The following is a 576716-nucleotide window of genomic DNA, read 5'->3' as shown; positions in this document are numbered from 1 at the left end:
CATGTTTGGCAACTCAGAACGTACACTGACTCAAAACAGGAAAATGAAAGGTACTTCACATTGTTCTGTTTGGGAGGATGGCAAAAACTAGAACATTTTCTGACTCTTTCAGTAGAGATTCCTCTCAAATGAAATAAGTCTGCTGCCTTTCACCTGGTTTTCAAACCCCATAGTACTTCTATGCACAAAATTGAGTGCAGATTTCTTAAACTTCTCAACATATAGAAGCATAGAATATTTTGGGTTGGAGGGGACCTTAAAGATCATCCAGTTCCAACCCGCCCGCCATGGGCAGGGACACCTCCCATCAGACCCAGCTGCTCAAGGACCCATCCAACCTGGCCTTCAGCACCTCCAGGGAGGGGGCAGCCACAACTTCCCTGGACAACCTGATCCAGTGCCTCAATGCTCTCATAGTTTCCAACTCATACTTCTCCACTCTCAGTCACTCTCATAGCTCTCTTCAAAGCTCTTTAAAGGGATCTGAGTAGACTGGACCAGTGGGCTTGGATCAGTGGGCTTAGACTAATGGGATGAGGTTTAGCAAGACCAAATCCTGGGTCCTGCTCTTGGGGCACAACCCTGTGCAGTGCTACAGACTAGGAGGAGATTGGCTAGAAAGCTGCCTGGAGGAGAGGGACCTGGGGGTGTTGGTTGACAGCGACTGAACATGAGCCAGCAGTGGCCCAGGTGGCCAAGAAGGCCAATGGCATCTTGGCTTGGATCAGACACGGTGTGACCAGCAGGTCCAGGGAGGTTCTTCTCCCTCTGTACTCGGCACTGGTGAGACCGCTCCTCGAATCCTGTGTTCAGTTCTGGGCCCCTCACCACAAGAAGGATGTTGAGGCTCTGGAGCGAATCCAGAGAAGAGCAACGAAGCTGGTGAAGGGGCTGGGGAACAATTCTTATGAGGAGTGGTTGAGGCAACAGGGGTTGTTTAGCCTGGAGAAGAGGAGGCTGAGGGGAGACCTTACTGCTTTCTACAACTACCTGAAAGGAGGTTGTGGAAAGGAGGGTGCTGGCCTCTTCTCCCAGGTGACAGGGGACAGGACAAGAGGGAATGGCCTTAAGCTCTACCAGAGGAGGTTCAGGCTGGACATCAGAAAAAAATTTTCACAGAAAGGGTCATTGGGCACTGGCAGAGGCTGCCCAGGGAGGTGGTTGAGTCACCTTCCCTGGAGGTATTTAAAAGGAGCATGGTTGAGGTGCTAAGAGGCTGGTTTGGTGGTTAGTAGGAATGTTTGGACTTGATGGTCCTGGCGGTCTTTTCCAAACTAATGGTTCTGTGATTCTGTAATTCTGTGATTCTCCAACGTTTTATGTCGTTGAGTAAGAAAGGATTGAAGCTTAAGTCGAACTGTTTTGAAAGAGGGAAACAAAAAAGCGGGACATAAAAACACAGAGGAAGCAAGTGAAATGAACACATTGTAGAAACTGATTTTTTTCAGGAGAGAAAAGAACTTTTCCTTAGGCTGGAGTTTTATTCAGGCATTTTCTCAAGGCTTTCAGAGAAGGAGAGCTGGGAAGGAGAAAGACACGCTACAGAATAGCTTGAGAACACAGCAGAATGGATAGTATACGTGGCATGAAGAGTTACGGAAAACTGGCAAACAGTAACAGGAGAGTCAATTTTCAGGAGCAAAGGTCAGTATAAAAGAAATCAGTATTAAGGCCCTGAAGCATGGAGAAAAAGGTCTATGTGCTAAACAAAATTGTTTACTTAGTTTTGATTTATAGCTGCTGTATCGTGAATTTCAGTTACAGTTAGCTGCATAAAACAACATTTCTCTTCAATCCAGACCTTACCAGTAAATGGAAATATCTAATTTTCAAAACAACCTTTCAGAGAGTATTAAGTAACATAGGACTGATGAGTAACTATAGGGTTATTAAAATTAATTTAATCTAATGTACTCTCTAATAGTTCGTCAGTCAGTTTGTTGTTCCACTCGCAAAATTTGAAATGAAAAATGAACTGACAAAAGACATGTTTAAAAAAGGCAAGTTCAAAAATACCAAAAAACATTATATAGCTCCAAGCTTTGCTTTATGTTTGCAAGTAGCAATCAAGTTACTTGCTCATTGATGGGAAGAGAGACGATTGACCATTAACTTTCCTGGACGCTATCAAACATGGAAAATGCCATGAATCCTAGCTAGCATCATTGGGTACCAACATCTGAGAGCTCTTTAGTTTCTTGCAACCACATTAAACTGCTCTGCAGCCACAGAGTGTTGTTCAAGCAGCTGTTCTGGCCAAAGGTAGTCCTTCCTCAGGTCATTAATTCTGCCTTTTACCCATGAAGTATCATAGAAGTAGCTCCCCAGGGGGTTGCACTATCCAGACTGACTTTAAGAGAAGTTAAAGAGCACTCAAACAAGTCCTTACATTGTTTTATAGTCATAAATCACAGCCCTGCTGGCCCTAGCATGGTAAAACTCAGAAGAAGTTGTCTGTAGGTAGTTGTTTGCGTTGTGCAGATAGGACCAACTTCATAATTTAATAAATTAGCAAAGTAATGTAAATACAGGTAGATGCTGGCTCAGGGAAAGGTTGTACAGAAGCTTTGGTCTTTGATTTTGCAAACCTGTGGATAGATGGAAATATAGAGGGTGTCATCACATGTTTTGGACATTGCACACATGGGACATCACATCACAGGCCTTCAGAAAGATATAAAAGAAATTCCAGGATTTAGAAAGTGTTTCTTCTTCTAGTGTAGGAAAAAATTCTTCACAGAAAGGGTCATTGGGCACTGGCAGAGGCTGCCCAGGGAGGTGGTTGAGTCACCTTCCCTGGAGGTGTTTAAGGCACGGGTGGACGAGGTGCTAAGGGGCATGGTTTAGTGTTTGATAGGAACGGTTGGACTTGATGATCCGGTGGGTCTCTTCCAACCTGGTTATTCTATGATTCTATGATTCTTCAGCCCACCATCTGATGGGATTGGGCCCAGTGGAGCACAGAGAGGTCTTCACTGCAGGACACATGGAGTCAAGAATTTTTTTTAACTTTTTAGCCCAGCCTCACCTTTCTATGTGATATCACTTCCACAGCAGAACAAACCACATGACAGCTCTTCATCCACTGCTATTCAAAGTTATTTAAACTAATTTAAGCTATTTTTATTGCTGAAGCAAACGAGTGTATTCATGTAGTCACTGCTGACATCTTTGAACACTTACCTCCAGTAAAGATTTTTGACAACTAAAAGTAGCGAATTCTTAAACTTAGTTCATTGAAATTCAGTAGTGGTTATCTGGTCTACAAATGATCACTTTCTGCAGGTCACCACAGAAGTGTAAAACCCAGTAGTGTCTTAGCAATAGCTAAAAGTAGAGAATTTACATCTTTGGCAGTTCCCGTTCTACTCTTAGAAATATCAGCAATGATGGTTGAAAGCCACCTTGCCTTTTACACAGGTGGTTTCTAAAGCCGTAGTGAATGTTGACAATCAAGGATTTATCTTTGATAATGTCTCTTTTGGCCAGCTCTTTTATTGATTGATTTGTTGACAATCAAGGATTTATCTTTGATAATGTCTCTTTTGGCCAGCTCTTTTATTGATTGATTTGTTTCCATCACTGATTATAGGATTCAGTAGACCCACTTAGTGTAAGCAGGTGGCAAAGTATTTGCCTGATCAGGGGTACAAGACACTTAAATGTTCAGTGAATGAAGAGAAAAATTGAAGTACCACCATAAAACTGATCTCTTGAGTTGCTGTTTGAAAATGAAAATGCACTTCTTCACCTACCATGAAAATTTTATAGAATGAATATTAATGTTATGAAGAGAAGTAGGGTGGATTTGCATTATGTATTTGACTTGTCCCTGGAGCAGACACTGTCACAGGCTTGTGACTGCATTAACTATAGCTAAATTTTAACTGAAGGTGATTGATTGTTGAGCATTCTGTTAATTAACCTCTTTATGCTGTATTTTCTTACCAAATCTGAAATGTCCTTTCAGAACGAGCTTTCCAACTTAACCATCAAAGAATATGGATGTGGGTTTCACTTGCAAAAGATGCCCTGTAATAGCAATCCAGGAGGAAAAAAAGAACAAATGGCAAATATGATACATCAGGGTTTGAGCTCAGAAATGATTTAATGAAAACGAGCAGGGCGAGGGAGGGGATTCTCCCCCTCTGCTCCACTCTTGTGAGACTTCTAGTGGGAGGTGTCCCTATCCATGCCAGTGGACTGGAACTGGATGACCTTTAAGGTCCCTTCTAGCCCAAATCATTCCATGATTCTGTGTTTCTATGATTCTACTTAAATCCAGGCTGTTACTTGTCATTTCAAAGCTAGAAGCTGAGTCCTCAGGAACTCATAAGGCTTTGCTCTTCATGATACTGATAAGCTCTCACATCTCTACTTTAATAACCAAAGGACAATACATTTTTAAAAAACTGATGCCTGGAGTAGTCCTCCCAACCCACCCCATCTAAACACGAACAATTTGGTTTTCTTTAAGCTTGTATTTCTATTCTTAAACTTGGGGTTAGAATTAAATGCAAGTTCAACTAAAAGATATAATTTCTTCACTGGACCCATGTTATTTGCTAACAGGTTTGTACAATAAATATGATTTCTCATCCTAGCATAATACGAAGATCACATTTGTGATATGAATGATGAAAATAATTTGCCCAGGATAACAAAATATACTTGTTTCCTAATGCAAAACAGCCTTTTTCTAAATCACGTACTTTCTCAGTCACATGCCCTGTGAAGGAATCTTTTACATCACAGAATCATAGAATCACCAGGTTGGAAGAGACCCACCAGATCATCGAGTCCAACCTTCCCATCAATCACTAAACCATGTCCCTCAGCACTTCATCCACTTGTCCCTTAAACCCCTCCAGGGAAGGTGACTCAACCCCCTCCCTGGGCAGCCTCTGCAAGTGCCCAATGACCCTTTCTGTGAAAATTTTTTTCCTAATGTTCAGCCTCAACCTCCCCTGGTGGAGCTTGAGGCCATTGACATGCAGTGACATAGACAATGAAATGGATCCTTCTCCAGTAAATATCAGTCACCACAAGCAGCCGTTGCACATCTAAACAGGCATCTCTCTAGCACCCTCTAGCTCACCCACAAATGGCATCTTTGGCATTTCATAGAATCATAGAGAGGTTTGGGTTGGAAGAGGTTGTATGAGTTTTGTCCAACAAAGCAAAAAATAGGTAAGAATTAATTGGATGTGAGGAAATGGTGAAGAGATTTGTTCCTTGATGGATAGGTGGGAAAGCAGAAAGACTAGCATGGACAATTATGGTCAAAGCAATGTCTCTAGCCTGGACAGACGCACACTCTCCTGGGTGGAAAACTGGTTGGCTGGAGGGCCCAGAGAGTGGTGGGAGAGGGTGTGAAATCCAGCTGGAGGCCAGTGACAAGTGGGGTTCCCCAGGGCTCAGTGCTGGGTCCAGCCCTGTTCAATGTCTTCATCAACAACCTGGATGAAGGCATCGAGTGCACCCTTAGCAAGTTTGCGGACGACACTAAGCTGGGTGGAAGTGTCGATCTACTGGAGGGTAGGGAGGCTCTGCAAAGGGATCTGAACAGGCTAGATCCATGGGCTGAGTCCTATGGCATGAGGTTTAACAAGGCCAAATGCCGGGTCCTGCACTTGGGGCACAACAACCCTGTGCAGCTACAGACTAGGAGAAGTCTGTCTAGAAAGCTGCCTGGAGGAAAAAGACCTGGGGGTGTTGGTTGACAACCGACTGAACATGAGCCAGCAGTGGCCCAGGTGGCCAAGAAGGCCAATGGCATATTGGCTTGGATCAGAAACGGCGTGACCAGCAGGTCCAGGGAGGTTATTCTCCCTCTGTACTTGGCACTGGTGAGACCGCTCCTCGAATCCTGTGTTCAGTTCTGGGCCCCTCACCACAAGAAGGATGTTGAGGCTCTGGAGCGAGTCCAGAGAAGAGCAACAAAGCTGGTGAGGGGGCTGGAGAGCAGGCCTTATGAGGAACGGCTGAGAGAGCTGGGGGTGTTTAGCCTGGAGAAGAGGAGGCTGAGGGGAGACCTCATTGCTTTCTACAACTACCTGAAAGGAGGTTGTAGAGAGGAGGGAGCTGGGCTCTACTCCCAAGTGACGGGGGACAGGACAAGAGGGAATGGCCTCAAGCTCCACCAGGGGAGATTTAGGCTGGACATTAGGAAAAAATTCTTCACAGAAAAGGTCATTGGGCACTGGACCAGGCTGCCCAGGGAGGTGGTTGATTCACCTTCCCTGGAGGTGTTTAAGGCACGGGTGGACGAGGTGCTAAGGGGCATGGTTTAGTGTTTGATAGGAACGGTTGGACTCGATGATCCGGTGGGTCTCTTCCAACCTGGTTATTCTATGATTCTATGATTCTCTGATTCTATGATTAAGAGGAGTAAAGAAAATGTGTTCAACCGAATAGCCCAGCCTCTGCCCCTCCTTATGACAGAGTCATAGAATGGTTTGGGCTGGAAAGGACCTTAAAGATCATCTATTTCTAACCCCCCTGCCATGGGCAGGGACACCTCCCAGTAGACCAGGCTGCTCAAGGTCCCATCCAACCTGGCCTTGAACACCTCCAGGGACTGGACAACCACAATTTTCCTGGGCAACCTGTGCCAGTGCCTCACTACCCTCAGCGTGAAGAATTTCTTCCTAATACCTAGTCTAAATCTCCTATTCAAAGGCATTCCCCCCTCATCCTATCAATCCATGCCCTTGTAAAAAGTCCCTCCCCCAGCTAATTTCGGCACCTTTACTTCACAGTGCAAAACAGATCATGATTTATAGAAAACTAGAAGGGAAACAAGTCAGTTAAAATGATTTACTGGTTTTGGGATGGCAAACTGTACTGTTCAGATTGAAATTTAGGGCAGGACTAATCTAAACACTGCAGTCATCTCAATGCTGGAGGACTAAGCCAAATTGCTTCGCTGCATTCCCTCAGTGTGTGTCCAGGAAAAGTGACGGACACCACCAGACAGCGATCACCCTTTCCTAACAGGGATGTCAGAGGTAGTGTGAATTGCTTTGTGAAGTATGTATCGCTTTTCACTGACAACAAGGGAAGCACAGAAATGATATCTTATTTTATAGGCTAAAATTAGGTGAGATTAAGGCTACACAACTGTTCCAATGTCAGACAGCATTTATTGTCCTTTTACAACAGAGGGCTGGAGCCCCTCCCATACAAGGACAGGCTGAGAGAGTTGGGATTGTTCACTCTGGAGAAGAGAAGGCTTGAAGGAGACCTTATAGCGACCTTCTGGTACCTGAAAGGAGCCTACAAGAAAGCTGGAGAGGGACTATTCATAATCTTGTAGCGACCTTCCAGTATCTGAAGGGCCTCCAAGAAAGCTGGGGAGGGACAGTTTATAAAGGCTTGTAGTGATAGGACTAGGGGCAATGGGGATAAACTGGAGAGGGGCAGATTTAGACTAGACAGAAAGAGGAATTTCTTCGCAATTAGAATGGTGGGACATTGGAACAGATTGCCCAGGAAGGTTGTGGCTGCCCCATCCTTGGAGGTGTTCAAGGCTGGGTTGGATGGGGCATTGGGAAGCCTAATCTAGTGGGAGGTGCCCCTGCCCATGTCAGGGGAGTTGGAACTGGATGATCTTTAACATCCAGGGATGCTCCATTCCTATGAGCATCTTCATAGCCCTCACCTGGGCCTGTTCCAACAGTTCCACATTCTTCTTCTCTTGGGGATTTCAGAATTGGACACAATACTCCAGATAGAGTCTCACAAGACTTGGAGTAGAGAGGGAGAATCACCTTTTTCGACCTGCTGGCCACACTTATTTTAACGCAGGATTTGGTTGGCCTTCTGGGCTGCAAGCGCGCATTGCCAGCTCATGCTGAGCTTCTTATCAACGAGCACGCCAAGTCCTTCTCCTCAGGGCTGCTCTCAACCACATCATCCCCCATCCTGTATTGGAACTGCGGATTGCCCCGACCCAGGTGTAGGACCTTGGACTTGGCCTTGTTGAACCTCATAAAGCTCACACAGCTCCACTTCTCCAGCTTGTCCAGGTCCTTCTGGATGACATCCCAGTGGGAATTGGTCCTTGGTCCTCTTCTTCTAGCAGAAATACTGCAGGGCTGTGCAGGGAGAGAGGGCCCCGCTGTAAGACAGAGCGACATGCCAATATTTGGCTGAAGGGTGTGACTCTCCTTTTTCCACAGCTCTGCCTGCAGAGCATCAGGCTTGAAAGAAATGTATTGAACAGGACACTCTTTCTACTGCTTTGTTACAAAAACAGTAGTAGTATTGTAGCTGGGATGGTCAACACAAGAGCAGCACAGTTTGCAGGAAGAAATTCTGATTTTTGTTAATTATGAAATAATTAGAAATAATTTTATTCATCCCCTCACTCTGTAAGCCGTGCTTGTATTTTAATCCAATAATTTTTAATGTTTTAAACAGCCTCAGTTGCGAAAAAAAATAACAAAAGAAAGCCTTTTCTTTTTTTCTGAAAGGACTGCTGCCAGAAAAATGTTTTTGCCAATGCTGCGATCTGTCCAGGCTGTGTGGCAGGGGTACACCAACTGGATATGTTAGCTGAATAAGCTTTATTATTGCAGTGAATTTCAATTACCCTATTAAAATAAAACAGAACGTTGCACTTAAGAACAAAAGAAAAAAGTTATAGGAAAAAATGTAGAATAAAAGTCGTCAATAGCGTGGTCTGATTTTCATTTAAACAAAGCGTAAATCAAGATAAGCACAAGTGGCAAATTAAGATAAGCACAGAAAGTGTTTATAAAATCATCGTAAGTCTTGGCTTGTGAAATTGTATAAAAATAAGAAGTGAATAGGATATTCTGTATTGCCAAGCTGGTAGATTTGCAGAGTTAAAGATGGGATTAATCAGAGTTCATTAATCTTAATTTTCCATCTGACCAAATCTAGAGAAATTTTATTTTATCAGCCTCATTGATCATTTTACCATTTACATTTTTTTAGCTTGCACAAACCACTCATTTATTGCTACATTCCTGCTTTTAATAGGAATATTTTCTGTAGAAAATTGTGCAAAAAATAGATTTGACATTGCACTGCTTCTCTCTTCACAAGTCCTTCTTTATCTCCATATCCATTAGCTGACTGTTTGCAATATGGATTTATTTCAGTCTGCTTCTTGCACCATCAAGGTCTTTAAATGAAGTTCTGCCCCTGAACATGAAAAGACTTCTTAATTCACAGTTTCACATTATGCAGAGATTAACAGGAGAAGGTTATTAACAGTGCAAGGTTATTAAGAGCATGTTTAATATTATTTGAACGATAGCAGAATCCCATTTTGGTATAACTTTATTAGTGACAGACGTATTCAGCTAATTCCATGCTTTTTCCTAGAATGGCCAATAATAAATTACTGCAAATCGCTATGCATTTTAAGCGCCTTTTCAGCCAGCAGCTGACAATTTTGTGGTCTATTAGAGGCCATGGGTGCTCAGTGTAAGCGCTGAGAAATGAATGCACTTTACAAATGGCAAACCCAATAACAGTATTGCTATTATTTCACAGAAATTTATTTCTGGTTTACATATAATCATCACAGATACTTTTGGAAGGTTTTGAGTTCAAGTCCAGCACTCAGTAGGCTCATTTCCTAAATTCTGATGAGAGCTGGATCCCATCACGTTTCCCTTTGGTGTAATCCAGCGAGGAGGAGAATGGGGGCGGGGGGAAGCAAAGAGGTTCCATCAGCTAATTTCGTTTGTTAGGTGCTAGAAGTGTTCACCTCTGGATCTAACTGGGGCTTACAATTAGCCACTCTGAGCTTTGCTACTAATCCTCGGCAGAAGGTCTTTGCCCCCAGAGCTCAGCTGACATCAGGGATAGTCCAAACGTGTGTTTCCCCCTGCCTTGCTACAGGCACCCATATGGACATTGACCCAACTAGACTCATGACTAGGAAGCCCTCCCAAGATCCCTCACCCTACCTGTGCTGGAGCCTGGCTCCACCGTCAAACCACACCAGGTGTAAACATCTTAAACTGCCGTGACTGTTTATAAAGTAATCACACATCTAAGCTCTTAATCAGCACCTACGCTGAAAACACCGTGGAATTAAAGGAGTCAGCTAATACCTTAAGAGCATACACCTACACATGCCAATCTACGCTCTTCTTCTAGTCACAGAATCACTTGGTTGGAAAAGACCTTTGAGATCATTGAGTCCAACCATACCTGTCCATCACTAAACCAGATCCCCAAGTACTCCATCTACCCTTCTTTGAAATACCTCCAGAGATGGGGACTCTACCACCTTCCTGGGCAGCCTCTGCCAGTGCCCAATAACCCAATAACCCCATAAAGGTTTCCGCTTGCCCTTCTGCACATAAGTAACTGGGGTTTGCAGCCTTCTGCACGTAAGTATATGGGGAAACTAGTTCAGAAAGCCACTGGGTCAAAACTGTGTGTATCTCTGTGCAACACGAGAACACTTTGGAAACTGAAGCAAGCTATTCCCTAAGCTACTTGTTCATACTTTTTTTCCACTCTAAAGCTCAGCTGAGACTGTCTTATCTAATATAGCTGATCAGAAGTATAACTGATAAACTTGGGTAAAACTCTCATTTCTCTCATTTCTGTACTTTCCCCATAAAGTTCCAAAATCTCACAACTGGTCTCACTTCCTTGCAGTTTTCTCACAAGTCTCTTGCAAAACCAGCTTAGATGGACTTCTTCAAGAACACTTCTAATAATTTTCCACTAGAAAAACAGAACAACGATTTGCTGTTGAAGGCTCAACATATTTGAATTTTGTAACCAAACTGTGCTTAACCCTAAGTGCCTCCTTTTAACAGAACTTTTTTTGGTGTAATTAAATTCCCTGCTATTGCACTGCATCTGCAGTGTATCCTATGTGATACTCATAGATGAGCCCCTGGCAGCTATCAGTGCTTTTTAATCTTTGTATTGTCCAACCATACTCAGAAAGGAGTTATAGTATAGTTCAAGACTTCATTTTCTGTGGCAGCAAAGCCAATTTAATATATTTCCATTCTTTCTCATCCCAGTTACTCATTCCTTCCCTTGTACAACAATTTATCACCTCCTTAGCCTTGCCCCTGTTGCAGCACAAAGAGCGTTCAGTGCAATGCTCTAAATTAAATGAGTGAAATAATCTGGGTTGAAAAGACATGTTTGTTTTGGGGTTTTTTTTCTGGAGTATTTCTTAGCTTAGAACATTTTGCTGATGTTATTGAGTAATATCTTATCAATGACTCTGCTGACAGAGCTGAGGAGATAAATATCAGTACAGGAACAGAAGCAAGCAGCTACAGAGGGAAATGTCAGAGGGAAAATTGTTCATTGACCTCTATCCTTAGATGCTGTATGTTTTACTGGCTCCTCTGGAGAGCCAGAACTCCTGTTTTCTATGACACCAAAACCCTGGAGTGCTAAGAAATCTTGAGAACAAATTTGGTAATAACTACAGAATCCACAGATATCACAAAGGTCTAAAAATCCAGAGAAATTTTATTCAGAAAATGAAACTGTTATTTGGTTCCTAGTTTTATTGTCTATTCACATAGACTGGCTTCTGAATTTGCAGCTCTATAAGAGCTGACTTTGCACATTTCATTTGAAAAAAACCTCTTTTTTCTGATTCTGGATTTTGCTCCACCATCATGCACAACTTTTTGTTTCTTGGCTAGGTTTTACCTCCAGAGTATGAGATAATTGCCACAGAGCAGACAAAAGCTTGAATACATTTGGGAAATGGATTTTCATAGACAGTGCACAGGAAGAGCCAAAAATAAATGATTCAATCCATGGCTGAGATCCCAACAAGCAATGAAAATCCTAGAGACACCTCATCTATGGACAATATGTGTGTCGGACATATCTACCTAGTTGGAATGGTAACTTTTTTAGACTCATGTTGGAGCATAGATAGCTTTGGTAGTGGTTGCTTTGCAAAGAAATATCTAGGTAGCTCAAGGCAAGCTGGTGCACTGCATGCTCACAGTCTCTGAGGAAGAGCAGAAGTTGAGCAAAATCATTGAAGGAAATGGTGAAAAACAGAGACTGGGGCGGGGGCTGAGATAGGGTGAACACAATTGCCCTGTCTGTGAGAGGAGGTGAGTCTGCTCTATTGTTAAAAAACATCACAGAGAAGATTTTAGAGACAAAAAGTTCTTGCAAATGTGTTTTCCTTCAAGCCTGCCTGATCCTGCCTCCTTCCTGCTCCCACCACATTCCTGATTAAAAAAGGAACAGTGCTTGATATGAGGCTCTCTTGCTACTTGCATTTCCCTCTTATCTCGTGGGCCTCTGTGGGTTATTAGCACCCAAAGGAAAGATAAATCTTTTGCCCTCTTCTGCCTTATTTTATGAAGAAATAAAGCTGGTTAAAAAAAAACCAAACGAACCAAGACAAACAAACAAGTAGAGAGTAAATCAGGTTTTGGGGTTTTTTTCTACCTTGGAAAAATAGGATCTCATTGATCTGAGAGATCAGACCTGCAGAGAAGGACTCGGGCGGCTGATGGATGAAAAGCTCAACATCAGCCGGCAGTGTACAGTCACAGCCTAGAAGGCCAACCGTGTCCTGGGCTGCATCAAAAGAAGCATGGCCAGCAGGGTGAGGGAGGGGATTCTGCCCCTCGATTCCTCTCTTGTGCGACCCCACCAGGAATATTGTGTCCAGTTCTGGAATAGTCAACATAAGAAGGAGATGGAGATGTTGGAATGGGCCCAGAGGAGGCTACAGAGATGATCAGAGGAATGGAGCACCTCCTATACAAGGACATGCTGAGAGAGTTGGGGTTGTTCAGCTTAGAGAAGAGATGGCTCTGAGGAGAACTTATAGTGACTTATATAGAACTTATATATTAGCTGGGGGTGTTTAGCCTGGAGAAGAGGAGGCTGAGGGGAGACCTCATTGCTCTCTACAACTACCTGAAAGGAGGTTGTGGAGAGGAGGGTGCTGGGCTCTTCTCCCAAGTGACAGGGGACAGGACAAGAGGGAATGGCCTCAAGCTCCTCCAGGGGAGGTTTAGGCTGGACATTAGGAAAAAATTCTTCACAGAAAGAGTGATTGGGCCCTGGAACAGGCTGCCCAGGGAGGTGGTTGAGTCACCTTCCCTGGAGGTGTTTAAGGGATGGGTGGACGAGGTGCTAAGGGATATGGTTTAGTGTCTGATAGGAATGGTTGGACTCGATGATCCAGTGGGTCTCTTCCAACCTGGTTATTCTATGATTCTATGATTCTATGACCTTCCAGTATGTGAAGGAGCTATAAGAAAGCTAGGGAGGGACTGTTTACAAAGGCTTGTGGTGATAGGGCTAGTGGCAATGGGTACAAACTGGAGAGGGGCAGGTTTAAGCTAGACATAAGGAGGAATTTCTTCACCATGAGAGTGATGAGGCACTGGCACAGGTTGCCCAGAGAAGCTGTGGCTGCCCCATCCCTGGAGGCGTTCAAGGCCAGGTTGGATGGGGCCTTGGGCAGCCTGGTCTGGTGGGAGGCGTCCCTGCCCATGGCAGCGGGGCTGGAACTGGATGCTCTTTGAGGTCCCTTCCAACCCAAGCTATTCTATGATTCTATCATTCTATGATTTGCTGAAGGACTGAAAACTTCTCTGCAGAGGGACTGGCAGGGCATTTCGGAAGGGCAGCAGTTGGGCATTCAGGTAGGCTTATCTGCCCCAGTCCCCTGGCTGCCCATTCCATGTTCGTCCCACCTGCCTCTCAGTGACTGTGTGGCAAAGGAGGCTTAGGAACTCAAGATACTTATTTGCACCATTAAATCACTTTGCCCTCAACAAATATGTCCACCTACAAATTTCCAAAGGGGAGGGCTTGTTCCGTAGGAGCACTGAGATGTGGGAAGGATGTGTCGTATCCATTACACAGATGCCCACTTTATTGTGCTTTCTTCTGAGCTCCCTTCTTTCAAATTCTTGAAGAAAAGAAAACATAATCTTGCTTTTCTCCATTACAAACCTTACTGTACTTTGTTTAGAGATGGTTATGAGAAGAAGCTACCCTGCTTTATTTCGAATTTGAGGTAAGAATGGGTCCCCTGCAAATCTCTCAGTGCTACTTTTGAGAGTTTGTATTTTGCATGAGGCTGGATCACATCAAGTAATTAAAACATGATTTTTCCACAGTGATAATTTCTATTTACTGCTTAAATTAGAAAACTGAATGAGGGATTAGATGGGCAGTCAAATGACAGTAAGTTTGACATAAGCGTTCAAAATGAAAAATAAACTCACCCAGGAGCGAAGGGGAGGAAAACAACAACATATGCAACCCATTTTATAATTCAGGACAGTCTTGAACATTTCAGCTATTGCTTCAACTTGGCAGAACTAAAGCCAGAAAAAGGCAGATTACTGGAACACCCCACCTTTAGGGTTTGTGTGAAGACAAGATGTTTTATTTCGTTGACTTTCTCACCTGAGTTTTAAGTTCTCATCTGTTGATGTATAATTATGAGAATAGTTCCATAGGTATAATGTCAAAGTATTTAATTTCCAGCTTTCTTTCAAGCTGTGATTTCACAATATGCCATCCCTAACCACTTATTCCTGCCTCCCCATATTGTACCACCTCCACAGTTGTGTCAACACGACTGTTTGTGGAACTGCAATCTAAACTGGATCACTGAACTGATTTGGATTAAAAATAACATTTGTTTTGGAGGGGACAGGGCGTGGGAATGAGCAACTGGGGGCAGAAAAGGACCTACTGAGGTGGAGGGAGGAGGAAGAATGGGAACTCATTCAACTAGTCTTACCACGGAAGTTGAGCTATTATGAAACTCTGAATTCATGATATTCACCTTTCAGCTAGCACAGCCATGCTTCTCACCTAGTATTAATCAAATTAGACAGACTGAACTCTCATTCCCACTACATTTAATGCAAACAAGGGGACAAATTCCATTAAGAGCTTACGAGCTGTCAGTCATAACTACATCCATTCCATGTCCTGTTCATACTATACTAGATGAGTCAGTAGCAAACACCACTCTGCAAATGTCTAACCAAGACCTCGGGGAGGTCAGTGAACATACACCTTGCTAAATAAGCAAGAGCCAGGAAGTGAGCTCTAGACCCAGTCTTAATCATTGCTACGGATGATTTGTTAGCTCACTTCCCAGTCCTGCACTGGCCTGTCACATCTTGCTTGATGAAGGCAACTCTTATATAAAAAGGTCTTACCTGAAGCGCTGTAGGTACAGGTCAGTGGAGACATAGAGTTTCAAGTCAGTTACTCATTCTTATCCCCATTTTTTTATTCAATATCGAGAGACCTGACTGCTTTCAGCAGGCTTTAGGTCACAATCCAGAAACTTGAATGCCAAATCAAGTTATTCGTACTTAAATTTCACACAAATTGATGCAAGGATCACCAGTACAGTTGTAGTCCCTCTGTATGTTTTGCTTAAAATAAATCTGGAACTAAGGGAATTTCAGGACTGAATTAGAAACTGACTCAATGAAAAGACGATTCCTTGTTGTAAAAAGTCACCATGATTATCCAGTGATCTGGAATAATAATTTAATGACATCAGTATGTCATGTAAACAATTCCTCAAACAAACACAGGAGTGACCCACACGTAATTTCCTTATTTATAGCACAAGTATCAACAGCACATAAAATTGTAATTAAATATACTGGCTCATTTGCCATAGATTAATCAAATAGCTGCTAAAATCATTGCTAATGTGTCATCACTTGCATAATGCTTTTGTCATATCTTAAAATATCTTTTTGTGTATTTATGTCAGCTTTCTTGTGAAGAACAATCATTTCCCAGATGCCCTATCAATCCACATAAATAAAAAGCCTAAATAATTTGCTAACTTGTAACAGTGAGGATGTAGCTAGACTTTTGTTACCTAAACACCCTTGGGAATATGACTAGAAGCGAAGTGACTTGTTTTAACAGAAAAAGATACGATCTTTTGTCCTCTTGTGAAGAAAATTCACACCAACAAATTAATGTTTCCTAATTTTCTAGTAATTTATCTTTTACTAACTGTAAACCCACAAATAGATATGATTCTATGATTCTAGGATTCTCTTCTATGATTTGCAGTCTTTCCTGTTCTGTGCTAGGATACAACTGAGTACAATATTTAACATACTTAAGTCATGTTTGTTGGAGAAAAAGAAGTCGAGAATTAACGATTTCTCTGAATGTCATGTCTGTGATGAGTATAGAACAGTGGGTAAAGATACTCAATGCTTGGACTTAATTCTGCTTATGCAAAGGCCAATTTGTGACAAGGTCATGATTGTCCCGTAGGGAACATTTGACAGTGAATGATGTCCCCCAAAACAATTAATCAGACTTGAATTTACCAGGGGAGCTATAGGGCAAATAAGTTTTCTTCCAGCATAGGATGTCGTGGTGTCTAAGCTTGCGCCTTCTGTACCAGAGGCAGAGCAGCTCCTCCTTCTGATCATAGATGCCTTTATCTTGTTAAGAAAAACCATTACTTTTCTTGTATTATTCCATTTTTCACCCATGACGCTGGACAGGTAATTAACAAACCCAGAATTTAGAATGCAAAACTAACACTGCACTGTTTCTTCGCAGAGGTAATTGTCAGACTCTTACGAGATGCAACCTGTACTGTTTTGGAGGAATGAATTTACATCCTCTGCCTCAAAGAAGAGTTGCAGAAGGGAATGACAGCATTTGTCTAGCTGCAAATGCTTCCACATGTTTGTAACATCCAAACAAGTGCAATCATAATGGAAAAGAAGATCTACTGAACTAAAGCTCTGTAAGTGTGTTGTGTGAGGAGACGCAGAGTTCAAAGATCGTGATTGAAATGACACTTAGAAAAGGAATCATCTAGAATCATAGAATCACCAGGTAGGAAGAGACCCACCAGATCATCGAGTCCAACCATTCCTATCAAACACTAAACCATGCCCCTCAGCACCTCATCCACCCGTGCCTTAAACACCTCCAGGGAAGGTGACTCAACCACCTCCCTGGGCAGCCTGTTCCAGTGCCCAATGAGCCTTTCCATGAAGAATTTTTTCCTAATATCCAGCCTAAACCTCCCCTGGCGGAGCTTGAGGCCATTCCCTCTTGTCCTGTCCCCCGTCACTTGGGAGATGAGGCCAGCACCCTCCTCTCTACAACCTCCTTTCAGGTAGTTGTAGAGAGCAATGAGGTCTCCCCTCAGCCTCCTCTTCTCCAGGCTAAACAACCCCAGCTCTCTCAGCCGCTCCTTATAAGACCTGTTCTCCAGCCCCTTCACCAGCTTTGTTGCTCTTCTCTGGACTCGCTCCAGAGAAGGATGTTTTCCAAATTCTGGAAGTGGAGGACCTACGATGTCTACGGTGACAATCAATTTCATAGAACTGCAGAACCAAAGAAGGGTTTGGGTTGGAGGGGACCTTAAAGCGCATCCAGTTCCAACCCTCCTGCCATGGACAGGGACACCTCCCACTTGACCAGATTACACAAAGCCCCATCCAACCTGGCCTTCAAAACTTCCAGGGAGTGGGTGTCTATAGATTCCCTGGGCAACCTGCGCCAGTGTCTCACCAGCCTCATTGTCAAGAATTTCTTCCTTATATCTAATCTAAATCTTGCCCTCTCCAATTTAAAGCAATTCTCCCTTGTCCTGTCACTACATGCCCTTGTAAAAATATCCCTCCCCTGCTTTCTTGTTGCCTCCTTCAGGTACTGGAGGACTGTTACAAGGTCTCCCTGTAGCTGTATCTTCTCCAGGCTGAACAAACCCAACTCTCTCAGCCTGTCCTTATTGCAAATGTTCTCCAGCCCTCTGATCTTCTTTGTGGCCTCCTCTGGACTTGTTCCAACAGTTCCATATCCTCCTTATGTCAGAGATTTCAGAACTGGACACGGGACTCCAGGTGGAGTCTCACAAGAGCGGAAGAATCACCTCCCTTGTCCGGCTGGTAATTGCCTGATGGAAATTTTTCAGCCATGGTTTTACACTACGATAAGTTCATCTGCAAGGTTTTCAGTTCCATGTTCAACCTCACAGAATGGTGCCACAATTTTTCAGCAGAAGGTCTACTCTCAGCCACATGCTGTGGTGAAGGGCAGCGGGAGGAGAAAGGGAAAACAGAATCTAAAGCCTGTGTTCTCACTGAGCTCTTTATGCTAGGAAATCACATCCTGAATGTATTAATTTTCAGGTACTCACATTAAGCAAATCAAAAGACCAGAAAACACAGTCTCTTCTAAAAAATAAGGACCTGACACACAAAGATTCATTAGTCACTCAAAACCACAAAGGAAATGTTTAGCACTAGGAGTTGTTTATCTAATTCCTAAAGGTAAGATATGCCAACCAAAGAGTACAAAGATTATTCTTTATGGATTTTGGTCTGGTTCAGACAAGAAATTTTGTTTTAATTAACTTTACTGATGTACAGATACCAGTTTCTTCTTGTAGGGATTGAAAGAGTCTTTGGAAAGTGGTGGGTTCTATAAATTAAACAAAGGAATTAAAGCCTGCAATACGTTATTGGTGAGCCTAACTAAATACATTTTGAAGCTATAGCTGAAGTCATTGCAGACAGCAGCTGAAGTTACTGTGAAATAAATTAATTGTTTGTGGAGATAGCTGGCAGAGATTATATTCCCTTATTCACGGAAAAACAGAGTGAGAATTATTTCTAGAAGCTTTAGATTTAAGCCAATTTTCCAGCAACTTCATAACTAAGAAGATTTACAGAAACCATAGGATGCCCCAAGTTTCTAAAATTATATCTAGAAAAAAAACCCAGCAAGACTGTCCAAATATATATAGAATCATAGAATTGTAGAATAGTTTGGGTTAGAAGGGACCCTAAAGATCATCTAGTTCCAACCCCCCAGCCATGGACAGAGACACCTCCCACTAGATCAGGTGCCCAAGGTGCTGTCCAACCTTGTCTTAAAAACCTCCAGGGATGGGGCAGCCACAGCTTCCCTGGGCAACCTGGGCCAGTGCCTCACCACCCGCCTTGTGGAGAAATTCCTCCTTATGTCTAGTCTAAATCTGCCCCTCTCCAGTTTATACCCATTGCCCTTTGTCCTGTCACTGCAAAGCTTTGTAAAATGTCCTTCCCCAGCTTTCTTGGAGGTCCCCTTCAGGTACTGGAATGTCACTATAAGATCTCCTCGGAGCTTTCTTTTCTCCTGCCTGAACAAGCCCAACTCTCTCAGCCTGTCCTCATCTGGGAGGTGCTCAAGTCCCCTGATCGTCTTTGTAGCCCTCCTCTGGACCATTCCAAGAGCTCATATCCTTCTTACGTTTAGGATTCCAGAACTGGGTCCACAACTGGACCCAGGTGGGGTCTTACAAAAGAGGAATAGAGGAACAGAACCCCCTAGCTCGACCTGCTGCTCACACTTCTTTTGATGCTGCTCAGGACACAGTTATCCTTCTGGGCTGTGAGTGCACATTGCCAGCTCATATCAAGCTTCTTATCAACCAGCCCTACCAAGTCCTTCTCTGCAGGGCTGCTCTCAATCACATCATCCCTCATCTTGTACTGAAACCACGGATTGCCCCAACCCAGGTGTAAGACTTTGCAGTTGGCCTTGTTGAACCTAGTGAGGTTCACACAGTCCCACTTCTCCAGCTTGCCCAGGTCCCTTTGAATGACATCATGTCTGTCGGTGTGGCAACTGCACAACCCAGCCTCGAAATTTAGCTGCAAACTTAAAGTACTTGTTTAGATTCAGATTAAAAGTTACATTTGAAAACTCCATCATACATGAACAGGGACAGCTGTAGCCCCTGTTCAGGTATCAGTGAAAAGCTTATTGCAGTTTTGTTGATGGGTAAGGATTGTGTTCTCAGTTTCCCCAGCATGAGTCATGAAGCTGAGTAGGCTATTATATAAGAGAGCTTTCAGTATGGAATGAAATAAAATGGGTCATTTTAGTTACAAAACCAGGACCGTTTTATGAAATGCTATGTTGTTTGCTCCAAAGAGCTTCAGTGAGTATTAAGAGTTGTCTGTATCTCAAAAATTAGGGCTTGTTTTGGTAAAAGTTATGCTGATAGATTTTGTAGGTAAATTTTATTAAAAGTGAAGAGCCAGATACTAACGAAGATCCAGGAGAAAAAAGAAAACAAAATGCTCATGGACAAGATTCCTGGCTGGTATAAATCCAAGTAGTTGACAGCCTGAGAGAGTTGGGGTTGTTCAGCCTGGAGAAGAGAAGTCTCCGAGGAGACCAGGTACCTTCCAGTACCTGAAGGGGCTACAAGAAAGCTGAGGAGGGACTGTTCACAAAGGCTTGTGGTGATAGGAATAGGGGCAATGGGGATAAACTGGAGAGGGGCAGATTTAGACTAGACTAGAATAAGGAGGAATTTCTTCACAACAAGGGTGGTGAGGCAGGGGGGGTTGGAACTAGATGATCTTTGAGGTCCCTTCCAGCCCGAACTATTTTATGATTCTGTGATTCTATGTCGCCAAAGACATTTTACTACAGTAAATCCTGTAGCAGTAGTAGTATGGTGGCTGGTAGACAGAAGACCAGCTTCATATCTGAAGTAACTTATAACACAGACTCATGAGAAAGATAGGCTGAACTGTTAAGAAATTAATGTGTTTCAAAGTTCATATATTCCTCTATTCTGATATGAGGTCAGATTGAAAAAGTCATCAACTTCAGTGGAGGAAGAGATAGAAAGATTAATTGATCTGAAATGTGGGGGTAAGTGGTCAGATTTTGTGCTCTCAAACTAGCATCTGGGGAAATAAAAATATAGCAAGAAGAGTCTGAAATAGTGGTCCGAAACTTTTAGGATCAGGTAAGTCTGTTTAATGCTCTGATTTTATTTGCAGACTACCCCATGCCCTTTTTTTTATTAAGGTTCATGGCAAGCAGTTTAAATGGTTCCAAGGATGAGACGTGGGCAACTTACCCCAGCCTTTCATTATGCAGTCTGGGAATGGTTTAATTTTCATTTCCTTCTGATTACAATCTAAAAATGTTTTATGGAGAGCTCATTGGAATGCTTTCAGTTGTCCTGAGACAAAATTGCATTGATGGCTTAAGGTCAAAGCCTTGAATAATGGTTGACATGATAAAGAATATCTCTACAAGGAAGCCTAGAAATGTCTTTCTAACCATCTTCCTACTAACAACCACCAAGTTTGTAGCTCACATACTTGGAATTTTATTTGCTGTCTTTGGAGTTGAGCAGCTATTTTAACAATATTACTTATATTCTTAATAATTTCAAGTAGCCGTTCACTCAATTATTCTTTAAAAAGTGTCTTAGCTATCTGCCAGATGAGTCCATCAGAGAAAGCTTTATCTCTCTTCTTGCTTCTTTGCTAAAAACTGACAAAAATTATTAAAGATGAAGAGAATTCTGATGAGCACTTCTATTTTGTGATATCAATATTTCATTTCACATTTGGGAGAAAAACTAATTATGTATACTTAATTTAGCCATTCTGAGGTGGATTTTAGAAGAAAAAAAATGGATGAATTTGAGAAATGACAGAACAAAATGTATCACTGAGATTCTGTTAAAGGCTACCAACATCACACCATGCAGAGGAGTTGGTAGGGCACACTTTACATTCCGCGTCTACCGCCTGGCATGTGTCAGCATCTCCAAGGTTAGCCCTCATCACATGAAAGGCATCGGTTTCCACTGAGCACGGGGGCTACTGTTACAGCAAGCTTAAATAAGGAATGTTTGTCCTCCCCCGTTTGTAACAGTGTTTAAAGCATTTGTACCTGTCTCATAAACTCTTTCTGCCCTAAGGATTTTTACAGTCCGGGGTGGTGTGTGCTGTGCTCTGGATTATCTACTGTCTGTACTCCATGGGCAGTTGAGACATGAAATCATAGGATCATAGAATCATAGAATCACAGAACCATAGAATAGTTTGGGTTGGAAGGAACCTTAAAGATCATCTGATTCCAACCCCACTGCCATGGGCAGGGACACGTCCCACTAGATCAGGTGCCCAAGGTCCCATCCAACCTGGCCTTCAACACCTCCACGGATGGGGCAGCCACAACTACCCTTGGAAACCTGTTCCAGTGTCTCACCACTCTCAGAGTGAAGAAATTCCTGCTTATGGCTAGTCTAAATCTGCCCCTCTCCAGTTTATACCCATTGCCCCTAGCCCTATCACCACAACCCTTTGTAAACAGTCCTTTCCTAGCTTTCTATTAGGCCCCCATCATGTCCTGGAAGTTTGCTATAAGTTCTCCTTGGGGCCTTCTCTTCTCCAGGCTGAACAACCCCAACTCTCTCAGCCTGTCCTCATAGCAGAGGTACTCCAGCCCTTGGATCATCTTTTTAGCCCTCCTCTGGACCTGTTCCAACAGCTCCATCTCCTTCTAATGTTGAGGATTCCAGAACTGGACACAATACTCCAGGTGAGGTCTCACAAGAGAGGAATAGAGAGTCAGAATCACCTCCGTTAACCTGCTGGCCATGCTTCTTTTGATGAAGCCCAGGGTATGGTTGGCCTTTTGAGCTGCCAAAACATGAGACATGAGTCATTCCATCATAAGTCAATTGAATCATAGAATCATAGAATCATAGAATCATAGAATAACCAGGTTGGAAGAGACCCACCGGATCATTGACTCCAACCCTTCCTATCAAACACTAAACCATGCCCCTTAGCACCTCGTCCACCCGGGCCTTAAACACCTCCAGGGAAGGTGACTCAACCACCTCCCTGGGCAGCCTGTTCCAGTGCCCAATGACCCTTTCTGTAAAGAATTTTTTCCTAATGTCCAGCCTAAATCTCCCCTGGCGGAGCTTGAGGCCATCCCCTCTCGTCCTGTCCCCTGTCCCTTGGGAGAAGAGGCCATCACCCTCCTCTCTACAACCTCCTTTCAGGTAGTTGTAGAGAGCAATGAGGTCTCCCCTCAGCCTCCTCTTCTCCAGGCTAAACAACCCCAGCTCTCTCAGCCGCTCCTTGTTAAGACCTGCTCTCCAGCCCCCTCACCAGCTTTGTTGCTCTTCTCTGGACTTGCTCCAGAGCCTCAGCATCCTTCTTGTGGTGAGGGGCCCAGAACTGAACACAGGATTTGAGGAGCGGTCTCACAAGATTGCCCTTTTCCTATAGATTTCTTTCTACCCATGTCAGAATAGCCTATTTCTTTTGTATACTGCTTTTATTAAATCTAAACCCTGCAGATATATTGCTTATCCCAAGGATCCAGAGGGACCTTGATAGGCTTGAGAGCTGGGCCCATGTGAACCTCAGGAAGTTCAACAAGGCCGGGTGCAAGGTCCTACACCTGGGCCAAGGCAATCCCAAGCCCAAATACAGGCTGTGTGAAGAATGAATTGAGAGCAGCCCTGAGGAGAAGGACTTGGAGGTGTTGGTTGAAGCTCAACATGACTTAGCCATGTCCTCTTGCAGCCTAGAAGGTCAACCATAGCGTGGGCTACATCAAAAGAAGGGTGGCCAGCAGGTTGAGGGAGGGGATTCTGATCCTCTACTCCATTCTCATCCTGGGATATTCAATGCTGGGATATTTCTTCACCAAGAGGGTGGTCAAACACTGGAACAGTCTTTCTAGATAGATGGTCAGTGCTGCAAGTCTGTCAGCATTTAAGAGGCATTTGGACAATGCTTTTAACAACATGCTTTAACTTTTGGTCAGCCCTGAATTGGTCAGGTAGTTGGACTAGATATTTAGTGTAGGTCCCTTCCAAATGACAACTAATCTAATCTAATCTAATCTAATCTAATCTAATCTAATATTTTGTGGATGCATGGTGCATATATGGTTCTGGAACCATAAGAGATCTCAGCAAGACAAAATCTGGTGCTTCTCCTTTGCATTGCACCAGCTGCTGAAAGAGTCGTACCACGACTATTAAAAAGATCTCTATAAATATTAAACCAAATGCATTTCTTCTAAAATATGTGTCTTTCTCCAAGTTTATTCCAACAAAACTTTTATTCTACAACCTAATACATACGTGTACGCAGAAATCAGGCAGAGTTTGGGTCTCACACTACTTGAACAAATCTTGTTAATATCTGATCTCACAGTGATTTAAGTGGAATCTGAATCGTAAGTAATCAGTGACAACCAAAGAGTAACCTTATACACATAGGTTATATATTAATTTACATAGCATTTATCACTAATCTGGAATATAATTTCTTACATTTCTTGCTATTTTAGCCAAGGATTTTGCATTTTAGTTAAAGATTTACAGTTCACACTTAAATATGGAGGTGCTTTGCAAGCCAGCTGGTGATAAAACTAAACAGAAGTTAGTTTTATTTATTTATTTCCTTTAAACAACACAGGAAAATGCAAAGAAAAGTTTCTACAATGCATTTTTGCACCATTTTTCTACCATGCATTGGCTCACAAAATCCACCACTTACATTTTTGTTGGTAAACTAATCGAAGGTCAATGATAGCCATGATAGTTTCCACTTCAAACAAACTAAATGCATTTTTTTATAAGACTTGTCCGTGGCTTTCATGCAGTGCTTTATGTTCATCAGAGAGATGTGGTTTCCCTGTGGAGGGCCAACATTCCACTCATACCAGCAGAGAGTAGTGCTCCTGAGGTTGCGGACATCCCTTCCGATGTTTCAAAGCTTCGTATTGAGATATGGTTGGCAAGCAGCAAAAGCCCAAGCAGTATGAAAGGCACAGAACACTGATATAGAAGCTTAAATTAATAAAGGGATTCATTCCATTTTATTAACCCCCTCCTTTCACAGTGAATTCATGGAGCTCCTTGTTACCGCAGCAAAACTGAACAGACACGAAATTTGTGCACTATGTGGATCTTCTGGTTTAAAATAAGTGACATCATAGCATGAAAAATCAGGAACAGCTGCGAGGTACAGGTGTGGATTTATGTTGGAGCAGTAGAGGGAATATTTTTGCAGTAAGTTTTATCTATATCTCAACCATCAGGTGATAAACATTAAATACATTTGTCAAAAGTTATTAATGCAAGCAAAGTTTTGTATTGCTTGGACAAAATATACATTTGGACTGCTGACAACAGAATCCATCTTTAAGGAAGCCTGCATTTAGGGAGCAAACAGCTGTATTCCATAACTCTAAGTCACTTCACAATTTTTAGTCCCTTTTCCTCTCCATGTTTGGATGGACTTGGAATCAAATATTTCCCCTGCAGAGAGATTTGTGTACATGTTTTGTGCATTGTTTTAATTTTAAGTTCTTGGCTTGCAGTTAAGTTCACAGCAGTAGTAGCATTGTAAAAAAAAAAACCTGAGAAGGACACTTTCCATGTCAGCAAGAAAAAAAAGAAAAAAGTGAAGCAATAAATATGAGCTGAAATAAATTCTGGAGACACTAAGATACTATTGAGAGCAGCCCTGCAGAGGAGGACTTGAAGGCGCTGATTGATGAGAAGCTCGACGTGAGCTGGCAATGTGCACTCACAGCCCAGAAGGCCAACCTTATCCTGGGCTGCATCAAAAGAAGCGTGGCCAGCAGGTCGACAGAGGTGATTCTGCCTCTCTATTCCTCTCTTGTGAGACCTTATCTGGAGTCTTGTGTCCAGTTCTGGAATCCTCAATGTTAGAAGGAGATGGAGCTGTTGGAACGGGTCCAGAGGAGGGCTAAAAAGATGATCCAAAGGCTGGAGCACCTTCCACATGAGGACAGTCTGAGAGAATTGGGGTTGTTCAGCCTGGAGAAGTCTGAGGAGACCTTAGAGCAGCCTTCCAGTACTGGAAGGGGGCCCCAAGAAAGCTGAGGAGGGACTGTTTACAAAGGCTTGTAGTGATAGGACTAGGGGCAATGGCTATAAACTGGAGAGGGGCAGATTTAGACTAGACATAAGGAAGAATTTCTTCACTATGGGAGTTGTGAGGCACTGGCCCAGGTTGCCCAGGGAAGCTGTGGCTGCCCCATCCGTGGAGGTGTTGAAGGCCAGGTTGGATGGGGCCTTGGGAAGCTTCATCTAGTGGGAGGTGTCCCTCCCCATGGTAGGGGGGTTGGAACTGGATGATCTTTAAAGTCCTTTCCAATCCAAACTATTCTATGATTCTACGATTTGTATGAATTTACAAGTTACCTGGGGATTCAACTACCTATTCCCCTTAACTACAGAGACTGGTATTAATATGTCGAAATACAAAGCAAATATATTTTCTAAAGACGCTGTCCTCATTCTGGTATGTTGATAGCAAAATCAGGGAAGAAAATAAAAATTAAGAGTCTTATGTAATTGTCCTAGTATGAGAATGCAGAGAAGAACAGGAACAACTTCAAGTCAATTAATTTCTGAAGTTTCTAGAGGCTTGGTCAAAACATTGTAACTTAGCTTTGCAAGAGAAAGGGAAAGGTCCTTAGAGTACAGCCTAAGAGATTCTTTTAACGAGAGAAAGAAGACAGTAGTCACATTGCCTGCAATAATAGTAAATGTCTCATTAAATTAAGGGTTTCTTCCCTGTTTTCTGTAAGAGGTGAAAACAGAGAGTCAAATTTTACAAGCAGCAAAATATTAAAATATGAAATTCATGGCTTTAAATTGGAAGGGGGAAGAATTAGAGTAGACATTAGGAAGAAATTCTTTACAAAAGGTGGTGAGGCACAGACTGCCCAGGGAAGTTGTGGCTGCCCCATCCCTGGAGTTGTTGAAGGCCACGTTTGATGGGGCCTGATCCAATGGGAGGTGACCCTGCCCTTGGCAGGGGGCTGGAACTGGATGGGCTTTAAGGTCCCTTCCAGCCCAAACTATTCTATGATTAAACAAAATTTTAGCTTTCATAAAACTCTTAATGCCCTTAGGCCTCAAAAGAGATCCCAAAAAAGGATAATATTACTCTCTGCATTTTTTTGGACAATCATTGGCCTATTCCTACAGTCCTTGACCTGGGCAAGACTTCTGGAAGAGCCCAAATGATGGCCACTCTCATTCTGAGGCCCAGGCAACCCTAGGTTTAAGTATCTCCACTCTTAGGGGGATCAGGTCCTGTTCTCATATACAGGACAACGTATGTGTGAGAGGTGAAATGCTTGCCTGAGAAAACAAAAATGTTCTTCTTGTCTTACAAACGAAGTACCTGTGGCTAGATATCACCCTTAATAAAAATAATAAAATGCAGAGCCAAAACAACATCAGTGCTGTATTTGGGGAGGGAAGGGGGAAAAAAGCTAGGAAAGGACTGCAGAAGGCTTTTAAGCCTTGACTTCTAGCGAATAATTGGCACCAAGTGTTTAGCAATTTACATGAGCAAATAAAACTATTCATTGTGTGTGTATGTGTGTTGGCTTTGAATACCATGGTCACCCTCCAGCTAAGGAGCCGTGTACATCTGCCAGCCAGCAGCCAGACACCAGCAGGGAGTTGGCAAAGCCCTTATGGGTTCATTGTGTGTGAGTCCAGCCAGGGAGCAGAGCCAAGCCTCCAGCTCAGGCTCTCCACAGCAGCCAGAAGCAGCAGCTCCCCTCAGCCAGCTAAAAATGACCTCCCTACACGCTGGGCAAGCCCAGAAGGGTGCCGAGCTTGGGTTAGTTCAGATGCACGCTGCTTCTCGCACAACCCACCAAGTGGCTCCTTGTGAGTGTTGACATATGGTCTGTTAGGGACTTTTTGACAAAGTCTAATACATTTCACTCAAAACTTTCCACTGCCTCAACGTTTCATCCCATGATTTACAAGCTTTCGGTGTATTACTGTGGTCCTGATACGTAAAGAAAAATAAAGTTATCAGAAGAGTGTCTCCTCCTGCTATTGTTCCAGCAGGAAAAAACGATCACCAACCAAAATGCTGAAAATCTGCTGGACATTTTTTCATAGAATCATAGAACAGAATCACAGAATAGTTTAGGTTGGAAGGGACCTTAAAGATCATTCAGTTCCAACCCGCCTGCCATGGGCAGGGACACCTCCCACTAGACCAGGCTGCCCAAGGCCCCATCCAACCTGGCCTTCAACATCTCCAGGGATGGGGCAGCCACAACTTCCCTAGGCATCCTATTCCAGTGCCTCATCACCCTCGTAGTAAAGAAATTAATTGACAAGAACAGCTTTTTTACTAGGTTAAAGTCAAAAGTCCTGTCTTGCAAAGCTGTAGCCGAGGTAGAGAGGTGGTTGCACCTGAACTAAAAGATGCTCTGCTCAGCCCACATGATGCAGTGTCTCTGCAGGGCAGCTTGCTTGGATTTAATTCCTTCTGCTGAGGAAGAGGGAGCTACTGGGTATGAGTTTTGTTCTACTCTCCCACCTGTGGGCTGCACGTTGTGGAGAGGGAGCATGTAGTGAGGTACCACGATTGCCATGGGGCCAGCAGGGAATGGGCAAAAATAAATGGAAAAGAGCCCTTTCTTTGAGCATGGGAGGTTTAGCTGGAAAAGATGAGCTGCTTCTCTGTCCTTAGTCCACTCAAGGCAGCTACACTATGTCTGTGAGGTAGTACCACTGAGGAAATTTGCACAGCAAGCGAGAGTGTGGTGTCCAGAGCCCAACTCCAGTGACACAGCCCAGTCACTGTACTAAGGAGAAAGGATGAATGAATCTACTTCTTCCTTTCCCAGAGCATCATAGAAAAATCTTCCTTTTATCTAACTGTAAGTAATATTCAGTTGTTACTCATGGTCACAGAATGGGATTCCTTAGCTTATTTATGAACCGAAGCGATTGTAAACCATGATATACATTATACTTGGAAATATAAAGGTCCCAAGGTCCAGTTCTGTAAACACGAGTGCATTTTGTCAGTAGATGTGTAACGTATCATCACATTCACAGTAAGGACATCTCTCCTTCAGTCATTCAATACATTGATCCTAAGCAAACACGATTATTCAGAATCTGGCTATGGCACAGGCCGTTTTGTAATTCAGACGCGTGATCTTTCAAAAAACTCAATGGGAATTACATTTGCGTTTTGCAAGTGGAGGATGAAATGGTGGCAGCAAGATCATAATTAGCTCTCTTTTCTTTCATTCAAGTTTGAGTTTTGCTCTTATTTTCTTCAGTCTCCAGGAAAATTTCTCTCAAGCTCAGCTATGCTGCCAGACAATATTTTTACTGTCCTGTTCGTTTTATTCAGGTAAGTCATTTGGAAGCAGGAAATGAAAAATCATTTTTAAACTAGCTGGGAAATGAGATGGAGAGGGATGGGCCCTAGCTAGGATTTTCACAACTTTGAAAGGATTTTTGCATTTAGAAATGAAAATAAAGTTAGATTTCAAGGTCATTAGTAGAAAAATGTGAAGTTTTAATGAATTTTTATTTAGTGTTCCCAATCATAGCATTCAAGAGTCATGAGTCAAGCAAATTTAATGAGACTGGCCTAAACATAAAGTTCTATAAGTGATAAATTTGGAGTTCTTTGTATTTACATCTGCTTTTAAGCCTTGGGCATTCTTTATAACAATGACAGCTGAAAAACTTCTATAAAAAAAAGCAGAATATCTTCTCTATCTAAGGGAAACAGTGTTAAAGAAAAGCATAATGCTGTGAAACACTAAACTGAAGTATTATCCAAAGTTTCGGAATTGTAAAGTAAGTTCAGTACTAGGAAATGCTCTGTGATGAGATAACTTGGAACTTTCATCACAAAAAATGCTGCTGTTTGGTAGTAAAATCCAATAAGTTTCATTTTGAAGTTTCTGGGTTTTGTCTATAAAGTAAATTTGAGGGGGGGTGCACTGCAGAATGTGTTCAAGAGCAAACATTGTGATTAACGTTTGGAACTAGATGATCTTTAGGGTCCCTTCCAACCAAAACTATTCTATGATTCTATTCCAAGATTCTATGATTAACCAAAAGTGTTGTGATTCACTTTTGTGACTAACTTTAGTTGGAAATTGGAAATTTAATCCAGAGCACTTCAGAGCCCAGCACTTGCTTTGTGAGAGTGGTGAGTGAAAAAAATCATGGGAGCAGAGTTTATCCTGCTCCTATGGAGTTTCTGATGCTCAGGGGCAACAGGGAGGAGAATGGAGAGGCTCAAAAGGCTTGTACCCAGAGTCATTCCTGGAGAGAAAGGACTGTGCCAGTGGCAGCTTCTTCCCAAGTTCAACAGGTTTCTGCATCTCTAAAAGCAAGCCCTCCAAAGTATAGGAAAAATAAGTTTAAAACAGAAAAGAAACCTCTTCAAGCTATCTGAATCCCTCATTCCGTAAGCGGATGGGGAGATAATTTTGAAGTAGGCAGTGAATTATGTTAGCAATTGGATAGATGGGAGTGGAGGAGTGATGAGACAATGAATAAGTAAGGAAGGAATGAATGGTAGGTATGGCTTGAAAGGGCATAGCCCAGAGCTGCTATCTTACAGCCTTAACAGGACTGCTGAGGAACAGAGAAAAAGAAGCAGGAGAAACATCAGAAACGCCCGCAAGATCAGCTGTTGTGAAAGATTTCATTGCCTTTTCTCTTTTTTTTTTATCATCTACATCTTTAATGAAAGGGTTGTAACAATTAGGCCTCTGAAATATACTGTCAGACCTAACTCCAGTCTAATTAGGACTTATTTACTTGATTGTCTGGGAACTTAGGGAATGAAGCTTCTAGATAGACACATGAACACCTCCAGCAGAATAAACTTACGACACAGTCCCTGAAAAGGCTCACTGACTAAGGGGGCCTCCCAGAAAGCTGGGGAGGGACTGTTTACAAGGGCTTGTAGTGTTAGGACAGGGGGAAATGGCTATAAACTGGAGGGGAGCAGATTTAGACTAGACATAAGGAAGAATTTCTTCTCTATGACTATGAGAGTGGTGAGGCGCTGGTCCCGTTTGCCCAGGGAAATTGTGGCTTCTCCATCCCTGGAAGTGTTGAAGACCATGTTGGATGGGGCCTTGGGTAGCCTGGTCCGGTGGGAGGTGTCCCTGTCCATGGCAGGGGGTTGGAACTAGATGATCTTTAAGGTCCTTCCAACCCAAACTATTCTCTGATTCTCTGATTCTAATTCAGCTGGGGCAGCTTTCACCCACAACTAGCCCATCCCTCTCCCAGCAGTGACTGAGCAGGACAGATCTGAATCACCTCTGTTTACAGTTTGTCCTATAGTCATAAACAGAAACTGGTGGTGATTTTATATTAATGCTAATCATATGTTAATGTATCATGCCGGAAATGACAGCAGTAGGGGATTGGATGTCAATCCCATTTAAACATCTTTTTATTGTGGCTGAAACTTCAGGCAGGATGGTCAGCTGGGACAACAGCCACTTCCCAGCTATTATCTTCTTTTAAACATGAGTCAAAGCCCAGATTTAAACAGTCAATAATACTCAGATCTTAATAAGTTCCAGGCTCTTTTGTGACTGAGACACTCTGTTATGTATTATTAGCAATGACAGCAACCGCTTATGAATGAATTGAAGCCAGTTTTTAAAGCGTTCTCTGAAATACAACTCCTCAAGACTGGTGGTGTAAAGCATCCAGCATTCCCATGTGAAATCTGACTTTTATTTCTAGCATCATTTACCTGTAGCCCCATTTACTGCCAAGGAGTGCTTTAGACGTGTATTTGAATATAGTTTGTGCACTACAACTTCCCAATTCTTTCACTGATTTCCAGTTTATTATCTTAGACCTGTATTTCTTCTGTATTGCTGACAACCTGAAGTAGAGTGTAGCCTCTTTTATAGCTTAAAGTTACACAAAAATATCCAAAGTACTTAAATGATGCAGAAATTCCACTGTCAAAGATAACATCTGCCCCTTTAGTGTCTAGGTCTAGTTTAATGAAGTGCAAGATTTCAGGCTTTCAAGACACTTCAGAAAATGAGATTTCTGTCTGAATATAGGCAATTATGTCTGGCTAATGAGTTTAAAAACAAAAGGAGACAAACATTTTGTTGAAAGCACTTTTGGATGAGACTTCTTGTTTCTTAATGCCCTTGACAAGCTCTGTGGTTTGGTTTATCTCCTATTGCTACTTGTAAGATTTCCATAGCTAAAGTGGAACCTGGTGAACGACTGTACAGGGTGACAGAGAAAATCACTGCCCACAGAATATTTCTTCAAGGACTTGAGCAAGGGAGAAATTACAAATTTTTGCTTTCCCTCCTATCTTTAGGTGGCAGAACAAGGAGCTGCATTATAGCAATTATACAGAGAGGAAGACAGAGAAAGAGCTTTTGTCAGAACAAAGGGAAAAGAAAGGAAGACACTTACTCAGCTACTTTTAGGGAAAAAGAGGTTAACTCTGTATTGAACCAAACACCAGATTAAGCAGCCAGTTATGACATGCATGAGTGACATAGAAGAGGAAAAGTGATTTTGAGACAGTGACAAGAAGTGAATGAATGAAAAAGATCTGTTGTTCAGAGCGAAGGTAAAATGGATAACACAAGAAACTACGTACTCCTGAAAATAAAAATTAAAACAGAATCTGACAAAAAAAACCAACCCCACAACAACGCAGCAGAGAAAAGTGCAAGTGTTAAGTGTTTTGGATTACCACAAGGCTTTATGAAGAATAGAGGAATATTACTGCAGAAAGGAAGAGTGAGGGTGAAATCACAGCTGCTCCATCTCCTTCACTTGCTCGGTGGTCTTTGGTAGCAGTGACTGTAACCTCTCTGCAGAAAAGCAGAGAGAAAACCAGAGGGAGTTCTTTTCCTCATATTTGTCAACAGTGACATTAAAACCCTTAAATCTTTATCTTTTACTGGTTTGACCTCGTTACCTCACCAGTGCTTACAGGAGAGAGTACTGTGTAGAGCCTAGTCCCTCTCTACAAACAACACTCTTACTCAGGTAAGTTGTGTAACAAAGCCAGTCTTGCAGTCCTATCACATTACAAAGCATCAAAGCATCCCAGTTAAACTGAATGGAAACCCACAGCCAACCAAAAAAAAAAAAATCCATTCTACTACTTGCTCTTCCTCCCTAAGAAAGAAAATAGAGTACGAAATAACTCTTCTAGTGACGCACACTTCAGTATGGTTGAAGTGTTATAATGTGTTACTCGAGTCATATCTGACAGGGTGCCAGCCTTACATTTGTTAGAGCAAACAGAGATCAGCTTTAAATTTCCATGCTGTTATGCAACTGTGCTATTACTTAAAGGACCACTTGTACTCTAGCAGGAAAGACTATCTACTTTCCTGTGACAGGGCTGATATAACAGTCTCTACTACAGACACATTTTCATACACACGCGTATAAATTTAAATGCACACAGAGACTGCGGCATTTTAACTGCTCTCTAAGGAAATGCTCACTACATGGACTTCAAGGATCCTCCCTTGTTTTTAAAGAAGTTTGAGACTGTGGGTTACAGACGTTAGTGAGGAAAGAAGTGACCTCATAGTCCAGCTGACCAGGCAATTCAGTTCTCTAAAAGTCATAGAATCATAGAATCATGGAATGGTTTGGGTTGTGAGGGACATTAAAGATCCTCTAGGTCCAAGCCACAGTGCCATGGGCAGGGACATCTCCCACCAAACCAGGCTGCTCAAGGCCCCATCCAACCTCTCCTTCAACACCTCCAGGGATGGGGCAACCACAACTTCCCTGGACAACTGGTGCCAGTGTCTCACCACCCTCAGTGTCAAGAATTTCTTCTTAATGTCTAACGTAAATCTTCCCCCTTCCAATTCAAAGCCATTCCCTCTCATCCTATTACTCCATGCCTTTGTAAAAAAGCCCCTCCGTGTCTTTCTTGGAGGCCCCTTCAGGTACTGGAAGTCTGCTCTAAATTCTCCTCAGAGCCCTCTCTTCTCAAGGCTGAACATTCCCAACTCTCTCATCCTGTCCTCATAGCAGAGGTGCTCCAGCCCTCACATCATCTTTGTGGCCCTCCTCTGGAGCCGTTCCAACAGTTCCATATCCTTCTTATGGTGAGGATTCCGTAACTGGACTGTTATTTCCCTTAACAATACTCCAGGTGAGGTCTTCTGTGGAGTACAGGAGCAGAATCACCTCCCTCAACCTGCTGGCCATGCTTCTTTTCGATGCAGCCCAGCATATGGTTGGCCATTCCCAGAATGTTAGAAAGCAAAAACTATTGCTGCTCCTAGTTTCTTAAAAGCTGATACCATTATAACTTGGCTCTCACTTTCATTAACCAGTCATTTCATATACCTGGTCTCTATTGGCTCTGTGCAAGGCACCTGCTAATAGCAGTGTACAGAAAAAAATAATTTCAATGATCATAGAATCATAGAATCATAGAATAACCAGGTTGGAAGAGACCCACCGGATCATCGAGCCCAACCATTCCAATCAAACACTAAACCATGCCCCTTAGCATGTCGTCCACCCGTGCCTTAAACACCTCCAGGGAAGGTGACTCAACCACCCCCCTGGGCAGCCTGTTCCAGTGCCCAATGACCCTTTCTGTGAAGAATTTTTTCCTAATGTCCAGATATATTGTTTCAGATCCAGGTGATTCATATCCAGATGATATTGTTTCAAAAACCATTAGAGAACAAAACTATCTCCTAACTAATGAGAGTATGTTGGGATCCAGGTTTTGTTAGGAAACAGATTTCCTTGCAATCTAGAAATGATGGATTGTAGCCTCTACCTCAACGATAGCCCAGGAAATGGTTGTGTCCAGGTGTCACCAAGGCAGTTAGAGGGCAGGCCAAAATTACAGAGCCTCCTGAAACCCAGGGAGGGCTGGCCATGGGGCAGCTGCTTGCCTTTAGGTGCTGCAGCAGCCAGCTTACTTCCTTTCAGAGCCTGAATCAAGATAGCAGTGCTATTCTAGCTTAGCTTATAAGAGCAAATCGTATGACTCATGATTAATCATTCAAGTATTTATCACTTCAGTATCATTTCTGCGTACTATTATTGGGGTGGCACCTTCACTGGTGTGGCTCAGGCATGATTGGTGCTGACACTTGGGGAGCATCTTTCAGCAAGGAGCTTAAAGAGCTTGGGAGTCTGAATACTGACAACAGGTGAGGCTGCTGTTGGCTTGGAAGCAAACAGAGGAACAAGCCGTGACAGCTGGTGAGAGAAAGCAGAAGCAACACAATTTGATATCGTCTCCAAGCTGCCCCTTCAAGTCATCTCTGGAGACCCAAAGCTCTTCATCCCCCACAGTTTGAGAAAGGAAGAAGGTCGGTGGCAGGGAATGTGGGCAGAGGGCCTGAACTGGATTGCCCTGAGGCACGTGCTGCTCTGGCAGTGATGTGATATTGCTTGTACAGCCCCTGGAAACGTACTGCTTGAATGACTGTGCTCCATCTTTCCATCTCACCATGTGTTCCTCCATGCAAACAGTGCAAATACTTGTGATGTCTTCTTTACTCAATGAATCCAAGGAAGTTTGTGCCCTACCTTCTCCAACAGGATAGCAGTGAAGGCATAAAGAAAGCTGGCAAATGGTCAAATGATTGTTCTTTAGGTCACATAATCTATAGCTCACTTCTGTCCTTTATTTTTTTCAATCCAAACGCTAGAATAAAGAATTTCTTCTGAGGTGATTGTGTCATGGGACTTTTCCCCTTCTTCTGCTTTTGATGAGTGTAACTTTCATCTGATTTCTCTTCTGGAAAAACTGCTCGGGAACAGTTAACTCTGGGAAAATTCTGCTACCATACTGGTATTTCTGGATTTCTTTACAGCTTCTCCATCAGCACAGGTTGTCTCTCCCATTTCATTTTTCTGTGTTTGTCTAAGCAAATCAACTGCAATTGAATCATTTCTCCAGTCAACTCCTTCCCTAGTTGCTTATGGTTCATGCTAGAAGACTTTTGTCCTACAAAATCTGTATGATGGTTGGGGGCAAGAACTGCTCTAACCTTTCTCAGCTCCAGAAGCCAAGCTGCGAAGCTGCCAGATTAGTTTGGGATTCTTGTTTCAGAGATTTTTGCTATTGGTCTCCGTAAAGGCCATCATCTACCTTTCTTTCACCCTGTGGTGGAGGGGCTATTGCAGCAATGGGAGGCCAGAGATCAAGCATGTAATATCGACAAAAGCATTACTCTTTGGCTCATCATTGAAGGCACAACAGTGTCTGGATTCCTGTCTCTTCTCTCAGGTTTCGTTTTGTGTTTTGAATAAAATAGCATTGGATGACATTGTCCTAGAAAGGGTAACAAAGGGCTGGCATGACCAGCAGGTCCAGGGAGGTTCTTCTCCCTCTGTACTCGGCACTGGTGAGACCGCTCCTCGAATCCTGTGTTCAGTTCTGGGCCCCTCACCACAAGAAGGATGTTGAGGCTCTGGAGCGAGTCCAGAGAAGAGCAACAAAGCTGGTGAAGGGGCTGGAGAACAGGCCTTATAAGGAATGGCTGAGAGAGCTGGGGTTGTTTAGCCTGGAGAAGAGGAGGCTGAGGGGTGACCTCATTGCTCTCTACAACTACTTGAAAGGAGGTTGTGGAGAGGAGGGTGCTGGCCTCTTCTCCCAAGTGCCAGGGGACAGGACAAGAGGGAATGGCCTCAATCTCCACCAGGGGAGGTTTAGGCTGGACATTAGGAAAAAATTTTTCACAGAAAGGGTCATTGGGCACTCGAACAGGTTGCCCAGGGAGGTGGTTGAGTCACCTTCCCTGGAGGTGTTTAAGGCACGGGTGGACGAGGTGCTGAGGGATATGGTTTAGTGTTTGATAGGAATGGTTGGACTCGATGATCTGGTGGGTCTCTTCCAACCTGGTGATTCTATGATTCTATGATTCTATGAAAGGACTCCATGATCCCAGCTCATTGCTAGCCCATGAAGATGTAGTATGTCTCTCCATCTCATTCCCCAGTAAGGCTGAAATCTCTTCTGCATGTTGACATAGCTTTAACAGGAGCAAGAGAGAAGCTGCTAGAGAATGATATGGCCGGGTAGATGTTGATCTGAGGGCACTGAGGTTCTTTGTTCCTCACTGAGGGATCTGAGGTTCTTTGTTTCCTGAGTAGATGGTCTGGCCACTAAATTATGAAAGAAAAACACTACTTTGTCAGTTTTTCAAGAAGTGGGAAAAATAAAACATTGCCTGAGAAGCCCTGTCCTGTGGGTATGTTGTAGGTGTGCTCTGATAATGCTAAACGGATTAGGACCCCAGCACAATCACGTGCAGTGAAGCGGAGCAGCTAGTTTTCAATCACATTTGAGAGAACTGAAGTGCTCTCAGAAAATTAGCAGGAACTGCACAGAGTTCCCATCAGGGAGATTGCAAGTCAAGGCAGTAGCTAAATGGAAATCTAAAATTGCAGGTTTGGTCTTACACATTTGACTGGGTTTGGGGTTTGATCCCTAAATCCTGTCTTACATCTCAACCCAAAATGTAATAGTGCCTTCTTGTGACTCCAATCATAAGAACACCAAGCTTCTATCACATTTAGTGTTGGCCAGAGTTTCATGGAAGTACGGCAGTGAATGACATTGCAAATGCAAAACAGGAGTAAGACTCAGTTCTTACTTTAAGAAACATTTCAGGTGGCCATCAGTTAAACAAAACCAATAAAATACACCTGTCATCCACCCCTAGCATTTGTCCAGTAAATCTTTGGTTCCTAGATAAAAACTCAGCTTTTTTTTGGGTCTAGTATCACTTACTGACATTTCATCCTCATAGGAAGAAGACAATTTGAAATTCTACTTCTTACTCTCTGAGAAACTGAGTCCTCTGTATTAGGTAATCAAATACTACAAAAGGACACAGCAGGAATAGAGTTTTCTGGTGTGATTTAAATGTCAGAAACTATCAACCCTGTGTTTGTACATGGATGCTCTCTTGCCTGGACAAGCCAACGTGATGCACATACAGAGCAGTGCCATGGTTACTCTTCTACTTCAGGCTACAGCTGGTGTTCAGCATCCATCAGCTGGAAATGAGTCAGCTGTTCAGTTACTCAGTTATCATCATGTCTCCCCAGGAGACCTCACAGACCAGCAGGACACACTTCCCTCCTCTGTCACCCTCCCAGCGTGTGATCTGCAGTGCACTGAGATGCCCCCATCACATAGCCACACGCACGCACATCAGACACATGACTCCCGTGCCCTAGACCCCTGCCATCCATCATTTGACCCATTCATGGCATCTCATGCTCAGTCATGGAAGTAACGGCACAGCCTGTACTCACATTCCTCTGAAGACCTGCTTAAGTTTGTGGACAGAATACATTTCGCAAGATATGGCATGTACAGTTTCTTCTGTTCAGGGTATGTGTATATATTAAAATAAAATAATCTGTAGGTGTTTGTGTCTGCTTGTCTGGGGATAACTGCTTGCAGAACCAGGATTTGGTCTTAGGGCAAAACCAAGAGAAGCACAGCCCTGCAGGCATTTTAAAAATATGACTCTTAATAAAGTGATGATAGTCCTATTTTTAATTTGGCTTCTGTGTCTGCTCAGTAACGATTTTTCATAACAATTTATTGGCCCCAGCTTTTTACTGTACTCTCCCTGCTAACACTTTAGGAACAGTAAAAGCCCTCGTCCTAAAATTTAGATGTGTTCTTGAGAGAAATATCAAAAAGTGGCTTGGGTTAGCCAGATTTTTTTTGGCTGTCTCATTTCTGCTTGGCTCAAGGCTTACTTATAAGACATTTTCATTTTCATATCCCTGGCAATGGAAAAGCTATACATTCAAAAATCTGGCACATACACAAAGATGTGCACCAACACTCACAAAACATTTCCTAAGGTTGCAGTTGCTTGAATTTCAGCTCCTTAATTAGCAGGATGTCTTCAAGAAGACATTTTCAGGGTTCTTTTCACACTTGACTGTTCTGTCTGAAAGACTGCTCCTAAGATTAGATTTACTGCGGGGCCTGACCTGATATATCCATGGATTTCTAGACCAGTCATCTTTTACTACTCAGAACTTGTGTGTTGGTAGAAGAAAACTCTATTAAAAAGCTGTCATTTTTCATGCAAAAGTCAGGTATGAAGTAAACCCAGCACAGTCAGGACCTCCTTCCCTGGAGGTGTTTAAGGCACGGGTGGACAAGGTGCTGAGGGACATGGTTTAGTGTTTGATAGGAATGGTTGGACTCGATGATCCAGTGGGTCTCTTCCAACCTGGTTATTCTATGATTCTATGTTGGCCTTACTGCATGTAGTAGGCAATCAGTGGCTTAAAAGTAGTCAGCCTAATGCTATCAAAACATCATTGTCTTGTGCGTATGTATTGATAATCATAGAATCATAGAATAGTTTGGGTTGGAAGGGACCTTAAAGATCATACTGTCCCAATCCCCTTGCCATTGACAGGGACACCTCTCACTGTATGGTCTCCCTGGAGCCTTCTCTTCTCCAGGTTGAACAACCCCAACTCTCTCAGCCTGTCCTCATATGGAAGGTGCTCGAGCCTTCGCATCATCCTTGTATTCCCCCTCTGGACCCGTTCCGACAACTCCATCTCCTTCTTAGGTTGAGGATTCCAGAACCGGACACAAGACTCCAGATGAGGTCTCTCAAGAGAGGAACACAGGGGCAGAATCCCCTCTCTTGCCCTGCTGGCCACGCTTCTTTTGATGCAGCCCAGGACACAGTTGGCCTTCTGAGCTGTGAGTGCACATTGCTGGCTCATATCAAGCTTCTCATCAATCAGCACCCCAAGTCCTTCTCCTCAGGCCTGCTCTCAATCACTTCATCCCTACATCCTGCATTGAAACAGGTCTGACTTGTCCCAGATGCCTTGTCCTTGGGGTTCTTGCTCTGCACAGTAGGTGTGCAGAATTGCTTGGAGAGAAGTACAGAAGCCTTCCCCCATCCTGCCGTCCTTAAAAGGTTTTGTCTAGACAAGAGAACATTTTTGGCATAATTATTCTCTTGCATTTTAATTTAGCATGCAAATAATTAGAACTGTATAACGTAATTTCCAGCAGTCCATGCTACTTGTAAAGACCTGAACCACACTCTCAGAGGCCATTGGAAAAAGAAAAGAAGCTAAAACATTGGCAAGTCAGGGTAGTAGCTTATAAGGAAGAAAAAGAGCTAATGTTGTTTTAAAAACAACACTAACTTATTTAGATACTGAGAGCTGATGAAGAACTACAATCCTCTTTCACAACATTGTGTCATTGGACAGAATAGCAGCAACTAGATATGCACATACTCACTTTTGCTTTGGAAATTATTTGTTACCACTTTTAAAAGCAGGAAGTTTTCTACATTTTGATAGAGCAATGAAAGTCTCCAAGAAAATAAAAGGAAAAGGGGTTGGCATTGTCAGCCTGCCATTCCTTCCCCTTTATAAGCCACATGTGGTACAACTGTGTGTGATTCCAAATGAGGGCCCCAAAGTGGAGTGAGGAATTAATACAGATTAAAAAGATACAATTTTTTGGGAATGTTTTCTGGATTCTCAGTTTCTCAGCCTGGTTCACTGTGCAGCTGTACAATGGGAGAACATACGGATGGGGAGATATGACATGTGAACTTGCTCTGCCACAAAAATAAACCCTCATCTAAATGAGGCCTTAGTCAATTTATCATTCAAGCAAATAAACTAGTCCATTACATTGGATCTGCTGTACTCAAGCTATCAAAAAATCCTTATCTCCTTATAGTAAATATGCAAACCTGGGAACTCAAGCTTGATTTATGTTTTGCTTGGTACAAATATATCTGACATAGTCATCGGGCTTTGTAGATGTGCTTGAAACAACAACACACGCTCTAAATGGCTTTAGGAATGTAGCAATATAGAAATTTTTAGGAAAAATTACTGACATCAGGATTATATGAGTAATCAAAATCTTAACGCAGTCTACGTCTTTTCTTTCTATTCCTATATTCTAGGATGACTCCTCTATACAGAAAGTCTAATTTGGAATAGAAATTATTTCATTTTGGGATATTTACTCTGCTTTGTAAGTGGAGTAATTATTCTGGAACGTGCTCATTTACATGTTGGATTAGTTCCTGCAAAATGGCTCAGAGGAATAATTATTTTGCGAGAGCTATTCTGATCGATTTCTGCATCTGAGGCCCTGCAGACCATATGTGTCACCAAAGGCAGTCCAGAACTCCACAAAATACTATTTGAGGCCTTTCACTTAAAGGACTTTGACACCATTTGATCTAATATTTAGAATTAACTGTTCAGAGTCAGAAAATACAAGTTATCGCACTTGTAGGACACTATTTATAAGCCAGCTAAACATAGTATGCTCTCATTAAATGCCTAGCACAGGAATTTCAGCACAATACAGAGGAAATGTGGTTGCCTGCAATATCTGGGGTTGTTTAGCCTGGAGAAGAGGAGGCTGAGGGGTGACCTCATTGCTCTCTACAACTCCCTGAAAGGAGGTTGTGGAGAGGAGGGAGCTGGGCTCTTCTCCCAAGGGACAGGGGACAGGACGAGAGGGAATGACCTCAAGCTCCACCTGGGGAGGTTTAGGCTGGACATTAGGAAAAAATTCTTCACAGAAAGGGTCATTGGGCACTGGCAGAGGCTGCCCAGGGAGGTGGTTGAGTCCCCTTCCCTGGAGGTGTTTAAGGCACGGGTGGACGAGGTGCTGAGGGGCATGGTTTAGTGTTTGATAGGAATGGTTGGACTTGATGATCCAGTGGGTCTCTTCCAACCTGGTTATTCTATGATTCTATGTCATTAGGGCCTTGATGGTTCGCTATGAAAAGTGCTTTGTGCCATGACACACTGGGGCTTTGCTGCTAAACTGTAAAACCCAAAGAAAGATTCAGCTGGCCCTGGTGTGTAGAAACCAGATTCTTGCTGAGGCGGTCAACAAGCTAACTGAAATGTCCAGAGCAAGTTATTTTTCTTCAACACAGGATGCCAGGCCAAAACCCTGTGGTGAAAATCTCCACCAGTACAGCACCAGTGCTGGGAGACTTTCTGTAGAGACTTTCTAGTAAATTAGAATCATAGAATCATAGAATCACCGGGTTGGAAAAGACCCACTGGATCATCGAGTCCAACCATTCCCATCAATCACTAAACCATGTCCCTCAGCACCTCTTCCACCCATCCCTTAAACCCCTCCAGGGAAGGTGACTCAACCCCCTCCCTGGGAAGCCTGTTCCAGTGCCCCATGACCCTTTCCATGAAAAATTTTTTCCTAATGTGCAGCCTAAACCTCCCCTGGCGGAGCTTGAGGCCTTTTAGCTGTGTGAAGGATCAAGAACAGTAGGATGATTTCTAGCTTATTTGTACTCCTGGAAAATGATAAGGCTTTGTATACAGTATCTCTCTGCATTGCTATCATGGCTCACATCATTTCTTCCCACGGAAGAAAAGCCAACATAGCATATGCCAGGAGCAAAATTCTCCCAAGAGATCTTGTTCTGGAGAACTCCTTGTTCCATTGGGATGGAAGAAATGCTCGTCCTACAGGAACGGTTGCAGGGGCTGTCCTGAACAGTCTATTTACCAGATATGTAAGATTTACACCAGTAGGAAGGAGAAATCAGAACCTATTCATTAGTTGTTCCATAATAGATTTAAAAATACAAACTTGCAAGGTCACTTACATAAAGCCTGCAGTACCATATGCTCACACATTCCAGAACACCAAACACATGAATCACTGCAGTTATATTCATAAAAATACTCTTCTACTCCCCCAGCACATCACACAAAGATGTAGTTACAGGAACTTTTTTTCCGGTGGCAGCTGATTTAAGAGGTTTGTGCATTTGTGGCTTATTCCTGACCCGTAACTATAACTGATCACTTCATCAGGTGGGCTAGTTTAATTTTGTGGAATTGTGCCAGCCACAAGATTGGGTTGAAAAAAACAAACCAAAACAAAGCAAGCAACAAAGAAAAAAAACACTGATGCTTTTTGCAAGTTGTTTTGAAAAAATCCTTTGAGTTATTTCAGTGATATGACTTCAGAGAGGTGATTCTGCCCCTCTATTCCTCTCTTGTGAGACCTAATCTGGAGTATTGTCTTCAGTTCTGGAATCCTAAACAGAAAAAGGATATGGAGCTGTTGGAACAGGTCCAGAGGAGGACTCCAAAATGATCAGCGGTCTGGAGCAGCTCCCATATGAGGACAAGCTGAGAGAGTTGGGCTTGTTCAGCCATTCAGCGTGGAGAAGAGAAGTCTCAAAACAGACCTTATAGCAACCATCCAATACCTGAAAAGGACCTCCAAGAAAGCTGGAGAGGGACTATTCACAAAAGCTTGTAGTGATAGGACTAGGGGAAATGAGTATAAACTGGAGAGGGGCAGATTTAGACTAGACATAAGGAGGAATTTCTTCACTCTGAGAGTGGTGAGACACTGGCACAGGTTGCCCAGGGAAGTTGTGGCTGCCCCATCCCTGGAGGTGTTGAAGGCCAGGTTGGATGGGGCTTTGGGCAGCCTGATCCAGTGGGAGGTGTCTCCGTCCATGGCGGCGGCAGTTGGAACTGGATGATTTTTGAGGTCCCTTCCAACCCAAACTGTTCCATGATTCTATGTCTCTTGCTTCAGCACTGCTGAGGGGTCAGTAACTTGCTGCTCTGTGATAGGAATGAGCAGACAAATCTAGGGAAGGTTATTCTTAATCCAGTTTTGCAATCAGAAACAAATGATTGATCAAGCCAGATTCTGAGAAAATGCAGAAACCATGGATAGAAATGTGCATGCCACTAGAAAGTGTCCTTCTTAGAAGTCTTTGTTTTTTAAACAGTAAAGAAAATGAGTAGCTGCACTGTAACATGTGCAGTACTCTGACGAACCTCTGATTGTCTCTAGTCATAAGTGGATGGGGTGCGTGCGTTGGATTGGGACCAGCACACAGAGGCTCCATAGCTTTTTTCATAATTAGACTTTCTTAAAAGTTTTTTATAAAATGTATAACGATAAAAATAGTAAAGCTGAATATTATCAAAAAATACATTATGAAACTAATTGGTTTTCGATTTGACTCTACTGAAATGTAATTTTACCCTAACCCTTTCTAAATTCTTTCTGTGCATATTCTGTGTTTGTTTATGTGTATATATATAAAAATTAAATTATATGACTCCTCATCTCTGTTTACATTTTTTGCATGAGCATGGAGACTCAATAAACCAGTGGTTTTTTTTCTCACTTTCTCTGGGGTAAGACAAGCCTCTGTGGAATCAACAAAACTAAACCATTCTTAAATGAGCACTGGTAAAATATTAAGCAAAACCTCTATGCCTTGGTATTTAAAATTAGGTCAGCTGACAGACAAATTTCCAATGTAACTGACTTTCTAATCAATACAGAAGAACTCTCATTTGTTCCTTAGAATGAATTCAATTTGCTTAAGGAAGTTATGATGTTCTGAATATTCAGTACTAGAATAGATGCGTGTGTAGGGAAGGTGGAATGCAACCACGACCAGTGTGTTTGACAGAAGTCTTTTCAAGAAGATGTTGCTTCTTCAAGAACAGTTTATTTATATGGAAGAAAAGCAGGAAAGAAAACTCAGTATGTTTTTATGTGTTTTAGGGCTCTTGATGTGTGGCCACATATTGTTTTACAAAAGCAGGAATGCAAAAAAACCTACCCTCTGAAAACTGAAAAGATCTGAGGTGACAAAACCAAGATATTAACAAATTAAGTTCAGATTTAACTTACTTTTTACTGAAAGATGGTTTTTCCATTTGACTGCTTTTAAAAATGAAACAGCAGGAGTTATGGGAATTACTATTTTCTTTTTGTGGTGTTTGATGGAAAGACTCACAGTTTTTCTGTAATATATATCTCAAGAACCAGTTTCTACAGAATAAGAACTTGATCATAGATACAAGCACCTTTTTCTTCTGTTAGAAGAAACTATTAGTTTACAAAGAGGGCTCACAAGAAATCCTGTTTCAGTGAACGAAGTAGAAGCAACAAGATGCTATTTCCTCCCTTGCAGCATTATTAACTCTGACTTAAGAGTGGAGATGTGTTTGATAGGAATGGTTGGACTCGATGATCCGGTGGGTCTCTTCCAACCTGGTTATTCTATGATTCTATGATTCTAACTGGGGGTGGCTTTTGTGATTAGGCTCAGCCCTCTGCCCTGCTGCTTCCAAGAAGTGGGTTTCCTCATCCATATGAGAAGATGAAGAGGGTACCATATGGCTGTTTCTTCATCTTCTTCATGGAGGGGTGTCAAGAATGGGAATGGTTGGACTCAATGATCCAGTGGGTCCTTTCTAACCTAGTGATTCTATGATTCTAAGAAGATAGAGCCAGATTCTTCCCAGAGAGGCAAAGTGGAAGGAGGAGAGGTGATGGCCCAAGATGTAACACTGGCAATTCCCAGTTTGATACAAGAAAAATATTTTCACCATGAGGGTGGTTAGATACTGGAACAGGAGGTCAGGGGTATCACAAACAATCCATCCATGGAGATACCCAAACTTGACTAAGCAAAGCCCTGATCATGCTTGGAGCAGGTGCGTTGGGAGAGACTACCTCCTACAAACCAAAGAATATGATCTATCTAGACTTCTGGAAAGACTTTGACATGGTCCCCCACAGCATCCTCCTCTCTAAATTGGAGAGATGTGGATTTGATGGGTGGACGGTACAGTGGAGAAGAAATAGGTTGGAGGGTCATATTCAGAGACTTGTAGTCAATGAGTCGAAGTCCAGATGGAGATCTGTGACAAGTGGTGTCCCTCAGAGGCCCGTACTGGGATTGATGATGTATAATATCTTCATCAATGATATTGACAGTGAGACTGAGTGCACCGTCAGCAAGTTTGCAGATGACACCAAGCTTAGTGGTGTAGCTGCCACGTCGGAAGGACAGGATGTCATCCAGAGGGACCTGGACAAACAGGAGAAGTGAGCCTCTGAGAACCTCATGAGCTTCTGGCCAGGAGGTCAAGGGAAGTGATTCTGCCTCTCTATTCCTCACTCATGGACCTCATCTGGAGTACTGTGTCTAGTCCTGGAATCCTCAACGTATGAAGGATACGGGTCCAGAGGAGGGCTACAAAGATGATCCTAGGGCTGGAGCACCTTCCTATGAGGACAGGCTGAGAGAGTTGGGCTTGTTCAGCCTGGAGAAGAGAAAGAGGAGATCTGAGGAGATCTTATAGCGACCTTCCAGTACCTGAGAGGAGCCTACAAGAAAGCTGGAGAGGGACTATTCATAAAAGCTTGTGGTGACAGGACAAGGAGGAACAGATATAAACTGGAAAGTGGCAGATTTAGACTAAACATTAGGAAGAATTTCTTCACCCTGAGAGTGGTGAGGCACTGGCACATGTTGCCAAGAGAAGTTGTGGATGCCCCATCCCTGCAGGTGTTCAAGGCCAGGTTGGATGGGGCCTTGGGCAGCCTGATCTAGTGGGATGTGTCCCTGCCCATGGCAGGGGGTCAGAACTGGATGATCTTTAAGGTCCCTTCCAACCCTATCTATTCTATGATTCTATGATTCTATGATTACTGATGTAGAAAGAACAATATATTTGCAGTGATCTTAAATATAGATCCCATATGTGTTCACATGTTCAGATAACGTGTCAAGTAAGGGAAGCTTTTTTATCTGTAGGTACTCTACTACCATCACTCTGTTTAGCCTCAGAGCTCATTCCTGTTTGGTCTTAGGTCTTCTGTTGTTCTCCATTCATACGGATAAAGCAGTAGTCTGGGTTCTTATTGCCCTTACTACATCTTCTCTGGCTTGGATAAGAGCCACCAACATCTGTTCACAATGTTGCTGCAGAGATGACTTTGATTTGTCCCTGTGACAATGTCATCCTCCATGCTGCATCCCAACACAACTTCTTCTTTTCCCGTTGCATGAGACACGAAGCACTTGTCTTCAAATCCCACCTCTAGAGAAATCACTCGCTCCACTGCTGAACCGCACTTTCCTCCGTGCAGAACACTAAACATCAGGCTTAGGAGACAAAATGAACAGTTCCAACGTACAGAGGATTAGATAAGGATGGATCTACATGGGCTGAGTATAGCATCCAAATAGGAGCTTATATTTTGAAAGAGATTAATTGTATTATTACTTTCTGACATGCTAAAATTCCTCACTGGCTTTTTAGATTTACCCAAAATGAGTGGGTTTTTTAAAAAGCTTTTATCAAAACTTCCATGCTTCTTAAACTCAGAAGTACCTGATTCGGAGAGGAAGCCACTGACTGGAGGGATCCAGCACTACACAGTGGCAGGAAGTTTATCGGAACATGGCCTTAGATATAAAACTCTGATTGAAATACTCTTCATTTAGAATCATAGAATCATAGAATCATAGAATAACCAGGTTGGAAGAGACCCACCGGCCCATCGAGTCCACTTCCTTCCTGCTCTGACTTTAAAAGCTAAATGTTATACTCATTTTAGCAAAACAGCAGATAACTGAGGAAAAAAGGACAATGGCAGCTTCCAGTCCCATACAACGACTTGTATGGATGTGCAGATTATCTGTTTGGTTTGTACCTATACAGAGACTTGACAAAGTATTGATTTTCTATATAGCACTTCTGAGCTATGCTTGATATAGTGTTGCATTTGGCTACAATTCAAGATGTAGCTTGATATTTATATGCTATTTTACAATGAAATACGATTGCATGCTTTTAGATTTACAAAACTCTAGTCTTGCCAGGAAATTCTTGACTGTAAAGCTATTTTAGGACTTTATCAGTTAAAAGGCTTAAGAGCTAAATTTTGTCCTCACATTAACTTAAGAGGGCACCGCATATGCATATTCAGAAGCAAGCTTTGGCCCTAACTGATTTAATTGTCTAGCGTGGTTAGCATTACATACTTAAAAAACTAGTGTGATAAATGAGGCTGGTGACAGCTTGTGAACTCCTAAAGTTTCTCTAGTACTTCGAAAAAGGTCTGAATTTCTTTCTCTGACATATTATACAAACAATAACTTAAATTCCCATGTGGTTTCTATTTGTCACAAATATGGATGATTTAAAAGTTTTAATGAAAAACTGACTTTGAAAAGAAAATTTTCACATAGCGTAGTTCCTTCGTTCACTTTTTCTTCCCAAACAGTTAAGCAACTGAAGTGTTTCCAGCATTCAGAATCAATTAATTTTAGAATTTAACAGAATCTTTGAAATATATCTAGTTTTTTACCCCCTTCAAAGAAGTTTTTGTACCTCTTTTGTAAAATTCTTTGGAAACTATTTACTGTTTTCTAACTGATCTGGAGACTAGAGCCAGAAAAACAAAAGCACTTGGTCAGTAGCTGCTCCTGGCAGCCATGAAGAAGTTAGCAGCCCATTGGAATCCCCCAGGAATCCAAGCTTTAACTTAGGAAAATAAATATGTTTCCAACTTAACCACTCCAGAAAACACTGAAAGTATGAGCTGGGAGTAAATCAGTGCCTTGTTCCTTTACTGACTATGCAGACAGACTGAGCCGGCAATGTGCGCTCGCAGCCCAGGAGGCCAACTGTGTCCTGGGCTGCATCAACAGAAGAGTGGCCAGCAGGTCAAGGGAGGTGATTCTGCCCCTCTATTCCTCTCTTGTGAGACTTTACCTGGAGTGTTGTGTCCAGTTCTGGAATCCTCAGCATACGAAGGATGTGGAGCTGTTGGAAAGGGCCCAGAGAAGGCTACAAAGATGATGCAAGGGTTGGAGCAGCTCCTGTACGACGACAGGCTGAGAGAGTTGCTGTTCTTCAGTCTGGAGAAGAGAAGAACTTAGAGTGACTTTCCAGTACCTGAAGGGAGCCTCCAAGAAAGCTGAGGAAGGACTTTTTACAAAGTTTTGTAGTGACAGGACTAGGGGCACTGGGTATAAACTGGAGAGGGACAGATTTAGACTAGACATAAGGAAGAATTTCTTCACAATGAGAGTGGTGAAGCACTGGAGCAGGTTGCCCAGGGAAGTTGTGGCTGCCCCATCCCTGAAGATGTTGAAGACCAGGTTGGATGGGGCCTTGGACATCCTGGTCTAGTGGGAGGTGTCCCTTCCCATGTCAAGGGGGTTGGAACTGGATGATCTTTGAAGTCCCTTCCAGCCAAAACCATTTTATGAGTCTATGATTCTGTGAAATAAAGCCTGAAGAGATGGGATTGACCACAGCAGACTACTAACTCAAAATATTTAATTTGATCATTCAGGTCTTAGCATCAACTGAATTATAACTGTTTATCATTTTAGAAGCAGCATTCGACTAATGTACATGCAATGTGATTCTAAACCAACTATCAATCTTCTGTGTGTGAAGACTGCCAGACCCTCCCCCAAAGCTGAAAAATATCACACATTGATTTTTGTATCACTCAGAAGTCAAGTCACAGAAGCCTTGTTGCATAAACTGCTAATTAACACAGAACAAAAGGTTAGTGTCTGCCCTAAGGATCTTGCAGTTTAATTATTACTGCAGTCAGCATGTAAATACCAACAGAAAATAAATGAGCACAAGGGTTCACTTAAGATTTCTCCTGGGAAGCAGGTTTAAGAGGTTTCCAACTTCTTTCATCTCCAGCTGCTTCTTTCTAGGATTGAAGAATGGTCAGACTTGATGATCCAAAAGGTCTTTTCCAACCTGGTGATTCTATGATTCTATGAAAAAGTGATCTTATTTAAATAACAGCACCACTATTTAGAGGTCAGGGTTGGGCTGGGAGGATGGCATTAGCTTGGATCATTTCAATTTTGGGGGGCTGGAGTGTAATTGGGAGATGGATGAGAAAACCGGACAGGATGGCAAGCAGCATCCCACGAACAGTTGGTGCTTTATCAGGAGACCTGCTGGTGCAATGGGGTCACTACCTTTGGGATTGCAAGAGGGACCTACTGCCAAAGAGCAGAGCCACACAGCAAGGTCACAGGGGTCAGCTCAATAAGCGGTGTCAGTGTGCAGACTCCAGGGAAGAGTCACAGCACCAGTAACGGTGTGTTGACAAAGAGGAGGTGGCAATCAGTGTCACCTTTACTGTATGAGGAGGTAGAAGCCAAATAGGAAGGAAAACGGAACAGCCTGGAAGAGAAAGCCTGGTCAGTTAGTTATTGGCTGCTTCTTAGCCACTGTCAGTGCAATGTCTTGTGATTGTGAAATTAAGTGGACAAGAGCTGAAATTCTTTGTTATTTACCTACATTGCTCTTTTATTATCATATGGATAAAGGAGCAGCACTGTCTTTTCATTATAACACAGCTGACTTAAGGGATAGTTGTTATCACAGTGACATTTTTCTGTAGAGTTTATACACACAGTAGCTATTATAAAAGGTAGAAAGGACTCTTCTCTAAGTGTATTATCTGTACACTCCAACTGGGCTTTGCTGAATCCCCCATGTAATTGTTATTCTTTGTCCAGCTTATAAAAAAGCCTCTGTAGGCCACCATGAATTTATGGCACGTGGCAGCTTTAAACTTGTTTGCAACGGTTTGAAGACAGGAGTTGAATTTCCTGGATTAAAATTAATTTTAAATGCTTTAATGGGGTGAGCTCTCTTATTGAAGACCCATGTACCTGCAGGCTTTATAAAATGCTGGCATTCTAGGATGCAGAGATATTCTCTGAGTCAGGTTGCTAAAGGATATCACACACCAATGGCAATTACCACTATCCTTTTTGTGGTCACATACGATGCCATAAAACAGACCCCAGACTTCCATATTTAATTGCCTGGTTTCTTTTCATCTCAAGCACAGGACAAAAGAGGCGCATTTAGCTCACCCTTGTAAAATAGCACACGTTTTCTTACTGTTAGGTCTTTGAAATATTGCATATGACAGCAAATATTTAGAGAATTTCATGAATGTCAAAGACTTGTAAGCAGCCTTATCCTGGGGAAATTTATTGGCACAAGGTTTTGGTGGCATCATGCTTCAACGGTACTGAAGAAGTAAAACAAGTTTGTGCTGGTGGATATGAGCGTGAGCAGACCCTTCCAACTTCAGAGGGCTGAATTGTATCCTTAGGGAGCCTGGCTACCTGAGGACCATGTAATTAATGTGCAAGTCACACATTTATATGCTTTTCATCAGACTGTTTTGAATGAAGAAAGATGATAATGCCATTTTGCAGCATTATTATCACATTATGACTTCAATTTGACAGGAGATTTAAGTCCTGGACACCAGTGTGACCTTGGCCAAATTGCTTCATGGAATGGACAAATTGCACGTTTATGCCTCAGTTTACCCAGCTCAGTATTAGGAGGAGTAGAAACAATAGAAAATCTGCCATCCTCTCTGAAAATGGTTGCAGACCTCCTGATGAAGATTCTAAACTAGTACAAAGTATTAATATTCAGTGTTGTTACATAATTCCAAATTAATATAAGACATTGAAGCTTTTCACTAGATACCGACATATGCAGAGATTCCTAGACAAGCTCAGTGGCAGAGACACTCCCAAGACCAAAGACACTACCAGTGTTACCAAGATTTGCCCCCTCCATGGAAGTGTTGAAGGCCACGTTGGATGGGACCTTGGGCAGCCAGGTCTAGTGGGAGGTGTCCCTGCCCATGGCAGGGGAGTTGGAACTGGAAAATCTTTTAGGTCTTTTCTAACACAGACCATTCCATGATTCTATGAGTCTAAGATCACCTATGTGAAGTCTCAACAGCCACCCAGCATAAGGAAAAAACAGGAATGATGTAAGAGGGGTGGGAAGCAGAGAAGGAAAAGAGGAATGGCCAGAGAAGGGAATCAGAATGGAAAATAGGTGAAGTGAGGCTCTGTTCTGCTGCGTTTTCCCTTCATTATGACCCACAGTTGAAATAATAGGGAGATGCAGCTCTAACTCAACTGCCTGTCATCCAATTGCTGCAAAGCGGTCAGCATTGCACCTCCCTTTCATCCAACTGAAGATGCAGAAAACCTGCAGAGTGAATGTATTTGGCATCTGATAATCTGTGCTGCCAGCAAGCTGCCTCCCCTGACATCTTGCAGTATCCTATCAGTCAATCCCCAGTACAGAAGGTCAAAAGTACCATCACATGCTGCCACCTTCCCACTCACCTCCTCTTCACAGCCCTGCAGCCGTCTGGGAAATACTGCTTTGAGGAATCACTTATTTTCCCTGTTTTTTCCCCTACTGATGGAGCACAGGGATGGTAGGCAGGCATTTTCCTCTTCCCACTATGCCTAAGCTGCCAACTTCTCCCAAGGAAACGTCTGCTGGTCTCTGTGCAGATCTGCCTTTGTCCTAGTCAAGCACGAAGAAATCTGAACCCCTCTGATCTCCCAGCAGCAGGATGACAGCACCTACAGAAAAAAGATGAACGGCACTGTTCTTAAGACATTTTCACACCTCAGAAGATAAAGCTTCATCTGTTAAAAGTTATGATATAGTGGTTAATATTTACCCATAATGAGCTCTGGACTAACAGATAAATGAAGAAAACATTCTTTTTACCCATTTGGCTTAGCAACGAAAAAGAAGGGGAAGAATACACCCACAGTAATAAAGATACAGGCTTTTAAAGTCTGTAATCACTCTGTTTTGCACCAAATTAATTAATCAGAAATTCAATGATCTACAGAAAAGAATTTCTGGGGAAGCATGAAAACAGTCCTCATCCATACTTGTGTAACCTCACTAATGCCAGGGAAAATAAAACCTCTATATTCTAAGACTGAATATTTCATTTCATATAACCAGCTAAATTCATGTCTCTTGCATAGCACATGTTGCCCCTATACTTCTAAATATTGTTCTTGCACTAAGGAGGATTCAGAAGCAAAAGCGATAAAAAAAGGAAGACAACTAAAAACCTTCAATAATTAGTGAAGAGAACATTTCTCTTACCGCTAGGTTTTTCTTTTACCACTAGGTTGGAAAAGACCTCCAGGATCATGGACTCCAACTATTCCTATCAACCACTAAACCATGTCCCTGAGCACCTCATCCACCCATCTTTTAAACACCTCCAGGGATGGTGAATCAAGCACCTCCCTGGGCAGCCTGTGCCAGTGCCCAGTGTGAAAATTTCTGTAAACACTTTTTTTCTGATGTCCAGCCTGAACCTCCCCTGGCGGAGCTTGAGGCCATTCCCTCTTGTCCTGTCCCCTGTTACTTGGGAGAAGAGGCCAGCTCCCTCCTCTCTACAACCTCCTTTCAGGTAGTTGTAGAGAGCAGTAAGGTCTCCCCTCAGCCTCCTCTTCTCAAGGCTAAACAACCCCAGTTCCCACAGTTCCTTCTCATTAGACTTGTTCTCCAACCCCTTTACCAGCTTTGTTTTCGTAAGAGAATAGTTGCAAAGAACATAAATGTGTAATTTTGGGAAAGTTCAGCCATGAAAATATGACTGCTGGTAGTTAACCTACTTGATGAAAACAGAGAGGTTACTTCCCAGTCTAATTGTAGTGTGGGAAACTAGGAGTAGAGTTCCAGCTAAAATAATACAGAATCATAGAATGGTTTGAGTTGGAGGGGAACTTAAAGATCACCCAGTTCCAACCCCCTTGCTGTGGGCAGGGACACGTCCCACTAGATCAGGCTGCTCAAGGCTCCGTCCAACTTGGCCTTGAATGCATATAAATACACTGAGAACATAAGTCTGTATTTCATAGTACATACTTAAAACAAGAACTGATATCTAGTACAATCTTTCGAGGAACAGTTGAAACAGCTGAGGAGCTTCTCTATGATTTTTTTGTTTGTTTATTTATACACCAATTGCCTTGCACTTAATAATGCATTCAGACCCAGTTGTGTGTAGGGACATACAAATGCTCAAGTCCAAGAGGAGCACTTGTAAGGGGACATAGGTCTTTCATCCTGTCTCTCTACAAGCCAAGCACAGCTTTAATAGTATTGTTTTAGAAGGAAGAGCCAAAAGATACATTAGGCAAACCTTGTAGGAATATGTAATACCTTTTATTAAACCAGCAGTAAAAAAACGGACAGCCTTTTGGATGAGCATGACTTCTTCAAGCCTCAAATCAAAACATGTTACTAACCCTATGGCATAAAGCAATTGTTAACTTAGACACTGTTTATCTTCTTTATATGAATATAAACTGGAGAGGGGAAGATTTAGACTAGATGTGAGGGGGAATTTCTTCACGATGAGAGTGGTGAGACACTGGCACAAGTTGCCCAGGGAGATTGTGTCTGCCCCATCCCTGGAGGTGTTCAAGGCCAGGTTGGATGGGACCTTGGGCAGCCTGATCTAGTGGGAGGTGTCGCTGCCCATGGCAGGAGGGTTGGAACTGGATGATCTTTGAGGTCCCTTCCAACCCAAACTATTCTGTGATTCTATGATTCTATGATTCTATGATTCTATGATTCTATGATTCTATGATTCTATCCAAATGAGCTGGTCAGCTTCTTCCATGATCAGCTGGACAATCCTACTAGACAAAGAAAGATCTCAAACTTATGCTGAAAAGCCAAATTCTCCCAGCTACAACCTTATATCAAAGTCTCTCCCTTCCCTTGGCAGGTGCATATGAGGCATCTTCAGACCTGTTGGTCCCATCTGCAGGGAGCTGCTGTCATATAAACCATACAGCACCTTGTGCACTGTAGAGAGCAGACTTAAGCCCAGCTGGAAGAGGGTAAAAGCTACCATCACAAATAGGTGTGCTTAAAGGTAATGCATACAGTAAACATCCTTCACTCAATGTGTACTGAAGCAGTAATTAAACATTCCTTCAGTCAGTGGCAGCTGTAGTACTAAGATAACACCCCATAAAGCAAGAGCAAAACCAAAGCTATGTGAACTGATAGGTTTCCCAGGGGCTTGCTTGCAGAAACAGGATCTAGTTGTACTGATTTATTTTGCAGCTGGGTGTGAGACAGTCAGAGAGAAAGTACAATGACAGGAGGAAAAGAAATCCAGCCGTGTGTGTTGCCTTCAGGCAGTGCTTTTTTGGATAAGTAATGTTTTCTGGGGGGAAGTACTAACCAAAACATTATGTCTGAATTCCTGACAATGGAAGCTGCCTCCTCCTTAGTATTAAAGTGTTCAGAAGATCAGAACTTTGAATTTATTTGTTATTATTTTTTTAGTGTTCAATATTTAAATAATGTACCAACAAAATTCTTGATCCACTATTAACTACTTCTTCTAGGAAAAAACTGTCCTGTGAGTTCCAAGTATCAGCTCTGGATGCTTGACCCAACAAGCAAAACAGAGTTTCAATGGCAAATGGAAAAATTTCACAGGCAAATGAGGATGTTTTGTTTTTTTTTCAACCTGTTTCGCTTTAGCAAGTCTGCAGGGAGCGCGCAACAGAGCCACCTCAGTTATTCAAGTCCTTGTACACCACACAGCTGGCGTGGGAGCATTTTCTTTCATCAGCTTAATTTTGAGACAGGACCAAGGAGGTGAAACTGTAGAGATTTTGCAATTTTTAATTAAGAAATCGTGTAAGTATACGAACAGCCACATGATGAACAAAGTAACCAAACATGAAAGAGTTTATGTTCACACAACATGTGCAGTAATAAAAAAATCATAAGGAGAGAGCCACCTCCTTTCATACTACTAGAAAATAGTGTATTCTGAGTTACCTCTCACTATACTTTCAAGAACACCCTCATGTCTATCATCATCTTTATCAGACCCATAGAATGACTCATGAAAGCCTTATAGTTTTCCTATATATTTATTGTAATCTGCTTGACAATGCTGGGTGTAAACAGGCTTAGCAAGGACAGCCATTTTATTTTATTCCTTATTTTATTTTTTTCATGCACTCTCCAATGTAATCTTCCAGCCTTTTTTTAAAACACTTACATTCTTCTGTCACTCTTAACAGATCAGCATCCCACCATTACTGAGTATAGATCAGTTGGGATAATAGCAACATCTTTGGGGTGGTAAAATCACTGTAAGTGCTGTTCAAATGAGGTCAGTGAATAAATAGTCTTCTCTACAGGTGCATTTCCCTGAAAAGCTGAAAGAAACTAGTACCACGGAAGCAGAGAAATTCATATCTCCGTGTGGATCAGGCTGTGAGCTGTAACATTCTCATCCTTTTTAAATTATTCATTTCATCTCTGAAAGTATCTGTTATTAGATGAATTATTTCTTCCCAACCACCAGTTCCAGGGAAGTGCTACAGCCAGACCCCAGCGCTGCTGTGAGATGAGGTGCAGGAAAACATTGTTTTTCCTCTTCCTTGCTTTTACAGATGAGACTTTTCGGGACTGGAAGGGAGCCTAAAGAACCATGACCTTGAGATCCCATGAGACACTTGGTGAACTGAAAGTGTCTTCTGAGCTGTCATCACCTCTACTGCCAGAAAGCACATCCATCAGCCCTAGGCGTGCCCTGTCCTAGAGCTTATCTTGCTCAGTCTAAGATACTTGGATAGCCCTTCTTAGACAAAGCAGCCCATGCTGACTTTTCTGGGAAGGCATCAGCCAGGAGTTCAAGCTCAGTAAAACACTTCCAAGCTCATGATGGTCTCAACAACTCTGTGCTTTGTCTGAAGAAATGTACCTGGGCAGAGCAAAATATTGGTTTTGTACCAGTTTTCATCTCTCCCAGATCTAGCTCCAGGTCTTAGAATCAAGCAGATACATTTCTCTAACCTTTGTGTTTATGAGACGGGAATTATGATTTGACAATGCAACATCGATCCCAGTTTATTATCCTGAGTCTGACAGTAAATGTTTAGGAAAAAAGTGAAAGAAAATGCAGAATGAACAGGTGCAGAATAATCTAGCCATGGGGAAACACCTACCTAGCCTCCACTAACAAGTAGTTCTCTTACACCATGGGTATATCCTGTATATTTCTTATCCTGTCTAATTAAGTATGAATATTCTTTTTATCTCTATAAAAGTCTAATCATTTTTTAAACTTCTGCTAAGCCTGTAGCTTCAGCTATCTTCTAGCAATCAGTTCTAACAGATAATTATATGTGCATAAACAGTATTTCCTTTAAACCATGTTTAAATGGATTGTTTCCCAATTTTACAGGCCATTGCCTTTCTCTTGTATTATGAGACCCAAAAAAAGGAATCGCCCCATTTACATTCTCTCTCTATTTAAATTTCCAATATTTGTCTTGTAGTCCTTATTATTTGACTCCTTCCTCAAATGAACTCTCTCACGCTCTCATGATGCAGAGGTTTCTGCGTAAACCTCGTGATTTTAGCCCATTGCCATGAAACTTCAGTTCAGGCTTTGGTTTGTGTTGCTTTGTTGTTCTTAGATGTGACCGACATCATTCGGCATGCTCTCAGTTTACATAACCATATTCTTCTCCGTCTTCTTGTCTGTCTTAGTGTTGTTTGATTTCTGTTACTGATGCTGCATTACAAGCTGAAATTTTCATTACAGTTCACATGGTTAAAAAATGTTTTTCCTGCACGCTAACAGTCATTTTTTATTCCAGCAATCCCTAGAAGCTCTGTTTAATCCCAAATAGATAACATTATTTGTTATACATAGCTACAATTACAAAGATTTTGTGACAGGCTTTAATAAAAACACTTTGGATCTCTGCACTGCATGCTTTTCTGTTAAGGATGGTTTCGAATCTTTCAGCAAAACATTTTTAATTTGGAATTTAACTCTCATTTAAAATGTCCTGCCTTTCTAAAGAAATATTCAGTCACAATTTTTCTAGGTAGGTAAAATAAAAATAAAATTGAGTTCAAAAATATGTGTGTGTGTGTGTGTGTGTGTGAGGGGGAGAGAGAGAAAATGAGGGAGGGAGGAAGAATATCAGTGTTGTATAGTTGGGCTTCTTCTTTGGGATGAAGATTGCTGAGGTTTAAGACTCCTAGTGGGAGGTGTCCCTGCCCATGACAGGGGGATTGGAACTGGATGAACTTTAAGGTCCCTTCCAATCCAAACTATTCTATGATTCTACGATATTTTCTTTGTAACAGCACAGCTTATTTGCCCCGTTATGTTACATTTATCACACCATTTTATAGTTCTACCTTTGGTTACTGCTACAATTGATTTACTAGTTACTGAAGAACCGGTTTCTCTGGTCTTGATGTCACGAACATCTCTTAGAATATTTTTTTGAAAGAGAAATGCAGCATTTACTGCCATCACATTATTTGGTACAGAAACTGATTTTAGTACATTGCTTCATGTTTCTACCCTTCTATTCTCATTTACCTCAGAACCGCTACCCCAAAACTAGTCACAGAATTGTTTAAACCTTCTTTATGGATGTCAACTATTATTTCATAGAATTATAGAATCACTACGCTGGAAAAGACCTTGGAGATCATCAACTCCAACCATACCTGTCTGCTTCTAAACCATACGCCTGAGCACTTCACCTACCCACCTCCAGGGATAAGGACTAAACCACCTCCCTGGGCACTCTCTGCCAGTGCTTGAGAACCCTTTTGGAGAAGAAATTTTTCCTGATGTCTAACCTGAGCCTCTCCTGGTGCAACTTGAGGCCATTTCCTCTCATCCTATCACTTGTCACTTGGGAGAAGAGACAGAATCCACCTCTCTACAAGCTCATTTCAGGCAGTTGTAGACAGTGATAAGATCTCTCCTCAGTTTACTTTTCTCCAGGCTGAACAACCCCAGTTCTTTTGGCCACTACTCACAAGATTTGTTCTCCAGCCCCTTCACCAGCTTTGTTGCTCTTCTCTGGTCGCGCTCCAGAACCTCAATGTCGTTCTTGTAATGAGGAGCCCAAAACTGAACACAGCTTAAAGAAAACTGGCAAGGTGTGTGAATTCTTTGCCATAAAGTTAAGAGGGGTCTACATGGAGAAATAATCTCCTGTACAGCTGACAGCAGGGTTGACATGGTTCAATGATTCTCTGATGCCGAGACAGGGCTGGGCAGCAGGGATGGCAAAAGTCTGCCCCGGACATATGATGTTTTCAAGTAGAAAGTGCCCTGAGAGGAAAGGGTGGGAGAAAGGCAAGCAGCTGCTGGGAGTCAAGGAATTACAGATCAACAAGCATGTATGGTGTTGTCTGGAGGTGGTCAGATGTTGATGAAGGTGGATCTACTATAATTTTAATTTGCTTTTGCTAACAGCTATGTAAACAGTATGTGTAATCGTAGCACAAATCAACTTGAAGAGGGAGTGGCACTGCTGTGAAAACCTGCGGTTCTCCACGCCTTTTCAGATAGCCAGGCAGTATTTTACAGATATATCTAGTGTATGGACTGGGTAGGCTCCCCAGGCCCTTGGATGCCCTCAATCTACACACTTAGGAATACTGAAGAAATTTTCCCAACAGTTTTATAAGTTCTACTTGTTAAAACATGAGGGCCGAACTTATTTGTAGAATCATAGAATTATAGAATCATAGAATTATAGAATCATAGAATCACCAGGTTGGAAGAGACCCACCGGATCATCGAGTCCAACCATTCCTATCAAACACTAAACCATGCCCCCCAGCGCCTCGTCCACCCATGCCTTAAACACCTCCAGGGAAGGTGACTCAACCACCCCCCTGGGCAGCCTGTTCCAGTGCCCAATGACCCTTTCCATGAAAAATTTTTTCCTAATGTTCAGCCTAAACCTCCCCTGGTGGAGCTTGAGGCCATTCCCTCTTGTCCTGTCCCCTGTCACTTGGGAGAAGAGGCCAGCTCCCTCCTCTCCACAACCTCCTTTTAGGTGGTTGTAGAGAGCAATGAGGTCTCCCCTCAGCCTCCTCTTCTCCAGGCTAAACAACCCCAGCTCTCCTCCCTCCTTCCAAGGGAACTGTAACTTACTGTAAGACCTCCAGGACTGGAGGTTTTACCTGCACACGGTGCAGGTTTGGCATTACATCATTCAGGTTTTTAACACTTGTGGAAAGACACCAGGTACATTGCTACTCTTCAGCCCTTATAAGCCATAGAATCATAGAATAGTTTGTGTTGGAAGAAACCTCAAAGACCATCCAGTTCCAACCCCCCTGCCATTGACAGGGACACCCCCCACTAGACCAGGCTGCTCAATACCCCACCCAACCTTGTCTTGAAGACCTCCAGGGATGGGGCAGCCACAATTTCCCAGGGCAACTTGTGCCAGTGTCTCACCACTCTCATTGTGAATACATTCCTCCTTCTGTCTGGTCTCAATCTGCCCCTCCCCAGTTTATCCCCATTGCCCCTCATCCTATCACTACAGGCACACAAAAAATAAAGCTGAATTTTGTCTTTCTAGAAGGAAACTGATGAAAACTTCATCCTCACTGATGCTTGGCTTGCTGATCTCACCCTTGAATGAGGGAGCACTAAAATGAAGACAGTAGAAAATGAGCTTCTGGATGTTTTTGGCATGATTGAAAAGAGCCCTGCAGAGAAGGACTTTGGGGTTCTGGTTGATGAGAAGCTCCATATGAGCCAGCAGTGTGTGCCCACAGCACAGAATGCCAACCGTATCCTGGGCTGCATCAAAAGAAGCGTGGCCAGCAGGTCGATGGCAGGGATTCTCCCTCTCTTCTATGCTCTTACGAGACCTCATCTGGCGTATAATGTTCAGTTCTGGAATCCTCAACATAAGAAGAATATGGAACTGTTGGAATGGGTCCAGAGGAGTCTGTGAAGATGATCAGAGGGCTGCAGCATGTCCTGTATGAGGACAGGCTGACAGAGTTTGGATTGTTCAGCCTGGAGAAGAGAAGGCTCGGAGGAGACCCTAGAACAGCCTTCCAGTACATGAAGGGGGCCTCCAAGAAATCTGGGGACAGAGTTTTTACAAGGGCATTTAGTGATAGGATGGTGGAGAATGGGTTTAAATTGGAAGGGGGAAGATTTAGATGAGACATTATGAAGAAATTCTTTATGCTGGTTGTGGTGAGGCTCTGGGAGAGGTTGCCGAGGGAAGTTGTGGCTGCCCCCTCTCTGGATGTGTTGAAGGGCAGGTTGGATGTGGCGTTGAGCAGCCTGGTTTAGTGGGAGGTGGATGATCTTTAAGGTCCTTTCCAACCCAAACCATTCCACGATTCTGTGTTATGCATATTGTATGTACAAGCAGCACAAAACTTGCCTACCTACACTTCATTAGTCCCATCAGCCAAGTTTTGGACCTACAACCCACAATGTAATTAGAGAGGAACATACTGTCCTCTAACTTCTAACATTTTCAGGTGCAACTATACCTAAATCCTCATGCTGCAAGTGGACTTGAATTCTAACCACTTCCACAAAGCTGGGTACTCGATTTCTACGTCTGCGGTGCTAGTGGGTCTTCTCCAACACAGGTCCTCTGTCTGTGCTTTCCTTGGTGTCCCAGGCTCAGGAGTGCACGTGGCAGAGTGGAATCTGCGGTTGTCCTTGCCCAGTTCCTTATGCATGAACTTTTCGTGCCAGGGGTGTACAAGTCTCAGCTTCTATCCCTTATTAAACCTGGCAAAGTGACAGAGAAGAAAGAAAATTAAACTCAACTGGAATTTGCTGACTACTAAAAATCTTTATATATATGTATGTGTATATATATATACACTTACATATACTCACACACACACATAATCTTAAAATTCTAAAATTCTTTTGCTATAAAGCACCAAAGAATTTTTGAAATTCTCTTCATCTGGCTTTCGTTCTTTCTGCAAGTCAGGAAATCACAACGTTGAGGATGAGTCCTTTCTGTCCACTCCCTGCAACCACTTCTGGAAAGTATGTTGTTACTCTACTTGCTCAAGTATTTTCTGTGTACAGGCAGGGACCAGCAATGAGTACTGGCTTGTAGCACTTCTAAGCAAGAAAAATATAACAGGTGCAACCAAGTTTTTGAAATCAAAAGCTGGGGAATGCTGTGACATGAACACATAAAAAAATTTGGTTTGTTGAAATGAACAAGTGGGGGGAAAAAAGCCAAAACCTTAGAACAAACGAAACCTCTTGCTTATTTCCAAGTAAAGTAATTAAAGACAACAATGAGGTAATGGAAAGAAAAGATAGATGTAGGCATTAATTACAAAATAGCGTGGATAAAAGTACCTATCATTACTTTTTCAGACATCCAAGATGTGGGAATCTGAGCTTTGATTTCCTCCTTCATCTGAAGATATTTGGACACTTTCCTGTAAATAGGGAGAAAATGCTTAAATACTCATTGCTACAAAGAGAATAATCTCCTGGGTGTTTTAAAAGGAGTTTATTCATGATTTTGCATGCCAGGTTCAGTGTGTTCTTCAGGATTCCATATAGGCAGGAACGTTTTAGCTAGGGAGGCTGAGAACACAACTTATCTCAGAGCATTCAAACACACTGCTTGTGGGGCTGGAGGTCCAGGTACAAATCCAGAGGAAAGAGCCAGACCTAGGCCTTCTGGCTTGTTAGCAAAAGCTCTTACTCCTGGAATAGGGGTAAAAATCAAACAAATATAATTTCTTTTATTTTTTGCAAAGAAAAAATTCATTACAAAACTCAGAACTCTCTTTTTGTGCTCACCTCTAGTGTCTTAATCCTTTTTTTAAACTAACAATTAACTGTTTGTCTCTCTCTACTTGTTTGGGCTAGGGAGGCTTTTTCCATATGAAATTTTTCCATAAATTATTCAGAAATGGAGACAAAATGAGCTCTCATGCCAAGCTGGATGTTGGCTCGTTGTGCAACTCTTTCCTTAAACACAGGTCATTTCTGGACTCACCAGACTTCATAGAATCATAGAATAGTCTGGGTTAGAAAGGACCTGAAAAATCATCTAGTTCCAACCACCCTGCCATGGGCAGGGACACCTCCCACTGGAACAGGCTGCTCAAGGCCCCATCCAATGTGGCCTCGAATACCTCCAGGGTTGGGGCAGCCTCAGCTTCCCTGGACAACCTGTGCCAGTGCCTCACCTCTCTCATCATGAAGGAATTCCTCCTTCTGTCTAGTCTAAATCTGCCCCTTTCCAGCTTAGAGCCATTGCCTGTAGTCCTATCACTACAAGCTTTTGTAAACAGTCCCTCCCCAGCTTTCTTGGAGGCCCCTTCAGGTACTGGAAGGTCACTATAAGGTCTCCTTGGAGCCTTCTATTCTCTGGGCTGAACAACTTCAACCCTCTCAGCCTGTCCTCATATGGAAGGTGCTGCAGCCCTCGCATCATCCTTGTAGCCTCCTCTGGATGCATTCCAACAGCTCCATCTCCTTTTTATGTTGGGGATTCCAGAACTGGACACAAGACTCCAGATGAGGTCTCACAAGAGAGGAATAAAGGGACAGAATCCCTTCCCTCAACCTTCTTTTGATGCAACCCAGGACATGGTTGGCCTTCTGGTCTGTGTGTGCCCATTGCTGGCTCATGTCGAGCTTCTCATCAACCATCATCCCCAAGTCCTTCTCTGCAGGGCTGCTCTCAATCACATCATCTCCCATCCTGTATTGAAACCGCAGATTGACCTGCCCCAGGTGTAGGACCTTGCACTTGGCCTTGTTGAACCGCATGAGGTTCACACAGACCCCCTTCTCCAGCTTGTCCAGGTCCCTCTGGATGATGTCCTGTCCTTCCATTGTGGCAATTGCACCGCTCCGCTTGGTGTCATCTTCTACCATTTCAAAACAGCTACATGGCTTCTCCCAGCAGAAAAGACTCCACTGTCTTAAGTGTTATCATTCACCTATAAATATACATGATACTTTTGTAAAAATATCCAAGATATTTCTTTGTCATGTAAATAACCCTATAAACTTTAATAATAATATCGGGGCTGTGCGAAACTCCCAAGTAAGTGAAATTTTACAGTTTATGGGTTCTGGGTGATGGTTGCCCGGGTGGATATTCTCAGGCATGTCTGCTAGTTGTTGCTTTAAGCCTGTACACTTTTACTCATTCATTGACTAAACAAAGCGTGAGTCATTGACCTTTATATTTACACACATACACACACGTATGTACACACACACGTACGTACACGCACACGTACATGTACGCGCACCTACCCTGAACAGCTGGGCTTCTAAAAACTTCTAAGCTATAAACATTAATAATTAATACGCTCCGGCAGCTACCTGCGCTATTTCCTTCTAAGTCTTTCTTAACGTCTCCTAAATACCTCCTCCTCGCCTTTCTCATCAATGGGAATTGTTCAGCAGGCAACCCACCTGCCGGCACACACGCACGCTCACACGCACATACGCAAACACACGTAGAGTAAACTGAAAATGGCAAATATGCCATTCAAGAATGCTGTCATGGAAATAAATTCCCAGGGCACCGACCAAGTAATTATATACTAAAAAAACAAAGCGCTGCTCTTTTACATTGGCTGACATGCCCCAGCTCCCTTTCTTCGCTGGCTAAGACAAATAAACACAAAAAATGAATAATTCAGAGAAGAAAGTGAAGTAACTTGTGAAATACTGGTCAGTTCAACTCTTTCATTAGAGAAACTAATTAAAATAATTATTTTTAAATGCGGAAATAGTTTTGTTGTGGGGGAGAAAAGCAAACCCATAGGCACCTGACCAGCTCTGATAAATGTCAGCTGAGGACTTAAATCAAACATTAAACTTTCAGGTGTCTTGTTTCAGCTAAGGTGGTGATGCATATTCAGCACAGAATAGGAACCATAGATCCGAAGGCATTTGTGTGCTTAACTCTTATGCCTTCAGGAACCTGTAAACTGCTTTTGATTTAAAGTCTAAAAGTATTTTAAAACACCATATAGAATCATAGAATCGCCAGGTTGGAAAAGACCCACCGGATCATCGAGTCCAACCATTCCTATCAAACACTAAACCATGCCCCTGAGCACCTCATCCACCCGTGCCTTAAACACCTCCAGGGAAGGTGAATCAACCACCTCCCTGGGCAGCCTCTGACACTGCCCAATGACCCTTTCTGTAAAGAATTTTTTCCTAATGTCCAGCCTGAACCTCCCCTGGCGGAGCTTGAGGCCATTCCCTCTTGTCCTGTCCCCTGTCACCTGGGAGAAGAGGCCAGCTCCCTCCTCTCCACAACCTCCTTTCAGGGAGTTGTAGAGAGCAATGAGGTCTCCCCTCAGCCTCCTCTTCTCCAGGCTAAACACCACCAGCTCTCTCAGCCGCTCCTCGTAAGACCTGCTCTCCATCCCCTCACCAGCTTTGTTGCTCTTCTCTGGACTCACTCCAGAGCCTCAACATCCTTCTTGTGGTGAGGGGCCCAGAACTGAACACAGGATTCGAGGAGCGGTCTCACCAGTGCCGAGTACAGAGGGAGAAGAACCTCCCTGGACCTGCTGGTCACGCCGTTTCTGATCCAAGCCAAGATGCCATTGGCCTTCTTGGCCACCTGGGCCACTGCTGGCTCATGTTCAGTCGCTGTCAACCAACACCCCCAGGTCCCTCTCCTCCAGGCAGCTTTCTAGACAGACTTCTCCTAGTCTGTAGCACTGCACAGGGTTGTTGTGCCCCAAGTGCAGGACCCGGCATTTGGCCTTGTTAAACCTCATGCCATTGGACTCTGCCCAGTGGTCCAGCCTGTTCAGATCCCTTTGCAGAGCCTCCCGACCCTCCAGCAGATCGACACTTCCACCCAGCTTAGTGTCGTCCGCAAACTTGCTAAGGGTGCACTCGATGCCTTCATCCAGATCATTGATGAAGACATTGAACAGGGCTGGACCCAGCACTGAGCCCTGGGGACCCCACTTTTAACTGGCCTCCAGCTGGAGTTAACGCCATTTAGCACCACTCTCTGGGCCCTCCAGCCAACCAGTTTTCCACCCAGGAGAGTGTGCGCCTGTCCAGGCAAAAGGCAGCCAGTTTTCTAAGCAGAATGCTTAGGAAACTCACCCTGAAAAGCATCTCTCTGCTAATTTTAGCATAATGTCTTAAATAAATGCAGGGTAAAGAGTCTCCCTGCCAGTAGGAGCCAAATATTTGCATGATTGAGAGTCATAAAACACACATCATATAGATAGGAGATCTTACTCTGCTCTTGCAAGATCCCACATGGAATATTCTGTCTGGTTGTGGAATCCTCAACATAAAACCATTCTTTATCATCCTATCACTCCATGCCTTGGCAAAAAGTTCCTCTCCATCTTTCTTGTAGCCCCCTTCAGGTACTGGAAGGTCACTATAAGGTTTTCTCAGAGCCTTCTCTTCTCCAGGCTGAACAACCCCAACTCTCTCAGCCTGTCCTCATAGCAGAGGTCCTCCAGCCCTCTGAACATCTTTGTGGCCTCCTCTGGACCCATTCTAACAGCTCCATATCCTTCTTACGTTTAGGATTTCAGAACTGGACACAAGGCTCCTGGTGGGGTCTCACAAGAATGGAGTAGAGGGGGAGAATCCTATCCATTGACCTGCTGGCCATGCTTCTTTTTATGTAGCCCAGGACACAGTTGGCCTTCTGGGCTGTGAGTGACCACTGCCAGCTCATATCGAGCTTCTCATCAACCAGCACCCCCGAGTCCTTCTCTGCAGGGCTGCTCTCAATCACGTCATTCCCCATCTTGTATTGAAAACATGGATTGCACAGACTCCGGTGAAGGACCTTGCACTTGGTCTTGTTGAACCTCATGTTAATGTTCTTATGGATCATTGTTCAAAAGGCATTCCAGGGGTATGATGGCGAATAAGTAGACACAGAAGCTGTAGATATGGATGGAAGAAAACTGTCAGCTTTTCTTCTGCCAAAAGCCATGCTTCTTTTCTTCTTCCCTTTTACATATCCAACATTTTTCATAAGATGGACTGTAGGTTGTTGTAGATTCCAGCTTCACCTACCACACTGTTTTTTCTCTGGTTACAGTTTGCACAGTTAGGTGATAGATGGAAGGAAATGTAATTTCTTCTTACCGTGTCTATCATCTAGTCTGTACATCTCCGTGGATTCACACCATACACCTACTCTCCATTTCACTTTTTATATTAGGTAACTTGTTAAATCTACTCTAAGCATTAGCTCGAGGGATAAGAGAGAACAGTGCTTATTTCTAAATAGGATTGAGGAATTTGACAGCCATTAAGAACATCTGTAGCTATGCTTCTGTCCCCTTCCTGACACACAAATTAGTGCTGCCTGTGATTGCCCGGAGGGACAGGAAAGCCTTCATGGCACACACCCAGTTCACATCTGGTCAGATAAGTTTCAGTGCTTTCACTATGCCGGCCGCAGCAAGAGACGTGAAGACTTGATAGGCAATTTCTGTAATTGCATGTTTCTCTGGAACTATTAACCAGCAAGCAGGATTCCTGCTGTTACAAACCTAACAGGGGGAAGAAGTGTGCTGTCAAAATGAATTAAATACAACTCTGGCTTAATTAACAAAGTGGTTCTGCACTGCAACTATCCAAGTCATTTTACTGAATATGTTCTTGAAGTTGCACCACCTAAAACAGGAAAAAGCCCCTTCACATGTGCAAATGAATGTATAGGTCCCAGCTGGAAAGAGCAGAAGCACACTGCCTCTGCCAGACTGTTCAGAGTCTGTATTTTACTCATAGAATCATAGATTCACAGGATGAGTTGGTTGGAAATGACCTTTGAGATCATCAAGACCAACTGTACCTGTCCACCACTAAATCATATCCCTAAGCAATTCATCTACCTGTCTTTTAAATCCTTCCAGGGATGGGCACTCAACCACCTCCCTGGGCAGCTTGTTCCAGGCTTGATAACCCTTTTGATGAAGAAATTTTTCCTAATGTCCAGTGTGAACCTCCCCTGGTGCAGCTTCATCCTCACCTCCAACCCACAACAAGGGCAACAAAGATGCCTTGAGCAGGAAGCTTACATCCATTGGACATGCTTAGTCCTAAAGCCTTGACTTCAGAGGCACAGAGCCTCTGTAGTGAGTCCTTTTGGTAGGGAGTCCCTCAAGGGAGGCACAAGCATTAATGACTGTTCAGAAAAAGTCTGGTGCTTGCATGGAAAAACTGTTTTATATAGGTACCTGTGCAACTCTATATTTGCCTACAGCCCATGACAGCTGTTCCCTGGAAGAAAGACTCTGCCCATTGCTGTCTTCTGTTTCTTACTTGACCTTGTGCCTAACTGAATCTTTGAATTCTGTTCTTCATGAGGAATAAAATAGTTTCAGAGTGTACACATTGAATGCTCATATGGGAACTTCCCTAAGACTTGAATTGAGTGTATGGGAGTTGGTGAGGATAAGTTCTCCTCTAATAATTTACTCAGTATGCTCTGATTTTATAATATGGACAGTGTTCTGTACTGCACTCTAGCAGGTAGTACATAGTTCAAGGAGAGTAAGCATGTGTTTTTATCTGCTTTTGCAACCATCAGCCTGCATTGCTGTCATAATTCAAAAAGTTGAATAAGAAAGGTGTGTAAAAAGCAGAAAAAATGAGAATATTCATTGGTAGAATGATAAGGAGCTCAAGCCACCAAGGAAAAGGGGGTGACGAAATGAAAATTTAGTTGTGTGAGCAATTCAGATTAAAATAAAATCAGCCCTTCCTTCTTTAGTTCACTACTTCATGTAGAGCAATTAAGGAGGCACATTGTGCAAACATTCCTGAGCATCATCCATCACTTCGCTAATCTGCCTGCCAACCTGCCCAGCCATACCTTTCCACTAGCTGATTCTTCTTTCTTTTCCAACCTGCCCTCTCTACCCCAACTAGATCCCTTGTTTAAGGGAGTGGAGAAGGAGGAAGGAAGGAAGGAAGGAAGGAAGGAAGGAAGGAAGGAAGGAAGGAAGGAAGGAAGGAAGGAAGGAAGGAAGGCAAAAAAAATCTAAGATAAGAAAACAGAGAATAGTTTCCCCATTAAAGTGCAGTGTGTTAATTTATAGGTAAGTTTGATGATGATGTTTCACAGCTGTTGCTGTTTGCAGAGGTCTGTAGTGATAGGACTTGGGGCAATGGCTATAAACTGGAGAGGGGCAGATTTAGACTAGACATAAGGATAAATTTCTTCACTGTGAGGGTGGTGAGGCACCGGAACAGGTTGCGCAGGGAAGCTGTGGCTGCCCCATCCCTGGAGGTGTTGAAGGCCAGGTTGGATGGGACCTTGGGCAGCCGGATCTAGTGGGAGGTGTCCCTGCTCATCACAGGGTAGTTGGGACAAGATGATCTTTACCATCCCTTCCAACCCACACTATTGTATTCTATGTTCATCGCAAAGGTTAATCCTAGTGTTTCCGGTTGAAACAGTGTCTTCCTGATTTTCTATTTTAGAACACCCTAATCCATTCGACGACTCATTTTTCAAACGTACAAAAAGACAGGAAATTTTTTAGAACGTTAATGGATCAGGAGAGGATACAAGCAGCAGCAATAGAATCCAACACTGTGGATATTAGATGGGGCTTTTCCTGAAGTATCTGATATTGGCTGCTGCCTGGAAAAGAATGATCCATTTTAGTCTAAAAACTCTTTCAATCTTTCTGTTTTCTGGTATAGTTTCCCTCACCTTCTCCTCAATGAGGTTCCCCAACCAGGTTACCTGAGACAATAAATAGGAAGTGGTTAATATTCAACTACAAATTCAAAAATACTTTCACGCTTGAAGCATGGTAGGTATGATATGGGGTCTGAAAGGCATCAGAGGAGGCTCGGATGCACAAATGGTTGTCAGTACACTCCCACACCTCAGAGAAGCATCTAGTTATGTAGAATATCCCTTTATAGAGATGCTTGCTTCCATTTCACAGACATTTGATAACATCCTACATTTTAGCATCGGAAATAACACAAGAGAGTGCTATAAACAATAGGAGAAAGAGAAGAATGACAGGCATGATATTTCTAAGTGCAAGACTTAAAATAGATCAACTATAGGAATCCACATCAAGTGAAGTTTAAGTTCTTATTGACTAATTAATAACAGGAATCCCCACTGCCATTATAAGTTAGTGGCTTCCTTCAGGGTCATTGAAGGAAGGGGCTATATTGGGAATGTTTTCCTTATGGTGTTCAAAATGAGAGAAGAAAATCCAAGGACATCAAAGATGAGTCTTACCAGCACAGCAGGATGTTGATAACACGGGGGTTTTAAGATGGAATTTGCTTTGATTCACCTCTGCTATGGCTCTGCCAATCAACCAAGGCTGCCTGCATGCCAGAAATTACTTCCTCAGGTTCCAGGTGGAGTCTTTGAGTCTTGATGCTGCAGAAGACATGTACTTGGACTGCTTGACACCCCATGGCTGTCAAGGGACCCTTCACTCTAGGTCCTGCTATTTATGAGGTAAATTGGCATTTACTTTTCCTTGTTTTTGCAGAACATCACTCAGGTCTGTTTATTCCCTTCTTACTTTATCCAAATATCTGGCTATCTGGCTTTTTGACACTTTTTTGTTAACTCAAAGGTTCTTCCAGCCTATATGGAAATGGGACTTGATGACTGATTTAGGATTCAACGGGTCTGATAGTAAATGCTTGTTGTCAGGTATTTCAGGAGATTTTTGGCTCCTGATAGTCTGCAAAAACTCAGCAATCGTTCATCCTGAAATATTGGAATATCTTATTTCTAAAGAAACGCAATGAAAGAGCAAAACAAATCAAAAATCTCATGTTATCATCTAACAGTAACTGTAAAAAGATACATAAAACTTGAATATTTGTGCTTAATGGCTGAAATAGATAAAAATCTTAATTTATGCTCCTGATAACCCCTCAGGTTGTGAGAAACAAAGTTAGATGTGATCACACAGCTGAACCTTAGGCAAAAACCTTGTGATGATTCATTGATGCTTATCCAGCTGGAAGATATAAAGCAGTGAAGGGGAAATGCCATACACCAAGTTGGGAAGCTTTAATTTCATTTCTAGTAATTATAATTCTATGTCAAAGGTTTACCTTTAAAATATGGGTTATTACATGCAAAGGTTTTGCACATTGTCTTCTAAAGAGAGGAAACAGAACTGATTTCAATCACAGATGTTTTTTACACTTTGATGGAATAAAAAAAAATCCAGTCTATTTTTTTTTCCACTTCACTCAGTTCCAAAAGCATCATTTAAGGAGAGAATTTTAAAAAAAAAACAAACCACACGTAGACAGAATAGGAGAGAATCTGTCCTCTTATGGGAGGTGCTCTGATCATCCTTGTAGCCCTCCTCTGGACCTGTTCCAACAGATCCATATCCTTCTTATGTTGAGGATTCCAGAACTGGACACAATACTACAGATGAGGTCTCACAAGAGAGGATTAGAAAGGCAGAATCCCCTCCCTCAAGCTGCTGACCATGCTTCTTTTGATGCAGCCCAGGATATGGTTGGTCTTCTGGGCTGTGAGTGCCCATTGCCAGCTTATTTCGAGCTTCTCATCGACCAGCAACCCCAAGTCCTTCAGTATCACTGACCCAGCCTCTGGATAACAAAAGTCTCAATGATTTTGCCGATGTCACTCATTTGCACCGTATTTAGGAAACAGGGGTGGAGAACTTTCTTGGAGAGTTTCACTGCCCATAGTGGACTTGTCCATCCTACACTGGTTAGCCACAGACCAGGCTTTGAAGCTTGTAAGGCTCCATAGGGCTACAGCTGCTCGTCCAAATACAGATATCAGCTTGCAAAATTTCATTTCAGGACGGTAAGGTCCTGGCACCAGCTCACAAGGGAGATTCTCGGTGGTGCTTCACTGCAACTGGAAATTTCATACCGACTGCTGATCGTCCCAATGGTGATGTGGTCCCAGCAGTCTCAACACCATGCGGGCTATGAGGAGGCAGGTGGATGGAGCTGCAGGCAGTGTCATGCAGAGACAGCATGAAGCAGGAACAGAACTGATACTGTCATATATTTGACCTTATACAGACAACAGCAGTGGGGAAAATGCTGTGAGCAGTGGCATGAATCTGCATGAGATAGATATTGTGGCACTTCCTAGAGGAACCTGAGATTCAGGACAAAAGGATCTGAAGTACAGCTTTGCACATGTACAGAGGAAGCATTCAACGAGAATCAATCGTATCCCTAGTAAACTGCCTGTAAAGGATGGAATGCAAGAGTGTTAGCACTGCTTCTGTTCACCAATGCAGTTGTATTATGGAAATTAATTTGCTAATGTAGCCACAGCTTGACTCTATTCCATTAGCACCATGGAGGAAAAAAAGGTCTGTTTAAGCTTTAAGATATACTTGTACAAGAACAGGTAGGTATAAACTACTTTTAATAAGTTATATCCGGAAATTAGAAGGTTTCTGATCTTCAGTGCACTGACATCCCAGAACAGCTTTTCAGTAGGAGCTGTGGCAACGAGTAATTATGGTTAGCTGGAGCTAAACAAGCAAAGAGGGATAGAAGTTGTGACTGACTGTAGAATCATGGAATCATAGAATCATAGAATAACCAGGTTGGAAGAGACCCACCGGATCGGATCATCGAGTCCAACCATTCCTATCAAACACTAACCCATGTCCCTTAGCACCTCGTCCACCCGTGCCTTAAACACCTCCAGGGAAGGTGACTCAACCACCTCCCTGGGCAGCCTGTTCCAGTGCCCAATGACCCTTTCTGTGAAGAATTTTTTCCTAGTGTCCAGCCTAAACCTCCCCTGGCGGAGCTTGAGGCCATTCCCTCTTGTCCTGTCCCCTGTCACTTGGGAGAAGAGGCCAGCACCCTCCTCTCTACAAGACTGAACTATGCAGCTCTGGTAGACTCCTTCAGGTCCATACTGCCATGCACAGCTGAGAAAATCTCAAGGTCCACTTTGGAGTCCTCCATCCTGAGCCAGGGCAACGGAGGTATTTAAGGGAGGCAAGTATACCCACCACCTTTCAACTGCCAAGGAAGACAGGCTCCAGGCCTCAGACAGCAGAACCAACAGGGGGTTGTGGTAACCTCTGGAAAATGATTGTGCGTTCTGAAGTTGAGGTGATGTGTGGGTGAGTGGTATTGATAGACTATGAAGGGGAGAACAAAGCAGAAGCAGACAGCTCAGTCATGTCTCTGTCTATAACCAGAGTCTCTTAGTAGCTGACAGAAGCAATTACAAGACTGGAGTTTGATGAGTAGTTTGTGAAAGCAGTTATGCGATATAGTTTATTTTTAGTTCTCCCAAATCAGTGGGAAAAATCTTCCATTGATTCTAAGAGGTTTAGTTCAGTCCCAGCATAAGTGTATGCAATAGAGAGGCAAACAAAGAGTAAATATCCTCAGATCTTTGTTTATTAGTTACCTTTACTTTGCCAAAAGGTACTATATAATTACAGAATCACAGAATCATTAAGTTGGAAAAGATCTTTGAGATCATCAACCTGTCCACTACTAAACCATATCCCTAAGGACTTCTTCTAGCTGTCTTCTAAATCCCTCCAGGGATGGGGACTCAACTACCTCCCTGGGAAGCCACTGCCAGGGCTGGTTAACTGTTTCTGTGAAGAAATTTTTCCTAATGTCTGATCTGAAATTCCCCTGATGCAGCTTAAGGCCGTTCTCTCTTGTTCTATCACCTGTCACTTGGGAGAAGAGACCAACACCCACCTCTCTACAACCTCCTGTCAGGCAGTTGTAGAGAGCAATAACGTCTCCCCTCAGCCTCCTCTTCTCCAGGCTAAACAACCCCAGTTCCCTCAACTGCTCCTTGTAAGACTTGTTCTCCAGCCCCTTCATCAGCTTCATCGCTCTTCTCTGGACACGCTCCAGGACCTCAATGTCTTTCTTGTAATGAAGGTCCCAAAACTGAATGCAGTATTTGAGGTTAATTTGTATAAGTTATGCCTATCTTTACAGTACAAATTTTCAAGGCAAATAGTTCTCCATTTATTTTATCTTCATTTCCTAGAATGTTAGAATCATCATAGGATCATAGAATGTTTTGGGTTAGAAGAGACCTTAAAGATCATCCAGTTCCAATCCCCCTGCGATGGGCAGAGACACCTCTCACTAGACCAGGCTGCTCAAGATCCCATCCAACCTGGTCTTCAACACTTGGCAGGGAAGGGGCAGCCACAACTTCCTTGGGCAACTGGTGCCAGTATCTCATCACCCTCATCGTGAAGAATTTTTCTTAATGCCTAATCTGAATCTTCCCCCTTGCAATACAAAGCCATCCCCCCTCGTCCTATCACTATGTGCTCTTGTAAAAAGTTCCTCCCCAGCTTTCTTGGAGGCCTCATTCAGATACTGGAAGACTGCTCTAAGGTCTCCTCACAGCTTTATCATCTCCATATCCTGAGGGTTGTCAGAAAAATGTCTATCCATTGTAGGGCTGATTTTCCTAACTTAGCAAGAGGAATCAGCATGAATGTCTAAGACTGCTGCCCTGTTTTGTACATCTCATGGACATGCTACTTAAGATCACAGGATCTTTACCTGGCTTTTTTCAACACAGCATCTTACAACCAGCATCTTGGGTATCTTCACTAACAAATGCACTTGACACCTGTCTGGATTCACTGCGTCAGAGACAAAGAAAGACCATTATATCATCTAATCCAATATTTCCTATACAAGTGTATGTAAATTACAGAGATACTGCTTGACAGGAAACCTTCAAGTAATATTTTATTCTCTTTCATTTTATCTTTTTTTCTGTCAATAGCCCGTGCTATACAGAACTAGCTCTCTTCACGTGCATGTTATTAACATCTTTCCAGTTTAAGCCTTTGGATCTAATCTCTCAAAATCTTCCTAGAGAGCTCTTACTCAGAGCTCTCTTATTTAAAAAATTAGAATATTTTCATTAGCAAGATCAGTCCAAAGCTTTGAAATTAGTTCTTCAAGACAGTTTCCTGTTAATTAGAGAGGAAAGAGCTCCATCTAGCTGTTTTGGGGTCCAAAGGTGGAGACTGACATGAATTTATGCCAAAAGAATATAGAAATATCAACAGAAGGACAGAGCATACCCAGTTCTGACTCCTCATAACTCTATTTTGGAAAAAAAAAAAAAAGCACCTCTCTCCAGACACTTTATCAGTGCTGCATTAATAGTAAAGCAATACCAGGACTTATAAACAAAGCCATTTTAAGAAGATATTTGGAGGCAAGGGTAATCTTTCCAGCCACAAACGCACATAATTTGCCTTCATTTTAAGACTAATTATCCCCAGGAGAAAATGTACAATGAATTGGAGCGAAACAGTCCACGGCTCAATTTGTTTGCTGTCTTTTGTTGCATCAACTATTCTGCACTAATAAATAAACATCAGCTGCACAGTGAATAGTTTTGAAATGATTCAGCCAAAGTTATTAATGATTCATTATTATTTCTATTGCAGCAGTGCCTGAAGGCCCCAGGGGAGAACTGAAACCCCACTGTACAAACAAATAAGGGCAGAGCTGGTGTGTTTGTGCGGAGCCGTGACTGGAGCACATGCACACAAGCCCAGTCTAACTTTAAACTAGCAGGAGTGCTGTTACTACGTAGCTATGGCAGCACAACTCTCAGCTTGGGTTATACAAACCACCTGAAAAGCTGAATAAATAACTGGAAACACAGCCTGCCGTGGGCTCTGTGCTGTCTCAGCTATTTGTCAGGCAGTATCCGAGGTAGCTACTTCAAAGCATGTTCAGACACATCTGTACAACTTGCAGTGTTTATCTCTGACTGCTCTTAGCCTGAAAGATGATCTCATTCATTGGTCAACAGATGGAGCAACTGAAGATGTTATGGGTCTCCCCTAATCTGTAGTTCCTTTTAGTTCTGCAGGTGATCACCACCACTTTCACAGGAGGAACTAGGCAGAAAGCCATGTGCTTTATCATTTTAATGTGAATATGCTGCCATCAGCAGCTTAAGCGTGAAGTGAAACAGCCAAGGGCTGGGTGCACATTCTGCTCTGCTCACCCTCTTCGGGGTAATAACTTCATGCAAGTGGTTAGTTGGTGGTGTCATCCAAAGCTAGCTTTGTAGCATTCTCCTCCACCCTGTCAGAGATCTTCAATAATGGGAATGAAGCAGTAAAGCAGGAAGGAAAAATGGCTTTTACCAAAACAGCCTTTGGAGGCAAAGCATATATTGTGGGCGACACAGAGTGTTGGTCTCAGTACTCATAAGAAAACAATTGTTTACATATTTTAACAACATTGAATAAACTCAACTTTCAATTTAATTATTAATAAATTCTAAAGAAGAATATAGCATTGAATGAGCTGAAAGCAGCAGTCCATCCCTGCACCTTGCCCATAGCTATTAACCAGCCTCAAAGAAAATACATATGGTTGTTATCATCAAAGGGTTCCAGAGAATTAAGCCTGGTGCTCACTTTTTTTTCCTAGATATTTATACACATACACGTTGCTTTCATCAATGCAGCTGTTGCAGATAGTGAGAAAAACAGAATAACCATGAATGCATGTGTTGCAGCACTTAGAAATAAGAATCATGTAAGAATCACAGAATGTTTTGTTTTGGAAGTGACCAGTTCCAATCCCCCATCTCCTGCCACTGGCAGGGACATCTCTCACTATACAGTCTCCCTGGAACCTTCTCTTCTCTGTGGTGAACAACCCCAACTCTCTCAGCCTGTCCTCGTATGGAAGGTCCTCGAGCCTTCGCATCATCCTTGTAGCCCCCCTCTGGACCCGTTCCAACAGCTCCATCTCCTTCTTAGGTTGAGGATTCTGGACCCGTTCCAACAGCTCCATCTCCTTCTTAGGTTGAGGACTCCAGAACTGGACACAAGGCTCCAGATGAGGTCTCTCAAGAGAGGAACACAGGGGCAGAATCCCCTCCCTTGCCCTGCTGGTCACATTTCTTTTGATGCAGCCCAGGACACGGTTGGCCTTCTGGGCTGTGAGCACACATTGCTGGCTCGTGTTGAGCTTCTCATGGACCAGCACCCCCAAGTCCTTCTCTGCAAGGCTGCTCTCAATCACATCATCCCCCAGCCTGTACTGAAACTGTGGATTGCCCCAACCCAGGTGTAGGACTTTGCACTTGGTCTTATTGAACCTCTTGATATTCACAGAGGGCCACTTCTCCTGCTTGTCCAGGTCCCTCTGGATGGCATCCTGTCCTTCTGATGTGGCACCTGCACCGCTCAACTTGATGTCATAGAATCACAGAATCACAGAATAACCAGGTTGGAAGAGACCCACCAGATCATCGAGTCCAACCGTTCCTATCATCTGCAAACTTGCTGAGGATGCACACAATCTCTCTGTCTGTATCATTAATGAAAATATTGAAGAGCACCGGTACTATCACAGACCCTTGTTGGACACCACTTGTCACAGAAACAAGAAAAAACAGGCACTGCAAGGGGAAGATCTTAATAGCACAAGAAGGCAAAGATGGCAAAGGTTATGCATCTGCTATCAAGAAACACTTTTAAAGTTTTCTGAGCTTCAACACAGCAAGATTCATTTCATATTTGTGAGGGAGCTGAAGGGTGCAGCTGGAAGCTAGTGAGGGATTGAGAGAAAACATCTGTCTTCTGCAACAGGATGTCAACCTACAGGACTCAAGCCACAGAAGCTTCATGGGAGGACTCCAGCAGCTCTAGTGACTTTGCTTATTTGACTCTTCAGTCAGCATTAAGGGTACTACAGAGAATTCAGTATTTGCCATGCAGTCTCTCCCTTTCCTAAAAAATAACGAGATTAATCTTTACTCCTAAAGTAGATCTTGAATAACACAACTATCTTACACTCCTCTTTAATGTACGAATTATCTATTTTCCCTTCTCACAATGAATGGGAACTTTCTGAGATTGAGAGCCATGCTACAGAAAGAGATAGTAAAAGGTTGTATAAAACATTAAGGAAGTTTTTAAGAACTTTCAGGGCTTTCTATTTAGTTATTCTGTCAGGAAATAATATCTTCATTAGACTGCCTATCCTGGCTGTTTCTCCATCCAGTGGAAGAACAGTGCTCACTGGTATTGTGTAAATGTTCACACTGTTATGTCATGGACAGAGTTTTACATAAAGTTTTGCTTTAAAGAGTTTTCTGCTTCTTCTTGAAGCAAATGAAGGATTTAAAATATACACAGGGATCATACAAATGATCTTACTATCACTTTGGAAAAGGTTTGAAATTGCTAAGGAGTGTAGGGGAGTTTATATGTGAATTCTCCCTTGGTGGTATTCATATGCTTCATGTGGGCCAGGAGAAATGGAATTTAAATCATAAAAGAAACATCTTGGCTTATATAGGGTGGGTTTCCATGGCATCTGGATGCCATAGGGATAAATTATATCCACTTTGGTGCTTTCTGATACACATTCAGAATAGCACCAGTGCTGTTTTAGTTCCCATATAGATGTTCTGTTTGAAGTATGAATGGCAACCCTATGAAGAATGCTGCTGCTGCTCCCTCCCCCTTAACCCTGAAAACTGCAGCTGGGAGCAGGCTGCTCATCACACAAAATGTGCCTTTACAACTCTTACAAGTCTCTTGCTACTTACAATTCTTATGCGAGTGAAGGGTTATGAAATTGTTTCGAGAAAAGCTTGCTTTAGGTCTCTTTCCTGAGCTAAACCAGAGTTACATCTCATTTCCTGAAGTCACTTACTCCTTGGCTGGGTTGCTGAAATGTTTCAGGCAATGTTGCATTTCTAGATAGTGGAGGTTGCTCTGGTAAATGTCTCTCTATTCTGACCAGTATAAATGCAAAATAATTACAGAATCATAGAATAATAGAATGTTTTGGGTTGGAAGGGACCTTAAAGATCATCCAGTTCCAACCCCCCTGCCATGGACAGGGGCACCTCCCACCAGACCAGGCTGCCCAAGGCCCCATCCAACTTGGCTTTCAACACCTCCAGGGATGGGGCAGCCACAATTTTCCTGGGCAACCTGGGTCAGCATCTCACTACCCTCATTGAGAAGAATTTCTTCTTAAAGTCTGGTCTACATCTTCCCCCCTTCCAATTTAAAGTCATGAATGTCCTTCTTAATTACAGTGTTACTAATTTCCCCTGCCACACACCTTTTGAAATTGGTTGTCTGAGGAGACCGTATAGCCACATTCCAGTACCTGAAAGGGGCCTCCAAGAAAGCTGGGGAGGGACTGTTTACAAAGGCTTGTAGTGACAGGACTAGAGACAATGGCTATAAACTGGAAAGAGGCAGATTTAGACTAGACATAAGGAAGGATTTCTTCACAATGAGGGTGGTGAGACACTGGCACAGGTTGCCAAGGGAAGTTGTGGCTGCCCCATCCCTGGAGATGTTGAAGACCAGGTTGGATGGGACCTTGGGGAGCCTGATCCAGTGGAACGTGTCCCTGTCCATGGCAAGAGGGTTGCAACTGGGTGATCTTTAAGGCACCTTCCAACCCAAACCATTCTATGATTCTATTTCTAAGTTCTATCATGTCACGCAGTGTTTCCAAAGGTACTTTACAGATAGAAGGAAATACTTAAAAGAAACTGTGGACAGACTTTTAACTATCTTGTTAAATTTCATTAGATTAGTGCAAGTAAATCTGCAAGCTGTAAGTAAACCTGTAAACTGAGGGCTGATTTGCAGAATGGAACTAACTTACATTTTTATAGCTATTTTTTACGCTCCAAACAAATCATATTGATCTTCATTAGTGTTATGCTGCATTTGGCAAGGATTTCAACTTTTAGTCTGCATGAAATAGATCTTTGAGTGGGCATGCCTTTGAAAGCAGATAGCCAGGATAGAAAGATGAATGCTAGCTGCAGGGTCTCCTGCAAAATTAGCAACGTATCTTTGTAAAATGAGCAATTGCTAATGTCATGAAGGGCAAAAGCAAATGTAAATCTTTAATTCACCGATGATCACGATCATGCTAAATTCTATGGCAGTTCTAAATCTTGAAGAAGTCTTGTAAAAAGTTCAGTTCTTTGGAATCCATTTTCATTTTCCATTGCATTACTGATTTTTTATAAGGATGCAGATCTTTATAGCCCTCTACATCTTCCAAACAGCTACATGTAAGTGCATAAAAGCTTCAGATGGGAGTATCCCTTTAAGATGGCATTGTACCCACCCAAAAAGTGTGTTTAGTTTGAAGGGAGCCCTTTGGCTTCATGGCAGCAATATAAGGTTCTTATGCCTAATGTGCATCACAGAGCAGATGGAGGATGTGTGAATCATTCTTAAACACATCGGATGAATATAGAGGGTCTAGAAATACAAGGTAGGATTAGAGGTGTGCCAGATAGATGCAAGGTCTCAAAAAACTAGAAGTTTGGAGTTTATTTTAGCCTTTCAGCCTTCCTCTGTTCTTCTCTTGTGAGACCTCATCTGGAGTATTGTGTCCAGTTCTGGAATCCTCAACATAACAAGGAGATGAAGCTGTTGGAATGGGTCCAGAGGAGGCTAAAAGGATGGTGTAAGGCCTGGAGCACCTCCCATATGAGGACAGGCTGAGAGACTTGGGGTTGTTCAGCCTGGAGAAGAGAAGGCTTATAGGAGACCTTCTAGTGACCTTTCAGTACCTGACGGGCCTCCAAGAAAGCTGGGGAGGGCTTGTTTACAAAGGTTTGTGGTGATAGAACCAGGGACAGTGGCTACAAACTGAAGGACAGATTTAGACTAGACATAAGGAGCAATTTCTTCACTATGAGAGTGATGAGGCACTGGAACAGATTGCCCCAGGGAAGTTGTGGCTGCCCCATCCCTGGAGGTGTTGAAGGTCAAGTTGGAGGGGGCCTTGGGGAGCCTGATCTAGTGGGAGGTGTCCCTGCCCATGGCAGGGGCTTTGGAACTGGATGATCTTTAATGTCCTTTCCAACCCAAACAATTCTATGATGCTACGATTTTAGCCATTAGGGACTCAGGCTTATCAGTCTGCTTTGTATTGCTAAACATGTCCACTTTCATGTCATCCTTAAATAAATATCTGTATATTACAAAGATTATCCCTGTCAAGAACACGTCGCGTGCCCCCAGCTCTTCAAAATAGTCTCAAAAAAAGAAAGACACATCAGTTAACTAAGATACGACATCTTCAAAGTCTTTCATCGGTATTTTCTCTCCAGTCTGGCAAAATATTGCTTCCTCCAAAGAGGTCAGCATGGTAGATGCTGCTAATAAACACATCACAATGATGTACAACAGCTGCATAGTGAGTACGGACACAGCTAAAACAACCGAGAGATATTTGGGGAAGGTTTTTGTTTTATATTCTGGGGTGCAAGCATCTTGTTCAGCTGTCTTCCTCAAGATTCACTGTCCCTAAGGTTTTCCTTGCTTTTATTTCAAACTGTAGCAGGTGAAGACTCTTCCCTTGTCAGATGTTTGATAGGAATGGTTGGACTCGATGATCCAGTGGGTCTCTTCCAACCTGGTTATTCTATGATTCTATGATTCTATGATTCTGTGTAGGGAGGGCAAGAGAGGGTGATGGTAGAAGTTTACTCTCACTGTCCAGAGACTCCACAGGTGGCCAATAGCTCTGGGGTGTGGGAGCTCCAAGGCTGGGCACTCTCTAGCTTTGACCAAAATCAGTCCACGTAGAAATGGTAAATTTAGATTCACTCCGAGGCACTGGGTGGGAAGGAGAATAATTCATATTTTTGCATGTAATAGGGGCACTTGGCTGCCTGTTGGTGCATGTCCCAGCTATAAAGCTCAGGTTAGCTCCCAGGTGGACTCACTTGCTGAAGTGAGCATCATTCCCGAGTCCGCGCTCTCACGTTTATCTTCTCTGGCCCCGTCATTCACAGAGCACTTTCAAGGAGGAGAAAATCCACATGAGCCTCAAAGCATCCCAAATGTAGCCCAGTGGTTAGGACAGGCCCCAGGAGAAAACAGGGCTGTTCAAGGCACCTCAGCTCATTGTGTTACCCAGCATCCAGCTGGGATTTCTTCCTGCCCAGCTCATAGATGTTCGCAGCCCACTTTTGCTCTGAATTGCCTTCCTGCACTGAAGAGAGGGGCCAGGCACCTAAATTGGGGCTGACACTCCAAATCAAATCAAGGCATCAAAAGGTAAAATGCACATCCTCTGAGTCCTTTTTGGTCTTAGCACAGGAGACAGAGAAGTACTGTTACTTCAGTCTCTTAATAGTTTTGTTTTCTTCCTCAAAATATGAATTTATATCCTGGGTTTCAGCTAGCAAAAGATGAAAATGTCCGAGTTACCCTCTAAATATTAACAAGCCGTTGAGGAGAGGAGACCTTGCCAGTTACTACTATAACTTCTTGGACTGATTTTGCAGTGTGTAATGCATTATCAGCTTCATGCTGGCAGTTCATGAAGAACGGACTCAGTTTTCCAGAAAGGCAATATATCAAAATGAACATGATATTTAAAACAACAGTAAAACATTATCTACCTTGCCTGTTTCTTTCTGAAGGCAACAACAACCTCTAACCTCAGTCATCTTGCAGTGAATGTAACTAATTCTAGCAGATATTAGCTTTATGACCAGTAAAAAATGTCAGAGGAGACACAAGTTTTGTCCAACAAAGCAAAAGATATCTAAAAATTAATTGGATGTAAGGAACTGGTAAAGAGATTTTTTTCCTTGAAGGAAGGATGACACTTTCAGGTATTTGAAGGTCTCTTTAAGGTCTCCTATAAGCATCTCTTCTCCAGGCTGAACAGCCCCAGCTCTCTCAGTCTGTCCTCATAGCAGAGGTGCTCCAGCCCTTGGATCATCTTTGTGACCTCCTCTGGATCCTTTCCAACAATTCCATGTCCTTCTTACATTGAGGATTCCAGAACTGGATGCAATATTCCAGGTGGGGTCTCACAAGAGCGGTGCAGAGGGGGAAAATCACCTCCTTTGACCTGTTGGCCACATCACTGATTTTGCTGGAGACCTACAGGCAGAAGCTGCCTGGTCAAGTGAAGTAGCCAGATTAGCATTCACACTTCAACTTGATCTTTACTAATTCAGTTATTGTGACTGAAGTGGTTTTGGATCATCCATATAAGCCACTCTGGTAGTTGAATGGCCTCAAGCTCCGCCAGGGGAGGTTCAGGCTAGACATCAGGAAAAAATATTTCACAGAAAGGGTCATTGGGCACTGGAACAGGCTGCCCAGGGAGGTGGTTGAGTCACCTTCCCTGGAAGTGTTTAAAAAATGGGTGGATGAGGTGCTGGGGGACATGGTTTAGTGATTGATGGGAATGGTTGGACTCAATGATCCAATGGGTCCTTTCTAATCTAGTGATTCTATGACTGAAAAGACAGAACAAAGAAATAGTATGCTCCCACTGCATACAACCATCTGAGGTGGTAACCTTTTCCACTGATGCATCGTGATCTGCAAGATGAGTTCTGTCCCCAGGCTGTCATGAATGCCTGGAAGGTTACTGAAGAGAGTGTGATATCCTATTGTAACAGCCAAGATATGGAATCATGCAATCAAGAAACAAGGAGTTTTCAAAAGATTGCCTAGTTCAACCCTTTTGTTCCTCCTACTGCTCCCCCACCTCTTTGCCAAAGGCTGCTCTTAGTGGATGATTTTCTAATCTATTCTCTAAAACCTCTGGATGATCGAGATTCCAGCACTCTCCCACTGCTGCTCTGGCCATACCATTACAGTGTATTTCCTGGTGGCTCATCTGGCTCTCCCTTACCACAGTTTAAGATCATTCCTTCTTGCTTTATCACCCATCAGCTTGGAAAATAAGTATAACTCCTTTAAATATCTGAAAACTCTTTTTTTCCCCCCCTCTGTCTGCTCCTGTCTAGACTAAATAACCTTGACACCTTCAATCTTTTCTCACGGTTTATGTTTTCTGGACCTCTACTCATTCCTTTTGGTTCCTTCATAGAATCATAGAATCATAGAATAACCAGGTTGGAAGAGACCCACCGGATCATCAAGTCCAACCGTTCCTATCAAACACTAAACCATGTCCCTTAGCACCTCGTCCACCCGTGCCTTAAACACCTCCAGGGAAGGTGACTCAACCACCTCCCTGGGCAGCCTGTTCCAGTGCCCAATGACCCTTTCTGTGAAAAATTGTTTCCTAATGTCCAGCCTGAACCTCCCCTGGCGGACCTTGAGGCCATTCCCTCTTGTCCTGTCCCCTGTCCCTTGGGAGAAGAGGCCAGCACCCTCCTCTCTACAACGTCCTTTCAGGTAGTTGTAGAGAGCAATGAGGTCTCCCCTCAGCCTCCTCTTCTCCAGGCTAAACACCCCCAGCTCTCTCAGCCGTTCCTCATAAGGCCTGTTCTCCAGCCCCCTCACCAGCTTTGTTGCTCTTCTCTGGACTCGCTCCAGAGTCTCAACATCCTTCTTGTGGTGAGGGGCCCAGAACTGAACACAGGATTCGAGGAGCGGTCTCACCAGTGCCGAGTACAGAGGGAGGATAACCTCCCTGGACCTGCTGGTCACGCCGTTTCTGATCCAAGCCAAGATGCCATTGGCCTTCTTGGCCACCTAGGCCACTGCTGGCTCATCTTCAGTCGCTGTCAACCAACACCCCCAGGTCCCTCTCCTCCAGGCAGCTTTCTAGACAGACTTCTCCCAGTCTGTAGCACTGCACAGGGTTGTTGTGCCCCAAGTGCAGGACCCGGCATTTGGCCTTGTTAAACCTCATGCCATTGGACTCAGCCCAGCGGTCCAGCCTGTTCAGATCCCTTTGCAGAAGATTCTTTCCAACTGGCTCACATCTTTCTTGAAGTGCAGTGCCGAAAACTGGCCTTACAATATTTGATGATCAGTCTTGGTTTGTAGGAATAACATAAATTTGAATGATAAGCAGTCCCTCAACCTAGTAAATCAGTACAATTAGCAGAGTAACACAAAATTAATTTCAAAAATGGAAATGTGAAGTATGAGTTTGCTTTTACTTTTAGCAGCCCAGAATTTTCTGGTGAAATATTGGTAAGTGTGTTTACATATATGGACACATGTACATTTTTCTAGCAGTTAGTACAAACAGTTATAATTGAGGCCATAGCTGCTGTTCTTCCTGTAACTGAGTTGATCCATAAATAAATGTTTGAAAAGATGAAAGGTTGACTTCACAGCCATGAGAACTTTGGCAGATCCCACTGATTGTTCACATATGTAATTATATTCAAAAGGGCAGTTTCCATTACTGCTGCCTGAAAGGAGTCAACTGTAAGCTATCATATGGTTTTCCTCCCAATAAGCTTATTTTGCCTTGCCGAGGAAAAAAGCACCAATAAAATAGCTGGTTTTATTTAGTGGTTTTTTTTCCTTTCAATTAGGATTGATACTAATTATCAAAATACAAATTTAACCTTAGGAAGCAATAACATCTCTGGGAGTGGTCAAGGACAATGGAAAGGACCCAAAGCCATCATTTCGACAGCTGACCTGCTTGCCACTACCGAAGAAGCGAATACATAATGGGTGTGCAGGACTATGTGTGCTTTTCCTTTCACGCGTAGTGGGTGGAAATTCTCAATCACAAAATGACTGGAATTACATCAGACTGTAACAGTTTGTTCCTTTCTCGATTTGTTTTATAAAGTTCACATTCTCTCATATGCGCTGCTTATAGAATGTCAATCTTGTTTGTTGAAGTGTGCTGTTTATATAATGAATACAGTTTCTCCTTGTGTCATTTGGTGTTTTTTGTGGAATAAATTGCTACACAATAATGTTTTACAGATCAGTAATAGCCACTCATCCTTTAAAGACTCTTAAGGTTCTGGCTGCACTCCACAATCCAGTGCCAGCTTCAGATATATGAGCCATCACTAACTGCTTCTCAAGAGCAAGTTTGTTACTGAACCAGCTAGTAAGCAAATCATTACAAAAAGCAAGTTTGCTTTCTGAGCAATGGGCCACTGTGCAGCGTAGACAGTCTCGTGAAGGTATACCCTGAGAACTGGTGCTGGTGGTCTACAATAATCCTTGAAACACTATGTTTGGAATCATAGAATAGTTTGGATTGGAAGGGACCTTAAAGATCATCTAGTTCCAAGCTCCCCACAAACATGATCAGGGACACATCCCACTAAATCATGTGCCCAAGACCCCATCCAACGTGGCCTTCAACACCTCCAGGGATGGGGCAGCCGCAACTTCCCTGGGCAACCTGGGCCAGTGCCTCACCAATCTCGTGGTGAAGAAATTATTCCTCATGTCTAGTCTAAATCTGCTCCTCTCCAGTTTATAGCCATTGCCTCTAGTCCTGTCTCTACAAGCCTTTGTGAACAGTCCCTCCCCAGCTTTCTTGGAAGCCCCTTCAGGTACTGGAAGGTCACTATAAGGTCTCCATGGAGCCTTCTCTTCTCCAGGCTGAACAACCCCAACTGTCTCAGCCTGTCCTTGTACCAGAGGTGCTCCAGCTCTCTAATCATCCTTGAAGACCTCCTCTGGACCTGTTCCAACAGCTCCATATTCTTCTGATGTTGCAGATTCCAGAACTGGACACAAGACTCCAGGGGGGGTCTGGTAAAAGGGGAATAGAGGGACAGATCCCCTCCCTTGACCTGCTGGCCACACTTCTTCTGATGCAGCCCAGGGTTTGGTTGGACTTCTGAGCTGGAAGTGCACATTGCCGGCTCATGTCAAGCTTCTTATCAGTCAACAACCCCAAGTCCTTCTCCTCAGGGCTTCTTTCAGTCACGTTATCCCCCATCCATGCACTGAAACTGCATATTGCCCTGACCAAGGTGTACTTGTCTGGTGTTGTAAGGGGACTCCAGTTCCAAATGCCATCCAACCCAAACTATTCGATGATTCTATGATTCTATGATCTTATCACCTGTCACTTGAGAGAAGAGACCAACGCCCACCTCGCTACAACCTCCTTTCGGGCAGTTGTAGACAGTTAAAAGGGCTTCCCGCAACCTATTTTTCTCCACGCTAAACAAGCCCAGTTCCCTCAGCCACGCCTCGTAAGTCTTGTTCTCCAGCCCCTTCACCAGCTTCATTGCTCTTCTCTGGACAAGCTCCAGGACCTCAATGTCTTTCTTGCAATGCGGGGCCTGTTAGGATTAGGGTTAGGAGCCCGTTTTATTTGTCATCTCCAGGTTCCCAGCCAGGGGTTGGAGCATTATGCCGTTATCAACCACGTCACAATGGCAGATGAACAGGATTTCTACAACCACCAGGACATTACAGTGATCGTAGCACTATGAGTCCAACCACGCTGCACACAAGACAATTCCATGTGTGCAGTTTCAACGGTTTCATGCAGAGACGAGAAGCCTAATGTACATACAAACATACAGCCTTTGCACAAAGCTTCATGAGAGGAAATACACCTTAGAAAATATGAGTCCATGATTATGCAGAGGGTCTCTAAATGAGTTCTTGCAATGTACGCTGGAAAAATTTAAGGGGTTATTACTCTTAGCTGCCTGCCCACACAGGCAGGAGTTACTGCCCAAAAGACAAGACTTATTGCAGTTTCAGTGAAAGCACCAAGCTATGACCTCTGTAGCTGAGAGAAGGGTATATCACCCTTTCTGCTGCCTCTGCTGCTGGGGTTATAATGTCTGGCAGAAAAATGGAGCAGGTATTTTAAATCACTCCCACATGACTAACCAAAGTTCATCTCGAGGTACTCTCAGGAACACCAAACTAGAAGACCAACGTCCGTACACTTATTTGCTGTCCTACACCTCACGCGTGGAGTCTTTGCAAAGGTTAGAACCTCTCAGTTCATCCAATAAAGTATTTAACACTGCTAGATATATTAAAATACATCTTCTGTAATTAGCCAGGAGAGAAAAAGCAGGTACCAATAGATGGAGTAGCAAGCATCAAAGGAAAATCTCATTTTCAGGAGAGTCTTCCAGCTTTCCCATTCCTCTGGAACATCCAAGACATCTCTCTTATTGACAGTGGGGTTTTAAATAAAGAAATGCTCTAAACTAGAGCCAGATCCTCAGGAGATCCAGCAGACATAACATAGGTCCCATTTACATGCTGCTGACTGTACTCAATTCTATAGTTCAGTCTTCTTATCTCTGTTAGTATAACTGCAAATTAGCACAATATGTTCTTTAAGCAACCATGTCAGCAGACCCCTCATTGCTTGCCAAATAATTATCTTTAAACTTCAATGTCACCCCTGCAGGCTTTTATGTATAGCGATGTATCTTTTAAAAATAATTTTTTTATACATTCTGAATCTAAGCAATGTTTATTCACCAGCTGATAGGGTTGATAGGGTTAAGGAATGTCCTCATGTGAACGTACGCATCAAAAATAACTTACTTCGCAGAAGCAGGGTGATACTTAGATGAAATTTAGAGTTTAGAGCATTATTTTTCATTCAAGATACTGTCAGAGAAAAGGAATAGTTTTTTTTCTGAATGAGATATTTGATAAGGAGAAACTACCCCTCAAAACACAAGCAACACACAAAGCTGGTCAGAAATGAGACAGTTCTACTATCTGATGATAGGATCATAGAATGGTTCAGGTTGGAAAGAACCTTAAAGATTATCCAGTTCCTACCCTCCTGCCATGGCCAGGGACATTTTTCACTATATCAGGTTGCTCAGAGACACATCCAGCCTAGTCTAGACCACCTCCAGGGATGGGACTTCCATGACTGCTCTGGGCAACCTGTTCCCGTCCCTCACCATCCTCACGGTAAAAAAAATTTCTTCCTAATATTTAATCAAAATATTCATTTTGGGACAAACCAAGAATTATTCTGATATTTCCTGTTGAAGCAAACGGAAGCCTTGAGAAAATTCTTCGCATTTTTCACATGAATCATTTCATTTGACTCAATTCTCTCATAGTTGCTAGTAATAAATGCAAAGAAAATGATGAATCGGAGTCACAACACTGGTAGGAGGCTGCAGGAAAGGAAAATCAACAATTATTAGGGCATCTACCATGTGGGAGACAGGTACTCCAGCTATACTACTGCCCAATGCATGCCAATATATGTAGGTTAGAAAGTCAAAACTGCACTTTTTTTTCAGAGGTTAAATCAAGAGGTCTTCTACCGTGTGCAAAGTAGTTAAGATGTTTCTGTCACACATGGGTGATGTAGTTCCAGATGTTGTAAGTCTGAGAAGAAAAGTTAATCTGAATCTGCAGCAAGCCCCCTAGGGCCGCTGCTTCCACAAGATTTGCATGACCCAAATGTAAACACACTAGATATTAGGAAGAAATTCTTCATGATGAAGGTGGTGAAGCACTGGCACAGGTTGCCCAGGGAAGCTGTGGCTGCACCATCCCTGGAGGTGTTGCAGGCGAGGTTGGATGGGGCCCTGGGCAGCCTGGTCTGATGGGAGGTGTGCCTGCCCATGGCAAGGGAGTTGGAACCAGATGATCTTTAAGGTTCCTTCCAAACCAAACTGTTTTATGATTCTATGAAAATAAACCAAGATTCTCCTAATTATCCTTTTTTACCCCCCTGCTGAATTTTGACCTGACTTGAGCAGTATTCCCAAGACAACTGCATCAACAGATAGTGAGTCAGATGTCTGTCAAACAAGTAAAATGAGCCTTTGCTTCTCCCTGGAGCCTTTAGATAAGCGCTACCAGGATGGGGATGGGAATGCAGTGGGGTAGGCATCATCTGATGGAGGAACGAGTGTGTGATTTATTGCACGAGCCCTCATGTGAGCAGGAGCACAAGGAGATCTGATGGACAGCAGCCAGTAAGCAACAAACGTGACACTTGATGCTGTGGATGTGGCCCTGGCATGAAGCCCTGCTAGGAAAGCTCTTTGCATGGCATGCTGGTATGCTGCTGGAGGGTACTCACAGCAGCAAGGAAACAAACTGGTTCCTCCACCCTATTCTTTTCAAATTCATAAAATCATAGAATAGTTCGGATTGGAAGGGACCTTAAAGATCATCCAGTTCCAACCCCTCTGACATGGGTAGGGACACCTCCCACTGGATCAGGCTGCCCAAGGCCCCCTCCAACTTGGCCTTCAACACCTCCAGGGATGGGGCAGCCACAACTTCCCTGGGCAACCTGTCCCAGAGCCTCACCACTCTCATAGTGAAGAAATTCCTCCTTACGTCTACTCTCAATCTGTCCCTCTCTGGTTTATACCCATTACCCCTCATCCCATCACTACAAGCCTTTTAAACAGTCTCTCCCCAACTTTCTTGGAGTTCCTCTTCAGGTACTGGAAGGTCACTATAAGGTCTCCTTGGAGCCTTCTCTTCTCCAGGCTGAGCAACCCCAACTCTCTCAGTCTGCCCTTTTATGGGAGGTGCTCCAGCTCTCTGATCATCCTTGTAGCCTGCTCTGCACCCATTCCAACAACTCCATCTCCTTCTTATGTTGAGGATTCCAGAAGTGGACACAACACTTCAGATGAGATGCAACATCAATAAGGGTCTTGTAGCAGTTTGTTCTGTTACCAGAAACATCCTGCATTGCCCTGAATAGTGACTAACCCTTGGTGACAAGCAGGACAACAGAGCAAAGCCTGGAGTATGAGTAAGATCTGTGCTCCCTAGGACTGTTCCACATAACCAGCTCTCCAGTTGCCTGTGCTTAGGTAAATGTCACATGCGCTAAATAAAGACTGTGACTAATTGATTTCTACTGGGAAGGAATGAGGAAAAACAATTGTTTTGTTGTTGTTTTTATTTTTAAAACATCCAATTACTGTAGACTGGCAACAGTTGCCAGGACAAGCTGTTCCAGTTTCATTCCCGGTGCCAGGGAAACGGGCCATTTTAAGGAGTGGTTCATACAGGCAAAGAAATAGAAATACCCAAAAAGCTGAAGTGTCAACATACAGTAAAATATGTTAAAGAACAATTGCAAACGACTTGGGATTACAGCCCCTGAGAGGGGCTGCTGAGGTGAATTAGTAATCTTATTGTAGCTCTGAAATTGAGAGCAGCATTTGAAAGCGCAGAAGAACATCAGTAGGACTTACCCAAGGGGAAGTCCAGAGAGGTCAGTCTTGCTCTGATCACAGTTAACTTTTCAGGTCTACCCTGAATTTTTTCTCAGAATGGCCTAATAATTACTTTTTAAATAAAACACTAGCAATAGGAAATTATTTCATGTATTTGATTCAGCTAAGAAGACACAGGGCCCTGCCAGGCCAACTGCTTAACTCCACAAATGAACAAGAAAATTCCTGCTAAAGGAGTCCTGCTGCTGTATCCAACCTTCCCTGCTCCCTTTAAGGCTTTGTTTGGAATTTTGTTTTCAACAGACCCTCTGTGCATGAAAGAAGAATCTCTCAGTACTGCCTGGATAGAGAAAGATGGTTTGTATCCCAGACCACTTGCAGCAGAAGCATTTTAGCTATAGCTAGATCTGAGTTTAGTCATAATAAACATGAAGTTGTATTAATTATGAATCATAATATTGGACAATATATCTAAATGGGATTTCATTTCTTCTTGAGTTCAGAATAGCTGTCTCAGGCCAAATTTCTCTAGGGTTTGAAAAAGTATTTAGGCAAACTTATACTGCTAAAGTAAGAACCATATGTTTATCTTAAAAACCTTTTAGAATCAGCAGAAGTTGAATGAGTCTGCCAGGCTATAATTCTTTAAAAAGCAGCCTCAGATTATTAGCAGTATGGTCAGCTCCAAGCATTTAGTATTTACGAAGGCTTGTAGTGATAAGACTAGGGGCAATGAGTATAAACTGGAGAGGGGCAGATTTAAACTAGACATAAGGAAGAATTTCTTTACTATGAGAGTGAATTTCTTCACTGGCCCAGGTTGCCCAGGGAAGTTGTGGCTGCCCCATCTCTGGAGGTTTTGAAGGCCAGGTTGGATGGGGCCTTGGGTAACCTGATCTAGTGGGAGGTGTCCCTGTCCATGGCAAAGGGGTTGGAACTGGATGATCTTCAAAGGCCCTTCCAACCCAAACTATTTATGATTCTGATTTCAGAAACCAGTCACCGCTCTTCAACTTTTCAACTACAAAACTCCTACCCTTCTGGCTCCTTGATGTCTGTTTTGCATGGAGACAACGCCCTTACACAAGGGGAAGACAGACAAAGTGAGTGAAATGAAGTCGCCTTGTGAAAATTTGTTGTGAATCTCCTTTTGGTGAAATGTTTCTGTTCTCCTGGGGGTTACAGACTCTTTGCCGTACATTCTTCTTTGTCAATAAGGTTCATTGTTTGGCCTACATCTTCTGTGAGCACCACATGGTTTCCTAGTATCAAGAGATGAGATTCCATCTGTGGATCTACAGTTCGGTTCACGAAGGGGAATTTCACACAGAGAATAACAACACCCAAACAGCCTAACTATAACTTTTGCAAGACTGCAACAGCTATTTGAACTGACACTTATGGTTGGTTCCTACCTAAAAACAAGTCAGTTCAAAGCAAGAATTTCTTGTGTTTACTTTCATCTTGAAAACCCAGTTTTCCGTCTGAAACAGTTTTGAAAATGTGTGATTAGCCACCTACCTGCCTCTTTAAGCTTTTTGTTTGAATTAAAGTTGTTACAATCAAGATGATGTGTCCTGCTTGTTCTGTATGGTGCTCAGAACATTTATGGCTCCCCACAACAAACACTTTGTATTTCAGATGAACAAGCGTAGATATCTTAATTTCTGAACAAAAAAAACCTCGCCAACAAGACAGAACAATTCCTTCTTTCACACGATGGCATATGCCGGCTAATTAGCCACATGAGACACCGAACACTGCAGGAGAGACAGATGGCAATTTGGGGCTGATAGTCCTACAGCAATGGAACAGCACATTGTTTGTTGGCAGAATATATTGCCACTTTTGTGTTGATGTCTGTGGAGTAATCATAGCAGCTCTTGGTCTTGATAGTTACAGCTTCTCTCAGAATAGATTCTTATGAACTTATTATTATTTTCTTTAAAAGTTCAGCTTCTTGATAACAAGGACAAGAGGGCAGGACAAGAGGAAATGGCTTCAAGCTCCGCCAGGGGAGGTTTAGGCTGAACATTAGGAAAATATTTTTCACAGAAAGGGTCATTGGGCACTGGAACAGGCTGCCCAGGGAGGTGGTTGAGTCACCTTCCCTGGAGGTGTTAAACGCACAGGTGGACAAGGTGCTGAGGGACATGGTTTAGTGTTTGATAGGAATGGTTGGACTCCTGTGGATCCTGTGGGTCTCTTCCAACCTGGTGATTCTGTGATTCTATGAACAAAAAAATAAATACACAACTGCATAGGATGTGATGGGAAGAGTTGATTACTCTTCAAATTATGGATCTGTATAGGTATTTTGGTTGCATCCCAGATCTATTTTGTAAAGAGATGCACAATTTACTTTCCTTGCCCTTCTATATTAATGGCCTCAAGCTCCACCAGGAAAGGTTCAAATTAGACATTAGGAAAAAGATTTTCACAGCAAGGATCTTCAGGCACTGGCAGAGGCTACCCAGGGAAGTGGTTATGTCACCATTCACGAAGGTGTTTAAAAGACGGTTAGATAAGGTACTTAAGCCTTACTACTACTACTACTACTTTTAGCCTGGAGAAGAGGAGGCTGAGGGGAGACCTCATTGCTCTCTACAACTACCTGAAAGGACGTTGTAGAGAGGAGGGTGCTGGCCTCTTCTCCCAAGTGACAGGGGACAGGACAAGAGGGAATGGCCTCAAGCTCCGCCAGGGGAGGTTTAGGCTAGACATTAGGAAAAAATTCTTTACAGAAAGGGTCATTGGGCACTGGAACAGGCTGCCCAGGGAGGTGGTTGAGTCACCTTCCCTGGAGGTGTTTAAGGCACGGGTGGATGAGGTGCTGAGGGATATGGTTTAGTGTTTGATGGGAACGGTTGGACTCGATGATCCGGTGGGTCTCTTCCAACCTGGTTATTCTGTGATTCTGTGATTCTGTTAAGGATATGGTTTAGTGGCACATTGGTATGGTTGGACTCGATGATCTCAAGGTCTTTTCCAACCTGGTGATTTCATGATTCTATGATCCCCAGACCATGTAAAGGGCATGTGTGATAGATACACTCTCCAACTATGACACCAGATCAGATCATCAGGAAACGATATTGCAGGTTATACTATGACACACCAATGCAGATAACCTACTAAACTCTTGGTAGTATGGCAAAATAACCATAAATGTCCACTTTAGCACTTGAAGACCAAGCTCTCTCATCCCTCTTCTTTATCATCTAACTCAATTCTAAATACTCAGATCCCCACAGAAAGGGATTATAGAATCATAGAATCACTAGGTTGGAAAAGACCTTTGAGATCATTGAGTCCAACCATACCTGTCCACCACCAAACCTGTACTGAACTTGTCATCCGTATATTGACCTTTTCTGGATATATTTCCAACTTATTTAAAGATGAAGATCTCAAGGTTCTGTTGGTAGGTTTGCACCTCTGGTCATCATGACTCTGACAGGGGAAACTGGGATAGACGATCTCTATGGTCCTTGTGCAGCTTTTAGATGCTGATGTTGTTCAGGCCATGCATAGTGGAAATCAAGAAAACTCACAGTGACTGGAAACATCCCTTGAAGACTTCACATTCAATTTTAGAGCTGACAGCTTTTTAGACTCAAGAATTTCACTGCACCAAGATGTTGTTCTTCCACTAGTTTCTAATTGCAGTGCATTTTCTGGGGTTTAGGAAACTAAACAGAGCCGTGGACTAGCCATACTGTTTGTAGGTTCCCTTGCATAGTTTAGTTTCTCCCAGCCAATATTCAAGCATGATACAGGGGACAACATAGACAAAAGCCTGCTTCTGGTAGAGATAATGGTGAAGGACAGCATAATTGGTTGAGAGAAGAATGATTTTAGCTCTGTCATCTCATTGCCACAGGCTCAGCGGGTCAGAGAACACACTCTACTCTATTTTTTTTTAGCAGGACATGTGTATTCTCCAGGACCCATAACACTTGAAATCTAACTGAATAAACCTGATGAGAAGTAACATCCTTACCAGCTTGTTGTAAGTGCACCAACAAAAGGCACTTCTAGGAATATGGGCTTATAGTTTGCCTGTTAGCCTGCTCCCAAACATAAAGATCCTTTTACTTGCTGGTCTAGAGTCCTAAAAGGAGATTGCTCACATTGCAAGCCTCAGCCTGCTCCTGCCCCCAAGCCAGAGCATACATCACTCCCTTTAATATCACTTCATGCTTCTCTGCCAGGCTTCTCCCTTCTGGAAACATTTCTCACAATCTCTTTCCATCGCACTCCTGATATTCTTCCAGACCTTCTCTCGTTTCCTGGCTATATTCCCCAAGTCTCCATTCCTCCATCCCTCCATCCCTCCTCTCACATCCTTTCATACTTTTATCTGGCTTTCCTTTTATTATTCTGGTAGATAGATTATTCCTGAGCCCAATGATGCCAACAATTTCCCTTTGAGATGGCCTTCCCCTAAAATTTCTTGTTAGTAAACCCTCAGCCAAGAGCGTTCTTAACACCAGTTCTTAAGGGCTAGCACATTTAGAATCACAGAATCTTAGAATCATAGAATCATAGAATAGTTTGGGTTGGAAGGGACCTCGAAGATCATCCAGTTCCAACCCACCTGACCTGGGCAGGGACACATCCCATTAGATCTGGCTGCCCAAGACGCCATCCAACCTGGCCTTGAACATCTCCAGGGGTGGGGCAGCCACAGCTTCCCTGGGAAACCTGTTCCAGTGCCTCACTGCTCTCATTGTTAAGAAATTTCTCCTTATGCCTAGTCTAGATCTGCCCCTCTCCAGTTTATACCCATTGCCCCTCGTCCTATCACTACAAGCCTTTCTAAACATTCCCTCTCCAGCTTTCCTGTAGCACCCCTTCAGGTATTGGAAGGTCATGTGTGATGCGTATGATGACAATCTTAGATTGCATTGGCACTGTGCAAACGAAGATATGCCCTAGGAAAGAAGTAACATCTCACTTTCTGCAGGAGATTGTGTGCTCACACAAGAAAAAAAAGAGAAAAAAACTAGACACCACCAAAATGAGAGCTAGCACAAATCTGCTGTTCTCATAACAAGAGGAAATGTTAAATTGGTTTTAATGAGGTGCTTTTATGGCATGCTTGTTCCTGCAGCATAGAAAGCAAGCTAGTTTTCCTGCAGATTTTAAGCCATAAAATGTTACCTTCCTCCTCCCACCAGAACCCAAAGAGCCACATAAATGGCTGGTGAATACATTCCAAATGCTATGAAAGTGGTTTGGTTAAATATATCAGATTTGATGAAGAGAATGGATTTTAAATGTGAGCTAAACAGGTGCAAACACCACAGAATTTTCAGCTGCTCACACAGGTTTTGAATTAAGTACTCTTTAAGGAACACTTCATAGGACAGCAGATAAGTCACTCAAGCAGTAGATTAGGTGGAAACCCATATTTGAAGACAGGAAGACAAGCAAAAAGACATTTGCAGATCACTACTATGAGAGAGAGGCCAATCCTGAAATGTTATTAATGAGGCTTGATACATTGTGGGCATAAATTTGGGGCTTCATAAGCGTATGGAGGGAAAAAATAATATCTCTGGATTTGGAAAATCCAGTGTCTTCAGAGGAAACTCCATTAATATTGAATTTCGTATTCTTACTATTACAGGGTAGAAAGATAAACTCCGGACCTAACAGCCACTTAAAATTTCCAAGGAAAACACAGGCATTCTCGCTAGCACATCTCAATCCCTTTAAACACGTAAACGATGTAATTCCAGAGGCCAAGTATATTAGTGAAATGTCATATGCTTATAGATCCTGTTACCCTTATTCAGCACCCTGCTTTTTCCACCTCCCTTTCCTCCGTCATTCCTACTTCATTTGTACAGTACATCCAGGACACAGACCACATTTCCCACTGGTGCTGAAAACAACTTGGAACACAATTAGCCTTGTCAAGTCACTGGTATGCCATATAGGGCTGCCAGCTTTCCCAGCAACTCAGTAATCCCTAGAGCACTGCCGCAGGGTCTGTGATTAACAGAGGTGTTTACATGTCTGAAAATGTACCAGCCTAAAAATAGAAATCATTTTCTTAGCATCCAGTGATGCTGGATTTGTTCTTTTCTCTTTCTTTCCATTTGCCAGGTTGACAACCAAGGCGCGTTTGCTTCATTCTTTCAACTGATATAGGGATCAACAACAACAAAAGAACATCGCGGTTCTGTGATTGTGGATAAAAAAAAATATCCCAAACAAAATACTTTCTGTTGCAGTCCAAAAATAGAGAAACACACAAGAATGTTATCAAACTGGCCTTTTCTGTAGCACAGAGCACAATTCCAAACTGAGGCATCAAAAAGAAGGAGCCAAAGATGATGCTCAGCATCTCCACATTGATATTTTCGGTGTGAAGGTAAGGCTCTTCTGCACAGGGAGAAGTGTTGTAAGACAAGTAGGTAGATTCCTATTTATTTCTCTTTAGATGGATCATGTGGGATAAAGACTACACTGGAAAAGAGCAGTGTAAAGAAACACTATTCCAGCAGTTCCTAGAAGGCTGGCAGCTCCAAAAGCAACGCTTGCATTTTTGTACCCTTTTCTGAAGGTTGGTTTACAGAAGGCTAGGAACAGAGCCATTATTCCTCTCTCACCTTCTAAGGCAACTCATCTCTCGAGAGCCACAAACACAGTCCTTGCTGCCCAGCAAGAGGACAGTGGGTGAGTTCGGCTCCTGCAGATGTGATTGTTCCCATTGTTTGGCTGTTTGAAGATTCAAACAATTCCCATTCACCCTCACTAGGGCAAATAACATCTAGCAGTGCTAGCCCGAGATTGGGTGGTCTTAATCCAGTTTGTGGAACTTAGCTTTGGGCTGAATACTGGTCAATGAATCTCTTTTCTTTTGTGACAGAGACTCAGCCAGACCTTCTTCCCTGTGGCTACCTGTTTAATGGTCATTGCTGGGCTGAAAGCTGCTCCTATAGTGATCAGGTCAGTTATTTTCCTTGAAGCCAGAGCTCGGAAACACTTAGAAACCTTGTGCCCATTTCGTGACATAGAATAGATAGGAACAGGCCTGTGCTCATCTTAAGCTTCACATGAATGGAAAGAACAAATTTCCTTGAATTAAAAGAGCCTGCAGCTCTTTCTTCTCTTGTGAGACCTCATCTGGAGTATTGTGACCAGTTCTGGAGTCCTCAACATAAGAAGGATGTGGAACTGTTAGAATGGGTCCAGAGAAGGGCTACAAAGATCATCAGAGGGCTGAAGCACCTCCCATACAAGGACAGGCTGAGAGAGTTGGGGTTCTATGATTTTGTATGTTGAAATCAGTGCTTTTACAACATCTACAGATCCCTAAGATGAGCAAAATGCCATAGATAATATTAGCATGAGACACTAACAGTCACATCAGGATGACAGTTGAACAAATTCTGCATTCAGCTCCATCCCAACATAGTGTCTACTGTGATGGAGTCTGGGTCAGCTCTGAACCAAGATTCATTCAAAGCCTGGTGCTGGGTAACTTGAATTTATCTGTCCTGGGTTATCGTAGCCAGATGTGGTTTTATTATAGGAACTGTTTGTTTGAGGGCAGAACCCAATTGGGTATTTAAGAACTCTTGTCAACTTTGCAACTTTGAGCATGTTTATACCAAGTACTCTAACTTCATAGACCTTAAATGAGTTAATTCTTTTACTGCTGTGCTTGTGAAATCTGCAAAAGGTTCCTAAAAGCCTAGAGACCTAGATTCTTCCAGAAAATGTTACAGATTCACTTAGTGTCTTTATATGGTGCATTTAGCATTTGACACCCAAAGCTGACTGAGAAGTGACACATTCACGTGTCAGTGCGTTACTATAGGTCATTTCACAATTAGAGATATCAAAGATCACAAGTTGCTCCTGTCAGCATAAAAATAACATTTGCATTTCAGGTGGTAGGTAACCCCTGCACATATTAAAGACATAATCATCTTGGAAAATTTAAAACTTTAAATAGGGGCAGAGGTGAGAGATACTCCTTTAATCACAGGAATACAGCAAAATTCAGGAAAGCCAAGTGAACAGTCAAATTTTTACCTATGAACTCATTGCTTCCAAATGCCTTGGACTCAAAACTTGGAGTGTTTTAAAGGTGCTACATGGAGCAAATTCCTAGCAAAGTCAGTGTGAATTTTATCCCTGTAAATTATTAATGGAATAGGAGTTATTTTACCTCCAAATCGCAATCTACTCTCTACCTATTAAAGTCATCCCTTCACCTTTCCCTGACTCTCAGCACAACCGCTCACAGCGTAAGGTGATGTAAAAAAAAGACTCTCTGAGGACACTGTTACCATGGGATATCCTTAATAAAATGTCTGTCTGACTTTTGGTTCCACATTTAAGCATGGACTGTCATTCTTTCGGGTCCCAGGTTTTTCTCAAACTTAACAGCCTAGTATCAGAAGGCTATTCTGTCTTTCCAAGCCAAGGAAAACAAGCATCTGGAGTTTCTCTACTGGTAGTCTACAGGATGGCCAAGCTTTGAAGCAAAGGTTCAGTTTGATACTTTAAAGGCCACTATTTCTTCTGCTGTTTTTATTCTCCTGGAGCCTGCCTTCTGCATGGTAACAGCAAAGCAGCAAACCTCGACAGGTTTGTTCCTGATTGAACTCTCCCTCAAAGTATTTATCTTTCTAGCTATTACCTGTGGACAGCAGACATGAATTTACCAGCAAGATTGGAACAAATTGAGACTGTGAAAAGTTTTAAATATGTTACAGGGCAATCTCGCATTTTAACTGGCCAAGTTTGTAAAATGACTCCTTCACTCTGGCATCTTAACCCATGATTTCTGTCACTCAGCAGCTACTCCTTAATCAGGTGAATATTTCAGCCATCGAATGAAGGAGTCACGTCTAGATGAACACGCAGTGATTATTCACTACGGTGCCTGATGTGACCTGTTTTCTATCTCCAACATGAGCGCAAAATCCTCCTCTTTAGATGAGAGTGTTATTTTTATTTTCTCTATGGGACTACATACAGATCATGCCTGCTGACAGCATGGTTAAAATATAGCGTGAGAGTCACATCCACATCGTTTGTGTGGCTGATCAACAGCTGAGCTTCATACTGTTCATGAGAAAAGCTGAGGACATTGCAAAATGATTGAGGACCATCCTGTGAAGAATGTAGCTTTCTGTTCCTTTTCTTTCATTTCTGTATTTTCTTCTCCTTTCAGACAGTTTAATAGGTCTTTTTCATGGGTGTAACATTTCTCTCTATCTAAATGTATTATCTACACTTTGCATAGGTTGCTAAGAGGATCATTGAATCTTTCATCTCTCTGTCTCCAATATCTGAAACATATCTTTCATTTACTGAGTGCCAATCATAAGAACAACATTCCACCACCAAAAAGTTTCCATCTCCAAATATGATCATGATATAAAAACCTCACTAAAGTGATCACTTTAATGAGTGACCCATAAATGGTATACAGGCATCTCTGGAGTGAAAATGTGGCTATTTAGCCATTATGGCAAAGATCAATCCTGCAGAACTGTGGAAATACAGAGGTAATTCAACTTTCCAAGACAGAAGTGTAGCATAAAGGAATGGCAACTTAATCCTGTATTTATAACCCCTGGCTGAAGTTGTAGGCATATGTCCTCTTCTAAATCTATTTAGGTCAGCTGAAGATAACATCAGTTACCCTTCCTTCCCAGCTGTTTTGTTACCACAGCACAGAGAGTATTTGAGGGGTGTTCTCATACCTTCCTATCCAGGGCTGCCCTAGGAATTTGAAGGTCTCCATATATTACAGGCTTTTGAATGTCTTTGCCCTGATTTTATAGTTCTGTAGGAATGGGTCCAGAGGAGGCTACAAAGATGATCAGAGGGCTGGAGCACCTTCCATATGAGGACAGGCTGAGAGAGTTGGGGTTCAGCCTGGAGAAAAAAAGGCTCCGAGGAGACCTCATAGCAACCTTCCAGTACCTGAAAAGGACCTCCAAGCAAGCTGGGGAGGAACTGTTTAGAAAGGCTTGTAGTGACTAGGGGCATTGGCCATAAACTGGAGAGGGGCAGATTTAGACTAGACATGAGGAATAATTTCTTCACAATGAGAGTGGTGAGGCTCTGGCCCGGGTTGCCCAGGGAATTTGTGGCTGCCCCATCCCTGGAGGTGTTGAAGGCCACGTTGGATGGGGCTTTGAGCAGTCTGGTCTGGTGGGAGGTGTCTCTGCCCAGGGCAGGGAGGCTGGAACTGGGTGATCTTTAAACTTCCTTCTAACCTGAACTATTCTATGATTCTGTATAGATAAAATCACCTCTGCACTTTGTTTCTCTACATCACTTCTGCAGGCCAGTCAAATTCAATGTTTATCTGTTTTAAGTCCACAGAAATCAGGTATAGAAGGTCTGACACTTCTCAAAATTCAACTGGAAAATTCTGTATTAAAGAATCTTTACAAGTAAATATGAACAACCAAAATCACAACTGTGCTTATTTCAGTCTTGGTAGAATTAAATTTAAACTGTAAAACCATCTAGATACAGGCTGCCCAGGGAGGTGGTTGATTCACCTTCCCTGGAGGTGTTTAAGGCACGGGTGGATGAGGTGCTGAGGGACATGGTTTAGAGTTTGATAGGAACGTTTGGACTCGATGATCCGGTGGGTCTCTTCCAACCTAGTTATTCTGTGATTCTGTGATTTTCTGTCCCTGTGTTGTCACTTGGCCTGAGGGACTGGACCACACCCCAGAATTATACCTTTCAAGCTGGTTTTGAGCTTACCTTGAAAAATATATAAATGTGATGTCCTAATTCCTTTCTTCATTATTTGTTTTTCTCTAAAGCCACTCGTGCTTAGGGAAGTCATACACTTAAGGCTATGATAAATGAAGCTGGATGTTTTGACCTATGAACCATATTCACTGGAGAAGTTCCTAGGAGAACGTGCTTTAAATATGATATTGTGTGAGAAGTGGTATAACGAGTGTGTGAGTTTCAGTTCCCTTTAGATTTTATTTCTGCTAAGGTCAGATTCCAGTGTATGATGTGTACTTGTTCGAAGTTCAGGGATTTATAAATAGCAAATGCTTTCAAGGTTTACCGTACTGGTTTTGACCTTATTGAAATCTCTGTTGTACACACTGAACATAAAGATCAAGTCACTTTACTCACAATCCATCACCATGCTCCAAAAGGGTGCTTTATAAACAAATTGATGTGGACATACTTTGTTCTTGTCTAGTTTTAGTTTTTATCTTTGAACAATAAACGAAACTGTAGGGGTGTGCATTTTGAAAGCATTTTGTGATATAGATAGGTCAAAAATTTTGAAATTGAAGTTAAGTTAACCATAATGTAGTGTATTGTCTCCTCCTATTACTGTATGAATAGAAACTGCTGAATATTTACAATATCACAGCTCTTTGGAGATACATGTGACATTATTAATAGCAGATACTATAATTCATTTGGTCTTCTTTTTAGGAAGATAAGAAGAGCTAATTCTGTGTGAGAGCAGGTGCTGGAATACTTTTCTTGAGTGCTAGCAGTATGGTACTCAAGATCATCCTGGTACAAAATTAGCTCTTCAAAATCCATAAAACCTGCTTGAGGGAAAAAGATGAAAATCTCTTTTTATAGGTACTCCATTACAAACCATTACTTCCTTACCTGAAAAGCCAGCTACTGATATGTGCAAAGATAATCTGTGCTCACCGTGCTCTCCAGACTGTGCATACTGCCATGTTTTATATAGAAAAAAAAGTGTGCACCCTATTTTGTAAACATTATCATGTGCTTTTATCACATGAATAATAGATCACCTAAGCAGCAGGTTTCCTGGACTCACTAAGCCTCAGAGCATCATGTGCACAACTCTTTTTCTATAAATATCTTAAACATCAGTGTCTCAGAATATATTGGCAGGCTGAGAGAGTTGAGGTTGTTCAGCCTGGAGAAGAGAGGGCTCCACGGAGACCTCATAGCAACTTTCCACTCCCTGAAGGGAGCCTCCAAGAAAGCTGGAGAGGGACTTCACAAACATTTGTAGTGATAGAACTAGGGACAACGGTTATAAACTGGAGAGGGGCAGATTTAGATTAGACATAAAGAGGAGTTTCTTCATGATGAGAGTGGTGAGACGTTGGACCAGGTTGCCCAGGGAAGTTGTGGCTGCCCCATCCCTGGAGGTGTTGAAGGCCAGGTTGGATGGGGCCTTGGGCAGCCTGATCTAGTGGGAGATGTCCCTGTCCATTGCAGATGATCTTTAAGGTCCCTTCCAACCCAAATCAGTCTATGATTCTTTGCTTCTATGAATATATACTGTGTTAAAATGGCCCTTCAATGTATGGCTTAATTTTCATAGAAAGCTGCTTTCTTCCTCAGAGGTTGCTTGTATTTCCATTCTCCCTCATCCAGCTCTTTTTGCTATACTGATCCTTTTTCAAATATACCTTGAATTCTTGCATCACTTCTGGTTAAATATTTCATCCTGTGTACTTGCTCAGCAGTGAACTTCTCTAAAACTGAAATGTAAATGTACTGGGGAGATTTAAGCTTCACTTTCTCATCTGCTGAAGCACCAAATAGTAACAGAAAAAAATGCATTATTTCATCCCTAGAAATGTGTTTGATAAATAAAGGCTAGGGGAGACCTTACCACTGTCTAAAAATACCTGAAAGGAGGGTTCTTGGTCTCTTCTCCCAAGTGACAGGCAACAGGATGAGAGGAAATGGCCTCAAGTTGCCCCAGGGGAGGTTCAGATTAGTCATCAGGAATAATTTCTTCATGGAAAGGGTTCTCGGGCACGGGCAGAGGCTGCCCAGGGAGGTGGTTGAGTCCCCATCCCTGGAGGTATTTAAAAGACGTGTAGATGAAGTGCTTAGGGATAAGATTTAGTAGTGGACAGGTGCGGTTGGACTTGATGATCTCAAAGGTCCTTTCCAACCAAACTGTTCTATGATTTTATAAATTCTGGCTAACTCTGCAGGGCCTGGGATTCCTGTAAGGGAGTTTCCTAACCTTTCAACACTTGGAATATCATGTAAGCCTGAGACTAAGACTTTCCATTTGTTGTGGAGCCAGGTCCTTTCTCTCCACTGTCACCAGTTTAGCCTAATGTAAATTCCTTTACTAACAGGTGCTGGCACTGAGAAGCATAATCTCTTCTCTCAGAGATAAAGTTAATGGGGAACAAACTCAGAAGAGATACAGACAGCATTATAAATTATCCTTAAGAGTTGTGAGAAATATTTATTTTGGGCTCAGCCATTGTTAGATTCTCTGCCATCATCTGAGTGGTAGTAATCCTATGCATATATAATCTTGTAGTAAATGTGAGGTAATTGGATTTAATTGAGTGTGAGGTAATTAAGAGTTAAAGTAAGCTGAGTTATCTTGCATTTGCTGCACACTAAGTACATATAAAGGCAGCTACCACAGAAGCTGGGAGCTACCACAGTTTACTGGGAGAAGTCTGTCACTGGGAGAAGTCTGTCTAGAAAGCTGCCTGGAGGAGAGGGACCTGGGGGTGTTGGTTGACAGCCGACTGAATATGAGCCAGCAGTGTGCCCAGGTGGCCAAGAAGGCCAATGGCATCTTGGCTTGTATCAGAAACGGCGTGACCAGCAGGTCCAGGGAGGTTATCCTCCCTCTGTACTCGGCACTGGTGAGACCGCTCCTCGAATACTGTGTTCAGTTCTGGGCCCCTCACCACAAGAAGGATGTTGAGGCTCTGGAGAGAGTACAGAGAAGAGCAACAAAGCTGGTGAAAGGGCTGGAGAACAGGCCTTATGAGGAGCGGCTGAGAGAGCTGGGGTTGTTTAGCCTGGAGAAGAGGAGGCTGAGGGGTGACCTCATTGCTCTCTACAACTACCTGAAAGGACGTTGTAGAGAGGAGGGTGCTGGCCTCTTCTCCCAAGTGACAGGGGACAGGACAAGAGGGAATGGCCTCAAGCTCCGACAGGGGAGGTTTAGGCTAGACGTTAGGAAAAAATTCTTTACGGAGAGGGTCATTGGGCACTGGAACAGGCTGCCCAGGGAGGTGGTTGAGTCACCTTCCCTGGAGGTGTTTAAGGCACGGGTGGATGAGGTGCTGAGGGATATGGTTTAGTGTTTGGTAGGAACGGTTGGACTCGGTGATCCGGTGGGTCTCTTCCAACCTGGTTATTCTGTGATTCTGTGATTCTGTGATTCTGTGAAGCTGATGTGTGATAACTTGTCAGGCTCTGGAAACTAACTTCATCCTGGAGAAGAGAAGGCTCCGGGGAGTTCTTAGAGAAGCCCTTCAGTACCTGAAGGGGGCCTCCAATTAAGCTGGGGAGGGGCTTTTTATGAGGATATGGAGTGATAGGATGAGAGGGAATGGCTTTAAATTGGAAGGGGGAAGATTTAGATTAGACATTAGGAAGAAATCCTTGATGATGAGGGTGGTGAGACACTGGTTACCCAGGGAAATAGCCATTAATGCTAGAAGTGTTCGAGGCCAGGTTGGATGGGGCCTCGGACAGCTTGCTCTGGTGGGAGGCATCCCTGCCCTTGGCAGAGGGGTTGGAACTGGAAGATCTTTAAGGTCCCTTGCAACCCAACCCATTCTATGATTCTATGATTCTATGGTCATAGTCACTGAGGTGGGACAGTGCTATAGGGACGTGAAAGTGCCAAGGGGGTTCTCAACTAAGCCAGGTGGATCCAGATCAGAACAGATGCTTCAGTGGGCACAACGGGCCAGGAACTGAGCAGAAGAGTGGTCCTTGAGGGAGGGAAGGCTCCCAAGGAGGCTTCTCACAGCCCTCTAACCTCTATTAGTCATTAAATTAATTTGTGGCTATTTACTAAATTAACCATCCTTGGAAAGGTAGCAAACCCTCAGGGTACTCAGTCTATGTGGCTTGCAGAGTAAATGGAAACTGTGAAACAAAACTGATGTGGACAGCAGAGAAGCAGCAGGAGAAGAAACCACATGGATGTTCTTTCCCTGCCTAACTGCAGGCTCAGAGATTCAGGGAAAAAAGTAATAAACAGGTACACAAGCTGTATAGGGACATAGAAGGAGCTGCAAAGAATTCAGAAGGATATGGAAAACAAAAAGGTATGGAGACTATCGAATCTCATGTTTCTGAGATCCTGAGAATATGTCAGAGAGGCAGAGAAAGAGACTGGTTGTCTTTAAAGATTGCACTGGATCCACAAGGTGTTTTTCTTGCTCTTAGCATCTTGTCTGGGAAACACAAACCTTTAGACCTTTCATTACACTTATTCTCTCAATAACTCCCACACACATTATTTTAAATGTTCTTCCCTCCAGTGGTAAGCAATATTTTCATCAGGAATGTGTAAATAAACACTTAGGTCCCTATTCCTATCTATATGCAAAATAAGAAATGTATATGCAGTATGAGTGACACGTGGTTCTGGGCTTTGTACTCTTACCCTGCTAGGAGACTGAATCCAACTACAGGACAAACTGGGACAGCTTAAAGGTCACAGTAACCTGCATCTAATTCTTCAGGACTGAGATGTCTCCTAAAATCAGGATAATATGTGCTAGAGCACACTGGACTAATTATCTCCTTATGCCAGGAATTATCTTACATGTGCTGTCTTCAAGTTCATGGTTACTTTGCTGCTATTTTCTATTTGACCAGAAAAGGATAAAATTCTGCTCTTCTCTCATGAGACCCCACCTGGAGCATTGTGTCAAGTTCTTCAGTCCCCGACAGAAGGATATGGAACTTTTGGAATGGGTCCAGAGGAGGGCTACAAAGATGATCCGAGGGCTGGAGCACCTTTGCTATGAGGACAGGCTGAGAAGAGAAGGCTCCAGGGAGACCTTAGAGCAGATTCCAGTACCTGAAGAGGGTCTCCAAGAAAGCTGGAGAGGGTCTTTTTACAAGGGCATGGATAGGACAAAGGGGAATGACTTTAAATTGGAAGGGGGAAGGTTTAGACAAGACTTTAAGAAGAAATTCTTTGTGATGAGTGGTGAGACACTGGCACAGGTTGACCTGGGAAGTTGTGGCTGCCCCATCCCTGGAAGGGATGAAGGCCAGGTTGGATGGGGCCTTGAGCAGCCTGGGCTGGTGGGAGGTGCCCCTGCCCATGGCAGGAGGATTGGAGCTGGATGAGCTTTATGGTCCCTTCCAACCCAAACCATTCTATGATTTTATATGCAAAGTAAATGGAGTGAGATCAGATCCCTCCTTCATCCCTTTTCTTGTAAAGACCTGCAACACCCAGAAGTGCCAGGAATTTACTTTTCTGTTAGATAACCTTGTGTTAGCCTTGTCAGACAATCCATACACTGCCATGTCTGCAAGTAGATGAGGAAGAAGAGGTGCTTCTGAGGGGGTAACACCGAAAGACACACTCTATCTGTGGCACTCTAAGATTTCATCAGCACATCAGAGCTCACACAAAGGCTCCGAGTAGCTCTTCACTTCTCCAACTAGACCTCACCGCCTAACATGGGATGGTGAAAATGTAAAGCAGTCCCACCTCTCCTGCCTGCCGAGTTGTGTTTGGGGCTTTTGGTTTTGGCACCTGGCACAGCTGGTAGCCTAACCACAGCAGCCCGGCAGGCCCTGTGATCACTCTAGATCTTTGCACAGAAAAGATCTCTCAGAGCAACTCGGATTAACCGTGTAGCATCCAAGAGATAGACTCTGCCACGTAGCTCTGCATTCTTTACAACCCACTGGGATGCAGCAGGATAGCTGAAATCCCAAATGGCATCTTCCTTTAAAGCTCTATATTCTATTAGCAAATGGTCTATTAATTATACTCCAGTGACTAGTTGTAGCAGCAGTATCCAATCTCTCTAGCTGAAGTAATAAAAATAACCTAATCACTTCTCTGTTTTTCCCACTCAGAAAGCTGCTGTGCATTAACTCAATCCATCATACAAAAGATTTCATTTTGTTCCTGCAATTCAGCCCTAAAAGGAGGCTGTCAAGCTTTTATGATAAAAAAATAATTATCTCCTTCGACACTGGTCCCATTTAAATGGGTCTTTTAAAGAGACATCTTAGGTGTATTTTTCCTTTCTTTCACCCTGACAAAAAGAAATGAAATATTTCTCAGCCCATTATTCCCTCTTCTTCCAACTTCATGCTAAAGAAAAAAAAATAAAAGCTGGCCACGTTTATTATCTCTCTTATCTCTTATGAGTAGCTGGTTGTTCAGTAAGGACTTGATACAATGCTAATTGAAGTCAGTATGCTTTTTTGAGCCGTCTTCATTAAGTCTTGGATGAGGTGACATCAAAACACAATGTCAGCGTAACATATTCTACTAGAATATTCAGCAGCTGGTGTTTTGAGTCAATACATGGATAATACGAAAGGAAATGGCTTTAAAATGGAAGAAGAAAGATTTAGATTAGACTTTAGGAAGAAATTCTTCACTCTGAGGGTGGTGAGACACTGGCACTGGTTGCCCAGGGAAACTGGGGCTGTCCCCTTCCTAGAATTGTTGAAGGGCAGGTTGGATGGGGCCTTGGGCAGCTTGCTCTGGTGGGAGGTGTCCCTTCCCGTAGCAGGGGATTTGGAACTGCATGGTCTTTGAGGTCCCTTCCAACCCAACGCATTCTTTGATTCCATTCTATATTTCTTTCTATGCCAGATGGGATTGGTAGCAACTCCTGCTAGGAAACTAGCCTGGTGGTGCATTCTATGATAATACTCTTTACAAGTCTCTCTTTGTAGGATTTGTGAACCTCTAACTATATGTATGAAGGCCTTCAGACTGAGGTGAGCACTGAATACTGAACTTTTGTGGAAAAATTTGACAAGACAAGGTCCTACCACCCACAAGAGTAAGTGTGGGGAAAGGATGGTGTTTTACACAATTTTTTAAACTTTAAATAAGTGTTCTTAAATCTAGAGGTTCAGAGAAGGCACTTGAAATCTATAGGGGCATGCCTGGCTTCCATTTAAAAAAATCTGCTTTTTTCCATCCAATACGGTCCAATTATAAGCCTCTGAAAAACAGTTACTTCATTTATTGTTTAGAATTCTATAGCTGTTGCCTAGAAATCACACCTTTTGTGCATATATTCCACATGGGAACAGCAAAGGGCAGAGAAAGACTTCAGTTTTGGCTGGGCAAAGCAGACTTGAAAACCAAGAGATGGAGGGGAAGGTCTCCAAGCTGAGGGTGGGAAGGGGTCTGCAGGCAGAGAGAGAAGGAAGCAAAAGTAAGGACCTCAGGAGGCAGCACAGGAATAAACAAGCCAGCAAAGGGAAATTTGGACCAAGAAAAAGACTGAGCAAGAAGAAGGGAGAGCATTTCCTGAGAAGGAGCACGAAACAAGGATGCTTAGGTAAACAAATAAAAGATGGTCAGCCTGGAGGCTAAGAATGGCCAAGTGAAGAAGCAAGGGACTATCCTTTCCCATCAGATTATCAGTGTATTTTCTAGTGAGCCACAAAATTTGGATATCAAAATGCTGTAAGTGCCTATTGACATCGATAAATTTGATAGAATCATAGAATCCCTATATTGGAAAAGACCTTTGAGATCATCGAGCACAACCTGTCCACTACTAAATCATATCCCTAATCACAACATCCACCCATCTCTTAAATACCTCCAGGGATGAGGACTCAACCACCTCCCTGGGCAGCCTTGGCCAGTGCTTGATAACCTTTTTGGTGAAGAAATTTTTCCTAATGTCCAGTCTGAACCTTCTCCAGTGCAGCTTGAGGCCATTTCTTGTCATCTTATCATCTATCACTTGTGCAAAGAGACCAACACCCACCTCACTCCAACCTGCTTTCAGGTGGTTGTAGACATTGATAAGGTCTCTGTCCAGACTCCTCTTCACTAGACTAAACAACATAAGTTCCTTCAGCCACCTGTCATAATATTCATTCTCCAGCCCCTTCAGCAGCTTCGTTACTCTTCTCTGGACACACTTCAGCCCCTTAATGTCCTTCTTGTACTGAGGGACCCAAAACTGAATGCAGAATTCAAGGTGCAGCCTCACCAATGTGGAGTCCAGGGGCATAATCGCTTCCTTGGTCCTGCTGGCTGTGCTGTTTCTCATACAGGCCAAGATACTATTGACTTTCTTGACCACCCAGGCACACTGGTGGCTCATGTTCTGTCAGCTTTTTAAGAGGAACACCCCGTATCAGTAGGGTAGAAAACCATTCTCCAGTACGGCATCAAAAAACATGCTTCAAATCCTATGCAGATTTCAAATCTCTTCTTCCTCTTTACCTTGCCTCAAAGATTTTGTTCCTGTCACTTGTGCTTCCTGCAGAGCTCTAAAACTATCTTTACCAAGTGGCTCTGAGGTGTGAAGACTCATTTTCTCCCTTACCTAGCAATGTCTTTGCCAGCGTTGGCAAGATAGCAGAGTGAAGCAGCAAACCCAGTGCTAGTGTGCGTGCTCACATGGATTTTGGGTGTTTCAGCCCTCAGCACTCTTTATACTACATTTCTTTACAGACTCCCAACTGCACTGTTTTAAATAAGTGGTAGATCCAGTTGTAAGAGAATCTTGTGGATGCTGAGTCATAGAATCATAGAATCATAGAATCATAGAATAACCAGGTTGGAAGAGACCCTCCAGATCATCAAGTCCAACCATTCCTATCAAACACTAAACCATGTCCCTCAGTGCCTCATCCACCCGTGCCTTAAACACCTCCAGGGAAGGTGACTCAACCACCTCCCTGGGAAGCCTCTGCCAGTGCCCAATGACCCTTTCTGTGAAAAAAATTTTCCTAATGTCCAGTCTAAACCTCCCCTGGCGGAGCTTGAGGCCATTCCCTCTTGTCTTGTCCCCTGTCTCTTGGGAGAAGAGGCCAGCTCCCTCCTCTCCACAACCTCCTTTCAGGGAGTTGTAGAGAGCAATGAGATCTCCCCTCAGCCTCCTCTTCTCCAGGCTAAACACCCCCAGCTCTCTCAGCCGCTCCTCGTAAGACCTGCTCTCCAGCCACCTCACCAGCTTGGTTGCTCTTCTCTGGACTTGCTCCAGAGCCTCAACATCCTTCTTGTGGTGAGTCAACTAAGGTGCTGATAAATGTTACAGGTCTAGAAGTGAGAATTGGGGCTGTCACTGCTGGAATCACAGTGCTGTGCACTGTCTCTTCTGTGCAGCTCAACCCTGGTGCTTGCAGTAAGTGTCCAAAGAAGCAGCTGCAGATTCTAGGTGCAGCATCTGGGACTTGAGCTTTGGGGCTGTGCCATGGGAACAGATCAGGGGTGGGCCAGGGAGTATGCAAGATAAGTGAGGGAATTAGCCAGCAGTGTGGAAAGAGAGGGGGAACTGGTGGGGAATGATATCCAAAGACTGGACCATGCCTAGGAAGGGAGCCAGGGTAGCATCTTGGCCTTTATCAGAAACAACATGGTCAGCAGGACCAAGGAAGTGATTCTGCCCCTGTTCTCAGCATTGGTGAGGCCACACCTCAAATCCGGTGTTCAGTTTTGAACCCCTCATTGCAAGAAGCATGTTGAGGTCCTGGAGCATGTCCAGAGAAGAACAACAAAGATGCTGAAGGAATGGAGAACAAGTCTTATGAGGAGCAGCTGAAGGAGCTGGAGTTGTTCACGCTAGAGAAAAGGAGGCTGAGGGGTGACTTTATCACTGTCCATGGCTACCTGAAAGGAGGTTGTAGCAAGGTGGGTGTTGGTCTCTTCTCCCAAGTGGTAGGTAACAGGATAAGAGGTAGTGTCCTCGAGTTGTGCCAGGGGAAGTTCAGATTAGACATCTTCACTGAAAGGCTTACCAAGCACTGGAAGAGGATTCTCAGGTTGATGATTGAGTCCGCATCCCTGGAGGGATTTAAAGGATGGGTAGATGAGGTGCTTAGGGATATGATTTAGTAGTGGGCAGGTACGGTTGGACTTGGTGATCTCACAGGGCTTTTCCAACCAAGTGATTCTACGGTTCTATGATGGGAAAAGCTTGTTCTGGGGAAGAGAGGGACGGCATGAGAACACTGAATGAGTGAGGGGCCTGAAACAAGGGTAGGGAGGTCTGGTTTGGATACTCAGTGAGCACACACCCGTAGAATGTGTTCCATTTCTTTCTGGGATTTCCCAAGCACAAAAGTATGCAAATATATCACACAGTCCCATATTTCTGGGAAGTGGCCAACTGAATAAAGCTAGCATAAAGAATCTGATTATTTCCAGAAATACAGACATCTTTGAGTTTTCCAGTTACATGACAGTAGTTGCCACTGCTTTGCAGTGACTATGAGATAACAGACAAATCTGCATTAAGAAAGAACAAAGGACAAACGGTGTCTTCTTCAGTATGACTGAGAGGAAAGAGTTTATGTGGCAACAGCAAACTAATTGTCCTCACAGGAAGTGATCATAGAATCACAGAATTGCAAGGTTGGAAAGACCTCTGAGATCATTGAGTCCAACCATACCTATCTGCCGCTGAACCATATCCTTAAGTTCCTCATCTACCTGTCTTTTAAATGCCTGTAGGAATGGGGACTCAACCACCTCCCTGGGCAGCCTCTGCCAGTGCCTGATGACCCTTTTTTTCCTAATGTCCAATCTGAACCTCCCCTGGAGCAGCTTAAGGTCGTTCCACCTTGTCCTATCACCTGTCACTTGGGAGAAGAGACCAACACCCAGCTCTCTACAACCTCCTTTCAGGTAGCTGTAGATAGTGGCAATTTCTCCCCTCAGCCTCCTCTTCTCCAGGCTAAACAACCCCAGTTTTCTCAGCTGTTCCTCATAAGACTTGTTCTCCAGCCCCTTCACCAGCTTTGCTGCTCTTTTCTGGACATGCCTCAGAACCTCAACATCCTTCTTGTAGTGAGGAGCCCAGAACTGAACACAGTATTCGAGGAGCGGTCTCACCAGTGCCGAGTACAGAGGGAGAAGAACCTCCCTGGACCTGCGGGTCACGCCATTTCTGATCCAAGCCAAGATGCCATTGGCCTTCTTGGCCACCTGGGCCACTGCTGGCTCATGTTCAGCCACTGTCAACCAACACCCCCAGGTCCTTCTCCTCCAGGCAGCTTTCCAGTCACTCTTCCCCACACCTTTAGCACTGCACAGGGTTATTGTGTACTTATTATAATATTAATTACAGTACATTGCCAAGCAGCCAGGATAATGTTCATAAGCAGCTAAATGAGCAACAAAGTACAATTATAAAAGGAAAATACTCTCTAGATTGACATTATCAAGTCATCCTATGATGAAATTCCCAGTATAGCTACATACTAGGAAGAAAGGCAGAAATCCTGTGTGATAGCTGTATTCCTCTCTTCTTTCAACCTAGTCGTAGCCTGGTTTTTATAACCTGCCTCCAGAGATATTATTTGAGATTATTTCATATAGCTAACTGTATAACTACAACTTTATTTTATTCTCAAGTGCCATTTGCATCGTATTGTAGAGCTACAGAACCGGAATAGGAGGAACCTGGGGAGTAGTCACTATGAGGGAGTCAATTCACCCTTGGAGGCTTAAGAAGTTCCTGTAGGTTTTGAAGCAATTAGTAGTAAAATAGCTTTTGCTTTGAATGATGATTCTTAATGTGTAGCTGCTCTGATCCTGGATAATTCCATGGAGGTATTTTTATATCTGATGGAAAACACAACTAAACATGGGAGGATCTCTACTGTGGAATATAACAGAAGCACAAAAGTTGGAAGAAGAGGAAGGACCATCTCAGTTGACCTGCTAGCAATGCTTTTCCTAGCATTGTCCTGTAGGCCTTCATCCCAGCAGCACATTCCTGGCTCATGTTCAGCTGCTTGACTTGCGCATACTTTTCTGCAAAGCTTTTTTCCAGCTGGCTGACCCTAGCATATACTGGTGCACAGGGTTATTCCTCTGCACATGCAGGACTTGGCATTTCTGCGGTTTAACTTCACAAGGTTCCTCTTTGTTCAATTCTCCAGCCTATCCAGGCCCCTCTGAATGGCAGCACACCTTCTGGTGTATCCACTACTCTTCAAGTGTTATGTTGCTTCCAAACTCACTGTGAGTGCACCCTGCGCTGGTTTTTAGGTCATTCATGAAGATGTTGAACGTTATTGGCCCCAGTACTGAACGCTGTGGTGGGACATAGTGTCAAAAGCCTTACTCAAGTCAAGTTAAACAACATTCACCACTGTCCCCTCATCCACTTATCCAGTTCTCTCATTGGAGTAGACTAGCAGGTTGGTTAAGCATGATTCCCCACTTGTAAATCCTTGCTGACCAACCCTGATCTTCTTTGTCCTTGACATGTCTGGAAATGGCTTTCAGGATTAGTTGTTCCATCACCTTCCCAGGAACTAAGGTGAAGTTGACTAACCTGTAGATCTATACATCCTTCTTCATGCCCTTCTGGAACATAGGAGTAACATTGCTTTCATCCAGTCCTCAGAAACATCCTTCAGGCACCATGACCTTGCAAAGATAATTAAGCGTGGCCAGACAATCAGTGACATCAACCAGCTCCCTCAGCAGTTGTGGATGCAGACTATCAGATTCTGTGGACTTCAGGATGTCTGGTTTGTGAGATGGGTTCTTCTTCATTGAAGGTAAGTCTTTCATGTTCTAGACTTTCCCACTGGCCTCAAGAGACAGAGATATTCTAACATTGTTTATTATTTTATATATAAACAAATACACAAATATGTAACGTACACTTATAAATATTGGCGAGAACTTCAAAGCTACTTAGGTGTTTATCTTTTATTAAAATTATCTACTTTAGCCAATATACATAAAAAAAATTAAAAAAATTAGACTGTCTTGGATGTAAGAGGTGGAAGGGCTGCGATTAGCCTTCTTGTCTCTAAATATGTAATGTCATATTCTATTGAGTTAGGAGTCACCAAGAGATGGGCTGCCACAAACTTTAAAGAAGCATCAGGGAAGAATTCTGAGAAGATGAGCAAGCAGGAGATGTAAGACCTGATTTTCCCTGCACTGGGAAAACAGTGAGACCTTTTTCCAATCATTTGATGTGAAAACTAAAAACATTTTTATTGTTGTCATTGCTGTTGTTACAATCCTCTTTCCTCTCCTTCTTTTATTTTCATGGGTTAAATTCAGATCTCTTTATTCACTCAGTAATCTCAATGCCCTGCGAGTCAGCGCAGTGCTGGTTAGGAAGTGCTTAGCAATCCAACCCAGCATTCCAGAAATTCACATTCTCCAGTCATGTACCAACATGCCTCCTTTATGAAAATGAAAATTTTGAGTACATTAGCCTGGCATTTCATGGTAGAAAATCCAAGGAGCAACATTCAATCTTATATAATTATTTTCCTATCCTGCAGCCTAAGCTGCAGGGCAAAAAGATACACCCTTGCACAACTCCACTGATTTCAACTGAGGTTTTCCAAGGCACTAGAGTCATCTCACATAAATCAAACAGCAAGATCAAAGCCACTGTTGGGAAGACTCAGGCTATCAATTATGATAGAGTATAATGAATGGAACACACAGTGACATTTCGTTTTATATCACACATGTAATTGTCAGGGCTCAGTGACACGACACTACCAAAAAGTGATGTGGCTGTTCTGAAAAACACAGCTGCTTGATTATTTTCCCCTTCCCATTCCTCCCCCGTGGTGTGTTGTTGCATCTTTCTGAAACCCTGAGCTTCTTTCTGAGATGTTGTTTCTTCTCCCAGGATAAAGAGCAGTTTGTTTGTGGACTGCCCTTCTAATTAGAAAAGCAAGCCACAGATGTTCTTCAAAGAGAACTAAATTCCGTAACTAAGCCTCTACTCACTGAAAACATACCTCGCTTGGAAAGGCTGCAGGAGAACTGTGCCACAGCTCAGCTGTTTATAATATAATCAGCTCTCCATTCACTCTGGAGTCTGGAACCATATGTGACAACAATACCATGGACTGCTCGCTGTTCTTCGGTCGTGTCTGGTGCTTGTTCTTTGAAGGTGTTCTCTCTCTCACCACTTTTGAAGCTGTGCATGACCAGCTCTACTTAGAGAGCTAAGTTCTCCTCACAGCACTGGGAAGCACCTCATCTCACAACTAATCCAATTCTTTTTTTTTTTTTTTTTTGTTGATTACAGAGCAAATTACTATCACTATGTGTCAAATTTTTACAAGACGGCTGTCAATTAATCATGAATTCTGAGATGCCCAGTCAGTTTGAAGTACTCTGTAGTCATTTCAGAGAAAAAATGGCAGCAACAAATTTTGTCCTAAAAAGAACATATGTTTAACACAGATGGTATGTATTCAAACACTTGTACAGTTGAATCCACTTTTACAGTCTACAAATATAGCCACCTTGTACGTAAACTGTAAGAAAGTTTGATTGCCAGATTTCCATTTGCACATCAAAATGCTTATATTATAGCCAGGCGTCATGCATACGATGAAATTATTCTATTTAAAAACAAAACCAGATTGCTATAATAGGATCCCATTGTATCTGTGAAATTAATCTGCCTTAATACTAAGGAATAGCATCTGTTTTTAATGGAACAAAAAATACCCCAGTCAGTACAGCAAATAACACTGTAAAGTTTCTAGACTTCCCACAGAAGGGACTCCTTGGTGAAGGTGACATAGACTTCCTGTGTTACCACACTGAAGACTGTGATTCAGACATTTTCTAGGAGGGAATAATTGGATTTCCTTTGCATTTACAACATCGAGTGTTAAAAATAAAAAAGAAATCATATCAAAAAAAACCCCATGCAATGGCATCTTTAAGTAATTTAAAACTGCAAGATTGAAGCGCTCATGAAACTAGGCACAAAACATTAAATATTCAAAGAATGTCTTCTCTACTTCCCTTGTAATAACTTTTTTTTGAAAATGGGCCCTTAATAACATAAAACATTGCTTCTTTTTGCAGCATCATTACAGATACACACCATGAAATATATTTGTAACCCTAAGATGACATCAGTTCTCATCTGATGACAAATCATGCCATCATCAGAAAAAAAGAAAGGAAGGGAAGGGAAGGGAAGGGAAGGGAAGGGAAGGGAAGGGAAGGGAAGGGAATGGAATAGAATAGAATAGAATAGAATAGAATAGAATAGAATAGAATAGAATAGAATAGAATAGAATAGAATAGAATAGAATAGAATAGAATAGAATAGAATAGAATAGAATAGAATAGAATAGAATAGAATAGTTTGGGTTGGAAGGGATCTTAAAGCCCATCCAATTCCAACCCTTGCCATGGGCAGGGACACCTCCCACGAGACCAGGCTGCTCAAAGCCCCATACAACCTGGCCTTGAACACCTCCAGGGAAGGGGCATCCACAACTTCCCTGCGCAATGTGTGCTCACTATCCTCGTAGTTCAGAATTTCTTTATATCTAATGTAAATCTACACTCTTTCAGTTCCAATCCATTACCTCTTGTACTATCACTCCATGCCTTTGTTAAAAGTCCCTCCAATGGACTCTTGTAGACCCCCTTTGGATACTTAAAGGCTGCTCCAATGTCTCCCTAGTGTGTTTTCTTTTCAAGGCTGAAAAACCCCAATTCTTTCAGCCTGTTTTCATAGGAGAGGAGCTGCAGCCTTTTGATCATCTTCATGGCTCTCCTCTAGATCTGCTCCAAGAGGTCCTCATCCTTCTTGTGTTGGGGCCCCAGAGCTAGACAAAGCACTTCAGATGGGGTTTCACAAGAGTGGAGTAGAGGGGAAGAATCATCTCCCTGGACCTGCTGGTCACATTTCTTTGGATGCAGCCCAGGATACGTCTGGCATCACCATGAGTAGTAACTGGTTACTAAGTTTGACAGATACAGTTCCTATATTCACCGTGGAAGCAACTCAAGTCAGGTGGCTCAGTTGGGTAGCTGGAATACTTTACAGTGACCTTACTTCTGCAAAAACTGTCAGGTGTAACATTCTTCTTGAGTGTGGTCCCACTGAAGTCAATTAGATTACAATAACAGTTTCATCATGCACAAGGGCTTGCAGGATTGGAGCCTGCTAGTGATGTCATCAAACAACAGAAGCTTTGAGGATGGAAGTTATTTTAAGGGAGAGCCTAAGCTAAAAAATCTTTAAACCAACTAAATATGTTTACACGCTTTCATTTTAAATGAAATACGTGATTTGTTTTTAAATAGACGGCACGTCTTACAAACCAGCAGTATTTCCTTCTCCAGACACTTGCAAAGATTTTGATGTTTCGTGAATGTGGGGTTATTTCTAAGCACTTTTGAGGGCTTGAGATGTTTTGTTCTTGAAAATGGAAGTGAATTAAGCTGTGTGTTCAAACAGGCAGTTCAAAGACATGCTGAAACAATTTGTATCTAACAAAAGGACCACAACGAAAAGAACAGCCAGTACGTGTAAAAACACAGACCATTTAAAAACAAGGCAAACGGAGCCAATGTTTTACCATCTCTACTAGAAAAGCAGAAAGAACTTCACAGAATCACAGAATACTAGGGGTGGGAAGGGACCTCTGGAGATCATCTATTCCAACACCCCTGCTAAAGCAGGTTCACTTAGAGCAGGTTGCACAAGAATGCTTCCTTTTATTACCATTGTCTATGGTTTGACTACTTCCCTTGTCACATTGGTTTAACCAGCCCTTCTCTCCTTTCTCTTGTTCTGTCTCCAAGCCTTCATCTCTACAGTGAAATGTTATAAGTTATACCACACAGGCAGTCTTAGCCTGGAACTGGTTTACCCCATCTTCCTCACAAGAAATGTAAGTGAAATTTGAAAATGGTCTCAGAATAGAAGTGTTCATAGCAGTATAAAATCATTCAAATAAAGCTGCACTACTAATTACACAGAAAATACTTTTTCCTTGTGTACACCAGACCTTAATCTTGTCAATTCTTCTGGAACAGTTTCCTTGGACTGGGTTTCACTCCACATTGTTTTCATTGTTTAGAAGTCAGATATCAAAGGGCAAGTTAGTTAGTATTGCCTCCCTTCATAGTTATAAACAAAAAAGGTATGTCTGAAAGTACTAATAAGTGTCATAGAACAGAATCGTAGAATCGAAGAATGGTTGGGATTGAAAGGGACCTTAAAGATCATCCAATTCCAGCTCCCTCTGCCATGGGCAGGGACCCCTCCAACTAGATCAGGCTGCTCAAGGCCCCATCCAACCTGGCCTTGAACACCTCCAGGGATGGGGTAGCCACAAATTCCCTGGGCAACCTGTGCTGGTGCCTCACCACTCTCATTGAGAAGAAATTCCTCCTCATGTCTAGTCTAAATCTGCCCCTCTCTAGTTTATCGCCATTGCTCCTAGTCCTATCACTACAAACCTTTGCAAACAATCCCTCCCCAGCTTTCTTGGAGCCCCTTTAGGTACTGGAATATGGCTAGAAGGTCTCTCTGGAGCCTTCTCCAGGATGAACAACTCCAACTCTCTCAGCCTGTCCTCGTATGGGAGATGCTCCAGCCCTCTGATCATCCTTGTAGCCCTCCTCCAGACCCGTTCCAACAGCATCCTCTAGTATCATCTTGATTAACATTTTCAGATCATATGGCTCACCTTCAGGAGAAGCCTGTTTATATGTAGATGTTGATAATGACTAACTTGGAATTAGTGTCTCTACTGGAATCATATCATGTTTAAAACACTGAAGAGTGCCTGGAAAGCAGCATAAGGACTCATTTGACTCAGCTGGTTCAGACATATCCCTAGACATAAGTGTCCAGCATGGAATTCAGGTGCGTGAAGGTATCTGAGACATCTGTGTGGGCTGCCAGATACAATACAGACCTGTTTGTCCTATTTATATCAGGAGAGGCAGCTGTAGGCCAGATGGCACAGCCTTGGGCATCTCAATTGGCATTAGATGTCTGTGTTTAGACAGCTGAATCATGCCCCGAGCAACTTGTCTGCTGTACTTCTCCTGGATCCTATCGACTAAGCCTCTGTTGACAATAGGGGGAACTTATCTAAGTGGCCCATATGTGAGAACTACATACTGTAATCACAATTTAGGCATCTTAGACTCAAACTGAATCCATTTTATCACGTTTTAAACACAGTTTATGGTGCGATCTATTCCATCCCTCAATTTGATTTTGAGTGATAAGCTCATATTGACTATCTCCCTGTGGATCTAATTGCTTTCCCTGTAGTCTCTGCATTTTTAATACCTTGATCATGACATGCTGCTGTTAAAATGAGTTTGCCTCATCCTTCCCTTTACTCAAATCTCAGAAAATTTTTGTCTGCCCAGTTCCTGCCCTGTGCTCTGCTCAAATTCCATCTCCAAATAAGAAGAAAGAAGAATAAATATTATTTTAAGAAATAAACTCAAGAATAAACACCATCTGCCTAGGCATGAAATGGCATCAGGACATGATCACAGCTTCTTTAACTAGGCTGGAGTCAATGCCCACAGATGCACAAAATGAGGTGAAGTCTGGCCTCTGGACAGACATTCTGCTGCTGATAAGATTGTGTGGCTTTTACTACAAAATCATGCCATTCAAAATAATACAAAAGAAAAACATTAATTTTTACTGAGCAAGCTCAGTCTTAAGTAAATCACAGTATGGGGAGGATGAATATGTCACTGACCACTGCTTTATGTGTGGTTTTGCTTACAATTTTTCATAGAATCATAGAATAACCAGGTTGGAAGTGACCCACCGGATCATCGAGTCCAACCATTCCTATCAAACACTAAACCATGTCCCTTAGCACCTTGTCCACCCGTGCCTTAAACACCTCCAGGGAAGGTGAATCAACCACCTCCCTGGGCAGCCTGTTCCAGTGCCCAATGACCCTTTCTGTGAAAATTTTTTTCCTAATGTTCAGCCTGAACCTCCCCTGGCGGAGCTTGAGGCCATTTCCTCTTGTCCTGTCCCCTGTCACTTGGGAGAAGAGGCCAGCCCCCTCCTCTCTAATGGAAAAGACCTTTGAGATCACCGAGTCCAACTGCACCTGTCCACTACTAAACTAGATTCCTCAGCACTTCATCTATCTGCTTTTTAAATACCGCCAGGGATGGGGCTCAACCACCTCTCTGGGCAGCCTCTGCCAGGGCCTGGAACCCTTTCTGTGAAGAAATTTTTCCCGATGTTTAATCTGACCCTCCTCTGGTGCAACTTGAGGCCATTTGTTGTCATCCTATCATCTATCACTTTGGAGAAGAGACCAACACCCACCTCACTCCAACCTCCTTTCAGGTAATTGTAGACAGTGGTAAGGTCTCCCCTCAGCCTCCTTTTCTCCAGGCTATAAAACCCCAGTTCCCTCAGACACCTAGACGTGCTTTAGCACCTCAATTTCCTTCTTACAGTGAGCGCCCCAAAACTGAACCCAGTATTTGAGATGCAGCCTCACCAATGCCAAATACAGGGGCACAATCACTTCCCTGGACCTTCTGGCTATCCTATTTCTGATAGAGGCCTTTTTACCCATGCATTCTTACCCATTTTGCTTTCAAAACCTGTCCCTTCACCTTCCAACCGTAAAATCAACAGAGACAGAGATCTGATGTCTTTCTTTCTGACTGCCTCTCAACACCAGACTCTGCACCTCTATCACGATGCTCTCTCACCTGATAAAAAACACTCTTTCTTATTTTTATTCCTTCCTTAGTATTGTAACTTTGACCCCTGTTCCACCATACACTTAAATGAAAAAAACATAGTTAAGGTAGAAAGATACATTAAGTCAGTAAAGCCTAAAAAGGCTTTATTTCCTCTGTTCTCTCACCAAAAAGTGTTTCTTTCCTTTTTCTTTTTTAAACCGTGCACTAAGTTTCAGGCCTAATCTTGCAAGTGCATATGCACATGAGAAAATTTAATCACATCACAGCTCTCATTTGAAATCGAAGAGATCATTCACATGTGTTTGCAAGATTACATTTTTCAATGCTTTTGACAGGTCCACCCTCTTATTAGTTTGCAGGGTGCTCTGTGCATTTTGAATGCAGTTCAGTACCTGCAAGATTTATCTAACAAAACTGTCACTGGTGGAAAGGACCTTTAGCTGAGCAACAGTAGGTTTAAAAGAACACAAATTGAGATGCAATAGCTGACGTGAAGGAATGAATTTTATTCTCTTTCCTAGCAGTTGGCAGTTTCACCTCGTGACTTTGTGTCTTACAGATTTAACAGAACAGAATGGCAGCTGCACTTATGATGTTATTGTAAATGTTATTCGTAACAAGCTAATTTGTTGTTGTTCTGCGAAACCGTAACTCTTGTTTCTCAAAGGCATTTACTCATTGTGATTGTGAACTGTTGCATTCACGTTTTATGTTTGGTTAATCTCGTGAGCACTATAACCTGACGTGTCCTCTTTGAGAGAGTGGTTTGATCATAACTCAGCCCTGAAAGGTAGGGTTACAATTTAAAATCTCTCAAAAATGAAAAAATAAGTGGCTTTTACTCCAGGTAAAATCACTGTTATACCACTGAAGTTTGGCACAGTACCAAACAAGTAATGAAAAAAGACTCCTGGCATAAAGACAAGAAAAAAGGAACCAAACGTCCTCTTGCTGATAATTCTATGTATGTGAACATACCGATGCAAACTGAAAGGCAAAGAGGGCTTGTGTGGTTGTTACAAACATCCTCAGAGTTTTTCTGTGATTTCAAACTGACTGCAACACCTCTCCTGCTAAGCAAAGCTCTTTCCTTAGCAGAGTCTCAAGCCTCATCGGAAGAAAAGGCATAATCTTTATGTAAAAACAGGCTTCTGCTTAGCGATTTTGTCGGTCGTACAACTACATTAAACTAACCGGTGTGGTGTTGATTTTGTGTGCTGTGTGACTGTATCTTGTAAAAGCAAGACGTGAAACAGAGGCACGAAGCCAGAACAAATGAGCAAGCAAGAAAGACATGGCTGGGGAGCAGGCAGCTACACTCCAAGCTTAAGAATCAGATCCTAACAGCAGAAAATATGCTGGATGAGAGTCTTCTCTGTCCCTCCTCTGCTTCAGTGGGTTTTCATAGAATCATAGAATCATAGAATAACCAGGTTGGAAGAGACCCACCGGATCATCGAGTCCAACCATTCCTATCAAACACTAAACCATGCCCCTTAGCACCTCATCCAGCTGTGCCTTAAACACCTCCAGGGAAGGTGACTCAACCACCTCCCTGGGCAGCCTGTTCCAGTGCCCAATGACCCTTTCCGTGAAAATTTTTTTCCTAATGTGCAGCCTAAACCTCCCCATGCGGAGCTTGAGGCCAGTTTTGTTGCTTTGTGAAGGGGTTTTTTGTCTCCTTCGGTAGAAGTCACACATCTTGATGATCTTTAAGGTCCCCTCCAACCCAAACTATTCTATGATTCTATGTTTCTATGATCAGCCAGTGTGGGTGGCCCTGGGCTCACTTTCACATTGAGAAACTATCTGCAGGGTGTTGTGGACCAGCAAGACAGGCATGACTGTCCTCGCACTCACTAAAAAACACAACTGCTAGATAACTAAGCATCCCGAGTTTACTTTAAGCTGAAATAGCTAAGAATAATAGCAGGTATTCATTTAACCTTAGCTGGTTCTGAGCCCAAGAGTTTGGCATCAAAGAAATCGTAAATATTTATGTCCTGTGACAGACATTTCAGGAGTGTCCAAGCTGCACGAAGTGAGCTCACTAATGCAGGCTAGCTGCTGAAGTTTAGAAATAACCTGCTTGTTCCTCACTCCCACATGAGAGCCAAGGGTTTGGCAAAGTCTTTTTGACTGTGTCTCTGGGCTCCAGCCCGTAGCAGAGCATTACATGAACCTGCATGTAACATAACTGGTTTCAGCTGGCTCGTGGAAAATTCTCTAGAAAATATGACTCCCCGTATTTTCTTCTCCCAGCTAGGGATAACAGAAATGACAATGATTACATGATGCTAATGTGGTATTTATAACCAGTCTTTTATCTAAATAGCAGCCTCACGGATGTGATTCTTGCAGTATTCCAGCCTGCTTCACAGGCTGGGGCTAAAGAGATTAATTTAAGTAGGATGGGTTTGTTTTAGAGTAAATTCATTCCCAAACTCAGAGTTACTTCAAGACCAAGCACCCTCCTTCCCCTCAACCTCTTCATTTTCTCGGGCTCACTAAATGGTTAGAGCTATGTTCAAAAAATAACGTAGGAGTACCCATTAGTGTTTGATCTTAGATCAGCTCTTTCTTCACATAATCCAAGTTCTCTGTGACTTGAAGATCACAGAATGGTTTAGGTTGGAAGAGACCTTAAAGATCATCTAGTTCCAACCTCTGCGCCATGGGCAGGGACACCTCTAACTAGTCCAGGCTGCTCAAGGACCCATTTGAATTGTCCTTCAGCACATCCAGGGAGGGGGTAACCACAGTATCCCTTGGCAACCTGTGTCTCACTAGCCTCATCGTGGAGAATTTCTTCCTAATGGCTAGTCTAAATCTTTCTCCTTCCAGTTTAAAGCCATTCCGCTTCATCCTATCACTCCATGCCCTAGTAAAAAATCCCTCCCCAGCTTTCTTGTAGACCCCCCTCAGGTACTGGAAGCTGCTCTAAGGTCTTCCTGGAGCCTTCTCTTCTCCAGGCTGAGCAAGCCCAACTCTCTCAGCCTGTCCTCATAGCAGAGGGGCTCTAGGTCTGTTTTTCTCTTGCTGCAACCATTCCTGTATCTGTTAAGTCAGCAGGAGGGAACAGTCTGGTCTTCACTAGTATAATTTCAGAGTGGTTTTGTATGAAGCCTTCCTTTTCTAATCAGTATTTTATTTTCTAGGAGCATTTTCTACCAAGCTGGATTTATCTGGTCAAATGAATGATTCTATCCATCTGAGAGAGTTCACATCTACTAGACCGTGGCCCACTGTCCAGCTGCATAGACCCCCCAGCTCTTCAGTACTCGGAGAAATATTCAAAGTCCAGGGCAAAGTTGCACTTAAGGAAATAACATGTTAAGCAAAAGCAGATTTCATTCGTACAATTGCTTGTTTTAGCTGTAGTGTCTTTTAATAAGATCCTATCCTTGCAGAGAGAACAAGATTTTACAACAAGGACACGTGTTTTTTCCATCCAGCATAATGAAGATCCAGATATTTTTTTTTTCCAGTACTATGCTCCTTAACAAACAAATCCGTCTCCTATGCTGCGGGATACTGACTTTTTCTGTGACATCACCATGGGCTCCTTCACTTCACTTGGTGGGTTTTTTTTGGCATATGTGACAAAACTGAGCAGATTTGTCAGTGCAAAACACAGGTACAGAATGAAGCAGTGTTCAAGACATTTGCCTTCCAGATTTCCAGGAAATTTCAACTCTGTTAGTTTTAGCTACTTCATTCTGCCCCTCTGAGTATTTCATGCAGGAAATATTTTATTCCCAGATAGTGTCTGGGTTTTTTGGGTTTTTTTTGATAAATAATTCTGAGTCACGGTATCTGACAAGAGTCTGTGTTGGCTAGTGTTATGTAATGATCAGCACTGTTAGCTTCTGGATAATGCAGGATGACTTGTTTCAGCAGTGGATTAAAGGATTCCTAAAGATACAGCTGAATTCAATTGATAATTAGGAAGAAGTGGGAAGACTGGCTGGAAAGCTGCCCAGCAGAGAAGGACCTGGGGCTGTTGGTTGGCAGTCGACTGAATGTGAGCCGGCAGTGTTCCCAGGTGGCCAAGAAGGTCAATAGCATCTTGGTTCGTATCAGAAATAACATGGCCAGCAGGACCAGGGAAATGATTCTCCCCCTGTACTCAGCACTGGTGAGGCTGCACATCGAATACCACGTTCAGTTTGGGGCCCCTCATTATGAGAAAGACATTGAGGAGCGTGTCCAGAGAAGGGCAGTGGAGCTGGTGATGGGGCTGGAGAACAAGTCTTACAAGGAGCTGCTGAGGGGACTGGGGTTGTTTATCCTGGAGAAAAGGAGCCTGAAGGGAGACCTTATCATTGTCTACAACTACCTAAAAGTAGGTTTTAGCACAGTGGGTGTTGGTGTCTTCACCCAAGTGATAGGTGGTAGGATGAGAAGGAATGGCCTCAAACTGTGCCAGGGGAGGTTCAGTTAGGACATTAGGAAATATTTCTTCACTGAAAGGGTTCTTGGGCACTGGCAGAGGCTGCTCAGGGAGGTGGTTGAATCACCATCCGTGAAGAGATTCAAAAGATAGGTAGATGAAGTGCTCACGGGTGCTTTTGAGATATAAACCTTAATGGCCTGTATGCCTCCTGGGCCAGAGAAGCTAATGTAAAGATAGCTTGGGTCCTTCTGTCAGTCCTTCCATCCCTGGAAGTATTGAATATTATGGGTAGATTAAGTGCTTAGGGATATGATTTAGTAGTGGACAGGTGCAATTTGGCTTGATGTTCTGAAAGGTTTTTTCCAGCCTAGTGATTCTATGTTTCCATTCTATGATTCTATGGTAAGACTTCTGATTTAATAAGTCTGACCCAAACAATATGGACCTTGCAATTTTAGAAGTGAAGGAACCATGTTGCTGCATTTAGTAGTCATTGGGTTTCCACAGCTAATACAAAAGTAACTTTATATAGTAGGTTTTGTGTTAGACGGCACTTCTAGGGAATATGTTGGGATAATTTCATGTTTTTCATATCACTGTAAATGTGTCTCTTGGAGAAACACCTTTCTTTATTACATTCCTGGACTGCCCTAGGTGTCTGAATTCATTACTGTGAGGCAGCTCAGCTTTGTAACTTATCTCTTTGTCAGGGTGAAGATGGACACTACCAGGGGCTTAATCGGCAGATTTTAGTATCATAGAATCATAGAATAACCAGGTTGGAAGAGACCCACCGGATCATCGAGTCCAACCATTCCTATCAAACACTAAACCATGCCCCTCAGCACCTCGTCCACCCGTGCCTTAAACACCTCCAGGGAAGGTGACTCAACCACCTCCCTGGGCAGCCTGTTCCAGTGCCCAATGACCCTTTCTGTGAAGAATTTTTTCCTAATGTCCAGTCTAAATCTCCCCTGGTGGAGCTTGAGGCCATAGTTCATTTATTGTCTGTCTGTTCATTTAGTTCATTTATTGTCTGTCTCTTCCTTAATTAACTGCTCTAAGTCACTTAAAATGTTGCCAACATTCCTTTTTCTAAGAATCTCAAACATCTGGGATATGAAAGTAAATCAGCTCAAAGTGATGGTGGGAGCTTTCCTCCAGATCGCATCAATACCTGGGAAGTCTTTAAGAAAAGTTGTAAACACAGAGGTGCTTCATTTAAATGCCAACAAAGCGCTTTGTTTTATGGTAGCCAACTGTATTCAGGGGTTAGAGCCATTCCTCAGCTCTGCTGCAAATCACAGCACTGATGCGCAGTAAAATTCCACCGCCAGGCATCTCCTCTGTGCTGCGGTTTCATCTCTTTTTAATGACAACGAGACACAGTACAAGCGTACAGGACTGCATAACAGGGGATACGGGGCTCAGCTGGGAATGAGAGTCTGGATGGGGAACTACCTCTTGTCAGAGACTGCAGGAAAAAAAAAGAAATACGCTTTCTGAATGTGAGGAGGTGCAAATGCAGTAAAAATGCAACAACACGGTACAAATCTACCCTTCAGGTAAGATTCAGCCTGTGTTACTTAGTGAAATGAAGCAGGCAGTATGTGTTTTTACCTCATGCATTTTGCTTGATGGGTGGTTTGTTTTCAGTTTGTGCATGTTCCCTTTGCGTTGAATGCCACATTCACACACAAGCATTTCTCTTTTATGCATCTTTGCATTAAAGGGGCAACCTTCTCTTTCCCACAAGGCTTGACTTCAAAACCCAATTCAAAGCATGAAACTGTGCGGTTGAATGCTAACTGCATCTCAGTTATTGTCTCAAAGGTATGGGCTTCACCACAAATAACAATACTTGAACTGGCACTGAGATCAGAAATTTTTTACTGCTTCATCTTTTTCTCATCTAGCATATCCTTGCTCAAGAGGCTTTGCCCAGTTCCTCAAAATCACGGGCACCTGCACAACCTCGATTACAAGCTCAGCAAAATTTGCAGTCTCTGATGCACACATTGGAATGGTTCACACATAGAGAGCCTAGTCCACTGGTTTCATTTCCCTCAAGAAGTTAGAGCTCTGCTTCATAAAGGGGAGCAGTTGCCACACCAGAAGGATGAGATGTCATACAGAGGAACCTGGGCAAGCTGGAGAATTGGGCCTGTGTGAACATCAGGAGGTTGAACAAGGCTAAGTACAAGGTCCTACACCTGGGTCGGGACAATCTGCAGTTCCAATACAAGATGGGGGATGATGAGATTGAGAGCAGCCCTGAGGAGAAGGACTTTGGGTTGCTGGTTCATGAGAAGCTCGACATCAGCTGGCAACGTACGCTTGCAGCCTAGAAGGCCAAACGTATCCCGGGCTGCATCAAAAGAAGCGTGGCCAGCAGGTCGAGGGAGGGGATTCTTCCCCTCTATTCCTCTCTCGTGAGACTTCATCTGGAGTCTTGTGTCCAGCCCTGGAATCCTCAACATAAGAAGGATATGGAGCTGTTGGAATGGGTCCAGAGCAGGCTACAAAGATGATCAGAGAGCTGGAGCACCTCACACATGAGGACAGGTTGAGAGAGTTGGGGTTGTTCAGCCTGGAGAAGAAAAGGCTCCAAGGAGACCTTAAAGCAACCTTCAAGTACTGAAAAGGATCTCCAAGAAAGCTGGAGAGGGACTGTTTACAAAGGCTTGTAGTGATAGGATGGGGGGCAATGGCTATAAACTGGAGAGGGGCAGATTTAGACTAAACTTAAAGAGGAGTTTCTTCATGATGAGAGTGATGAGGCACTGGAACAGGTTGCCCAGGGAAGCTGTGGCTGTCCCATCCCTGGAGGTGTTCAAAGCCAGGTTGGATGAGGCCTTAGGCACCTGATCTAGTGGGAGGTGTCCCTGCCTATGGCAGGAGGGTTGGAACTAGATGATCTCTAATGTCACTTCCAACCCAAACTATTCTACGATTCTATGATTCTATCTCACTGAGGTGCTGATGCATCCTGCATCTGAGAGCAGCTGAAGCTACGCACACATATTTATGTACACCACGTGCATATGTAAGTAAGAAACCGGGAGGGGCCAATTCAACATCCCTCCCACATATCCCCAAACAGTTAATCATCTCTTAGGGAACTTGTTATAAGCCACAGAGGCCTGGAGGTTTTTTTTTTGTTTTTTGTTTTTTTACCAGGTTGGAAGAGACCCACTGGATCATCAAGTCCAACCATTCCTATCAAACACTAAACCATGCCCGTTAGCACTTCGTTCTACCCCAGAAAGGTAGATCAGGGCCAAAATTGGTGACTGTATTCACGAGCTTGGTACAGAAATTTCCAAAGTAGAGTGGGGAACAACTGTAGAGCTCATAATTCTGGAGGATCTGCAGCCAGTGGAAAATCCCCGAGAAATGGCTTTAAATTACAACAGTTTCTATACTGCTGTGGGTTACGCCCAGCAATCTGTCAGTAACGTGGTCAGTAATGGAGTGAGCACACCTTTCCCTGCCTCCCTCATTTCTTTATTTCCCAGAAGACTCAAAAGTCTCTTAGTCTGAACCTTTCATATTAAGTTAATAAAATTAAAGATCAACAATTAACTACATATGCTAGGTTTTACTTACTGGAGCATTTAAAAATGTGGAGAATGCAATTCCTCAACCTGTGGGTTGAAGCAGTTCATGGGGAGGGGACAGAGAAGCATCAAAGAAAGCACAGAGCACCAAAGGCATCATATCCAGGTAGGAAAGGTACAACCCAGGTGTGTGGCTACCAAAGCACAACATTTCTCCATACAGGAACAATGATTGCTATATTTCAATGGGTTTCTTTCCTAGAAAGCTCATGAGACAAGAGGCCCTGGGTTTTGCAACCTGGACCCCTGTTCCATAAAAAAAAGGAACCCAGGCAGAGGAAGGAATGAGAACATTGTGCAACATCACTGATCAAACTGAGAATATGCCAGAAGGGTGAGATCAAATTTGGAGGGTCTTCACAGAGTATTTTTCTTTCTCAGAGTGCAATATTCTCCATTGCTGGGTCTGCTCTGGGTCCAGCCCTGTCCAATGTCTTTATCAATGACCTGGATGAAGGCATCAAGTGCACCCTTAGCAAGTTCGCAGATGACACCAAGCTGGGTGGAAGTGTCAATCTGCTGGAGGGTAGGGAGGCTCTGCAAAGGGATCTGAACAGGCTGGACCGCTGGGTGATCAATGGCAAGAGGTTTAACAAGGCCAAATGCCAGGTCCTGCACTTGGGGCACAACAACCCTATGCAGTGCTACAGACTAGGAGAAGTCAGACCAGAGAGCTGCCTGGAGGAGAAGGACCTGGGGGTGTTGGTTGACAGCGACTGAACATGAGCCAGCAGTGGCCCAGGTGGCCAAGAAGGCCAATGGCATCTTGGCTTGTATCAGAAACGGCGTGACCAGCAGGTCCAGGGAGGTTCTTCTCCCTCTGTACTCGGCACTGGTGAGACTGCATCTTGAGTTCTGTGTTCTAAAAGAGTGAGTCTGTGCATTCCCCTCTAAGACATCAGATATTTCTTCTGAACCTGAAACCCATTTCTATGAACCACGATGCTGTCCAGGTTCAAGGGTCTTTGAAGTACACTGGCTTTTATATTCCATTTATTATGTACTCAGGGAGAAGCAGTTAAAAATGATAGGGTAGGTGTTGCACAAAATTGGAAGCAGTAAACACAAGGAATACTGAAGTAGATATTGAAGGTACTGCAGGAGAAATCATGGATATAATTAGTTTGTTGAGGTTGGAAGAGACCTGTGGAGGTCACCTTGTCCATGAGTTAGTTTGTTGTATTGTAGGCAGTACCTTAGGAATATTTAGAAAAAGGGTCTGGCTTTTTTAGAATCAACGAATCACTGGGTCGGAAAAGACCTTTGAGATCATCAAGCCCAACCATTTTAGGTGGTAGCAACAAGTGCATGACATTAGACATTTTTCATGGTAGTTTGAAGAGGCGTGAGTAGTTACACCTGGGTGAAGAGTTAGGTAAGGTAACTACAGAGACCTTAGTGTACTCATAGAATGTGATAATAAGAGTTGCACATTAGACTTTATTTTGGTGAACAAGCAAATGTCCACTGCCGATTTAGAATATTTTTGCTTGCCTGTTAATTAATGATCATGATTGGGTTGAATTTATTTGTTCACAATACTGCTACTAACCAGCATTACTATCAAGCTTTAAATAGTAATCTATGTTTTAAGCTAGTTGGCAACATTATAGGCTGGAATGTATGTATACAGAGCAAGAAATGCTTTAAAAAGCAGATGAGGAAATGTTTAAGTAGTTCTTAGGTGCCGAATAAAAAACTGTGATCAAGCAACTGTGAAAAATGCAATGGATTAAAAAGAAAAAGGTGCAGCGTGATGAAGAAAACCTCAAAATAAATATTTAAAATGAGGAAAGGAAAGACAAATGTCAATGATGATAGGTTTTAAGTTTAAAAAGGAAGGAGACAGCGGAAACTGAAGGGATCAGTGAAATGTCACCAGTCATGGTGAATGACCAATAAAGTATAAAATGATAACAGAGTTTTTAAAAAAGAACAAATTAGAATCAAAATGTACTCTTTAAGTTACACTCAGGTGCATTACAGGATACTGGCGGTGAACTGTAAATTGTGATGGGAAAAAAGGCAGAACTCTTAATTTGTTTCTTTGTTCCCTATTTGAGAAGAAGCATTGAAATATTCTGTTGACAAATTTACCATTCACAGTGAATAATGCACAACAGCATCTGCTATATTTAAGCACTTCTGAGTCAATAAAGCACACGCTAATTTATACCAGTGGTCAAGATGCATGGGTCTGGGTTACTGTAGCCAACCAGGATTTATCACCAGTTCATAATTGGATGGGAGTAGCATCACAACAGGAGAAATATTCTTCATACTCCTACATATAACGCTGCTGGTTAGAATAATGGAATCATAAAATAGTTTCATAGAATTATAGGATGATAGAATGGTTTGTGTTGGAAGGGAACTTAAAGGTCATCTAATTCCAACTCTCTTCCCATGGCCCTGGGACACCAGATCAGGCAGCTCAAGGTCCCATCCAGCCTGGCCTTCAACCCCTCTAGGGAGAAGGAATCCACAGCTTCACTGGGCAACCTGTGTCAGTGCCTCACTACCCTCACTGTGAAGAATTTCCTCTTTATGTCTAGTCTAAATCTGCCCCTCTCCAATTTATAGCCATTCCCTCTAGTCCTGCCACTACAAGCCTTTATAAAAGGTCCCTCTCCATCTTTCTTGGAGGCCCCTTTGAGGTACTGGAAGGTTGCTATAAGGTCTCCTCAGAGCTTTCTTTTACCAAGGCTGAACAACCCCAACTCTTTCAGCCGGTCAGGGGCTCCAGCCCTCTGATCATCTTTGTGGCCTCCTCTGGACCCATTCCAACAGCTCCGTCTCCTTCTTATGCTGAGGATTCCAGAACTGGACACAATACTCCAGATGAGGTCTCACAAGAAAGGAAACGAGGGGCTGAATCCCCTCCCTTGACTTGCTGACCACGATTCTTTTGATGCAGCCCAGGACATGGTTTTGAATAGATGATGTCTGATTCATAGTTTTGATCTTAAAATACTTCTTCTGCAGCAGAACCTCAGATTTTCATGTGCTGTGGCCTCAGGTATCTGTGAGTTACTGTCGCTGATGGAGTTAGAAGGATGCACTTTACTTTTAAGAGAGAAACAACAATAAAACTTCACTAAGAGAAAGTCATTGAGGTCCTGGAGTGTGTCCAGAGTAGAGCAACAAAGCTGGTGAAGGGGCTGGAGAACAAGGCTTACAAGGAGTGGCTGAGGGAACTGGGGTTGTTTATCCTAGAGAAAAGAAGGCAATGGGGAGACCTTATCACTGTCTACAAGTGCCTGAAAGGAGGTCGTAGCAATGTAGGTTTTGGCCTTTTCTCCCAAGAAACAGGTGACAGGACAAGAAAGAATGGCCTCAAGTTGCGCCAGAGGAGGTTCAGATTGGATATTCAGAAAAATTTCTTCACTGAAAGGGTTATCAAGCACTAGCAGAGGCTGCCCAGGGAGGTGGTTGAATCACCATCCCTGAGGGATTTAAAAGATGGGTAGATGAAGTGCTTAGGGGTATGGTTTGGTTGTGGATGGGTACAGTTGGACTTGATGATCTCAAAGGTCTTTTCCAACCTAATGATTCTTTGATTCTATGAATAAACTTTATTGATATAAAACAGTGAGTTAGCAACTTTCAGTGATAAATGTGACAGTGGTTTAACAAGAACCGATGGCAAGGTACATTGGATTATTTACTGAATAGAGGATAGAGTCACATAGAACCTGAGGGAAAGCCTCCCATTGGTCACAAAGTTCAGAACGGACTCCCTTGCTTTCAAAACTCCTTCTCAAAGGGAAGTCTGGTTGCAGCTGGATACAGATTTAGTCCCAGACTTGGAACATGCAAAGGCATACTCTGACCAGAGGATTTTTTGTTTCCTATTTTCTCAAGGACGTCTCCCCTCACACACCTATTTCTTTATAAGGTCACGAAGATGGAACCATTTTGTCCAGAATTCAGGTACCTGAGCAGAAGTCCAAGTCTCTTCTCCTACTATAGAATCATAGAATGGTTTGCGTTGGAAGGGACCTTAAAGATCATCTAGTTCCAACCCCCCTGCCATAAGCAGGGACACCTCCCACTAGATCAAGCTGCTCAAGGCCCCAACCAACCTGGTCTTCAACACTTCCAGGCTTGGGGCAGCCACAACTTCCCTAGGCAACCTGTGCCAGTATCTCACCACCCTCATTGTGTAGAATTTCTTTCCAATCTCTAATCTAAATCTTCCCCTCTCTGATTTAAAGACATTCCCCCTTATCCTATCATTCAAAGAACATTTGTGATTAAAGAAAAGAACTCTAGGAGCTATGTGGCAGTAAGACTTGGCATTATTAAGATGGAATGGAACAGAAAATGGAAAAGATGATGAATTTTTACCACCTTAAAGGCGTTTTCTGTGTGAAGCATGTGAATAGTTGAGTGCACTGCCATCTACAGGTTGTCAATACAGCATCTTCTGGGTGTATTATTTAATTTTTTTCCACCACTGACCCTGGCTTCTGTTCTGTTTTTTTGCAGTTCATGGGCATTCCTTTCGGGAATGGATTTTGTTGGACTAGATTTATACTGACAGTGACCTGCAAGTCATGCTGATGGAAAATTCATTATGGTTTGGGATTAGCTGCTAATCTTTGGGATTATTAAAACTATACTGCTTGGACATTCTTCTTTTCGTTTTAATTGCCTACATTATGAACAAAGGGCACAGACAGTCTAGCATCTGGTGTATGTGTGTAATTTCTTATGAGCATTGACAGACAAATAAATATGAGCTATTTTCAAAGTGACCTTCTCCTTCCATCCATATTAGAATGTTCTGACAAAATTCATAATTGACAGAAGTCTTTTTATAGCAGCAATGAAGATAATGACCAGCGACAGAGTTTCCAGGCTGCCCTGTCTCTTCTCAGTGTCCTGTCCCAGCCATGGCTCCAGTTGGGCTACATACGATCAGGGTAGCGCCTTTATTCTGGCAGAGTGCAAAGTCTCATCAGCCTCCACACCAGATATCGTTTCTATCTGGGAATAACAATGCTTTGGAAGTATCTAGTAAACCCCAGCTAGCCACATGTTCTGTTACTCACAGAATGAAATGGAGATTAAGCCATCAGCTGCAGTCTACAGACAATTTGCTCCTCAACTCTAGAAAAAAATCCCATTTGTTCTTGCTGTGATACGTTACTAAATTATATTGGTTTTTAGTACAGTTTATGGTTCTCACTTCAGCCTATGGCAAGGGAAAAAAACTCATTGATCCATGACAAAGACTTAAATTACACTGAGCTTTCTGGCAATGGCATCAAGTGAAATGGCTTCTTGCTACTTGATTATAACACAAACCCCCTTCGCGCCTGTGGGCAATGAAATACCATCTTGCCTTTCAGCTCCAAGACTGAAAAGTGTAGCAGGAATCTCAGCAGTCTGCTGCAAAAATAGAGAACGCAGAACAGCTAGCACTTTGAAATTTTATTTTCTTTTTCTTTGTTACCCAATGTGTCTTCCCATTACTCAAAAGCATCCAAGGACCACAATCACACCTAACAGGGTGCTAGTGGGGAAAGGAAATTTTCCCTCATTAGAAAAACAATCACCCTTCTTTGGCAATAGAGCAGCTTGAGACGCATAACTGAGTGCAGTCACTTGTGAAATAATTAATGCTTGCAGTGTCTTGGTTGATGCGTTAGTTTGAATGACAAATGTCACTGCATTCCTAATGTACTCTTAGTGACCTACACATAGACACATATTGAATGACGTGTAAAATCAGGCACTCCACCAGCATTCAGCTACCTAGGCACAGAGGAAGAAAGCGGAGCAGAAAGAGTGCCTTTAATGTTAGCTATGATTTTAATCGGGTTAGTACTGCAGTGTGAATCGTTCTATAAGTACAATATTTAAATAGAGATTTAAATGTATAAATAAATAATGACGAATATTTAAATGTTATTAATAATATAATATCAGAGCACTGAAGAACCTCCCATATGATGACAGACTGAGAGAGTTAGGGTTGTTCAGCCTGGAGAAGGTTCCAAGGAGACCTTACAGCTGCATTCCAGTACCTGAAGGGGCCTCCAGAAAAGCCGGGGAGGGATGGTTTACAAAGGCTTCTAGGGATAAGACTAGGGGCAATGGCTATAAACTGGAGAGGGGCAGATTTAGACTAGACATAAGGAGGAATTTCTTCATGATGAAAGTGATGAGGCACTGGAACAGGTTACCCAGGGAAGTTATGGCTGCCCCATCCCTGGAGGTGTTGCAGGCCAGGTTGGATGGAGCCTTGGGCAGCCTGATCTAGTTGGAGGTGTCCCTGCCCAGGGCAGGGGATTGGAACTGGATGATCTTTGAGGTCCCTTCCAACCTAAACTATTCTATAGTTCTATGGTTCTATGGTTCTATGGTTCTATGATTAACATACAGTCTCTTAAGACGCTTTAACATTTCAAAAGGAATATTTTTATACAGGTGGTAATTGGCAGTAATTGTTGACACAATGGCAACAGTAAGTGTGGACATGACCTCAGAGCAAGCATTGAGTGTGCGAAGATGTTAGGCTCTAGCTCTACTCCCAGCCCATGGCTTGCAGGTGCTTTTGCATCAGCTCCTCCACCTGCAAAACAGGGATGATCAATCACATTGCAAAAGCCCAGAGCAAGTGGCATTATGTAAGGTTGAAAGCTTGGCATTTGATGACATTTTTGTGTTTATAGTGCTCTTTGATGTGGCCACTGAGAAAGGACAAGAGCAGCAGGTCAGGAAGCAAGCCAGGTGCTTTCTCAGGACACCCAGATGGCAGTATGTACTGTGTCAACGATGGCAAGAGAACATAGATTTCCTGCTTCACAGGAAAATCTTTCATCCAAGTAATTTTTGCTCCCTGATATTGTGTCCGTTTTGCTTACAATATAAGAAAATTACTTCTGTTACTGGGTATGATTTGTTATTTAGAGAAAATAGCCCCCAAAATTACCTCAAATGTATGCATATCTTATACTTCAAAATAGTTCTGGCATTTCATGTCCATAAAGTAGTAGGTAACGAGCCAGAAGATGACCTGCAAAACTGAAAGATTAAAAGCAGTTCTTAGAAAGCCAATCAATGTTCCCACATACAAAAATATTTCTGATGAGTTTTTCACAGAGAAACCCTTGATGATAAGCAAAAGGTAAGAAGCTGTTTAATTGTGCCAGGGAAGTAAATATTCAAAGAGACACTTCAATCTAGGCTGTGTTTTTTTAAAGTAAAGGGGTCTGTTGCTTGTCCTCTCTCTTTCAAATTTTTCTGAGTAGACTAAGAGGACATAAAATGAATTAATTCAGAAATTTATAGTTTGCCCTTAGAAAAGGGGAAGACTTTTCGCAAAGGCTTGCAGTGATAGGAATAGGTACAATGGCCACAAACTGGGGAGGGGCAGATATAGACTAGACATAAGGAGGAATTTCTTCACGATGAGAGTAGTGAGACACTGGAACAGGTTTCCCAGGGAAGCTGTGGCTGCCCCGTCCCTGGAGGTGTTGAAGGCCAGGTTGGATGGGGCCTTGGGAAGCCTGGTCTAGTGGGAGGTGTCCCTGCCCATGGCAGGGGGGTTGGAACTGGATGGTCTTTAAAGTCTCTCCCACCCCAGACTATTCTATGATTTTATGATTCTATGATTCTATATGCAGTAGAGGAACATGAGAGTAGAAAGCCTTACTCAGCATCGCAGTTCCTGCCTTACTGTAAGAAAGCAAGATAGCTTTGCATCGTTTTGTGGAGCAATTTACTTGCTGTCATTCTTCCACCCGGCTGCTATTGTTACCTTGCCAAAAGAGGATTTATTCTATTGCAGGAAGCATTCCTGGGCCTATTGTTCCTGGAATTATCTCCTCATAGATTCATAGAATTATTTGGGTTGGAAGCGACAATAAAGATCATCTAATTCCAAGCCCCCTGCCACAGGCAGGGACACCTCCCACTAGACCAGGCTGCTCAAGGCCCCATCCAACCTGGCCTTCAACACCATCAGGGATGGGGCAGCCACAGCTTCCCTGGGCAACCTGTGCCAGTGCCTCACCACCCTTGGCATCAAGAATTTCTTTCTTATCTCTATCTTCCCCCTTCCAATTTAAGCCATTCCCCCTCATCCTAGCACTACATGCACTTGTAAAAAATCCCTCCCCAGGTTTCTTGTAGCCCCCTTCAGGAACTGGAGGTCTCCTCTAAGGTCATCTTGGAGCTTTCTCTTCTTGAGACTGAACAAGCCCAACTCTCTCAGCTCATCGTCATAGCAGAGGTGCTCCAGCCCTCTGATCATCTTTGTGGCCACCTCTGGACCTGTTCCAGGAGTTCCATACCATTCTTACGTTGGGGATTCCTGAACTGGACACAAGACTCCAGGAGGAGTCTTACAAGGGTGTAGCAGAGGGGCAGAATCACCTCCCTTGACCTTCTGGCCACAACTTCGAAGCAGGACCACACAAGGATGTGCCTCTAACGTTGACTCACAGATTTTACATCACTGTGAAAGAAAGCAGCGGATTAGACACTACATGGTGTTTCGGTGTTTGCCTCTGAATGGTCCATAGAAGTGAAGGACAAGGAGAGATGGATGTGTCGGCTAACGTATGAGATATGGTGAAGAGAACTAGACTTTTTTAGGATGTTTAACTGTTCCATTGGCAACAGAGAGCAAAGGTCAGAATAGATAGTGGCTGAACAAGGCTCTTCAGTTTGCTTCCCTTTCATCAGGAAAGCATGCTGCTTGTACAATCAGCCACAGCTTTCAACAATGAACTGGCTGGAGATGAGTCACTAAAATGAATAATCCTTTTTAATCTCTATGAAAAACATCCTGTTAGTGTCGCCATATTCTAGGAATTGTTATAACAGGAGCAGCAAAAGGATTAAGTGCTTAAACCTTAAAGTACAAGTTTACTGCGGCAGAATTTCTCTGCTCTTAGTGAGTCTCCTCTTCTTACAAAACCAAGAGATTATTCCTAGTCTGTATTTCTTTTTCTGTAACAAGCCCTCCAGGACGCACTAATAATATAGCTATTTTAAAAAATTAAAATCTAGATCAACTCACAGCACACCCTGAGGATGAAATAAAAGTGAGGATCACGAGTTCACCAAGATCAGACTGGAGCTTGTTCTCAATGCCTTTCACTGAGAGCATTTTACTTCTTCCAATAAATCCTCTGGAGAGCAAGAATCCTGTAGACTCAGTGCTGTCCTTCCTGTGCTTTGCAGCGCAGTGCCTGTTTCAAAAGGTGAGTGATTCTAGGAAGTGATTAAAATATGTAGGATATTCTTTGCAGCGTGAGGCTGAAGTCTCTGCTTTCAATACCAAATGCAAAAAGGCTGTCAGCTATAAAGAATGAAAAAGCTATCCAGCTACCTGACAGGAACGATTAGTCTCATGAGCTATGAAAATTGCTAGAGGAGGCAGATGACTGCTTTGTTTTCCCCACAATACTTAAAATGGCAAGAGCTTGCTAAAATATTTAGTGTTAATAAAAACTGATGACAAGCTCTTACTGGTTTCCTTTCCAGAAGTGAGAGTTCAAGAAGACTGCCTCCTTTCACTGGCTGTGTCACACTAAGATCTCCAAAAGATGTTGAAGGTGATGCAATGCAGAACTCAAAGAGACATCCTCAATTAATCTCAAATAAATGGCAAAGTTTTATTGTCCACAGGTGACCTAGTGCTGCTTGGTTTGAATCCTTCTTTTTAAACACACCACAGGGTTTTTTTCATGGTGCTCAAGTCCCACCAGCTCCTCTCTCATGGACTAGCATTGATTTGAGCAGAGGTGGAAGAGGATGACACCAGCTGTATCTGCAGGGTGAGGCAGGTATTGTGTTTTTAGGTCAAGTACCTTGGCCATGTCCCAACCCTGGAACAAGTTTACCCCATGATGAACCTGCTGGAGCTCACTCCCAGCTTCTTTGCCCTTTCCTGTGCCTCTGGGCTTCTTCCCAAAAGCAAGCAGGATGGAAAGGGAAAAGTCTGCACCTGTATCTCCGTTCAAAGTGGAGCTGAGTCAGAGCTAAAATTTGCACCTTGATCTCTCCATCTCTTGGCACACCTCCCACATTCACTGAGAAACTAAAAACTACACAACAGGACTTCCTTGCTCTTATACGTTAGGTTCACCCTCCTGTCAGCTGAATTTTAATGAAGTTTTGGGCAAGTAGTACAGATGACGGGATAATGAGATAAAATAACTAGATTTTTTAATATATATATTATTTATTACCTTTATATATAAAATACATAGTAAGAATCCCACCAGAAAATAGAAGGGTAATATCTGATAGCAGGGAGTTACAGAGGAGGTCAACAGCTGTGTATTTCTTTTTACTAGGTGCTAACACAGCTTGGGATGGAAAGCATCTTAGTTCTTCAGTCCCACCAGTCCAGGCAATCCCACCAAATAACGATGAAAATTTTTCAGGCCTTAACATTTCACATTTTCTTGCATCTACACTTCCATTGAAAAAAAAACCTCATCTCCAAGCCTCCCTTCTTTGATGGTTATAAAGGACTCTCCAGGCTGAATTTTTTTATGGTATATTTACATTCAATTTACTAAGTCCTTTCTCTGTCAAACAGGAGGAGGTTTTAGGTCCCTCCTTGAAACTGTGTGATGGAATTTTAGACTTCTGATCTTGGAAAAACAACAGCTAGGATGGATCAAGGAAGATACTTGTATATCAGGATACTTGGTCATCTAGAAAACCTCTCCTAGCTATTATTTTTCCTGCCATACTGCCTGTTCCTGAAGCCCAGAGAAAAAGAGAGTAAGTGATGTGCTCTCTTCTGAGAGAAGTGCTCTCTTCTGAGAGATGTGCTCTCTTCTTCTCTCTACAACTACCTGAAAGGAGGTTGTGGAGGGGAGGGTGCTGGCCTCTTCTCCCAAGTGACAGGGGACAGGACAAGAGGGAATGGCCTCAAGCTCCGCCAGAGGAGACTTAGGCTGGACATTAGGAAAAAATTCTTTACAGAAAGGGTCATTGGGCACTGGAACAGGCTGCCCAGGGAGGTGGTTGAGTCACCTTCCCTGGAGGTGTTTAAGGCACGGGTGGACGAGGTGCTGAGGGATATGGTTTAGTGTTTGATAGGAACGGTTGGACTCGATGATCCAGTGGGTCTCTTCCAACCTGGTGATTCTGTGATTCTGTGAAAAAAGATATCTTGCCTCAATACAGCTATCATGCCCAGGGCAGGGGGGTTGGAACTAGATGATCTTTAAGTTCCCTTCCAACCCATTCTATTGTTCGATGATTCTGTCCTCAGTTCTCTTTGGAGGCTTTACTTTGAATACTATACATTAGTTGTTTTCTTCTCCTCCAAAAAATGACTGAAAAGACAGGAAAAGACTCTCATCAGGCACCTCGTCTCATGTTATTTGACATCTTGTGTGCAATCCCTGCATATCTGATCCAGCTGTCATTTTAAAACTCCTGCAACCTTTTGGATTCTATATAAGGTTGTATAAAGTAAAAAGTCTAACAAACGCAATGGAGTATTCAAAATCAAACCTAATATTTCTTTTTCTTCACCACCGTTCAGGACTGCCAGATGCTTTGGGGCAAACCATATCCAGCAGGGACAGATCTGGTCCACGGGTTGAGAATTTACTTCTTTTCTAACTAACTGCATGTAATTTCATTTCCATTTTTCCTGCTTGTAAAATGGGAACAATGCTATTAATTTGCAATTGTAAACATTGTAGAAATATATGAATTCAAAAAGCCCCTTCCAACCTGAACTGTTCTTTGATTTTGTGATTCTATGAATGCAAACACAAGCCTTTGTCTGAGTCTGTGGCCATCCATATGTTAGCATCCAACATGCTTGTTAAAGGAAGCAGAAACAAATTGGTTGCTGCAAGTCTAGGCAACTCTATAAAATTAGATTCACCCCATAAGAATGACAAGAATGTCCTTCATTGAACTTCGGTGCCTCACGGAAGAGCTGGCTGCATATGAAAGGAGGTGGATGATCTTACACGTTCCCTCTCCTAGTACTTGCTGCCACATGATGAGTTAATATTTGATTAGATAGTGCTGTATCTATGACACCTGTTCACCAGGGAGACTAGGCCAACAACTGATGTAATCTACCTTATTATATACTTAATGATAGAGGAGAAGTGCTGCTTTTTCAGCTTCCCACGTCTGCTTTTCATTTCCTCTCCTACACATTCCTGAGGGGTCATGTTCAGTGCCTCACAAGAGCAAACAAACAAGTACAAAATCTCTCTTACTCTGTCATTCTCTGCAATTTTCCTTAAAGAAAAGAAAAAAAGAAAAAAGAAAAAGAAAAAAAAAACAGGAGAAAAAGTTTAAAAAATTCCACTGCACTGTGTGTGACTGGAAAGAAATCTACTTCTTGCTGATAATTATTAATACAGAAGCATTGGCTAAATTTCTCTGACTACAATAGATTAGGAGAAAACATACAAAAAAAGATGTTGATACTAAAGCTACACAGAAGAGTTCATGTTTTTCACAGTGGTGAATCGATAACTTTCAGATCCTCTTCACAAATGTCCTCACTCAATGTCTCAGACTTTGAGTAATAGGACCTACTCAATTTTTAAGGTCAGTTCTTTGAGTGCCTATAAGTGAAACCTTGCAGGGGCTCCAAAGTGCCTCATCTGAGCAGAATCCTGGTTATTCTCCAGTGATCCCGAGATCAGACTGCCCTTCCTCTAGGAAATGCCATGCTTCTCACTTGGACCACTAACAATCACCATAACCTTTGCAATCTGAACATAAGACTGTGTTCAGGACAGTTCATTCAGTCAGTGTGATTTATATTTTTTTTTTCAGTTTGGGCTTTCCTGTTAAGAAATCATAGTATCATAGAACGGTTTGGGTTGAATGGGAGCTTAAAGATCATCTAGTTCCAACCCTCCTGCCTTGGGCAGGGACACCTCCCACTAGATCAGGTTACCCAAGGTTCATCCAACCTGGCCTTCAACACCTCCAGGGATGGGGCAGCCACAACTTCCCTTGGCAACTTGTTCCAGTGTCTCACCACCCTCATGGTGAAGAAATTCTTCCTAATGTCTAGTCTAAATCCGCCCTTCTCCAGTTTATATCCATTCCCTCTTCTCTGCATCCTTATGGTGAATCTCCCTATCCTTACGGCGAATCCCTCAATTTTTTTTCCATATAATTGTAGGTGATTATAGCATTTCAGATATTGTATTTCTTTAACTGTTCATTTAATGTTCATAGATTATCTAGATAATATTTCTCAAATTTCCGTTTCATATTGGCCCACACTAATGCTAAAAATCTCACATGGTATTAGCATCAGACAGAGATGGTTAACAGTTCCCAATTGCTGATCAACGGTGGTCAAAAAAATCTACGAGAAAGCTGTGGTCGATCTAGGTGGAAATGAGAACAATCAGTCGTTTTGTTTGCAGATGTGCCTGCTGAGCTACCAAGAGTCTTCGTTCCAGTACCCGAAGGGGGCCTGCAGGAAAACTGGGCAGGGACTTTGTAAAAAGTCTTGTAGTGATAGGATGAGGGGCAATGGCCATAAACTGGAGAGGGGCAGATTTAGACTAGACATAAGGAAGGATTTCTTCACTATGAGAGTGGTGAGACACTGGAACAGGTTGACCAGGGAAGTTGTGGCTGCCCCATCCCTGGAGGTGTTGAAGGCCAGGTTGGATGAAGTCTTGGGCAGCAAAATACAGTGAGACGTGTCCCTGCTCAGGTCAGGGGGGTTGGAACTGGATGATCTTTAAGGTCCCTTCCAACCCAAACTACTCTACAATTCTATGATTTGGGTATTTGCCTTCTTACCTGTCAGAGTTCCAGCAGAAGCTGCAACACATCTTCCATGCTATGATAACAGGAGGTCCATCTCAATATGTCTATAAAACAATACTTACTGAGACTCCTCTGGGAATCGGTGTCTGGGCGTCACAGATAATGTGGGGATTCCCAGACACATTTTTGAAAGTGGTACACAGGAACAATTCTTGACATGTGATTCATGTGAACGCATTTCAAGTCCCTATGATTTGGTTGCCACTTTGATCACAAGTCACAAACAGATTCATGTCCCAAAATAGACTAGAAAAAAAACCTGCTGCTATAATTATTTAGAGGAAATGGGAAGAGAGGAACATCTTCCACTGCCAGCTACTATGCCCACAAAGATAATAAAAGCTTTGGCAGAAGAGAGCAGTGGGCATGTGCTAGCACTCTCCACTTTGAACCTCTTCCAGGAGCTGATGGTGAGAAATAAGCACTTTGGTGTGAGCCTGACAGGTACATTCTAGAGAAAGCATAGAATGAGTTAGTCCAGTCTAAAAGCTGTGCATTAGAGAATAATAAAAAGGTTTGATCAATGCTCTTTAAACCATTTTACAAGGACTTTCTCTACTGCCCAGGCCAATTTACATGCTTATTTACTACAGTGTAAGTCATACTTCATGGAGCTGAGATGACAAATGAAGCCTGCCACAATTCTGCATGAAATGTAACATGTTTTCTTAGGCGAGACAGGAGTTGACAGAGCATCAAATGATCATGTTCCATCTATAACTTTCACTCTGTCAAGTCTTCTGTCCTCTGCACGCCAATTAGAATAAATATAGCTGACTGCACATAGCCAGAGGAAAATGAAGGCAGCTCTCTAACATATGTAAAACTAAAAGATTCAGACATTTGTAAATCTTTTGATAGTTTACATAAAACAAGCACTCTGCTCTTTTTGGTTTGAAGTCAATAAGAAGTTGGGAAGGCATATATTTGTAGAAATCAACAATGAAATATAAACAAGGATATTCAGCTCCAGATAACATTCTCTTTACAGTGGGAGCTAGAGGTGGAGTCAGTAACCCTGGCTGGGTGAAATATCTTTACTATAGGAAGCATGTATGAGTTCATGAGAACAAATAGTGATTTATCCTCCCACAGGTATTAACACCTCAAGCAACACAACAAGCATATTGTTTGCTAGAGAGAAATAACCAAGCCCGCACACACCCTCCTTGCATTTTTAAAGGAGCACCTTCTGAAGGAAGATAATTGTTTAAAAAACATATACTTTCAGGAAATTATTTTTTGATGTTGTTCTGACTGTTAGTACATCTTTCACAAATAACAGGTGGTGCTTCTTGCTCAGCTATTATTGATAAAAGCAAGTTTTCATTTTATTTTTCATTTATAGTTCTGCTGTACAGCCCCTCTAAAGATCGCTTAGGTTGGAAAAGATGTTTAAGATCATCAAGTCCAACTGCAAACCTAACACTTCCAAGTCCACCAACCATTAAACCATGTCCCTAACTGCCACATAGAATCATAGACTCACAGAATAGTTTGGGTTGGGAGGGACTTTAAAGATCATCTAGTTCCAAACCTCTGGCCATGGGCACGGACACGTCACACTAGATCAGGCTGCCCAAGGCCCCATCCAACCTGGCCTTCAACACCTCCAGGGATGGGGCAGCCACAACTTGTGCCAGTGCCTACCACTCTCTTTTAAATATCTCCAGGGATGATGACCCCACTACTTCCCTGGGCAGCTTCTTCCAATGCTTGAAAACCTTCTCCATGAATTAATATTTCCTAATATCTAGATCAAACCTCCTCTGGTGCAACTTGATGCCATTCCCTCTCGTTCTATCACCTGCAACTTTGGAAGAGAGGCCAATACCCACCTCACTGCAGTCTCCTTTCAGGTAGCTGTAAAGAGTGATAAGGTCTCCCTTCAGCCTCCTTTTCTCCAAACTAAACAAGCCCAGTCCCCTCACCTGCTTCTGATAGAACTTGTGCTCCAACCCCTTCACAAGCTTCATTGCCCTTCCAGGATCTCAACATCCTTTTTGTAGTGAGGGACCCAAAACTGAACACAGTGTTTGAGGTGGAGCCTCACCAGCACCAAGTACAGGGACACGATCACTTTCCTACTCCTGCTGGCCACGCTATTTCTGACACAAGCCAGGATGCTGTTGGTCTTTTTGGTTACCTGGGCACACTGCTGGCTCAAACTCAGCCAGCTATTGATCCTCAGGTCCTCTTCCACCAGACAGCTTTGCAGTCAAACATCCTCAAGTCTGTAGTGTTGCATGGAGTTGTTGTGACCCAAGTGCAGGGCGCAGCACTTATATCCCTTTTAAGCTTCATACAATTGGCCTAGACCCATCAATCCAGCCTGTCTAGAACCCTTCGTAGAGCCTTCCTAAGCAGATCAGCACTTCTACACAACTTGGTGTCATCTGGAAACTTACTGAGGGTGCACTCAATCCCCTCATCCAGATCATTAATAAAGATATTAAACAGAACTGGCCTCAAAACTAAGCCCTGGAGAACATTGCTTGTGACTGGGCACCAACTAGATTTAACTTCATTCACCACAAGCCCTTGGGCCCAGCTGCCCAGCCAGTTTTTAACACATCAAAGGGTACACCTGTCCAAGCCACTAGAAGCCAGTTTCTTACGAAGAATGCTGTGGAAAAGTTCCAAAGGCTTTACTGAAGTCCAAGTAGACAACATCCATAGGCTTTCCCTCATCTACTAAGCAGGTCGTGTTATCATATAGGGAGATCAGGTTAGTCAGGCAGGACATGCCTTTCCAAAACCCATGCTGACTGGGCCGGATCACCTAGTTGTCCTGTACGTGCTACATGATGGAACTCAAGATGATCTGCTCCATAAACTTCCCCAGCATCAAGGTGACAGTGACAGACCTGTATTTCTCCAAGTCCTCTTTCCAGCCCTTCTTGTAGACAGGCACCACATTTGTCTACCTTCAGTCAACTGGGACTTCCCCAGTTTGCCAGGACTGCTGATAAATTATGGAAAGTTGATTAGTGAGCACTTTTGCCAGTTCCTCCAGTACTCTCGAGTGGATCTCTTCCAGCCCCATACACTTGTGAATGTGTAGGTGGAGTAGCAGGTCAATAACCATTTCCTCTTGGATTATGGTGGCTCCATTCTTCTCCCTGTTCCTTATTCTCCCATCTCAGGGGGCTGGGTTCTCAGAAAACAACTGGTCTTATTATTAAAGACTGGGGCAAGGAATTCATTATGTACCTCAGCCTATTCCTCATCCTTTGTCACTAAGTTTTCTGCCGCATGCACCAAAGGATGGAGACTCTCCTTAGCCCTTTTTTGTTGCTAATGTATTTATAGAAACATATTTTATTCACCTTTACATCAGATTAAGTCCCAGTTGGGCTTTGGCCCTTCTAATTTTCCCCCTGCATAACCTCATAAGATTCTTGTGGTCCTCCTGAGCTGCCTGTCCTTTCTTCTAAAGGTCATAAACTCTCTTTTTTCCCCCTGAGTTCCAAGGATAGTTCTCTGTTCAGCCAGGCTGGTCATCTTCCCTGATGTCTTGTCTTCTAGCACGTAGGGACAGCCTGCTCTTGCATCTTTAAGACTTCCTCCTTGAAGAATATCCAGAGTTCCTGGACTCCTTTGCCCTTCAAGGATGCCTCCTAGGGCTTCATTCCAGAAGTTCAAGGTGGCGGTTCTACCGACTCCTCTCCTCACTCCTGCAAGAATCAAAACCACGCTGGTCTCTCATGTTCTCGCTGTGCTACCTAATTCAGAACGTGACGTTCAGAAGAAAGATTATTTCTTGTACAGAGGCAGAAATGCAGTGGGAAGTCTATCGCTGCCACTATGTGAATGGCAAAGAGAGGACGCTCCACCAAAACCCCAGGAAGAACGTCGCTGGACTCCTCCTGAAGGTCTGAGTGCAGGCATTGCCAATCACTGTTATTAGAGCAAGGGAGAAAGATGCAGGCAGATACCAAAACACTTGCAATTTTGAATTGTCAAGGATCTGTCATTGCTCCAGGTGCTGTATTTTCTGTTTACTGGATTTAGTGAGTGCTCTGGGACCCATGTGTCTGGGATCCAGGCTCTGGCTGGCCCTGTGCTCTACACGTCTCTGTTCCACGTTGTGTAGTTAGTGCAGATTACTCAAGATTTGTAAAACATGAAGGTGGGAAAAGACTTCTCAAAAACTCATGAAGCTTTACGATTTCAGTCATAAAAAGGCATGGCTTGATTGCAATCATTTCTCAGGGAGCCCAGTATGGGGATACTGTTCTCTGGTGTCCTGTTCCATAGAAAGAAGTGTATTTCATCAAGAAATATACTACTATGAAAAGCATGCAAGATATAATTTTAAACTGAACGTACGTCTATCAGGAAAAACACACAGGCTAAGAGATCAATTGTTTCAAAACACATATTGAATTATTTCGTTATATTCTATTTTTATTTTATCTATGCATAGATTTTTTTATTTATTTACTACTGAAGGCTGCTCCACTCCTAATTCAGAAGGAAAATTGCTGGTAAGTAGAACAGAGTTAGAACAGAGACAGCGACTTGGGAAAACAGGGAACTGTCAGTCTGCTTTACATTTTACTGGATTAGAGACCAAGGCATTTGTTAGTGTAGTTATTAGTAAGCATCTTACCATAAAGAGAGCAAGGGCACCATCTGCTGGTTTAGAAATGTATTTATTTGGGTCACGAAAGTTGCTCTTCAAGTACTGCATTCAAAAACAATCAGGCCTACTAAATAAGCTGTACTTCTTCAAGAAAATTTCTCCTGAAATTTAAGCTTATGCGAGACAATTTTAACAAATGATGCATTTGCAGTTGCCTGTTCACACAATGAACTCTACTGTAGCAATAATGTTGGCCATAAATGACTGAATCCGGGGTACTTCCAGATTTTTGAAAGCAAGAAAGTGTTCTGCACTTTCCTGCATCAACACATGGGCTCTTCCTCACCCTGGGCATCAAAATCTAGGGCTCAGAACTTCAGGGGATCCATTGGTATTTGATAACCACCAAAAAAGTTCACTCACTGGCTTAAGAAGAAATAGCATCTTTAGCATGATGATAATTAAGGTCATTTTATGAGCTGGAGGTTATGGAATAAATCATTGCTACTAGATAAGTAAGAAATCAAACCATAATTTCATATACTTTTTGAGATTTTTTACAAAGGACCTTGTATCCAAAATGCTCCTAGTTGAGAAAACGCAGGTTAGCACATACCCAGCTGCAGCGAGCAGTCCCTTCACTAGCAAAAGGAATTATTTTCTCATGCACAGATTTGATTTAAACACACACGCAAGACTTCATAAATTCAGCTGTCTGGCAGTTTTGAGACAATTTCAGCCAAAAAAATGAGACCCCTAGCTGACCAGGAGAGAAGTTGCAGAATATAATGAAAATATCTGAGCAGCAGCTTGGATCCCCTGAGTTAGAGAAGGCTGAATGTCTGCTAAATTCTTCCAAGATGCCACAGGGACTCACCCCATAGTCTTCTCCTCTTCTTCTGAATAACACGTGGCACTTTGAAAAACCCTGCATCAGCCTGATTAGACACGACGAGACTCTTGTATTATATTTTATAGGCTGGAAAGGGACTTTTGTGAGGACCAGTCATTTATAAAGAAATTGATGATCTGTCAAAACTTCCATGAGAGTTAAGAATCAGCACTAAAGGAAACATCCAATTTCTATACCATAGAATCATAGAATGGCTTGGGTTGGAAGGCACCTTAAGATCATCTGGTTCCAACACACCTGCCATGGGCAGGGACACCTCCCACTAGACCAGACCAGGGCCCTCAGTCATTTGACCAGCCAACACCCTCAAGGATTTTAAGTGCAAGTGAGTTCAGAACAGCAGCAACAGCATCTACATGAATTTGGGATACCAACATGAAATATTAAGAAATCATGTGCTTTCACCAAGGAAAAATAAATCACATCCCATTCCCTCTTTGAACAACAAGAGCCAAGATTCACCTTGCCCACTTACAAGCAAAATTCTGAGATATGTCAATTTTTATCCTGTATAATTCAGTTCTGAGTCGCCCATGAAAAATTCAAAGGAAGAGTGAAAAATGTGTATAACTTGGTTGCTCCCATGAGCTCAAATGAGATTAGCAGATCTTTGTTACATGTTCACATCAAACATATTTCAGTAATAGATGCATAACCCGTGTCTATCAGTACCATTTCTTACAAGGTAACACTAGAGGTATCAATACAGTGTCCTGTTTTCCCCTTTTGAAGATGCTTTGTACATCTGGAAGATGTGCAAACCAAAAATAACCTAGGGTTGCATCAAGCTTGTGTATTTATTGGTGGCTTATTGAAAATGAATTCATTGCTGTAAATGAATGCTAATAACAAATTAATAAAAACTTTTTCTTTTCTTCTGTTTTTTTTTCTTTTTTTACACAAATAGTTTTATTACAAACTTGAATTCTTTAAGAAATACACATGTAAGAAATTACACAAAGGCCTTGGCATTTGCAAAAATCTTTTGGTATTTGCATGGTAATAGTCTATAAAACATTTTTGGACACAGATGTGCTCAAAGAATGGTATCATTGCATAGAAATCCCTTAGAAATATTTCTGAGGCCATTTTTAAGACATTTTTTGGCACAATATTAACAAAATTAAGGCCTTCTGCTTTTCAAAATCAAGTCATTCAGTGTGTGAGTAGTGTTTAAAACCCTGAAAAATATTAAATACAGAATAAAGACTATAAGCTCAAAGCAGGATTTACTATAATAAACACAAATAGCTATTAACCTGGGTTCGGTCTCTGCAACTTCAGCATTGAAATGGCCTATGTAAAATGAACATTTCACATCATATTTTGGCATTTAACATCTAATTCATGACACTGAAAAGAAGAAAACTTTTGTAAGCTTCTCTTTGAAATGATAAACTCAGAGCTTGATTTGCCTAATGGTTGATATCTATATAAATTACTAAAATATTTATATATATATTTTTTATTGACCATTGCTGGATCATTCTTTATTCCACAGGAAAGTTTGTTCTACTGCATAAGGAAGCTGCGTAGTACCAACATAGCAGAAACACCTACTTGCCTATCTGGGAAACCAATTTGGCAATCTCTTCCAGATGTAGTCCCATGAAAACCAACAGCACTAAAGACTACAAATAGAAGCAAAGGTTTGCAGGATGGCACTCTATGGTGTGAAAAGATGGTTACACGTTGCTTAACCACAGTCTGTAATCCCAAAACTCTTTTTTTTTTTACATTAGTATTGCTTTGTACAAGAACAATAAGTACATACCCAAGAGTCTGGGATTTGGAGACACCTATAACGATAACAACAAACTTATCTGGGGAAGAAAAATGAATCTAAATATATAATACAAGAATGAGAAAGGGGGGTCAAACAGTATAAGGCAGAACTGCATACCTCCTAGCACCTTTGCATTTGTTCTGGATAAACGCTGGATTTTATTCTGTCAGTGCATTGCATTTATATAAAAAATACATATATTTTGATCAAAAGTGCCATTTGGCATGTCAACATTTGAAGCTTATCTTTGTTGTCTCTTTTCTTCTTCAGCAAGGACAGGGCCAGTAAAGCAGTGTGTGTTAGTTATGCAAGTTCCTAAAAGGCACTTTACTGTTTTCATATTGGACAACAATGAGGTACATATGATATATGTCTAGGCTTCATTGCTGTTAAACAAATAGCACCATATTGTGTGAAATTAGTTGAAATTCAAAAGTCATTATGTTTTTCTCATACAGACTTGACAACGGCTAACATTTGAGCGCAGATCTCCTGCTTTCAAAGTCGAGGGAGTTGGTTTCCTATTAAAAACAAATAAATGAAAAGATCCATTAACAAATGTTCGTACAGTCAGCGTTGAGGTTTATAATTGACAACACAAACTCTGCACGCAGCCAAGTGTCTCTTTAAGTTGTGCTGAATCAAGACAGTGTCCCTAAGTTCTCTCTTCACGAAAAAACGAAGAGCCAGCAAAGGAAATGATGTGATATTGTACAGATAGACAAACCAAAATATTTAATCTCTAACCAATCATTAGGAATTACTCCTAACAACTGGAAATAAAGCATTTTCAGACAAAAGGCTATTTAGATTTCATGATTTTCTTTAAAAAGGATTATGAGTTTATAAGAAACTGGAGTATTTGTGAATTATAGGAGGGCAGTTCCCCTGATCTGTGGTTATTTTATTAATCTGAGATACAGTTTGTAGCCAGAAAAGGGTATGATGTTGATGACTCTGGATAGGACTCAATGAATACAAACAATTCCAGTGCTGGCTCGTCTAAATTTTCCTCTGACCAGCTTTCCTCTTTATTAGGGAGCCAGTGCTTACCTCAGCTCTTGGCAAATAGGCTCTTTTAGTAGTAGCTTTTCTGGCTGGTGAAATTATCACAGCCCCAGAGATAATCAGTCCTTGTGCTCAATTTTTATACCAACTTAGTTGACAACTCTCTCATAGCCAAACAGTCAAAACTGGCTAAACAATCTGCTTCGTATTGATTGAGACAGGATAAGGAGCACTCCCTGATCTAGAAGATGTGAGAAGGTGAAGGGGTTCAGGAGCAGCAGCCTGGACTGCAGTGGGAGAGGATGCTTGCCTGCACTCCAGAGGAACGTCTGCTAATCAGGTAAGCTCCTGGGAACTGGCCCATATGCTAATGCTTTGTTAAAATTCATATGGAACAAATTAGATTGTGTTGAAAAATAATTCTGTGCAACAGTCCAGAACAAAGCCTACTACCACTTAATTCCTGAAATCAGAACCTCAGTGAGACTGAAGAAAAGCTTAAGGCCTTCGCCTTCGGCTTTTTATTCAGAGATACTTCCTCCAGTATTAGGGAAAGGTAAATAATTGTTCAGCTCACTTAGTTCAACACCTGCACTAATTTCAAGTGGTTCTATTATATGCTAACATCCTCTAGGGGGAATGTTATATTCTAACTTAATTTCAGTCAGTAGAGCAGCCTATCCCAGTTACAACTCAGTGAATACAATCAAACCTAGAGGAAATGCAAACATTGTTAGCTTATTCGGAGAAGGAAAATATCAGGTACAAATGACGCATTGTAAACACTAACAGAAGATACGTTCATTAATTCCCCCAAAAGCTTTTATAATGTTTTTCTTTGTGTCATAAAAATCATTAACTGCATATAGTAACCAGTCTGGGGCACAGCCAATACTTGAACCATGTATTATATTCAAACAATACTTCTCTTATTCAGAGACAAGGCTCGACTGAGTCTCAAATACTGATAAATAAATCATGAACTTACTTGAACATCTCATTCCTCTCTATAGTGGCAAGCCAGAAGCTGTAAGCATTTGCATAATAATTGCAGGTGCCCCGGCCATGGCATTCAATGAAGGGAGCGCTGCGAAACTCTTCTAGGCAGGAACCAGGAGACGCCAGGGCCTGGCCAGAGCCCTCTGCACCAGCACTGGTGTGCTAGAAAAATGCAAAAGGATCAGTCAGAGAAGGACTTTCTATTTTTTCTGCTACAACACCTGTAATCTCTCTGGCCTAAATACTATTTTTTCACATGCCTCTTCTCGTCCTCTGTGGTGTCCATCTGTTGTTTTGTCCCTCAGCTCAAAGAAGAGCAAGAAGGTGGGTTCCCGAGGTGGCACTGAGTTCTCTTGCTTAACAGCAGCACAACACGCCCGCAACATCAACTTCAGGGTAGCTGTATGAACAGAAATTCTTCAGGACTGACAGTAGGACCCAAGCTATCTCTACATTAGCTTCTCTGGCCCAGGAGGCATACAGACCATTAAGGTTTATATCTCAAGAGCACCCATGAGCACTTCATCTACCCATCTTCTAAATCCCTCCAGGGATGGTGATTCAACCACCTCCCTGAGCAGCCTCAGCCAGTGCCTGAGAACCCTTTCAGTGAAGAAATATTTCCTAATATCCAGTCTGAACCTCCTCTAGCACAACTTGAGGCCATTTCCTCTCGACCATCTCACCTGTCACTTGGGAGAAGAGACCAACACCCAACTCATTACATCCTCCTTTCAGGTGGTTGTAAGCAGTGATAAGGTCTCTCCTCAACCTCCTTTTCTCCAGACTAAACAACCCCAGTTCCCTCAGCCTCTCCTCATAAGGCTTGTTTCCCAGCCCCTTCACCAGCTTTGTTGCCCTTCTCTGAACACGCTCCAGGACCTCAATGTTCATCATGTAGTGAGGGGCTGAAAATTCAACACAGTATTTGAGATGCGGCCTCATAAATGCTCAGTCTAAGGGCACAACCACCTCCTGCTGGCCATGCCGTTTCTGGTACAGGCCAAGATGCTATTAACCTTCTTGGCCACCTGGGCCACTGCTGACCCACACTGAGCCGGCTATCAAGCAAGACTTCTAGGTCTTCTCTATCAGGGAGCTTTCTAGCCATTCTTCCCAAAGCCTGCAGCGCTGCACGGGGTTGTTTTGTGCCAAGAGCCAGACTTGGCTGTATTAAACCTCATATACGCTACTTCTCATATATACCATCCCTCTACAAAGCTACTGCAACATAAATATAGAAGGACAACGGAAAACTATGCTTATTTTCTCATTTATTCAGCACTTGGATCCTGTGCTGGAGCTGACAAAAAAGAAAGCAAGCTGCGTGCATTTCCCCAAAAGTGAAGAACTAATTGCTGTTGCATTATTCTATTTAGTAATTAGCCAGAATGTTTTTAAAGTAAGCAGAAAGGGTAGAGATATAATGCCCTCCTAAGAGCTGAAGTGACATAGTCAAGGAATCAGAGAATGGTTTGAGTTGGAAAGGACCTTAAAGATCAAACAGTTCCACCTCCCTGCCATGAGCAGGGACACCTCCCACTAGATCAGGCTGCTCAAGGCCCCATTCAACCTGGTCTTCAACACTTTGAGGAAGGGGGCAGCCACAACTTCCCTGGGCAACCTGGGCCAGTGCCTCACCACCCTCATTATGAAGAATGTCTTCCTAATGTCTAGTCTAAATCTTACCCGCTCTAATTTAAAGCCATTGCCCTCGTCCTATCACTCCGTGCCCTTGTAAGAAGTCCCTTCCAAGCTTTCTTGGAGGCCCCATTCATGTACTAGAAGCTGCTCTAAGGTCTCCCTGCAGCCTTCTCTTCTCCAGGCTGATCAAGCCCAACTCTCTCAGCCTGTCCTCATATGGGAGGTGCTCCAGCCCTCTGATCATCTTCGTAGCCTCCTCTGGACCTGTTTCAACAGTTCCATATCAGACATTAACTTTCCCAGAGCAGGATTATGGATCAAATGCCTGAAACAAATGCTTTTCTCAGTGCAGAGTATACCCCAGTGCACTCACCATGACAAAGGAGTAACCAATCCAAAGCGAACTCCAGCCGTCAGGACACGGTGGTATTTGAATCGTTTGACTGTGCACTGCTATTACCATAGCAGGAGCTTCACACACAGAGCATCTAGAAAGATCAAAACATGAATGAGCCACATGCACTTGAGGATTAATATTTCTTCTTTTTCCAGAAGTTACTTTCTTTAAGGAGTCTTGAATTAGAAAACATCGTCACCTTCAAAAACAAAGGAAAATCAAAATGTTTCATTTAGGAAAAACAATCGCGTTGATTATTTTCTTTCATTCACTTAGGGACAGCTTAACTATTAAGTCTTATTCCTATTAGCCCTCCTATAAGCAAAGAACAAGAGACCAATTATCTGAATATTTACATGTATTTGTCTTTTTGTAGTCCCACTTGTAGTGTAGTTTCTAAAAGTGCTCGGTGTCATGAACTGGTGAACAGCCAAAGTAAGTCAGCAAGTATCACTTAAAAGTGGTCTACTGTGACCAGGGACAAGAAAGAGCAATTCATCACCCTAAACACAGCCCTGAGTGACTTACATAGAGTTGTCTCTCTGGAAAATATCTTGCAATGATAACCCTTGCTAATGCAGACTCTAACATTTTTCATCATTTCATCATTTCATCATGCATTTTTCTTGAAAGTGACTTTTATTTACATGTGCGATGTTTATCTCCAGTGAGAGATTTCTAGCAAAGTAATTTGAACAACGAAATTTGAAAGCAACTCTTCAGAAAGCTCTGCGGCATCAGTTCTTTTACTTCGGATAAATTAATTATATTTCAGAACTGTTAGGTTACTGAGTCATCGAACGTCCAATTGTGCCTTCATGGGAGAATCACATAAATGTGAGTTGGGCTGGATATTTTAATATAGGAGCTGGTAAAAAGGAATTCATAGATAGAATCCATTTTTTTCTTGTATAACTCCTAAATTTGCTCGTGCAGTTAGCAATGATTAAAATTATTCAAACTAGATACTTAGATCTAAACAACCTGATTACTATTATCAAAGTGGTGAAAAGAATCAAGGATTAAGTTGGATTCCAGAAAAAGCACAGAAGCAAAGGAATTTAGAATGAAAGCCTGCTATTCCTGACTTGTGAGGACTTGCTTTCATACCTAATGCCCTTATCTACAGTGCAGAAGCAAGAGTTATTTCAAGTAACACATCAATAAAAGACTAAGTTAAAAGAAGAATGTAAAGCTGCTTCTATTCTCGGAGCTCTGCTTTGCTTCAAGAGATTTCTGGTATTTCAGTGGATAACCTTACATGAAAAGGTCCCATGACCCAAGGCAGCAAGTGACGCTTTTACACCTTTTCAACTTTTGGACAGGGAAAACTGTTGGCTTAAAAGCCTCAACTAATAAAATGAGTTGAAAGAATGGTCTTCTCAGATTTCCTGCTGATTTTAAAAATGGGTATTAGAAGTATCTCACTCTCTGCTATGGCTAAAAAGAGAAAAATCCATATACACACCGAGGCACACATATAGAATCATAGTATAATTGGAAGGGACTTTAACAATCATGCAGTTCCAACTCCCCTGACAAGGACAGGGATACCTCCCACCACACCAGGCTGCCCAAGGCCCCACCCAACCTGGTCTTCAACACTTTAAGGAAGGGGCAGCCACAACTTCCCTGGGCAACCTGGGCCAGTGCCTCACCACCCTCTTCATGAAGAATTTCCTCCTCATGTCTAGTCTACATCTGCCCTTCTCCAGTTAATCACTATAAGATCTCCTCAGAGACTTCTCTTCTCCAGGCTGAAAAACTCCAACTATCCCTGACTGTCCTTGTATGGGAGGTGCTCCATGCCTCTGATCATCTTTGTAGCCCTCCTCTGGACCCGTTTCAACAGCTCCATATCCTTTTTATGCTGAGGATTCCAGAACTGGACACAATACTCCAGGTGAGGTCTCACAAGAGAGGAACAGAGGGGCAGAATCATCTCCCTCAACCTGCTGGTCATGCTTCTTTTGATGCAGCCCAGGATACAGTTGGGTATATATATACACACATATATATATATCTCTACACACACACATCTTTGACAAGATAAGTCAAAATATTGATGGGTTTCCTCCTTGAGTAAGAGGTTCGAAAGTGATTTTTAAAAGGTTATTTTGCATACTTGAACAGGTATGGCTTAAGAGGAAAATGAATTTCAGAAGTTGTACATTTGAATTTTTCTGAAAGTCAAGCTCCTTCCATTCACTTCCAAAGAATAAAGAAAAAAGGAAGACCAACAAAATCTATAGCCTCTCTTGAGAATCTTGCCATCAAATGTGGCCACTCATTTTCAAGGCATAGCAACTCTGAATGCACTAAACCAAAACTAGAGTACAGAGCACAACTATGGACACAAGATGGATCCTATTATGAAAAATAAATATAAAAGCTCTTGCAGCAGAGCAAAATAGTATTTTGAAGATACCAAGATATCAAGACTGCATCTCATTCTTGATTTGAATTTTGCTTTCTCTTGGATGCAAAATACTGATCTGAAAAAAACAATAATGGCAATCTCTACTCCCATTCACTTTATATGGCAGGAAAAGGGATCAGCAAGAGCTGATACGGATTAGAAACAGCAATAGGAATCACAGAATCATAGAACGCTGGAAAAGACCTTTGAGATCACCAAGTCCAACCATACCTCTCCATTACTAAATCATACCCGCATCTACCATCCTTTAAATAACTGCAGCGATGGTGACTCAACAACCTCCCTAGGCAGCTTGTTCCAGTGCCTGAAAACCCTTTTGGTGAAGAAATTTTTCCTAATATACAATCTGAACCTCCCCTGGAACAACTTGAGGCCATTTCCTCCCGTCCTCTCACCTGTCACTTGGGAGAAGAGAACAATACACACCACGCTACAGGTCATTGTAGACATTGATAAGGTCTTCCCTCAGCCTCCTTTTCTCCTGGCTAAACAACCTCAGTTCCCTCAGCCTCTCCTCATAAGACTTCTTCTCCAGCCCCTTCACCAGCTTTGTTGCCCTTCTCTGGATGTGCTTCAGCACCTCAATGTCCTTCTTGTCGTGACAGGCTCAAAACTGAGCACAGGGTTCGATGTGTGGCCTCACCAATGGTGAATCTAGGGGCACAATCACTTCCCACAGTGTTTCTGATATAGGCCAAGATGCTGTTGGTTTCCTTGGCCACTTGGGCAACTGCTGGCTCATACTGAGCCACCTATCAACCAACACCCCCAGCTCCTTCTCTGCTGGGCAGCTTTCTAGCCACTCATCCTTATGCCTGTAGCACTGCATGGGGTCATTGTGTCGAAGCGCAGGACTCGGTATTTGCGCTTGTTGAACCTCATACCGTCTGTTGCAGCCCATCGATCCAACCTGTTCATATCACAGAATCATATCATAGAATCATCAGGTTGGAAGAGACCCACCAGATCATTGAGTCCAACCATTCCTATCAAACACTAAAACATGCTCCTCAGCACCTCATCCATACAAGCTCCTCAGTGCCTCGTTCATACAAGAACCACATTTTCTGCTAGCTCAGAATCTGGAATGATTAAAAAATAGATGATTGATTTTGCAACTGTTTCCTTTAATTCAGACAATAATGTCTGTACTTAAGCGGTATGTCCAAAACAATGGAGGTAGCCTGGCATTCTACTGTATGATAAATAATGCTACCAATTTCAAATAAAAGGAAACTGAGACCTAAATGCTTGTAGCTATGGGTAGTCAAAAGATGAAGAATCGTTTTGGACAAGAATTGGGAATAAATTCAAACCTTTTTCTCCTTCCAAGTATTTTATGGCTTTTATCGCCAATTTTGAAAAATATCATTTCACAGTAATTTTAATTTTAGTTTTTTCTTCATTTAAATTGGACTCAGATTATTCTACTTGTTTAGATTTTCCCCCAAATGGATTTATTTTGATCAAAGTCTAAACTGAAAACATGCGCACTTTGAAATATTTCATCAAAGTCACTCAAACGTTACACTTAAAGGCAGGAAATAAAAATATACAGATTAAAAACCTTTTCAATAAAAGTAAAGTACTGTACGCACTTTTCACAGGTTGCTTCATTTAATGAACACAGCAGAACGGAAACCATACCTGCTGATGAACGGTCTGATGTTATCACCAGTGATAGGAGCCATACTCATTGGCATGGGTTCAGGAGTGGACAGCCAGTAGGAGTAGTCGTTCCTCGAGGCAAAGTTACATACGTTGTTGATGTTGCAGAATAAGAAAGGCATGGTACTAAATTTACGAAGACAGCTTCCTGCCGTGCCTGAAATGTTAAGTGGAAGGTTACTTGTGAACCTGTTTTCATTAAAACGTTGCCAACTAGCAACCAAGTATTTGCAGGAGTTGCTAAAAAGCAGATGAGACTTGCCCTGGAGGGTCCACTTCTCTTAGAGGAAGCGACTTCTCTTAGCTCCATAAGGAAGGAACAGAGCAAGGCAAAGAGTAGCCCAGTTTTGCTTGTAGAATTATGGGATAGCTTAGGTTGGAAAGTACCTCTAGAGGTCATCTATCCTAACCGCTTGCTAGTTAGATGAGCTTGCTTGGGTCCATAGCAAAAGTTTTTAGTATCTCCAAAGACACAGAGTCAACAAACTCTCTGGGATCCCGTTCCAAGTGTGTGAGAATCAGCATGGTAAAAAAAAACCCTCTTCTTCGTGTTTTACTGTAATATATCTCATACTTGTGTCCATTGTTTCTTCTCTGAAGCAAGTCCAGAGAAGAGCAACAAAGCTGGTGAGGGGGCTGGAGAACAGGTCTTACGAGGAGCGGCTGAGAGAGCTGGGGGTGTTTAGCCTGGAGAAGAGGAGGCTATGGGGAGACCTCATTGCTCTCTACAACTACCTGAAAGGAAGTTGTGGAGAGGAAGGTCCTGGCCTCTTCTCCCAAGTAACGGGGAACAGGACAAGAGGGAATGGCTTCAAGCTGTGCCAGGGGAGGTTCAGGCTGAACATTAGGAAAAAAATTTTCACAGAAAGGGTCATTAGGCACTGGAACAGGCTGCCCAGGGAGGCGGTTGAGTCACCTTCCCTGGAGGTGTTTAAGGGACAGGTGGACGAGGTGCTGAGGGGCATCGTTTAGCGTTTGATAGGAACGGTTGGACTTGATGATCCGGTGGGTCTCTTCCAACCTGGTTATTCTGTGATTCTGTGATTCTGTAATCCTTTCCTTCAGTTTGGCCAGATCCCTTTGAATGGCAGCTGTGTCCACTAGGGAATCAACCATTCCTCCCAGTCTGGCATTACCCAAAATCTTGGTGAGAGCGCACTCTATCCCATCACTCAAATCACCATAAAATAGTATTGGCCCAAAGCTAATTCCTGAGGGACATCACTAAGCAAGAATTACCACTCAGACTTTGTACATCTGATCACATTCTTCTGAGCCTATTTTTTTTTTTACTCACTTTATCATCTACTTAGACAGCCCATATCTCACTAATTTGACTACAAAGATACTATGGATGACCATGTCAAAGGCTTTGATAAAGACTTTCTTAAATAAACTGACAGTTTCTGCTATGCACCAAATCATTACTTGTACCAACCGAGAAGGCATAATAAAGGGCTCCCTAACCAAGAATCATTACACAGGTTGTTCAATACAGTTCTACAAATGAGAGAAACACTTGGTTTCTAATGAATTCTAATGGAATTCTAATTCGGTCTCTACTTACCCAGATCTTGGCCATGGGCTCTTTCATTGCCTTGTACATAAAGCAAGGAGTAGCCACGGTAAATCAGCGTTGTTCCAAATGGACATGACGGTTCTTCAGTGGTTTGACTGTGTCTGGTAACAAGGAAGCCATGAGCAACAGATGGTGCACCTGGTGGGCCCATAGCCCCAGGCAAACCTTCAGGGCCAGGTGGACCAGGAAATCCTCTGGGCCCTACAATACAGAGAGTCTCCTTTTATCTCTACAGACAGCAGTACTCCGCCTACATAACTAAAGAAGTGAAACTAGACACACTTGCACCTGATCTCCCATATCATCTTTCTATAAAGGAATCAAATCTGAAGAATTCATGGGCTCACCTGGGGGACCATAAGGACCAACTTCTCCTTTTTGCCCAGGTATACCATCAAATCCTTTGCTACCAGGTGGTCCAGGTACGCCTGGAGGTCCTGTCACCCCTGTTAAAAAACAAGGAACAGTTATCACTGAATATTACTTCATGTTATTTTTGATTTTTTGCCTTTTAATTCAGTACAGCACAGGTACACCTCAACATAAACTAAACTCATGCAGGTTCAGTGCTTATATTTCAATACCTAGGCCACTTATGCGAGTTACTGCTGGCAAACTGATTACAGTAGAGAAGCACAGAGAAACAAGTACAGAGCGTGCTTCAAAAATTACTAGTATTTGCCTGGAATATGAAAAGGAAGGACAGCAATCTCTTCCCTCTCTTTTTATCATATGACTCAATCAAAAATAGACCAAAAAAAAGTAGGCTGACAAATAGTGGGAAATTAACTTCTCTTAACTTCTTAACTTCTTCCCGGAATTTTCAGACATATGTTATGTCTTCCCTTTATCAATTTCTAGGGATGTTTCTAATCCTACATAAACTCAGTAACTCTGGCTTTGGGAAAAAGAAATTAACACCACCAACTCCACACCAGCATTTCTGAGGCATATCAGGAGGTTTAATCACAGCTATCCTCTTCCCGACCACTCAAAAAGCAATAGTTCATGACTTGAACTGACTACTAGAGAACAGCGACAGATCTCACAGAAGTAAACCCAAGCTGTGTTCTATCACTGAGATTATTTCACAGCTATTTCCTAGTGGACAGCACTTGCAGAGTTGTAACCCCACCTTCAAAAGCAAACTTTCATATCTATTATATTAAGTAGAAAGAAGATATTCATTATATTCCACAATAATTCCCCATCTTCTCATAAACCAATCAGTAACAAAGCTTTCTCTTAGGATCTTAACAGCTTAAGAACACCTCCGAGCTCTCATTGCTCTTCGTGTCCTGCATTCTGAAGAACATGCGTCCTTGTGCCAGCATTTCATTTGTCTTACCCTTTGCTCCATTTTGTTGTTTCCTAATGTGTTTAATTCTTGCAGTTCTCCCTTTCTTTACAGAAATTGCGGTGTCTGGGCTAAGAGATGAAGTTCAGGGCTGTAGAACAAGCTTCCTCAGGAAGGACTTTCCACTCCAAGATCAAAGTGGTTTCTTCATGTACACAATAATTAAACATGGATTCAACACTAACGACAGAAGATACCCTAACAAATACATTCTAGGGAAAGGATGAGCAGTGTGCTGCAAGTCATGCTGCTTAGTGCTAATCTCAGATACTAAAGTGATGACTGCAGAGTGAGAGCCTCATTACGAAGGCATCTGTTTCTGGGACTCCTTTGGATGAGCTTCAAAAAGAAGTGCTCTCTTCCCCAACGCTGACACAATTTAAATGGCTAATAAAAAGCTGGATAATATTATACCAAAAATCTGCCGTTGGTCTACTTTTACATCACTAAAAATATATTTCTGCTTACAAGTTATAAATGCTCACCTTGCTGTCCTTTAGGACCTGGAAGTCCTGGAAATCCTTTGAGACCAACTGGTCCTGCAGGGCCAGGTAAGCCAGGATCCCCTTTAACAAGCTGAAAAGGACCTGGTGGACCTGGTGGGCCTGGTAAACCTACCAAGGTTAACAGAAGAAATCAGCACCTATTTAGAATTGCCAATAAAAAAAGTGAAAAAACAAGTTTACCTTGCATCAAGGCCCCTTCCAGCCCAAACCATTCTATGACTCTATGGTTCTAGGATACCATTTAAAGAGTCTAATAATGACAAAACCTCAGTACTGATTTTTCAGAGCAGGAAATAAATACATTCACTCTCTACACAATACTTGAATCTAGTCTGACCATTCAGATGCTGATACCATACCTGGCTTCATATCTTTTTACATTGAATAAAAGGAGGAGGGAGTTATTAATTGATTAGTCACAACCATTTTAACAATGTCACCTGTGAAAAAAAAGCAAGTCTTTATATTATACCTTTAGATCCAGGAAGACCTTGGTCACCTCGCTCACCCTTGTGGCCTGGGAAGCCAGCGATTCCTTTTGGACCTGAAGTCAAAGGAAATATTGATATGAAAAATCAGTAGTTTCTTGATTTGGAAAGATTTATTCAGAGTAATCATGTATGATGCCACCATCATGCAAGGGCCATGACTTTATTTGCACAAGTACTTTTTAACTGTTTGCAAGAACAAGTTACAAACAAATGCACTATGAGTGAGAATAAATTTCTCTTTAATCAATAAATTCCTTCTCAGATTACAATATTTTTTTCTATTAAAAACTTCATTTTTCATATACATGGTGTTTTAACGTGTATGATGGTGACAATAGCAGCAATTTAGTCAACAATGTGCACATACTGAGCATGTGTTTCCTCAAATATAGTTACAATATTTGCTTCTCCAGTTGTCAAGAAAATCTCAAAGGTTCTTGACTGATAATGTCTAAACAATTGGTTTTACATCCACCTTTTAAAGCAAGTGTGCACTTAAAATCATCAAAGCAAAGCAAGACAACAAGCAAAAGGCAAAAACTCCTTAAGAAAAATAGTGACATTTTTGTATGCTTTTTGATGCAGCTTTCGATGTCCTTTTTCAATAATTTGTAACACAGAGTCAATATTCTTTCAACATTCTTTGAATGTCTTTTTTTTTTTGAGAGAGAGAGAGGAAGCATAAGAAAGAGAAATCTTTGCCTACTTTTTAGGAATATGGCAAATTTTCCTCTTACCTGGAATGCCTGGAAGTCCTGGTGGTCCCAGATCACCCTTTTGACCAATATCTCCTGGTAAACCAGGACTACCCTGTATAAAAGAAGATGTGAAGTATAGTTACCCCACACTATCATGATATGAATCCCAAATAGGCTGTTTATTTTTGGATACCTATAAGAAATAATATTATAGAAAAACCATTAAGTTTAAGGAGCGGTTATTATCTACCGTGACCAGATGAGAAGCTTCTTTTAAAGGAACGTGTGATGCCTTGTTCTTACTAAACTATTTTTTGCATTACAAAGATAACAGATTAGGATAAAGTCTCACTAACAGTATAGCTAATAAAAAGGTTCTCAACCATAGATGATATTGCTATGAAAAACAAAGGTAAGCACAAATATCAGCAAATATTCATTTTAGTGCATGTCAGCAGGTGGTTGTGAGGTAGATACTTAAACGGAATCATTCTAGACCACAGTAGACTTTAAAACGCCTACACTCACATGTAGAATGAAATTAAAAGCGCTCAACAATTTGGAATCCTCTGAAGATTTTTACATTTTGACAGGGCTAAAACGTTCGAGGACTTAAACACAATGCAAACCTCTCCTTCTGCCTTCTCTCTTACAAACTGCTCCTCTGAAATTAATGGCAACACGTTCATCGTAGCCTCACTGCAAAGAAAACCAACTGTTGTTTTTAAATTTACTACCTTCAATGCTGATAATGAAACGTGATATGTTACGTTACGTTACACTACACTACATTATGATACGCTTTCAAAAGTAAAAAGACTTAAACAAGTTCCAATCTCAGAACATGGAAGCAAATCCTTGATGTCTCTGTGAATTGACTTCTGGATGCAGAAAAAGATGCAGTAGATCTCTATTATCAAGACTAACATGGAGCTTTCAGTTCACTATCACTATCTTGCCTTACATGTTAGGAATTTATTCCTGAGTCATCCTTCCTTCTGTACACTAGGAACTGTTGAGCTGATACGCCTACTTTCTTATTCCTTCTTCCACAGATTTCATTATCATTTTTATTATTTTCTTAGCAGGAAAGAGGAAATTAAAAGTTAAAATATAGAGCGTATTTTTCAATGCAGAAAAAGGCAGCAGATACCCTGAGGGACAGAGTATAGAAGACCAACTCTTCTGGGTGAGTGCCCTATTCCACTTAATTCTCCCTAATATACAGAAAAGGGAAAATGAATAATATATGACAACAATGTATTGATAGCGTTGCCTGCTTGTATTTCTAAATCAACAGCTACATTTCATCACTGACAGTACTGAAAGCGCACTTCATTTGAAAGATTTCATAACAAAAGCAAACAGTTCAGATATTTTCAGAAAGCAATTTATCGTGATATAGGCAACCTTTAAAATTAACTACTAATGCATTTGCAGGATTTATGGATGTGCTGCAGCCATTCTGTATGCTTAACACATTGTAAATTATATTCTGGGTGTTGTATGTTACTGCTCACTATCTATAAATTTCTAATAAGTTCATTAGCTCACAGGGGCTTATTTGTAGGCAGCCTTTAAAAGGAGAGAATTGAAATGTTTTCAAGCTGACTTTACATCATTAGCAGTGAGCCCAAAGGTACTTTGAGCATTAAGTATCACTATTTTGAGTGAGAAACATCTATGATTAATATAGCCATGAATTACAAGAACAAGCTTTCAGCCAATCTAGAGTGTACAGAAAGTAACTTACTGGCAGTCCCTGGAAACCTGGATCACCTTTGACCCCTGGACTTCCAGGAGTCCCAGGCCAGCCAATGCTCCCCTGCTCTCCTTTGGCTCCTTCCACACCTGGGGGTCCTGGTGGTCCTATTGGACCTGGTAAACCTACAGACCAGAAGAAGAGGGTACTTAGCGGCAAAATTTGTTCAGAACAGTACCTGGTAGAGGACAATCTGGCTCAGTCTTCAGATGGGGAGAACCAAAATAATTATAGTACCAATATTTCATGAAAATAACTATGAGAACCTGTTGCAGGGGGGTCCATATGTCTCTCCATCAGACTAGACACCTATAATTTACCAGCCTGTGGCTGATGGAAAACATCAAGGAGTTTCTATACATGCAGAACAAACAGATGGTACGTTCTTGGGGACGAACATGCTAGAGACTTATTGCAGCTCCACTCTGCTCTCCTCTCCTCCTTAACCTCTAGCACGCAGAGCCACTGGCAAGGCAAGGCCATGCTGGGCCATTTTTACACACATTAACACTCTAGGACATAGGAACACACAGCCACGGCTGCCTCTAAAAAGCAAATAAAAGTCCAGGGGGAAACACAGAAATGGGAGGCAAACTTCTCAGTGTCAGAAAGAATTCTCAAGAAAAGCAATTGCCTGAGAACATAAAATCAGCCTGTTCTAGGACACAGATGACACTAGGCTAAGTGGTGCAGCTGTCACACCAGAAGGATGGGACATCATCCAGAGGAACTTGGACAAGGTGGAGAAGTGGGCCTGTGAGAACCTTGTGACGTTCAACAAGGCTAAGTGCAAGGTCCTACACCTGGGTCAGGGCAATCCATGGCTTCAGTACAGGATAGGAGACAACATGATTGGAAGCAGCCCTGTGAGGAAGCACTTGGGGTGTTGATTGATGAGAAGCTCAACATGAGTCAGCGATGTGCGCTCGCAGCCCAGAAGGCCAACCATGACCTGTAGTGCATCAAAGGAAGCATAGCCAGAAGGATGATGGAGGTGATTCTCTCATTTTACTCTGCTCTTGTGAGACCCTGCCTGGAATATTGTGTCCAGTTCTGGAATCCTCAACGTAAGAAGGATATGGAATTGTTGGAATTGGTCCAGAGGAGGCCACAAAGATGATGCGAGGGCTGGAACACCTCCCACACGAGGACGGGCGGAGAGAGTTGGGGTTGTTCAGCCTCAAGAACAGAAATCTGCAAGGAGACCCTAGAACAGCCTTCCACTACCTGAAGGGGCCTCCAAGAAAGCTGTGGAGGGACTTCTTACAAAGGCATGGAGGGATACGACATAGGGGAATGGCTTTAATTTGGAAGGGAGAAGATTTAGACTGGATATTAGGAAGGAATTCTTCATGATGAGGGTGGTGAGGCACTGGCACAGGTTGCCCAGGGAACCTGCAGATGCCCCATCCCTGGAGGTGTTCAAGGCCCGGTTGGATGGGGCCTTGGGCAGCCTGATCTAGTGGAAGGTGTCCCTGCCCATGGCAGGGGAGTCGGAACTGGATAACCTTTCAGATGCCTTCCAACCCAAACCATTCTCTGATTCTATGACAATGTTAAACTACCTACAAATGGGAACTTCTCTCTGATCGGTGAATAGAGGATAAACAAGGATATGCAATATTGTTTATATTATTAACTAATCAGGTAAACTTTGACTAACAGCAGTACATTAATATAAAGATAAAGAATTACCTGGAAGGCCAGGTTGGCCTTGGGGTCCTCTGTCTCCTTTAGGGCCTGCAATTGTACTTCCCGGTAGTCCAGGAAGACCTTGGCTACCTTTAGGGCCTGCTGGACCAGGATATCCTGGTTCTCCTTTTGGACCTGGGATCCCTGAGCTTCCTGGGGATCCTGGGAAACCCACATCGCCTTTTGAACCTAAGATTTGAAACAACCCCCAAAAACACGATTAGAGAAAGGATCACATTCACTGAAACCTTCTGCCTTATTATTCATTCATAAACAGTTTTATTCCTTAAGAAAACACTGACCTTGCCTCTATATATTTGTACAAAAAGGCATAACTTCAAGAAAACTGTATTATTCTCCACATAAAGAGGAGTTTGACTGATACATCTTTTCTTCTGAGCTAAACTGATCAACGAGCTACTTTAATTCGATCTAAAAATAGATGAACATTCAGCATCTCTCGATCAGTCCTTTCACAAGGAATATAAAGCCCTCAAACCCTTATTCCATTATCATTACTAGTGGCATAGTTGTGTAATGGATGTTTTGCTTAACTAAGCACAAAACAACTTGCTCCTGGGGAAAAAAGGAATATTTTTTTACTAAGATCTAGATGTAGACAGTACTTTCCGGCTTGTATAAATAGTCAACATTTGCAATTCAGTCGAATTTTAGATCATGACCAAGCAAACAGAATATAGTTAGCTGATATAAGTGCAATAATAAGAGAAATAAAATATATGAAGGACACTATCCCTGTCTCTTTGCCTAAACAGAAGAAGGTCCTTAAAACCTGGACTCGTTATTTTGGACCAACAATACATTTGGAACATCAATTATGTCTGTTCAATATCTATTTACACTAAACTCAGTTACTTTTAAATGAGCTGTGCTGATAAAATGGTAGACATGAGTAAGCTGAGAAAATAATCTCCCTCTCATAACCTAGTAGTCTACATGCCTTACTGAACTATGATTAGAAAAATTGCTTATTAAAAGAAATTCTCTAACACTAGGGCTTTCTCAGCAATTAATGACTGTTACCTACTCTGAGATGGTAAATAAAAGATATTCTGAAATTCTGGGGGTTCACTTCTGATTGTCCACACAATTTTCCTGTATTATGACTCTCTCATTCTATGATTCTATGATAAAATTGCATCTGGGCTGAGTAAGAGACTTGGGTAAAAACATTATTGTGGGACCCTGGCCATAAAACTACTAGCTTTAGCTGTCTGGTGCACAGAGTCTTACGAGATTTTGATTCTTGCAAAATTAGTAGGAAAACAGAAATACTTGGAGTCAAAAACACAGCACACGAAGACGGGAGTTATTTATATTACCTCATCACAGCACAGCTTGCAGTAAATTCCACACTACGAATAATTACCTATTTTAGGTCATATCTAACTCATGTCCAAGATGTTGCCACTGTAACAGAAATTAGTATTTGAGCCTCTCAGATTTCCTGCCTGCTCTGAAAAGGCAGAGCATGTAAAAGAATGAAGCAGAAAGTATGTCTGAACTACATAATTATGTTTCTAGCATGTCGGGAGGGAGGTTTGCTGCTTGTTTAAAAAATGCTTTACCTTTATCTCCCTTTGCACCGGGAAATCCTGGAAGTCCTCTACCTGGAAGACCTGTAATATAGAGGCAGTAAAAACTTAGAAGACAGGAGAGCATTTAAATTTAAACTGTAATGAACAAAAATCTATTAAGCAAATATCAAATCTGAATAAATGGTTTATACACAAGTTCTTAAGGGCAGAGACTGTCTTCGCCATACGTTGGTATTGTATCTAGCACAATGGGTCCTGTGTGACTGAAAACCCTCCTCCCTAAGAACAGGCATGCCGACAGCATTATTTCACAGCTAATTTGCAGACTGAAATTAATTCCCAAACTTGCCAATTCTTTAAAGTATTGCCAATTTTATGTGAAATAAATTCTTTCAGGATGACATGGATTAAACAGTTACGGAGATAAATGATCAGCTTTACAGTGATGGATGATTGTAGTTTGCAAGACAACATACTAACTTTATTTTCTAAGGTTCCATCCAAAGTATTTCAAATCCAGCACACCCCTCTACCAGCTAATCATGTGCAGCCTGTCCCTGTGCACTTTTGTGCTCCATAAACTTGACAGGCACAGTACCTTGTTCACCCTTCACACCAGCTGCACCTGGAATTCCATCATAACCCGGTTCACCCTTCTGTCCAATGGAACCAGCAGGACCCGGAATGCCAGGTTCACCTGAAAAATAGTTGTTATTTCCATTTCACCTATTAATCATCAGACCAATTTTTTTTTACACATTTTTTAAACAAAAGCTTAAATTATACTTTTGCTCCTACAGAAACCAAGCAGATACTCCATGATGACTTCAGTGCGACTTTGAGGTTACTTCTGAATTAAATCAGTGTGAGAAGGTGTTCAAGTATTACAGATTTTGATGTAGTTAATTATCACGTGAGTTAGAGTGCAGGAACTCCAGTAAAGACTTGTGAATAGCACAGTCCAACGAGATGATCATGTGTCCTGCAGCCAGTAAACTAAGAACACAAGGCTCTAAGGTCAAAAATGTTGTTAAAACAGCAATGAACTTAATCACCCCCCTACTAAAGCTCCTCTTTAGCATCTGTGAATGATGCTAATGTGGAGATTGAGGTTTGGGCCCATGGATAAACTTTATTGTTTTAAAACGAACTCAGAAAAAACAGAACAGCTTTAGCAACAAATAAGTCTTGTGTAAGGTGATAAAATCTCTTCCACAAACAATGAATATGAAGTGTTATCCCCACACTACATTAATTCAGATTTACCTGGGAAACAGCACTGTCTTTTTTTTTGCTTATAAATTTAACAAATGTAACAGGAAATATCTGAGCTGAAATGAATGTGAAACGCCACAGCATTTGTTTTAGCCACTGCCTGGAGGGGAACAGAACTTTAAGTAGCATGTGGTGGTTTATATTTCTTTTCTACCTGGTTCTCCTTTTGAACCTGGAATGCCACTTAAGCCAGGAAGTCCTTTTTCACCCTTTTCTCCATGACGACCAGGGCTCCCTAAAGAAAAGCAGAAGACATTGATTTACATGCGGGATATTTGCTGTAAGATTCTCATTATTTTTTCATTGCAAATTCTGTTTTATCGAAGCATCAACACTTGCCTGGAAATCCTGCCATGCCAGGGGATCCTTTGGGACCTGGGGCACCTGGCATTCCAGGAATTCCTGCGCTACCCTTTTCACCCTTATCTCCAGGTACACCTGGAATACCTGTTCTTCCTGGTTCTCCCTAGAAGAAGCAGCACAAGTTATAACATCCACAAATTAATTCTGACACAACCTTCTCCGTTTGCAATCACAGATATTACCCCTCTTTTCCATCAGACTTATAAAGAATTTCATTCTTTTTCCATTTAAGAACAAAGTAATTTAGGATTAAATTCAGCATTAATTCCACTATCAGAATTATTGACTTTTCTAATAATTGCTTAATACCTACACATGAAAATGAGTAGTTTTCTATGCATTTTTATGATGGTTTTTACAGAGGCTTTTCCAAATTAGCCTCTTAACTTACTTATTACACTTTATCATCTTCAAAGAAAATCTTTTTTAAGTCTTGAGAAAGTTTTCTACCAGATTTATTTTTACAATTTTTCACTTATAAATTCATTGTTACTGTCATTGTAGAGCTAGGAAAAGGATTGTGAAATAAATGAGAATCCTATTAGAATACCATTAGAGATTAAATTAACTTTACAGACATTTCTCTTTTCACCAAAATCTGAGCATTTTATAGGGTTTTTTTCAGCTTCCCAGTATCTCTGTAAAAGTACAGAAACACTATTTCGGTGTATTTTCTGCTTGTAAGAAGTCCTTTTCACTTCTTTTACTCATTTTTTTTTCAGAAGCACCCTCACTCCCCCCATTTTTAGCATTGTAAATTAGCCTATTCTGAAGAGATAGATAAATAAGGACCTTGGAGACTACCGTTCCATTAAACAGAGTGCATCTAAACCTCTCCATACGCACACTCTTCAAGTTTCTCACCAGATAATTAAATGAGCATAATGGACGATACAATAAAATAGTTTAAGGGCCAACAGTATCTTTTTGAATGAGGTACTTGGTAGAGACAGACAAGACGTTAAAAGCATAAATACCTTCTGACCCGGAGAGCCTGGAAAGCCAATTCCAGGAAAACCTGGTGCTCCTTTGTCTCCTTTTTCACCTTTTTGTCCAGGGAACCCTGGGGTACCTGGTGAACCTGGTACTCCTGGCAGACCCTTTTCTCCAGGTGTTCCTAGTAAGAGAAGAGGAAAAATGTGTGTGAGTATCAGAAGTAGAGGCACCCTAGCAGTGCTGACAATTCTTTTTTCAGTGTTGTCTCAGCTATTCAGAACTAGAAAAATGATATAAGTCACTAAAATAGCTAGTCAATAAACTTTTGAGGTGGGATCTTTAGGGGAAGATAAACTCTCATAAGAGAAGGTAGTAATGTTGGATTCAGAGCAAAAAAAGCTCTTGCTAAAAATATGATTTGAATAAAAGTTTATGTTGATTTGAATAATTTCTAACTGGACCACAGTGACAAAGGGACACTGCTGTAGTAAACCTTTCCTCCTTTACCTTATGGTAAAGGTCTTTAAGCTTTGATTTCCTAAACATGCTAAGCACAAGGCCAGTTCAAGGCCAGGTTGTATGGGGCCTTGGGCAGCCTAATCTACTGGGAGGTGTCCCTGCCCATCACAGTGGGGTTGGAACTAGATGATCTTTAAGTTCCCTTCCAACCCAAACTATTCTATGATTCTATGATTCTCTGATTCTAAGGACATCTGACGAGGCAAAATATAGGTTCTTCTCCATTCTATTCTTTACCACTCCCCTCTACACCACCACTCTTCCAGAACCACTGCAATTTGTAGTTAACATGCGATACGTAGTAACTCATCAAACTCTTTAGAAGTTCACAAGAAGCCTCATTCAGTTTGCACTGATTGAACACCGTTGCTCATTTAAATGATCATCTTTACAACAATGGATGATAGTCAGTAGTTTGCAAGACATCATATGGACAGAGAGACAAACAGGTATCACTAGAAAATTTCCCTGGCTGCAACAAATACACAAATCCCACACATCCAGGTAAAGGATTTGCATGTAGAAACTTAGGAAACTCTCCTATTATCTATAATTCACAAAAGGACTGAGAAAGCAATGTTCCAAAAGCCTAAAGTTCAGACACTGCAAATAGTGCAACCATTCAGTAGATCTACACCAACAAATGTTCCACGTAAGTCTCTCATGGTTTTATATTGACTGGAGAAGAACAATTCCCAACAATCAGTACCTGGCAAACCCATTTCACCAACCGATCCTTTTTGTCCTGGAATTCCTGGATCCCCTGGGTACCCTGGGGGGCCCTGATCACCTTTCGGTCCTACAGAGAGCAGAGAAATAGTCTCATTAGTTCATGCTGTTTAAACCCTCTGATGAACAGTCTCTCTGTTGCTAGCTTCAGACATACCTGGATGTCCTGGAGTACCAGGTTCACCATCCCTTCCCGGAATTCCTGGTTCTCCATATTCCCCAGGTAACCCTTTTTCTCCTGTTGCTCCATGGTCCCCTGGACACCAAGAAAATAAACACAGTGAGATCAGTTTTATCAGAATTTACTGTAATGCCATACAAACTACTTAATTTTTGATCACTGCTGCTTCTTCTCCTGAACAAGAAAAGGGCTCAATTCAAGCTTCACAGAATGTACACTAGAGTCACGCTTGACTCAAACACAACTCTTGAGTCTCTTAACCAGTGCTGAGAGAAGGATGCAAACTAGTATAATTTTACAGGTGTCTGTGCAAATTACAAGGCGAGTTATATCTTTAAAGAAATTGCAAACAAACACGTGTTTGAGTTAGATTAATGAGTTACTTCAGAAATGCCAGATAATATCAGGGTTAACAGCAATGACTGATTTGACTGTTCGGCTGTCTAAAAAGGTCCCTTCCAACCCAAACTATTCTATGATTCTAAGATTCTATGTCCAAACCCAAATTTTCTCATTAAGCATCACTGACAGTCTTCCACAAAATTACCATGTTTTTGTACAGTGATATTCATGCCTGGAGAGATGAAGGCAACAGTAAATCACCAAAGTTATGGACTATATCTACGTGTATCTCTGTGGGTACTAAGTATCTTTGAGCTGGACAGGACGAGATGAGCAGAATAGCAGCAAAAACTTGCAGGCTGGGGGTCTGTTAAGAACCTGCCTTCCAGGCTGTGTGTATCAGTTGGTATTCATGGCCACAACAGTGTCTCCACTACATGTTTTAAATGAAAAACAGCTTTTCTCTTCTGTCAAGCTGTAGTTTCTAGTTTTAAAATTTACTTGCTTTAGAAAGCCTTCTGCTAAAAGAAGAAAAATAGATTTTATAAGCGCAAGTTGAACATTTTCCATTCAACCAAACCCCTTTCTATCTGTGATTAATCTTTGTTTCTATGGAGTTGAAAGACACTGGAAAAATATCTGCATTTGCTGTGAGAAATTCTTTAACTTTATTTTAAAAAACCGTTGTCAAAAGCCAAGATACAACTGAACACAAAGCATTGATGCTTAATGGTATATGAGTGTTAATTCCACTTATCCACAGTTAGATATCAAAGTTACCTTTTTCTCCTTGATCTCCCTTTTGGCCTTTGAGACTGACCATATCCATGTTGTCCATAGTTCCAGGTTTTCCTGGGAGACCAGCTTCACCTTTATCTCCTTTGACACCAGGATCACCTTGAGGTCCAACTATACCTTTGAAACCTTGGCTACCTACAAGGTGATCGCAGAGAATATTATAGAGCCATATAAAGCTTTGTAAAAGTATTTAGTAGACAACAACAAATGGCATCAGTTATTTATTCAACTTTTGAACACTGAATACCATATTAAAGAAAATCTTATATATTGCAATATGAAGGGTTTTTTATACCAGGACTTCACAACAGCTCTGTGAAAGAAGTTGACACGATTTTCACAGTTAATGGCCATTAATTTTAGACTTTCAGAACAAAAGAGATAGATAGAAGTTTGGCAGTAACACAGGGCATTATTTAAAGGTTTTAATTAAGACCTTCCTGCTGGCTCTTCATAGTTTCAAACACAGTATTTTTCTTGGAGTAATATCTATGGCACCCCTGCACGTAGCAAACCCTTACGTTGTTGAAAAATAGATCAAAAAACCTGGATCCCTGCCTTCAGCAGTCTGGTCTGGTGGGAGGTGTCTCTGCCCATGGCAGAGGGATTGGAACTGGATGATCTTTAAGGTCCCTTCCAACCCAAACCATTCCATGATTCTATATGGCTTTCTAAATTACACTATTTCTAACTTACAGAGAAGTTAGTGCACATAAAACATTCCTTAGGCCAAGCCCACTCTTTATTTTTGCTTATTTCCAGACTAGTCTTCTTCCAGAAAAAAAGGTTGATTTTAAAATTTGACTCTGAGAAAATCTGTTTCTTACCTTTTTCACCAGGCAACCCTCGATCACCAACTGGTCCAGGACTTCCTGGCAACCCAGGAGTTCCCATAACTCCCATTTCTCCTTTAGCTCCTGAAATAAAAGTAAAAGAATGAATAACAGAAATAAAACAAGTAATGTAAAGAAGTACAATAAATAGATTTACTCTGTATCATATTAGGAATTGCACTACTTAAGGAAAAATGAGACAAAGAAGATGGTCAATCTAAGCCAGCCCAACAGAGAAGACAACAGTAAAAATAAGAGTTATGGAAACCAGAATAAGAACTAGTAATAGGTTTTCGACAGATTCTTAACACTTCCTCTTACAGGAAACAATGCTGTCATTAGCAAAGTCATTATTAAAACCACATTCTGTCACTGAAACTGTGCAGAACACCATTAAATATCAGAAGAGAGGGATCCGCGTGCAAGGAGAGAGGTTCTGGATTAAACCGGAGTGACTCCAAGTTAACAGGAATGGTTCCAAATTAGGGGAAATGGCTCTAGATTAAACTGGAGTTATTATAGATTAAGGGGAATGGTTCTGGATTAAACTGGAGTGGCTCTGGATGAAGGGAATGGCTTCCCTTTCATTATTACAGGCTAAAGGCTAGTTCCTGCAAGTTGCTGGATTTGAGCATAGAATCATAGAATCATCAGGTTGGAAAAGACCCCTTGGATCATTGAGTCCAACCATTCCTATCTCCCAATAAACCATGTCCCTGAGTACCTCATCTACCCATCTTTTAAATAACTCCAGGGATGGTGACTCAACCACCACCCTGATCAACCAAAAGATTTGAGTAGCCATTCAGTTACTGCTTTACTGACGTCAGCCCACGTGTTTTCTCAAGCTTGGGCTTTTTGATGGATCAATTCCTAACCAAGTGAAAGAGCATGCTACCACAACTTAATAAAACAGTTGCCAAAGACAGAATCAGAATCATAGAATAGTCTGGGTTGGAAGGGACCTTAAAGATCATACAGTTCCAACCCCCCTGCCATGGGCAGGGACACCTCCCACAAGATCAGGCTGCCCAAAGCCCCATCCAACCTCGTCTTCTACATCTCCAGGATGGGGCAGCCACAACTTCCCTAGACAACTTGTTCCAGTGCCTCACCATTCTCATGGTGAAGAAATTCCTCCTTATGTCTGGTCTAAAACTGCCCCTCTCCAGTTAATAGCCATTGCCCCTACTCCTATACCTACAAGCCTTTGTAAAACATCCCTCCTCAGCCTTCTTTTAGGCCCCTTTCATGTACTAGATGCTGGTTTCCAAGAGAAAAGATGTTTACCTGATGATCCTTTCAGTCCAACATCCCCCTGCCGACCCGGCTGGCCAGGTAACCCCACAGATCCTGGTACTCCGGGCTGGCCCTGGCTACCTTTATCCCCTTTTGGTCCTGGCATATCTAGACCTGGGACACCAGGGAAGCCCTTTTCTCCTTTTATTCCCGGAAAACCTAGGAAAAAACAGAAAATACAGGATTAGTCTTTTACAGAGCATAGGGAATAACATTATCGGTAATATCTGAAAATATGCACCTGCAGTTCAGAAATTACATGGCACAAAAGATGAAGGTTCAAAGCCAGACAGCAGAAATAGTCCTAATTTTCGTAGTGAGGCTTTGATCTTATATATATTATCCACCGACGACCTGAGGATACTGAACAAAAAGGCAGGTGCTTTCTTAGGAGGTCTGGCCCTGCATTTTGGACCACATGGAGAAAGCCCACCAGCGTTATCCCCTGTGGACCCTCAGCAACCTCACACCACAGAACAGTTCGGGAGCAATGTTTTTACCAATGTCAAGATCCAGTTATGCCAAAAGTCTGATCTTAATCATTGTGAAGGGAATGTTTTCCTCTCACCTGGTGGTCCCTGTGGTCCTGGCTGCCCAGGGGGTCCTGGTGATCCCCGCGGACCCAGCCCTGGTGCGCCTGGAGGGCCCTGCGAGCCTTTCAGTCCTGGGAGGCCAGGGTCACCTGTGGAAAGACAAAGATGTAGACTGAGGACCCTCTGACATTACTTGAAATCTTGTTTGCAGAAGATGCTAGACAAGGTCCTTTGGAAGCATTTGGCCAACGAGACCTCATTCCAGCCTCCTGCCTGGGCTTGGAGGAAGGTCTGCTCTTTGCAGCTAGCATTTCCTACCAGTGGTTGGTAAGAGAAAACGAGGGGAAGGAAAAAAGGCAATGCCTCGAGATATCAGTAGGGTATCTCAGTGGTGAACAGAGATTTTGCTACATCTATGGGGGAGTAACTTTAAAAAGAAAATAGGAGTACAGAGTTGTATTTTTCTGGGAGCGTTACCTCTGAATCCTTGCTCTCCAGGTATGCCTGGAAAGCCTTGCTCGCCACGTAAGCCAGGCAGTCCTGGATTTCCCTTTTCTCCAGGGAAGCCAGGTACTCCTGGGGGACCTGGCAATCCCTTAGGGCCCGGCAGACCTACACCAGGATCACCCTAGCCAAAGAAACACAACAGATTGGAAATGAACACATCAAAACCAAGAATTCATTCACTGACTGTATTTAATTCACTCAGAGGCAAAGCACTATCATAGAATCATTAGGTTGGAAACCTAACCTATACATGACTTCAGGAGACAGTTCATAGAATCATAGAATCACCAGGTTGGAAAAGACCCATTGGATCATCAAGTCCAACCATTCCTATCAAATCAGTTGTAAGCCCTTTAGCGTTAATGTCAAGCATTCATCCATCTACTCTCTTCCTTTGTGTTCAAAGTGGGAAACAAGATGAAGGACAGTTTGGCCAACTGTTTTGTTTGGGTTTTTTTTAATAGAGCAGGGATCTTAGCACACATTCTTGTTAACATGGGCAGTCACAGATAACAGTATCAGCAGCTGATACCTACTTTTTGACCTTGTAAACCTGGTACACCTGGCAAACCATCCAGGCCAGGGGTTCCTGGAGTCCCCGGCAGACCAGGAGCACCAGGCTGACCTGGGAAACCTAGAAAACAAAACAAAACAAAACTCACATCACTACCGTCTCTGCCTGTAAGTGTCCTCTTCTGTTTCTTCAGTCCTCTAACTGAATTATTCAAATTACTCACAGGGACGTGTTTAACAAGGTCTGTTTAATCTTTTACAGCAAACTCTTAGGGATGCCAGCACCCAAATGTCTCTACAGGGATTCAAACATTGAGCTTCATGCAGCATTTGGCTTCTGATGAGAAACAATGACTCAGAAATAATAATTACTGAGTGTCTCTTCTTAAAATAATAGCCTTGTGGTTTCATGTCATTGAGAAAAATCCTGTCTGCAAAACTGGCTTCCTAAAGTTTTCTTCAGAAAAGGCAACGTAACGCGTGGGGCATCAGACTGAGGGATGCACAGCAAAACCCATCTGTGAATCAACATCTGTTCAGAATACGCTATGTGACATGTCCTACATGTCCTGCTGTGGGTTGCACCCAGAAGGTTTCTATGCCACAGCTGGTCCGTGCACTGTGCCTTGGGAATGCAGGAAGGGCTACATGCAACATTCTGCCAACTTCTTAAAGATAGCACTTGCTCAACACCAACACATACTCAGTGAATTGAGATGAAGATCCTCTCCCAAGCAAAGATGTCAGGGTGTGGGAAATCGACCTTTTAGGTTAAGCCCCAGGAAAATCATTGAGTAGAGCTGAATTCGAGGAAGGGTTCTTGAAATAAATGTATTAGACATGACATTCCTTTCTTGCTGGCATCAAAGGGCATACAGAAATCCTTTTCCAGATGCACCAGGTGTCTTCTGTTCAGGTTTATCCTACACCGGCCTCAGAGGAACCAGAGGTGGCCATAGGCAATGATTTACCCTTTCTCAAGTCTTTCTGATCCTCCCAGTTCACTGGTGTGTAGAATCATAATAAATGAAATACTGCAGACTCACAAGAACTTTGCAGACCAAGTCAGTTGCTGAAATGTCAGTCATCTACTTCTAAAAGAGTAGCAGCATGACTAAATCCATCTCCTCAAAATCCAAAGCCAGAATATGAACATTTAAACTCACTCTAAGCTATGTGCATACCCTGACAACGGTCACAGAGGGAAGACTAAACTTGTGCTGAATAAGCTGGTATTCTAACAAACCATTCCCAGCTGCCTAGCAGAGGTGCTAGCTTTGGTCCAAAAAATATTATAGTTAAGTCAGCATGTTTTTTTGACCCACCACACACTTTGCTTCATCTCCTAGAAAGGTCACCTTATAGAATCATAGAATCATAGAATAACCAGGTTGGAAGAGACCCACTAGATCATCGGTGTCCAACCGTGCCTATCAAACACTAAACCATGCCCCTCAGCACCTCGTCCACCCGTGCCTTAAACACCTCCAGGGAAGGTGAATCAACCACCTCCCTGGGCAGCCTGTTCCAGTGCCCAAGGACCATTTCTGTGAAGAATTTTTTTCTAATGACCAGCCTGAACCTCCCCTGGTGGAGCTTGAGGCTGTTCCCCCTTGTCGTGTCCCCTCTCACCTGGGAGAAGAGGCCAGCACCCTCCTTTCCACAACCTCCTTTCAGGTAGTTGTAGAGAGCAATGAGGTCTCCCCTCAGCCTCCTCTTCTCCAGGCTAAACAACCCCAGCTCTCTCAGCCGCTCCTCATAAGACCTGCTCTCCAGCCCCCTCACCAGCTTTGTTGCTCTTCTCTGGACTCGCTCCAGAGCCTCAACATCCTTCTTGTGGTGAGGGGCCCAGAACTGAACACAGGATTTGAGCAGCGGTCTCACCAGTGCCGAGTACAGAGGGAGAAGAACCTCCCTGGCCCTGCTGGTCACGCCGTTTCTGATCCAAGCCAAGATGCCATTGGCCTTCTTGGCCACCTGGGCCACTGCTGGCTCATGTTTAGTCACTGTCAACCAACACCCCAGGTCTTTCTCCTCCAGGCAGCTCTCCAGACTGACTTCCCCTAGTCTGTAGCACTGCACAGGGTTGTTGTGCCCCAAGTGCAGGACCCGGCATTTGGCCTTGTTAAACCTCATGCCGTTGGACTCAGCCCAGCGGTCCAGCCTGTTCAGATCCCTTTGCAGAGCCTCCCTGCCCTCCTGCAGATCGACACTTCCCCCCTGCTTAGTGTCATCCGCAAACTTGCTAAGGGTGCACTCGATGCCTTCATCCAGGTTGTTGATACAGACATTGAACAGGGCTTATCTCACAGCAACCTCAGTTGCTGCAATTTAAGATATTGTAAAATACTACTTTCTGTTCTGGCAGCGGCTTTGACACTGTCTGTATCTGCACCGCATCACTGCCCAAAGCAAGTGTGTATTGAAAGTATGTTTATTGTGGTGCCTGTGGACCTTCAGCTGCAAGGAAGGTCCTTCAGCTGCATCTCTCAAATCTCATGCAGCCATGACTGGGTGACAGTGTAAACCTCTATTCACATTCCAGGTATTTCAGCTCTGTTAGACAGATAACTTTATCTTACCTTTGGGCCCTGGAGGTCCAGGGAACCCTATGCCTGGCTGTCCAATAGCACCTTTTTCTCCTGGCAGACCAGGTCTACCTGGAAGCCCAGGATTCCCTTTGTCACCTTTGGAAGTGAAAACAAAACAAAGGTTAATGCAAAGGCTGACTTCTGGGGAACAGAACCATTGTGATCATCAGACAAAAATTAACAGGCTACTACTATACCTTGGGGTCCAGGGAAACCAGGTGGCCCAGGAAGGCCATCTGCCCCAGGAGGTCCAGGAAGCGGTACAGTTCGTCCTGCTTCACCCTTTGCTCCTATGAATGTAAAGATGTATTAAGTAAAGGAATCAATAAAATTAAATAAGGGAGTTTCACCTAGCCAGCTACATTAGTCCATCCATAACACTACAACTGACTTGTTATGAAGTTTTTTTTTAATAGAAGATTCACAGGAAACAAGGATGAACTCAGTTCAGGATGAACCTAAACCATCCCATTCGACCTAACAAACTCTTCAAGAAAACTGTCCTCAAAGATTTGCAATGATACTGCTAAAAGCAAACACTGATTTAAATTAGAAAGTCTTTTTCTTTCAATCTTGAATCCCAGTAATCCTCCAAGCTCTAACACTTAAAGGACACACAAAGCATCTAGAATCATAGAACAGTTTGGGTTGGAAGGGACCTTAAAGATCACCCAGTTCCAACCCCCCTGCCATGGGCAGGGAAACCTCCCACTAGATCAGGGCCCCATCCAACCTGGCCTTCTACACCTCCAGGGATGGGGCAGCCACAACTTCCCTGGGCAACCTGTGCCAGTGCCTCACCACCCTCATTGTAAAGAAATTCCTCCTTATGTTTAGTCTAAAGAATACTATAGCATTACCTGGAAAGCCTGGTAAACCTGGGGTTCCATCAAAGCCTCTGTCTCCTTTGTCACCTGGTAACCCTGGAACACCTATCCCAGGAGGGCCAGGAAAACCTCTTTCACCGCGTACTCCAGGGTGTCCAGGTTGGCCAGGTGGACCACGTTCTCCTTTCAAGCCAGCAGTACCCTAATTTTTGGAAAGTATAATTGTACTTCTCACTGATTGGCAAGACAGAACATGTTATTCTCTCTCTTCGTATATTTTGTAACTTGGGTTTAGCACAGGTACCTGTAATACTGAATAAAGTGGGGTTTTTATCACTGAGTTCAATGGAACTGAGTTTCACGTGGAATAGCTTGGAAATCATACCTAGTAAGTAAGCAATAGAGCTAACTGGACCTTGCTCCCAGTGGTGGTTCTGGGAGCAGATGTGAGCTCCACATCCAGTTCCGCATCCGTATCAGCTGAACTCGCCATCAGTGCGAGCCTGTGAAGTATTAGCTTCCACAAGTAGAGAAGTATGCTAGAATGGAGTTGAATCTTAACAGTCTCTACTTGGATAACTGCATTCCTTCAATTATCTCCAGATATCAGCTAAATCATCCACATTAACTCTCACTAGCAGGCTGTGAGAAAGGAGAAAGGAACAAAACTACCGCCCACTCCCACAAATTTGTGGAGGAAGCAACCTTACTTTATAGTCCTGACAGTAACAAGCCATGCAGAATACACCTGAGTCACATCACTTACTTGCATGGCGTGTAAAAATAAAGGGTCAGAATCTAACTCTGAATTAGTCTGTTGTTCAAGGACCATCCTCCTCACTAGTTCAGGGAAAACAGAGTCTTCCTCTGAGGAATGAATTACTCCAGGTAAAGACAAGATGTAGAACAATGAATGAGGCCAATAGAGAGAAAGCATTTATAGGGCATAAAAGCATGTGAATTCTGATCTTAAAGACACGATGTATAGGACACTATGTAAACATAAATAAACACACAGTAGAACAATATGTAAACATAAAGAAACACACATACCGGTGTTCCTTTTGGACCCTGGAGACCTGGCAATCCATCTTTTCCTGGTCTTCCTTCCCTTCCAGGAGTACCTGGTTGTCCTGGTAAACCAGGATCTCCTTTTTCACCTTTCAGGATAGTATCATAAGTAAAATCTCCTGGTTCTCCTTTTGCCCCAGGTCTGCCCATAAGTCCTGGAGTGCCGGGAGGGCCCTGAAATTTGATAAATCCAGATATCATCAGTTGCCCCAACCAACCCTTCAACTGATACAAAAGAAAACAAATCTTCAGAAATTAGAGAGTAAACCCAAGCTAAGCAGTAAACCATTAAGTTTTTTATTGAGGACGTCAAATGAAAGTATTTTTCATTCACACAGCAGTGTGAATAAAGAGTTAATCAAAACTTCTTGATTATTTCATCTTTTATCTTATCACAAGTATATCATTTTAGATGGTGCATATAAATGTACACCACTTGCACAAGAACTGAAGGACATGGGACCAAAAGACGACTCTGAATTTTCAATAGACTGCCCACTGGATTTCAGTTACACATATTTATACACTACCAGCATCGAAGTAAACGAGGCCTTTAAAAAAGGTATTTTCAGCTTGGAAGTATTTGCCTCAACATTTAAATGTTCACTTCTGCAATAGAGTGGAACCTATTTCCCTGGCACAAATGCAATGGGAGTATCTCTACATTTCAGTGATAAGTTACAATACCAGAAGTAATAGTAATATAGGGAAATAACATATTTCCAGTATGCAAAGACAAACTCAGCCAAAATACAGGTTTGAATTGCTTCTACAAGGCCCATCCATGATTCTCTTTCTTTCAAAATCTTTTAAATCAACTACAATATTCATCAAATATATAGAATGTCTATGAAATTAAATGAATTTTCTTACGTTATGCTAACTCAAATGTTATTTGCACAAGAGCTACGGTTAACTGATGTCTGAAAGCTTCTACCTGGTACTTACTTATGACATTAAGCTGATGCAAATACACATTTCATGTCATTACTTACATTCATTGACTTTGTACAATTAACAATCACAGTCAGTTTGTACTGTCAGAATAGAATCATAGAATGGTTTGGGTTGGAAAGGATCTTAAAGATCATCCAGTTCCAACTCCGCTGCAGGGACACCTCCCACCAAACCAGGCTGCTCAAGGCTCCATCCAACCTGGCCTTGAACACCTCCAGGGATGGGGCAGCCACAACTTCCCTGGACAACCTGTGCCAGTGTCTCACCACCCTCATCATCAAGAATTTCTTCCTAATATCTAGTCTAAATCTTCTCCCCTCCAATTTAAAGCCACTCCCTCTCGTTCTATCACTACGTGCCCTGGTAAAAAGAAAACACTACACACATGCTCAGAATTTTGTAAGCACTCCTGGGAAGAAATTACCTTTTTAATAATATGCCTAAAAGATATCCAGAATTGCAATTTTTCTTTACATGTTTTCTAGGACTTACATGAACTCTTCTCATAGGAACAGCCTTTCTAATTTCAAGTGAATCTGAGCTGTTTACTAGGGTAGGAAAGCACAAAATTCATGGGTAATGTCCACTGCTTATGGCTGATGTGTGCCTTCCACCTAAACCTGAACGAGAACACAGTCAAAGGTAACCTTTCCATTAGCTTTGGTGGGTCCTGGATCAGACTCTGATTCTCTGGCACACTTCTAAACAATGTCAGCTTGCAAGGCTGGCCTGCACATAGTTTTCCAAGCTAATTATATCCTCGAGCACCCCCTGGCTGAACTTTGCTGGGCAAAACAAGCTTACAGTCACTCAGAACAGCAGCCAGACTTTGTCTGATGAAAGAAACAAACAGAACTTAAGAGGCAATAAATGGAAAATATAAAGGTGTGGCAAAACATGTGCTGAGAATAAAATGCCAGGCACACACACACAAAAAGCTTAAATACATTAGGATATCTTCCATTTTTCTCCACTGTTTCTTTCATGGATCTCACTGATCTTATAGTAAATTCAGGCCCTGACTCATATCATCTTATTTATGTGGTGGAAATAGAGAGTGGTCTCCATCCTAGCTAACTTTCATCGGCTGAATTCAGACATCTAGGGGGAGAAAAAGAACCCTTGAGCAAGGAATTCACAGAATCACACAGAATAACCAGGTTGGAAGAGACCCACTGGATCACCGAGTCCAACCGTTCCTACCAAACACTAAACCATATCCCTCAGCACCTCGTCCACCCGTGCCTTAAACACCTCCAGGGAAGGTGACTCAACCACCTCCCTGGGCAGCCTGTTCCAGTGCCCAATGACCCTTTCTGTGAAGAATTTTTTCCTAATGTCCAGCCTAAACCTCCCCTGGCGGAGCTTGAGGCCATTCCCTCTTGTCCTGTCCCCCGTCACTTGGGAGAAGAGGCCAGCACCCTCCTCTCCACAACGTCCTTTCAGGTAGTTGTAGAGAGCAATGAGGTCACCCCTCAGCCTCCTCTTCTCCAGGCTAAACAACCCCAGCTCTCTCAGCCGCTCCTCATAAGGCCTGTTCTCCAGCCCTTTCACCAGCTTTGTTGCTCTTCTCTGGACTCTCTCCAGAGCCTCAACATCCTTCTTGTGGTGAGGGGCCCAGAACTGAACACAGTATTCGAGGAGTGGTCTCACCAGTGTCGAGTACAGAGGGAGGATAACCTCCCTGGACCTGCTGGTCACGCCATTTCTGATACAAGCCAAGATGCCATTGGCCTTCTTGGCCACCTGGGCACACTGCTGGCTCATATTCAGTCGGCTGTCAACCAACACCCCCAGGTCCCTCTCCTCCAGGCAGCTTTCTAGACAGACTTCTCCTAGTCTGTAGCACTGCGTAGGGTTGTTGTGCCCCAAGTGCAGGACCCGGCATTTGGCCTTGTTAAACCTCATGCCATTGGACTCAGCCCAGCGGTCCAGCCTGTTCAGATCCCTTTGCAGAGCCTCCCGACCCTCCAGCAGATCGACACTTCCCCCCTGCTTAGTGTCGTCCACAAACTTGCTAAGGGTGCACTCGATGCCTTCATCCAGATCATTGATGAAGACATTGAACAGGGCTGGACCCAGCACTGAGCCCTGGGGAACCCCACTTGTCACTGGCCTCCAGCTGGAATTCATACAGACGGCTCAGTTTAACTTCTGAACGTGCCTCTCTGTCACTGGTGGTGACAGAGGGAGCTTGAGTAATTCTAGTGTGTGCACATGAATGTCACTGAGAAGTTATGTCAACAAAAGTCATCAGCTGGAAGGAGAAAACAGCATTGGGAAAAAAAGTCTGGGAAGACTCTGACAAACTCGGTCATCTTACATTAGGAACGGTGTAAAAATCTGCATTATACTCCAGGAAGGGGTATGGTGAGGTAGGTTTTGACAGCATATCACAGCATATGTAGGGTCACTCAGGTATGTTCTGAGAATATCAAATGCGTTCAGCTGGTACAGTGCTCAGCTAGGAGTAATTTGTGTTACATTCTAGACAAGTGCTATATTTATGGCAGTTCTGCTTCTGATATCCAGCCTTCCTCATCGAGAGTCGTGTTGCACTATGTCATATTTTATGAATGATTGTTTTATCAGGATACTATCCACATTCACAGCCATCCTTTATTTCTTCAAGACTACTTAGCTTTCCTGCTAACTAATTAGTTTTATGGAATAAATGGTACACATTTCCCACAATTCAAACTGCCAAAGTATATTGCATGCTAGTATTAGATTGCTTATATCACACTAGATGGCACTGTCTCTCTCTCAATATATATTTACACAACAGTAAAGAATTATTGGAATGATTCATGAGAAGGTCAGGCCAGAACTGCATCCACTTCCTGCAAAATCTTACTTTTTACCCAATTCCACTGCTTAGATTGCTCAGCCAGAAGGTCGTGTGTTGGGTTAAGTTCATATGATGGGCAAACACAGAAATACAGCCCATTTCTGACAGGTCTTTTTTCCTCTCATAGCTAAAGCACAGTGCTTCCTAGTTTATCTCACTAAGCATAGTTATTTAATTTCATAGTATCACTGGGCTAGTCTGTTTTTAAACAAAACTACTACATAGCCACACTAATGATCATATGTTTTTTGAACATATGCCTCATGGGACACATAACATTTTGCAAGGCATTACTTACAGGTACCCCTGGAATGCCATCGAGTCCAGGTAAGCCTCTGTCACCCTTGAAACCTGCTTGTCCTGGAAAACCTTATCAGAGAAACAAAAAATACAATTCTATTTATTACAGGCTTTTACAAATAGGTCATTGTACGTGAATTCTTTGTGATCCTTCTCAGTGTCTCATTCCATCCCCAGTGACACCAATACAATGCTGCTAAAGTAAGTGAAGTTCTCTGGATTCATATGTCCACAGACCCAGTACCTGAAGGGGCCTACAAGAAAGCTGGTGAGGGACATTTTACAAAGACGTGTAGTGATAGGACAAGGGGGAATGGCTTTAAACTGGAGAGGGGCAGATTTAGACTAGACATAAGGAACTATTTCTTCACTGTGAGAGTGGTGAGGCACTGGAACAGGTTGTCCAGGGAGGTTTTGGCTGCCCCATCCCTGGAGGTGTTCAAGGCCAGGCTGGATGGGAACTAGATGATCTTTCAGGTCCCTTCCAACTCAAAACATTCTATATGTGATTCATAAACTCAGAAGATAATGATTAATTTTACTTAGGAATGAATTAACCTTACCATTTACACCTATCATGTAACTACTGCAGTCTTGAAAGTACATAAATCATATTAATTTTTGTTAACAGCCACTAGAACAACTGTTAGGTATAATATTGCTCTTTGCATGTGGCACTTCCCTCGTATGGTAACAGAAATACAACTTATTTTTTGGCCACAGAATTTAATGCAAGGATTGGGAATGTATTCATGGGTCACTGCAAGCCTGGGCACAGAGGTCAAATGCTTCCCACGTTATTTTTCGCTTTTGCAACCTTCAGTGAAAATATTTCAGCCACAGTTTGCAAAGACCCTCCACTGTGGCCAGTTTCTGCTTCTTTGGTAATTCTTCTTGATTGCATCGGAGATTTGGCATCAGGCCAAAAATAGGAATCTTCCATCCTCCCTTCATTAGAATCATCAAATAGTCTGGGTTGGAAGGGACCTTAAAGATCATCCAGTTCCAACCCCCCTGCCATGAGCAGGGACACCTCTCACCAGTCCAGGCTGCTTAAGGCCCCATCCAACCTGGCCTTCAACACTTCCAGGGATGGGGCAGCCACAACTTCCCTGAGCAACCTGTGCCAATGTCTCACCACCCTGAGCGTTAAGAATGTCTTCCTAAGGTCTAGTTTAAATCTTTCCCCTTCCAAATTTAATGCCATTGCCCCTCATCCTGTCACTACATGCCCTTGTACAAAGTCCCTCCCCAGCCTTCTTGTAGTCCACTCAAAGGTCTCCCTGGAGTCTTCTCTTCTCTAGGCTTAACAACCTCTCTCAGCCTGTCCTCATAGCAGAGGTGCTCCAGCCCTCTGATCATTTTCATGGCTCTCCTCTGGACCTGTTCCACCAGCTTTATAAACAATTTGATTAGTGGGACAAAAAGTAATTGTTTTTATCATATATGCTGCTTTTTTAGATTTTAGCTGTCACAGTTAATTCTCAAGTAATTAATGTGCTTTACCTGCTGGGCCTGGTGGCCCTTGTGGTCCTGGAAGTCCAGGAGGTCCTTCTCTATCGCATAAGGCACAGGATTCACCTTTGTCACCTGAAAAATAAAAACCCAACAAAAAAACAAAACAACAAAACTAATGAATAACAATGAAAAGATTTAAGACAACTACTAGCAGGTGGATTGAGGGGCAAATGTCAATTTAATACACTTCCATTTGAAAAATAAAAATAAATGCGGTACCTGAAATTACACACTTCAAAGAGTATTTATCAGCAAACTGATAATCAGAATTCTATAAGATTTTTAAAGAAATGGCATGAAATTTGCTGTAAGTTTTATCCTAGGGATAATATTTAACAGAATAGTTAAAAGGAACCAGGGTGAAGAGGATCGAAAAGAAGAAAAGAAATATACACTGGGTATAGGAGAAATAAAAAGATTTCAGTAGAAAGAGGAGGACCTCTGTAGTGACTGCAGTTTTGCAGTTTTAGAAAAGCATTGAGCAGAATGTGATTAAGGAAGGATTAACCATCATGTAAATGAGTGCAGCTCATTTTTTTGTATGTCCACTAAGTCAGTGGTACTAAAACACCTGGTTGACAGTCCTAATTGTAGGTGTTACAACTTCAGCTTCAATTGTACCCATGGAAATGAGTACAATTCATAAAATGAATTAAATAAATGAATTCATAAAATGAGTACAATTCATAAATCATTTCCATTCCCAACTGATTTGCCACCCTCTAATTCTTCATCTCAGAATTCACATCTTCAATTGCCAAAAGCACTTAATGGGGCAATATTCAACCCTTTCCTTTTTGCCAACTCCTCTTTCAGCCCTGTGCCACCCTTTATCACTTTCCAGCAACATGTAGGCTAAGTGAAATGTAAGAGAAGTTTGTGTCACACAACTCAATACATAATATCCTTCTTTTATTCACCAGACTCAAGAAACATCTTCCATGTCCATGAACTAATTGTATTACTAACTTTAAGTACACTTTCTCTGGATCCAGCCTAAATTGCTCAACCTACTTACATACCCAAGTCCCAGGGTATACAGCATCAGAAAGCAACTGATTTAAAATAGTTTTACCTTTCTCTCCCATCTCTCCTGGAAATCCATCTCGTCCTGGAGGTCCAGGAATACCTGGTGCACCAGGTTCTCCCTGCTTGCATTGGTCAATTCCATCTGCAACAGAAATGCCATAAAGATTATTGTTTGACAAGTGCAAGTTTCCATCATAGGGCGGCATTTACAAATGTCCCAGCTGGATGTATCCATGTCGAGTGAGAAGTCAGATTAGCATTTTATTTTTGTATTTGATGTACTTTGAAAAATTTACCTGAGATTATGTATTCTGACTCCTTAAATAGTGTTAAAGAAACCCCAAGAATTACAGAGAAAACACAGGCTCTGCCATAATAAGGTTACAAAAACCTTTTACAAAAAAAAACCAAAAATCTTTTTACAATAAGAACTTCTGGCAGACTCGTATCTCAGTCTGCTGTTCTTATACCTGTTCACTTTGTTATGTAGATTGGTACTGCAGGCTTATTAAATGGAACAGCTATCTCTTATAGAATCATAGAATCTCTCGGTTGGAAAAGACCTTCGAGATCACCGAGCCCAACTGTACCTGTCCACTACTAAACTGTATCCCTGAGCGCTTCAGCTACCTGTCTCTTAAACCCCTCAAGGCACGGGGACTCAAACCTGGACAGTCTCTGCCACTGCTCGAGAACCTTTTCAGTGAAGATAGAATCATAGAATCATAGAATAACCAGGTTGGAAGAGATCCACCGGATCATCGAGTCCAACCATTCCTATCAAAATATTATCAAAATATAAAAAAAAAAAGATATATTTCCTAATATCCAGTCTGAACCTCCCCTGGCACAACTTGAGGCCATTTCCTCTCGACTACCTCACCTGTCGCTTGGGAGAAGAGACCAATTCCTACCTTGAGACAACCTCCTTTCACGCAGTTGTAGACAGTGATAAGGTCCCCACTCAGCCTCCTTTTCACCAGGCTAAACAACCCCAGTTCCCTCACCTGCTCCGCATAAGGTTTGTTCTCCAGCCCCTTCACCAGCTTTGTTGCCCTTCTCTGGATGCGCTCCGGCCTCTCAATGTCTTTTTTGTAGTGAGAGTCCCAAAACTACAGGATTCAAGGTGTGGCCTCCCCAATGCTGAGTTCAGGGGCACAATCGCTGTCCTTGTCCTGCTGGTCATGCCGTTTCTGATCCAAGCCAAGATGCCATTGGCCTTCTTGGCCACCTGGGCACACTGCTGACTCATATTCAGCCACTGTTAACCAACACCCTCAGGTCCTTCTCTGCCAGGCAGCTTTCCAGACACTCTTCCCCAGGCCTGTAGTGCTGCACAAGGTTGTTGTGTCCCAAGTACAGGACTCGGCACTTGGCTTTGTTGAACCTTATCCCGTTGGTCTCAGCCCATCGATCCAGCCTGTCCAGATCCTTCTGCAGAGCCTCCATACCCTCCAGCAGATCAACACTTCTGCCCAGTTTACTAAGGGTACACTTAATCCCCTCATGCAGATCATCGATAAAGATATTGAACAGGACTGGACCTGACACTGAGCCCTGAGGAACACCAATAGCGACCGACCAACTGGATTTAACTCCATTTACCATCACTCTTTGCACTTGGCCATCAAACCAGTTTTTCATCCAGCAGAGAGTGTGCACCCCTTGGTACATGGCAGCTTTTACTTGGCATATTAACAGCTCGTATAAGTTTCTTTCATGATGTAGATGTCTCTCTTTTATTTTTTTTATGTGCATGCAATGTGCTTTATTGAGTTTTCATTGTGAAAAGCAACCAAGTGTCTACCTACCTGTTTTGCCTGGAGGGCCTGGTGGGCCAGGCAACCCTGGGGGACCCGGGAAACCATCTCTTCCGGGGGGTCCAGGTAAAGGGAATCCTGGTGAACCCTTTTCACCTTTTTCACCCCTCGCTCCAGGGACACCAGGTGACCCTACTCTGTCTGGAATTGGTCGACCTTTGGACAGAGTAAAACATACATGAATAAAGGGACAAGTCAAGAGACAACACATCAGCTTCCATCGGGTTTCATAGAGAAATGGAGAAAATGTTAGTGCAAAACAGAAAAAGAATTGTATTTTTACTACTGGTGATTCATACAGTACAGGAACTATATACTCACTACAGCTCAGAGTAACTCACCGGTTAGGTCCCTAGACAAAGATGCCTCCTCTATGCTAAGCATCTTTCTGAGACTGAGCTGAATCAACCTTTGCTGTGTAGTAAAAAGTACTGACACGAGAGTTAATACAGCTATTAGACTTCAAAACTATTGCACACTTCTTTATCTCTTAATAAACCAAATCTCAAACACGTCTAGAAAGGGACAGTGTGTCTAAGAACTTTCGTAAATAAGTATTCAACAACTCCAGCAGATTTCAGGAATGCTAAACCCAAAACTGTTTGTAGAAATAATAGGGAAACAACAGGCAAAATCCTGTTAAACAGCAAGGAAAAAATTGCTTAAGATCTCCTTGTAATTATTTATACAGTCACAACATCTTCACAGAATAATAGAATCATTTGGCTGGAAAAGACCTTTGAGATCATCAACTCAAAACAATATCTGTCCACTACTAAATCATACCCCTGAGCACCTCATCTACGCATCTTTTAAATACCTCCAGGAGTGGTGACTCAACCACCTCCTTGGGCAGCCTCTAACAGTGCCTGAGAACCCTTTTGGTAAAGAAATGTTTCCTGATGTCTAATCTGAACCTCCCCTGGTGCAATTTGAGGCCATTCCCAATGGCAATGACAGACTTAGAGCTACCGTTCTTCTTGCTTTGACAGAATTCTTTAGGGACTATTATAGCCTCCGGTACATAATATCTCCTCCCTAAACTGTGAAAAATTTCCTGGAAACGACCTGACCCTGGCCCTATTTAGCTCCCTGACATGATAGAAAATGTAAGGAAAGGAGTTAACAGTAGCATCACTGCAGGATATGCTAGAGGCAGGTTTCCACAGATGATTGCCTTGATTTTTAAGAAACAAGTATCATGGTTTAGTTCAAACATATGTACATGTATATACATACATAATAGCAGAGTTATCATGGATGTTAAGACCATGGAAATAGTAGACTGTCAAGGATCTTAAGACTATGAAAAAGGCAACATTTACAGGCCAAAGAAAGAACTTTTATTAGATCAAGTGACATAGTCGAACCAAAGGAAGCCTTCAAGAATGACTTTGATCTAATATATGTCATTATTTCTCCCTGCAAACTTTGTTTGATTTATGCAAACACACATAGAGCTGAAGTGAGAGAAAACATTAATTACCTATATATGTGAACAATATGAAAAATGTGAACAAAATTAGTAGCCAAAGATTCATACCTGGAGGTCCTGGGATTCCTTGTAAACCAGGGAAACCTTTAAAAAGAGAGATTTTCAATTAGACAACAAAGTCAGCAATGCCAACATGAGTGAACTTTTAGCACATATTGTTTAAGTACGTATGACAAGAGAGAATGGCCTGAATCAAAAGTCAAATTAAACAATCTTTGTATATCTGCAAACAATATAATTAGGGGGAAAGGCCCTGCTGTGAGCCATTTTCTCTGCTGACCTTTCTTCCATAGGGTAAGGTCTGTAATGGGGAAAATGGGAAAGGGAATGCTTGATTTTCTCTGTTTACTGAAAAATTTTATACATTATACAAGAAAATTTTAAGATTTAGCTAGTGACTTTTTTAAAGGAGTCTCAAGATTCTCCACATTATTTTCCTCTTTATGCTTGTGTGCACTTCCAGCTTGCTTAAATAATCTCAATGGATTATTTAACTGCCACAAAACCAGATCTCAGTGCATCCTTTTCCAATCTATTACTGAAAGGCAGTCTTACTCAAAATGAGAAGAAGCGTCCCACAAACTGTATCAAAACATAATAACCTGAAAGCAATCAAATGAATAACTGGAATATTTCACTCTTATATAGAGCTCACAGATAGTGCAGTTTTAATTTCCTTTACTAAGAAAACTAGAAGCGCAACTCAATCAAAAAGACAAGGCAAAATACATACCTTTTTCACCTTTTTGACCTTTCAGTCCAGGCAAACCTGAAGCTCCAGGCTCTCCTTTTTCACCAAATGTATCCATTGGTCCAGCATCTATAATCTGAATCACAGGACAATGAGTAGGACACTAGAAACACAGAGCAGTGCCCTTGCTTATACCTCCCCCTTGTATCTTGATCTGAAGGTACAAGGGCCATTTTGTTTTGTAATAACAATTTTGAGCAGTTTTGGTTACACTTGGAATTTCAGTGATATTTAACAACCGCTGGGAGGAGGTTGTAGCTGCTGAGAAATTAGCAGAGAAAATACGTATTTCCTATTCTACCAAAATTCCTTCCTATGAGCGGTAGAATTAAGCAGATTGCTTTATAGCACCTTTCTGAACAAGAACAGTGACAAGAAACCTCAGCATGGTCTAAGCACTTACCCATTAAGTTTGTATCACCTCCAATTTTAAAACACTCTTTCCTGGTAATTTATGCTAACATTGATCCGAGCTTGATGTACAGGATAATACATTTACAATAAAATATTCAGGAAGCACGCACTATTTTTCAAATTGAATTAGCAGATATTGGGAATTTTCCCCTGCGTTGGGGAAGCAGCACTATCGCTGATCTATTTATTGCTGATCCTATTTTTTATTGGAAGTGTTAAAAAAAAATATAGACTGCAAAGCTGACAGAGCTACTTTTCTGAATTCTCTTCTTGATGCTTTGCCTTAACAATGCCTATCATTTCTATAGTCCAATACATCTGAAATTCATAGTCTTTGAGAGCTCCTTTCCCAAATTTCAAATATACTTAAAGGAGCTGTATCCAACTTTTGTGTCCATTAAGAAGAAATAAGGATATCATTGATTAGAATGAGATCAGAACGTGCACAGTCTCATGTTTTTGCCTCATGGTTTGGGTACTTTGACTTCTGCAAAATTTATATATTTATTTAAGTTTAAAATAAAACAAGAATTGATCTTACTTACCCTTCCTGGAGGTCCTGGAAAACCTCGATCACCTTTGTCACCCTGAATCAAAATACAATTCACATTTAAAATCCCAATCAGATTTCTTCCACACAAAATAGGATTTCCTTAGTAAAAAAACCCAAACACTTTGATGCAGATTCATACAACTTCCAAATGAAAAGTAACAGGACCCTTAGAGTAAGCAGTGAGTAGTTAGTTTGTAGGCCCTGTACTGCTTTATATTGTGTAAAAAGAAACTGGAATTTTTAGGAAAGAACATTTGCATATGTGCTGGCTGGGCAAAGACTTTGTGAAAATAAAGCCTGCATTAATTAGTTTATATAAGAGACCTAAACGAAGGATACCTAAGCTACCTCAATGTTGCCTTTTCCTAATCTCTGGCTGATGACTTTATATTTTGGGAATATTCATTTAATATTACTTTATGTGCATTCATTACTTTAATACACATCTATGAATGCTCCATCCAAGCTCTTAGCTCCTTATTCTGTGTGATGGGAAGGAAAGGTCACTGCAACGCACCTTCACACCAGGCTCGCCAGGTCGTCCTGGAATCCCAAACCCACCAGGTAAACCCTGTGCGTAGAAGACAGCAAGAGCAGAAAAGACAAATACAGTTACATCTCAGCCCTGGCAGAATCAGTGTTTTACATTTTTCAAACCAGGCACCGAAAGCAACAACTTCAAGTAAACAAACAAGAAAAATTCAAGCATTTGTATTACACAGACAGGTTTTGGTTCTGAATTTAAGAAATTTTAAGAAACAGGACTGGAAATCTGGTAAAATACATACGGCTTCTCCTTTTGGTCCTGGTTCACCATCTTTTCCAGGCTTTCCCTGTAAAACACCAATTTCCACTCTGCTTAAATTGATGGCCACATACGTGCAACTTCTAAATGCAGTTGGTGAAATACTAGAACATTAATTGTTACTGCATTAATTGAAGTGTGCTCACACACCTAAACAGTGCAGAGGGTACAAAGCAGGCTGTGTAGTGCTCATGTTACTCAACATCCTGCAAGCAGCTGCAGAATTAAATAAAATCCTCCCAATCCATTCCCAGATCCAGGAGTAACACGCAGATTTTCCAGTAAACGAGGCTTCAAGACAAGACGTATCAACAGCACAGGAAAATGGGTCCTGACCCAGAAACTCTTCCCTTCATAGAAGTTTCTTGCTGTATATTTACTCTCCTGCCTCACAAAACCTTTATTCATAGACATTCGGTGACTTGGTTTCAGCAGAAGGCTTGGACAGTTGCCCCGTATCAGATCCCATGGTAATCACGGAATCATGTAATAGTTTGGGTTGGAAGGGACCTTAAAGACCATCTAGTTCCAAGCCCCCTGCCATGGACAGGGACACCTCCCACTAGATCAAGTTGCTCAAGGCTCCATCCAACCTGGCCTTGAACACCTCCAGGGATGGGGCAACCACGACTTCCTTGCACAACCTGTGCTAGTGTCTCTCTACCCTCATTGTGAAGAAATTCCTCCTTATGTCTAGTCTACATCTGCCCCTCTCCAGTTTATACCCTTTGCCCCTAGTCCTATCACCAAAAGCCTTTGTAGAAAGGCTAGAAACTAGACAATGTATCTCGGTCATCCAAAACTTTTGCTCCATTCACCTTCTTGGTGAACGGCGCTTTTAGGCTGAGCAGGCACATAAGAGGATTTGAAATAAATTCAAGACGTTTCATGTAGCTAAAGTCATTCCTACAAAATGATTCCTTTCGCTTCGCTTTTCCTTCTGTTCGTCAATGACTTAATCTTGCTTCAGTCAGGATTAATGAGAGTTTTGCCTTTGCCTCCAGTACTACAAGCTGCTATGAGGTGTCTTTTGCTATATGAAAGTGTGTTACATACTAATATTACTGTACATTATTACTCCCTTGACTTGTACACCTGCCTTACAGCAAACCTTGTTTGTTTGAAATACAACAAATTTGCTCTTTCATTAATGTTTACTAAGTTTAATTAGCTTATTGAAATTATACAATGACGGTAATTATGGTATTGATAAAGTTGAGCATACTTACACGTGGACCAGGCTTCCCAGGTTCACCCTTTTCTCCTTTGAAACCTGAACCTGGCAATCCCTGGAAAATAGACACACAGCAGTTTAAAAAATACTGCCAAATTCTAGAGTAAATTTGCTTTTATCAAATAGCTACAAAGATATTAAGGCCATTATCAGATAATTCATAATTTTTACAGTAATAAAAAAACCCCAAAACATATACAATACTCACTGGGAATCCCTGTTCACCCTTTTCACCTGGTTCACCCTAAGGAAATTATTGAAAAAACATAGATAAGTACACAAAATCTCAACCATTATCATTTAAGCTGTAAATCTTTTAATTCTTTGCGTCAGCAAAAGCACAATTAAGCCTGTTCTCCACTTTAACAACTACGCCCAATAGTACGATATGCAAGGTGTTCAACAAAATGTGAAATCATTGAGCTAATTTATTATACCAGTATCTATTGCTTAGAGTGCTGAATTCAATAACTGAAAAATTCATTAGCACTCAGATTCCATGAATGTGATTATACATATGAAAAGCCCAGTTTAAGCTACTTAATTCATATTTTTAGAATAGTTGGTGTTTGCAGGACTATGCTTATCAATCCTCCTTCCTCAGAAAGTCCTCTGCTGCATGCTTTACTTATTTACGAAATTATTTACGCAATTATCATTTATTTTTCAGAGAAAATGCTAGAAAGGCAATAAAAATTCATTCACAAAGTAAAACAGGGAGAATTTTTTTTAAAAATTGGCTGTAGGTGACTTAATATTTTCTTTTTCCTTTTTTACTTTTGTCTGCCAATTCTGTTGATAATATTTTAATGAACAGCACAAGAATAAGCATCTAAGGTCTCACCTTTTCTCCTTTTATGATTTCACTCCCTTTTTCTTTCATATGTGGTGCTGGTCCTGGTGGGCCTGGGGGTCCCCTTACCCCTTGTTCTCCCTGTCAACACCAAATCCAGGGTACTTCATTAAAAATAGTACTGACACAGAAAACAAACATTACTAAGACCAATAACATTAAGGAAAACTACCACTCGCTTTTAAAAACATTACTAAATGTGGTTTTTTTAATTCTAATTTCAGTAAGATCAGTCACAGAAAGGGTTCATACACAGTTTTATGAGATGCAACTCTACTACGGGTGACAGACAGAGACTATCCTGAAGAAAGATGTCTGAGTCTCCTGTTAGGGTGAGGATCAATTAATACCACATATAAGGAAAGTGTCCAATTAATTATTGCAAGAATACAAAAGTTTCATGAGCTTTACAATTGTTTGCAAAGGTCAATTTCAAGATGATAACTGTAGATCATACTGTTTTACTATGTATGTGTTCTTAGCAGAGTCACAACCTCATCTCCTTATATGATGCAAAAGCACTATCTTTCACAGTAAAATACCTCCAAAAAAAGATTAAATACATTTCTCTTAAGCAGTAATGCATGGCAATACCTACCATTAGTTTTTTGCTAAAGACAAATCCAAAAAGGTCAGAAAATCTCCACATACTTAGAACAGAATGGTTAGGGTTGGAAGGGATCTTGAAGACCATCCAGCTCCAACCCCCCTGCCATGGGAAGATACACCTCCCACTAGATCAGGCTGCTCAAAGCCCATCCAACCTGGCTTGAACACCTCCAGGGGTGACTTGTGTTTGAGTGCAAGTTATAGATTTATTCAAGTCTCCCAAAAATGACAGCACTGATTTTCTCCACTGATTGATTCACAGAATCACACGGTTGGAAAAGACCTCCAGGATCATTAAGTCCAACCATTCCGATCAAACACTAAACCATGCCCCTCAGCACCTAATACACGTGGTTTTTAAATAGCTCCAGGGAAGGTGACTCAACCCCCTCCCTGACTCTGCCAGTGCCCAATGACCTTTTCTGTGAAAAAATTTTTTCTGATGTCCTGCCTAAATCTCCCCTGGCGGAGCTTGAGGCCATTCCCCCTTGTCCTGTCACTTGGGAGAAGAGGCCAGAACCCTCCTCTCCACAACCTCCTTTCAGGGAGTTGTAGAGAGCAATGAGGTCTCCCCTCAGCCTCCTCTTCTCCAGGCTAAACAACCCCCAGTTCCCTCAGCTGCTCCTCGTTAGACTTGTTTTCCAGCCCCCTCACCAGCTTTGTTGCTCTTCTCGGGACCCGTTCCAGAGCCTCAACATCCTTCTTGTGGTGAGGGGCCCAGAACTGAACACAGGATTCGAGGAGCGGTCTCACCAGTGCCGAGTACAGAGGGAGAATAACCTCCCTGGACCTGCTGGTCACGCTGTTTCTGATCCAAGCCAAGATGCCATTGGCCTTTTTGGCCACCTGGGCCACTGCTGGCTCATGTTCAGTCGCTGTCAATCAATATCTTCAGATCTTTCTCCTCCAGGAAGCTTTCTAGCCACTCTTCCCCTAGTCTGTAGCTGCACAGGGTTGTTGTGCCCCACGTGCAGGACTCAGCATTTGGCCTTGTTAAACCTCATGCCACTGGTCTCAACCCAGTGGTCCAGCCTGTTCAGATCCCTTTGCAGAGCCTCCCGACCCTCCAGCAGATCAACACTTCCACCCAGCTTAGTGTCGTCCGCAAACTTGCTGAAGGTGCACTCGATGCCTTCATCCAGGTCATTGATAAAGACATTGAACAGGGCTGGACCCAGCACCGAGCCCTGGGGACACCACTGGGGAACACTATTCCAATCGTTTTTTATTGAAAACAAAGTATGGAGACTATTTCTGACAGTTGTTCTCCAGAAGTTCTCAAGGGACTTACCTTTTCACCTTTGGGACCCTGGAAACCCAAGCCCATGTAGCCCTGAAAACAGAAATCACACATGCTTAGTTGATTCTTATCAGCTGTGCATGCACACATATGAAGGTATTTTCTACATGGCAAAAGTTAAAAGAGGATATAAAACACAAAACATGTCTTTTAATGGCAAGTGTGAAACAAATACATCATGATATCCTACCCTCCCTGCTGTGTTTTTGAGTCCTGCAGCACAGCAATTGATGAAATAAATAGAATTAAATATATCAGCTACTTTTATTGTCAATATGCTCTTTTTTCAGTGATTCAGTGAAAATCTTGACATTTTTAGAGATTTTATTTCAAATAATCACAGAATGTTGTAATTACTGCTAATTTGATCAAGTGACATAACATCAAAACAAATTCAGAAGAAAGCTATGAAATGTATTAAACATTTCTCTTTATGATGCCCATTAAGACATAAAAATTGATCCCAAACTGTAAAAAAACACTCCTTGAGGACCTTTAGTTTCCAGATTTTTGAGGATCATGTGTGCCAAATAAATAAATAACTAGACTTAATTTTTATAATATAAAATGTCTTACCTTCTCGCCTGGGAGTCCTGGTGGCCCTGGGGGACCCTAGAAGACAGTACATTTTATCACATATATGTATATAGTGCACTAGATGGAATAATGCCTAATTCTATAAAGAAAGCAAAAGTGCAAATCTTTCCATTAAACCAAAATGTAAAACCTTTTTTGTGCTACTGTGCCTAACTCACATCTTAGAATAAATAATAAGACCAAAAAGAATCTGTCTAAGATATCTCATACATCTTGTTGGCAATTAAGAGCGTTGGACCTACTCAGCATCTCGACAAGACACAAAACAAGGTCTATGGTACTGCAGTCTAAAATCACTTTATTGATGATTTTTTTGCAGTTTTCTGTGCTAAATATTAGTCCTCACTCTTCTTTCATTGAAATTGTTCTTTTTCACATCACCAAGTGCAAATGCTGACTATACTGTACTACCATTTTCCTTGACATCACTTTCAGTGTTCTTCAGAAGGGTAAGAAATCTCACCCAGCTCACGTTAACAGCCAGAAACACTGGGTGGACCTTTATTAGATGGAAATAACTGATCTTGGCTAGTGTCACCTGCACCCAGTACAGGAAGAAAAGATTTTGGATGACTCTTAGACCCATTTAAATACCAAATAGCTGAAATGTCTTCAGTATTTGGCAATTACTGTGATAACAAACAGTTGATATCCTGCTTTCCACAGTCCTGCTTACCGTGGTTGCCCACAAGAACAACCTCAGCAAACACTGTGACTTAGATCTGGCTGCTCCATTTGTGGTTTATTTTATATAAATTAAGTGGGGGAAGAGAAGAAGGAGAAATAACTATTAAAACCTCTCTCACACAAAAATACTATCCAAGCTTACAAGAAGTGATGAGGACTGTAGGAGCAGCTGCTATTGAAAAACTATGTTACCCAGTCATTCCTGCCTTGGTAGAGTCCAGGAGGCTAAACATGAAGCATGGAACCACAGGTTGTCTTTCCCAAATCCCAACAAACACCATCTATACACATCTTGTAGAACTTTTCTCTAATAAAGCTCTATAAGTAAAGTGCAAATCAGCATGAGAGGGAACTTACTGGTTCTCCTGGAGGCCCTTGTGGCCCCATTGGTCCCTGAAACCCTGGTGTTCCAGGTGGGCCCTATGAAAAATTAAAATGGCATCATTGAAAAAGTGATATTTATTTCGTAATTTCATGATATTGGCACAATTTTAACCAACGCTCACTGCTATTCAAACGTTACTTAGACTTACAGGTAGTCCAGGTTGCCCAGGAAAGCCTTTATCACCTTTTAGCAAACTAGGAGGTAAGAGACCAATCACTTCACCTGGATCTCCCTATAATAAGAAAAGAAAAGGAATAATACGTCAACATCCATTAAAATACATTCAAACCACTAATGCTGAGATGTGAGGCAAGTAGGAGCTGTGCAAAGTTCAGAATCATTTGGAAAGCTGACAAAAAAAGTCACCATACCTCTCTTAATTGAAACATAGCAAGAGATATTAAAAGTTAAGCCCTTCTTGCCAAATGTCCTTTAAAGCCACTTGAAGAGAGACCAGTACCATCAGTCCTACACCTAAATCCTTATACACAACTGGGTGGCCACCATACTGTTTATACATGATTAAAAATATTTACTACTTCTTTCTGTTGTAATCCATGTAATACTTATATTTTTAAGACCTACATGGAACAACATATATGTTCAATTGTTATTAACTGGAGGTCACCCCACCGTCTTTATTTAGTGGGACCGTAGAACAGAGTACAAAGTGAAACATGACTGTACAATTTTTCAGCCATTCTTTAAGGGTGTAGAGCTCACCCTAATTCTTATTCTTAGAAGCAGGATATGAACACACATCGAGTAAAATATACCTTCATTCCAGGAGGTCCTGGGGGTCCCTGTGAAAAAAAAAGACATATTTGATGTTACTGTTCCGCAGTGCCGCATGTTTCACAACTTATAATCCATATAATTTCATAGAGTTATATTTGCATTTCAAGAATCAGGGATAAAATGGGTAAATCAAGCATGAAAGAAACTACTCACTATGCTACCAGTCAATCCTGGTAAACCTGGGGGACCTACTGGACCTCTTTCACCCTAAGAGAAACAGAGAAATTGGTTTTGTTGAGGGAACGTATGCTTGAGAGATGCTTGTATTTCAACACAGAGATGCTCTTATAAACATATGCAAATGTTACCTTTGTGCCATTGCATCCTGGAATACCAGGTGGACCAGGAGGACCATCTTGTCCAGGTATGCCCTACATGGAAAAAAAAGTAAAAATTGTATCAATACTAGCAATAATCCAGGTCAGATGCCACAATTATAACCTTGATGTTCTTTGTAAAAATACATATGGTTCATACATACAGGAAGTCCTGGGTTTCCTGGAAAGCCTGAAGCTCCTGGGGGTCCCTGCAATCAACAAAAACACAAACTGAAAGGACAAATCCACAAAAGAGCAATAACAAGGTGCAGCCTGAGACGCATTTCCAATGGTGATAGTCAAAAAACAAGTAAGGGTTTCTTTTAAATTTTCTTGACAAAATAGCTCCAATTTTTAAAACTGCTCACGTTGGTGATTAGTAACTGAAAGCAACTTTCTGTATTTCTTTAGTTTTTTATGGATTCCCTTCAACATGAACTGGACCAGAACCTTATGTACAGATAAAAAGGAATGCAGAGGTGCTGCCTTCTCACAGCCATCGTTCCTACAATGAAATTTACTGTACGTACCTTCTCATAGCAGAAGAGGGTGATAACACACTCTAGAGACACTTCTCTATCTTTCATACTCCATATCAGCCTATCAATTCATCTTTATTATCAAAAAAACCTTGTGGGTTGAGGTACTCTTTCTCCTTGAACAGCTTTGCAGTGTAATCTATCAGTTTGACTTCCCACATCACTTTCATGCTGCCATTCATGCAATATTTCCTAATACATATACTATGAAGCAGAAAGATTTATGGGAATCCTGTGCTCAGATAGTATATTTGCATCTTACAAAACTTTATAATTGCTAAAATAGAATTTAATTCCATTATAGCACACAAACACATTTGCCAGGAGATGATCATTTATATTAACGCTTAGGATACCCCAGGGTATCATGAACATCGTGGACTGAAATAAGGTTTTCTTGACCTAGCAGAACACCCCCTCTGTCATAGCTCAGAAACTACAATTGATTCAGTAAATTTGATGTTCTACAGCAACTGTAGGCAAATAGAGAACAAAAGTGAGATGGCACTTTGAAATCTGTGGACAAGAGGGCATAGCTGAAGATGTGTGTGCATCATGACTCATCAAGTCATTTGAACCCTCTTTCATCACTACATTATGAAACGTGGAAATGCTCAGAATGAACTCAGCACCTCACAAAACCCAAAAAGACTTGGCCCTGGCCAATATAATGTGCTAAAATAAATGTTATGTGCCAAGCGCCACATTAAACAGAAATGACAACGGGAAGGTTAAAGGCATATTTGGAGTGTCTTTTAGCAAAGTCAAGAGATTTTTGCTCTTGGCTTTAATTCTGCTCTGCACCTCATGCACATTTTTAACATGTATGGGCTCATGGGTGCACCAGTTGCTCTCATGGGAGTACTTCATTAAGTTAGATGGCAAACATAAAGGAGAATTTTGCATGAGGGAATAAGTTTGGTTCATATTCAAGCTGGAAAATGGCATGTCAGAAAGATATCAAAGGCTTATTAAAACCAGTGCTATCAATGCAGTGGTAAGTACCGAGTGAAAATGCAAATGGACAAAGGCACCAGCTGCCCAACGCAGGAAGAACTTCAAAAGCAAAAGCAAGACTTTTGAAATCATTGTGCAGCACAAGGGGATGTCATTGATTAACTCGAAGAAACTAACCTAGCGAGGCACTTGAAGGCAGCCAAGGAGAGTTAAAGAGGCATTAACCCACAACCATCAGAACTGCAAAAAGATAGAACTTTAGAACTTACTCTTGTTCCTTTTGTTCCTGGCAGTCCTGGTTCTCCAGTATCACCCTGTAAAGGAAAAGAGATATCTTTACCTTTCCTAGGGACAGCAATTTAAGGAAATCTGAGTGTTTTAAATATTAAAGCTTAAATTCTTACCTTAAGCCCTGGTGGCCCAGGGGGACCTTCAGGTCCTTGCATTCCAGGAAACCCAATCACACCCTGTAGTCCCGGCAAGCCTCTTTCTCCCTGTGGAAGACAAAAACTCATTAGCAATGAAACAACCGAAGCTGCTTCTTCAAGCAACCCACATATTCCCTGTTTCTGTGCTCAAGAAACCTGTTAGGTGATAAGAAGCTACATGTGACAAGCAAACATTTCAGGTTGGTATTTGAAAGCAAGATTGGTATTTGAAAGAAGGTTGGTGTTTTAAAGAAGGATTAGTGGTCAATGGCTCAAAGTTCAGATGGAGATCCATGACAAGTGGTGTCCCTCAGGGGTCCGTACTGGGACCTGTGCTGTTCAATATCTTCATCAATGATACAGACAGCAAGATTGAGTGCACCTTCAGCAAATTTGCAGATGACACCAAGCTGAGTAGTGTAGTTGCCACACTGGAAGGATGAGATGTCATCCAGAGGGACCTGGACGAGCCGAAGAAGTGGGGCTGTGAGAACCTCATGAGGTTAAACAGGGTCAAGTGCAAGGTGCTATACCTGGGTCGGGGCAACCCCTGATTTCAGTACACGATGGGGGATGATGAGATTGAGAGCTGCCCTACAAAGAAGGACTTGGGGGTGCTGGTCGATGAGAAGCTCAACATGAGCCAGCAATCTGAGCCCTGTCCTGGGCTGCATCAAAAGAAGCGTGGCCAGCAGGTCGAGGGAGGGGATTCTGCGCCTCTGTTCCTCTCTTGTGAGACCTCATCTGGAGTACTGCGTCCAATTCTGGAATCCTCAACATAAGAGGGATATGGAACTGTTGGAACAGGTTGAGAGGAGAGCTACAGAGATGATCAGAAGGCTGGAGCACCTCCCATACGAGGACAGGCTGAGAGAGTTGGGGTTGTTCAACCTGGAGAAGAGAAGGCTCCGAGAGCTTATAGCGACCTTCCAGTACCTGAAAGGGACCTACAGGAAAGCTGGAGAGGGACTATTCATAAAGGCTTGTGGTGATAGGATAAGGGGGAATGGGTATAAACTGGAGAGGGGCAGATTTAGACTAGACATAAGGAGGAATTTCTTCACAATGAGAGTGGTGAGACACTGGAACAGGTTGCCCAGGGAAGTTGTGGCTGCCCCATCCCTGGAGTTGTTGAAGGCCAGGTTGGATGCGGCCTTGGGCAGCCTGATCTGGTGGGAGGTGTCCCTGCCCATGGCAAGGGGGTTGGAAATAGATGGTCTTTAAGGTCCCTTCCTACGCTAACTATTCTATGATTCAGGTAAAGAACACAGCACCTGTTTAGAAACTCAAAACACGGACCAATTTTCAAAGGATACTAAGAAGAAAATCAAATCAACATGGTTCAAACAAAGGATGCCACACAAAGATTCAAGTATTTTCAGCAAAACGGTGTTGGTAATTAACAATTTAGCAGTTTTATTTTAGAATGGTGAATAGCAATAAACTTTTCTCCTGTTTTCTCAGGATAAAGATTCCCAGTAATATCCTGATAACATGCAGGGGGTTGGCTGAGGACTGGACACACAAGTGAAGAAAGCATGTGAAGAGTCTTGGAGATCTATCTCTTCAAGTAGGTATAACAGGCATCTTGCAAAGAAAAGGTCATCATCTGCAGGTAGAGGCAACTGAGTGATGACCCATAGACATGGTGCTAGATACAGTTTCAGGAAAAACAGAGGGACTGGAAGCACTTCGGAATTGGTGAGGCTGCACCTCAAATACTGTGTTCAGGTTTGGGTCCCTGCTTACAAGAAAGACGTTTAAGTCCTGGAGTGTGTCCAGAGAAGGGCAGCAAAGCTGGTGAAGGGGCTGAAGAAGTCTTATGAAGAGCACCTGAGGGAATTGGGGTTGTTTAGCCTGGAGAAAAGGAGGCTGAGGGGAGACCTTATCACTGTCTATGACTATAATAGATCGTTCTGTGATATGTCTGTTCCCAGAAAGAATTTAATATTTAATAGACTTAATAATCAGTCTCTGCCTACATTTTCTCTGTAGCAGTATTCACAAGAAGCAGCTTGGGCATGGATAATTATTACCAGGGAATCATAGAAATAGCATAATCTCTTTAAGTCACCTAAAATATTGTGGTCATTTTTAAGCCCCTCACTGCAAGAAGGACATTGAGGGGCTGGAGCACATCCAGAGGAGGGCAACACAGCTGGAGAACAAGTCTTACAAGCAGCGGCTGGGGGAGCTGGGGTTATCTAGTCTGGAGATTAGGAGGCTGAGGGGAGACCTTATCACTGTCTACAACCCCCTGAAAGGAGGTTGTAGTGAGGTGGGTGTTGTCTCTTCTCCCAAGGGACAGGTGATAGGATGAGAGAAAATGGCCTCAAATTATGTCAGGGTTGGTTCAGTTCGGAGATTAGGAAATATTTCTTCCCTGAAAAGGTCCTCAGGCCCTGCCAGAGGCTGCCCAGGGAGGTGATTAAGTCCCCATCCCTGGAGGTATTTAAAAATGGGTAGATGAAGTGCTTAGGGATATGGTTTAGTAGTGGACAGGTATGGTTGGACTCAGTGATCTCAAAGGTCTTTTCCAACGTAGCGATTCTATGATTCTATGATTCTATGATTTGTGGAATTACTAGATTGATGTTGGTTTTTACCTCCTTGGCTGGGATTTTGTTAAGAAGATGAAGAGACACAGGAGCAGAGAGGTGTCTGATGCATAGAAGAGCCTGGCCAAGGAGGAAGGAAGGGAGATAATTCTACGTTTCAAAAAGCATGTGCTTTCTGAGGCAACCAATCAGTTTTTCTTTGAAATGCCATGATCACCTTTATTTACTCCCCAGTAGGTTTTGTTATGGTTTGACAATAAAGTTTGCTAGTAACCCAAATCAGGGACAGTGTATTAGACCACAAAACACAGCAAAACAAAGCAAACAGCACAACAGCTGAAGAAATGTATTTCTAGGTCAGCTGTAAGAGGCACAAAATCCAAGTTCTAAAGGAACTAAAATTGTTTTGAAAAACATTTTTAGTAACAAAGCATCAAGGTCCAGGCCTCTGAATAAATGCTGAAGTGATTAAAAAATCAGAATGCTATCTGAAATGTTAAACAGATTACTGAGGGCTTTGAACTCATACTTTGGCTGGGTAATTGGCACTGCAGGAACAAGTTTATTTCTATCGTATCACATATTGTGTCACTTCAGATCAAGATTTCACACTGAACCCTGGGCACTTGCTCTCATGACCTGCTGGGAGATGGACAAAGGAGGGAGGAGACACTCAAGTAAATAAAGCAGGGTTTTCCAATGCTGAAGGAAAGCCCAACATGGGCAAATATGAAGAAAACAAGACTACTTTGACACCCACGGAGAAATATGAGTCATGTGCAACAAGACTAATGCTTTCTGCACTCAGGAGTTCCGCTCATCTGAGGATTTCAACACACTTTGAACCACTGCACTCTGTATCACAGGGAAATAATATTTCCTCAATTCTTAAGAAAAGATAAAACTAAAGTTTACTGATTGGATTTTCATTTAGTCTAAAGCTCCCGTAAGACTGTTCTGGCACTGTAAAAGGACCTTAACGTGCCCATGAATCATTCACTAAGGTAACAACTGCTTCAGCTTGCCAAGGAGGTTAACTCAAGGCTTGAAATAAATAAAAACTTGGGCTTCCAGAGCAACTATAGTCAATTCTCTGAAAGCTGTCTTCAACACCATGGGCTGCCCTATCTAAGGGGTAAAACATAGCTTTAGGAGCAGAGCCAAGACCATACCGAGTCTCTCAGCTAAGCTACATGCAGGTTTCCCTAGAAACATTTTATTTTACTGACTTGAACTGTTAGGCTAGTAAGAAAAATAACTGGGTATTTGTCCAGGACTTCTGGCCATCCAGTCAAGCTACTGGATGTCCCAAGGCCTGGAGAGCTTAACTGCTGAGCATATGGAGGGCTGTACTATCCCAAATACTGCAGATTTGTGGTTTCTCATACTGCAACTGAGCTCTCCTTTCTGCCTGTGACCTGCCAGAGGGAAGTAAGGAAACATAAAGATGATTGTAGGTGTGAGAGCTGCCAGATCCCTCCCTGCATACTTGCCACCTTGGCTAGTTATTCTAAAGGGAGCATGGGCTTACACACCACTTAACACCTCTCCCTTTAGCATGTCTTAGCATTTGATTTTACTGCAAAATAAGTTTGGGAGAAGTATTCCGAAGTAATGATTGGGTAAGTGGTCCAAATCTGTGTAGTCTGAGGCTACACGGATAATGGAATCTTACTTCTCCATGCCCTCCACAGAAACTTAGAGAAGTTAGGACAATCTATTCCACCAAGACCCAGTAGCAGACCTCGGGATGTCTCCTGGGTCCAACCTCTTTCTTCACTTAAGGTATTAGACTCCCTCTTAGTAAAACAGAAACTAGTGTGCCAAAACTTGTAAGAAGTGAAGCAGTGCTAATGTTCAAAGGTTTTACTTTAATACTCCTGCTCCAGTTAGTACCAGCTTCCACCACGATTTTTTTTGGCATCTGTGAAACTACAGTAAACTACAGTAAAGTCCTATCAGTCTCTAAGTATCTAGTCTCAACAAGAGAGTACAGAAACTCTACTGCTTAGAGGGTGTAACTTCATGTGAAAGCAGAGCTCCACATGTCCTAATGCCACTGGCTGGGTTAACCCACAGAGATCAGTGGGGTAGCAATATTTGTACTGCTGCTTTCCTACCCAAAGTGGCCTTTATGGAACGTCAACCTCAGGCGAAGCTCTGCACACTATGAAGTACAGACATAAGCATGTCCTGAAGATGCCTAAGAATCATAGAATCATAGAATAACCAGGTTGGAAGAGACCCACCGGATCATCGAGTCCAACCATTCCTATCAAACACTAAACCATGCATTGCAAGGAAATACTTAAGCAGCATCCTTTCCCTGCTTGCCTGCCCAGTTCCTTTCTTCACTCAGTGTTCCAGCCAAAGAGCCCAACAGCTAGTGTTTGCACTGCATTTATGCTGTAACTCATTAAGCATCCACACTACATACATCAACAAGCCCCAGATTACTGTTGCTACCCCAATTATTTTTCGCTCAGCACTGAGGTTTCTAGCTGTGAGGCATGAAGAGCACGAGACTCTCACTGCAAGGGCTATGTATTGTTCAAGTTCCAGTATTCAGAGCTGCAAAATCTTGGCACGTAATATTGAAAGAGCTTCTGCTTCTTACAAATCAATTCATGAGACTCAAAAATTAAAACAGATGTAACCAAGTCATCTGTACCTCTGCTGATTCAATGCAAACCATTAGAAGGCACAAAGGAGAATTCATTACTCAGCTCACAGAAATGAACGTTCAGCCACTGAGCTGCTGAAAATACGGAGGTGCCATGTAAAAATACAGCAAGTGCTCAGTTGCTGCTACACTCATTTAATAAGCAAGATGCTTGCTTTAGCCCAGCTTTTGTGAAATGCAGCCTAATGCCTTTGCATTAGACAGCTTGAATTAAAAGCAATTGAATAGACTTCTAAACAGAGGTGAATCTGTTAGGAGTGTAATTGCACGGCCTGATATTTTTTCTGGCACCTACCCTTCCAAATTAGCCATGAAATGCTGTTTGACGCATGGAACAATCGCAGATTGCTAAGCAAGAAAGTCACATGAAGTAAGTAGTTTCAGAAGATTCAGCTGTAATAAATTAAGTTCCGAGGGGGAGGAAATAATCACCACCCCATTATAAATTATTTCCCCTATTATTTTGTCTAGGGACTGCTCGACTGGCAGATTTTAAACTTGAGAGACTGGTAACATGGCTATAAATCAACTGTTTTCAGAAATGTGGGCTCACAGGGTGTCTGGGCCCGTACAAATATAATGTTCTCAGGCTCTCCAGAGACTTGGGCACGTGGTGAATAACAAAGTTCAGATCTTCCTGAAACCATTTGAAAGATGCTTCATCAGCCCCTGCCAGCGATCGCGCTGCAGCTGAGACGCAGGACAGACAGAGCAGGACAGACACGTATCTGCCCTTCAGCCAAAAAGGCACATAACTCAGTTTTAGGGAAGAATATCAAAAGGCAGTGGAGTTTATCTTCCCAGCAAAGGTGGCTCTTCTCATCCTCCTCCTTTTCAAGGGATGGTGCCACTTTACCCTCCTTTACGCCAGCTGGTATGATTCACTCAGCCTCCACCACACCAGTTCACCTCACTAAATGTACTGATTTTTCTTTAGCGAGTGAGCTCGCTCTGCTCTCAGTGAGCTGAAGAGCTCATCAGGTGGCCAGGCAGCTGCCAAAACCGATGTGAGGAGGACATAGCAACGCAGGACACAGGGCGGAAAGGCCACGAGAAGGCAGCTTCTCACACTAGCACAGTGGGGTTTGCTGGAGTTCATCCACCAGGCTCCTCAGCTGTGTCTTCACTGTAAGAGGAACTGAGTGTGGAGCCAACAAACACTTGACCTTGCCGGAGAAGCTGTCTTCAGACCAGTGTTGCTGCTGATTCTGATGTCACTATAAGCTCAGAGTTTCTCTCTCACAAACACACATGCTCCCCTCTTCCCACAAGCTAATTTTCATTGAATTGAAATGCCACTGAGGGCACGTGCAGCAAAGAAAGCCAACTGCTTCAAGATCACAGAACACAGATTGGAACAGACCTTAAAGATCATCTTTTTCCACCCCCTCTGCCATAGACAGGGACACCTCCCACTAGAACAGGTTGCTCAAAGCCTCATCCAAGCTGGTCTTGAACATCTCCAGAGATCCAGAAGCATCCACTGCTTCTCTAGGCAACCTGTGCCAGTGCCTCACCACCCTCACAGTAAACAATTTCTTCCTAATATCTAATCTAAATCTATCCTCTTTCAGCTTAAAATCATCACACCTCATCTTATTATTGCACTGCTGAATAAAAGTCCCTTCCCAGCTTTCCTGTAAGCCCTCTTTAAGAACTAGAAGCCTGCTATAATGTCTCTCCAGAGCCATCTCTTCTCTAGGCTAAGTAAGTCCAACTCTCTGAACCTGCCCTCATGTGGGTGATGAAGTCTGAGGACACAGTTCTCAAAAAGAGAGAAACGAGGCATCGTTTTCTAACTTTCTCTTATCCTCATCCTGATTTTAGAAACAATCTCAAACATTGCTTTTGAAAAGGAATAGTTTGAGGACTAGGTGCAACTGATAACAAGAAAATCCATCGTCCAAAACTTTCATCACACCTCGATGCCCCAGGCGTGACCTGTTCAAGATCTACAGCAACGCTCAGCAGCCTTGCAATGCCCTGCATGGGTTCTACCTAGACTATCCCAAGCCACATGAGAGATGAATGCAGGGTCTGTATTTGTTCCTTCAGCTGATGTAACTGTGAGCACTCAAGTGAACCGGCTTTGAGGTGTTAGACCAGTAATTATGCTGCACAGTGGGAAACGCTATTGTGTAATCTAAGTAGCACTCTCAAGTCACTTTGTTCCCCTCCACACTCTTTTAAATGTGTCTTACAGAACTGTAATTGGCTTAGTGTGACAGTGAAGAAATGGAGGTGGGGAATACCCAACTGTTGAATGAAAGAGTGTTTTTAACCACCAGAGGGAGCGCCCTGAATATCTTTCAGGACTAAAATAAACATGTTCAATAAATATCATCTGTTTGTCCTCAGTTGCACTTACCATTTTCAGCATTTTATTGAAAGTGTGAAGTGGACATCAGTCAAGTAGTATTATTGCTATACGCTCAGAGGGAAAACGTCCTCAAATGCACTAAGGATGCTTAACATTACAAAATTCCCACTGCACATTCCTCAGCACGAGGATCTATCTGTGCTATAGCTATACAATTCTGGGGTCACACGAGTAATGAGTAATTAATTACACAGACTTAACTGTGAAGACACGCAAAGAATCTGTGTAGGAGCTCTGTAAAGATCTTGGCTCAGCCAGAAGTTTTGGGGTTGAGTCCCTGACAGTACACAGAATGGAAGAGGAGGGATTGGGGGGGAAGAGTCAGCAAAATCCAGATTCTTGCACTGCCAGGAAGCATCTGAGAAAGATGACTCACATGGTAACATGAATCCAGCATTTCTAGCACTACTAACAGGATCGGCCACAGCAGTTTTACATCACCTGCATAGCTCCATCGTCAGGCTATCTGTGGGCTGGATGAGTCCTCTACACAACTTCAACCATTACCAGGGCTGCTCTACATTATATGCAGGCACATGTCGATGAAGAGCTACGCAAGAGCTGCTGGGAACAGCATTCTCTAGTCATGCCCACTCTGCCACCTCACAGAATCATAGAAACACCAGCTTGGAAAAGACCTTTGAGCTCATTGCATCCAACCTCCTTCTCCCTTTGCTCCCTCCTCAATGACTTTCACCTGTGGGATTCCTTTGCTCCCACAGTTAAACCAGCTCTTAGGCTGAACTTTGAGGCAGGAACACTAAGAAGCACCCAATAATAGTGCAAAAGCCAGTGCCATATAGATCAAAGCCAGGTTCATTTACATAAGAGCAGAAGCTGCGCTCTGATCATCTCACTCAGCTTTAGGTTTCACCCTCTGTGAAAGGGTGAAACTGTTTCTACTATGAAAACATCCTTTCCCAAGCTTCCTGGATTTACAATATTGGTGAACCTGAGCAGTTTGATCCAAAATGAACCTAAACATCTACCAGTGAATCTATCAGTATAAACATTTAATTAGAGAGCTGTTCAGGTTTATGGTTCAGGGACTGAGCCGGAGCCTCTGCCTCCTAAACACAAAGAATGCTTTGAGTGAAAGTATCTTTCATTGTCACCTCATGGCTGCAAAGAACATTCCTTAGGAAGCTGTTAAGCACTTCCCAGGAGCATAAAAATAGAAATAGCGATCTTTGATTAGCCTTTACTCTACATATCAGTATGTATGTGCTTAGTTGGTGTGCAAGTAAGTGAGTGGATATACAGTGTGTCTGAAAGAGATATAGAAGGTGAATAAGATGTAAAATCAGCTGGGTGAAGTAAAACTAACATTCAAAAGTCAAACTCAGCCTCCATTTAATTAGTGTCGAGTAATTGGTTGCCTGTCAGCATGGTACAATTTTAGTTAAAGCAGCAGTAAGTAACGGCCCCTTCCGACATAATGTACCCAGCTTTCTTCATACAATTCCTCTCCTCACTCACCCCTTGGTTATTCCTCATTTTCCACTGCCGTACTCATATTTTTTTCAATGGAGATGCCTAATTCTTACTTTTTAAGACTTCTTGAGCCATGTGCACTCTTAACTCTCAATGTTTCCTTACATTTCTGTGTCTTTGGTTGATAGACTTTTTCTGTGATACTAAACTCCAGGGTACATATACGTTACAGATCCAGAAGTCCAGACAAGGCATGTAGTGATAGGATGAGGTGGAATGGCTTTAAATTGGAAGGGGGAAGATTCAGATTAGACATTAGGAAGAAATTCTTGACAATAAGAATGGTGAGGCCCTGGCACAGGTTGCCCCGGGTAGTTGTGGCTGCCCCATCCCTGGAAGTATTGAAGGCCAGGTTGGATGGGGCCTTGGGCAGCCTGATCTAGTGGGAGATGTCCCTGTCTATGGCAGGGGGGTTAGAACTGGATGATCTTTAAGGTCCCTTCCAACCCAAGCTATTATACGATTCTATGATTCTACGTCACTAAGATGCTGAGCTAAAAATACTTGTACTTACAGAAACACATCGTGTTGCCTGTTTCCCCTCCAATTTAAAATAAAAAAGAAGAAAAACCTGCTGAAGTCTGGTGAGGCAGATGCACCTTACATTCATTCACAGAAGGAGGCTTGCATGACCCCTAATTTGAACATTTTTCTCTGTCCACCCCGAAGCACAATTGAGGGCATGTTTTGTGAAGGGCAGGAACACGAAGACAAGACTAACAGATAGCAGAAGCCAACAGACAGCAAGTGACTTATTTTCAACCGTGGAAGTCTGCCTGCATGAAGCTTGGTAGTTTAACACCAAGGCAGGTGGTTCATTGTCTTTATGTTTAAAACAGAGCTCATGATGTTTCAGGAGAAAGTCACACAAACCTGTTACCAAAGGTATATATGGGTTTTGCCAAACTCTATTCTTTTTTCTAAATCACACATGGGTCAAGGAGCCTCTTCCCATCAGTTAGAGCCACCCTGGGAATAGAAGAACCTCAAAGAACCATGAAGGAAGAGGAGATTTGAAGGACGAATGCATTTGCACTGTAAAAAAAAAGGAAATTCTATCACCTGGAGACAGGTTGAATCAAAAGAGCGCTATATTTCCCACCCCTTCTAATCATCTGTTGTACTCATTAGGTCTGAGTAACTCTTCCTTTGTTTTATTGCACATTGTGTTAAATCGCTTCCAGTGCCGAAGGTCCAAGAATATAAGGGGTAAAAATGTTCCACGCCCTTCCTTCTTCATTAGCGAAAATTATTTAGCATTTGTTTGCAATTGGCATTGTTTCAAGGCTCACATTTAAAGATGAAACAGAAAAAAAAAAAAAAAAGGTCTTGAACTTTTCAGATTTTTTTTTAGTTTATTTTTGTTCAGATCCTAGACCTGGAATGAAATGTGACGTTACATGCAAGTTTTATTCTCTTGCCAAAGGTTTGTCATGGACATATTTACAGAAAATAATCTCTTCCATAAATAGTAAAAACATGGGCAGCTGGTCCTAGGCAGTACAGAATGCAATAAAGTTCTCATAATGAAGCAGCTCATATCTTAGAGAGTACATGACAGACAGTGCTATTTGAGATCGTGTTATTCTACCTGTTTTTTGGAGTTAGGCTGGAAATGGCATTAAAGTTTTATACATTTTGAAAGTTGCACAGGAATAAAATCCTTCTAGAAAGGCTAGAGAATATATTCTGGCTTCTGAGGTGTTATCATGAAAACACCTCAAGAAAGATAACATTCACAGAATCACAGAATCATAGAAAGGTTAGGTTTGGAAGGAATGTTAAAGATCATCTAATTCCACACCCCCTGCTATGGGCAGGGACACCTCCCACTAGACCAGGCTGCTCAAGACCCCACCCAATCCCCACTTCAACTCTTTCAGGGATTGGGCAACCTGTGCCAGTGTCTCACCAACTCCATCATGAAGAATTGCTTCCTAATGCCTAATCTAAATGTTTCCTTCTCCAATTTAAAGCCATTCCCCCTTGTCCTATTACTACATGCTCTTGTAAAAGTCCCTCCTCTGCTTTCCTGGAGGACCTCTTCAGGTACTAGAAGGATGCTCTAAGGTCTTCCCTTCTCTTCTCCAGGCTGGGCAACCTCAACTCTCTCGGCCTGTCCTCAGAGAAGAGGTGCTCCAGCCCTTTGATCATCTTTGTGCCCCTCCCCCCAACCTGTTCCAACAATTCCATAACCTTCTTCTGTTGGGGATTCCAGAACTGGACACAATACTCCAGGTATGGGTCTCACAAGAGAGGAATAGAAGAGCAGAATGCCCTCCCCTGACCTGCTGGCCACGCTTCTTTTGATGCAGCCCAGGATATGGCTCGTCTTCTGGGCTGCGAGCACACATTGCCAGCTCATATCCAGCTTCTCATCAACCATCATCCCAAGTTTTCTCCACAGGGCTGCACTCAATCTCATCATCCCCCATCATGTACTGAAATAGGGGATTGCCCCAACTCAGGTGTAGGACCTTGCACTTGGCCTTGTTGAACCTCATGAGGTTTTCAGAGGCCCACTTCTCCAGCCTGTCCAGGTCCCTCTGGGTTACATCCCATCCTTAATGTCAACCAAAAGCTTAGTGGGTGTCTTTAAGGTTTTCTTTTTGACGAAACAAAAGGGGAAGGATGTGGAACCTGGCCAGCCGAACTCCTTGATGTGTGACTGACATCCAGAGGAGCCTGTGGGGAAGTGACACAAGCACAGGGCGTGAGATGGTGACAGGCACACCAGACAACTCTTCCACCTGGGAAGGGGAAGCCACTCGCACTCCTAATGCCCATCTCTCTTGCCCTTTCTGAAGGCTGATTGTGCTCAGTGAGAGGCAGGGAGCAAAGACAGTTTTGCTATCAAAAGTTTATACTTCACCGACACGTAGAGTTTCATTTTTCAAAGCAATATTCTCTTCTTTTCTGAAGTATACACTGTCCCCCAACTCCCATGCCTTGGCACTGACGTAAATGAATTAAATCTAATACCTAGAACTTCTGAAATAAATCCCTTTGGAGTTCAATAAGGCTCTGTGTGTCTTGATGGGTTTCCAGCTTCCATCTCTGCATTTTCAAAGAGAAATGAGGTTGGAGTTGCAGACTTGTAATCGCATGATTAAGTTACAAAGCTCATTATGGATGCTGCACACAGGTGGCAGCAGCACTGGCTTCTGGCAATGTGCACTCACAACCCAACTATATCCTTGGCTGCACCAAAACAAGTGGCCAGCAGGGCAAGAGAGGGGATTCTCCCTCTCTACTCTGCTCTCGTGAGACCCCACCTGGAGTATTGTGTCCAGTTCTTGAATACCCAACATAAGAAGGATATGGAGCCATTGGAACGTGTCCAGAGGAGGCCACAAAGATGATCAGAGGATTGGAGCACCTCTGCTGTAAGGACAGGCTGAGAGAGTTGGGGTTGTCCTGCCTGGAGAAGAGAAGTCTACGGGGAGACCTTAGAGCAGCCTTCTAGTACCTGAAGGGGGCTTCGAGAAAGCTGTGAAGAGACTTTTTACAAGGGCATGGAGTGATAGCACAAGAGGGAATGGATCTGGAAGGAGATAGATTTAGATTAGACATTAGGAAGAAATTCTTCACCCTGAGGGTGGTGAGGCACTGGCACAGGTTGCCCAGGGAAGCTGTGGCTGCCCCTTCCCTTGAGGTGTTCAAGACCAGGTTGGATGGAGCCTTAAGCAGCCTGGTCTGGTGGGAGATGTCCCTGCCCATGGCAGGGGAGTTGGCACTGGATGATCTTTAAGGTCCCTTCCAACCCAAATCATTCTATGACTCTGATTCTCTGCGTACTGCTCCACTATATGAGCTATTGTTATTCTTCTCTTTTTTTTCACCTCGCTCCCAATGCTGGAGTCAGAGTGCACTTCAGAATGCCCCTCTGTATCCTCCAGTACTACGACTTAAACCCATTTGTTTTGCAGTTCTGCACTCTTTCAGTCTTCGCTTGGCAGCCAAGCAAACTGTTCTAAGGAAACTAAGGGTTACTAAAGCCCCCCCAAGGCTTTTAGTGCTCTGAGAAATAGCCATGAAATACTTCTCCTGCATCCATCTACAGCCACTAACTGTCGAATAAGAAAAGAGTGAGAAGACATCTGATTTGATGCCCCTGTACATGCTCACTCACTCACTCACTCACTCACTCACCCCAGTATTTACTTTAACTATGCACAGTGATCTTTGACAAAAGTCTTGGTGAGAATTATTTTTGTTGGCATATCAAAACATTTTAAAATGTTCCAGCTGAACTTCAGTGGAAGCTGACCGATGCTTTCTTTAAGAGCTACAAAATTCATATGTAGGTTTTACTACCCTAGTTTAATCTTAACAATTCTAGGCGATAGAAACATGATTTTACAGACAGGAGTCTAAGTTTCCTTTGGCTTTACCTTCATTTTGCTTTTCTTCTATTGTTAAGGATGGTATAGGAGAAGATTTTACCTGTTACTGAAAGGTAGTAATTATTTTCATCACTAAGGCTAACTTTCTTTGCTAAATTGTCTATAAGTCAATTTGCTTCTCATTCCGCAAAAACCTTTGCATCTGTTATATTTACCTGAGAGGAAATGTGAATCCCTTTTAACATCTCTTAAAAATGCTTTCTCAGCTGTTCTTGCTCCTTCTATCACATTAAGCTTCTTTCTTGGCTAAGCTAAAGAGACTCCCCAGCTGGTTAGGAACTTCCTTGCATGATAAAGTACTCCACCATCACTTTTTAAGCTGCTACTTCACATTTCATCTTTGAAAATGCCACTTCCATGCTGCTTCATACTGTTCTGTCTCCTCCAGGCATAGATGGTTACAAGTTTTGCTGTTGTTTCTGCTGGAAGACCTTTCATGAATTTCATATGAAGTGATGAAATGTGACTTTTTAACCTTTCGTAACGAAATATAAACTTTAAGATAATTCAAATCTACTTTGCTGAAAGCCAGCATCATACAGGCAGATATTTTCAATGACTAATGTAAGTTATGACCTCTCACTGAAAACATAGGTCTAAAATCTGAAAGAGGACGTAGCCGAGCAAAGAAAATCAAACTGACTACCCCTAGGGCGAGATTAAAAAAACCCAAAGTCAAACCCCCAAACAACTATTTGTTCTTGGCTAGAATCATAGAATCGCTTGATTGGAAAAGACTTTTGAGATCACTGAGTCCAACTGGACCTGTCCAGTATTAAACCATATTCCTGAGCACCTCATTGACTCATCTTATAAATACCTCTTGGGATGGGGAATCAACCACCTCCCTGGGCAGCCTCTGCCAGTGCTTGAGAACACTTTCCATGAAGAATTTTTTTCCCTGTGCCTAATCTGGACCTGCCCTGGTGCAACTTGAGGGCATTCCCTCTCATCCTATTGCTTGTCACTTGGGAGAAGAGACCAACACCCACTTCACCACAACCTTCCTTCAGGCACAAGATTTTAAGTTTGGGAAGATTCCAAACTACACATGAGCTTCGCACAGGGACTGGGAGGCTCTGCTTCCCAAACATGCAAGTTTCAGAGAAGTGGAGACCTTTTAGGCCTTTGTCTCTCTTTGATCTCACATGTGGGAAAATTTAGTGAATTCATTGGAGGCTTGCGTGCTTCAAATGCAATAAGACTCTGTAATCCCCTGAGAAACCATAAAGAAGATATAGAATGAGAGAATTGCTTGACTGGAAAAGAACTTTGAGATCATCAAGTCCAATCATTCCTGTCCTTTACTAAACCATAAAACTGTGCACCTCATCTGCCCATCTTTCAAACACCTCCAGGGATGGGGACTCAGCCACCTCCCTGGGCAGCCTCTGCCAGTGCCCTAGAACCATTTCAGTGAAGAAAGGTTTTCCAAATGTCCAATCCGAACCTCCCCTGGTGCAGCTTGTGGCCGTTTCCTCTCATCCTATCACCTGTCACTTGGGAGAAGAGACCAACACCCACTTCACTAGAACCTCCTTTCAGAGGGTTGTAGACAGTGATAAAGTCTCTCCTCAGCCTCCTTTTCTCCAGGCTAAACAACCCCAGTTTCCTGAGCCTCTTCTCATAAGGCTCTCATAAGGTTTCTACAGCCCCTTCACCATACACTAACAGCAGCTGTACAAACATAAAATCAAACTCTGTAAGGATAGAGAGCAAGTTTTATTCAACGATGAAAAGGCTGAGATTATTACCCCAACACCTTTTCATGCAAAAACATGTACTTGCCAACAGCTGCTTAAAAAGTCCTATTATACCAACTGAAATACTACTGTGTGCGTACCTTTTCTCCTGAAAACTAAACATAAGCATATCACAGAATCATAGAATATTTTGGGTTGGAAGGGACCTTAAAGATCATCCAGTTTCAAACCCCCTGCAATGGGCAGGGACACCTCCCACTAGACCAGGCTGCCATCATACAGTACTACTGATATCATGAAGCTATCATTTCTATATTTCTATATTTCTATGATTCTATTCTATGATTCTGTTGACAAGGGACCACATACATGACCAAGTGTCTGTCAACCTAAGGCAGCAACAGAGCAATCTGGGTTCAAGACCCAAAATGGCTCAAGCGAAGCCAGTTTGTGTATTTCTTCAGCAGTAAATCCACCTGGGGATGATGCACCCATCAAGGGAGACACGGAAATAATATTTATGTAGGTATAATAATATGGACACCATCTCAGAATTAGGCAAATAAAAATATGCCATTATAAAAGAATTTATTCAAGGGGTTTTTTTTACATTTAAACAAAAAAATAACCCCAAGAGCAACATCTAAGTAAGTTAGTTCTATTCTTATTTTCTGTTTTCTTTTAGGCAGAGATTTTTTAATGGACAATGCAGTGTCAGGGCAGGAATCATAAGGGATTTACACTAAAGAATGAGAATTTATACTTTAATGCATTCTAACTGATAAGCGTTAAAAGATTAATCATTGTGTATTAGTTACAGCACAGTTCCAGAGTTACCTCCTTTTATACACATTTCTGATATGGAGTAAAATGAGTGTAAATGGTCATGAATGAGAGAATGAACATTCCTGGAAAAAGTCAGCTCATGGAGAGTTTTATTCAGCTCTATACAGTCTTTGTTCTAAATGGTAATTAAATGCTTGACATGCTTTTTCTACAGACATTAATGGCTAGAACCTCTTTATCTCTACAGCTACTTGAAATTGTTCTCAAAATCTAGGTAGGCATAAAAGAGAAAACATAACTTCTATCTGCTTCTGAGTAACCCAATAAAATGCAGGCAAGCATTCAAATCTCTAATCAGTTTAAACAGATCTCACACTTCAACGAGGTTAGAAAGAACAGCCAGTTACAGAGAAAACCAAATAAAAAGTGTAAAAGGAAACAAGATGTTTTAGGCTAATTTATCTAATGGAAAACAGTAAGGTCTTATTTATTATCGTATTATTTTAGCACTATTATGTTTTTCTAAAATTTTTGCGCCTTTTCTTGGCAAATACTTGGTACTTGACATTATATAGCTTAAAATAACAGCCTGATGTTCAGTGTAATAATAAAGGCTTTATAGGATAAAAGCCATCTGTTGAAATTACGCTCACTTTCTGAAATTCACTGAAAGGGAAGAAAACCCTTAGACTTTGTCAATTATCTGCCCTTGATAAAGTATGAGTCATCTTAAAGGAGTTTGGCACAGAGACGCAATTTTCATGGAAACAGCCTAATGAGAGAACATATTGAATCTATTCTAAATATGGCCATCCAAGTGGTCATATTGATGAAAAGATCCTCAAATAGGAGAGAAAAATATGACAATATAATTTACTCTTCCATGTCTGAAATGCCATCTGGTAATATTTCCTGGGCATTTCACAGCTTTTAAGTCAAATACTATTTTCAGCACTTTTTCTGGTGACTTCATGAATATGATTATTTGGCCAAACGCATTTTAATTAAACCCCACCCCCAAATCACTCAGTCTGGAGCTTTTTTCCCACACTATGGTAGGAAATGTGTCTCCAGATGTTAATAATTAAGGCATTAAAGGGTAAACCCAGCACCCGCTTCCGCAGCTGCCGGAGCTCCCATGGCAGTAAACTGGTGTGGTTATGTTGCTAAAAGAGTGTGGGTGGATTGGAAAAGGCCCTTCAGCATTTGCGCACTTCTGTACAACATGGAAACCAGATCAAAAGGGTTTCCAGTGTAGGCAACATGCTGGCTGTGGATGGAGCATGGCAGAATGGATAAGTACTGCCCACGCAAGTCGTTACGTGAGGAGTGGAGAGCAGATGTTCTCTAACGTGGTCTCCTGGAGTACCACAAGAGCTGGGCATAGCAGCCCTCTACTGGCCTGGATCATCTCTCTATCTGATCAGTCCTCTGATAAAGCAACATTCATGTGCGTTAAGAGTAACTGTGTTCAGCAGAGACATGTTTTAAATTCAAACGTGTTTGTTGGAAAGACCATTTCTAGAAATATTACAGAGGCAAACCGAAAAGATGCTTCCCTTGCCCTCTCTCACCAACTTTTGTCCTCAGACCGAGGACCAGGTAGTAGGCTACTCTTATTCTAGACAGGCATTAAACATAAAGAGTTAGGATAAAAAGCTGCAACAAGTGTTGGGGCAGATGTTTTCTGTTCAAAATCCTAAGTGCATATTTGAAAGCCTCAGAGCGTCAATATAATGAGCAGAATCAAGTTATATTGAATATATTGAACAGAATCAAGTTGCTTTCAAATGCATTCCAAAATACCTTCAAAACCTTTCTTGAATATTGCTTTCTGGGTATAACTATTCATTCACCTGTCTAGCCATCTCTAATGCTAATAATGAAATTTCCTGCACAGTCTAAAAGTATGTATTTTACTACACACATTTAAATTCAGAGAACATCAGTTTGTGATGAAAACCCTTAGGAAGAGCATGGGGTGCACTGACTTGCTGAGATTTGCATGAGAATTGGAATTTATTATGACTTCCATTGCTATGGACTGATATTTTTCTCTCTTCTACATTTTTAAATAACTTTGATTAATTTGAGCTAGTTTTGTCTACTAGCATGTTAGACAAGCACCTATTTCTTCCATAAAGAACTTTTTGAGACTCTGAATTACACAAATGAAAAATAGCTAGCAAAAGCTCCAGCAAAAAATAGTCAGGATTGCAGCCAGAAATAAATGAAGCATAAGCTTTTATACAATTTATTTCCCCAAGCCATAATTTTAATAAATTATCTCGTTACAAGATGCTGGCACATTCTATGAACTGAAAACTAATGACTTTCAACAAGACAATTATAATGTGATATCTCTCTCATTCTACAATGATCCATTTATTCTCGTTAGTGAAAAATAAGATCAAGAAATCAAGGAACAAATTCAGAGTTCAAAACTCTTCCCAAATCTTTGCTATATTTGTTTTCAATATATAGGTGACTTTTATTAAACTGATATTGATGGGTCACCAAAAAAATTGAGACTCCATCTAAAAGATGTTTTGAACCTTGATACTTTTCATGTGTCTCACAAATCAATCTATGCTCTGCACCAATAAAAATCATCTTTGCTTGGGTCTCCAATTAAGTCAATTCCATTCCTTGTTCTGAAAATACCAAAGAAAAGCCACCAACAAATATTGATAAAACCCTCATCCGTACATATGTAGCTATCATATGTAAGACAATGTAGAAACCAGCTGTATATTTATTTAAAAAAGAAAACCAACCCCCTCCTGAAATAAAAATCAAACAACTTTCCTCCCCGATCTTCTAAGCATTCCTTCGGGAGATTTAAACAACTTAGCTCGAAAAATGTTCCCACTGCGATCACGGAATGATAAAACCTTCGGTTTACACTCATTTTGAATGGTAGATCTACTGTGCGTGTGCATGCACAAGGGAACGCACCATAGATTAAAATCTCTAGAGCAAAACTGGAAGAGATAAGGAGAGTGATTGAATGTCTACAGTATTTACAAAAGCAGGTGATTTACAGCGGGAATTCATGGAATGCTTAAGTACGCTATATTTTTTCCTCACTGTTACTGCTTTAAAAGAAGCCTTTAAAGTGCCTCTTCTGTTTCATACACAGAAAGTCTGGATAGGTGAATGGGAATGGTAAAACTCATGTGCAAGGTTCTGTCAGAAAGTTATGAATGTTGCTTTTTTCTTGACCTGCAACGCTTTTCTGTATTTAAGTTGCTTATTAACCTCCTTCTTCCCATTGCAGGTCATTGCCTTCCTTGGCTAACTCTGGTCAGGGTACATTGCTAATCATGCATCAAAGCCTTCCTGGAAAGCAAGCTGCACAGGGGGCTCAGGGGAGCATTTCTGAACTGAATTGCTCATATTGCTTCCAGAGGAGGCCAGGATGCCGTGCCTGCTACCCACAGAAAAGACAAGGTGAAGTGTAGGAAAGGTGAGAGTGTTGGGTTAGCATCCTGCTTGATGGGAAAAGAGGGAGGGCATGGTCAAGCACTTAGCTGTTTCCCAGCCCTGGCCCTCCTGCTTTCTGCTGCTGTGGACACTGAGCTGGCTGCTCTTCCAAAACTCTGTGGAAGGGTTTGGGCTGCCTTTGGTAAAACCCCGTGGCGGTGCAAGTGTTCACTGAAACCAACAGCTCACCTGCCGCCCAGTAGATTATACACCATGTGGTTTAAATAAGCAAGATAATGAAGCGGAAAGAGCTGACTTACTCACCTTTTGCCCTTTTACTCCACTGCAGTCACATTTTCCACAACCGGAACAACCCTGAAAATAAAAGAGAAATTGAGAATTAAGCTCAACTGTGTGACAAGCAGAACATACCACAATGAGCCAGGGATGTCAGCAAGTACCATTCTGATTGCAAGGCTGGTTAGCATGGGGAATGCTCACTTAAGCCCAACACAATATTTTGTTATCTTTATACAGATGTGCACTTATGGTCTCAGTCATGCTCTGATAAAAGACACCTTAGTAAAAGAAGAAAAAGAAACTTGGTCATTTTTAACCATAGAAGACTGTTATATGACTTCTAAATCGTTGTCTTTTGGGTCACCATTTAAAAATGCCTCATTTTTATGTAATCATAGAATCATAGAATAGTTTGGGTTGGAAGGGACCTTAAAGATTTTCTAGTTCCAGCACTCCCTCCAATAGGCAGGGACACTTCCTACCAGACCAGGATGCCCAAGGCCCCATCCAACCTGACCTTCAACATCTCCAGGGATGGGGAAGCCACAACTTCTCTGGGAAACCTGTTCCAGTGTCTCATCATCCTCATAGTGAAGAAATTCCTCCTTCTGTCTAGTCTAAATCTGCCCCTCTCCAGTTTATAGCTTTTGCCCTTATATAGATATGCAGCATCAAGTAATATGAATGTCTCAGTTTAAAACAAGTGTATTCTCCTCTAAGATTCTATATTCACACATGCAAAGCCCAGCAGAATATTTAAAACAAAAATCAATCCAGTCATAGAAATATCTCTCTAATATGAGTTTGTTAATAAATGGTTTCTATTCCGTATATATACTTAATCCCTATAAGTATGTCCCATTGCTTTGAGAAGAAAGGATTCATGATTTATCTTCTATACCTATGGAGAAAAAATACCAGATCTGAAGAATATAGTTTTGGGCTTCTTTTCTGAAGACAAAAAGTGGTTTCTACACCCTTTGGGTGTTTACCATGAGATCTTTTAATATTGATCTACTAAGGTTTTGATCAGTAATTGGCCATCATCAGATAGGAAGATGATAGTTTTTAAAGGAAATTAAATATTAATATAATTACCCCAGGAAACAATATAAACAAGTACTTCTGTACATACTTTATGAAATCAAAGTCAAACCAAAGCTGCTAAGAGAGCAAACTGCTCCTAATATTAAATATTAGATACAGAGGCAACTGATAACATTGGACAGGCAATGATTAGCTCCAGGGTTCTGGTCTGTTTTTCACATCTACCACATTTCAAGTAAACTTTTTTCTTTCTTCCTCTCTATAATGACTAACTGTAATTGTCATTGGGATGGGAAACCTTCCACTCAGTTAAAGCAAACTCATTGCAGCAGGAGAATCCACAGAAAATTTATAAACACATAACCCATCTAAATTACTTTCTAGCAGGTACTACAGAGATCCTTGTTTTGTAAAAAACCTTCCTTAGGACAGAACCATCTCATGGAGTTTCCACACTAGATGAACTTAAGTCAAAATACAACTTGTACCCTCAGAAAATTACAATGCTTAAGCACAGTTGTTTCCAGACTCCTAAATTTATCTGGATTCTGTGAACTGAAATTCTGGAGGGCAGGTGCCAAGAAGGATTTGGGAGAGAAGGAACGTGAACTGCGCAGCAGGCCTTGCTGGTGCCAACAGCTGATTTCATCACATGAAATGCTCCAAAGTGCAACCTCCCTCAGAAGTAAGGGTGAGGAGATCTTGATTTAGGTGTTTGAGGAAGGGAGCTTAGTATGAATAAATGCTATTTCGTGCCTTTGTTCACATAAGACATGAGACACTTAACAAATTTTGGGGTTGGCTTGTTTGGACCGGGTCAAGAACAACCAAAAGATTGGGATGTCTAACATAATCGTAAAGACCTTTGCAAAATGTGAAAGGTGATAACATGTGAGTGTGGTCAGATTTGACGTTGCACAGGTAAAAGCTTACGATTACTTTGTGTTACTGAGATATTTCAGTGCACTTAAGTGCATCTAGGCTACTCCCTGCCTTTTCCTCCTCATAGTCATGAAGGAACCAATGAGTAACTCAGCAGTTAGAAATAAGAGCAAAAATACCTAACCTGTTTCAAATTTGGAAAACTTCAAGACCCATAAACCAACAAGACCAATAAACATCATCACTTTAACAAGTTAAAAAATACAGTGGCATTTTTACTTGCTAAATATATTTTCTTTTAAACTAAAGCATCAAAGAGAAATTACATAATCACCGACTCAGAGAATGGTTTGGATTGGAAGGGACCTTCAGGCTGTCCAAGACCACATCCAACCTGGCCTTCAACACCTCCAGGGATGGGGCAGCCACAACTTCCCTGGGCAACCTGTGCCAGTGCCTCACCACCCTCATTGTGAAGAAATAACAGCTTAATACTGAAAATAAAATTATTAAAGGCCACTCAATATAACTGTAATGCAGCTCTTGAAGTATTTGTTGAGATCTTATTTTTTAATATGTAGAACTATTGAACTTGTTGTTTGAAGTCTAACTTCCTCCATATTCACATAAATCAAAACTAGTCCCTTCTCTTACATTATTAAAGCATCTTACCTTATCATTATATTATTATGCATTTATAAATGCATAATAAATGCTATTATAAATGCACAGAAAGATTAAAATCAACACTGATTGGAATGACTATTAATGGTTATTATTCCTATGCTACAGAAAGAGGATTAGAGCTGAAAATGGCACCAAGATATGCTATAACATCAACTCAGTGCTGACCAGCACCACCCACTGAATAATCTGCTCTACTCTTTGTGGCACAAGGTTATGCCTGGAAAAACATTGGGCCTCCCATTTCAAGAAAGGACCCAGTGTGACCTCTCTTAGTTTTTCAGACCTGATGAGATCACAGCTGGAGGACGCATGCTTGCAGTTCATACTTCCTCCTCCAGCATCATGGAGAATGTTATCGGATTTATCAGCACATCCCTTAAATACAGAAGCCTGCTGCATCTGGGAATGTAATTAAAATACATCATCAAATCATTATAAACATCTGTTTTCAAGTTAATCCCTGCATACTTCCTTCACCCTGTTGTTTAACATGCACTGTTTAAGACAAAAAGTATGTTGTTGTTTATTTTTCAGTCGGGATTTGTTCTTAAATTTAGCATGGCCAGAAGAATGGACTTGTGCTTTTGGGTCACCTTCTGTGCTCCTAAAAATGATGCTATTATATTTAATTTTTAAATTAAAAATTGTGCTTAAACCTCAGATTAGAATAAACAAAGGCGAGGAAAGTAAGAAGGTACTGAGCATCATGGAGCACAAATGCATAAGGTCCTGTTTGCAGGCAAACGCTATAAGCTGCTACAGCAGATCAGGCCACCTGGTCTATAATACTCCATTTATTTTACAGCAGCATTGACTTCCACCATCATTGAGTGTGACTTTTGCAGGTGGATGGAAGTCTGGCCAGCAGTGACATCCACTGCCAGACAGCATTAACCTCAATTGCTAAAAAATACTATTGAATCTGAGGGACATGATAACATTCTGTATATGCTTGGAGGAAGTACGAGCTTCTTCCTCTTGGTCCTCTGGGAAGATGGGAGAAGCAGACTGGAAGGAGCTTATGGATGAAAGGTCAGTTGAAGGAGGTTAAAGGGGCATTTAATTAACAAGGTGAGAAACTGGGAGAAAGCAAGATGGTGACAGCAGTACAAGAATCAAGATCTGGATTCCCCTAACCCAGAGTAGATAAAAACATCTCTACTAGTCACTGCAGTCTTCCTCTATTCAATGGCAAGAGTCCCTTTTGGGCTGGGATCCATCTCACCTATTTTTGAATAGGTTTTGAATTTGTTTGATAGGAATGGTTGGACTCAATGACCCAGTGGGTCTCTTCCAACCTGGTTATTCTATGATTCTATGATTCTATGAATGTTTGTTTTCACTGCAGACAAAACACACCTTGGGGCCTTGAGCCATCTGATCTAGTGGCCATCACAGAGGGTTTGGAACTGGATGATCTTTAAGGTCCCTTCCAACCTAAACCATCCTATGCTTCTATGATTGCTTATTTCTAAACTTTTATGATTCCAAAACAGTCTTGCAATACCAAGAATCCAGTTCACGATTTCCCACCAAGCAGGGCTAGAGATAATGAGACAAATGGGAGAGAAATACTTTTGTCCCATCTCCCAGACATCCTCTTTGAAAAGATGTCTTGGAGCAATCATCGTTGTTCTCCAAGTGCCAAAACAGAGAAGGAATGGTGCTGAGAGGGAAGCATAATCTGCGAGAGGGAGAGGGGAGGCAGTGTGTGAAAAATCAGGCTCTTTGTCTCTTGTCTAGGAGCCAATTACAGACTAATCCACAGATTTTGTCCAGGTGCACCATGACATCTCGCCTATTTTGCATGAAAGGCCAGCAATTTTCAAATAGCCATAGCTCCCTTGCACTCACAGAATATTTGAAGACATTAATTTTATCTTACTCCTCCCAAAAAGTATCAGTCAGCCCAGAAACAGAAGCTCATTTTAGAGATAAAAAATTGCTTCATTTTTTTGACAAGTATTTCCGTTCCGTCTCTTTCTCCCAGACTGTCTGCAACTGATAAGCTTAGTGAATCACGCTAGCAAATCAGTATTAAACTATAAATAGATAACATCCCTTCAATACCATGCCTACGAACATGCTACATACATTATTTGCCTTAAGGATAGTGGTTCATTTACTATCATACTAACATATAGATCTAAAAATGTGCCCCTAATAAATAGGTGTCCCAATCTGGACCCCTAAGTCCCATAAATCATGTACCAAGCCATGTTAGGACTAAAGTCCTGTGCGCGACATTGCTGAGACGGCTGCTAAAATTTCCTGCAGCAGATGGAGAAACTCTGCTGTGCAGTTCAGCCTCTTAAGACATCTTGCCAGATCTACAGACTTTTGTTGTGTTTTGCCCTGTTTTTTTTGACAGGTCTTGCTACTTTCCTGGCATTTGACGACTACTGCTTGGATGGAACTCGCAGAGGAACGATGCAAAGAGCCAGATGAGCAGGCTAGGATGGAGACGGCTGCCATATTTGGACATGAACCACTTCTGGAGGCTACAGAAACTTTGTAAAGAATACAAAGGCCAAGTCAGTTCTTGGACACTCCTCTCTCTTCCAGAAAGTGCATTTTTCAAGACAAAATGTACTTCTCTTTCCCACAACATCAGCTCAGACGCTGCTTACTGAGTTCCAGCTGCTGAGCTGCCTACCAGCTTAGGCAGGTGTCAATCGAGTTTAAGCACATGTGTAAGGCAGATATTTAACAAAATTCTTACTGTTTACTTAAGTCTGTTCATGTTGAAAATCTTATTCCGGTGAATCCAATCACCTCTCCCACCCAAAACACGGCGTCTTTCAAATAACTGACAGTCCTGTAACCCAGTGACTAGTGAGACCAGCACAGATATGCAGATCTTCCAACTATTCACTATGTTTTTAATTCAGAGCTGAAATGCTCAACGAGTACAAATAATCACAATTATTTCATCTCACGATTCATTCATTATAAAATAACACTTAAACGGATCATGTTTTTCATGTAACAGTGAACATTCTCCTCTCTATGTTGTTATATTTCAAAGCCCAATTGGAACTGAATTCCAAGATGAGTTCAAACACCAGCAATGGGATGGGGATGGCTGTTTGGCAGTGACAGCTTTAAGTCTGAATCTCCTTCTTCCACACAAGCCACCCCTTCCACCCTTACGCTAACCTAATCACAACAGGGAAGGCCAAGGGAGATTTATCCCTACATAGCAGTCGCTGCATTTTCACTTATGCACACACGTACAACTCATGTAGCTGACAGGACAGCTGGATCAATAGAGGTCTTCAGTTTCACATCTCACCAAGAACAGGAAGAGGAAGGAGATGCCAAGTGCAGGACACTTATCTCACATTCCTCTCGTATTTTCTTCTCTTTTCAGAATGTCAAAATAGCTTCAAAATATCTCCCTGTCTGTATTACTGTCTAAACTGACTTTGCAGTCCCTTAATAACTTTTTAAAAAATCATCTTGCTAAAACTTCTGATTTACGTACATCTAGAACAAAGAGGATAACAAAAAAATCCAGACCATCCTAGCAAGTCAGCAAAATTCAGTTATTTGTCTTTGTAATACTAAATTTACTTTAGATTATGGAAACAGCTACACTTGAGCAGAATAAAATCATAGAATCATAGAATCATAGAATGATTTGGGTTGGAAGAGACATTAAAGATCATCTAATTCCAACTCCCCTGCCATGGGCAGGGACACCTCCCACTAGATCCAGCTGCTCAAGGTCCCATCCAACCTGGCCTTCAACACCTCCAGGGATGGGGCAGCCACAACTTCCCTGGGCAACCTATGTCAGTGCCTCACCACTCTCATCATGAAAAATCCTCTTTTCTTCTTAAATAAACATATCAGGATGAAAAGCTTCATTGTTTCTATATCTGGCTATATTTTTTTTAAATAAAAGGATAATAAACATGATTTGCAAGAAACAAAAGCTGTCATCTATTAAAAAACCCACAAATGACAGACTTAGAAATTTCTAATTCTGCTTAGACATCAGTAACAATGTATAGATTATTATTAACATACATGCTAGCTGCAAGTACATTTTTAAGCATTTGTGAAAGGTTAAGTGATGTATTAATATACTGGTTGACAGGAAATCTATGGGAGAAAATTAAATTTCTCTTGCCTAAACTATGTCTTTAAAAGGTATTTGTAAAAATGTTGGCAAAGCAAAGTGATTGCTCAATGTAAGTGCATCATTCTTTGCTATAATTTGGCTTTAAATTGGAGAGGAGAAGATTTAGACCAGACATTAGGAAGAAATTCTTGATGCTGAGGATGGTGAGCCACAGGCACAGGTTGCCCAGGGAAGCTGTCGCTGCCCCATCCCTGGAGGTGTTCAAGGCCAGGTTGGATGGAGCCTTGGGAAGCCCGGTCTGGTGGGAGGTGTCCCCGCCCATGGCAGGGGGTTTGGAACTGGATGATCTTTAAGGCCCATTCCAACCCAAACTATTCCATGATTCTATGATAATTTAAGAAAAAAACCCCAAACAATAGAGCTTCAAAATCACTCTCATTCAAACCACAGCTTTGCATTAAGCAAGACTGATCATCTCGCTCCCACTGAAATAATTTTATTTCACACGACACCCTGAAATCTTATTAGATCTGCGATGGGAACCTGAGCATCTTCCTTCCTTGATGACACTCCAAACCACTGGAGTATAAAGTCATTTCCACTGACTCTCATCCTGCCTCTGCAAGAGCTCGGCAGCTAGTTATGGAAGAGCCCCAACCAAGTGTGATAGTAGATCTCCCAAGCATCAGCTGGTAGCCTGGTAATCAACAAGGAGCTGAGCAGTGGATTCAAAGCTCCTCACTGCACTGAACATGGGCATCTTAAAAATTCAAGGAAGCAGTCATAGGAAAAAGCCACTCCTTTGTGAGTCAAGGTTTGATTTCCTTTGCTTGTAACAAATGAAGAAAAATTTGAAAAGTCAAACTGCACTACTTAGGCAATTCTGAAAATTGTTTGGTTTTTTCTGACTAACTTTATTATTCTTAATATTTTATCTTTGACTATTTTTTCATGGAATATGGTTCGAGTTCCCATAACAGGGGGGTTGGAACTTCATGATCTTGAAGGTCCCTTCAAACCCTAACTATTCTAAGATTCTATGATTCCATGAATTTTTATTTCAGCAGTCATATATTTCATCACATAACCAACATGCTGACAAATTGATCCTTTTCTCAAGAAAATGTGCTGGCCAATCATTTTTAAAGGTTATACTTTCTCTCCATTAGTGTTGTAACTGGTTTTTGAACTTGAATAGCAATTTAGATCAAATTGAAAACATAACTAAAGCAACTTAGTGGGGGAAACCATCACTTTTCTCATCAGAAAACACAATCAGTTTAAGTGAGGTGTCTAAAGAGAAAATATCACTTCAAAATGTATAAATTGCTATGGCTAGCTTTAAGTAAATCATAGAAACCATTACTTTTCACTACAAGTAGTTTAATTGATAATTAGGATGGTATCTGTGTGAAATCTTATTCTGAGCAGAAGTCTGTCTCTCACAGGAGCCAATACAAAGCCAGTTGTCCTAGACTGATGATTTGAACTTCAACCCTCACATTAGTTCAGGAAAAGAAACATCTGCCATGCCTTCATTTTCAGGACTTAAACCAAAGAACAACAATTGACCAGAGTTCTCATTTCATTTACAAACTCATCAATTTAGATGTCTATGGATAGATAACAGACAAAAGGGAGTATTTTATGACTTTATAATATCAGCCAGCTCGTCTTTCCCTCTTCTACCAAAGTACTTTTCCTACCCCATGAAAATAAAAAAAAGTTGGCAGCTTATCTTCCTGTCATTTTCCCATTATATTTTTTCTTTTTTTTTTTTCCCAGCAAATCATGGGTAGATTTCAATCATGACTGTTCAGGGAATTCCCAGAACCAACAGAAGACTTACAGCTTGCACTCTCCAAGTCACCAAATTAAGTTCAGTTCTAGTCAGCAATCATGTAGCTGCTATTTAAAGTCTGGCTGGTCGTGTCATTTCAATTTACTGTAGATCCGGTACTCGGAGAGCACAGAACAAAAGTGTCGTTCAAGATATCCTGTAGGACACCACCTGCTTCCAGCTGCCAGGCTAGATGGGACCAGCTCTCCCCTAGATCCCGGGTCATAGCTGCAACGCCTATGTAAATATCTCAAGTGGCAAAAGCCCACAGAACCAGAGAATGGTTTGGTTTGGAAGCGACCTTAAAGATCATCCAATTGCAATCCCCCTGCCACGGGCAGGGACACCTCCCACCAGACCAGGCTGCTCAAGGCCCCATCCAACCTGGCCTTCAACACTTCCAGGGATGCGGCAGCCACAGCTTCCCTGGAAAACCTGTGCCAGTGCCTCACCACTCTCATAGAGAACAATTTCTTCCTAATGTCTAATCTAAATCTTTCCCCTTTCAATTTAAAGCCATTCCCCCTCATCCTATCACTCCAAGCCTTGTGAAAAGTCCATCCCCAGCTTTCTTGGAGGCCCCTTCAGGTACTCGAAGGTTGCTCTAAGGTCTGCTCAGAACCTTCTCTTCTCCAGGCTGAACAACCCCATCTCTGTCAGCCTGTCCACATATCAGAGGTGCACCAGCCCTCGGATCATCTTTGTGTCCCGCTTCTGGAGGCGTTTCAGACCGTAACATACCAATTCTTTCAGATATTACATATATGTTTATTTGGAACTCACTCAATTGTTCCCTCAGAGTAACAAGGGTTACGTAACTGAAGCACTGACTTACTTGTGGCCATGAAGTACCAGTTTTCTAGCACGTAGGTTTGTTCCAGAAGATTTTTCATCTGATCTAAAGCTGTCCCTAGAAGATGTATGAGGAGAATAGCTCTGCATAGACAGAGAAGTGAGTGTGGACTACTGCTCCCTTCTGTCATTCTAATGTACATCAACCTACAGCCAAAGGAGGTCTTCAGGAGAATTAGTGTTTTAATTCTTCTTATCTATGCAAGGTTTTGAAGATTACTGGGTTATACTTGTTGCTTAAATGTAGGCATTCTTGTGAAACCCTGCCTGAAGCACTGTGTCCATTTCTGGAATCCCCAATATAAGAAGGATATAGAACTGTTGGAATGGGTCCAGAGGAGGACTACAAAGATGATCAGAGGGCTGCAGCCCCTCCCATATGAGGACAGGCTGAGAGAATTGGGGTTGTTCAGCCTGGAGAAGAGAAGGTTCCGAGGAGATCCAGTACCTGAAAAGGGCCTACAAGAAAGCTGAGAAGGGACTGTTTCCAAAGGCTTGTAGTGATAGGACTAGGGGCAATGGGGATAAACTGGAGAGGGACAGATTTAGACTAGACATAAGGAGAAATTTCTTCACCATGAGAGTGGTGAGGCACTGGCACAGGTTGCCCAGGAAAGTTGTGGCTGCCCCATCCCTGGAGGTGTTGAAGGCCGGGTTGGATGGGGCCTTGAGTGCCCTGGTCTGGTGGGATGTGTCCCTGCCCATGGCAGGGCGGTTGGAACTAGATGTTTTTTTAAGGTTCCTTCTAACTGAAACCATTCTATCATTCTATGAAAAATCACTGTGCGTGATGAAATTTGAACTAATAACAACAATTCAGCTCTGGTTTTATTTAAAAGACACATAAACTTTTCAGAAAAACAACTGATTTTAAGATAAATTCTATAGAACACAAGCAGAAAAAAATTCATTATGGCTCATGGGACACAGGAGGGCTGTTTGTATTTTTTGGCAGGGTTTTTTCTATTTGGCTGGGGGTACGGGTTGTTTTGTTGTTGTTGATTTTATTATTACCAGAATTCTACAGGATGTTCATACAAAAACCGCAGACAGACCACTGATTCTTATCTGAGTTCTCCAGTGTCTTTTAGCCACTCAAGCAAATATTAGTCAATTTTTAAATGCTTAATATTCATTATTTCAGAAAATATTTATTTTGCTAAGTAGCACCAGTCGGAAGTACTTCACTAAAATGATGTTAAAATAAAAAGTCACATCTTTTCAGTCAAAAAACCTCCCAGCAGATTCTGGGAGCTGAAATATTTTGTTGCTGGGACCTAATTTTTGACATTCTTTTCCAAATTCCCCAGCGGTCTGTCCTAGAGGTAGGGTCATGGGAGTCCCTTGAAAGCTGCTCTGTGAACATGACTTTCCCGTTGATGATGTGAACATCATTGTCAAAGAGCAATGCAAAACCAGGGGGCTTCCAGTTAGTTCACAGGAAATGTAAAGTTATTCCTGTTGTTCCATATTTGGACAAAAATGACATTTAAAGCAACTGTTTCCTCTAAGTACATTCTTTTACAGGAAGCTCTTGCAACAATCAAGGTATTTGCTTACTTAGTGAAATTTTCAGAGTATCCCATTATATCTCTCAGTTCTGCACAGCTCAAAGCAGTTAACTGGCTTGTGAATGCTAACTAATGGCGTTATCATTAAACTGTAAACCTTCTCATCAGCATCACCCACAAGCAGATCTAGTTCCACAGTCCATCAGATACTGCTCAGCCTCCCACAAGCAGAGAGAAGTGTATTTACCAAGTGGATATCATAGAATCACTACGCTGGAAAAGACCTTTGAGATCATTAAGTCACAGCTGAGGATGAGAACATACTCCAGGACTCCCCTCTTCTATGACGACAGGCTGGGAGAGTTAAGGTTGTTGAGACTGGAGAAGAGCAGGTTCCAAGCAGACCAAGTGGCCTTCCTGTACCGGAAGGGGCCTCCAAGAAAGCTGAGGAGGGACTTTTTACAAGGCCATGGAGTGATAGCACACGAGGGAATGGAGTTAAATTGGAAGAGGGGAAGATTTAAATTAGACATTAGGAAGAAATTCTTCATGCTGACGGTGCTGAGACCCTGGAACAGGTTGCCCAGGGAAACTGTGGCTGCCCCATCCCTGGAGGTGCTGAAGGCCAAGTTGGATGGGTCCTTGAGCAGCCTGGTCTGGTGAGAGGTTGGAACATGATGATCTTTACGGTCCCTTTCAACTCAAACCATTCTACCATTCTGTTTGTATATCCAGGATTGCTGCATCCCAGGTGCAGAATCCAGCATTTGCCCTTGTTAAACTTCATGCAACTGGCAATTGCCCAGCTCTTTAATTTGTCCAGATCCCTCTGCAGGGCCTCTTTGCCCTCAAGGGTACCAACAGTTCCCCCCAGTTTCATGTCATAAGCAAACATGGTCAGTAAACCTTCAAGTCCGGCCTGAAGGTCATTTATGAAGATTTTAAAGAGTACTCGCCCTAAGACAGATCCCTGTGGAATCCCACTAGTGACTGGTCACCAGCCCAATGTAACCCCATTTACTCTACCTCTCCAGATTCCCGAGAGCAATTAAAAAATCATTGAGAGAGGTCTCGCTATGACACCAACCAGATCTTTAAGTACCCTTGGATGAATCCTACCAGGCCCCATTGACTTACAGAGATCCAGCTGGACCAGCAAATCCAACACAAATTCAGAGTTGTCTGGGAGCTGATCATTTGCACAGTCTTAGTTCTCTAGCCCAGGGCTCTGGGTGTGCCCGAGCCCATCATTGGTGTTGAAGACAGAGGTGAAAAAAATGTTAAATATCTCTGCTTTGTCTAAACCCCTGTCTATGAGGTGTCCATGCTCATCAAGTAATGGGCCAACGTTATTTCTTGCCTTCCCTTTGCTATTAACATATTTTTAAAAAGTCTTAGAATCATAGAATCATAGAATAACCAGGTTGGAAGAGACCCACAGGATCATTGAGTCCAACCATTCCTATCAAACACTAAACCATGCCCCTCAGCACCTCGTCCACCCGTGCCTTAAACACCTCCAGGGATGGTGAATCAACCACCTCCCTGGGCAGCCTGTTCTAGTTCCCAATGACCCTTTCTGTGAAAATTTTTTTCCTAATGTCCAGCCTAAATCTCCCCTGACAGAGCTTGAGGCCATTCCCTCTTGTCCTGTCCCCTGACACTTGGCAGAAGAGGCCAGCACCCTCCTCTCCACAACCTCCTTTCAGGTAGTTGGAGAGAGCAATGAGGTCTCCCCTCAGCCTCCTCTTCTCCAGGCTAAACAACCCCAGCTCTCTCAGCTGTTCCTCATAAGACCTGTTCTCCAGCCCCTTCACCTGCTTTGTTGCTCTTCTCTGGACTCGCTCCAGAGCCTCAACATCCTTCTTGCGGTGAGGGGCCCAGAACTGAACACAGGATTCGAGGAGCGGTCTCACCAGTGCCGAGTACAGAGGGAGGATAACCTCCCTGGACCTGCTGGTCACGCCGTTTCTGATCCAAGCCAAGATGCCATTGGCCTTCTTGGCCACCTGGTCCACTGCTGGCTCATGTTCAGTCGCTGTCAACCAACACCCCCAGGTCCCTCTCCTCCAGGCAGCTTTCTAGACAGACTTCTCCTAGTCTGTAGCACTGCACAGGGTTGTTGTGCCCCAAGTGCAGGACCCGGCATTTGGCCTTGTTAAACCTCCTGCCATTGGACTCTGCCCAGCGGTCCAGCCTGTTCAGATCCCTTTGCAGAGCCTCCCGACCCTCCAGCAGATCGACACTTCCACCCAGCTTAGTGTCATCTGCAAACTTGCTCAGGGTGCACTCGATGCCTTCATCCAGGTCATTGATAAAGACATTGAACAGGGCTGGACCCAGCACTGAGCCCTGGGGAACCCCACTTGTCACTGGCCTCCAGCTGGATTTCACCCCATTTCCCACCACTCTCTGGGCCCTCCAGCCAACCAGTTTTCCACCCAGGAGAGTGTGCGCCTGGCCAGGCCAGAGGTGACAGTTTCTCAAGCAGAATGCTGTGAGAAACTGTGTCAAAGGCTTTACTGAAGTCCAGGAAGATACATCCACAGCCTTTCCCTCATCCAGCAGCCGAGTCACTTTGTCATAGAAGGCAATCAGGTTAGTCTGGCAAGACTTTTTATTATCCTTCAGAGTGCTGGCCGGTTTCAACTCTAATTGAGCTTTAGCCACACAAATTTCTGCCCTACAGTAGCAAACAGCATCCCCATAGTCCTCCCATGTCATCTGTCCTTGTTTCTACTAGCCATACATCATCCTTCAGTTCCAGTAGAAGATGCCTGCTCAGCCAGTCTGGCTTTCTGCTTAGCCTGCTTGACTTCCAGCATTTGGAATTGCTTGGTCCTGTGCTCTTAGGAGGTGGTACTTCAAAAGTGACAGCACCAATGTACCCCAGCATCTTCAAAAGCTTTTTCCCACGGGACCTCACTAAGCAGTCCCCTGAGCAACCTCAAGTCCTCCTTTCCTCATATTCACAGTTGAGGTCTTGTTGTCAATTTTCCTCCTGTTACCATAGATGTTAAATGACTGCCTCATGGTTGCTGTGGCCAAGACAGCCTCCAATCACCACTTCACCCATAAGACCCTCTCTGGGGACACTGGGAAATGTGGGAAGAGGTGGCTGCTGCTGCCAGAGCAAGCCCTGGTGCCCACAGCCTGGGTCTGTCCCAGCCCACTGGCAGGAGGACAAACCACACTGGTGCAGCCACTGACCAAGCTCCTTTGCTGTGGGGCAATTTCTTATATGGTGAAGGTAAAAATCTTAATGGCCACAAAACCTCCTTGCTGCCCCGCTTACTGTTTCATTTACTACAATGATAGCAGGATGTGAATGTGCAGCTGCTGTTTTAAGCATCAAGCATTACACCACCTATGGCAGCCTGGCTATGGTGGTGAACACCCACTGAACAAGCCCACGGTCCATAAAGGGCTCACTCCACTCTCATGAGACCCCACCTGGAGCACTCCATCCAGTTCTCGAATCCCTAACATTAACAGGATATGGAACTGTTGGGATGGGTCCAGAGGAGGGCTACAAAGATAATCAGAAGCTGGAGCATCTATGCTATGAGGACAGGCTAAAAGAGTTGGTGTTGTTCAGCATGGAGAAGAGAAGGCTCCAGGGAGACCTTAGAGTGGCCGTCCAGTACCTGAAGGAAGCCAACAAGAAAGCTGGGGTGGGACTTCTTTCAAGAGCATGGAGCAACAGGATGAGGGGAAATGGCTTTAAATTGGAAGCGGGATCATGTAGATTGGACATTAGGAAGAAATTCTTCATGATGAGGGTGGTGAGACACTGGCAAAGGTTGTCCAGGAAAGTTGTGGCTACCTCATCCTTGGAAGTATTGAAGGTCAGGTTGGATGGGTCCTTGAGCAGCCTGGTCTGGTGGGAGGTGTCCCTGCCCATGGCAGGGGAATTGGAACTGGAGGATCTTTAAGGTCCCTTCCAACCCAAACCATTCTATGATTCTATGACCATTCCTGCATCTGCAGGGCCAACACTCTGATGGAGAGGCCACCTCTTTGCCATGTGGTCCACAGCCATCGCGAAGTCTTCCCTTCAGTAACCAGTACCTGCCTGGCCCCTGCAAGCCCACATTGCACTGGGGAATGCAGTGAAAGAACAAGTCTGTGGGGGAGACGCAGCCCTCCAGCTCCCCACCCCTCCTCAATGTGCTTTTGTAAACCTGAAGGCAAAGGAGGCAACTCAGGAGGGGCGCGCAAGAAGCCAGTGAAGCCATTTTGCAAATGTTTACAACAAATCCATGACCAGTGCTTTCCCTTCCGTTCGCTGATAAACACGAATGTCAACATAAACAAATAGATTTAAAAGTAACAGCTTTAAAACAGCATAGCACTGGGAAGCAGAGGGCTTCTTGCTTGGCCATCCTCGCCTAGACTAAATAAATAGAGAGGCGAAATCCTCTTGGTTGGGATGCACACCAAAGAATGTGAGAAAAGCAGTGGAAGATAAACTGGACTTCTAGGCGTGCACGCACAGAAGAAACCCAGGTGACGTGCATCCCAGCAAAGACATGGGCTGCTGTGTTTAGAACTCGAACTGCCTGAGTATGGTTTCCCTCTGAGTGGGCTCTGACTGTGGTGTTTTCGCTTATGTGACCTCAAATATCAAAGAATTATAGAATCATAGAATGGTTTGGGTTGGAAGGGACCTTAAAGATCACCCAGTTCCAACCCATCTGCCATGGGCAGGGACACCTCCCACTAGATCAGGCTGCTCAAGGCCCCATCCAACCTGGCCTTCAACACCTCCAGGCATGGTGCAGCCACAGCTTCCCTGGGCAACCTCTGCCAGTGCCTCACCACCCTCAGCATCAAGAATTTCTTCCTAATGCCTAATCTAAACCTTCCCCCTTCCAATTTAAATCCATTCCCCCTCATCCTATCACTACATGCACTCGTAAACAGTCCCTCCCCAGCTTTTTTGTAGCCCCCTTCAGGTACTGGAAGGCCACTCTAAGGTCTCCCTGGAGCATTCTCTTCTCCAGGCTGAACAAGCCCAACTCTGTCAGCCTGTCCTCATAGTAAAGGTGCTCCATTCCTATGATCATCTTTGTAGCCTTCCTCTGGACCCTCTCCAACAGTTCCATATCCTTCTTGTGTTGAGGATTTCAGAACTGGACACAAGATTCCAGCTGGGCTCTCACAAGAGCAGAGTAGAGGGGCAGAATGATTTCCCATTACACTCTTGCACAGCCATGGTGTTGTGGTCATATGGAGATTAACACCATTGCCCTGGGCTGGATTTTGCCCCGGAGATCTCCTGTCTCCATGTCCTATATGCTGTTTGAATGGGTTTTGGTTGCTCCTTTTTGTCCTTTGCTCCCCATCACCAACTCCCTACCCTTCAGCCCTTGACTGTTTACAAACAGTTGTAGTGATAGGACTAGGGGCAATGGCTATAAACTGGAGAGGGGCGGATTTAGATTAGATACAAGGAGGAATTTCTTCACGATGAGGGTGGTGAGGCACTGGAACAGGTTGCCCAGGGAAGTTGCAGCCACCTCATCCCTGGAGCTGTTGAACGCCAAGTTGGATGGGGCCTTGGGCAACCTGATCCAGTGGGATGTGTCCCTGCCCATGACAGGGGGATTGGAACTCGATGATCTTTAAGGTCCCTTCCAACCCAAACAATTCTATGATTGTATGATAATTAATAATCTGAACAATTTTAAATACCTTGTTCATACCTCACAACACCAAATAGGAGGCTGTTTCATTCATCTCCTCAATAACACTGAGAAGAGGGGACAGGTAAGATGGTGATAGCCTCACTCTGGCCAGCAGACACAACAAAGAGTCCCAGGATTGTTAATGTGCAATTAATACATTTGAAGAACCTTACAGTATTCTGGAAACAGCAGTAGTAACTAAAGCAATTTAACATCCTTTTCAAACACTGGACTTAAGAAGCACGCAGCATGTTTAGTCTACTTAGCAGCCAGCCAAAATGTACACAAAATTTCATTTTATAAGCCCACTTTTCTTCCCCACAGATCTCAGTGCTCTTCCAAACTGGTTCATCCTACAGTAATACCACTAATACAGTAAAAAAAGCTGCATTTAATTGCTCTAGTGAAAGATTCCTGTTGTTGCAGTCATCTGGTTCTAAAAACTGTAATATCACAGTGCAGGCCTAAAATTGGAAGAGTATTTCCTGAGGTGAAATCTGTTTTAAGAGTATATGCATTATAACCCTACCACAAATTTTGGATGGGAAGCAATACCAAAAGTTTACTCTGTGCATTTTTTCAAGTATTCTAGCAAGTCGCCATTCCACAATCTACCTGGGTATCTTCTCTCCACCTCCAAATTCCAGCTACAGTTCAGCTAAACTATTAAGTTTTGCAACAAGTTGTTAGTCATTCATCTGTTCACACTCCTAGAAGAACTTAAGGGAAGCAATGTTCTCAGTGAATTCAGTCTTTTCCTCCTGTTACAGATGCCATTGACTAGGAGCTGCTTTCTCTTCAGGAAATATAGAATCATTGAATAACCAGGTTGGAAGAGACTCACTGGATCATTGAGTCCAACCATTCCTATCAAGCACTAAACCATGCCCCTTAGCACCTCGTCCACCCGTGCCTTAAACACCTCCAGGGGAGGTGAATCAACCACCTCCCTGGGCAGCCTGTTCTAGTTCCCAATGACCCTTTCTGTGAAAATTTTTTTCCTAATGTTCAGCCTAAATCTCCCCTGGAGGAGCTTGAGGCCATTCCCTCTTGTCCTGTCCCCTGTCACTTGGGAGAAGAGGCCAGCTCCCTCCTCTCTGCAACCTCCTTTCAGGTAGTTGGAGAGAGCAATGAGGTCTCCCCTCAGCCTCCTCTTCTCCAGGCTAAACACCCCCAGCTCTCTCAGCCGCTCCTCATAAGGCCTGTTCTCCAGCCCCTTCACCAGCTTTGTTGCTTTTTTCTGGACTCGCTCCAGAGCCTCAACATCCTTCTTGTGGAGAGGGGCCCAGAAATCAATATTTTCTCCCCTAAACACTCTTTCTCCATAAACACCTCACTCAGTTCTAAATACATTTCAAAGGACATTACTCCATATTTAAAGACCCCAGGCAGATATGGCTATGGTTGTTGAGGAGTCCTTCAACAGCAACCTTCCAATACCTGAAGGAGGCCTACAAGAAAGCTGGGGAGGCACTGTTTACAAAGGCATGGAATGATAGGACTAGGGGCAATGGCTATAAACTGGAGAGGGGCAGATTTAGACTAGACATAAGGATAAATTTCTTCACAATGAAGGTGGTGAGACACTGGAACATGTTGCCCAGGGAAGTTGTGGCTGCCCCATCCCTGGAGGTGTTCAAGGCCAGGTTGGATGGAGCCTTGGGCAACCTGATCTAGTGGGACGTGTTCCTGCACGTGGCAGGCGGATTGGAATTGCATGATCTTTAAGATCCCTTCCAACCCAAACTATTCTGTGATTCTAAGAGTCCCAGCTTACAAGAGATACACATCTTAAATGTAGGGCTCAGAATTTCACAATGCCTTTGCTCAGTAAAGAAGTAAAGACTGAACTACTTCCCAGCAGCACAAAGAAGACTAATCAAAGAGCAGAAGTGCTTTTGTTGTATTTGCTGTACAAAAAAAATGATCCCAGAGGCCTCCATTCCTCTCTGAGAAGCACCAGATAAGTGGTAATACTCAGGGGCTTGTCCAAGTGGTGGTGTTGCCCTTTAAGAAAAGCTCTAAGGATAAGAAAACAAGCAAAACCCGAAAGGGTAATAGATAATTAAGAAGCGACACCCAAATCACTGTCTCCATTCAGAATTTCACTTGGCTAGAACTTTGCCATGCCCCATGGCTGAGGTAGCACTTCATCTGGTGGAGGCACTAGTTGTACAACCTACACAGCTGAGGAACCCACAGTAATGTGGCTGGTCAATCAGATTCTCCTGGCACTTTTAGAACCTAGTTACAAGGGAAAATAAGGACTATTTGCGTGTTCTCTAATTTATTTGTCTGGCCCAAATGAAAAGCAGACACAATTTTCTCAAACCCACATTTTTCAAAATTAACGTTTGGAAATCCAGTTTTAATAAAAAATTAAACATGGAAACTCCCCCACAGTAGAGCAAAATAGTGGCAGGAAATATTATTTTAGTGTGCAACGTTTGCCAGACGCAAAAGGAAACAAACTTGTCAGTCCTCTCTTTCTTTTATGTTTCTTTGTTGACTAGACAGGAAGCTGACAAAAATTGATTTTTTTCCTCTTGTAAAGCATACAGTGTAATTTTTATTGTACCACTCCACTTGTTGACTGCATTTGGTAAATAAAACCATACTTCATGAGCATCCAGGGAAGTGTTTAATATCTGACAGTTTACAAAAATGCCATACTGATTAAGTACTAAAAAGAAAAGTAAATAGCTTTCATTGCAGAAACGGAAATAATGTGATTTAGAAGAGAAGCTGAAAATCCATTCTTTTCTTGTGGCAACTTCCTGAGTGATGGAAAACGTATAGCTCAGTAAAATTAAACATTTGCCTAACCTGCATTCCACATGTAGAGAGGTCAGCAGGAGTGCAAACATCGATGAACATTGGAGATATAGCTGTGAATGTTTTGTGAGCATGGGGTTGGAACTAAGTAGATGATCTTTAAGATCCCTTCCAACCCAAACTGTTCTATGATTCTGTGATTCTGTGATTCTTTGATTCTATGATTCTATGATTCTATTTTAAAACAGCAAGAACTAGCCAGATAATGTTCAGCTGTAAGATTTCTTTTGACTTACAAATAAGAAGCAAGCAGGTACAAGTAGCCTTCAGCATCCCTGCTTGATAATAAAAATTAAAAACCCAAATAAACCAGAATAAGCTCATCATGCATCCAGTAAAAGCTCAATACCAAGATCTCATTCTTTGTAAAAAAAAAAAATTAATAAAAATTTTCAGAAATCAATAAACACAGGATATTATAAAAGAGGGCTGAGTATCAATTTCAGAGCTCTTCCTCCTGCCACTCACTGAAAGGCTGGTTCACAACAAGTAAAAGCCACAGAGCTCAGTCTTGGTGGGACCTAACACAGGTTTGTCCTCTCCCTTCTGAAGCCCCAGCCCTACTCTTGTGCTGCCACTGGCATACACCGAGCCCATCCTGGGATTAAACTACACTAAACAGAGCAACTTTTTTTAACACAGTTTTTTTTAATGGCCCATTTTGGCTTATTCAGCTACCTTCAGGCTGGGATCAAACACAAAATGATGCAACAGTGGAAGGCCAAGGTGATGCAATGCAGGACCACAGGTCTTAAGAATGGTCTGATATGGTGCGGTTAAGAGTGACATAAGCTTCACAAGTACTTTAATTATAAAAGGCATTTATTTTATCAGATACTGCGACCTGTGGTATGTAATGAAAAATTCCCTCAAATCATATACCAAAGAAATGTGAAGACACATAGTCCTAACTGACAAGCATTTAGCTAGAATTAAAGTTGTCTGCAAACTATAGATCAGTCTAGCTCTTTCAGAACATTCTGAGTAGGCTCATGAATGAAAAAAATGTTCAGCTTAACAATTTCATTACAGCAAGAAATGCAAATATTGACAATTTTGAGTAACAAGTGTCCTCAAAAAAACAGGAATAGAAGTGATAAATGTAAGCAAAACCACCCAAAGTCATATCACGAGACCGCCTGTCAATGCCAGCACATCTGCAAAAGTCGTACAAAAAACTCAAAGTTCAGAACATGTCATTCTCATGGCAACATCCCTAATGCACCAGATGTATTCCCAGATCATTCCCCAGAGCAGACCACACTTTTAACCACACATCTAAATAACAGCTTTAAAAAAAAAAAAAAATCTCTTATTTACACTGCGTGAAAAGATAAAGAAAACTGAAGTCATCAAAATCATTACATCTGCGTATAAAAAGTGGCTCCTGAAGCAAAAGGGCATCAATAGCCTTAAACTTGTGACTACCTGAGAGATGTGATGCAAGTATTCATGACTACTGGGGGTCCTTTTTGGCACTTTGCTTTATGTGGGAGTTATGTGAGTCTATGAAAAATGTATAGGCTTTTTTTTCATTTAAAAAGTTTCATCCCCTTGGCTGTCTCAACGGTTGGAAATATGCAAACTAAAATCAAAATTAGTAGATAAATTTTAGAGAAACTGAAGGATAATTATTAAGAAACATTCTTAAGTCAAAATCACACTTGCTTTGGGTCCAGCTCACACTTCTTGCAAAGGGATAATAGTATTCTATCTGGATATGCTCCTGGATCATTTTTCTAGCTGATGCTCCTGGATCATTTTTCTAGCTGATGTAATGCAGAAGTTGAAAGAGAGAAAAAAAAAAAGTGAAGTATTAAATTATTTCAGCTTTTAGGGAAGATTTAGTTTGTTTGATTTACTATTAGCAAATGTTAATTAGGTTAATGTAAGCAAAAGTTTTACAAGGGAATTAGTTCCCTAATTTCACTGGTGTTCACTTGAAAAGAGATATTTATTTATATTATTTTGTACAATATTTATTGTTCACTGTTTCTAGCAGTTTATTTGATCTTCAAGTAAAATAACTCCAGTTTGAAAACTACTCCATTAAGATAAATATAAAACATTTCATCAGTCATATATAGTGCTAGAAAGAACCAGAAGTTACTTTATTTGAAAGGATTTTAATAATTAAACCATGTGACTTTCAGTAGCACCCAGAGTCATCAGAAATGCTATTTACATCCCTATCATAGAATCATAGAATAGTTTGGGTTGGAAGGTACCTTAAAGATCATCCAGTTCCAACCCCTCTGCCATGGGCAGAGACACCTCCCACCAGACCAGGTTGCCCAAGGCCCCATCCAACCTGGCCTTCAACACCTCCAGGGATGGGGCAGCCACAGCTTCTCTGGGCAACCTGGGCCAGTGCCTCACCACCCTCATTGTCAATAAATAAATAAATATAACTTATTTCTAATAAATGGTCTTCAGTCTAATTCAGAATTCAAGCTTCTCTAGTCACAAACATGCTCATTCCACAGTATCTCCAAGAAGGAACATACCCGGCATCGATTTACAAAGTGTAGTCAGCAGCAGAATAGGTTTGAGGATGGATATTGTTGCAAAAAAAAGAAAATGCAGGAAGATTCAAAGAAGAGAAGGCTTGTTTCTTTTTTGGTATGTACCCATAGTATCTGACTTCTTCACACAATTCCTTCAAAAAGGAGAGACAAAAGTGATGCCAAATAGGCCATGTAAGTCCAAAGACCTGCAAGAGATTCTGAACATCCAACAAGTTTTAAATGAGAATATTGCTGGAGAGGGGCAACACTTAGAGCATCCATGTTCAAAAAAAAAAGAAAAGTCATGAGAAACACTACTGCAAAAGAGAAAAACACCTACAAAGCTTATTTTAGCAACAGCATTATCATAGAACCATAGAATCATAGAATTCAATGGCATTATTGGTTCTATTGTCCAAATGGAAATAACTTCATCGTTTTCAACAATGCAGAGCACTACGCAGATCCAAATCATCCCAGCAGATTCTTTCAACAGAGCTGCCTCCATTACATCACCTAACAGCATGATCAGAAACTCCAGAGTACCCAGTGATTTTGAAAAAACCCAACGTTAATCGTTTAGATTTGGCTAGATGAGCATAACTTTGGGCATCCACTTATTCAGTAAATAAGACTAGTTTTTATCTAATTTTCCAAGTCAAAGGGCTTTAAGAATTGAAGAGGCATTCCAACTGCCTAAAATAAAACAAGACCACCATGAATTCTCTAATGTCCAATGTAGGATCCTGGCTTTATTGCTATTTATTCCTAATCTATGTGCATTCAACACAGCAGATTTATTTCTCACGTGTGAAAAATTTTACATTTTCTCCTAAAACCAGCAAGTTATTAAGTCATCATACATGTCCACACTTGGAAGATCTTCTGAGAAGATCCAAAAGAGAAGCAAGTTGTCATGGAATTATTGAAATAGCCTTTTTGAGTTGTCCATATATCAAAAATATGAATGCGTTTACATTACTCAAATTAAAGCCTGATGCAATACTAACTCAAATCACTTTTTAGATCATGGCATTGCCATTTCATCCCTTGGAAAAAACTCTACACAAAAATAGCTTCTGTGGGAAGATGGAAACATTAGGCAATTACTACCACAGAATATTCTGCAATACTCATTAGGAGAGCAGCCTTCTTCCTTTGGTCTTATTTTTCACATCCTTCCTTCCATTTTGATGGTTATGTGTCACCATTTTGTAAAGGAGAAAGCATATGAATTTTATCTTTGCAAAACCTTAAATGTATTATTCCCAGAATTTAAAAATCATTGTGGAGGAGTAATGAAACATAAAAAATTATAGGTATCGCACTATTTCATTCTTATCCAGAAAAATGTGTTTTTCTTTCACAAAAAAACCCCAAAACAAACTAAAAATGCTTTGTTCTCTCTTAACAATGATGACTAATTTCAAATACCACATGAAAGCATTCATTCTAACGTACAAGTCAGAAAGAACCTTGACTTATGTGTATTTTTTCCTTCCTCATAAAGTCTCTTGGTCATGGAATCATAGAATGGTTTTGATTGGAAGGGATCATTCATTTCCAACTTTCCTCCCCTCATTCCGTTAGACCAGGTTGCTCAAACCTGCTAAAACCAGGCTGAACATTTCCATGTCAAGTGCTGTTTCTAATATACAGACAACCAAGTTGTGGAGAGGAGGGTGCTGGCCTCTTCTCCCAAGTGACAGAGGACAGGACGAGAGGGAATGGCCTCAAGTTCCACCAGGGGAGGTTCAGACTGGACATTAGGAAAAAAAATTTCACAGAAAGGGTCACTGGTCACTGGACCAGGCTGCCCAGGGAGGGGGTTTAGTCACCTTCCCTGGAGGTGTTTAAGGGACAGGTGGATGAGGTGCTGAGGGGCATGGTTTAGTATTTGATAGGACTGGTTGGACTCAATGATCCAATGGGTCTTTTCCAAGCTGGTGATTCTACGATTCTATGAAATGTCTTAAATGCTTAAATCACAAGTAAACTTCCAATAGGCTCTAACGAAGAAGTGTAAAGGCACAGAAACCTTTTGATTATTTCAGACCCAAAGGCACCACCGTAAGAAAAGGTTGGCAGTGGAAATCTCAAGGGTAAACTAAACTGTCCTCCAAATGCTCAAGTTTCTCTTTTCCAAAGAATCCTCAGGTTGGCTTCTTTGACACACACAGTGCAACTGGGCTGACAGATACAATGCCAACTCGCACTTTAAACCAGGGTGGTTGAGTCACCATCCCTGGAGGTATTTAATACCTGGAGGTATTTAAAAGGTGAGTAGATTAAGTGCTTAGGGATATGATTTAGTGATGGACAGGTACGGTTGAGCTTGATGATCTCAAAAGTCTTTTCCAGCATAGTGATTCCCTTCTATTATTAACCCTGGTCTTGGGAATTTGTGGTGCACCCTGACTAAGCATGCTCTCTGTAGAGTCTTTCACACCAGAGACAAGCCCTCAGAGACTTCATTTTATAGCTCACTTGTACAGTAATACAACAGATTTGCCTGTAGGTCTACTTCACCACCTCACACTGTGCCAAAACAAGATTTGACCTTGAATGATCAGGAAGTGGTAAGAGCTGGTCTAGCAATGCAAATGCAAGGTTGGAAACCTAGATAATGGACAAGGAATTCCTGAGTCCACTACTTAGATTGCATTATCACTCCTAAAGCAAAGTAACTTCCAGTATGAACTAGAATGTGAAAAGGCATGACATAGATGCGATTTATAGGTCAGTGAATTAAAAGAACAATCATAAGATTTCTGACCACAGAGTTGCCCTATCAGAAACCCCAGGTTCAAAAACTGCCTTTCAGAAAAAGAAGTGGAAGACACTCCTTGTGTGAAAACTATTTCAGAAGCTGGATATGAGCTGGCAATGCGCGCTCACAGCCCAGAAAGCCAACTGTGTCCTGGGCTGCATCAAAAGAAGCGTGGCCAGCAGGGTGAGGAAGGTGATCCTACCCCTCTATTCCTCTCTTGTGAGACTTCATCTGGAGTATTGTGTCCAGTTCTGGAGTCGTCAACAAGTGGCAGGTGATAGGACGAGGAGAACAGCCTCAAGCTGCACCAGGGGAGGTTCAGATTGGACATCAGGAAAAAGATTTTCATGGGAAGGGTCATTGGGCACTGGAACAGGCTGCCTAGGGAGGTGGTTAATTCACCATCCCTGGAGGTATTTAAAAGACGGGTAGGCGAGGTACTCAAGGACATGGTTTAGTGGCAGAAAGCAATGGTTGGACTTGATGATCTCAAAGGTCTTTTCAAACCTAGTGATTCTATGGTTCTAACAGAAGAAGGATATGGAGCTGTTGGCATGGGTCCAGGGGAGGCTACAAGGATGACCAGAGAGCTGGAGCACATTCTATGTGAGGACAGGCTGAGAGAGTTGGGGTTGTTCAGCCTGGAGAACAGAAGGCTCTGAGGAGACTTTATAGCAACCTTCCAGTACCTGAAGGGGCTACAAGAAAGCTGGGGAGGGACTGTTTGCAAAGGCTTGTGGTGATAGGACTAGGGGCAATGGGTATAAACTGGAGAGGGGCAGATTTAGACTAGACACGAGGAGGAATTTCTTCGCGATGAGAGGGGTGAGGCACTGGAACATGTTGCCCAGGGAAGTTGTGGCTTCCCCATCCCTGGAGGTGTTGAAGGCCAGGTTGCATGAGGCCTTGGCCAGCCTGATATAATGAGAGGTGTTGGAACTGGATGATCTTTAAGGTCCCTTCCAACCAAAACTATTCTATGATTCTATGAGCCTAATTCTGAAGAAAAGTTCTGCCTGTGTCTTCCAGAACATTCAAGATGACTGATAGAGGTGACAACTACATTGAACAAAAATACATACAATCTATGCAGCCTGTTTCCAGAAAGGGAATCCCCATTTTCTACAGCAGCAGCCTCTGTAGGAAAGACCCTTCCTTTTAGTGCAAGGATTGTTTTGGTTTTCCTTCCAGTAATAGGGACTGTCAGTACTTCTAGAACAGACAATTTAATCTCTTGCTGCACAAACCCACCTGAACGAACAAACTGTGACCATGGGACTTCACTCCTAAACACTAAATGCAATTGTTTCCACTTAACAACAGATCATTTTCTCTCATTTTCTCTCTCCAACATGGTCTGTACTTTGCTTTGTTCCTGTCTATGATAACTGCATATCCCATAATAAAATGGTTGTAAAAATAAATCCAGTTCACAGACACTAAAGAACTCTTGAAAGGTACTTTTAGGATTTAGAAAAGTAATACTTATTGTACTAGAGAAGTGGATTATAGAGGTGGATTATTACAGCAATGGATTTCCTACAAAGTCTTTGCCTTTATCTAGAAAAAACCAAACCTTTGAGAGGTGTGTGTTGAACAACAGCTTTTTTGTGACTGCACTGAATACTGCAATATTTATCATTCTATTTTCCCTTCAACCCTACTCCACTTTATATTTTCACTTTCAAGTGAAACCAGCTGACTTTTCATGTACTTTCGGTTTTTGAAAGCCAGTCCCTGGCAATGATTTAATCTCTCCCCAAACCAAAAAAGATTAGATTACAATTGCAAAGCACTGAAAACAGGAAATGTTGTAAACTCTGACACAGTATTAACTACGCTGGTTCAAATGACACTGATTTTTTCTTAAATGTGGCCAGTCACCACTTCTCTACATAGCTTTTTTACTTGAATTCTAGGAGAGCTGCACGAGAAACAGCTTCTTTCATGGTCAAGTCATATGGATAAAGAAGGGATATCTAGGATACTTCCGAACCATGGCACACTTACTTCATTACTGAAGGAATTACAGTACAAAATACAGAAATAAAGAAGAGAAAAATATTTTTTCATATAATCTCTTCGCTGGAACTTCGGTTGGTCAGCTGGATATCCACGACAATGGAGACAACAGTTTTCACTTATTGTGTGATTCTTCATTATACATATGGCACTGGTGAGACTGTATCTCAAATCCTGGTTCAGTTTTGGGCCCTTCATTACAAGAAAGACATTGAGGTCCTGGAGCATGTCCAGAGAACAGCAATAATGCTGGTGAAGGGGTTGGAGAACAAGTCATATGAGAAGTAGCTGAGGGAACTGGTGTTGTTTAGCTTGGAGAAGAGGAGGCTGAGGGGAGACCTTATCACTGTCTACAACTGCCTGAAAGGAGGTTGTAGAGAGGTGGATGTTGGTCTCTTCTCAAAAGTGATAGGTGATAGGATGAGTGGGAATGTCCTCAAGTCATGCCAGGGAATAATTTCTTCACAGAAAGGGTTATCAAGCACTGGCAGAGGCTGCCCTGGCGATGCAGCTGAGTCCCCATTCCTCAGGTATTTAAATGACAGGTAGATGAAGCGCTCTGGGAGATGGTTTAGTAGTAGGCAGGTACAGTTTGGTTTGATGATCTCAACGGTCTTTTCTAACCTAGGGATTTGATGATTTCATTTCAATGAATACCCCCAAAGACAAAAACCAGATAAGCTCCCACTACCAGCTTTCATTACACAAATGGAAAATCTGGCTCTATCATCACCAGTTTACTAAAACAGTACTCAAAGCACACCCATCTCCATGAGGTTTATTGTACTGTGCACTAGCAGCACACATCGTGCAGCATGAGAAAGGACCCTCAGAGTGAGCAGGATGGAGGATGCGCTCACAGGCAGCTTCAGAACTGGGCAGGACTGACAGAGAAGAGCAGCAACAACCAAAACCCTGGGAGAGCACTCCAGACTGGGAGGACAGAAATTGCACAAAATTAGAGGGCAAGAATTTTGTTCCAGTGAAAAAAAAAAATTCCAGATAAGAGGATGGACTGATGAGGCACCCAGGTCGAGGGCATCACCCCATGGTACCTAGGGGAAGGTGGAGAGGTGCTGGCCTCTTCTCCCAAGTGACAGGGGACAGGATGAGAGGGAATGGCCTCAAGCTCCACCAGGGGAGGTTTAGGCTGGACATTAGGAAAAAGTTTTTCACAGAAAGGGTCATTGAGCACTGGAACAGGCTGCCCAGGGAGGGGGTTGATTCACCTTCCCTGGAGGTGTTTAAGGCACAGGTGGACGAGGTGCTAAGGGGCATGGTTTAGTGTTTGATAGGAATGGTTGGACTCAATGATCTGGTGGGTCTCTTCCAACCTGGTGATTCTATGATTCTATGATTTCATCATTAGCTGTAACCTGGGGAAGGTTCCCAGCAAGGGAATCAGGACACTCTTCTCTTGCTGAGGCAGCAGACGTCTGAGACCACATTTGGAGAACCAGAAAAAATGAAGGAGTTTGACTTGTAAGGCAAGAGTGCTAAGCAGGAGATGTCAGAAGGAAAGAACAGCTGGGGAAAAAAAGGAAAAAAAAAAAAAAAGTAGTCTCTCAAATGGGCCAGAGATGAGTGGAAAATTGAGGCTGGTCAGGACCCTGGCTTAAAAGTAAAGGGGATAGCATAGGGAGGTCTCCTTCTCCGTCCGTGGCCCTTCTAGTCTGGGTGTGTGGACACACACAGAGGGCTGCCACCCACCTGTAACCCTCAGTTGATTTTCTGCCACACTATCCAAAATCCTTCTCAGCTTAGTTTACTTTCATGAATGAGCATCTCAAATCTCTGTAAATCATAAGTCCAAGGGGAATACAGGCTGTTTTCATCTTTTCCTTTATTTTTTGCTTCTGAATTATAAGTAAAAGCACTAAAAAAATCAAAATAATTATTTACACCCCTCTACTGAACTGTGCCTGCAGTTCAGAATATCAAAGATCTGGGTTTTTTAGTATTATAATTACACACACAAAGTCTAAGCTCTGAAGAGAAATAAGTCATCTCAAATTACAAAGACATGTCACTGTAACAATATGGTCTTCCTTTTCCCACTAGGGGAAGCATTATCTTTGTAACAAATACATTGCTTTAAAAAATGCCCCAAAATACTAAATCTACAGCTCATGTAATTTAATGTAAGATGCAGATACGTGCAAGGTCATATGCTAAGTAAATTAAGAGAACAATATATTGGCTCGGTCTTCTTGCTTAACTGCCCCAATACATGTTTTGTGTAAAATGTAAGCAGTGCTGAGAAGCTGCGCTACGTGGGAGGGCAAGAAAAAGGGGTGAGGAAAGAGACTTTCAAAAGATGCTGGTGTTTTCTTCAACATCGACTGGCATGTTGGCAACACATCCCTTGCCCTGAGAAACATTAAAACTCTTCTGTGCTCTTACAGAGGTCCTTGCTCAGTTAAGCCACATGCACTGAAGTTTTTCCCGTGTGCATTCAGTCTCAAAGATGACTAAAAATTCACATTAATGTGTAACAAGAAGAATCTGGGAGAATAGTAAATTTAGCTACAAAGAAAGAAAAGCATCTAAAGGAGCATCTCTCTATGAAATGCTTTTATAAAACCTCTCGTTTCTTTGATGAAAGAAAATCTCTGCTAATGCTTCTTCCTTAAATAAAAATCTATCTTTTTTTGTGCTTTTCTTAGCAGAGATTGGAAAAGAATGTAAACCAAGGGTCAGGAAGAACAGGCAGCTGGGCTCTCCATCTGGTGCACAACTCTGAAAGAAGAGCTAAATATCCTTTATACCTTTTGCACATTTAATTTTTGCTCAGTTTGAGGTGCACTCAAACAAAGCCAATTTGCCAGCATTCTCTGGATATCATCACTCCAGAACAAAGGTAAGTGAGATTAAGCAATACCAAGCAAGGTCAGAAGTCACCAAAAACTGTTGCTTGACCATAAAATCACTGTGGAAGTCTCGCCCAAAATTGCTTATAACAATCTTCCATGGCCTCCTTCTTTAAGTGAATTTTTGAAAAGGGTTTCCCTCTTTCATCCTTCAAAGCAGGAGATGGGGAACAAAGAAACATATGAATATAACATGCAAATAGGTTTGATTTGTTTTCCAGGTGTTCACGGATGCACACTGCAACTGATGTTAATTGCCAATATTTGATACAACTGTAGGACATCATACACATCTTTCAGTTCCTCTGAAGAAAAATACATTTCTCTGAGGGCATCGTGTAGCTCAGTGTCTACATACTGAATTAGTCCTGCTGTGTATTAACAGATAAGCACCATGTTTCTTATTTAAGTTAAAAAAACTAGAAAATAGTATAAGAGAACCCAAGAAGCTACTAAGCCTGCTGTCTTGAGGAAGGATCAAGTACACTTTTTCCTCACAGTGGTCAAGTCTTTCATAAAACTTAGAAATTTAATGACCAACCTGAATCCTTCTAGCAATTTAATGGCTATTTTCTTACCTGCAGCAAGACAGAATCTATTCATACCTACTTCTCCATGCTTTTTATATCGCTCAAGACCTGCGCTTTCTCTCTTCCCTCTCATTTCAAAGGACAAATGCCCATCTTTTTTTTTCCAGACAAGATATGCAAGTCTCCCAAGGCACCGCCATGACATTTGCATCACAAAGCATGTGTTAAAATCATTACTGAATTCACTGTTATCTGCTGCTTCGCCACTCACCCCTTGTTACTGTGTTACAGAGCTACTGCTCTGATTTAATGCAGTTGGTGCCAGCATGAGCCGCGTGGGTGTTTATTTACACGGGTGCTTCCACTCTGTTGAGCTGGTCAGGAATCTTTCTGAAGAACTTGAGAAAAACTGTTTAGTCTGTATTAGTTCACGCTCCTTTCCCACCTTTTAAAGCAAAGCAAACCAAAGGAGGCATTACAGCTGCTCTGTCCAGGCTCCTACCTCACATCATTTCTTCAAGCTTAATGCTAATGACTAAGACCGCAACAGCCAACTCGCTGAAGGTGAAGCTGAGTCTATCTCTATCTCTATCAATCAAACAGTCACTGTTACCACAAGAAATCATCCTGCTCCTCACAAAAAGAATAATTCTTTTTTTTCAAAGGCTAATGAGCTGAACAGGCTCAGAGTAGGACAAACCATTATGGCAACAAGAGAAGGAATGAGAGAGCACTGCTAGGAATAAGAAGACAGAGGTGATCGGGACAGGCATAACATAGAAGTACACTGGGATAGCTCTTACAGGCTGGAAAATCAGGTTTAAGTTCATAGGGCAATGCTGTAGGTCCACCAACACTTGACGTTAGCACAGCCCCTGACATAGACCTCTCACCGATTCCCTGCTACCAGCAGTGATCTGGGTTGGTGAAAGTCCTTTTCCAAAAACTAACAGAGGAAAGGATTTTGGAAACATTAACATTTTTGAATCAAACCAACTCCCTGCCCTGCTTTACCATCCAACTGGATGAATTCCCATGGCAGCACAAGAAGGGGCAGAGTTCAGCAGTAGGAGTAAGCTCCTGGGATTGGGCAGGGGCAGGAGAGAGAGGCTGGTTCATCTGATGGCTCTGCAGCTTAAAAAAACTAGACTGTGAGCACTGCCATGAGTTTGAGTCATGAGAGTCAAATGAGTTTAAAATATCCACCTAATTAAACTTCCCCAAGATAACTCAGATTGCTGCTGATGCATGCGTTAACTACCTGAACATACAAGCCTCACTCATCATGAGGTTTTCATCAACAACTAATGCACAACATCTTGCTTTTGGTTTTCTCTTACCATTTGCAAGCACATGGAGTATTCTCTGTTTATTAAGCCCCCTCTTCATTTTATCTGCCTGAACTTTCCAAGAACTTTCCAAGTTTGTCCCTATATGCCTGTGGTATTTATTTATAATAGTTCCTAGTGCCATTTTCTGTGTAATGAGCTCCAACGCACTCAATCTCTTCAGTTAAGCTCTCAATTAGTTTCCTATTATGCTTTCTGTTTTTCCCCGCTGTGGTTGTACAGTTTATGCTGCTTAAAGGTACAAAACTAACTGTTTAGTCTTGCTTCCAGCAGGATCCTAACAAAGGATCCTGCCTGTGCGTCAAAATCAGAGGAGCCCACCAGAAAGTAGATTTTGTGATGGGAGTCTGTTACAGACCACCCAACCAAGGAGAAGCAGCTGATGAGCTCTTCTATAAACAGCTGCGGTCAATCTCTAGATCGATGCCTCTCGTTCTGGTGGGAGACTTCAATCTGCCTGATATCTGCTGGGTGTACAACACAGCAGAAAGGAAGCAGTCTAGGAGGTTCCTGGAGTGCGTGGGAGATAACTTCCTTGCACAGTTGGTGAATGAACCAACCAGGGAAGGTGCCCTCCTGGACCTCCTGTTGGTGAACAGAGAAGGCCTTGTAGGGGATGTGGCGGTAGGTGGACGCCTAGGACTAAGCGACCATGAGATTATAAAATTTTCTGTTCTAGGTGAAGTGAAGAGGGTGGTTAGCAAGACGGTAACATTAAATTTCCAGAGGGCAGACTTTGATCTCTTCAGCAGGCTGGTTGGTGAAGTCTCATGGGAGACAGTACTCAAGGGCAAGGGAGCCCATGAGGGCTGGGAGCTCTTCAAAGGGGTGGTCCTAGCAGCTCAGGAGAAAGCCATCCCCGTGGTCCGGAAAAAAAGCCGGCAGGGGAGAAAGCCAGCTTGGTTGAATAGAGAGATCTTGAGGGATATCAAGAAGAAAAGAAATGTTTATGGCCTCTGGAAGAAGGGACAGGCCTCTTGGGTGGACTACAGGAGGGAAGTGAGATTGTGTAGGGAAAAAATCAGAAGGGCTAAGGCTCAGCTAGAAATTGGATTGGCCAAGTCAGTGAAAGATAACAAAAAATCTTTCTACAAATATATAAATAATAAAAGGCGGACTAGGGAGACCATACAGTCCCTATTGGACACAGAAGGGACAACAGTAACAGGGGATGAGGAAAAGGCCGAGGTACTTAATGCCTTCTTTGCCTCAGTCTTTAGTCGTAAGGAGGGTCGTTCCGCCTGTGTACAAACCCAGGAGCTAGAGGAGCATAATGAGGCTCCCATGATCCAAGAGGAGGTGGTCAGAGACTTGCTAGCCCGACTGGACAGTCACAAGTCTATAGGGCCAGACGGGATTCACCCTAGGGTACTGAAGGAGCTGGCGTATGTGCTGGCCAAACCCCTTTCCATCATCTTCCAACAGTCCTGGAAGACTGGGGAAGTCCCACTGGACTGGAGGCTGGCTGATGTTGTGCCCATCTACAAAAAGGGCCGCAGGGAGGACCCAGGAAACTACAGGCCTGTCAGTCTGACCTCAGTGCCAGGGAAAGTCATGGAACAGGTGATCTTGAGTGCTATCATGAAGCACATGCAAGAGAACCGGGTGATCAGGCCCAGTCAACATGGGTTCACAAAAGGCAGGTCTTGCCAGACTAACCTGATCGCCTTCTATGACAAAGTGACCCGGCTACTGGATGAGGGAAAGGCTGTGGATGTGGTCTTCCTGGACTTCAGCAAAGCCTTTGACACAGTTTCTCACAGCGTTCTGCTTGAGAAACTGTCAGCCTCTGGGCTGGACGGGCGCACACTCTCCTGGGTGGAAAACTGGTTGGATGGCCGGGCCCAGAGAGTGGTGGGAAATGGTGTGAAATCCAGCTGGAGGCCAGTGACAAGTGGGGTTCCCCAGGGCTCAGTGCTGGGTCCAGCCCTGTTCAATGTCTTCATCAATGATCTGGATGAAGGCATCGAATGCACCCTTAGCAAGTTTGCGGACGACACTAAGCTGGGTGGAAGCGTCGATCTGCTGGAGGGTCGGGAGGCTCTGCAAAGGGATCTGAACAGGCTGGACCGCTGGGCAGAGTCCAACGGCATGAGGTTTAACAAGGTCAAATGCCGGGTCCTTCACTTGGGGCACAACAACCCTATGCAGTGCTACAGACTGGGAGAAGTCTGTCTAGAAAGCTGCCTGGAGGAGAGGGACCTGGGTGTGTTGGTTGACAGCCGACTGAATATGAGCCAGCAGTGTGCCCAGGTGGCCAAGAAGGCCAATGGCATCTTGGCTTGTATCAGAAACGGCGTGACCAGCAGGTCCAGGGAGGTTATCCTCCCTCTGTACTCGGCACTGGTGAGACCGCTCCTCGAATCCTGTGTTCAGTTTTGGGCTCCTCACCACAAGAAGGATGTTGAGGCTCTGGAGAGAGTACAGAGAAGAGCAACAAAGCTGGTGAAAGGGCTGGAGAACAGGCCTTATGAGGAGCGGCTGAGAGAGCTGGGGTTGTTTAGCCTGGAGAAGAGGAGGCTGAGGGGTGACCTCACTGCTCTCTACAACTACCTGAAAGGACGTTGTAGAGAGGAGGGTGCTGGCCTCTTCTCCCAAGTGTCAGGGGACAGGACAAGAGGGAATGGCCTCAAGCTCCGACAGGGGAGGTTTAGGCTAGACGTTAGGAAAAAATTCTTTACAGAAAGGGTCATTGGGCACTGGAACAGGCTGCCCAGGGAGGTGGTTGAGTCACCTTCCCTGGAGGTGTTTAAGGCACGGGTGGACGAGGTGCTGAGGGATATGGTTTAGTGTTTGGTAGGAACGGTTGGACTCGGTTATCCGGTGGGTCTCTTCCAACCTGGTTATTCTGTGATTCTGTGATTCTGTGAAAGCACCCCCGAGTCTACTGAAGAGAACCTACTTCAACTTTAGTTGTTCAAATATTTTCTACTTCTTGCCCTTTCAGAAATTATGTAGTTCATGATCATCATCAACTGTAATTCACAATTCATCACCATTTTCATGATCTGTAAAAGTCCCTCTCAACAGCTGAAAATCAGATCTAAACCACCAACATCTCTAAAATACTTCCTAGGTGTTTATTCCCTCTGTTATGAAGTTACTCTGCGTTTCTCTTTTTCCTATGATAGATGCTACACCAGGCAATTACTGTATCTTTTGGTTAGGGCTCATTTTTGTACCCTGTATGTTAATAAAGCAGATATTAAGTAATAAAATCTGTAAGACAAGAACACAGAGGAAGAAAATACGTGCTCAGAAAAAAAAAACCAAAACAACAAAAACAAAAACCTGGACCAGCACTATGAAAATTCATGAAAATTGTGGCATGAATGAAAGAGCATTTAATTGTTTGACCGTTCTGATTTCTCTGCCGCCCCCACAAATATCCCTGGACAGCAGACACATTATCCCTCTCATTCTAAGGATGTGTATCTAATCCATTACAAGGCATGGTCAGTTCCACAGTGCAAGCTGTAGTAAGCTGTTAGGTTAGCACCAAGTCAAACATTAACTCACAATGAAAAAGAATCCAAGATGCTGGGTGGGGGAAGAGGGAAAATGAGAAATGGTTGCTGCATTACACAGTGAACTGGGTAATAACACTACATGAATCACAGAATCATTGAATATTTTGGGTTGGAAGGGGCCCTGAAGATCATCTAGTTCCAAAACTCTTGTGATGGGCAGGGACACGTCCCACTAGATCAGGCTGCACAAGCACATAAGGGAAAGAACCTGAGAGAAATACCTCATCCTAGATGTTTTAGCTGCACTTCAGGTCTGGGCGTGGAGTTAGGAGTTTTGATTTTACCTTTACCTTCTTTCATCCATTTTAATACGGCACCAAATTAACAGGGCATAGCTACAAGCACCAATTGCCAATAAATGAATTATCCATATTAATCAGTAATTAATAATATAAATTGCTCTTTCAATTCAAAACACAGAAGCAGACATGTTTGACTCAGACGCAGTTTGCCAACCAAAAAAAGCCCCATGCCTCTAACGTAAGATCAGAGAATGCTGGTTAGTCAAGGAGACTGTATGATCTCAAAGCTTATTTAGCTTGTAAATTCTCAGGCAGTTTTCATCATTTGTTCCACAGTAAAGACCCATTTAGTTAAGAAAAAATAAAGGACCCAATGGGAACTTACTTGCCTGTTTTTGGTTATTGGGAAGACTTTCATTGATATTCCTGGCTTGGTATATTTTTTCCACTGTACACAAAGATGACAAAGGTCATGCAATACAGCATTTAAAATTTCTCATAGAAAATAAATGAAGTATGACTCACACGAGGGTACAGCACGTTCTTTACTTCTTTCCTTACTAAAGTAAGGATAGTACCAAGTTCTTGTCTGCAGCTGCACAAACGGTGCAGGAAGGATATATATGAACATATGTTTCTAAAATTCACAGTGGAACAACTGTGCCTAAGTCTTCAAAACTGTGTCTAAGTCAAAACTGCGCGTACACAAGGCAGTCTGGAAGAACATCAGTAATCTTCAACAATAAACATTCAGTGACGCACATTTCCAACATGTTGCAATGTAGGAAATTAAGACAAAAGCCATCTTCAATTAACACATCAATGATGGCATCTGACTATTAGTCTTCTGAGTAACAGTCACATTGTGCCAGAACAAGGTTGCAAATACTAGGGCTTCCAGGTGTTCTGGCTTCACTTTCCCCTTATGCTTCTGTCTAGGTAAATCACAGAGTATTTTTTAAAAGCCTCTCTAGAAAAGAAATGAGAGAGGGAAGAGAGGATGTGAAGCTCAGCCAGTGCAGCAGCTGATAAGAAACAAGGGTGCTGGTGAGGAGGAGGAATGCTAGCTCTCAAGTGGGAGGGTTCAGGGACAGAAAAGTTTGAGGGACATCTCAGTGTTGCAGATAAGAGCTAAAAGTTTGTCTCTGCGTGCACAAAGGCACAAAAGATAATGGAGGGGTTGAACCTGGAGCAAGAGGGCTAAAAGCAGGGTTATGGGACCCTCATCTCCTCCCTCTAGGTCCCAACTGTTACCTCCCTCACCATAGCAGCAACTGGGTCCTCTCTCAGGAATAAAAGAGAATAAAAAAGAGACTTACTTCTACCCTTATCACACTTTGTTTGATGCCAGAAACGTGGTGGCCCTCTGAATAGAAACATTTTTATCCTGGGCAAACAGAAGCCCCAAGCCCCCAGAAGCTAAAGATACATGGGAGGAGAGCACAGCACCAAAGAATCACAGAATCATAGAATCATAGAATGACCAGGTTGGAAGAAAACCACCAGATCATCGAGTCCAACCATTCCTATCAAACACTAAACCATGCCCCTTAGCACCTCGTCCACCCGTGCCTTAAACACCTCCAGGGAAGGTGATTCAACCACCTCCCTGGGCAGCCTGTTCCAGTGCCCAATGACCCTTTCTATGAAAAATTTTTTCCTAACGTTCAGCCTAAACCTCCCCTGGTGGAGCTTGAGGCCATTCCCTCTCGTCCTGTCCCCTGACACTTGGGAGAAGAGGCCAGCACCCTCCTCTCTGCAACCTCCTTTCAGGTAGTTGTAGAGAGCAATGAGGTCTCCCCTCAGCCTCCTCTTCTCAAGGATAAACAACCCCAGCATCCATACTGCCAAGTGAGCTCCATCATCATGGTCTTCAGCCCCCTGTCCATGGCTGCTTCCTATCTAATCTCTGTTTCAAGTGTTTTAAGAGACAATTTTTCACATAGGAAGTTGTCTGCCGTTGAATGAATCCAGCTTTAAAAGCTAGGGGCAATCATGGCCCACCTGATTTTGATGTTCCCGACTGACTGGACATACTCAAATGCACGGAATTTTATTTATTGCATCCTAAATTCAGTAACTAATACATTAACTTATTAACTGAAGACAAAAAAACATATGCAGGGTAATGAAACATCCTACATCTACAGGCTTAGGTAGCTTTCCTTTGCTGAAGCAATTTTGTGCTTCGTAAATCAAGTTGTATATTTAACCAATTTAGGTTAATATGTATCGAGGAGCACAGCAGAGGCAGGGAGAGGGCATTTTGGCCCAACTTTTAATCAACTCATGAGCTTCACGTATTCAGTCTGCTCCCTTTCAACCCACGCTGAGAGTCAACCTTCTGTCCTCAGGCTGACAGGAAGATACAATACTATGAAAGAGCTGAGGCAACAAGGCAGAAACACAGACGTGTTTCGGTTATGTCACGTAAAGTTTTGTTTAGGACAGACACTAATTAAATTGGCAGATTAATTTCATAGAGCAAAACAGAGGCTTGCATTCCATTTCTGTGCAACACAGTGCTGCCTCTATTAACTTCAAATTATCTCCTTTTATGGACTCCAAGCTTTTTCGTATTTTTCACAACTGCAACTCGATGACGGGTTAAATACTCAGAAGAGCAGAAGAATGTTTTTTCTGCAGTCAACACCGAGAGGGCAATGTTAAAAGTAAAGAACCTTCCCCAAATTCATACTCCTATAGTTCGAAACAGGTTGGTGAGAAATTTATTTCTTATAAGTTTATTTCCACTTCTGCTTTTCCATAAGCCAAAATCAGACTGAAAACCTGCACAGAAGTATTTGCACGGCTTTCCAAAATCAAAATACCACTGACCATCACACAAAACCAGGCATGTTAGTTCAAGCTCACAGAACAAACACATCTTCATAGAATCATAGAATAACCAGGTTGGAAGAGACCCACCGGATCATCGAGTCCAACCATTCCTATCAAACACTAAACCATGCCCCTTAGCACCTCGTCCACCCGTGCCTTAAACTCCTCCAGGGAAGGTGACTCAACCACCTCCCTGGGCAGCCTGTTCCAGTGCCCAATGACACTTTCTGTGAAAAGCTTTTTCCTAATATCCAGCCTAAACCTGGATGTAAACCATCTCTACCAGCAAAGAGTAGAATTAGTGCCTAGTCCAGCTTGCTTAGCATAAACAACAGCCACGCTGGATTCTCTCTCCATCTATCACTTTCATGGCTGAGAAGAGCGCTGGGAAAAGAAATGCCTCTCCCTCCCTCGTTTCTACATTTGATAAAATCAAAGGCAGGGAGAGAGATGAGAATCCTTTCTCTTCACAGCACCAGAGCCCAGCACTAGGAGCAGGCACAGAAGGCTCATTAAGGCTCAAGAGTGCATCTGCAATACAAATAGCCAGAGGAAAGCCTACACAAAAGCATCTTCTTTTCTCTCCTCATCTGCTGGAGCCATCTCTCACCTACAAAAGCAACTCTGCAGGCACTCTTGCAGCCTGTAAGTTTTAACTTTCTCTGCAATTCTTTCATCTAAATACAAAGAGGGGCTCAAACTACAGAGGTGAGGAGGTTCAGTGAAACAAAGAAATCATTTGCACTTAACTCAGACCATTCCAGCTCAAACAGTTTTAGAAGCAGCTGCTGTTAAAACCTCCTGTGTTATCCCTTTCAGGTCCAAATGTTCTGTTTCTTTGTAAAGAAACATGGGGCACGGTTTAGTGGTTGATAGGAATGGTTGGACTCATGATCCAGGAGGTCTATTCCAACCCAGTGATCCTGTGATTCTCTGAAAAGTTTTTTAACTATACAATGATCCATTTAAATACTGAAACTCACTTATAGCTCCTTGAAAAAACAAATTCTCCACACTTTAGTACTGAAATGCCATACTCTGCCCTGGGGATACACCGTACCGCACACTACACCACCTGGGATTTGAAGTAACAATTCACACAACAGTGATTAATACTTACAGACATCATAATAGGATGACACAGATAGATGTACTGCAGAAGTGGTAATCTAGGCACTTATCTGTTTCCAACTAGCTACAATCAAAACTGTTTTACTGTGAAAACCAGACATACCTGCTAATAAATTTATGTACTAACTTGAGTGGCAAGGAACCCCAGATTTCAGAAGAAATAAAGCCTGGCTCTTAGCACACACATACACACACAGGCATCTCCATAGGTATGAAAATATGAACGGTAAATTAGAAGCAAAGGAGCTAAAGACAAAGCTAATAACACAAATGTGCATTAGCAGTTTGACTCTAAGGATGTAAACTTATTTAGTGCAGAAACAAGATTGGCATTATATTGGCATTACTTCATTTCAGTGCTGTTGCTTAATCTGTATATCTAATTTTCCACATAAAGCTTGACTTTGTGCTAAATAAGAAATGCCTTTACACTCCACCAGCAGGCTCTGTCCGTTCTACAAAAAGCGAACATCCATTTATTTCGTCTAAAGGTCAAAAGTGAAATGCCTTTGGGAGATCCCATGCAACCTTAAAATAAAAGTCGCATTCCTAAGTTCCGAACTATCTAGAATGCAACACAATGTCATTATTATTCCTTTGAAAATGTAAAACAATTATTCACTTATATTAAAAGCAAAACTCTTTAAAGAAAAGATCCTAAAACCCCAATGAAGTAGCAACATTGAGAATGTTAAATCTTGCTGTTCAAAAAGCACAACATTTTTTCCTTGCAGTTTTATGTATTATGGAAGTCATGACACCCATAAACGTTTAAAAGGCAAAGAATGTAATTCTAATATTTGTTCACTTTGAATTAAAAGAAAACAGTTCTTATTCAAACACCAGCAAAGCAGCCACTTCCATCAGTCCTCAAACTTTTTAGTCATTCTAACTAATTTTTATGCCATGATTCCTACCTGCAATTATTTCTCAATATTTACTGATCCCATTCAGCAAAATTGGAACACAGAACTACAATGGAGAACTTTCAGCTGTCAGGTTTCTTCTGCTTTCCTTCTTCATTTCTTAGTCTTTGCACACCCCTCAGTCCAATGTTCAAGATCTAAACTGAAGCTCACTGAAACCATAGGAAGCTTTCTAGTATTTATAAGCTTTGAGGTTGTTGCATGTTATAAAATACCTGCTATAATATTACACTCAACAGTCTTAGTTTTCTCTTTCTATTATACTTCCATTTAATTTACTATTAGATTGAAAACTATTTTATTTTGTCCTAAGGGCTATATAAAATTACACCACCCTGCTTATCCAGCTTCACGGTGTCAAATTAATTTACTCAGAAAAGGCATATAATGATCTTTTTGGACAACTAAGACCTTTTTTTAATTAATTACTACTTTAAACAGAAAATTCTCACAATACATCCTGTGTTTAATACATCTATAATGCACACCAGCTTTACGATCAGTTTTGAGGTGCTCACTGCCCCCAGTACACAGCCTGCTTACAACAGTGCATAGAAGGCACCAGGTGGAGAAGGACATGCCTTATCATCGTGCCAATGATGATCTTCTGAAAGATACTCTCTAAGGTGAAACATCCTTAGCAGAACTTCAAGTTTTACTCATTTAATAGTGATATATCATCTTCTGTCACCACAGATAATACAAAACAGGTTGCATAAACCTGGACCTGTCTACATAAAGCCTAAAAATAACTGTTGTGGTTTTACCATGGCTTCAGCTAAGTTCATAGATTTCATCATTCCTCAGTTGCTTCAACGAAGCTTTTAGCTAGTTTTAAAAGCTTCGTATTTGTTGGGATGCAAAGTAGGTTTGCAAGGAAGTCCTGCAGCATCTGGCCTTCCCATTTTCTCACAGCAATTTTAAGCGTCGGAGGGGACAGCGGTAAACACAACAAAGAACCCCACCAAGGCAAAACCCCACTGAACGATTTCCAGGGAAAAAGAAAGACAATTGTTCCATCAACACTTCCATGTTTTCAGACGTATGAGTTATATTTGGCAATAGTTCAACAGAAAGACAGGAACACCAAAAGAGGAGCACAGACTAAGCCTCGATGTTCTAATGAGTACATTAAACAGATTAAGCCACTTGTAAATGGGGAACTGCCTGCTCATCAGCAGTTAAAAGGCAAACTACTCAAGTACATACAGCACTAACATCAAAACCTGTGGTTTGCTGCATACACTTTTCTTGCTTATTACAGGCACAGAGGTAGGAGCCCTGTCAATATAGGTAAGGCCAACCAGCTACACGTGAAGACAGAAGGGTGAGACTGAAATGATGGTCAAACACAATGGGACTGGACTATCAGGGCAAAGGAGTTAGGAGAAGGATGACAGATAGAAGCATAGAGCCCCTAGGCTGGAAAAGACCTTTGAGATCATCCACTCCAACCATCATATCCCTAAGCATTTCATCTACCTGTCTTTTAAATACCTCCAGGGATGGGGACTCAACCACCTCCCCAGGCAGCTTCTGCCAGTGCCCTAGAGCCCTTTCTGTGAAGAAATTTTTCCTAAGGTCCAATCTGAACCTCCCTTGGTGCAGCTTGAGGCTATTCCTCCTCATCCTATCGCCTGTCAGTTGGGAGAAGAGATCCACCTCTCTACAACCTCCTTTCAGATAGCTGTAGACAGTGATAAGGTCTCCCCTCAGCCTCCTTTTCTCCAGGCTAAACAACTCTAGTTCTCTCAGCTGCTCCTCATAAGGTTTGTTCTCCAGCCCCTCCACCAGCTTTGTTGCCCTTCTTTGGACACACTCCAGGACCTCAATGTAAAAATAGATAATGTAAAAGGGAAATAACAGTCACAGTCAAGGGAAAGACACTGGGCTGAGAAAATGAGAAGAGGTCAGTCTGTTTACTGGAGCAAAACAATAGTCTGGATGAGACATGGAAAAATGAATTTCCAATTCACCACTGCTTTCAGTAAGTAACTATGAAGCCTTTGAGAAAGTATTTTAAGTATCACATCTTCCTCCCACCCCAAGAAAGCAATGGCATAACTGAGAGTAGCAGGGAACTGGTACCTCTCATCACAATCTTCGTGGTGGAGCTACACTTCCCAGCCTTCGTTTCTTGAAAGAGTAAAAATGATCACACTTTTCTTGGGTTTTGTTCAGTTCACTTTGTTCTTTCAATTGTTTTTGAAGGTTTTAGACTTCCAACCTTCCCCTTCCATACTCAGGCAAGATAGGAAAGGCAAAATTAAGGTGCTGTGTGAGAGCTCCATATAAGCCTTGCCCTGAGAGAAGAGTTACTTTTTTTCTCCAGCAGCTCTCTTGCTTTCCTCGCACAGGCTGAATTTATGGAATTATTACAGCTCTGAGGCAGCCCAAGTCCTCTCTGCCAGACTGGCCTGGCCAAGCTGCACCTCCCTATGTGCTCTGCACTTTTGCAACCTAGGAAGCCACAGCAAGGAACCGTCTGGTTGAAAACAAGAAAAAGCACAAGCTGTGAAAGAGCATGGCCAACCCTGTCAGTGTCAGGCCCATTTGAGCCAATTTAAAGAGAATACGACACCTCAGCATTAGGCTCTGCTTGGTTGTTGCAAGTTGATGCCAGAGACTTGAAGCAGCCAACTGTAAAGCCGATTCCTGGTTATGGCAGTTGAGCACTGCTCTGGAGAATGAGATCCAGTCCCTGCCTCTACCACGAAAACCCGTGAAGACACTGTACAAATCATTTCCACACTTTTCATAGGTAGTCACTAATTATCCACTCTCCATTTTCCATCTGTCTGGTGTCGCATCTTTCCTCAGACCAAAGATCTCAAAGACAACTTCAACTGAAGTTGCTGTATTAAAAGAAAACTGTGAAATGCTACTGAATGCTAAGTAGGAGGTACTTTTGACGTTACCTTCTCTATGCTTCCTCTCTCAATAGCTATGAACCTTTCTTTAGGAAAGGTTCAAGCACCACTCTGGCTTGCACAAACAGCATGGGGTGAAAGAGCTGAATGTAGCTGCCTCCTTTCATCTCTCAGGATACACTTCTAAGAATCAATGTGTGTCTTTTTAAAGTATTCAGGTATTATTGGGATGAGAGCCACTGGGAGCTCATAAGCTGAAGGCACTTATTCTGCCTTAAAGCACAACCTGATTATGAGATCTTAAATAAGAAATCAGTTTAAAAAGTGAGGAGCAAGGCAATAAAACCCCTGCATTCTCCCTCACTTAGTGAGCACAGTCTGTTCTGTGTATTGAATGAGACGGGGTCCTGTGAAATCCATCACGCAATTAAAGGCTAGTATGATGCGAAAGGGGCCCATCTTTAGTTTGACTGTGAAAACAGAATGTTCTTTAAGCATTTTCTCTGTATGAAGATATATTAGCATTATGTCAGCATAAGGACAGAGGGAAGAGGGAAGTGCGTTTGGCTATACATCATGTAAACACATTTATTGGCCACCGCTGCTCCAAATGCAGACAGACAAGAGAAGGAGCAAGGCTGCAGTTTGGGGAAACCAGCTAATAGCTAGCTGTGACAGCCCCACTCATCCTCCACCCCTCCTAAGCTAAAAAGGCTTCCAAGAATTTCTGCTCCTGCATGCACAGGCAGCCACGTTCACAGCTGTTATGGATACTGCCTGCAACATCTTCCTTGGTCCACCAAATCAGCAAGGAACTGACCTTATCTGAGGACAACAACCCCATAAGCACCTGATTACCTTTATGGAGCTAGAGAGTGACACTTGCTTGAACAGGGTATCTAACCAGACAGACAGAGCTGCTCAGGAAGAGCAGCTCCTTGTACATCTCAAATGAAAAACGAGAAAGGGAAGGAAAGGTAGCAAGAAAGCCTGCATGAGATCTACACAGGGATCTGGACAGGTTGGATTGATGGGCCAAGGTCAACTCTATGGCATTCGACAAGGCTAAGTGTCAGGTCCTGTTCTTGGGCCACAACAACCCCATGCAGTGTTACAGGCTTGGGGATGAGTGGCTGGAAAGCTGCCTGGTAGAAAAGGACCTGGGTTATTGCTCGATAGCCAATTGAGTATGATCTGACAGTGTGCCCAGGTGGCCAAGAAAGTCAAAAGCATCCTGGCTTGTATCAGAAAGAGTGTGGCCAGCAGGACTAGGGCTGGCCCCCTTACTCACTGCTGGTGAGGCCACACCTTGAATACTGTGTTCCGTTTTGGGCCTCTCACTACAAGAAAGACATCGAGATGCTGAAGCATGTCCAAAGAAGGGCTATGAAGCCACTGAATGAACTGGAGCACAAGAGTTATAAGCAGCAGCTGAGGGAACTGGAGTTGTCTAGTCTGGAGGAAAGAAGGCTGAGGGTAGATGTTATCACTGTCTACAACTGCCTGAAAGGAGGTTGTATTGAGGCAGACATTAATCTCTTCTCCCAACCGAAAAGTGATAGGACAAGAGGAAACAGCCTCAAGTTGTGCCAGGGGAGCTTTGAACTAGATATTAGAAAATATGACTTCAAATAAAGGGTTGCTGGGCTGCCCAGGGAAGTGTTTGAGTCATCATCCCTGGAGATACTTAAAAGATGTGTAGATGTGGCACTTAGGGTCATAGATTAGCAGTGGACTTGGCAGCGCTAGGTTTGCGGTTGGACGCTATGGTCTTAAAGGTCTTTTCCAACCTAAATGATTCTGTGAGCTCTTCACTTCCTGCAGACTGTGACGACAAAGGCCTCATCTGGGACTCCCCAGGGCTGCAGCACATCTGGTGTAGCTACTCTAGTGCCAGCTGGAAACAGAATCCATCACTTCAGGCTGGAACACCTGAACTGCTTTGCAATTCTGCTTGCAGCTGGCGGAAGAGATGGATATGCATAGGGAAGGGAAACACTGGAGACAAAAACACATAATCACAGGATGCCAGGATGGAAGGGACCTCGGGGATCATCTGGTCCAACCTTTTAGGTAATATATAGCTTAAATGAGAAGGCCCAGAACCCTCTCAAGCTGAGCCTTAAAAATGTCCAGTATAGAAGAATCAGTCTATGGAAGCTAAACTTCATGCTGCAGGAGCACTGTGGGCAAGAAGCAGTCACACCTCATAGAATCATAGATTCACCAGGTTGGAAAACACCCACTGGATCATCGAGTCCAACCATTCCTATCAAACACTAAACCATGCCCCTCAGCACCTCGTCCACCCGTGCCTTAAACACCTCCAGGGAAGGTGACTCAACCCCCTCCCTGGGCAGCCTGTTCCAGTGCCCAAGGACCCTTTCTGTGAAGAATTTTTTCCTAATGTCCAGCCTGAACCTCCCCTGGTGGAGCTTGAGGCCATTCCCTCTTGTCCTGTCCCCCGTCACTTGGGAGAAGAGGCCAGCTCCCTCCTCTCCACAACCTCCTTTCAGGGAGTTGTAGAGAGCAATGAGGTCACCCCTCAGCCTCCTCTTCTCCAGGCTAAACACCCCCAGCTCTCTCAGCCGTTCCTCATAAGGCCTGTTCTCCAGCCCCCTCACCAGCTTCGTTGCTCTTCTCTGGACTCTCTCCAGAGCCTCAACATCCTTCTTGTGGTGAGGGGCCCAGAACTGAACACGGGATTCGAGGAGCGGTCTCACCAGTGCCAAGTACAGAGGGAGAAGAACCTCCCTGGACCTGCTGGTCACACTGTTTCTGATCCAAGCCAAGATGCCATTGGCCTTCTTGGCCACCTGGGCCACTGCTGGCTCATGTTCAGTTGCTGTCAACCAACACCCCCAGGTCTTTCTCCTCCAGGCAGCACGGTGCTGAGCCCACTGCAACTGTGGTCTGTCACCCCTAGCATTTCAACACACCAAAGGCTCCCTGCTACCACAGCCCTTGCCCTTGACACCTGTAACATGGTGTTTCGGTGCTTTAGTGCAGTTGAGCAGCTGAGTCGCATGGGCTGCGAGAAGCTGAGGTCATTTTACAAGTGACAATTTCCTGCCTTTGAGTTGGCCACAGTTTGAATTCATGATCCCAGTGCATCATGTCAAAAAATTAGAAGGGACTTACTTATTTTAAAACTAGCCCCTAAGTATTTATTTTTACAGGTTGTGAATGTGCTTTTGAATAATTCTGGTTTTTCTAAAGTCATAAGACCGTAAGTACTGATAGTTTACAGTAGGAACTCCTCTGTACATTTCCTTTGAAATTCTCCTGTCTAATATTTATTGATAAAGCCTGGCAAAAGAAACAAAAAACCATGTAATCCTACATTTCACAGGGATCCTAGATGCTGTGATCTGTACCATCAGTAGTCCTTAATAAAGAAACCAGACACCAGCAGGGCACAGTCACAACATTTTATGGGTTTCAGTGAACCTCTTATTCTTGGTCCTTCTTCCCTGGAAACACCTCTGGACCAACAGAATATCAGAAGCTCCCACCCATCTGTCTGGCTCTTGTACCACGTTAGAGTTATAGTGAGGAGAAAAGCAGTTACCAAGAAATACATCCACAGATTTTGAAGGTAGTTTGAAGCATTCACTTAATAATGGGAAACGTGAAACCAAACCCTACAAAGTTGCCTTGTATTCTACTGATACTATTTTGAAAGATGTCTCTTCATTAATGTCTTTATTATTTTATAAAAATCATCTTTGATGACTCAACCAAGAGCCTCAGGAGGTGTTTTTCCCTTTCTAATTTACTTTGATGACTACACCTACATAGTTTCACACCTGTCAACACATCCAGAAGCTTCTAATGGCTCTCTGACATTAGACAACAGCATATATTTTCATGTGTTCTATTATATTTTAATTGTCTATGTTGTTAGGAAGCTATCAGCTCGTCATCACCAAGTCTCAACGTCAAAACAAACATACAGGAAATAAATAAAGAGGTTACAGACATGACATTGGACTTTCAGTCTAGAGAAAAGGGTAGCACTGGTTGAAAGCAAGGAAAAGAGGCACAGGGCATCTGACCAGCTTCTTTTCTTCTCTCTGTAAATCTGTTTATATCAAGTAACCCTCAGACAACCAAGCTGATGAAACTCATTTTTACTCTGCTGGCTGAGACTGTTAATCTACTTCTCTGCACATAATAATTCTTTAGTGACAGAAGTAATTTCTCATGTCAGAAACAAGTTTCTGAAACAACTTAAGAGTAAGAAAAGAAACATAGATCTTAGTGACATTTTCTGGCCTTTTTACAGCTTGTGCCCTTCCCTTTCTCACTGCGTGTAGGTTTTGAAGAATCATAGAATCATAGAATCACCAGGCTGGAAGAGACCCACTGGACCATTGAGTCCAACCATTCCTATCAAACACTAAACCATGCCCCTCAGCGCCTTGTCCACCCATCTTTTAAACACCTCCAGGGAAGGTGACTCAACCCCTTCCCTGGGCAGCCTGTTCCAGTGTCCAGTGATCCCTTCAGCACTAACATTCAGTCAAATGGCTAATTCCTATAAATTATCTCATTTGATATTCGGCTATCCCATTAACAACAGGTACATAGAGATCACTGCCCACCACTAGCAACAGCTATGAGATTGGTTAATTATGACGGTTCATCATAATTCTGCCTTTAGCATGGTGTGATTCAGATTTTAAAAATGCTTTCTTGGCAGCTTCCATATAACACTATAAATCTAAGCACAGGAATTCCACACTTCACACTTTCTAACACAGCATATTGATGAGAAACAGATTACTACATGCAATGTTATAAACTGAGTTTTAACTAGTTGTGTTGTACCCAAGTTTTATATTTTACATAACATTCCAGAAACCCAGTAGTTGTCTTCAGGTAGAGCAATAGAAAAGGCTGATGTTTAAAGTACATCATAGAATCACAGAATCATAGAATAGTTTGAGTTGGAAGGGACCTTAAAGACCATTCAGTTCCAACCCCCCTGCCATGGCCAGGGACACCTCCCATCAGACCAGGCTGCTCAAGGTCCAATCCAACGTGGCCTTGAACATCCACAGGGATGGGACAGCCACAACTTTCCCATGCAATCTGTGCCAGTGTCTCACCACCCTCATCATGAAGAATTTCTTCATAGTGTCTAATCTAAATCTTACCCCCTCTACTTTAAAGCCATTCTCCCTTGTCCCGTCACTACACGCCCTTGGAAAAACTCCCTTCCCAGCTTGTACACCACCTTCAGGTACTGGAATACTTCAGGTATCACAATATTCAATTCTTTTCAGCACTATTTAGTCTGTTAATATGTGTGGCTTCAGAGAGAACTCATTCTCTGTCTTCGTGACTGATTTGATAGGATTTGTATATCTTTGACTTCAGAACTGTGAAATAATTTCCTAGACAGCTGAACCACATTTATCAGCAATGCAGCGGAGTTATCAAAAACAAGACAAGACATGACATAATCACATATGCCCCTTCCCACATCAATTGATTTCATGCATTTCTTTTGGACATTATAGATACACACTGTGCCATGTGCAAACCCATTCCGTGTAATTGCTCATTACAGCGATGGCACGAATATGAGCAAGGATGGGGAGGAAAACGCATAACTTCTTACATTTTGTCCATGAAATGTTCAGATTTTAATCTATGGTAATGAATGGGGATTTACAAAAACAAAGAATCACTTATGGGCCCTGTGGTACAGGGTAACAGCCCAGCTAAAATAAACCTGAGCTCAACAGAGGGTAGGTGTTCCATACATGGACTGTTTTGGCACTACATTAAGTTCTGTGTGCCCTGAAGAGGGACAGATTTAGATTAGACATAAGGAGAAACTTCTTCATGATGAGGGTGGTGAGGCACTGACACAGGTTGCCCAGGGAAGTTGTGGATGCCCCATCGCTGGAGGTGTTCAAGGTCAGGTTGGATGGAGCCTTGGGGAGCCTGATCTGGTGGGAGATGTCCCTGCTCATGGCAGGGGGGTTGGAACTAGATGATCTTTTAAGTTCCCTTCCAATCCAAACTGTTCTATGATTCTATGACAACCACTTGCTAGGTTTGTTCCTTTGAGTATTTTATTTGAAGACACTAGGAAGAAAACATGATTCTTATAATGACGGTACAGTGAAGCATTCTCACAAAACCATCTTCATTTTTGAACTATGTACTTCTCTGGCTTTGCCCTATCATCATCATTTTTGGCGTCCTTGATGCTCAACAAAAAAGCTTCCCACGTCTTTACTCTAAAGATGAACTAAATGAAAGCTGAAATCATTAGCTGCTTCAAGGAAATGATCTAGCATCTGACAAGGTAGAGGCTGCCCAAGGAGGCGGTTGAGTCCCCTTCCCTGGAGGTGTTTAAGGCACGGGTGGATGAGGTGCTGAGGGGCATGGTTTAGTGTTTGATAGGAATGGTTGTACTCAATGATCCGGTGCATCTCTTCCAACCTGGTGATTCTATGATTCAAGCTGCAAGCACTGCAAGGCTGGCAGCTGCTGCCTTCATGTCTCAGGAGTTACCATTCAAGGCTTTTCTATGCTCACGACACATCCAGTGCATTCAAGATCACAAGCTCTCTCCCAACCAAGCACACCATTCCTGGAAAATGCATCAAAAATCAGCACCCACTGTTTGTCTGACCAGTGTGAATCAGAGCACATTTTCAAAGGCACTTCCCCAACAAGATGGTTTTAGTTTTCTGCATGACTTGAACTATTATTTTGGCGTTCTCAAGGGCAGGAGGCGAGACATTAGTTAACCCAAAGACTTTAGGCACTGGTACAACATTCGCTGTATCACTGAGGTCTGTTATGGAAAGCAAGTTTTAAAATAGTAATAGAAAGTCACAGACAGTAGGATTACATAGCAGAAGAATTAACGTCACCAAAACCCATGTCTGAGTCTCCTTCCAGCTGGGATTTACCAGTAATGATAAGAGGAACAGCCCCTTCCAGGCCAGGACTGCTAGCTGGGGGGTCTTCACAACTGGTATCAGGGGCCAGGAGTCAGAGTCAGCTCCCACAGTTGTTCTACGGGTCAGCAAAAGTGTAAGGGCAGGGCTCTAGCACTTAGTCCTTCCCCTTTCCCTGACTTTTTCATTTTGTAATACCACTTTTTGACCATTTCTTCTAACCCCTGGCTTCTTGGGTGCTTCTTATTTCCATGCTGGGGCTGTTCAGCCAGGAGAAGAGAAGGCTCCAAGGAGACCTTCCAGTGACCTTCCAGCACCTGAAGGGGCTACAAGAAAGCTGGGGAGGAACGGTTTACAAAGGTTTGTAGCAACAGGACGAGGGGGAATGGGTATAAAATGGAGAGGGGCAGATTTAGACTAGACAGAAGGAGGAATTTCTTCACCGTGGGAGTGGTGAGACACTGGCACAGGTTTCCCTGAGAAGCTGTGGCTGCCCCATCCCTGGAGGAGTTGAAGGTCAGGTTGGATGGGACCTTGAACAGCCTGTTCTGGTGGAAGGCAGATTCTATAATTCTGATTCTATAATTCTATGATTCTATGGTCAAAAAACTGCAGCTGTAACAAAGATACATCCCCAATCAACAGACTGTAGCTTAAAAAAAAAAGTTTCATTAAAATATCTCAATTTTCTCAAAGGAAGCTGTAATATTATAAGTATTCACACAGTTTTAGTCTTCCTTCTCTGTTCTGCAAATTGTTAAAAAACCACACAAGTATTTACAGCTAAAAAAATCTTCAGAGTTTTGGCCCTGAATACTGTTTGCACATGCATCTTGGCTTTATGGCAGCCAGAATTTATCCTTTATTATTCTGCTAGCAGATAACTGACTTACCATTGCCATAAAAGGGACAGAGCTTCAAGCACAATACGAAAATTCCTGGAATGTTTGAGTCTACCCTCACTTAGATGATTTTTCCCTTAATATGTGCACTATGAATACAATCCATTAATGCACTAATTTTTCTTCAAACTTTTTTTTCTAGTTCTTTTCAGCCCCGTAAGTCCATCCCAGTGTAATTTTTCAGCCTTATTTGGGTTTCATTACAATCTTAGGGTTTGTTTCAATGCTTTCAGATTGTCAAATATTTCAATAGAAGTCTTCAGTAGACTAGAAAACAAGTTTTCTTCCACTAGATAAACAACTAGACTAATAAGACCAAAAGACTTAGAATATCCAGTCAGCACATAGCTATTCAGTGAAAATGGGCTAATGGGCTAATTTGTTTTATCCCTTAGCTACAACCGAAATATTTGTCATGACAAAGAAAAAAGAAAAAGCCCCTCTCATTCTAATACCTGCATACTGACCTGAGGACCCAATAAATTACCTAATAAAGTAGAACCAGCTAAAAGCAAATACATTTTCCCCTAAGTTAGCGTAATTTGCATAAAAGGTTACATAGTTCAATATGAATTTCCAGCCTGAATATCTATAGGAATAATGCACAGGTAAGAACAGCATCAACTATATTATTGAATTGAAACACTTTCATCCAATAAGCCATTTAGAAATGCTCTACCAGGTTCACATTCCAGTGTTAAGACAACATACTACAGAAGACATAGGAGAGGGCAACTTGGCAAGAAGGAAGTTTGAGCATCTTGGTGAAAGCACAGACCTCCCAAGTAGCCAGAGAGATTATAAATCCCACAGCAGCTGAGACAAACACGGGCAGAGAAAAGGCTGGATACTGTTTTCTGGAGGTGGTAGAGGAGATACAATGCTCAGTGCGTCAAGTCATTTTCTTCTAGCCACTGCCAGGCAACACCACCAGACTCCAGGCATGTTTTAAAGACGTTTAACATCTAGCACTGATTTGTGGCTTTCATCACATCTCAGTTCAGAGATGAAGAAGAGTCTGCAAATTCGAGCTCTTCAGCCCTTCTCTTCTCCTCCCACTGGGCTGACAAACGCCACGCAAAAATTTCCTTCTGCTTCCCAGTTGCAGCATTTGAAATGTTCTTTCAGGAATACATTGTTATCTACAAAAAGGATAAATGATAGTTTGTCTCAACCTATAAAAGGCCCTATCAGTTCTGAATGCAAAACAGCTAACTCATTATTAGGCTTTTAATTAAAAAATATTATAGTTCTTCCTACTATCTTTTTCCTATTAAACTGATTCCTGATAGGAGGGCTGGAGGACAGACTGAGAGAGCTGTGGAGGGACTTTTTACAAGGGCATGGAGTGACAGGACGAGGGGGAATGGCTTTAAATTGGAAGGAGGAGATTTAGATTAGGCATTAAGAAGAAATTCTTCATGATGAGGGTGGTGAGACACTGGCACAGGTTGCCCAGGGAAGCTGTAAATGATGTTCAGGGCCAGGTTGGATTGGCCTTGAGCAGCCTGGTCTGGTGGGAATGTCCCTGTATAGGACAGGGGGTGTGGAACTGGACCTTTAAGGTCCCTTCCACCCAAATCATTCTATGATTCTATGATTCATTCTATAATTTATTTTATAATTTTGATAATTTCCTCTGCCAAGTCCCCTCCCAGACATCTTGAAAAGCTTCATCTCAAAATTCTGTCTCTGTAGCTGCTCCTTGCAGATGAAAGCCACAAAAAGATGAAAGAAAATGAATTATTACTTTGCAATTTGTTTACTCTGCACACTTGACAGCACGTTGTGTTTTGTCCTTTACATTGTTCTGTTGAAGATGCACACCCTTCCTCAGCCCCTGCTAGAGGCTGCTTGCCAGCAGCAGTAAAGGTGAAGGCAGCAGGAGCACACACCGAGAGAAAAGGCAGAGGAAAGGAGGGGAACAGAGGATGTTTAGTAGTTCTTCTCTTGGATCCACCCAAAAAAAACTCCTGAGCTACATACAATTCTATAAAAGTACCCAAATAACATTGCTAAAAACAGTTATGTTTTCTGTTAATTAGGTTGGCACAATGTTGGAAAATCTTACTCCATTTATTTCAGAACATGTGTGAGGAGATCATCCTTTGGATATCCTCCATGAAGGTAACATGAGAAAAAAATAAAAAAGAAAAGAATAAAAAGAAAATGCATCTTTTCCCAACTGTTCTCTGGCTTCCCGGAGTTCATTTTTGGCCATGCCTTTTTTATTACACTACTGTAAGGCAATCCCAGCCAAAAAAAAAAAAAAAAAAAGAGGGTTTTTGTGGTCTGTGAGGCAAGGCTGACTCATCTCCACCCAAGAGGATTCCCAGGCTCCCGGCTCCCACGGCACCTGCCACCTGCTCCTTCGCTCCAGCACCTTGCACTAGAACTGCACCGATGCCACTGAAACATCCCAGCATGGGTATAAAAGCAAGACTACAATTCTCATTGGAATCCATAAGTCAACCTCATTTGAATCCATAAGTCAAAGCGTTTAGACTCTTGATGACCTGGCAAATGAGAGGTGAAAAGGAGTATTTCCTACCACCACCACACAGTCTCCTAAGCTAAGAGGAGTTAATACAACCTTAAGGGTTACTAAACGTAAGGAGGAATTTCTTCACTGTGAGAGTGGTGAGGCACTGGCACAGGTTGCCCAGGGAAGTTTTCTACTTGTGTTCTTTATTAAGAAGACATTTGCCCTTTACTTTCCTGAAATTCACTTCAAATTAGAAAAGCATAACGATAGTAATTGACATATTGACAAGGTTTTAACTTGCTCTGTGTTTTACTTCCAAACTGTACAAGCCACTGCTATATAAAGACTCCTAGAGGACTGATGCCACATGCTTTTCTGATGTATTCAATCACCAAGAATAAATCCAGACACTCACAACCCAGAAGATGAAAAATTTATCTTCCCACAAACATGATTAAATTGCAGCAGTACTTCATACCTCCAGCTACTCACTAAAGGCACAGGTTGCTATTCCAGCTGGGTCCCTTTGACCAAATCACAGAATCATATAATGGTTTGTGTTGGAAGTGCCTCATCACCCTCAGAGTGAAGAATTTCTTCCTAATGTCTAATGTAAACTGTCCCCCTCTTATTTAAAGCCATTACCCCTCATGCTATCACTACATGCCACTGTGAAAAGTCCCTCCCCAGCTTTCTTGTAGGCTCCCTTCAGGTACTGGAAGGCCACTCTAAGGTCTCCTTGAAGCCTTCTCTTCTCCAGGCTGAACAACCCCAACTCTTTTAGCTCTTTTAGCGTGTACTCATGGCATAGATGCGCCGTCTCCTTATCAACTTCATAGCCCTCCTCTGGACCCATTCCAATAGTTTCATATCCTTCTCACGTTGGGGATTCCAGGATTGGACACAACACTCCAGGTGGGGTCTCACAAGAATAGAGTTCAGGAACTGAATCACCTCCCTTGACCTGCTGGCCAAATTTTCCGAGGTGTTAAGGGCCTTTGTGAGGGGAATCTCAACGGAAATTCTGGGAAGGGAGCATTATGTAACTTTTAAACACTAATGAAGTAAGTCAATTTATTCTCATGTTGAGGTTGTTGAATCTTCCTTTGTTTAGTCTAGTTCTATAAAAAGAACAATATTCATAAGCCTATCCCTAGAGATGGTTTCTGACATTTTTAAACAATTGTCTTAGCTGCCTGCACCAGCTATCCTACATTTCTCTAAGTGATCAAGGCAACAGGCACTATATAAACGTCAGCTGTTACATAAGCTAATGACATCCCAGCATTATATACACCAGGCAGAGGAGCTGCAATGAAACACGGCAGTGGTCCTGCAGGCATTTGATACACACAAGTGCTCAGAAATGAAAACAGGGCTACTTGGGATGACAGTCCAGGAGCGCACTTGCGTGTGCTGACACTCAACAGCTACCTCCAGGAATGAAGTTCATGGAGATGAGTCAGGACTGACTGCTCAGAGAGGAGGAGGGACCACGTTCTCCAGCAGAGCTGGTGGCAAACAGGTACATGTTCCCAAAACATAAGAAGGATGCGGGACATAAGAAGGATACGTTTCCTCAACATGAGAAGGATGTATCTCCAATATCAGAAGGATATGGAACTTTTGGAATAGGTCCAGAGGACGGCCACAAAGATGATCGGAGAGCTGGAGCACCTCTGCTGTGCGGACATGCTTGAGGTTGTTTAGCTTGGAGAAGACTCCGGGGAGACCTTAGAGTGGCCTTCCAGTACCTGAAGGGGGCCTCCATGAAAACTGGGGTAGGACTTTTTACAAGGGTATGAAGTGATAAGATGAGGGTCAATGGCTTTTAATAGGAAGGAGGAAGATTTCTATTAGACATGAGGTAAAAACTCTTCACAATGAGAGTGATGAGTCACTGGCACAGGTTGCCCAGAGAGCTGTGGCTGCCCCATCCCTGGATGTGTTGAAGACCAGGTTGGATGGGGCGCAGAAAAGCCTGATCTAGTGGGAGATGTCCCTGCCCATGGCAGGGGTGTTGGAAGTGGATAGTCTTTAAGGTGTCTTCCAACCCAAACCATTCTATGATTCTATGGAAACAGCCTATCCTTCCTCTCCTGACTCCAGCACCCTGTGCCATGATGCTGTAGAAAAGGTAGCCAGAGGCAAAGGAGAAGCAGAGAGAAAGGACAGCAGGGATCAACTTTTTTGCCTCAGTCTTCACTGATAACTGCTCTCCTCACCCCTCCTGGGCCATAGGACAGCAAGACGGTGACCCCTCCCACAGTAGAGGAGGATCAGGTTCGCATCCAGCTGAATCCTAGATGCATCCCAGAGTCCTGAGGGAATTGGCTGATGTGTTTGCCAAGACACTCTCCATGATACAGGATGAGGGGGAACAAACTGGAGATTTAGGCTTGATATAAGGAAGAATTTCTTCATGATGAGAGTGGTGAGGCACTGGCACAGGTTGCCCAGGGAAGTTGTGGCTGCCCCATCCCTGGAGGTGTTCAAGGCCAGGTTGGATGGACCTTAGGCAGCCTGATCTAGTGGGAGGTGTCCCTGCCCATGGCAGGGGGGCTGGAACTGGATGATCTTTAAGATCCCTTCCAACCCAAATTATTCTATGATTCTATGATAAATCTCTCAACTCTGAAAACAGTACATATGAACGGCTGCAGAAGGCAGGCACCCAACCCAGCCTTATTTCCCTAGCAAAAGCGCATCCAAGTGAAGTGCTGTCGGTCATTCAGACTCAGTTGTACAACTTCTCTCCAGCCACAGACCAAAAGCCCAGGTCATTTCTGCTCTTAGTTTATCTGCCCTGTACCTTTTCATCTCAATAAAACACATCTTTAACAAAAAAAGTAACAGAAAACTCACTCAGACTAATTGGAAGCAATTTGGGTTTTTTTCACTTTTGGCCTAGAATTGCATTTGTCAAACTGTAGCCCCAAATACAATTTAAAAACAGGAGGAGTGACGCAAAGAAGGTGCGAGGGTGTCAAAGCAAAGCAACCACCTGGCTATAGATCACAGAATCATAGAATAACCAGGTTGGAAGAGACCCACAGGATCATTGAGTCCAACCATTCCTATCAAACACTAAACCATGCCCCTTAGCACCTCATCCACCTGTCTTTTAATCACCTCTAGAGAAGGTGACTCAACCCCCTCCCTGGGCAGCCTGTTCCAGTGCCCAATGACCCTTTCTGTGAAGAATTTTTTCCTAATGTCCAGCCTAAACCTCCCCTGGCGGAGCTTGAGGCCATTCCCTGTTGTCCTGTCCCCTGTCACTTGGGAGAAGAGGCCAGCACCCTTCTCTCTACAACCTCCTTTCAGGTAGTTGTAGAGAGCAATGAGGTCTCCCCTCAGCCTCCTCTTCTCCAGGCTAAATAGTACTGAAACATGAGACCGGGATTTCCATGGCATTGTCATCTCTCAACCAAGCAGTACTAATGTTAGGAAATGGACTTTCTTCAAAGGAAACAGCATTCTGAAGAGTGTCAGAAATGAGAGCCCCTGCAGAGACCCATCAAAACAAGCTTCTCCTGTAACTGTCTCATGGGAGTAGTTTCTCTGCCTGACCTGGAAATATCTTCATCTAACGCTCCGTTTTTCACTCTGCTGTCCTTATAACTTGAAAATTAATCTCCTGTGAGAAGGTAGAACAGTTTGAAAGCCCAGATTGGCTATAATTACCTTTTTAATTATAATCGGTTGATGGGAAAAATACTGAGCTTCCAGTGCCACATCTGGATGCATTTTATAGTGCCAAATTACAACCTGTGGGAGCTGCAGTGGAGCAGCTCCCTTTTCTGTACCGAGGCACATGATCCCGACAGTAGCTGGCTGAAGGCTGGCTTTGCTACGTCAAATGCCTCTGTGAGAGCAGTCCTTCCAAATCTCCTTGTATGTATTTAATCATGGATGTGTCAGCGACAAAAAAAACAATTTTTCACTCTGCCAGCCCTGTTACACTGCAGAATCACCACCACCAGAGCTGCTTCTGCTGCGTTTGCGTTCACGGGCATGTTGTCACATCTCAGTTACCCAACCACAATGAACATATGGAGAACCACTTTTTACTAGGAGGGTGATTGAGCACTGGCACAGGTTGGCCAGAGAGGTTGTGGAGTCTTTATTCTTGGAGGTAGCCAAAACCTGGCTGGACACAGCCCTGAGCAGCCTGCTCTAACTGGGAGGCTGGGTGAGATTTCCTCAAGTCTCAGTGATTCTGTGATGAAGGCCACAGGGTAATTAAGGACATGGCAAGACTGTGGCTGCATAAATATAATTTATTTAAAAATCTAGCTAATATAAGCTGTTCTAGGGCAAGAAAGAACCAACATCAATATTTTAGGAGAAAAGCTTCCCTGGAGGTGTTTAAGGCATGGGTGGATGAGGTGCTAAGGGGAATGGTTTAATGATTGATAGGAATGGTTGGACTCAATGATCTGGTGGGTCTCTTCCAACCTGGTGATTCTGTGATGCTATGAGTCTATTCAGCCTACCACCAACAATACTGCACACAGCTTTACCTACCACACACTCCTCTGTCAACGCAGCTACTCTTGAAATGTAAACAGCGGGGAAGCGTTCATCTGAGGACAACGCGAGCTCGGGGCCACCTCTGCTCAGCTCTCCAAAAGCCAAATAAGAGGTCCTGACCAGGTATATAATCCCATCATCCAGCCACAATGGCTCAGACGCATCAGCCCAGCTCAAGGACCTTCAAAGAGAAGCCCCTAAACCACCATCCACGTCCGATGTGCTGCTGGCCAACAGCAGCCTCCATCGCCTTTTGGGTAGTGACAGGCAAGAGCTTGGACCTGGGGACAACGCCAACAGAGCTGAAAGATTGAAAGGCCACCCGTGTACAGCTGAAAGTTTATCTAAAGCAACAAAACTGCAAGGAGCTCAATTTCCACAGCAGGTTTGTGTTTCCCAGTGGCGCTGGTGAGGAACTGCAAATCTGCAATCAGCGTAGCATAGGAAGAACGCTTAATTATGGAGACAACTTCATAATATAATTAACAGCTCCAGAGTACGTTTTAAGGAATCTTGATTGTAATAAAACAATTTATCCAGCACATAAAGGACACTTCTAAAGCAGAGCCTTTCAGAATTACTATAAGACCACCTAAAATTTTATGACTGATATTAAAGTTTGCATCTTCCCTAAGTAGTTTTCTGTCTTTGACAGTCACAGTTTGCACAATGACTTCATTTTACAGAGCAAAATGAGAACATAACCCACAGGCAGATATTTATACCTTCAGGAATCACCAAATTCAAAACTCAAACATGGATAATTTACTTCAAAAGATTTTAATTAATTATAACTAACTGCATCCTGAAAAGAATACAGTTTTATCAGCTTAATACCACATGATGCGTGAATACCCTCAGAGGTACATCACCCAGGGATTTACAATCAGAGTTAGCTGATACTATCAACCTAGGAGCTACAGATAAGACATCAGAAGTTCAGTGCATTTCTTACTTCAGCTGATTCAAGGCACACATACCGTCCCCATGGTCAAACAGAGATACCATAACTCATTATGGAACCTAATTTCACTTGAAACTGCAGGAAAAAAGGTTTAAAACAACCCTTCCTGGCATTTCCTTTACTGATTATTAATGCAAGATCCTGAATTTACAGCAGAAAGTGCAACAAAAATCCATCTGCCCACCTGCAGCCCTGGGTGTCACTCCTACAGCACCAACCTAACCAAACACAAGAAACCAAAGAGACACAAAAAATGACCTATTTAAAATTATTATGTCAACTGGTCTTTACTTAGAGGTCCAGAAGGAACCGCACAAACACTTCAGGAGCACTGGGAAAGAGAGTCCTTTAACTTAACAACAGTGGATGGCTAATATCTCAGTGACAAAATTAGCTCCCTGAGTAAAACTTTCAGACTACTTGAATACTTTCGATTTCAAATGTCCGTGGCTGAATCTGCCTCCATCGGGAAAGGTGCCAGAACCCAACTTTAACCATTAACATCAGGAACCTTCCTGGTCTCCAGCCTCCTGCCCATCGCAGGGGGTCAAAAGGCAGCGAGGACAGCACTTGGAATCCAAACAAACAACTATATTGGGTTTTCGCCTTTCCTTCGTTCCCTACGTCAAAAGTTCATCTTTTGGGGTTTTTTTTGTGTTTGTTATTTACCGTCGACACGCAACTTGCTGCTTCTAAGCCCCGGGTGAGTGCGTGCTTTATATTCCTTCCCCAGCAGTCTCCAGCCTGGATCATGGAGCCCTTGGGGAGGCTGAAGCCCCTCGCCCGGGGCACCGGAGCATCTCCACCAAGCCCACCTGGCTCTTTGCCCCTTCAGAAAGCGGAGACTCCAAAAAGCTGGGGCACCTCCCCTTCCCACATCCCCCCTCCCCTGGTATCCCCATCCTGCATCCCCCCCCTCCCCCGGCATCCCCATCCCGCATCCCCCTGTGAGATCCCCATCCTGAATCTCCTCCGGGATCCCCACCCGGCATGCACCTTGTAGGGTCCTCATCCCGCATCCCCCCGTGGGATCCCCATCCCGCATCCCCCGGTGAGATCCTCATCCCGTATCACCCTCGGGATCCCCATCCCGCATCTACTCCAGAATCCCCATCCCACATCCACTCCAGGATCCCCATCCCGCAACCCCCCGTGGCATCCCCATCCCGCATCTCCTCCGGGATACCCATCCCGCATCCTCCTTGTGGGATCCCCATCCCGTATCGCCCATGGGATCCCCATCCTGCATCCCCCCCGGCATCCCCATCCCGCATCCCCTCCAGGATCCCTATCCTGCATCCTCCTTGTGGGATCCTCATCTCGCATCCCCACCCCCGGCATCCCCATCCTGAATCTCCTCCAGGATGCCCATCCCGCATCCCCCCATGGGATCCCCATCCCGCATCCCCCCCAGGATGCCCATCCCGCATCCCCCCATGGCATCCTCATCCCGCATCCCCCCCGGCATCCCCATCCCGCACTCACCGCGGCTGACACGGCGCTGAGCTCGGCGCTCAGCAGCAGCCCCAAGCCCAGCCAGAGCCTCATGCTGGCTCCCCGGGCGGCTAGGGGGGCTTTGGGGGGGGGGGGGGGGGACACCGCGTGGGGCTCCGCCGGCCCCGCTGGTTGCGCTTCTCCCCTCTCCGGCGCCCGCAATGCCTCGGGGGCCCCGGGACTCACCGCCCCGTAACCGATGGGCGGCGGCAGCCCCCTCTCCTCCCCCCGGGAGGGCGCAACCTAACCCGCTCCCCGCCGCCTGCGGTTCCTCCTCCTCCTCCTCCTCCTTCTTCTCCCTCTCCCTGCCGCGGGTGGGTGGTGGTTGGGGTTGGGGTTGGGAGGAGGGGGGGCGGCTTTTTTTCCGAGCCCCCAAGCGCCTCCGCTGCCTCCCGGGAGGGTACCGGCAGCCTCCGAGCGAAACGGTGCGGAGCGGAGGGGACGGGGACGGGGGCGGCTCTGCCCGGCACGGCGGGGTCCCCGCCCCCCGCGGGGGGCTGGGGGGACGCGGCACCCCTACCCCCCCCCTTACCCCCACCCCATCCCCCTTCTTGCCCCCATCCCCCTTCTTCCCCCATCCCTTTCTTCCCCCATCCCCTTCTTCCCCCCATCCCCTTCTTCCCCCATCCCCTTCTTTCCCCATCCCCTTCTTTCCCCATCCCCTTCTTTCCCCATCCCCTTCTTCCCCCATCCCCTTCTTTCCCCATCCCCTTCTTTCCCCATCCCCTTCTTCCCCCATCCCCTTCTTCCCCCATCTCCTTCTTCTCCCATCCCTTTCTTTCCCCATCCCCTTCCTCCCCCTCTTCCCCTTCTTCCCCATCCCCTTCTTGCCCCTCTCCTCCTTCTACCCCATCCCTCTTCTTCCCCTCACCCCTCTCTTACTTCTCTCTCCCTTCTCGCCCCTCTCCCTTCTTACATCTTTTCCCTTTCATACCCCTCTCCCCCTTCTTGCCCCCTCCTTCTTCTTACCCCGTCCCCCTTCTTCCCCATCCCCCTTCTTATCCCTCTCCCCTTCTTCCCTATCCCCCTTCTTCCCCCCCCTTCTTCCCCTCTCCCCCTTCTTATCCCTCTCCCCTTCTTCCCCATTCTCTTTCTTGCCCCTCTCCCCCTTCTTGCCCCTCTCCCCCTTCTTCCCACTCTCCCTCTTCTTACTCCATCCCCCTTCTTACTTCTTTTCCCCTTCTTACCCCTCTCCCCCTTCTAACCTCTCTCCACCTTCTTACACCTCCCCCTCTTCTTAATTCTTTTTCCCTTCTTCCCCATCTCCCTTCTTACCCCTCTCTTCTTCTTCCCCATCCCTTTTTCTTCCCCATCCCTTTTTCTTCCCCATCCCTTCTTTTTCCCCATCCCTTCTTCTTCCCCCATCCCTTCTTCTTCCTCCTCTCCCTCTTCTTCCCCCTCTCCCCCTTCCTCCCTCCATCCCCGTTTTCCTCCTCTCCCTCTCTCCCTTTCCCACCTCCCTCCTCCTCCCCGGCTTCTCCACAGGGATCAGCGTTACAAGAGAGTTTTTCTCTTCCATACAGGGGCTGCCGCAAGCCCCCGGCTGGGGAAGGAGCGAAAATGGATCTCTCACAGCTTCCCAGCGCACGCATTTTTGTTTGTCAGTAAGTAATTCCGCTCGACAGGCTTCTGGAAATAACTTTATTATTTAAAGTCGTATTGCCACCTTTAACTGGAAGAGTTTTTATCACGTGCTTGTTTTGTTCTGGCTTAAAACAATATCCTGCTTGTTCACCTTTCCCTGCAGGGATCTGGGGTTTCTGCTGATGCTGATGGAAGTCGCGCTGTCAGCCGTCAAAGTGGATGCTGTAAGTAAAATGCCTTCTGACTTTTACTTAGGAGAAAGGAGGAAAAAGCAGTTTCCTTGGAAAGCGAGGAACTGCATTTTCACTTAGCTATCGTTCTGTTAAAAGAAACAACTCGCACATCGTCTCTGCAAGCCTTATGGCTTCCTGCCTTCAGCAAAATGATGTTTAGCAGAGAAGAGCAAGGCTTCAGGGTCAGGTTGTTTGAAGTACTCCCCCGTTACTTTTGCTCTGATTGGATAATTTGTTAAAGCAATAGTAAAGCAAGCCCCAGAATGCCTTTATTTTAGTAAGAAAAGCAGCAAGACAGCTGACGGGGTCAAAAAATGCAGTGCTGTGGATACCAGAGTATGTTGGACGAGTTAACCTGCAGATGAAATATCTTCAGTTAAGCACAGACCTCATCTGAGGACTGAGAAGCTGAAACTATGGCTTAATTTTGCAAATCAGGCGTGTTTATACATAAACTGTTGTTTGAATTAACTTTTTAAATCCCAAACCAAAAATTGGTGAGTTAGACGCTGTATAGGTGTTTGCAAGTACTCAGCTGAGGTGCTGATGTAAACAGAAGATATTAAACTCGTAGGTCTTTGTCACCAGGATGTGAAAGAAGCTAAAGATATTGTATATGTAGGAACGCAGTATTTGGCTGTTACGCAGCTTGGTGGCTTGAATGGAAAAATGGCTTTAAACTGGAGAGGAGCAGATTTAGACTAGACATAAGGAGGAATTTCTTCATGATGAGAATGGAGAGGCACTGGAACAGGTTGCCCAGGGAAGTTGTGGCTGCCCCATCCCTGGAGGTGGTCAAGGCCAGGTTGGATGGGGCCTTGGGCAGCCTGATCTAGTGGGATGTCTCTGTCCATGGCAGGAGGGTTGGAACTGGATGATCTTTAAGGTCTCTTCCAACCCAAACTATTCTATGATTCTATGATTGTCGTTATTGCAATTAGGCTTTGGATCAGGCCTGGGTACCGCAGGCTGAATGGTTGCTAAGGCTTGGCTTGTTCAAGCTACAGTTGGCAAGTAGAGCTTGCCTGGCTGGTTGATCTCTCTGATTGTGGCTGAATGAGAGATAGCAGGCTGGGGACCAACAGCCTCACAGGAAGGGATGCGAGTGAGGACCTCAGGTGTCACGTGCTACTTTTCTTTGCCATGTTTTGATAGAAACATCATTCTGTTGAGTAGCACTAAATCATTGATAATATTACCATCCACTATGGATACCAGAGCAGGCTGGTGTTAATGCAAGCAGTTTAGGATCAGGAATGAAATCACTGGGATGAGCTCATGTGAAAAGGCAGCATTTGTGATGTGACTGATTCTTCTTTTTATGAAGTTATGTTGTGACATGCGGAGCACAATACCTGAGATTTAGCTGTGGCTTGGGTTAATTAATTCTCCTTGATATTCTTGCTTGTAGACCATAGGTGTGATGGTAATATTGAGGTATATTGAAGAGGTGTTGGAACTACCTCAGTTAGTGGATGGAGTCTGGTCATGACCGCTTGCATCTTCTCATACTGGTTTTCCCACAGTATATTGAAAAGCACATTGGCCTGCTTGGAGGTCCAATTTCCATCATTTAACAGTTCTGAACCCAGTGGTAGGAGATGCAATGGATTGTGGTTGAGGAAGTTTGTTCACTTTTCCATGAAAAATTAGAACTGCATTGTCAACAAAATATTTATCCTATTTTCCATCCATGTGCCACTCCCTTCTCTTGGCCAGCACAGGTCTTCCAGTCGTTATCTGAAACTACCTGAAAAGAGGTTGTAGCAAGGTGGCTGTTAGTCTCTTCACCCAAGTGACAGATGACAGGACAAGAAGGAATGGCCTCAAGTTGCACTAGGGGAGTTTCAGATTGGACATTAGGAAAAATTTCTTCACTGAGAGGGTTATCAAGCACTGGCAGAGGCTGCCCAGGGAGGTGGTTGAGTCCCCATCCCTGGAGGTATTTAAAAGATGAGTAGATGAAGTGCTTAGGGATATGATTTAGTAGTGTGCAGGTACGGTTGGGCTTGGTGATCTCAAGGCTTTTCCAGCCTAGTGATTCTACGTTTCTACTGGGTGAACTGAGTTGGAAAACTGCTGCCCCATCCCTGGAGGTGTTCAAGGCCAGGTTAGATGGGGCCTTGGGCAGCCTGATCTAGTGGGAGGTGTCCCTGCCCATGGCCGGGGAGTGGGAACTGGATGATCTTTAAGGTCTCTTCCAACCCAGGCCATCCCATGATTCTAGGATTTTGTGAAAGCAGGTGCACTTGGGAAGCAGCAACACCTGAGTAATTGCAGATAGATTGCTAGCAGTCATATTCTTTATATTGTAACACTTTTTGTCACATTGGATCTTCTACTATTTGTTACACAGATTATAATAATTTAAGTTATTAAGTAGTTTTTTAGCTTGCATTAAAAAAATGCAACAAATTACTAAAGACTGTGGGACCAGATCTTCAAAGTCATGGTTCTACCTGTAAAGAGACAAGCAGAGCAGCTGAGTTTAACAGCATGTGAATGAGTTGCAGCTGCCAGAGAGAAGTGTTGTTGAATGAGTAAAAGTGAACGTGGGAAGAAACTGGGGTGAGATTAAGGAGAAAAGAAGGAAGGAAGGAGAGAGAAAGAAGGGAACTCGGAGCATTTAACGGGGTGTCTTGCCTGGCAGGCTGCTGCTAGCTGTTAAGGAGACAGATGTTTCTGAGCAAAGAAGAAAGTGAGAGGAAAAAAAAGAAGGAGAATATTTAATATGTGAGGACTGGGGAAGAAGAAACGGTGTCTCTGGCAAGAGGAGAGGCTGCCGGTTGGAGGCTTGAAGGGAACTAAGGAAGAGGAAGTCCCTGGATGGAAATACTAGGAGACACAGCCAAATGGAGTGGATCAGGCTCCAGTTATCTTCAGAACTCTTTGGCATACACTGGCTGGTGATGTTTAAGGCCTCAAATAACTTTGGAACTATTCTAAAATGTAGATTTAAACATTCATCTGGCTTAAATAAAATTAAGTTGTGTGAAGTACCCAAAGTTCAGCCAAGTTTGCAGGTTTCATCTCCCTCTTCCTGATGCAAATATATTGCATCCAAAATATAATTCTTGGATTATAGATTTTTTTTCTTTTCAGAAAGAATATATATTCTGTTAATGCTATTTTTTTTTACCTTTGGGCTTTCCCAAAGCACACTTCTTCCTAAACTTTATTGGTACCTCCTTAGTATATTTTCAAAGTGTACCTTATAAAAGTTACTTTTTTTTTCAAGCTGTATTCTGGTGGGAGCAATGGAATCCCAGAAAATAAAGGAATGATTGTCAGATGAAAGAAAGAAAATTGAGAGAGATTAAGCTAAGAATAATATTTGCAAAAATAACTACAGGTAACAGATCACAACAGTTGAGGAGTGCATATAGAGGTGTCCAGAGGGATTTATATACAAAGAAAACAGAGTAAAAGTCGTCCATAAGAGATATATTTCTCGACTTCTGTGACATTGTAAAGGGATATGTTAGGGGGAATGGCATCATAAAGGGAGAAGCAACAATTCTTAAAAATAGATATAGAAGCCAGCAGTAATATGTACTTCTTTCTATTAATGTAATATGGAAATTAGGTTGCTGGCACAGATACTTAAGTTCACGCTCCAAGTTTAAATGTGTCAATGCTCTGTGGCTATCTTACATCCAGGTTTTCCCAGATGTGTCCTGTTTTATTCCATTTGGAAATTTTTGTCTGGTTGAAACAGGAGGATTTTTTTACGTTAACACAGGATTTCCAGGCTGAAAGAAGCCAGGGTGGAGTAAACACTCAGATCATCCTGCTGGGCTTGTCCTCTGTGAATGTACGCACTAGGATACCAGATCCTGGGCTGCATCAAAAGAAGCGTAGCCAGCAGGTCAAAGAAGGTGATTCTGTCCCTCTGTTCCTCCCTTCTGAGACCTCATCTGGAGTATTGTGTCCAGTTCTGGAATCCTCAACATAAGAAGGAAATGGAGCTGTTGGAACAGGTCCAGAGGAGGGCTACAAGGGTGACCAGAGACCTGGAGCATCTCCCGTACAAGGACAGGCTGAGAGAGCTGGGTTGTTAAGCCTGGAGAAGAGAGGCCACCTGGAGACCTCATAGTGACCTTCTAGTACCTGAAGGCTTGTAGTGACAGGACTAGAGGTGATGTCTATAAACTGGAGAGGGGCAGATTTAGACTAGAGATAAGGAGGAATTTCTTCACGATGAGAGTGATGAGGCACTGGAACAGGTTGCCCAGGGAAGTTGTGGCTGCCCCATCCCTGGAGGTGTTGAAGACCAGGTTGTATGGGGCCTTGGGCAGCCTGATCTCTTGGGAAGTGTCCCTGCTACACAGCAGTGGGGTTGGAACTAGATGACCTTTAATGTCTCTTCCAGCCCAAACTATGATCTTTAATGTCTCTTCCAGCCCAAACTATTCTATGGTTCTATCATCACCGTGTGGAAGATGTCGTAGTGCAGGCATACTGCCCAGGTGGTCTCAGAATGAGTCGTCAACCTGACCTAGTGATTCCTTCTGCCACATTACCTAGAGAATCCATCTCTTCCTGGAAATACCTGCGAATTTCTTCAGAAATAGTTCTGCCTAGGAGATCCCCTACAAAGAAATGTCACAACCCTATTTTATAGCCACTTCTTTTTAGGTGTTTCCACACTGCCAGACGTGGCTTTTATGTCTGTTTATTTCTGGTCCTTTTTTTCTCAAATGCTGTCTGCTCCACTCATCAATAAGAAAGTTTCCTCAGATGTCCTTTTCCCTTGTTATTCCTCAAATTCTTCTTTGAAATTCTTTTTTCCTTCAATTTCTATAAAACTAATACATACCCCAATTTTTTATTAATTAATCATTCTTCCTGGGAAGATTTTTTTAAGAGCTTTTCTGCTATTAAACTGGTGCAGACATTGTAGAGTCAGATCCTAACACTGATTCAAGTTATTCATTCAAGGTCTAAAGGCAAGTTGTAACAAAACCAGTATATTGCATCTCCCTGGAATTAGTGAGGAGATGTAGGTTCTCACACATGTCCATGTTCTTTAATCTCCAGCACAAAGCCACAGACAAATTAACTCACTTTTTCTTATTGGTAGATCAGAAGCATGCTCAATAAATATCTACAATAATATATTCAGACTAAATCTAATTTTTAGAGATACTAAATGATCATAGAATAGTTTGGGTTGGTAGGGACCTTCAAGATCTCTAAGGTCTCCTCAGAGCCTTTTCTTCTCTAGGCTGAACAAGCTCAACCCAGACAAGAGAAAAAAACATGTAATAAAAAAATCTTGTTATTTGTGTCACCTTACTCTGAAAGTAGCTGAGATGGTTTCACAAACTCAGCATCAGTTTTCCTTGAGCTTTTAAAGTAGCACATCTGGTTTTTATTGTGTAGCAGTTGCACCACAGGAAGTCGTTATGCATTATGGCACTAAACCTACCATGTAGTTTTTACATTTTGTGCAAAAAAAAAAATGATTTATAGCTCCAAACAGATTTGCCTTCTCCAAAATGTAAAGCTGCATTGTGGTTTATTCAGTTAAACTACTGCAAACAGAGTTGTTGTAAATATGTTAATTCAGTAGTTCAGAGCATGGTTTCTATTAGCGAATCTCTTTGCAATAATGAATTAGGCTGAGAGAGTTGGGGTTGTTCAGCCTGGAGAAGAGAAGGTTCCAAGGAGACCTTATAGCGACCTTCCAGTACTTGAAGGGTCTACAAGAAAGCTGGGGAGGGACTGTTTACAAAGCCTTGTAGTGATAGGATGAGGGGCAATGGGTATAAACTGGAGAGGGGCAGATTTAGACTAGACATAAGGAAGAACTTCTTCACGCTGAGGGTGGTGAGACACTGGCACAGGTTGCCCAGGGAAGTTGTGGCTGCGCCATCCCTGGAGGTGTTCAAGGCCAGGTTGGATGGAGCCTTGGGCAGCCTGATCTAGTGGGAGGTGTCCGTGCCCATGGCAGAGGGGTTGGAACTGTATGATCTTTAAGATCCCATCCAACCCAAAATATTCTATGATTCTATGATTTCTTGTTTGAGACCAGACTGTTCTTTATTAGTTCTTTGCTTTTGTTTTTCCAAGCCAAAAATTGGTCAAGGAGTGGAACATTCTTCATATTGTATTATACTGATCCAAGATCTTGGGAGAGTTCAAGTTAATTTAGTAGCTTCCAGTTAAGATATCTTTGCTTGCCAAAGAAGGCAGCTTATCTTTTCCAACCCTTCTCCCTTAGGAAGCTAATGCCTTGCATGATTCGCAGTACCTTGTTTTCTCCTAAGGACCAAAAATCGTAGTGAGTTTTGCAGCGTTTCCTGATGTTTATCAAGTTATTCTCTTTAAAATGGCAGCAGCTGGTTGACAGCGGCAGTTGACTCAGCTCACAGTGAAAATATGTGATTTTTATCATGCAGACATTTCTGAGCGACTAAGGACTGACGCCGTTGATTTTCACGTGCCCTTTTTTGTCCTTTTGGAAGCTGAAAGTGCTGGTATGAATCATGACCATGCAAGGGTAGCTCCTTGTTTTCATACCTTAGAAACAATACGCAGCAAGGGAAAAGCTCTCGCAGAGGTGTTAATGAGCTAACTTGCGTTTGCATGAGTTGTTGCAGATAATTCAGCTGAGTCATGGTTTTTTTCAGCATGATGGCCTCAAGTTGCACCAGGGAAGGTTCAGATTGGACATCAGGAAAAATTTCCTTACAGAAAGGGTTCTCAGACCCTGGCAGAGGCTGCCCAGGGAGGTGGTTGAGTCCCCATCCCTCAGGTATTTAAATGACAGGTAGGTGAAGTGCTCAGGGATATGATTTGTAGTGGACAGGTACAGTTGGAGTTGATGATCTCAAAGGTCTTTTCCGACCTAATGATTCTATGATAGCACAGTTTCTCTTTCTCAACAGACAGTGGTGTTTCATGAAGCTACTGCAGTTTCTGAACACATTTTTCCATTTTTGCTTTCAAGCTTGTACATCCTGCGAGCAAGGAGAGTCGTGGATGTGGTCTGCTCGGCAGTAGCACAAGGAGCTGCTCCTGGGAGACAGGAGATGGAGGCTGTGGTGGGGAGGTAGACAGGGCCCTTACCTTCCTGGAATGTCCCTGCAGCACCCAGCAGGTCTAGGGATAGTCACCAGGGTCAGAGCTGGCCTTGGAGGGCTGGGCAGGGCCATGGGGATGGGTACAGGCTGAGGCCATGATGGGACATCAGCCCACAGGTGGAGATCAAGAGGGCCCGTGCCTGGACACTGGCATAGAATCATAGAATAGTTTGAACTGGGAGGGACTCTTAAAGGTCGTCTAGTCCAAGCTGACTGCAGTGGGCAGAGATGTCTTCAACTCAGTCATGTTGCTCAAAGCTCAAGTCGTGGTTTAGTGATTGATAGGAGTGGTTGGACTCGATGATCCAGTGGGTCTTTTCCAACCTAGTGATTCTGTGAAAGCCCCATCCAACCTGACCTTGAATGTTTCCAGGGATGGAGCTTCTACCACCTCTCTGTTCCAATGTTTTACCACCCTCTTTGTAAAATGAGGGTGGTAAGGGGCATGGTTTAGTGTTTGATGGGAGCAGTTGGACTCAATGATCCGGTGGGTCTCTTCCAACCTGGTTATTCTATGATTCTATAATTCTGTGAAAAAAGTTCTTCTTTATATCTAGTCTAAATCTACCCTGTTTCAGTTTAAAACCATAGCCCCTTGTCCTGTTGCATTAGACCCTGCCAAAAAGTTTGTCCCTACCATAATTAGGTCTCCCTGGAGCCTTCTGTTGTCCACGCTGAACAATCTTAACTCTCTTAGTTTGTCTTCATAGGAAAGGTTCCATCCCTCGTATCATTTTTGTGCCTCTTCTCTGGACCTGCTTCAACAGGTCCTTATGTTTTCTGTGCTGAGAGCTCCAGAGCTGGACATAATACTCCACGTGAGATCTCACCGGAGCAGAGGGTCAGAATAACCTCCCTTGCCTATTGGCCGCACTTCTTTTGATGCAGTCGAGGACACAATTTGTCTTCTGGGCTACGAGCGCACATTGTTGGCTCGTGTCTAGCTTTTCATCCACCAGTACCACCAAGTTCTTCTCTGCAAACCTGCTCTCAATCCCTTCATCCCCCATCTTGTACCAATACCTGACATTGACCTGACCCAGGTGTAGGACCTTGCACCTCGTTGAACCTCATGAAATTCATATAGACCCACTTCTCAAGCTTGTCCAGGTCCCTCTAGATGGCACGAATGACACCAAGCCCCACTTCTCACAGCCATTTTCCCACACAGCTCATTTCACACCGCTCTGCAAGAGGAGACCATGCAGCTGCACAAGGAGTTGGCCCTGTGCCTGAGTGACCGACCCTGGGGCTTCCCTGGGGTGGGATGGGAGCAGGGCCAAGGTAGCAGCAGGTCCTGGTGCAGCTTCACCAGCTAGGGACAAGAAGCTGGAAAAGCAGATGTACAAGTTTAAAATTCAGTGGAAATTTCAGGGAAATTCGGATGTTTTAGAAGGGCTGGGGCAGAATTTCAACATCAGCCAGAGCCTTCTGTATGAAAGGGCAGTGTTGTTAGGCTTTTTCTTCTGCTGACAGAGAAGACATTCCTCAAAAAAGGACTTTTTGTCAAGAAAAAAAAAAATCATCATGAATTTACCAATTATTTCTATTTTTGTTTTAGGCACATGAGATGAGAAGAAAACTTAGATCATATCAGTTACCGAGGTTCTACACGTACTGGGATATTTCAGGCGTCCTATTTATTTGTAGATGATCCTAACCTTTATTTTGAAGTAGCTGTGTGAAGTCAGCAAGTAAAGATCATTCAGATAAATAGGGCTTGGCTTATTTTTGGCAGGTCTTAGCTGCAGATCATGCCCACACCTCCTCTCACCATTGGCTGATGGAGCCAAGTAAGAAATTCTTTGCTCCAACTATCGTTTTCTTTTATGTTTCACAAGGCTTTTAAAGATTCGTTCCTTGTCAAAATTACTTTCTGACTATATAATCAGGCTGTACGCAAAAAAGGGATCTCAGGCAAAGTGTAATATTTTGGATACAGCACAAACCTTTCCATTTATTCTGCGAACGGGGGGGGTGGGGGGTGTATATGGGTTTGGTTTTTTTATCTTACTTTATTTTTTTGTGTTATTAGAAACAACAAACTGCCTCATGTTTAAGCTTTGTCCCAAAATGAAGCTCTGAGCTTGTGTTTATGTCCCTGGAGAGGGACTGTTTACAAAGGCTTTTAGTGATAGGACAAGGCGCAATGGCTGTAAACTGGAGAGGGGCAGATTTAGACTAGACATAAGGAGGAATTTCTTCACAATGAGGATGGTGAGGCACTGGCACAGGTTGCCCAGGGAAGCTGTGGGCTGCCCCATCCCTGGAGGTGTTGAAGACTAGGTTGGATGGAGCCTTGAACAGCCTGATCTGGTGGGAGGTGTCCCTGCCCCTGTCAGGGGGGTTGGAACTGGATGATCTTTAAGGTTCCTTCCAACCCAAACTATTCAATGATTAAATGATTCATTCTGTGATTCTATGATGTGGCTCCCAGTGCTTCTGTACCGGCCATCGGTGCCGGCTGCAGCAGGTAGACTGGTGTGACTGCCTTTCTTCCCATCCTTGGGTGTCTTTAGCTCCCGGCTCGGCACAAAGCTGACGTTCTCACTGCATGCCCTGGCATCCTGTGGAAAAGCAGGCATGGAAACAAACCTGCTCTGCATCAGAATCATAGAATCATAGAACAACCAGGTTGGAAGAGACCCACCGGATCATCGAGTCCAACCGCTCCCATCAAACACTAAACCATGCCCCTTAGCATCTCGTCCACCCGTGCCTTAAACACCTCCAGGGAAGGTGACTCAACCACCTCCCTCATCATCAGGGATGAAAAGAAAAAAAGTAGGAAAAAAATAAGCATCTGTACAAATCAGCAATTGGCTGCCTGTAGCACAGAAGTCCCTGTTGTCAGATCCTGCCCGTGCTTGCAGCTATGGGGAGTGGAATAAATTCTTAAGGTACATGCAGGAAACTGGAAAAGCTTAACGGGCTTTCCCTGTCCAGTTGCGCTGCAAACAGATGAGGAAAGGCATTTGTTACATTCGAGCTGCAGCCTCGCTGACCCCACGGAATTGATGTTTGGCCACCTGGTCCGAGTCTCACAGCACCCCGAGCACATGTGCGGAGACCCTGGGGAGCATCTTCAGGAGGAGAATTGGGGCTGCTCACCAGGGTTGCCGGCATGACCTGAGCTGAGCCATGGTGAAGGGAGTGGGCAGAAAGGAATGCCGCTCCCGCGCAGGGCTGGGAATAGCCGCTGGGGCCGTGGAGCATGGGAAGGCTGCATATCTCCCTGAGCCGGCAGCCAGGCAAACAGTCTGCTGGAAACAGCCCAAACGTCTCAGCATGACACTTGGAAAACCTTAAGTGACGCTGGCTGGAAAAAGGAAGTGAACGGGGAAATGGAAGCATTTCCTTTGCCAGGTGGGGCTGAAGCTGGGTTTCCCCCAGGTCTGCAGTAAGAGTAGGTAGAAAGGAGTAGGTAGAAAGTTACCCAAATCTTCTGTCCCTTCTACATGCCCAGAAGGTAACCAGCACATCTGTTATCTCTTAACTTGCTAAAGCCTGTGGTCTGCTTCCTCTTTGGCTGAATCCCTGACAGTAAACCGCAGCGTCCCGGGTGTGTTCTCTGCCCTTGTGGTCAATTGGCACAGTCTGTCCAGTAATTAGTCTTGGTAATTAGCCTCCTTAGTTTCCAAAACAGGGTAACCCCTTAGAGACTGCCAGTACTCTCCACCTGGGGTATTGCGTCCAGTTCTGCAATCCCCAACCTAAGAATGATATGGAGCTGTTGGAACGGGTCCAGAGGTGGGCTACAAAGGTGATCAGAGGGCTGGAGCACCTTCCGTATGAGGACAGGCTGAGAGAGTTGGGCTTGTTCAGCCTGGAGAAGAGAAGGCTCCGAGGAGATCTTAAAGTGGCCTTCCAGTACCTGAAGGGGCCTCCAAGAAAGCTGGAGAGGGACTTTTTCTAAGGTCATGGAGTGATAGGATTAGAGGGAATGGCTTTAAATTGGAAGGTTGAAGATTTCAGAATACTTGCAGCTTGCTTTGCTATGTCACCCACTCAAATAGGAAATTTATGCCAAAGAATCATAGAATCATAGAATAACCAGGTTGGAAGAGACCCACTGGATCATCGAGTCCAACCATTCATCGAGTCCATCCAGTCCAAAGAAAACCGAAGCTCCACTTGATAGTTTTTATTTAAGGTTTATGGATGTTTCATGGCATTATCTTGCCTTGTGTGTTGATATCTACATCATGTAAGTTAAATAAGGGACAAAAATAAGATAGATGTAAATGACAGCGTACCATAAATCAAATTGCAGAAGCATTAATAAAACCAGTCACTAGTCCTCTTTGTCGTGCCTAATTGTTAAGAAGAATAGCCCTTCCCGAAGAAAGGACAATGACTAGACTATGTAGTACTTGGCGACTTGCTCATTTTCCAGTGACTTTTGTGGCACTCCCTAGCTGCACTTCAATCTGTTCTTGGAAAGCATGAACACTACGGTGCATCTTCTTCAGCTGCCTCTCCTAAGAGATTTATCATCTGCGTGAAGTGAGTGGGTGAATGGAAAGGCAAAAATGTGTTCTTTTGCCTTCTGGTTTTAGAATAGAGTCAAAGATGGGTGAGTAGAAGGCAGGGGTTTTACCAGTTGTCAGTCATGCAGTGTCAGTCCAGTCTCAATCTATTTCTTACTTTTGTATTCTAGTCCTTGACTGTGGCAACAGTTTTGATTTGTTTGGCAGATCATAGCCGTACTGCCTTATCTATGAAGCTATTATATTGCTTTTTTAAAGAAAAAGTCTTCCATAATGTAGCCTGTTTAGCTTTTTCCCTAGTCGCAGCAATAAGGAGACGATTTCTTGGGACTTTGTCCTTTCAGCAACCCAGGGACTAAAGGAATCATTACCCATTTCTGATAAGTAAATAGACTTAATTACACTCACAGGATATAAGATATGGTACTATTCCCACACGTCAGACTATCTATTACTGAATCTCTTCCAATGGATTATTATCTAAGTAAATTTATGTGGCTGATGGACTGGGGAACAACCTGGAAAAAAACAGATTTCTCTTTAACATTGATTCCTTTTATGAATTTATGTGATCAAATTAAGATCAAAACATCTCACACCATCTGTCCAATGCATGCTGTAACCAATACTAATCTGATTATTTTTCTGTGTAAGAGGGAAAATGTTAAACTTTGTTGTTACTCGCTCATAATAATCCTGTTTGTGCCTTCAAGGGGAAAAGATAGTAGTAATTCTCGATAAGGTATGTTCTATAGTCTAAGATGTCAGAACTTCAAACTTTTACAATGCTAATCTCTTGCTTAAGGTTTGTATTGTCCCTTAGGGACGCTGCTACGTAGAGTCACTGTTTAATATATGAGTGATTAGTAAGGGAGCTTGAGGCTGGATCATAAATCACTGAAGATTGGGACCATAGTCTTGAATTTGTCTCAGTAAGGAATCCCTGTGAGCCCTAAAGCAACGTGCTTGCATGGTCTTCTGCTGCTTAATAGGTATGCAGGTCTTCATGCCTCAAATCAACCGGTCTGCTGCTTTTTTTTCCGAAGGAAAAACATACAGTAGTTACAATGACCAAGGCAGAGGCAGTCAGAAACATCGTCTTGGCATGTTGGGAGTGGTTTTTGTATAGAATCCAGTTTCCATGAGGTGGACTTGTCAGCTGCTTCATTGGAAGTCTACCACCTCAAATTAGGGATGATGTAGTTTTTACTACTTGGAATCATAGAATATTTGGGGTTGGAAGAGACCTTAAAGATCATCTAGTCCCCATCCCCCTGTCATGGGCAGGGAAACCTCCAACCACACCAGGCTGCTCAAAGCCCCATCCAACCTGGCCTTGAACACCTCCAGGGACGGGGCAGCCACAACCTCCCTGGGCAACCTGTGCCAGTGCCTCACCACCCTCACAGTGAAGAAATTCTTCCTTATGTCTAGTCTAAATCTGCCCCTTTCCACTTTAAAGCCATTGCACCTAGTCCTATGACTACAAGCCTTTGTAAAAGATTTCTCCTCAGCTTTTTTTTGTTGGCCCCCTTCAGCTAATTCTTCAATCACTTCTTCAAATCACTTCTTCGAATGTGATTTCCATGTTAGTCACACATCATTCCCTGTCTTTCATAAAGCCAGTAGCAAATGTAAACAAGGAGAAAGGAACTGGAGTAGAGCCATCATTCGTTCTGAAGGAGAGATAGACCAAGATCCACCCCGGCCATGTACTCTTAGCCTCGAGTTTACCAATCTTTCGTTGTGGAGAGGAGGGAGCTGGGCTCTTCTCCCAAGTGACAGGGGACAGGACAAGAGGGAATGGCCTCAGGCTCCACCAGGGGAGGTTTAGGCTGAACATTAGGAAAAAATTTTTCACAGAAAGGGTCATTGGGCACTGGAACAGGCTGCCCAGGGAGGTGGTTGAGTCACCTTCCCTGGAGGTGTTTAAGGCACGGGTGGACGAGGTGCTGAGGGACCTGGTTTAGTGTTTGATAGGAATGGTTGGACTCGATGATCCGGTGGGTCTCTTCCAACCTGGTGATGCTATGATTCTGTGATTCATTGTTCCATCAAGGCAAGTACTCATCCCTTCATAGTATAGCATAATTAATTTGAGGAGATTAAGGTCATCCTTCTCAAGAGGTAAGGGGATATGAAAATATATAGGCCAAGAAGTTTCATAGTTTCTATGCAGACTTAGTGTGTAGAGAGATAATAGTGCTGCGTGTAGATAATGGGCAATCCCATGGTAATCCATTCATCTGTGCAGAAATTTCAGATCCCCAAACTCATTTACATACATACAGAAGAAACAGCATTTTCTATTTTTTTAAAGAAGGACAAAGATGTAAATTTACTCTTTTCTTTGAGGAAAGTCCTACTGCCCACTAGCTGAGAAGCCAGGCCTGGGACTATGCTGTTGTCTTTTTGTGATCTGATTGCCCTGAAGTTGTTTCAGCTGCAAAAATCTTGCGTTTCAATCTTAGAATTTCTACTGTATCTTCCTAACTCCAAGTTTGCCTGCTGTCAGAAGGGAGTACTGTTTTCCTATGAAAAGACATGGGAAAATGGTGAATTAAAATAAAAATGCAAGGTATTTGCTTGTTTTTTTTCTTTCTTTTTTTGGATGAAAGACCAACACAGTTCTGCCATAGCCTGAAGAAATTTCATTTTTTCCTGGAACTTCAGAACCGAATATAATCTTAGATAGTCTAGTAATCCTTTGCAGAGAGTCTGGTTAGTAACATCAGCTGTCCCTTGCATCTTTCAAATGCGCCGTGTACACAAAGGCTGTGCTCCAGAGCACAAGCAGGAAAGACTTCTGACCTTTTGATCTGATGATCTGTTCCCAAAATCTCTGCGTGTCCAAAAGCAGGAAGACAAATATCAGAAAACTTGGAGACCTGGGGAAAGGGGAAGCTCCAGAATTTCACAACCAGAAGCAGAGAGCAGCTCCCTAAGGGGTCCAGCTGCAGGACAGAGGCTGTGGGAGACATGAAAATATAGGTCACTGTAAACCCATGCAGCTCTCCTCCTTCAAGCATGAGTATCAAACTGTCCATTAGCCTCCACAACAGCGTAGCCACATGGACTGTCTTGTTTTATGACTTTTTATGTGTTATAACCCCAACCTGAGAAGCATTGTTGACTAACTAGGGAGTGTGAGCTAGTCAGCACGTGCTGCCTGTCCATCCCTGTGGTGTTGGTCTTCCTGCAGCCATGGTGCAGGTGAGCCATGCTCCAATCTGTGTGATGCAGAAGGCACGTTTTTCCTGGCCAAGCATATGGGGAGAAGGAATTGATTCTCCCTTTTGGTGTATGAGAGGCTGTTAACCATTTTCTCCTCCTCAGCATTCAGTACATGCATCTGTGCTGCAGTTTCATTGTAGCACCTTTCAACTTTGAGAATCATAGAATGATTTGGGTTGGAAAGGACCATAAGGATTATCTGGTTCCAACCCCCCTGCCATGGGAAGGGACACCTCCCACTACACCAGGCTGCTCAAAGCTTCATCTAACCTCGCCTTGAACAATTCCAGGGATAGGGTAGCTACAACTTCCCTCGGCAAAATAACATGGAAAGAAATGTTACATCCCTCCACACTCATAGTAGGATACTATTGCCTGCCGATTTCCATCACTACAGATTACTAAACTGGCTGTAACTTTCCTAATGAATTCCTCTAGCTGATTTTACAAACATGTTGCATTAGACATTCCCCAAAAAGTCACGTTTCCAAAGATTATATTCAGCATACTTTATATAGACTTAGTGATGTGAGATCTTGGTCTATGATCGCATAGATTCTGTCTAGTTATTAAGGACATGTGACCAGTTGCTTTGAGTGTAAATAACTAAGGCTAAAGAACACAATACTTCCCTGGCTTAACTGCTTTGTAATGATTGACTGCAGTGTTATGAGAGCAATTTCGTGCCACCAGCTTTTAAGCAGAACAGCATGTTGTCTTCAACAGAAAACTCTGATCTAAGTTGGTGCTATCAAACGGTCTCATGTTTTCAGTCAGTTTTTAAAGTGAGATTGCAGTATATTTGTAGAAACCTACTTTAAATCAATGGATTTGGGTCAGACCATAAGCATTTGACCTTGTGTGTGGGTTGCTGGGAGATGAAACAGAACACACTAGGATTGACTGAATTTAGTGTTTGGGGTAACAATTAATAGAAATGCTGCCTGTGTGTGTTGACAATGGAGTTTCTTGTTAATCGTTACTGAAGTTCTGCTTTCCGAGCCTCCCTCAGGTAATAATGAGTGACTTAACATTACATACATCTTTTGACTTTCCTGGTTTTGTAGTTGTATGTCATATCTGTCTGATCTGAGGAATATTTTACTATAAGCAGGTACAATTTTAAATTTGTAGGAATGAGAAGCTCAAGATTGGTTCCTGGAGACTTAGTCATAATACATCCTCGAAATGGTCACCTAAATTTCATATAAACCAGTGAAGAAAATCTGCGGTTTGACCTAATGATCGTGCAAGCAGCCAGCCAGAAATTTTATTCATTTCAGTCCTGTGATACTCCACCACATTACATTTTATGTAAGACTTATAGAACTAAACTGTTAGGTCTTTTATTTCTTATCTGCAGTCCATGTCTATCATCAGGTGGAAGTACAGATCAATTTGATGCACAACACTTGATCCATGTGATGTTTTGGTATAAAGAAAAACATGGAATGTGTAAAACAAGGCCAGTATTTAGAACATGGGTTGTAAGAATTTCCTGAATTGAATTCATGTTTGAATTAATGTGCTGGTTTTAAGAAATATCCCATCTGTATTTTTTTGGTTTTCTGATGTCTGAGAGTCTATCACAGCCCTCCCTAAGTTGTTCCCATTGTTCATTACTCTTACAAAAAACAAACACAGATATTAGACCACATTGATCTAGCTTTAAAATCCATCACTGAGCTTTTGTTTTACCTTTGCAAGGTAGATGAAAGAGTTCAACTTCCCTAGTTTTATTATGGAAGTAGTTTTATATATATACGTGTATATACGTTTGTGTGTGTGGCTTGTAGCATTTAACCCATTTTGGAGACTTACAAGTCCAGACATGGAGCTGGGGGGATGGCATGTCCATGACATGTGCCACCACTGCTGATGACAGTGGTGTGTGGTGAAACAGTTGTTTTAAACCTCTATTCTCACTTTCTTCTTATGAAGTTGAATGGATTAGCCTCCTGCAATTTGTAACTGAAGAAGCCTCTTTTCCAAGTCTCTGACCATTGATTATGACTTTTCTCCAAGCTCTCTTCTGTTCATACTTGAAACTGTGAGTCACAGCTGGACCAAGCTTTTTATTAGTCTTAATTGCGACAATTGCATAACATTCTTCTTTCTGTCCAGTACTACTCATTTTATACAGCCAAACATTATATTCTTTTTTCACTGAAGTGTGGTAGTGGGACTTCATGATGAAGTGATGGATTATCAAGACCCTGTTATCCCTCTTGTCAGAGAAACAGGCACCCCAAAAAGACTCCCTCTTACTCTGTGTACCTAAAGATTCTTTGTTTCTGGATGACAATTTACAATGGCCTGTGCTACAGTGTATTTTCATTGCTCCCATTTTAGCATTTAATCTAGATTGTGCTTTATTTTATAGCACCCCATCTTCATGAAATCATTAACTTTGTCAGTGAAAATGTCGACAGAATCACACAGAATCACTAGGTTAGAAAAGACACACTGGATCATCGAGTCCAACTATTTCTATCAATCACTAAATATATTGCACATATCCGTTTAACTTATATAACTGCTAAAGAGCAGTGGGTAAAGAATCAATCAATATGGTATGTCACTGAAAACCTACATCTGTTTCGCTGAAATTTCATCATGCACTTAGCAATATATCTATTGTAAACCTATTGAAGATGTATTGTGTTGATTTTGTTGGATGGTAATTTCCTACTTGACTCATAATGGAATGTCACACAGCATAAACTCAAAGAGTGATGCAGTGAAAGTGTTACGAGAACAGTTTCAAGAATAGCTTTTCCCTTAATTGTTAGGTAATATTTAATTGCATAAAACTGTAAGTGAATGTAAGAAGTTTTCAAAGTTCAGAAAAATAAACCGGATTTTTAAATCACAACCAATTAAGGGAAACTAACCCTTCCTTTCTCATTTCTTACATACCTTACATAAAACCCACTGACCAGGTTATCCTGTCACTGATGCTTTGCAATTCCCCTGGGAATGGTTATCAGATTTTGCAGATGTAACTGAAAGGCAAATGTGGCCCCATATGTATGTTGGTATGCAAAGAACATCGGAAGCATTCTTGCCTTCAGGATAATTACAAAATTGCTTCCTTTTTTGTTATCCACCCATGATGCCATCTAATTTTATGTTCCTTGGCTGCTAGCTGTTAGCTTCATTAACCTTACTTGATAGAGTGTTCCAACATTTATGATTCTCATGTGAAAAATGCTTCCTGACGGCTAGAAGTTGTTTTTCTTTAATTTCTACCTTTGCCCTCTTGTCCTAGGCTGGAAATAGTAACTTGATATTGGTGTGCCTACTCCTTAGTGTAATGAATTCCAATTGATTCTATTACCTTTTCTTTCTCTTATGAGATCCGTGGTGATTTAAAATTATTTAACCAACTTATTTTCGTTTTGGTCCCTTGTGTTTTTATGTTTCATAATAAATTTTTCTGTGGAAGGAAATGAGGAAATTCAGATATGTGTTATTCATCAGTCGGCATATTTCCACAGATGTAGCATTACCCTGGTGTTGTTAACTTCATTGTCTGATTTGGCACGTGGTGCAGGTCCAAGACACTGTTCCTGTGGGAAGTACAACTTGGTATTTTAAGGTAAAAATGACTTTAGTCAATGGAATTTTAATCTGCCCTACACAGTGGCAAATTCCTACATCTTAAATATAAATCCACACCGGAAGGACAGCCAGAAGGACTCGAACAAGCTGGAGAAGTGGGCCTGTGAGAACCTCATGAGGTTCAACAACGCCAAGTGCAAGGTCCTACACCTGGGTCGAGGCAATGCTCGGTTTCAATACAGGATGGGGGATGATATGATTGAGAGCAGCCCTTAGGAGAAAGTCTTGGGGATGCTGGCTGATAAGAAGCCCGACATGAGAGAGCAATGTACGCTTGTAGCCCAGAAGGCCAACTGTGTCCTGGGCTGCATCAAAAGAAATGTGGCCAGCAGGTCAAGGGAGGTGATTCTGCCCCTTTATTCCTCTCTTGTGAGACCTCATCTGGAGTATCATGTCCAGTTCTGGAATCCTCAACGTAAGAAGGATATGGAACTATTGGAATGCTTCCAGAGGAGGGCTACAAGGATGATCAAAGGGCTGGAGCACCTCTCATATGAGGACACGCTGAGAGAGTTGGGGTTGTTCAGCCTGGAGAAGAGAAGGCTCCCAGGAGAACTTATAGCGACCTTCCACTACCTGAAATAGCCTACAAGAAAGCTGGAGAGGGACTGTTTACAGAGGCTTGTAGTGATAGGACTAGAGGGAATGGCTATAAACTGGAGAGGGGCAGATTTAGAATAGATATAAGGAGGAATTTCTCCACTATGAGAGGGGTGAGGCACTGGCTCAGGTTGCCCAGGGAAGTTGTGGCTGCCCCATCCCTGGAGGTGTTGAAGGCCAGGTTGGATAGGACCTTGGGCAGCCTCATCTCTTGGGATGTGTCCCTGCCTATGGCAGGGGGATTGTAACTGAATGATCTTTAAGGTTCCTTCCAACCCTGACTGTTCTGTGATTCTGTGATCCTATGATCTAGTTCAGCCAGCTGTGAAGATCATTGTTAAATTTCACAGTAGTGGGAAGCATGAATTGAATCTCCATTCACAAATAAAGCCTTTCCCCCTTTTTGCAAGTCATACAGAGATTCCTGAATAAATAGTTTTTACACCAGTACCAGCACATCTTTCCATCCAGCACAGAGCAGCACTAGAATTACTACTGCAAAGCTAATTGGTAGCTCCACAAGAACAGAGCCAGGTATCTCTATTTTTGTCACATTTTCTCTTTAGTTTTGTCATCGTAAAAAAGTAGGATGTCTGCCTATAAAGAGCTACTAAAGGAAATTAAGGTTTGGTCTCTAATGCAGCACCTTTTTATGATACGGATTCATTTGAAATTTTACTTGCTTTTGGGATGGAGTGCATTGTACTTTGGGAAGCCTGCAATATTTCGTTAAGACTACACAGAAAAGCTACCACACTGTTTCAATTACTCTCTTTTCAATTATGTTAAGTTCTTTAAGCTAAGCTGGTCTAGAGCTTGGTGGGTTTCTCTCTTTTCTTTCTATTGTTTACTGTGTTGTTTCCTAATACAGGCTTCATGGGGTGAAGAGAGAAACTCAAACTGTGATATTTGATACCTAAGAATAGAGGTCATCCCATTGAAGAAGAGAATTGTTTACAATTGTTTACAAACAATTCTCTCAAGTTAAACTTTTTAATTAAGCTTATAAAGGATGACAATGGGAATAGGAAGAGGGAGATTGCATGTTACCTAGCTGAGGTGTTTGTTATAAAGCAATGCAAAGAAACCAGCACAGTGTACTTAGAAAGGGCAACCCCTGATGGACTGAAGGGATGAAATTACTGTGGCCATTCATCGGAAAGTATTATGTTGTAAAGTTCATCTCTCTGGATAAAATTGGCTTGGGGGCTGTTTCATCTTTTGAGTTTACAGTTTTCATAGTCAAGAGTTTGCTTAGCGACCTCTCGCTTAAAAGGATACTAGGCAACCCAGCACTGGTTTCTTTGGAAATGGTTATTTTTGCATATCTTGGGACATAGGCACCTTTGTCTGAACTCATAGAATCATAGAATGGTTTGGGTTGGAAGGAACCTTAAAGATCATCCAGTTCCAACCCCCCTGCCATGGGCAGGGACACTTCCCACTGGATCAGGCTGCCCAAGGCCCCATCCAACCTGGCCTTCAGCACTTCCAGGGATGGGGCAGCCACAGCTTCCCTGGGCAACCTGTGCTAGTGCCTCAGCACTCTCATGGTGAAGAAATTCCTACTTATGTCTAGCCTAAATCTGTCCCTCTCCAGTTTATACCCTTAAGAGGAGTGGCTGATGGAACCTGGAGAAAAGGGGGCTGAGGGGAGACCTTATCAATATCTACACCTACCTGAAAGGAAGTTTTATGGAGGTGGGTGTCAGTCTCTTCTACATGGTAGCTATTGACCGGACAAGGAGAAATGGCCTCAAGATGTGCTGGGGGAGATCGAGGTTGGATATTAGGAGGAATTTCTTTACTGAAAGGGTTGTCAAGCATTGGAACAGGCTGCCCTGGGAGGTGGTTGAGTCATCATCCCCAAGGTGTTTAAAAGTAGATGTTGTACTTGGCGACATGGCCTAGGGGCAGACTTAGCAGGGCTGGATCAATGATTAGATTTGACAATCTTGATGGTCTTTTTCAACCAAAACCATTCTATAATTCTATCATGACTCACAAAATTTAGTATCTTTCTAAGTTTCCGCTTAGGGAAAATGGGTTGTTTTTTTTTAAGCCTGTTAAAGAATATCATGCAGATAGAGAATTCCAAATTTCGTCTTTTGCAAAAATAACCAGAGGTCACACATTTGCTGGAAAGAAGGTTATGCTACCAAAAATAAGTATTTATTGAGTCAAGCATTCCAGTGCCAGATTCTCCTGGGAGATACCCCAAGAAACAGAAGGAAGCCTTCAAATACTTTAAATTTAATGGTTATGATATAATAATAGGATCTCCTGGAAACTCTGTTATAGAAACTAATTCCATACTTGTGACAGTAAAACACAGCTTCTCAAAAAAAAGAAAAACTGAGACATTATCAGGCATAATTTTCTAATCCTTTAATTTATTTTCATACTTACAATGGATGCCACAGACATCCATTGCTCCTTCAGCTTGCTGCTAATCCAAGAATTTCTTCGTATCGCCAGGGAAAGTGCACAGAAGATGCTCCACAGCTGCAAACTTTGTTGCCTACTTGCTTGATGTAAATTATCAACCTGATTCACTCATTAAGACAATGTTTTCCCCTTCATAATGGTCAAAGTACTGCCAGGATTAAATGTCCAACGTGAGATACGTCAGAGACATTGGGTTTCCAAAAGGCTTGGGTTTCCCTTGGCCATGGAAAGGCTCTGCAGTAGGTCTGACTGCTGGGGAGGAGGTACTTGCTGGGCACAGCTGAGCCTGTTGCATGGTGAGTGTTTAGAGAGGGATGAAAACTGGACCTGGTTGCCCTCTGGAGATGTCTATGTCTCTTCCCAGGTTGTACAGGCAGCAGTGAGTGTCAAACAAGCCCTTCTGAGGTCTCTCAGCAGCACACCTGATCTTCCATGTGTCCATAGCCACTTGTTATTTAGAAAACACTGCTGGCTTGTGCATGTTAACATGGACTCAAGACTTTGTTTTCAAGCATGTTGAATCCCCAGGTGCATTCTTTATGGCTGTGAAGCTTTTTTGTAATGAACCTGCAGGGCACTGCTTAGCTGTGTTTCCTTGCAATCACATGCTTGTAATAAGAAACATCTTCCACCTTCTCAAATGCATCTTAGAAGCAAGCTGCCCGTGGGGGAAGCTGCTACCTGCGTCTGCCACAGCCTCTCCTGAGGAAGCTTTAGCTCAGCCTTTGCCACTTTCCATCATTTATCAGCAGTCCTGGCTAACTGTGGAGGTTCCAGTTGACTGGAAGCTTATGAATGTGATGTCCATCTATAAGGACTGGAAGGAAGACCCAGGGAACTACAGCTTCTCCTGAGGAAGCTTTAGCTCAGCCCTTGCCGGGGAACAGGGAGCTGGGGGTTCCCCAAAGGACTTGTGATGCTCTAGCTTCACGTTCTGCAGTGATCTGGGGTCAAGTGGAGGAAGGAGCATGCCTGCTGACGTGAAGCGTGTCACGCCACGGGTTTGCTACCTGGCTCAAAAGCCTGGTCTGCAGTCAGCAGGGAAGCAGGGAAGTGCCTCTGCACAAAGGGAGAGTTAGGAGGATAATTACAGTGTGGTTCTTTTAATCATTTTTAAGCCCAAGTGCATCTCAACATGGCATATTTTTTTTTATAGGAAAGATCAGGAGACAGGAAGATGAAGAAATCTAGTAAAAAAAAGGCTAACAAAATTAATTACCAAAAAAAAAAAAAAGCAGCAACAGAAGGAATAATAGTGCTTTGTTTTTTCTTTCCCTTTGAGCTTTGCGGATTTACTATCGTTTTCCACTTCTTGGTCCTACTTTCTTTTTTCTCCTCCCCTGCCCTCTGTCTTGCTTCATTTTTTTTTCTGTGACACATTAGCACGGTGGGAACCTACCACCCACAGTGTCCGTTCACTGCCTCTCCGAAGAGGCCAAATAGAGGAGCCACCCCACATGGGCTAACCTGGACTCAAAGGGCAGCACGATGTTGTAGCCTGAGGCCAGCTCCTGTTTGTACAGCAACGTGACATTGCAGGAAAAGAGTTCAGTCATGCTCAATTTTGCTTCATGTATTGCAAAAGCAGCACATCGGTGGTGGAGTTGTGCAGATTGGATGGAACTAATTATCATAGAATCATAGAATAGTTTGGGTTGGAAGGGACCTTAAAGATCATCCAGTTCCAACCCCCCTATGATGGGCAGGGACACCTCCCACTAGATCAGGCTGCCCGATGCCCCATCCAACCTGGGCTTGGAAAACCTTCAGAGATGGGGCAGCCACAGCTTCCCTGGGCAACCTGTGCCAGTGCCTCACCACTCTCGTCGTGAAGAAACTCTTCCTCATGTCTACACTAAATTTGCCCCTCTCCAGTTTACAGCCATTGCTCCTAGTCCTATCACTACAAGCCTTTGTAAACAGTCCCTCCCCAGCTTTCTTGGAGGTCCCCTTCAGGTACTGGAAGCTGCTCTAAGGTCTCCCTTCAGCCTTCTCTTCTCCAGGCTGAACAACCCTAAGTCTCTCAGCAGAGGTGCTCCAGCCCTCTGATCATCCTTGTAGCCCTCATTTGGACCTGTTCCAACAGTTCCATATCCTTCTTCTGTTGAGGATTCCAGAACTGGACACAATGCTCCAGATGAGGTCTCACAAGAGAGGAACAGAGGGATAGAATCACCTTCCTTGACCTTTAATTATATTTATTTATAACAATGCACAATTTAATTATATTAAATTGTTGCACAGGAACTTTTTGTAAGGAGTGTTGCATGTAGAAGAACAGGCTTTTTTAACAAGAATATGAGGCTTCACAGAGCATTTATTTTATAGAATCATAGAACCATAGAATCACCTGGTTGGAAAATACCCACCGGATCATCGAGTCCAACCATTCCTGTTCAGACCACCTTCCATGAGAAAAGTGAGGGGAAGAATTTTTTACAAAATTCCCCATAGAATTTCCTCCCCATTTCATCCTCCAGGCATTTTCTTTCCTCAGTATGGAAGAAACGAGCTGCACGGGTAGCTTGAAATGGGCAGAAGGCTCAGTTCCTTCTTCCTTCCTGTCCCTCTGTGTTCCCTGTGACTATCTTCAGTAGTTTAATTACAAACTCCTCCTCCTCTGTACCATAAATACTTTCCATCTTAAAGGTCCAAAGTCTCCAGCCTCTCATTCTGAGTTTCCAGTTGGGTGAGAGGCAGTTGCAGTTTCTTTTTCCAGATATTTGATATTCCAGATACCTCGCAGGCACTCCTAAAATCTGACACTGAAGACTGCTGAATAATAACTGATCAAGGCTTGCTGTTCTGTGAAGGTGCATGGGGCAATACTTGTGCTTCCCTGACCTCTTGGTCCAACTTGTTTTCCTCCGTCTTAGATTTTACCGAGACCACCAGAGCACTCCTGCTCCGGGTTGGCAGTTATCTTTCTTCATCATGAACGACGACAACAGGGCTCCTAGTGTCACAACAGTGTTATTTATTTTCCCTGCTGGGGTTTCATCATGCTTTTAACCAACTGTAGTTAAAAACATCTGCTAGATGAATTCCTCTGGAAAATTCCATATACAGCAAGCATAGAGATAAGAGATAAGTTTAAAGCTACTTTGCATACTTCTGCTTAAGAAAAAGCAGCAGCACAGAAGTTAGTTAGTGTGGTTATTTTTTTTTTTAAATGCTGTCACAAATTCCACAGTAGCACTCAAATGTTATTTTTTTTTTTCTGAGTATGTTCCTTGAGATTTTAGGTTCCTAATTCTCCTGTATGCAAGTCATTGTATTTTTTTTTCCTCCAACCTAGTCCCACCATTACAGCTACCTCTTCTTCACAGTGATTGTATAGCATGGATATTCTAAATTATCTGCTTTACTGTTGTGGCCTTCCCACATGCAGGTCTCAGGGTTAGCACTGATAAGCATTTTGCTTTCATGGGCCGACACACACGAGGGGACTCCAGAGCTCTAATACCGAAGCTCAAACTGGAGGCAGGCTAGTTTGTCCTATACTTGGACTTCATTAGGGAGTCAAATGTTTGTGAGTGTTGTTTTTTTGGTCCAAATAGACATAACTTGCATTTTCTTTCTACCACAGTCTCCTGTGTAGTTCCCAGACCATTTCTTTTATGGAACAGCCATATATACGAGGTGTTTGAAAGTGGTGCAGGTGTGCTGGCCGGGGATGGTGGCTGCTCACTTGAGTGGCCGTCTGCATGTGGGCAAAATCCCAACTACCCGTTTCTACTGCTGCCCCCCTAGCATGAACGTACTGCAAGGAAGCCCATGAGATACCTGCAGCTCTGGCTGAGGGTGCTGGAGACAGGGTGTTACGACAGTGAGTGTCTGTAAAAGAATGGTAGTATCATAGAAGCATAGAATGGTTTGTGTTGGAAGGAACATTAAATATCATCCAGTTCCAAGCCCTTGCCATGGCCAGGGACATCTCCTGCTACACCAGGCTGCTCTAGGCCCCATCCAACCTGGTCTTCAACACTTCCAGGGATAGGGAGCCACAACTTCTACGGGCAACCTGTTCCAGTGTCTCACCACGCTCAACATGAAGAATTGCTTCCTAATGCCTAATCTAAATCTTCCCCCCTCCAATTTAAAGCCATTCTCCCTTGTGCTATCACTCCATGCCCTTGTAAAAAGTCCCTCCCCAGCTTTCTTGTAGGCCCTCTTTAGGTAGGACAAAAGGAGGAGGATGAAAGAAGTGATTGCACAGGTTGGAATTTGAGAATTGAAATTCATTTCTGAATTCAAAGAATAAATATGCCCACCTGTGAAAGCAAGAGTTGTTGCATTGTTCAAGTAAGTCTGGGCTCCACCCTGTGTATTATTATTTTAAAGCTGGACTTATGTTTCTTTCAGCTCAGTGGCTACTCTTTCTTTTTTTTTTTTAACTTGGATGTAACTCAGTGCCCTGTTTCTTAACTACAACTCTCGTTCCATCTACCTGCTAACAGTTAGACGTGTAGAACAGGAAGGGTGGAAGGAACCATTCTTCTCATTATCAAATTGGAAAACTAATTCCCAGCAAACTTTCTGCAGCCTTTATTTTTCTAATTTTAGAATACGCTGCACTTACAGAGAAGATATTTAGCTTTGCTATTTTTGAGAGATGGAATTAAATGATGTTATGTCCTCACATACCCCATGTGTCTGCGTACTTCTATCAAGTAAAGAATGACAAATATGCAAACTCATTTTGTCCTAAGAAGATAAGTGGTAATGGTGCTGTTCTCTAGTCCAGGCAACCCGCATTTATTTGATATTCAGCCATGCTGGAAAGTTTATTTTGCTGCTGGCTGTTCACAAAGAATCACTCACAGAGATAACAAAGGCTTGGGAGCTCTCAGCAGTATTCACAGAATCACTAGGTTGGAAAAGACCTCCAGGATCATCGAGTCCAACCATTCCTATCAACCACTAACCATGCCCCTGAATACCTCATCCACCCGTCTTTTAAATACCTCCAGGGATGGTGACTCAACCACCTCTTTTGCTTTTTTGCAAACAAGCAAGCAGGTAAAGAATGTTCTTTCTCTGCGTTGCTAGCCAGGAACCTGCTCCACATGCTGCTTGTGGTACCTCCTGTTTTCCTGACATGGTAGATGTTGTTATGTCCTAAAGAAAAGGAGCGGTTGAATGCCAGGAGAAAAAACTTCAGTGTGGAAGATGATTTTAGTGAAGCACAACCAAAGTTCTCCATGGAAAGGAGGTCAGATGGCAAAGAGATACCAAAACTGCCTTTCACATTCCATTGATGCTCCTCTGCTGTTGACCAGCAATCTGATTCTGGGCTCAGCAATGATGTCTGCTGATCTTCATGACCTGCAGTTCTGTCAATTCAACCCACAGCCTTATCAGATCTCCACAGCAAAGCAAAGCTGGGCACGCTTCCCTGAGGCCGAGGTGTCTTGGAGCACGGGTGCCTTGAGTCTGTACGGTGAGATGGAAAAGAGATTTGCTCCACCTTTCTCTTACTACTGTTCTCCTGAAGGTGTGTGCTACTTTTAATCTAAAAGAAAGGAAACCACATTTCAAACTTATTAAATAAGTTTCATGGAAAAATATCTAAAAATACAGTTTTTTTCTATTTGGAAAGAAGAATTAATAACTCACATTATCTATCATTTTGATACTAAAATTTTCTATGATTTGTATTTACATAGAAAGTATGTTGTGTTCATGTAACTTTTTCTGACCTGACAGCATAGAGTTAGAACATGTAATCAAAATTGGGAAAAACCTTCTTTGTAATCAATTTTACATTTTTGTTTGAATACAAAAAAACTAAAAATCAAAATTAACACCAGCATGAATAATCTTTCCCAGCTTTTCCTTGGATGAATAAGGGCTTTTAATGGTTTTGATATTGTTGTTAGTCTCCTACACTGCACAATTAATTTTTGCAGGTTTTGAGCCCAAGGATTACATAAAAAAAAGTTGCAAAAAGCATATAAATGCATTTTTAGGCAATACATTGAGCTTTCAGCTTAAGAATTACTTGAAGAAGCGTAATGTGCTGTTAAAAACAGCTTAATTAAAATACTTGGTTGTACTGATCTTGATCAGTAGCTCAGAGGTTACAGTTTGCAGCTAGAGTTATTTAGGTAGGATGGACAAATGCAAATGCAAAGTAAACATACTGAGTTCTGGGACTGAACCATGTGACAAAATACATGCCACAGGTACTACATTATGGAAATAGAGCTTCACTAGGATGAAACAAAGTGACACCCTCAGCAAGTTTGCAGGTGACACCAAGCTGAGCGGTGCAGTTCGCACACCAGGAGGACTGGACGTCATCCAGAGGGACCTGGACAAGCTGGAGAAGTGGGGCTGTGAAAACCTCATGAGGATCAACAGGGCCAAGTGAAAGGTTCTACCCCTGGGTTGGGGCAATCTCCAATTTCAGTACAGGATGGGAGATGATGTGGTTGAGAGCAGCCCCGCAGAGAAGGACTTGGGGGTGATGGTTGATGAGAAGCTGGACATGAGCCAGCAACGTGCGCTCTCATTCCAGAAGGCCAACCCTGTCCTGGGCTGCATCCAAAGAAGTATGGCCAGCAGGTCAAGGGAGGTGATTCTGCCCCTCTACTCTGCTCTTGTGAGACCTCATCTGGAGTATTGTGTCCAGTTCTGGAATCCTCAACATAAGAAGGAGATGGAGCTGGCTCTTCACCTCCCTTGGCATGTCAAGCACTCTTTGCCCAGCTTTTGAAAGCCATCCAAGCAGCACCCTTACTCAGCTCTTGAGAAGTCCCGGAGTCAGAATGCAGATGGTATGAAAAACACTGCCAATGTCTTTCCTAGACGATAAATATTTTATTAGTGTGTTCTGCACTCAGAGGAACAGATAGTTCTGGTGTTAGAGGCCAAGAAGGTTTATTATGGGAAAGCAGAAAACTCTGCATGTTTTCACAGCTAGCTCTCCAAAAAGATAAATTCCTTTGGAATTTCAGTTTTCACTGAAGTTTCTTTACAAAAAGGGAAACAGATAAATGCCTTTTAAAAAATCATCATGTCTGAATTGATATGGAGCATAAATTAGCATAGTTCATATTAGCATATTCATAAATAAGCATAGTTTGAGCGATGAAGCTGGTGAGGGGGCTGGAGAACAGGACTTATGAGGAATGGCTGAGAGACCTGGGGTTGTTTAGCCTGGAGAAGAGGAGGCTGAGGGGAGACCTCTACAACTACCTGAAAGGAGGTTGTAGAGAGGAGGGCGCTGGCCTCTTCTCCCAAGTGACAGGGGACAGGACAAGAGGGAATGACCTCAAGCTCTGCTATGGGAGGTTCAGCCTTGACATCAGGAAAAAAATTTTCACAGAAAGGGTCATTGGGCACTGGCAGAGGCTGCCCAGGGAGGTGGTTGAGCCACCTTCCATGGAGGTGTTTAAGGGATGGGTGGATGAGGTGCTGAGGGGCATGGTTTACTTTTTGATAGGAATGGTTGGACTCAATGATCTGGTAGGTCTTTTCCAACCTGGTGATTCTATGATTCTATGACTCTATGATTCTATATGATCCCTCTCAAACCCTAAAAGTCAATTCAAACCATGTAATATCTAAGTATGTACCTGAATATTATTCTGGCATTTAATACTTACAAGAAAGTTTATTATTATGAAGTAACTGACAATGTTGCATTGTGCCATCTCAGCTGCATCATTTAGACACCTAGCTAAGTGTAAGGATCAATCCAAGCAACCTTTAGCCAGGTCTGCAATCCAGCTGATCCAGCCATCTGTGGATTAGAAATATAAATTCTGCTGACAAAAGCTTCTGTTATAGATAGAGACAGAAAAGCAAAGTCTGTGCTGTTCCCAATTTGTATTTTTTGCATAGAAATGGCAGAAATGTTATTTGACAATGTGATTGCAATAGCAGCCTTTCCTGGCTGAGCTACCCAAGTGATAAATTACTCTTCATCATGTCTGTCTATGCAGAAGATAGCGATGTTTCTAGATTTGATGCTTGTATGCCTTGATCCTTTAGAGGTCAATGTCAGTCCACACTGTTCAGGGAGACTCATGTCTAACCCAGCAGGGAATTCAACATGAGCAAAACTCCTGGAGGTATTTGAGAGATGGGTAGATGAAGTGCTCAGGGATATTGTTTAGTGGTGGACAGGTATGGTGGACGGTTGTACTCAATGATCTCAAAGGTCTTTTCCAACCAAGTGATTCTATTATTCTATGAAACTGTGAATCCCCACCATAACAAGGGTATGGAACTGTTGGAACAGGTCTGGAGGAGGGCTACAAAGATGATCAGAAGACTGGAGCACCTCTGCTTAGGAGGACAAGCTGAGAGACTTCGGGTTGTTCAGCCTGGAGAAGAGAGGGCTGCAGGGAGACCTTAGAGCAGCTTCCAATACCTAAAGTGGTCTCCAAGAAAGCTGGAGAGGGACTTTTTAGAAGGGCATGGAGTGATAGGAAAAGGAGAACGGCTTCAAATTGGAGAGGGGAAGATTTATATTAGACATTAGGAAGAAATTCTTCATGCTCAGGGTGGTGAGGCCCTGGCACAGGTTGCCCAGGGAAGTTGTGGCTGCCCCATCCCTGGAGGTGTTGAAGGCCAGGTTGGATGGAGCCTTGGGCAGCCTGGTCTGGTGGGAGGTGTCCCTGGCCATGGCAGGGGGGTTGGAACTGGATGGTCTTTAAGGTCCCTTTCAATCCATACCATTCTATGATTCTAAAAAGATAGGAAACAGGTGACTAGTAACTTGTATTTTTTGATCAAAATAGGAGACCTGAAAATTGTTTGTGTTGCATCTTATTACTGGGTGTTGGAACTGCATGATCTTTAAGGTCCTTTCCAAACCAAACCATTCTATGATTCTTTGATTCTCTGGCAAGAAGCATCATTGATCAGAAGCAATTTTAGCTTTGGTTACAAAAGGAAAAAAAGCAACCCACCTCACAGCCAAGCAAACCGCACCATTTTGAGCCTCCACCCAGAAGTCTGGCAATCTAAATTGAGCTCTCTTTTTGAGCGGTACTTCCCTCCGCAGGAACAATGAATCAAATGAAAGGGCCTAAACAAATAAATCTTTACACTTCCCTGTTCTTTCTACCTCCCAATTCATCATACGTCATTTTGGAAAACCTAAGTAATCCACAGCAGGAGGCAAAACTGCCGTCGCGGAAGACTTTAGCAGTGTCAGACCGTCCTTCAGGATCTGAGGGTGACCATTTCTTAGGTCACACGGGGGGTGAGCACTGTCTGCAGCCGAACCTGCTCCAGCCCTGATGTCCACACATGTTCTACTACTGGTTTTGCCATTAGTTGCTGCTGCTGCCACTGACTGCGACTGCTGTGCAGGCTTCCTGGCTACTCCCTTCTCTGGTCTCTCCAGCTACCACACAGCCATCCCTGTGGCATTCCTGGTCCTTTACAGAAAGTGCAGCGGTGCAAGGATCCGCTCCGTGCCCCAACCGCACAGAACAGGCTTACTGAATTACGTCTTCTTTCTTTCCTAAACTAATAAAAGAAGGAAAGAACTAATCTGCTTAGAATTGTTTTCCCCACATAGACATTTCTCCATTTCTCAGGACTGGGACAGTTTATTAGGACCACCATTTACCCCAATAAAGTTATCCAGGTTTTTCTGAAGGTGTCTGTCGATACAATTTTCTACATGTTTTAACTGAGTTTTATTTAACTGAGTTAAAAATGCTAGAAAACAAATGTTCAGTTAAGCCTCATAGATCCTATTCCATTGTTCCCTTCCCACACAAGCAGATACCGGCAGATGATGTTCCTTCTCTAGGCTGTGGAGAAAACTCATTGTCTATGGGAGTTCTTGGGAGAGGTCTGCTCTTCAGACCATCTGCTTTCACAGGAGAAACTGGCTGGTTGACCAAGCTCCTGTTGCTGCAAGGAGTTTTGAGTTCTGAAACATCTGGTTAGCACTTCGATGACAGGAATTTAAGTTGCTGGTTTTCATGTTCTCATGCCACGCTGTCAGTGTTGCGCAAGATCCAGAGGTGAGTAATTGCCACCAAGCACATCAAGTTTATAGCCTGAAAGGAAGTTCTGAAATTACTCCATAAGTCCTGCTGGTAGAGGATTTCTGGTGCAGTCTTGCAGAGCATCAGAGGGTCCAGATAAGCTTCAAATAAGTACTCTCAATTTTGGGTGCTTATCTTCAGCTCCTAGTTTTTTGAAGTTTGCCACTTAGTGTGTTTCAAGTCTGTGTCCTTCAAGCAGAGCTTCTCCTAAATGAGATAATTAAAATTTCTCTGTGTCTTCTCAGAGAACCCATGTTTTCATTTATGATCCTCAGAGGGAAGGCAAATTAAACCTGCTGTCATTGTTGAAGTATTACCAAATGACGATATTTATACTAGATTTAGCCCTAAGTCCCTATTTCCTGGGGCAGTGTGTCCTAGAATAGTGCAAAAAGGATGTTTTTCTTTCCTTTCTGTCTTTGAGGCATGAATAATCTAGAGAGACACATCTTTTCTTCAAGGTCTCAGAGGGCAATCACTATTGACAAGAACTTTGCAGGCTGAAATAATGTAAAGGTATTTATTGAAATGTCCTTTTTTAGAAGGACAAAGAGCAGGTAGTAGATCAAGGGTCTTTTCACTGAAAAGTTTAATTTTTCTATCAATCAGTGGAGTTTTTCTAGCTCATCATTCTTGTCCCCGCCACCACCAACTGCCTGACCCTTCTTCTGGAACATAGACAACAGTTCCCTCCAATGCTCTGAAACATAGAGGTCTCTCTGTCTTTTCTCTCATTTCCTTCCTTCAAACTCTCCCTTCACATTTCAGTGATGTAAACCAGCCAAGATAAGAAATAGCTGTCTCTTCCCAGGAGGAGACGGGACGGATGTGCAATTCAGAAGAACAATTCCTTTTTTCCTACTGCCTTCCTGGGATGGGAGGTGGTGGGGACGGAGGGGAAGTGCAAAGTAAGTTAACCTCCCTTTTGCCAGCTGCCCTGTGCCAGCTATTCCTAGCAAAATAGACACAGCAAAGCATGTCAGCACTTTACTGCTCTCCCCTTGCAAGCGTAGAATTGTTAAAAACAGCAGGTCAAGGGGGCTGGTTCTGCTCCTCTACTCTGCTCTTCTGTGCAGTTCTGGAATCTCCAGCATAAGAAGGATATGGAACCGCTGGAACAGGTCCAGGGAATGCTACAAAGATGATCAGAGAGTTAGAGCACCTCCAATACGAGGACAGGCTGAGAGAGTTGGGGTTGTTCAGCTTGGAGAAGAGAAGGCTCTGAGGAGATCCTATAGCGACATTCCAGTACGTGAAAATGACATCCAGAAAAGCTGAGGAGGGACTTTTTACAAGGGCATGGAGTGACAGGATGAGCAGGAATGGCTTTAAATTAGAGAGGAATATTTAGATTGGACATTAGGAAGAAATTCTTCACAATGAGAGTGGTTGGACCCTTGCACAGGTTGCCCAGGGAAGTTGTGGCCACCTGAAGGTGTTCAAGGCCAGGCTGGATGGGGCCTTGATCAGCTTGGTCTGGTGGGAGATATCCCTGCCTATGGCAGGGGAGTTGGAACTGGATGATCTTCAAGGTCCCTTTCAATCATAGAATCATAGAATCATAGAATCACCAGGTTGGGAAAGACCCACCGGATCATCGAGTCCAACCATTCCTATCAAACATTAACCCATGCCCCTTAGCACCTCGTCCACCCGTGCCTTAAACACCTCCAGGGAAGATGAATCAACCGCCTCCCTGGGCAGCCGCTGCCAGTGCCCAATGGCCCTTTCTGTGAAGAATTTTTTCCTAATGTCCAGCCTAAACCTCCCCTGGCGGAGCTTGAGGCCATTCCCTCTTGTCCTGTCCCCCGTCACTTGGGAGAAGAGGCCAGCACCCTCCTCTCTACAACCTCCTTTCAGGTAGTTGTAGAGAGCAATGAGGTCTCCCCTCAGCGTCCTCTTCTCCAGGCTAAACACCCCCAGCTCTCAGCTGCTCCTCGTAAGGCCTGTTCTCCAGCCCCCTCACCAGCTTTGTTCCTCTTCTCTGGACTCTCTCCAGAGCCTCAACATCCTTCTTGTGGGGAGGGGCCCAGAACTGAACACAGGATTCGAGCAGCGGTCTCACCAGTGCCGAGTACAGAGGGAGAATAACCTCCCTGGACCTGCTGGCCACACCGTTTCTGATCCAAGCCAAGATGCCATTGGCCTTCTTGGCCACCTGGGTCACTGCTGGCTCATGTTCAGTCGGCTGTCAACCAACACCCCCAGGTCCGTCTCCTCCAGGCAGCTTTCTAGACAGACTTCTAGTCTGTAGCACTGCACAGGGTTGTTGTGCCCCACGTGCAGGACCCGGCATTTGGCCTTGTTAAACCTCATGCCGTTGGACTCAGCCCAGCGGTCCAGCCTGTTCAGATCCCTTTGGAGCCTCCCGACCCTCCAGCAGATCGACACTTCCACTTAGTGTCGTCCGCAAACTTGCTCAGGGTGCACTCGATGCCTTCATCCAGGTCATTGATAAAGACATTGAACAGGGCTGGACCCAGCACTGAGCCCTGGGGAACCCCACTTGTCACTGGCCTCCAGCTGGATTTCACACCATTTCCCACCACTCTCTGGGTCTGTCCATCCAACCAGTTTTCCACCCAGGAGAGCGTGCGCCTGTCCAGGCCAGAGGCTGACAGTTTCTCAAGCAGAATGCTGTGGGAAACTGTGTCAAAGGCTTTGCTGAAGTCCAGGAAGATACATCCACAGCCTTTCCCTCATCCAGCAGCCGAGTCACTTTGTCATAGAAGGCGATCAGGTTAGTCTGGCAAGACCTGCCTTTTGTGAACCCATGTTGACTGGGCCTGATCACCCGGTTCTCTTGCATGTGCTTCATGGTAGCACTCAAGATCACCTGCTCCATGACTTTCCCTGGCACTGAGGTCAGACTGACAGGCCTGGAGTTCCCTGGATCCTCCCTGCGACCCTTCTTGTAGACGGGCACGACATCAGCCAGCCTCCAGTCCAGTGGGACTTCCCCAGTCTTCCAGGACTGTTGGAAGATTATAGAAAGGGGTTTGGCCAGCACATCCGCCAGCTCCTTCAGTACCCTAGGGTGAATCCCGTCCGGCCCCATAGACTTGTAGCTGTCTAGTCAGGCTAGCAAGGCTCTGACCACCTCCTCTTGGATCATGGGAGCCTCATTATGCTTCTCTAGCTCCTGGGTTTGTACATAGACAGAACGACCCTCCTTACAATTAAAGACTGAGGCAAAGAAGGCATTAAGTACCTCAGCCTTTTCCTCATCCCCTGTCACTGTTGTTCCTTCTGTGTCCAATAGGGACTGTATGGTCTCCCTAGTCCTCCTTTTATTATTTATATATTTTTAGAAAGATTTTTTGTTATCTGTCACAGACTTGGCCAATCCAATTTCTAGCTGAGCCTTAGGCCTTCTGATTTTTCCCCTACACAATCTCACTTCCCTCCTGTAGTCCACCCAAGAGGCCTGTCCCTTCTTCCAGAGCCCATAAACATTTCTCTTCGTCTTGATATCCCTCAAGATCTCTCTGTTCAACCAAGCTGGCTTTCTCCCCTGCCGGCTTTTTTTCCGGAACATGGGGATGGCTTTCTCCTGAGCTGCTAGGATTTCCTTTTTGAAGAGCTCCCAGACCTCCTGGGCTCCCTTGCCCTTGAGTACTGTCTCCCATGAGACTTCACCAACCAGCTTGCTGAAGAGATCAAAGTCTGCCCTCTGGAAATTTAGTGCTACCGCCCTACTAACAACCCTCTTCACTTCTCCTAGAACAGAAAACCCTATCATCTCATGGTCACTTAGTCCTAGGCGTCCACCTACTGCCACATACTCTACAAGGCCTTCTCTGTTCTCAAACAGCAGGTCCAGGAGGGCACCCTCCCTGGTTGGTTCATTCACCAGCTGTGCAAGGAAGTTGTCTTCCACGCACTCCAGGAACCTCCTAGACTGCTTCCTTTCTGCTCAATTGTACTCCCAGCAGATATCAGGAAGATTGAAGTCTCCCACCAGAACGAGAGGCATTGATCTAGAGATTGACCGCAGCTGTTTATAGAAGAGCTCATCAGATGCTTCTGCTTGGCTGGGTGGTCTGTAACAGACTCCCATCACAGAATCTACCTTTTGGTGGGCTCCTCTGATTTTAACCCGCAGGCACTCAATCTCCTTATTGCCACAATCCATCTCAACGGTGTCCAAGTCCTCCCTTACAAAGAGGGCTACCCCGCCTCCTCTCCTACCCTTCCTATCCCGCCTGAAGAGTTTGTACCCACCATAGCCGTACTCCAGTTATATGAGTCATCCCACTACGTTTCTGTGATGGCAACGACATCATAGGCTCCTTGCCCTATGACAGCTTCCAGCTCTTCCTTCTTATTTCCCATGCTGCGTGCATTGGTGTAAATGCACTTCAGCTGAGCTGCCGAGCCTTCAGCCCTCTTAGAGGGAACAGAGTTCGTTCCCAATTGCCTGGTAACTGGAGTAGCTCGCTCCAGAGTGCCCGTATCTCCCTTAGCACCCCGAGGTGTGTTCTCCCCCAATTTCTTTGTGGTGAGGTACTGGTGGTCCTCACCAGCACACCCTCTCCCAATCACCATTGCCCCACGTCCAGGCTCGTTCCTGTCTAGCCTGGGCTCAACCCCCTCCCCCTTCACATCTAGTTTAAAGCTCGATTTATGAGCTTAGCTAGGTTTTTAGCAAGGGCTTTAGCCCCTCTAGGAGACCAACATGTCCCATCCTTAGCAACAAAGCCTGGGGGTGCATGAGCCACCCCATGATCAAAGAAGCCGAAGACCCTTTCCTCACACCAGGTAAAAATATGGAACACTTCACGAATTTGCGTGTCATCCATGCCATTCTGATTCTAAAAAAGATAGGAAACAGGGGTGGCTAGTAACATGTATTTTTTGGTCAGAGTAGGAGACCTGAAGATTGTTTGTGATGCAACCTATTACTGTTGTAGCATCTGTCATAAACTGTTCTTTTCAGTCATTTAAGCCATGTTTCGTCTAGGTCCACTGTTGCTAGAAGATGGCAGGAAGGAGTTAGGCTGTTGCCGCTGTGGGGTAATAGTCACATTTGTTGTGCTTTAGTACAAGAGCTAGCGTACTGCTGTTTGGGTTTATAGGAGTTAAATAAGTAAATTTGGGGGTGGATGAGGGTTTCTGCTATTGTGAGATTTAATTTTAGAGTAGATTTTTACATGACTTTTATATTACTGCTGTGGCTTAATGAGGAAAACAGAAGAACTGTTTTCTCAATTATCTAAAGATAATAAAAACCAGCACAAACAGAACAAACTTTCTCATTTTCCATTGGATACTAGCTCATACAGTAGCAGGAATTCACAGCCAAGAACATCACACTTTATGGTGGCGATGAAGTTCTCCAATATGCAACAAGAGGTTCATTTTCTGTGATTAAGGGATGTGGTTGGATTTAGTGGGACAGCTGACTTCAGACTTACTGGCTGAGAGATAGTTTTGGGGATGACTGAGAAGAATCAGGGCATCAGAAATCCATAAGGGGTCTTTATTATTCCAGGGTCTTCAAGGATTGCTTTTTTCATGCCCATATTTTCAGTATCTTGCCTACGTGCATCAGTGGTGACCTGGACTCCAAAATCTGGCTCATGTGTAATACAGAAGCACAGAAACATCAGTAGGAAGAAACACTCTCCTAAGCTACTAAAGCCAGCATTCTGCATTAAGATTGGACAGCAGGAATCCCTAATGCGCAAAATAAGGGTTAATTTTAGTGTGACTGTAATCTACTTTAGGAAGTTCTCGAAATGATCTGGTGACCTCAGTATTGCACAGAGAGAAGGAAAGAGCACATGCATGCACAAGGAAGGTAATGGGCAGCAGTCAAAAACATCCAGGGAAGCAAATATTATGTGTAGGTTATTAGAAATAAGAACTACAGAATAAATATTCTGAATGGACTGTGTGAACAATTCGCGCCATGAAAACTAGGAGCTGTAGAGCGAAATAATCCAGCTGTGCTAAACGACCGTGTTTCAGTGGCAAAACTGAAATTGAAACAAAGGTAGCATCTGATCCAGGATCTCCTGCTACCGAGAAGCAGTTGCTTGAGTGGAACCCAAGAGTCTGTTCCTCAGAAGAAACGTAAAAGTAAGGAAAAAGAGCCAGAAGAAAAACTATTATAATTCACAGCTGGAAAGCAAATTACATTTGTGTGTGTATAAGTACACACTAAGGAAATAAAGAGGATGAGGTTTGGAGTAAATGCCTCTAAGACTTGTTTAAGCATCTTTCCAATTCAGTTAAACAGGTTCCAGGATCTGATGACTAGGGAAACCCTCTTCGTATCTGTCAGGATACAAAACGGAAAAGATTAAAAACTTAGCAATACAAACAGCGACTGGGAATTTTATGGGGACCATTGGACATCTCATTACATGGAGAAATGAGATTCTAGTTAGCAGCCTACAGGTGTTGAACAGTCAGGGCTCAGTACCTTGAATGCGTGCTTGGTGAGATCCATCTGTGAACAACAGTTGATGATTGTTGCTGATGAAGTTTGATAGGACTTAGAACCTCATTGCAGATCTAGCATGTATCAGCACTGTTATCTAGACGTTCATGAAAAAGACTTGCCTTTCAAAACTCAGCTGGGACGAGTTGAGGGTGGAAAGAGTGGAGGCTGGGAAAAAAGAACACAGAAGGAAAAATCTAGTGAAGAGGCAGCTTTTTTTTTTTTTTTTTACCATGCTTTCAGCAGTTCAAGCATTGCGTCTCTCTTACAAAAGTAAATAGTGAGAGAGGATTCTACTAGGAGGGGAAAAGTAGTGACATTCCAGAAACTTAGTGCATTTGAGATCTATTCTGCTGACAAAATATGGAGTATATATTGACTTTTCCATGATTAGCGAAAAGGAAGACAAGAAAGAGATGTGAGGTTTCTCTTCCCTTCTGATGCCTGAAAATGAAGCTGTGGCTTTGTGTGGGAGAGCAAAGGGCTCCTGGAGCACAGTGGTTGAGCCATACCTACGGTAATGATTCACTGGAGTCCTGATTCCTCAGTCTGCATGTGGAGAGCTGTTTTCCTCCACCAGGCTTTGGAGCTTAGCAAAGTTTTACATCTTACATCAGGTAAAACCCACTGGGTTTCTATGTTTTTGAAATTAGAGAGGCCTGACCACTCCCCTGATAAAGTGATACCAACCCAAGACATCAGTAATCTCATTACTGATCTCTAATTAGAAGATCTGTTCAAAGCAGAGACACGAGATAAGATCTGTGAAGTTTCAGGGAGGCAGGCAAGAAGACAGAGTTTGAATTTTTTTCTTTGAGCAATGTTGTGACCCTTTATCATGATAATTGCAGTCCCAGGTTATTTCCATACCATTCCTGATAAAGTATTTCTAAGATCCATTCTTGGGCTTTGGGCATTTTGGATCAAAATCAGCCTATGAGGATTTTAAGAGAAAGTTCTTCATAGCAAAGCTGAATACATAAATTCAATCTGCTGGTTGCCTCTGCTAGATTTCTAATTCAGAGTTATTCTTCCTAAGTCAGGTTGGGTGCATGGCTTACACAGGAAACAAGAGAGAGTTGGGGTTGTTCAGCCTGGAGAAGAGAAGGCTCCTAGGAGACCTTAGAGCAGCCTTCCAGTTCCTGAAGGGGGCCTCCAAGAAAGCTGGGGAGGGACGTTTTACGAGGGCATGGAGTGATAGGATCATAGAATCATAGAATCATTGAATCATAGAATAACCAGGTTGGAAGAGACCCACCGGATCATCGAGTCCAACCATTCCTATCAAAATGATGAGGGGGAATGGCTTTAAATTGGAGAGGGGGAAGTTATAGACTAGACATTAGGAAGAAATTCTTCACGATGTGGGTAGTGAGACACTAGCACAGGTTGCCCAGGGAAGTTGTGGCTGCCCCATCCCTGGAAGTGTTGAAGGCCAGGTTGGATGGGGCCTTGAGCAGCCTGGTCTGGTGGGAGGTGTCCCTGCCCATGTCAGGGGGATTGGAACTGGATGATCTTTCAGGTCCCTTCCAACCCAAATCATTCTATGTTTCTATTTGTTTCTAATTGCAATTTAGTAAATAATTTTATAGGAAGAACTTTGACTCAGCTCTCTTTCTCTGTCTACTATATTTGATTCTGCAGGTGCAAGCAGATTAAAAAGGTCCTTCAAAAATGTCCCAAAGATAAAAAAAAAATATATACTCCCAGGATCTCTGAGTGCATAAGCACCAGGTCAGCAGGTTACGGCTGTAAACAGCTCTTCTTTAGTGGAATATTAACAAACTAATTTGATTTATAAATGCGGTTCACAGAAAACCAAGCCTTTTATAAGTAAGTGTAGAAATCATGAAACTGGAATAAAGTCTCAGTGGGTTTTGCTTACATTTTGGGAAACCCTGGCACCGTTTCACTGCACTGAACAAATACAGATGATGCAGCCATGCAAACAGCTCTACGGCTGGTTTCTATCACTCCCTTCCCCATGAGCAGGGCAAATGCAATTGCGTTGCTGCTGGTTCAAAAGCAGAAATGTTTCCTACATTGGCAGTTTGATTTGTTCTTAGTGTAATAGGTGCAGATGAGTTTTCATCAGCAGATGAATAGTTGAAGGATAATTTAGCAACTTTTAAGGTTTGCCAATTAGTAAGAAAAGCATGTTCTTAAGTAAGTTTCCTGAGTCTGCCAGTTTACGTAGGTGAGTAAACTAGACAGGTCAAATAACTGGCGTGGTTTATAAATAGACTAAAAAAAATCTCCATATATAGAATAGCATCCAGACTTTCTATTGTTTGAAGCAAATGATATCATTATTTGGATGTCTTTCCAGAACCAAAAATGACTAGACTTCGGAAACTAAAAGTAGTTAAATTTAGAAATTGCTACTTTAATAACTGGATGCTGTGTTTCAGTATCATGCTACCAGTATGTGAACAAATGCCTTTCTGTTCTTAGGGATGGGAAGGTGGATTTTATTCCAGCTATATAAGACCTTGGACTAAAGCCAAATTCAGATTAAGGGCTGATAGTGTCTTTACCCTCATCCCTTTACAGAAAATATTTTTGATCCACTGTGCTATGTAGCTGAACATATCAGTTGATAACACAGTCCAACGTATGAGTTGATTACACTGTCCACTGACTTGTGTCTCACAGAAGCCTTTACATTTGTGCAGATCAAATACAAAATGCACAGTGGTTTGCATAAAATAAAATGATAGAATAAAAATTAAAAAAGAGACAGTCTAGCCTCCCTAACGAGTGATTACATCAACTTTGCCAAGTCAGAGCACTTTCTTCATCACTGATATTTAGAAAAAATATTTTCTGACTCTTGCAATACTACTTTTTAAAACCATCTAAGTAGCTTCTGTGGAGATACAGTCAACTTCTAGGAGCGGGGTGTTGGGAATAAGGGTTCATGTAAAGAAGTCTCAGCACTCTTAGTCTAAAGAACACCACCTTGTTAGATGAGGAATGCCATGTTATAGAACCACAGAATGGTTTGGGCTGGAAGGGACCCTAGAGGTCATCTAGTTCCAACCACCTGCCATGGGCAAGGACACTTTCCACTATATCACATTGCTCAAAGCCCCATCAAACCTGGCTGTGAACACCTCCAAGGAGGAGGCATCCACGACTTCTCTGGGCAACCTGTTCCAGTGCTTCACCACCCTCATGGTGAAAAAATTCTTCTCAATAGCTTATCTAAATCTCCCTTCTTTCAGCTTTAAACCGTTAGCTTTTCTTTTTTCCCCTGTTTTAAAAATGGGAGTTATTTTTCCCTTTCTTCAGTCAGTAGGAACATAGCAGACGTTTTCAACCCAAACTATTCTATGATTCTCTCACTTGCTTGCGCCTTAGTTGATGACTAGGACAAAAATAATCATTCCTTTACACAACTAAGTTACCTGTGTCCAATGAGGATGTGCCAGAGGATATTCTTCTTCCTCCTCTGGATTTGATTTTGCTCTAGACAAAGCCCTCTGCATCTTAACCCTCCTTCATTAGCTCTGGAGAGCTGGAACACATTTATGCAGAGACCTGCCCATTGCAGGGGGGTTGGAACTGCATGATCTTTAAGGTCCCTTCCTACCCAAACTATTTTACGATTCCATAATTGTGTGATTCTAATTGTGCTGTTCTCAGACAACCTCATATTGGCAAGGGGGAAAGATCCCTGGACAGTTAATCAACTATCTGTACTGTGTATTTAAGTAGCTTTTAAGATTTATTCTCTGAGACTCTTAAAGACCTGTTGTTTCTATTTCTTTGCTTGTTTGAACACCTACTTGGTCACAGCAGCTCTTTCCTGAATTCCCTCTGGTTTGCTGGGGAAATATGTGTTTGGATGAAAGCTACAAAATTAGAAATGCCTTTATGAAAATGTGAAAGGCGAGTTCTCACTGTATCATGTGTGGCTTCTGCAGTTGTCTCAAGGCAGCATCTCTAGACTGTGACAAGAGAATTTCTTAATTTGAAAAGGGGACAGTACCTTGAATAAAGGGAACATGTAAAGCTGTGACGTTTCACTTTGAAATGAAACTGTGCAGCCTTCAAATCAAGGCCAAGTGCCAGAAAGTTCATATAATCAAGAGCCACAAGCCAGCCCATAAGAGGAAAGTCTTTTATAGCTTCACTTCTGAGAGGTACAGAATTCATGCTTCCCATTGCTGGCTTGAACATACTGGCTGAGAGCACTTGAGAAGACAAGCTTTCATCTGTTGGGGTCTTCTCAGCATCCAAAACTTCGAATACTCTTGCAACACCTTCCTTCCTCACCCCAAACATCCAGCACAGCCATCCTTGTCCCTGGGAACAGTGCTACTTTTGGATACTCCTCCTCTGTTTAAAAGGAGAACCATGCCTGTCAGGACTCAGACTGGAGCAAACTGCTTGCTTGCTTGGCGACCTGCCTTCCAGTTTTCTCTGTACATCATAAGGGGGAGGTGGCATTTCAAACTCCACACCACTTGATAACTCATAATTGATTGCCACAAGCATCGCTGCTCTCGTTGTGTTAGGAAAACTGCATTAGACAGTTTTATCTCAGCTTTATCTCAGTTTTCCCAGCTTTATCTCAGTATGGATGGTGGTAAGTCTCTTCCTGTTCCTCCTGAGACTAGTTTCCTCCTCCAGGTTTTTTCTTATTGAAGAATGTGTACATACATGGCTCCCCCTGCTTTTAGTGGAAAGTGTAAACAATCGTATGATATTGAGGTCATGCACTAAATTATTCCAATTGACATGCATCCAGTCTAGGAAAGGTTCTGGCTCCTGTTCAAATATGAAAGAAAGAATTATTTCTTAGCGAAATAGTTCTCAGAACTGTTGGAGAGAGAATCCACACCCACATCTTTTCCTTCCTCTCTCAATATGCCAATTTATCTCTCTCTTTCCCTTGCCAGTGATGGTCTTCACAGTGATCTTACTGTCCGGTGCACTGGTAGCTACTGGATTGCAAGCAGGGAGTTTCAGATGACTGGTTCCTTCTTTGGCATCGTAACTCTGGGGACAGAGCATTTTCCAGACCAAGCCTGATGCTGGGCAGTTCAGGCCTCCCCTGCTGACAGCGTTTACCACACTTGTTTTGAATGGTTGTTTATAGATGTTTCTAGAGAAATAAGTTTGGCATCCAGGCAACAAATGTTTTCGTCTCTTTAAGGAGTAACATGCTGGGTTTGAGCAAATACAACTGTCTGGTTACATTTGAAACCAATGATGTTGCTCTCTGGTTTATCAACAGCAGGAATACCTTGTCATGCTTCTACTTTATTTTTTTTTTTCTCCTTTCTTTCAAAGGAAGCAGAAAATTAGTGTTTCCATATGAGAGCCTTGTAAACCAAACGAGAAATTAGTGTGACAGCTGAAGGTCAAACGTGGAAGCAGAGATCTGTGCTGGAGGTGTGGGTCAGGCTGGTCTCCTTGGCAGTGACACAGAGGGCTGCCTCACAGGCATCCCAGGAATCCCCTCGGGACTTCCAGGCTGGAGTCTCACGTGAAGCGTTTGCATGTGCTGCTCATTGCTGCACTGCAGGGGCGTGCGATATGCCAGCACCCCTGGTCACCGTTCAGCTTTTCAACAAGCCCCCAGACCTTCTAGAGCCTCTCTTGGTGAAACGCAGCTTGACCCAGAAGGGCTGCTGATGGAGAGAACAGAACAGGGCATGTCAGGACAGAAATTAATGCATAACTGCACCCTATAAAACTTTTATCACAGAAAATTTCAGTGTGCAGAGTCTTTTGATTCCAGGTTACAATATTTTTATTATAATTTCCGTAATATGTAAGGAAATGGCTTATATTTCCTGGTCTTTCTGCACTCATAGGACTGTACTTTGAGCTCTGCCATCTGGTTGCCTTTGTTCTGTGTCAGAATACCAACCCCTGAAGTGAAGGTACTTGAATGGGCACACAGAGATAACAATTACACAAACACGGCCAAGATTAGTAATAAATAAATCATTAGTGTGCAGTGAAGATTAAAGAGAACTGTATATATGTTTTGGGGGTTTCAAGAGTTGGACTGAAATAAACTGCATTTAAGTTAAAAGCAGGACTTCTTATGAATTCTCAGAAGAAAAGTTGTCTTTTGTTGGCTGAAGATGTACTAGCTTAAGTAATACTGTTTTGAGACAAAAAAAAATAATGAGAAAGCAAGAGGGCAACTAAAGGGTTTGTGCTGGTACACCCACAATTTATATGGTTGCTATTTCACATAAAATAAAAATGAGAAGGTGTTTGCAGTAGGTGAATACACAGGCTTTACAAACACAGATGGCACTTAATCTTTTCTCTTGTGTCTGTTTAAGTAGTGTTCACATTCCTTGAACCATCAATCTTAACATTCATTGCAGCACAGTGATTCCAGAGAAGAAGTCCCTCTTCTTCTTTTCCATTTATCGCTTTCCTCATTCCCTTTCTCCATCTATTCCAGGCATTGCACATGAGGAAAAAATTCTTCACTGAAAGGGTTCTCAGGCACTGGCAGAGGCTGCCTAGGGAGGTGGTTAAGTCACCATCCCTGGAGGTGTTTAAAAAGCAGGTAGATGAGGTGCTCGGGGATATAGTTTCGTAGTGGACAGGTGCAGTAGGACTCAGTAATCTTAAAGGTCTTCATCTCACCTGATAGCTGTACACCTGCACTATAGACACATAATAAGTAGTTACCCTGGACTACTTTTCTAATCCCCTTACCCTTCTAGGGTGGGATTTATCTCAGATGTGTGAAATAGTTCTGATGAGATTCTCTGAATGATCTATAACAGCCGGCCAAATGTTCTGCTGTTATCACAGAATCCTTAAATTAGATTTTATACACCCCATTACTAGATCCTGGACATTTTAGTCGTTACTGGAATTCGGGATCATCCAAAACACAAGGAAGACCTGGAATTGAAGGTTTTCTCAGCCAGCAATTTCAGAGTCAGGGCTGTTGTTACTCTTCCAGTTTGGTTGCATGATCCTAGAATATCATTCTGCTGCAAAAAGTTTTCACCACTTAACTGCATGTTGAGCAAATCAGGCGATTCATAGAATCCTAGAATCATAGAGTGGTTTGGGTTGGAAGGGACCTTAAGGATCATCCAATTGCAACCTCTGTTCCATGGGCAAGGACACCTCCCATTAGATCACGCTACTCAAAGCCCCATCCAACTTGGCCTTGAACATCTACAGAAAGAGAGCATCCATGACTTCCCTGGGCAACCTGTTCCAGTGTCTCACCAACTTCATCATGAAGAACTTCTTCCCAATGCCTAGTTCATCTCCTTACATCTGTTTGTCTACAGATGGTCTACAGATGCACGTTCTGGGAGGGATTCAGCTGATCAGTTTAGGTGCCAGTGTCAGGAATGGGGTCAATTGTGTCCTAGAATAGATTGTTCTCTTGAGTGACCAAAGAGTATTCCAGGCAGCTGTCTCAGATCAAGACAACTGCCTTTGGATGCCACCATTGGCATTAGATTCTCAGAAATCAGTTTTCCTCAAGAAAGAGATACTTTTGGTACTTTAAAACTACAGTGTCCATTGCTAATTTTTAACTGGGCTTTGTATGAACTAATTTGTGACTGATAAATATCCATTTGATATCCCTTCATCTTGATTGTGTGCTTATGTATAATTGTTTTTTATAAAGTTTTACAAGGAACTTTAACAGATTCATTTTTTAACATTAAAAAAATTTTAAGCCATCATGTTTATACTTTAACTTCCTAGTAACATCAGGTTAAATTTCATGAATGCCATAATCTGCATTCAAATGTTCTCTCATTACGTTCCCTGCCTCTGGAGAATTTTTCCAGATTTTTCTCCTCATTATCTGAAGAATCTATGTGCATAAAAGGACATAAAATGAGAAATTTTTTTTAAAAAAAAAAAGCTTCCTAAAATTGTGGAAGAAAACAATTGGGTCCCCACATTAGTTACTGGTATTGTTACAGCTTGCAAATTAAAATGTTGGATGGTGGATAGTACACAAACAATAGATCTTGAACTTCTTCCAGTTGAAATAAGTATTAGCAGTGTCCTTGGTTTTTTTAATCACTGCACAAATATCTTGCCATACTTCTGATTCAAACTCTGTTTTCTCTTTAGCAACAGTTTACCAAATTTAGAGCCGCTTTTCTAATTAAGGAAGAAATAAGTTTATTTTTCTCCTTGTTGTTTTCTCAGCAGGCACAATTGAAACCTCTCATGATAAAATTACTGCATCTGTCAGTCTGTTACTGTTAGCCTGAGATATATTATTATTATTTACAGCTCCAACTAAAACAGCTGTGTAGAATTTCAGAGTTGGTTCTTGTTGATGGCTGCAATACTGAGTACACTACTCCTTAATGAAGACCTGTGTTCTGCAGAAGAATATGTTCACACAGGCTCTATGTCTGCATGGTGTCCATGAAAACGAATAGAGCTATTCTTAATTTCAGAAACGGGTCAAGGGGGAAACTCTGTGAAGTAAAGAATACTGAGCCCAAGATGCACATTTATACAGGATGGGAGGTAATGTGGTTGAGAGCAGCCCTGCAGAAAAGGACTTGAGGGTGCTGACTGATGAGAAGCTCAACATGAGCTGGCAACGTCTGCTCACAGCCCAGAAGGCCAACCGTATCCTGGGCTACATCAAAAGCAGCGTGGCCAGCAGGGCAAGGGAGGGGATTCTGCTCCTCTACTCTGCTCTTGTGAGACCCTACCTGGAGGATTGAGTCCATTTCTGGGTCCTTCAACAGAAGAACTGTTGGGATGGGTCCAGAGGAGATTAGAAGATGATCAGAGGGCTGGAGAACCTCCCATACGAGGACAGGCTGATAGAGTTGGGGTTGTTCAGCCTGGAGAAGAGAAGGTTCCAAGGAGACCTTATAGCGACCTTCGAGTACTTGAAGGGGCTACAAGAAAGCTGGGCAGGGACTGTTTACAAAGGCTTGTGGTGATAGGATGAGGGGCAATGGGTATAAACTGGTGAGAGGCAGATTTAGACTAGACATAAGGAAGAATTTCTTCACCATGAGGATGGTGAGGCACTGGAATAGCTTGCCCAGGGAAGTTGTGGCTGCCCCCACCCTAGAAGTGTTGAAGGCCAGGTTGGATGGGGCCTTGGGCAGCCTGATCCAGCAGGAGGTGTCCCTGCCCATGGCAGGTGGGGGTGGAACTGGATGATCTTTAAGGTCCCTTCTATCCCAAACTATTCTATGATTCTATGACAAGTGTAAGAACTTGCTTTGGGAACTTCGTATTTTTGCTTGCCAAAAGATTGAGAGCCTGTTACATAAATATAACCAAAGGAGGACTTAGGCAATGCCTGGTACCTGCTCCATACCTTTTATTCATTTGGCTCCCAGGGAAAGATCCAGAGCCTGGAGCTGTGTTTTCACACTCTCGGTGGTGTAACTGCAGAAGTCGACACCTGAGCAATGTGACTCAACAGCCCCAAGTGTTGAGTAGGTGATTGCTTACAGCTACGCAAAAAATGCTAAGCATCTCAGTGCTGGTCCTTCTCTTTGTTTTAGCTCCTTGAGTCAGGACTTGGGGAAGGAACGGCAGCATCACTGCCTTTATTAAGCAGCAGCATAGCAGTTCAGAGCACTCATCTTGGAGACTTTATACCTATGTTATCCCCAGTCTAAGAGATGATGTGCCAAAGCTATTGTGGAGGCAGGAAGAGTAAAGAATCCGTTTGTCCCTGCTGCAGTGCAAAGAAGATTCACTGTTCTTCTAGTGAGGAGGAGGGAGGGAACACGGAGCCTGACTCTGTATGCTACAGTTGGGGTGCTATGAGGTTCTGTCTTAGGAGCAGTGCATGTGAAAATTAGAATCATAGAATCATAGAATAACCAGGTTGGAAGAGACCCACAGGATCATCGAGTCCAACCATTCCCATCAATCACTAAACGATGCCCCTCAGCACCTTGTCCACCCGTGCCTTAAACACCTCCAGGGAAGGTGACTCAATCACCTCCCTGGGAAGCCTCTGCCAGTGCCCAATGACCCTTTCCATGAAAAATTTTTTCTTAATGTCCAGCCTAAACCTCCCCTGATGGAGCTTGAGGCCATTCCCTCTTGTCCTGTCCCCTGTCACTTGGGAGAAGAGGCCAGCTCCCTCCTCTCTACAACCTCCTTTCAGGTAGTTACAGAGAGCAATGAGGTCTCCCCTCAGCCTCCTCTTCTCCAGGCTAAACACCCCCAGCTCTCTCAGCCGCTCCTCATAAGGCCTGTTCTCCAGCGCCCTCACCAGCTTCATTGCTCTTCTCTGGACTCGTTCCAGAGCCTCAACATCCTTCTTGTGGTGAGGGGCCCAGAACTGAACACAGGATTCGAGGAGCGGTCTCACCAGTGCCGAGTACAGAGGGAGGATAACCTCCCTGGACCTGCTGGTCACGCCATTTCTGATCCAAGCCAAGATGCCATTGGCCTTCTTGGCCACCTGGGCCACTGCTGGCTCATGTTCAGTCGCTGTCAACCAACACCCCCAGGTCTTTTTCCTCCAGGCAGCTTTCTAGACAGACTTCTCCTAGTCTGTAGCTGCTCAGGGTTGTTGTGCCCCAAGTGCAGGACCCGGCATTTGGCCTTGTTAAACCTCATGCCATTGGACTCTGCCCAGCGGTCCAGCCTGTTCAGATCCCTTTGCAGAGCCTCCCGACCCTCCAGCAGATCGACACTTCCACCCAGCTTAGTGTCGTCCGCAAACTTGCAAAGGGTGCAATTAGCAGCTGCCCTTTTGGCTGTGGCTCCAAAACGTCCTTCCTGTGGCCACTAGACTTCTGTCCTCTCTTTTTCTTCTGGCTCTATTAAGTATTCAATATTGGGAAAGCCAGGTTCGGAGACAGCGATGAGAAATCCTCCTTCCCCAGATTACTTACTAGGTTGTTAGGGCACTTCTGGGTGCTCAAACCCCTGGGTTTAGGTGGACTGCAGGCTCATCTTCACAGTATTCCTAATTATTAAGTTACAGTTACAGAAGTTACACCATGGCAAGCACAGCATCTCTGCTGTTTAAGTTTCTGAACAAGAGTGACTGTGGCTGCTGCATCTCGTGTGTTCTAGGTGTCATCTGAGCTCTGATCTGTTTGAAGTGAATCCAGGGATTGCCATGGAGTGGTGCATATTTTTTGATAAATATATTTGAGGCCCAGGCCATATTTTCTGTACAGGCAGGAGAGTTGTAACTGCAGCCATCTACTTAATCTAGGTCTGACTTCTAGGTCACAGTGGTTGGTTGCTAGCAAGTTTTAGGTGTCATCAGAATTGGCAGCCATTGAAGAGGAGAGGGTAGGAGTTTGGCTTGTGATTTGGAACACGATACCTACATCTTCCTTTATGTCTGCCCATAAACATTTTAAAATATAGCAACGGTTTAGAGCATGTGTAGAAGGATGTGCTGCGTTGTGACCTAGGACTTAGTCCACGTTCCTGAAGAATCCAAGCAGCTGTGCTTCTGTGATACGATATCTGTTGCATGTGTCAAAAAGACGTGCGAGATACTGCTCGGTGTGGAGCTGCGATGTTTTGAAAATGTGGAGGGAAATTAGTAGAATAACATTCTATTTCTTGATGCTGATCTCCGAGAACTGGAAAGCCACTCATGGCTGCTTCTAAGCATTGATTAAAGAGATGTCAACTGGAAGCCATAGATCTGATACTGGTCTTTGTTTGGCCAAGTTCCCAGTGAGTCTGCTAATCAAAGCTTATTGTGCTGTGCCAGGTACAAGCTTTTAACAATTTGTTTTATTTGTGTTCTGGTATGCAGGGTGGAAAGTCTTACACAGGACCATGTGGAGGCAGAGACTGCAGTGGAGGATGTCAGTGTTTCCCTGAAAAAGGAAGCCGTGTAAGTAACACTTTTTTCCTGTAAAACATTCTTGATGGTACCAGTTCAATGCTGTTTGCTCTAGATGAACTTGCGTCAGACTGCTAAGAGTATTCAAACAATTACAATTTTCCAGGAAAAAGTTATTATTTTGTCTTACTTCCTCAAGAGCTTCTAGATTAGAAGAAATACTTTGTTATGAAATACAGCAGGTTCTTCTCTCAAACATAAGGACCAAGGCACCTGAGAGCCATGACAAGCTGATTGGATCAGAACTTTAGGGCTACTTTGAGCTACAGCATCACTGAATGGTGACAATGCCAAATGAATATGGACAAAATCACTCCGTAATGCTCATGACATCTTTATAATGAAATGGTACCTGATGAAAAGATACCCCATACATGTGATTTTCATTAAAGCAAAAAGGAACCAGGCCAGCAAAATGTGAAATCTCTTCTGAAGGGAACCAGTTGGGATTTCTGGCGTCAGGTTGTTGCTCACAGTCTGTTCCTTGTTTCAGGGAGTAGTGCAGAATGAGGCAGAGGAAGGGAGATGGGGTGGAGGGGATTAGCCACCTGCTGCAATGAGCTCCAAGAAATAGGGCAGTTCCTGTCCTATATGGCTTGAAGCCCTGGTTGGCAGCCTCCTTCTGTACGGCTTGGTCTTCTGCAGCTGAGACAGTGACTCAGCCTTTTCCATCCACCCATCTCTAAGAATAGGTCACACAAGAGATGCGGCAGCAGGTCATATGCTCTTTCTGCTATCACGAACCTCGTAAGATGTTTTAGTTCTCTGCCTCCCCTCCACGCAGCAGGCCATCAGTTCCTGTTCCCATCGCATTCCTTAAGCTTGACTCCACGTCTGAGTGGAGGAAGAGGTGGTAGGAAAATCACAATGTAGGTGGGAGGCAAGGAACACTCTTGTTTACAGCAGACATCCCAATGTCTCCATGGAAGTCAGATGATCCTGGAGTTACCACGCCATGAGGACTTTAATGGTTATACTCCCATCCCCTGACCATGATCTGCTCACTGTCTGCTTTCCTTTACAATAACCTACTGGCAAACTGATGAAGCTGAGGACAAACAAGTCCTCCCCGGAGACACAGCTTCTGATGGGGTTCCCTCCAGCTGTTACTGTCCTACCCTCATCATCCAGCACATGAAGTTTAGCAAGTCTCCTGCCATTTCCATCAAGGGCACTGAGAGGCAAAAACTGGTGCCATGTAATATGGCTTCAAGCACAATATTAATGTGTCTTCTTTCAACATCATTTTTTTAGGTTCTAAAAGCAAAGCATGGATGTACTTTTTCTCCACTGGAGTTTGTGATCTGTTGAAAAAAACACAAACTTTTGTGGCTGTCATGTTTTTCACATTCCTTGTTGACTGAATAGCCCTTGATTTCAAGTTGTCAATTCTGCAAGAGAAAAGATATAGCTGAACAAAAGTAGTTGCACAGGTGAGAAAAGCTGAAAATGTTAAATTAGCAGAGTAGAGAACCAGCCAGGTGGCACTGATGAGAAGCTCTCTGTGAGTAGTTTAGTATCTAGACTGGGAGAAGAGGGCAGATTTTGTGCGCTCGCTCGCCACTCTCTCTCTTTGATTAAAGTAAGTAACTCCAGTAGTCACATCAGCCTCCCTTCAAACAGTCACTAAAAAGATAAGATGAGGATGTGAAAAAGTCTAAATCACATTTTACTGATGTGGTTCATTGTGCAAGATGTGAACGGGTATTAATGGCTATAAACTGCAGAGGGGAAGATTTAGACTAGACATAAGGAAGAATTTCTCCACCACGAGAGTGGTGAAGCACTGGAACAGGTTGCCCAGAAAAGTTGTGTCTGCCCCATCCCTGAAGGTGTTGAAGGCCAGGTTGGATGGGGCTTTGGGCAGCCTGATCTAGTGGGAGGTGTCCGTGCCCATGGCAGGGGGGTTGGATCTGGATGATCTTTAAGGTCCCTTCCAATCCAAACTATTCTATGGTTCCGTTGGTGAAAGTAATTTAAAGAACTTTATAACACCGCAAAAACTGTGTTTTAACTCTCTGAAATGATATACCCCATTCTGAGTCAGCATACACTGACATACATATTTTGTGTCTGCTAGTCTCTTCACATGTCACAATCTTTGTGAAACATCTGGTTTAAGGAACAGGATTGGCCTTTAGAGACTAGTCAGATTTGGCGTAGCTTCTGGTCTCATGCTAATCCTCAATGGGAATATTTATTTTCACAAAACCTCTCTATAATCTGGCACGGCACGCTTTTTCTGTTTGAGGTGACTCATTACATGCACAACAGGCATATTGCGTGTTTGCACTTGTAGGAGTGCCTGAAGCAGTCTCTCAGAGCCTGCTTCTGCAACGACTCTCTGTCTCGGGAGCAACAGAGCTGTCACTTGCAGAGCATCTGGAACTGAAGTAGGAACAGTGCTGTGAGGGTCTCCAGCCAGCTGTCCGCTCTGCCATCCCCTGTGCCTGACAGGTCTTTCAAAACCCAGCAAACTTTCTTCAGATCGCAGCTATTTAATGCATATCAGAAGCTGCTGAATGAAGTAAATTCATTGGAGTCATTAAAACAGTTGCAAACTATGAAAGCAGAAAAGGTCTGAAGAAATGCCCACTTGTTATTTGTGTGCATCTACTTCATTTTCTGCTCTTGGTTCAGTTACAGTCTTAAGGTACAATGTAAGCAAGGACGCTTCTCTTTATTTGTTGTCTTAATCCAGCAACTTCTGTTCTTAAAATGTGTTTTCTACAAAATATGCTGGGGCTGCATGAGCCAAGCTCAGGGACGAGCCTCGCTCTCATCTTCCCTTCTCACAGCTGGCAAAAAAAGCTCAGCCATATTCCATCAAGAATTGAAGCTCCTACAGGAGCATCCAAGTCCATACAAAAAGAAACTTAAGTGGAACGAACAGGGAGAAAAAGAGAGGAGTAACAAGAGGCAGATCTTCTCCCTAAGATAATACAGATTCATTTTCTCATTGTGTCCTAAGACAACTTCTCCTATGTTGTTCTTTTAAGACTTCTCCTAAGGCAACAGACTTATCTTCTCCTCTTCTAATGTGAGAAAACACTAAGGAATACCCAGATGCCTGGATAAAAGGGAAAGGAATAAAACCAAGCCATGATATTGTATTGACACTCTGTTTTGAATGAAATGGAGGCCTTAAGCTAAAGAGAAAGAAAAAGGAAAGACTTCTTTTTCCTCTAGATTTTTATTGCAACTCCTAAATTTTTGAAATTTATAGTTCCTTGCAAGCCATATATTGGGCAGAATACAATACATGCGCCTTTAAAATTTGTTAAACCTTTAATGTACTCATTTAGGAAATGATAACTCCTTTTAGAACAATGACCAACTGTTCGTTCATACTTGTCCTCACTTCATAATCAATCTAGGCAGCTTTGTAGAAAATGGAAGTGAATAGAAACCTTTTTGATCTTTCTAGAGAGTGAGAAAATGCACTCTATTGAAATCTCACTTTGTACTCTCTCTGAGTCAAGTGTCTAACAATGCTCAAGCCATTTAACCATTGTTCTTGCAAGGGGCTGAAATAATGGGAACTGTGAAATGAAAAGACAACTTCATGTCTCCCCCAGTAAAGGCCACTTTTTGGGAATGCCTAAACATTCTCATTTAACGAAGGCTGACAAGAGAGTCGACTGCAACTCCTTTACAGATATTTGTTATATTGTTTTCACTAACGCAATGACCAAGGGTAAGCTGTTACCAGTTACCTATAATCATTTTTGTCTGCTTTTGGGTGCTATACGGTTGTGAAACCTAGTGTCTGATCTTTGCTTACAAGCATGCAAGTTTAACTCTTAACACATGGACTATATCTGGCAGATGTTTTTCTCCATAATTTAAAAAAAAATGTCAGCAAAATATGACACTTAAATGTTCTGAAGTAAATGCCATTCTTATATCTTAGGGAAATGTTTTAATCCAATACAATAATTTATTTAGGAGGGCTACAAGGATGATCAGAGGGCTGGAGCACCTCCCATACGAGGACAGGCTGAGAGAGTTGTGTTGTTCAGCCTGGAGAAGAGAAGGCTCTGAGCAGACCTTAGAGTGACCATCCAGTACTTGAAAGGAGCTGCAAGAAATCTGGGGAGGGACTGTTTACAAAGGCTTGTAGTGATAGGACGAGGGGCAATGGGTATAAACTGGAGAGGGGCAGATTTAGACTAGACATAAGGAAGAATTTCTACTTGATGAGAGTGGTGAGACACTGGCACAGGTTGCCCAGGGAAGTTGTGGCTGCCCCATCCCTGGAGATGTTGAAGGCCATGTTGGGTGGGGCCTTGAGCAATCTGATCTAGTGGGAGGTGTCCCTGCCCATTGCAGGGGGTTGGAACTCGATGATCTTTAAGGTCCCTTCCCACCCGAACTATCCTATGATTAACTGAGCATCAGAATTAATTTTCTTCTAAGCTGCTATGATGACAGTAGCTTCATTTGTCATTGTAAGTAGATACAACTGATGAAATCTGATATTTTACTCTATTTTCCAAAATAAGAATGTGATCAGTGTCTTGTCAAATTAGACTGGTACTCTGTCTCCAGCAGTGGCAGTAGGAGATCCTGTTTACAGGGAGCACAGAGGTCTGGCAGTTTTCTGCAGTCCATTTCCATTGTGCTCATGATCACCCTGTTTTCCTTCAGTATCTATGTTAATCCCCAAATTTATCTAATCCTTTTTTAGAAGCTGCTGTAACTTTGTGTCTTCACAACCTCCAGTAGCACCAATGATTTCCCTATTCAAATGACATAAAATTTTTGTCTGACTTGCTCTAAGCCCATCTCCCTCTGGTTTCATCAAGTGCACCCTATTTCTAGTGCTGTAATATTTGGGAAGAAGCAGTTCTGCATTTCCCTAATTCACTGCTTCCCTAATTTTGTAAATCTCAGCCATATTCTCTCTCAGCTTTTTCCTGTCCAGAAGGAAGAGTCACAGCCTTTTTATGTTCTCTTTTGAAGGCAACACTATGTTAGCCCTTTTATTCTCAGTGTCCAGCACTGTAACAGCACACAGGGTGCACCAAGATCCTACTTAGCAGCAAGTTGACACCCTCTGTTTTCTTCTCAGTACCGTTCCTAATGCTCCCCAACGCTGAAAACTATCTTCCCATCCGGTTTGGTGAGGTTCTTCTGGCTCTTCCATCATGGGAGATCACCAAATCTCCTCATCTTCCACCACCAGCATGGCATTTAACAACCTGGGAGAGATCAGTATCATCTGTAGACCTGGATCTTTCATGCTTCAGCCCCTTCTGTAGATCACTATTGAAGTCTTTATTAAAACCAGCTCCAGCATCCATGCCTGAGAGGACACACTTCCATTGAATCTCCATTCTGAAATGCGACCATCAGGCACTAGTCTTTACTTCTTGTCCTTTAACAGCCTCCAGTCCGTAAAAGCAAGTCTCTCAAACCCAAGGGTATTAATTTTAAAAAGCTTTAGTGAAGCATTTGTCAAATCCATTTTGAAAACCCAATCTATTAGGGTCACTAGAGCCTACTTTGCAATGCTTATCCTTGTGCTCGTATTCTTCAAGTTAGACTACTGCCTAGCCAAGCAGGTCCCACGGTTCACAGGGTCTTCTCTTGATCCTCTTTTCCACATGGGGGCTTGGTTGGTAGGTACAGTGGGAGTTTGTAACGATGGGTTACACACCTTGGCCAGCAGTTCCACAATTTCATCCTTGAGTTCCTTCAGAAGTCTCAGGTGAATGTCACCCACTTCTGGTCTCTTAGTAACACCTGCATATCTATTTTATCTAGTACTTCCTTTATATTTACATGAAATTAATTTGGCTCAAAGAATAGCTTGGGTCTGGGACCTTCTCAAACACCTTCAGCAGTGAAGACCTGTGCAAAGAAGTCACTAAGTTTCTCTGCTATGGCCTTATCATCCCCTAATAAGCCTCTGGCATCCCGTGGTGCTGCTGTTTCCTTCAATGACTTCTTTCCTTTCTTTAAACAACTTTTGATTCTCAGTCAGCTTGATGATGTTCTGCAAAATATACGCATTCTTTTTAAGCCGTTACGCTATTTACGCTTGATTTGGTTTTTATGGGCTTTCTAGTTCATTTCAGCAATTTTTTAAATGCTAACCTTTCCCCCTCCCATAGCCTCCTTAGCCTTTTTTATGAGCTGTGCAGGGTTTTTATTGAACTGTTTTACTTTCTTTTGGATATGTGACACATAGTTTACCCGGGCTTTTAATACAGTGTTTTTGAAAAGCCTCCAGGTTGCTTTAGGCTGCTTGCCTTTTTGACTGCTTTTTTTAGGTTTTTACTATTTATGTGATTTTTATGTATTTCCCCTTCTTGAAACTGGATATCTGTGTGATGTGTTTCTTTGGCTTGCTCCATCCCACTACAACGTTAAGTTCAGTTTTATTGTGAAGCTCTTACAGAGCAGTTCTCTCACTAGTGCCTCTTGAAGCAGGTCCTGTGCAGCACTCAAGACTAAACCCAGAGCCGCGTCCTTTCTTGGGGGTCTCAGGGCTCACCATGCTAAGAAGCAATCAGTTGCTGCATCCTAAAATCTCTTCTCCTTATCTCGTCTGAATGAGTCATTGTGCCTGATATGTGGAATTTGCCAATATTGCTACCTGACCTGGTTTTGCAGCTTATCTGCCTTCTCTGAGTGTTCCATCATGTACTCGGCACTGGTGAGGCCATATCTCAAGTCCTGTGTTCAGTTTTGGGCCCCTCACTACAAGGACATTGAGGTTCTGGAGCACATCCAGAGAAGAACATGAAAGCTGATGAAGGGGTTGGAGAAAAAGCCTTATGAGGAGCAGCTGAGGGAACTGGGGTTCTTTAGCCTGGAGAAAAGGAGGCTGAGGGGAGGCCATATCATTGTCTACAACTGCATGGAAGGAGGTGGTAGTGAGGTGCGTGTTGGTTTCTTCTCCCCAAGTGAAAGGTGATAGGACAAGAGGGAATCCACCTGCAAGGATTCCCTAATGCTCTCCTCTGCTCTCAGTATTTTCGTTTTCTCATGTGATGTTTTAGATTTCCCATGCTGTGCAACTGCCTTGGCTGTATCTTATTTTCTGTCATGCCTGTAAAACAGACAGGAACTCTGTATGTCACTAATTATCTACCCTTCACCTGTGTGAAATACCTGTTCTATCAGCATTGTCATTCGTCGCCAAGTAGTATCATTCCATAATCCTATTTGTTAGATCTCTGGCATTGCTGTAGAAGCACTTAAAAATGTTGCCCATTCTCTGTTGCAAATGCCAGTCAAGTGGCATTGTTTGTGCTGTTCACTCCCTTGCCTTTTCAGGAATATATTTAACATTAGCTGTCTCCTTCACAAGTTCATTCAGTCTGAACCAGGTGCTCTACCATGGTTGTCATTCTTCCCCCTGTTGCTAGTTCAACTATTTCTCTGTGAAATATTAATTGTCTGTAATAGCAGCCTTGTTCTGCTATGACTTAAGTCCAACACCCTCCTTCTGCAGGCTTCTCTTGTTCCAAGAATTTTGCAAGGACTTCAGTCTCCCATACAGCAGTCTTCGGTTAAACCCCTAGGACATCCCTACTTCTGATTACCCGCACCAGTGGCATAACATAGATTGTGACCACTGGTTCCTCCCTTCTACCAGACTAAATACCTATCTGGACATCTCGTGGGCTATGCTACCTTTGCACTCAGCAGGCCTTTCAGTCCTCTCAGATTTTTCAAATCCAGCTATCTATGTCAAATCATCAGACCTCCTACAACCATCATCTGTCCTCTCCTAGAAGATTCACTCTTCTCCATGAGCTCCCTCACCCCAAGGGGACATTCCAATAAGCTGGTGGTTAGAGTTTATCAGAGATTTGATCCCTCATTCCAAACTGATTATCCACCTTCTCTCTGACATCCTCTGCATACATGCTTTAGTCAACATCAGTTTCTTTTTTTGATGGTGGCCGTGTAAGGGTGGTCACAGCAGAGATGGGACTGTTCCACCACATCCTGGCAAGTCTTGCTTGTGGACCTGTTTCTCTCCCCCTCAGACGCTTTTGCTTCTAGAGAATAAATCCAGGACTTCTGCTAGGATCCAGGGGCCGCACCTACAAACCCTGCCTCCTGGATCAGCAATAACACACCTTGCACTCTCAGTACAATAGAGTTTCCTTTGAGAGAGGTGTGAGATTAATTTTCCTTTTCCTTGCTCCAGCTACGTTAAGCTAAGTAGCAACAAGGAAGATCTACCATGTAGATCTACCATGGGAAGAAGTCAAGCCTATATATCAGATGATGTAAGCTCATCTGTTGTGCAAGTTCCTCCATTGTAAGGGTCAAGACACCACATAACCAGTTCTTACACCCTTCAGACATCCCTAGGAAGCCACTCAGCTAACATCCAAACATAAACCCGCCACCAGAAGAAATCCTAATGATTACACAAGCCAAAAATTCAGAAAGCTTACAGGCGTTGCAATGACCTGCCCTGTCTTGTCTATCTATTTTTGTACTTACCTTAAGCAGAAAGAAATCATTTGAAAAATGCCCTGTTTGCTCTCTGTTGTTTGGCTTAGATAAAGCTTTGGGAGTGAACTCGATCATATGTCTTCAAAAGTGTTGTCAAATTCTGCACTAGCATGGATATGAAGTGCCAGGAAAAGGTGCTTTGAGGGAGGTATTTCATAGAATCACAGAATCATAGAATCATAGAATAATTTGGGTTGGAAGGGACCTTAAAGATCATCCAGTTCCAAACACCCTGACATGGTCCAACCAGGCTGCTCAAGGCTGCATCCAACCTGGCCTTGAACACCTCCAGGGATGGGGCAGCCACAATTTCCCTGGGCAACCTCTGTCAGGGTCTCACAACCCTCAGTGTGAAGAATTTCTTCCTAATGTCTAATATAAGTTGTGGCTGCCCCATCCCTGGAAATGTTCAAGGACAGATTGGGTGGAGCTTGAGCAGCCTTATCTGGTGGGGTTGTCCCTGCCCATGGCAGGGGGGTGGAACTGGGTGATCTTTAAGGTCCCTTCCAACTAAAGCCATTCTATGATTGTATGATCCCTAAAGTCTTGACATTGTTCCATAAGCATCTAAATCTTGGGTTTAGGTCTTAACTGTGTGAACTATTAGCAATAAATAAGGGCAAGATGGAATGGCCTCAAGCTCCGCCAGGGGAGGTTCAGGCTTGACATCAGGAAAAAATTTTTCACAGAAAGGGTCATTGGGCACTGGAACAGGCTGCCCAGGGAGGGGGTTGAGTCACCTTCCCTGGAGGTGTTTAAAGGACTGGTGGATGAGGTGCTAAGGGGGATGGTGTAGTGATTGATAGGAATGGTTGGACTCGATAATCCTGTGGGTCTTTTCCAACCTAATGATTCTCTGTGTAAAATAGGTCTGTGATCTCTAGAGTTACCTACTGAAGGCAAGCAGAGTACAGGTTTCCTTGATGGAACTTGAACTGGATTCAGTCTGAAATGTAATGCCTGGTTTATGACCTAATGTTTTATTTAGTGAAAATTGCTTAACCTGGTCTACACTGACTATCAATCGACCACGTAGCTAGATGCTCATGTTGGTTGCTAATTGTTGGTCTTTGGTACGTTTGTCCTGACATTTTTTTAAGTGAAATATGCATGTTTCCTTTTTTTTTAAAACTCTGTTTATACATGTTTAATCAACACTAGAGATCTTTTTGAACTGACGGACGGAGGTTAGCTAACTTTCCCATGAGTAAGAAGCAGTGAATCCTCCTTTCATATATAAATTCTACACAAAATCTGAGATTTGGGAATAGTCAGTGAAAGGTTTTCCTAAGAACCCATTTTAACCAAAGCATGCAGAATATGAAAGAAAAAGCAGGGTGTTTCTTTTCAATACATGTACGTATTCATGCCAAAACCACATTTTCAATTGTAAATATTCAGAATGTTTAAAAGATAAAATAAACTTAACTGGAGTCTTTTTTATCAAATCAAACAAAATACGCACTTTGATCCAAACTGTTTTTTCCCCTCCTTTTTATTAATTTGTTCTTTTGCAGAGCATTTCTACTTCAGCCAGCTGTGAAAATTTGCTTTATTACATAAGTAAACTTTAAAAATTGTATACATTGGTGATCTAAAAAGCTACAGTATTGCTAAGTCCATCCCAAGCTAACAAATTGCACTCCCTGTCTTTTATTTCAGCCCTGAAAGCCGAACTCCTCTAAAATCTTTTCAAATCAAATGTACAGGAGAAAAAGAATGATACTTGCCTGAAAATTAGTCAAAAGTACACATTTACCTTTTTACTTCCATTTTTCAATTCAATTCCAAAACCCATTGATTTAGGGATCTCTGTCTGTGCAGATGCTTCTATGAGCTTGTCTCAAAAGCCTTTGCAATCCCAGCTGGTGTGATGAGAGAACAATTCAACAGCATTGGACAAAGCTCAGGAATTAGTGTAATTAATCAAAATGAATACCAAGGCTGTAGTTTAAACAAAATTATGACTGTAGTAAATGTGCTGGATTACCTCTATTTGTAAGGCGGATTCAGTGTTTGAAATGACACCGTTTGGTGCTTTTTGTATTCCAATGATTTATGGACTTGCTACAATCCAATAAGAAAACAGATCTTAGGGCAGTTTGCTAATAAATTGAGAAGGTATTTCACTGGTATTTTAGGAATCTATTTTGAGGGCAGCATTTTTAGGAGTGTATTTGACCATCTGCCTATCACAAATTTGAATGAGAAGATGGAGAAGAAAAGCAAGGGAAAGTACAGTAAGGAACTGAGGAATGTCTTGTTGGAGATGATAAAATACAACCTAAAATCTAACTGTAGAAAATATAACTGTAGTGAAGAAATAATAGAAAGGAAACTTGAAAAGCTAGATGTCTTGTTGGCGATCATTAATGGAAAGCTAACTTTGATCGCAATAGCTGATGCTGGGGTAAGAACCCCTTGGATGTAATTCACAATCATGTAAAAATATTACCATCTCTCTTTACTCAAAGTTAAAAACTGATTTTTTTTCCTTCCTTTCTTCTTACAAAATGCTGAAAGTATATTTTACCTTACTTAGAAAATAAATACCTGCAGTTAACCAATTTCATGACTCTACTCCTCTGTAATCTTTTCATCACGCTGGTCAATAGTGACTGCGCAGCCCAGCACGTTCTCCTGTATCCTTGATATTTTTGTTTGATTTTCACATATGAATTGCACTTCAATAGAGATATTAAATTCAGTGTTAGGATTGTTTTAGGACGAATATACTGTCAATTTGGTTAGACCTTCAGGCAATGACTCTTGACAGTCAGACGATGCAACTACTGCACAGAAATATTCTTTGTGCTTTTGGCCATGTTTTGAAATTTCTGCATACTGCGAGCAGGAGTTTAAAGAACGTGCAGTAAGTGGATGACAGCCTTGCTCTGGGACTGGGTAGCTCGCACAGACATCCAAGGGGGATAGTTCAGGTCATCTTTTAGCACTTAAATTACACTCTAGAGAATGTAAATACTTTCTCATGACATGTGTCCGAGCCTTTACAAGTTTCTCAAATGGTGCTTGTTTCTATTTTCTGTATTTTTGTCACACGGGAGCAAGTAACATTGACCCATTTTCCTTTTGTCTGCTTTGGTAAGTACCAAAGTATTAGTGGAATCCTTTGAGTCTGACCTGGAGAAACCAGGAATGTGGGAATGGGCAGGCTGTCATCACTAACAGTATCTGCTGAGGCAGACTGAGCCCGTTCTCAGCATTTTCTTATAGATACTTGAGAGAATAAATGTTCCTTATTTACCTCAGTTTGTATGTTTTGTTTTAAAACAGTTTTCAGGGTCTTCACTCAGTGAATGGAGCTGTTGATTTATATTTAAATGTTTCCATTACATTGATCTGGAAAGGCTGACAAATGTTAAATATCTTATTCGCTCTGATGGCGTACTGAAAGAAGATCTCAAAGGTCCATGTTTTAGGCATAGAATCATAGAATCATAGAACCACAGAAGCATTAGAATAGTTTGGGTTGGAAGGGACCTTAAAGATCATCCAGTTACAACCCCCCTGACATGGGCAGGGACACCTCCCTCTAGATCAGGCTGCTCAAGGCCCCTTCCAACCTGGCCTTCAACACTTCCAGGGATGGGGCAGCCACAACTTCCCTGGGCAACCTGTGCCAGTGTTTCATCACTCTCATGGTGAAGAAATTCCTCCTTATGTCTAGTCTAAATCTGCCCCTCTCCAGTTTATACCCATTGTCCCTTGTCCTGCCACTCCAGTCCTTTGTAAACAGTCCCTCCCCTGCTTTCTTGTAGCCCCCTTCAGATACTAGAAGGTCGCTCTAAAGTCACCTTGTAGCCTTCTCTTCTCCAGGCTGAACAACCTCAACTCTCTCAACCTGTTCTCATAGCAGAGCTGCTCCAGCCCACTGATCATCTTTGCAGCCCTCCACTGGACCCGTTCCAACAGCATGGAGGCATGGAGAACATCTCTGAACAATGAAAAAGCTGCAACCCCAAACAAATAAAACATCCTTGCGGCATTTTTTCTCCCACAGGCTGAAATTATTTCGCTGTTAAAACATTATAGTAGTCTGTCAGATTCCTTTCTGTCTAGCACTATCATAGATACCCAGCAAAGAAAAGGTCTTGGGTTTTTTTGTGGTTTGTTTTTTTTTAAGTATGAGATGTTTTTTTGTTGTAATTCTGCGTCTAACTATTGCTTATTTTCTTAGTTATCTAATAAATATGAGGACAGGCTGAGAAAGTTGGGGTTCAGCCTGCAGAAGAGAAGGCTCCAAGGAGACCTTCTGGTACCTAGAGGGGGCTACAAGAAAGCTTGGGAGGGATAGTTTACAAAGGCTTGTAGTGATAGGACTAGGGGCAATGGGTATAAACTTGAGAGGAGCAGATCTAGACTAGACATAAGAGAAATTTATTCATTATGAGAGTGGTGAGGCACTTGGACAGGTTGCCCAGGGAAGTTATAGCTGCCCCATCCCTGGAGGTGTTCAAGGCCAGGTTGGATGGGGCCTTGGGTAACCTGTTATATTGGGAGGTGTCCCTGCCCATGACAGGGAGGTTGGAACTAGATGATCTTTAAGGTCCTTTCCAACCCAAACGATTCCATGATTCTATGATTAGTTAAATAATTTTTTTGCAAATACAGTAGGACAGATTAAAGAAAAATTATCAAGCCTTATAAATTGCTCAAAAGTAGGTTTATTTGTCCCCAAGGTTGTTCACACAGCATAGTATCCATGTAAAAGCAAAAAAAGTCATGTTCTCACTGTCCTCTGCAGTACACATAATGCTTTACTCTCTTCAGGATACAGGAACTGATAGTCTTTCTGTTCAGTCCGATAAAGACTTGGATGTGTCTGCATTATTCTGTTCTGATCCAAATACTACTCTTTTTCCCCATAAACCACCTCTTACTTTTGGCTGTTTCTCAGTTTCTGGATCCTCTACTTCTCTATTATTTATATGACCTTTCTATTACACTTTCCCAACCATGGAACATCTTTAAGACATGGGTGGATTGAGGCGCTGAGGGGCATGGTTTAGTGGTTGAGAGGAATGGTTGGACTCGATGATCCTGTGTGTCTCTTCCAAGCTGGTGATACTGTGATTCTACGATTCTATGATCATTACTTTCGCCTTTTTATTTATGTTAAAGGCTTCCAATAAGGGACTTCGCTTCTTGTTAGCCAGGATGAGGAATGAGAGAAGCCAGGTCTGTGAGATGAACTCTTCCCAACACAATTCTGAATGTCGTTGTCTCCACAGCCGTCTGTGCTGGGCTATGTTAGGATTGAAGCTCCTTGGGGCAGGAGATACTTGCATGTGGCTCTTTGTGTGGTGCCAAGAGGAATCCTAGAGCTTCCATGTTAATGGCAGAGGTAGCACACAGAGGAAGCACAGTGACAGGTTCTTTCCAGTGGACAGGGATTCCCGCAGCACAGGGCCCAAAGGCACCGTACTGCGTTGTGGCCCAGATCATAGAATCATAGAATCATAGAATAACCAGGTTGGAAGAGACCCACCGGATCATCGAGTCCAACCATTCCTATCAAACACTAAACCATGCCCCTTAGCACCTCGTCCACCCGTGCCTTAAACACCTCCAGGGAAGGTGACTCAAACACCTCCCTGGGCAGCCTGTTCCAGTGCCCAATGTCCCTTTCTGTGAAGAATTTTTTCCTAATGTCCAGCCTAAACCTCCCCTGATGGAGCTTGAGGCCATTCCCTCTTGTCCTGTCCCCTGTCACTTTGGAGAAGAGGTCAGCTCCCTCCTCTCTACAACCTCCTTTCAGGTAGTTGTAGAGAGCAATGAGGTCTCCCCTCAGCCTCCTCTTCTCCAGGCTAAACAACCCCAGCTCTCTCAGCCGCTCCTCGTAAGACCTGCTCTCCAGCCCCCTCACCAGCTTTGTTGCTCTTCTCTGGATGTAACACCATCTTGCACCCTTTTCCATAGCTTTGATTTTGCTTTATTTATATTTTCTAGTGACTTTGCATGACGGCAGAGGTTGCAGGGACCATTCCCCCCCCCATCAGTGTGCCCTGCAGATGCAGCAGGCAGCTGGATAAACCCAACCTCATCCTTCTTCAACCTGTCTGCACAGAACATGGCTGAAGGATAGGGAAGGGATGGGCTTCCCTGTATAGCAAGGGACAGCTTCTGGTGCTGTCCCCTGCAGCCTTTCCACCTTAAGCCCTGCCATCAGAGCAGAGCGAGACATTAATGTATAGGCTGAGGACAGATCCATTTGTTTTCTCTTGTTGTTATTATAAAATCACTGAGTTGGAGAAGACCTTTGAGATCATCAAGCCCAACCATACCTGCCCACTACTAAACCATATCTGTAAGCACTTCATCTACCTGTCTTTTAAATACCTCCAAGGATGGTGACTCAACCACCTCCCTGGGCAACCTCTTCCAATGCTTGATAACCCTTTCAGTGAAGAAATTTTTCCTAATGTCCCGTCAAATCACACTGTGGAGTTTGCACTCTGCTATCTCATACGTGCTGCTTTGAGTGAGCACTGTGACCACAGACATCTAAAGCCTCTCAGGATTGCCTGAGCCACAGCTCCCCGTGCAGGTCGTCTCTCTCTCCCTCTCAGCTGGCTTCTTTCTTTCAAACAGTTGCAGAGTTGGTTTTGCTAAATGACATAAGGTTATAATAAATCAAGTGAGAAGATTTGTGCTGTGCTTCCTACTGTATGGGAGAGGTCCACATGGTCTAATTACTTCCTTTGTATGTCAGACGTATATATATAAGATCTCTGAAGTTATGTGTAACTGCCAAGATCTTATGGTGTGGTTTGAAACATGCATGCATTGAACTCTCAGATTCTGCAGATGTGTTATGAAACACAAATGTAAAATGGAAGAAGTCAGTTTATCCAACTAAATAACAGCATGACAATCAGAGAAATTGATGGAGAAATCCAGAGCTCAGCAGGATGGAGAAAGGGGGAAGGACCAGAGAGCTTTCTTAATGGGGAGTAGAGTTTTATCGTCAAAGGAGATGTGAGAAGAACACTACACTCCCCAAGAAACCAGCAGAGCAGCACAGGGAGAAGAAGCATGTCTAGGAAAACCACTTGGTGAATTGTAAAGCCATCTGAAAACTGTCATCATAAAATACAGCTGCTGCTAACAGCAGACCTTGGGCCACCGTGGAAAATTCTTCTTGAAAAATGAGCTGTCCTGTGCCTGCAGGCAAAAATGCAGAGGAAGGTAAGTAGACCATGTAGACCTGTAGACCCAAGATCATGGATGGGTCCATGTGCAGAGTGAAGAGCAGGAGGCCACCAGACCACGGTGCTTCCTCCTATCCCCAGCAAGTAGCAGGGATGCTGCCCTTATCTCTCTCCCCTTCTCTTTTTTCCTCAGCCCCCAGTTACTTCCCAGCACAGCTCATCCAGGATGGGAAATGTCTAGGCAGAAAGAGGAGGGGGAAAGGAGATGGTAATGGTGGTTCCTCAGGATAGGACGTAGCTCCTGCTGCTTCATGGCCGTTAGAGACCCAGCCTCCTCCTCTGCTGGCCTGAGAACTGCTGTGGTCAGTGTCTTGGCAGGGAGCTGCTCACCTCTGCACCTGTAGAGCTGTTTTTCTCAGGACCTGGTAGGCAGATAGTAGCATATTTTTATTTGTCACAATGGCTCAAGAATCTCTTGAGGAGAGGAACGGTATGTGTTGAAGTGATGTTGTTAAAAACACAGGGCACCTCGATGGGATCAAGAACCTCCAGGACCTCATCTGCAGTGGTAACCTCAGTCAAGTGTGCTACAGAAGAAGTTTGTTTCTCCTGCCCCTGCTAACCATCATCCTCTGATGTTGTGCCACTGAAGCCACTTGAGTTATTCCAGATACATGGAGGCAGAGAATGGGTCTGTTGTGGTTAGTCTGGATCCATGGCTACCACCAAGGTCAAGGAGGAGGAGGTTTCCTTATCAGGAAGCACCCATGGGAAGGATCAGGATACCCTAGGTGGTAACTGAAGGTGACCCTGACACTTTTCCAAGGGGCCAAAACACTATAGTCCATGTCCCACCACAGTGTATAGCATGCAGAAGAAGAAACGTCCAAAGGGATGGGAGTCCTCCCTTGCAGAATAAAGAGAGCTCCTGTCCCCTGCATCTCCCTTCTCAACATGTCCAGTCCTTGCTGGAGGTGCACAAAACTCTCCTACCACAGGTGTATCTTACTCTTTAGTAAAGTACATTTATAGCCATCAACGATGCACATTGCTGCCACAGTAATGATTTTGTTAACTAAGGTAGTAATTGAGAGAGTCGGGGTTCAGCCTGGAGAAAAGAAGGCTCCGAGGAGACCTTATAGTGACTTTCCAGTACCTGAAGGGGGCCTGTGGGAAAACAGGGGAGGGACTTTTTACAAGGGCATGGAATGATAGGATGAGGAGGAATGGCTTTAAATTGGAGAGGGGCAGATTTAGGCTAGATGTTAGGAGGAATTTCTTCACCATGAGGGTGGTGAGACACTGGCACAGGTTACCCAGGGAGGTTGTGGCTGCCCCATCCCTGGAGGTGTTCAAGGCCAGGTTGGATGGGGTTTGAGCAGCCTGGTCTAGTGGGAGGTGTCCCTGCCCATGGCAGAGGGGTTGGAACTGGATGATCTTTAAGGTCCCTTCCAACCCAAACCGTTCTATGATTCTGTGATTCTGTTTCTGGTACCCAGTGCTGATTATGTCAGTCTTACGTAATTTAATTATCAAAAATCCTAAGTATGACAGTTTGCCCCCTCATGTTTACCAAAGCTAAGTAAATGCTAAATACCGTTGTCAGTAAGCACACTTAAAAAAAGATTATTTTTATCTGCTTAAAAAGCCCAAACACTGATATAAATATACACATCGTATTGTCTGTCAAGCCTGTGGGCTCGGCGCATTTACACAGCTGCAGTATGGGTTGCTGTTTACTCTCCCCCTCACAGACACCGTGGTCTGCCTTTTCCCTGTAAGGATTTTCCTTCTCTCTCTATTCTTACTCCTAGGCAGAGACCTATCCTGATTTATATACATTGTGTAACTTAACTGACTTCAAAGATCTTTTTGCGTGGTGTAAATCAGAACACCAACAGGCTAAATAAACCCTCCTGCAGTAAGACATAACTGTAAAGCTAAATATGTTCCTGCCTCTGCGACTAAATCAACAGAGGTCCTTTTCTTTTTTTTTTTGTGGGATAAACATGCTTCTCTGCCATCTATTTACAGTCTCAGGAACACTCTTGCAGCCACTTGTGAATCCTTTGCTTCAAGAGGCAATCTTTGATGTATTGATCTTTCATACTGTAGAATCTCTTTTATATTCCTAATTTTCTAAGCCAAATTCTATTGAAGGTCTTGGGAAGTGTATGCAGTTAGAGGCTTCGTAGCTGTTAGCGATTCTTGGTGAAGTGCAGTTCCTTTTTCAATTCAGTTAAGAGCATTCCCATCATGAAATTCAATACCTAGTGTTAGTTTATAATTGTTCATCAATTTCTGCAGCTGGTTTATTCAAACGTCAACTGTAGTTTCAGAAAGAAGACTGGTCGGATTGTGTTTTCTCAAGTACTATAGTCTATCCTTGTAACAAATTGAAATAGAAGTCAAGCTTAAGCTCACCCCTTAAAAACAGCCATTTAGTTCAAGGAAGAACTTCCTCAAAATTCACTCAGTAGGAAAGCAAGTCAGTCCTAGGCTCCTGTAACATCTACGGATTAATCAGCCTCTTTAAGTGAGTACATGATACCTTTTGAGCATATGTTGTGAATTAATCCTTTTAGCTGCAGGCACATATAAAAAGTTGCGGGAGGTATCCCACCCCAGCACTTGGTGCGTGGATCACAGCAATTTCTACCAGACACAGTTGGGTTGAAGCTCTGCAAGAAGGGCATTTCTCATTTCATCATTTGTTCTCGTGGCTGCTGGTCTGATTAGCTTTCAGAACTGAAATTTGGCGAGAAGAAGGGCTTGGCTTTTTAAGAGCTAACTAAGCATCTAAGAATTCACGAGGAGCGCACAGTGTGTTTCGTAAGAAAGGAGAAACATCACAGGCAGATTTTATTGTGTTTGACCAGGGGAAGACCCAGGTGTTTTAAATTAAAGCTACGACAGTAACAAAGACATTCCTGAAGGTCCAGGAGGGAAATGCTTAAGCTTCAAGTTTACCCCTCTGTGAGAACCTTTTGGTTTCTTGTAATGGAAATAGGAAATAGCCATTTTTGCTTAAATTTGACTTTCAGGGGAGAATTGAGATAAAACCATCCAGAGATATTAATCTGCTGCTCTCCAAAGCAAAACAGTGTCAAGACTCCCTTCTTTGAAGTGCCATCTCTCAGGGGCACAAAGCTTTTGGCATAATTGTAGAGCAAGCAGAACATTCCTTGACTTGGTGAGGACAGGCTGGAAGAACGAGAGGGTGGTAGTCACAAAGAAAAATTGCATTCTAGAAATGTAAATAGTAATACATAATCCAATCAAAAGGCAGCTCTTTCAAACAAGCCAGTAATGCTTAGATACTAAAGTCTCATGCGTTAAGCAGAGGCAAAGCAAAGACCACCTCAGCAATGAACATGATTGAAAAAAACATTTTGTCTTGTAACAAGGATTTCTCTCCCTGGGACAGAAGTGTTACGCAACCCGTAAACACTCCAGGATACAGGAGCATCAGCCAGCTGACGACTGATGAATTTCATTTACTTCCTGCCCAACTTTTGCATATTTGGTCAGATGAATATGCTAAGAATAAATTCTTGTGGAGGCTGTGAAACAATTCCCTGCTTTGTTTATGACCCTGAAACTTAGTCCAGTTTATTCTATGTCCTATGCACATGCCTTTGTACAATGCCGTGGTGCCTGTAATGCTCTGTTGGCTCTCACCAACTTCTAGCCTGGCATTTGTGCTCCTTTAGATTCTGTGACAGCCAGAGTCAGATGTGTCCCTGAAGCGATGTCATCTCATCTGTTGCTGTTAGTGTGGTACGTATTTTTACTGTTTTGTGGCTGATGGATTTGGAGCCCAAGTAATATGAACTGCACATTTGCTTTCTATTCTGTGCTATCTGTGTTCCTGTAACCACTTCAAGACACAGTTATTTTTATCGTTACATTACAAGATTGCTTTCTGTGTTCAGTCCCTCTCCTTTTGATTGGCATATTGTATATCTCGACAATATAAGATACCTAGGGATAGGCCCCTTGCATTTCTTCCTCTGTGTCTTTAACCTGAATCTTTACGATGCAAAGTTGCTGTCTGTTGATATTCAGAATCATTGAGCTATGGGTTACTTGAGCTGTTGTTAGGACTTTTCTGGTGCAGAACTCTGAAGAAGACTCCTTGGTTGAGTGAGGGCTAGCCAAACATGGAAATCATAACTTTGAATGGAGCATTTGTGAAACCTTTTCAAGGGGAATTTACTTCATCCTTTACCTCTGATTCAAGTTACTGCCTTTCAACTAAGGTGGCAGAGTCACCATCTATTCCTCGTATGCTCTCCACATTTTTCACAGAAGAGGGGACGGTCAGCAACTCCCTGGTACCACCAAATAGCTCTTAGATACAAGTGCAAATTCACATAGAAAGTCTTGACCTGTGCAAGTACTTCTCATGTATAATCCAGAATTGTGTATAAAAAGTGTTTAAGACGACAACTATTCCAACTGTTACTCCCTTTCTGCATTATTCTGTAATTCTAAAACTATCTGCATCCCGATTTGAACACGAAGTCCTTCTTTCACCAGTTGCCCATACTTATTTCAAAGACATTCAGCTCTTTCTTGTGCTGGTACTCTGCGTCTCCAATCTTCCTGCATCACCAGGGCCCATCTTTCCTCTCTGACTCCCATTATGGATCGTTTTCACGATACTTGTGGTTTCATGGACACCTCCAGCTATCAGCCTACACCAGCGTCTTCATCTACCATAGGGTCTCCCTGGATATGTTTGTATGCTCCATGCTGCCTGAGTGCTGATTGAGAAGGGACAGGAAACCTTCTCTTAGTATTCATATCCATCCCAGGCTGGTTTAGAAGAGGAGCTATGAGAATGAAGGCATCGAGTGCACCCTTAGCAAGTTTGCGGACGACACTAAGCTGGGTGGAAGTGTGGATCTGCTGGAGGGTAGGGTGGCTCCAAAGGGATCTGAACAGGCTGGACCGCTGGGCAGAGTCCAACGGCATGAGGTTTAACAAGGCCAAATGCCGGGTCCTGCACTTGGGGCACAACAACCCTGTGCAGCTACAGACTAGGAGAAGTCTGTCTAGAAAGCTGCCTGGAGGAGAGGGACCTGGGGGTGTTGGTTGACAGCAACTGAACATGAGCCAGCAGTGACCCAGGTGGCCAAGAAGGCCAATGGCATCTTGGCTTGTGTCAGAAACGGCGTGGCCAGCAGGTCCAGGGAGGTTCTTCTCCCTCTGTACTCGGCGCTGGTGAGACCGCTCCTCGAATCCTGTGTTCAGTTCTGGGCCCCTCACCACAAGAAGGATGTTGAGGCTCTGGAGCGAGTCCAGAGAAGAGCAACGAAGCTGGTGAGGGGGCTGGAGAACAGGCCTTATGAGGAGCGGCTGAGAGAGCTGGGGGTGTTTAGCCTGGAGAAGAGGAGGCTGAGGGGTGACCTCATTGCTCTCTACAATTACCTGAAAGGACGTTGTAGAGAGGAGGATGCTGGCCTCTTCTCCCAAGTGACAGGGGACAGGACAAGAGGGAATGGCCTCAAGCTCCACCAGGGGAGGTTTAAGCTGGACATTAGGAAAAAATTCTTCACCGAAAGGGTCCTTGGGCACTGGCAGAGGCTGCCCAGGGAGGTGGTTGAGTCACCTTCCCTGGAGGTGTTTAAGGCACGGGTGGACGAGGTGCTAAGGGGCATGGTTTAATGTTTGATAGGAATGGTTGGACTCAATGATCCCGTGAGTCTCTTCCAACCTGGTGATTCTATGATTCTATGATTCTATGATCCACCACTTACAGTCCATGGGTACACAAGAAGCTCCTGAATGGATTAAATGCAACTTGAAAAATATTATCCCAGAGAAACTAAGTGTTGCGGTGGGCACCCACGCAGGCCTCTACAAGGCTGATGCCACTCCATGTAAGTGATCAGTGGGGTACAAAACAGGCTCAGCCACATGGGGTGCTCCGACTTTGCAGAGCCTGGTTCTGCCAAGGAGCCATGAGGGTCTGAGCACACTATGAAGCAATGGGATCATCCCATGTTTCAACCATTGAAGACAAAAAGCTTGGCTGAGTTTATGCCACATTACAAAGGTTTTTAACTTGCCCAGGTTTCAGAAAGAGGTCAGAAGTTGCTTCCCTGACATTTAGGGGGTTGGAACTGGATGCTCTTTAAGGTCCTTTCCAACCCAAATTATTCTATGATTCTATGACTAAAGGATAATAACAGTCTGTGGTTTTCAGAGTTCAGGGTTGTCACATATTTAAGTCCATGCACCACGCCTTCTTTTTCAGATACCGCCATTCCAATACATTCTTTCCAAGTTAGATTTGAAAGATTAAAAGCAAGAATTAGCAGGATCCATATTCTGGATAGCACATATCAGTCTTGCGTATTGGTTTCTCTGGAGAGAAAGGATGTGAATCATATGCATTGGGAAGAAATGAGCCGTCCAAACAGGTGCCACAACTGAAAACTGTGTCATACTAGTACTTTGGTACAACTTTTGTGAATATTCTCTTGAAGTATTTCAGAAAGCTGAAAAATGGGTAGACTATAAATGTGTGTGCATTTCCCAGATGAACTGTGTTTGCCAACCAGTGCACGGGAACAAAGCTAGTTAAAGTAGAAAAAATCCTCTCAGCATTTTGCTTATGAGAAGATTCATATGACCTTATTGTAATAACTATAAAATACTTCAGATTGATTTCTTAATGTCATAGCATTATTTTATTTCAGGGCAAAGTTCTGAAAATTTTGAATGATTGTGTATAGACTTTTTTTTACATGTTGTGTCTCCCTCAAATATACATATGAATACTGTTTTTTTTCAGAAGTGAGAGATTGCCAAGTTGTCTGACCTCTGAAGAGCGGAAGTTGGGAGGACAGCTTAGTAACATTTTCTTTCATTCCCAATGTGGAATAAGATCAAAAAATATGTATTCTAAATTCTGTTAGTAGCCTTATCTTTTCTAAACCATAAGGTACTGGCAAAATAACAGCACAAGTAAACATGGCTCTTGATGCACCACATTAAAAAATGGCTTTTGTTTATGAAAACTTTTTTTTTATTTTTGCTGTAGAAACTTGTGGGAATAATGTTGTATTAATGGTAGGATGTTGACCTTTTCCAGCTATGGAAGATAGTCTCAGAACAGGATCCAGGAAAAACAAACATGGAAACCACTTAACTACTTAGTTGTATGACCAAAACTTTGTGAGGAAGCAGTATTTAAACTTAGGCTATTGTACTTACAGATTGTGTCATTACATTTATGTGTCACACACGCACAACCGTTTTCACTAAGCACAAAGTTAACGAGAGCTTAAAGGAACAAATAACTTCTGTGACAACAAATATTGCTATAATTTCATGTAATATATGTAAAAATATGCAGTCGTTTGCTACAGTCTGTGTTTTGTCTACATTTATTTATAGTCTCCCAGGTCAAAAGTAGGGCAGATTTTCTCTAAATTTTAGGGTACACACTGTAATGCTGCTTAACAAGAAGTTATACTGAGAAAAAGAGTGAAAACAAACAAGTTCCCTGTTACTTTGGACTTGCGCTCATGGTTCTCTTCTAGGTTAAAACTGCCCTCTCTGCTTTCTTAAGTGAAAAAAGCCCAAAAACTGAGGTGAATCTGCAGCACATGTGTGTGTGACCTTTCTGCAGAGTTCACCTTCACTTCTGCTAAATTCAATCCTGAACAGAGAGCTAGCCACAAAAAATAAGGGCTACTAATATGCACTCAGGTACTCGAAATGAGATTTGGGAGGTGTAGAGATGACTCTTCTTAGTTTCTCTGGAGAGAAACCAGTGGAAGTCCCTGGAGGTGTTAGAATAACCAGGTGGAAAACTGGATGCAACGACATTAACAGAGCTTCTTGTTCCTTCATGGTGAGGGGGGTGGGGCGGACACATCAAACCCTGACTGCGTAAGGGTGATGGTGGGAAACAGCTGGAGCACCTCCCATGCAAGGACAGACTGAGAGAGTTGGGGTCATTCAGCCTGGAGAAGAGAAGGCTCCAAGAAGATCTTACAGCAACACTCCAGTACCTGGAGGAGGCTACAAGAAACCTGGGGAGGGACTGTTTACAAAGGCTTGTAGTGATAGGACTAGGGGCAATGGGGATAAACTGGAGAGGGGCAGATTTAGACGAGACACGAGGAGGAATTTCTTTGCTATGAGAGTGGTGAGGCACTGGAACATGTTGCCCAGGGAAGTTGTGGCTTCCCCATCCCTGGAGGTGTTGAAGGCCAGGTTGGATGGGGCCTTGGGCAGCCTTGTCTGATGGGAGGTGTCCCTGCCCATGTCAGAGGGGTTGGAACTGCATGATCTTTAAGGTCCTTTCCAACTCAAACTATGCTATGATTCTATAAGTCCGTGGTGGGGGAAGAAGAATAATGCTTTCTGTACTCTGTGCACTGTGTGTTCTTTTTGGACCAGTTGTAGTCGAATGCCCTGTAGGTAGTTTCTTTCCCATTCCCATTCCTTTGCCCAAACATGTTTCCTCTAAAGCCTCTCTGATGTTGGTAGATAACAGGAAAAAAAGTATCTTTTACGTAACGATTACTGAATATCAACATCAGCTTCAAGAAAGAAATGGAGCTACCACAGTTGATATCAGCTGGGCATCTCACCCATGGTCTCCACTAGTCCTCATTCTCCATTCTTGTCAATCGGATTGTGTTTTTCATTATGAACAAAAAAGGCAAACTTTATTAGGTAACAAGATTAGTTTTAATCTTTCCAATAAACTGTAAATCAAGAATATGGAGGGTGAAACTGAGTATTAACTGCAGCGTACGAGTTCACCTTTTAGAGTCATATATGCCCAGCAAACAAACAAGCAGAACAAAATCATAAACATTGTTTTCAAAGTTTTATTTTTTTCCCAGAGATTATATGGTCTGTAGACAATATCTACCACTCTTTAGTTACCAGAAGTGCACTATTTTACCATTCTGGAGCTCCCAGGCCTGTTGGGACACAAGGTACTCCGATACACGTTGTTTATCGGTAGAGAATCTCAGTATTAGCTTTGCATAAAATACCAGCATGTGAGAAGTTGCTATGAAAAAAACAGAAGTAAAATTTCCCTTTTATACATCCTGTATTAAGTTGTCCCTTCTCCTGAGGTAGATTGACAACCAGCTCATGAAGCAGCAGCTAATCCTGCTCCTACTGTAGTAAATAAGCCCAGCTGTATATACTTTTGATAGTTCAATAATTGCTATCTGTGATGTTCCCATAGCCAATGTTTGAGCAGAAATGGAGTGCAGGAGTTGCTGTAACCTCCAGGCAAGCTGTCGTGCTTGTAGCCTTGGGTCTCAGGAAACGTTGCTTCCCTTCTTGGCTTAGCCGTAAGACTCCTAGTCTGTTGGAAGGGAAGTCATGTGAGATGAATCTCTCAAGAGCTCAGTTCCTTAGTTATCAAAGCAAAATGGATTTTAGAAAGTGTTCAACAATGAGTTATGTCTATTGTGTGCTGATTTTTGGGCATCATACTTATTTACTGAGAAATAACTAACTGGGAGTTGAGTGCTCATAAGAGAACATAGAGCCAGGGTTTAGTGCTGACTATTTTTAAAAACTAGGTTCTTGTCTTTAGGTTAATACCACTGTGACTGAGGTTCTCAACATTAGTAAAGAATATCAAAAATTCCCTCCTTCATCTCTCTTGTTTATTTACAGTGAATGCTCTCTAAACTGTTATTCAATGTGCGTATAGAGTGCCTATCACGTGGAGGCCTTGATGTCTTTGAGACTCTATAGATAGTACAACTAATAAACACTTACTACATTTGACAGGGCTTTTTTTTCTTGTTAATGTTTTGGACCTGGGGTTTTGGTTGACAGCCAACTGAACATGAGCCAACAGTGTGCCCAGGTGGCCAAGAACGCCAATGACATCTTGACTTGTATCAGAAACGGCGTGACCAGCAGGTCCAGGGAGGTTGTTCTGCCCCTGTACTCAGCACTGGTGAGACTGCTCCTTGAATACTGTGTTCAGTTCTGGGCCCTTCGCTACAAGAAGGATGTTGAGGCTCTTGAGTGTGTCCAGAGAAGAGCAACGAAGCTGGTGAAGGGGCTGGAGAACAGGCCTTATGAGGAGCGGCTGAGGGAGCTGGGGTTTTTTAGCCTGGAGAAGAGGAGGCTGAGGGGAGATCTTATTGCTTTCTACATCTACCTGAAAGGAGGTTGTAGAGAGGAGGGAGTTGGCCTCAAACTCCACTGGGGAGGCTCAGGCTGAACATCAGAAAAAAATTTTTCACAGAAAGGGTCACTGGACATTGGCAGAGGCTGCCCAAGAAGGTGGTTGAGTCACCATCCCTGGAGGTATCTAAAAGATGGGTGGATGAGGTGCTGAGGGGCATGGTTTAGTGACTGATAGGAATGGTTGGACTCAATGATACTGTGGGTCTTTTCCAACCTGTTGATCCTGTGATATCCTTGTAAACTGTAAGGTGTGCCATCTCTGCTACTGTTGACAACAAAGGTATGTATAACTTTCTCCTAAAGACCTCCAGTGGTGTGAACTCTGCAGTCTTCCCCAGCAAGCTTCTCGGTATACCTGAAGTGCATATGCTGGTACCCCTGCTATTACACCCCACTTTGTCTTTGCTGCTGCAGTCTAGGGAAAGCCAATTCATTCATTTATTACTTTCACGTGAAGTTTCTTGTATCGCTGATCATTCTTTATTATTTTCCTCTTGACTCTTGAAATGCAGTATCCAGAACTTAGACTGTCTGGCCAAGAGCTTTTCAAAAAGAGCACAGGGAGTACTTCATGTGTCTTATGGGGCATATATGCCTCTCTACAGTGTTCAAAACATCAAAGGTGAAAGGGGTTGTTAGATGAGATATTTGTCATTTCCGTCTGCAATTATGTTGTTACTGTAGTATCTCTTCAGATTTTAATCTGGTGTTGGCCAAATTTGTATGTATATCAATGTTGCAGTTCAATATTTAGTGCAACCTTTATTACTGAGTAACTCCTGTTAGTAGGAGCTGTACCTAAAGGATTCAGGTCTGAGGTGGTATAGAAATATTCTATGGACTATACAACTATCTCTGCAACAAGTACTGTAAGAATCATTAGACAGTATGACAGTTAACTTCTGTCACTGTGAGGTTTCTTCTGTCTTCAATCAGAACCCCTCACCATCCAGGCTCTGAGTATTTCTAGAAAGGTGTCAGAAACTGTGGTCTCTATTTATGAGAAGGTGAGGAGTATAAGAAGGATGTGACACCAGGAGTGTGAACATCTGTCTCTGCCCCTTTGGGTTTTGATATCATTTCCCTTATCAAAGTTTGGAAGGAATGCTTGCACAACAGTACATGTTGTTTTGATAGCTGGCTAGTAACTCAGAGTAAGGAGGAATTAATGCATAATTGACAGCCTGTAATTGCGCAGCGCTACGTGGACCCACAGTATTTTCTACGCATGCAGTACAATGCTTCCTTGACTCCCTGAGAGTCCACAAAGTGAGAAAAGTCTGTTCAGGGCTGCCTTTTCAAAGCCAGTCAAAACAAAGTAAAAATAATCTTAATCAACTCCTGCCAATTGGCCAAAAGGACTGGGCATGCTTTGCTTAGGTCAAAATTTTGCTGGAACAAATCAATGAGTGAGAAGTTCATTTGCAATGTAACTATGCCAGTAAATAGTCAAAATATAGCACTTGGAAAATTCAGTAGATAGACAGCTCTCCCATTTGTCAGCAGCTACTTCTCCAATGCATAAACCACTGGGGGCGTGGGGGGAGTGTTGTGGGAAGGTTTCAGGAGGGGGGGTTGATTGGAATAGTTTTAGTATGATGAGGACTGTCTTTTAGCTAATCAGTTGAATGGAATTTTATCTCTACTGGGAGGTGAGGTCATTCACCTTTATCAAGCTCAAATCCATGTTGAGAAAAAAAAAATCAAAGTAGGATGCATTCTTCTTCTTGATGACTTATTCTTACAAAACACAAATGCTTTTTACCACCCAGTGTCTCCTAAAAATTAGCTGTGTTTTGATTTTGGTCTGTTCTGTACTTTCTTCTGCTGAAATAAAAAAATGCTTTAGCTCTTTGTATTTCTGGCTGGTTTTCAGTAACAGATTTTGGAGCATCTCACAGGCCATAAAAATGTTATCAAAGCACTCCAGCCACCTTCTTCTTGTTGCTGTTTTCTTTCTTCCTCTCTTTTAAGACAAAGTTCTAGAGTAGAAGTAAAGTAGGGTGTTTTATTCAATCTAAAGTTCACCAAAACCTGGCTATCCATGCTACCAGACAAGAAATGTCCCAGGTCTGTATAGTGCTCTCCTACTCTGCCTTCATTAACTGTTTGTTTTCCTTTTTCTCCCTGGCTATCCCGATGCCAACCACACCCTTCTCCTTTAGCTGGTGCTTTTTTTCTCCAGGAATGTGCAGCTAATGAACCTGAAGATGCTCATCTTGCCAAGTGGCTATTTAGCGAAGAGATTTTGGGAGGGTGTGGGAGTGAATGGTGAAGCAGACAGAAGGAGGAAGGTTGTGGATGTGATTTCTCTAGAAACCCACAGCAGATGGCTGGACCTAAGGCCAGAAGAGGAGATGAGAAGCGGGTAGCAGGAGGGAACAGTGAGCTGAGCAGTAGAGGAAAGCGATCGAAACACAGCAGGGCTCAAGGTTCCACAAGGAGAAGATAACTTAAGTCCATTCTGTGTAAATGTTTACACAGTGGACATGATCCTTGATAAGCTGTCATGGAGCAGGAGTTGACATGTTCGTGTTCCTCTCCTGTTTGGATAAAGTTGCTGGAAACTGAAGGAATTGGGGTATTTTATTGTAATGTTTGATTTGTTTGAGGGCCGGGTTAGGCTACAAGGTCTGACAGTGCCCAGCTCACTCTTTGTGGGAGGCCAGTGTGCTTTTAAATAGATGGGTCAATGCTGTCTCAGCCTCTCTTGCCGTGGGTGCTGAGCACCCAACCCTCTCTTGATGGCGTTGGCGAGGGAATGAGGGGCCTTTCCTGCCATGATACTCCAGGGGAGAAGGCAGAGGAGTTGGGATGAAGGGACATGAGGATTATGTAACCACATCTTGAGTTTGACCGGTCAGCAGCAAATGGCCTTTGCTTCTTATGTACTTGATTAAAAGACGTTTCTGCTAAGCTGGAAGGAGTCTGGACTCTAAGTCAACTTCGGAATATTTTCAACAAGCCACTTTAAAATGCAGTGAGGACTTAGTGATATAAATCTTATTTTTGTAAATAAGCTGAATCAGAGTTTTCCAAAGCCATTCTAAGACTGGATTTCATAAGAATTCCTGGGTGAAAGAGAGGATGGGCAGTCTGAACTGGGATCCAGTGCTCTCTTATTCCATTTTCCCAGGCCACAGAAAGGCTGCTGGCACTGGATACACTAAGGATGGAAGTATGTGCTTCTATGAGCTAGAAAAGTGACTCATCCATCCTCCTCCTTAAATACTGCCTAGGAAGGACTGCACAGGCTGAATTTCTGTGCCTGTCCTTTGCTATAGAGACTCTTCTGTACAGGAAGTGTGTCTGGAGGAGAAGGGACAGTCTCCAATGATCAAAAAGCTTCTGCAGAGCCAAGAGTGAGCCCTAAAACTCACCCCACGGAAAGGTTGCCCATCCTACCACCTCCCAGAAAGGGAAATTCCTTACACAAGTATTTGCATGCTTCTCCCTTCTTAGTTGGTCACCTGTGTCACACTGGAGGATCTGCAACATTAAGAAACCCTTCTCGTCATCACTTTTACGTCTGAACGCTAAGTGTGGAATTAGAATCATAGAATCACTAGGTTGGAAAGGACACACTGGATCTTCGAGTCCAACCATTCCTATGAATCACTAAACCATGCCCCTCAGCACCTCATCCATCCATCTTTTAAATACCTCCAGGGAAGGTGACTCAACCACCTCCCTGGGCAGCCTGTTCCAGTGCCCAATGACCCTTAGACATAAAAGTGATGGTGAGAAGGATTCCTTAAAAGGTAACTGAATAGGAGACACAATATCTTGTCAGTGTTTCAGATAGAGATAATGCATGCTGGAAGCACCAACAAGACGAGGAAATTAAAAACTGATGGTAGTATTACCCTGAAAGATACAGTCTAGATTTTACTCCAGCAGTTTGAATTTCATTTTCTGTTTTAATTAGGCAACCCATAGAATCATAGAAAAGTTCGGGTTGGAAGAACTTCTTTGGGTTAAAGATCCTCCACTTCCAACCCCCCCCACCATAGGCAGGGACACCTCCCACTAGATCAGGCTGCCCAAGGCCCCATCCAACCGGCCTTGAACACCTCCAGGGATGGGGCATCTACAGCTTCCCTGGGCAACCTGTGCCAGTGCCTCACCACCCTCATTGTGAAGAAATTCTTCCTTATGTCTAGTCTAAATCTGCCCCTCTCCAGTTTATCCCCATTGCCCCTCGTCCTATCACTACACACCTTTGTAAATACAAAGTCCTTCCCCAGCTTTTTTGTAGCCCCTTGAGGTGCTGGAAGTTCGCTATAAGGTCAGAAAGAGGCTGAAACTTGCAATTAAATTGCAGTGTGTATAAAAATTCATTACAAATAAACGCTAAACTCTTGAACTTGGACATGTTAAGATAATAAACCAGTTTATTCTCAAAGAGCATAATGAAGGAATTCAGTGAATTGGAATTACATAAACTCTTCCATTGGGGTTGAAGGACATGATCTATAAATTAGGAGATTGAGAGTAAACAGGAAATTCCACAGAACAATTTCAGGATAAAGAAACTATAGAGGCAGATGGAAAGATGTTTCTGTTAGACAATTTTAGAAGTTAGTTTTGATACCATCTACCTTTTTTAATAGAAACAACTACTTCATGTTTTACTTGTGAATTTCAACTGTACATTTGTGGAGCAATGCTAGCATCAGCTAGAACAAAATGCTGCACAGCTCTTGTCAAAAGTTTTTGTTCCCATATACTGGTCACAATTTTTTCCCCCTCTACTTCAGTCTATTGGCAACTTTGTGGTCATGATATGTCTGAAAAGTGCACTAAATATGTTAACATATAGACAAGTATGTTTGAATATATTTGGGATTTCCTTAAGGTTACAGCAAGGTAACAGATAAATGGAAACTAGATACTGCAATGAGAAGTAGTTGAAGCTGTTATGGCTAATATATCTTCTAGAATGTAAGTAGATGTGGGTCTGTTTTCTGCTTATTTTAATGGTATGGGTTATCCTTCAGTAGTAAATTAGTAGCAATTAGTCATAAAAAGACTTACTCAGTTTTTTTTTTTTAATTTCACTAGCTTTTCAGATAATCTCACAACAAAATTCAACCTACTTTCAACGAGGATATTCCCAGAGATATGTTAACATTCTTAATCACTAAAATAGGGCCTTCATAAAAAGCATAAAATGTTCATGTCCACAAGTTATTATTGTTTTCATAGCAACTACTTTGTAAAACAGCAAAAAGCACAAAAAAAAGCAACAGAAGAGAGACTAATTAGCAAATAGTTTGAATGCTTGAGATAAGGAATCATAATGGCTCGTAGGAAAGAAGAAACCTCACGTTTAAGATAGTTTCTCAGCAAGCTGCATAATAATGTCCAAACATACTTCCTTTTGGCACATGCCGTTATACACAGACAAAGAAACAGGAAAAGACTTTTTTTAGTTCCCTGTGTCAGAAGCACACACTGCTGGAGAACTGAGCCATAAAAGTACATTATTCTTACTAAAGAGAAAAAAAAAAATAGCCTCTGTGTGAAGCGCCGTATTACAGTTGGGGCAGTGTAACTCTGAAAAGGATGCTTTGGTGGCTCAGAGTCTGGTTTTCATCTATACACTGTCTTGGCTCAATATTACTGATGTGCTCTACAAATGCCAGTGGGGTATAAGCCAACTCATAGTTGATGAAGTAACGTGGGCCTTGCCTATGCAGAGTGTGAATTTTCAAGGCTACTATAGACATGGCAATAGACAGAAAAGCTGCTCGATGCAGCCAACATTGGGCTTCTCAGATGTTCTCAGATCTAAATATAGAAAGCTGCCCATATCGCATTTCTCTGGAGGTGGACCTCCAGAGAGTGGAGCTCAGCAGGCACATGATAAGGATGATGAACAAATGTGAAAGAATCCTGGTTCCCCTCTTCCCCAGAAATGGACACCTGTATGCTAGACGTGAAGAGCTTTCTGTGTGGATGTGTGTGTGTTTGTGGGTGGGTGCAGAACTGCTTACTCATGCTTTTACTGAACAAATCACTCTTACAATTAGTGTGACTTGACTGTGAAGAAATTTCATGGTAACCTGATCTAGTGGGTTGTCCCTGCCCATGGCAGGGGGGTTGGAACAAGATGATCTTTAAGGTCCCTTCGAACCCTAAGTATTCTATGATTCTATGCAAATAATTTTAGGGAATTTTTCTTCCTTGCAATAAGAAATAAACACAAAAATGAACACGGGCTTCTTTAGCGAACAGCTCCAAATTAGTATGACAGGTTGAGTCGCAGCTATTCATTGGTACGAACTTAGAAGTTTGATCCTAATCTGAAAAATAGGGCTCTACTCACTAAAGTAATGCAAATAATAAGAAAAAGATAGTTGTGCCACTGCTGGATGTGCTTCCTATTGAAGCAGCACAGACGTGAAGAAAGGCGTTATCCACTGATGCAGCTTCTTTGCCATTGTTAAGAAGGAAAGCCAGGTTGGAGCTGAGAATTAAACTACTCAGATCTGCACACTGTTGGTGTGGTATCTGAGCTATGAAATCACCATAGCGTTCTTAATTTCTGCTTGTTGCCTCCATGTAATTGTTTCGTAGCAGCTGTTGCATTAGAGTGATATCTAAATTGAGCTGTACTCCAGGTCCTCTTGCAGCCAGCCCTGCAGTGCTGGTGCCCCCACAAGCTCCGTTCCTCCACTTTCATGAGCTTCCTTTTATAAGGAAGTGGGTGAGGTAAGCATCTGGATCCAGGAGCTGGGGAGTTGTGCTAGACCACTCTCTTTAAATGTAGCTCAAAGCAAAAAGGAGTCATCAAATTCTGTACTGCATATCATAGAATCATAGAATCACAGAATCATAAAGTCATTTGGGTTGGAAGAGACCTTAAGGGTCATCCAGTTCCATACACCCCTGCTGTGTGCAGGGACACTTCCCACTAAATCAGGCTGCCCAAGGCCCCATCCAACCTGGCCTTGAACACCTCCAGGGATGGGGCAGCCACAACTTCCCTGGGCAACCTGTGCCTGTGCCTCACCACCCTCAGTGTGACAAAATTCCTCCTTATGTCTAGTCTAAATCTGCCCCTCTCCAGTTTATCCCCATTGCCCCTAGTCCTATCACTACAAGCCTTTGTAAAAAGTCCTTCCCCAGCTTTCTTGTAGCTCCCTTCAGGTACTGGAAGGCTGTGCTAAGGTCTCCTGGGAGCCTTCTCTTCTCCAAGCTGAAAAAGCTCAACTCTCTCAGCTTGTCCTCATATGGGAGGTGCTCCAGCCCTCTGATCATCTTTCTAGCCCTCCTCTGGACCTGTTCCAACAGCTCCATATCCTTCTTATCTTCAGGATTCTAGAACTTGACACAATACTCCAGATGAGGTCTCATATATATAAGGACTTCTTTTGAAGACCAACAGCAATGAAGGCCACCCTGCCTGTGAAACTTCCAGAGCATTCAATGTGAAAAATGTGATTTCTTGACTTGTTGAGATGTCTTTTAAAATGCTCAGCTGGATCACTCTGCAGGGATGCTGACGCCGCTCTAAATAAAACTACGCAAGCAGTGCGGCTATGATGCCACATTAATCTCAACAAGGATATTCTTCAAGTGCAACTGAATAATAAACCTATGGCAAGAGCTCATGTAGGAGGAGATGATTATGCAGTAGCAACTTTGTTTAACATTTCTTCACGTCTGTGGCTAACAGCGAGTTCTCGAGTGCGCTAGACACTACTAGAAAAGGGAAGGATTTTGCAGCTCCTGGCACTGCATATTATATACCCACAGAAAAAGCAAAGATTTATTTTTGCTTGCTGAATGAGAGAGAGAATGAAGTGCTGAGAGCTCTGTAATGTTTCATACTCTCTTAGACGCAAAGAGCCAGATGAATATTGTTGGAAAGAATGTGTTTATACAAGAATCATATTTATCTCAGAAGCTGGGGTCCTAACATTAGACAAGGCATAGGGTAAAAAAGCTGAGCATGTAATAACTCAGCAAAATTCCATGTATTTGAGTAAGCTTCAATTACTTATTTTTAGGGGGTTATTTTTCAGTACAGCTTGCTTTCATACACAGAGTTTGTTTTCAAGAAACATTTGCATATAGATTGAGAGAAAATAAATTAAGTTCATTAAGAAAGTATTGCTCTCCAACTTTACTCTCTGAGACAATCACAAATGGTACCCCTTAAATGTGTGCATCTGAGGCTTTCAAAAAAAAAAAAAAAACACACACTTTTGGACAAATTATTGGTCTCAATCTCAACCTTGCACCACTTTGCAGGTTGTTGATAGCGCAATCTGGATGGATTCTTCCAGGATCTCAGAGTACATTCCCATGCTCTTTGACTTCGTTGATTTAATGGTAAATGGCACATTCTTGGAATGCTTTCAGTGAAAGGATTCTATATAATACAGATAGGAATAAGCACATGAAATAGTTTGTATTTTAAGCAGAGCTGTTATTCCCTCTTGTTAGTGTGGTTTGTTTCATTCCCATGTTATTCCTAAAGCTTGTTATTATGAGACATTCTGAGCTATGAGAAACAGGAGTTAAACTAACTTTTCTCTAAACTGCTTTCTAAGAAAAAAAAGGAGAAACACTGGAAATTTTCCCATCGCACATCTGTTAGATGTTAGACCCAAATTTGTTCCCAGTTCAGCTGCACTGGTCTTGTACTGGAGTGGTGTAATTGAACTCAGTGGAATTAGTCAGAGATGACAAGGCAATAGAGTTCATTGCAGCATACTTACTGTTTAAATAGCAGTGATGGCTATGTACTGAAAGCTTAAATAATCCCAAAGTAAGAGAATTTTATAGTGAAAGGCAGAATCTATGAATCTTGAATTGTAAATTGTAAAATAAATAAACTGTGAACGTCCAGAAGGTGACCCATAGAAAACTTTATTGTAGCAGACTTCCACCATCAGTCTCTTTCTGCAGTGGGAATCTTTTCTGCATCCACTGCTGCAAGATAGTGAACGTCCTATTCCAGAACTTTATTCAACCTCTGCTGCCTTTTTAATATCCTTTCCCTTTTCACTAATTTGTTCAGAAAGAAATACATCTAAATTTGAATTTCGATTTGCAGTGTGTACACCTCCAGGATGATGATTCTACCACTTCCCTGGCAGCCTGTTCCAATGCTTAACCACTCCAGTTTTTCCTAATATCCAATTGTTATTCATCATCCAAACACGTGTAGACATAGTACTTTGGGACATGGTTTCATGGACATGGTGGTGTTGGGGTGGTGGTTGGATTTGATGATCTTAAGAGTTTTTTCTGGCCTTAATGATTCTATGGTTCTGCGTGAAGACAAGGGAAAATGATGTTGAATGGCAATAAAAGCCCATTTAATTAAGATAACTGTGCAGGCTGTTACTTCCTTGACTTTAGTTATCAAAATCATTTCAGTCAAAAGCCACACTACTGGGAAGACAATTGAAAATAAGGAAGGGTGCATTTCTGCTCAGTCCCCTTTTGCAAAACTGCAGCAGAGGGAAGGGGGATTAAAGTTGCTCTGTAAAAGCAGCTGAAGAGGTTCCCTCCAGCATGAGGAAATCTTAGGCTGGAATAAGGCCAGGAGACCCAGCCTTGTGACATTGACTCCATTCACAGCATAGCAGGTGTAAAAGGCAGGAGGCAGCAGGCTTCAAACGTATCCTTCAGCATAAAAGCGAGGAGATTGCTTTTGGCTAGCATGTGGCAGCACAAATGTTAACAGGGCTGATTGTGATGACCTGAAGTTTTCAAGATTTGTGATATATTATACCTAAGTAAGGCAAAACTGAGAATTTTTTTTTCAAAGGACCGAGATGGAAAACCACATTTAGAAAACGAACTAAAGACATGGCAACGTAGGTTTGAACCTGAGTTTCCCATGTCTCCTGTGAGTGCAGTCAACATTTCCTAGCACAAGAGTTGGCACCTTATTTCATTTTTGACCAAAACTTCACTTGGAATTGGGAATTTTGTCCCATTTCCCTCCTCCTTCCGCAGTGTCTTCTGAAGTGATTCATTCAAAGAATTCTTTCTGATAAATTAGTGTTTTCTGAATCCTGAACTGCTCTGGTTTTAAGGCTCTTGAGCCTGAACCTTCTTTGGGCTGCCCTCAGAATGGGTGGCTTGTGTAGCTTTATGTTCCCAGCTTTGTTTAGCTGTGCACATGTAGAAAATTTGCAACTATGCTGAATTTGAGCTTGTGTTTCACTTTGGTTTTTCACAGCAAGAAGAGTGATAAGCTCTTACATGGCCTACTTGGAATCTGTAGGACTGGTAGCACTTCATTGTACAGATTTTTTGGCATTGGTGTCCAGCCTTCAAACACAGCACTTCATGACCAGGACTAACGGCAGCTTATTCATTGCTTTACCATCCATGGGCATAACATTTTGCTCAGAGTAGTGCTGCTGAGAGCACACTGTATCCCTGTTAATATTACACGACCGACAGCTTGAGATTTTTTGGAAACCTCCTCTCTCAGTCTGTTTATCCATCTACATTGATATTTGTCTAGAGATATGTTCTACAGTCCATTTACTTACAAACACGTCAGAAAATTCTGTACCAATAAAATATTTAGTATGTTTGTATTGTATCAATCACCAGCAATTTTTTTTACCTACTGATTTTTAAATATTACAAATATATAATACCACAAACATAAATACATTTCAAGGATAAAAGGCGTGTCATTTACTGGAGTATATTCACTTTGTTCTGGCTACCGCATAATCAAAATAAACTGACAGAAAACTCTTATTTTCTCCATTCAAACCAGTAGAGTACACCATTTGGACCTCATTTCTTCACAGTGAGGGTGGTGAGCCACTGGCACAGGTTGCCCAGGGAATTTGTGGCTACCTCATCCCTGGAAGTGTTGAAGGCCAGGTTGGATGGGGTCTTGGGCAGCCTGGTCTGGTGGGAGGTGTCCCTGCCCATGACAGGGGGGTTGGAACTTGATGATCTTTAAGGTCCCTTCCAACTCAAACCACTCTGTGATTCCATGATTTCCAGAATCTTTTCTCACAGGAATTTCCTACTCATGTCATGGACGGTCAGTCTGAGCAACAACTGAAAGATCAGGCAAAACCACAATTGTTGTTGCAGGCATCTGATTATAATTAATAGAACTTCTGATTATAATTAATAGAAGTTCTAATCCTTATTTCCCCAGCTATAACTTCATACATTTAATGACTAGCACCACATACAAACATTACGATGGTTAGTTTTGTGGGTTTAGGAACTGGGCAGTGCAGACAAATTTTGGAGCAAGGTCATGATAATGAGTCAAACAGTCTTTGATGTGACTGCATCTTGTATGCTGATTTGGAGAAAGCAGAGCAGAGCATGTGAACAGGAATGGAAAATTATCTGAGCTAATCAAACCAACTTATCGTGAATGAATAGTCTTTCTGTGGAGATAAGGAGGGAGTAGACTGGAATGGTGTTGGCGAATTTAAATAAGGAGCTCTGTGTTTCATACCAGTGGTAGCAAGTGCCCTTGGGACATCCATTCTTTGTAGTATTTATGCCCATTTTTAGTGTCATGGTCTTCACGCAGGGGCCTAAAATTTGTCTCTCCAATTGTTATGTGAATTTTACGTGACTTTGTAAAGAAACCTGAGTGCTGCACAGGAGCTGTTCCTTTTTGGTGTTTGTAGAGCCTCTTGTAGATCAATAGCATGGAGATGTCTTTACTCAAGGAAGATGTTCATTGCTGACCAGAGTTGTGTGGGTACAAGTACCGCGTGCTACCCCATTCCTTTCAGTGCACATAAAGACCAATAAAAGGAAGATCTGACAGTGTAGGTGTAGCACCAAAAGGTCCCTTAGGCAGGGCAGATCAACAGCCCTTACACATGAAGATCTCCTGTGTTCATCCCTTCCCTCACCCTCCCAAAAGGAAATCCACTCAGAAAAAGTGGGGACAGGAATAGCTGTGTTGTGTGCCTTGTTTCTGCCTCCCAAAGAAAGCTGAAAAAATGTTTCTGGCAGAAGCTGTGAGGAGCAGCGGACAGTTTGGTACAAGTTCATTTGAGCAGTCCCATTAAATAGACAAGACCAAAAATGACTCTTTTAGACTCTTTTTTTTTGTATTTTGACCCTCCTATTACACTCCCATGGCCTTTAGGAGGACAGCAAGAAGAGTAGCCACTCTGCACAACACCCATCTATCCCTAGAAGGAACTGTTGGGCTTCTGCCATAGGTGATGTATATCAGGAATATTCATCAGTATAGTGGTGGTGCAAGAATCTCTGCAAAGCAAAATTTAATCTTTGGAGGAAGGAAGCAATAAGTACAATTTTTGGAAGTGTTCATACCACAACTTTATTCCAAATAATTATTCAGTGTTGTACTATTTGAGTCTCCTGAGTGATACACATGAAATTTTAAGTATTTGGAATGGCTTCACAGATTTTCTCATGCCCCTTTGACACCCCTCACCCATTGCTTGCAAAAAAAAGGTAAGAAGTAGGTGTGGCTACAAAAACAAATGACTGACAATCATATCATATAATCTCTGTCTTAAAGTTGATTGAAATGATGGGCATATTTTGGGCCATATCTTGAAGGTCACAACATGCAAATTTTTCAAGTTGCGTTTAATCTCTTCAGGAGCTTCTTGTGTGCCCATGGACTGTAAGTGGGGGATATTAGCTTTGCTCTGAGGACATGCTGGAGTGATTCTCAGATTTCTTTGACCTGTGTCCACTGAAAATGGCCTGCAAGGATAGTCATGTCCGCTTAGAGAGTCATGCTTCAATTGCAACCATCTAATGTGGCTGACGTGGAACAAGGCTTATTGGCCACAGCAAGAATCTAGTCTTTTCAACAGTGTTTTTTAACTCATTTGCCAAAATTTAAGATCAGCTGTGTCAAAGACCTTGAGGCACTTGAGTATGTCCAGAGAAGGGCAACGAAGCTGGTGAAGGGGCTGGAGAACATGTCTTAGGAGAGGCGGCTGAAGCAAATGGGGCTATTTAGCCTTAAGAAAACGAGGCTGAGGAAAAACCTTTTCACTGTCTACAGCTCCCTGAGAGTAGGTTGTAGCTAGGTGGGGATTGGTCTCTTCTCCCAAGAGACAGGTGATAGGACAAGAAGAAATGGCCTCAAATTGCACCAGGGGAGGGTCAGATTAAACATCAGGAAAAATTTCTTCACCAAAAGGGTTCTCAGGCACTGGCAGAGGCTGCCCAGGGATGTGGTTGAGTCCCCATGCCTGGAGATATTTAAAAGATGGGTAGATGAAGTACTTAGGGATATGGCTTGGTAGTGGACAGGTACAGTTCAGCTTGATGATCTCAAAGGTCTTTTCCAACCAAGCAATTCTATAATTCTATAATTCTGTGATCCATATTCCTTAAAAAAATACCAATTAATAGTTGTGCCTTAAGTATGAAAGAAAGTAATGCATGTGCTTGTGAAATAGCACGGACCTGAGAAGGCTAGAAAGAAACAGTTAACCAGACAGCCTTGCAATAATAGCTTTTGAAGGAGGATCCTAGCCTGTGGGAACTGGGGATCCTTCAAGCACCCATGTTCTGGCCGTGACTTCTAAATTTGTTACTTCAGACCTACTGGAGGGTTGATGGGAGTTTTTTCTCTTTCATAATAACCATTTGCTGCATGCAGAGAGAATTAGAGTGGTGAATGTTTCCCACTAAGAAGATAATAACCAGAGCAAAGTTTGAAGATAGTAGAAATCCTCCCTGAGATACCAGCTTGCTCGCTGTACAGCCAGGGCCTGAGGCTGCTCCCACACCAGGCACCAGGCTCTCTCCAGACACCCCTACTTTCCCCATGCCGACAGAGCCTGTTGTTCCTCCAGGATCTTCCTCAGCTATCACTTTCCCTGCCATTTCCTACTTTGATCCAACTACTTTCAGCTGTTTGTTTTTTACTTTCAAGTATTTATTTCTAGTATTACTCTTGTAAGCAGTGGTCTAAAACAGCGGTATTCTCAGTGCCGTGTCATCAATTAGCTCTTTTCTCAAATCATTGCTGATTGCCACCATCTAGGATTAGATATTTGATTGCGTAATGAGATCATCAGTTCTCTAAGACAAGCAGCAAGTTAGAATCACAGAATCATAGAATCACTAGGTTGGAAAAGACCTCTTGGATCATCGAGTCCAACCATTCCTATCTGCCACTAAACCATGGGGTTTTTTTGGCAAAAAAACCCCAAACAATAGAAATTATAGGCATTAGGAGGGCTAGCATTGGCTCTTTTCAGAAGTTAGGTAAAAGCCATAAGCTCTTCCAGATTTAGAAGAACTAAGGAAATGAAAACTGAAACAATTTTTCATGGAGAAAGGGAAGAGTGAGGTCAAAAGCTCAGAGAATGTGCATGAACATGAAGTGCATTTGTTACTGTCTTTGCCAAAAATACAGAAGATTGACACTCCCTGTTGCAGCTGAGGTCATTTTAGGTACCTGAAGGATCCAGGACCTGTAAATCTAGGAGACAGATGTTCCAGCATTAGTTAGTTTTCTAGAAAGGAGAAGTAGCTTGAAATCTTTCTCTTGCTTCCTTTCATCCTTGCCCGTGGCAGACTAAGTAAAGCAAGGGGAGGCATCATCACAGAGGTTCAGGGTCATGGTTCACTTGTGAACGATGCTGTTGTGATCTTTCATCACCAGCAACTCGAATTTCCCTGTTGATAAATGCAGCCTCTCCAATTAGGCTGATGGAAACATCTCTGCAAGTGCATTATAAGTTCATAAAGATATCACATCACTGTGCAGAACTGGTTTCTTTGAAACAACTAACACTGCAAGCACACTATGTTTTAGCCAAAAAGGCACTAAATTAAAAATTAGTGCTTGGAAGCACTCCAAAATCAGAATTTGAAATACTGGAGATGCTTTTGTCAAGCTGAAGCCTGAAACTAGTCCCAGTGATGGGACCCAGATGAGTAGTCACAACAAATTCTTTATCAATCATTCTAGTATTCCCACAGAACATGAAGGCTTCTTCTGCTGTTTATCCTTGTCTGGAAGGCTTCTCTTTCCCTCCACATTGCCTGCATTTACTGTCAGTTAGAGAACAACCTTAATTTTCTCCAGGGCCTATCAAACTACTTGCATGTCTTTCGAGTAAAAGCAACTTGCTACTAAAGGTCAATAGGACCTTTGCTCCTCCAGTATCTACAGAATTAAAAGGAGTCAGGGATCAAAAAGAATGATTTGCTCTGATTCTCATCCTAACCCTTTGCTGAAGCAGATGTATAGCCTGCACTGCATACAATAAATGGTTAAAGAATTTCCAGTAGCTTTCAAAATCAACATTTGAAGTGATAAATAGGCTTTCTCCTTGAACAGCTGTGGAACTGTCTGCTGCTGATGTTCTCCAGAACATCCTTTCCCATGAGCAATGAAATTTTGGAATCTACAGAAGACGTGTGGGCATTCTTGGCCCCCATTATTGCTACCTTGAACCGAGTATAGGAGGAAAACTAGATCTTTCGTAATAGATCTGGAGAACTATACTCCACTTTTGACCTTCTTTGGGGCTGTTATCACAAGTTGCATTCAACAGAGAAAGTATTTTTTCAGGTAGATGATACAGAACTACTTCCTTCAGGATTCAAAGGAAAATATTTTTGCTCTCCTTCCTGATTTCAAGGGAAAAAAAAAATTCTTTGCTTCATGGAGAATTCTCCAAGTAATTGCTTTCTGTAATAATTTCCCAGATCATTTATCTTCCCGAGATCATTCAGTTTGATCTAGTACTGTCAACTTATAAAATTCTTCCTTAAATCTGTGCATACAAAAGACAGGAATCTTAATTGTATTATATAAAGGACAACTGCTGACAGTTTTCATTATTTCTGTTTACCACTTGAAGATGGCAAGACCTCTCATAGATTACTTAGGCTATTTGTTGGTTTTGGAGACAAGCCCAACATGAAGCCAAGCTCAGCTTAAACAGCATCAAAGTGATTGCGTTAGAATATTTGTGATGTTAACAAGCCACATCCACTGGAAGGCATAAGGGCTCATTTAGCTTCAGTGTAAGCTGACTCAACAGCGGACTTCATCAGAGTCCCAGTTGCTGAAGTTTCTAGAGCATCCACATTGATACTAACAACAAGATTAGTAAATCCTGTCAGAAAAACAACTGTGTAAACTCCGTTCAGATGATCTCACAGCACACCACTGCTCTTGAGACCCATCTGTCCAGACATGTTAGAAGAAAATACGTCTCTTATTCTGCATCAACAATGATTCTTCACGTTGCCACACAAAACTGCCTTAAAGCCCCCCCCATCCTTCCTGGTGGACAGAGCCAATCATCTGACCTTGCCTGGAACTCAGAGACCATCCCAAATGATAAATTCCCATGACCAGAATGTAAGGGTGTCTAAGGTCTGCAACGAGTCCTTTGTACGTGCGTTCTGGGCTCCCATGTGGAGAGACTATCTCAACACACAACTTATTAAAAAAGTCACAGCCTCTGTAAAAGAATTAAATTCTTTCTATGGTCAAAACAGCCAGTAGTAACTTATATTTGCATGATCGAGTCAGTTTTGATAGCTGTTCCCAGCACAAAAATGGTTATGCTTTTGTTTAGACAGAAGAGGAGGACAGAATGAAAAAAATTGGCATATGATAGAATGAACTCCTGCAGGGGTTTTAGTTTTCACATACTCTTAAATGCATGGAGCCTAATGAGCTTAACATTTTGGCCAGTTGCACAATTTGGAAATTTCAACAGTGAATGGCTTTTGAACAGAAAAAAAAAAAAATGTTCTCACAAATATGAAGAATGAACAGATGTTACTATTGGTGCTTCCAACGCCTACTGACAGAAAACATCTGTGTTGAACTTCCTGAATTTTAGGATCTTGAGAACACTCCCACACACCACTGAAAAACATTTGAAAGCAATTGGGCTGGCAGATCAGCTTTCGGGTCTATGACTGAATGTTCTAACACAAGCAGGTGCTGGTTGTTGTCTTGCCTTGAGGAGCCCAGCTAGCCAAGCAGCAACCTTACAGCTATCTGACCCACTGTGTTATTCAAATTTTTAGCATTTTGTGCGAACTGTGATTTTAAAAGTCATACAAAGTGATTGATCTTAATAGTACGATGGTAACAAAACGAATTGAATGAATGGAAAGAACAAAACAAAGATTCTGGTTTAGATAACTGGCAGAGTAGGAGAATCACACTGCATTGTGTGGTGCCCTGCTAAGTGTCTGGCTTTTTTATTCCTGTCAAAACCCACGCTGAATGAACAGAATTTTCTTTTGAAAACATGCCCTTTGTGCTAAAAATGCGTGAGACATTCGCTGTCCCTCAAAACTCTCAGTCAAACATTTAATAGATACCATGACCAGAGTCTGCTCTTTTACATAAGCATGAGACAGCAACTGTCAAAGAGTAGCTGGGAGTTCCCTGCTTCTTCCTGCTCCACACCCATCATCTTAATATTTGTCTGGTTGTAAAAGCAAATTTGGCAAGATGATTTTCCTCTCTGGTGACTTTCTGGTTGGCCGTCAAACAAACCTTCTCCAATTAATTAAATGGTAATGAATGCTTTGCAAGGATAAATCACTGTCATTTTAGTGTTCTGTAAAACATCATGAGCTCATGAGCTCAGCTTTAAGTTGATTCAAAGCAACATCTCTAAGTTGTTTTAGTTAACTCTTCGAGAAAGTATTTAGTTGGAACTTAGAGGCGCAGTATTTACGTGTCAAAAGAAGTAATTCTTTTCTGGTTTTATAGTTGTCTTAGGGTGGTACTCTCAGTTTAACCAGCATAAAATTAGTAGCTCCATTGTGGCTGCCCCACCCCTGGAGGTGTTCAAGGCCAGGTTGGATGGAGCCTTGAGCAGCCTGATCCGGTGGGAGGTGTCCCTGCCCATGGCAGGGAGGCTGGAACTGGATGGCCTTTAAGGTCCCTTCCAACTCAAACCATTCTATGATTCTGTGATTCATTGATCAGTCACACTTCCACTCTCACACTAACCCTGTCCAGGCTGCAGTGTCAGGCCAGCCCCAGCTCTGCAGGTTTCTGAGATCTGAAGATTTCTCCATGATGCCTTTATGTCCTCTGTGCATGATGCCAAAGCCCCGTACCATAATTTTAGCAAAGCCTAGTGTAGGTAGTAATTTGACTAAAGATGATAAAAACTGAGCTAAGAAGCTACATAGAAGTGCTGGTATTTATGTAGCAAGTCTGGAACATCGTTTAGTGGCAGATAGGAATGGTTGGCCTCGATGATCCAAGAGGTCTTTTCCAACCTAGTGATTCTATGATCTATGTATCTGAGTAGACGCAAGGGAAGCAAAGTAGAGACCAGATGATATACTTGAAATCAATGGATATGCTTCTGAGCACACAACATTATTATTTGATCATATTTCATGCTGAAAACTCTCTGACTTCCAAGGAAATCCTACTATTTGGCACCACCAGTAGCAATGCTTCTGGCATAAACTACCTGCCAAGTTTAGTAAATTTATTGCCTTTATACCCAGGTCTTCTGTCATGCAACATAATTTGCAGATTCAACTGTATTTGAGTGTTAATCCTAACCAGGGCTTTATCTTTTTGGAGTTCTTGCATAGTTTAGAGAGCAGTGATGTGAAGGACAAGATTTGAGCCAGGAACATAAGACGCTTTTATAGACAGTTAAGAAAAGTGAGCACATTCAAGGTGGATTCATTTGACCTAGTTTGAGTATGTGCATTAGGATATATCATACCATAATATGTCTCCCCCACCTGATGGCAACTTTGGATAACTACACTGCATGCAGATAAATGTCTAGATCTCTTCAATAAGAACAACCCTTAAAACGTGTGGTGCCTTTCAAGTCAATAGAAATCATAGATTCATAGAATGCTTTGGGTTGGAAGGGACCTTAAAGATCATCCAGTTCCAACCCCATGCTGGGGCAAGGACACCTCCCACCAGACCAGGCTGCTCAAGGCCCCATCCAACCTGGCCTTGAACACCTCCAGGAATGGGGCAGCCACAACGTCCCTGGGCAACGTGTGCCAGTGCCTCACCACCCTCATCAAGCATTTCTTCCTAATGTCTAATCTAAATCTTTCCCCTTACAAATTAAAGCCATTTTCCCTTGTCCTATCACACCATGCCCTTCTAAAAAGTCCCTCCCCAGCTTTCTTGGAAGCCTCCTTCACATACTGAAAGGTTGCTCTAAGGTCTCCCTGGAGGCTTCTCTTCTCCAGGCTGAACAACCCCAACTCTCTCAGTCTGTCCTCATGGTGTTCCAGTCCTTGGATCATCTTTGTGGCCTCCACTGGACACGTTCCAGCAGTTTCGTATCCTTCTTCTGTTGAGGATTCCAGAACTGGACACAATATTCCAGGTGGGGTCTCACAATAGTGGACTAGAGGAGGAAAATCCCCTCCATCGCCCTGCTGGCCACACTTCTTTTGATATAGTGCAGGACACGGTTGGCCTTCTTAGCTGCAAGCCCACTTTGCCAGCTCATGTCAAAGCTTCTCTTCAATAAGCACCCCTAAGTCCTTCTCTGCAGGGCCGCTCTCAATCACATCATCCCCATCACGTACTGAAATCGCAGATTGCCCTGTCCCAGGTGTAGGACCTTGCACTTGGCCTTGTTGAAGCTCATGAGGTTGTCACAGACCCACTTCTCCAGCTTGTCCAGGTCCCTCTGGATGATATCCCGTCCTTCCGGTGTGGCAACTGCACCACTCAGCTTGGTCTCACCTGCAGACTTCCTAAGGGTGCACTCAATCTCGCTGCCTGTATCATTGATGAAGATATTAAACAGCATTGGTCCCAGTATGGATCTCTGAGGGACACCACTTGTCACCGATCTCCATCAAGTCCTATCACATGATTCAGTAATTATGGGGTAAGGTACTTCATATTTGCCACGCAGTAAGAACATGAATGCAGGTAGGCTCCACAAACGTGATGCATTGCAAACCCAAATCCTTGCTCGCTTACGGCTTCATCATTTGTTTGTGAAGCCATACTTTGGTAGAGGTGGTGCTTGAACTTTAAGTGCTAGCCCCTTAATGAGGCTGCAAAAAAAAAAATCATCCTTCCCCTTTGCCTACCACTTCCTTCCCACATCTTCTGCTTTTTCCTCTTCTCCTTTCCTCTATGCAGTGAACTTTTGAAGTTTTAGTATGGATATCCTTGTGAAATTTTGTCTAGATATGCCCTCTGTGATGTTTATCATTGAGAGACCATTGCCATCATCATTCTTTCTACAGCAGCTCTGCAAAGCACAGAAAGCATTTCTGACATATACTGCTATGTATTTTGTGCCATCAAGAAACTTTTAGCTGGTGTTTTTGAGTGCTTGAGCTATATTACAGCATATATTTTCTTTTACGCATTTTATCTTCTTGGGTGACATAGCAACTTTGTGGGAGATCACAAACTAGATCCAACCGTGGGAACAGAAAACAATACAGAAGTATTTCATTTACTGACTACAGAAAAAAAAGCTGTGGCTTCTGCTAAAGAGAACCCTTTCATAGTTCTTTTTTAAATGAGGATTTAATGTTTATTCCTTCCTTAATTAAAGAAAAGAAAAAAAGCAACTTCAGGATGAATCACTGCTCTGGAATTAATGTTAATGTCATTTGGTCACTGCTGTCCTGAGAGAAAATGTTGCATGTCCAGACAGTGTAGTTGAAAGAGCAGCAAATTGTTACCATGCCACTAGCCTGAACTAGCTTCCTTTTTTTTTTCTTATTTTTAACTTAAAGTGAATTTTGTAATTTTTTTGTTTACTTTTTGATATAAATAAAAAAGCTTTTTAACAAATGAGAAGGCAACTTTTTTTCTGAGAAAATGAGCTGGAATGTGAAACTCAGCTAAATAACCTTCTCTGAAGTAGAGAAAAATAAATTAAAAATAGAAATAACCATTACCTATGTGCTCTTTCTTTTTAAACCCTGTGACTCTTTCATTGCTAAGAACTGAACATCACACAGCTTGAGGCACTTGAGCTTAATTTACTTGTCGGGCTGCATCAAAAGAAGCAAGGCCAGCAGGTCAAGGTGGCGATTCTGCCTCTCTGTTCCTCTCTTGTGAGATCTCACCTGGAGTATCGTGTCCAGTTCTGGAATCCTCAAAATAAGGAGATGGAGCTGTTGGAACAGGTCCAGAGGAGGGCAACAATGATGACTCAAGGGCTGGAGCTTCTTCCATACAAGAATAGGCTGAGAGAGTTGGGGTTGTTAAGCCTGGAGAAGAGAAGGCTCTGAGGAGAACTTATGGTGACCTTCCAGCACCTGAAGGAGGCTACAAGAAAACTGGGGAGGGAATGTTTACAAAGGCTTGTAGTGATAGGACTAGGGGCAATGGGGATAAACTGGAGAGGGGCAGATTTAGACTAAACATAAGGAAGAAGTTCTTCACGATGAGAATGGTGAGGCACTGGAACAGGTTGCCCAGGAAAGTTGTGGCTGCCCCATCCTTGAAGGTGTTGAAGGTCAGGTTGGATGGGGCCCATGGGTCTGGTTGTCCCTGCCCATGGCAGGTGGGTTGGAACTAGACAGTCTTTAAGTTCGCTTTCAACCCAAACTATTCTGTGATTCTATGATATTCAAGTTAGGTTACAGAAGTCCATCTCCTCCGAACACTGGTAACCACATGGCGGCAGATGCTATCGTCAGGCAGTAAAATACAGATTCAGAACATAAGTTTAAGAAGATGCAGGGCTGTGACATTAAATGTAAATTTAGCAGTCCACTGGGGAAATAAAGTAAAAAGTTTTTCTCACTCCTATTAGAAGATCAAGTCCTTCTGCAACATAAAATAAAGGGTGAAAAACAAAACACAGGCACTTCAGGAAACCGAGCTTCTCAGTTGCATGATGCATTTCATCCCATTCCATTTGCACTTTACCAACTATCACACTGCCCGACATTTTGCAGGAAACCATCTTTTGTTGTCTTAGATCTCACACAAAGGCATTTTGACCCTACCTGAACTCCTTATCAGATTTCCTGAAGGTTATTACAAGCTCTGGAAACATGCACCTGCAGTGGTTAGGGCTGCGAGCAGCAGCAAGGGCTGGTGCCATCTAGTGAGGAGCTTCTGAATGCTCACTGCATACTGAGATTGATCATCTGTCTTTTAGAAAATAGTCATTATTACAGTCCCGAAGACACAGAAATAAAGTAATATGCTAATATGTTTAGCGAGCGAGCCAGCACAGATAACCCCCAGTAGCTACCAGTAGATTTTTTTGCCCTGTGTATTTTTATTTTCTACATTGCATGAGTTGTTTTGACCTGATTTTCCCAGGTTGATTAGCAGAAATATTTAAATCTTCCTAAAACAAAACTCTGGGTTGCCGAGGTGGATGAAACCACTCAAACTACGTCATCAATGTACAGCATAACGATGTATGGTGTAGAAATGGGCCAGTCTCTTCTGTGTCATGGTAACTGTTGTGCATTGCGGTGACTGAAGTTATATCCAGTGAACCTTTGAAAGCAAAGTATTTTAAACTTGGTTTATTCCAGTAACCACTGAGAATTCTGGATAAACAAAAATTTCATATTAGTAGAGCTGGCAGGGAAGGAAGACAACACATGTATTACTGCCATGGAGAGATTATGCAAAAAGAACCAGTTAAGATCCACACGGTCTTAAAGTTGTTTTGGAATTGGTTCTTTAAGTAGACAGAGGACGTTTGTGCGATGAAGGTTCTGGAGATCTGTCTGTAATGGGCATCCTAGGGCTGCCAGAAGCAGTTGTGGGTTCAAAACGAGCTGGTTGAGCTATGGCAGCAGGTTTCTTCATGTTGTCTGCTTTCCTCTGCCTCTTAACCCACAAACATACAGCTCCATAGCTGAAATCTTTCTGGCACAGCGTGCACTGCATGGAGCTGAAACCCCAAACCTTTCCCTTACATATTCCCTTCTAATATATTAAATACATAAAATCTTGGATTCACGCTCCAGGAGAAATGCCAGGTGATATGCCCATCCCACCTGTCTCTGTGCTGCAACAGGGTTCTTGAGGCTCTTCCTTGTAGTTTGTATTTTTGGGGGTAGAGGGAGCACTAAGGTCATACGTTTTTTAGTTAGGCTCAAAAACTGCTTTACTATTCCAACATCCATAGACGATGCCTCAGAGAACCGCAAATTCCCTACGTTTACACCCTGCCCTCTACATTTTGCCAGCATTACATTTAAAAATGTTTCTATTTCTTTTCCTGGGTTAGCATTTTAATCAGCTCAGAGGTTGCTCATTTTCCTTAAAACCAATTTTACTCCCTGGTGAGTTGCTCTCTGTTCTGCTTACTGGTCTCCCAGCAGCAAGACTACATTGAGGTCCTTGTTGTCTCATTTGTCCTCGCAGAGAGTTATCCCCATGGAAATTTGACCTGACAGAGAACTAGCCACAGAGATTTGTCTGCAGAGAGTTGTTCCTTCTTGTGCTGTCACGTCCTTTCCCTGTGTGTTCTTCCAGGGACCGTTCCAGACTGAACCCTCTTACACAAAGTCCCAACTCCCACTTGTCCATCATGGTCAGATCCTGCAGGAAGTGAACTTGTCCTTTCACCAGTGACCTTTTTTAAAATGTCAGGGAATTAACCTCCTTTCTTCTTGTCCACTATGAAATAAATGATGGCCTGCAAGGATCATTTTCGTGTGGGGAATACTGAATCATCACATTCCGTATACAAGAAGCAGTTGCAAAATAGAAACCTCTAAGGCAGTGTGGAGAAAGGGGCTCAATGACAGTGGAGCTCTGTAGTAATTCTGATTCTGTCTCTTCTTTATTGCAAATCAAGAGCTCTGGAATCCTCAACATAAAAAGGAGATGGAACTGTTGGATTAGGTCCAGAGGAGGGCTACAAAGATGATCAGAGGGCTGGAGTACCTCTCATATGAGGAAAGGCTGAGAGAGTTGGGGTTGTTCAGCTGGGAGAAGAGAAGACTCTGAGGAGACCTCACAGAGACCTGCCAGTACCTGAAGTGGCCTTCAAGAAAGCTGGGGAGGGGCTGTTTACAAAGGCTTGTAGTGACAGGACTAGGGGCGCTGGGTATAAACTGGAGAGGGGCAGAGTTAGACTGGACATACAGAGGAATTTCTTCATGATGAGTGGGGTGAGGCTCTGGCACAGGTTGCCCAGGGAAGCTGTGAATGCTCCATCCCTGGAGGTGTTGAAGGCCAGGTTGGATGGGGCCTTGGGCACCTGATCTAGTGGGAAGTGTCCCTGCCCATGGCAGGGGGGTTGGAACTGAATGATCTTTAAGTTCCCTCCCAACCCAAACTGTTCTATGATTGTATGTTTCTATGATGCTTCTTTATTTGTACCTCAGTGCTGGTGTGTGGGTTTCTCAGCAATTCATGATGACATTGTATTTTAAAATCTTTGGAGCAGGTACTGTCATTTATTGGATCTTTATTTGTACAGCACCTCAAATAATTGATTGGTCTCAGAATTACTGTGCTCTCCTCTAGCAGTTTTGTTTACGCACTGTAAATTAGAAGGAAGAAAGTATTGCAACATGACATCTCTTTCATTTGACTGATCTCAAAAAGAACTGGATATTAGTGTTCACGATGCAAAACATGAACATTCAGTACAGATTTAAAAGTCTGTTCAGGACCTTCTTAATTCCACTGGGACTTAATTGCAAAATACAGTCTTCAAATTCAGTCACAGTCCCGACAGCATTTTCTTTCATGCACGTCACTGGGCAAGTGACAATGTATATAAAACATTGCAAATATTTTCTGGGAAGATTTCCTCCAAGCTTCCTAAATTTCTGACCTTTGCTCCTCTCTGTAAATAGCTTTTGCACATGGCTGGGCTGGCCACATGAATTGTGCGAGACCTCTTCCAGTCAGCTGAAGTGCAGGAAGAGCAAAGCAGAGACTGCCTGCTCAGGAATGTATCCTGGGAGCTTTGTAAGTCGTCTGAACAGTGGTGGAAGTTGTGGCTTAAGAACAAAGAAAATATCTTCTTGTTAGTCTTCAAGATATTCCATCAGAATCATAGAATCATAGAATCATAGAATAACCAGGTTGGAAGAGACCCACCGGATCATCGAGTCCAACCGTTCCCATCAAACACTAAACCATGCCCCTTAGCACCTCATCCACCCGTGCCTTAAACCCCTCCAGGGAAGGTGACTCAACCACCTCCCTGGGCAGCCTGTTCCAGTGCCCAATGACCCTTTCTGTGAAGAATTTTTTCCTAATGTCCAGCCCACTTTTTCCTTTTCACCCGTACCTTCTGAGGTGCTGGCCGTACCATGCCACGTGCTCTTAGCCCTGGCTTGGAAATCCCGTGCTGAGTGACATGGGGTAATTGTGCCAAGATCTGGGTTCAGGAAGAGTTCCAGTTCAGCCCAGCAAAATGGGAAGCCTTCTACTGGAAGGCAGCATGGGCCAGAGCATGTTTCTGCACTACTTTATCATATAAAGTAAGGGAACACCAGAGGAAATACTTCGTGAATTATCGGAAATACAAGAGATACAAGATAGCATGTTTCTCTAGGCTTGCTTTTCTTTTTTTTTTTTCTTTTTAACTTGGAAATTTAATTTCAAGATTTGGAGAATTTTCCAGGTTTTCTGATCCTCCAGGAGCACAAGCAGAGCAGTATCATGTGTGGCATCTTTCACACAGGGGAATTCGGGACTCTGATAATTGAGTCACGCTTTAATTGACTGAACTTTTCAAATTGATTGTCTTTGCTTAATCTCCTCAGTGACCTTTGCAAAAGAGAGAATGTTCTTAGGTCATTTGCTAATGAAGAAGGGGCATACTTGTTCAACAAAAGATCTAACAAAAAAAAAGCACAGGAAAATCTGACAAGTCTGAGTTAACAAAGGTTAACAAAGTTAATTCAGTTAACAAGCCAAGGTACTAACTGCCTGAAGAATTACACAAACATTGTCATGATATTAAGTACTTCCCCAGCTCTTCTGACTCTAGCCTCATGCTAAACTGGTTCCAGAAGATCAATTCTCTTGTCCTCATTGCAAATAATATTAAATGACCCCTATTCCTCAACAAATGATCAGAATTACCAGCACAGCATGGGGCAGAGGCACTGGCATTGCCCCGCTGTCTTCTTTGTTTTCCATTCCTTGTTTAGTTCTTTCTGCACACCAGACTAGAAAATGGGACTGGAAAGTGAGAGAGTGGTATTTGGTACAGGAATTCGAGAAGTAGCTGAGTTCCACGCTAGTATTGAAGTATTGCAGCTCTGCATCGCCCCGACAGAAAGCCAGGCACAGATGTTGCAACTCTGAACATAACAAGCATTTATTAGAAGTTGCAATTAAATGCTTTACACGCAATGTCCTTTCATCCTGCTGCTCGCAAAAGTCCTGTAGATGGGCACTAAGCATTTGGTTTGCATACCTCAGGTTTGTGAGTAGCTTTTGGAATGTGTTTGACTTCTTGTGGGATTCAGATACTTTGGGAATGAAGCAGCATTTTCAGTATACAGATTCCATGTTTTCCTTTCTTTGCGGAAGTAGCCAAAGCGTTTGTTTTCAGAAGCTCTGAAAACTGAATTGAAACAGAAGTCAATTCAATCTCTACAATTGAATTTTAATAATTTCACTGTGTTCTATGCAGGTGTATGAGATACTTTTTCATCCTTTTTAAAGGTTCCTTCCAGATCTGTGTGTATGAGGAAGGAAAAACTAGTTTAAGTATTTAATTAAAGTTTTAAGGCTTTATAGTAAGATGGAAATATTTTATATTTATAATTGCATAAGAATTGATACTGTTTTACAAAGAAAACCGATAAAGAACACAAGCTGTGCATGTTTTTAAATTCATTAAATATCTATTATTTCCCTAAAAAGGCAGTTTCACAGTATATGCTCACATGAACCTTTAATTCCTTCATGTCTGAATTTTGAGCTGTAGTAGGTAAGAAAAGTGGAGAAAAAGTGGCATCAGGAAAGACTTCTCAGTCTTGGAGCACACACTGATGAATATTGGTTCAGATTTGAATCATTATTCCAGTGCTTGTGATCATCATCTTTAGAGTCAGATAACTAAGAAAAGTTTGTCTGCTGTAAATCTGGTTAGACAAGAGCTGTCTCTCCATGGGAAAACTTTGGAGAGTCACTGATTTTGTAAAAACTGGAAACTACTGATGTTAAGAAAGATGCATCTGTAGAAAGATGTGGCTGGCAGAAGGAAATGAGCAGTTGCTTGTTCAGATGCCAACATTTATTCATATAACCTTCATCACTTCTCAGCATGTTAACTTGAAAAGAAGTTGGTCTCCTAACATCCAATAATCCACACGAGCAGGTTTAGAAGTAGGGATGCTCTATGAAGTTGGGCTTGGTTGTAAGCATGGGAGAGATTCTCTTTCAGGCTGACAGCTCACACATTTAAATCCACGGTGTCTTCTGGCAGTGTTCCTAAACCATCAGTTTTGTGAAATTAATCATAGCAGTGTAGCAAAAGTTCTGTGCTGTAAGAGAAGCATCTTGGTGGCTTGTCCTGAGGAACTACATGTAATTCATTCTTCATACTGGTTCATTCCTAGTCTTCTTCCAAGAAAAAAATTGCACTGAGTTTTGTACTTTGTTTGGCTCTGTCATCTTCTCAGAAAGGACTCATTTAATATCATAGAATAGGATTTAAAACAGAAAAAAAACTGCTTTTTTAAAAAAAATATCTATAATTGCATTCCTAAAATATTTTCATTAGAATTGGATTAATTAGAGCTTCCCAGTAAATGATGCTTTGCACCATTGAAGCATATTTCTCCAGAAAAGATTGTGGCAACTTAGTGTCATAAGTGCCCCGAGTAGTGTAGAGCATGCAAGGCATATTTTTAAATATTTGAAGTGGCCTGGAGAGCCAACCCAGTGCTGGAAAGGAGGATGACAAGGGAGCCCTGCATGCAAGTCTTCAACCTATGTGAACACTTGCATGTCTAATCGTTTTCAGGCTCCACAGCTAAATAGAAATATCATCCTTAAAGAGGCAGAAATTCCTGCCATTAAATGTCAGGCTTCATTTGTAAGAAATACGACCACTGAGCAGATTTTGTAGTTAAGTGTATTTTACCTGTAATTGCTTATGTTGTAGGTCAGTTGAGCAACGAAGCTGGTGAAGGGGCTGGAGAGCAGGTCTTATGAGGAGCGGCTGAGAGAGCTGGGGGTGTTTAGCCTGGAGAAGAGGAGGCTGAGGGGAGACCTCATTGCTCTCTACAACTACCTGAAAGGAGGTTGTGGAGAGGAGGGAGCTGGGCTCTTCTCCCAAGTGACAGGGGACAGGACAAGAGGGAATGGCCTCAAGCTCTGCCAGGGGAGATTTAGGCTGGACATTAGGAAAAAATTTTTCACAGAAAGGGTCGTTGGGCACTGGCAGAGGCTGCCCAGGGAGGTGGTTGAGTCCCCTTCCCTGGAGGTGTTTAAGGGACAGGTGGATGAGGTGCTAAGGGACATGGTTTAGTGTTTGATAGGAATGGTTGGACTCGATCCGGTGGGTCTCTTCCAACGTGGTTATTCTATGATTCTATGATTCAGTGAGAATCACTCTTGAGTAGCCTTATTCCAAAGAAAACACTTTTTTCATGGAATAACCACAAATATTCAAGTAGTAAATATTGATTTGAGTGTTCATTTCCATGCACTGATTTTGTCACACAATGGTGTCGTCACTGTTGCTGGAGTTTCTCTGTGTGGTGTTTCCAGATGATGCTCATCAAAGAGTCTCGCCTACTGGAACAGAAAGAGATTCTGTGTTTATTTTCTCTTTGAGAGACAGACTCCATTGCAGCAGTGGTAACTAATCCAGCTTTATGTAATGCAACTGTTCCTAAGTAAATGTTTTCTTACTGTTTTTTTCAGGGCCAGCCAGGACTTCTTGGAATACAGGGGTTCACTGGACCACCAGGATTGATGGGAATCCCAGGAGTACAAGGTCCCAAAGGTCACAAAGGTGAAAGAGGACAACCGGGAATAAGTGGACCCAAAGGAGATGTGGTAACTTTTGAATATCAGATATTTTAGGTAATGAACAAAATACTGGGCAGAACATCATTTTAATTGTGCTGTTTCTCTCTAGGGGCAAAGAGGAGTCACTGGGTTTCCTGGGGCGGATGGCATTCCTGTAAGTAGCGAGTTACCTCATCTTTTAGAAATCACCAACTGCAAATATTGCAGGCTAGTTTAAAGCCTTTGTACTGTAATTAAAATCTCTGGAGTAAATTCTACATCAGCCATGCACACACTTTTTAAGTTGGGGCCATTTGCTGAAGTGAGTGGAACTATGGATACACAACGAGAGATCTGTGCTCCCTCTTGTTCCCTCACATAATTAAGGTCCATTTTCTTTGTCCTGTGGAGAAATAGCCTTGTAAAAGGGGACAAGAAAGGATGGAAATCTCCTGTGTCCCTGGAGGTTAGGTAGTTAATATGTACTTTTGTAGGAAAGAGCTGTGAGGTGAGTGCTTCTCATCTCTGTGGCTTGTGAGCGGAGGACACCGGTGGCTCATTCTTAATTATTTCGGAGTTGCAAAGCGCATAGAGAGACCAGTGATTTTAAGAATATTAGCCATTGTTATTTGCTTTATAGCTCACACGGCATGCTTCAGGTAGTCTTAAAAACTTAGTGAACACTAAACAGTGTCAAACTTTGAACAAATTGACCAGGCCCATGAAACTGAAACATTCAAAGAGGAAAACCGGGTAAAGTTCACAGCACAGTATTTTCCCAGCTTACACGTCTTTGCCTCTTGTGTCATAAAATAACAAAGAAATCTGAGTCACTGGAATCCCTGGACAGAGTTCCCAGGCTTGGGTTTCCTTTGTAGTGCTCCCTGACACCGGGGCCCCGCTCTGCAGCCCACGCATCCACATCCACTGTGCTTTCACCCTTTTTTTGTTTCCAGAAGAGCTCCCTATCAAGTTTCAGTGCTTTCTCTCTCACAGTCTTCCTCCTCTCCTCCTTTCTCACTCTTAAAGGAAAATCAGAAGACCCCTTTTAACAATTCTGAAGCCAAGGGTCTTGTTCATCTCACCATGTCATATTGAGTTGTTTCTAAGCGCTCTAACGTCCTGGAAAGGAAAGTACATCGCTCCGCTGTGAAGATCTGTGTTGCTGTAGCTGGACCACTTCTCTTAGCTGTGCAAGTTTTCTTTTTTAGCCCTTCCTTTTGAACCTCTGTACATTGCATTGCAAGGGATAAATACCTTCAGACAGTACTTGAACCTACATGCTCATTGTGACCTGTCCTTAAGCTCCCCTGCCTTCCCACTCAATTACGTTCTCCAGCCCATTTTCTCAAGCCAAGATTTAAAAACTGACCAGCAGAAAGCAGATAGATAGGTATGTTGATGGACTGTAATGCACAGTGCTAGGAAGTGGGGCTGGAGGCCAAGAGAGGATGGTGGCAAGCCTAAATCTCTCCTGAAGTAAGGAATGCCAGTACGTGGTGTAGCTAGGTAAGGATGTGGGCAGATCTCTCTTTTTTTCTAAGCAAGGGAGCAGAAGCAAAGAGAAAACTTCATAGAATCATAGAATAACCAGGTTGGAAGAGACCCACCAGATCATCGAGTCCAACCATTCTTATCAAACACTAAATTCTGCTCTAGGTGTGGGAGAAGGGAGAAATTTTTTATGTTAGTTTCTCATTTTTCTGACTGAGATCGATGCAAGAAAGAGCTGCTCAAGAGCAGATTTGCTTCTCGCCAGCCTCAGTGCAAACCAGAAGCAACATCGATTAAGATGAATGTAGGTACAGCAACAGAAATCCAGTTTGAGCAGGAGTAACTTCTCAGAGGTTCCATGTGGAGGTTCTACAGAGCTTGCAGCTCCCTTGCTTCGAGCCCTGCTGTTTTCTTCCACACTCACAGCCTCGTCATGACGCTCAGCTCTAAAAGCATCTCTGACTTTTTTTCTCCAGCTTGGAAGCTGTTGAAAGCCAGTAAGGAACCTTTCTTCCCCCTGTTCCAGTGCGATGCACTGTAATGCTTAACAAACCCAGTTCTCGATGGCTCCCTGAACAGCAGCCTCATCTGGCTTAGTTCTCTACTTAACAGAGCCTGCATTGAACATAGCTTTCCTACCCCTTCTGAAAGGTCCTTCCCTACACATTTTTTTCATGCTGTCTGGGGCATCTGGTTCAAGCTGCAGCTATATTAAAAAAAGGCACTGTCTGTTTCTGTCTTTGAAAATCATAGTTTCCCATGGATCCAAGCCTTGGGCTTAATGTGAGAATGTCTAAATACTGTGTGACTACAGGAAAAGGAAAACTAGAAACAGATGGATAGATAAACACTTTTTTTTTTTCCTCAACAGGGTCATCCAGGGCAGCCAGGATCAAGGGGGAAACCGGGTCACGATGGCTGTAACGGGACAGTAGGTGACCCTGGTGACCCAGGAATTCCCGGGGTCTTTGGTTTCCCTGGTACCATTGTAAGTAGCTGGCAGTAAGTGCATACCTGAAGCTAAGATCTTTACTGAAGCAAGTTTCATGCACAAATGTGTTGGAAATGAATGGGGCATCTCTTGACGGAGCTCCCTTTTAGTCCAGCAGAGTATCCACGTGGATTTAGCATGGGCACACTGCATGATGATTGATTATTAAATTGCAGCCAGGACTGGGAGGTCTGCCCTGAGCTATACCTGTCACGTAGGTCTTGTGGAGAGATTACTTCAGGAAAACCTGTACAGCTTTATCCAGCAGTTGTAAAAGAAGATTAAACCCACAATTCTGGATGAAAGCAACCTTTTCCTTCCTTGCCCCTTGCCCAAAGTAGTGTCTTTCCATTGCATGATATGTAGGATCAGGCTGGCATGAACAAAGGGCTCCTGGGTTTAGCAGGACATATGTCAGCCCTGAAGAGCTGCAACTGCTGCTCTGGGTACGAGGTACAACCTCATAATGTCACTGCTGGGTAATGAGGGCTTCTCACCCTGGAATCAGAAATTCATTCTTTTTTATACTGGAGGTTTTACAATTTGTTTTTAAACCATGAATTCCCAGAGCTGGGCATAGTCTTTGCCCACTATGAATATACTCCTAAAAACAGCAGTATGAACCCCAACAAATATTTTTCGTTACTCTTAGCTGTTTATGTGTTAACATCGACGATGTGAAAGCTTACTTCTATTTTTTTTTTTTGGTCACTTTTAGGGAATCCAAGGACCGAAGGGACAGAAAGGGGAGCCCTATATACTGCCACCGGACATCGCAAGCCGATACAGGGTATGGCTGTTCACGCTCAGCACTGTTTTACAAGCAGATGATGGAGATTTAATTTTTCCTACACTCTGAGGGACACATCCCAGAAGACCCGGTTCGGTTCTATGTAGGCTTTGCAAGGCAGCTTCTGCTTTCTCTGGTTACAGCAAAGCCTATCTGATATCATAGAGTTATAGAATGTTTCGGGTTGGAAGGGACCCCAAAGATCAATCAGCTCCAACCCCCCTGCCATGGACAGGGACACCTTCCACCAGACCAGGCTGCACAAGGTCCCATCCAACACTTCCAGGGAGGGTGCATCCACAGCTTCCCTGGGCAACCTGTTCCAGTGTCTCACCACCCTCAAAATTGATTCCTACTGTCTAATCTAAATCTTTCCCCTTCCAATTTAAAGCCATTCCCCCTCATCCTATCACTCCATACCCTTCTAAGAAGACCCTCCCTAGCTTTCTTGGAGGCCCCTGCTAGTACTGGAAGGCCACTCAAAGGTGTCCTTGCAGCCTCTTCTTCTCCAGGCTGAACGACCCCAACTCCCTCAGCCTGTCCTCACAGCAGAGGTGCTCCAGCCCTCGGATCATCTTCATGGACCTCCTCTGGACCCATTCCACCAGTTCCATATCCTTCTTATGTTGGGGATTCTGGAACTGGACTCCAAGTGGGGTCTCACAAGAGCTGAGTAGAGAGGGAGGATCACCTCCACTCCCTTATTTGCAAGAAATTCCAGCCTACAGGTGGATTGCAGCAGCACTGGAGATGTTGTAGTTCAAGTATTACCCTCTTTATTCAATGACTACTTTTGTATTGTGCATGGAAAATCATTCCTTTGTCATAGTTTTGTCCATTAAATGATTCTATCTAATATTAGCATCCCTTTCTGTATCATTTTCATGCAGGAGTTTGGTGGACTTGTGATCAAATATACTTCAATGTGTTATTTAGTTATTTATTAACCCCCAGTTATTCCTACATGGGCTTTTACACTATCAAATCCTGAAACATTACTTTGTTGTTACTTGTAGGTGTTTCTCGTATATATAATTTTATATAATTTGAAAGTATCAGGTATGCTGTTAGACTATAATTTGTGACAGATTCATCTACAAAGCTCCATCTGGGCTGCAGTCAGCACAGAAGCGATCTGCTAACATTGTTTATGTGTATTTTGTGCCAGTACTGAGTGCCAGAGTAGGTTTTTCTGATGACATATTTGTATTTTGAACGGAATTTTCTTTTCTTTTCAGAAAGTCTTTAAATCTTCACTTGTTAGTAATTAGGGCTGTTTAAGTAATGACTAAAAATTGCTCAAGTATATTGTGGCCAATATATTGACACCTGTATTCATTTCCAGAAGTGCTTGGTTCCACAAATTATTCTGTTAACTAAACTCAAATTAACTAGATAGTTAGGATGCTGTTCCAAATGATTAAAGGTGTCTGGACTGAACACCATATTATTTATGGGTATCAGGAGAACTTCGGACAGGAACATCGTTGGATCCAACTTCCAAAAACATTTCAACATGTACTGCAGTTAAAATATGTGGTCACTGAAAACAGTATGTTCCAAGTGCTTTAGTGACTCAGAAGAGAATCAAAATGATTCAGTTATTCCCATGCAGCTCATGAAAAATGAGCTTGTACATTTGAGCTAAGGTTGCAGCCCTAATCAAGCCACTGGTTAGATGGTATTTTTCAAAAAATAATTAAACGTGGTCTGTGGTCCATTTCAAGCCTTGTAGTTTGGATTCTTGACCTCCCATGCCAACTTTGGACACTGCTACTTTATTGCATGCAACTATACTATATATAAGAAGTACAGACTCCACGTGACCCACACTTGATTATCTCAACACCTTTATTGAATGCATCTGTCTGTAAGGAATTGTATGGCGTTGTATGCTATGGTTAATTTTTGGGATAAGAAAAAGAATAAATGAGTGAGAAAAATATTTTATTCAATTTTGTATATAGTATCTTTTGCATCTTTTCTTTCTTTGTTTTTTTTTCTAGGGGGAACCTGGGGATCCAGGGTTCAATGGTTTTCCAGTAAGTAGTATTACAGCGAATATCAAGTGTCAATAGTAACTGATGTAGAACAACATTAATGGATGCTTGGGTTTTGTTTTTTTTTTTTGTTTAAAGGGACCTGCAGGTACACTGGGTATTCAAGGACCTGTTGGTCCAAGAGGAGAGCGAGGAAGACCAGTAAGTATATCTAAAATATGTTCTGTACTAAATCCACCTAACCGAATAATCATCTCGGCAAATTCCATTGTGTTGGATTGTAGCCTAGCAATAAGATAGAAAAAAAAACGGTGGGAAATAGCAAGTAGGTGTGCTTGGAGGAAAAACCTTTTAAAAGGCATTGGGAGACATTAATTCTCCAAGGATGAATATTGCAAAAAAGAAGTGTAGTTTTTTGCACCCTATATTGCCTGGGACTTTGATTTATACTGTGTTTCTTTAACCTCCTTGGAAGAGTCTCCAATTTAGAGATTATTCAATGCTGTCCAGTCTACATCACCCTATACTGATTTATCAAAGATAGCGGGTCCTAAATATGTTGTCTTTCTGCTCAATTATGTGTATTAGCTCTCCACACTTTCCACAGGAGTTTGAGTAAATAACATTTTTCATTAGTATTTAGAACACAATTTTATTTTTAAACTATTTTTCAGTCCTTTTTTCCAAAATCAACATCTACAGCACTGACATTGACAACTGGTGCTGAACATTTCTTTGGGAAGATTGTGTTCTCCCCAGATACCATTTTCGACATTTCTTATTACCACAGTTAGTATTTTATGGCTGAGAAGCAGATGTTTAAATTCAATTTATTTCTCTTTCTTTAGTCTTGCTTTATTTTCCTGCAAGACAACTTTATAGCATTTGCTTTGTGTGGGGCTATTTATTAGTTTATTTATTTAGTCAAAATGCACGTTAGGCCTGCTCTGCATCACTGATTTGAAGGTGGGAGGCGAGGAGGGTGAATTAATTCAGGTCTTCTTACAGACAGGGACTCCTCACACACATACAGAAAAAAAAATCTACAGCTAAGTCCTCTGCTCACTACTCCGCTACTAAATCCACAGCTAACTGAGTGTTTCCAGTGTTAATTTTCTGCAGTCGCCTGTTTTATCATTTGGAGTGAGCTGCACCTTGTCTTTCTTCTCTAGTCCTCCTGAAGGGAAATCTCCCCAGTCCTTCACTTACTCTTTCTCTAGAGTAAACCTATGATGTTCATGAGCTTCACGCAGGAGCCCAGCCAGCAATGATTCATATTCCCAGTGCACTACCTTGGATGTTCTGAGTGCTACGAACCATACATTTTCTGAGCCCCATGATTACATCCCTCTTGTTATTGTCTTGACAACAACTCCTTTGAACACTCTTCCAGACTATATGGATCTCCACCATCTGCAGCTCTTAAAATTATACCCAACTGTATTCACCATTTCCAAAGCCGTGACTTCTGTAGGAGAGGGACCAGGTCTGAGTTTGCATCACTCTTCTTCCCAAAGTCCTAGATGCCACATGAAGGCAAGCGTGGCTCCTCTAAATCCCTGCAGGACCACCTGCAAGCAGGATGCCCTACATAGTGTATCTGCCTAGTAGATTAGGCAGCAGCTCACAGGCTACTTGACTAACCGAAAGTGATTCTAAAGTAATTTTTTTCAGAAGTTCACGGCCCACCTGAATGTTTTTATCTTTTACTGCAAGTTGGGATTGATTTTGCATAATGTAGTTACGTCCCCGCAGCAGGTTTGATCTTTAGCTCACTCTCTTTTCTATGACTCTTATTCATGATCATCGGAGATGAGCATGGTAGTTCCAACTCCCTTTACAGGCCAATGCAGTGTGGAGACAGCAGTCCAGAGAAGCACTTAAAGGCATGACCTTGAAATGTTACTAAGTCAGGATCCAGAAGCACAAGTTCTTATTACTTGAAATAAAAATGGGATTTCATTAGGTCTGCGCTGTTACTATGTCGGTAAAGATTACAATGGGATTTAGAAGGGTATTTTTCAGAGCAGTAAACACAGCTAGTAGAGTGAGGATAACACATTGAATGCTGAGGAATGTACTGTCTTTTAAATATAAACTTATAGTTCAGACATAAAGTATCTGACCACCTTCATTTATTGATTAGAAAGCAACAATTAATTTGATGCCCACTATTGTGTTTCCCCAGGGACCACCAGGGCCCCCAGGACCACAAGGACCGCAAGTAAGCCTTTGTGTCAAAGTTATGTTGATTTTGTGTCACTGAAGGTTTATTCAAGACCCACTTGAAGGCAGCAAAATAAAAACCTCAGGCTGCATCAAAGGCTTTGTAGCACAAGACTTTCTGTGTTGGCTGCATACCACAAAAGTTAATCTTACACTGGGATCGCCTACCCTGAAAAGATTACATCAGTTCTAGAGCCAGATATACTTTGCTACTGTATTCACAGTAGCTTCCCTTGAACAGAGAATCCTTGCAGTCTTTGCAATATTCAGTTATATCTCAGTGGAAAAAAATAGGTGAGTTCATTGTTCCAGCTCCCTTAAGTATCTTTATTTAACATTCAGTGCTATTAAAAAGCTTGCAAAAGAAACGCTTCATCTTTTCACAACGTTATTCAATGAATGACTCAAAGTCTGTTGTAAGAAGCACTGGTAGAATGAGATTTTAATTAGAGTTGTCTTTCTGAATGTTTATGCCTATAAAAACGCTTTAAATCTATAAAAATACTTAGCGGTAAACCCAGACTATTATTTGATTGCAGTTCTTCACTGGTGTCCTACAGACTTGCAAGCCTGAAAAAGCTTTTAAGCACATTTAATTTTAAATTTTACTTTGGAAAACTGAGTCATATACTTAGTAAATCTTAACCTATTGGTTTTTTGGTTTTTTTTCAGGGCAACAGGGGCCTGGGCTTCTATGGAGAAAAAGGCGAACAGGTAAAGGAAAACTAATGAACTAATATCACTGCTAAAGGACAGGTTGATGTTATTTGCTGTTTATAAAGGACCCTATTTTAAATTCTCTCTTAATTTGCATAATTTACATAATTATAAGAGAAGAACAACCAAGTAGAACTTTGGAAGTAACAATCTCCACAAGACTACAAGGCTAGATATAACTATGCCTTATTTACACACAGATGAGACGTAACATCTCTAAAATTTATAAAGCCTGATCACTTTATATAAAGCAATAATCTTTACCATCACTCTGGAAACATAAAGGGCAAGAGCAGGTATTGCTATATGCCCAGCACAAAGTAAGTTTGTTTTGTTGTCAGTTCATTCAGAGGTTTAGAACCGCACTCTTAGCAGGGACAAATCTGCGTGGCTCCTTTTGTTGCAGTTCCTTAGGCTCTGTGCTTATCTACAGCTTGAGAAGGTGTTATAACTATTAGTAAATGATCCTTACACTTTTCCTGCAGGGCCCCCCAGGTCCTCCAGGTCCACCTGGGCTTCCTACAAGAGAATTGATGGGTGTCCCCTCTGACAAACACAAGGTAACTACAGGGCTACTTGGCCAAAATACACAAGGAACTAAGACTTCTGCAAACTAAAATACTGTACAAATGTATTTTGACATGTAGTACTTAGAAGACTTTAGTAGATGAAAAATATTCTGCTTTCCCATAGCTTGGATCATGAACTGTTTATGGAAACTATGGTGGCTTAAGCCATTCAGACAATGCTTCTCTTAGACTAGAGGTGTCTAAGGCAACTTGTTCTTGTTAAGTAGACAACTACTGGCCATCCCTCACGTGTTCTCATTTTACAAGCAGAATTACCTGCTGAGAAATCATTTGTTGTCTTATTTTTGGTAATAGCAAGTAAAATTTTCTTCCCATAAAAGAAGCATATCTTTAGGGAAGTTACCTGAATTATTGCGTTTGTTTATATAACTAATCTATGTGATGCATATATTTGTACATTAACAGTTAAGCATTGTTCACAGTCTCTATTGAGAATAAACAGCAAGATGCAGTTTATTCTCATCTACTGCTTCTTGCTACTTATACCCTGTACGTGTATGTTCTCCAGACTAGTAGTTTTTCATCCTAGGTTTGAAGTTAGAAAGTTCACGTGGCTCCTGCAATTTCTGCAGTAAGAGAAGTAAATTGCTATGATACTGAAAAATCTGAAAATGCCTTTGACAGTCTGCAGTCTGCATTAAGTAACAGATGTGCTGGGATTTCTGTGACTAAGCAGAGATATCTGCATATAAGCTACTTATCTGCAGAGCCTTTATATTCAATGCAGGTACCATCAACATAGTGAGTAGACGTTAGGCTATGAATTGTCTCGTCCTAACAGGAACTCTTACTTTTGATTGACAATTCATAGGTAGCAGGTAAAAATGGGAGAATGTCCATTTGTTTACAGGAATTATCAGGCATTCACCACCCAGACACCTCATGAAGAAGCCTGGAAACAACCTGATGTATTCACATTGCAGAAAAACTATTGAATATTTTTTTTTAAAAGCGGCTTTAAAAAGTTCTTATGAAAACATGCATTTCATATGACAAGCGCTTGAATAAAAAGCTGCACAAGAGTGATGTTTTTTCTTTTGGTAAACACTTGTCACTTTGTGTTGAAGAAAAGTTATGAAAATGTAAATGGGAATGCTTAATGTATCTGAATTCTTTTCCTTTATTGTTAGGGTGAGAGAGGAGAACCTGGACCAAGAGGTGAAGCTGGAATTCCAGTAAGTCAAGTAGAGAAGAACGAAGGCAAATAATAATATTGGAGATAATACTGGTGCATTCTTCATTGAAATTATGCAATATAGATATGGAGCAACATAAGCAGTGGTAGCAATTCTGATTCTTTATGGAAACTGAACAACGTGACATGCAATAACTTCACAGGGCAATCAGTCATTCTCTTACTGGTTTACCAAAGCAACATTTTCCCTGACACATTTCTTTAATTTTAGCTTTAACTATTAATAGATCTCTTACTGATGTGCTGATCTATGCTTAAAAATTCCACTAGGTTTTGTTAAATATGTATATACAGAAATTTTCTCAATCCTCTTCAGTTCATTCTCCAGCACATACAACTTTTGGTCTCATTGGTCATTAAGTCTGTCGAGGACGTGGGCAGTAATGCCACATGTTGCTGTGTCATTTAGAGTTGTCTGCCAAGCTTGACTGAACGTGGTTTAGTTAACTTGCAGGCAGCCTCTAGACTGTCTAAATATCTTTGCCACTGAGTGGTTCCTTTTTACTTCCCAGAGTGGTTTAAAACACAGTCTTTACCAATTAGGGATGCCTCACTGAGCCTTTTGCAGAGCTTTATTTTCTCAGATGGTCTGGTCAGCTTCTCCACAAGGTTATGGGAGAAGGTCACAGTGGGAACCCTGATGCCCTCTGTGAACAGTTGCTAGCCAGTTCTTCAGCAGTTGGTCAGATTTTGCACATGCAGAATTTAATTTACTACATTAGGAAACCCACAGGTTTTATGCTGATGTAGCAGAAGGGGATATGTATTTCTACCTTTTGGGCTTTTTTCATAGTAGGATGGATAGCAGCGTGCCCGTGTTTGCCAAATAGCTCTCTGAAACTACGGTTTGGTCATAAGCCGGGTTGCTTAATTGGTTTTATAGCTGAACGATTGCATTGGCTCTTCTTCATATTTGCAGACACAGAAGAAATAAAGGAGGAGATGATAGGGGGGAAACCCCATCCTAATGGCCTGCTCTTGCTATTGTAATGAAGCAAGCACATTACACTTAATTTTAAGGACAACAGTTCTTTCACATGCAGCTATTATTAGATCTTCCATGCATTGCAATGATGCTTTCTTCCTGTTTAGCTTCCATAAACTGTGTTACAATTTTTTTGCACATAATGAAGAAAGATGTTGAACTGACTTGCAATGTTTCCTAGGGCGTTCTTCTCTATGTTCCTGAAAAAGGTGAAGAAGGGGTAATGGGCTACCCAGGACAAAGGGTGAGTCATTCATTCACGATAAAATTCACCCAGGTGAATATGCAAATCCAAGCTGAGAGTTTGCCTTCAGAAACAGAACAAAGATTAATGAATTATAGAAATTATAGTTCTTCAGCCAGCACATTGTGACCTGCACTGAACTGCCTGATATAGGAAAGTGAAAAAGCCATGTTCAAATGGTAGTGGGAGGAAGGCCCCATGGGACTCCCAATTATGCCTGTACCATCATTGCGAGGTCTTGCGAGTCTCTTACTAAAGCTGTGCTCACTAACCACAGCTGCTGTGCTGGTCTTTAGCGTTGTTCCCATTTTAAGTCTGTTGAGACCACGGCTAACAAACATGAGTTTGGGTCTGGTGACTTGTGACCACAGAAAGAAGCTAAATTCAGTGTGACTACCTTGAAGCATCTATGGTCAATTGAGTCTCCATGGTCAATTTACGATGTATTGATTAAAAGAATCAAATACCAGCTACGATTTCAGACCTTTTCTGTTTGCACCGTATGTGAATCTCATTGAAAAACTCTCTGAACTCTTAACTGTTAAGAGTTTTAAACTGTTAGTTTTATTTTATCTATGAAATCATAACGATTCTTAACCATTAGAATGGTAGGATGTCACTTTATTTTGCTAATTTCATTTTGCCTTCATAGGGACTGCCTGGAATCAATGGTTTTCCCGGACTCAGTGGAGACAGAGTGAGTATTTTGTACAAGACTGTTGTTTCTAACACATATGTAGACAATCTGACTGAAAAATAAACTGTAGAGAACAAATTCTGCCTGTAATTAAGCCAGCTGTAGCCTAACAAATATCACCTGGATTAATCCATCATTGTAATTTTGGGTCAGTTAGTTTTCTTATCAGTGAGGAAAAAAAAATAGCCCTATAATTAAAGTCTGATTTGCTTAAAACATGAGCGTGTTTTAAGAGCACTATGGGGAGGTGTAGTTTTCATTGTTCCCATTACTACAGCTACAATTTCTATAAATTTCTTCCTACATGCAGAAACTTAATTTTTTAATAGCTTTCTGCAGATGTGGTTGAGATGTATGGATATCTTGAATATTATAAAAGAAGAGGAGGCAACTGATAAATATACTGGTTAAATCTCTGTCCCCATGGAAACCTACCCAAATATTTAAAATACCATTCTGTCAGACAGAGAAGAGCTCATACTTTCTGATTGTTCTCAAGTATAAGAAGGATTTTCTTCAGAATGAGAGTGGTGAGGCACTGGCCCAGGTTGCCCAGGGAAGCTGTGGCTGCCCCATCCCTGGAGCTGTTCAAGACTGGGCTGGATGGGGTCTTGGGCAGCCTGATCTAGAGGGAGGTGCCCCTGCCCATGTCAAGGGGGTTGGAACTAGATGATCTTTAAGGTCCTTTCCAACCCAAACTATTCTAATGATTCTATGATTCTTGTATAAAATATACATGACAGGGGACAGGCGAGTTCATGTGCTGTTCGCAACGACCTCCTTTTTGCTGATTTATGAGCAATTTGATTCTTAAGAAAGAAAGAAAGATGGTTAAGTCCTGCTTTCACACAGATGAAATCACAGTTAATTAGGAAGCTGCTGGCTTCACTTTTAGACCACCAGCTCCACCTAGTGTAAAGAGATTTCACACCTGATTCTCAAGAAGCTCCTTTTCTAGTGGTGTGATGTTCAGTTGCCATCAAGGAAAGGTCTTTAAACCCTGTGTTCCAGTTTGTGGCATCTTGATGAGAGCTGTGGCATTTGTAGTGCTTCAGAAGAGCTCATTTCTTCTGAAATTCTTTTGGCCTCTTCTCCCAAGTGCCAGGGGACAGGACGAGAGGGAATAGTCTCAAACTCCACCAGGGGAGGTTTAGGCTGAACATTAGGAAAAATTTTTTCATGGAAAGGGTCATTGGGCACTGGAACAGGCTGCCCAGGGAGGTGGTTGAGTCACCTTCCCTGGAGGTGTTTAAAGAATGGGTAGATGAGGGGCTGAGGGGCATGGTTTAGTGTTTGATAGGAATGGTTGGACTCGATGATCCTATGGGTCTTTTCCAACCTGGTGATTCTATGATTCTATGATTCTATGATTCTGTATCAGCATCACTGAAATTTGCCCTCGGTGCACCCCAGCAGCTGAAATATGCTCTCGTGTGATAGGACATATTGTTTTACCACTTGTGTTTTAATCCACACGCTTTAGATTTCAAACCCTTTAAAAGTCAACCAGCATAGAGGGGATCCCATTTCCCTTCCACCGTCCTGCAGACTCCAAGGAGATGGTGCAAGTGTAGATGCTCCTTCCATCTGCACCACCACCAGAGGTGATAGAGCCTGCACCGCAGCAGGTCCCTCTGGACTTTGACAGGAGCAAGGCTTAGTCCAAGAGATGGAACATCAAAATGCGAAGAGACTTTATGGCATTACCCAAATTCCTACACCCCAGGGAGACAAATTGCTTAGCTCTGTTGCATGATTTTCACACAATCATTGGACAAAGACAGCTGCTACTGAGCAAATTATTTCATTCTCTCTCTGATTAAGGAAAAGTCAATAATTTTTTTGTGTATTACAGGGGTTTCCAGGATTTGATGGTCCACCAGGTGCCTATGGTCCTAGAGGAAGCAAGGTACTACTTTACTTTCACTTGCTAGAAGCAATAAACCAGATAATTCTTTTCTTTTCTTTTCTTTTCTTTTCTTTTCTTTTCTTTTCTTTTCTTTTCTTTTCTTTTCTTTTCTTTTCTTTTCTTTTCTTTTCTTTTCTTTTCTTTTCTTTTCTTTTCTTTTCTTTTCTTTTCTTTTCTTTTCTTTTCTTTTCTTTTCTTTTCTTCCCTTCCCTTCCCTTCCCTTCCCTTCCCTTCCCTTCCCTTCCCTTCCCTTCCCTTCCCTTCCCTTCCCTTCCCTTCCCTTCCCTCCCCTCCCCTCCCCTCCCCTCCCCTCCCCTCCCCTCCCCTCCCCTCCCCTCCCCTCCCCTCTAATTTAATAACAACTGTGTTTGTGATCACTGTCGAACCAGTTATGTGGTTCATTAACTTAAATTGTCTCAGATTTCTTTTGAAACTTGAGTGTTTCATGGTCATATCTTTCTATTTTGAAAGAAATCCTTTAGTGATGTTCTTAGGTGTGATACTTCAACTTCTATTAACAGGGGGAGCCAGGCGACGTCGGTCCTCCAGGACCAGTTTCCTATTTTCCTTCCCGCATTCCAAGGAAAGGTACATTTTCTTTGCCTAGATTGCTTATCTTAGCTGCATTTTACTACATTCTGCAGAGATCAAAAGCATGGAATTCTGAGAATTGAACTCCTTAAAAGTGTTATGGTTTGCTAAACTGTTCCAGAAACTGTAATTGCCTTGAACCACTGAGTTTACCAATCTTGTTGAAAACCGGAGAGTCTAACGATGAATGGTCCCCTTCTTCCCAGAGAAAGGAGGCAAGAGGCCCAAAATGTTGTTCATTTCAGGCTTTTAGGAGAAGGAGAGAGTGTGGAGAGGGGAGGAAGCAGGTGAGGGGCTGGACACACCATATGTCCTCTGTGGCACACCAGATGATCTTTGACAAGATCACAATACTTTCTGCAGTCAATACCTGAGGCCACGCAGATGCATTTGGTCCCGGGGAGCAAAGGAAAGATCACACATCTGTTATCATAGCAACTTCTTGTAGAAAAAGGAGGGACTCTTCTCAGAGAGCTGGGCTTCTGTACTTCCCAGGCATATTAGTGAGAGCTGAGGGATATTCTCCTTCTTCCTAAGCTTGGGGGCTCCATACCATCCCTTTCACAGGACATGCTGAGGTATTTAGGCTTTACAGAAATCTCTCCGATATATCTCCTTATTCAGACTGAGGCAGCCTGAGGGAGCAGATTTTTTGCATTTCAGAAGCTGTCTTTAAGAAAAGATTGCAAATTCTAACATTCTGAAGCCTCTGAAGTTCATGATTTTTACTTGTCAAGAATTGAGAAATCATAATACAGCATTTACGGGTCACAAACAGCATCACACTAACAAGTGTTTTGTGGAACTGCTGATGTATTTCAGGTGCAAGAGGTGATCCAGGCCTTCCAGGTGTTTCTGGACTACAGGGAGACCCAGGAGAGGAGGGAGATCCTGGGCTGCCTGGTCTTCCTGGATACTCTGATGGTAATATCCCAGCAACGCGTGTTGCAACAGCTTAACTTTATAGGAAATTCCAACTGATACAGTCTCAGGATTGGGAAAACACACATGTGGACTGTCAAATTTACAGCACAGAGTGGTAGATAACCAAGAGGGGCCTTGGGCAGCCTGATCTAGAGGGAGGTGTCCCTGCCCATGGCAGGGGGGTTGGAACTGGATGATCTTTAAGGTCCCTTCCAACCCAACTCTTTACTGGTGGACGAGGCGCTGAGGGACATGGTTTAGTATTTGATAGGAATGGTTGGACTCAATGATCCGATGGGTCTTTTCCAACCTGGTGATTCTATGATTCTATGATTACAGCTCTATGAGCAGCGTCATTGAGAAATTGTTCTGAAATTCTCTGGTTCTCTTTCAGCGGATGGCGATAAGCCGGGTTTACCTGGAGAAATGGGACCAAAAGGTGAAAAAGGTGAAATCGGATCGCCTGCTTATCAGGCGGGCCCACCTGGATTTCCGGGTAAGCAAGGCACACCAGGACTCCGTGGCCCACCTGGTCCCGTTGGAGCCCCTGGTAAGTGCATGAAGAGCGACGATGAGAACTCACAGAAATATCTTTGCTTCTTTTAATGATAGCTGTGGTCAAGCAAGAAGAAGATTGAGGGAATGAAATTAAAGGGGTGGTGGGAAGGACACACAGGGGCTAAGTGTTATATGCTCCTCAAGGAAGGGAAGGTTTGCATGGTTTTCAGACATTCCTGGCAAAAACTGAAAGAAAAGAAGGTTTCTTTTGAGCTGGGGGAGGGATATGAGTGTCAAGGAGTGTCTGGGATAGCTGCATTTCTTCCTTTAGCGTGGAGAAGTGAAAGCTAAGGAGGATCTTACTACTAATTCTGTGATTCTATGATTCTAAGGAGGATCTTACTACTATCTTCACCTTCGAGGTTGGCCCTGCTTTGAGAAGAAGGTTGGGCCCTCAAAGTCCATACCTGACTGAGATTATGCTTTGTCTCTGTGAAAAGAACCACACTCCAGTGCAAGAGCAGGAGTGGGGGAAAGGATATGCAGGAGGTGAACCAGTGGTGGTCTGTGGGACTGCAAAGCAGGTTGTGCTGAGAGTGAGGACTAAGGGAATTCAGGGTGATGGAGAGCACAGAATGGCAAAAATCAGCTGCCATAGGAGATGGAAGTTACTGAGAACAAGTGTGGAAAGCTGTGAGAAGAGGGAGAAAGGAAGAGACCGTGGGTAGATAACAACAGGCTGGTTTAGACAGTAAATGACATTAGGGGAAACAGAAAAGGGCAAGTGCAGCGTGGCTCAAAGGAATAGGGAGGGCAGAGAAGAAAAGTAAATCTACAGTAGATTAATTTATATTTTTATTTAATGAAACTTCTAGGTTTTCTCTTCGGATTAAAAGGACTGGAGGGGCCACCAGGTAGATTTGGCGTGCAAGGTTTCCCTGGGCAAAGAGGACGAAAAGGACCTAAAGGTTGGTTATAACAGATTACTCAGTAGATTATCTGCTATTATGCATTGTGTAAAGCTACTATTTTATTCATTCTGAGCTTATTGAACTATTATATGCTCAGGGACCAATGAATATGAGCTGGGGCCAACACATCAAGGAAACATGGTGTTAGTTCCTTGTAAGAAAAAGTACTTTTCTGAAGTATTTAAGAAATTATTCAAGTATTCTCAAGTCTACATATACAATGGATGCAGCTGAACATCTTGTTGTGACAGAGCGTTTTTTCTCCTTTCCAATCTTTTCCTTAGGTGAAGAAGGGGATTGCAGTAAATGCCTTCTGGGTGATGAACTCAGAAGGGGCCCTGCTGGCCCTCCCGGCCCTCCTGGCTTTCCAGGAGCTGCTGGCCAGCCTGGGAGGAAAGGAGAACCTGGTGATCAAGGACCACATGGTAATCCCGGCTACCCTGGAGCAAAAGTGAGATACTTGTTTCTTTAGCGCAAAGCTTCATATGCCTGCTAGAAAAAAAAAAAAAAAAAAAGGAAAAAAACCCCAACTATTCTCCTTGGAAAAATGACTAAAAGTAGGATTTATTTCTTTCTGTGCCAGTTCAATAGCTTTCACGTTGCTATCTACAAAACATTAAAAGCCAAAAATTGCTACGATGGAGGTGAAAATAGGATGTTTTGGGAACAGTGCAAGATTTCCACATAATCCAAAGTTCACTTTCCATTTAAACAAGCTGTTTCAGCAGAACATGTAGTGAGCATCATCTCATCATCTTCAAGGGCAATAATTCCAGTAGTAACTTCAAGTTGTTGCTTATAAGATGCATACGTCAAACTGATAAAATGCAAGGTTCTTGTTTACCATACATTAAGTCTTCCTAAAAACCACCATTCAATAACCCAGAGAAAAGGGCTTTGCTTACAACTGCTTGCTTGTGATTTACATCTAAAAGTGCTGTACTATGTACAACCGCATCGTAATTCGATTCCTCACAGTCAGAGCTGTCTTCCAAAGTTACATCTCTCAAGATTTTGGAATAAAATTTTTGTTAAAGCTGACCCAAAGCTGATTTTCATTTAGGCAAAGATGGCAGAGCAAACGTGATGTTTTTAGTTAGTTCTTTAGGCTCTTCTGAACATCACAAACCAAACTCACTCACAGCTAGCTTAAGTTTGGGATTTTTTAGAACGATAGTAAAATGAACTTCGACTTGATTGTGGCTGTCAGAAGAAGCAGAAAAAATAGTTTTTTTTAAACTGAACAATTAAATACTATGAAAAGTTCTACTAGAAGTCATGAAAATATTGGCAAATATTTTCAAAAAGTTCATTGTTGAAAGTTCAGTTAAAATTTTGCAAGTTCTGCAGTTTTTTTTTCCTTTGAAATGAATTTCAATGTCTTCATCCCAGAATTTAAGGTACTATAGAACAGATGGTGGTATAGACATGTACAGAGATAGTACAGCACAGGACAACAAAATAACACTCAGTAGCAAAGCCCTGACTTTATCTCACCTTTTGGTCTGCAACAAACACAAAGTAAAACAATTTAGCTTAAATATTCTTGGTCCATAGTCTTAGGCAGACGTAACTCCATAATTCCTTGAGCACATTCAACAATTTACATAGTATCTGTGCTATGAGGACAGGCTGAGAGAGTTGGGGTTGTTCAGCCTGGAGAAGAGAAGGCTCTGAGGAGACCTTATAGCGACCTTCCAGTACCTGAAAGGGGGTTCAAGAAAGCTGGGGAAGGACTTTTCAAAAGATTTAGACAAGCCATTAAGAACAAAATCTTCACTCTGAGAGCAGTGAGACACTGGACAGGTTGCCCAGGGAAGTTGTGGCTGCCCCCTCCCTGGAAGTGTTGAAGGCCAGGTTGGATGGAGCCTTGAGACACCTCCATGGTGGGAGGTGTCCCTGCCCATGACAGGGGGGTTGGAACTGGATGGTTTTTAAGGCCCCTTCCAACCCAAACCATTCTATCATTCTGTATATGGACAATAAATATACTTCACCTAGATCAGGTTTATATCAATTTAATGAAAATAAAATTTTATCCTATGCGAATGGTATTTTTTTTCTGTGATGGAAGAAATTAGAAACAGCTGTAAAACAGTTCAAAAACACCATTGTGATAAATTGCATTTTACACATCTAAGCCTTCAAAACAAACAAACAAACAAAAGCAATGTAAACATTATACTATTAATGCAGCATTACTGCTGAAGGTTTCTACAGTTATTTAGTCAGTGTAATAATTCAGCTCTGTATTAAGTTCCTGAGATGTCTTTTGACCTGCAAAATTAACGTCCTAAAGGAAACGTCTTCACTGTGTTGTCTAGATGCATCTTCATTAACCATTAAAATACAGTTTGCAAATAAGGCCCAGATAAAGCAAAATCCTTGTACTCAAATCTGATCTCAACCTTTAGACTTGCAGAAGTGTGACTGTCTGTTGTTGAGATGACCGGCAGCTGAGATGCAGTTTCCACACGTGCTTTTCACCCAAGAAAATCTTGGACAATATCAGTAAAAGGCAGTGATCATAGAATCATAGAATAACCAGGTTGGAAGAGACCCTCCAGATCATCAAGTCCAACCATTCCTATCAAACACTAAACCATGCCCCTTAGCACCTTGTCCACCCGTCCCTTAAACCCCTTCAAGGGAAGGTGACTCAACCACCTCCCTGGGCAGCCTCTGCCAGTGCCCAAGGACCCTTTCTGTGAAAAATTTTTTCCTAATGTCCAGCCTAAACCTCCCCTGGCGGAGCTTAAGGCCATTCCCTCTTGTCCTGTCCCCTGTCACTTGGGAGAAGAGGCCAGCGCCCTCCTATCCACAACCTCCTTTCAGGTAGTTGTAGAGAGCAATGAGGTCTCCCCTCAGCCTCCTCTTCTCCAGGCTAAACAACCCCAGCTCTCTCAGCCACTCCTCATAAGGCCTGATGCAAAAGGCACCCTTTTAAATAATGTGTGGTGCAGGAGTAGTTTAAACTAAAGATAAATGGATCAGTTACAAAAAAATCCATGGTAAATGAATCCATAACCTCTGGACCATGGTAGCTACCATGGTTTGATCTTGTGACTCAGAGGCTGTTGGCCCAAAACAAGCAAAACCACTTTCAGATGGGCTGTTCAGGAGGAGGATTCTGTGTTATACCAAGGGTTATCATAGAATCATAGAATCATAGAATAGTTTGGGTTGGAAGGGACCTTAAAGATCATCTAGTTCCAACTCCCCTGTGATGGGCAGGGACACGTCCCACTAGATCACTCTGTACCTAGGTTCTTGTCTCTGGTAGATGAAGTTTTTTCACTTTGAGCCCCACAATAGCATTTTGAGTCACAGCCCACTAACAGCTACGAGGCTCTCCTCTTTTGTAGAGGTGGGCAGGAAGAAATGTAGGTCAATATAACCCTGAGCTTTGTTACCACGGTGCCAAAGAGTTCCCTAGACCAATTTCCTTAATGCCTAACACTGATTAATTTACCGTGTTTTCTCTGATGCAGTTCTGATAGCTCTCCCAGAGCTATCCTCTTGCAGAAGCATCCCTACCGTGCCACATAGACCTCAGTCCTAGTTAGAGCACATTAATAAAGATTCAGGCACAAGAATGGGTTTACCAAAGAGGAAATAATTCATAGAAAGTAACAGAAAAGCAGTAAAATTTAATGAGACACTTTTTTTTAAGCAGGACAGTGGAAATAATAATTTTTGTACTTCTTCCTTAAGGGGTTCTGTTTCATTTTTTTCCAATGTGTGTAACACTAGGGGTTTTTGGGTCAAGAAGGATTTCCTGGACCAAAAGGAGAAAAGGGAGATTCTTTCCACATAACGACTAAAGGTAAAGTAAAAATTCATGTCTTGTCTATTTTGCAATTATTTACACCTTTCGTGAAAGATGAGTCTCACAATGAAAGGTCTTCTTTAGGCACCAAAGGAATCCGAGGAGATCCTGGACTGCCTGGTATCAGAGGTGCAGATGGTTTCCCAGGCAGAGATGGATTAGATGGTTTACCAGGACAGCCTGGGCTGCCAGTAAGTAGCAAATACAGCTAAGTCATCTCCACCACACTCAATTGCTATTACATTTAGTTCTGAAGGAACTAAACTTATGATCAGCTGGCTGCCCTTGTCTCTCAGATAATGTTGCACAACTAGGCTGGCTTTGCTGTTTGTTGATATATCAAATACCAGTTTTATTCTCAGGACATTTAGAACAATATTTATTTTTACGTCTCTTTTAATTCAACAACTAAGTAGCCATGTATAACCCACTTCAAACAGCTTGCTATTAGTGGTTAGTTTGTGATAATTAGTGGTTTATCAGCGACTCCTTCTAATGTTATCTAAGAGAGATTGGACCACCAGGATGCTCTTATTTGAAGATAAGCCAGAGCCACATAGTCCAGACTGGACCACAGTGCTTTTTGCTGCCAGTAAAGACGGTGCTTCCTATTGCTTTTGAGGATGTAAATGGTTTCTTGTGATGTTTTTAAGATGTTGATACAATATTGCGGAAGTATCACGAGACTAACAGACAAGAAAAAAATCTACACGTTTGAGCATAATTTTTTTTCACCTTTTCTCAAGGTTGCTGACCTAAATGCCACACCAGAACATCTCTAGCAATGCATGTGGTTTCCCCAAAACACACTTGCAGCTTTTCAGGAAGGGAAGAAGCTTCTCCACAGCAGTGATTCGTGTCACCTAAGTGCCATTCACTGACCAGTCTTTTTAGGGAATTGCTCCCTCAAGATTGCTTCTCTCGTGCCTTTTCTGCCATGGGGTATAAATTAAAAGTCTGATTATTTGAAATGTACCTTATTTGCAACATGATTTAAAAAGCTGGGATCCAATACCTGAGGAATTGCTGCCTGTAAGGGGCAGCATGAGAGTTGTTCAGATGTTTAAGTTTGGTTTGTTTCTCAACAAAGTCAGGATTGACCACCTCCATTCACTTCCTGCAGGGTGATGGTATCAGAGGTTTCCCCGGTGATCCTGGTTATGCAGGCGAATTAGGTCCAAAGGGTTTTCCAGGAGAAGCAGGCCTGCCAGGTGAAGGATTTCCTGGTCCAAAAGGGTACCGGGGTCCTCCAGGTGACCATGGACAAGCTGGAAACCCTGGACCTCCAGGTCTTCCTGGTCCACCAGGAGACCCTGGCCAACTGGGTAAGAGATATCACTCTGTCTTACATCAAAGCCATAGGAGACCATTACTGAATTGTACAGCACCATCGTTGAAAAGATAGCATTTGGTGGGGGTTTATGTGGGTAAAAAGGATTTGCTTATAGTAGTTGTCCAGAAATCTTAAGGAAGGAAAAGGTTCAAAAGTCCCAGTAGTTTCATGTTACATAAGAGAATACATCATTGATCTTGTTATAGACATTTTAGTTAGAACTGAGAGCATTTTACAAGTTTTCTCTTTTAAATAATAACTGTCATCTCCCATTCTTTGCTCAAAGACTGTGGGCAGGTTGTTGAAGACTTTTCTAGAGGAGATGCAACCGAACCAATATGGTCAGGTACTGTACATCCGAATGGCTTGAGTAATATTTAGACTTTCACTGCTCTTATGGCTTGATATTGCTAAGGAGGAATTTCTTCACTATGGGGGTAGTGAGGCACTGGCCAGGGAAGTTGTGTCTGCACCATCCCTGGATGTGTTCAAGATCAGGTTGGATGGGGCCTTGGGCAGCCTGGTCTAGTGGGAGGTGTCCCTACCCATGGCAGAGGGGTTGGAAATGGATAATCCTTAAGGTCCCTTTCAACCCAAGCCATTCTATGATTCTATGATTTTCTTTCTGATGACTGCTTTGGGTGCTCTTAATTGTAAACTATTTGAATATCGGGTCACAAATAACCACACATACACTGCACATAACTCTAAATTTAATCAGATTGAACATATTCTGAAACAATTGCGGTTTTAGCTCTGCAATTCAGAAATTCTTTATTTCATTACTGCTGAGTGACGAAATACTGATTGCCACGCAATCTGTAACAACAGTTCCGAAGATCAGGTGCCCAAGAAAATTTAAGTAACTTTTTTTGAAGATGAACTTTGAGCGCAGATTTTCAGTGCAATTTAACATGTAAAGAAAAAGCTCATTCATTTGCACAGAATAAAGACTGGATTGCTTCAGGGGTGTAAATCACCAGCAGGAAAACAAATTGTCTCTTTTATTCTGAAAAATGCAGTCATCCATGAGGCTGGACTGTGCTTCCCATGCCAGTTTAACTGCAGCCACCACCACAGACTCTGTAAAATAGACAGAAGAGCAGCTCTTGGGGTGGAGCTCAGCGGGGTGCTCTCTCGAAAAGTCCATCCATGAGCAATTTGGGTTTGTTTTAATGAAGAATAAAACCTTTTTTTTTTTTTAATTAGGGTTTTGCCTATTAATTGCATTTTCCTGCTTTAATGATGTCCCAACTGCAGGTGCAGAGTTGATGAGAGGCAGCATATGAGGACATACGGTGTAATTAACCATCTTTGTTTGCAGGCGCAGGCTGCGTGAGGCCACCAAAGGGATCCCAAGGCAGGCCAGGACTACCAGGAGCCAGAGGTAATGTTTTGCCATCACCTTATGTTTCCCACGTACACTACATTTTGAGGGAGATCTCACCAGATCCATTAAAGTTGGGCCTTAGCAGGCAGCAAGTTTTAAAAGTGATGATGGAGGTGATTTGAAGCTAGCAGAGAAGTTGTGGATGCCCAGGGAAATTGTGGCTGCCCCATCCCTGAAGGTGTTCAAGGTCAGGTTGGATGGGGCCTTGGGCAGCCTGGTCTGGTGGGAGGTGTCCTTGCCCATGACAGGGGGGTTGGAATTAGATGATCTTTAAGGTCTCTTCCAGCTCAAACCATTCTCTAATTCTGTGGTCTAAGCAGTGAAGCGGCAGAGGAGGCTGCACCTTTCCTGAACAAATTCTGCCTTTGCTAATGAGCATCAGACATGAAACAGAAGACAGAAAGGACAGCCCAATTGCACTTTTCCACATGCAATCAAGTGAAAGTGTACAGAGTCCACTTATTTATTGGTAAAGAGTATACTGAGGTCTCTCAGAGCAGACTAGTCCTCTGAAAGCAGGGTGATAAAAGGTTGCCATGGAGGACTGTGGCAGATCCTTCTTCCCGTTCCTCCTCATATGATATATATAGAATCCCTTCAGCCACTGTGAGCCTGAGAGTTCCCCACCATTTTCCAAAAGAGGAATGGGAAGTAGAGACAGATTCTAAAGAACTATGTGAGGTGGGAATTGAGAGAAACGGTGTGCTGAGTAGTCGTAACAACTGACCTCAAAGAAGGAACCTCTCTCTCATTAGCACTGATAGTTCATACAATCTTATGTACTCCCAGCCTAAGCAATACAGCTGCTTTTCAGTAAATCCCTCTCATTATCAACTGGTAAAGATACTGACAAAACCCATAACTGGATCTTCAAAGTCTGGGAAATCTAACATTCTTGATGCTCCCATTCCTGTGCCCTCTGTGCTTTAGCCAAGGTCAGAGCTCCAGACTATAAATTTTCACAGAATCACAGAATCACACAGAATCACAGAACAACCAGGCTGGAAGAGACCCACCAGATCACCGAGTCCAACCATTCAAACACTAAACCATGTCCCTCAGAACCTCATCCACCCGTGCCTTAAACACCTCCAGGGAAGGTGACTCAACCACCTCCCTGGGCAGCCTCTGCCAGTGCCCAATGACCCTTTCCGTGAAAAATTTTTTCCTAATGTCCAGCCTAAACCTCCCCTGGCAGAGCTTGAGGCAATTCCCTCTCGTCCTGTCCCCTGTCACTTGGGAGAAGAGGCCAGCACCCTCCTCTCTACAACCTCCTTTCAGGTAGTTGTAGAGAGCAATGAGGTCTCCCCTCAGCCACCTCTTAAGGTCAAGCTTGCTTTCTTCAAGCACAAGTTTTACTATAGTATGCATGGATTGATGGATTGATTTGTCACAGTCTAATGGATCTTAAAAGGGAATATTTTATCTGTCACAAGATGATCTACCCAGCAGGAGTAGGACCTTTTACAACTTTTCACAGCTTCTCGTTGCTGTAGCTGTGTCAGTCTAGTTTCTTGGAGCATAATTGCTACTTGCATTCTCCAGATTGACACAAAAGCACCAACACTCTTTTAGACTATTTTCATTGTCGTCTTGTGTGGTTTTGTTCCCAAGATTTCCCACCTTCTTTTCAGCCAGGATGGATCTTTGCTGTAGACAGTCAAGTTTCTCAGTGTCCTAGGTGCTGATGACACCCAATACATCAAGGAAGGAATCATGTTTATAGGCTCAAAGCCTCATGTCCCTGTGTTCCTTTGAAATTCCTGGCAACATGCTCAGCCCACCCTATTACATCGTGTTTGTTTGGCAGCCTCAAGACCTACACGATCACTGTTAAATAAAATGTTTGAGCTGTTTTCTGGTTCAAATATACAGCTAAAGCACTCGCAAATTGAACATTGGTCTAAAATAAAAGTTTTTTCTTACTACTGTTTGGCACAACATGTTAAAACCAGCTAACATCACATAATAAATTACTGAAATAATGTGGGAAGCAATGGTTGCATTCTCCACCTGTCTCCTTCTTTCTCTGACATGGCTTTTTTATTAGTGAAATACTGAACAGAATGAATGAAAGTCAGTTATTACAGATGAGAAACAAGAGCAAGATGCTCTTTGGGTAAGAGGCATATTACAATTTTTCATTGAGACCTGAAAGCCTAGGATTTTTCCTTTTAATTGCTTTCTGTGAACTTATTTCTCATATGAGGGAGAGAACAATAGTCCTGTACGGCACTGGGAAAACACTGTTCACACTGCATAGGCTGTTTATGTGCACCTTATTTGTGGTCTTTTTAAAGATTTCCTTCTCCTCTTCACAAACAATATCTAAAACTGCAAAAAAAATCATGGTTAAATAATGGAAATTGAGAAAACTAAAGTGGAAAAATGTATCAAGATTCAAGTGATATTTTCCTTGTTTGTCATAGAGAGAGAAACTTGCTTTCAATGTAATAAATAAATAAGTTGTAATTCATGGTGATGCTAAGCAACAACACTTAAAATGTTAAAGCATGTTGTTGACCTTCAAGCCCAAGTTGGGAACCTAAAGATTGAGGAGCTGAGGAGGGGAGGGAAACAAAGCATTCCAGAGGAATTCTTTTCAAAGAACTTTACAAAAAAAAAAATCTCAATCTTGGAACACAATTAATTAAGGAAAGCTATGTAGTAGGACTATTGCATGGAGAAAATACATAATTTTATAAGCTTAACAGAAGAATTCTATGAAATGCTTTCAGGTTTTGAACTGTTAAGAGACAATGATGTTTGCCCTTACCCAAACGTCAAATACTACACCACAAGGAAGCGAGATCTCATTTTACTTGTCAGGAGGTAACTTCAGTATGAAGTTATCCATGAGTTCAGTGCCAAAGGAACATTTTTTCAGGGCACAGCTCTTCTTTTACTACCGAAGCTATAGACCTGTACTATTTCAAATATAGTAAGTAGGCTAGTTAATTTGTATTCAGTTTCTAGCATGATTAGATCTAACCTTTAGCTTTACATTTCTGTTTCGTGGTTATCTAAACCAGTCTGCTCTTGTTCTCTGCTCAGTTTAGCAGGGAAGGGAAAAGTGTGTTCCTCCTACAGCGTCTCATCCAAGCCCGTTTCTGTTGAGCATTCTACTTTGACATTGCCTTTTGACCTTGAGCTAAAAGCCTTAGTTTATAAAATAATACAAGTCTTCAAAAAGTCTGGAGACTCATTATTTTCACCCTAGTAGTCTCCATATCATTATTTTAGCCTCAAGAAGAGGAGGCTGAGGGGAGACCTTATCACTGCCTACAATTACCTGAAAAGAGGTTGTAGAGAGGTGGGTGGTGGTCTCTTCTCCCAAGTGACAGGTGATAGGACATGGGGGAACAGCCCCAAGCTGTGCCAGGGAGGGTTCAGGTCGGACATTAGGAAAAAATATTTCACTGAAAGGGTCATAAGGCACTGGCAGAGGCTGCCCAGGGAGGTGGTTGAGTTCCCATCCCTGGAGGTATTTAGAATATGGGTAGATGAGGTACTTAAGCCTATGGTTTAGTGGCAGATGCATATGGTTGGACTCAGTGATTTCAGAGGTCTTTTCCAACCTAGTGATTCTATGATCATTCTATGATCATTCTATGATTCTATGATCATTGGTCTTTTAGTCAGGCTAAACTGTGTTTGTAAAGCCACTTAGCCAAGATATTTTGTTCCATGTCTTGGATTCTTAAATACTGCTAATGAGCTACAATATAGTAGCTTTTTATATATGTTTTTATATATATAAAAATACAGTATAATAGTTTTATATATATGTATATATATACAGTATAGCATCTTTGCATGCAGAAACACATCACAATATTTACCATCACCTTTTCTTACATTCCATGTATATTTCTGTTTTGTTTGCTCAGATCACAATTTCTTACTTTCTTTTGTATAATTTAGGTGCAAAAGGTGCAAGAGGATTCCCAGGTGATCCAGGTCCAATGGGATTCCCAGGGCTAAATGGTACACGAGGTGATCCAGGTCGGGAAGGATTGCCAGGTCCTCCAGGTATCTTGAAATAATGAGTCATTCTTTATATACTTTTGACCTCTTTACTACAGTCACTGAAACACAAAAACTTGATTCCAGACACATTTTCACTTATCTTTCCTATGACATTCAAACAAAAAAACTATTGTACAAAACTGCTACTTTTCAAATCCAAAAATATTTCCCTCAACTCCTGTAATGATAAAAAGTAACACAGACACCAAGTTTTTAAAATCTGTTTTATAGTGCAAAACTAGAAATGTGACAGTAAAAATTCGTGAAGCTCACATAGAGATAAAGAAATTCAATAACAAGATACTTAAGATTCCAAATGGGATGTTCATGTAGAAAGGAAGAAAATAGTAGTATATCTATTAATTCTTTCCAGCATTAGTATAATTACACTGGACATATCAGAGGCAGAGAACTTGCTACTAACCCTCCCCATAGGTGGCTGAATTTCCAACTAGAGTTTGCAAGTGTTCAGTGCCTGTCATATTTAATGCTTGTCTGTAATAGTTACAGATTATATCCCAGTGCTTCTGTATCTCTCCAGAGGTTCCACAATACCCAAGACGCATCAATTGATAGCATGGATAATTGATCTGTTCATCGATAGTAAGTCAGATGAGCCTAAAATAGTGTGACTGCACGCACACATAAGCTGCAGTGGGTATGTTGATGGATCATCAGTCAGTCCAGCAAGAGTTACTGCCTGAAACTACCACTTCCCTGTGGCTGACCAGGTTGATTTGGTCAGAGAAACAGACATTGAGCTTATCGCATAGCACGATTCAGAAACCATTGATCTCAGTTAATTTAGGAGCTCTTTAAAATTCTGTCTATCTGTTTTGCAAGTCTTTAATCCTCGCTGATACTCAAGTGCTGCAAACTTTCCCTAATCCAATGCCTACGTGCTGCACACACAGCCTGGAAGTATTCTCTAGGTTCATCTACAGCATCCGTAGTAGGAAAAGAGAAAGCAAAAGAAGAGCTGATGCATGCCCTGATCAACAGGCAAGGGATGCATCATAAACACATCTCTGTACAGAGTAGTACAGGACCATGAACCTACATTTCCCCTGCTAAGCCCTGCAGAGTGTTCTGAATGCTAAATTAGGGCTTCCATACCATATGGCTCCGAGGCCGCAGGGACCAATTTTCCAGCAGTCAGACCAATTTTCTGCAGTCTCCCATAGTGTCTTTCACCAGTGCTTGGACTTAACTTCCAGTCCAGGTCCAGTTTTCCAGTCCACAAGAAGCTTTTCCCCTGTCATTTGTGGTTCTGGGAGCTTGTCCCAGGTCATTCACCTGCAGGGTGGAAGACAAGGACAGTGGGACTCCTTCATCAAGAGCATGAAGTGATTGACATTGGCGCCTTGAGGAAGAGCAACAGCAGTGACCCATCTGCAAAACTCCCCGGGTCTTCTCAGAACATTCACTCCTCATTTATTGTTTTCAAATTTGACTCCCTGAAATATCTTACCCCTGCTGCATATCAGACCAGGGTTTTGTGTACAGGAACTGGGGGGGTTTTTTGTCCTTACAGAATGAGATGTTTATAAAATGTTGCAATAGTTATGTCAAAAAACGCTGCACAGAAGTAACTGAGCCTGGAGCTGTGGGTCTTGAGGGGGGAGCCTGTTAAGTTCTGCCAGTTGCCCTATTTGATCAAATGTTCTTATAAATGCTACACAGTTTGAAAAACATTTATATGACACATTCTTGGATTTTACAGGTTTCTGCTAAGAACTATGGGAAATGACAATGATATAAAAGGCGTTACAATAGTGTATCTTGTATTTGAACTCCGACATTTGTAGTGAACCCTGTGATGCCTGGTCTGTTTTATTTATAGGTTTTACGGGGCCCAGAGGAGACAGAGGCCCGAATGGTTTACCTGGACTGCAGGGACACCCAGGCCTTACAGGAAAATCCGGTGCTCCGGGAGCAGATGGACTGAAGGGCATTCCTGGTGAAGTGTTAGAAGCAGCAACAGGTCCTCCAGGGGATGCTGGGCTCCCTGGCTTCCCAGGGCTGAAAGGCTTGCCAGGAGATCAAGGAGTACCAGGAATTAGAGGTAACAGCTCCTTCAAATAAAGAAATGTTTAAGTAAGAGTGTGATATAAATGTAGCCAAATTATAGAGATGCCGGAGTAGCAGAAGACTGCATTAGAAAGTGTTGGAGGTACTGTTGACACCAGCATTAAATCCCAGTGCCTGATGATCTCCCATCCCTTCCCCATCGACCTGAACTGTTACAAATATGCCTGGATCCTCTAAACACCTTCCGGAGATGCATCGCTTGTGACCAACACTCCTTCACGATGCACAGGCATCACAGCTACAATACAATACGAAAGAACCAGATTTTGCTCACCTTTTTTGTGTTCAAATGTACTGTTAATTTTTCCCACCGTAGTTAAGGGAATGATGATGTATTGATTATCTTGAATTTTAACTTACATACAGCATAACACTGATATTGTTTCCCCTCAACGAGATGATGTCTAGATAATACATGGCTTTGTAGAACAGGACATCGCACTAGTGGAGAATTTGTCAATTTTGACTAAGAGGGTATAGTGTTTAGTAAATGTTAATATGTCATTTTACCTGCTCGGTCTTTGGGCACTCAGAAACAAGAAAAAGGTAATGTTATATACGTCTTCATAACTTTAGGGTGTTCATTTTATTTCATTATTTCACAGAGATGAAAAAAACACATTAAACTCCCTATAGAAAAGAGAGGAAACAGAGTGTTTTTGTACAAAATCTGACATTGGCACTCTTTGAACTCTGTCGAGAACTTTCAGAAGCACATGTGGGAATTAAGCATCCCCTGCTACACAGTTTCAGTAGCATTTGGACACATCCTTTAACTTAGGAGTTCTCATTACTCCATGGCCCTGTTGTGGAAGTAAGAAAGGAAGAATAATTGTGTGAGTAGCTCAAAGCAAGGAGGTACATCACAGGAACCTGTTTTGGAGACTCTTCTCATGATTTTCAATACAAAGAAAAATAAGAGCGTATTATATGCTATTTGAAGTGAGGAGAGCTGTTTTCACCTTCAGTAGAATCCCAGGGTGAAGCAAAGGGATGAAGGCAGCTCTGTGGCACTTGCTGAGTTTCAGAAAAGGCAGAACATCACTAACACCTCTGAAAAGGGGAAGAAATCCAAGATAAAAATATAGATTGAAAAGGAAAAAAAATATTTATGACTTTATACCTTCCTTGGAGTCTCCATCCCTGCAGGTGTTCAAAAAACCCTGTAGACGTGGCAGTTCAGGACATGGTTTCATAGGCATGGTCGTGCTGAGCTCTGTGAGAGTTGGACTTGATAATCTTAGAGGTCTTTTCCAACCTTAATGATTCTGTGATTCTAAGCATTTCTGTAGAACTAACTTTTTGGTGATAAGGAAAAACAAGTACAGTGAAAAGAAAAAGCATTACTAATTTGTCTGCTTCGGATTTTTTTACAGTTCTGACAGAGTGGCTCCCCAAAAAAAAAAGCATGTGAATTTCTATATGAGCCTTTTTTTTTTTTAAGAGACAGAAATTTTCACCCAGTGCACTAAGTTGTGCAGAATCAGGGCCTTTTTGCTTAGGAATTTGTATGACTTTTACAACAATACCATGTAATAACCTTACTTGATAATTTCTGAATAATTAACACAAAACCAGATCGCACTATCTGCCTTAAATGTTCCTGCCTATCACGTTTTAGAAAAGATATAGAGCATTATTTCAGTGTTTTAGTCAGCTGCTTGATTCGATGTAAGTGATAGAGAGAATTACAGAGTTATTTGGTTTAAAAGGGGAAGAGACCTGCTCCATCTCTATCCAATCTAGTGCCAAATTGTTTCTATTCATTTGAAAGAGTCAGTCAACCTTTCCAATGCAAATATTGAGATCAGTACTGGTAACGTCAATTGTTTTAAAACTAATAAGTAGGCATGCAATTTGCTTTTCCTGTTCTGACTGAATTTTCAGAGGAAAAACATAACCCTGAAAGACTAGTATATATGCAGAAATGAGATGTAATAATAAGCTCTCTATATATTTATGCTTTCTAATGTATCATTGTGGTATTTTAGGAGCGGATGGTAATCCAGGTTTGCCAGGATCCAAAGGACATCCAGGGCCACAAGGTCTCCCTGGTTTGATGGGATTGCCAGGAACACCAGGAATGCATGGATTCCCAGGGATGCCAGGAAACCCTGGGCCAGAGGGCAGGCTTGGCTTGCAAGGACCTGATGGTGAGGAAGTATTGCTGCCCTGTGTTACTCCTCCTGCCAGCTCTCTGTGGTTTCCACACTGGAAAGTTAAGCTTGGGGTTGTGGTACCTTCCATGCTTTACGTCCCAGACAGGGAATTGGTACTAGTAGGGCAGACACTGTGACTACAAATCATGCTGATATCACAAGTGGGAAGTAGGGGAGATGATGGTCCTCACCGGCACAGCTGCTGCTTTTCCCTCTCTTGCCACCTACCAAGCAAGATCAGAGATTGCTGGTGGCAGACTGGGAGAAAAGAGCTGCCAAATGGGAGTAGTCCTATGGAAAAGGGGCTTAATTCTTAAACTGAAAAAGAGAGGAAGGTCCTGTTGGGAGTTGGTAGCCAGACTGGTTTGCATGGATAAGCTGCTTTGCCTTTAAAATAATTTCTGCAGTTCTTTGCTGAAAAAGAACGTAATTCCCCGCCATCCTTCAAAATGAAGCTGGTAGGATAGCAGGTTTCTCCCTTCTGTGCTACCTTGTATGACGTTGTGTATGTCCAAACACTTTTTCATCTCCCTGTTCCCATGGCAGGTCCACCTGGTGCTAGGGGAGAAGCTGGTGAACAAGGTTTTCCTGGCCCCGTGGGCATGAAAGGTCTGTCTGGTGACAAAGGTGAAACAGGTTTCCCAGGATTACCAGGTCTACCTGGTGTGTCTGGTCCCCCTGGAATAAGAGGAATGGATGGCTTTCCAGGAGATAAAGGTGAGCTCTGAAAAGCTGCTGTGAAAAAAGTAACATTGCTTAAAGCTGCTCTGTGATGAAATGAGCAGGACATGTTCTCTGCTGGGCTACCTCTGTTTAAAACAGAAGAATTAAGGTCAGAGGTTTAATATATTCCAAAATCACTGTCTGTTTTCCCCTCTGTTGTGCTTGGCAAAATGCTAGCAGCCCTATTTAGAAGGGCAATGTTTGTTTTATTTCTCTCTTTAAAAATTACACATTATTTACTCTTTCCTCTCTCCAAAAGTCTTTCCCTTGTCCCAGTCCCACTGACTCTCGGTGAAATTAAAGAGTTGGTTTTCCCAAACCTTTGCTTTAAAGGTTTTTAAAGCTGGCAGTTGTGTTCTGAGCAATGCCAGACACAAGATCTTGTGCCAGAATAATAACTTCTGCCAGAACAATAACTTTATAGAGGAGGTGGGATGATCACGTGGCAATCATGAAAACACTATCTATAAAGCAAGTTGTCTGCATCACACAGGCAATTTCAACAGGATTCAACTCCATATGAAGCCAAGTTAAACACAAAGCAGGGTTGTATGCCTAAAAATGCATGTTGCAATTTCATTGGTTGGAAAGATAGCACTTTCTTCCTAGGACAACTCTGCGGTGCTGATCAGCTCTCATTTGAGAGGAATGAAGATCTATTCGTTAACATGAAACATGTAAAACAGCATCCTCTTGTGTGGAAAAGAGGACTTATGGGAATTTTTGGTGAGAAAGGGCCAGCCAGTCCTAGACTCGTGTTTTGTATCTCTACACATAGAAGAACAGTCTTACTAAAGATCTGGTGTGGACTAGGTACTTTTCTATAGCTTATCTGTAGGAGACAGGATGAAATTGTCTTTCAGAAGAAGCCTGTAAGTTCTGGTCATCTCTACAAAATCTCCTTTTGGCCAGCTGAGGCAGTTCAGTGTACCCCTGCTCTTGTTTACCCCTCACAGAGGTTGGGTGCCTCATCCAGAGCTGCAGAAAGTCCTAGGAATCATAGAATCATAGAATTACCAGGTTGGAAGAGACCCACCGGATCATTGAGTCCAACCATTCCTATCAAACGCTAAACCATGCCGCTCAACACCTCGTCCACCCGTGCCTTAAACACCTCCAGGGAAGGTGACTCAACCACCTCCCTGGGCAGCCTCTGCCAGTGCCCAAGGACCCGTTCTGTGAAGAATTTTTTCCTAATGTCCAGCCTAAATCTCCCCTGGCAGAGCTTGAGGCCATTCCCTCTTGTCCTGTCCCCTGTCACTTGGGAGAAGAGGCCAGCACCCTCCTCTCCACAACCTCCTTTCAGGTAGTTGTAGAGAGCAATGAGGTCTCCCCTCAGCCTCCTCTTCTCCAGCCTAAACACCCCCAGCTCTCTCAGCCATTCCTCGTAAGACCGGCAAAAAAGATCAGAGCACCCAAAACCAGGTACTACTGCACTGAAGTTTCCATACCGCTTTAGTCATGTGTTAATGGTTCACATTTACTTCGTTTGCAGAAATCTGAGTGAGGTAACAGTTCTCTTCCCCTTCTTTCTTTCAAGGCTCAAGAGGTTCGCCTGGTGTTGATGGTTTCAAAGGCATGACAGGCCTAAAAGGAAGACCAGGCATCAAGGGACTCAAAGGAGAATTTGGCTCGTACGGGCCTCAGGGTGATAAAGGCGCACAAGGCACACGCGGCTTTAAAGGTATTTGCTTATGGATGGTCCCAGTGTGTTTGCTTTTCACATCTGGGAACTATTTTACAAGGACACAAAGACAAAGAGGGCGCATTTTTTCACATGGTGAATTTAGCTCAGACATTCCTCCACCTATTTCACACATGGGCCTCTGGCTGAGAGGCCTGGATTTTAGGCTCAGGGAAGGGTTTCTTCATTTTGAATCTTTACACATTTACGTTTGGAGGCAGACATCTCATTAATCAGCTGAGACCAGACAGAGGCACCTCTGGGCACGTACGTAACTCAACAGAGTCTTTTTCCAGGAAACGTAAGGTTTAGGGGGAAAAGATTCCAATTTTCCTCCGGTTGCACTGTAAAGCCACTGAAATATTTAAAAAAACCCAAGCAATTAAGTAGTGAAAAATCAGAACCATATTATCTGGTATCATCATGAGTGAAATGAACATGGGAACTCAGTCCTCTTTTCGTTGCATACCATTATCTTTAAATACACACTTTACCACAAGGCCAAAATAGTCTTTCTAGTGTTCCTGAGACTGGTACGTAACAAAAACCAGTCTGCAATTCAAAGGCTGCAAAACGGTGCTCCCAGTAATTCAGGAGATGTCTGTGCAAAAAGGAAGCGTGAAAACAGCCCCCGTGAAGAAAAATGCAAAAATACTTCTTGGTGAAGAAGTATAAAGCAGTTATAGGAGTTAAGTCTGGGTGGTTGGCCTGTCTCTGCATCCCCCACAAAACTAAAGACCGTCATACAGTCTATTTGCGTCCTTTCTTCAGAATATTATTTGCTGATTTCACCAGTAACCTTCAGGTCAAGAAAAGGAACAAAATAACTGGTAACAAATCCAAACACTTCCTTCCGCCCAAGGCTTTTTGACTGAGAGTTTCCCTTTTGCTGGAACTAACCTACTTTTCTGTGCCTTCTCCAGTGTGGGTTTTGGGTTTTTATAAACAGATGATTCCTAACTGATCTGCTGAGAGGTAAATTATCTATCACAGAGGAGGCTGGGTCCAGCCCCCCAGGATTGTATGTAAAAAAGTATAACTTAGTCTTCATGTTTTCTTGTGCGTGACTGTTCTGCTGACATAAGTTATTTTTTATGCAAGTGAATTTTCCATAGCTTGTCCACAGTTATCTATTAATCCCTATTTTGCTAAGTTCACCCTTCTGTTCTCTTTTTCCAACACAGTGCCACTGACAAGGTTTTTGTAACATGGTTGGCTTTTTTTTTTTACCTCTTAGGTGACCGTGGGGACCAAGGCCCCCCAGGAGAACCCCCAAAGATCAAGCCCAGCTTGATGTTGGAAGTTAAAGGTGAAAAAGGCGATGTTGGAGAAAGGGGCTCAAAGGGATTCTTTGGTTTAAAAGGTCAGTGCTCCCAAGAAAGCAAAGCAAGCACTTTCAAAACTATGGATCAGTATCTTTTCTCAGTTACCTTATTAAATATTTCCCACTGCAGCCACTCCAACAAAGTCTCTGACAGTGAAAGCTGAGTTCCCAGCTCTGTTTCAGAGAGACACTCCCAAGGAAAGCTTGTGGGGTTATGTCCCCAACCACATCATGGTACCATGCTTCGACCAGGCTGCTAGCAGGAAAACTTCTTACACACAAGCAACTTCATGTCAGCCTTCCCAGCTTTAATAGCTTGAGTCTTCTTTATTTTTCTTCTTCCCGCCTGCAGGTAGCAAGGGAATGCCAGGCATTCCTGGAAAGACAGGAACTCCAGGGTCCCCTGGGCATCCCAGCTATATAGCCGGTGTGAAAGGAGACATCGGCGCAAAAGGAGTGACAGGTCTGAAAGGGTATCCTGGTCCAGCTGGTTCTCCTGGCATCAGAGGCTTCCCCGGCAGCACAGGAATCAGGGTGAGTTCATGCCCATGAGTGAATGAGCGTCATTGGAAATGAAGTCTTGCATTACCCTGCTTTGCCTCCAGCAGAGACACTTGCCTCTTGATGTCCTTATTTGCACATCAGATCAACGAATCAGAGTATTCACTGGTCCGAAGTTGTTTGCACTGCTAATACTGTCTTCGCTGCAGCTTTAAATGCTACATCCCTGGTGTCACATAGCTCCAGCTATTTGCGCTGGCATTCAGCTTCTCCAGGGAGTGGCGTTCACCCCTTAAAATTGTGCTGAAGAGCTGCAGTGCAAAGATAAAAACGCAAAAAAAGCTAAATAAACGCATCATTTTGATAGGAACGGTTGGACTCGATGATCCGGTGGGTCTCTTCCAACCTGGTTATTCTGTGATTCTGTGATTCTGTGATCAAATATTTTTGCTTGATACATCAATAAGCTTTTCTTTTCTCGTTGGGAGACATCTAAATTTCACACATCAGCTTGTTGCTGATGAGGACCCAGACATTCCTTCCAGGTCCTGGTCCTATTGCCGTAGCTGTTGGTAAAAATTATTCTCAGTGCTGGGTTTACTCTTCCCTTTCTCCCAGGACTGATAATACTGCTGCCAAAAATTACCCACTGTCACTCATCTAACAGTAAAAGAGTCAAAGAGGAGTCAAAGGCTCCTAGAGGGTAATTTATCATGATTCATTTTGGCTGCAAAACAAGTTACGCTGGAATTCCTGATAGTAGACTCACAGACATCATTTATTTAAGAGAACCAAGAACTGTGTTCCTTTCTCACATAGCTTTGCCCTTAGATTTCAGCAGGACTTTCTCCTAACCAAGGACTGCAGGACTTGCTATCATATATGTGTAATAGGATGTTTTCAATTTCAAATTGAAGTCTTTGCTAACATAACTTGTCCCTTGGTTTATACTGGCTTGGTTTAACTGATTTCAGCCATATGGAAACTCAAAAAATGGTAAATTTAGTACCCTTTTTTCGATATTTCCAAATTGCACTGCTTGAAAGGCTGAATCACTCCTCACCCTCATTTACTTATGCTTATTTTCAATCATATGATAGGGAGAAAAAGGTATTCCAGGAATTTCAGGCCAGTTTGGTACTCCTGGCTCACATGGTGAAATAGGTGAGTTTGTTCTCTTACCTGAGTGCATTTTGTATTCATTACCCATCAAATGCTTGGAGGGTCTTCGGTTTTAAAAAGCGTTCGTACAGTCTTGCAGAATGATATTTTAAATGTGGGACATTGTGAAAAGCTTAATACTATTAATTTCATGCAATTTGTGTTGTCCATGGGTAAATCCATCCATGGCAGGGAGGAGACTTTGTTTTAATTTCTGTAACTGATTCTTCTTTTTTCTAGTAAGCTAATAATCACTGAATTTTGCCTCAGAAGTTGCAAGTCCTTCAAAACAACAGGAAATACTGTTTAAATTGAAGCATTACCACTTGTGTTCATTTTTGCTTGAAATAGGTGAGCAGGGAGAGACTGTGGACTTACCAGGAATGCCAGGCCTCAAAGGGGAAGTTGGTGTGCCAGGTTTAACAGGTATTAATTTTGCAGTCACTCTGGAATTGGGTGGTTTTTTCACATATTAAAGTCCACAGAGAAAAGGAGGGGGAGCTTACCATGGGTTTTTGATGACTGTTGAACCTGCGCTCTCATCGCAGCTCCTCAAGAGGTTCATCTTTCCTTTATTGAAATTAATATGTGCTACATTTACCTCTTCAACTACAAGCACAGTTACAGCAGGAAATATCAATCACATGCAACTCCAGTAAAACATTTCTCTTTCATTTTTTGCCACTGATGACAAAAGGAGCAATATCAGGCCACGATTAAGGAAAACAGGGTAGAAATTTTAGATTGGGCTCGTTAGGCAATATATTAAAAAAAAAAAAAAAATTGGAGTTTCCCTGCACATTGAGCACACTTGAACATCAGTGTCATATTCAACATAATTTGCGGAGTGCTTCTAAAAACAAATTTAATGATGGTTTGGCCAGCCTGCTATAGTTGACTCTTCATTCTCCCAGATGATGCAAGCACTCTGACTAGAAGAATGTCATTATGTGCAAGACCAGGACCCATTCAGTAGCCAACTTCATATTATGTTTGTTAGCCTAGGGTCATACAGAGATTATTAAAAGAATAAACTGGTTTTGTGGTTTTCCAGGCACAAGAGGAGGTGCAGGACAGAAAGGCGAAGGTGGTGATCCTGGTTTTCCTGGTATTGAAGGCCTCAAGGGCACACAGGGCATCCCTGGCTCTGTGGGACAAGAAGGTAAAATAGTCTTTTATTCCAAAGAACAAAACTACTTAAGAAGAGAAAGACAAAATCTCTCTTCCCTGAAAGCAAAGTTATTAAGTTGGTTTTTTTTTAATATGTTGATCAATCTGTAGGCTGGTAAAGCACAGTGAAAAGGATGTGGAATGCATGGTAGAACTTTCTGAGAAGAAATTTCAGAAGTCGAACTCCGCTTCATACCAGTTTTTCCTTTTATATAGCGATTGCGTGTCCAACCAAAGTGTTGTATTGCTGCCATACTCATGTATTCTAATGCTGTCTCAATACAAGGACATAGGCTTTTCAGTGCTCTTTTCTTCTATAAATGAAGTTAATATCCCCCAGGACCCAGTTATGGAGCCTGTGAGCCAGGCTGGCCAAGAGTACTGGAGAACCAAAGTCTGGTTCGGCTCTGGCTGGATCATAAACTCAAGGCTTAAGAACATGTCTTATTGCAGGATGATCATTAAAATGCTCTTTCAGAACAGTTGCTCCACATTTCTCATATAATTATAGGGCTTAGAAACTCTAGCCAAGACCGGAGCAGTTTTGGTAGATATCACTCTGGGAAACAGTCCTTGTCCGATCAGCTTTCCAGTCGGAAAGGTAAAAGAAATGCAGCAGAAGGGGAAATTGTGGTACACATAAATGAAATTACTTACTGTTACAGGCAAAAGAAGTAAAAATTTCATTTTAACAGGAGGAACCCACTGTGTTTCTGAGATTGTCAGGAACCTAAAATTTGTAATGAATTATTCTATAATACCTTGCCTATGCCACCTTTGCTCTCTTTAATTTTCTTCCACTTTGATGAGCGGTGCAGTGTCATACAATGACCTGAGGAGGGGAAAGCCTTCATTTTGCTACCTGGGAGAATGAAGGTAGCACAAGTCCATATTTGAGGCTATTGGTTTTAAGGTTACTCATAAGAAAATATTCAACATTGTCGTGCAGGTTTGCCAGGACTTGTTGGCCCCCCTGGGCAGCAAGGAAGCCCCGGAGAGCCTGGATCTCAAGGTGAAAAGGGAACTCCCGGCTGGCCTGGCTTACCAGGACAACCAGGTATTTATACAACTCCAGCTATTTAATCATTTCAGTGTGAGCACTTGCTATTGTTCCCCTAGAGTGCAGAAGAACAAGAACAAGAAAAAGAAGAACAAGAACAAGGCTTTTTGCAGCTCAGAGTGGCAGAGCCCCCCTCTAGTAAATATTTATTCCAGTCCAGGTGCCTTAATGAAGACCCACATACTTGCTTTCTGATTTATGGCTTCTGAAGGACTGGTGTCTACTGAGCTCACTTTAACTGCTGATGACCTCTCTCAAAGCAGAAAGTAGTTCTCAGGAAATGTTTTCGTTTTTCATGACAGCTGGGAAAGGAAAAAAAAAACCAAAAAAGCTCTCCAAAAATATTTAAAATGCAGCCAAGAGTAGTGATATCCACTATTATACAGTATAATAATAATAATACAGAATAGTATAAAGTGGCATTAGATCGCAAACAATAAACTTGACCTACAGTGTTATTAAAAATTGTGACCTGGAAGTGCTGAAGGCCAGTTTGGATGGAGCCTCGAGCAGCCTGGTCTGGTGGGAGGTGTCCCTGCTCATGGCAGGGGAGTTGGAACTGGATGATTTTTAAGGTCCCTTCCAACGCTAACCATTCTATGATTCTATGATCCAATGTCTAGTGTTAAGGATAAATGCCTTATGGCTCAGACAGAATTCTACTACCAAAATACAGGTGACAGTTTAAAATGAAGCTCTTTGAATCACAGGATACAGAATCTTATTGGTTGTCACCTAATTCCTAAATACGTTAAGCAAGCATATCATTTTCTCCAGTACAGCCTGAAATTGCCCTGCTTTTAGTAAGTTTAGGCTGTCTGAATCTGTATCAAACCTAAGGTAATCCCCTGTACTCTGCCCTGGTGAGGCCCCATCTGGAATACTGTGTCCAGTTCTGGGTTCCTCAGCTCAAAAAAGACAAGGTGAGTGGCCTGTGGAGGGCAATGAAGATGATCAGGGGACTGGAGCATCTCTCTTATGAGGAAAGGCTGAAAGGGCATCAATAGGATGGGGCCAGACTCATTTTGATGCCCAGCAACAGGGCGAAGGGTCATGGGCACAAACTGGAGCACAGGAAGTTCCACCTGATCATGAGGAAAACCTTCTTTACTGTTAGGGTGATGGAGCACTGGAACAGGCTGCCCAGAGGGACTTTGGAATCTCCTTCTCTGGAGATATTCAGCTGTACATGTTTCTGTGCAATCCGCTCTAGGTGAACCTGCAGTGGGGTTGGACTAGATGATCTCCAGAGGTCCTTTTTAAACCCTACCAGTCTGTGATTCTGTAATACAGTTATGAACGCCGCCCTTGTAGAAAGCAAAGAGAGACAGTTAGTTTTGTGAAGGTTGAATTGTCCTCCAGAGCTCTTGTCATTGATTAGAGATACTTGTCTAGCTTGGACATCATGCTTAACACTTTGACAGGTACAAATAAATGGAATAAATTTTCCCTGCGACAGCTATTAGACATTTCATTAGGGTTTTGTTGATTTTGTTAAATGACACAGAATGAATTTCTCCTGAAGAGAGCTTCATTATTATTTTAGAGCCTAAAATTATACCATAAGTGTCTTGGTTTGAGGATTTTGGAAACCTATAAAAGTTTATTAACAAAATTGTGGTAGTAAGACTGGAACCAGATGGATTGGAGATATTTAAAATAGAAATTTCATAATTAGTTTATTGGATAATAAGAAAATTTACCAGTCATAAAACCATGGTGTGGTGTATTTCATAGTAAGCTTACTGTAATGAATTAATTTGCTTATAACAGACAAGATTTTAATACAGGATTGTATTTATTGAAGGATTTTGAGGTTTTTGCCTAGGATTATATGCAGATTCATAGAAACTATTATGATAATCATGAGTGTCATTTTACAACAGGTTCTCCTGGCTTAAGAGGAATCAGTGGACTGCATGGTTTACCAGGCACTAAGGGCTTACCAGGATCACCAGGTAAGTGAGACTCTTACAATGCCTTCACATAGGCACAATATTGTGTTGGCTGCAAGTCTGGTCAGTGATATCTGCGCAATGTGACTTTCTTCATGATATCATCCAAAGCCCAACATGGAATTTGCCTCGGTAATGTGGGCTCTGGCAACCAACTTCATACCCGATGTGTTCATACATCTGTCCTGCCACACAGATGGATTAGAATACAACTTCAAATCATGATTATCTTCATCTCATAATGTTAAAGCCTCAAAGCCTTTTTTTTTCCACTGAGCCATTTTTATACATGTATGTTAGCATGTTGATACATTATTATATGTGGAAACATTCCAGCTTTCTTCTTTATTTTGAACAATTCCACAACAGGTCCAGATGGCTACGGCTCTGCAGGTTTCCCAGGTCCAGTGGGTGACAAAGGGGAAGCAGGAGAGCCGAGCAGAGTGCAAGGCAGCCAAGGACCTCCCGGTCAGAAGGGAGACAGAGGTGTTCCAGGTTTGTATTCCATAGAATGGGATCTGCTTATTATTTGCTTCAGCTGTGGGTGTTACAGATGCCACAAAATGTGATGGTGTTGTATAGGAGAGCACCCAATGTGGCGAAGGGCACTGTTTGGACTTAGTGCTGCAGCTCAGCCAGCTCTGGCTCAGAAACAGTGATTTGTATTGCCCAGTGCTGGCCAAGCCAGTCCCTCCAGTACAGCCACGGCAGCAGCATCTTGTAGCACCCACTGAGCTCAGCACAAATGCCAGAGGCTACTCTCACTCATCAGCTCTCAAAATATTTTTAATGATGCTCCAGTTACACAAAGTATATGGTTTTTCTTTCTTTTTTTTTGTGTTGCAAATCCATCAGTGTTTACCTTTCTTCTGAAAGCGTCACTGTACATCAACGCGTGACCATCCTGCTGGGCTCTGTTCCCATTCACAGTGCTGCATTTGTGCTGTCATCCCTCATGTAGAGTCAGCGTGCGGCTTTCTGGCTCAGACCAACTTGATGTAGCGGGCTGCAATTATCTCAGTATGATTCACCACCAATTCTTCTTCCACCAGGAAGCCACTGGACTGATGTAATGGATGAAGCAACTAATTACAAATAGTTTTTAAAAAAGCTTTCCAATATTTTGGCCCTAAAAGGATTAAGGATTGGGATATATAAGGTGCCAACCGTATCCTGGGCTGCATCAAAAGAAGCGTGGCTAGCAGGACGAAGGAGGGGATTCTGCCCCTCTAATCCGCTCCTGTGAGACCCCATCTGGAGTATTGTGTCCATTTCTTGAATCCCCAGCATAAGAAGGATATGGAGCTGTTGGAATGGGTCCAGAGGAGGCCACAAAGATGATCCAAGGACTGGAGCATCTCTACTATGAGGACAGGCTGAGAAAGCTGGGGTTGTTCAGCCTGGAGAAGAGAATGCTTCAGGGAGAACTTAGAGCAGCCTTTCAGTACCTGAAGGTGGCCTAAAAGAAAGCTGGGGAGGGACTTTTTACAAGGGCATGGAGTGACAGCGCAAGGGGGAATGGCTTTAATTTGGAAGGGGAAAGATTTAGATTAGACATTAAGAAGAAATGCTTGATCATGAGCATGGTGAGGCACTGGAACAGGCCAGGTTGGATGGGACCTCGAGCAGCCTGGACTAGTGGGAGGTGTCCCTGCCCATGGCAACGGGGTTGGAGCTGGATGATCTTTAAGGTTCCTTCCAACCCAAGCCATTCTATGATTCTATATATATAAAACCTGACTGCCTTTGCCTACTTGGTTCAAAGGCTCATTCCTATTACTTTATGTTACACTTTGTTGTTACTAACATGCTGTGCATTCTCAAACACCATCCAGAGATTTATTATCAAGCCCTGTAAGAAACAGCTGTTCCAGTCATCTCCTTCATGTTTCTTTGTCAGAATTAAGTATTATTTTTTTAAATGAATGAACGAAAAGGAGGTTGTTGCTTCCTAACAACTTGAATCCACTTCAAAGAATAATCTGTTATTGGTCAGCCACATTTTTGGCCATTTCACATTTTTCATCTATACAGAACTTCTTGGACTCAGACTTTTGGTTTTAACTGACCCCAAAAAACTCAAGTGTCTGTGACCCCTGATACCTCAGGACACAAGCGAACAAAGTTGCTTTCTTATCTGCTTCAAAATACTTAGGATATTTTGAATACATGCTATCTTGAAATAATATTTTACCTGGCAGACACAACATTATTAGCATTCCACACAATGATATGTAATTAGCTATCCAGAGAGTTTTGTAACAGTTCTTTTAAGAAAAACCTCCACAAAATCATCTGAAAAAAAAAAAATTAAAAAAATCAGTGGGAAACGCAGGTGTTTTGCGTTTTAAAAATCCCATTCTTTGTACTTACTCTACAGTGAGTTCTTAGAATTGCATTTGTGCCTTTTCCTTGCTGTATTGATTATTTCTTCTCTTCCTTTCAGGACTCCCAGGACCCTTTGGCATACCCGGGCAGGAAGGATTTCCAGGGCCTCCTGGGATTTCAAATATATCAGGATATCCTGGTGATAAAGGCTCCCCAGGTCTAGACGGAGTGCCAGGTAATTCATGCCTTGTTCCCCTCAGACAACAATGAAAGATTAAGGACAAGGTTGTGCCCTCAGACAACAATAGAAGATTAAGGATTGGGTTAGCAACAGCAGTCACTGTTATTTTGATCTTGATCAGTAGAATATCCTCATTAAATGCAGCACTAGAGTGCATGAATAAGTTGAACAGAACTAATGGTACATGAGATAATACGGACAGACGTAATAAAAGCAAAAGGCAGTTCCTCCAGGTTGTCCTGATGGAAGGGTGTGATTTTCATGCAAATAATGGATTTAATCTTCCAGAATTCTCTTAATGCTTTTCAGAAGCGTTATGTTAATTTACTACTTTAAAATCTGAGGTTTGTGGCAGACTTCCAAGTATACGGAATCATAGAAGCGCCAGGTTGAATATTTTTGTAATCATTTAAAAAAATAAGGCTAGAGCACCTCCTGTACAAGGACAGGGTGAGAGAGTTGGGCTTGTTCAGCCTGGAGAAGAGAAGGCTCCGAGGGGATCTTAGAGCGACCTTCCAGTACCTAAAGGGAGCCTCCAAGAAGGCTGCGGAGGGACTGTTCACAAAGGCTTGTAGTGATAGGATGAGGGGAAATAGCTATAAACTGGAGAGGGGCAGATTTAGACTAGACATAAGGAAGAATTTCTTCACCATGAGAGTGATAAGGCAGTGGAAGAGGTTGCCCAGGGAAGTTGTGGCTGCCCCTGGAAATGTTGAAGGCCAGGTTGGATAGGGTCTTGGGCAGCCTGATCTAGTGGGAGGTGTCCCTCCCCATGTCAAGGGGGTTGGAACTAGATGATCTTTAAGGTCCCTTCCAACTCAAAGTATCCTGTGATTCTGTGACTTACAAATATTTCCTAGGAGAAATTACCATGCAAAATAAGCTACATTGGGACATATTAGCTCTTCTCTCTACAAGTCCACTCTGTGAGCCTGCTTCTCTCACATATATGAAAGAACCACCCCTTATCTCTCTATATTTAGTTTCACATACCCGTTGCTTATTGGACTGCACAGTCGTTTCAAAATGTAGTGCCACTGTGAAGAGCTTGTGACAGAAGTTGCAGGTGTCCCACGATCATCTTTATATGATGCACAGAAACTCTGATTTAAGCTTAGCAAAAACTTAACAACAGGCAAACTAGCTAAATACCAACAAAATATATAGGTTTCCAAATGGAAAAAATGCCTTAGCTGGCCCAACTGCATGGGGATTCCCACTCCCCAGGCAATCACTGGATAAGAAAATAAGAATAGAAGCAGTTAGGAGACTGGGAACAGGAGCAGCTGAGGGAACTGGGCTTGCTTAGTCTGGAGAAAAGGAGGCTGAGGGGAGACCTTATCACTGTCTACAATGACCTGAAAGGAGCTTGTAGCGAGGTGGGTGTTGGTCTCTTCTCTCAAGTGACAGGCGATAGGACGAGAGGGAATGGCCTCGAGTTGTACCAGGGAAGGTTCAGACTGGACAGCAGAAAAGATTTCTTCACCAAAATGGTTATCAAGCACTGGCAGAGGCTTCCCAGGAAGGTCGTTGAGTCCCCATCCCTGGAGGTATTTAAAAGATGGGTAGATGAACTGCTTAGGGATGTGATTTAGTAGTGGACAAGTACAGTTGGGCTTGAGGATCTCAAAGGTCTTTTCCAGCCTAGTGATTCCATGATTCTACTTTGCCATGTGCATCTTGCATTCATATCCACATGCGATCTGACTTCAACAGGCAGCATGAGACATGCCCCATGAAGCCCTAGTTAGTAAGTCCATCTCTCCTCAGAAACAACGTCCAAATGACTTCTTAGGCAGCAGAGGTAACTAAACAGAAACCTGCCAGGTTTAGCCTCAGGCAGTGTGTCATTCTGGAAAAAGAAGCTGTTCCCATAATTCCCAAGACAGCATGATCAATAGGATCCAGATGTTCAACTGAAGCACGAAGATACTCAGAACATTAAGTCTTTGGCTTGTTTACCACCTGGCACTGAGTCAGGTGCTTGCTATTGTCTGATTCCTCTCTAGTTACTTGGAGAGGGAGTAAGGGAGGGAGGCACACAGTGAAATGGGACATTTCCTGGGGAAGGGATAACTCATCTAAGGCTGTATCTCAGCAAGCCCCTTGAGATGACACTGCTTTGAGAAAGCTTTGTGCTGCAATTCCTCTGCCACTGCAGCAGAAGGGCATGCCAGCCTGGAAGCAGGAGCACTGAATAAGCTAAGCATTAGCTCCCCATTTTTAAAGGAAAATAAAAGGAAGGGAAAAGGAAATAAAACCTGATGGGATACAGTTAAATAGTACTGCTATTTTCCCCTGTGCCCAGGTCTTAAATATAAACAGATTACAACCTGTATGTACTCTCAACAGGCTATCCAGGACTACAGGGGCAGCCTGGAATACCGGCTCCACCAGGAAGAAAAGGAGAAAGTGGACAACCAGGTGTGAGTGGAGAAATCGGCCCAAAAGGAAGTAGAGGTGATCCTGGATTAGCAGGGAGACCGGGCATTCCTGGGTACCCTGGACCAAAAGGTAAGGATGGGAACTGCTGATTTTAGCCACGGGGTAGGGGATCCTCCTAAGCTTTAACAACATGACTTTTGCACTCACATGATCTGTGTTGAAAGGTAGTAATGCCACCTGTCATTTTGCATTAAAGGTCGTAAGGGTGAACAAGGTGTCATCGGCTCTATGGGCCCAGCAGGATTGCCAGGTGATTTGGGACCCACCGGACCCAAGGGGGATAGAGGAATGACTGGTGAGTATGTGCAGTCAGACACATGACTCGTTTCTAAACGACTCATTTTGCAGCTTCACAGAGCCTGACCTAACTGGCCGTGCTCCAAGCAGGAGTCGGGCTGCATGAACCAGAGTCTGCACCAGCCTGCGTAATTCTGTGTGACCCCTGGCAAATTCCAGTGGACAAGTGCCTGAATTTACCATGAGTAGTCAGCTTTTTGCCTTTATGAATTTATTTCGCATGAGGTGTCAACTCCAAATTCAGAGCCACTTTTGGGGTTAAAAAAAAATAAATTCCTGATATAAACTAATCCTGTTGAGTAGATATACTGGGTATTTTGAAACGGATATTTAAAATCCTTCACTCCGTCTGTGCCATCCTTTACTTGTGTCTCCAGAAGCACACTAAGACATGGTGCTGCCCCTCAGACAGCTGTTGGATATCTGGGGGGAGCTTTTAATTTCTTGTGCCATAAGCACAGGAGCAGTAGCATCATTTATTTCCTTCTGATTATCTTTGTGCTTTCCCCATACTCACACACATTTTGCCAATATAATAAATAGAGCTGCTGTACCTGAGGCGGTGAGTTGCAGACCACAGTCCTCTCATATGCAGCCAAGGAACACCAGCAAATCTGCAGATGAAAGCACATTAAGCAAAATATATGTGGTTTTATTAATCAAGCTATCTTATCTTCCTTCCAATCACAGGGTTTCAGGGCCCTCCAGGCTCTCCTGGGGTGCCCCCTCTTCCTCCAAGGCTGGTCGCTGAGCGAGGTCCACCAGGTCCCCATGGAAATATAGGACCTCAAGGAAGCCCAGGAGATATGGGATCTCAGGGTCCACCAGGCGATCCAGGTAGTAATCACACACTCGGAGTGAAAGCTCAGCTTCCCTTAGCAGAATGAGGCCACCAGAGCTGAGCACTGCTTTGGCTCTCTTCTACTTTAAATTCTGTTAAGTCAGAAAGGAAAGTCAAATCTCAGTCTTTCAAAGCTGGGGCTTGGCTTTCCTCCTCCTCCTGGCGTTCAGAACAAAAGCATAACAGGTGCTTCAACAACACTCATATAGCCAAAGCAACATTAAATATGAATCTCACTTAAATCTAGACTGAACATCTTTGATGGAACGGTGCACATCCTTGTGAAAGTGCTATCAACCCAGGGAACGTAGCGTTAGTGATGTGTGGACCCGATCTGACTAGCCTCGTCAGAGATGCATGATGGTAGCATGAGTGAAAGATGAGGATTGTGGGGCTCATGTAGTCTCGATCCCAGCAGCCTTTTCCAGTGAAGTCAGTGTTCTTTGCCTGAGCAAGAACCACAAGATTTTGCCTTTAGTGTAAATTGGTAAACCTGGCACCAAACATATGCAAGTAGAGCATGTTTACCAGGCAGGTAGCATGTTGATATCTCTGCAGTCACTTATAACTATTATTGGTGCAAGGTTTCAGAGGCTCACCTGGAGGGCCAGGACTCCAAGGCAGGGATGGCATCCCAGCTCCTCCCGGCCCCAGAGGTGAACAAGGAGCAACAGGGTTTCAGGGTCCGGTGGGATTTGAAGGTAAGAGATGTTCCACAGCACTTCTTCCCTCTTCCTATTTCACTGCCACAAATTTTTCTATAGTCACTACATAACTGGATGGGGAGGAGGAATGTAGAGAGAGTTTCTTCACAGCTTCTTCACAAGGGAGAACTAACTTTTAATAGAGTTATCTTAAAGCAATATTTTTGGAATAAGTTTTGATAGATGCAGATGTCAGTCCACTCACGTGAGTGAGTTTGGTTTGATCTGAGCGTATTTTCATATTGGTTGTCTCCAAGTATTTCAGCCTCATGTTTTAATAGTGGTTACGTCCCTGGAAATGAATGGTTGGGAGGTGATATTTGGAGAGGTGATGGGGAACATATTTGTAAAGGAAATACCTGTGTCCTTATCTAATCAAAGAGCAGAACAATTAACTATATTAATTAGCTATGTACACAGAAAGAAAAGGTATTTGCAGAGCATGGTTATAACCATATGAAGCAGATGCAAGCAATTAAAAAAACATTGGTTAATGTTGGACTAAGAAAATGTTTTAAAGGAAAATACGCTCATCTGTATTGTACAAAGTATGCTCAAATTCATCAGAACTTGTATGGGACTTACTCTGCCTCTGATAGTGAAATCCATAATCTTAGAAACCAGGGAACCTGATCCAGCACGAATCTACTCCAAAATCAACTGCTTTAATCCTAGAACTACACTTCTTCTAACAATAACTTACTGTAAGAAGAGGCATCAGGCAATCAAGCTTTGTTCGTCAGCAGCTTAGCTGGAATGTCAGCCAGCATGAAAGCATTTGTGGGAACTAAGTTGTATTATTTCTTTACCCTCCCCCTTCTAAGGTCAGCCAGGCCGCCCTGGTAGCCCCGGGCTGCCAGGCATGCCGGGTCGCAGCGTGAACATGGGCTACCTGCTGGTGAAGCACAGCCAGTCTGAGCAAGAGCCAATGTGCCCCGTTGGCATGAAGAAACTCTGGAGTGGATACAGTCTACTGTACTTTGAAGGACAAGAGAAAGCACACAACCAGGACCTAGGTACGTGCAGGTATTGCTGGTAGCAGACTCGATTCCATCTCTGAAAAGGAAGAAAAAAACCAAAAAAGGAACATAGAGAAAGCTGAGACTTCAACAAACAGGCTTAAAATCATAGAATCATAGAATCACCAGGTTGGAAGAGACCCACCGCATCATCAAGTCCAACCATTCCTATCAAACACTAAACCATGTCCCTCAGCACCTCGTCCACCCGTGCCTTAAACACCTCCAGGGAAGGTGATTCAACCACCTCCCTGGGCAGCCTCTGCCAGTGCCCAATGACCCTTTCCGTGAAAATGTTTTTCCTAATGTCCAGCCTAAACCTCCCCTGGCGGAGCTTGAGGCTATTTCCTCTTGTCCTGTCCCCTGTCACTTGGGAGAAGAGGCCAGCACCCTCCTCTCTACAACCTCCTTTCAGGTAGTTGTAGAGAGCAATGAGGTCTCCCCTCAGCCTCCTCTTCTCCAGCCTAAACACCCCCAGCTCTCTCAGCCGCTCCTCATAAGGCCTGTTCTCCAGCCCCTTCACCAGCTTTGTTGCTCTTCTCTGGACTCGCTCCAGAGCCTCAACATCCTTCTTGTGGTGAGGGGCCCAGAACTGAACACAGGATTCGAGGAGCGGTCTCACCAGTGCCGAGTACAGAGGGAGAAGAACCTCCCTGGACCTGCTGGTCACGCCGTTTCTGATCCAAGCCAAGATGCCATTGGCCTTCTTGGCCACCTGGGCCACTGCTGGCTCATGTTCAGTCGGCTTAGGAAGCACCAAAAAGGTGCTTTGGTCAGGGACATGGTTTAGGGGCAGGTAGGAATGGTGGGACTCGATGATCCAAGAGGTCTTTTCCAACTTGGTGATTCTACGATTCTATGAAAACGAGAAGTTAAAAATTGTATGTCTTCACAGAATGCCCTTGAAAGAGTTCCTGCAAGTCCTTAGTGATGTTTGAGGGGAACTGTAAAGCCAATGAAACTGCAGAGTTTTACTGGCACGTGCTTGGAGCAGGAAACTAAAAACACGCCTTGTCTTCTATGAAAATTATAACCTTCATTTCTCTTTTTTTTCTTTTTTTAACAGGGCTGGCCGGCTCATGTTTGGCTCGTTTTAGTACTATGCCATTCCTCTACTGTAACCCTGGGGATATTTGTTATTATGCAAATCGAAATGATAAATCCTACTGGCTGTCAACTACAGCTCCTCTTCCAATGATGCCAGTGGCAGAAGAAGACATTAGGCCATACATCAGTCGCTGCTCGGTTTGTGAGGCCCCAGCTATGGCAATTGCTGTCCATAGTCAAGAAGCTTCTATTCCTCACTGCCCTGAAGGCTGGCGCAGTTTGTGGATCGGATATTCCTTCCTTATGGTATTTATTATCCAGTATCAGATTTTGCGCAGCGCTGGGTTTTGAGTCGTAGCTACTAGGAAGGCTGTTCTGCTTTAGAGTCAGCAACATCAAAACCGTCAATCATACCGGGAAACCAAGGAAATACAAAACTAGGAAGGAGAAAAGGAGAAACAAGATTTCTGTGAATTGCAGAGGAAATTGCCTCTTGTCAGAATAGCTGTGCTTTATGTACAAGATAGTGCTTCAGAGCAGAACAAAAGGACAGCTGCAGATTAGCAAATAAAATTACAGTGAGGTGCAACAGTAGCCCACAAAACATTATCACAGCTAAAGATTGGGACTTGTAATTATGTACATCACTAGGTTCCTTCTTTAGGAACCTTAAAATCACTGATGTTTTGTCAAAGATTTAGAAGCTGAAGTCTTCCACCTAGCCTGGAAAGAGACATAGCCTCCTTTTTAAGGTTAATCTTCAGTGTGGTGTCTTTAATGCCTACAGGACCTGAGCTTTATATCCCCAATTGCTTATAGATCTCCTGGATCTTGTGATATTATCAGTAGGAAATGTGATGTTATGTGATGTTATAGCACTAGGTGTGCAGTGGAAGACCTACTGAAGGGCCTATCTATCACTTCTAGGTGATAGAACAAGAGGAAGTGGCCTCAAGTTGCACCAGGGCAGGTTCAGATTAGATATCAGGAAAGGTTTCTTCACTGAAAGGATTATCAGGCACTGGCAGAGGCTGCCCAGTGAGGTCTTTGAGTCCCCTTCCCTGGAGGTATTTAAAAGACAAGTAGATGAAGTTCTCAGGGATATGGTGTAGTGGTGGATGGTTATGGTTGGACTCGATGATCTTCAACAACTTTTCCAACTGAGCCATTCTAGGGTTCTGTCTTGATAACTCATTAAAGACTGGACTGAATGCTGAAATAAACAAGGTTGAGGAAAAAATGCAGGATTTCTCTTCCAGAAAACACCACAGTAGAACAACAGTCAATCTTACCTGCAGACTGTTTGTGAAAAGCCAGAAAGTTAATTTTTTCAGAAAATAAGGTAATCTCATGTTTTTCATTTAGTTACAATATAAAAATATACTTTGAGAAAAGGCAGGCTACATTTTTGACCAGCCCTGTTTGACCTTTCTTTTGGTTCTATAAAAAGTCCTGATACCAATCTCATAGTTACTTCACAAGGATTAATTAAATATTTGTGAAGTCCTGTGTAAATACTGAGCATTGTTAAGAACAAAGTTGTCACCTTAGCAAGAACCCTTTGCCAGGACAAAGCCTGCCAGCAGCAGAACAGGGAACATTTTCCCAGCTAGCATTCAGAGCAAATGAAGGGTTTAGTGTACGCTCAGGCAACTATGGAAGAAGTTCAGCATGCTTGTGGTTATCTCAGAGTACATATTGGTTTACTTCCTTGGCTTAAATTTGTCACCTCCTTCCCCTGGGTAAGGCACAATCATGATGGGAGTCATCATGGACTCCTGCCCAGACAGACTCTGAAGTCACTAAGATTTCATGTAGCAAGGGCACTTCACTGTCATGCAGCCTAAAAAGTAGGGAGGGTATAAGCATTCGTAGAATCATAGAATCACTAGGTTGGAAAGGACCCACTGGGTGTTTGAGTCCAACCATTCCTATCAAACACTCAACCATGTCCCTCAGCACCTCATCCACCCTTCTTTTAAACACCTCCAGGGACGGTGACTCAACCACCTCCCTGGGCAGCCTGTTCCAGTGCCCAGTGACCCTTCCCATGAAAATTTTTTTCCGTGATGTCAAGCCTGAACCTCCCCTGGCAGAGCTTAAGGCCATTCCCTCTTGTCCTGTTCCCTGTCACTTGGGAGAAGAGCCCAGCTCCCTCCTCTCCACAACCTTCTTTCAGGTAGTTGTAGAGAGCAATGAGGTCTCCCCTCAGCCTCCTCTTCTCCAGGCTAAACAACCCCAGCTCTCTCAGCTGCAGAAGGACAAAAGGCCATGGTCAGTACAAGAAGAGATGGCAGAGGGGGGTGGATCTGGATGATCTTTAAGGTCCCTTCCAACCCAAACCATTCTTTCATTCTATATTATAGGCACAGAGTTGGAGCTTGCACACTGAGCGTAGCCAATGCTCATCCTGAGGTTATCAACCTGGTCTGCTCCCAAGCCAGGGCTCAAACTGCATGGCAGGTTTTACAGACTGCTTTCTAGCTCCACCTGCAAAGGTCTTAGAGCTAGAGTAATTCATGCTGCTTCTTACCAACTTTGTTCTCATAGGGGAACACCAGAGCAGTTTTTGCTTCTGAACTTGGTAGCTTAGTGAATCTTGCAAATTTGTAAGACAACCGGAAGGCTGCAGCATTGGGGTTGGGGCTTTTGCAGAAAGGGAGTTGTTGTTTTGTTTGTTTGTTTCTAAAAAACAACTATCTAAACCTCAGCAACAGATACAAGAGCAGCCAAGGATCAGAGTTCTTCACGCTGTTAAAAGGTGGCCACTTTTGTTACTTATTTATATGAAGACAGTGGGTCTCTCACAGCAAAAAGCAAGCCAGTTACAGTTTGCACTTGGTTAATATGGTGTTTATTAAAAAAAAAGCAGGCAAACATATTGGATCTGCCCAGATTGCTATGAGGATAAGCTGAGAGAGTTGGGATTGTTCAGCCTGGAGAAGAGAAGGTTCCGTAGAGACCTTAGAGCAGCCTCCAGTACCAGGAGGGGGCCTCCAAGAAAGCTGGGGAGGGACCTTTTATAAGGGCATGGAGTGATAGGATGAGGGGGAATGGTTGAATTGGAAGGGAGAATATTTAGATTAGACATTACAAAGAAATGCTTGATGATGAGGGCGGTGAGACATTGGCACAGGTTGCCCAGGGAAGTTGTGGATGCCCCCTCCCTGGAGGTGGTCAAGGCCAGGTTGGATGGGGCCTTTAAGTTTGGATCTTTAAGGTCCCTTCCAACCCAAACCATTCTATGATTCTATGAAAACTATATAGTGACTTTGTTTTCCAGCTGCTTTCCTTTATATTGCAAATTCCTTCCGTTTTTAACAGAAAATTACACAGCTTCTCTTAAAAACACAGCAGTAAAGCTCTTCAGGGGACAGAGAAAATGTCTGTTTTATTAGCGATGCCTTTGACAGAACAAAAGTAACATTCAGTCTTTTCATAGAATCATAGAATCATAGAATAACCAGGTTGGAATAGTCAAAGGTGGTGTGAAGATGCATTTTTTGGTGTAATTGCTGCCAAAGAATATGCCGTAGAAACTTTCTAATTAGGGAAATTCAAGTTAGATGTATGGTGGAAAGTTCTTCTCATTGAAGGTAATCAAACAGAGGAACAGCTTGCCCAGAGAGGTTGTAGAAATTCCAACCCTGGAGGTGTGAACAACTCCATGGTGCCCTGAAATGACCGAGAACAGTTTTGAAGTTGGCCCTGCTCTGAGCAGAGGACTGGCTGAAGTGACCTCCAGTGAGCCCTTCCACCTAAATGATTCTCCAATTCTAAGACTTCCAACAGTGGCAATCTCAACTATAGAAAAGATGTTTGTCAGGAGATTTTAAAGTGGCATCAAAATATGAGCTAGCTCCTCTGTATAGCTAAAGCACAGCCAAACCCTTGCATAATTACAGAATTAGCTGACTCTCTGCTCTGGAGAGAAGAATTTGCAGCAATTCTAGTGTTTTTTCTCTTCCCCCACGCGTAAGTTTTTGACAGCATTGCCTGAGGTTGTACTTTAAACGCTGCCCTCCTTGTCTCATTTAGCACACTGCTGCTGGTGATGAAGGTGGAGGACAATCGCTGGTTTCTCCTGGGAGCTGCCTGGAAGATTTCAGAGCGACTCCTTTCATCGAATGCAACGGCGCACGCGGAACCTGTCACTACTTTGCAAATAAATATAGCTTCTGGCTCACTACGATTGACCAGCCCTTCCAAAGCAAGCCCTCGGCGGATACGCTCAAGGCAGGACTCATCCGAAGCCACATCAGCAGGTGTCAAGTCTGTATGAAGAATTTATAGAAGCCTTTCACAGTGTAAGGAACCTGCTTACCGTGTGGGTCTTATACAGTGGAACCTTCTCTGATGGTTAAGCAGTTGAATAAATCATGTTGGTGCTTTTTTAACTTATTACCTCAAAAAGCTGAATGGAAAGTTAATTTTTGAAAATGCTTGTAAAAGCAAATTAAGCGTAACACAAGTCAATTCTAACTCACGGATCTAGCACTATACAGTATATATATATTTTTGCTAGTCTAACATGTCATTTGCCAGATGATACAAATACTTGCAGCTTTGAAACACCAAAAAAAACTTCAGCAATAAAAGGTTACCTTGGTCAGATATGCACTGCATTTACTTTAAGACAATATATATATCTTTTCTTTTTACTGTATTTGTCACAAGAGTAAACACTAACAACTGCAGTTCCATAAAAAATTAACACAGGGTGATTGAAGTGCTAAATCCTTGCCAAATACTGAAAATACCTTCTGTAAAGTGCTTTTTATGTCCAGCATTGAAACCTAATTTTGATGTCAGTATTTTATGCTTAGGCATTTCCAACACACCCAAAACAAATCAGCTTTTTATTGTATTTGGTTTTTTTAAGCCTCACCATGCTTTATCATTTAACCGCTGGCAGCAGCAGTGGAGCCCCTAGGCCTCCAAAAATTAGTGACCACAAAATGCAACTCTTCCTATTTTGATTAGGAGACTATACGATGAAGAAAATATTATTTTACAAGCTTGATGATTTTTCTAGACATATCCAAGGCCGAGGGAATATTAGAAAGGTCTCTTGCTCCACTGTTGTGTGAATGTTTATCTATCTGTGTCACACTGCCCATATGGCAGTGGCACCAAGTGGATTTTGCATTGCAGCTTTTCCCTTCTGGAACTAAGCGACTCACCACAATTAGATTTTAACCGTGTGTTGTTGGAGCAGCCATCGCACGTAGGGTAGGTTTTGCAGGTGAATGTATTGCTCGATGCCACATAATCTTTGAATACAGAACTTCCAGACCTGCCATCTGTCTGTCTGTCTGTCTGTAGGCATGCGCTCCTGGCAGCTGGGGACACATGGAAATGTGATGATGACCATGCCAAAGCAAAGGGAAAACAGGCAGGATATTTATTTGGCACCATCTTTTCCCATAGAAAACCAAGTTATTCTATGCCAGGCTTGATAAATGGTCAGAGCAGCTCATTCTTCCCTTCTGTAGAAAGAAGTGATTTAGCCCAGAGATGTCTGTCACCGCTGCAAGAGGTGGGGGGAAGAATCTGCTGCAAATCACTCATTTTGTTCCTATTCCTACAGTCTGATTGTATACCTGAATACTTAAAACTGAAACCAAAGACGTTTATAGCAATAACAACTGATGTTTCAACAGTTCGCCTCACTCTTGCTTCAGGTGCTTCTTGGGTTATGTATTTACATTCCATCCTCTCTGTATCATAAATAAATTCTGGGTTTTTTTCTACACCTCTATTTGTTGATGATTTCCATTTTGTGAACAGTGGTTTTCTATACAATGTGTATGGACTGCTCTGTGGAATTAGTTTGCACATAATGAATTAAAGAAGCACAACAAGAAGTCTCACTCAACTGAAGTTCAAACTCTTCAACCAGGTACACGTGGCACTTAAAAAGATCCAAGAAGCTGTTTGTGTTTGTAAAATTGCTTGTTTAAGCTGAACTAGACATAAGACTAGACGTAAGGAGGAACTTCTCCACTGGGAGAGTGATGAGACACTGGCACAGGTTGCCCAGGGAAGTTGTGGCTGCCCCATCCCTGGAGGTGTTCAAGGCCAGGTTGCATGGAGCCTTGGGCACCTGATCTAGTGGGAGGTGTCCCTGCCCATGCCAAGGGGGCTGGAACTGGACGATCTTTAAGGTCCCTTCCAACTCAAACTATTCTATGATTCTGTGAAGTACTGAAAGAGTGTTTAATCTGTTGTTAAGAAGAACAATTTAAGCCAATAAAATACATGGGGCAGATTAAAGCAAGGTATTATTCATACTCTACAATGTTCAGAAAGCCAACATCAACCAAATTTGACAAGTGTTACCTCCACGAAAAATATAAAGTATAAATTAAGTAAAGTTCTTAGCTAGCACACTGATTAACCTAGATTAGTTGTACATATAATTAGTTATATCCATAAACAGAGACATTACCTAAGCTTGAAATGAATTTTCCAGCCGTGCTGTAGCTCTGAAAGGCAGCCTTTAAACAAATTAATCCCACCGGCATTGCTTCAGCTAAATCAAATACTTAGAACTGACAGCATTGCAGTCAACATGAGCCAAATCTCTTCCACATTTGCCAGTTCGATTAAATTACACATAGCAGTAACAAACACCCAAGAATCAGTAATTTACCTCTTCCAGGTGTTGCTAGACATCAGTGCTTGTGGGATGATCACATAGTTGTGATTTTTACAGCGTGTAACTCTAGCAATGCAGCACATTCAGTGTGAAAAGAGAATTCAGGTGGAGGTTATACAAGTCTAAAAAACAAGTCAACAACAACAGCAAACAATTTGGATTTTCATGGCTAATCCATCACCTAATCTTCCTATGCAGCTAATTTTTTTTTTTTGCATGACAAATTTTAGTAGATAGATGGATCTTCCTCTGACACTTACTTTGCCTCTTAATGACATTAGATTTTCTTAACAAATTTGTTCAAGGCAATATCAGCACAGCATTGAGTTGAATGCACAGGCACAGTGCAGGAAAAAAAAAACAAACCAACCCCAAAACCCCACAAGGTGCCATTCAGACTTGAACTTTTGTACTTTGTTTGCGTCGATCATGTGCTTCACGTCTGTGTACTCATACCCATGTTTCTCCAAAGCTTGTGTAATCGCTATTTGGGAACGGGAGGGAGCTCATGCGTGCAAACACGTGGAATACTTAGAGCAGCCAGAGGATTTCATCTGGTGAGTTTACCCAGAGCACAGAAAAGAGGGGAACTGATGTTCAAACTGCCTCTTGGCTGCAAGTTTACCTCCTCTCCTATGAATAAAGGCTGAGAGAGTTGGGGTTGATCAGCCTGAAGAAGAGAAGGCTCCAAGGAGACCTTATTGCGACCTTTCAGTAATTAAAGGGAGCTTATAAGCAAGATGGAGAGAGAACTTTCACGAAGGCCTGTAGTGCCAGGACAAGGGGCAGAGGTTTTAAACTGAAAGAGGGTAGAATTAGATTGGACAGGAGGAGGACATTTGTTACGATGAGAGTTGTAAGGCACTGGAACAGGCTGCCCAGGGAAGATGTGGCTGCTCCCTCCCTGGGAGTGTTCAAGGCCAGGTGGAATGGGGCCTTGGGCAGAGCGACCTGGTGGGAGGGCAGGGCAGTTGGAACTAGATGATCTTTAATGTCCCTTCCAACCCACACCATTCCACAATTCTGTGATGCCGGAACCCACTTCCAAGAAGATAAAACATTTTTATACTGGAAAAACATCAACTGCAGCAAAATAAATCAATCTTTTTACTGAACTATAGAGCTCCAGCCTAGGATGTGAAAGCTACAAGTGTGTCACATGGGTTTGACCAAGTCAAATCTTTCCAAAGTGTTCTGTTTGCTTCCTACACTTTCCTGTTTGAAAACACAATGACATATTCTGTCAGTCTGACCTCAGTGCCAGGGAAAGTCATGGAACAGGTGATCTTGAGTGCTATCATGAAGCACATGCAAGAGAACTGGGGGATCAGGCCCAGTCAACACGGGTTCACAAAAGGCAGGTCTTGCCAAACTAACCTGATTGCCTTCTATGACAAAGTGACTCGGCTGCTGGATGAGGGAAAGGCTGTGGATGGATCTTCCTGGACTTCAGCAAAGCCTTTGACACAGTTTCTCACAGCATTCTGCTTGAGAAACTGTCACCTCTGGCCTGGACAGGCGCACACTCTCCTGGGTGGAAAACTGGTTGGCTGGCCGGGCCCAGAGAGTGGTGGGAAATGGTGTGAAATCCAGCTGGAGGCCAGTGACAAGTGGGGTTCCCCAGGGCTCGGTGCTGGGTCCAGCCCTGTTCAATGTCTTTATCAATGACCTGGATGAAGGCATCGAGTGCACCCTTAGCAAGTTTGCGGACGACACTAAGCTGGGTGGAAGTGTTGATCTGCTGGAGGGTAGGGAGGCTCTGCAAAGGGATCTGAACAGGCTGGACCGCTGGGCAGAGTCCAATGGGATGAGGTTTAACAAGGCCAAATGCCGGGTCCCGCACTTGGGGCACAACAACCCTGAGCAGCTACAGACTAGGAGAAGTCTGTCTAGAAAGCTGCCTGGAGGAGAAAGACCTGGGGGTGTTGGTTGACAGCGACTGAACATGAGCCAGCAGTGGCCCAGGTGGCCAAGAAGGCCAATGGCATCTTGGCTTGGATCAGAAACGGCGTGACCAGCAGGTCCAGGGAGGTTCTTCTCCCTCTGGACTCGGCACTGGTGAGACCGCTCCTCAAATCCTGTGTTCAGTTCTGGGCCCCTCACCACAAGAAGGATGTTGAGGCTCTGGAGAGAGTCCAGAGAAGAGCAACAAAGCTGGTGAAGGGGCTGGAGAGCAGGTCTTATGAGGAGCGGCTGAGAGAGCTGGGGTTGTTTAGCCTGGAGAAGAGGAGGCTGAGGGGAGACCTCATTGCTCTCTACAACTACCTGAAAGGACGTTGTAGAGAGGAGGGTGCTGGCCTCTTCTCCCAAGTGACAGGGGACAGGACAAGCGGGAATGGCCTCAAGCTCCGCCAGGGGAGATTTAGGCTGGACATTAGGAAAAAATTCTTCACAGAAAGGGTCATTGGGCACTGGCAGAGGCTGCCCAGGGAGGGGGTTGATTCACCTTCCCTGGAGGTGTTTAAGGCACGGGTGGATGAGGTGCTGAGGGACATGGTTTAGTGTTTGTTAGGAATGGTTGGACTCGATGATGCGGTGGGTCTCTTCCAACCTGGTGATTCTATAACATGCTGCCAAGCCTGGAGAAGGTAAACAACATTATATTCCCCTTCTGTAGGTAACAGTGCATCACTCTATCAGCACAGAGTGAGGTCAACATAGCAATGTCAGTTGACACCAATTATCTCCTCAGAGTCAGATCAGCTGAGTTCGCTCACACCCTGTGTGACTGGGCTTGTTCACAGCTGCTGGGAATAGAAAACTAGCAAACAACAAGTGCTAAGTGTGACCCTGCAACAGAAGTCATCAGATTGCTGCCAGAAGAGAGGTTGGGGAGTCACTGCTGATGGGCTAATGGTGCCCCAGTGCAGTCAGCAGCAGCCCCTGTCACCACAGAGTGGCATCCCCAGCAAGATGTAAAAACAGGCAGTGGTTCTTCCCACTACAACATGGCCAAGGGCATAATTGAGCTGAAGCAGGTGTCTCAGCAGCTCTGCCTGCCCCACAGATATTCACCCTTCACGATCCACATAGGGGAAGCCTCCTTAGGGTTGTAAGGAGCCAACAGTGACCTTGATTTTGCTCCATCAGTGCCTGCAAGGAGTAGGAAGCAGGATGGAGCTTTCCCAACCAGGCTAGCACTTGCCCAGCCTGACTAGTGGCCCAGCCTACAGCTGAAAAATACATCAGCCACAAGGTTGTGACGTTATTAAGAGAACAAGAGGTAGAATAAGTGTGCACCAGTGCAATTCCTTTGCTGCCATCCCTACTCTGCACCTTCACTGCTCCACCTTGTCAATAAGCTGAGCTGAATTGATACAGTAAATTCATCTAGGGCAGGATGAGAAAAAAAATGAGGGTTTGTAGTGCTGGGATATCAAGATGCACCTGCAGAACCAACAGGGAAATTAATGCATGTGTGTTAGGATGCTTAGTGACCCTATCGTAGTGCTCCTCTATGCAGGTAAAAAAATTTTTAAAAAAAAAAACAAAAAGGAAAAGAAAAAGAAAAAGGAACGTCACCACTAAACAGTAAAAAATATGTGCAAATTCAGTGTTGAGAGTTGAGCTGTTCTTTAATTATGCTTGCTGGCATGAAGACAGTATAGGTACCACTGCAACAGAGCATCAGCGCTTTAAAATGGAGCTCATGTAAAGCAGAGCTTAAATCACTGGTAAAGTAAAAGTTATAGAGTGGTTTGGGTTGGAACCTAACATAAGAAAGACATGGAATTCTTAGAACAGGTCCAGAGAAGGCCATGAAGATGATCAGAGGGCTGGAGCACCTCTGCTATGAGGACAGGCTGAGCGAGTTGGGGTTGTTGAGCCTGGAGAAGAGAAGGCTCCAAGGAGACCTTATAGGGACTTTCCAGTACATGAAGGGAGCTACAAGAAAGATGGGGAGGGACCTTTTACAAGGGTACGGAGTAATAGGATGAGGGGCACTCAGAAGACACTAGCACAGGTTGCCCAGGGAAGTTGTGGCTGCTCCCTCCCTCGAAGTGTTGTAGGCCAAGTTGGATGGGACCTTGGGCAGCCTGGGCCAGTGGGAGGTGTCCTTGTCCATGTCAGGGGGGTTGGAACTGGATGATCTTTTAAAGTCCCTTCCAACCCAAACCATTCCATGATTCTATGAGATAAATCAATTCATTATTCATTAAGGAATTGTGTCCCCCTGTGCACTAAAGATCTATGATACGAGTGGGACAGAGGGAGGCAATAACAAAGCATAAAAACAACCCACCCTTTAGTTTTAAAAAATGATACCAGTACCCACAGGAAGATTAAGAAATCTCCACAGCAGAACTTTCTGAACTGGAAACACGTGATGTGAATTTTTGGTTTGGGGGGAAGGCAAGGACAGGTATTTATTTTTAAACTAGCAGCTCTTCACCGTGGTTACTGTGCTTCAGCATGAGCTCCTGGGTCACCGCACATGTTCTTTGTAGCCAAGAGGGCCAGGAAACTCTGCAGACACTATTGAGTATTAGTCCTTCCTTTTTACTGAAGTTGGAAGAGAAACCACACATCTCACTAGTGATCCTTCATTCACCTTTGTACTCCACAAAAGCAGTTTCTCTTCCCTGTCTCTGACAGGTGCAGGATCTGCTGGGTTATAAACTGGCTGGATGGCCGGGCCCAAGAGTCTTGGTAAATGGAGTTAATTCCAGTCAGAGGCCGGTTGCAAGTGGTGTCCCCCTAGGCTCAGTGCGGGGGTCAGTTCTGTCCGATATCTTTATCAATGATCTGGATGAAGAGATTGCACGTAGCCTTCGTAAGCTCGCAGATGACACAAAGCTGGGAGGAAACGTTGATCTGCTTGAGGGTTTGGAGGCTCTACAGGGGAATCCTAACAGGTTGGAGCAGTGGGCTGAGGCCAATGGTATGAGGTTCAACAAAGCCAACTGCAGGCTCCTGCACTTGGGACACAACAACCCCAAGCAGCGCTACAGGCCTGGGGAAGAGTGGCTGGAAAACTGTCTGGCAAAGAAGGACCTGGGGATGTTGGTCAACAGCCGTCTCGGTATGAGCCAGCAGTGGCCCAAGTGGCCAAGAAGGTCAATGGCATCCTGGCCTGTATCAGAAACAGTGTGGCCAGCAGGAGCAGGGAGGTGATTGTGCCCCTGTACTCAGCATTGGTGAGGCTGCACCTCAAATACTGTGCTCAGCTTTGGGGCCCTTGCTAAAAGGATGTTGAGGGGTTGAAGGACATCCAAAGAAGGGCAACAAAGCTGGAGAAGGAGCTGGACAGCAAGCCTTGCAAGAGGCAGCTGAGGGAACCGGGGTTGTTAAGCCTGGAGAAAAGGTGGCTGAGGGGAGACCTTATCGCTGTCTACAATTGCCTGAAAGGAGCTTGTAGCGAGGTGGGTGTTGGTCTCTTCTCCCAAGAGACAGGTGATAGGACAAGAGGAAATGGCTTCAAGTTGCACCAGGGCAGGTTTAGATTAGACATCGGAAAAAATGTCTTCACTGAAATGGTTCTCAGGCACTGGCAGAAGCTGCCCAGGGAGGCAGTTGAGTCCCCGTTCCAGGAGATGTTTAACTGCTTCAGATGAACTGCTTCAGGATATGGACATGCATGGTTTGCTAGTGCACATGCATGGTCGGGCTTGAGGATCTGAAAGTTCTTTTCCAACTGAGTGACTCCATGATTCCTCCTGTGCCAGTTTCACATCAAAAAATGCCAGTCCTCACCTCCTTCGAGGTAGACGGCAATGTCAGGCATAGCTGCTAAGAATCAAAGCTGCAGCTTCACCTGGGCACAACTAAGCAGGAGCTGGAAGGGAGACTGAACACAGGTCTCCAAGACTAAGGTATCGCATAGAATCATAGAATAGTTTGGGTTGGAAGGGACCGTAAAGCCCATCTAGTTCCAACCCCCCTGCCATGGGCAGGGACACCTCCCACTAGATCAGGCTGCTCAAGGCTCCATCCAACCTGGCCTTCAACACCTCCAGGGATGGGGCAGCCACAACTTCCCTGGGCAAGCCGTGCCACTGCCTCACCACCCTCATGCTGAAGAAATTCTTCTTCCTGTCTAGTCTAAAACTGCCCCTCTCCAGTTTAAAGCCATTGCCCTTAGTCCCATTACTACACCACAAAGGGATCTCTATAAAATGCAGGCAAACTAGAAAACTGCTTCCCCTTACAAAACACCTTGCTATTCACATTAAAAAAAAAATTACAGAAGAAAAATGAAGGAAAAAACTTCCTCCTGCAACTTGCATTTACGGCAGCAAGAGATGCGATGGTGCCTTCTAGTACCTGAGAGCCCACTATGGAAGGAGGATTCAAATCAATGAAGTCATTGAATGAACAGTACATATCCACAGTGATTTTAATAGTACAATTTCTGAATCTTACACTGTCAGATCTGACATAAAAAGACCGTAGTTGATTTATTAGCTACAAATATAAATTATACCTGGATGTTCTGTTTGGGTTTTTTTTCAAGAATAAAAAAAAGTACCATGTGTTCAGTCTTTTAGAGTTAGAATCACAAGGGGAAAGATGATAATCTGCGAAAGCTGTCAAGAATACACAGACCATTTATACGCAACATGAAATAGCGAGTCATGAAAAATCAGACTCCTTCCTTCAAAACTGTTCAAACAATTGTCATCATCAATTGTACTAACAGACCATTTGTCTTCAGAGGCCTCAGAAGCCGGCAAGTTTTCCTCCATAACTTCACTCTCATTCCCACTGTCACACACAGAGCTTTCCAGAAACCTTTAATGGTCAGATTTGGTTTTTTCACATACACTGTTCCATCTATTTATTCTTTGACCTTTTCTTTCTGGTGAACTGCAAGCACTTCTTACTCCTCTTTAGTCTTAGTCTGCTGGAGCAAGCAATCCCTCCCCTTTTCTTACGTCATGTCAGTGGTTCAAGCACAACAACTAGATTTTGTCCTTTTTGCTGGCTTGTAGTCAGTAATGTCTACAGTTTGCGGTGGCCCCTCAGCTTTCTGCCGCACAATTATTGGGACTACCATGTCAAACACAGTTTCAAAGAGGTAGTCCACCTTGTATCCCGTTTTCGCACTGGTCTCAAAGCACATTTTCTCAGCTGCTGGCACATCCTTCTCATCTAGCATTTTGTATTTCAGTATCTTTTTATAGAGCGCAATCGCATCCTCTGCACGGACTTGTTTTCGCACCTTTGAGCCAAAGCTGGCAATAGATTTCTCAGGTCTATTTTCATCCGGTGGTAAAGCACAGTCATCAGTGAGGTCAACTTTATTTCCAACAATAGCAAAAATGCAGTCAGCACTTGCACTGTCTGTCAGTGCCAAGAATCTTTCTTCCAGCTCTGTCAGGCTTTGGAGGCTGTTCACATCATACGTGAGAATCACAGCAGCTGCTCCTCTGCAGTACATAGACCCGAGGCCATGGAACTGCTCCCGTCCTGGCAAAGGTTTAAACACAACAAGTTAGTCTGCTGGAAGCTACGTTATTAACCAAGTAAAAGAATTTAAGCAATTTTAAGCCAATTTCACAAGTTTGGATGGTGTGGTGAAGGGAAAAACATATTATTTCTAGCATTTTCAGATTTTTTCCCTTCTGCTTTTCCTTAGGAGTTCAACAGCACCACAGAACAGCTCAGCTTGCTGCTTTCTCAGTTTCAGAAGAGGGAATCTCTACAGATGAGTGACCAAGCAAGTGTGACACTGCATTCACAGTTGCAGAAAGCAAAAAAAAATTTTTTTATTAAATCGCATACTAGTTTATGTCACATCCACAGATGGTTTAACAACTTATAAACAGAAAATAAAATCTACTGCTTGAAATTCAGTTAGGAGTTATCATTCCTATAAATTCAGTACACACTTTCAAGTACATCCAGTTCAGAAATCTCAATCAAAGTCAGTAATCCACTCCTTCCTACGGTTTGAAGGATTTTGTAAGCAATTTAGCCCTATGATACATTGCATTTACAGGAAGACACTTGCTGTCTTTAAGGCTGCCATCTAGAGCCTGTATCGATACACATAGATAGATATAAGGATGAAATTTTTTACTACAAAGTTCACTATGAATTCTTCGCCTGAATCGGTTGCCAGAGAAGTTGAGGATGCCCCATCATTCCAAGTGTTCAAGGCCAGGCTCAACAAGGCTTCAAGTAACCTGATCTAGTGGAAGGTGTCCCTACCCTGCAGTGGGGTTGGAACAATATTTTCTCTAGGGTCTCTTCCAATCCAACCCATTCTATAAGTCTACAAAGCAGGTAGAGATGCTCAGAAGTACGCAAAACTTTTGCATGAGGAAAAAACTAGGGGATCTCTCAGGCTGGTGAATAACTGGAAAAGGGTATGAAAGGATGTCTGTAAATTCAGGCGCAATACTAAGAAAGTTAACTAGAAACAACTTTTTACCCCTCCTCATAAATGCAGGAAATGAGGATTTTCCATCAAAACAATCACGTAGGTAGTTCAAATACTTTCCTACGCAGTGAAAACAGGCAATAAGTGTTATAAGACATTGCAGAGGTCAAGCGTTCAATGAATGGTGTTCAGAAAAGCATAAGGCAAAGTTTATGAAGAACTGTTTCTGTGCAGTTTTGTATAATCTCTGATGTGTTTTCCTCCAGCAAGAGATTCTTTAACCAATAACTTGGAAGGTAGAAAAAAAACGGGGGTAAAGAATAGATAAACCCTTGGTTTTGTACATTAAGTAAGGGCAAGGGAGATGGGGGTTCAGGGGAGGGAGCAGGCCAGTGCTCTCATACTTTTTCCTCCAATCACTTTCAAAGTTGTGGTTTCAGTCACACTGCAAGTGAGTTTTCAAGAGTCTCCAGTTTTTCAGTAGGAGTTTGTGCTGTGACCTATTTTGTTTTTATCTGACTCCTGATTATACTGCGGTCTGGAAACCACAATGGAACATACATCCTCCCCCACTCCTCCACTTCAGACGCCTAAAACATAAAATCCAGTCCCCAAAATCATTTGCTACAGCAACCGAGCACTAGAACAATCCTATGACTTGTTTTATGGAATTTGTATGCTAATCTAATCTTGCACAGCATAATATAAACCATGATATTTTTCCACTCCAGCTACAAACTGGCTACTTCTACAACTAATATATTGTTGAAAAGAGGAAAGAAAGAGTAAGAAAAATTTCGCTTGCATAAGGGATTAATTATGTCAGAGGAATTATGGATAGTTTCTCTCACGCACCCACACAGCACAATCTACGTGCAGAAAAAATTGCACAATTTCTTTTTGCAGCGCAATTTCCTTGTACAGACCACTTCTAGCACTTAAGGGCTGGAACAATCCAAGATGTGGAAATCCCCCAAAACTACTTCAAGTATTTAAACTAATATCTTACCTCTGCCCCAGGGTGTCAGGAAAAAGAATATCAGACATTACAGTGAAAAACTTATTGCATTAAAAGAATGCCCCCCTTCTTACAGCCAGTTATTGCTTTCTCTGGGCTTGTCTGCTCCCACGATAACCCTGCATCTTTTTTACAAGTTAGATAAAGTAAATGGAAAACGATGAATCCAAGAAGTAAAAAATTCCACCCTGTCAAAAAATAAGGTAACAGGGAAGAGTGACAGAACGAGCAAAGTATTTTGGTCTGTACTGGGACCAGTGCTGTTTAATATCTTCATCAACGATACAGACAGCGAGACTGAGGGCACCCTCAGCAAGTTTGCAGATGACACCAAGCTGAGTGGTGCAGTTGCCACATCAGAAGGACGGGACGTCATCCAGAGGGACCTAGACAGGCTGGAGAAGTGGGGCTGTGAGAACATCATGAGGTTCAACAAGGCCAAGTGTAAGGTCCTACACTAGGGTTGGGGCAATCCCCATTTTTGGTACATGATGGAGGATGATGCGATTGAGAGCAGCCCTGCAGAGGTGGACTTGGGGGTGCCGGTTAATGAGAAGCTCGATATGAGCCAGCAATGTGCGCTCACAGCCCAGAAGGTCAATCATATACTGGGCTGGATCAAAAGAAGTGTGGCCAGCAGGTCAAGGGACAGGTGCATATATAATACCCAATACAGTGGAAGCCCAACTAACTTCTGCCTCTCTATTCCTCTCCTGTGAGACCTCATCTGGAGTATTGTGCCCAGTTCTGGAATCCTCAACAGAAGAAGGATATGGAGCTGTTTAAATGGGTCCAGAGGAGGCCACAAAGATGATCAGAGGGCTGGAGCACCTCTCATACGAGGACAGACTGAGAGTTGAGGTTGTTGAGCCTGGAGAAGAGAAGGCTCCAAGGAGACCTTCTAGCGACCTTCCAGTACCTGAAGAGGACCTCCAAGAAAGTTGGGGAGGGACTGCTAACAAAGGCGTGTAGTGATAGGACTAGGGGGAATGGGTATAAACTGGAGAGGGACAGATTTAGACTAAGGAGTAATTTCTTCACAATGAAGGTGGTGAAACACTGGCACAGGCTGCCCAGGGAAGTTGTGGCTGCCCTATCCCTGGAGGTAGAATCATAGAATCACTAAGTTGGAAAGGACCCACTGGATCATCGAGTCCAACCATTCTTATCAATCACTAAACCATGCAAAGGTGTTCAAGGCCAGGTTGGTTGGGGCCTTGGGCAGCCTGATCTAGTGCGACGTGTTCCTGCCCATCACAGAGGGGTTGGACGTAGATGATCTTTGAGGTTCCATCCAACCCAAACTATTCTATTTGCAATCAATGGAATTGCAAGAACCAAATCATCCACAAAGGCACAACATTAGGGAAATTTCTTAAACTCAAGTGACTAAAACCTAATTTCCATTTTTCTTCTCATCTTTATGTTTTGTCACATTTGAAGCAGGTTGACCACCCTACAGACATATCACTGCCTGCAGCACCATTAGCTTTTCAGACATTCTTTGAGCAAATATACAAAGTCTTGTTGAAGACTTCACCCACCCAGAAGCAGCACAGCCAACAAGCATTTTCAAAGTCCTATGATGGTTGTCACAAGCAAATCAAAGATTTTTGAGCCAAATGGACCTCAGTACCATAAAGTTCACAAGAAACCCAAGAGAGGAAAAGAAAGGAAAGGCAGACCTTGCAAGATGCCATCCTGATAAATAAGCCAAGCTTGATTTAAACTTTGCCGAGGCTTGAACTTAAGGCTTAGGCTTTGGTCTTGCCAGCCTCCTACATCACCCCAACCTCTCTGCTGGAAGGCAGCAGACCACGTGAATGCTTTTCTCTAGATGTGACCACAGCCTGAGTGAGTAACCCTCTCCCTGCCCAGCTCCCAGTCATGGGATCCACTGACAGCAGCAGTACCAGACACTGCCCTCGTCTCCTCCTTGGGGCTTTCCTCCTGTCTTCCATCCCTGGGGTGGTATCCAAAGTAGCTTGTGAAGTTGCTGTTAATGTTTGAGAGCAAAATATTTCCTCCAGCCAGATTTGAACATTCCACCATCTATCACCTCTTCAAAGGCTTTCACCACAACTTAAGTAGCATAAATTCCCACACACACATTCTTTCAAGGAATCCTTTAGTGGAAGAACAAGTTTTAACCTTCTCAGTGTTGAGCATGCACCAGAATGCAAAACTGGCTGTTTCATTAAGTCTTGAGGGAATAAAACACCACAAATACTAAAGTGTTAAAAAGGTCTTCCAGAAAGTACTGAAAAAAAGTACTATCGTTACTCTGATATCACAGTCTGAGCGGGGTCCCCCGAGATCCTAAAGTAAAAATGTAGTATGGAAAAGTACCTAAAGGTGAGCAATAAATAGAAACACACTAACACTACATTAAAAATGAACAAGAGTACAACATTGTCCAGAAAGTTTTCTTCATAAACCACATATCTTCCAAGGATTTCCACTATAACTCAAGCAGGACAGTAATCTGAACAGTAAGAGGAATTAACACAAGGTATCAGCCAAGTCTTGTCTTTCAAAATACAGAGGCTTGTAGGGTCTAGGGGCAATGGATATAGACTAGACAGGGGCAGATTTACACTAGATATAAGGAAGAACTTCTTCACCATGAGAATGGTGAGACACTGGCACAGGTTGCCCCATCCCTGGAGGTGTTCAAGGCTGGGCTGGATGGGGTCTTGGGCAGCCTGATCTAGTGGGAGGTGTCCCTCCCCGTGGCAGGGGTTTGGAACTAGATGATCTTTAAGGTCCCTTCCAACCTAACCTATTCCATGCCTCTAAATTACACTTCTCCATTATAAGAATGGATGAACTCGAGTGTACATGAAGAGAGACAGGAACTGTGCCCTAAGGAAACAGCCTAAATGGGAAAGAAAAGAGAAAGCGTGACACCCATGACAGCACAGAAATCACCACCAGAAAAAAACGAGTTAAGGATTCAGCTGCAGTGGATGATGGTTCAAAGGGTGACCTCGATGATCTTGAGTTACCTCAACACTCTTGAGTTACCTCAACGGGAGCAACCGCGTGATCACAACTGCAGACAAAAAAGCTCCTTTTTAAGGAACAGCATTTCCTTGTGTTTGCAGACAAAGCAGTAAAGTTATGACCCTTTAAAGGACACAGGGGAAACAATTTTGCTAGGAACTGAGACTTCAGTTTATGCACGCATGCTGAGATACATACTGACTGTCAAAGGATGAACAATAAAGGTCCCTAGAGCTTCTGAAAAATTCCCCTGCCTACATCTGAGTCAGATTGCAAAGTTTTGACACTGATGAAGTCTGGGTTCTTCACTACCTTGTTCAAGACTGATATTTACTTCTTCTAGGTGGCTTTATCGCTTTTCCTTTGAAGTAAGGAGCTTTATTAAATACCTGACTATGCCTGTGGTTACTTGAGGATAAAAATAAAGCTCTCCATCCCAAAGGATTATCGTGGAGGACAGAAGTAGGAATTAGTGGAAACAAATGAGTTACAAAGCACTGGAGAGGCCAATTTTTACATATCCAGGAGCTGTCTGAATACATTCTTTCTCGATCCATTAGAAAAATGGCAACATTTGGTTTTCGTCCAAGACAAAATTTCCCATAGAAGTCTCTGGGAGGGGAAGGAAAAAAAAAAACCCAACCACTTAAACAATTACGGTCAAGCAACTAGAAAATTCATTTATGCCCCACCTTCACCTAGGATTATACATTCATAATGCTGCGTTATAGAATATACTCGTGTATATTGAATTCCAGAATGCAACAGGCCTCTAGCTCTACCAAAAATCAAGATTACTTCTTTTATTTTGTTTATACTTATTACTTAGATATGAATCAACATTCTAGGCATGACCTGTGTCCTGTTTCAGAAGCTGCTATTTAAGTTATTAAAATTAGATACGGATGTCTTGGCCAAAGCAGAACATAACATAAACAAAGGAAAATACTAATCTTAATACCCAAAGGGCTTCGCTTTCATATTTTAAAGTAGAACACCTACACATGGGAGAAGAAAATAACAGTCACTTAACAGGGTCAAGTGAACAGTGAACAAAGAAAAATTCTTTAATACAGCTTTCCAAAGAAAATACATGAAAAACAGTCAGTCAAGAAAGTGGGCTCAATGTAATATAAGATTGGGACAAGCCTACTTCATTCCTAAACACATCCTACTCACAATTGCCAAGTCAGGTATCTCTATCTTATAATAAAAGAAGATTAATAACAACAAAAAAAACCCCACACCTCTTGCCTCAAATCTATGTATTTGACTTAATGAAAGACTCCGATTTCCAAGACCCTACAAACAACCCCACTCTACAAACATGAATCATACATAAAAAAGCCCTTCTGCAAAGAAGCAGTTCAGTGTGAGCAAGACAGCCACGTGAGGAGGAGCAATCATTCACTTCTTTTAGGCAAACAGCTCTGTCCTTCAGTCAGCTTTAATTATCGTACTACGAATATCAAACCCCTGCTAACCTGGACACAAAAATCGATCACTACAAAGACTAGAACATATCCCCCGCATAACCATTACCTATGAATTACTTAAATCCCCTCAGATTTGGTCTCAGACAACAGGGATTATTCAAAAACAGTTTTAAAATAAACACAAACAATTAGCATACAGTCATAGAATGGTTTGGGTTGGAAGGAACCTTAAATATCACCCAGTTCCAACCCTCCTGCCATGGGCAGGGACACGTCCCACCAGACCAGGCTGCTCAAGTTTTTAAAGAGCACAAAAACAAACTACAAAAAAACCCCCCACTAGACCCTTTACCCTGTATGAGGCTTTGCTTTTTGCTTGTTTTAATATAAAGGCAGCATATGAATTCAATTCTGTGAGTTGTAACCACCACTCGTACAACTGGGAAAGGAATCTGTTCAGAATCTTTGTAAACAAAAAGAATCGCTATAAGGCATCTGAAATAAAGAAAAAGGAGGTGTTTATTTACTGGAAGTGGAAATTCCTCTATACTCTATACTGAAGAACAGTTATACATTTAATGGAAAAATAGCTATATTCAGATTTCCTTTAGTCTGCTTCATTCCCCTCCCCGTTATATATAATAACAAAACTAAAAATAACAGATACCATAGATTAGGTTTGCAGGACATGTTTCAGCACGATCAAAAAATATTTAGTATGTAAAATATTATGGCTTAAAACTCCAGCCACTTCACCTCCCTTGTGAAAGATGAGTCTTCCCTTAAAGGGATTAATAGCTTTGCTAATAGAAATGCTTTATCTGTTTTTTTTTCAGATTCAAGCTTATTGCTAGTTTACAGCATTTTCAAAAGCAAATTCACCACAGCCATCTAAAACAAATGACAGCAGCAACTACTATTAATATGCTTGTTCTTTATGGTTCTCATCAGTAAAAAATACCCATAAATCTATTTTGGCTGTGTTTCCTTTTTTAATTGTTTGCTATACACACCCAGAGCAATGATACCACAACCTATTCTAGGCATAAAGAAGAATTTCTCCACCATGAGTGTGGTGAGGCACTGGCACAGGTTGCCCAGGGAAGTTATGGCTGCCCCATCCCTGGAGGTGTTCAAGGCCAGGTTGGATGGGCCTTGGACATTTTGATCTAGTGGGAGGTGTCCCAGCCCATGGCATGGGGTTGGAACTGGATAGTCTTTAAGGTCCCTTCCAATCCAAACCATTCGACGATTCTATGAAAGACGTTCACTTCAATAAGCTTTTTATTGTTAGGACAGATAGCACACTGAGAAGTTATCACATGCCAAACTCCAAAAGATGTGGTTAGCAGTCTATAGGATCATCTTAGATGACTACTTCCTGCGTATGTTGTTCTTCAGCACAAGGGCACACAGGAAAACCGGTTTAATAAAAGTAATGAAACAGAAAATACTGAAAAGTTTACTACACAGCTAATTTCATATCCTCCAACAAGGTTATCTCTCTAGGCACCTGTTGGTACAAGCTTCAAAATAAACGTCTACTCACAACATTTTTCTGATGTTCCGAAGAAATTACTGAAAAGAAATATAGCTTCAACTCGCAGCACACCTTTAAAGAACCCACAACTGAAACGTGGGTAAAAAATTGCTATGCTTTTTGACAGTTAACAGCGTGATAAGTTTATGGAGAAATGCGCTTTTAAGTAAAAGTTTCACTTTCTAAAGGCAGCAGATGCCTAGCAGGTTACACTGGTGCAGATGAACCCGTTGCTACATCCAAAAAAGCTGAGTACTGCAGATGAAACCCTCCCACCCACATCTCAATTATAATGTCCCTCAGTCATCTTGTGAAATCTGGTATTATTCAGTCATGAACTAGTTTAGATATTCCAATACACTTTTTCTAATGCAGCCTTGAAAAGCAGTTTGTTAATTGTTATTCCACAACTGGCAGTGAATGCTTACATTACTGGTTCTCAAAGATGGGTCTATGGGACAAACCCACGGGTAGAGGAGATCAACTTAACAACCGAGAGAAGGGAGCAGGGAATCACAGAGCAAGGCCAAAGATTAAGTGTAATCCTTTCTCCTCATTTGAGCCTGATCTCCTGTGTAATGAATTAGTTAAATTCCAATCAGATTTTGTCTCGTGACTGAGGATTTTATATCTTACAGAGCAACCAAAGAAAGAGAAGTTAATATCCCACAAATTAGTTTCCCACGTTTCAGCTTTCAGACTGTAAATTTTGGTAGACTTTCACTTTCATTATGTATCCTCTTTAAAAAAAAAAAAAAAGAAGGACTTCATACAAGGACATGTAGTGATAGGACTAGGGGCAATGGGGATAAACTGGAGACAGACAAGTTTAGGCTAGGCATAAGGAAAAATTCCTTCACCATGAGGGTGGTGAGGCACTGGCACAGGTTGCCCAGGGAAGTTGCAGCTGCCCCATCCCTGGAGGTGTTCAAGGGCAGGTTGGATGGGGTCCTGGACAGCCTGATCCAGTGGGAGGTGTCCCTGCCCATGGTAGGTGGGTTGGAACTGGATGATCTTTAAGGTTCCTTCCAACCCAAACTACTCTACAATTCTATGAAAAGGAAAAATCCCACCATACACACCCCAAAAGACCCCCAAACAAATGAAAACAACAGAAAACCCCTACTTTCCTCTCTAAGAGGTGTCCTTCTATGTCTTAACCCCCTTCTTGTTAGGCCAGAGAAATCAATATTTTTTTCATATTCAGGCTCTTTGCCTCTGGCAGATTCCTCTAAAATGTTAACCACCCTTGGAGCTCTTTTCTCCAACCCTTCCACGTTATTCTACAACCAAGACTGTAAAGGAGATTCACTGAATCCATGAAGTTAGTTAAATTCTTCACAACTTCCATCCCTCCTAACACTAGGTATACTTTTCAGAACAGCTCCTAGGCTTTGGGACTCCACAAGGTATCAAAAGCTGTCTGTCATCTTCTACCAACTCAGTGGACCTTGCAAAACACATGTTGCTGCCCCAATGAATCTAGCTTAACCTGTTAAGTTACCAGCACTTCACACCATTAGTCTGTCTTCATTTGCAGACTTACAATTGTGTTTAGTCTGCATATTTCTAGTTGCAATCATCTTTTTATAAAGAAACTTAAAAACTCAGTGTCTTCGGGCTAAATGCATGTTTATGGTAACTCTTCACCAGGCAAAGAGCTGCACAACTTCTACGTAAAGGAGAAGAAATACTATCAGAGAAGATCTCCATTATCTACCAGGTTTAGCCCATGAACTAACTTCAGCTTTTCTGGGACAAAAGAGTATCTGAGATTTATTCTGTTGCATAAATACAAAGTTATTCTTCTTGCTGGCAAGACTAAATCAAAACTTACCATTGTAATAATGAAAATAAGCCTAAGTTTCTAAACTCACAAGAACTCTAATTTCAAAGTCAAAGTTGCCATAGAAACACCAATTTCACTCCACCGATTTGCTTTCTACCCAAAGTTTTAAATGTAATCATATTATTTCAAGTAACACAAAACATGATTTAGAAAAAAAGCTCCCAGCACACCACCTAGCATGATTTTGCCAAAAAAACTTTGGCTAGATCTAAAAAATAAACCAAAACCACCACCAAACGTAATTGCAGCTAAGGATCCCATTGACGCCTCTACAACCCTGAATAATGTTTTAATTTAGATAAGACTAGGTAAAACTTACATTTTCAAACCACCCGTTTTGTTTAGGCCTCTGATCTACAATGTTTATTTTTACGTGAAGAAAACGGGACCAGAACTTTCAAGCAATTCATGTATTTTTCGGCTGTATGGAAGCTTAGTGCCTTGTAAAAGAACAGAATTGACCTTAGCCCCACCAGTCCAGCAACCGTACCTTGAATAAATCTACAACACAAACTAAAAAACAATACCAGTATTTATCTTTTTTCCCCCTCTGAAACTTCACAGTTGTGTAGGAAGAATCATAGAATGGCTTGGGTTGGAAGTGACCTTAAAGATCATCCAGTTCCAAACCCCTTTTCATGGACAGGGTCACCCTCCCCTGGATCAGGTTGCTCAAAGCCCCATCCAACCTGGCCTTGAACACCTCCAGGGATGGAGCATCCACGACTTCTCTCGGCAACCTGTTCCAGTGCCTAACCACCCTCACCATCAAAAAATCTCTTCCTAATATCTAATCTAAAATATACCCTGTCTGGCAAAAAAAAAAATGAAGGCATGCCAGACTTATAAGACATGATCATCCTGTGCTTGAGTGAATGCTCCACCAGAACTCCAGCTGAAATCTAGCACCAACACCATCTCTCCTGAAAAGAAAACACAGCAGAGTGCTTGCGAGTTAAATTTATGAAGCTTCTGGATGCCTGTACTGAAATGGAGCCGGAGTGCAAGGATGAATTTAGAACTTAGATTCCAAGTAAAACACAAGCATGGATGTGAAAGTCTTCTGAAGCTTTGTGTTTAAAAGACAATTTTAAACCGCTGCTTCAAGAGAAGTGGTCTTTTGGCAGATGATCATCTTAAAGAAAAGTAAGATTGGAAAAAACTACAAGGAGGGGAAAAGCCCTTCAGATTTACTTTGGAAGAGATCTGCAGGAAGCAATAGCACTGAACACTTACGTGCAGCAGCAGAGCTTGATGGTCAAATACTGCTCAGTGGTAGATAACAAAGAAGCCAGTTACAGGACAGGGCTGTAAAACCACCCTGTCCGCGTAAGACACTTGCCTTTTGGGTTGTGTAAGAAGCCTTTTGGTCATAATACCCACCAGAATACCAATCCAGCTCCTCCAAGAAGAGTCCCTCTTACAGGAAAGCAATTCATTTTCCACAGCATGAGTTCTAAAAGCAGCTTGCTTTTCTTTCCAGTACCTGAAAATTAATACTTCTTCCTTAAATTTACAATTCTTTTCCACAGAAGATCCCATTTCTCTATGCAGCTGCAAAGCTGAGGCTGTTACGAGGTCCTTATCCTCAGAGTCACTCAGAAAGATCTTCAAAGGCCACACTCCCTCCCAAAGTTTGCTTTTCAAACTGAGAAGCAGGTCCTTAGCTCAGGCAGGAATGCAGGGCCAAGTGTATTTTAGCACAGTTTGACTGGTGCTGTGAGGCCGGGAGGTCACTCCGCACACACTGGTTATTTTGTGTTGCTCAATAAGGAACAGGCAAGTTAACTTGGACTCCAGTTCACTCAAGCAAACATTGATACAGGCGTGGGATTTTTAAAACTTAAAATAAATAAATCCAGAGATGCGTAGGGTTAATTGAGACTGCCTTCCTAACTGCGCGTCAATAAGCACTCTGAAATGCTACCACTGCTCAAGCATTCCTGCCAGCTCTCAATAAAGAGTCAGCAAGTTAGCATCTGCCCAATCCTTCAGAGACAAGAAATGCTTCCTGTTTTTCTTCATTTTTATTCCTGTTTTAAGTTTACTTAGAGTCAACATCCTCATTAGTTATTTGGCTTTTGCCTTATATGTCTTAACAACTTTCCTTTTTTTATTTTTCTTAAATCAGAATACCCTGTAGGACTTTTTGCAGAAGGGTAACTACACGCATATCAAGTCAATCTATATAATATCCCATACCATTATTTGAGAGAGGAAATACCATGAACCTAATAAACATCTTAAGGACAGCGACATTTCGAGAAGAAAAATAGTTCATTGTTATTGACTGCAGATCCCCTTTGGATTGGGTTTTCTATCCAACTATTAATAAAATCAAATGGTATAATGTATTAAAAACATTCTTTTTCCATAGAAAGCCAACTGTATCCTGGGCTGCATCAAAAATAGCATGGTCAGCAGGGCAAGGGAGGTGATTGTGCCCCTCTACTCCTCTCTTGTGAGACCTCACCTGGAGTCTTGTGTCCAGTTCTGGGATCCTCAACAGAAGAAGGATATGGAGCTGCTGTTGGAACGGGTCCAGAGGAGGACTACAAAGATGACCGGAGGGCTGGAGCATCTCCCATGCGAGAACAGACTGAGAGAGTTGGGGTTGTTCAGCCTGGAGAAGAGAAGGCTCCCAGGAGACCTTAGAGCAACCTTTCAGTACCTGAAGGGGGACTCCAAGAAGGCTGGAGAGGGACTGTTTACAAAAGCTTGTAGTGATAGGACACTAGGGGCAAAGGGTATAATCTAGAGAAGGGCAGATTTAGACTAGACAGAAGGAGGAATTTCTTCACCATGAGGGTGGTGAGGCACTGGAACAGGTTTCCCAGGGAAGTTGTGGCTGCTTCATCCCTGCATGTGTTCAAGGCCAGGTTGGATGGGGCCTTATAGCAGGAGATTCATAAACACATCTGATTATTTACTTCCCTTTAAAAACCGATGTTAAGAATCTCCCTTCTAAATTTGCTTTTTTCCACACCCAAGTTGGTTAGTAGAATCAGGAAATCTTGTATGCTTCCTGAGTTGATTGTCCTAATGGACGCAATCCTGGATCTCCTGTAGTGAAGGATGTCATGTTGTAAATCTATTCAAATTAAGAGCAAAAAAACTCATTTCCTTTGACCATCTCTGCGCTCAGCAGTACTGTGTGCATAAGTTAAGTTTAAACCACCAAATTCAAATCTCATTCCTAGTCCTATCTTCAGATGCTGCATATGAAGTTATAGTTAATATGATAGGTGCAGGAAAAGGAATTTATGCCTTTTGATCAATCCCAGGATGTTCTACCCAGTGCTCACCTAGAAGAAAGCACATCAGTCAGATTTGGGAGAGAAAATGATTCGTTCCATTCTATAATTTTTAATGGCTTCAGATGTATCCACCACAGACTCAGCATCTTTCTTGACAGAGACCCAAACAAAGGTTATTTGTTCAGATGTTTTGCAATAGTGCAATGTGACTTAAGACATGGAATCACCAAGGTAACTCTCAGTTCAACCCCTGAAACGTCGCCACAGGAAAAATCACTTGGAAGCTCACATGGCTAGTGGCTTCAACACAAGACAGTAACAGTGGTGAAACAAACAACTCATCTACGACATGAGATGTGGTTGCAGTGTGAAGTAAAGATACTTAAACTGGCCTAAGTATTCGCAACAACTCAGCCAAGGTACTGTGAAGCTGGCTATGAGACTCCCTGGTTTTGACATTTGTGCACCACAGCGTGTATGTGAGATGAAACATCAAAAGCACTCGCCATACATGAGTGCTCAAAGAAGTAATTGTAAAACCATACAGATAACAGCTAACTACCTGCCCTGTACTTGCATTCCATGCACCATCACCTTCCTTCTGAAGGAAAGGGGGAAAGCTCATTGCATAGTCTATAGAAAAAGTCACCACTTCACATCTAATGAGGCTTCCTGCTGCTCCCTGCAACACGGTTTACCGAGCTAGAGACAGAACTACTGGGGAAACAAGTACTCTGGCTCATCCTTTCCCTGTGTTTTCCCCCTCACGCCCAAACTTTTCAATCACAGAATGATTCGAGTTGGAAGGGACCCACAGGGATCATCAAATCCAACTCATGCCTGCATGGGACAACCCCAAAATTTACACCATATGTCTGAGGGCATTGCCCAAATGATTCTTGAACGTTGTTGGGCTTGGCATCATGACTGCTTCCCTGCTTTCCAGTGCTCCACCACCCTCTTTCCTAATATCTAACCTAAATCTCCTCTGGCACATCTTCCCGATGTTCCCTCAAGTCCTATCATTGGTCACCAGAGGGAAGAAATCAGTGCCTGCTCCTCTTCCTTTTAAGGAAGCAGTGAACTGCTATGAGGTTCTCCCTCAGTCTCCTCTCCATCAGGCTGAAGAGACCAAGCAACTTCAGCTGCCCAAGGTCCCATCCAACCTGGCCTTCAACACCTCCAGGGATGGAGCAGCCACAACTTCCCTCGGGAACCCATCCAGTGCCTCACCACTGTCATAGTGAACAATTTCTTCCTAATGTCTAATCTAAATCTTTCCCCTTCCAATTTAAAGCCATTCCCTTTCATCCTATCACTACAAGCCTTTGTGAAAAGTCCCTCCTCAGCTTTCTTGGACACCCCTTTCAGGTACTGGAAGGTTGCTCTAAGGTCTCCTCAGAGCCTTCTCTTCTCCAGGCTGAATAACCTCAACTCTCTCAGCCTGTCCTAGTACAAGAGGTGCTCCAGACCTGTGATCACCCTCGTAGCGCTCCTGACCAATTCCAAGAGCTCCATATCCTACTTACATTGGGGATTCCAAAACTGGGCATGATACTTGAGATGAGGTCTAACAAGAGGGAATAGAGGGGCAGAATCCTCTTCCTTGACCTGCTGCCCACGCTTCTTCTGATGCGGCCCAGGATACGCTTGGCCTTCTGGGCTACTAGGAGACCTATTTCACTAAAGCAAATAATCCAATTCTTGGACGCCCTTCTGAAATTTTCTATGATTTCTCCCACACGCTCCCTTATCCACCATGAAGATGCATTTCCACGTCTGGAATTTTTGTCTGTAGCATTTACATAGTTTAACTAACCATTTCTCTCATTCATGCCTACCTCTCTCATATTTTTAATATTGTTACAAAGCAGAGAGTGGAGAGTCAACGTTTCAGCTTTCAAGTCAATTTTGACAGATATTTGGAAAACACACCTCTTCCTTCACTAAGCAGGGAAGGAAAGATGCAAGGCACAGACTCTTCATTATGAAAATTCTCAGTATTGCTAGGACCTGGGGCGTTAAAAAATGGATTTAAAATAGACTCATTCAGTCAATTAGAGGACTTTTCAAACTTTTGTATTAGCCAAAGCTGAGAAGCAAAATTTTCAGAGTAGAACAAGAACACAGGCCCTGCACCAAAGACTAGACAAAGCCTATATTTTGCTTTTCCCTTCCACTGTCCACTCAGATGCACTTGAAAATGGTCAATATTAGCCCCTCTGCCCCCTTTCACAGCAAGAGCGTCAAATTTAGGCCTCACTCCAGACTAAAAATAGAAAGCAAAGACAACCTCTTGTGTCTAGGCTAGACATAAGGAAGAATTTCTTCACCATGACGCTGGTGAGGCACTGGAACAGGTTGCCCAGAGAAGTTGTGGCTGCCCCATCCCTGGAGGTGTTGAAGGCCAGGTTGCATGGACCTTGGGTAGCCTGATCTAGTGGGGGGCTTGGAACTGGATGACCTTTGAGGTCCCTTCCAACCCAAACTATTCTATGATTCTATGTTACAGCAGCTGAGGTTCTACTAAGAACTCCAAAGTTGCTATTGTTCATCAAGCTGCAGTGCCGTGGCACGAGACTTCAGCCAGACGCAGACCCCAGCTCACTGATGAGAGTCTCTCACTGAACCATCAAGTAGTTTCCCACTTAGGTTAGAACAGCACAGTCACTTTCCACACTATTGTTAAATACCACATGCAAAGTGGGGATTTGACATGGGGGCCGAAATACAGAAGTTACTGCAGAGGTTCCACAACATTTATCATGCCCTGCATCAAGCACTCACAAAAAAAAGCAGATTATCTTCCCTATTAGCTTTTCTCCCCAAGAGCCAGTACTAAAATTATGCATTAAAAACAACAATCCTTCTTCAATAAGGTGAATTTGCCATAGCTGAATAAACAAACAGTGTTAATTTTGTGTCCCATTTGGTTTTGATTCATGTGTATTTTTCACAATTCCCTCTGAGGAAGTATTTCCAAACTTCTATTTATTTGGCATACAAAAGCACTTTCAGCAGCAGTGAATTTGCCATCTTCGACTTTACCTGTATATCATTTTATTTTTAATGTGCGAGGCATGGAAAACAGAACTTCCTCCAGGAATTTGTCCAGTCAATTCATTATTTCTTCATATTTTTAATCACTTCTTGAGTTACACTGCTTTTTTCAGAAAACATTCATTGGAGAAAAAAGTCATCTGTTGCACTATTTAACAACAAAACCGTGCTTTCAGGGGTGGTCTTAAAGCCAAACCTCTGTTACCGCCTTCTGCTTTAGATACGCACACAAGGGATTTTTCTAAGTAGCTAATTATACAGTCCCTTTGAACCTCCACTCTTATTTCCTTTTCAAGATGTGGAGACTATAACCATACACAGTAATCCCAGGAAAACCATGCTATTTGTGTATGAGGCACTGGTCCTCAGCTGTCATTGCTTTACATGCAGCAATTACAAACTACTAATATGCAGAGGTCAACATCATATTCTGCGGGATAAATATCCCGGAAGCAAAAAGCGAAAAATCAAAGCCTTTTGGTGACAGCTGTCCCTTGAGCGGTGACTCACCAGCTACAAATTCAAGGTGTTCTCTGTAACTTCTATCTTGTGTCTTGTTAAGTTCCTATCTCCTGAGCACAGATACACACTCAGCAACCTTCCTCGTTAAATGATCCCTGGTGCCCACGGCACTTTTTGAGGCAATATCCCCTAAACTCTTCCAACCAGCAACCTCCTCAATTAAAGATACCTCATCACACATTCAGCAACACCCAACCCCAGCTGCTTCTCTGTCTCCATTTCATCAGGTTCAGAAAGGCTTTCCCATGTGAATGGGATGATCTTTAAGGTCCCTTCCAACCCAAACTATTCTACGATTCTGTGCGCCCGAGTCCTTCTCTTTGCTTTGACTAACCTACCTAATCATCTCAACTGTAGCTTCTTTTCCCCTGTTGTAATCCTCTATTTCCAAAAGTCAAAACCAGCAGGACATTAGAGTAGCTCCTAACAGTCTTCACTTGCGAGGAAACTGTGCCATATAATGCTATTTTTTGTTCTGTTTCAATATGACGGAGGACCATGCTTCCTCCTTGCCTACAGCCAACATGTATGTTGTTCACCACACATGGGAACATTTGCCTCCAAGGCAGCAGGCAGACCAGCCTACCTGGGCTGATCTCATATTTCAAGAACTGAGTCACACCCCATCACAAGTTTGCCCCGAGAACTTCACCAGGTCATAGAATGGTTTGTGTTGGAAGGGACCTTAAAGATCATCCAGTTCCAACCCACCTGCCATGGGCAGGGAGACCTCCCACTAGACGAGGTTGCTCGAAGTCTCATCCAGCTTGGCCTTAAACACCTCCACAACGTCTCTGCACAACCTGTTCCGGTGCCTCACCATCCTCACAGTTAACAATTTCTTCCTAATATCTAATCTAAACCTCCCTTCTCGCAGCTTAAAACCATCCCCCCCTCATCCTATCACTGATGAAGATCTCACCAGTTTTCCTGTAGACCCCCTTTAAGTACTGAAAGGTCCACTCCCTTTCCAGGAGAAAAACTTGCAGAAGGAAGCCTACAGCTACACAGATAAATTTTGAGGAAGAAAAAAATCCTCAAAGCCTAACCGAGCAAGCGAGAGAGGAACCTAACACTTCTTACCAGCTAAACACTCACACCGAGCCCAAGAAAGCTCAGCACAGGCACTGACCTGTACTGCTGCCAATGAAAGACTGGCAATCAGAAACTGTGAGCAGTTCACACACGCTCACCAGCACAAATCCATCACACATCAGCAAACCAGTCACAAGAGACATCAGCATTCGTTACGCAGATGCACTGCAGTTGACCCAAGCCACAGAAAAGCCTTTTCCAGGCTATGTTTTTCTCCTTTGACTCTATCGGCTCCAAGCAAAAAGTCATAAAAAAAAATCTGCAGGTGCAAAATAAAGGGGTTGAGAGTGTAAAAATATGAACTGGGAGCTAAATATCAGCAGAATAAAATAGCCTAATCAGTTCTTGCATGCAGACAGCTGGCTTAAGATAAGAGGAAGGAAAAGAAGGGAAGTTTGCTTTCCCAGTTAACCTTTACATAACGCTGCACGACTATCTGTTGGTAAGTTCAAAACCCAGACTCTTAAAAGAAAATTACAGGATCATGAAGTGAACCATATAAAATACTTGTCATTAACTTACCAGTCAACTGCTCTAATAATAAGCCAGCAACACAGGGGACACAACCACTAGGAATAAAGAAACCTTGCAGCTGGGGGTACCACTTATCTGTCAGATGAACAAATGCCAACTTAAGGAGAATGATATACAACATACAAACCAGTTTTTCCTTTTGAAATTTCAAGGCACCAGAAAATGTGCCTGAACACCCAAAAGACTCTCATAATATTGTTAGCTGCAGCAACAGTTAATGAGCATTCCAGGTTTAGAGATGCAGCAAGATCAAGACACTCAGAACTTCAGGATGTGCTTGCCCTGCCAGAGATAAAAGGCTACATGTTAGCTTGGAGCTGCACATCATGAACACCCAGCAGGAAGTTTTGGTTTACTCCACAACTGCTGTCAGCACTTTCTAAAAGACAGATAGGGCTATTTCTAGAAGACAGAAGAGGGGCTGGAGCACCTCCCACATGAGGACAGGCTGAGACAGTTGAGGTTGTTCAGCCTGGAGAAGAGAAGGCTGTGGGGACCTTATAGCGACCTTCCAGTACCTGCAGGGGGCTACAAGAAAGCTGAGGCGCGACCGTTTACAAGTGCTTGTGGTGATAGGACTAGGTGCAATGGCTCTAAACTGGAGAGGGGCAGATTTAGACTAGACATAAGGAAGTATTTCTTTACAATGAGAGTGGTGAGGCACTGGAACAGGTTGCCCAGAGAAGCTGTGGCTGCCCCATCCCTGGAGGTGTTTAAGGCCAGGTTGGCTGGGGCCTTGGGCAGCCTGATCTAGTGGGAGGTGTCCCTGCCCAAGGCAGAGGACAACCCAAGCTATTCTATGATTCTATGGTAATACAGCAGCCAACAGGTTGGGTCAGACACAAGACCACCTATCCAGGCCTCTGATAATGGAGAAACAGTTAAAAGCAGTTAGCTAGGGGTAAAAAAATAAAAAGAGCATAAAAACATGGTAAGCATATGATACCTCTCCCAAGTATGCTTCCATCTATGGCTTATTTGTTTCCCTGAGCTGAATCCAAGTTCCAAATAACTTCTTTGATAATCATCAGATGGGAAAATTGGAAGCGTTGAATTATTTGCTGTGCGCATTTACATAAAAAAATAATCAAGTCTGACAACTTCTGCATACCCATTTCACCAGATTTCCAGATAAGAATATGAAAGATTTAGACTAGACTAAGCAGCTGATTCTTCCAAGATAAGAAGGGGTGTAAATGTACAGTCAAGTGAAGAGTCCTCCCCAGAATAAATGATTTGCACTTCAGACCTAACTTGCTAGAACAGGTCAGGTGTGCACTTCTGTGATTTATCAAGTGATAACAACACAGAAACGTATATTTTAAGCACTTTGGCAAGCAAATTTAATTCCTCCTGGAAATAACGTGAGATTTTTCTGATTAACAGAGTGAGAAGTAATGCAAGATCAACAGAGTGATGTGTAAAAACTGACACATTTTAAATAATTCAGAAGATCGGCAATTAAACTGATGTACTACTAACATCCATGCATACTTAACTTCTGATCCATCACTGCTACTGCAGATGGACTCATCAATCACTGAAGTCTAATCTGGTAAAACCAAAGCTCTATTACACGAACACCACTTCAGTATATCAAGGTTTACACTGTTACAGCAACTGCTTCACTACTACTAGAATAACAAATAACCAACCAAACTGAACTAAAAGTAACATAGAGAACACTTCTATAGTGATAGCAGTCCCCAAAATAATGCTGATAAGAAATAACAAAAAAACCCCATGCATTCCCATACTAAACATAACATGAACCAAGAACATTAAAAAAGAACATGCATTCCAGTTAACCTTGTATAATTGTGTATTTTACACGAGCACTGAACTAGTGTAGTAGTTACTACCAAGCATCCTCTCATTTTCTAAGCCAAACCTTCCATATTTCTGCATTGTAAATACTGGGGTATTAAGACATATATCATAGAATAGTTTAGGTTGGAAGGGACCTTAAAGATCATCTAGTTTCAAACCCCCTGCCACGGGCAGGGACACCTCCCACCAGACCAGGATGCCCAAGGCCCCCTCCAACGTGGCCTTCAACACCTCCAGGGATGGGGCAGCCACAACTTCCCTGGGCAACCTGTACCAATGTCACACCATCCTCATCATGAAGAATTTCCTCCTAATGTCAAATCTCAATCTTGCCCCTTCCAATTTAAAGTCATTCCTCCTCATCCTGTCATTCCATGCCCTTATAAACAGTTCCTCTCCAGGTTTCTTAGAGGCCCCCTTCAGGTACTGGAAGGTCTCGACAAGTCTCACCGGGGCCTTCTCTTTCCCAGGCTGAATAACCCTAACTCCCCCAGCCTATCCTCACAGCAGAGGTGCTCCAGCCCTCTGATCATCTTTGTAGCCATCCTCTGGAACTGTTCCAACTGTTCCATATCCTTCTTATGTTGAGGATTCCAGAACTGGACACTATACTCCAGATGAAGTCTCACAAGAGAGGAACAGACGGGCAGAATCACCTCCCTCGCCCTGCTGGCCACGCTTCTTTTAGCCTCCTGGGCTGCGAGCGCATGTTGCTGGGTCATGTCACGCTTCTCATCAATCAGCAACCCCAAGTCCTTCTCCACAGGGCTGCTCCCAATCACATCGTCCCCCATCCTGTATGGAAAGCACGGATTGCCCCAATACAGGTGTAGGACCTTGCACCTGGCCTTGTTGAACCACATGAGGTTCACACCTGTCCACTTCTCTAGCTTGTCCAGGTCCCACTGGATGGCATCCTATTAATGTCTTGAGTCAGAACTTGCTATTTAGGTAGGCAAGATGAGTGGAAACATTGAACCATACTTTTGTTATACTGTTGTGCTAAAGAATCTTTAACTTCCTGGGTGATCTTTTCTTTCTGGATTCACCTGTATACCTACAGCACACACAGTTAGAAAAAAACCCAGTGTATCCCCACTTGATGATCCCATAACTGTTCCATATGAATTCCGTGGTAAGCAATGTCAGGTTAATTAACTGACAAAAAAGCCCTAAATTTTAAACTCTCCTTTACTACAAAATGTCCAAGCAGAGATAAGACAGTGGTCGCATAGAGACAGAAGAGCCACAGACCAAGGATTGCAGATATGCAGTCTGGCATGAGGTCTGCACAAAAGAAAAATAGAAAACCAAACAAATAAATAGATAAATAACACAGGCTTTTGAATCCTCTCGTTGACATCAGAATTGCAGTGTCCACAAGATCCTTTCCTTCTTCACCAAGACAGGAGAAAGCATATGCATGCCCTGGGAGCTACTATTTCTTAGAAGATCAACAAGAGCTGTTAGTAAACCGGAGTCTATAGGTCCCATCACAGAATCACAGAATCACAGAATAACCAGGTTGGAAGAGACCCACCGGATCATCGAGTCCAACCGTTCCTATCACAGTCTAGCCCAGTCTTGGCAACCGCCATCATTCAACAGAATTGCAAGTCAACAGGGAGATGGCGCAAGTGTTCAGACCTGCCTCTGAAATGCAAGAGAAGGGAGGCTGGGCTTAACGCAAATTCCAGCAAGAAAGAAGAATGACGAAGATCTATTATGCCGTCATCAATACAACACTTATCAACTGGTGCTCTGCAAATAGCGTCAGTAATCCCGATATAGAAGTCCTACCAAGGCTTGGGAAGCAGAGGGAGCTGCTGGGAGCTGGTGAGGCACTGAAACAAGTTACCCAGGGGAGTTGTGCATGCCCCAACCCTGGAGATGTTCAAGACCAGGTTGAATGGGGTCTTGAGTAGCCTGGCCTGGTGGGAGGTGTCCCTGGCCATGGCAAGGGGGGTGGAACTAGATGATCTTTGAGGTCCCTTCCAAGCCAAACCATTCTATGATTCCACTGCAGCGCTATGCAGACAGTAGCATCAGCAGTGGCCCTGTTCCAGGGTGCAGAGGGAGCTCCAACCATTAGGAAGGTGATGAGCTCCAAATGCTTGCTCTCTCCCGAGACAGGTATCACCTGGGCGCTTCACCTGGCACAACCACCTCTAAAGCTTTCCAGATGCCACACAGAGCTGGGACCCAAATTCTCAACTAACACTGCAATAAGAATAAACAACTGAAAAAAAAGAAAAAAAATAACATTCTAAAACCATAAGACAAAGCCTTGGAGGGACTTATTTTATAGTATATGTTAAGAAAAAAGAAAAATGAGAAGACTGTAAGGGGAATCACCATGGAACAATCTCACCAAGATAATTCTGCTGAAATAAAGCTCACTGCTAATCACCCACAGGGCTCTGGCTTACTAGAAACAAGCAGCAATTGCCCACAGGAGACTCCCCACAGTAAAATATGATAATTCTAAAAGTGAAGTAGATTTTTTTAAAGAAACACTGCAAAGCACATAAAAAGTGCAGTTAAGGCAGAGCTACATCCACTCATACCAACAGATTAAGAAATGCAAAAGCTCTGAAACATCTCCTCCCCTCCTTCAAAACAAAGTGTTTCTGCATAACTTGGGTAGTTTCATTCCCTCACCCCTACCCCCTCCCCCCCCCCCGCCTTCCTCGTTCTCAAATCCTGAGACAGGAAAAGCCATTTGAGGCTAGCTTGTGACATGAAGTGACACAGCAAATGAACTTCCCTCATCACCAAATGGAAACTGGAATATTGCACGACGCTGTAGCACCCCAAGTCTCACAAGAACGTATAATCTGCATCCTTCATATTGCCACTAACAGCAAGAACATTTGACACTTTGACACTTCACAAGCAAGAACATTTGTAGCCGTCATCTTTCAGGGTAGTCTGGCCCTCTACGTGACAGGGCAGAGCTTCCTGACCCAATTACCAAAAGCAAGATACTCATATGACTAAGACCACAAACCACTTCTCCAGTCCATACCCTCTCACCCTAGGACTCCAAATCACAACCCGTAGTCCCTCCTGCATCCCAGAGGTCATGCCTGCCACAACAAGAAGTTGGGCAGCCCCTTGCTGCTCTCTCAGACAGAACCCACCTGCAGCCCATGCTCTCCAACTATTAAATCCTTCTGTGCAGGATTTTATCGCTGTGGTGAAAGCACGAGCCACATCTGAATGCTTCATGAGCTGTGTGCCTTTGAAAGTCTGAGCCTGACACCAGCTGATTTCGATCGGACATCCAACAGTGTGCAGCGAGAAGTGATGAACAGAAGTTGGAACCTAAGTCCCACCTGAAATTGCAGTCACTAGCCACGCCTTGGGCAAAAGAAAGCAAATTCATCCCAATGGCCTCGTACACCCACATTTTGCAAAGCAGGTTCAAAAAGTACTAGAGATAAGCACTCACAAGGCCTCAAAAATTTCTTTTCAGACTTTGCTGTACTGCCAAAACATTTGTTTTAAGTAACCAGCTTTACAAGAGGACTGAAATAATGCACTAAGCCTAGGGCACACACAGAGGATTCCCAAGGAAGACGGGGGGGTACATCTTAGTGTTCTAAACCCCAGGTTTTTGGGAAGGCAAAGCTGTCCCAAGCCAGGTGACTCCACCAGCAGCAGCCTTTACATTAGGACAGACCCAAACACAGAGAAAAGAAAACACACAGGTGCTGGGATCACACCACAGAGGACTGAAATAACACACTAAGCCCCAGGTACCCATGGGGGATGCCCAGGGAAGACAGGGGGAACATCTTTGTGTTCTGCACCTCGGGTTTTTGAGAAGGTAAAGCTGTCCCAAGCCAGGTCACCCCACCAGCAGCAGCCTTTATATTAAGACAGACCCAAACTTAGGGACAAGAAAACATACGAGGTGCTAAGGGGCATGGTTTAGTGTTTGATAGGAATGGTTGGACTCGATGATCCGGTGAGTCTCTTCCAACCTGTATTCTATGATTCTATATAGGTGCTGGGATCATGCCACGGAGGACTGAAATAACACTCTAAATCCTGGGTACCCACAGAGGATGCCCGGGGAAGATGGGACACATCTTTGTGTTCTGCATCCCAGGTTTTTGAGAAGGCAAAGCTGTCCCAAGCCCAGCCACCCCACCAGCAGCAGCCTTTACACTAGGACAGATCCAAATTTAGGGAAAAGAAAACACACAGGCGCTGGGGTCAACCCACGGAGGACTGAAATAACATGCTAAGCCCCCAATACCCACGGGGGATGCTTGGGGAAGAAGGGGGGCACATTGTTGTCTCCTGCAGCCCGAGTTTTTGGGGAGGCAAAGCTGTCCCAAGCATAGTCACCCCACCAGCAGCAGCCTTTACATTAGGACAGACCCCAATTTAGGGAAAAGAAAATATATCGATGCCGGGATCACCCCATGGAATACTGAAATAACACGCTAAACCCTGATTACCCACAGAGGATGCCCAGGGAAGATGGGGACACATCTTTGTGTTCTGCACCCCAGGTTTTTGAGAAGGCAAAGCTGTCCCAAGCATAGTCACCCCACCAGCAGCAGCCTTTATATTAAGACAGACCCCAATTTAGGGAAAAGAAAACATATAGGTGCTGGGATCACGCCACAGAGGACTGAAATAACACTCCAAATCCTGGGTACCCACAGAGGGTGCCCAGGGAAGACGGGGACACATCTTTGTGTTCTGCATCCCAGGTTTTTGAGAAGGCAAAGCTGTCCCAAGCCCAGCCACCCCACCAGCAGCAGCCTTTACACTAGGACAGATCCAAATTCAGGGAAAAGAAAACACACAGGCACTGGGATCAACCCACGGAGGACTGAAATAACATGCTAAGCCCCCAATACCCACGGGGGATGCCTGGAGAAGAAGGGGGGCACATTGTTGTCTCCTGCAGCCCGAGTTTTTGGGGAGGCAAAGCTGTCCCAAGCATAGTCACCCCACCAGCAGCAGCCTTTACATTAGGATAGACCCCAATTTAGGGAAAAGAAAATATATCGATGCCGGGATCACCCCATGGAATACTGAAATAACACGCTAAACGCTGATTACCCACAGAGGATTCCTGGAGAAGACGGGGGGCACATCGCTGTCTCCTGCACCCCGAGTTTTTGGGAAGACGAGGCTGTCCCAAACCGGGTCACCTCACCAGCAGCAGCCTTCACATTAGGACAGACCCCAATTTAGGAAAAAGAAAACACACAGGCGCTGGGATCAACCCACGGAGGACTGAAATAACACGCTAAGCCCCCAGTACCCACGGGGGATGCCTGGGTAAGACGGGGGGCACATCGTTGTCTCCTGCACCCCAGGTTTTTGGGGAGGCAAAGCTGTCCCAAGCATAGTCACCCCACCAGCAGCAGCCTTTACATTAGGACAGACCCCAATTTAGGGAAAAGAAAATATATCGATGCCGGGATCACCCCATGGAATACTGAAATAACACGCTAAACCCTGATTACCCACAGAGGATGCCCAGGGAAGATGGGGACACATCTTTGTGTTCTGCACCCCAGGTTTTTGAGAAGGCAAAGCTGTCCCAAGCATAGTCACCCCACCAGCAGCAGCCTTTATATTAAGACAGACCCCAATTTAGGGAAAAGAAAACATATAGGTGCTGGGATCACGCCACAGAGGACTGAAATAACACTCCAAATCCTGGGTACCCACAGAGGGTGCCCAGGGAAGATGGGGACACATCTTTGTGTTCTGCATCCCAGGTTTTTGAGAAGGCAAAGCTGTCCCAAGCCCAGCCACGCCACCAGCAGCAGCCTTTACACTAGGACAGATCCAAATTTAGGGAAAAGAAAACACACAGGCGCTGGGATCAACCCACGGAGGACTGAAATAACATGCTAAGCCCCCAATACCCACGGGGGATGCTTGGGGAAGAAGGGGGGCACATTGTTGTCTCCTGCAGCCCGAGTTTTTGGGGAGGCAAAGCTGTCCCAAGCATAGTCACCCCACCAGCAGCAGCCTTTACATTAGGACAGACCCCAATTTAGGGAAAAGAAAATATATCGATGCCGGGATCACCCCATGGAATACTGAAATAACACGCTAAACCCTGATTACCCACAGAGGATGCCCAGGGAAGATGGGGACACATCTTTGTGTTCTGCACCCCAGGTTTTTGAGAAGGCAAAGCTGTCCCAAGCATAGTCACCCCACCAGCAGCAGCCTTTATATTAAGACAGACCCCAATTTAGGGAAAAGAAAACATATAGGTGCTGGGATCACGCCACAGAGGACTGAAATAACACTCCAAATCCTGGGTACCCACAGAGGGTGCCCAGGGAAGACGGGGACACATCTTTGTGTTCTGCATCCCAGGTTTTTGAGAAGGCAAAGCTGTCCCAAGCCCAGCCACCCCACCAGCAGCAGCCTTTACACTAGGACAGATCCAAATTCAGGGAAAAGAAAACACACAGGCGCTGGGATCAACACACGGAGGACTGAAATAACATGCTAAGCCCCCAATACCCACGGGGGATGCCTGGAGAAGAAGGGGGGCACATTGTTGTCTCCTGCAGCCCGAGTTTTTGGGGAGGCAAAGCTGTCCCAAGCATAGTCACCCCACCAGCAGCAGCCTTTACACTAGGACAGACCCAAATTTAAGGGAAAAAAAGGCACCGAGGCGCTGGGATCCCCTCATGGAAAGGGTCAGCGGGCAGTTCTCGCCCGAGCCGAGCGGAGAAGCAAAGCGCCGCTCTCGCTGAAGAGAAGAGGGACAAACTCGCCAACCCCTCGCAAGTTTCCAGCCGGGAAGCCCCGGGACCCGTCCCCCACCCCTGGCCGCGCCGGGGGCCCCACCTGCCGTGTCCCAGATGGAGATGTTGTACGGCCCCCACTGCTTGAGGTAGAAGGCGCCCCCGACGGTGCTGACGGTCTCCTGGAAGCGCCTCTCCATGTAGCGGTGCAGCAGGGAGGTCTTGCCCACGTTCATGTCCCCCAACAACACCACTTTGCCGTCCGGCTTCTTCATCCTCCCTCCCACCCGCGGTCCCCCCCGGGCGCCCGGAGAAGCCCCGGAAGCGGCGGCACCGGAGCAAAACTTCGGGGCTCGGCCGCGGCCCGGCTCCTCCCACCCCGGGGAGGGGACACGGGGGAGGCGGCCGGGGCCCGGAGGAGCCCGCGAGGGCTTGGAAGGGACCTTAAAGCCCATCGAGTTCCAACCCCAGGGACGCCTCCCACCGGACATGGCTGCCCAGGGCCCCGTCCAAGCTGGCCTTCAACCCCTCCAGGGATGGGGCAGGCACAGCTTCCCTGGGCAGCCTGTTCCTCACCGCTCTCGTTAGGAAGGAATTCCTTCTCATGTCAAGCCTAAATCTGCCCCTCTCCAGTTTAAAGCCATTTCCCCTCGTCCTATCGCTACAAGGCTTTTTAAACAGTCCCTCCCCATCTTTCCTGTAGCCCCTTCAGGTACTGGAGGGTCGCGATAAGGTCTGCTGGAAGCCTTCTCTTCTCCAGGCTGAACAACCCCAGTTCTCTCAGCCTGTCCTCTGGGAGGTGCTCCAGACCTCCCATCATCTTTGTAGCCTCTTCTGGGCCCGTTCCAACAGCTCCGTCTCCTTCTTATGATGAGAATTTGGGCCCCTCACCACAAGAAGGATGTTGAGGCTCTGGAGTGAGTCCAGAGAAGAGCAACAAAGCTGGTGAGGGGGCTGGAGAACAGGCCTTATGAGGAGCAGCTGAGAGAGCTGGGGTTGTTTAGCCTGGAGAAGAGGAGGCTGAGGGGTGACCTCGTTCTCTACAACTACCTGAAAGGAGGTTGTGGAGAGGAGGGAGCTGGGCTGTTCTCCCAAGTGACAGGGGACAGGACAAGAGGGAATGGCCTCAAGCTCTGCCAGGGGAGGCTCAGGCTGGACATAAGAAAAAAAATTTTCACGGAAAAGGTCATCAGCCACTGGGACAGGCTGCCCAGGGAGGTTGTTGATTCACCATCCCTGGAGGTATTTAAAAGATGGGTGGCTGAGGTGCTGAGTGGCATAGTTTAGTGATTGATAGGAATGGTTGGACTCGATGATCCTGTGGGTCTTTTCCAACCTAGTGATTCTGTGATTCTGTGATTCCTGAACTGGACACAATACTCCAGAGGAGGTCTCACAAGAGAGGAACAGAGGGGCGGAATCACTTCCCTCGCACTGCTGGCCACCCTATTTTTGATGCAGCCCACGATACGGTTGGCCTCCTGGGCTGTGAGCTCACATTGCTGGCTCATGTCAAACTTCTCATCAACCAGCACCCCCAAGTTCTTCTCCTCAGGGCTGCTCTCAATCACATCATCCCCCATCCTGTATGGAAACTGGAGGTCACCCCGACCCAGGTGTAGGACCTTGCATTTGGCCTTGTTGAACCTCATGAGGTTCACACAGGCCAACTTCTCCAGCTACTACTGAAATGTAGTTCTTCAGGTTGTTCCAAACAGCTATCAATAGTTTCTAACAGTGATATGGACACATTATGGCAGAAAACAGTTTCAATAATAGCATTAAAATGCAACTGGGATTTTAGGTTTTGTTAATAGTTAATATGGACTACAAAAAGAGAACACCATTCCCTTCATAGATGTTTGTCACAGTTGCTTGAAGCAGATGCCCACATCCTCACATATTTGTGTGCATTTCCAGCTAGCAGCATCGGCCAAGGGATTTAATTAAAAGTGTGGCCAGTCAACTTTTCCCTGGTGGCAATGTATTACGTTAGTATGTTCACCACAGCCTATGAGACAACACATCCATCAGTTCCAGTACTTACTTGGACCAGGTACCACATCTAACAGCTCTGACACAGCCAGGGTTGTGTATTATCCCACTACGATGACCTCTCGTTCACCACATAAAGGATCATCTCTGTTTCATAGTAACCTACCCTTACTAATCATAGAATGGTTTGGGTTGGAAGGGACCTTAAAGATCATCCAGTTCCAACCACCTGCAATGGACAGGGACACCTCCCACTAGACCAGGCTGCTCAAGGCCTCATGCAATCTGGCCTTCAATACCTCCAGGGAAGGGGCATCCACAGCTTCCCTGGGCAACCTGTTCCAGCGTCTCATCACCCTCATTGTGAAGCATTTCTTCCTAATGTCTAATCTAAATCTTCTCGCTTCCAGTTTAAACCCATTCCCCCTAGTCCTGTCACTCCATGCCCTTGTACAAAGTCCCTCACAGCCTTCTTGGAGGCCCCCTTCAGGTACTGGAAGCTGCTCTAATGTCTCGCCACAGCCTTCTCTTCTCTGGGCTGATCAAGCCCAATTCTCTCAGCCTGTCCTCAGATCAGAGGTGCTGCAGCCCTTATTGGATGCAATAAGATGAGAGAGTAGTGTATTTCAGATCCTTGGGGGAATTTAGGAAAATGGCAATGTGGACAGGTTCCAGGTACGTAGAAGGATTCCTGAGGTAAGCCCTTAAATACTCAAGGCTGTGGAGTCCCCAGCAGTCTGAGCTTCCACTGACCTGAGGAGAACGTGTTGACTAGCCACAGCGCAGCGTGTTTGGATATTACTGCTGACGTCTCCTTGTATGAGTGCTCTCCGACCTACAGTACACAATTTAAGTCACCTGTTGTTAAAGTAAAATGGCTCATGTTAGTCTGTAATGCAATACAGATAATAACAGAGCATATGTCAAAATCTTTGGGAAAACATTAAGAGCCTGTAATTTGCTCTATAGCCCTCAAATGCACAGGCCTATTGCAAAATACTTTCTGCAAACCACTGAGCCACCTGTAGCAGGAGGTCTCCACCATAGTAAGTAAGGGCATGAGGAATGTCAAAAGTTGCTTGGTAGGAAGAAACATGGAATATTTTACTGTCAGGGTAGTAAACTGCACGCATTGTCTAGCCTTCATTTGTTTTTCATTTTAGAGCACCCGAGGACACCATTTAATTACAGGGAGGTTGCTCATTAGCCTTCCTGAGAGCAGGGCAATGTGGTCATTGTAATTGGTCTCCAGATGTTCTGGAATTTAAACACTTGGGCTGGCTGACAGGGGTGGACAATGCATTAAAGTTTCCTACCAATTTCTGTGCTAGAGGAAAACCCCAGAATGGCTTTGTCAGCCCTGTACACCAGATAAAAACCTGTGCCAATAATGACTGCTGGCATCAGGGTAGCTGAGCCTTTCTACTCTCCCATAGTGTGAAAGATGCCTGATTTTGCAAAATTTTGAGAAAATTAGACCAGGTTTATTTGCTTACTTGTCAGCCTTCCCTAGGTATCTGTATACCTTGTCCTGCCTATGAGCTCCATTTGGTTTTGTAAGTTCACTTGGGTTGGAATATTTGCCACAGAACAGGGTTGATTTTTGCTGAGCTGATCTTCTTTTAGAGACAAATAGAGCAATTGCAACTTAGTGAATCCTCCACTCTGTTCTCATGAGACCCCACCTGGAGTATTGTGTCCAGTTCTGGAATTCCCAGCATCAGAAGGATATGAAACTGTTGGTCCAGAGGAGGGTCACCAAGATGATATGGGGCTGGAGCACCTCTGCTATGAGACCAGGTAGACACAGTTGGGGTTGTTCAGCCTGGAGAAGAGAAGACTCCGGGGAGACCTTAGAGCAGCTACCAGTACCTGAAGGCGGCCTCCAAGAAAGCTGGGGAGGGACCGTTTACGAGGACATGGAGTGAAAGGACAAGGAGGAATGAGTTTAAATTGGAAGGGGCAAGATTCGAATTTGACATCATGAAGAAATTCTTCATGCTGAGGGTGATGAGACATTGGCACAGGGCTGTTGGTAATGATAAAGGAGATACAAACTGCTGAAACAAACACGCTGCTTCTTAAACCTAGGTGAATCCATAAACTAGAGGCATGTACCTCAGTTATGTAGTGAATCCTAGACAAGGCCTTGGAAGCAAAAAGAAGGGCAGCAAAAGAGATTTATTCCTAGTCCTCAAAACTTTCTGGCACTCCAGTGGTTTGTTTGTTGCACCTCTTCATGAGGCATGAGGTCACAGCAAAAGCTATGAACAGGTAGCAGTTTGTGAAACATGGCAATTTTTCATTTTGTTTCTGCTCATTGCCTTCTCTTATGACTTCCCTCTTCTGAATGAGCAAATGAGTGTGCATGCTCATTAAGCAGAAATATTTGCAGTCATCATCGTCCAGACAGCCCTAACTGCAGCTTGCTCTCAAGGCTACAAAGCCTGAAAGAGCCATGCATCACGTTGCTACCTCTCTGTCTACATATTTATCCTTACATAGACTAGGTTCTTCCTCTTCACCCCATGGATTAGTCCATGCCCTAAATGCCCTAAGCTAGGGAAAATGCCCTGCACTTTAAATCAAGAGTTAGTCTTTTTCTAGGGTTGCAGTTCCATCCCGTTCTCCCCCTCCTTTTCCCATCCCTTTCCCTGTGCTGACCCTTCTGCTTGACCCTTCCCCAAACTGATGGAGCTTGATGATCCAACAGAAAACTAGCTCAAGAGAGTCAGCAAGGAGTTTTCTGCCTGCTTTGTGATCAGCCCAGAGGATGCTGACAAGGCAGCCTGCAGCTGGGGCACTGAGCTTCAGCTCTCTTGGGCTTCAGTTGGGAAGCACTGGCTGCTCACGTCAGCAAGGTGAGCTTTTCTTCCCCTCAGCAGGTGTCCCTGCTCTACCCTCTCTTCAACCTTGCAGCTCTTGGAACACCTGGGTTATAGGTCTGTTTTTCACCAGGATTGAAAAAGTATATCACTGTATTACTTCTGCCTGGTAGGTGTCTGACTCACAGTACACTGAAAATGAGATGAGTGAATCAAACATCATGTAAAAGCCTGACCTGGATGATTAGAATTTGCCTGTGTTATAGACAATTGAAAAGAAGGTCCTAGATAGAAGCCATAAGGCAACCTGAGTTATAGATGCAGCCACCGAGCTGTAGTAAACTCTTCCCCAATTCACAAATGCTAGAGATTCACATGTAAAGAGAGGCTCAGGAGGAACCCCCCACCCAGGTCTTCTTTAGCAAATTAGCCTTCTCTCCAGGCTAAACAACTCCAACTCTCTCAGCCTGTCCTCGTATGGGAGGTGCTCCAGCCCTCTGATCGTCTTTATAGCCCTTCTCTGGACCCGTTCCAACAGCTCCATATCCTTCTCCCCTTGGGGATTCCAGAATTGGACACAATACTCTACATGAGGTCTCACAAGAGCAGAGTAGAGGGGCAGAATCCCCTTGACCTACTGACCACGCTTCTTTTGATGCAGCCTGGGATATGGTTGGCCTTCTGGGCTGCGAGCACAAATTGCCAGCTCGTGTCAGGCTTCTCATCAATCAGCACCCCAAGTCCTTCTCTGCAGGGCTACGGTCAATCACAACATCTGTCATCCAGTATTGAATCCACAGATTGCCTTGATGGAGGGGCAGTTAGAAGAACTTTATTTTTATTTAGAAGTTCAATACTGTCATCATGCGAATCATTAAAAAAGAGACATATACAGAAGAATAAACCTGTGTTTTCAGTTGAGCCCACCTCAGCACTATTGACATTCACGCGTATCATGTGTCTTCTACATTTTATACCCTGATTCAGTTCTGTAGGCTGTGAGCCATAACTACTCTCTATGAATAGATTCACATAGTGCCATGCTTGTCAACATTGTTCCTGGTCAGGAAGAAAAGGTCATTGAAGAGTGTCACAGACAACTTTGCCTCAGGGCAAAATCACATCTAGTCAGGAGTTACACTTCTTCCTGCCTCCAGCCATGTTACTACACTCTTACTTCACCTTTTGGCTGGATGAGCCATTGTGATCTCCTTTTTCCTTCTTCTTTGAACTCCTCCTTACCCATATCAGCAATATGCAGGGAGAAGGGGGACTTCTCCTCCAGGTGCTTGCTAAAGGTCAGAAGAATTTGATTGAATTTTGCAGTAAAGAAGAGCCACCCTCTTTTTATCACCTTACAACGACATTGTGACCTTCAAAGTGTAAGCTGAACATTGCAAAATGAAATTTATCACAAAGATTTCTCCTAAAAGCATGGAACCCCATCATGGTCTGTTGCTTCATTAACCTAAGTCTGGCCCTTGGGCAAGGGATGCATCAGCTATCAGCAGAGAATAACATTTATTTGGAAAGGAAATGTTAATGCAATGAGAACTGTAGAGACAGTCTTGATTTAGTTATATGTGTGAAGATGAGACCTGGAGATTAGGGGTGGAGAAAGGATGATCAAAGTGGGATTTAGGATGTGCAAATGTACTTGATACCAGCATGTGTTTGGACAGTAACACTGGAAATTTTTGCATAAGTTTGTAGTCTTCAAATTAGAGACTTCCTGTACAGAATTTTCAAGTCCTCTTCCAGTCCTAGTTTAGAACTAGAGAAAACCGGTGTCTTTGTTAGTAACAGTCACGTCTGTAACAGAAAATCGTTCCCTCCTAGAACATGAGTGAAAAGGGACTTCCTACTTGCTTTCTAACTTGTATAAAGAGCCAACTAGCTAGTTAGAATCATGGAATAATAGAATCATAGAGTAGTTAGGGTTGGAAGAGACCTTAAAGATCATCCAGTTTCAACCCCCTTGCCATGGGCAGGGACACCTCCCACTAGATCAGGCTGCTCAAGGCCTCATCCAACCTGCCCTTCAACACCTCCAGGGATGGGGCAGCCACAACTACCCTGGGCAACCTGTGCGAGTGTCTCACCACTCATATGGTCAAGAAATTCTTCCTTATGTCTAGCCTAAACCTGTCCCTCTCTAGTTTATCCCCATTGCCCCTAGTCCTATCACTGCAAGCCTTTGTAAACAGTCCCTCCTCAGCTTTCTTGGAGGCCCCCTGCAGGTACTGGAAGGTCCCTGTAAGGTCTCCTTGGAGCCTTCTCTTCTCCAGGCTGAACAACTTTGACTCTCTCAGCCTATACTTGTATGGGAGGTATCCAGCTCTCGGATCATCTTTGTAGCCCTGCTCTGGACCCGTTCCAACAGCTCCACATCCTTCTTCTGTTGAGGATTCCAGAGCTGGACACAATACTCTAAATGAAATCTCACAAGAGAGGAATAGAGAGGCAGAAGTTAGTTGGACTTGCACTGTTAGGCATTATATATATGCACTAAGCCTACAAAACACATCTGAGTTTATTAAAATAGCCTCAAACAGAGCATAAGGGTAACATAGTTACATTTGAAACATTGCAATACTTTTAGTATCGTGCAGAGATTTTACATAAATATGCTGCATTGAGAATTACCTATTTTTTCTGTCTTTAACTACAACTAAAATAAAGTGGACCCTTCCCCAGTGCATCCCTTTACATCAGAGAGTTTCTGGGAATTCATTTCTGTGTCATTCTTTAGAGCACATTTTCAATTTCAGTATTTAGAAATTGGCCCTTGATGAATCTTACGCAATAACAATTTTTTGTAATAACAAAATTTTTCTTCGTTAGTCACCTTGGGTACCTGACTGGAAATCTTACTGAGATGAATGGAACTACTCATAGCTCAGGTATAAATAAGCATTATGGGATTTGACCTTCAGCCACTTCAAAAGATATTCTCCCATCTAATTACATAGACAGAAGGCTGCTCTAAATTCAAGAGCAAAAATACTTCAAAATCACCTTCAACAAACAGTTTCCACTGTTCTCAGCTGAAACTGAACCTTTTTTTTTTTTTTACTGCTATAATACAATTATCCTCTACGTAGTTCTCTTATGGGAAAATTTGACACAAATATTGCTTGCTGAAGCAGTGTGGGTTTGGGCACTTTTCTGAGTTGCTATGAACTGCATGCTAACGTTTTGATTTCTTTCCAGACTGTAGATGCTGCTGTGTTTCTTGGGTGCCTAGGAAGTAATCTAGAAATGAAATCTGTTGCTAACTCCCTGTATAAAAGCAAGTTGCTGAAATCATTGCTTTGGAACCTCCTGTAGTGGCTTCGGCTCTGAAAATATTATTTGAAAACTTGCTTGCTTGCTTTTCTTTCTGTTTGAAATGCCAAGTGGGAGGTGAACAGAATTGCAGATTGCTTTTACTTGGCTCTTTAATTATCAGTAATGCTGGTATTTTTAATGACATTTTCATCTTCAGAGCACCACAGAAATGGGGCGCTATATCCTGTGCTGATTTACATTTATGCCAGCTTTACTGAAACAGTGCTTAACTTGCTTATGGGAGCAAATCTGTTCCGTGTTTGGCCTGACACGTCACTAATCAGTTCCACTACCTCCAAGTATAATATATTCCAAACTTTCTTCACATGTGGGGCAAGTAAAGCAGAGAAAAGATTTAGAACCATAAAGGTTCTATGACCACACTGTCATATCTTTATTTTTATATTTGTCCTTTTAAGACACTGAGAAAACAGCTGCCGTGAGATAAAGTAAGTTGCAAAAATTATTAATGCTTGTTGATATTTAATCTAAAGCCCTAATTTAAGCGTAAGTGCTGGGTGAAGCTCATTCCAGATTCAACATGATATTGGACCCATTCCAAGAGTTCCATATCCTTCCTATGTTGGGGATTCCAGAACTGAACACAGTACTCTTTAATCTATCTGATAGCATTGGTAACTTATTATTCTGATCTTTGTCTCTTCCTCCTATCTGGTCTTCTATTTCTGAGAGATTTTTTTGTTCAGCTCTTTTATTAGGTCTTCCTGACAAGGCAGGTGGCTTCTCATGCCCCGCTTGTTTCATATTGGAAATAAAATTGAGCCACAAGGGGCTACAAAAAGACGTGGTTCATAGTTTCACCATGCTAAAATAAATATTAACTCTAAGCCCTCAAGTGTTTTCATGAGATCTGACCCTGTTAAGTATTAACCAGTAAATGGAGGCTGGTTTGGTCACATTCTGAGATCAGCCGTTTCCAAGGAATGAGAGGATTTGTGACCTTGACAAGCTGGGTTTCTGATTGCAACAAAAAAAAAAATTAGCTTCTTCTGAGAAAAGAGTAGATTGGCATCTACTGTTCATGCAGATTAATTGCATTGATATAATATGATAACAAAGGTAGCAGTAAAAATAACTGTTCACCAGGGAGGACCTTGTCCCACCACAGGAAGCATCCCGTGGGAAACAAATCATCATGAATCCTCAATAGAAGAAGGAATCTTCTGGAATCCTCAACATGAGAAGGATATGGAACTGTTGGAACACATCCAGAGGAGGACTATGAAGATGATCAGAGGGCTGGAGCACCTCCCATACGAGGACAGGCTGAGAGAGTTGGGGTTGTTCAGCCTGGAGAAGAGAAAGCTGCAGGAAGACCTTATATCAGTTTCCAGTACCTGAATGGGCCTCCAAGAAAGCTGGGGAGGGACTTTTTACAAGGCATGGAGTGATGTGGGGGAATGGCTTTCAATTGGAAGGGGAAAGATTTAGATTAGACATCAGGAAGAAATTGTTCACTATGAGAGTTGTGAGGCACTTGCACAGGTTGTTCAGGGAAGTTGTGGCTGCCCCTTTTCCCTGGAGGTGTTCAGTGTGAGGTTGGGTGGGACCTTGAGCAGCCTGGTCTGGTGGGAGGTGTCCCTGCCCATCGCAGGGGGAATGAAACTGGATGATCTTTAAGGTCCCTTCCAACCCAAACCATTCTATGATTCTATGAAACTGGTGGGAGTAGAAAATATTTCCACAGCACAAAGGATATGACCTACCTGTGCACAGATGCCAAGAAGGTAGCCTGCTAATAGCTTCATGTCTGCCTAAGTTCATCACCTCCGTCCTCTATGACTGCATCTGAACCAAGCCATGGATACATGGTGTACCTTGTCCTGAAAGCAGCCTGTTGCTTTCTTTCAGCCTGTCAACCACATTTCTCTCTCATAGTTCCCAGATAGAAGGATTTCGGCCAGGTGGTATTGAAAATGAAGAGAGGTGAATTTGAAGGCCTCCTATAGGAGACCCTGTCAGCCAATGTAGGTGTCCCCAGAGTGAATTATTTCTCATTCATTAACAATGAGCTCCATCTATTGTGTTACCCCTTCAGTTTAACCCAGTTAAGACTCTGAATTTCTTCTTTTTGTTTTCCGGATGTGCAAGAACTTCAAGCAGGAGGGATAACTTGAGAGAAGAAAAGGTGAGCAAATGGAGAAGGCTGACGTCTAGGTTCCTTCTGTGGTCAGTGGAGAGAAACGGGAACCTCACCACAACAATTTACTCCATCTCACAAAGGGAGTGGGGTGAAACAACTTGCTTAGACAAGGCATAGTAAGATGGCCAGTGTTAGAAAAATGAATCCCACACATTGTACAGTTTGTGAGTTTCCTCATTCAGCTTTGCTCTTTAACTGACCTTTTGTCTTCTTTTATTTTACATATCAAACCATGTCATAGCTAATATAGAAACCTGAGACAACACTGTATTAGCTTTCTGTCATCAGGAAGTGTCATATTCATTTCTAATATATTTTCCACTCATCAGCTCTATGTTTGCTCCATAAATCTCACCTTGGATAGTCTTATCTCCATTTTTGATTGCAGTTCTTCAAATGTGTTTCTAAGCAGGAGAAAAAAAGACAGCACAGTTTAACCAGATTTTCAAAAGGTTTTAACAAGACTGGCTGTATGAGGCTATCAAAAATACTGAATAGCTGTGGGCCAAGTCTGATTAATATAGTAGGAGTTTTCTCAATTTCTGTTGTGCAATTTTTCCTTTGAAACTCAGCGTTTCCTTTTCTCACTTGCCAGATATTTTAGTTTAAGATAGCAGTTCAGAATGACTTAAAAATTCGCATATGATATTATAGTTTCATGGCTGGATGCTCCTGGTCATGTCCTTGACATCTTTTCTGGTAAGTAAAAGGAAGGAAAAAATCCTTTCCATTTGACCCAAATTATGTCAGGGAAAGGAGAGCTGAGTCAATGTATCTTTACCTCTCACTACTGCTAACACAGCAGAAGCCTGTGGGTGGGAATTACGATAGTCTGAACAACTTGGAGTTGTAGTCATGAATTTGGCTGCAATGTAGGCATACCCACAGAGGCGTTACTATTTTGGCTGAGAAAATGAGGATTTTAACGTGTTGCATCAACATCCTCTCTGTGACTAAGAACACGTTTCATCAGAAGATGAAAGCAAGAACACTCCGTTCAAACGCGCAGTTCCTGGTAGTTGCTTTACAATTCACAAGATTTTGCCCCACGTTATTGGAGTTTGGTGATTGTGACCCTCGCTTCCTCTGTGATGATGTGGAATTACAGACCCACAGCCAAGAAATGCTTCAGCAGATGTTTCAATTTCTGCACTTCCGTGGGATTTGTAGTGATTATCCAGAGAAGATATCCCTTCTAAGAGAGATAGGCTTGTTGGAAGACCTCCTGGAAGAACTTACAATGTAAGTTGGTGCTTAGTCTCATACTACAGTTCATGGAAGTTCTGTAGATTGGCATTGTCGTGTCTTGAAACATGAACTACTTCCATTACAAACAGATATTCAGGATATGACTGTATTATGAGGCATGAGGGCATCTCTCTCTTGCCAAATCTGGACGCTTAAAATCTCATGTCCAGATTTCATGCTTGAAACACCATACCTGTCCTTTTACTGTCCTTTTTTCTCCACGTAAAAGAAATCTTAATGTTCAGGCAGGAGGGAACAGATTCAGTCATAGGCGGCTGCCTTTAGCTAGATTAATCCCCCATGGCAGCGCGTTTGGAAGTGAATGATCGTCAAGGTCCTTTTCAACCCAAACCATTCTATGATTCAATGATTCTATGATTCTACATTACAAAGTAGAATAAAGCATGCTGGATATTGCTGTTCATGTTCCCTGCCACAGTCTACCACTACATTAATCAAGGATGGCCATGAACCTAGAAAAGAAAAGCTTTAGGGGCCACTGCTGAAATGAAAGACACAAAAGAGGGTATACTATTGTTTAGACCATTAATAGAATAATTAGTCAATACATGATTTCCCTTTTGTAGTCCAGCAGGCGCCATAACCCCCTTTGTGACACCCAGTGAGCCCCAACATCTTTTGTGTTGGGCAGATGTCACAGTATCATAGAATGAATTTCTTCCTAATGTCTCATCTAAATTTTTCCCCTTCCAATTTAAAGCCATTCCCCCCCATCCTATCACTCCATGCCTCTGTAAAAAGTCCCTTTCAAGTTTTCCTGTATGATCTCTTCAGGTACTGGATGCTCTAAGGTGTCTCCAGAGCCAACTCTCTCAGTGTGTCCTCATAACAGAGATGCTCCATCTCTCTCATAACCTTCGTGGCCGTTCTCTGGACCAGTTCCAACAGCTCCATATCCTTCTTATGTTGAGGATTCCAGAATTGGACACAATGCTCCAGGCAGAGTTTCATGAAAGTGAAGTAGAGAAGAAGAATCATCTCCCTTGACCTGCTGGCCACACTTCTTTTGTTGCAGCCCAGGGCACGGTTGGCCTTCTGGGCTGTGAGTACACATTGCTGACTCTTGTTGAGCTTCTCATCATTCAGCACCCCAAGTCCTTCTCCATAGGGCTGCTCTCAATCATGTTGCCTACTGTCCTGTATGGAAACCATGGATTGCCCCGACCCAGCTGTAGGACTTTGCACTTGGCCTTGTTGAACTTCATGATCTGGTAGCTTCAGTTTGGACAGATCACACATGCAGAGACACTGTAAGGCCAGAGATGACTTCAGGTGAGGAGGTGATGGATGAATGCTTTATCTGCAAGGATGAGAAAGGAAATGTACGTCTTCAATTTATTATGCATGCTGGACTTGGACTTAACCAGAATGTTAGGTTTTAGAAAAGTAAAAAAATTGTGCCCCCGATATGGGGCTGAATGACTGGAAAAGTAGAAGTTTTATGCTCAGTAACTAAAAAGGAAGGGGAAAAAAAACTTAGAGAAAAAGGCTGAGTTGTGACTCAGCCATCAGTACTCAGTACTCAGTACCCGAGTACTATTTGAACAGAAGGAGGGAGCTTTTGGGATGCAGCAGCAGCAAGAGACAGGAGTGGGATTTGCATTCATGGACCAAAAGAGAAGAACCAAAGAGGAGGGAAAGAGGGAGTTCTGTAATGCTTCCCTATACTTAGAAATTACATTTTCATTGTGAAAACTAAGTTTTAATCTTTATTTTTAAAAATAAAGGACTGGGTGTCCTTGCTGTTTCCCATTGCCCTGGAGGAGATGCTGCCTCTCACAAAATGAGATGTGGCAGAAGTGGGTTTGGGTTGCATATTTCACACAGTTTGTTTCCAGCGAGACTGTACTGAAGTACATGACTCTGTGCAGTAGTACCTGGTTTGTTAATGCCAGTTCCAGGAGATACAGCTGGCTCCCCCAGCTACAGGCTGACAGCACTCACACCTTAGGCTACGGCTGAAATGAGTGCGATTCTGTTGATTCATTGAATGTAGAAGACATTGGGCTGCTCACACTTTCAGTTTCCTCTTAAAGTTTGATGGTATATAATGTGACAAATGATACCTAACAAAACCACTTAAAACAGCAAAGCTATAAGTTTACCAAATCATGACATAGAATCAGAATGGTTTGGGTTGGAAGGGATCATAGAATCATAGAATCATAGAATAACCAGGTTGGAAGAGACCCACCGGATCATCGAGTCCAACCATTCCTATCAATCACTAAACCATTTCCCTTAGCACCTCGTCCACCTGTGCCTTAAACACCTCCAGGGAAGGTGACTCTACCACCTCCCTGGGCAGCCTCTGCCAGTGCCCAATGACCCTTTCTGTGAAAAATTATTTCCTAATGTCCAGCCTAAACCTCCCCTGGCGGAGCTTGAGGCCATTCCCTCTTGTCCTGTCCCCCCGTCACTTGGGAGAAGAGGCCAGCACAATGATCATCTTAAATGACCTTAAAGATCATCCAGTTCCAACCCCGCTACGATAGTCAGGGACACCTTCCACCAGACAAGGCTGCCTAAAGCCTTATTCAGCCTGCACTTGAACACTCCCCCTCTGCTCTTCTCTTGTGATACCCCACCTGAATTATTATGTCCATTTCTGGAACACCCAGCATCAGAAGGATATGGAGCTGTTGGAAAGGATCCGGAGAAGGCCACAAAGATGATCAGAGAGCTGGAGCACCTTTGCTACAAGGAAAGGCTGAGAGAGTTGGGGTCATTCATCCTGGAGAGGAGAAGGCCGCAAGGAGACCTTAGAGTGGCATTTCAGTACCTGAAGGGGCCTCCAAGGAAGCTGGGGAGGGACATTTTACAAGGGTGTGGAGTGATAGGATGAGGGGTAACGGCTTTAAATTGGAGGAGGAGAGATTTAGATTAAACATTAGGAAGAAGTTGTTCACTATGAGAGTGGTGAGTTGTGGCACAGGTTGCCCAGGGAAGTTGTGGCTGCCCCATCCCTAGAAGTGTTCAAGGCCAGGTTGGATGGAGCCTTGAGCAGCCTGGTCTGGTGGGACGTGTCCCTGTCCATGGCAGGAGTTGGAACTGGATGATCTTTAAGGTCCTTTCCTACACAAACTATTCTATAGTTCTATGATTCTATGATGAGGGAACAGGACAATTAAAGAATTGGCCAAAACCTGCATATTCTTAATGAGCTCATTATATCCAAAATGCTTGACTCTCCGTTTCATCACACATTTTGTAGTGTGAAATTTAAAAATGCAAATCACAAGCAATTGGACACCTTCCTTTAACATGTTATCATCACACATAAACCACACTGGAAAGAAGCATATGGACTGGGTTCAAACCAAGAGTCAGGAAAACAGAAGAGCTTTAGTGCCCACAGAGAGCACATTTCCAAAGCGTATACCGCCCTCCGGTGCCCAACTCAGTTTTATCACCCACAGCTGCAACCTCCTTAAAAAACTCAAGAGTAATATGGGGCTGCGGTGTCCCAGATGATGGATGAGCAGAGATAATATCCTGGCACTAGGGAACAGAGTGAAGGGACAGCTCAGGCCTGGATTGGTACCACCAGAAATGAGCAAAATCTCATAATTTTCACTGGTGTCCGGCTGTCTTTTATGAAAAATAATCCACTGGTTCCCTCTCAGCAGAAGCCAGGAGAGGTGGTTAATGTGGGAGGTTCTGCAGCCCTCTTTATCATAGGAAATAGCAAATCACCCCCAGAGCTGGTTCCTGATCCCACATCCGTGCATTCCTGAATCCCGGTCATCAGCTCAGCTCCCTCCTAGCCCTGGATCCATTCTCTCATGTCTGCTCTACAGTAGAGTCATCGAGGGGTGAGGGCATTCTCTCATACATTTCTATGTATTTTATTACTTTCTAATTATTATTATTATTATTTCATTAAAGCTGTAGTTTTAGTTTCCGACTCACAAGTCTCTTTCCTCTCATTTTCCTTTCTCCTTTCCCAGGAGAGGAGGGGAGAGGGACTGGCGAGCTCAACTGCATGGTTTTAGCTGGTGAAATTAGCCAGGCCAGGGCTAAACCGTGACAGGGATATTGAGCAGGAATGATGAATGGGATGCTTAACGAGGGTGTTTTACGGGATGCTGAGCAGCGATGGTGTAAGGCAAGCTCAGCTGGGATGGTGTAAGAGATGCTGAGGGAGTTTCTCGTTCAAGATGCTCATAGTGAGCTGGGGTGGTGTAAGAGGTGCGGAGCGAGGTTCTTGGGCGAGATGCTCAGCGAGGGCGTTGTATGGGATTCTGAGACGGGATGGTGTAAGGGAAGTTCAGCAAGGTGGTTGTACGGGCTGCTGAGAGGGGATATTGTACGGGATGTGGAGAAGGGATGGTGTATGTATGGGATGCTCAGCTGGGATGGTGTATAGGATGCTGAGTAGGGATCGTTTATGGGATGCTGAGCAGGGATGTTGTACGGGATGCTCAGCAAGGGATACTGAGCAGGAATGGTGTATGGGGTGCTTGGTGAGGATGTTTTACAGGATGTGGAGCAGAGATGAAGGCAAGCTCGGCCGGGATGATGTATGGGATGCTCAGTGAAGATTTTATGGGATGCTGAGCGAGGATGATGTGTGGGATCCTGAGTGGGGATAGTGTAGAGGATGTGGAGCAAGGATGGTGTACATATGGGATGCTCAGCTGGGATGGTGTGTGGGATGCTGAGCAGGGATGGTTTATGGGATGCTGAGTGGGCATCATGCACAGGATGTTGACTGTGAGGAAAAGTAACAGCCACTTCACAAGCTGTGCTACAAATATGGGGGGGATCTGTGGGGAAAAGTGTTTTACAAATAGAGAAAGACTGCAAACAGAAGTCATTGCAGAAAAAGATACATCGATTCAGCACAGATCAGACTCGAGAGGTAACGGGGTCTGGAAAAAGTACTATTTGGAAAAAAAATGCTAGAAAAAGCATGCTACCAGAGGGACATTCTGTCTAACCTTAAAAAAATACAGTTACTTGGATGAACTTAGCTCTCCTTTAGCTTGAATCAGTTTTCCACTCTTTGTAACAGGAACTACTTTTTGTCATCGTCCCCTCAGCCGCGCTCCCTCCGCCCCCTCAGCCGCGGCCCCGCCCCGTTGCTAAGGAAGCGGCGTCTCTGGTTGCTAAGGCGGCGGAGCGATCCGCGCCGGGGGCGCTGAATGGAGCCCAGCGGTAAAGGCTGGGGGGCGGCGCGGGGGCAAAGCGGCCACGCTGCTATGTATCCTTCCGCGGGGGCTGGGAATGGGGGTCCCCGCTCTCTGGGGGTGGGAGTGGGGCGGGGGGGATGGGGCAGCCCTAGCCCAGCCCTGCAGTCAGGGCTTGTGTGACAAGGACAATAAAGCTTGTGTGTTGTGGGTTTGAGCTGATGTAGGTGACTTCTCAGGTGGTTTTGGGGGACGGGATGTCATCCAGAGGGACCTGGGCAAGTTGGAGAAGTGGGGCTGTGAGGACCTCATGAGGTTCAACAAGGTCAAGTGCAAGGTTCTACCCATGGGTTGGGGCAATCCGTGGTTTCAATGGAGGATGGGGGATGATGTGATTGAGAGGAGCCCCAAGGAGAAGGACCTGGGGTGCTGGTTGATGAGAAGCTCGATATGAGCCAGCAACGGGCACTCACAGCCCACAAGGCCAACCAGATCCTGGGCTGCATCAAAAGAAGCGTGGCCAGCAGGGCAAGGGAGGGGATTCTCACCCTCTACTTCACTCTCTACCTGGAGTATTGTGTCCAGTTCTGGAATCCCTAAAATAAGAAGGATATGGAGCTGTTGAAACAGGTCCAGAGGAGGGCTACAAGGATGATCAGAGGGCTGGAGCACCTCGCATACGAGGACAGGCTGAGAGAGTCAAAGTTGTTCAGCCTGGAGAAGAGAAGGCTCAGAGGAGACCTTAGAGTAACCTTCCAGTACCTGAAGGGGCTACAAGAAAGCTGGGGAGGGACTGTTCACAAAGGCTTGTGGTGATAGGACTAGGGGAATGGCTCTAAACTGGAGAGGTGCAGATTTAGACTAGACGTAAGGAGGTAGATGTGGCACTTGGTAGCCACAGAGGTCTTGGGCTGATGGTTGGACTCAATGATCCCAGAGGTCTTCTCCAACCTTAATGATTTGATGATTCTATGTGAGATTTTTCATCTGGTGTAACCTGAAAGGTGAGTGTGAAGCTTCCATTAAAATCAGTGTAAATGGTAAAGTGCAATTATATTTTTTTCTATATAAGCATAAAGTTAGGTATGACCGTAATACCCTTTTATCAGAGCAGCTGTTGAATGCTTTGTTCAAAAAGCCCTTTCTCAAAAAGGTACGTAAGGTCAATCAAATAGGCTATCGTGTCTTTTAATGAGCTGTTTGATACAGTTTCTGTTGTCCTTAATACCACACTAGAGATAAAGAGTTAACATCTCATTTTGAATGGGACTTAGAAGAAGAACGTCGGGCATTGAAAGAAAATCAAAAAATATGCCGGAGTAGAGCACAGAAGTATCTGATAGAGACAAACAGAAGAAGAAAGTAAGTAATGAGGGTTCTTTTGGTGGGAGTTTGCAAAAAGAAAAGAGTCAAAACCTTAAGGCAGCTCAACATATTTCTGTTTGCACATTGATGTTATTAAATAGCCTCACGGCTTTGTTCTAGAGGAATCTAGGCTGAAAAGTTTCACCCGTCCAATTTATTGCTACAGGACAAAGAAAATATAAAACAAACAATATTCTGAGCTACTCGCTGCTTTTTAGAAACTTACTGTAGTTAACTCTTACTGTATAAAGTAAAAGTAAGTAGTGCTTTCATCTTGTGGCTCTGATCTGCACCTCTAGTATTGTCCTGGATTTTATTAGCTTCAATGGATGTGTGAAAAATATGTTCAGATGTACAGTATAGGTTAGCAGGCCTTGTTATTGTTGTCTTTTGAAGTGTGAGCTGGAGCACCTCCCATGTGAGAACCCGCTGAGATAGTTGAGCTTGTTTAACCTAGAGAAAAGAAGACTCCGAGGAGACCTTAGAGCAGCTTTCCAGTTCTTAAGGGGGGGCTACAGGAAAGGTGGGGAGGGGCTCTTTATCACTGAGTGCAGGGATAGGAGGAAGGATAAGGGTGTTATGCTGAAAGAAGTCAGATTTAGATCAGATTTTAGGAAGAAATTGTTCACGGTGAAGGTGAACGCTGAAACAGGTTGCCCAGATATGTCACAGAAGCTTCATCCCTGGAGGTGTTCAAGGCCAAGTTGGATGGGACTTGGAGCAACTTGATCCAGTGGGAGGTGTCCCTGCCCACATGAACTGGATGATCATTAAGGTCTCTTTCAACCCAAAGTGTTCGATGATTCTGTAATCCATCTGTGTGGCATAGCAGCTGTGCAGCTCCCACCTGCATGGTGGGGCCACCTCCCAATAAACACAAGGCAAAATCTTTCTAGTGTTGGGTTATATTAATTATAAAGTTATTCTGCATTAACATTTTAAACAGAGCCTTGAATATTCTGCGTTTCTGCTTACGTGACAATATAAATTCATTAAATAGCCTGTGACCAAGGAATTAAGTTAATTATACACTGAGATGTTTTAGGTAAGTGCTATAAGTAGTTCAATGGGCATAGGAGGCTTTTCCCTTGCATTGAGATCATACTTGAACATACAGGAGACAAAGTTCTTTGTATGGGAGAGGCAGATGGGTTCCTCCCGAGACAATCGAAAGGATTCCTCAACCTCAGACCAGGTTCCTTTGCTTGATGTTAACTTGTCAAAGCTCATCTCCCATCATTCCCGTATCAGATGATTTCTGTGGTACAAAGCTTACCTGTTGAAATATGTTGATAATCATAGAATTGTTTGAGTTGGAAGAGACCCTAAGGATCATCCAGTTCCAAGCCCCCTGCCACAGGTAGGGACACCTTCCACCAGACCAGGCTGGTCAAGGCCCATCCAACCTGGCCTCAAACACCTCCAGGGATGGGGCAACCTTCCCTGGGCAACGTGTGCCAGTGTCTCACCACCCTCACTGTGAAGGATTTCGTCCTGATATCTAATCTAAATCTTCTCCCTTCCAATTTAAAGCCATTAAATAACTCATAAAACAGGAGATATTGTTTATACTGCCATTTTAGCTTGACAGTACATGCTGTCAGCGTATGTTTTGAAATATAAAGAAAAATGGAAATATAATCACCTGGGAGTGGTTAAAGACCCACAACCTTTGCAGATAAACCAAGTTTCAGCTGAAACATTAAATATCTTCGTTTTATGAAACAGTAACGCAACACCTCTCAGATGAACGCTGTTTATTGTATTACTGCTCTTGAAATATTGTAGTCCAGTGTAAAAACACATACCTGACAGCCCATTTATTTTTGATAGACTGGTATAGTTGAACTAATACTCATTGATTCATAAATACATTTTCACATGAATTTCATTGCAGCCTTAAGAAACACAGTATCAATCCAAGTGACTAGCTATGATGATGATTTCTCAGAGGTAGCAAGACTTCCTTAAGCTCCACAATCTCACCTAGCAGCATGCCAAATTCTCCCTGACAGAACTTAGAGGAATGTATCAGAAGTTATTCTTTGCTCTTCTTTAATTTCAAGGCTGAAGTTGTTTCTCCTATTTTTTTTTTCTTTCAACATATGGACTGTATGTTGTGAAGTATGAGTCTGTTTTGTGCTTCTCATCTTCACAAAGAATGGCTGAGGTTGGAAGGGAACTCTCAAGGTCACCTGATCCAACCTCCTTGCTATAAAAGGGCCACTTAGAGCTTGTTGCCCAGGGCCATGCCCAGATGGCTTTGGAGTATCTCCAAAGATGGAGACTCCACAACCTCACTGGGCAACCTGTGGCAGTGCTCAGTCATCTTCAAAGTTGAAAAAAACAAACGGTGTTTCATGATGTTCAGAGGAAACCTCTTGTGTTTCAGTTTGTGTCCATTGCCTCTGGTCCTGGCACTGGGCACCACTGCCAAGAGCCTGGCTCTGTCATCTTTACACATTCCCTTCTGGTGTTTACACGCATTAAAAAGATCCCCCACAGCCTTCTCTTCTCCAGGCTAAACAGTTCCAACTCTTTCAGCCTTTCCTTGTAGGAGAGATGCCCCAGTCCCACCATCATCTTTGTGGTTCTTAACTCTGTATCCACCAGGACACCCAGGTCTTTTTGTGCAAAGCTGCTTTCCAGCTGGCTGGCCCAGAGCATATATTGGTGACTGGAATTGTTCCTCCCTAGCTGCAGGACTTTGCACTGCTCCTTGTTGGACTTCATGAGGTTCCTGCCAGTCCATTTCTCCAGCGAGTTCAGATGCCTCTGGATGGCAGTACGACCTTCTTGATACATCAGCCACTCTCCCTGTCTTTTGTCATTTGCAAACTTACTGAGGGTGTTCTGTGCCACACCCGTGATCATTAATGAAGATGTTAAATAGGACTGGGCTCAGGATTGACTCCTGGTGTACATCTCTAGTTACCGATCTCCAACCAGACTTCACATCATGATCTGGTCACCATGCTTTGGGCCCAGCATTTCAGCCAGATAAGGTCTCCCCTCAGCCTCCTTTTCAGCAGACTAAACAGAATCACAGAATCACAGAAAAACCAGGTTGGAAGAGACCCACCAGATCATCGAGTCCAACCATTCCTATCAAACTCTAAACCATGCCCCTTAGCACCTCAGCCACCCTTGCCTTAAACACCTCCAGGGAAGGTGACTCAACCACCTCCCTGGGCAGCCTGGTCCAGTGCCCAATGACCCTTTCTGCGAAAAATTTTTTCCTAATGTCCAGCCTAAACCTCCCCTGGCGGAGCTTGAGGCCATTCCCTCTTGTCCTGTCCCCTGTCACTTGGGAGAAGAGGCCAGCACCCTCCTCTCCACAACGTCCTTTCAGGTAGTTGTAGAGAGCAATGAGGTCTCCCCTCAGCCTCCTCTTCTCCAGGCTAAACACCCCCAGCTCTCTCAGCCGTTCCTCATAAGACCTGCTCTCCAGCCCCCTCACCAGCTTTGTTGCTCTTCTCTGGACTCTCTCCAGAGCCTCAACATCCTTCTTGTGGTGAGGGGCCCAGAACTGAACACAGGATTCGAGGAGCGGTCTCACCAGTGCCGAGTCCAGAGGTAGAAAAACCTCCCTGGACCTGCTGGTCACTCCGTTTCTGATCCAAGCCAAGATGCCATTGGCCTTCTTGGCCACCTGGGCCACTGCTGGCTCATGTTCAGTCGCTGTCAACCAACACCCCCAGGTCCCTCTCCTCCAGGCAGCTTTCTAGACAGACTTCTCCTAGTCTGTAGCTCTGCTCAGGGTTGTTGTGCCCCAAGTGCAGGACCCGGCATTTGGCCTTGTTAAACCTCATGCCGTTGGACTCAGCCCAGCGGTCCAGGCTGTTCAGATCCCTAAACAATTCCAGTTCTCTCAGTTGCTCCTCAGAACACTTGTTCTCCAGTCCCTTCACCAGCTTCATAGCCCTTCTCAATAGGGTGTTATATTCCATGTTCATATACTGCAGTCCTTTTTAAGTACCAGCTGCTGATTTGCTGGTGACTGCAGCCATCCCACTGTTATTGCTCAATGCAAAATGTGCATCCTGTTTTGCTGTGACATTACTGGCTGCAGTCTTGAAATGCAGTTGTCTATGTGTATTTTTAAATAAGCTTTACAGCCAGCTAGCTTGATTCGGCATTTCAAGTTACCTTGAAATCTGAATAGCTAATCATCTGTCATAACTGGGGAAGGAAAGACTTCCACAGTTTATCTCAATCTCTGATCTATTCCCATTACTGCTGCTCTTTATAAAAGTATTTTTTATAACATAAAATAAAAATGGAGCATGTCCAGAGGAGGGCCGTGAAGATGATCGAAGGGCTGGAGCACCTCTGCTATGAGGATACACTGAGAGAGTTGGGTTTGTTCAGCCTGGAGAAGAGAAGACTCCAAGGAGACCTTAGAGCAGCCTTTCAGCACCTGAAGGGGGCTACAAGAGGTCGGGCCGGGGGGGGAGCTTTTTACAGGGGCATGGAGTGATAGGACGAAGGGAATGGCTTTAAATTGGAAGGGGGAAGGTTTAGCTTAGACTTAGGAGGAAATTCTTCACACCGAGGTTCCATGAACAGATTGCCCAGAGAAGTTGTGGCTGCCCCGTCCCTGGAGGTGTTCAAAGCCAGGTTGGATGGGGCCTTGGGCAGCCTGATCTAGTGGGAGGTGTCCCTGCCCATTCCTGGAGGGTTGGAATTGGATGATCTTTGAGGTCCCTTCCAAGGCAAACCATTCTGTGATTCTACGATTCTATTTTCAACATATGCACAAGGTTTGTGCTCCATCTACTGGCTGATTATCATTGATTATTATTGATTATTTAATAAAAGCTCTTTAAATAATTCATCAGTGTTGTTGACACAGAGCAAAAAGCAGTCTAGTGCCGGAAATGGGAGAAAAATGTTGGCATTTGGTAAAGAGAGGGTAAAGTGTTAATAATTCCGTCTTGCTTTCTACATCAGAAAGAAAACATGAAAAGTAGTGGTCATAGAATGATTTCGGTTGGAAAAGACCTTAAAGGTCATCCAGTTCCAACCCCCACTTTAACCATGTAGAGCTGTAATCCATTATTGCCGTTTCTGGTAATGGGACGCGGGGCAGATACTTGCCAAGCTTGCTCTCTTTGAACTTTTCTTGACCTGCCCGCTACTTTGTTTTGCTCAGTTTGGCTCTAACAGCGATTTCTCTAATTGACCAGGTGTCTGTGGCTAATTTATTTTGCTGTCGTTTATCTTTTTATATGACTGTTGTTTTACATAGATAGCAGTAACAAGCAGTTGTTCTATGTACAATGAGATATTTATGACACTGAGATAATGCTGTAGTGTAGGGAAATAGAGGACCGGTACAATTGCAGAGGCCCTGAGAACTGGAGGTTTAGGGTGTGGTGTAGGGGAGTACAGGCAGGGAATGGTAAGACATGGCACAGAAGTTTGGCACTGGAGAACCCACGGCTGTAAACAACTCACCAATAGTCACTTAAAGAAATGCAGACCTAAATCCGACAAAACTGGCTTTAAGGGTGATAAAGAGAATAAAAGAATAGTATCTAATATATGTAAAAGGCACCATGTATGAGATATTTTGAGGTACTGTGGAGCTGCAGCTTGATGAAGCCTAAGGTGTAAAAGCACGTTAGCAAATATAAAAATGATTCCAAGTGGTCCTAGCGGGAATAATAAGAAGAGGGCATTAACACGAGCATCATTGCTCTTGGAGAAGGGACTCCCAATGCTGACAACTCCAGATGCAGTACATGATGGGAGGTGACGTGATTAAGAGCAGCCCTGCAGAGAAGGACTTGGGGGTGCTGGTGGATGCGAAGCTCGACATGAGCCGGCAATATGCGCTCACAGCCCAGAAGGCCAACAGTGTCCTGGGCTGCATCAAAAGAAGTGTGGCCAGCAGGGCGAGGGAGGAGATTCTGCCCCTCCATTCCTCTCTTGTGAGACCTCATCTGGAGTATTGTGTCCAGTTCTGGAATCCTCAACACAAGAATGATATGGAGCTGTTGGAACGGGTCCAGAGGAGGGCTACAAGGATGATCCAAGGGCTGGAGCACCTTCCACATGAGGAGAGGCTGAGAGAATTTGGCTTGTTCAGCCTGGAGAAGAGAAGGCTACGAGGTGATCTTCCAGCACCTGAAAGGAGCCAACAAGAAAGCTGGGGAGGGACTATTCATAAAGGCTTGTAGTGACAGGACGAGGGGAACAGGTATAAACTGGAGAGGGGCGGATTTAGACTAGACATTAGCAAGAATTTCTTCACCATGAGAGTAGTGAGACTCTGGAATAGGTTACCAAGGGAGGCTGTGGATGCCCCATCCCTGGACGTTTTTAAGGCCAGGTTGGATGAGGCCTTGGGTAACCTGATATAGTGAGATATCCCTGACCATGGCTGGGGGGTTAGAACTGGATGTTCTTTAAGGCCCCTTCCAACCGTAACTATTCTATGATTCTGTGAAGTCAGAGGGTGAATAACAGTTCAAGTTCTATTATCCCTATTATTCAGTCTTTCTCTGTATAGAAGTATTCTAACTATATTATTATTTTCTAGTAACAATTATATCCAGATTAATAGGATTTAGACTCCTAAAATTTTAATTGTGCTAACAAAAAAACCTTCTTGGCTTGGTTTTTTTGCTTTTTGACCATAAGTAAGGTCTGGTCTGTAACTACTGGTGGGTAGTACGGGCAGCCCTCTGTGAGTCCATATGGCATTGTAAGGGTCAATCCTTTTGAATCCCTCACAGCAATTTAGGGTTTTCCTTCTGTATTTGGCAATAATCAAAGGGAATAGAGTTAACATGCCCATTATTGATGGGCAACGTCTGTAGATGATTTTAAGGATATAAGATCCGTTTCCTGTTTGCCCATGAAGGGGATTTTGAGTGCGACACCTATTCTAGCCTTTTCTTGCTGCAGTCATTAAGTATACAAATACCCTCCTACTTCAATTTTAAAATTACTGTGCACTGGTTTGCAAACTTGAGATGGCAATGGATGAATAATATCAACTCAGTATGAGAAGGTTAATTTCATAGCATTCCATATGCACAGAATATATTCCTTTTTTTGTTTTTATCCAAGGTAAGCATTTAATCCACCTGGGAATGTAGCATCCCATCACTTCACTGTGAAGATAATTTAATAAAACTAACCAGGAAATAGTTCCACCATCTAGTCATACTGGCTTTAACATAAAAATACCTTCTACATAATGTCTGTATATGTGAAACTGCTAAATATTTTAAGTTTTGTATTCCAAATTCAGTATAAACATTTTGGCAGCCACTTCAAAACTTGCTGCGCTGCTGGGTTGTTTATAGTAGACAGAAAAACTGGGTTAAAAAAACACTGGTCAGGAAATTCTTCTGCTAACTCTGCATCTTAAAGCCATACTCTCTTGCCAATGTTACATCTGTGATATGAACCTAAGCTGATGGCTTAAGGAGACTGGAAGAACAAACATTTGCTTTAACTGCTTTTCCGTAAGATATCAATGTGCATTTGTAAAATTATTTATTTTACATAATGCATCTGGGTGTCACAATTTACATTCTGCGAGGTCAAGAAGTCAACGATTCACTGAATATCTTGAATGCATTTCCTTACATTTAAAATAAGATCCTTTTTCTCCCTCATGTCTTAGTCCAAACCAAATAGTGATCAGTGGTGAAAAAGACCTCTTGCATCAGCAGTTGGAATTGCCCATTTCCAGGGTTTTTTTAATGGCAGTTATTAGGAATGTGCAATAGTGCAGTTAAGTCATACTCCAAAATCATTAAAGAAAACAAAATAAATAAAGACTCTGTCAGAATTTACTCTTTCCTTTTTTGGAGTTACACACTGGAATTACTCCAGGTGCAAAGTTGTAGAATTTCCCACGTGTCTGAACTTAACAACTACAGTTCAACTCAAGGCCTCCTTGGGCAGCTTCTTGAAATATTAAAGGGATCAAGAAGAATGTGTTTAAATACTTACTAGGATAAGCAAGTCTGTTTTCCCCTACTGTGATTTTCTGATTTCTTTAGTGGAGCTAAAGATGTAAAATATTCCAGATTTCTGCGTGAGATTTTAGTTTGAGAGAAATACAGGAATACTGAAAGTTGAGAATGAACTCAAGTTTGACTCTTTTAGTTCTTACTTCTGGGTTGTATAAACAATTAAAGTTCCTGTGAAATTTTAAACAAATTGCAATAAATCATTTGATTTGAATAGAGCTCTCTGCTGATTTTTTTCCGTTTGGGGATAGCTGCTTGTCTGGCTTCACCTCATGCCTTAAGTGAAGCCAGTCTTGCTTGCTCACAAACTGAAGGTTGCAAGTGAAGCTTCTAGTATTGGGATCATATTTTAATTTGTTTCTGTTTGCATAAGACAATCTTCTGTCTTAACAGTCATTTGAATGTGTGGAGTTTTATAATTTCATCTCTAGAAGAGGAGTTACCTTGAATTGTAGAACTTCATCTGAACTTTTGGAAGTGTAAATATTGTGTCATTTCCAGTAAACATGTTAAAAGAAAACATAAGCTACCATCTCCCTTCATACCTGATATACCTTCATACCAGATACTTGAAGGGGATCTACAAAAAAGCTGGGGAGGGACTTTTTGCATGGGCTTGGAGTGGTAGGATGAGGGGGAATGGCTTTAAATTGGAAGGGGGAAGATTTAGATTAGATATTAGGAAGAAATTCCGGATGATGAAGGTGGTGAGACAGTGGAACACGTTGCCCAGGGAAGTTGTGGCTGCCCCCTCCCTGGAAGTGTTCAAGATCAGGTTGGATGGGACTTTGAGCAGCCTGGTCCGGTGGGAGATGTCTCTGCCCATGGCAGGGGCATTGGAACTGGATGATCTTTAAGTTCTCTTCCAACCCAAACCATTCTGTGATTCTATCATCTAGTTTACGTTAGCTGACCTAGTGGAAGTTGTCCCTGCCCATGGCAGGGATTTGGAACCAGATGATCTTTAAGGTCACTTCCAGCCCTGATCATTAGAGGATTCTACCATCTGTGTCTATTACACGTTGTAGTGTCAAGCAGTTCTTGTGATCCAAGACTATTGTGAGGAATATTTCTACTAGGAGATCTAGTGCTTTCTGAGAATAAGGTACTTCCATCACAGAAGCAATAATTGCTTGTGTTATTCACTGGCATTTTGATTTATGGCCTAGGAGGACATTAGTCCAGAGTGCTGCATGCATTAGCAAAAGCAGTGGATCCTGTTGCACATTTTGTCTCTCTTCTTGCTTTTGGTTTTTTGTCTGTTCCACCTCTATCTATCTTGAGCTTAGCATAGTGGTGCTGGAGCCGTAGTGTTGAAGAAAGGAAGATCAGATGTCACACCACTTTCAGTTTCCTGTCATGATATGGGGAGGAGTTTTAAGATGCACTCATAATGATGGCATGAATGCAAGTATGTAGTATTTGCGATATAAGGTTTGAGTAGCTGCATGGAATCTGTTTACAGTGCATTTTCACTTAGTATCTATTTTGCTGAGGGAAGTTGTGGCTGTGCCATCCCTGAAGGTGTTGAAGGCCAGGTTGGATGTGGCCTTGAGCAGCCTGATCTAGTGGGAGGTGTCCCTGCCCATGGCAGGTGGGCTGAAACTAGATGGGCTTTAAGGTCCCTTCCAACCCAAACTATTCTATGAATCTATGATTCTAAGTGTAATATTTTGTCCATAACATTTGGATATCTCAACCATTAGTATGCGTATGCAATCGTGTATACATGAACTTTCAAAATAGTGAAGGCTCCTTACGTATCTCTCTACTACACTTTGGCTTCCAAGTGGATTAAAGTGGATATTCTTGTAAAAGGGTGTACTGGGGAATTAGCTGGCAGTTTTGCTCTTTTTTACTGTTGTGTAGTTACAGCCGTTAGACTTTTCAAAATAAAAAGTACCTATTCCATATTATTTTTCTGTTTGTTTTCACAGGTGATCATTTAGCACTTTGGAGGCATAAAAGGGAAGGTCGAGTTGAATATTTCAGTTTGAACTTTTTCCTCTAAAGCAAAGGGAAAAATAATCAAAATTGATTCAGTTAAGGAGTAACTCTGTTAAGTAGGACCTTTGCTGCATTATGGCCTCAAGTTGCACCAGGGGAGGTTCAGAAGGTGCATCAGGAAAAATTTCTTCACCAAAAGGGTTCTCAGGCACTGTCAGGGGCTGCCCAGGGAGATGGTTGACTCCCCATCCCTGGAGGTACTTAAAAGATTTGTAGCTTAAGTGCTCAGGGATCTAGTTTAGTAGTGGACAGGTGTGGTTGGGCTTGGTGATCTCAAAGGTCTTCTCCAACCAAGCAATTCTATAATTCTATGATTAAGCAAGATCTATGAAGCCACTGCCAGTGAAGGTATCTTTACTGTGATGAGAGAAACAAAGAACATTAGGCTAAACATTACCACCTTTCTTGCCACTGGCTAGGAGCAGGATGCTACTTAGTGTATTAGTAACCTGTCAGATCATGTTTCAAACACACAGAGGACTTAAAAGGATGTGTGGCTTCCAGTTGCAGTGAACCTGGCGTGTCTTTAGAAGTTTAACTTGAAGAGTACTGCTTTTACAGTATTTCTGTATTCACAATAGAATGTTTCTAGGGATGGGGCACCTACCACCACTCTGGACAACCTGTTCCAGAGTTTCACCACCTTCATTGTAAAAAACGTTTTCTTTATATCTAGTCTAAATCGACCCTTGTCTAGCCTAAACCCATTATTTACATATAACTCGCCCACATAGGCACTGTACTAATAAAATTACTGGATATATTTCACTCAAGGAGTTTGTTTAAGTTTGTCAGTGAAAGTTGACGGTTTTGTCAGGAGAAAGAAAAATTCCACATAGCTTCATCAAGGTTGTGCCTCCTGAAGGAAAGCTTTGTGATTATTGTTGTTTTTAATTAGAGCCTGCTGTGCTTTCCAGTGAGTAGAAGGGCACATTTAATATGTTTGATATTAACAACCAATTCTGGCAATCATAGTTTCACATTACTATTTTATCCCATTTTGTGCTACTAATCTGATTATCTTTCAGGAAGATTCTCAACAAGTAGAAGCTGATATTAATTCTTACATATTTATAGGTAAATGATGTAGTTCCTTTGTGTTATTTTGGAATAACAGCTTTTAAACGGTTACCATTTCCCCAATAGCTCATGAAAGGCACAAACACAAAGAGCATTTGGGGTTCACCTTCCTATTGAGCTGCCCACTGTTGTACATTTATGTGGTAATGTAGAGACTGTGGTGAAAGTCACAGTAGTGACAAAAACCGGTTGAGTCGGCATGTTAATTCACATATAAGAAAGAATCAAATCTCCGACTGAGGCTAGAAAATAAAAAGTTTATGTTGTGTCTCTTCTTTACCACATGCCATCCCTTTTATGTTTAGATGGACCATAAATATCTGGCTGTGTTGAAGTTTATAGAGTTTAATTTATGGATGAGCAAGCATTTGTACTAAAATTGCAAATTGATAGGCAAGGATATTACTAATAGTTTGGTAAATGTTATTAGAAAACAGAGGGATAATCTACTTTTGCTTCTTAAATATAGAGCCTTTGAAGAAAGACGAAAGCAAGAAGCAGAGAAAGAACAAAGATTTAGAAACCAAGTTCTGCAGCAGAGGAAAATTAAACTACAGGAAATAACTGATAAGTTCCAGCGTGCTCCTCTGCCTTTTTCTCAGCACAAGAAAATAGGTTTGTAAACTAAAATCTTAACAGTTATTCACAATACAAGTGTTTTTCTATTAACAGGGTATATTTAAGGCAAACAGAACAATTAACTTCACTCAAATTAATTGAATTCATATAAGCAAAACTTAAGAAGCTCAGATCTGATACATACAACAAAACTGGGTAGAGGGAATTAAAAAAGCAACTTCTTTTTTTTTTTTCCCCTAAAAATTGCATTTTAAAGTAATTCATTATATTCCAGTCACAGTAAGTACATCAATTCCTTGGGATATTGTGGCTTCCTGAGTTTTCCCTCCCTTTTTTCACTGGAATGTGCTTATTTCTTACAACACTGTGCTTTCGCAGCTGGGTGTGAGGTGTTACAAGGCCACCAAAAGTTACTAGGGTAGTATAATGATTTGCTTTTTGGAGCCTGAATATGAAATATTCAAGATTGTGAATCATTAAGGAAAAGCAGCCCTAGCATATATATTAACAGATTGCATAACTTTTGCTGAATTAGTCAGCTTTTTAAGCTGTTCTTTGCTGCTGGGAAGTAATGATCCCTTCAGCTCAGTCCCTGCTTTCTTGGAATCAGTGTGGATTGGCAGGAGTTTTTAATAGCATCAGCCAAATTTGATTTCCAGTCAACTTTCCAGTGTTGAAACTCTTAAGATATGGTGTACTACTTAGGTATTCTTTAGCAGATTTACTCTCCCAATTGCAGTTGTGCCAGCTGTGAGGTAATGTCTCTGACTTCAAGATCAAATGTCATATTGAAATAACAAAATAGAACAGTATTAGTTTAGGGCTTTTTCATAGTTCTTCTGACAGCCCAGATTGTGTAGCAATATGATGAATCACAATCTTTTTTTTTCTTGGTTTTCCTTTATAACAATTCCGCCTCTGCCACTTTATACCCTACTTTTACTTACTTGAAAGAGGCAACACCTTGTGCCTGTCTGGACTCTTTCCTTCTCCGCTGATTCAATTATTAAGTTACAATTTGGCCTCTATAAAATATCTGCAAGCCACAACTTTGGCTTAGTGCATGAGTGGAATAATCATGAGGTAGAAACAAAGTTCGTGCTGGAATTTTAACCTCCTACTTTTTCAACAATGCAGTCTAAAAACAAATAGCAAAACTGTTAGATACATGTGTTACTGTAAACACTTAAATAGACTGGGATTTAATTTCAGAGGAACTAGAGATGCTCCAGCATGTCTAATGATGCTAAACCACTCAGTTTATTTTAAGAGTCTGGATTTAGGCTTCCAAACTTCAGAAACTTCACCGAACCATTTATGGTAAAATATTCCTATTGAAAAATATTTTTTTTCCGTTGTGTTTTTTACTCCAATCCCTTTAGTCCAAACAAAAGCAGCTTTTCAGTTAGAAGAAGCTCTTAAACAAATTAAAGGATCAGTTTTAACACCAGGATTGTGCTTGCCCAGCAGAAACAAAGCCAACTTCAGGTAAGCATTCCTGTTTACTCTGATGATCAAAGGAAGTAAATTGCTTAGTGTATTCAATAAACAGCAGACAATTACTCTTTAAGAAATTGTAGGCCATTTCTCTTGCGGCAAAGAAAGCATTTCTTGAACTGTTCTAATGATATGTTATGAAACATGCTTGAGTTGTGTGTGTCCACTTGGTAAAATAACAGAGGAGATGACACAAACCTCTTCCCTTCAGCAGAATTCTGGGAATATTTGGGGCTAACCTGGTCTCCATTCAGTTATAGCCTGACTCAGATTGCCATCGTTATCAAACCTTCTGCTGTTCTGTGAATTACAAAGTATTCTCTCTAGAGGATTTCTTATTCTCATCCAGATTTTTTCCTTTTGACATTCAAGGATAGTTTAGTTCTTATATTCATCCCATGATCTTATCTTCTCTCCAGCTGTCATTCCTTTAAAATTTCTCATCCTCTGTATATATATCTCGAGCATCCTTATGATTATTTCACCTGCTATTTCATTTTATATCACATACCATTTAAATTTCATACTTTTTGCTCTACCCTACCGCTTTTTCTAAGGTGTCTTAACTTATCACTTCATGCATAGTTTATCTGCCATATTTGATACTCCTTCCTGATTATCCCCTTCCTAATCTCTCATTTCTTTAGCATTTCAGTTCAGGGGTTTATGCTTGTTGCTGCTGCTTTTTTTATTACTATTACTATAATTAATTTCTGCATGCTGTGAATTGTGCAGATATTCAAAATAGAGATAAATTCTGTCTAAAAGAGGTCTCCCTACTTTTAAGCTTCATTGTGTTCTTCATTATAATGTCATAATATTCAGTTTGATTACATATCTGCTGCTGATTAATACATGTTTGCAGGTGGTAAACTAGGCAATTGAGAAAATATTTTGTACCTCTTACAGCTAAATACTCATGCTATTTGGTGGTTAACATGCATATAGTCTTGGAGTTGATGTAACAAATGAAGATTGCAGCCATAAAACAAACAAAAAACCTACCTACCAAATATAACTTGAAATTATGGAAAAAAATTATAGACTTTTCTGAAACCTGTCTCAGGGTTCCTGGTCATTTGTCTCATTTCACTCATAGGCTCGATTAAAACAGCAGCTCAATTCCTTTCCTCCCTGCTTTTCTTTTCTTTATTTTTCATCTTTCTTCAAACTGGTCCTTGTGCCTCAGGACGTCACATTTTTTTCTCAGGAAGTCTTTAAAACACTAACTATTTCTTACTGTATAACATTGCTGTCATTCCATATTATGTTGCTATATTAACAATTCACTGTCCTGTAATGATGATAGTATGTTCTTTTCCTGATTTTCATTTTTATAATCTGATTTCCTAAGGAAATTGAATGTATACGTTCATATTCTTTTACAATTCGTGTTCCCCTAGTAACAAAATTTGAGAAAGAGCTAAGAATCTCAAAGATAATTATATTGCTATAAGTTTGAAATTGGCAGTTGGGCAAAGAAGAAATTATTCAAACAAGAAGCCCCAGTATGAAAAAGGTTTAAAAGTTGAGTCCACATTGACCTTTACATTGACATTTTACAAGGGCGAGTAGTGATAGGATGGGGGAGAGTGGCTTTAAATTGGAAGGGGGGAGATTTAGATTAGACATTTGGAAGAAATTCTTCATGCTGAGAGTGGTGAGACGCTGGTCTAGGTTGCCTAGGGAAGCTGTGGGTGCCCCCTCCCTGGAAATGTTTAAGGCCAGGTTGGATGAAGCCTTGAACAGACTAGTCTGGTGGGAGGTGTCCCTGGCAGGGGGGTGGAACTGGATGATCTTTAAGGTCCCTTCCAACTCAAACCATTCTATGACTCCATCTTCACCATCACCATTAAAATAAGGAAGTATAAAAAGTGGGTGGTGGATCATCTTGTCAGGTGAGCTTCTAATTTAAAAGACAAAGAAGAAAAAGAGGGGAATATGTGGAAGTATGATTTTTTTATTTAGTTGCATATAGACTAACAGTTCATTTTTGCCACAAATTTAGCTAAACACCGTTCTGCAACTTAGCAGAATGTAAGGGATCATGTTGATGCTGTTAAGCAACTACTTATGCAAAATGTATGACATATACTTTTGGAAATGAACTTGTTTAAAAGTGTACAGTTGACAGGTAGAAATAAGACAAAGTAATAAGTTAATTGCTTGCATTAAGAACCACAGATGACACTTCATCCTCACCAGCATCTAGAAATGGTTCTTTCCATCAGAAGCAGATTTCAGCAGTGGCTAGCTGGGATAAAACAACACAAGAGGTCATTAGAACGAACATGGATAGTAAGCAACTCTTCCAGAAAAATCTGAAAGAAATGCAACAGCTCCTTGAAAAACATCATCTCAGCAACTTGGAGGTATGATATTTTTGTGTGATTCATTAAATGATGCTTCTTAACTCTAATAGAAAGTTTCTTTAATGTGATAAAAATTAAGTAACTGTTAAACACACTTTTCCAAGTAGGCAATACCTGATGACACACTGTACTATGCCTTATCAACAGCTTATTTATATTAAAAATATACATATTTTTCAATAAGAAACCAGAGATCATTGAAAACGCTTGTAAGAATATTTTCACAAATTCTTCAAAGCTATCTGCCCTGTTGTCTCTCTTTCTGTTAATGTAAGCTTTTTGTGTCAGGCTTCTTGGCACTGAAGCACCTTGCCATCAGCCCATCACAGCAAACTCCAATCTTAAACTGGTGGCTTGCAGTTTGCACTTAAGCTTCTCCTTTTCTGATTGCTACAGCTCAGCACAAAATACTATAGCAGCATAGTACTCCTCTCACAGCCTGGTCTGGTGGGAGGTGTCCCTACCCATGGCAGGGGAGTTGTAACTGGATGATCTTTAAGGTCTCTTCCAACACAAACCATTCTATGATTCTATGATAATTATGATAGGTCAAATGGTGGAGGGAGGAGAATAGTTTCTTGCGTTTTTCCCGATGTGTGATGATTCCTTAGGGATTGAATTCAAGTCTTGTGAGATCTCTTTTTGTCATATTTGGAATAGATGCAAGTGTTCTCGTAACAAACCCATTAGCTTTCTGCCTAAACTGCTTTTTGGACCCAAAATAAGTTTCGCAAGTCACCTTAGAAACACAGTGAAAATCAAGAACAGCCGAGCTCCAAAGCAAAGCAATTTTTAGTAAGTGCACTTTTAAGTGTGATTTTAGGTTTGTCAGTGTTGTCTTTGATTTTGGAAATATTGTCTCCAGCATACATTTTTAATATGGAATCATAGAATGATTTGGTTAGAAAAGACCTTTGAGGTCATTGAGTCCAGCCATACTTGTCCACTACCAAACCATAGCCCTGAGCACCTTATCTACCCACCTATTAAATATCTTTGGGGATGGGGACTCAACCACCTCCCTGGGCAGCCTCTGCCAGTGCCTGAGAACCCTTTAGGTGAAGAAATTTTTCTCGATGTCTGATCTGAACCTTCCCTAATGCAACCTGAGGCAACTTGAAACAAGAGGATGTAATTTTGGACTCATTCTTTTATAATAATGTCTACTGGTATCTGGGCCTGCGGGGTCTGAAATGACTTTGTCTCTATGAAGCATCATCCCTTTATATTGGTGATGACTAGAGGCATGGGATCATGTGTGGCAATAGAGTGAGGGCTTTCCCTTTTAATGCATGCGCATGGATAACTTTTGGAAGACTGTATACAGTTCAGATGTATTTTGAGTTCTTTGAAATTGATGTTTTCAGGCATGTTCATCTCTGTCCGTGTACCTCCTTTGTTCTGATGGGTGCTCACGAGCATCTTGAGTAGCTAATGGCTAACATGGAAAATCTCAATGAAGTAAATTTCAAACAGGTTGAGGAGACAGAAAGTACAGGTTGTGCTGGCAAGGTTGTTGATTAGTGTTCAGTCTTATTTCCAAGCATAAAAAAGAAGAGCTCATGCCAATTTATATTAAACAGCTGATTAAAATGAATGCTAGATGGCCACTTTCATACAAAATACAAAAAGGTCTAAGTTGTTTCTTTTTTAATACCACTTTATGTGTTTCATTGACATAATGTTTGCAAATCACTCCATAAATGATGATGCTGAATTTGGCAGTAGCTGCGTTAGGACATCTTAGAAGTAGAGCACAAACCTTATGAGGAGCGGCTGAAAGAGTGGGGTTGTTTAGTCTGGGGAAAAGGAGACTGAGGGGAGACCTCATCGCCCTCTATAACTACCTGAAAGGAGGTTGTAGCAAGGTGGGGGTTGGTCTCCTCTCCCTGGCAGCTAGTGACAGGACAAGGGGAAATGGCCTCAAGATGCACCAGGGGAGATATGGGTTAGCTATTTGGAATTTCTTTGCTGAAAGGGTTGTCAAACTTTGGAATAGGCTGCCCAAGGAGATGGTTAAGTCACCGTCCCTGGAGGTGTTCAAAAGAAGAGTAGGTGTCGTACTGGGGGACGTGGTCTAGTAGCAGATTTAGCAGGGCTGGATCAATGGTTGGATTCAATGATCTTAAAAATCTTTTCCAACCAAAACTATTTTGTGAGTTCGGAAAAAAAAATAACCTTTTTGAGAAAAAAAACTTAAAATATTCTTAATATATTGTAAGACAGCTATATTGTAGTGTCTGTTATCATTTTTTATCAATTATCACATTCTAACTGAATTCTAAGGAAAAACTGCCATGAGTCATGCATGATTTTTTAATTATAGTTTATTCTAAATTTTATGATTAGCTTTGGAAGCTGCATATAATACAGGAATTTGTGTTTGCAAATTAATGAACTTTTGAAAATGCTTTGGTCCTGTAAAAAATTTTGGGTTTTTATTTTTAGAATCTATTTTTCTGCTACCACTAGGGGTTGCTCAGCTTCTTCCCTCTAGTAAGTAGTTTCAAATTATAAATATTTATATTTAAAACATTTTGACTTCCTTTCTTAAAATTACATGTTTTGGCCTCTGATGAGAAAAATAGTCGAGAAAGCTATTGTCATTGGTCTAAGGCCGGAGTTTTGGAAGTTTAAATACTTAGATTGTGCTGGTGTGCATGTGCATTGTGACTTCCTGTGATGCGAAATAGTATTTATAATAGTCTTACTAATAAAATTTATAATTGTTTAAAATACTCTTCCTGGCATGAATAGGCTTCAGTCATCTTGTTTCTGTCTGTTGTCCGCAGTTATTTCAGCAATACTTACCTTTCTGAAAGTAATGTCAAAGTATTTGCCTGTGCACATGCTTTGCAGTCCAACCGTCCATTGAGATCCCATGACCTCTCTTTGCTTCTGTTTTTACAGACCCAGCAGGATTATGAAGATTCCTAAAATTCTTTTCTTTCCTACGGGGCAATAAAGTTCTCTATAGCCCCATGCCAGTAGATTTGGTGTGTTCCCTGCGTTCCATCCCTAAAAATTTGTATAGTTGCAGCAGCAAGCTAAGGTTTTTAGTGTCCCTTCTACCAGTCTCCAAAATACTAAAATATTGAGAGCAGTAGATTTTATTTTGTGCAATCGTTACGCTTGAGCCAGTAGATAAGTTATTGTTTCTTATGTGTCCATAAGTATGTCCTGTTTTGAAGAAATTAGTATTGTTCATTTCATTTGCAATCAAAGGTTTTGCTGCACGGTCCTTTCCTGATTTTATTGCAGGCATAAATGAAATGTTTAAGGTGGAGCTGGTAGCACAGTCTGTATCTAAGGCTGCATGCAGCTTTTTACCAAAAGACGTTACTCCCATGTGCTTACGATTGTTGTAAATTCTAACTGTTTATGTTGAAATTTTCCATTTATCCATTTCTATCCTATTATTTCTGTATGTTCCATAGAATGAATCATAGAATAGTTTGGGTTGGAAGGGACCTTAAAGACCATCCAACCTCCCTGCCTTGGACAGGGACACCTCCAAGAACACCAGGCTGCCCAAGGCCCCATCCAACCTGGCCTTCAACATCTCTAGGGATGGGGCAGCCACAGCTTCCCCGGGCAACCTGTGCCAGTGCCTCACCACCCTCATTGTCAAGAATTTCTTCCTAATGTTTAATCTAAATCTTCCCCCTTCCAATTCAAAGCCATTCCCCTCATCCTACCACTCCACATCCTTGTAAAAAGTCCCTCCCCACCTTTCTTGGAGGCCCCTTCAGGTACTGAAAGGCACTCTAAGGTCTTCCAGCAGTCTTTTCTTCTCCAGGCTGAACAACCCCAACTCCTTGCACCTGTCCTCATAGCAGAGGTGACTCAGCCCTCTGATCAGAATGAAGGAATTCTCTAAGAAACAATGAAGTATATTTTATAAGTGATGTTCTACTGAATGAAAGCAGCAGATACTGCAGGCACATAGATTGGACGTTGGCTTACTTTCACAAATGAGCTGACCTGTATGGCTGTCAGCTGTTTGTGTTGCTGTGTTTTTGGGGGTTGGACTATCTCAGGTCAGTCTGACCTCAGTGATGGGAAAAGTCATGGAGCAGGTGATCTTGAGGGCTATCATGAAGCACATGCAAGAGAATCCCATGCCTGGGGGATCAGGCCCAGTCAACACGGGTTCACAAAAGGCAGGTCTTGCCAAACTAACCTGATCGCCTTCTATGACAAAGTCACTTGGCTGCTGGATGAGGGGAAGGCTGTGGATGTATCTTCCTGGACTTCAGTAAAGCCTTTGACACAGTTTCGCACAGCATTCTGCTTGAGAAACTGTCACCTCTGGCCTGGACAGGTGCACACTCTCCTGGGTGGAAAACTGGTTGGATGGCCGGGCCCAGAGAGTGGTGGGAAATGGTGCAAAATCCAGCTGGAGGCCAGTGACAAGTGGGGTTCCCCAGGACTCAGTGCTGGGTCCAGCCCTGTTCAATGTCTTTATCAGTGACCTGGATGAAGGCATCGAGTGCACCCTTAGCAAGTTTGCGGATGACACTAAGCTGGGTGGAAGTGTCGATCTGCTGGAGGGTCGGGAGGCTCCAAAGGGATCTGAACAGGCTGGACCGCTGGGCAGAGTCCAACGGCATGAGGTTTAACAAGGCCAAATGCCGGGTCCTGCACTTGGGGCACAACAACCCTGTGCAGAGCTACAGACTAGGAGAAGTCTGGCTGGAAACTGCCTGGAGGAGAGGGACCTGGGTGTGTTGGTTGACAGCGACTGAACATGAGCCAGCAGTGGCCCAGGTGGCCAAGAAGGCCAATGGCATCTTGGCTTGGATCAGAAATGGTGTGACCAGCAGGTCCAGGGAGGTTCTTCTCCCTCTGTACTTGGCACTGGTGAGACCGCTCCTCGAATCCTGTGTTCAGTTCTGGGCCCCTCACCACAAGAAGGATGTTGAGGCTCTGGAGTGAGTCCAGAGAAGAGCAGCAAAGCTTCTGAAAGGGCTGGAGAACAGGCCTTATGAGGAGCGGCTGAGAGAGCTGGGGGTGTTTAGCCTGGAGAAAAGGAGGCTGAGGGGAAACCTCATTGCTCTCTCCAACTACCTGAAAGGAGGTTGTGGAGAGGAGGGTGCTGGCCTCTTCTCCCAGGTGACAGGGGACAGGACAAGAGGGAACAGCCTCAAGCTCCGCCAGGGGAGGTTCAGACTTGACATCAGAAAACATCTTTTCATGGAAAGGATCATCGGGCACTGGCAGAGACTGCCCAGGGAGGTGGTTGAGTCACCATCCCTGGAGGTGTTTAAGAGACAGGTGGACAAGGTGCTGAGGCGCATCATTTAGTGATTGACAGGATTGGTTGGACTTGATGATCCTGTGAGTCTTTTCCAACCTAGTGATTCTGTGATTCTGTAAACTCTATGAAATGGAGATGTTCCAGGTAACAGATGTAAAATCTGAATCAATTTTCAAATGCATTTGTAGTATGACTGGAATGAGTTAAACAAGGGTTCCTTTTGCAAGGTGTATTGTATCAGTGTAATTCTTAAGAGGCAGAGACAAGACTGGCATGGAAAACAGGAGTGCCTGTGTACAGAGTCTCTCCCAAATGTCAAGAACTTGACAGCTCAGGGCTGATTAGTGGGAAAACAGATTCTTAAGGGGAGGATTTGGATAAACTGGCACTGGAACTGGAATCAGCCTTGCATTCATAGAGACCATTTAAAGACTTGAAATACGTTTTTACGGTCACCTTAAATCTAGAAACATTGACCATTCTTTACTTTTAGCTGTGAATGTTAACATATTCTGTGTTGATCACTTAAATGTTATGACAAATTCAAGTGATTTCCCTAATCATTTTCCTTTTGACAAGATCGCGAGGGGGTTCAGGTTTAATTGGCTTTCAACTACTATGGCAACACACCACTATCTTCCACACTATTTTACTAATACATAATTGCTATAAAAGCATATTGAAAGGTATCTCCAGACGAAATTATTTTACCTAAATATTCAAGCTTGTTTTTATAGTCCTCAGAAGTAGGGGGTTTTATGTAAAACATTTGTTTATGCCAAGCCTGTGCTGTATACAATGTCATTACAAACTTCATATCTGGCAATCTTGTTCAGTCTTTTGAACTGTCTTGCCTCAGTTCAAAGTCCTGCTTGAACAGGTGACAATAAAGGATTAAAGCTGAAACATTTTCACTACGAAAGAGTTTGTTTTGCAGATAGAGCAGTACGTTAATAAGACGTTGCTTGTGAATGTTAAGTTCGTTATGCATACAGCATAGCTCCTAAGCCACAGCAACAGGGAAATTGAGAACTGTCATATAATACATACCTGCACCTCCTTGAGAGCATATACTTTTTCCTAAGAATGACCATACATTTTAACATGCCTCTGTTTTTGGCTTCACATTCATATCCATATAGAATCATAGAATCATAGAATAACCAGGTTGGAAGAGACCCACCGGATCATCAAGTCCAACCATATATATATCTATCTATCTATTAAATATGTATATATAGCTCTGCACTAAATTAGTTCTACCACACTTCACAGCTATTTTGAAGTGATTTGCTGATTGATGAAAAGCTCAACATGAGCCGACAATGTGCTCATAGCCTAGAAGGTCAACCATATCCTGGTCTGCATCAAAAGAAGTGCAGCCAGCAGGGCGAGGGAAGGGATCCTCCACCTCTACTCTGCTTTCATGAGACTGCACCTGGAACACTGTGTCCAGTTCTGGAATCCCCAACATAAGAAGGACATGGAGCTGTTGGATCGGGTCCAGAGGAGGGTCACGGAGATGATCCAAGAGCTGGAGCTTTAGCTTTAGTTATGAGGACACGCTGAGAGAGTTGGGGTTGTTCAGCCTGAAGAAGAGAAGGCTGTGGGGAGACCATAGTGCAATTTTCCACTACCTGAAGGGGGCTGCAAGAAAGCAGGGGAAGGACTTTTTACAGGGGCATGGAAGGGCAGGACAAGGGGGAATGGCTTCAAATTGGAAGGGGGGAGATTTAGATTAGATATTAGGAAGAAATTCTTCACAATGTGGGTAGTGAGGCACTGGCCCAGGTTGCCCAGGGAAGTTGTGGCTTTCCCATCCCTGGAGGTGTTGAATGCCAGGTTGGATGGGGCCTTGAGTGGCCTGGTCTGATCTAGTGGGCAGTGTCCCTGACCGTGGCAGGAGGTTGGAACTGGATGATCTTTAAGGTCCATTCCAACCCAAACCATTCTACAATGGTTTCTCTCTACAGAGACCTGGTAGGAGAGATCCTCAGCTGAACTAGGAATTAATTTAAAAATTCTATTCACATACTCTATAGTTGTGGGTCTTTTCATAAGTGTGCATTGTTTAAATAGTAGTAATACTTTTTTTTCTGATATTACAGCTCCAGCTCATTCAAATCTGTCAACCCTAATGCTTTGCTATGTTTTTGTATTTTACATCAAAATCTAAATTGGCATAAACCACGAAAATAGATTTTCTGGAAGACAAAGAAATGCTTTCCTCCATTGGTTATTCTTTCCTTCTCTCTCCATAAATCAGACATTGTTGGAAAGCTTTTCCGTAAAGGATAACCTCAGGACTTTGAGTCTCATCGTTCAGATCTTAACTGTCCGTGAGAGGGAGGATTATTTCTTTGCTTTAAAATGGAAAAAAAAAATCTCAGAGAATTTCCTTTTCATCTATCTCTAAAGGATTGTCTGGAAATCCTTCCTATTGTCTGGAAATCCACCTACCAGTTATTTTTTAAAACATCATTTCTCTCGGTTAAGTTTTAGCTGATTTCCTTCCTCCTTTTTTGGGGCGATAACCAAAATGACACTGAATATAACATAGATTGTAAGTAACTATTAATTTCTCATTATATTATGTCATAGCATTTCATATGTAACATTAAAATGATTATTAGTTAAGCAATTAAGTTAAAAACTTCTAGAATTAATATTGCATAGGCATGCCTAATTTTTCTCCACAGCTATTTGCCTTATGGCAAATATTTGCTTTGAATCATGCAGCCTCATACTACTTGTACATGAAACCATCTTAAATTTGCAGGGTAGATGGTGCCGGCTCAAAACAAATTGATTAATGAATTAGAAGCAAAAAAGGGAGTAATGCTTTGTGGTGCTCAGTGCCTCAACATTTAATCATTTGGTAATTTTAATAGTATTTTGAAACTAGCATTATGAATTCCACTTTTGGAGCTGAATCATAGAATCATCGAATGGTTTGCATTGGAAGGGACCTGAAAGATCATCTAGTTCCAACCCCACTGCCATGGGCAGGGACACCTCACAATACATCAGGCTGCTCAAGGTCCCATCCAACCTGGCCTTGAACACCTCCAGGGATGAGGCCACCACAGCTTCCCTTGGCAACCTGTGCCAATGTTTCACCACCCTCATTGTGAACAATCAGCACTTCTTTTGCAGAGAATATCAAATATATGTATCCATATGGCAGCTCTTTAGTGTAGGAGTGTTCAGCCAGAGTCCTTTGACAGGAAATTCATTTGTCAGGATCTTATAAAATTGTACGTTTTCTTTCATATCCCTCACAAGCGATTTCTTAGGCTCATGTTTTCCCTTTGGTTTAGTGATTTACTGAAACGAAATGCTTGACACAGCTGTTCTGAGTCTTAAGACATACAAGTGATCTCTTGAACGCCTCATAAGTATTCCCTTTCTTAGAACACAAATTACATGGACAGGCTGGGTTTAGATGTCATGCATTAGGGCATAAGATAATGCAGACAACAGGCAATACAATAAATTGTATTTATATAACAGAAACAATATGCAAATCCAGAAAATAAAAATAGTACTGCACTCCATGAGCATTTTTATTTCCTTATCATCTTATAATAGTCTTGTGAATTAAATCAAATTAAATCTTTGGGGTTTCCAGGTTTATTTCCCTGTAGCTACTGACCACTAAATAAGAACAAGTAATTGCTGACTGGTTTGTGAAATCTGCAGAACTAGTTCTAGTTGTGTATTTCTACAAGAAAATGTGACAGTCACTTTTGTTATAGAATAGGCTAGAAAAGGAAGCAAAATACGCAAATATTTTAATGAGAATGATAAGCATCTTTAACGTGTGAATTATGGAAATTGTAAGATGCAACCAAATAAATATAAATCAACTAAATTTGCGTGAACCAAGTAAAAGTGAGTATGTGTTTAAACAAGAAAGCCCTCTTAATTCATTAGTCCCTAGACGAATAAGTCTGTTTTCAATCTCTGGGGCGCAACTGGGTGGAATTTTGTAATTAAATTTTTTCAAATTTAACTTTTTTTGCACCCTCCAGTTTTACCAGTTGAAGCTACCTGCTATTGGAAAAGGGTTTTTAAAATAATTCCTTACAAAATTTTTCCACTATTCAACTTATTCATTTTAGAAACATCTGTTTAGCTATATTTGGCCTGGTACAGAAAACTGAGTAAATGCCTTTTCCTTCTTTGGTGAAGTTCAAACAGAGGTTAACAATATAATTTAGCCAAACACAAAGGTTAATAAATAACTAACAAAGCATTTTGTATTCTTTTCCATTAGAAAGACACTGGGGTTTATAGCTTTAGTTTGAAAATTTGCCCTTACAGGATCTTTCCCTACATTTGGTTCTTTGTTCTTCTATTTAGTTTCTTTATCTCAGCCTATAACTATAATGGAAGACTGCACCACCCTTCGAACATTTAGTGCACGATAAGATTTAATTCAATCACAAAAAGTCTTTCAGGACTCACTACGCTTTTTATTTTGCAATAGAAAATACTCGTACAGATATACACTAAGCAATAATATGGTATAACAATTTTATTAGAATAAAAAAAAAGGTTTCCTAGAAAAATATGTTCTTGTACACTCATGAATTTTATGCTTTCTTTGGTAAGTTTTCAAAATGTTAATTCTGTTGTAATTGCCAGAGGATATATAACCACTTACCTAGGTTAACAGATTTTGCTGCTTGAAGGATTTTCCATTTAAAGTCACTAATGGAAAAAAAAAAAATCTTCGTTGCATGATTGTATATCTAATGCAGCTTCTCTTGGTTTTTCCATGCCAATTTTTTCCAACATATCACTTTAAAATCACTTAGCTGCTGAGCTGTGTTGAAGGGAACAGCAGAGAGAAAGTGTACACAATGATTGTGAAAACAGATGATACGCTTGCTTTTTTTTATGTTTATGTGTAGTTTGAAATCTTGTACCTAAAAAAATGTGGTTTCAGCTATGTCAGGCATCTCCATGTCTGGATGGAGAAGTAACAGTGAAGAAAATATCTATAGTATATACATAAAATTGTCTCAATGGTGATTCAGGTGGTGCCAGTTGCTCCAGTCACTACATTAAAGTTCCACGAAGAAGCTGGGGGACTGGATGGGATTCCCATATGCCCTTAGACCTGATCTGTCCTTGTAGATCAGATGATATTTTCTTCATTCTGAAAGATGAGAAGAGGGGATTTCACTGGGGGGAAGGTGTTAATCTCCGTGATTATGATAGTGGAAAGATGTTTTCTGTTTGCCATTACAAGGTTTAAATCCTCATCACATGTAGCACTTCATCTGAAAATACACATATTCAGTCTAGCATTATGGGGAAAAAAAAATCCATTTTGGCAATATCTGCTGTTAAAGCTGCATCTTTATGATTTTCTTTAATTTTGTAAATTCCTTTATGTGTTAAAGTACAAAGACCATCCTGTGCCATAGGGCAATGCCGAAACAGTAGTGATGTTTAGACAAATCTCATTCCTTTTTGATATTGTAGAACTGATTTAAAACTTAGGATTTAATTTGTTGCATCTCTTTCCTCTGAATTTCATGCCAAAACCACATCATTTTTTTTTGCAATTGAACACAGGTGAGCTTTGACTTGATGGAAACAACTGTGGTGGTGTGACCTCAAGCTGTAAAAACACTAAGCTCAATATTGATTGTATTTTAACCTAAGGTCTCATTAATTAAGAATTAGCATAAAACTTTTCTGAGAAATGTAACAGTCTGGTTTTATGCCTGTATTTCAGAATTTTCATCAAGAAGTCAAGAAAACAGATGATTCAGAAAGCTTGTCAAGCTTTGACAGTCTTGAGGCTGGAGAACAAAATGGAAATTGCACAACCCAGAGTGAATCATCTTTGACTACAGAGTGTGACTGTGCCCTGTACCGTCCAGAAAAGTCACAGACTACAAATAATGGTTTGTTTTACACGGCTCAAATTACTTCTTCTAAAAATATGCATCTAAATAATTGTCTGAGAAATGCAGATTCACGAAACAACAACTTACCTATTCACGAACTTTTAGCTAAACATAATGTTCTAACTCCCGCTGAACATGTAAACAATTCAGAAGAGGAGTCATCTGCTTCTTGCAGATCTGGAAAAAAACCTGCAGAGTTCTCTACCTCCAATAAGCAAGAAAGCTCTGTAAGTAAAGCTTTTGGTTTTCTACAAAATATAAAAGAAAGAAGCAAGCCTCCTTCTGGACTGGCTAACACATTAGCCACCGGTCATCCTGTTTTCAATCCTAGCAAAGCCTGGGCCAGCCCTGACTCTGTTCCAGGAGGAAGAATTCATGATCTGGTGCAAGATCAGAGTTTTCAAATGACCCCGCAAAAAAGAACTCTATCTGTGCAAACCTCCAGTCAACCTATTGCAACATCTGCAATCTTATTTCCTAATCAGGGATGCTCCACTGGCATTCCCAGCACAGCTGATATGTTACAAAAGAAAAAAAACATCAGTACAGAGTTTTCAAAAAATACTTTGGGAAAAATGCCTGAAACAAAAGAAGAAAATATTGAATGTATTGATGACATTAATTCAGGGTCATCTTTATTTCAGGATGTACCAAATGCCCCAGTTCTGTGCGATGTTAAGCAACAGAACAACAGAGAGGAAGAAAAGGGAAATAAAGTAGAAACTGTGTCACTGCTGTCTGATACGGAGTTAAATTCTGGCACTCCTGCACACTACAAAACCCTGAAAAACAATACTCTTGAAAGAAAAAGATTATTCATAAGTATCTTAAAAAAGGAATCTAAATATGAGCCCAGTCATTTCAAAGATGTGGTTATGAATCATGGGATCAGTTTTGGAACTCGACCCTTGTCTTCTATCAGAGACAGTGTAGAACTGGCGAAAATGAAAAAGAAAAGTGCAGAAAGTGAAAAATACAATAGAAAGATAAGATGGTGTGATCAAATTAACCAGATAATCGTAGAAAATAATAACAAATGCTATGAAAAAAACACCAGTGAAATATCTTCTGCACAGCTGCAATATGTTCAAACTACAAATAATGCTCCTAAGACTAATTTAAGTATTGTTGCTCAACATTCAAACCCCATGTTCATAAAAAATCATCAGGAAAACTGTCATATATCAAAACCAAATGTTAAAACCAAAGAATTAAATGAAGAATGCACGTCTCAGAATATATTTCTGCCTACTGGATCCTTTTCTACTACAAAAGCCTGGATGGTATCACAAGATGAAGAAAGTAAACCTTCAATATGTGGCAATAATTCTAAAATTAAAGAAGTTAAGGCAAAAATAACTAGGAGACCAATATCTTTAAGAGCTCGGCCAAGTTTTATGCCTGAGAAGAGGACAGGCACTACGTTAAGACTGCGCTCAGCCTCTGAAGCTGACAAAACTTTAAAAGCTCCCGGGAAATTGCTAGCACCTCACCCACCATCCGTAACTCTGCTGGGAAACAGAAGTGGCGAAAACACAGCCAGCCCTGGGTATCAGCCACTGCTGCCTTCAACTCAGCAAGCTACGAGCAGGAATGATTTCAATGAAAGGCATGTTTTGTTAGCAGATCAGGTTTTAAATAGAAATGGTACAGAAAACAGTGAGAGAATTACTTTTAGTTCAGGCTTGGCCACGGCAGTACCTCCACCTGGCTGCCACGCGGCCAAATGCGAATCTTTGGTAAAAAATACTTGTTCTGCAAATAGCATCCGGGCAAGCGCCTGTCAAGATTGTCCGGTAACCTGCGCTGAAAGAAGACCTCCGAACGCAGAAAATGGATTACATCTCTATCCCATCCCAGCAGCTGCGAAAACAAGGACCTCCTGGCAAGGAGCACATACTGCTCGAGCTCCAAAAGATTCTGCTACTGGTAAGGGTCATGTTTCTGGGTTTGGGGTGGGGGGATGTTCAGACAAAAGTCTTGTTCAATTACATCACAAATTTGTTTTCCGTTAAAACATCCAGCCTTTCATCCATTCACACGTTACAGCCAGTTTTAACAAGTTTTCACCATTTGTCATTGTCGTTTCTATCCTAGTGGTGCCCAGAGGCCTCTCAAATGTCAATTCCCATTTTTAAGAGCTCTCTACGATATTACATGGAAAGGAAGTATTTTCCCTGAGATTATATTCCTGACTAATGAGCAGATGTGACAGGTGGTCTAAATAATGATATCAGAGGAAGTGACTAAGTTTGTATGAGCGAGTTTTACAAGGTAACTGGGGGTCATAGCTTGTTGTCACTGCCACCTGAGTGTGAAGGAAATTTAGATCTACCATGATCTTGAAATGCTGATGCAGTAAATGCTGAAAATTAAGTTTTATGTCCCAGTAATACAATTAATGCTCAAAAAAACTAATTGTAATTTAAAAATAAAGAGCCTCTGCTAGACAAAATCAGTTGTGCTGCAAAGTATGTCTGATTTATAAAGGATTTTAAGAAATTTTAGGACCAATTCTGCATTTTATTAAAAATTAACCTTGGAAACAATATCATACAATCATAGAATTGCTTGGTTGGAAAAGGCCTTTGAGATCATTGAGTCCAACCATACCTGTCCACTGCTAAACCATGTGCCTGAGCACTTCATCTACCTGAATTTTAAATACCTCTATGGATGGTGTCTCAACCACCTCCCCGGGCAGCCTCTGCAAGTGAATATTAAGCAGAGATTAATTGGTAAGACAGAGGAAGGATACATAAGAAATTTGGGGAGAATAAACATTAATCTCCTGGGGTTTACATTTCAAAGTATAGAATCATAGAATATTTTGAGATGGAAGGGACCTTAAAGATCATCCAGTTCCAACCCCCCTGCCATGGGCAGGGACACCTCCCACTAGACCAGCCTGCTCAAGGCCCCATCCAACCTGGCCTTGAACACCTGCAGGGATGAGGCCACCACAGCTTCCCTGGGCAACCTGTGCCAGTGTCTCACCACTCTCATAGTGAAGAAATTCCTCTTTATGTCTAGTCTAAATCTGCTCCTCTCCAGTTTATACCCATTGCCCCTTGTCCTATCACTACAAGCCTTTGTAAACAGTCCCTCCTCAGCTTGTTGGCCTCCTTCAAGTCCTGGAAGGTCGCTATATGGTCTCCTTGGAGCCTTCTCTTCTCCAGGCTGAAGAAGCCCAACTCTCTCAGCCTGTCCTCATGGCATAGGTGCTCCAGCCCTCGGATCATTCTTGCAATCCTCCTCTGGACCCGTTCCAACAGCTCCATATCCTTCTTATGCTTAGGATTCCAGAACTGTTTTATGCATTTTGATTTACCTTATTTCTCCTCCACAGCCTGGTTATATTCTGTGCCCCGGGCACTTGTAATTTGTACGTTGTATACTGGCTTGCTTCCTATTGAGGGTTACAGCTGGAGGCAGAGTTCCTGAAGCTCTAAACCCTGCTTTCAGGTTCAAGCAGTATCCAAAGTGCTTTATGTGCTGGCATCACCCCGAGGATTGGAACTGCAGTTTTGAAGCAAAATAAGTAATTCCCATATATTAAAAACCTACATTTCTAATTTTATCCACAGTAAGACATAGTTTTATCTATCAGAGTGATTCAGAACAGTTCTGTTGTGTAACAGCAGAGGAAGGTGATTCTTGGCCTAAAGCAAGGGTGGGAAATGAGAAATACTATCTGCTTGTCCATTCCAGTTCCAAGTCAAACAGATGAGTTTAAGATATGTGCGACTTAAGTCAACCTGTTTGATTTTACATTGGAAATGAAGTCTTGCATTACCCTGCTTTGCCTCCAGCAGAGACACTTGCCTCTTGATGTCCTTATTTGCACATCAGATCAATGAATCAGAGTATTCACTGGTCCGAAGTTGTTTGCACTGCTAATACTGTCTTCGCTGCAGCTTTAAATGCTACATCCCCGGTGTCACATAGCTCCAGCTATTTTAGAGAAAGAGCTTAGTAAACTCATAAAATTTGGGTGAGTGGTCCTCTCTCAGTATCTACTTAGATTTTGAGTTTTGAAAGCCTTCTTTTTCTTGGCATAGATCTAGTATATCCTGCAAACTAATTAAAGTTGATGCATATCAATAGAGCAACTGAGGATTTTATTTTTCAGAGAAAAACATTACGTGATCACTAATGCAACAAGGGGTTTTTTCTGTGCTTCTTTTTAAATTTTCCTCCGTATTGAATGTAATGTGATCACATTTCCTTTTCTTTTCAGGTGCTATTCAGCACCATGTGTCACATTACAGTCCCCGGGTAATTTAAATATCCAACATAAGAAGGATATGGAGCTGTTGGAAAGGGTCCAGAAGAGGCCATGAAGATGATTCGAGCGCTGGAGCCTCGGCTATGAGGACAGACTGAGAGAATTGGGGTTGTTCAGCCTGGAGAAGAGAAGTCTCCAAGGACACCTTAGTGCAGCTTCCACTACCTGAAGTGAAGAATTTTTTCCTAATGTCCAATCAGAACCTTCCCTGGCACGACTTGAGGCCATTCCCTATCATCCTAATGTGTCATGATATTGAGGCATTATAACATATAGTCAAGTTTCATTTGATCTAAGGAGAAATTCTTCATGCTGAGGGTGCTGACACACTGGCACAGGTTGCCTAGGGAAGTTGTGGCTCCCCCATCCCTGGAGGTGTTGAAGGCCAGGTTGGATGGGGCCTTGGGCAGCCTGGTCTGGTGGGAGGTGCCCCTGCCCATGGCAGAGGGGTTAGAACTGGATGATTTTTAAGGTCCCTTCCAAGCCAAACCATTCTATGATTCTATGATTCCTTCTATTCCTGTTTGTAGTTCACTGTATTTCGGCTGTATGTATCATACATAACTGTGTGATATGGACAGGTATAGCTTGCTCTGATTACATATTTCCAATGTCAGTAGAACTTGCTCTGGTTCCAGGTGTAAGGTGCATTAGTGATCATAATTATTTCATTCTCTAACATATCATGCTTCTTGACTTTGCCACTTTTTTTTAACTTTTCATATCTTTTTTTGCGTGTTTCATAGACCTAGAGCAGTAAAAGCAAACAGCATATTTAAATGTAATGAGCTCTCCTCATTTGAAGTTACCCCTCTAATCGTTTCAGTTTCAGAAAGCATTGCTCAGTTTCTTCTGGCTGAAAAGCTAGCAAGTATGCCAGTTGCAGAAGATGAAATCTTGGCAGCTATGGAAAGTGTGCAACCAGCCAGACAGCCCTTGGTGCCCAACAGAGCTCCGTGCCTAGGCATGAGTGCACTGTCAGTAGAAGAAAAAAAGATTCTCCAGTCTCTTGATCATCTCAATCAAAGGCTACAAAGTAAGTTTGATAACAAATACATCAAGTGATTAAGTAATTCTGTATTTTCATAGAATCATAGATTCATAGAATAGTTTGGGTTGGAGGGGACCTTAAAGATCATCCAGTTCCGACCCCCCTGCCATGGACAAGGACATCTCCCACTAGATCAGGCTGCTCAAGGCCCCGTCCAGCCTGGCCCTGAACACCTCCAGGGATGGGGCAGCCACAGCTTCCCTGGGCAACCTGTGCCAGTGTCTCACCACCTTCATCCTGAAGAATTTCTTCATAACATCTAATGTAAATCTTCCCCCTTCCAATTTAAAGCCATTCCCCCTTTGTCCTGTCACTCCACGCCCTTGTAAAAAGTCCCTCCCCACCTTTCTTGTAGCCCCTTTCAGGTATTGGAAGGTCGCTATAAGATCTCCCCAGAGTCTTCTCTTCTCTAGAACAACCCCTACTCTCTCAGCCTGAATGATGTACACAAGTTAAGGAAGCAGATATGAAAAGGGAAATACAAGAAAACAGGAATTAATTGCTGCATAAATTACAGAGAAATAAAGGCAAAAGTAAATACAGCAAGGGAACTGGGAGCAAGAAAGCTGAAGTTTGCAAATGGTGAAAACTGTGAAAACTATAAGAAAAGTACAGCACGAATATGATAGAAACAATGAAAGAATCAGAGGAGTTAAATGACGGTAAATGACGTAACTGTGAAAATTAATGTGACACTACATAGATACCTATCTTAGAAACTTAATTAGCTTGCCTAATTAGTTGGAGATTAAAACTAGTAATAAGAAGCTGTGAAATTTTACAGGAGGACATTTAAGTACGTGTAAGTATGTACTTGTAAGTAAGTTGTGTTGTAAGTGCTGTGTTGTGTGTCATCTAAGTACATTGCTTTTTAAAACTGTGACCTTTTTTAACCCCCATTTCAGGGGGTTAAAACACTTGTTACAGAGGGTAATACACTTGTTACCACACTGAGTGAGTAAAATCATGTACCTTCACCATGGTCTTTTTAATGAATTACAGTTAGTCACTAACCAGTCTTAACCTGGAATTTTTATTGGTAGAATGAGAGAATATAGGTTGGGTTGGGTTGGAAGGGACCTTAAAAATCATCCAGTTCCAATCCCCCAACCATGGGCAGGGACACCTTCCACTAGCTCAGACTGATCAAGGCCCCATCCAACCTGTCCTTCAACATTTCCAGGGAGGGGACAACCTGGACAATCTGTGCCAGTGTCTCACCACTCTCAGCATGAAGCATTTCTTCCTAACGTCTAACCTAAGTCTTCCCCCTTCCAGTTTAAAGCCATTCCCCCTTGTCATGCCACTCCACGCCCCTGTAAAATGCCTCTCCCCAGCTTTCTTGGAAGACCCTCCAGGTGCTGGAAGATTGCTCTAAGGTCTCCCTGTAGCCTTCTCTTCTCCAGGCTGACCAACCCCAACTCTCTCAGCCTGTCCTCATAGCAGAGGTGCTCTGGCTTAGAGTCACTGGCATTATTTTCTCTAGCTTTAGATTTCTTTATTGACACTAAATTTTTTGTTCATGTAATAATCTGTAGCTGCAAACTTTAAAAATATAGATATAACAGCTGTTATATCTATCTATATAACAGCAGCTGTTGATAGGAGAAAAAGAACAATGCTATTAAACTACATTTACACACTTTCAGGAAGTTTCGTCTTAAATATTTGATCGTGAATCATATTTCTATGGTAGCATTTGGTTTATATAATATTTATGATATACTTTTGTGCTATTTTTAGATGTTCGAGAAGCCATTAGCAGAAACCCATCTGCTTCAAAAATTTTGCAGATAATCAGCCCTCCGGTAAGGATTTCATTTAAATACGTCCAGTTTTAATTCCTACAGGCTGGCTTTATGGCTTATTTTATAGTAAAAATATATTTTGAAATATTGACATCAAACTGTTCATTTGGCTTGCCAGATTTTCAGATTTCTATTTATGTAAAAAATACACATATGAACTTTATACGCATAAAATCTTTGTACGCATATGAACTTTATAGTTGTATAAACAGGCTTTAACAGTTTATATCAGACTGCCTCATCCTCTGGCTTCATTTTCCCTTTGAAATCTGAAGAAACTTGCAGAATGAAGGAATTTCCAGGATCTTTTAAGGAGCAGTAATTTAGCAGGGTCCATCTGAGCTATATATAGCTCATAATTAATTTGTGTTTCTTAATAATGTAGAGATGAAAGGGGAAATTATGCATGGTAGTATGTAAAATACTTGGTAATGCAATTAATTCTTACTTTAACCTGCAGATATCTATGTTTTATAAGTGGTAACTATTACCTTTATTTAATAAGTGTTTGCATTTGATTTCATTTATTCCAGATCTTGTCAGTTTGAAACAAAATAATTATGATACCTGAAATGTAAAGAACTGAATAGGCAGATGAGCGTCCAAAGTGCAAAATCTATATTTCAAATATTCACATTATGATGCAGGAGATACTATTTAAAATTCTGTTTTCTCAGTCTCCTCCTTTACTATATATTTGTACTGAGGAAAAAATATAGACAGATACACAGCTACCTTTATTGGATCTGTGTTTTACTAAAGCATTTTTGAGCTTTTATGTTCTCGGAGACTTTCTTCATGGACCCACCAATGCATTTTCATGGCTTTCAGTACTCAGACTTCTTCATGGGCTGGTCTGTGACAAAGCTTTCTCCTTCTGATTCTTTATCTACAAGATTTCTGTTCCATGATTAAGATATAAATACTAGACATTATTCAGACTGTACAGTCTCTGGAACCATAGGCTCTCTGATGGACATTTAAGACCCTTCTTTACCTACATAAGCATTTAAACAGGTGTCCAGCCATAGATATACAGTAAGATCTCAGGCACTGGCTTGGAATTCTTCTTGATGATAAGAGTGAACAACTGTCACGCAAGATCCCAGCTGCAGAAAAAGTATAGATGACTGAAATTTCACCAAATCTTTAGAGAAGTGATGGGGTTTAAAATTTTTACTTCACCGAGAGAACAACCTGCTTCAGTTCCTGTAGTTTCAGAGCATCGATGTAAAGTATGGATGTTCACTCAGTAATTAATGTGAATGATAGAATGGTTTGGGTTGGAGAGGACTTTAAAGATCATCCAGTTCCAACCCCCCTGACATGGGCAGGGACATCTCCCACCAGACCAGGCTACTCAAGGCCCCATCCAACCTGGCCTTCAACATCTCCAGGGATGGGGCAGCCACAACTTCCCTGAGCAGCCTGTGCCAGTGCCTCACCAAGGCATCAAGAAATCAATATCTTCCATGCTCCAATTTAAAGTCATTCCTCCTCCTCATCCTATCACTCCATACCCTTCTAAAAAGTCCTTCCCCAGCTTTCTTGAATGACACTGTACCCCGTAACACCAACCTCTAAATCCAGATGAAGCTCCTCAGTTGTTTATATAGTGGCAAACAGATCACAATATCATCAAATGATGTTTCTTGAATGTTATGTTATACAGAATCATGTTTCTGTTTATATCCATGTATATCTCATTATTCTCAATTTATTATAGAGCATTCAGCAATGTATGGCCTCCCCTTTGGTGAACACCACGATAGCCTCGCAGCAGTACCAGAATGCTTCTTCAGGTAGCAATCGATTGCAATTGTACAGGAAATACTGACATTGTCTGCTCCAGGATACTGCAGCTTTATGTACTTTGTGTGTAATGTATTGACATTGTAAATTAGCAACAAAATAAAGATGAATGCAGTAGCTCAAATAATAAATCTCATAGAATCACTCTGTTGGAAAAGACCTTTGAGATCATTGAGTCCAACCATACCTCTCCACTACTTGATTTGTATCAGTGCATAATATACAGAGTTTCACCTTTTATCTTTATATTGGTGGCTGTATTACAAGTTACTTCAATGTGTTGCCCTTATTCAGAAGCTACATCTGAATGACTCTAAAACTGTCTGTGCTCCCAACCTCGTACTTCTTCTTGTATGTGCTCCAGCAGATCTTTTTCAACTTGTCAGAGATTCACATTCCCGAGATTTTCCCCACAACATTTATCAACACTTGCACTTAAAAAGCAATTCTTCCACAGCCCCTCATGAAAAGAACCTCAGGCTGAAGCTGTCAGGAAATTAGGAAAAAAGGTGCCTCAGAAGGAACCATACAACTAAAGGTATGTAGAAGCACATCGGGAAACTTCTTTACATCAATGTCAGCTTCAGGCTAAATCAATTATTCTAGAAATAGATCAATCATAGAATCATAGAATAGTTTCGGTTGGAAGGAAACTTGAAGATCATCCAGTTCTGACCCACCTCCCATAGGAAGGGACACCTCCCAGTAGACCAGGCTGCCCAAGGCCCCATCCAACCTGGCTCTGAACACCTCCAGGGATGGGGCAGCCACAACATCTCTTGGCAACCTGGGCCAGTGTCTCACCACCCTCACCATGGTAACCAGCAGATAACCATAAGCACCCAGCTAGGTCATCAGCAAAAGCTGGTTTTTTGTTTCCCTGAATGGCTTTACCTATGTAATCCGGATTACACAATCTCTATATAAAAAGAAATAAAGTGAGGACAAGAGGCCTGGAGATAAGGACCGCATTCCTAGTTTTAAGAGACCTAGATGGAGCCAAATAATGTATTCTTATAGCCTAAGAACACGTCTCAGTGTCTTTCTGCAGAGGTATAGGCACTTGTAGTTGTCTTTGAAAGCATCGGTTTTGGAGAGACAGATTGGTTTTGGGAGTCTTGGTTGGCAGATTATAGTCCCTTGACTTGAAATTCACCTGTAGCAGATAACAGATATGACAACTTTGGTGATAAACCTGTCTGCATTTTTTATGCCAGTTATTGATTAAACACCTTTTGTTACTTAATTAGCACGATACCTGAATCTGTGAAGTTAGTTGATTGCTAAGGAGTGGTGACTTTTGGGGTTTTTTTCCATCTTTTTGCTCTTCCTCTGCTGCTTTTATACAAAGCAGATAAACATTGAAACAAGCTATAGAAGACAGATAAATCATAGAATGGTTTGGGTTGGAAGGGACCTTAAAGATCATCCAGTTCCAACCCTGCTGCCATGGGCAGGGACACCTCCCACCCCACCAGGTGCCTCAGGTTGGATGGGCTCCAACCTGAGGTGTCCACCATCTGGTGTGGTGGGAGGTGTCCCTGGTGTGGTGGGAGGTTGGCTCAGGGCCCCATCCTACCTGGCCTTGAACACCTCCAGGGATGGGGCAGTGACAGCTTCCCCAGGCAACCTGTGCCAGTGTCTCACCACCTTCATTGGGAAGAATTTCTTGCTAATGTCTAACCTAAATCTTCCCCCTTCCAAATTTAAAGACATTAAATACATGTAAAATTCCCACCAAAAGGCATGTGTGTATCCTCAGTACAAATGAACAAAGGCCTTCTGAGTTGGAACTCAAAATTGGTTTGCACTGAGAATACTGAGCCCTCACATCTCTGTTTGTATGCAGTACACTGTGACATTCCAGTATGACAAGGATTTAATATTTAAATAGCAAGGAAAATTTTTCCCCACAGAGATTAAGAGAGGGGAAGGCAAATAATCCAAATACCAGAGGCCAGGGATCAAAACCAACACTGTTAGTCAGCAAGACAGAGCACCAGCTTAACTGGGTTTCTTTTCTTGTTAGTATGTTTAGGTGGCAAAACCAAAGCCCATCAGTCAGCTTCCTCTCCTAATTACACGGGGAGATTTTTTTCAAAACCAGGTGCCTGCACTTAAGTGTCTAGAAAAACATTTTCAAATGTGTTGTTTGATTTATAGGCTTCAACTCGAAGATAATGATCTTGTTTCCTAGTTCATTTTGACTCTTCTGACAATACTATAGAATCATAGAATCATGGAATGGGTTGGGTTGGAATGGACCTTAAAGATCATCCAGTTCCAACCCACCTTCCATGGGCAGGGACACCTCCCACCAGACCAGGCTGCTCAAGTCCACATCCAACCTGGCCTTCAACACCTCCAGGGATGGGGCAGCCAAGACTTCCCTGAGCAACCTGTGCCAGTGTCTCACCACCCTCAGCATAAGGAATTTCTTCTTAATGTCTAATCTAAATCTTCCCCCTTCCAATTTAAAGCCATTACCCCTCATTCTATCACTACTTGCCCTTGTAAAAAGTCCCTCCCCAGCTTTTTCCAAAACTTTTTTCAAAAATGGCTTAATATTATTTTCAAATATGAAGAAAAACAACTATGTTATAATAAACAATGTTAGTTTAGACAGGAACCCCTCAAAACCTGGATACCTTAGATTTATTTCAAAACCTCCTGATTCTGCCTACAATTTTTGCTGCTTTAAAATAAACAACAAACAACAGAAATTGAAATTAATTTAAAAAAACACCCTAAAATTAAAATAAATTAATCTGTCTTCTTCCTCACAAGGGAAGCAGGAGGAGCAGGCACTGATCTCTCCTCTCTGGTGACCAACGATAGGACCTGAGGGAACGGCAGGACCTGCTAGGGGAGATTTAGATTGGATATTAGGAAGAGATTCTTCACTCAGAGGGTGGTGGAGCACTGGAACAGCTCCTCAGTGAGGTAGTCACAGCAGAAAGCCTGATAATAGTCAAGAAGTATTTGGACAACACCTCGAGACACATGGTGTAAATTCTGGGGTTGTCCTACGCAGGGACTGGACTTGATGATCCTTCTGGGTTCCTTCCAGCTCAGGTCATCTTCATGTGATTCGTTCTACCATAAAATTTTAGTATGGAAGGAAGTTAAAATTATAGTTTCCGATGGAAAAAAACCACAAGGCTTCTCTAAATGTGCATGATGTGCCTGATTTTCAAATTGGTTGAACAGCCATAGGGGTGGCCTCTGGGGCAACTGCACCTCGCTGCTTTTACAGAGAATGACATGCAAAGGATCCCAGGAAAGAACCGTGTGTTCCCAGCACTCATCCTGTCCCATGTGCTCAAATATACTTCAAGCAAAAGACCATCAGGTCACCTGAAGTTGTGCAGGAGAGTTAGAGGACGAAATTAATTTTTCATTTATAAGATTCAACACATTTCAAGAAAGCAAATATATACTTCCTGGAAAGGAAATTTTTAGAGTCATAGAAGCATTAAGGTTGGAAAAGACCTCTCAGTTCATCCAAGTCCCACTGTCAGCCCAATACCACAGCGCCTACTTAACCATGTCCCAAAGTGCCACATCTACATGTTCGTTGTATGCTTCCAGGATGGTGACTCAACCACTTCCCTGGGCAGACCGCTCTTTCTGTAAGGAATCTTTTCCTAATATCCAATCTAAACCTCCCAAATTTTCTGCTTTAAACTCAGTTTCCCTCTTAGACTAATTTGCTACTTGAGCTACAACAGTCTGAGCAAATTGGCTCATTCATACATCATGGATTTATAAGATAAAATAATTGCTTTATAATATTTCACTTATATTATTGTGGCCTAAAATTTTATTTATGTTACTACAGTCCTGATTGTGATGAACACTAGAAATCTGAGGCCTGCCAACCAGCAGTAAGGCTCTAGGGTCAATGAAGGCAAGATTTCAGCACAAGACGGCAGCTCCACAGCCCCTTCTGTGTCTGTAGGGTGTGTAAATGATAAATCTGTTCTACCTGTACTCAGGAAAAATTAGGATAGGGTTGTAGACACAGCATTGTCTTCAGCCCATCAGCTAATACAAGGCAGCAGCCAGAGAGAACGTCGCAAATGAGTTGTGAACGGCAGTGGAGCAGAGTGAGTTGAGGGTGTCATTGATAAGCAGCCCCCCAGGAACAGACACGGCCAGAAGGATCAGCCTTAGAAGAAAGGGATGGGTGTTAACACAACCTCTATAATCCATCAAGGGTTGGGAGAGTGTGAAATCACCCTGCCAAGGTCCATCTTCTCCTGCATCTCCTGTGCTGCAGCCTCCAATGGCAGGAAGAATATTATCTACCTTCACATCTGGGAGGGCACCACAGGCTAATAAGCCACCACCCACAGTACTAGCTAGATTTTAGGTTGGCAGGAGGCAATGGACCTGAAGTCTCCTGCTAAGGGTGGAAAGGGCTCCTGCTTGCTGTTGGCACTAGAGGCAGCAGTGACAGTCATGGAGGTGCTGTAGATGTGATGGTGGTTGATGCTGTAGCCACATGAGGAATCATAGAATCACTAGGTTGGAAAAGACCCACCGGATCATCGAGTCCAACCATTCCTATCAAACACTAAACCATGTCCCTCAGCGCCTCATCTACCCGTCCCTTAAACACCTCCAGGGAAGGTGACTCAACCACCTCCCTGGGCAGCCTGTTCCAGTGCCCAATGACCCTTTCCATGAAAATGTTTTTCCTGATGTCCAGCCTGAACCTCCCCTGGTGGAGCTTGAGGCCATTCCCTCTCGTCCTGTCCCCTGTCACTTGGGAGAAGAGGCCAGCACCCTCCTCTCTACAACCTCCTCTCAGGTAGCTGTAGAGAGCAATGAGGTCTCCCCTCAGCCTCCTCTTCTCCAGGCTAAACAACCCCAGCTCTCTCAGCCGCTCCTCGTAAGGCCTGTTCTCCAGCCCCTTCATCAGCTTTGTTGCTCTTCTCTGGACTCGCTCCAGAGCCTCAACATCCTTCTTGTGCTGAGGGGCCCAGAACTGAACACAGGATTCGAGGAGCGGTCTCACCAGTGCCGAGTACAGAGGGAGGAGAACCTCCCTGGACCTGCTGGCCACGCCGTTTCTGATACAAGCCAAGATGCCATTGGCCTTCTTGGCCACCTGGGCCACTGCTGGCTCATGTTCAGTCGCTGTCAACCAACACACCCAGGTCCCTCTCCTCCAGGCAGCTTTCTAGACAGACTTCTCCTAGTCTGTAGCACTGCATAGGGTTGTTGTGCCCCAAGTGCAGGACCCGGCATTTGGCCTTGTTAAACCTCCTGCCATTGGACTCAGCCCAGCGGTCCAGCCTGTTCAGATCCCTTTGGAGCCTCCCGACCCTCCATGCCATGTCCTCAGTGCTGTTGCAGACAAGCAGGGAGACAGGTCCTGGCTGGGCTGCAGCTGGAGCTGCCACAGCAGCCCAGGATTTCTGAACAAGTGATTCTCCATGCTCTTCTGGAGCTCTCTGCCAGCCAGCGACAGCAGGCAGCAGGTTCCTTGCCGATGGTGGTTGATAAGGTCTTGGTGATGACAAGGCCTGCAGTGGTAACAGGAAGTAAGAGGGGGACTGGGAGAGACCAAAGACCCTCTCTTGTAAGACCTCATCTGGAGTATTGTGTCCAGTTCAGGAATCCACAAAATAAGAAGGACATGGAACTGTTGGAACGGGTCCAGAGGAGGGCTACAAGGATGATCAGAGGGCTGGAGCACCTTCCATACAAGTTGGGTTTGTCCAGCCTGGAGAAGAGAAGGCTCCAAGGACACCTGCTAGCAACCTTCAAGTACCTGGAGGACATTACAAGAAAACTGGAGAGGGACTGTTCACAAAGGCTTGTAGTGATAGGACGAGGGGCAATGGGTATAAATTGGAGAGGGGCAGATTTAGACTAGTCATAAGGAGGAATTTCTTCACAATAAGGGTGATGAGGCACTGGCACAGGTTTCCCAGGGAAGTTGTGGCTGCCCCATCCCTGGAGGTGTTCAAGGCCAGGTTGGATGGCACCTTGGGCAGCCTGATCCAGTGGGAGGTGTCCCTGCCCATGGCAGGGGGGTTGGAACTGGATGATCTTTAAGATTCCTCCCAACTCCCACTATTCTATGATTCTATGATTCTATGATTCTATGATTCTATGATTCTATGATTCTATGATTCTGTGAAGTGCAGCAGTGAACACAGAACCTCCGGCTATTAGGATTGAGGTTACCTCAAAGCATTTGAGACTGAAAGGCTCACTTGAAATATGGATTTACCTGTATTAGGCCAGTGATACAAGAAGCAGTAACTACTGCAAGAAGTGGAATATTTTTGATTTAAGCTAAAGTAGAGTCAAGTTTCATCTAAGTAATTGTGTTCTTTGAAAGTTAGACAGAATGCCCCTCTGATAGCATGTTTTATTCCTCTGTTAGCATGTTTTCTTTCAGACAGTGTTTTTCCAGACAATGTTCATTCATTGGAGACGATAATTTCTTGTGTGAGGTATGATCTGTGCTGAACAGATGTGTCTTCTTCTGTAATCCACTCTGTTTGCAGTATTTCTCTATCTCAAATGCAAGGTCAGGCAGAGACCTGGAGCCACCTCCAAATTAGCAAGAATTTTGACTGTTGTGAAGTTCATAATAACATTAAAATTAGACCTTGGGAAGTAATAGAATCTGTGTAGGATTTCTGGGAAAAGTTATACACAGGCATGTAAGTGGAAAATATATTCTGTTGTGAGCTTTTGTCTTGCTGCACCTGATTGATGGAGGTCACTCAAGATAAAAGATGCTTGCTTTCTAAAACTCCGAAATGAGTCTTATAGAGTCTTATAGAGTTTTACTTGCCCCATCCCTGGAGGTGTTCAATGCCAGGCTGGATGGGGCCTTGGGCAGCCTGATCTAGTGGGAGGTGTCCCTGCCCATGGCAGAAGGGTTGGAACTGGATGATCTTTAAGGTCGCGTCCAACCCAAACTATTCCATGATTCTATGATTATTTGCCAGCATTTTCTGTATCAACGGGTTTTTTAGTATACAAGTCCTGAGTTGTGTGGCAGAAGCCATGGTAAAGCTCCTGATTTGGAGGAGAACCTGACTGATGCAGTCAAATTCTGCAGACAAAACAGGAATTACAACGCACCTTAGAAAAGAAATCAGAAATACATAAGCAAATTGAGTGTGTGGAGCGACATCTAAAACGTGGCTATTGGTGCATGGGAATAATCAGACTCACTCACTCATCAAGTCCACTGAAACACTGAAATCTGCTAGATCAAGCAGAGAGAAGATTCCTTATCTTTTAATCATCCTCATCATAATATTCATAATAGTCTGGCTCATAATAATTCCTGCTCTAACACCTCTGCTTTTATAAGAGACAATCCACCCAGGGTGAATTTGACCCTACATAACTAGCTATGACTCCACAATGTGTTTGGAATTGGATTTCAAATCGCAGCCGCAGGATTCCTTCAATATTGAATATAAAACCCAAGCCAGCAACAATGGTGGCAATGATCCAGGTGACAGAAGTGGCTGTGGGTGTCACAAATCTACATATAAAGTCTGTATTATTGTATATATGAATTTTGTGTTTGTTTTGAGGAGAAAGGAATTGTTCGACATTTTTATTTAATCTGGATCCAATAGTTGGTTGTTTTCAGAGTGGCAGGAAAAGAAAGAGAAGAAGAAGATTAAGAAAAGGGAAGGGGGGAGGGGAAGAGGGAAAGGGGAATGGGAATGGGAAAAGGGGAGGGGGGGAGGGGATAGAATCATAGAACCATAGAATGGGTTGGGTTGGGTTGGGTTGGGTTGGAAGTGACTTGAAAGGTCATCCAGTTCCAACCCCTTTGCCATGGGCCAGGACACCTCCCACCAGACAGGCTGCTCAAGGTCCCATCCAACCTGGCCTTCAACACCTCCAGGGATGGGGCAGCCACAGCTTCCCTGGGCAACCTGTGCCAGTGTCAAGAATTTCTTCCTAATGTCTAATCTAATTCTTCCCCATTGCAAATGTAAATGTAAAGCCATTCCCCCTCGCCCTATCATCTCAAGCCCTTGTAAAAAGTCCCTCTACAACTTTCTTGTAGGCCCCTTCAGATAATGCAAGTCTGCTCTAATATCTCCCTGGAGTCTTCTTTTCTCCAGGCTGAACAAACCCAACTCTCTCAGCGTGTCCTCCCAGCAGAGGTGCTCCAGCTCTCGGATCAATTTTGTGACCCTACTCTGGACCCATTCCAGCAGTTCCATATCTGGGTATGGGGCAAAGGATGAGTATTTACACACACCATTCACGATTCTGCTTTTAACAGTAAACAGAATTAGGGAGACACAATCACAGGTTGCTCTGGGTGAACCTCTATCCCTTCCTGGCCTGTGGACTGAGTCCTACTAGAACTGAAAGGCGAATTGGCTGACCAGAAAGATTCTGTGTTTAACTGCATGATGACCTATGTTTGGTGGACCTGAAGAGTGAGCTTGGGATTCCTTGGATGGCTCCTAAGCCAGTAATAAATATAGTAAGTCTTTCCTCTTTTTCTTGGATTGCTAGAAAGCTGGGTGAAAACGTGAAGACAGTTGTGTCCTTCAGAACCCTCAAAATCACTGCACCACGCGCACCCTGTGATTAAGTCTCTCTCTCTGACTGTCTGAGATCATCAGAAGGGATCAACGTTGCAAACCAAAATGTGCTGTAAGGTCTTGTGGGATGGCAGAGGCTTTGTGCACACAACACACCTTTGCAGACACAAACAAAACCTTCCAATTCATAGAATCATAGAACAACCAGGTTGGAAGAGACCCACCGGATCATCGAGTCCAACCGTTCCTATCAAACACTAAACCATGTCCCTCAGCACCTCATCCACCCGTGCCTTAAACACCTCCAGGGATGGTGAATCAACCACCTCCCTGGGCAGCCTCTGCCAGTGCCCAATGACCCTTTCTGTGAAGAATTTTTTCCTAATGTCCAGCCTGAACCTCCCCTGGTGGAGCTTGAGGCCATTCCCCTTGTCCTGTCCCCTGTCTCTTGGGAGAAGAGCCCAGCTCCCTCCTCTCCACAACCTCCTTTCAGGTAGTTGTAGAGAGCAATGAGGTCTCCCCTCAGCCTCCTCTTCTCCAGGCTAAACAACCCCAGCTCTCTCAGCCGCTCCTCGTAAGGCCTGTTCTCCAGCCCCTTCACCAGCTTTGTTGCTCTTCTCTGGACTCACTCCAGAGCCTCAACATCCTTCTTGTGGTGAGGGGCCCAGAACTGAACACAGGATTCGAGGAGCGGTCTCACCAGTGCCGAGTACAGAGGGAGAAGAACCTCCCTGGACCTGCTGGCCACGCTGTTTCTGATCCAAGCCAAGATGCCATTGGCCTTCTTGGCCACCTGGGCCACTGCTGGCTCATATTCAGTCGGTTGTCAACCAACACCCCCAGGTCCCTCTCCTCCAGGCAGCTTTCTAGACAGACTTCTCCTAGTCTGTAGCTGCTCAGGGTTGTTGTGCCCCAAGTGCAGGACCCGGCATTTGGCCTTGTTAAACCTCATGCCATTGGACTCTGCCCAGCGGTCCAGCCTGTTCAGATCCCTTTGCAGAGCCTCCCGACCCTCCAGCAGATCGACACTTCCACCCAACTTAGTGTCGTCCGCAAACTTGCTAAGGGTGCACTCGATGCCTTCATCCAGGTCATTGATGAAGACATTGAACAGGGCTGGACCCAGCACCGAGCCCTGGGGAACCCCACTTGTCACTGGCCTCCAGCTGGATTTCACACCATTTCCCACCACTCTCTGGGCCCTCCAGCCAACCAGTTTTCCACCCAGGAGAGTGTGCGCCTGTCCAGGCCAGAGGTGGCAGTTTCCGAAGCAGAATGCTGTGAGAAACTGTGTCAAAGGCTTTGCTGAAGTCCAGGAAGATACATCCACAGCCTTTCCCTCATCCAGCAGCCGAGTCACTTTGTCATAGAAGGCGATCAGGTTAGTTTGGCAAGACCTGTCTTTTGTGAACCCATGTTGACTGGGCCTGATCACCCGGTTCTCTTGCATGTGCTTCATGATAGCACTCAAGATCACCTGCTCCATGACTTTCCCTGGCACTGAGGTCAGACTGACAGGCCTGTTCAATGGTCTTATTACACAGATGTGTGTTTGTTTACTGAAGGGATTGAGATATACAGGGTATATGTAAACAAATTCTTAATCCTTCGTAATTAGCACTGATTCTGAGAGTGACAGACAAAATAACTTTCTTCTTTAGTCTTTACATCTCAGGGTGTGATGCATTGCAATGCACGTTTCTGTGTTGTTAGTATAAAAACACCCTGCTGCAAGCAGGGTGGGATTTCTCTTCATTTGAGGAGGGGGAGGTTTAGACCAAATATGGTCCGAGCCTGTTTGATGGTTCTCTCATAAATGAAATGATGACAATCCTCTTGTGACTAGGAAACATTCCAGAGCCGGAGTGTAGGGTTACACAATGGTACAGTGTCTTGTGCCTGATTTATAATTTGAGAAGCAGATTGCATTCAGACAGAATGCGAGTCGAACAATGAAGTTTCTAGTCCTGATCTCATTAACAGAGATTTATACCAAGAGGCTATTGTATCTTGTTCTTTTGGTTTGCGACGCCAGCAAACATTCATAAAGTTATTTAAAAAAAAAAGAAAGCTTCTGTCACACACGCTTAGGTCAGGAAGTTCTCAGGAAAATCGCTAGTCAAACGCAGAGTGGTCTCAATCTGCATTTACTGTGGCTTATGTTTCTGGCCTTAATAAGTCTCGGAACGATTACTGGATCAAACGTCACTCTCGAGGTTATTACATGTAAAGACTTGTGGAGACAAGGCTTAAAATGCCCTTTCACATATTTATGTGAATGGCTGAGTCACTCTAAAATAGTTTATTACTTGCAAATCATGCTTAATCACCAAAAGAACATTCTTCCAGTGCAGAGCAACCATTAGTAGGTGGAATAATAATAATACCTCAAGAGCTACTTTCCCTCCTGCCGCCCCCAGAGCCTCTGTGCTAAATGAAAGGTCATAAAGAAATGGCCCAGAACCTGCTCTTCACTGACAGTTGAGTAGTCATTGTGCATGTAGAAGAGGACGCACCACACTTTAATTAATGTTTCAATAAGGCTGCCAGGCAATTTGGCCTGACCACCAGTAAAAAGAAAATGGAGGTTCTTTTCCAGTCTCACCGTGCTAGAAAATAGCCTGGCCCAGGCATGTGTGTTGACAAAGCAGCTCTGAAGCCCGCAGACCAATTCTGCTACCTCAGCAGGAGGCTGTCTCGGAGAGCCACGGCAAGAGATGAAGTCACACAGAGCACAGCAAAATCCAGCGCGGCTCTTAATGGATTAAAGGACAGAGTATCTGGAATACAGGAGGCATCTGGCTTCAAAGTAACCAAGTGCCACCCAGCTGTCATCACCACTTTTTCATACTCCTGTGAAACATGGTCAGTTTATCATTATCCAGGCATGTGACTTCCTAATTCCACCTGCACTGACTTCTGTGCTGTTGCTGGTATAAATAAGCACGCAGTGTGATCAGCCTCTCACTCACAGTCTTGTCAAATCATAGAATTATAGAATTGCTAGGTTGGAAAAAACTTTGAGATCATCAAGTCCAACTATTCCTGTCCACTACTAAACCACATCCCTAAGCATCCCTAAGCACCGTCTTTTAAATGCCTCCAAGGATGGGAACTAAACCACCTCCCTGGGCAGCCTCTACCAGTGCATGAGAACCCTTTCAGTGAAGAAATTTTTCCTGATGTCCAATCTGAACCTGCCCTGATGCAACATGAGGCCATTCCCTCTCATCCTATCGCCTGTCACTTGGGAGAAGAGACCAACACCCACCTCGCTACAACCTCTTTTCAAGTAGTTGTAGACAGTGATAAGGTCTCCCTTCAGCCGCTCCTCGTAAGGCTTGTTCTCCAGCCCCTTCACCAGCTTTGTTGCCCTTCTCTGGACACACTCCAGCCCCTTAATGTCCTCCTAATGAGGAGACCAAAACTGAACACAGGATTCGAGGTGCGGCCTCACTAATGCTCAGTGCAGGGGCACAATCACTTGATTATTACAGCCCTTGAGTACTGTAATAATGCTCCTATAAACTATGTTCTCTCAGACAACTGATGCATGTCAGATGGGAGGCCGCTCAAACTCAGATTCGATGGCCAGTTTACATATCCTAAACATCTAAGAGTAGGTGAGGAGGCAGGGTGGCTGAAACAAGTCAGGCAAATCATAGAATCACCACCAGGTTGGAAAAGGCACATCGGATCATCGAGTCCAGACGTTCCTATCAAACACTAAACCATGCCCCTCAGCGCCTTGTCCACCCGTGCCTTAAACACCTCCAGGGATGGTGAATCAACCACCTCCCTGGGCAGCCTCTGCCAGTGCCCAATGACCCTTTCCGTGAAAAATTTTTTCCTAATGTCCAGCCTAAACCTCCCCTGGTGAAGCTTGAGGCCATTCCCTCTCGTCCTGTCCCCTGTCACTTGGGAGAAGAGGCCAGCACCCTCCTCTCCAAAACTTCCTTTCAGGGAGTTGTATAGAGCAATGAGGTCTCCCCTCAGCCTCCTCTTCTCCAGGCTAAACAACCCCAGTTCCCTCAGATGCTCCTCGTAAGGCCTGTTCTCCATCCCCTCACCAGCTTTGTTGCTCTTCTCTGGACTCTCTCCAGAGCCTCAACATCCTTCTTGTGGTGAGGGGCCCAGAACTGAACACAGGATTCGAGGAGCGGTCTCACCAGTGCCGAGTACAGAGGGAGAAGAACCTCCCTGGACCTGCTGGTCACGCCGTTTCTGATCCAAGCCAAGATGCCATTGGCCTTCTTGGCCACCTGGGCCACTGCTGGCTCATGTTCAGTCGCTGTCAACCAACACCCCCAGGTCCCTCTCCTCCAGGCAGCTTTCTAGACAGATTTCTCCTAGTCTGTAGCACTGCACAGGGTTGTTGTGCCCCAAGTGCAGGACCCGGCATTTGGCCTTGTTAATCTTCGGATGGCAGCTGGCTCCACATCATGGAAAACTGTCACTCAATAGCATCTACTGTTGCAAAGAACATGGATCGGCCACATCACACGTGGAAAGTAAGAGTAACACTATGCAATGCAGGCGCATGGGGAAAGTGGGTGTTGGGAAGACCAACAGTGTTGTCTTTGTTCAATTTGCATTGTGAAAATAGGACACGTTTCTCCTCAGTAACGGTACCACAGCTGAGCCTTTGCATGTTGAATTAGCAACAGAGATCATCCTTACATCCTACTGGGGGACCATAGCTAGAATCATAGAATCACTAGGTTGGAAGAGACCTCTTATGTCATCGAGTCCAAACCTTCCTTTTGGTCTTCTTTGACTGAACTCCTAGTAAATATTAAAAGAAATAATGCAACATCCTCTGAATCAACCCCTGGCCTCACTGTCACGTAAGAGAGTTGCACAGAAGACAGTATTTTTAACTCTTGTTGTTTTAAACACATTTTGAAATGGATTCAGGTTATCTCAGCTTCATATCATGTCCCTTTGCTCTCTGGCGAGCCTGGGGATATAGGAACATCTTGCTCACTTTTTCTGTGCTATTCATTGTTTTGCAAGCTTTTTCCACAAGAGTTCAGGCTGCCCTGCAATAGCAGCTTTTCTATCTTGCTAATGACTTGTCACTGAATGCCAGACAGCCCAAATATGGAATAATGAGGATGGTAATGGATGACATTTTCTAGGCAATATGTGAATGATAAGCTTTAACTAACTTTGGCAGACTTTGCCTTAATCTGTACCTTTTTTCTTTTGGCAGAGCGTTTTTTTGACAGAAAAATGCGAAGTGTTCCTTCTTTTTTTTCCCCCAAATGTATTAACTATTCTTTATCTCCAACAATATCCTTACCTCCCATAAATCTTATTTTCCACCAAGGAAGTTGGCCTTTACAAGTTTCCTGTCCAAGTGTGATTGATTTCAAGCATTTTGTTTCCTTTAGTATGAAAGGCTGGAAGACACATCCAGAGAGTTTATTGTACGCCAGCTACCAGAGCTCTGTCAAAACACAATGATCTGAAAGGGCAATATTCAAAATAATGAATCCTTTCCTATATCTTTGCAACCAAAAAACATTTTCAGTGCTGTAGGCTCTGTCTCTACACCGTTCACACCTTCTTATTGCAGTACCTACAGAATGATCACCCAGCCTTCCATCAGAAAACGGCACTGTTGATACTTCTGAGGATCTAGCTCCAGAGCAGGAAAAGCAGGGCTGGGTTTATGCAGGAGAACGCTACGCAAAAGCTTCTGGCTTTACCTTTGGAATCATATGGTGGATTCTTAAATCATATTTTGTATTCACACACTCCATCAAAATTATAAAAGAGCTACATCATTAAATCCACATTCTTCGATTTTGAAAAAGATCACTTTGATGGGAAGGCTCCTATTGGTGAGAGAAAATCTTTATGGAAAACTCACTGCCTGAGGGACTGTTCTGATCATCAGACCCCATCACAAAAGGCAACCAGAGCCACCTCCTCCACCTCTTAACTTGCTCTGATGCCTGATCCATGGACCTGCATCTCTTAAATGTGCTTTAAGTGCACTTCATTTTTCAGAGCACATATAGAATCATAGAATCATAAAATAACCAGGTTGGAAGAGACCCACCGGAATAACCAACCTGGTTATTCTATGAGTCTATGATTCTATGATCATCGAGTCCAACCATTCCTATCAAACACTAAACCATGCCCCTCAGCACCTCGTCCACCTGTCCCTTAAACACCTCCAGGGAAGGGGACTCAACCACCTCCCTGGGCAGCCTGTTCCAGTGCCCAATGACCCTTTCTGTGAAGAATTTTTTCCTAATGTCCAGCCTAAATCTCATATATATACTCAGGGACATGTAGATTTGAGCTCTCAAATGCCTCAAACCTAGAACTGAAGAGGCGATAGCATAAGGGGGGAATGGCTTTACATTGGAAGGGGGAAGATTTAGATAAGACATTAGGAAGAAATTCTTCACAATTAGAGTGATGAGGCACTGGGACAGGTTGCTCAGGAAAGCTGTGGCTGCCCCATCCCTGGAGGTGTTAAGACTAAGTTGGATGGGGCCATGGGCAGCCTGGTCTAGGGGGTTGGAACTGGATGATCTTTAAGGTCCCTTCCAACCCAAACCATCCTATAATTCTGTGATTCTATGATATGTGCCTTTCATTCTGAATGAATTCTTCAGAGAACCTCTAGTCACTCTACGATATAAACCAATTATCGTAGCAGTTGTGCTGTCTCATTATCTCAGTAAATTAGGGCAGAGAAAAGGAAGATGAGAGAATTCTCAAACCTTACAGAGGTTACATCCTATTTTCATAAACATGCAGCTGTTTTGGAGTCTTCCATTGCCATGGTCGAACCCCAGTGCTGTTGAATCCCTGACTAGGCTCCTTGCTCACAAGCTCTGACAATTGATGCCGAGCCACTTCAGGAGTCACAACCTTCATTTGTCCATCCTCCCCACATCTAGAGCTTTGCATCCCCATGTCTCAGCTCCACTTCACAGCCCAGAACATGTCAGTTAATATCTGGGGCTGAGACATGGGTCACCTCACGGCTCTGACCCACAAGTCTCATCATGGATAGCACTGTAAGAATAAGATAACAGTGCTGCGGGGTAAGCTATCCTCAAGTCAAATTATACAGGGGACATTAAAAGAAGAAGTAATTGATAACAGACAGGGTACCTGTATGTTCACATCCACCTTCTGCTCCTTCCAGGGACCTGATAGATTTTTCATCTTCTTTCTGGCCATGAGTTCATGACAAAAAAGGAGAGGAGATGGCATTATAATAATCAGCACACAGAGACCACTCCCAAAAAGGAAACCACACCTGGTACTGCCTGTTCAAGTCAGTGGCTACACAGATACATAGGTGGTGGCTACAGAGATTAATATCTTGAGGGTTTCTGTTTGCAGATAAAATATGCTGGTTTTAATTTTTTTTTTCATTTAGGTCTATTCCCTTTCTGTCCTTTCTGTCTTTAAATCCATTGCTGGATCAATACCCAAGAAAATGGTTTCAGGGCCAGAAGCAGAGACTTTTGGATCCAAGCTTTAGCAGACAGGGAAGGAGAAGAGGAAAGCAGGAGGAGCTGCAAACTGAGCTAAGCAAGGGCAGGGAGACCCTGTAGCAAAGTGCAGAGCTTGCTGAAAGCCACCTGAGCACACATGGTAATTCCAACAGCTGGATCTACTGAGCTGCCTCCAGCATAGCTGTGGTATAAATGCATTTCTTCATCCATCGTATAGTCTTCAATGTAACACGTCCTTCACGCATGGAGAGAGCATATTGTCCCTACCTTTCTGTTACTTTTTACTGGCATCTATAGCAGACTCAGTTTCATCTTTCACCCAGTGCCAGAGAATGTTACGGGGTACATATTGTTTGAGAGATTCTGTACAAATACAACTCCATGATTTTGCATTGTAGCAACCCAAATAAGATCAGCAGCACTGCAAACTTTGCCTGAATAACATAAAGGACATTATGCTGAAATTGTTTTGAGAGAGGCTCGTCTCCAGTCTTCATCAAAAAGAAACTTTGAGACCAGTTCTAAGTTGTTCTGCATCTGCTGTTAGTGAAGGAACAGACGCCATGCAGAAGAGTAGAATATTGTGTCCAGTTGGAGTATTGTGTCCAGTTTGGGAATCCTCAACACAAGAAGGATATGGAACTGTTGGAATGGGTCCAGGGGTGGGCTACAAAGATGATGAGAGGGCTGGAGCACCTTCCATACGAGGACAGGCTGAGAGAGTTGGGGTTGTTCAGCCTAGAGAAGAGAAGGTTGCAGGGAGACCTTAGAGCAGCCGGTGGATGAGGTGCTCAGGGTCATGGTTTAGTGATTGATGGGAATGGTTGGACTCGATGATCCAGTGGGTCCTTTCCAACCTAGTGATTCTATGATTCTATGATTTCCAGGGAGGGGGCAGCCACAACTTCCTTGGGCAACCTGTGCCAGTGTCTCGCTACCGTCAACAAGAATTTCTTCCTAACATCTAATCTAAGTCCTCCCCCTTCCAATTTAAAGTAATTCCCCCTCATCCTATCACCCCATGACCTTGCACAAAGTCCATCCACAGCTTTCTTGTAGCCCCCTTCAGGTATTGGAACGTCACTATAAGGTCTCCCCGCAGCCTTCTCTTCTCCAGGCTCAAGAACCCCAACTCTCTCAGCCTGTCCTCATCACAGAGGTGCTCTAGCCCTTGGATCATCTTCATAGCCCTCCTCTTGGATATTGCATCAGTATCGTTACATGTATTGCATGTTGCTAATCATGTCATTACATTCTTATTTTCATACTGATATCTTCTAGAAGATGAAAAGCCAAGTAAAACCTTGAGTTCTGTGGTTTGCTGCATGGAGCCAGGAATATAGAAAGTCTAGGAGGAATTTGCTTTCCTTTTGAATGTAAAAGCTAGACGATTCTGAAGAAAGTGGTACTAGTCTATGCAGAATGCCTTAATTTGATTTTTGGTTTATTGATAAAAATACAAATTTAAAACAAATACGTTGTCCTGAAATCAGTTTTAAAAGTGGATTATTTTTCATTTTGGAAGGAGAACTGACATAAAGTATTCAGCATACTAAAAAGAATAATTTTTGGACAATAATATAATAGCCCAAGGCTTTAAAAGGTGCTTTCAGAAGCTTTTGGCGGCACCTGAAGTGACAGAGTTCAAAGTTCCAATTCATTTTAATGGAAATCAAGTATCCACAATTTCCTAGCAGGTTTGAAAATCTTAGTTATGACATATAAACAAAGCACAATCACAGCATTTGAGCAGGACCTTTCCCAAGAAAGGGCAATAAATGTGCAGAGCACACTGCAGCTGATCAACGTGAAGGCAATGGAAAAGCCTTGCTGAGTTCCTGCATAGCAAGGTGTAAATCCTTTCCAGAAGTCATATCGAAGAGACTTTAAAAAGAAAATAATTCTTAAAATCATTCAGATTTTTCCTGTCTGGCTGGGTCAGAGTTCTCTTTCAGTGGGACATAGCTGCCAGCCATGTTACCCTTCCCCTGAGAGCTGACGACAAACACGTAACTTCAGGGCGCAGCAATTACAGTCTTGGAACAACCCTATCAACTTCGTTTGGCACCGCATGCAACATCTGGCCCATAATTAATACAGCATTTTAAGATCCTTCTGGTACTATTAAATGCAAGGTACATTAAACCAAATGAATCTAAAAGTTATCCTTATTTTTTTTTTACTTTACTTTTTTTCCCTTTTCTACTTATTTTAAGTGAGAACACCGGAGAAGAGAAAAACTGAAGGGTTAAGGAAGACAGAGTTATTAACATACTTCAAAAAGCAGGAGTACTAGATTTCACGTCTCTTCCTGTTCCTCAGATCTCTTTTGTCCTTAATAAGACATAAGCGTGTGGGGTATCAGATGGCCCTTTTGTGCTTATTCATTTCCTATAAAGAACGTAAGTGCCGTGGCCGCTCATGTTTCCTTTGGCAGCTGAATAGCCGGAGCTTTAAGATGCTGTAAATCTGCAGCTGTAGCAGAGCCCAAGTCCCATCAGGTCCATGGCCACTGTGTCTGCCATGTGCTGAGGAGAACCCCCAAGGTGTCCCCCCCAGGCCACCATGTGTCACCCACATCCCGCTGTGGTCTGCATCCCTTCCCATGTAGGGACTGGATGGAAGACAAAGCCTACCCTTTGTTTGCTTACAGCTGTTGTGTATGGATTTATTCAGAAAGGTTGAAGAAAATGTTAAAAATAATTGTACGGTACCATTGTAGACTGAGGAATTAGACGTTTTATGCCACCTGTAGATGTGTAGAAATGATGTGCAAGATAACCTCCATGTGCTTCCTTCATAACAACCAGAAAGAAGTAGCTAATTTTGAGGTATGATTCCCCTGTCCCTATATGTCTAAACCAGGTAAAATGAATTAGTCCCTAGAAGTGTCTGGTTGTCTCTAATGACTTGGAAGTGAGTTCAGACAGAAACACTGTGTAGAAGGTAGATGATATAAATGCCACCATAGACAGACCCTGAAGAGGTCTTGATTTCTTCACCTTTTCTCTTGGCATACTGTTTTTTGGTGGTTTTTTTTCAACTAGATCCCAAGCTGAGATTACCCAAGTTAGCTATGAAAGGGCATATTTTGAGAACCTGGTCATCACCAAAGCACCCTGTGGCATATCCTGGCCAAACTGGTCATGTCCCTACACACAACTTTGTACACTTGCAGTCCGTTCTCCTTTATCCAAGTAAGCAAAGAGTTGAGGTGCCACAGGAAAATGAAAAATGTGGTTCCCAACCTAAACCAAGGAAGTCTGAAATCTCTGCATCCTAATTCATCCGGTGCAACTGCTGCACTGAGTGTACAGAAGCTAACCTGACTCTGTATAGATCACTTTAGCTGTGATCTATTTTTATTTTCTCAGTAAATAAAATAGATGAGAGCTAGTTCTCTGGCTGCAAAATCAAGTGACATGCCACAGCTTGCGACCACACAGCTAATTTCTCTTTCCTCTTAGAGCAAGTGGCTTTGCTCATACTGCATCGGGGAAGAGTCCCCAGACTGTGCCAGGCTTGGACATTGTCTCGGAAACTGGTGGCTGGCACAGGCCATACCGTGCCAGGGACACTGCCGTGAGTTAAACTGTACAGACCATTAACAAGTCAGTGCCTCAACACATCCCCTGTGTTACTACATGTTTCCAGTGTAGCTATAAAGGTGGTTTTAAAGTCTAATAAAACACATTGGCTCAGACATACTGCTACATGAATGTGGGTTACAGCTTCCCTCAGGCAGCCAGATCATATGTCTCTGTGCCTAGGGTATGGTTTAACATCAACAAACCTGGACAAAAATATCGGACAATTGGCTATATTTTCAAGATCATCGCGATTTAAGCACATCAAGGAAAAGCAATAAACTGCAGTAGCGTGCTCAATATTAAACTGGAGAGTAGTTTTGATATTACGCTTTCTTAGTCTCTAGATTCCATTTTTTAAGGTAGAATTCTCAATGTCACCTAAATAATTCTCCAAATCCAGCCCAACCAACTCTGCTATAAATGTTTAAGTTGCTCTAGATTGAAGATTTAAGACATAGGAAAAAAAAATCCATTTCAAATGGAAGCATTTTCAAAGTCTTGGTGATGTCTGCTAGAGTTTTGTGCCCAAGTTTTACGTCCTGAACATCCATGCTGCCTGCTAGCTCACCCTTGAGCTCCATTCTGGAGCAAATTCAGTTGTTTCTGGGCTCGGGAGAACTAGGCAGAGACTAAAAGATGGTGTGTGCCAGTGTGCCACCCCTACGCTGCGTGAAGGTGCAGTACAAGTGTGAGTTACGTTGCATTTGTCTTCTCCCAGTCTAACCAGTATTTCAGCAGGCCTCTCAATGGCCTCAATGTCCTAAGCCACCTTTGGTGTTATACAACAAAAAGACATATCTGGCAGCCTGCAAAGAAGCTTCCCAACAGCAGCCCAGGGCAACATCTTGAGACCGCTCCTTGAATCCTGTGTTCAGTTCTGGGCCCCTCACCACAAGAAGGATGTTGAGGCTCTGGAGCGAGTCCAGAGAAGAGCAACGAAGCTGGTGAAGGGGCTGGAGAACAGGCCTTATGAGGAGCGGCTGAGAGAGCTGGGGTTGTTTAGCCTGGAGAAGAGGAGGCTGAGGGGAGACCTCATCGTTCTCTACAACTACCTGAAAGGAGGTTGTAGAGAGGAGGGTGCTGGCCTCTTCTCCCAAGTGACAGGGGACAGGATGCGAGGGAATGACCTCAAGCTCCACCAGGGGAGGTTCAGGCTGGACATTAGGAAAGAATTTTTCACGGAAAGGGTCACTGGGCACTGGCAGAGGCTGCCCAGGGAGGTGGTTGAGTCACCTTCCCTGGAGGTGTTTAAGGGACAGATGGACGAGGTACTGAGGGGCATGGTTTAGTGTTTGATAGGAATGGTTGGACTTGATGATCCGATGTGCCTTTTCCAACCTGGTGATTCTATGCTTCTATGATTCTATGATCTTAAAAGGACCATACTCAAATCAATAGCTCCATTGCTGGTAAAATTCCTTAGCAGCAATTTAAAATTATATCGAGTGTCATAGCACAAGCCGGTTTTATAGAAACTAGAGAGCAGTGCTTGTTCAATTTCTTATACCTATGTGAATACAGAAGTGTATGACTTTTGCCTACTCTGTGTGTGGGCGCACGCATATATGCAAGAAGGATAACCAGCCCTTGGGTGCAGGCAGGTGTAGTTGCCTCTATACCAAGGTGCATCTAATCTTTGGAAGTTCTTCATGATCGATGATTGCTGTGCTGTAGCCATGTTCTTGAGAAGCAAGTCTCTGCTTTGCTTTCCCACATATGAATATTACTGACAGTCCCAGGGAGACCTCTTTCTAGGCTGTCACACATACCCCTATATACTTACACATCTCCTAAAAGATTCATAGAATCATAGAAGGGACCTTACAGATCATCCAGTTCCAACCCTCTGCCACGGGCAGGGACACCTCCCATCAGACCAGACTGTTCAAGGCAACGTGTCCTTGAACACGTCCAGGGAGGGGGCATCCACAGCATTCCTGGGCAACCTGTTCCAGTGTCTCACTACCCTCATCCTGAAGAATTTCTTCCTAATGTCTAGTCTAAATCTTTCCCCCTTCCAATTTAAAGTCACTTTCCCTCATCCTATCATTCCACGCCCTTGTTTCATTGCCATTGTTGCACTGGTTACTCTCTTTTTTTGTTTTCACAGCAACTGGATATTCTTTTTTCTTTAGGGCACAGCTATACTGCTAAATGAAAGACGACCAGGCAGTGAGCTGAGGCGTTAACACTTATTGGGACACTGCTTGATTCTCAGTGCTATCCTTGTCTCTGGTTTGGACCACTCCAGTCATCACTAAGTCAGTTGTAGAGGGAGTTGACCCTGTGGAGTGTGAGCACAAGCCAGTCCGAGCTGTTCAATCTCAAGGCTTGAATCAACTCAGCAGTATAAACACAGCCAAACAGTCTGTATGTCCAATGAGATGAAAAGGAGCAAACAGTTCTAATTCCATTTAATGCCAATTTAGGGCTCTTAACACCAACTTTCCCGTAAGTCAAGCAGTTGTATTGTCAAACTGAGGGGTTTTGTGGGATGATAGGATGAGAGTTTGAGAAAGCTGTCTGTTCTGATAATGTTGCAAGGAGCGTTCAGGTTTGTTATGGATGCTTCACTAGGACATAGTCAACATGTTTATTTTTATAAAATAAAAGGCTGGAATAAGATAGACATTCAAAATAAACAGGATCCTATGAAGGACATTCACTTTAATTGTATGTTTATTTTTCCCCAGAGGGGAAGAGGTAGAGCTTGCCAGCCTTTCAAGTTGGTTGCTAACTGCGTAATGAATGAGGATAAGTTAACTCTGACTATGTTTTCAATTTCCTTAGGGAACCAGACACCAATATGTTTGAATTTTTTCTGTTAACATCTGAATACTTCTATGCAGGGACCACCTTACATATCTAACATGACTTTCAGTGATTCCATTTTAATCAAATTTATCTTACAGTCAGATGATTTACCAGAATTTCAGTTCACGGGATATTTGGCATCATTGACCTTATTTCTGAAAAATAGAGGATACAAATATATTGGTGTAAAAATTGGTTCCTGAGACCCCTTCTTTATTTCTTGAGTACTCTGCTGTTTCCTTATTAACTCTCAGTGTTCTAAATCCAACCAAAGTATGTTCTTTAAAATTATATGTTAAGATGGAAGACCTGATTATCCACCAAGACTGATAGGCTTGTGTCTTGAGATATACACATATGAGTAATATGTATGACTCCAGTCCTTACGCTGATGAATTAAAAGGTAGAACTCAGTAAGTGCAGTGGAAATAATATGTGAAACATTTTCAGGGACCTAAAATGGAGAAGAAAAAAAAGACCTTACAGCCAATTCTGGGCTTGTCAAGCATTTTAAGTTCTGTTAGAACAGTCTTTCAGAAAAATCTTTGTACCTATCTCTTTGTGTTTATGGATTAAGGAAACTCTTAGAAGTTCTCTGGAAGATTAAATAATGTTTTTCTAAAACATACTGAGATCTCTAAGATAGAATTATAAAGCATCAGCGTGTGTACTGTTCTCAATGCCTTCAAAAGATGATTTTGAAAGCTCTGAAGGAAGTTATGTATATATCAAGAGCACCTTATCCTTCCCCTGCTTGTTGTGTCTTGGGTTCAGGCTTGAAAATCCTTCATTCCTCTCCTTCAGTTACAAACTCCTTCATAGTGTGCACGTCTGGCACAACTGGACTATATTTTGGCAAGGATCTCTTGGTCTATTGTTATATAAATAGTTTCTCTAAATGTTGCTTTCTTGATCCATTTCTTTTTTCTGAGAGGGTCTTAATACCCAAACATTTACTGTTTTAGTCTAAATATTCCTTATCTGAACTACAACACAATTAGGAAGACAACTGCAACTTTAGAGAAAATGGCAATGATCCCATTGTTCACTCTAGGAGCCAACCCAGGCACTGTAAATCATGTAACCAAGAAAAAGACCTCCCATCCTCCTGTTAGGACTTCTGATTTTGAAGTTTGTAACTTGAAACCTTGAGCAATCACTTCTCAGCTCAAGCTCTGGCAAGAAGAATTTTAATTTAGATGCTGAAATACAGAAATGCGAAAATCAAAAGCAAAATGTTGCCTCTTCTTTTTCAGGCTCATTGCTAAGGAATAAAAGCAGATTATCCATTCTCCATCACGTCAGCTGAAAAGGAAGGGCAATCCATTTGCAGGAGATAAAATTGATTGGTTTCCATCAATTTTATAGTTTGGGGCTCAATTTGGCTTCTTGTTATTCCAAGCAAAAGGTATGCATTCTCAGAAACACTTTAAGGAAGCATTTGCATGTTATTTTATTTAACTGATGCTGTGCAGAATAACAGACAAGTGAGACTCTTACTTGGCCTGTATCTTAGAATGAATTTGTCATTTCCTCATCAGGACAGCATCGCTTTAGTAACTGAGCCATATGCAGTCATGTGGAAGGCTCTGAAGATCATCCTTTTCAGACTGATTCTTTTAGAATGGAGTCGAAGGGAAGATGGGACTGATGCTGATGTTCTAACTACACAGCACAATTTGTAGGACTCGGGAACTGAAAGGAGATGGAAACACCTGGTGGGAAAGACAATATAAGAACAGATTCTAGAAGAGCTTTTTACACTGGCAAAGTGCAAAAATACTTACTGTGGATCTGCAGCACCTTTTTTTTTCAACGGTTTTGCAGGTACAAATTTATTCTCACCAGATAAATTACAGAAGCAACCTAGTGTACATATCTTCTTATCTATTGGCATCTGTAGATTAAATGGTGAGCGCTCTGATTTGTTTTCCTACTAGAGGACATGTACAAGATTTAGGTGTCACATTTCATCCCCATAAAGAGCTCCACACTCTCCTTACAGTCTTGTGTCTGCATCTGTGGAAAGGAATTGCTTCCTTCAACGTGGACTCTGAGGCAAAGGGCTGTCAGGAGATCAATATTTAACATTGCACAGTAAATCACACAGCAGCTTAGAAAAGAAAATAGAGAAGAAAAACCCAGCTGATCCAGGAGGTGGAGTCTGTAAAGAGAATGTAGTAATCACATTCTTTGATATGTTATTTTATTCTGTTGTGTAACTGGAGGTTTTGGATAAGCAGGTTTGCATTAGATAATCTCAATTTGTATGAATCAAAACCAACTTCAACAAAATCCATGCAGAATTCTGAATAAAAACCCTCTTAGTTTCCTGCCACTAAAAAAAACACTGCTTGGTAGGATAATCATGAGCTTCGTCTTCCCTGGCCTGTGAATTCAAGACAGATCTATTATGCAGATAGATCTGGATTTCTAGACTCTGTATTGTTGTTCCCAGAGCTTAAAATTTCTAACTCTAATGAGGGCTTCCCTCTGTCACTGAGGAAGAAGCGTGGACACGTGGTGACCTCCATCATAAGCTGTGGAACCCAAGTTTTAGACCTGCAGCTCTGCCCTGAGAGACTCCATGGCATTTTCCTGACTAGAAACCCTGTAGACTTCTCCAACATTGACAAAAAGCCCCAAATTTGCAAACAGGTGAGAATTAACCACAGAATTCCTGGAACACAAATCAAAATGGTTACCTATTTCCAAACCTGCTGCTTCCATGAGAGATGTAGAAATGTTAAATTTTTGTTCAAACTGGGTGGCGGCTTTGTTTCAACAGCCAGTGTTTCCCAACTTGACCCTGTATTTGTTGACTCTAGGCTGTGCTGCCTTAGTGCACCCAAGAGAGATATCCTTGAGAGGCTGCCCTCACTCTTCAATTAGTTCTGATTGCTATAGCCTGTCTCTTAGGTTGAGTAGAATAACAAGACGTCTTTTCCTTCCGACATTTACATGGGAGCCAGTCTGCTTCCAGGTACTTATTATCCCTAAGTCCCTAGACATGTTTGCCTGTCCTAGAGTTGAATTTGCAGGGGTGAACAGAGACAGTCATAGTGCCTGATGCTTAGCAAGGAACTCATTATCACCAGCTCTCTGGCAGAAACTTAATCTCACTTTGAGCAGGTCAAAGCACATCAAACATCTCTCTTACTCTATCTTTTCCATGACAGGAGGTACTGGCATTACTGCTAGAAATAAATGTCTTGGCCAACAGTCTGTTGGCTGCTGTGGAAGTCATAATTACTATCTTCTTTATTTTTCAAGCCTACAATGACCTTAATCTTTATGTTGTGGAACATCTGTCCTGCACCTAAGTAGCATCAGGATTCAAAGTGTAGACTTCCCTCCTTCATGAGACTTTCCAAGCCCTATTCAATAAGCATTCCCAGAGCAGTCCTCAGAGCAGAGAATCCTTCACAGAACAAGAGAGCCAAGGGCTGTGTTACTCTTCTCCTTTCATCTGTGTGGGTAAAGCTGGATATCACAGGGAAAATGTGTATTCATGCATTTATAACTTCCAGATCAGAGGGCAGTATAGGACAGAACTCTGTCAGTCTTGCTGCTGAAACTGTCTGTTAGTGTAGAAGAGCAATACTGGCTGGGCTGAAGAGCATAAAAATTACCATAGAATTAGTGGCTAGAGTATTCAACTAAAATCAGGGAGACATCAATCCAAAGTTGCACCTCAGTTCTCCTAATTCACAGCAAACTTCTCCTTTCGTCAGACACTGTTTCCCAGTGCCTGGTTCAAGCATCATTTTGCTCAGAGTGGGTCTTGGAGAAGTCTGTCTAGAAAGCTGCCTGGAGGAGAGGGACCTGGGGGTGTTGGTTGACAGCCGACTGAATATGAGCCAGCAGTGTGCCCAGGTGGCCAAGAAGGCCAATGGCATCTTGGCTTGTATCAGAAACGGCGTGACCAGCAGGTCCAGGGAGGTTATCCTCCCTCTGTACTCGGCACTGGTGAGACCGCTCCTCGAATACTGTGTTCAGTTCTGGGCCCCTCACCACAAGAAGGATGTTGAGGCTCTGGAGAGAGTACAGAGAAGAGCAACAAAGCTGGTGAAAGGGCTGGAGAACAGGCCTTATGAGGAGCGGCTGAGAGAGCTGGGGTTGTTTAGCCTGGAGAAGAGGAGGCTGAGGGGTGACCTCATTGCTCTCTACAACTACCTGAAAGGACGTTGTAGAGAGGAGGGTGCTGGCCTCTTCTCCCAAGTGACAGGGGACAGGACAAGAGGGAATGGCCTCAAGCTCCGACAGGGGAGGTTTAGGCTAGACGTTAGGAAAAAATTCTTTACAGAAAGGGTCATTGGGCACTGGAACAGGCTGCCCAGGGAGGTGGTTGAGTCACCTTCCCTGGAGGTGTTTAAGGCACGGGTGGACGAGGTGCTGAGGGATATGGTTTAGTGTTTGGTAGGAACGGTTGGACTCGGTGATCCGGTGGGTCTCTTCCAACCTGGTTATTCTGTGATTCTGTGATTCTGTGATTCTTTTAGGGGGATCTCTGTAACTATTTACATTTTGAAGTGGTAGCCTAGACGCATAACTAAGAATCTGGATCTTGATGAGCATCTCAGCCCACCAACACTACCTTCTATGTCCTCTGTGGGTCTAGTGCTAAATTACTTGCTTACATTGCAGTAGAGGTTTTGTGGTCACGTTGGGAATGAACTTCTGTTCTCCAAAGACCAAAAGAAGAAATTAACAGTGGAGCTCATCTTTTCCTCCCCTTTCTAGAAAGAATAGAACAGACTAGAATTCCTAGCAAGATTGAAAACAATAGCAAGAAAAAAAATCTGCATAAGAGTTTAGACTAAATAATTTAAAATAAACCCCCAAACATAACTAAATATATAAAGGTCATAGAAAAAATACTGCAGTTCAGCAAAGAACTCATCATTTTAGTAAACAAATAGGAAAACAGAAATTTCTCTGTCCTCCCAGACTGGTTCAGGGTTTAGTTTGTCAGCCTCTCAGATGCTTAAAATTCATGATTATGCAACGAAGGATGCTGTCAGACTGAATGGAAGACAATATTTGGGTACCTTATTTTTTAACGCTTCATAAACTTTGTTAAAACAGTACAAACAGGAGACAAAGGAAACTGGATTTTGCAATGAAAGCTATTTTTATGAAAGTAGGAGTCACATGACCTCTTACCCAGCTTTTAGGAGAGCAACAGAACTTGCTTTGCCTGCCAGCTCTGAAAAAAGATTGAATTTAATGTCAAAGACAGAGGTCTTGTTAGGCAACAGTTCCACATTCCAAATCTTACATGTTTATAGCTTGCCCCCTTGCCTTAACCCCACCCTCTTGATGAGAAAAAAAAATGCAGTTAGGCTTAACCCTTCATAGCCTGTTACTTTCAGAGCAGCTGAGACCAACCTGATTTTTCACTAGGCAAACTTTTCAAAGCAAAATATATTGATGGGTAGCTTGCATGCATAGGGTATGTTCATTAACAGCAGCACGTGGGCAGTCTGATCTAGTGGGAGGTGTCCCTGTCCACGGCATGAGGATTAGAACTGGATGATCTTTAAGGTCCCTTCCAACCCAAACCATTCTATGATTCTATGGTAAACACTCAGATCAAATCCACTGTAGGAGAGAAATCAAGCCCTTTGTGGGTCCTAAATATCCTAACTTCAAACCACTCATGTCAAAATACGCTGAGATTTGTTAAAATGAGATTTGTTGTAAATGTATCCCACTGAAAACCCACCCTTGTTTCCTTCTAAAATGGTTTTCCTTTTTCCTCACTGAAACCTTTTATAAACTCCTCAAGTGTAGCATCGCTCCCTGTAAAGCCCTCAGTAATGACTGAATTTTGTATTTGATAACCCCAAAAATGGAAACCCTACAAAAGCCCATTCAATAAGAAGGAAAGACAAAGAGTAGAGAATCATTGATCAACAGAATGGTTTGGGTTGGAAGGGACCTTAAAGTTCATCCAGTTCCACCTCCCTGGCCATGGGCAGGGACACCTCCCAGCAGACCAGGCTGCTCAAGACCCCATCCAGCCTGGCTTTTAATACTTCCAGGGATGGGGCAGCCACTACTTCTCTGGGCAATCTGTGCCAGTGTCTCATCACCCTCATTGTGAACAATTTCTTCCTAATGTCTACTCTAGATCTTCACCCTTTCAATTTAAAGCCATTCCCCCTCATCCTATGACTCCATGTACTTGTAAAAAGTCTCTCCCCAGCTTTCCTATAGGCCACTTTCAGGTACTGGAAGGTTGCTGTAATGTCTGTCTCCTTGCGGCCTCCTCCCCTCCCCTCCCCTCCCCTCCCCTCCCCTCCCCTCCCCTCCCCTCCCCTCCCCTCCCCTCCCCTCCCCTCCCCTCCCCTCCCCTCTCCCCTCCCCTCCCCTCTCCCCTCCCCTCCCCTCCCCTCCCCTCTCCTCTCCTCTCCTCTCCTCTCCTCTCCCCTCCCCTCCTCTCCCCTCCCCTCCCCTCCCCTCCCCTCCCCTCTTCTCTTTCTCTTCTCTTTCTCTTCTCATCTTTTTACAAAGAAGAAAAAATGGTGGAACTGATAGTAGTTGTATTTCTGCCCACTGTTTGTAAAGAAAGTTAAGAACTGGAAGTGATGGAATGTGCACAGGAACTAGGATCCTGGAGGTAGCTGTAATTTGCTTGTAGGTATGTACAAAATACATGGAGACCTTGATCACCCCTGATGATAATGGAAGCTTAGCTGACCTGTAAGTGTCTGCAAGCAGACACCTAAAATTAAGTCCCTAAAACTGAAAGAAAGGTTGGAACTATCATCTATAGGTCTAGTGCCATTTGAAATGTTCACCTGACCTCCAGCCACTGGTCTGGAGGAGCACAGGTCTTCTTAAGGGTTCTGTGTACTCGGTGCTGGTGAGGCTGCACCTCAAATACTGTGTTTGGTGTTGAGGCCCTCACTACAAGAAGGACATTGAGATGCTGGAGTGTGTCCAGAGAAGAGCAACAAAGGTGGTGAAGGATTTAGAGAACAAGCCTTATAAGGAATGGCTGAGGGAGCTGGAGTTGTTTAGTCCAGAAAAAAGGTGACTGAGGGGAGACTTCATCACTCTCTACAACTACTTAAAAGGAGGTTGTAGTGAGGTGGCGTTGGTCTCTTCTCCTTGGCAGCTAGTGACAGGACAAGGGGAAATGGCCTCAAGATGTGCCAGGGGAAATTTCAGTTGGATATTTGGAGAAATTTCTTTATTGGAAGGGTTATCAGGCACTGGCAGAGGCTGCCCAGGGAGGTGGCTGAGTCACCATCCCTCAGGTGTATAAAAGACAAGTAGATGTGATACTTGGGGACATGGTCTACTGGTCAACTTTGCAGGGCTGAATCGATGGTTGGATTCAACAAACTTAAAGGTCTTTTCCAACCAAAACCATCTGTGATTCTGTGATATCTCACAGCCCCACGAAGATGTTCCAGTCATAGAATCATAGAGTCATAGAATCATAGAATCTTAGAATCATAGAATAACCAGGTTGGAAAAGGCACATCGGATCATCAAGTCCAACCATTCCTATCAAACACTAAACAATGCCCCTTAGCACCTCGTCCACTCATGCCTTAAATATATATATATATATATATATATATACCTCCAGGGAAGGTGACTCAACCACCTCCCTGGGCAGCCTGTTTGCTTGAGGGATCTTAAATGGTAGCAGACAGCAAGTTCAAGAAAATTAATCAAGCCTCCAGCATCTAGAACTTCAGTCATTTCCACAAATACCCTGATCACTATCCAAAGAAAACCAGCACATCCTGCTGCTGTACTGATACGTGTAGGAGGGAGAGGAACTGTTACACTTGGAAGAAACTGGTTTTCAACACAAGAGATGTAAGCACCAAATATCAATGAAGACAGAAGCACATCAACAGGTAAAATGTAGTTCTTAATATATATGTAAAACTGTGCTGGATAACTCACAGAACACTTTGCATGATGGCTACACAACTGCCTACAAATAATAACAATAAAAAAAGTGATTAGTCAGAATCAGTAAAAATCATTTTCATTAGAATCGCTAAGGAATTGTCAAGCCTAAATCCAAGATAACTTCAATATTTTATATTAGCCAGGATAATCACTGGATAAAAGTAATAATAAACAGGTTTTGGCACTGGGACAGGCCCCAGAGTTGCCCCCTCCCTCGTAAAAGCCCTGACCAAGAAGTTGTAGAGACAAATTCAGTTTTATGTTCTCCAACTGCTATAGCAAAACTTTATTTTCTGCATAGGGAAACAGTTTCTGAGCTACAGTTACCCAGATGCATTGTAAGCTTTTGTATGTAAACTGGACATGACAACTATGTACGAAAGCTGTGTGGTTTTGACTTGTGGTCCTAGAATAAAAGAAATATAGTGTTGAACTCATAAAGCACAGTGAAACTGAGCATCCCAATTGTTACTTGTGCATATGAACAACTCGTGTATTCTTGAAAATAGGAATATCAGCTCAGTAACCCTTTCCTGCTTGGTTTAAAAAATACAGTAACCCATATCTGATTTAGAGAAAGGGTGTTTAGAAACCAGTCTTCAAAGGAGAGCTTTAAGGCAGTGAATCTCCAGGGGAATATGTGAATGGTAAGAATGATACCAGACTTCAGTGCATGAATCCTCTTTGCTTCCCTCTTAGGCAGGCCTGGATGGTGTCCCACACACAGTGTTAAGCTTCCTGGGACTCACTTTAATTCTTACTGTGCATCCCCAAGCATCAAACATTTCTTTTTTGAGGTCCAAAGAAAATGTAGGCATTGAAATGCTTGTTGGTTTGATGCCTGAACTTGCTTTTGGGGTTTAGCCTCACATCTTTTCTTTACTACTACTCTCCAATACTTTTTATGATGCAAATTGTGAACTATCTATTTTGGCATTGCTTTTTGAATTAAGCCTCATAATAGGCTATAGCACATGTATGAAGGGATGTATCACGTGTCCTTTGAAAGCAGAGGTTATTAATAAAACACTCAGATGCACAGAGGTGATTAAATAAAAACAGGCAACATGGACAAATCTAGCATAAAACCAACTATGTTTCTAACACATACTCTGTGTCAGGCAGCAGCAAGGTTGCTCTGTAAGATGAGGTGAGCTAGGAGAGGAGGGGGAGAACGAGGTTGGTAGGACAGTGCCCTCCCCAACACAGCCCCATCCCTCAGCACCCCAACCAGAACAGCAGAACAGGTCTGTTGACAGTGACCACATTCAGTCATGAGTCCAGATCACCAGACCTGTCTGTAGCTATGAGGCAGGTTGAGTTGGAGGTCAGGCTTGGGATTGGTGGGGTTCATGGCCAAGCACAGTCATGGCATCCACACAACTCCAGTGAGGAGCAGGGACAACATCTGGGCCTGAAACACAGCTCTCAAGTCAAGAGGATGAGGCTTGCGTTGAGGTACCTTGCAGCTCTGTCCCAGCCAGCTCTTCTCCCAGCTGTCTGATCCAAGATCCCAGCAGAGCTGGCCTTGTGTGCAGGCAGCCACATCTTTGGGGAAAAGTGGTTGCTGAGTCTCTGCAGGGTCCTGACACTGTGATCCAAAAATAAACTTGCTAGGACAGTGTCAGGTTAACTCAGGGGTCATGACACCAGCCCTGGTTGTTGAGGCACTTCAGATGTAAAAGATGTGAGCTTAGACTTCCTCATGCCAAAAGAGGATAAAATCCAGCTCTCCCTCTTCCCGGGTGAGGGCTCCAGTTGGATGGTGTGAAGGTGACATTCTTGGCAGTGTTTTTAAAGAAAGCCTCTAGCAGTTCTCTGCAAGCAAAGGTGTTGATACTTGGCTTCACCTGAGGATCCACAGCCTGGCTCCCAAGCAGACAGACTCCTGTCTTGCAGCCTTGGATTACTGAAGGGCAACACTTGGGGTGGGGGTGGAGAAAAGGGGGAATTCAGATACGCCACAGTCTTTCCTATTTGCTAATTCAGAGATATTTTTAATTTGCTTCTAACTGGCTTCTGTCTCTCTCAGGCTTGAATTTGGTGTCTTTTATCAGTGCAAGCACCTAGAACCGGACATTGATGAATCTTCATCAGGATCTGAACTTCACCATTGTATACAGCACTTTCTCTTCTGGGGGGTTCTAGTCCTCATTACAGACAAGACGCAGGATCTGGACTTTAATTTAGTCTCCATCAGACTTTTCCTACAGTATTTTAACACTGGCAAGACCAATTTATGCTGATAATTATCCTTTCCCTCCTCCATTTGGCTAATTCATGCGGCAAACTATCCCTCAGCAATGGTGAAGACTTCTGCAGGAGAGAGGGAGGAGCTGCTGTTCAGGTTCTTCACTACCTCCCTGACTGGAATGAGCTGCTGCTCCGTCACCAGCTGACCTTTGCCTTAAAGACTGATGCACTTCACAAAGGTGCAATAGGGCTGGTCCTCTGTAATTTGATTTTTGTTTGCTATGGAAAGGCTGGTTTGTTTGCTTTGCACTTAAGGCCCACCGTTTATTCAGGACTGTAAACCTCTTCAAAACTGCATATAAGTAAATAAGTGAAAAACAAACAATTCTGAAATTAGTCTTGTCAAAAGTGGGGGACTTGCTTAATAATACATAATTACAAGACTTCATTCTGCAGCAGAAAAATGTATTTTCCACCCTCCCAACATCTCTTGTAAGACCAGAACATCCTTAACTTTTTAAAAGATAAGTTAAATGTTTGTGTTTAAGAGTCCTGTGCCTGACTTTCAACTTCAGGGAGTTGTGGATTACTTCAGAGGATCATGAGGTCAGTGTTTAAATTGAAAGTCCCAGTTTAGCTTCTATTATTGTAAACTCCTTAAAACTGGAAACATTGAATTATAAAACTATGATAGGTGGATGGCACAACATTAAAGAAATTAATTCCATACTTTAGAGCTTCCTGTCCTGATCCTCCTGAGCCAGTCCTGAAGTCCTTACTCATTTCCTTTCTCCTGATTCATCAAAGCATTTAAACACTCTAGATTTCAGCAGGATTTAAGCATATGTCTGTTGATTTAACACTTAAATGAGAGAAAATCCTCACTAAAGTCAGGAGGAATTCTTGCCCCAAAAGACTTGAAGTTTCACTCTTGTTTTTCAATCTTCTATTTGAGTCCATACAACTCAAAATTGATAATTCATGTGTTTGGTAGTTGTTGCTACGCATCACTCCCTGACCAAACCAGTTCTTTCACTTTGGCTATTTAATCTCTGGATAGTAATACTACTGTCAAGATGAATTTAACAGATGGGGTAGTGCTGGAGGAGGTGGAGACATGTTGAGAATGAGGTTGTAATAATTTGTTTCAGGTGCCTCCTCTTTAGGTCCTATTTAAATGTTACGAAGGAAAGCACACTTTCTCTTTATCCTCTCTTGAACTGTTTCCACCATTTAAACATCTTGAAGGGTGGTGAGACACTGGAACAGGTTGCCCCGGGGAAATTGTGGCTGCCCCATCCCTGGAAATGTTCAAACCAGGTTGGATGAGGCTTTAAGTAGCCTGATCTAGTGGGCGGTGTCCCTGCCCACGGCGCAGGGGTGGAACTGAATGATCTTTAAAGTCCCTTCCAACCCAAACCATTCTACGATTCTATGATTCTAAGAAGTACAGCGTAGCTTTACTTTCTGTCATTGTTTAGGAGTAAGTAAAATTTTTTGAAGAAAAAATAAATGGAAGCACATGGGAAAACCCTTGGAGAAAATGAAATGGAGAAGATAAAGCAGAATGGCTCCTTAAATCATAGAATCATAGAATCACAGACTCATAGAATGGCTTGGGCTGGAAGGGACTTTAAAGATCATGCAGTTCCAACACCCCTCCATGAGCAGGGACACCTCCCTCTAGATCAGGCTGCTCAAGGCCCCATCCAACCTGGCCTTCAACGCTTCCAGGGATGGGGCAGCCACAACTTCCCTGGGCAACCTGGGCCAGTGCCTCACCACTCTCAGCATCAAGAATTTCTTCCTAATGTCTCATCTAAATCTCCTCCCTTCCAATTTAAAGCCATCCCCCCTCATTCTATCACTACTTGCCCTTGTAAAAAGTCCCTCCCTGACTTTCTTGTACATCGTATGTCACATAGCAGTTATACAGATGTCACACAGCAGCTACACAAAAACATCATCTACCAAGCTGCAGTGTGCTGATGTACGAATTCTTTTATAACATTTAGCAAAGATGTAGTGAGCAATGAATTCTACCGAAACTGTGTTGAAACAGGGTTTCTTCACAGGTTTATGATACCTATTTCTTCTGGATTCCTTTAGTACAATCCTTTTGGCTAACATGGCTTAAAGGTTAACTCTTTGAGGAGTCTTTTAGTGGCTGATGAGACAAGGGAGAGTATGTGGGCAGTTTCAAGCTTTCCCTGTCCATCGTGGCACATACCACTTGTCTGCTTTCTGACAAAATCAGATGGATTCAGCTTAATTTCTTAATCAGAAACAAACCAACCCACTGCTAGACTTTTTTGAATGGGTCTGCTGTTCAGCCTGAGAGGTAAATCAATGGAGAAAGGACATTTTTGGAGATCTGCAGCAAAGTGAGAGCTGGTTTTGGAGGGGGGTGGATTTATAAAGGATACACCATAAAATGTGCAGCAGCCTTCAGCTCTCCCAGCTTTCCCTACAAAAGGTAGGGAATTCCCAAAATTTTGCAAAGTGTATCTTGCTTTACTGGGCTTTTAAAAATAAATTCTTTATGCAACGATGTACTTTCCTTAAATTTTCTACCAGGAAAAGCTTGAAAGCACAGCCCTGCTATTCTCAAGTTGCTCAACATCCTAGGAAGCAAGAAACTGCTCTGATTCATTAGTTTTTCATAATTCATAACTTTGCACTTTTCGTAGTTTGTTCTAGCATTCTGTTATTGGGGGTGGCATTGATGAAGCCAGCAATGGTAATTTTCTGTGCCGGCCTGCTAGGCCCTCCCTTGGCAAACCTGAAAGAGTTTTCATAGTATCATGGAATGGTTTGGGTTGGAAGGGACCATGAAGGACATCTAGTCCAACCCCCTGTGGTAAGCAGGGGCATCTTCAACCAGATCAGGTTCCTCCGAGCTCCATCCAACCTAACCTTGAATGTTTCCAAGGATGGGGAATCTACCATCTCTCTGGGCAACTTGTACCAGTGTTTTACCACCTTCTGTGTAAAAAAATCCTTCCTAATACCTAGTCTAAACTTCTCCTCTTTTAGTTTAAAACCATTACCACTTGTCCTATTGCTACAAGGCTTGCTAAAAAGTTTTTCTCGGTCTTTCTTATAAGCCCCCTTTAAGTACTGAAAGGCCGCAATAAGGTCTCCTCAGAGTATTCTCTTCTCCAAGCTGAGTAACACCCAACTTTCTCAGCCTCTCTTCATAGGGAAGCTGTTCCAGACCTTCGATCACTTTTGAGGCCCTCCTTTAGACCTGCTCCAATAGGTCCATGTCCCTCCTGTGCTGAGGGCTCCAGAGCTGGACCAGGTGAGGTCTCACGAGAGCAGAGTAGAGATACAGAATCACCTCCTTCGACCTTCTGGCCACACTTCTTTTGATGCAGCCCAGGATAAAGTTGGCCTTCTGGGCTCCAAGCACACATTGCTGGCTCATGCCCAGCTTCTCATCCACCAGGACCCCCAGGTCCTTCTCCATAGGTCTGCTCTCAATCTGTTCAATCCCCAGCCTATATCAATACTGAGGGTTGCCCTGACCCAGATGCAGGATCTTGCACTTTGCCTTGTTGAACCTCATGAGGTTTTCACAAGCCCACTTCTCCAGCTTACCAAAGTCTCTCAGGATGGCATCCCATCTCTTGGAGGTGTTAACCTCACCACTCAGCTTGGTGTCACCTGCAAATTTGCTAAGGGTGTACTCGATCCTATCACCTGTGTCATTAATGAAGATATTAAACAACACTGGTCCAAGAACAGATACCTAAGGGACACCACTTGTCACTGATCTCAATCTGGGCACTGGGTTGTTGACCACTACCCTCTGAATGCATCCAACCAGTTTCCTATCCACTGAACAGTCCATCTATCAAATCCATATCTCTCCAGTTTAGAGAGGATATTGGGGGGGGACCATGTCAGAGGCCTTACAGAAGTCCACATAGATGACATCCATGGGTCTTCCTTTATTTGCTGATGTAGTCACTCCCTCACAGAATCATAGAATCGCTTGTTTGGAAAAGACCTTTGAGATCATTGAGTCCAACTATACCTGTCCACTACTAAATCATATCCCTGAGCACCTCATAGAATCATAGAATAACCAGGTTGGAAGAGACCCACCAGATCATCGAGTCCAACCATTCCTATCAAACACTAAACCATGCCCCTTAGCACCTCGTCCACCCGTGCCTTAAACACCTCCAGGGAAGGTGACTCTACCACCTCCCTGGGCAGCCTGTTCCAGTGCCCAATGACCCTTTCCGTGAAAATTTTTTTCCTGATGTCAAGCCTGAACCTCCCATAGCAGAGCTTGAGGCCATTCCCTCTTGTCCTGTCCACTATAACTTGGGAGAAGAGGCCAGCTCCCTCCTCTCTACAACCTCCTTTCAGGTAGTTATAGAGAGCAATGAGGTCATCTACCGTCTCCCCAGGGACAGGGACTCAACCACCTTTCTGGGCAGCCTCTCCTGGTGTCCAATAACCCTTTAGGTGAAGAAATTTTCCCTGATGTCCAATCTGAACCTCCTCTGGTGCAACTTGAGGCCATTTCCTCTCATCTTATCACCTGTCACTTGGGAGAAGAGACCAACCCCCACCTTGCTACAACGTCCTTTCAGGCAGTTGTAGACAGTGATAATGTCCTCCTGCAGCCTCATTTTCTCCAGGCTAAACAACCCAAGGTCCCTCAGCCACCTTTCATAAGGCTTGTTCTCCAGCCCCTCCACCAGCTCTGTTGCCCTCCTCTGGACATGCTTAACCTCCTCAGTCATAGAATCATAGAATGGTTTGGGCTGGGAGGGACCTTAAAGATCATCCAGTTCCACCCCCCCTGCCATGGGCAGGGACACCTCCCAGTGGATCAGGCTGCTCAAAGACCCATCCAGCCTGGCCTTGAACACCTCCAGGGACGGGGCAGCCACCACTTCCCTGCACAACCTGTGCCAGTGTCTCATCACCCTCAGAGTGAAGAATTTCTTCCTAACAGCTAATCTAAATCCCCCCCCTTCAAAGCTGAAGCCATTCCCCTAGTCCTGTCACTACAAGACTTTGTAAACAGTCCCTCCCCAGCTTTCTTGGAGCCCCTTCAGGGACTGGGAAGTCACTGTAAGGTCTCCTCGGAACCTTCTCTTCTCCAGGCTCAACAACCCCAACTCTCTCAGCCTGTCCTCATATGGAAGGTGCTCCAGCCCTCAGATCACCCTCGTAGCCTCCTCGGGGAGAAGGGGCCGGCGGGGGCTGAGGAGGCGGGGAACGGGGCCGCCGTTCCCATGGCAGCGGCCGCCGGCGCTGCGGGCTGAGATGGCGGCCGGGGGGCGGCGCGGCGCGGCCCCCTGCGCCTTCGGCCCCCTGCCCCGCAGAGCCTTCTCCTTCCTGCACGACAAGGACATCGGGCACCGGCTCTTCAAGTGGTGCGGGAGGGGGCAGGCTGGGAGCCACGAGAGGGAAGTGGGAGGGAAAGGGGCGAACTCGCCTCTCTCTCTTTCTCCCTTCCCTTCCCTTCCCTTCCCTTCCCTTCCCTTCCCTTCCCTTCCCTTCCCTTCCCTTCCCTTCCCTTCCCTTCCCTTCCCTTCCCTTCCCTTCCCTTCCCTTCCCTTCCCTTCCCTTCCCTTCCCTTCCCTTCCCTTCCCTTCCCTTCCCTTCCCTTCCCTTCCCTTCCCTTCCCTTGTTTCCCTTCCCTTGTTTCCCTTCCCTTCTGTTTCCCTTCCCCTTCGTTTCCCTTTCTCTTTCCCAGAATTGTAGAATAGTTTGGGTTAGAAGGGACCTCAAATATCATCCAGTTCCAACCCCCCTGCCATGGGCAGGGACACCTCCCACTAGATCAGGCTGCCCAAGGTCCATCCAACCTGGTCTTGAACACCTCCAGGGATGAGGCCACCACAGCTTCCCTGGGCAACCTGTGCCACTGCCTCACCACTCTCATCATGAAGAAATTCTTCCTGATGTCTAGTCTCAATCTTCTCCTCTCCAGTTTATACCCATTCCCCCTCGTCCTGTCACCACAAGCCTTTATGAATAGTCCCTCTCAAGCTTTCTTGTAGCCCCCTTTCAGGTACTGGAAGGTCACTAAAGGAAAGGTTCCCTTTCCTCTTTCTCTCTCCCTTTCCTCTTTCTCCCTTCCTTCCTTCCTTCCTTCCTTCCTTCCTTCCTTCCTTGAAGATGATCAGAGAGCTGGAGCACCTCCACTATGAGGACAGGCTGAGAGAGTTCAGGTTGTTCAGCTTGGAGAAGAGAAGGGTGTGAGGATACCTTATAGAGACCTCCCAGTACCTGAAGGGGGTATGAGAAAGCTGAGGAGAGACTTTTTACAAGGGAATGGAGTGATAGGATGAGGGGGAATGGCTTTAAATTGGAAAGGAGAAGAATTATATTAGGCATTAGGAAGAAATTCTTCATGATGAGGGTGGTGAGACAGTGGAACAGGTTGCCTTGGGAAGTTGTGGCTGCCCCATCCCTGGAAGTGTTGAAGGCCAGGTTGGATGGGGCCTTGAGCAGCCTGGTCTGGTGGGAGGTGTCCCTGTCCATTGCAGGGGGGTTGGAACTGGATGATCTTTAAGGTCCCTTCCAGCTAAACCCACGCTATGATTCCATGATTCTATGATGTGTTTCATCTTTGCAGCACTGCTCTCGTGCTGCTCAAGTAGCAGTGATGCTTCCCCCATCCAAAGAGAGATTGAGGCAGTTATAGGTGAAAATGAAGAAAAAAAGAAAAAATATAAATATAAATATAAATATAAATATAAATATAAATATAAATATAAATATAAATATAGGTCAGAAGAGGACTTTATGTAATATGCCTGCGGAAATTTGTAGACTGAATAAGTACCTAGTATGTCTGCAGAATATTTATTCTCATTTTTTCATTTCAGGTCTATGAAAGGCAGGATTACAGCACAAGCATTCAGTTTTGACCAGCAGTTCAAACCCTATCAAAAGGATGAATTTGTTATGGTAGTTCTGAGTCCTTTATATCTTATATTGACTTTTTTTCCATGAAATTATAGCTATTGGAATAATGCAAAACGGCAAATATTGTAGCAGTGTTAACATGCTGTTTGCCTGCTCACTGTCTCCTTGAAAGTATGTTTAGGTGTGGTTCTCAAGTCTTACTTTGTGGCTTAACTGTATTCTCCAGTAAAAATATTTTAGTTTGTATTAATGTTTGAAGAAGGAACAATTTAGTCATTCAAGCCCACGGAGGGGAATCTGAACTGGATCCTGATCTTGGCCACTGCATTTAATGTTGGGAAGTCCACCCCGGGGTAGACTTCAAACAGTTTACATGTAGCCGGCACCCGTGCTCACAACTATTACTTCTTTGTTGCAGTAATTACGCTGTGCAATTAGACACACATATGCACCATAATCTTGAAGATTAATTGGGTACCATTGCTTTATGCTAGAATATTCAGCTCTCAGCTTTTGGAGACTCAAGTCTCTTGCTGATTTTGGGCCCTCCAACTTTTGTTGTCTGCAAAGTGAAATCTGTTAATTTGTCTGCAGACAGAAAAAAATAAGAATCTGTGATTTTTAAAACAGTGTGGTTTCGACATCTGTTGTTTTAAAAGCAACTCATTGATTTGTCGTTTGTCTACATGATACGGTTATACTGGATAAAGAATTCAGCCTCTTTGTATTTAAAGAAATTCACACAGAAATATGCCAGTATTTCATCTCCTACTGATAAATATGTCAAATGATTCAACTTTACAACATATGCATTTACCTTCTTATTGCTTGTGTCTTTTGAATTAAAACTGTTAAATTATTGCTAAGAAATTATGAATGCTGTGAATTGAGAACAAAAGGACCATTACATTATACAGACTGATCTCTCTGTATCCCAGAGAGATGGAAAAAAGATTTGCTGCTGCAGAGACTGAAAAATCCATCATCAGCTTCATCGCGATTATTCACTCTGCTTTTATGCATATACATAAGTGTGGGGTTTCTTAATTGGCTCATTTGGCATTTAAACTTGTCAGCTACCAACATTACTATGTATTTCTCCCTTTTTTTAACTGATAAATCAATAAGATTGAATACTTCAGATCTTACTGTGGAACACCTTCTTCATCCCTTCAATAATTTATAGATTTCTTCTATAATAACTTTTTGATGATTATATGTTTCATTTCACTAACTTGTGTTCTCTTATTTGAATATTCTAGGCATTTTTTAAGGATCAAAATGTGAACTCCAGTCTAAAGTTGCTCTCATCTTCAGGACAATGGACTACATTGGGTAAATTTAAAATAAATGAATCTTAAATTAAAAAAAATCTCTGTTGTAACTGTTTTCCTCTCATTTATCATTTAGTAACAGTGACAGTTCATATAGGTGTATCGTCACCTGGCAGAAATGTCTTAAAGAATAACTTCTTTTCCTAAGTAGTGAGAAAAGATTCTTACCTAGTTTGCTAGTAAATTGTCAAATTTTACACTTCTTTTTTAACTTGACTCTGTATTGATCCATAAACCAAGGTACGGGGAGTGTTTTTATATGTCTGCGATGTCCTGTTGACCAGACCATGTATCCAGATGTAACCAACTGCGTTATTTCATAGAATCATAGAACAATAGAATGGTTTGGGTTGGAAGGGACCTTAAAGTCCACCCAGTTCCAACCCCTGCCATGGGCGGGGAACTCTCCTACCAGACCAGTCTGCTCAAGGCCCCATCCAACCTGGCCTTGAACACCTCCAGGGATGGGGCAGCCACAGCTTCCCGGGGCAACCTTTGCCACTGCCTCACCACCCCCATTGTGAAGAATTTCTTCCTAATGTCTAATCTAAATCTTCCCCCTTCCAATTTAAAGCCATTATCTGTTATGCTATGATGCCATGCCCTTGTAAGAAGTCCCTCCCCAGCTTTCTTGGAGGCCACCCCCTTCAGATACTAGAAGGTGACTCTAAGATCTCCCAGCAGTCTTCTCTTCTCCAGGCTGAACAACCCCAAGTCTGTCAACTTGTCATCATAGCAGAGGACGTTCTAATTTGTGGAATTACAATACTACCTTATTCAGATAATACTTGGATAAAGACACTCTTGTGTAGATGCAACCACCTTACCTAGGACAGGTCTGAGATTATTGCTGGTTTAGAAATTAAAGTTGAGAGAGCAGAAGATTAGATAAAGCACACCCCTGAGCTTGTGTAAATATGCTGTCTGCACAACAAAAGGAATCTGGGTGTGGAAAGAGAGCCACGTGATAGATCACTCCAGTTGCAATCATGGCATAAGGTTGACTTCATTTATTGCCATATGATTAACTGCTTATAACACTTGATAGTGTCTGTAGATGGAGAGCGGATGCTACAGGAGAAAGACACGAAATACTACAGGATTTTACGGCACCATCTTGAAATAGTATTTTTGATTGATGAGATTTCATATGATAATGTAATGGGACTATGCACAATGTGAACTCTGATATTGCCAAAGTGGTTTTCCTTAGTAGGAATATTATAAAATGGGGTAGAGGGAAGTCCTCAGTTCTTTTGGTTTGTCTGCACATACTTTAGTGTGTGTGAATATTTAATGGAGCTTCAGGAATTTTCCAACTTTTCCCTTTCAACTCTCTGGAACTGGCATGGGTTTTCCCTGCTATATACAATGACACCAGGCATTGCCACCTTTTTGTCAGCAAAATCTCTTTTCCAAACACTGTGTCTGACTGTTAAAACAATTAAAATATGTAAGATGCAAAAACCATCTCAAGTTCCCCTTCAAGTACCTCTTTTTCACTCTGGCAAGCAGAAAGAGGATAAATATATTTCAAATTGTGGGTAAAGCTTTTCCTGCTTTAGGCAAGAGTTTTTTTAGGCTATCTGTCTCTCTTGTGACTTGCCAGTCCCTGTAGTGAAGGTCAGTGGGTTACATACCTCGTGTTAAGCGCGGAGAGTCACTTGCCAAGTATCCCAGCTTAACTCCTGATTCTGCTCAATCTTCCTCAGCACAGAGGTAACACATTTTGTTCTGAGGACTGGAAGGGTTCCCTTCCTAAATCCTGAACAGCTGGTATACCCCACTTGCTCTTAAAATTTCATCTTCCCATTCTTTGCCTATTTTTGGTGAGGAATGTTGGCACATTTTTCTGTACTTAGTCTTCATGTGCATTTTTTGAAAATATAGTAAGAATTAGCTTTGAGTGGGAGGAGGTAAAAAATAACCTTCTAGTATTTTCTTCTTCAGACATGCAAATATATTAATCCAGATATATGATTTACTTATCGCTGTGAAGTAAGTCTTTTAAACACAAGTTCCTGTTGGAACTGTTGGAGCAGGTCCAGAGGGCAATAAAGATGATCAGAGGGCTGGAGCACCTCTGCCATGAGGACAGGCTGAGGGAGTTGGGGTTGTTCAACCTGGAGAAGAACTGGGAGACCTTAGAACGGCCTTCCAGTACCTGAAGGAGCCTCCAAGAAAGCTGCGGAGGGACTTTTTACAAGGATGTGGAGTGACAGGATGAGGGAGAATGGATTTAAATTGGAAGGGGGAAGGTTCAGATGAGACATTAGAAAGAAATTCTTTATGATGAGAGTGGTGAGGCACTGGCAAAGGTTGCCCAGGGAAGTTGTGGCTGCCCCATCCCTGGAGGTGTTGAAGGCCAGATTGGATGAGGCCTTGGGCAGCCTGATCCAGTGGGACGTGTCCCTGTCCATAGCAGGGGGGTGGAACTGGATGATCACAGAATCACTAGGTTGGAAAAGACCCACTGGATCATTGAGTTCAGCCATTCCTATAACCACTAAACTATGCCCCTCAGCACCTCATCCACCCCTTTTAAACACCTCCAGGGATGGTGACTCAACCACCTCCCTGGGCAGCCTGTTCCAGTGCCCAGTGACCTTTAAGGTCTCTTCAAATCCAAACTATTCTATGATTCTGTGATTCATTTTTTTCTTCTCTTGAATGCTTTTTATCCTCACCTTAATATTACCAGACCATAATACCCTCAGTCTCCATCGGT

At 42.9% G+C, this 576716-nt stretch overlaps 5 protein-coding genes and 1 long non-coding RNA gene across 6 annotated transcripts in view; 3 read left to right on the top strand and 3 right to left on the bottom strand.

Annotated features, from left to right (window-relative positions):
- Window positions 1-148801: 148801 nt before the first annotated feature.
- COL4A1 (collagen type IV alpha 1 chain) lies at window positions 148802-282269 on the bottom strand. Its single transcript, XM_069883457.1, has 52 exons — window positions 282030-282269; window positions 221737-221787; window positions 201953-202042; window positions 201818-201862; window positions 200217-200261; window positions 200044-200106; window positions 199889-199942; window positions 199714-199740; window positions 199086-199169; window positions 198910-198972; window positions 197845-197880; window positions 197260-197301; window positions 195351-195440; window positions 194715-194750; window positions 194502-194561; window positions 193256-193300; window positions 192985-193038; window positions 192460-192501; window positions 191483-191576; window positions 190798-190833; window positions 189246-189410; window positions 187481-187576; window positions 186394-186477; window positions 184886-184956; window positions 180762-180953; window positions 179742-179910; window positions 179079-179171; window positions 178873-178977; window positions 176314-176411; window positions 175748-175898; window positions 175306-175419; window positions 174729-174896; window positions 173433-173522; window positions 172588-172740; window positions 171442-171540; window positions 171265-171354; window positions 170078-170217; window positions 169073-169203; window positions 168892-168968; window positions 168061-168159; window positions 167493-167543; window positions 165907-166092; window positions 164203-164336; window positions 162489-162561; window positions 161733-161804; window positions 161240-161368; window positions 159745-159843; window positions 159386-159598; window positions 157798-157975; window positions 153687-153801; window positions 151659-151831; window positions 148802-150183 (listed from the first exon to the last, which is right to left on the bottom strand). The coding sequence occupies exons 1-52, from the start codon at window positions 282090-282092 to the stop codon at window positions 150102-150104; spliced, it is 5010 nt and encodes a 1669-aa protein (XP_069739558.1). The 5' UTR covers window positions 282093-282269; the 3' UTR covers window positions 148802-150101.
- Window positions 282270-282392: 123 nt separating this feature from the next.
- COL4A2 (collagen type IV alpha 2 chain) lies at window positions 282393-444291 on the top strand. The gene is made up of 48 exons (XM_069883456.1): window positions 282393-282463; window positions 283562-283642; window positions 283786-283846; window positions 333550-333630; window positions 388297-388431; window positions 388514-388558; window positions 390749-390865; window positions 391587-391658; window positions 393665-393700; window positions 393797-393859; window positions 395847-395882; window positions 396557-396598; window positions 397087-397161; window positions 398322-398366; window positions 399553-399615; window positions 400268-400312; window positions 402168-402221; window positions 402743-402809; window positions 403635-403736; window positions 404131-404286; window positions 405110-405202; window positions 405490-405656; window positions 408959-409031; window positions 409119-409225; window positions 410158-410359; window positions 410654-410713; window positions 411692-411754; window positions 415682-415789; window positions 417630-417851; window positions 419869-420030; window positions 420583-420753; window positions 422300-422443; window positions 423681-423806; window positions 424120-424301; window positions 425369-425432; window positions 425781-425855; window positions 426484-426591; window positions 427549-427656; window positions 429546-429617; window positions 429984-430109; window positions 432061-432177; window positions 434536-434697; window positions 434825-434923; window positions 435616-435762; window positions 436351-436467; window positions 437295-437486; window positions 438556-438842; window positions 442575-444291. Exons 2-48 carry the CDS (start codon window positions 283599-283601, stop codon window positions 442827-442829), a joined length of 5148 nt encoding a protein of 1715 aa, XP_069739557.1. The 5' UTR covers window positions 282393-282463; window positions 283562-283598; the 3' UTR covers window positions 442830-444291.
- LOC138735488 (uncharacterized) lies at window positions 429439-436024 on the bottom strand. Its single transcript, XR_011339727.1, has 2 exons — window positions 435480-436024; window positions 429439-430678 (listed from the first exon to the last, which is right to left on the bottom strand). It is a non-coding gene; the product is annotated as an uncharacterized lncRNA (long non-coding RNA).
- Window positions 444292-451516: 7225 nt separating the features above from the next.
- On the bottom strand, window positions 451517-479732 carry RAB20 (RAB20, member RAS oncogene family). The gene is made up of 2 exons (XM_069883549.1): window positions 479517-479732; window positions 451517-452607 (listed from the first exon to the last, which is right to left on the bottom strand). Exons 1-2 carry the CDS (start codon window positions 479686-479688, stop codon window positions 452087-452089), a joined length of 693 nt encoding a protein of 230 aa, XP_069739650.1. The 5' UTR covers window positions 479689-479732; the 3' UTR covers window positions 451517-452086.
- A 15480-nt stretch (window positions 479733-495212) lies between these two features.
- Window positions 495213-533354, top strand: CEP126 (centrosomal protein 126). Its single transcript, XM_069858862.1, has 10 exons — window positions 495213-495305; window positions 496014-496156; window positions 497365-497490; window positions 509044-509189; window positions 510536-510641; window positions 512827-513022; window positions 524035-526138; window positions 529324-529533; window positions 531292-531356; window positions 533083-533354. The coding sequence occupies exons 1-10, from the start codon at window positions 495213-495215 to the stop codon at window positions 533191-533193; spliced, it is 3300 nt and encodes a 1099-aa protein (XP_069714963.1). The 3' UTR covers window positions 533194-533354.
- A 37689-nt stretch (window positions 533355-571043) lies between these two features.
- Window positions 571044-576716, top strand: part of CFAP300 (cilia and flagella associated protein 300) — a 22565-nt gene continuing 16892 nt past the window's right edge. Inside the window, exons 1-3 of the mRNA XM_069883545.1 lie at window positions 571044-571153; window positions 572615-572696; window positions 573917-573989. Of these exons, the coding sequence (XP_069739646.1) occupies window positions 571044-571153; window positions 572615-572696; window positions 573917-573989 (265 nt within the window). The remainder of the gene's footprint in view (window positions 571154-572614; window positions 572697-573916; window positions 573990-576716) is intronic.

Source organism: Phaenicophaeus curvirostris, chromosome 1 (genome assembly GCF_032191515.1).
Source record: "Phaenicophaeus curvirostris isolate KB17595 chromosome 1, BPBGC_Pcur_1.0, whole genome shotgun sequence".
Classification (NCBI taxonomy): Eukaryota; Metazoa; Chordata; class Aves; order Cuculiformes; family Cuculidae; genus Phaenicophaeus; species Phaenicophaeus curvirostris.
The sequence above is the reverse complement of the archived record's forward strand: the minus strand, read 5'-3'. Positions and strand labels throughout refer to the sequence as shown.

Bases quoted from the DNA above. Each gene is read 5' to 3' on its own strand.
- CEP126 (XM_069858862.1), top strand. From the start codon at position 495,213: ATGCTCAGCGAGGGCGTTGTATGGGATTCTGAGACGGGATGGTGTAAG. The intron at 497,491-509,043 runs GTAAGTAATGAG...TCTTAAATATAG, and splicing joins GAGACAAACAGAAGAAGAAA to AGCCTTTGAAGAAAGACGAA. The intron at 531,357-533,082 runs GTAAGGATTTCA...AATTTATTATAG, and splicing joins TGCAGATAATCAGCCCTCCG to AGCATTCAGCAATGTATGGC.
- COL4A1 (XM_069883457.1), bottom strand. From the start codon at position 282,092: ATGAGGCTCTGGCTGGGCTTGGGGCTGCTGCTGAGCGCCGAGCTCAGC. The intron at 193,301-194,501 runs GTAAGTATGCTC...GGTGTTTTACAG, and splicing joins CTGGGAAGCCTGGTCCACGT to GGAAAGCCTGGAAAAGATGG. The intron at 162,562-164,202 runs GTAAGTTACTTT...TCTTTTATACAG, and splicing joins CAGGTTTCCAGGGACTGCCA to GGTAGTCCTGGTTTACCAGG.
- COL4A2 (XM_069883456.1), top strand. From the start codon at position 283,599: ATGGATCTCTCACAGCTTCCCAGCGCACGCATTTTTGTTTGTCA. The intron at 417,852-419,868 runs GTAACAGCTCCT...GTGGTATTTTAG, and splicing joins AGGAGTACCAGGAATTAGAG to GAGCGGATGGTAATCCAGGT. The intron at 422,444-423,680 runs GTATTTGCTTAT...TTTACCTCTTAG, and splicing joins AGGCACACGCGGCTTTAAAG to GTGACCGTGGGGACCAAGGC.
- RAB20 (XM_069883549.1), bottom strand. From the start codon at position 479,688: ATGAAGAAGCCGGACGGCAAAGTGGTGTTGTTGGGGGACATGAACGTG. The intron at 452,608-479,516 runs GTGGGGCCCCCG...AACCTTTGCCAG, and splicing joins CTCCATCTGGGACACGGCAG to GACGGGAGCAGTTCCATGGC.